This window comes from Hetaerina americana, unplaced genomic scaffold (genome assembly GCF_022747635.1).
Source record: "Hetaerina americana unplaced genomic scaffold, ioHetAmer1.1.p SCAF_6, whole genome shotgun sequence".
In the NCBI taxonomy this organism is placed as follows: domain Eukaryota; kingdom Metazoa; phylum Arthropoda; class Insecta; order Odonata; family Calopterygidae; genus Hetaerina; species Hetaerina americana.
This window is the reverse complement of record NW_027287205.1, coordinates 12,747,961-13,277,020: the sequence shown is the minus strand read 5'-3', so window position 1 is coordinate 13,277,020 and position 529,060 is coordinate 12,747,961. Positions and strand designations below refer to the sequence as shown.

The following is a 529,060-nucleotide window of genomic DNA, read 5'->3' as shown; positions in this document are numbered from 1 at the left end:
CTCCATACTCCTGACACCATACATCCCCAAAATGAAGAATAAAGCAAACTTTGTGTATTTTTTCGAAGGGTTCTAGTTGGTAATCCACCTAAAGATGGTTTGTCTAGTTTTTCTCATATCCACATTTGTCATTGTATACGTGGTAGGAATTTTCACATGCAAGAAAATGAATGAATGGGTAAACGAAGGAGTTAACACATCAGTGTCTGAGTGAAATGTGAGCTTGAAACTAAAGTTGCCAGGGACACATTTCATCCCTTTCTGTGCCCCGATGCTGTGAGGGCCAAAATCTCCCCTTCCCTAGATAATCAGCTGGGGCACTTGGACCCTCACACATTAGGAGTGCCTTCCTCAGAATGTATCCACTCAGCCATAATGCAGTAACCTTTCAAAAGAAATACATGTTGCATGATGCGAACTAATAAATGAATGCCGTATGTTTTACTCAAATTTTACTATTTTTAAACTGGCATCTAATCTTGATGAAGTTTTTGTGTCAAAAAATCTCACCATACCAATGACCTTTATATTGATTTTATTGTGAAGCTATGTATTATTATTATTAATAATATTTCAGAGAATGTTCAGTACTAGTTTTTGCTGTTTAATGTGACTAGCTAATTTTATCTTGTATTTCTCCGCAGTTGAATCCAGATGATGACTACTCAACAAAATCTGCAATGTCTGTCTAGAAGAGGTGGCACGCTTCAAGGGCAATGTTTTCAGTCAAAGGCAAAACCAAAGTATATGGCTGAAGATAAAGACTTTTCTTGTGAGTATTCATGAGCATTAAATGGTACTGTGAGTGGCTGTTCTTTTGGTTATAATAGGTCCGTATGAGGTGCATATTTTTTTCATTGAGTGAATTGTGAACTTGTTATTATTACAATGTGTACCTTGAGTTTCAACCTTGCTGCTTGTACAGTTCCACCCCATCCACTTTCCTGAAGTGATGCCCTCCTCCCCACCCATTTGCCATTCTGGCTTATTTTTTTGGCAACCAGGAAATTCTACCTTTCATCATTCCTACTCTTTGCGACCTTTAAATTATTCAAAAGCAGTGTAGGAAGCAGGAGTTAGCTATTGTTTGGTTGATTCCCTTTTGTTATATTTTGCTGCAGTCAATAGTATAATTAGCTACAATTCTTTTGGGGGGGACTGGGATGCAGAGTTTTGGTAGCTTAATGTTTTGTAGAGATGACAGAATCTATGGAATTCCCAAAATTGTGGGTTTAATTTTTTTCAAGAGATTGGATTGCCAGTGATGAAAGTTAGCCATATCAGAATGCATTCGGCTTCCTTAATTGGGGCCTGGAGTGCTTTGATGCAAACTATAACGGTGCGAGAGCGATTGAAACATTTCTGAGGCTATCCAAGAATATACTGGAAAGAATATCCATGAATACTGGAACTTCTAATTGGAAAGAACCATGATGTACATCTTAAAGTAATTTTGAATCTCATTGGTGGAGCCAATAAAGTTAATTTACGAGGGTAATTTGAAAAGTTTTCAGAATGGAATAGAAATAAACGACTTACCTCAGTGAAACTTTTTTATTTCTAATGTAAATTCCCTGTACACTAATGCACTTGGTCCAACAATTTTCCAATGTCTTAATTCCATCTCGAAAATTAGATTCCTTCAGCCCTAAAAAAACCCATCTATTTCAGCTGTTATTTGTTTGTCTAAAGAGAATCTCCATCCAGGGAGGAACATCTTGAGCTTGGGGAAGAGATGGAAATCTGATGGAGCCAAATCAGGTGAAAAAGGTGGGTATGGCAACAATTCATATCTTAGTTCACTTATTTTTGCCATGGCAATGACACTTGTGTGTGGGGGTATGCATTGTCTTAATGGAAGATGACTTTCTTTCTCGCCAAACCTGGCCTTTTTTTGTATATCTTTTTCTGTAGTTGGTCCAGGAGGTTGGCGTTGTGTTGTTCAGTAATTGTTTGACCAATGGGAAGATAATCTATCTGCAGAATCCCTTTAGCATCCCAGAACACTAAAGCCACCACCTCTCTGGCTGACCGTATTGCCTTTGCTTTCTTTGGTAGTGGTCAATCAACATGTTTCCACTGCTTTGACTGCCTTTTTGTCTCTAGGGTATGGTAGTCGGCCCAAGTTTCATCTGTGGTCACAAACCGTCACAGGAAATCTCGTGTGTTGCTCTTAAAATGGGTCTAACATTGTTCAGAAATTTACATTCTGATACGTTTGCGATCCTGCCTGGAGAGTCACAGCACCCATCTAGCAGATAATTTTCTCATATCCAATTCCTCTGTTAAAATTTGATTTGCCCATTCAAATGACATTCCTACAGCTTCAGGGATTTCTCTCACTTTCTGTCAGTGATCCTCCATGACCATTTTATGAACTTATGCTTTCATTTCTATGGTAGTGGCACATTTTGGTCAACCATTATGCAGAATATTGCATAACCTATCCTAACCAAACAGTTGAAAATGAAGGATCATAGTCCTCCCAGAGTGTTCTGAAAGTTTGTATGAATTTTCTTTGCTGTCATACCTTTGTTTACGAAATATTCAATGACTGCTCGAATCTCAATTTTTTATATCTTCAGAAACAGGAACACAGGAACAACAGTAGAGTGGCATCTACAATAGTTCTCTTCCCTGAGTACTGATCTGTTACGTGTTTACTCATAAAAGATTTCCTATTACTAAGCAGGGAATAACTCATTGAGCCAGTGCTGACATCTAATGGTGATTCCAAGAACCTCTCCCACTACCCTGGTATTTTCATGAAATGCAGTGTAGATATTCAATCGTCCTCGGCTGAACTTTGTGTGTTCATTTTTATTAACTGAAGAACACAAAGTATCTTTCCACTGTCCTTTATTTACGTACAACTCGTTTTGCTTGTTGTATGTGACGATTAAGCATTGAAACTTGTTTTACGTGAATAAAGGGCAGTGGAAAGATATATTGTGTTCTTCACTTCATAGTGCACTGTAGATATTTCATAAACACTGTAATCAACCCGAAGGTCGGTTCAGTAAGTGATGGTAGAGATCACCCAGTACTAAGCCCTATACGGCGTGTGAAAATTCACACATCAGGGTAGGGGGGCCAGTTCCTTTCCCTGTGCCGGTTATGGTTTCCCAGGAAGACCTGGTACCCGAAAAATCACTTCAGCTTGGGTGGAGCTGCAGGTGCCCAGAGTGCCTTGCCCGGGAATCGAACCCGGGACCCTCTGGTCAGCAGTCCAACGCTCTACCCACTGGACTACCACGACCCACCTCCATATTTCATATCATGGAGAAAATTAAAGGTTTATTTATATGTTATCACCACCAAGCTAAGGAATGAATATTAATCAGTTAGGATGTCATGAATTGTGCTCTCTTAAATTACACCACTCTCATAGCCATTGCAACTTGCTGTAGGCAGTCAACCCTAATGGTATAAATGTTGTCCTTTTACAGCTTGATGAGGAGGAAGAAGAAATGGAAGACACTGACTTCATGGACCAAGGAAAGGGTGTGGTAAGTGGGAATGACTAGCCTCTAGGGAATGAGTGGAGAATAGGTACAACACTAATGATTCACTGAGTGACCATCCTATATGAATAATATGAGAGCAATGAAATGAAGATGCAGGCGTTTGCATATTCCTTGCAGCTGTGTATGCCTCATTAAGTCCTCTCACTTGATTGCTCTTTTTACTATACTCATCATTTGCTGAGGCTCAGTTTCAAGAATAAAAGAGACTGGTAAAATTGGAATGGGCAGACATTATTGGTTAACATTGAAATTCATGACTTACAATTTGATAGAAAGCTAAATCCTCAATCACTGCAATAGTAGGCTGGATGGTTTCAATCATTATTTGAACCTTTGACATTTATGTGTTTGTTCATCAGCTGGGATCCAAATTTTATTGAAGTAAAATATATTTTCCAGAGAAGAATTCTTCTCTGAAGAGGCCTGCCTGGCAGGCGAAACACCTGGTGTCAGGTTTTCTCTAGGCACCTACCTATTCCCGATACCTACCTCCTTATTTTTTGTTTGTGTGATTGATGGTCCCTGGCATAGGACGAATCCTTGTAAACTCTGAAAGAGTGAGTGTGTACGATTCACAAAGGTCTGATACCCCCGAGTGATTGTGTATTTATGTATGTCCATTCTGTTTTGTTTGTTACTTCTGTATGATTGACGGGTCCCTGGCTTAGGACGAATCCTGGTCAACCCTGAACGAGTGAGTGCTTGTGAATCGCAATATGTCACTGTTTTTGAAAACACACCTGAGTGATTGAGTGAATGAGCAAAAGCGAACGTACATCTGTTTTATTATTTTGTATTCATCTGTGAGTCACTGACATAGGAGGGATCCTTGTAAACCCTTAGTATGTGTGTAAATGCGATTCACAAAGGTCCATCACCCTGGAGTGATAGCTTATTTACGCAAGTCCGTCCTGTTTCGTTACATCTGTATTGTTACTTGGCATTCATCCGTGTGATTTGCGGGTCACTGACATAGGAGGGATCCTTGTAAACCCTGAGTGTGTTTGTGAATGTGATTTACGGGAGTGCTGTTATTCCTTAACACATCCTAGTGATAGATTGGTTGTAAGTTTGTTTTAATTTTTATTATTTATTTTGACTTTTAGGTGTGTGATTCAGGTGTACGCGGGTCACTGTTTCTTAAAAACACCCAAGTGATCTAGTGTGTGTTCCCTATCTTTCCACTTACTTGAAACTTTATTTTATTCAGGACCCCCTTTGCAACCTTGTTTCAATCAAGTTTACGGTCTCGGGTATCCCTTTTCCATTGCTTCAAGACCATAGGTACTTTCATTTTATATTTACATATTTGATATTTTTTCACCTTTCTTTTTGACCATGCAAAAATAGATTGTTTTGGGTGCAGTGGTGATTTGGAAGTAGAGCGGGTAGAGCACTGTGCTACTGACCAGGGGTCTAGGTTTTCTCAGGAGCGCCTCTGGGCACCCTCACCTTCACCTAAGTTGTGTGATTTTTTTGGTATCAGTTAAAACTGAGATATCAAATAGCAGTGCAGGGAAAGGAATTTGCCTCCTACCCTGATGTGTAAGTTTAACCATCCGATCCATAACGAAACTTTCACCATTTGTGCTATAACTGGGTACCCAACTAAAACTTTTTCCAATAGAAGCACTTGTTCTCAGAGAAGATAGGATTTAGATGAAATATTCGAAGCAGATGGATGTGATGATGACAACATATCGGATAGTGATGACGATGAATATTTTACAGAGTGTGAGGTGGCAACTTTGGATTGTGATGATACTGGTAATTTATATTTTCCATTGTGTACGACATTAATTATGATATATTATGTATTACGTTTTATATATTCTGTATACTTTTAGGAGAAGTTGATCAGAATGCACTCGACGAAGATGATGAAGATGAAGAAAGTGAAATAGAACTGACAGTTAGTGGGTGAGGAATGATAGCAAAAGATGGTACTCAGTGGGCTGAGGCACCAACAAGTTAACATCAAGTTGCAAGGCACAGTGTTGTGCGACAGAGATGTGGACCTAATAGGAACACCAACATTCTGTCAATTCTTGACACATTCAAATTATTTTTCACTTCGGAAATGGCTGGTATCATTATTCGTACGTCATACAAATTAAAAAGCAAGCAATATATGCAGCATATAATGGAAAAAATCCAGGGAAAACAACACTCATGTGGAAAGATTTTGAGCTTCAGGAATTGTATGCATTCCTGGCTATTGTGATACCTCTGGCCCCAATAACTCAAATGCTGTAAATGCAAGGGAAATGTGGAGGTTGTACTAGTATCCATTGTATTGTGCAGCAGTGGGAATCAGTTGCTTCTGGAGCATCATTCACTTTATTTGATTTGTAATGCCAATACTCGTGCTCAGCGCATGGAGAGTGATAAGGCTGCTCCAATGTGAGACCTTTAGACAATACTCAATAGTAAATTGGCAAAACATTATAAGCCACAAAGCACCTGACAATCAAAGAGCAACTTTTAGCATACCGGGGTCAAGCTAAATTCACTCAATATATTCCATCAAAGCCAGCCAGGTATGGAATTAAAGTATGGTGGATGTGTGATGCTGGAAATTTGTATTCACTCACTGGAAAACTTTACACTGGAAAAACAAGTTCGAGCCACAGGGAAACCATTGGTGAGAGACTTGTCCAAGACTTGGGGGCACTGTACAAAGGACCCGGTAGAAATATTACAATGGTTAATTACTTCAGTACTCTGCCATTGGCAAAATGTTTATATCCTGGGATTTATCAGTGATTAGCACTTTGAAAAACAATAATCCGTACATTCCACCAGCAATGGTTGCATCAAAAGCAAGAGAAGAATTATCCATTGTGTTTGGCTTTCATGAAAAAGTAACCATTTGCCAAAAAAAAAACGAGACAGTGATTATAATATCATCAATGCATCAGAATGCATAGATTGGTGATGGTGCAAAGAAAAAACCCGACATTACTGAATTTTATAACTGGTCAAAAGCTGAAGTGGACACAATGGATATTATTTATTTATGGATAATTTAAAGAAAGAAGGATATCTTTATTTACTATCCATATTAAAACAACTTTGTACTTTGATGGCTTTGTACCTGATGAAGATGCCGCAAGTGATTGGAAGGCATTATACCTCATATTGGTAGTGGAAAAGTAGTCTTTTTAGTATGGATTTATTCTATAGTAGTATACTACTACTGCTAAACTATAAATATTCATCTTGACAAGGATCAAAGTCAAGGTAAATGATTTTTACCCTTTGAAATTGTTACAAGGTAATGTGCATAAGTGGATGACTCCGTTAAAAGCTACTGTTCTGACATCCCTGTAGTTTCTTAGAATATGTCAAACCAGGAGGTCATTGCCAGCACAAATGTCTAATTTGAGGACCTTCTGAAATCCTACTTTTTGGATGACTTAAAAAAGTTGAAGTACTGGGATAAATGTATTGAGCTAAAAGGAGATTGTTGAAAAATAAAAGATATCTACCCATAATAATTTGTTTTTCTATTTTTTCCTAAGCAATTTTTAAGTAACCCATGTATGATAAGTAGCTTCAAGTAAAAATAAAAATTCATTTATTTCCATTGAAATGTTACTACAGAAAAATGCAAAGAAATGCTCTAGGCCTGATAGTCAGTCGGTCAGAGACTGATGAATGCTGTTGACAACATTCATCTATAGAAGCTCCACAAAGGGGATGGAGATGATGTGGTGACTAATGTACTGGCTTCCCACCCAGAGGGCCTGGGTTTGAATCCTGGAGTTTAAAGATTTTTTTCTGTGGTATTCGGATCCCTACTTGAGGCGCTTTGTGGAGAGCACTTAAAGTGAATATGTAGTCCGTCAGATGGGACAGTAAACTGCAGACCCCTTGGTGCCTTTTGTTGAGAGTAGACTAATTCCAATGCTCGGTTTCTCTCTACCCTTCCTCCTTTCTCACCCATCCCTAATGGGGCAAATGACCTCTGCTGTCAGTAGCTTTCCCTAAAAATACTACTACCACCAGCTCCATGAAAATCAACTGGAATTCAAGTTCCATTTACCATATTTTTTGCAACATCACAGAACATTATTTATGATATTCTTAAATATTTTAGCCATAACAACCCATCATGTGAGTGGATACAAGTATACATTCTGATGGTAGGTAGTAAACTTTCTTTTTCAGAGAACAGTGGTGACCATTCTTCGCATTATTACAGCTGAAAATTACCAAGGAACTGTAGTGTTATTTTTTAGAAGTTAAGCTCTCCTTTAGTTGAATAAAAATTTGATCAATTGGTACTAGCACTCGTTACCATTCCTCAAAGATACTTGTAGATACTACCAACTGAATTTTGGGAGAAAATTGGTGATTTTTTTATTTTAATAAGTTTATTACTTATTTCAATGGTATGTTGTCATACTGTGGGACTCGGGGGAAAATGTTCTGTGGGTACAAAATACATGTACATCAAAAACCTTTAAAATACAGAGAATTCCTGGCCCTTTATAGTCAAGATATACTAGGGTGTTCTGTATGTGATAAGATTGAACTCTGAAAAATAGGTATTTGTATCCACAATCGCCTCCCCATGAGAATAAAACATCCTTCCTGCTAGCCATATCTTCTTATTGAAGAATAGGTAGAAGTCTGAGGTAGTGAAATCTGAAGAATAGGAGGGATGGGGAAAGAGTTGGAGTGGTAGCTCCTCAAGTTAGTGGCCATGACTGCAGAGGAGTGAGCAGTTGCATTTGAGATGATGAGAAAGGACTTTTTTTTGCACCTATCATGGGAATGTTTTGTTGCAGCTTAGTTTTAATATGATCTAAAACACTGCCTAGTATGCAACAGGAGTATTTTGACCCTTTCCAAATAGCTCTTATTCCTTGTTATTCCCAAAAAATAATCCCTCTAGCCTTTTCAAATGTAGGAGCGATTTTTGCCTTCTTCTTGGATACCCCTTGCTTACAACCTTTTGATAAGGCTATTATCCTTGGTTTAAGGCAAGTGGTGTTGTGTTTATACATTTTCTCTACTGTGACTTTTTGGGTTGACTGTGAGGAATTGTTGCATCCAGTTTTCAAGTAGCTTCTCATGTCCAAATGTTGATGCTTCCATACACCCAAGATACCTACAGCATCAGCAATCTCATGTTCCCTCACTCTGCCTGCAGTAATGACCTCAGCTATTCATCCAGAACATTCAGTTTTACCTTTGCTCAAATGTATGTCCCTGTAAAAAATTTTAAACCATTTATCACTCATCCTAATTGAAGGGGCAGCATCACCATAAGGTTTATCAAGTGTCTCTTTAGTCTCCTGAGTTGATATGCCTTTCATGAAAAAATGTTAAATCAACACATGAAATTATCTTTCATCCATTAGAGGATACAAGAAGCATCTTTGGGTAGGGGGAATATGCTTTAACATTTTCAGTGAATGCAGGGATGAGTTTATTTTTCTTCAGATAGCAATTGCTTGATCAGTCCAAGATAACGTTTCATTGATGTTATGCCTAAATTATTTAATCTCATTGGGTATGGTATGATAGATCCTTGCAATGTTAGTGGGGGGAGTCCTCAATACTTATTTTAGAATGTAGTTTATGGGATTCAAATTATAATGGACTGACTCTTGATGTGGTTTCTTTTCAGTGAATTTTTTAGACCCCAATAGCAACAAAGCAGCAAGATCTGAATTCACCTAGTTAATAATTCTAGTTAGTTTGTGAATGCGGGAATGGTGATATATTAGTAAATCATCAGCGGAGAGGTGATGAGTTCAATTAAAAATACCTTTACTAATATCATTTATATACCCAGAAAAAAGCTAGGGTCCAAGAATAGATCCTTGTGGAACACCCCTATGCATTTGAAGCCAGCTAGAGGATGAATCAGGTGTGATGACTCTTTAAATTGGTTCCTTAGTATGAGCAAATCTATTGTCAAGACAAGGAAGAAAAATTTATGATTTGAAGTTTTGTTGAGAGAATATCTTTGTCAATAGAATAAAGGCTTTTGTAAAGTCTTGGAGAGTCATTCTGGTCATCCTTAGGTGATCTGTGATGTTGCATCAATACTGAGGTGTTCGTGGGGTGTAAATTGATGGTGAAATAAGCAATTAGCATAATCAAAAATGGGCTGAAATTTAGCACAAGGGTCATATTTTTCATTTCCAGGTGAAAAAAATTTGCCATTATCTGCAAGATGGAAACATCTCGGAAGTAATTGAAAATGACCAATTGACATTTTTCTGAACAATTTGTATGGTGCGTGAATTTTTTGCCCAGTAAAAATATATGGTCTTTTTATTACATCCATGTCCAGCAAAATTGCAATGAATACATCATTTATTGTCACTCCTCGCCATTGCCTCCCTTGGTCCGAGCGATAATGTTCACTGGGCAGTTAGAGAATACCCAGTTTACCTGTTGGTTTCCTCTGTAAATAGATTCCATTGTACAGGGTGGAAAAAAATTGAAGTATGCTATGGGGTCAGCAGTCTGTGGTCGCACATGATTGGGACCCAGTATTTCTGGGTAACTGAAGGCGTTGGTACTCCAAGACACAACTTGCACTTTTTGTTCATGATTTTCTTATTTTGGGAAGGAGCAATGTTCCAGTGCAGTTTTTGTATATTTTAAGAAGCCTCGACAAATTACCTCATAGTATAAAACTTACAAAGCTAAAAGCGTACGGCATAAATTAAAACATCAGGGGGTGGTTTAAAGGCTTTTTGAATGGTCAGGTACAAAGAGTAGAGATTGATGGATATACTCTTAGCTCAAATGTAGAAGATGTTAGTTCGGGTGATCCCCAGGAAAGTGTTATTGGGGCTCTTAGCAGCAGTTACAAGTGATGACGTTAACCTCTCGACATTTCTCACCTTCTCTTCCTTCTTGGTTCCCCGGTAAACATACTTGAGCACCTGTCCCTTGGTGAAATGAGGAAAAGTGCATTGAATATTTTTTAAAAAATACCCCATGGGAACGAGTCTGGTCTCTCTTTGAAGGCTGAGAGCACAAGCTCGAAAGGCTATGAAGCAGGCCAAGAGTGCTTCCTGGATTGATTACGTCTCTTCCCATGCATTCTATGGTTGATCAACCATAGAACCTCATTCCCTCAGGTAAGGGACAAGGTTAAGAAAATCTCCAGGTCCAAGGACTCTTTTGTCTTCTCACCATTGCTCATAGCTGGCTGGGTGGTGACTACCCCCTGAAATAAGCAAGATATTCACGAAGCAGTTTGCTGTCATCATTGGTGACAAAGGTTATGATTCATATTTTGTTAACTAAGAGGTGATGAGAGAGGGTCCCTCTTACTCACTGTGAGGTTCAAATAACGGAGGAATACAATGAGCCCTTCTCACCCTGGGAACTGAAATCTGCCATCACAGACTGGCATAACATCTCACCTGGTATGGAGGGAATCCATATCACTTTCCTTTGACATATTCCGGAAGTAGCATTGGTGGAGGTCCTCAATATCCTAAACCAGTTGTGGATTGAGGATAGCCAGTTATGTAATAAACAGATTAACATTTAGCAGGAAGGGAACACTAATTTTGGAGGACTTGCAATAATAATGTGCCTTCTCATATGGCTGCCAATTCAGAAAAAAGTCAAATCCCTTGCAAGAGCTGCTAAAGATTTGCAAAGGAAGGGAAAGATGGTTTACTCCTGTTCTAAACTCGTCTTCCATTTCTTCCCTCCTTCTCTGGCCCATAATTTGTTTAGTGGCACTAAAATCTTTAAACTATACTGACATCTTTCTTAGGCTCTGGCTCTTAAATAAAGGAAAAAATTAAATCAGGTTTGTGGTAAGTGCTCTTTTAATTAATACTCTCACAAATTATAGATATTATAATGTCTCGTGAATTTACAATTAAAGCATGAAATTTATTTTCAATGATTTATGTTATGAAATGACTATGACTGCTGCAATCAAAATGGAATTAATTATTGGTCTTTATAGAGTGAATAGAGATGAGTAAAGCATTGAGACTGGATTGTTATCTCACTCTTACTGGATCCAATGTATAAAGAGAGGAAATAAATAGATGCACCCTAGCAGACATATATGGCATAAATATTGGGGGCCCGAGGATAAGTAGCATAAGATTCAGAGAAGACTTGGATTTCCTTGCCAATGATGTGTATTCCTTGCAAATAGCCAGATGATAATGATGAACTGCATCATGAAGAAATAGTCAATAATGCAAGTATTTTGTAAATTTGGTGCTGCCGGCAAAATTTTATGCAATTTACAGAATAATTGAAATAAAATATGCAACTTTGTAATTCCATACACTCTTTATTTAGACTACAACCTAGGTCTTGTTCTAAATAAAGAATGTATGGAATTACAACGTTACTTATTTCATTATTCATGTATCTTGGTAGTTTGTGAATATAAGGTTCTATTACCGCCAAAGAGGTTCTCAGTGAAAATGTTACACATTTTTAATGTGAAACAGAATTTCACAAGCGAGCATGTAAGGAAACATTTAGTAGTTTCAGTACACCTAATAAACCACAATTTTAGGAAAATAATCAAATGTAACATTATATATTGGCGAATATTAGTGATGATGTCTTCAAAATAAAGCAAGTTCTTTTAAATGTTTGGTAATATGTACAGCATCAAGTTTAGCAATTTTAATGAGACAGGCTTGTAGAATAACAATCCTCCCTGGAAAAGAAACATTACCTCACAATATACATATCAATTGGATGAAACAAGACCCTATTTCAAAGTAAATGCATACAGAAAATATGAAACTGTTACAGTTCAAGTGATTGCATGTGTATGTAATGTTATACCAGTCTTCATAAACAAAAAAAGCTACTTCAAACACAAAAGACTAAAAATAACCACATCAGGGCAAATAACTAAGAAAAACTCTAAAAAATAATAAAACCAAACATGAATGAACATCCTATGTAATAGAAGATAGACCATGTATAATTTTATAGATTAATTATTTCACTTAAAATATCTCCACACAAAACTTAAGGTTAAAGAGCACCTCATTGAGAATGGAAAGTAAGTATGTGGTATTGTTCCTTTATACGGTTGGTGACTTAACACACCCCGCCACATGCCCTTGTGGTGGCTTGCGGGGTATTATGTAGATGCATCCAATTGATGACAATGATAACTGAAAATTAGATGTTTTAAGCATAATTGGGGCTATTTAAGTGGAAAAAGTTTTCTTTTCCCCAGATGGAAATAATTCTCTTCTAGCTTAAATGACGGCTGGTCCAAAAGCAGAAAGAAGTTCTTCAGTAGGGCCGTCTGGGTATTACAGGTGATGATCTAAAATAAAATTTAAAAAGGCGTACAGTTATACGTAAGGGTCAGTAGCAAGGGTTCCTCTGTAATGAATGCAACGACTAACTCAAAGAAATCTCTCCACCTACATCCAGGAACCCTATTTTTTCTTAATTTCAATCTACTCATGTCTTTTGTCATCATTTGATTCTTCAGGTTTTGTTAGAATATCCAGTTCTCCTACGCCTGGTTAAAAATCAAATAATAGTGCAGTTTTTGAACTGTAAGGTAGGTAAGCCAGTTAACCACATATTCAGCAATGGTGACTGGATGACCCTTTCTTTCACAGAAACTCCTTTGACTGGGTTTTGGCAACAGCTGATTTCCATTAAACTACTCAAGGACCTCCATTTCTGACTGCCAAATTAAATTTTTTCTTATCTTGGCCCAATTGCCTCTTTGAAGCCAGCAAAAGCTCAACCTATGTCCAGTAAGAATTGTAGTGTGCCCAGCTAAGTCATGACCAGAAAACCTGCAATACCAAAATAAAGGCACATATGATGCCAAAAATATTCATATTTGAATTCATTTTACTAATGTATTCGCTCCCACAGCAACATAATTACTTAATACTCATGCTGCTACATTCACACATATTTCCTGGTATGGAGACAAGTCTCTGTGAGGATAAAGAGTCTTTATAAATGAATTCTCATGAAGGTAATAATTACACTAGACACCGAATACTTCAATAGGCGAGTGTACTCATCCAATACTAAGTCCAATGGGATGGAGAACTCATGCATAGGGCTTGGTTGTCTTTATATGGGGAATGGAGGAGGCTGTTAGTGTATCATTAAATGCAGTTGATTGGCTGGTACCAAATTTGAGGGAGGAGGTTGATGACCAGGGATAGGTAATGGTGTTTCAAGTACTGGAGGCCTAGGTGCATATGGAGCAACTGGGATAAGCTTATTGGGTAGGAAAGGAGTGGCACATAAGGCAGAATGGGTTAGGGAACCTGATGTTCAAAGGAAGGAATAGGCTTCAGATTCCTTCAAAATGTTTTGAAGGCATGTCCGCGAATTAACAGTACCGAAATTTTCCAATAGATTGTTAAAAATAGCAGCAATCCATGCAGATGCGAATCGTAAAAAGGGCAGTGATTGAAAGCTGACATGGGATGCAGTCATATTATTACTCTTGACGATTGGTTTCATTCCGGGAAAGAGTAATATTTTAGATTTCATTGCGCATATTCCTGGTGTCCATGGTATCGCATGAGTGATCTTCCGTGCACACAAAACTCATGCCACTAGTATCTTTTTAATTTTCCCTGCGGATGTTTAAAAAATACCCTTAAATTTATCAGGCGTTTTCAAAACGTTTCACAACAACCAGAGAATGAAGATTCGCGCCGCCAAGAGTGAGTTCCGAAATTCATATTATTATGTTTTTCACCAAGACGGATCATCTCAGTGAGCGTGTATGAACTCTGTAAAATGTTAAGTAACCGAGATATATTCTAGAGGAAAGAATAATGCCTCTTACCAGGAGAGGGGACAGTAAGAATTCTTGCCGGTAGAAGCGAAGGATGGACCAAGGGCCAAGATCCGATGCAATATTTTTCAGGTACGTGTCTGTACCATTGCGCGCTGTCGCCGTGTCGTAGTCTGCGTCCTGAGATTGCTTGCGCAAGCGCTTCCCCTGGCGCCATCTTGTTGTTAAATAAGATACTTATGGCGATTAGTTGAAATACGTAACAAAATAAATATTGAATTAAAATATATTCATTAATATAGAGAAAATTGTTTTAAATTACAATACCAAAATATTGATTATAATTATTTATGTATATTTAATTTACTTTTTATAATCTAACTTAACGGCAAAATTTGAAATTTAAAATATGACGTCACCCAACGGTTTTGGCCACCTTCGATTAACTAATCCGTTCAGATGGTCGTGGGTCGTCGTGTTGAATGGAGGTGAGTGCATACTTGTCTAATATTCGCAACTTTTATGATTAATGTTGGTTGCCTTATGTCCTAGGTTGCACTTGCGAAAGAGAGTAATTCTTTCAGATCGAGGAAATTATATAATTATTGCTTCGAAAGCAACGGATATCTGTTTATTCCTTCGTAATTATGGAACACTAGTGTTGACTAATTTTTCGTGCGATTTCTAGTAACTTACATGTTTGAAGTTTGCCAGATAAAAGTGAAATTACATCATACTTTACGAGTAATGAAACGAGAAATGCCCTTTCGATTGATTTCAAAATATAATTAATGCCGAGAAGTCGGAGAGATAGTGGTACGCGATGAACTGTCGTCGCAAAGTTTCCTCACTAAGATTGCTGATTTCCTCCTATAATGCCAGGGATTAATCTAAATGCATTTCGCTTCCATACTCACTGAAAGGGTCATCTAAAATACTCTTTAAACTTTAAATAACCGTAGTCTAACGCGTGTGAACGTTTGTCACAAGAAAGCGGTGGTGATTCAAATTGCTTGAGCGTACGCGGTGCAAGTGGTCAAGGTTACTGGGTGCTAAGAGTCTTCCTGCGCATTTCGCCCTATTTTACTGTGAGTCTCAGACTAGAATTGAAAATTTTTTTGGGGGAATTGCTCTATTAGTGACGACAAATTCCGTGTTTCGAACACTTGCAGCTTCACTTATTCCACTGCCGTTGGGTAAACGATACATTACGTATTTTTACCCTCCAATGCTCAATGACTTGCAAGTATTTTAATTGAAAAGTTAACTGAATGAAGTTTTATATTGCAAAAAACAAACGGGGTTCAACGTTCAATGCCGTAATTGTGAGGGGTTGGGCATACTTTTGAAAGCGAATTATATAATAAAAGTGAAAACCTTTTTACGCACATTCTGGAGTGTTTGGACTTTTATCTAACTTCTTTCTTGTTTTTGAATTTATTTCATCAATTCGATCGGTGTGTGTGTGCATAAGGATTTCTTGAAAAAGGAAGGTCACAGAGAAATGTCTAGAAGTGCGGGAATGAATTCGGATTCCATTGGAATGGAACTTCGGAGAATCCAGTGTATAGGAATAATTGTAAGTTGAGACAATTATATATTATCTCAAAATATTTTGGCCGTCGGATTGGTCTCTTCCTCGCCTCTTTTTTATTCTCCCCCTATTGCAAATTTCTCACAAAATGTATCTTCCCTATAAGGATTCTTTAAAAGATTGTCCTCCAATTTTTTTACGCGGGAGAATCATTGTTGCTGAAAATGTAAACAGTGTCGTAGTTACGTGCGACAACGTACGTCGAGGCAAGTGATGTTCTGCAAACGTGACCTTATTTGTCGAGCCGTTAAGATTACTTCAAATCAGTGCCTCTTTAGAAAAACCTTTGCGGGTATTAAAATTGCTATTCATCAGGATATACTTACTCGTTCAATTTGCAGTATAAGTTCTCGGTGGCGTCGAGTTTGAACTTATGCGTGTGCCTATTGAGCGATAAATCTTGAAGAGTATTAGGATGGGAGGTTTCGAAAATGTGCATATAGACGCCCGATTTTTTGAAACGACCGTTCTAATGTTCAGACAAGTGTTCGTTGAACATAGCATTGATATTGCGTGTTGTCTGCCCAATGAATGATTTGTGACATGTGCTGCACTTTACCTCCGAGAACCCGGATTCTTGTACCGAGGCCGTTTCGTTTTTGCGATTACCTGACAACTTTCGAATTTCGTTTAGGTTTCAGAACCTGATATTAGTCTACTTTTTAAAAAAATAGGTTTTTGAGTCCTTTTGTTAGTTCGGTTTAAAACGGATGGGAAATGAATTGTTTATTTGCTGTTTTGTTCAATTGTGTGTGTGTGTGGTGTATTTATTGAAATTTTTTCTAATGGGTGTAAACAGTTTTTCTAACATTTTAGGATCGTTTCCATTTATTACAACTGTGTGTTTTAATTCTTTGTCGTGTCGTGGTTTTGTTAGAGGGGCAGTTATCATGCGGTTCATCAAACAACTGATGGCTACCATGTTTTTTTGATAAAAGTGGACTGAGTCAGCCTGTGTGTGGTTGTTGGGGGTGGTTTTTTCCTGTAAATGTCGAATTCGACTTTCTCGTCATTTCTAATGAAAAGTATATGCGTAAATGGAAGTGTGTAATCGTGTTCAACTTCGTGGGTAAATTAAATTGCATTGCGTTTGTTAAGGACTTTCTCTCTAACTTTATGGATGTCACTTTTGCTTATGCCGTAAAGGCAATAATTTAAAACAGTTGCTACGCCCGTTTTTAAAATCCCGGAAGAAAATATTTTGGCGATATGAAGGCATTGCCCATCGCTATACTTTATGCCGATACTATTTGTTGACCTACCAGTATATATAGTCCATGCACATTTTTGTGAGGGTAACAACCGGAATTAGCTTGCTGCTTCTTATCCAGTCGGCTATGTAACCAAGAGCGATGGAAATAGGGACACTTTGGAATAATTTTTCTACTTCGAAAGGTACCATAATCTCAATTTGGAGGTGGTTTACGGGTTGAATGTTATCAAGGAGGATTTTTGATGTTAGATGTAGATCCAAATGGTTTGTACTATGCGTCGAGCCACTTAGCGAGAAATTGTGGGTGGCTGAGTTGAACACTGTGATAATAGATTTTATTTCCGAGTTCGTGTATCTTCGGTAATTCATACATTTGTGGAACGTTTGGGTTTGCGATTTTTTAATTAAAGCGTTTTTTAATGTCACAGATATGGTGCATCAGTTGAGGGTATTTTTGATGTATTTGATGATATTGTTTATGAGATTACTACGCATTTCGATATTGAGAGCCTCAATCAATGGTATGGCGATTTTTGTAATCTGATTTGCCCAGCATTTTTGAGTAAATATCTTTTTTGCTGCTAATGTGATTTATTCCCGTTCGGTGTTGATTTAAAGTTTGCAATTTTATTTTGTGCTATTATGTCCTTCGACAAATAAATTATTCAGTTAAATATTGAAATAGCATAGCACCACAATCAGTACGATCATCTACACTAATGCATACTTTGCAAACTCATTGCTGACGTAATGTTCCAACTGAGACATAATTTGTTATAGCTTGTTATTCAACCACCTCGTCATATTAGGGATAAGGGATTCTCCCTTGGTCAGCCGAGGAGAAAGGTCGTGTTCACCGCTCCTCCCGTAGTGAAAGTATCCGTACGTGGGACCCAGAGCGAGGTGCAATGGGTAAGGGAAGCGCTGTTGAAGTTAAATGCATAGTGTGCAGTAAAAAACTGAAAAATGGTGTCCAGTGCCAAGCATGCAGCTGCTGGTACCATTTTAAATGTACTAAATCCAAGCTGGAGGATTGTGTAAAAGAGGAATGGAAGTGCTGTGATTGCGACATTCAGAGGGGCCGGAGACTCTTGAAGGAGAGGGAAATCACCATTGCTGAGCTGCGGGCCGAGTTGGAGGAATCGAATAAGAGAATTAAATCTCTTACTGCCGAAAATGAGAGGTTGCGAGCCGCCGCGGCGGAGAGGAGATCGCCGCGTACGAAGAGTGGAAGCAAGCGAGAAAGGAGGGACGGCGGAGGGGCCAACGGCGGAGCGACGGAGGCGGCCAGCCCGGCGAATGGCGGACGTTCGGGAGCACCCCAGGCGATGATAATCGGGGATTCCCTCCTACGTTTTGCCGGAGACTATTGCAGAAGGAAGGGAGCCTCCGTTCAGTGTTTTCCGGGTATTGGAACGGATCAATTGGAGAGGCAAATCGATAACATGAGTGGTCATGGAGAAGAAAAAGTAGTGATTTTACATGTTGGATCCAAAGACATCAAAAGTGCCAAATCTGATGACCACGTAACCGGTTATATATGGGACCTGTGTACCGCTGCCAAATCAAAGTTTAGTAATTCAAAAATTGTAGTGACAGGTATTATTCAAAGAAGAGACGTGAACTACAAAAGAATCAGATACGTAAATGAAGGCATAGAATGGGTGTGTGACAAAATGGGGGTTACCTTCATTGATCCTAATTGTCGAATAAGTGACTATCACCTGGGACGGGATGGTATTCAGTTGAATAGAAAAGGATCATTTTTATTTGCGGAATTGTTAAACGAAGTTGTAGAGAAGATCACCAAACGGGGAAACTACTAAAGGAAACCAGAGATGTTCCCCGGACCTGCAAAGAGAGCGGAGTTGAGCCAAATGCCGATCCAGGAAGTGACATACCAGGCAGTAATGAGTTCATGCAAGGTAAGGGCTTAAAAGTTCTTCAGGTCAACTGTCGCAGCATAACCAATAAGCGGGATGATTTTCAGACCTTGGTTGAGGTCAGCGAGGCTGACATTGTAATAGGAACGGAATCTTGGTTGAGTAGTGACGTCTTCTCGAATGAAATCTTTCCGAAAGGCTTTACAATATACCGACGAGACCGAGATACGAGAGGAGGGGGTGTTTTTATCTGCGTTAAGGAAGGCCTTCGTAGTGTACTAGAATGGTCCGATAAGGACCATGAAATGATCTGCGTAAAATTAATAAGCGAGAATAACAAAAACTTCTTAAACATCATTGCCGTTTATAGAAAACCCACCGATGGCCTCCAGGTAATAGAGGCCCTTGCCGCCTCGTGCGCCGAAAACCCAGGTAGTCGAACCCTAATAGCGGGGGACCTCAACCTCCCCAACGTTCATTGGAGTGGCCCCACGGCAAGAGGTGGGAAAGCCCAAGAGCTCGCTAATCGTCTCATTCAAAGAGAGGGTTTTACCCAAGTTGTAAACAAGCCCACAAGGGAGGGGAACATCCTTGATGTGTTTCTAGCTAGACCATACAATATGTTCTCGGAAGGAGAGGTAATTCCTGGTATAAGCGACCACTCAGCGGTATGTATCAATATTCAATAGGAATTCCGGGTACCCGAGAATAGGGTAGTAAGAAATTCAGTGTGGAGATACAGCAAAGGAGATAGCAATGGGTTTCGTACCTTTTTGAAGGAACGTTTTCAGGACTGGGCTTGTACAGGGGGAAGTGTAAACGACATCTGGAACAGTTTCAAAGACATTGTCAACGAAGGGCTGGAAAAATTCGTTCCAAAAATGACTCTCAAAAGTAACACCGACCCCGAGTACTATAACTGCGCAATAAAAAAGCTAAAGAGAAAGGCTAGGAGGAGTCACTCTATGATCAAGTATGGGAACCCATATCTGTGCAAATATAAATCGATAGTAAAAGAACTAAATAAGGAAAAGAGGGTAGCAAAAGAAGAATACTTAGTGAACATTCTCAATAAATACGATACAAATAAATTTTACAAATACTTCAGAAGACGAAAAAACAGCCAGGTGAAGGTAGGCGTGATCCAAACCGAAAAGGGGGACACTATAAAAGACGATGAAGGAAAAGCAAATGAGCTCAACAAGTGGTATGGAAGTGTTTTTAGCAAGGATTTCAGTGGAAACCTTCCCCCACGTGTTTTTCATGTTTGTGAAGGGGAGAACGTATCATGTCCGGGTGAACTAGTTATCACACCTTCAAAGAGTAATATTGTTATTCCTAAGTATATGGAAATCTGTGACCGCGAAGTCATGGACAAAGTAAAAAAGCTTAAAGTCAATAAATCGATTGGCCCTGACAACATCTCTGGAGACGCCCTCAAATTAGGGTCAGAGGCAATGATACCGTATCTGCGCACCATTTTTAACATCACGTTAAATAATCATCAAATCCCCGATGATTGGAGGAAGGCTTATGTAATACCAATTTTTAAGGGTGGGACCAATAGCAGTGTAGAGACCTATCGCCCCATTAGCCTAACGTCTGTAACCTGTAAACTAATGGACAAGAGGGTCGCAAAATATCTACGTGACCACTGGGAGGATAAGGACTGGCTATTTAAATACCAACATGGCTTTCGCAAAGGGTACTCATGCGAAACCCAACTACTTGGACTCTGCCAGGAAATATGACTGCTTAGACAAAGGTAAAGAAATAGATGCAGTTATACTCGACTTCTCAAAAGCCCTCGACAGGGTTCCCCATGACAGATTGTTAGAAAAAATTGGAAAACTAAATATTGATAAGAGTACTACTATGGACGAAGGCCTTCCTACAAGATAGAACCCAGCAGGTTCGTGTTGGACACAAAATTTCAGAAGAAACCCGCGTCACATCCGGAGTACCTCAGGGTAGCGTGCTTGGTCCTCCTCTGTTTCTTTGTTACGTGAATGACCTTGCTGAATGTGTCAATTCCAAAATACGATTGTTCGCTGATGACTGTATACTCTATAGGGAAATCAGCAGCAGCAGTGATCGCGATGTTCTGCAGGGTGACATAGATAACGTGGCTAACTGGATCAAAATCAACAAAATGGAGATAAACATTGCAAAAACTATCCATATCTCATTCTCCAAAAGGAAGGCAGGTGAGGGAAGGGTATATAAAATAATGGGAGAAACGATTGTAACAAAAGATAATTGTAAATATCTAGGGGTACACCTAAGTAAAGACTTAGGGTGGGGACTTCACACAGATTATGTGGTAGGCAAGGCCTTTAAATCGCTTCACTGGGTCATGCGGAGCCTCAAAGGAAGCACTAAATCAACTAAAGAATTGGCCTACAAAACAATTGTAAGGCGAATGATTTTTACGCTCTGAAATTGTTGCATTGAAATGCACATTAGCGGATGACTCCGTTAAAAGTTACTGTTGCGGCATCTCCCGCAGTTTCTTTGAATTTGTCAAAGGGAAAACACCATAAGTGTTTAAAGTTGGCTTTAACCTCGTGGACAGTGGCGCCTCGCGCACGACTACGAATGCATGTGACATTGTATGTACGGTATTTCGTCATAACGTCTAGTTCCTTTAAGGATATTGAGGGATCTGGGTTCGAGTCCCAGTCAAGGCGAATGATTTTTATGCTCTGAAATTGTTGCATTGAAATGCACATAGCGGATGACTCCGTTAAAAGTTACTGTTGCGGCATCTCCCGCAGTTTCTTTGAAGATTTCTATTCATTATCTAAGATACAGGGTAATAGCTTAAGTGCCGCATCCATCATATGTCTAAGAGTATTATGTCACTTGCAATTATGATTTATGGAGAACGATGGGGAGACGTAACGCACTTGATCGTATCGCAATCTATTCGATCGCCAAAAAGTACTAAACTATTTTAGGTGACTTTTTAAAGTGCATTTTTTTGGTGAAACTTTAAAGAGCATCAGATCGTTTTTTCATGTAAAGCTCTTTTTAGCATTTGCAACTCTCGTGGGTGTGTTACATGAATACTACAGTTCTTTAAGATATTTGGTCACGAATCAACAACTGACGCAATAGGAATAATGCAGACAGTAAATTATAACAGTAGTCTTTCAAAGATAAATCACTCAGGATCAAGAAACATTGTGCAAACTGTTCATATTGTGTACGTAAATGCCACAAGCCTTGAGGAATGGGATAGTTAATGTGGTAGGTGAAACTATGACTGCATTTATATTTCCCTCCTGCTAAAAACTAGCGAAGCAGAGCGCTCCCGCATTTAATTCTCTTCAATACAATCCTCCTGGTTATCACCCAATTTCCATTAAACTGATGCTTGCTGATGCGGCGAGCATTGAATATGACATAGAAAATGATTTGATTTTAATTTTGCAATCTGTTAGCCATTTAAGTAATAGGTCCTTGTCCATCGCTATTAGCACACTGTTACTTAAAAACTGTGCTTTCATTACTTATTCAGAAGAGTATAATTCAATTGCATTTACATTCCTTTCAATTTCATACCATTCATGACTGTGGCAAAGTGAAAAAGAGAGCCATAATTTTTCATGTTTTATTTCTTCAGTCAGTAAAAATAATCATAACTTACCGCGATGAATATTTAATACCACCAAATACTCGTAAACATTTGTGAGTGTAATTTTGATGCAAATACAGTCTAAAATATATAAATTTATTCGAAACAGAGTAGTAATGTGGAATGAAAATAAAATTAAATATTGCCAAATTGAATAGGTTTTTATATTTGTTGAATCAATCACAATATAACTAAGATAAGTTTTTTCTAATTTGTTGCAGGAAGCATGGAAAATAATTCAAAAAACGAACAGCACCAGAAAAGATAATTGAGATGAAGAAACACATCTCAACACGTTGAATTCTTTGCAAGCTGCGGTAAAAAAACAGACTTGCCATTTCAGGAAATTGGTAAAAGAAGCAAAACCTTGCAATGCATTGTGTGAAAATGCTCAGTTCAAGAGCCACTACACACAAATATAGTATGTCAGGCTACAGGGTATAAGATGGTGAAATGTAAATAAAAACCAACCAGTACTGGTATACAAGCAAGGTGCTTTTATGATACAAATCCACGGATCCGTTGGATATAGGGACAAATTGGTATACCAAAAGGGGACCATAAAAATGCAACCGTTAACTAATACCATTTACTGCAGCAAGATGCCATACTGTAAAAAAACTGCGATCGATGAAAAATTACATAAAAATGATTGAGAGTCAAAAATGGTTCGGCAACTCGTTGTATATTACAACTTTTATGTATTTACGTACGCATCCGCTTTCTTACAGATAAAAAGACTAGTAAAGAAGAAAGAAGAAAACAACTGCGGAAGTAAAGGCGCGGCGGCGTTAAAATTAAATTTGGACCTTTAGGGCAAAAATATATATCGATTAGGGCTAGTCGTATTTCCGCAATTAATTTTAATTTTATGGTTTGCGTGGCTCAGAGTAATTGATTCTTCCTCCATTATGGCGTGGATTGGTGTTCGGCAATTTGTCGTTCTTCCAATTCTTTTATGTTCGAGGGAGTTTTGATCATTGGGAGCACTCAAACAAGTGTATTTTTGTGTGTCAACTAATCCGCTTTCTTTCAGATGAAAAGACATGGGCCAAGAGACACGTCGAAAGGAGAGAGAAGTGACGATAGAACTCACTGATATGGAGGATGGACACACTTTCATGGACAATGGACTTACGCCTAGGGGGGGGAGCGATAGGTGTAGATTTGGACTTTTAGGGTCAAATATATATCGATTACGGCTAGGCGTATTTCCGCGATTAATTTTAATTTTACGGTTTGTGTGGCTCTGAGTGATTGATTCTTTCTCCCCTATGGCGTGGATTGGTGTTCGGCAATTTGTCGTTCTTCCAAGTCGGTTATGGTCGATGGAGTTTTAATCTTTGGGACCACTCAACCCAAATGTATTTTTTGTTATATACTAATCGGCTCTCTTTCAGGCTGATTGACATGAACCAACGATCCCGTGGAATGAGGGGAGAAATGCCACGGGCCAGTTTTCGTTACGCCATGGTAAGTGGAGTATTCTGTTAGTGTTTTGATATTCCTTATTATATTTAGATGCGGATATCAGGGTGTTACATGTTCAAACGAAGCAATATAATGGCTTTCTAAACTTTATATTATATTTCACTTCATATACGCCTTGTTGTGGTAAATTGACAATCATAGAGTTTGTTGATGTTATTTAAGTTATTGATATAAATTGCATGGTAATTTCATAAAGGTTTTTAATTTTTTTCCTGCTAAAAGAGTTTTAATCGTTGGCATCCTTCTCATCCTGTGGGTTATTTGATTGTCCTTTGTAATCTCCCGAAGGACTAACCACGACTTTGTTTGATGATTGGAGAAAACATGGACACACTAATGAAGAATCGACCGCAGGAAAGTAACACTGTGGATGTGTTTATGTATTGTCGCTTGGGATGGAAGCCCGCCAGTCAGCAAAACTTCGACCACACGAGACGAGGAATGAAGTAGGGAGAAATTTGGAACTTCTTTCTCACACTGCTATCACCGTAAATCATGTGAGTATTTAATAATGTTTTGGTTTCTCTTACGAAATTCAGGTTCATGACAACTGGTTCAATATTACGAATATATTATTAAAGTATAATGTAATTACGAAGGTATACGCATTAACTTTCATACGCCTTGCTATATTTGATAAAATATGGTAGAGTATTTAATTTATTATGCAATTTTTAGAGACAGATCGCGTTTCGTTGAACATATTTCTGTTAAACCTAGTTCTGCATCTGAAAAATATGAACCATTCCTTGCACATAAAGTCTGTATTCCTTTTGATTCAAAATCACGTTCTTTCATCCGAAATCCGGCAATCAGGGTAAGAAACATGGCATGCACAACGGCTCTGAGCAGTGGCTATTTTTGTAGTTATTTTTGTTGTTAATTCTTTAGAATCTTTGGGAGAAAGGAAATAGCCCATTTCAGTTTCTTTTTGCCCTATCGTGAGGTACTTTCTAGAGATATATAAAAATTATGTCGGCAGAAACAAACGAATTCTTACTTTTAGGTTTTCTAAAATTAAGAGAAAACGCCTTGCCCTACAATATTCACAAATTAAGATCTGGGTATTATGTATGATTCTATTTTAATCAAAGAATTATTGGTCTTTTGTGTTATCTAGTTTCTTTTTGTTAAAGACTTTTGCATGAATCAATTTTTTTACCGTAGAATAATGTCCAATACACGACGTCATTATTTAAATTTTCAAATACATTCTTTTGGACTTTCTCCTGATTATTAGGATATATTTAAACCTATCCATTGCTTTTATTTTCCTCATATTTGAAAAATATATGATATTACAATAAAATCTTTTAAAGGTCAGTCGGTGAAACAATTTTTTCTTTATTTCATTGCCTGTGATTTAGAAACTTAAAAGTTTTAACTTTACTTGCCGTGATAAGAATTTATCACAGGATTTAATTTTTAGTGACAAAAATAATCATAACATTTGGCCATAATTAATTCGTTTAATTCTATGAAATGAAAAATGAGTTTGTGTAAAATATATAGCTTAGTTTATAGACTGTTATCATACCTGTTTTTTTTAATTTGTTATGTAATATGATATTATTTTCATAATAGAAAACATTAGGAGATATTAATAATGTCTAGTATATTTTGTCCAGTGAGGAAAACCTAACAAACAATGCATTCTAATAAATCAAAACATGGTCATTGAAAATATATTCTACGGTATTCCCACGAAAAAAAAGTATGTGGCAGTCCCTGTAGTAATTGTAGTTATGACGTCATTTTAGGCCGGGCGCACCGACGATATGCACAGAGGCCTCCATGGATGGTGAAGAAGAGCCTGAGAAGTTTTGTGCTTACTTTTGTACCTTGCTTGTGTAATGTTGTACCTGTTTTAAATGTAAAGGGTTCTATGTATTATGGATGTTAATTTGACGACTGTCACACTTCCAATCACTTAGAAACACATTTTAAAACACTCGTGGGATACACATTGTGTGCTTGGATGCGAGTATTTAGGAGTAAGTGTGAATGCATTGGTAACTAGCAAACGGATAGGTTAATGGGTTTGTGTAGACCTAACCAGTTACACTGGTATTTTAGCCTGTAATAGCTAACCTGTGTGAATGTGTGAGTGGTGCTTGGTTCGAATGATTCTATATTCATATATTCTCCTGCTTTCATCATCACGTTGCATATAGTAAACCTCTTTGGTCCAAGAAAAATGGTGGAAAAAAAGTCAGGTCAAGGTGTATTGACCGTGACCCCAGGAGGCTCTACGTGTGAACTTGATGACGCCATAATTTAAAACAAAAGAGCACCGAAAACCATTTAAATTAATTTGAAAGGAAGCCAACAAACGATGCTCGTCAGTGGTGGTCATTTTGTAGATAATAATCCTTATATTTGTCAAGGATCTCGCAATTTCACACATTGCATAAAGAACAGGCGTACGTGATGGTAAATTTTCAAGTCGTCATAATTTTATATCACTGGCAACGTGAGAATAATCAACTCTTAGGAAAGACAGAACCAACGATCATCTGCCAACGAAGATTACCGGGCGTCCAGCCAGAGAGGAATTATAAAGGTAATGTGATCTGAAGTAATTTTTATTATTGGTGTAAACAATTCAAGCGTGTTCTTGGGCGTTGCATTTTAATTGTGGATTATAGTGCACTTACCACGACGCAGTTTCAGTCTCTAGGTGCATTTGTGAGAAATCGAATCCATGTTGAGGAAGGCTGCAAGGAAGGTTACCTTATTGACGTATTCGTAACTTTTTGAGCCTATCTATAAATATTTTATTTCAAACAATTTCAAATATTCATTAACATGAATTCGTGAATGTAATTAATTATTGGCGGTTAAAATAGGAAACCTGTGGTTAAAAATATTTTACAAAGTGGGTCGGTGATGGTTTTTCTTGACAGTATCCCGTTTATTTTATACCACGTTTAAATTACTGGGGACGGAAGCTCACGATGATATGGCTGCGATTTTTAGTTATATCGCTATCGATTAGCTTATCATTTATGCTCATTCTATAAAAACTTATTGTTTCAAAAATGTATTTGCCATTCACTTTTCGATCTTAAAAATTAATCATTCAAAGTCGTTACACTCTGCTGGGGTTGATTCGATGAACATCGTTTCGGGTCTCTAGGGACAGGATAACAATTGCGCACGGTCACTGTCGAATTCTCTTCATGTTCAATTATAATTTCCCTTGTCAATACGTTGATACTTGCATTCTCTGAAACGATTCCGCAAAATTTTGCATTCTATCTTAAGGTGCATCAAATAAAGTGCATAATTTTACAGTTCTATTGGTGAAAGGGGAACCAACCCGGGCAAGGACATTATCGCGAATGGACTGCTACGATTAAAGACGTTTCTCGCTCAAACGAGGAAGTTATCGCCGAGATAGAGGCGTATTTTGGAGAGTTCGGCAAATCCTATTTTTTGGAGGGGTTAAAGAATGGCCGGAACGTTGGGAGAAGTGTATTTTTCTAAAAGGAGACTGTGTTGAAAAATCAAAAAAATGTTTTTTTGGAAAAAATGGTTTCCTCATTTCTTACACGGGTACTTATTAACCGCCCTCGTATAAGCAGAAGCGACGAACTTGGTAAAAATGGAGGATGTGGAGCTATTGGCTGTTAAAGAAATAATCTCAAGGAAAAAGATCCTAAGGCCAATAAAAATAATTACGAAGAACTCCTATACCGGTATTTCGGTCACCAGGTGACCATCAACGGGGAGAAAATCAAATAGGGCACTTGAACTTGGAGGAAGAATGTGCAACAGGCACTGTCCAAAGTTAAGTGGGTGTTCAGGTCGGGGGGTGAGGTATACCTGGAGGGGGGAGGGGTTAAGTGATGGTCGGTAGGTGGGGGGGAGTGGTGGCTATTAAGAGGGGGCTGCCTGTTTCTGAAATGACTAACGAAGTTAAAAAGTGAACTGTTGATGATGCCCGGTTGATGTTTTCCAACCCTTTGAAATAGCGTTGTTTGTTGAGTGGTGTCGTCAGTAGTCTGTGTATTAGAAAATTAAAAGCTGCCATTTTTCGTTGAAAGGGGTGGTGTGAATCTGCTTTGATGTAGTTGTCGGTGTGGGTCTGTTTTCTAAAAATGTCAAACTCTAAGCCCTCTTGGTTTCTACTTACTAGTATGTCCAAGAAAGGCAGTGAGTTATGTTGTTCGACTTCAAAGGTGATTTTTATGGAATCGTGTTTTTTCTTCAGCCGGTCCAAAAAGTCATTTATGTCACACTTGCTGGTGTCAAAAATGTCGTCTACGTATCTAGCCAAGTGTTGGGGTAATAGTCAAACGTGTGTCTACAGTCATTTTCAAAGTAATGTAGGAAGATGTTAGCGGCAAAGCAGGAAAGAGGATTTCCCATAGCTGTGCCTTGCGTTTGTTTGTAAAATTTTTGGTTGAATTGAAAGTATGTTAGGCCAAAAACAGACCCACACCGACAACTACATCAAAGCAGATTCACACCACCCCTTTCAACAAAAAATGGCAACTTTTAATTTTCTCATACACAGACTACTGACGACACCACTCAACAAACAACGCTATTTCAAAGAGTTGGAAAACATCAAACAAATAGCCATTAACAACGGATACACACCCCAAATTATAGACAAATTAGTTAGAAACAAAAAAAGAAAACTTGCCAATAAACATACTACACTCCTACCACAACGGGAAGACAAAAATGATAAATTTATCGCATTACCTTTCTACCCCACATTAACCCGAGGCCTTAATAAGGTCTTTAAACAAATTGGCACCAAGGTCACTTACTCGAACCGTAACACTCTTCTTACGTGTTTATGGAACCCTTAATAGCCTCTCTAATCTTAAACCTCTTAATAGCCACCACTCTTCCCCCATTCCTTCCCACGTGACATCAACAAACTCCCCCCCCCCACCTACCGACCATCACTTTACCCCTCCCCCCTTGCCCCTCCAGGTATATATACCTCACCCCCCGACCTGAACACCATCTTGACTTTGGACAGTGCCTGGTGCACATTCTTCCTCCAAGTTCAAGTGCCCTATTTGATTTTCTCCCCGTTGATGGTCACCTGGTGACCGAAATACCGGTATAGGAGTTCTTCGTAATTATTTTTATTGGCCTGACGAACTTGGTCATTGTTCAGATATACGTACATGCCACTGAGCAACCATAAAGAGGAAGAAGTCGATAGGATGTACGATCAGATAGAGGACATAATCACGTGCGTTCCTGCAGGGAAACCTTTGATAGTGATGGGGGAGTGGAATTCGACGGTAGGCGAAGGAAGACACGATGAAGGGAAGGGGGGACTACGGTGTAGGCACGAGGAATGACTGAGGGGAGAAATAAATTGAATTCTGGAGGAGACAGGGGTTAGTCATCTCCAACACTTGGTTTAGACACCAAAGGCGTAGGTATGCATGGAAAATTCCAGATGACTCAGAAAGGTATCAGTTAGATTATATTATAGTCAGGCATAGGTTTAGGAGCAGTGTGGTCAATTCGCACTGTTTCCTGGGAGCGGATGCGGACTCTGGTCACAATTTAGTTCTTATGAAGTGTAGAGCCCATTTCCAAAGGATAAGGCAGGGGCGACGGGTTAGAAAATGGAATAAAGAAGCATTAACTACGAGATTAAAAAGAAATGGGGATTAGAACGCTGTACAGAAAACTATGAATGAGGGAAAAGCGCTGATAACTATCGAAAAACATGAAAATATGTCAAAAAAGGGATATCAAAAGCCAAATAAGAAACAATGAGAACCGTTGATGGGAAAAGGACAAGGAAACCATAGATCAAAGATGAGATGATTAAAAATTTGGATTAGAGAAGGAATTGAAAGAATTGAAACACAAAGTTAGACAGAAGGGAGTACAAAGATTTAAATAATGAATAGAGACGGGCAATAAATAAAGCAAAGGAATCATGATGAAGGCACAGTGCGAGAATATGGAAAGTTTGCCGATGAAAGGTGTAATTGGGGCGCTATACAGCAGTGTTAAATCACTTTCGGGAAGTAAGAAGGGAATATCTGCGCTAACAGTTGTAGATAAGTTGGGTGAGATTATAGTTGAAACAAAAGATCTAAGAGAGATTGAAGGAATATATAGAAGAACAGTGTGGTAAAGAACTTATGCCAGCAAGGTTAGAAAGAAAGAGAAAATGATGTAGATGAAGATAGCTTAGGTCCAGGCGTACTCGACGATGAGATAGAAAGGGCATTAAGGTAGATTAAATCAAATAAGGCCGTGGGGGTTGGCAATATTCCTGCAAAACTTCAGATTGCTAAAAATTACATGTGTGCCTGTGATTAGATTAAGGTGATGATATTCAGTTACTATATTTTTTAAACTTAGGCGGGTAACTGTTAATGCAGATAACATCTATTCTTGATATCCCAGTTGCGTGAATTTTTAACGGTGAACTTTTTTTATTGAATTATCGAATCCCTTTGAAATCCTTTTAGTTTGCGTCTATGAAAACCCTATCTGAAACGGTAGAATGCTTATAATAATATTTGATTTATTGATTTGGATGATTTGCCTTTGCGCCACTGCTTTCATGGGCCCGATTCTCCAGCTCCAATACTCATGCAGCGATAGTGAAAATGTTATCTTTTGAGTGGAGGGCAATATTTTGTTTAAGTATGATAGAATGTAACCTAGAGGGGTAACTTAACTCCTAATGATAATAATTAAATATTACAAAAACTGCCGCTTAATTACCAGCATTTAGTTGCGTTATTTGTCCTTGGTTTTTAATTGCGTTATTTGTTCCGCTTCCTTCGTCGGGGTATGGTAATCTGTACCATATGGAAGAATGATACGAATGCTCATGAAGATAAGGCAAATGGCGTTGCGACTTTGTTGTGCCAACTTCCTCTCCAGGCAACCAGTTGTTTGCGAGCGGCCTCCAAATCAAGAAGCCTAGTGACCTTTAGCACATATACGCAATATGATTGGTACCTTAGAAATTGTTGCGATTTTCGTTACAGTTTTCTTGGCATCAGGGTCGTGTTCTTCGGAAGAAAAATTTTGGCCCTGTGGTCACCAAGTTAGCACCACTCATTCTTTAAATTTGACTGAGGTTAGAAAAAGTGTAAGCCAGTGCCATTGGGTTAACTACTTCTAGTGACAGAGAAATGTTTACAAGCCCTCCTTTGACGCCCGGTCGCAAGCTGATATTAATCAATTCGTCTTTTGAAGAGGATTTTTTGTATTTAAATTTGAACATATAAAGACTACATTTACATTCCCACGATTTGAATGCTCGATGATGTTTTGTAATGTATTGCCAGCCTAGTAATTTTTAATTGAGTTGGTCAAGGTTACTTCTATAGCCAGCAGTTATAACAAATGTCTTCAACTCGTTTTTTAAATTAACATTGAAAAAAGTATTGATTTTTTTTAGACATTTTACGTAAACGGTTAGCCGAGTTATATTAACTTTTATTAATTATTATTGCCCTTAAATTATTAATTAATATTTAATATAAGTTATATTCCAATTTGAACTTTAACAAAAATTAAGTCGTCAAATTAAAATAGCAACTTGAATGCAGGTTCTAGGTGAATGGTTGATCATCGCCACTATCGATGATTTAAGTCATAAAAATGAGCTGCTCAAATGCGACGACGTGACATTTTATGAAATAAATGGGACGCACTTGCTCATGTCGGGCAACAGCCAGTTTCAGCAAGAGAATGTGACTGTTGAAATCCGGAATACTTCTGATCCTTGGAAATGGGAGATACCAGGTATTCTGATTTTTATGAAAGCAATCCTGATTGTATCTTATATTGCCCGAATTAAGTGGCATATTTGTCCACTGCTGTTTTTTTACTTCTTAATTTTAAACAAATATATGCAAGAAGTTTAATCCCTAATTTAAACATCGCTCCTTTAGTGATTACCAGCCTAGATCCTTTAATATTTTCGACATGTTGCCAAGTTTATTATTCCTACGTTTTACAAATCTAGAATGGTGATATATTTTCTCCACTATGTTTCTTAGAAAAGATTATTATAACAATTAAATTGCACTCAAACCACCTTAACTTAAGTAGTAGCCATTTTATGCACATTGATTTTTGATTATACATTTTGATTTTATTACAAATCACGGATTATGGTTATAATGGCGTATAAAATCACGAGAGAAGCATTACTAAACATACGAAAAAGTAATTGTAACGTTTTATATAATCATCTAATTATTTTTAAGTAAATATTAATAATGTTTTATATTTTTCATTGTCCAACTGATTTGATTTGATTCATTTTAAAATGGATTATAAACTATCTTTAAAAGAAAGTTCTATGCTAAACCTTCTCACCCACTGTTGCAATTGCGACACCATGACCACAGATATTGCGTGCACTGGGCAACAAGAGGCAGCGATATTATTGGAACCCCGAAAGTGTGTGAAAGACTCTGTGTGTACCCTCGCGGTAAAAATGCAATGAAAGACGGCAGCGAAGTGCATGTGGCCAAGCTGAAAGTCAGCTTACAAGTCCTTATCATTTAAATTATCATCCATTAACAAATCCTCAAACCGTCAAACCAATACAATCCTCTCCCTAAATAAAACCGCCCAAAATTCCTTAACCTAATCACCACTTTCTTTCCCGGGCCTACAAAATTAAACATATTTTCCGTTAACTCTTCCCATTTATTCATAATAATCAGTCCACATCACTTATATTCCCGCATTGCCCCTCCGTCTCGTTTAAATGTCCGTCGAACTTGTGAGACATCTTCCAGTCCAAGAGACCACATGCGGGCCCCCGTATCTCTTCTCCAACCCTCTCCACACCATAAAACCGCCCACGCTGCAAATGCTCCCATCCTCTAAGAACAGCCAACTTTCCCTCCGCATGAATAATCATCGCTACTCCACTTGATTTCCCACCTTCTTTAATTATTCCATCCCTAATCACACTGCTTCCTACGACCAATCTTTTGATGACTGCTTCTCTGTTTCGGTGATTGAAACTTCCCAAATCCTGAGGTAGCATAGTGTTGAGAAACCGCGAGATGGCGCATATCTGTGTGTTCCATTCATTTAAACCTCCCGGGCTGAACTCAGCCCACTGAATCCATCCAATATCCGCCTATATATCCCCTCCCACCCCCTTCTCCGGTCACCCTTCGTCCCTATTTTTAAATTCTAATAGTCCATATTCATTTCCAGAAATCGATGGAGGCGCTGTCGTTGTTGACTTGGATCCTGAGAATTTCATGACAATGGCCGTGTGCTACCGCCCCCTTCGCTTCTGGTGGTTGGCCGTTTTGACCCGCAGACCAATTGCTGTCGGCAGGAATGATACGGTGGTCACCTCACCCCTGCAGGTCGAATCAAGCCCGCCCCGACCGGGAAACTCGAATCCTCGAGTGCTCGAGGATGTTCTCTTGAGAGCGGCCGAACGGCTTAAGAAGTTTGACGTTGATCTGGAGGAAGCTTCTGTGCTTGCCAGAGGTGACTGCTAAAATTTGTTTCGTTTCAGTTCTGTTATCGAATCACTCGCTAAGTTCCGCATAAAAATATCTCTCTGATCAGGAACTAGTTGTGACTGTAATTGCATCATGAATGAATTTCAAATTATAAAAAACCAGCAAAATGCTATATGAAGCGTGGTATTTCATTTCCTTTCCTCTAGCAGCCGATGATACCAATTGGGGACATAAATCACGGGTTTCGGGGTGTATTCGTGGGAGTCCGTTCTCGGTAGAGCAAAAACTAAACTTTTCCAAATTGGTAAAGAAATTTGCGCAACAGGTTTGAAACTCAATCAAGTACGATGAAAAAAAGCCTTTTAGTAGGCTTACAGTCGTGATAATGGAGAAAAGTAGTCCATGGGATAAAAATGATACCAATGTGGAAGGCAAGAGGAGGGAGGGAGGGGGAAGATTTGTGGCGGAGTAGAGGAAAACAATTGTAAGCCTTGTCGTTTGTGCGGTGACTAGGTTAGGTTGGGGTGGGATCGAGGGTAAGGGTATTACTGTGGTAAAGGTTATGCCGTGTGAACGAAGTGACCGGCAGAGGGGAATGATTAAGGAAATACATTTACATCTACATTATAACCCGCAAGAGCGTGTGGCGGGGGGTGTTAGGTCACCACCCCAGTATAGTAGGCGAGTTTATTTATTTATTTTATTTATCGACTTAATTGGGCGAGGTTGAGACTAATAGTCCCTTCTTCCACCTAACCCTACATTACAGACATTACATTGAAGACAATCACATACAACCAAGCCCTAGATGGAAGGAAATCCACCTAGGTGGGAATCGAACCCACGACCTAATAGGCGAGTAGGCGAGTTAATGCCGAAGAAGAGTGAATAAAAGGCTTGCGCAAGCAAAACGTCACCAAAAATTTTAACGAAACAATATTTGAAGAAGACGCAAATACGCTCAAAAATTGAAGAAAATACTAGGTGTTATCTCTAGGCAGATGAGTATTAATAGTTTCAGAGATAATTTAATGCTATTTGTGACTAGGAAGTCAGGAGCTGACATCATACCTTGTAATTCGCCAAGTAGGATACTTGACAGAGACCGTATGTCTCCATTCATAATAGTATTTGGTAAACATGGTAAGATGTGAATTTTGACGGCGCTAGATCGGGACTGCATGGCGGGTGATTGAAAATACCCTATTTAGCTCAAGGAGCCGTTGGGTTGAGCCAGCACTGTGAGAACGGGTGTTGTCATGGATCAGAGCAATTCCAGAAGTCAGAATACCTTCACTTTTGTTTTGAATGGCTCTCCACAAACGTAGTATGGTTTCACATCAAACAGCTGCATTAATCGTTGTCACCGGCTGATATACTAAACATTCAACACACTTTTATGATCGCAAAACACGGTAGCCAGAACACTTCGATTGTTGACGGTTTGTTTCATTTTATTTTTGATCGCGCAGCATGTCCAGTCTTCCCTAATGTCTCACCGAATGCCTTCGACAGCTTACCAAATTGGTCAAGCGATGCCCAAAATTGAATCGTCATATAATGGAATATAACGTTTGCTGAAAACTATTAAGCCTGATAAATCCTCCGAGCTCGATGACGGTGGCGAATACCCACTCGTATATTTAAGGATATAGCTTCGGAAATTGCGCCGCATCTAGAAATAATATTGAAGAGGTCGCTGGTAGATCACAATGTTCCCAGAAATTAGAAAACGGATAACGTAACACTAATATTTAAAGACGTAATCCCTATTTAATTAGCCGGCCACAAAGAGTAGTGATAGTTGGATATAGCTCAAATATAGTAGAAGTTACTTCGGATGTTCCCCAAGAAACTTTTATCGGAACTCTTTTATTCCTACTTTACGTTAACGACATGGACTTGTAGTCATTTGTAAGATACGTTTATTTGCTGGCGATGCAGTGGGTTACCATGATATTCGTGATCCTGAGGGCGGGGCAGCTTTTTCAGATGACCTTAACGTTATACAACGCTTGTGTGGCACTTGGCAATTAGAATTAAACTTAAAAAGTGAAAGTGCTAGGGACACCGAAATGGAATGTGTAGACTCAATTAAATACGTAGGCGTTACCCTAACTCACGATCTCTCCTGGGTGAAACATACGGGGAATGTTGGACAAGCTAACACAAAATTAGGATTTATTGGAAGTGTACTGGGTAAATGTGATGAAAAGTTCAAAGAGAAATGTTATCTGTCGTTGATTAGGCCTCATTTAGAATATGCTGCAAGTACATGGGATCCTCGCGAAGTTGAATTAATTGTCGAATCGGATTGCGTGCAGCGTAGATGAGCTAGATTTGTAAAATGTTGTCATGATAAACGTAGGAGCGTATCCAAAATATTAGAGCAGCTAGGTATCACTGGGTAGAGCTGGGTATCACTAAATAGAGCGAAGGTTAAATTACAGATTTGAAGCCCAGGCATAAGTTGGAAGGAGGCCTCTTTAGCAGTGAGGTTGAAAATGTGTTATTACCCCCATCGTGCTACGGTAGGAGAGATCATGCCAATAAAATTAGACAGATTTAAGATGTCATTTTTTCCACGAAAGATAGGGGATCATAATGACATTGATCGACCGCGGTAGGATCATGTTCGGGTGAAAATTATTCTGGTGTGTATCCACCCCGTGCCACATACCGCAGCGGTGGCTTGTAGGGTACGTAAATAAAAACAAATGCTAAATTCTCGCTACATACGGTCCGAAAAATAAAGCCTTAAAGAAAAATTGATTCGTTCAAAGAAGGTGACTACAATGGCCTAAAGTGCGTGCTACAGAATATTGGTGAGAAAAATATTGGTGGTTAACTGTTTTCCTATATCTGGAAAACTTGGGCTCTACCAGCGACTTATTATACATTATTTCTAGATACGGCGCAGTTCCGAAGCTAGTTCCTTAAATATACGAGCGGGTATTTCATCGGGTCCGGAGGAGTTATTAGGCTTACTATTTTTCAGCAAACGTTCTATTCCACTACATGAGATTTCAATTTTGGACATCGGTTGACCGGCACAATTTGGTAGTGTATCGGAAGTATTCGGTGAGATATAGTATAGGTGAAGACGCTTTGAATGTAGGAATTTAATAAGTTAGCCTTTTCCAAACTGCTGTTTACTCTTTCACCTTTATCACTTTTGAATGAATTAAGAGTTGGCTTATTTCACTGAACATCTCTGATGTATTACCAAAATGCTTTCGGATTCTCTTTCAAATTATCCGCTAAACTTTTCCTTTTAGATTCGCTTAAAACTTTCCGAAATTCATTCTTGGCATTCGTCTTAGATGTCTGTAATCATGAGTAATCTCATTCCTTGAGTCGCTAGAGATATCAACCCTGATATTTTACATATTTGCGTGACATAACCTTTGACGTCGTAATGCCTTTCTAACATCCTTGTTGTACCACCTAGGTTCCGTGTTATCTTTTATAAATTTACTGGGAATGAACTTGTTGAGCGCGTGATCTCTTTCAAATTGATTCTGTAGCACGCACTTAATTGTAATCCGCTTCGCTAAACGGGTAATTTTTCCTATTAGGCTTCTTATTTCGGACCCCATGTAGCAAAAACTTAGCATTTACCACCCTGTGTTTACTAATTCCTTTATTGTTTTATATTTAAGACTTTTTCGGACATGTGCTCCAGTCAATAAATGGGACATTGAAATCCCCACCGATTGTAACTTCCTGATCTTTGTGTTGGGATTAGAAACCTTTTATTTGCCGGTCTATTTCTAGTATTGAATTATCTCTGTCGATTGGTGGTCTGTAAAAAGCGCATACATACATTCTTTTGGATTGAGGACATTTAATTGAGCACCAAACGCTTTCCCAACCATTACCCGGAATTATCTCAGCCCTGCTGACGCAAGAACTTTTAATCGTAATAAAGACATCGCCCCCTATTCTATTTATTCTGTCATATCCGAAAATGGAAAAGGATTTTGGGAAAATTTCACATTCGGAAATATCAGTGGATAACCAGCTTTCTGTTCCAATAATTATATCTGCGCCTCTGCTTTGAATAAGGTGATGGTATTCTGCGACTTTGTTTTTTAAACTTCGCCAATTTACTACTAATACAGATAATGTTCCCTTTGGATTACGGTTTTTTTTATTTTTAACGAGGTTCGTCTTCTTATTAATATAGAATCCCTTACAAAATTTTCCATCTGATGCTATCTGATTCGTGTGAAATGAACTATTGCTAGCACTGAACCTCACTTCATGTTAAGCTACATAAATTGGCATAGAAGACTTTAGAGATCCATTTTTGATCTACACGCTGACCTACACTTTAATCTAATCTAAAAACCTTGCAGTATTCGAATGTCCTACCCGTGCGCACCTGACGGCTTCAGACGTGTAGTGAACCCCAGAACGGCTCTGAGATTTCCTACACGATGGGATCGCCGGCTGAAGGTCGACAAAGAAGTCCCCGATATCCCTGCAGACACCACTCAACCTCTGATTGATGCCTTCCACTCGGCTCCAAACCAGAGGTCCACGACCAATCCTCGGGACATGGTTGAAGATCGAGAGCGTCACATTTATCCCCTCGACACCACCCACCCGCTTCACTTCCGAGTTCAATTCCCTGAAGGAATTCAGAATCTCCTCAGATCCACGGTCGACGGCATCGTTGACGCCAACATGAGCCACGAGTCGCAGCCAGGGACACTTTGTGCCCGCAGCCACTGCTCCAACCGCCTTCGTCACCTGGAGAACGCCTCCACTAGGAATGCACCATGCCGTCAGGCGCTGGCTCACCCCTTAATGGTCTGCCCTCTCCCGCAATGGGACCATTACACGTCTGACGTTACTGCTGCCTGTCACAAGGATCCCCACCTTCCCACTCCGACGGTTCCGTCCGGGTGATGCTCTCACAGGGACGGAGGTAGTGGCTGCAGATACCGCTGGGCTATCCTCCGATAGCACCTGATACCTGTTGGTGACGGGGATGAGGTTTGCCTTAGCTTCTCCCATCCCTCGCCGCAGCGTTAAGTAGTCCCCGCTATTGCGCGAGACAACCTTCCAATTCTCCGGTTTCCGCAACGTCACCTCTCCCCCATCAAAGGATCGTACTCCGGCGGCCTCTCGTTCACTCCGCCTCATATTGCATTCGGACGAATCCGTGCGGCCCCATTGGCACCGCGAGTTTTCGCTACTCCACCCAGATTCAGGCTCCTCCGCTGAAGAGCAACCTTCCCGTAAACCTATGACTTAAGCTCATAAATTTAATTAACTTCCACTGTTAACATATAACTACTGAAATTCGTTTATAGTGACAATAAACTAATTATTGGAAGCCATCCTAAGGAACAAATCTCTAGCAGCGCTTACCGACAAAAAACAATTGGTGCACAGGTTGAAATTATGGAATTTTATTCGAAATATTATTGTTCAAAATTTTGATGTTCATATTAATTTTAAACTTATAATGTTAGCCCTTAACTTGACCTTTAATTTACCCCCAAACTTAATGTGATAAAAGTAGCATTCAAAGGTTTATGCAAAAATTAAAAGACACCTATTTAATTTTTATGAACTGTTGACCAGTAAGAATTTAAAGTTATTACTTTCTATTCCGATGGCAATTATTTGACAATGCCATCCAACAAAATTTGAATACTTGACTATTAAGAGATTTTGTATGCATACACTTTGCTTGATACAATCATTTCATGATGGTGGCCATTCTTCTTTTTAATTATGCTATATAGGAGCACTGAACCAATCATTCCAAGTTCTGTCAAAACTTGATGGATGAAATAATAACATCTGTAAAATACATTTTGGACTTTTATGCTTGAAAAATTTAATATTTTCAGTTTTCTACTATTTTTAACTACTACCTTGATCAAAAATTTCCCGGAATTTATTCAGAAAATTAAAAATACAAGTTTATTCATCTAAATCTATATTGTCCCCTTCAAAGTAATCCCCATCGACTGCAACACACTTATGCCAGCGCTTGATCCAATCCTCGAAACATTTTTTATATTCGGTTTTCGGTATGTCCATCAGTGCTTCCTGCGATTTTTCCATTACTTCCTCTCGGCTGCTAAAACGCGTTCCCCGTAATGGTTTTTTTAACTCGATTGAACAGAAAGAAGTCACAGGGAGCCAAATCAGGTGAATTCGGTGGCTGTTGGATGGTATTTGTTGCATTTTTCGTCAAAAAATTACGAATGATGATAGCACTGTGCGACGGTGCGTTATCATGGCGCAAAATCCACGAGTTTTCTGCCCACATTTCTGGTCTCTTTCGGCGAATTGCTTCACGCAAACGTCTCATAACGCCCAAATAATACTCTTTGTTTACTGTCTGGCCTTCTGGCAAAAATTCATGATGCACTACACCGTTGTAATCCATGAAAACCGTCAGCATTGCCTTCTTTTTTGACTGAAAACGACGTGGTTTTTTTGGTCTCGGCTCATTTGGTGAACGCCATTCACTTGCCTGATGTCTGGATTGCGTGTCGTACTCATAAACCCACGTCTCGTCTCCAGTAATGATCCTTTTGATGAATGTGGGATCGGATTCAGCCTCGCAAATCATGTCTTTTGCGACGTCAACACGGTCTCTTTTTTGCATGAAATTGAGGTATTTTGGCACCAACTTTGCTGCTACACGACGGAAACCCAAATCATTAACCACAATGTCTTGGGCGGATCCATAGGCAATGTTCAAGTCCTCCGCTATTTCTCTGATGGTTAATTTGCGGTTATTGACCAACATTTCTTTTACTTTATCAATTTTTTCACCGACTTTCGATGTCGATGGTCTGCCACTGCGTTCATCATCTTCGATTGACTCACGACCACTTCTGAACCGCTCGTGCCACTGGTAAACGACCGTTTTTTTTAGAGAATCGTTGCCGAAACACTTTTCCAACATTTCCAACGTCCGTGCGCCACTAAATCCGTTTTTTACGCAAAATTTAATACAAGTTCGTTGTTGCAAATTTAAATCCATTTCTGAAATTGTAAAAAATCGCCAACACACACAGAGATAGATGTACTCTTGGCTACGTAACTTTTGCAAATGTCAAGTTATGACACTAAGATTTAAAGGGAATATCAACAACAGATGTACCAATTTAACAAAAAAAACAGAACTCAAATCGGAACGATGGGAGCGCCACACGGTGGTTATTCCGGGAACTTTTTGATCAAGGGTATACCAAGAAAAACCATCACATGATCTCCACAACAACTGGGATACCAGATTCAACTCATTCAACAGGTTTTGATCTTCTGATTTTATATGTAATATCGATGAAATAACTCAAGCCCCGCACTACACACACATTTTGGACAATCTTGTCAAAATTGATTCCAAGAAACTGTGGGATATGCCACAACAGTAACTTTTTGATGGAGTCATCTACTAATATGCATTTCAATGCAACAATTTCAGAGTGAAAAAATCATTCAACTTGACTGGGTTTCGAACCCAGATCTGTGACAACCAAGTGCTTTAGCCAGTTAAGCTATCGAGGCGTCCTCTTGCACTCTGAATTTATGGCAGCTTTAGAGGAACATGATGTTGTGACAAAATACCATACATACAATGTCACAGGCATTCATATTCATGTGCAATGCACCACAGTCCATGAAGTTAAAGCCACCTTTTAAACACTTAGGGTGTTTTCACGCTGACAATGAGGCGACATCGCACAATAGTGTTTATAACTCCATGCTAGCATGAAAGATGAAACCCTTGTTTTGAGATTCCAGACATGCTGACAACAGAAAGGCAAACATTACATTCTTTCAATTGTTTTGGCCACTGTCCCTATTCTTGAATGGAAACATCAATTCATAAGTGAGCTCTGAGCAAGTTCTTTTGCTTGAGCATATTTATTCTGGACATAAGGACATCTACCTTCAGGGGTCAGACAGAGCTATTGGTATTGGTGCTTCTCCACAGAGAAAGGTTTGTAAATCCCTGAGCTGAGTCTGTCTGCTTATCATCCAGGATAAAAATGCTCCCGCACAGCAATTTTTAACAAGGTGCATCAAAGAGTTCCCCAAGTTGAATACTCAGTTGTGCAGGCAGGACCATTCTGTAATGAAAAAACTCCAAGTTCACCCGCCTCCTATGGCCTATATTTCACAGGATATACACATGGACTATGGATGAAGTTACTTGAAGACTCAAATGGATGGCTATAATTTCCCTAATCCTGCAGTCAAGGTTTTGTGACTCCTCAATGCTCCATTAATTCTTGCATAGCCTAGACATTATGGAATCTAGCAGAAGATTTCATACAAAATCTCCTGTTGACTTTCCTTATCCTCTTTCAGATTTAGGAACTCAATAACATAATGTAAAGATATTTTCCTTTGAGGATCTGGTACATTTCTGACAATCCATCACCAAAGACATATCTGAGAGCAGATATGCACTCAGTGGGAATCTTTCCTTATTTTCTCCAAATTTCTAAATTTGGTGTATTGATATGTTCAGCCAAGAGAGAAAGCTTAATCTTCATGAACTTACCTGTCTACTGTTGAACTTCAACTTGTGTTGTTGTGATGATTCACCTTCAGTATGCTGAAGAGGGCTACTTTGTAGCAAAAATACATGTACTCATATTCACCTTTCTTATCCTTTTACTTATTTACCCTATCCTTTGACTTGTGGCGTTAGCCAACTAATCTCATTTGTACTTTGATTTGAAAGGTAAATTGTTTACGGCTATTGGAGTTTTTCATTTATTCAATATTATTAGCCATAAGAGCTCAATTCTATTAATATTACCTGACTACCACTATCGAGTTATTTCATGTCATTCATTTTCATTTGGGTAGAAGGCAAACCATTTGTTAAAAAGCTTACTCTCAGGTAGTTCTTTTCATTCCCTTCTTTGTGATTTATTCTCACTCTATATGGCTTATCTCCTCTGAAGATGCTGTAATTATTTCCTTATGAGTTGAATCTCCAGGATGATTTACTCAAACACCCATCAACAAAATATTAAACTACCAACATACTATATGACAATTTTTTATAAATTGGATGGCATTTCTCTGAATTATGTGGTTTCTCTTCTGACCAATGGTGGCAGCTATTACAGCAGGTGTAATATGGTACCAAATGCTGTTTGGTACCATCTTTGATAATAAAATGACATTAATATGAACCCTGTGCCCAAATAATATTGAGTCCATCTTGGTGATTGATTAATGAGTGAGATTTTCCCATTATCACCATGTAAATATACCTGGTTGATCCTATTTATGACTGTCCTCTGCCAGTCCACGCATGCATCATAGAGTTTCCCATTGGTCTCAGCAGCAGGTGACACTATTACTCAAATGGCTGCTCTGCTGGGGTCAGATGCCTTTGCAGCCATCTCACTGAGAAACCGATACATTTGGTCTGGCTCCTCCCCTTGACCTATCTGGCCTAGATGATCCTATTAGGAGCAATGATCATTGCTCCTGCGAGCGCAGCTCTAGGGGCCGTAGAAATACGCATGCCTTTCCAACATGCCATTATTGCAGTCAGTTGGGAGTGAAAATTATGTATGGAGCTTTCTATGACCGTGAGACATGGGCGATATAAACAACTGAAAAGAGATTATTATAAGTAATGAAAAATGATTCTATGGAAAATAAAAAAAATAAAATGGGTAGAGAGATTAACAAAATGAGATGTAGGTACTTCAAGAAGTGTGGGAAGAAGCCTGCCGAAGACACTTTCATAATGGGGGAAACTATTTGAACACATCCTTATTAGTTTACCAAAAACCAAAATTTAAGGAGCCGTAGATGTGAGGAATTGCAGAGTGTGGCTAAGGAGGGATTACAAGGAGATGCAATCATGAGGACCTTTAAAGGAGTATAAATATAAGCATGAAACAGAATGATTTAGAGGGTAGCTATGGATGAATCTTTAAATTGATGGCCTATGATAATGACCCTGATGAAGTATTTTGAGCACTAAACTGAATGACATCGTAAAGTGATTGACCAACATTTTTAATAGGATTGAAATCCAAAAGTTATACTTTTTGCAGTATGGTGAGGCCATGCACCACACCCAAGTAGGTTTTGCATACATTTATTATGATTATACTAAATTCTTGAAGATTCTCCCATTCTTGTTTCGCAATTTTGAAGTTCTAAGAATTAAAATTTTCACATTATAATTGGAAACGATATAGTTCAAGGTGTGTATATTAAACACAGAATTGTTTCCACAGCTAAGAAATTCATTGAGTAGAGACTTCTCTGTATGAACAAGAAATAAACTGACATAACATCCTCTAGCCTTTTATGCATTGGTACTGAAGTAAGCAAAGCTTCTGTATACAGCTGCAAACTAACTAAACCAAGCAAACCCTATCATGGCAAACTACATTATTGTCAATATTTAATAACTGGCTTGAAATTCATTGATGGATGAGTCCTGATTGCTGTGAGTTCTAAATATCTGTATAATTTATTGAAATGTGACCTTAATCCCTCTTTGTTTCCATTATAACTTCCCAGTCAAACATATTAATTGGCATGGTTTACTTGCCTCCATGCTTCTCCACAGATGCATATCATACTTCTTTTGAGGCAATTGAAAATATCATTGAATAAGATCAAGGCCACCCAAAATGGTTAAAATTTCATCAAAATGCTCAATAATAGAAGATCTGGAAGAAATAAATAAACTAAATTTCTTTGGATAGATAATTTCTCTTTTCTTCTCCATAATGAACTATAAATCATAGAAATGTCTACCACAAAGGTGTCTGTCCTTTGCAGAGGTCCGACATTCTTGCACCCACCTAACTGAAGAACAAATGCTATGGAGGCTACCCTTTGTCTGGCTCCTACCCTTCAATATATTTGGTATTTTTGGTCCTACCAGGAGCATTTACCATTGCTCTCTCAAGCACAACCATTGAATGTCATCAGAGCACACAAACCCTTCCCCTACTAAACGTGACCAGTCATAGTCCATGGGGGTTTGATTTATCCATGAGCATCAGCAAAAAAATTAAATAATTGATAAAGGTTAGTGCTTTCTATGGCAATTTATTATATTTCCTGAGAAAAAATAAATTTATATGATCTTATTTGGTATCCTTGATGGCCTAGGGTTGAATGCATTTTGGCTACTGACTGGAGGCCCTGGGTTCATTTCCTGGCAACTTGGAACATGTTCAGCTTTGCTAAGACTGTGTGATATATTTTGGGTCCTGGGAAACCATAGAATTCGCTGTAGAAGGACCTATCCCTCCTCATAACTAACTTTTTCTGGGTATATTACATAAGGAAGGTTAGTGTGTGGATGAAGTGCCAACTTCTCTCACCTGTCAGACTACACCTTGGGGGTTGTCGCACTGAATACCTGGTCCACTAAGAGCCCTCTTTGAAAATACCAAAATGGATCTTTGGGCACAAATAACAGCCTCTGGTATGGAAAGAAATTAACACATTCAAGTATGGTGTCACTCCCTTCGACACCTCAAAACAAAAAAACCATTTCTTTGCCATGCATGGTAAGTAATTTTTGGCTAGAAATAAGTACTCCTCTCAAGCTAGTCCTATCAGCATGACTTTCTCCATAAGAAGTTTTCTCATTCAACGCTATGTAAGAGAGAAATAGGGTTTCCTTTGGGATTTTGCCATTCATATTAGGTACCTGAATTTGTACCTCTGAAAATATTTTGTCATGAAAACAGGCTGGGATAAGGCAGAAAAGTCTTAATTCTTTTCCTATTAACATCATCTCTCAAAATATTGACCCTTGGCCATCAGGTTAAAAAATTTGAGCCTCCTGAAGTTAAAGATGTTTCCAGTACTATCTTGAATCCTTATACATATAGATTTGGCCCTGAATATATGTTATTACCAAGTGAATTATAAATAGGTCTCCTAAGGCGAATGACTGGTTACAACGCCATCTACAAATCCTCCATAATCTTAGTTTTTCACATGAGTATGTTTATTTCTTGTGAATATAAATGATCCATCTTCTAATTAATATTCCGAATCTGATACTTAATCAGAAATATTTAATTTTGCAAATTTTCTGTCTTCATTATTTAGAAATGCTATGGACCTCCTGCAGGGACACTAGTCCTTCTTCTTGGTTTCCTCCTTGAAGGTACTATCAAGATTACTTTGCTCAGATATCAACGGCATCTGTTATGCTGAACATCTACTGGCATGAGACCTATTGGCTACTCATTGAATTTTGACTAATACAGATGGTTGAAAATTATTATGAGTCTATATGTCTCTTTCTGCCATAAATATCACAAAAAATCTGGAGAAGGTATCAAAATATGCCAAACAATTTATTTTGTGGTCATAGAAAGTTTAATTAGGTAGATTTATAATGGTGGGGTTAACTTCTGCAGCTCAATTGATGAATAATAGTCCACCTAATTTTATTTTTGATAGTTTGCATTGAACAAATTAGAAAAATATAAACTAAAAGCGAGCCAGTTTAAGTACATTTTCTTTCATGCACAATGTGATATAGTAATTGACTCCTAGGGATCTCCACTCTCAAGTAAACCCCTACAAATTCTTTTTCATAGCTTCCACCCCCAACCAATCACTAGATGGTGCCTAAAGCGCTTTGGTATACTTTGTCAGAGTTAGTAGTACTTAGTAGAGATGCTATAATTTTGTCTGTAAGAATGAAAATTCCATCTGACCCCATAAGTACTGTTTTGGAAATGTTGGTGCCTGATCAATAGTTTGGAGATATTGAGCAGGAATTGGTACAGTCTCCTTCAGCACTTTGGATTGCATCAATTGAGTGACTTGATTCAAGTATTTTTCAAATCGCTTCTTGCTGCAAACCATGGATCAAATTCTTCTCTCAAATTCAAAAATTCCACATTTATTTATTAAGTAACAAAAACATCAATTTGAGCTTCTTTAAAAACAACCTTAAAAATTCATATGATAATAATACACGACATCTTGTTAGTAACCAGTGGTGCATTCAGAAAAAAATTTCCAAGATAGATTTGAGCAAAATTTATCGTAGGTGATAAATGCACCAAAAGACCTCCTTATGGTAACACTTGATGATCAAACTCCATTCTTTGAGCCTTTGCAATCAAATCTGTAGTTTTACACTTAAATTTGAACATTTTTACACAGAATATGGTAACATTACTGCCTGGGAATTTTGAAATCAAGTGCCCACCCCTACATTCACCTACAAATATTGCAATGATTTCTTTCATACTGATTGCAACTATGATTGTACCACAAATTGAGTCCAAACTACAATCCATTCAAGTAAAATGAAAAAGGCATAATAATGCTTAAAGCATAAACATCTTAAGATTTGCAAAACCTTTTCAATCTGGATGAACATTTACTGGCATTCTTAACTTAATGGCCTCACAGGCAAAACTAATGTTTTCTTCTTCACAAAAGCCAGACTTAATTTTATCTGGTTTAATAACAGATACTTTTATGCATGAAAGAAAAGGATAAGTTTTAACATGGAAACATCACATCATACATTTATTCCAATTACTGTCATTGAAAAGTGCAACAAATTTAAGGCATAAGTTCAATAATTACTTTGGAACAAAATTTGTCGAATTTCATGACACATTCAAGCTAAGAAAATGTTAAATTCATTTTTGAATTTGAAGATTATTGAAAACCAATTAGCCTTTACACATTTGAACATTACTGCTTCCAAAAACAACTTTTGCTCTCGTATATACTACTCGTGTATACACATTGAACAAAAAAACATTGTAATTTTCTATTTTTAAATAATTAATTTCTTAATTTATCACCAAAGCATGGAGCCAAATGTGCCACATTATTCAAAAGATGGACAATTCTTTAGTAATCACTCTCGCAAAACTGATTGTCTCCCAAAAATGAATTGTCTTTGCTCACCAATCTTCTAGACTAAAATATTTTAAAACAGGAATTGGCATCAGATTTTTAACTCAATGAACCTCTGAGCAATAACAATGTTGAGTAGGTTGGGAAAATATGCCAATTGGATGGATGTCTCAGGTTTTTAAAGGAGAGGATTTAAACAGTTCCTAATGCAAGAACTTTTGAATTATAATACTTAAAATGAACATCAGTCCTGCAAAAACTCACCAATACAAAGACACTACTATGCACCCACTTAGAACTACTACGATTAGGATATCACTGAAGCATCCGCATCTTAGCAGCCCCAAAGTCATGTAAATGGTACAGTGTAGTTTCTTTGCTGGGAGATAATGCCAGCAGCAGATTTGGCTGGAGATAGCTAATAATGACTGATTAGTGTGAGAGGATAATGTTCAAGACCATTTTAAAATATGCAACTAATTTCATAGAACATTTCTTAAAATGAGGGTGTATAAGATAAATAATAATATATCACTGAAAGAGCTTTTCTGAAATTATTGAATAAGAGTGAAGGGAAAGAGCATCAACTTTCCTCAATGTTTTTCATTTTTCTTTCCCTAAAAATGTTATTTCCTTGAAATGGTTTGGATTGGCAAAAAGAAAATTTAATACATCTGATTAAAAAATAATCCAGGGTTTTTCCAAGATGTATGCAGAATATTTTTTTAATTAAGAGGAAATTTCAAAGATCTTTGCACATAAATGAATTATTATAATGTATGAATAGGGAATGACATATATTTTCAACTAACAGCCACTTCAACAATATCTGCTGCTGACCTGGAAATAATATGCACCCTTTTGTTCCTTGTAACACATGTTAAATTTGTTTTTAGATTCGTAAAAGATAGTAAATTGAAATAAAATCCATCTTAACCATATGAACAACATAGACATTTTAAGTTCCATTCAATTTCCAAATGATCAAGTATTCAAAGCAAAGTCCTTAGAAAAAGTTACATAAAGTGACATCAACAGACAATTTATGCACCTCAAAATACATCAAATTTAAGGAGAAAAACATCCCCAGTTGATATGTTGAAGAGAATTAGGTTTGCAATGGAACACAAAAAAAATGTTTAACAGTCACCTTCCTCTGCAGTAGCTTTCATACAAACCAGATTCTTACCTGAGGATGCAAATGTCTTTGGCCTTTTTTCCTCCTAGGACCTTTTTTTATCTAATCTAATGACCCATGCAAAATGTGAGGTTTCTCTTCACTTTCTCAATCCAACTTTCAATGTTTTCTGTGCTAATTGGGATGGAGTCTTCAACACAAATATTAAATTAAATCTTCAAATGCAATTTTCATGCAATGTTTGAGCTCCTTATATTGCTAATAAGTTTTTCACAAGAGGCAGTCTGGTTTGCCGTATTGAGCATTTTGTATGTATGATTCTGCATCAATCAGTTTTTCACCCACTTTTACGAATGTCAGAATACTTACTTTTATACAACTTGCATAATCTAAAGCAATGATTACTAGCTCCAAACATTCCAACCACACAAAAGGAAGGGGAATAATTATTTTTTTTAGACACACATACCGCTTTCATATCTTGTATTCACATTTAAAAACCATGCAACGTTTCGTCTCCTCTTTTGGAACGCTGCCCTCTAAATGCCTCCTACCACCCTGCACGCACCCAAGGAGTCATGCGCTGCGTGACACCCCTCCAGTTCCCCCACCTACACTCTTCACACACAGCATGGGGGTTGAAAGACCAAAGTTTTATGGAATGAAAACATAACACAACAAATCACAGATACTCAACTATGTCACACTTGATAGAGATGTTGGGACACGAAGCTATTGAGTACGAAGTCCCTCCACCAGAGCCTCCCCCCCGCCTGCTCTTGTGCCTCTCACTCAACAGCTTCTGGAATATGGGAAGTATCGCAAGGTCCAAGTCTGCATCACTTGAGCCATTGTTGTTCATGCCACGGTTGTTGTTGTGGTTCTGGTGGTGGTGGTGGCCGCTGGGTGCTATGCCTGCTGTGCCATGAGGGCAGCACTTGCCCTGGTGCCTATGGCAGAGGCGTGCCACGTCTGGCGTGCTCTGTACGTGGCCCAGTGGGATGGCACTGCCCTGACCCCGGAGGGAGCCCGCTGCCCTCTCCCGGCTACGCTCTGACACTGAGCGCTGGATCATCGTCACATCTTCTTCTGAAAGACAACACATCATTAAAAGGTTAAAGAGCATGCTCACATAACCATGTGGTACTTGAACATCAAGGGATGAACTTCTCAGAGACCAGTGGAAATTTCTATCCAAGCAGTGTGCCCCCTCTCCACCCCTGGGAATACTATAAAAAATCAGGGTGGGCATGGGATCATGGATGCAAAAAATTCTGATTTTGGTTGGTGCTTCAGGATTAAGAAACACTACATGAAGTTAATAGCCATGGAACGTTCATCAGCTTTGCAGTTGAAAAGAATATGACGCCAAATGTTCATATAAATAACGGCTTGTAATTAGCTAACAATATATCCATAGACAATAATCTATAATTTATTTTCAGGTAACAAATTTTTCAAAGTAATGCAGAATAAAGTGAATCTGTTGATTATAGAGCAATAAAAATAAGTATCACTGTGTTTAATTGTTTAAATAGTATTTTATTTTTGAAACAATAATCATGTGCATGCATTTGAGATAAAATGCTGCACTGAATCTTCGAATTACTAGGAAATGGAAGTTCCAAGATCATTTGAGGTGATTAATGCAATCATAGTTTTGTACTAATATCAAGAATTTTTAAAAGACTTAACTAAATAAAATTATTAATTTTTGTCCAAAATGGAGCATCTCTAATGCATCTCTGCCCCCTCACCCCTGCATGCACCCAAAGAGTCATGTGCAGCAGAATACCCCACTACCATCCGTTTGCTAAGTTCAACATGCTTATTAAACAAACTTGATTATCAAGACTTCACGCAAGCCTCACTCTGCGAGATATTTTACATTTCCTCGGTAGAATTTCAAAACAAATCTAAGGGAAATTGAGAAATAAGGTGGAAGTGTTAAGTTTAGGCAAAAGAAATGACTACTGAGGGAGTTTTTTAGGAAGAATGTTTTAATTAATGCTAGTACATTCTTTAAACACCAAAATATATCTGGTTTAATGATCACTGGTAGAAAACAATAGTTTTGCAAAATGCTTTATTATTACCAATACCAGTTTTAAGAGTCTGATTCATATTAAATATGTAAATCGCCAATGCCTGGTGTGAGTACTCCTTATCATTCATAGCCTAGCATGACTTCAATACATTTGATACAGTTGGCAAATGGAATATCCCACCACCCCTATGTATGGTCCTGAAATGGCACTAGGCCCCTAGGTGGTATTTCTGAAGAAATATCCCTGGTATCTGAGGCCTTTGGTGAATTCACATGCTACTCATGTGTGTGACCACATACCGCCTTCAAGAGACAAGCCCTTACTCTCTGCCATCTGCATTCACATGGCTTCAATGACTATTCAAAGCTGGACATCTTTACCACTGAACTTCAATATATGAGTCACACAGATTAGAAGTTAAGTAGAATTTCAAAATAGGATTTGCCTGTATTTTAATGTATTTATAACCCTTATTTTATTTTTGTACCATTTGCAAATGGTCAAAATTTCATATTGAAATGCATTGAGAAATTTCATAAAATTAACAAGAATTGAAAACCGTATGTTTTCACCAACCAACTTTGCCGAGAGAAAGAGAAGCCTTTCTGCACTCACTGGTCTGGGATCTGTAATAATCCCTCGGATGGGCAAGCAAATTGGGAAGTATGTCCTTAAGGGGTGAAGTACCCCCTTACACACTTACCCCCTTGGTGGAGGGCCCTGGAGACGTTAGGGGAGGATGCCCCGAGTTCCTTCCCACCGCCATAACCACCATCCAGCCCCTCTTCCGATGCATGCCCACTGTCTCTTCGACTGCCCGTACACACCCCTCCCTGCCTCCCACTTCCCCTCCGCCCCCCGCCCCCACTCACACCCATGTACATGTCCACATCCTTGATATAGGGGTCATCAAGGATTGAGGGATTTGAGAAGGAAGGAGGGGGTGGGGGGTGTGAAAACCCAGTATCGATCGGATACATCCTGTGCGACTCGATTGCTGGGAAGTGCTGGTGTCGGCATGCCTTCAACAGCTCCCCCTCTTCCAGCTCCTCATCCTCTGGTAAGACTGGGTTAGCAAACTCAGCCGGCACTGGAGGAGTGAAATCTGGTGGGATGGGGTCCATGATGTTCATCTGATCTGGCACAGGGGGTGGCATCTGGGTGGGGATGATAGTGAATGGCACACTAGTGCGCCGCTGATGCCTCGTCGTCGCCAAGGGCTTTGTTCGGCCCTGCTGCTGGTGGACATCGCCCATCAGCGCTGGGGCGGCACTGGATCGGCGCCCTGAAGAACTTGTGTGAAACCTGGATGGTTGTGAGACACGGATTGAGTTATGAGCTGCAATTCTATGGCACATGCTCCCATTGCAATCCAATGTACATGAAAATATTGCAAGCCATAGATATCAATAATATTAATATAATGGAAATCCTTGATGAAATACCAAAATATGTACATTAACACAAAAATAATTCAAATGGAATAAAAAATCTTCCTACTTTATGGCATTGCATTAGCTCCATGTGCATGATTTTTGCATTGAATGTATGCCTACCTACCCAAGATATATGTTTTTATTTTCTTTTGCCTTCAAATATTTTCTGTTTTTCATTGTATATACAGAAATCCCTGTAAAATATAAAGCAATATGTTTAATGGGTTCTGTAAAACTTATATCAAAATCTTATACTTATCTACAAAATGCTCTGGCCAAGGAAGAAATGTTCTTTGGAAATGATGTTTTCGGAAAATGAGTTTTTGTTGCACAATATATATTTATACATATTATTGCATGCAAAAACTTTTATTTGATTGATAGTATTGTCTGCATAAAACTGCTGAGTATCTAGACAAACGTTTAGACCCACTTCTGTCCTTCTCCAACTTGAGCAGCCCTCTAAAGTCTACCTACTCGTATATTTAACCTGATCTTCTGCTAACTTAAAATTTGTTGCTTGAAAACTTTGAATGGGTCAAGTGAAAGATTTTCCATTCGGCTGGCAAGGAGCCATCAATTAACTAGTTACAAAACTCTCTAAAATATCAGTCTCTGAGTTGATAACCACTAATTGCAGTCATTTTCTTATTGACAGGCATTGAATACAATTACTTATTAATAAAGTTAACTTTGTTAATAAAGTTAACTTTGTTAATAAAGTTAACTTAATCTTTGTCACCGATCTGATACCTACTGAAAATATTTTTTGAAAATTAACTTCTGATTCCAGTCATATCAATCATCAATTTGTGCAAGGCTTTATCACATATATTATAAGCTCTACTATTCTTATTTGGTTGTGATATATAGCAAGGCATTAAAGAACATGAAATGGACTCCAATATTTTGCCAATATATACACTGATGGTATTTCTCTTGCTTTTGTCGTCAAATTATTATCTCCCTGAAAAAATTTACTCGCAGATGAGTCTGCTGTCCTCACTGACCCAAATAATAGGTCAACAATTTGACTTAACTACCATTGATTTATCTTGCTACACCTTTTTCTTTTAAAGCATAAATAAATGAAAAGTGAGGAGGTGACACAAAATTTCCAGTTCTGAAGGGCAGCAGCCTAAAATTATAGCATTTCTAAAAAATCTTTTGTCGTGATTTTATTCAATAAATTCTAATCATGACTCAAAGTAGTTTATTAGTACATCATAAGTTGATATGCTGTATGAATTTGATACTATTCTTTCATTTGTTGAACATTTTGTTTTTTACAAGTTTGAATCTCCCATTTTGCACAATGCAGGAGTATTAACTGGCTATCAATGTTTATTTGCAAAATAAATTTCATGACAACAAACTACAATCTAATTATTGCATGTAAAGGCATTTAAATGCTGCATGTTTCAGAACTTCCATTTAAATAAGCATTTTATGCCTCAATACGAGTTGTATTTTAATTTCATAATGAATTGGAACACTAATGCTCTTGCTTCAGGATATTGAGCTAGCACAATATATAATGCTAAATGAATATAAGTGCCAAATTTGACACAATAGAGAAGTCTATATTACTGTAAGTAAGCTGGTCTGCTACACCAGCGGATAATAATTATAAACCCAACACTAAATGAGAATTCAACTACCTCAACTGAAGCTTAAAAGAAGATGGTACATACATACCAAAACTATGAAAGCCTAGTTTTCTGTTTCAATCCACAAAATTTATTTGCTAAGACTTAAAGCTTGAAAAAAAGTGAATTTTACTCTTAACAAAATTGGAAATATTTCAAAACTACATTATAGCATGATAAACTATTGCAATGGAAACACTAATGCCAATGCAGAAGCAAAATTTGATAATTACATTTTCAAAATCTTCCAGGATAATAATAAAAGTTACATAATGTGAAATCAATAAAGCTTATAGCTAAAGTTAAACAGTGCAAAGTAATTTAAAGGAACTTTTCTTAAGTGTTTCATCTTCAAATAGCATTTTTTAAAAGTTATTTTTAAAATGACTTCTGCTGACAAAATGACAAGTTTTCAATTAAAAATTAATTGCTAGTAAAAAACACTGAAACTAGACTAACTATCAATGCATATCTTTGAAGCTAGTTCATACTTACTACATTCATAAACATGCAAAAAAATAAAAATCAACAAAACAATATACAGAAACATTAATCTAATATAGAAATTCATTCTTTACCCATCATGATGATCCCAGTCCTAATCTGAAGATTTTGGGTCATGTCTACAATTTCAATTCACATAGTAATTATGGCTTTCTCTTTCTATGATACAAACATACCTAGTAAAATCAATGGATGGGAAGCTATGCCTTCATTTTTTTCTTTTTTTTCCACTGAGGCAGAAACCTCTCTCATTAACCCAATACCAAAGCCATTAAGGGAATCACTTCACTTACTTGTGGCTCTTACTGACAGTAGTACAGAAATTATATACAAATGAAAGTGAGGGAATTGGGAGTATGAAGAATTATTTAATCATTGTTATCTTTTGAATTCCAAAGGTTGACATGGCTATATTTAATAGCAAAACTTTTTCCCTTGCAAAACATCTACTTCCCATTTCAGTTTGAAATGTAAACATAATTATATTTTATTTGAGCACTGATAAGTAATGGAAAATATCTTTGACTCCTTTGAAAACCCAAACTCTTACTAACATTTCAAGTAGTACAAGGTTAATGGGTTGATAATTTATGAAAAAATTAATGCATGTAATGTGTCCACAATCAATATGGGTTAGTTGTGAACACATTTCATGAACAACAACTAGATATGGTTAATGATAAGTATGAGGTTTATGTAGATTGTTGATCTTCATAGCAAAATTTGTAACATATAGAGGGGAGTGCATATTGATTTTTTATGAGCCCAAAAGAAGATGCAAAATAAAATGCTGATTTGAAAATATCCTCAACAATACTTGATATAGTGCTCATTAAAACTCTCCATATCAACAATATAGATATAAAATGCGTGGAAAATGGATATAAACACACATAAAAGACAAACAAAAGGCTAGTCAGGGAGGTAGAAGGGCCCAAATACCAAGACAAAGAAGTTTCCTTGACTGGGACTTGAATCACAGGCCTTTGACTTGCATAATGATGCTCTACCAATTAAGATATCAAGAAAATGAAGGTACCACTGAAATTCATGGGGGTTTTAGGCAACCAAATGCGTTGATTCTTTAGCCAAGAGATGGTTCTTGGGAGCTGTTTCACGCATCAACAAAGAAATGGAAAAAAGCACAATGGGAAAAAATAGTCGCGAAAGCAATCATAAAATGTATCAAAGAGTAGGTTCAGTGCTTTTAGAGGCACACATAAGCAAAATAAGGATGTGAGTCACCTTGGCCTGTGATACACATTTACTTATGAAAACCCACTTAAAGGCAAAAAAATATCCATATGGATACAGGTATGTATTAAGAAAAAATATAACACAAGTTTGTGAGTGTGTCAAGGAAGACTACAATGTATCTTCAACCTTACGATTGTATACAGAATATACAGACTAGATGAAAAAAGTAGGAACCGGAAAAAGTCAAAAGTGTCTCCCCAACCCGCTAAGTCTATATGTCTTTGTCTCTCTGGTTTTAAACTCCTTTGACATCTCTCTCATCCATTCATCAACATCAAATGTCTGCCATAACCCCTCCTTTTCCTCTCACTGGGCATCTGATCCTATTCACATCTCCTCCCTGCATATTAAGTAACTTTGTACATCCTCCAAATTAATATCTTATAACTCTGTATGTTTATAAATGATTTTCTGTGATGCAAACAGACAGTTAAACTATCATATTGAATACACTCCAGTCCCTGCTGAGGGGTTGGTGGACAACTCATATTACTACATAACTAACAATATAGTATGAGGTAATTATATAATATCTAATTATATTACAATTAGAAAATATAATTACCTCATAATAGATAATATGTGCAGATAACATTGAAAGTTTAGAAATATTGAAATACAGCCTAATAAAATAATGGACTGGATAAATTATTTTTGTGTGCACAAACTCTTTATTCTGTAGCAATTTACAGGAATATAGGTGAGTGGATCTTATTCATGAAATATGAAAGAACTTTTATAACATAGAATTTTTTAGATTTTTACTGCTTGTTATTTGATTATTTCTCAGAATTATATCATTGCTATTTGTTATTGTAAAGTGTATGTGACATGAAAAGTTGTAGGAAAGAGTAACTCTGATATAGATATTTTACATGTCAGAGTTAGTCCATAGAATCCTACCATATAGCTGCAGAAGTTACAATGATGTTATGATGAAAGAATTTAATAATAGGAAATGTCTGGTCCTCAGTGAAGAACTTAATACTACCTCTAGATAGAGATGACAATATTAGAAATTCACTACTCCACTAAACCAAGGGTACAATGTTGAGAATAAGTCTGAGTGATGGAAACAGCCAGAAAACAGATATGAAGGAGATATTAAGCTATAACTTCAACACACTCCACCATGAGTGTTAATTTATGCCTGATTTTATTACTTAATCAGTCCCAATAAACTGGCTATTGGAATGGTGCTTTTAAATTACTGATGCATCCACCCCTAAAGCCTTGAAAAAATGAATACAAATTCGTAAAGATGCAATCAAAAAAATGTAACGAACAAACGTGTCAGTGGCATCTCTGGGAGATATTAATTCCCCCAAGATAACAGAATTTGTCTGCTACCAACCTCATAAACATAAAAAATAGCTTTCTCCAGCAATTTTACAACATGCATTGGATGCTTTTTAATATTCAATGACATGAAGAAAATTTATTTGGAACTGATACGCCAAACCAGCTGAATTTCTCTATAAAAGGATTAAAAGAATTGTAGAAATTTTATGACTTTGATTTTTCTCCATTTTACACAATTCAGTAATTATAGCAAATATTTTATTTGATCTTTTCATTGAGTTTATCCAATGATGGGTTGTAAAAACACTGTGTGTTGCAAATTCCTAGGGTCACCCGATTCAAAGCTAACTAACTAACACTGCTAAGTAAAGAGGTACCTACAACATAAAACGCCACATCTATCAAGTGATAGTACTAGTACAGTAATAACTTTCAGGGCTGATATCATCAAAAATAAACAAAACACGATGTTAAATTTGGTATATGCTTATCAAGGACATTTAAATGTGGGCATAGAGTTATTTATCTATCAAATTCGCCTTTAGATTACTCATTTACCTGTCAAAATTTTGGAGCTGATCTGGCATATAAATTCAAAAGTAATGAAATCACTCAATATTGAGATAACTGAACTATTGTTGATGATTTATGGAATGTACAGGAATTTTAAATGTGTTTTTTCTTCAAGTTCTACTGTATTATTTAATACACAGTCTAACTGTACATGCTTTAACTGTGTTAGGAATTAGCAAGGAAAAGTACTTACTCCATGGGAAATATGAAACTAGTGCTTAAATAAAGAATGTGTTATTTTTGGGCAATTATGGCACACATTAAAAAGACAGTAATTTACACAACAACATCACTAAGAATGAAATATGCCCTGTGAATATTAGGAGCAGGCTGGCAATATTAAATATGAGGATTTAAACAGATGAAAAAATCTAGAAAAAAGAGAAGCATTCATGTATAAATGCTACAAAAATCTGACACACAGAAAATGGTAGGGCACTTCTATTAGAAGAAAATCAAGGCATTCACTCCAACACTGACAGGTCAAATCAAATATCAAAACCAAAATTTGACAAAAAATGCCACTTCCACATAATTTCACAGTACTGAAAAATTCAATGACTTGAGCTCTACAATCATCACAGCCTCACCTAAAGTGGGGGAGAGAAGGCCCTGCCCTCTTCTGCCCTGAAAGTAATAATTTTTATCAAGAAAATGAGACAAAATCTTTTCTGAGTGAAAACAAAAAGTTTGGTGGCTCTCTTTTACTTTTTAAAAAGCTAGTAATATTAGTTTTTACATGTGAATTTGATTAAGCATTCCAGCAAAATGCAGTGAAATGTACCTTAAAAAAAACAAAAGCATCATTGAGATTGATAAAAATTTGTTTATATATCATGCTAGTATCCATGTCACCTATTTTAACTTCATTCACATGCTTATCAGATTAGCAAACATTTACTTCATATTTTGATGGTAAGGTATTTTCCAAAATCTCAAATTTATTTTGTTTTATTTCATGTAAGCTTTATACATGCATATGAAATTTACACTTAGGTCTATACATCAGGGGAAATTCAAATACCTACTAATAAAAATCAAAATTAATTTAAAATTTAAATCATGAATATGTTAAATATTTAACACATTCATTTATCACTGAATCTTTATTGCGAAATCAACTGAGCATGTCTCAAAAATGTGCTCTTTGCTTCATTATCAATGGTGGTAAACTCAAATGTCATATCACATAATTATACACAAGGTTAATGAATTCCTATGGTTGCTATTTGTCATATTGAAAACTTGTTACAAGAATGATGCTAATAGTATTCATAAGCATAGGAATTCATTAATTAATGGCAGGAAAATGTCAGCAATGTTTTAGATTAAGGATATGAAGCTTAAACGAGGATGCCTGATAAAATTGCTTAAGTTACAAAAGATAATAGCTCTTTTTGGGAGGTAAAATGTAGAAACTCAAGAGAGAGTATTCCTTCAATCTGCATGTTTTTTTTCCACTCATAGACTAGTGTCTTATAGATCAATAATTAAGTTACTATTATTTGGGAAAAATATTAATTCCTTGTGTGTTTCAAAACTTTCTTAATATTGGCTATATTGCTTTATATTAACTTTCTTTTAATAATGCTTCATTAAAAATATTACATGGCAAAACATATCCATTGAGAGGTAATGATTTGATATTAGAACTTACATAATTAGATGTTCAAATTCTACATTCTACCTGAAAATTTAATTATCCATGGAGCTGGATAAGTAGCAATATTTAATGATGATAAAAGTTGAATTCCCTCTAACCATATTCTGAAGCCACTTGAAATCTAGGTATTATCCTTATTTGGGTATTATATTATATTTGTCATGTATCTATATGTATATTGTGGTAACAAATATGAGGGCATAACAGTTTCAGGTTTAACTTGGTGGAATTCCTTCATTATGAGGGTAAAAAGAAACATAAAACTTCCGCAATAAAGATTTAATATTTCACGATCATGGTTTTGATGCTACGCATCATCATCAGGTACCATGCATCAACATTTTTTTGACTTATATAGTCTAGCTCCAAGAGGGGAGTAAGGGCGAGGGGAGGGGGGGGTAAGGTAGGGGGAGTAAGGGAGAGGGGTTAAGTTGAGTTAAGGTGCAGCAGCCTATTAGTGGTCTAGTGGATGGAGAGGGTATGTATTGGAAGGTTACTGGCTCAAATTTGTGAAAGTTTATATTAATTAAATGAAGAATACAATGCAACACTCCACCATTCTTAGAAATAACGATGGGAAAAAACAAACACATTGTGTTCTACATTTAATTAGGGGGGTTTTTTGTCAACAATGGTTTTACCGTTATTTAGGGATGGTCGATGATCTGGTTATTTGGCAAACCCTTCAGTCTGACAGGTTTGAGGTGGTCAATGAAACATTTTAGCCCTCCCATTCCTCCATCCTAAAATTCTTAAAAGACTCCAATATCTTTCCCCCCCCCAACCCTACCCCCATCAAGGCAGTGAAGATGTGATGTGTGAAAATGTCACAACGTTTCACAATAAAACCACTCCATTAATCGTTGTCCCTGGCTGCATGAAATCCACACCTTTTAGGTCCCAAAATGCAGTAGCCATAACCTCAATTGTTGAAGGTTTGCTTGATTTTTTTGGTTTAATTGGTGAGTTTGTGTGCATCCATTTACGTGATTTTTGCTTTGTTTCTGGTGTTTCACATTGAATACTCGTCTCATCTCCAGTCACATTTGATTTCAAAAAGTCTTCTCTTTCAACAGCATAACAGTCAAGGGACGTTAAAGCTGAAGCCATTTGGTGAGTTTTGTGGTTGTGTCAGCATTTTGGGACCCAGCTAGCCCAAAATATTTTGCCACCTAAATGTTCTGTAACAATAGAGTACAGAGAAGACCTTGAAACTTCTGAAAATTCCATAAACAAACCACCTTTGGTGAACCTACAGTTTTCTCTAACCACTATGTCAACTCGTTCAACAAAGAAATCTATAGTAACAGATTTGTGTCCTTGACCTCTTCATCATGCTCATCAATTTGACCATCCTTGAATTTTTGGCTGCATTCATGCAAAACACCATCACTCATAAAGTTTTCTTCATACACTTGGCTCATTCTTCAACGAATTTCTGCAGCACTATTCCCTTCTTCTTTGCCGGAAACAAATAACGCTTCCAAATTTGCACTTGGCAGGAGAATCAATTTAGGTGGCCATGTTTATGTGACTGCTACTCAGCACAGACTGACAAATTAAGCTCGGCGGTATCAGAGCATGTGGAGCCAGTGATGGTCTGTTGCCAGTTGCTGGGTCTGGTGTGTACGTATGCTGTGCCATCGGATGTTGAAAAAAACTGCCCTCGTATGCATGTATATACATATATGTACATATGCATGTATGTATATGTGTGTGTGTGTGTATATATATATATATATATATATATATATATATATATATATATATATATATATATATATATATGAAAATATCAATGATAATACATCCCTATGACATGGAAAAAAATTTATTTTAAAATGGTCAAAAGCAGGAGACTCCAATTAAAAAATGGTGTTTTCAAATTACCAAAAACAGTGGAACCTTGCTTAACAAGCACCTAATGTAACCAGTAATTTGCAGACTGGGCAAAACATTTTTTTTAATGAGTTGCTTAATGAGCAATGTTTCATATAATGAGAGATTAGTAGAGGAGAACTCCCAGAATGATTGCTGTTTCAGTTTGTTTCGCACTTGTTCCGCTAGCATTTCTAAAGTCACTACTGATCACGCATGTTTGCAAACTTGTATTTAGACATATTATTCACGATTTTTTTTACAATGTTCAAAAAAATTTTGTGCATTGTTTTCCAAATGTCGCTAAAGAAATAGTCACAAGAAGACAGCCATAAGAGAATAAAAATAACCATATAAATGAGAAGTAAAATAATTGAAAAGCAAGAATGGAGTGTGAACACGGCTGCACATATAATTGGTTGGCATGAGCAACTTTGCACTTTAATGAGAACTAAATTAAGATGACAGATGCTTCAAAGGGTGGGACAAGAATATCTATTCAATGGTTACATATTCTGAATGATATTATGATATTAAAAGCTTGCTTCTCATATGAATAAACAAAAAAGCAATTGAAAGGTGATACTATTAACGAGTACATCATTTGTGAGAAGGCAAAAGTGGTTTTTGCTGACTTTGTTAAGATGAAGATCATCAATTGCTGGAGTAGAAATATTTCAGAGGACCCTTGGGCTGTTCAAGAGGTTTAAGAGAAGAACAAGCATCCATAGAATTGAGAGGCATGGTGATGCAGTGAGCTCAGACTTAAAGGCAGGAGAGAACTTAATTACTTCAAAGAGATTGTAGATTCTGAAAGTTACCTGCAACAACAGGTTTTCAATGGTGACGACATGTGTTTCTCTGGAAAATAATGCCAAAGCAAACCCACATAACAGCAGAAGAGAATGCATTGCCCGGCTACAAGTCAATGAAAGACCATCTCACACTGCTATTTTGAGCCAATGCAAGTGGCTATTTTAAAACCTAAACCCCTGCTTATTTACCATTCTCAAACTCCATGAGCTTTCTAGAAGTTTAGCATCCAGAGAAGCAGATTAAATGTGATGTGGTGGTGATGGGAAACTTGCATCATGTATTGCACAGCATCTACCTAATAAGGTAGTGCCTATGGGTGCTGCAAATTTATTTAATGATAATACCATGCTACATTTTAACAAAACTTTGAAGCTTAAAAAAAAAACAAATATTTCTAGAGAGCTTTTTAGGAAAAAGAATTAGGAATGTATCATAGATATGAAACTAATTATTTCAATTCTTATTTTATTTCTACAAATTGATTTTGCATTCCACGTTGGTTCATTTTGTGATAGACAAAAAAATGATGATTCATGTTCCTAAACAATGTATTTATGTATGGTTTTCTTTGAATAAACCTTGTACATATTTTTTTTGGAATGGGTTATCATATTTTACAGTAATTTATATTGGGAAAAAACCCCTTAATGAGTAACATTCAGGAACAAATTATGCTTCTTAAAGCAAGGTTCCACTATACACACACTATTTAAATAGCAGCGTTTTGTGATCAGGATCATTGGATTCTATCATTGCCATGCCAGATCAGATTTTTATTTTACGTGCCTAGATCATGAACAATTACCTTTTTATTTATATTTTACAATACTACTTATTACAAAATTAAATATTTTCAAGTATATTCATTTTTACTTTTAGTATTGCTCATTTTGGTTATAGAAACTTTTTAATTCATATTTGTTACATTATTTTGTTGTGAATACTACTGATTTCTTCACATCAACTGTTGCATTCAATCGTTCAATTTACAAAAAGGCAGAATCATGGAAATGCTCTTCATATTAATGCATTCATAGATTCATCAGTGCTTGCAGCTTAGCTACCACCTATAAATACTACATACACTATTTTTAGCTTAACTGGGAATGAAAGGGCACATGCTTTAAGGCTTCATATTTTTACTTGTTTTATCATTCACAAAATTATTTGAGTAATTAAATGTGATGCTATTTAATATTCTACCAATACTTCAATTAAATACTTAAGTGCTGGTTACTGCCAAATTCTATTGTGGAATTAAAAATTCATAGTGTTTCCACTTATTCAGTTATATACACATACTATTGCAAGCAGTGCAGTTGCCCTCTACAATTATTGCTCATAAATACATGACTTATCCACCATGTTGAGGTTCCTGGATGATGGTACAAGTAGGTACTCTGGCCTGGTTCTGATTAAATGTTCTGCATGTTATAGTCACATTCAATATTGAGGCAAAAAGTAATTACAACTTTCAAGAAAATTCTTATTGATACACATATTTATTTACAAGGCAATAGAAACATCAGGGAGCACCCAGACATAATTGTTCTTTTTCATAAAAATACAAATCTGGTTTTGCATGCTTGAAATTTTCATCTAATTCTAAACTGCTATTAATATTAAGCTGAAAAAAGGTAGGGCTTCTACAAATATGTTTGATGTGTTTTGTTGCTGCAGCATTCTTTATTCTTTGTAAATTTTATATAGCAGTGAGCATCTTTAGGAGTGAAGTTGCTCCATGTACTACAAGGAAAACCCTGACCCACAAATTCCCCACCCAAAGGCAACCTGAGAAGCCTCCTTAATATCAGTAATTATGATGATGACATATGGCCACCATCATGATGAAATTGAAACGGAAATAGTCCCTTCTTTCATATAACCCCAGTATCAAATTTTTATTTAGAGTGTGGAGTGCTCCATTATAATTCATAATTAACAAATTAAATTAATCAGTCTAGGACTAGCTGCTTATAAAGTCCACAGGATGTCAATACTCGACTGACACAAAATTTCTATGCTTGCATACAAATTGTCTCAGTGTTTCATATGATTGCTTGTGCTCAATGTCCTTCTACTACATACTATATTTCCCAGTCCATAAGATGCACTTTTTTTGCTCTAAAATCAGCCTATGTCTAATGGTATTGGCGTAACTCCAAACTATACTACACAATCTTGACAACAAAAGCTGATTTGCTGGAAAAAAATACTTTCCAGTTATTATTTATTCCTGCACCAGCCTTTTCTACAAATTTTGATAAAATCACTGTATTAAGCCAGTGCAAGTTCATTGAAAAGCTTGGATACTATTAATTCTAAAATTTTCTTACATTTAAATATAAATACGTTTAAATCAAGAGATTATCATCAGGAGTTCAAATACTGATCAAATCGATTATTCAATCAAGAGAATCATTAATGCCAAAAGAGTTTTGATATTTCCCTGAAAGTACTTCCTAAACAAATCCCAAATAAATGAATCCCTGGGGATGTTGACGGCTGATACGAGAGTACTTTGAAAAGTTCTTGTAATGGAATAGAAATAAATGAGTTACCTGAGTGAAACTTATTTATTTTTCAATGTAATCTCCTTGTAAACTAACTCCCTGAGCACTTGGTTCAGTGACATTCCAATGCCTTAATCACATTTCAAAAATTACATTCTTCAGGCCTGCAAAATACTTGTCTGCTTCGGATGTAAGCCTTTTGTTTGAAGAAATTTCCATCCACTGAGGAACATTTTGAGCGTAGGAAAGATATAAAAACCTGATGGAGCCAAATCAGTTGAATATGGTTTGTGGTAACAATTATTGTCATAGCTCAGTATTTTTGACATGGCAACAATACTTTTGCATGGGCATGCATTGCTTTAATGAAAAATGACTTTCCTCCTTACCAAACCTGGCCTTTTTTGTATATCTTTTGCTGTATTTGGTCCAGGAGGTTGGCATGGTGTTGTTCAGTAATTGTTTGACCAATGGGAAGATAATCTATCTGCAGAATCCCTTTAGCATCCCAGATCACTGAAGCCACCACCTTTCTGGCTGACCGTATTACCTTTGCTTTCTTTGGTAGTGGTCAATCAACATGTTTCCACTGCTTAGACTGCTGTTTTGTCTCTGGGATATAGTAGTGGATCCATGTTTCATCTGTGGTCACAAACTGGCCCAGAAACTCTGGTGTGTTGCTCTTAAATGGGTCAAACATTGTTTGGTAATATTCATTCTGATGCCTTTTTGATCCCATGTCAGGAATCAAGACACCCATCTAGCACATAATTTCCTCATATCCAATTCCAATAAAATATGATATGTCCATTCAGATGACTTCCCTAAAGCTTCAGTGATTTCTCACACTTTCAGTCAGCGATCCTCCATGATCAATTATTGTCTTTTTGCAATACTTTGTGGAGTGGTGGCACATTTTAGCCGGCTACTACATGAATCATCATCTAAGCTGTTTTTGACCGAACTTAAACTCATTTGTCCTCTTGGTGACACTTGAATATGAAGCAGCAAAGCCACCCAAAGAACTCTGAATGCCTGCATGATTTTCCCTTGCTCTTGTACCTTTATTTATGAAGTATTTAAAGACTGCTAAATTCTCAATTTTTTGTATCTTCACAAATCACTGCATGGGAAAAACAACAGAGAGGCGTCCGCACCACAAATTTCTTCCCAGAGCACTGATATGTTACAAGTTCATTCATAAAGGATTACCCAATACTACATATGAAACTCGTTGCACTAGCGTTGAAATCTGGTGGTGATTCTGAGAACCTTTTCAACTACCCTCGTACATTTTACCTCTGCTGATAAACTCAGCATAAAAAAATTTCATTATCGTGTTCCAGTTTGTCCAAAAGCCTGAGAAAAATGTGAAGAACTGGATAATAAATCACAGGAAGAGTGGGATTTCTATTTCAACAAAAATGATTTTAATTAAAGCAAGAAAATAGGCATTTCTATTTATGATTTTTCTGGGACAGCGTCACAATATGATTGATTCATAAAAATATAAGGATTGTGCATATATTCTAGATATAAAATATCACAAAAACTGCAACTTGAATACAGAAGATAGGTTGCAAGGCACCAGCTCATGATGTCACGCTGGTAGAATGAAACAGCCTTCTATTTATAGTGTTTCAGATTAGTTGAAAACATCCTGGCAGAAAGTTAGAATTGAGACAATCATAATATCTTTTTAAAACTGTGAAATCAGCAGTTTGCTTGTTTGAAGTAAAGATGACATTGTGTCTGACAAAAGTTAAAATAATTGCAGAAGCCATTTAGCAGCAATAATGATAAATTCCTCGGATTCTCCAATTAATAAATGTTGACCTACGTATAGGCGCAATTTTTTTAATGTAAAACTTCCATTTTCTTCATATTATGGGTTAACATCAAAATACTATGACCCTTGTCTGTCTGTTGAAGTACTTTTCATAAATGCTTATTTGAAAAATCACAGTGTATCTTATGCACTAGTGCATCTTACGGGCCGGGAAATATGATATATATTTCATGCTGATCTTTAGTTGAGTCGGTGAATATGTTGCTCAATAAATTTTTGCTACACAATTCATGCTAATTAAAAACAATAGCTTTAAATAATTGCAATTAAAATAAAAAATTAACATAATTTTTTATTTACTCAGAACTCTAGGTAAAATTTAATGGTATGGCGTATCTTAAATGAAGATTAAATGAGACCCATTCATGCAGACTTGCATAGAATGCATCTAAGTCATCATTTCCATTTGAAATTACTCAAGGAGAGCTTTGAAGGTAACAAAAATATTTGAGATGCCTTGAGTTCCCTCATGATGGAGTTTCAACTTTAGTACCACATCCTGAAGAAAGCCCTGGAGTTAATGTTCAGACTCCCATTGTGCTGCAGACTACTTAGGTGGAAGCATGCTGAAGTGCGGTGACCTTGATTCCTTTGAGTCCCCTTTCCCTACAGGGAGGAACCTTTTCTCCCCTGAGTTACCGGGCACCCCCTGACCAGGGAGCAACTGAAGGGCCCAATATTGGCACTGCTTCGAGGGGATCATATGTCCTGGGAGGTGCACCCCAGATGCCTCCTTCCCCTCCATTGCCCCCTAGTGCACCTGACCCTTCCTTCTCCTCACCTGGTGGTGGCGGAAGCTGTCTGCGTGGCGTCACTGAAGGAGACCACCTTGGAGAGGGAAGCAGTGGGTGCTGGGTGTAGGGCACAAGGTGACAGGTGCTGTGAGGCATCGCTGTCTGGCTGGCAGTCGTCCCCATCCCGAACTCCACCACCCTTTCCCCCTTCCTCCTCCGTCTCCTCGGGTGTGGTATCCATCACGTGCCCAGAGTCCCCCTCGCCCATTTTCTGGTCCACGGACAGCACCACTGTCTCCTTGGATGCGGAGATGGTGGGTAGCTTGGCAAAGGTGGTCTTCTTCCTGCAATCGCAAGTGGAATGTTCACTACTTGATGCTCTCTCAGTAGTGAAAAGGACTGGGCAGGCACATGCTGCAAAAGCCTCCTTTCTATTCTCATCGTTTGCAACATATTCATGCACAGCACACTTTCTCCATTCCAGTGCCTTCACTTTTGATAAACAATTTGCATTCAGAAACATGCAATAATAATAAATACATGAAATGCCATGAACACTTATATTCACTTTGTCCCTTCCCTTCACCTCTCACTCCCATATACCACACACTTCCTTTGACCTAGGCTTCCTTCAAACACCCCCCCCTAAGGCTGGTAGGCATGACCTCTTCCAAAGCTCTGACTTAATTGATGGCATCTTCAGCCAATGAGCAGTCTCTTGAGGCATGCCACTTGGGGCATTTTTAGTTGAACAACAAGGGAAATTCATTGGTCATTAGATCAGTCATAATTGCCATGTAAATAGGACCATTAGGGCATTAACAAGAATACTTAGGCTTAAAGTGTGAATATTATTTTCTGCTCCATGTTCTTCCTTTGAATAAACTCAATCCAACCTGCAATAATGGTTAATTTGGGATATTCCAATAGATACAGGGTAACTTATGAATATTTTAAAGAAATCATACAGTTATGCTCTCACTTTATGCCATTTATTTTTATCTTTCTTATCACCGCAGTATAACCCCCATATATGAGGTCCTGGAGCATTCAATTTCAATTTTCTGCAGTTCAATAGGCTGGGAAATATTAAAATGCACATTTCTGAGATAAGCATTCCTTAAGTTTCAAATGTGCCCAGAGTGGTGAAATCTTAACCTCATTATTTCACTTTATCCTCAGTGACCGTCATAGATCACTAAATTTGCATCCAGGAGGCTTTAACATTCTTTCTGTCTGTATTTGTTGATGTTATTCAGTGCTGTTTTTAAATTACCTAATTTTTTCTCTATAAAGGCACAAAATGAAAAGAATTGATAATGGTTCTTCAGAGTATTTAATCTAGATGTGGGAGGCAAAGGTCCTCCCTCAATATCCCCAGATGCCTTCTATGGGATGGGAGGCATCTAGGGAGTTCTTTATTAGTTACCATATGTAGTTTAATATTACCAACAATAAAAAAACATGATCTTGAAGCACAAAAGAATCCTCTATTTGACAGAGGAAATAAAATTTTGCATACTGAAGTCACTGGTGAAATATATTTTAACTCCCGTTTGTGAGGTGATGAAGAACAAACAAAAATATCACCTAGTTTTTAGGCAGCACCTCATACTGTGAAAGTGATGTCTATAGTGAATGAAAAGATGTAGTTTAGCTTGAAAATACCATTAATTCGTGGTTTGAAGTTGACGTTTTGAACAGTTTTCTATGTTATGCCAAAAAACCTTAAAAAGGCTAAGAAATAGTCCACTGGAAAGAAGAAAACCAAAAATTATTCAAGAAAAGACAATTTTAAAAATATAAAATTATTGGAGATGCTGATGAAGAACCTGCTTTCAAAATCCCTCCAAACTCAAGGAGGACTCCACAATATTTCAGTTTACATTATGTACTTGTAAAATAAGGATATGATCGTGGATTGGAATTTTATTGTAGACGCAATTCAGTACATTCACACTAAAAACATCTAATTCAATGCTTTTGGTTGGTTTCTTCCAAAAAATCTCATTATTCTCACTTTCTTGTGAAATATCTTTATCCCATACTTTTACCACTACCCTTGTGAATCAGTCCAATATAATTTCTTGGGTGTCTGCTACTTATGAATTACCTCCTGAAAACCTAACAGACTAAAATAGCTCCTAGGTTTTAGCTTCAAATCACATGTTGTGACAAAATAATGAGGTTTTCTTGCACATAATTTACTTTTTGATTCTGAGAAAGAAGATACAATTGCTTTTGTTACAATATTAATTTAAAAATTTAAAATTACAGAGTGGATCAAGAATTTGAGGAACTTTTTGTGGATGACACTTACTCACTAAGCATTAGACAGAGGGAAGGGATGGGTACATGATAAAGATGATTTAGTTTGCAATTAGTGCCAAGTTGCATGAACGTTGTCTCCCTAAATATTAATGCATTTAATTTTCACCAAGGTATGATATGAATGCATACTTGAACCATTTATTAAATTTAAAAAATTAGATTGTTTCAAAGTAACAGTGGCATATATGGGCACAGCAATACAGTAAAATCAAGATTCTACTATGCAGTCAATTCACATGAAGAAAAACCACCAAGTGAGAAAAAACATTTTTTTGTGCAAAATAATACTAATTCTCACCGCTGATTTGGTGTGTCCACTGAGAGATTGACATATTCCCCATCCACTGATGAGTTTATTGAACACAAAGAACTTATATCCGTGGTCTCCGTTCCTGATGGTGCTGTTGAGAGAAATGAGATCAGAACCAATGAGATAATGAACATTTTATTTCTTAGCATATATGTAATTCTTCTGTGTAATATTTTTCTTAACACTAATACACACAGTATGTATTTATCATAGGTACCCATAGGTTCCAAACAAATAGGTATCATGTATTATATCACACATGGATTTTGTGTCTGCTGCTCAGGATGACTTTTTCCTTCTTCACTTCTTTATCCCTTCTATCAGACTTCATGTCACCCAAATCCCTTTTCTGTCCTTTCCTCATCTAGACATGCCTAATAGTCTCCTCTATTCTAGTCAAGGATGTTCCAACATCTCTCTATACCTCCTCCTTCACCTACATTTTTGCCTTCTTAGCCACTCACTCACCTAGCCACTCTCTCTTGTCCATACCATATGTAAGATTTCATTATCAGTCTTTCTCTACATCCTGCGTGCCTTCTCTGTAGACCTCAAAAACCTCAAATCTACTCTTAAGATTACTGCAGATAAGACCAGGTTTTGGAGCCATATAATACTATGCTCCTACTAATACTAATATTAGAAGAAGCAAAAATCAAAATGCAAAACAATTTCATTTGTGGCATGGCTTTGTGTTTTGTATTTAGGTGGTTGTAAATTGTGGATTTGGAAAATAAATGAATGAAATTTGCAATAGTTTGACGGTTATTTACTTAAAATATTACAATATATTTGATAAATTCATATCCTCTTAATGAGTCACTCATTCTTCCAAAACTGCAAAAGTTTATTTCTTTACAATTCAATATTTACTTACCTACTTCTGCAAAATCCTATAATTCTCACTTTCTAATGACAAATTTCTGTCCCATACTTTTAACATTACTCCTGTAATTCAGTCAAATATAATTACTTTCTTGGGTGCCTGCTGCTTCTGCATAATCACTTGCACACCTGATGGACTTATTTGGCTTCCAATTCAATTCAATTCTAATTGCAGCATCATCCATAGATCTCCTAGTAGTTCTGAGTCATGTACAGAAGTCCATAAAATAAGGATGCAGCTTTATAATTTCCATTTCACACAGATATTGAAAATTACTCATCACTTGCGATAATGAACAACTACCACTGGCATAATAAGTAGGTCTTGCCATCACCTAATTACTTTAAATGCAACCCATAGGGCAATCAATGCCTTAGACATAATTGATTATCCAAATTCTTCTTTAACTCCCACACAATATTGACGTATGCTACTTTTTATACCATACAGGTATATCCACCAAAGAAGGTACTTTGAAAGATATTTTCATACATTTCATTCATTAGTTTGGCTTTTAAGAGTTAATCCCCAACACTAAATGCCCGAGGGCTACTTATTCAATTGAACCTTAATCACCAGTATCATTTAGAATTAGTGTGAGGCTTAAATAGTCATAACTCATTTTCACTCTCTTGTAAAATATATCAATATTGCGGTCCTACTTAAGAAAAAACACATGAATTTTATTCAATGATTGTTTGAGTTAATGGGTAAGAATATACAGATTCAGGGGAAAAGGTGATCAGAAAATTATAAAGTGGAGAACAAGATGCAACATTTCACGCTCACAATTGCAGATAGAATTTCACAAGGATGATTTTTATCTTCTGGGCATGTGATTGGTACTTTTCAATAATGAAAGGTGCAGAGAAGACCAGGATGTTTGAACACAGAAATATACCTGTAACTAATAATTATATTAAGTAAAAATTACATCAACTGAGTAACCTACAAATGCTTATTTTGATCCTATATATATTAACAGAGAAAATTATATTCTTTTATCCTGTCTCTCCCTTGTCCGTATCCATATGTGCCATTAGATTAATGAGTGTAGGGAACACACTTACCTTCTCTTTTAAGGACAGAGTCATGTCTAGGAACAGCCAGCCTGTCCATGCCTCCGATGTCCGTCTCTATTATGTCCTTGGCTGCATCAGGCCCGCCCAATTTTGACACCAAGGACTGTAAAAAGAGTGTTAAGTGTTCCATATTTATTTTTTTCTTATCTTACTTGAAAGAAAAACAGCAAAATCAATTCAAAGTCATTCGAATTTTTGCATGCCGGTGGCTTGAGATATGTAATTATTTCTTTGCACAAAACACCCTTCATTAAATTTTTCTCACATTAAAAACTCTTATCATATATTTGGATGAAGAATTGTAAATAAGTCTGAGGAATCTTATTTATTGGCTCAAAAATGTTTTTGAAAGCATACACAGAATCTTGCTGAAACTAATTAGCAAGAAGTGTGAGCAAATGGCTTCAATTTTTCATTGTTTTTAAACTCTCTGTCTTCTTTGGTTAAATTCCAGTGTGTTGGCTTATTCGATTCATTGTCCTTGTCAACATGTACCATTGTTTTTTAATTTTATACAAGCCTGTCCAAATGCATATGCACAAAGGTGAATCACCATGGGAAAAAGCAAAAAAATACAGATTTTAGCTAACTTTCAATCAGTGGGCGTATGTAGCCCAATATTTGTCAAATACAGCAGAGCAAGTGTAACTGAGCAAGCAATATACTATCTCGAAAGGTAGACAAAATCATCATTTTATTTGGATCCACTAGCCACAGGATGGGTGGTTGACCCAAAATAAACCTTGTTAATGGCTTTTTAAGATTGAAAAATGCAATTTCCTACTTTTCTATACTTAACTATAAAGCAAAAAAATATATAGACGATTTTTTAGAATAATTTGAAAATTTATCTAAATCTAACTCATGCACTTTTACTTTCCTGAATGATGTCAATGGTTTTAAATACAAACCCCTTATAGCTTTAAAAATGTCTAACCTCTCCATTCCTTTTGCTGCCAACTTGTTTACCACCAACCTCACTCTATTTTACCTACTCTTCCCACCACTCTTGTGAAATAGCTCCCTTATCCCTTGGTATTTCTATTCCCTTCTTTCTTTCTAACTTTACCCTCATCTGCCATTTGTACCTCTCTTCCCTGTCCCCAAACAATCTATGTCCCCCTCTGCCTTGGTAACCTTAACTTGAGGCTGCTAAGTCTTATTATTCCAAATTGCCCTGAACATGACATGCATACATTGAATCCATTGCTGATGATTTATTAACATTTGGCGTCATATTATGAGGTGTCTTTTATTCATAACCCCGCCATAAGCCTCATTTTTTGCCTCCAAGGTCTGAAGAGGCTTAAACATGGGAAAGTAATCTTAAAATATGTACATCTTTATGAACCCATGAGAGAAAATTAAATAAACATGTTCCATGTGCTAATGTGATTAATAAAGACATAATAATAGCAGATCATTATCTGCCAAAAATTAATCCATAAAGTCACATATTTCACGAGTTTGACAGAGAAAGAATAAACATGATGAAAAGCGTTGGTTATGTCTTTGGTTGCTGTTGCCTCACCTGTATTTCCGCATCCCGCTCCCTAATGAGGCGCCTCCTGCGAGCATTCTCCTCCGACACCTCCCTCAGCCTCTCGCCCGCGTCCGATGGCTCATCTGAGTCTCTCCTCCGGCTGCCCTGCGCACCCCCTCCTCGCCCCCCGCCACCCCCTGTCCCACCCCCCATGCCCCCCGCCCCGCCTCCCCCAAACCCACCCCCACCGCTACTCTTCTTTGACATGGGGCGCAGCGTTGCCCTTATCCGCTTCTCCATGCTCCCCTGCGGGTTCCTCTTCAACTCAATCAACTGCTCGGAGCAGACAAACAAAACCATCACCAAATGAGGAGATCACACTCATGGGGCATTCAAATGCTCAAGAGATCCCCCCCCCCCCCTGCTGTGGAGACTTTGGTCAAGGTCATTTTCTGATAAAACCCAGAAATGGGCACACTTGCTTAACACACATGTTGCATGTACTTTGGGGCTGTCTTATACTATGCTCATTAAACACCACAAAAAAATCCAGGAACTCACTACCATTGCCTGGGAGCAAATGGAACATATATGTTTATTAGACATTTAAAATTATAAATATCTCTTTGGAACACAACATATTAAATTTCTCTAATTTGTATCTCAGTCATTTGATACCAGTTGTTAGACTGATGTATAAGAATATGCAAATATTATTTTATCATTCTTGTAAATATTGTGCCTGTAAACATATTGCAAACATTTATTTAAAAATATTAAATCCGATAGAGAAACCCAAAATTTATATTTTTGAGGTGACTAGCAAAAAGAACATAAAATCTGCAATTGGGGGAAAATATTTTATAAATAAATATACATTACTCGGTAGTGGATATTTGAAAACTAAATACTGTCAAGAATTATGCTAAAATAATAAACATAATCACCATTGCTATTTATTGCAGCTGTGTACACACAGGTGCTAAAGATGTTATTACATAAAGCTCTCATATTAAAATTTGAAGTACAACTTCTCCATCATATAAAAATATCTATATCAAAGATAATAGATCATCAAGCAATACTTCATTGAATGAGAGTTAAAGAAAACATTAATATGATGCGAAGCATCCATTGATAGTTTCCAAAGCATTGAGAGCTCAAAGGACAGAACAAAAATGCTTTATTCGTTCATGTCACCTTCACTTTGCATATCTATTAGGATTTACGTGATCACTAAGGTTATACATGTTGATCTATGGCTAATAATTACTTTCTAAGTCTGAGGATATTGCACTATGGTGTGAAATACTGTACTCATAGTTATCCCTTGGAGATTGTTATCAACCATTGCATGCAGGTTCAAAATGTCAAATTTTAACTTCCTACCAAGTTACTCTCATTTGTACCTATTTTTCACAGGATTCACAGCTTTTATTGGATCTCAATGTTATTATATAATTAAATGTTTTCAAGAATATATAAATTAATCCTTTATAATTTTAAATATTAATTGAATTAAGGAAAATAGTAGACTAATTCAGCACTCACCTTAGGCACAAACACGAGGCAAAGCGTACCGGTGGTGCAGAAGAGGATGAAAATTGAGACGATGAGGAAGGATGCATCCTGGTGGTCCGACAGGACAAAGGAGACAGCTGCACCCGCTATACAAAATATGACGCAGTTGTACACCGAGAGACCAACTAATCTGGAGTCGTTCAGGGCAGGGATACTCACATAACGTGTCTCCCAAGCAAGAAAAGCACCAAATATCTGCAATACAGGAATAATTCCGGTGTACTATGATTCAAAATAAAATGTATTCAAGATAATGCTGGCATATATTATTACTCTAAAAAATGATAAGGGGTGTATAATTAGGCCTTTTATTGACATGAATGATAGCACGAATACAATGCCTTCATTCTAAACAAGAGAGATAAAAATGAGATATTTTATATTATTATTGTTGGTATTCTAATGTTTAATATAGGATTTTGATGGACACAGACATCTAATGGTAGCACTAATAATTTACTTGCCACTCCCAATTCCACACAGCCTGCCATCCAACACCACAACATGCCTCTATTTATCTCTGTATACTTCCTTCCTCCCTTCATTCTGTCCAATATCCTTATCCCATTCCTGACCCTTCCTCGTTTTTCTGATGTTCTCCCCTCTATCACAAATCTTCAACATCAAATTAGCAGTCACAATTCTCTGCCACCACCTTTCCTTCCTCCTTTCCATTTCTCCCAAAAGTCCCCCTCTTTATCCCATCATGCCTTGCACTTCCTTGTTTGCTTACCTTTCTGCCCATTTCACCTTTTCCATCCTTCTCCAGACCCACATTTACTTGCTTGATTTACAACCTTGCTTCAACAACCATGTTATGCGCCATACAAAATCATGCCCCATTTCAAAGTTTTAAAGATTTTTTAAAACACTTTTGTCATCAATTCCCTTCTTTTTGTGAAAGTTCGTTTGCCTGATGCGATTCTTGTTCTTATGCTCATACCACATTCAGTTAACCATTTTGGTCCAAAACACATTCAAAAGAGGTAAACTGCCTCTCAAGAATAATTCCAGTGTACTATAATTCAGTAGAAATTTTAAAAAAGATAGTGCTGGCATATATTACTATACAAGTAATTAAGGATGTGTTAATAGGCCTTTAAGTGACTTGAATAATGACAAAAATGTGCTCCAGTTTATGAATCCCTATTTTAATATTTAATGTAGTTTTCTTATTTCTGAAAAAGTGCATAACCTTTGTTTAGTTTAAGTTTATTCTTGCCCCATACCTATTGCACTGACTTTCCAATGTGCTCAGCAATATTCACAAACCCTAGGCTGACTGGCAAACTAAAGCTTGATCATCAACAAACCTAACTGATTTTATGAATTGTCCTCCGACTTTCATTCATACTTCTTCCCATGCTTCTTTAATCATTTCCTCCACATAAACAACACAGGTGATAATGGACAACCCTGCTTTACTCCTCTTCCTAACACTGACCATCTGGACTCTTCATCCTCCACTTGCACCTGAGCAGTCTGAGACATGTACATTTAGCAGATTGCTCTCCCTTCCTTCCAATCTACTCCTATTTTCAGCAATACATTCATTTTATCTATCTAATTTACTCTATCAAATGCCTTTTCAAAACATAAAAACTTATAGATCCTGATTGTATTTATTGTTCCTCTCAATTAGTATTCTTATTACTGGCATGGAATTATTCATGTCCCTTCTCTTCCTACTTTTTCTACCTCTACAAACTTTTTTCACTAAGCTCGTTGTAACTGCCATTAACTATCATCCTACTTTTATGCTCTATTGCCTTCAAATAATATTCAAAGCAGCCATTGGGAGAGGTTGATAGAATTTGGGTTCAAATAACACCACAATGGCAAATCTGTTCATCATGGTGTAAAGGGCCTACAGTTCAATAGTTTACACAGAGCCAAAACACAACTAGTGCATAAATGAAAAACTCAAATAGCCGTAAACTGTTTATGGCTGTTGGAGTTTTTCATTTATTTAATACTACTAGCCATAAGAGCTGAATTCTATCAATATTGTTATGGCTTTCCAGTCAACTGAGCTAAATAAATTCCACCAACTTAAAACTAAGATCGCTAAGATTGGTGAGGACATCCGTTTTCTTAAAAATTGTAAACACAATAAAATTTTTCCTAACTTCATCACCTCACTCCCTCTTCAAAAAAAACTGTTCACAGCTTTTGGAGTTTTTCATTTATTCAATAATACTAGCTGTCAGAACTCAATTCTATCAATACAACCTCTTAACAATCAACTTCTTAACAAAGCAATAATAATTTGGCATGAAAGTCATGTAATTACAAAATTATAAATAAGAAAGTATATCCAGGGTGCGACAACATAACTTCTTTTTTTCAAACACAAAATGCTTTCAAAAAGGAAGCTATGTTGCCTTACTCTGAATTATGGAGAGTGATTGGATGTCCACAGGAGGGGAAAATAGTGAGCAGGGAGAAAGACATGGCAGAAGAGGGGAGAGGGTGTGGCAGGTGTGAATGACTGTACACAGGAAAGGGAAGAGATCAGGGAAATGTAAGAATGGACATGAAGATTTTTAAATCTTTAACACATTGGGTTGGGAAGAAAATTTCTGTGAACCTATCCCATTCCTATATTGTTTCTTCTATAGTCTTCACGCTGTGTGATAAATGGTGATTTCAATGAGGCATTTTAGACATCCTTGACCCTCTGACTATGCCAACATACACATGTGTACCTGAACTTCCACTGAAATAATTACTGGCTCTTAGGTCAACTCCTGAAGCTGGGGGCAATATCTTCAGAGAAAAAAAATTGCAGAGTGGAAAAGGGGAATTAAATACTGAACTTCTTCCCCCAACTGTGCAACAAATTAATAGCTTCAATGCCAATGCTAGTTAATGTGACAGGTGACCAACAATAAATAATGTTACTTACTTCACTTATAATTAAATGAAGGAAGTGGAACTTGAACTACAAACTTTCTGCATTTCCATTATGGAAAATTAAGTTCACTAAAACGCAGATGTAATATAGAAAAACAAAAATATAATTACCAATAGTAATCCTTTGTAAGCATAAATTGCTCCTACAAATACTGTCATGTTGCCGCTTTGACAGTACTCATTCTCTGGTATAATAACGATATCTTCGCTTGAAGGATGTGGCTGCAAAGGAAGCATAAAATGAGTTAATTTGATTGAAATATAATTGAATACTTACATTCAACTCCATAATATTTTTTTTCTTGTCATAGTCCAAATTAAAATAAGTTTGCACTTAAAAGTACTGATTTAACTTTTGTGAATGGATGCTCTACTGAAACAATGCATAATAATTTATGAAACATGAGCCAATATCAGGACTGAAGCCAAGAGGAAAAAGTCCAAAGGATTAAAAGAAAAAAGAATGAAAACCCTACCCACTGGCAGATTAAATGAACAAGTAAATAACATATTAATTATGATTATATGGGCTCATAAACACATGTGAAAATTTCAACTGAGGGTCTAAAATATTAATCACAGTCAAATGAAATGTGCCTAGATTATTGCATGAAAATGAAAGATTCAATGATTGGGTGAATCATTATAAATGAAATTAATTGCTCTACTTAAGTACTCACATAAGGTTCCATTTGCTTCGTTTCTCTATAAAATGGAGCTGTTATCTGCCATGTCGTCATTATTGCTAAGTCTATTACTAACAAAACTCCTACCACCATGAAGAGCTGGTAGTCTTTTATCACCTGTAAAAATCAGAGTCCATTGCATAACTGAAAGCTGAGGTTCTAAGTTGGCAAATCATTTTTTCCCATGAGCTTATACCAACAATTTTCCATATGCATTTACCATTTGGCATTAAAATTTTGACATCAACATTATTAAAATTTTCAAACAAATAAAAATGTAAACTTGCTACTTTTATCAATTCTAAGGGAATATGATATGATTCTAACAAGATAAAAATTTCTCCTTCCACTATTTTTAAACTAATAAGAATTTAAAAGACTCTTTAGGCAAATGGTATCTGCTAGTAATAAAGCAGTACATACCTTCTTGTTGAGCTTGACATCAGTGAAAATTGAGTGGACACGCCAAGTTTTTGAAAACATAGAGCCGAATGCAAGGGAGAAGCCAGCCATGAGGAGCCAGGCTCTTGAAGTGCAGATTATAGGGAAGGCTGACTCAGAGGTTAGGCGTGAGTCAAGGCCCAGGAATATTACAGATAAGTATGTAAGAATGCAGCCAATGATGATCAAATTGTTCAAATGGGGGCTGGACATTTTGATATACCTGGAGATAGAGAAAAAGATGAACAAAATAAATTATATTAAAAATATTTTTATTATTGAATAACGAAAAAGCTTTAATGCCAGAAAAATTACTAGCAAAAGTTAAAATAAACTGGAGTTGATATACAAGTTAAAGTGTAAATTAGGTAAAAATACTATATTTCAGTGGAAACCGCTAACCATGGTTAGATGAATTTAAATCGGTCATGCATGAAAACCCAACAATCGGCATAGGATAGCATAAACCAAACTTTAGATTTAATAATACACTGCTGATCTATAAAAAATACCAACTCTCTTTATTCAACCAAATTGTTTCTAGAATTCAAAATAATTTAATGCTTTTTAATGAAAATTCAAACTGACACTACTTAGGTTGCTTTTTAATTGCCATAAAAATACGATTGCTTCTGGTCTTTAATTAGAGTTGATTCAGATTGAGTAATTGCTATCACTACAGGTTGGTGTACAGCAGCGATGGGTTGGTTCGGATCTTTGGTTTCCAGGTCCACCGGTTTTTGGGATTAGAATCGAAACCCAAATCAAAACAAACAGTATGATTTCCGTAATCGATAGTTATACCAAAAGTCACCTGCACAAACTTAAACCTATTAATCGCCATGTCCACTGCAAAAAATCAATTTTCCAATGAAATGTATTTAGATCACAGTGCTGTCCTTAACATATATATTCATGATAAACTCTTGACTAACCATGAAGCAAGAAAGAACTGCCTTTTAAATTGTATATGGGAGAAGTGGCCGGCCCAGGAAATGATTCAATAAGTCCAATAGTATTCGTACCCTGTTTGATGTTTAACATTTTTTGTACTTCCCGCATGTATACATCATAGATTCATTCCACTTCAGTCATTTTCATAGGGGAAATACGCAAAGGTCAGTGTTTCATCTACTCTAAATCATGCTTCATCGATTTATTCATCACATGACATGTACATGTGCGGAGGAGGAAGGCACTATTGAAAATGTTGAAACTTTCATCGGGTGCCACCCACACGTTGGTGACGGAATAAAAGCCCATGAGACGTCTTAATGTGCGGTGGGTGCCGAAAAATCGCGATAATGAATGCGTTTTTCTATAGTCCAGACTCAGGTGGCTTCTTTCTGTTCTCTTGAGTGAAGGGACATCTACCTTGAAAGCCTTTTTCCTCATCAGAAACAAGCTTAGGCGAGCTGAACGCATTTAAAACTTCAACGGCTGCCGCTGACTAAATACCGGATTAAAATCAATAAAACTTGTACCACACAGCTAGACAACAATAAAGAAAAAAATGAAATGTTTGTACCATGGATAATGAGAATAAAAATATGTACTCACTCTTTCTTGATCAGTTCTTATTGAAAAATTAGCTTCCTGCGGTATAGGCAACCCGTATTTATGCAATTTGGTAAATCTTTACGTAACGTAGTTCGGCAAATTTTGTATCACCGACAGTTCGCCAGGGTGAATATTCATCGGCAGAGTAATACCTAAATATACCTCATGATGGCAAATTGTGCTTTGGCTTGAATCATTACGCACAAATCACATTCTACCAGGGAAGAAAAAAAAATCGCGGTAATGCTTACATTTTCAGTGGAGATGGGATTAACTTTTAAGCTATTAATTATCCAGAATAATTATTTTCCTTTCATCGCGGATGATCAAGGGCTATATGTACCTACTGAAATACAAATTTTAATCTGTTGCGCAGAATTTGTTACACATTTGTTCATAATCAGTCAGAACCAATGATTCCTTAAGATTAATTAAATATTTTTATAAAAACGTTAAATAACTGCACGGCCTCTTTATTTCGAAATAGAATTAGTGACACCTTGTAATGCGAAAAAATATCTCATAAAATTGTTAGGTTAATTCTAAGGGACTCGAAGTGTATAATGCCGCATTACTCCGTAACTTGTAAGTCACGATTCCATAGAACTGGTCCGGCAAAAAATCGAAAAAAGAAAACCCATCCATTACTAATAAATATAATAGGAATTTATTTAAACAAAAAAGGAGATGTGAACCATTTCTTTCTTTAACCTTATAGCAGTTTCAGTCACTAAACACAAGCTTTGAAGATTTCACCAGCACCATGCTATTGCAGAAAACTATTTCATGCATTTTACATGGAGCTGAAGGATCAAACATATTGACACATGACAATAAAGAGTTTTATTCTTGGGATTCTGCAATCATGACAATTCTCTCGGCATACCTTCTACCTTCTTCCGCTATTTAAACCACTGGAATACTCGTAATAAACTATTTTGTTACGATAAATAATGGATGATACCATAAACAGCAAACTCATTGCCATCATAACTAATCCATGGAAATATTTGTTACAGCTAAACAGCTTCAACTTAATAAAATTACTTATGAAACGAGGGTAAGTATTGAATCTTTTGTTATACACTGAAATTTCAAAACTTTACGTTCTGATCCTTTGTCGAAGCGTTTAATGGAACATAAAAAATGTTTATCAGCTACAAGGCCTTCAATTTTGGGCTTTACTGCTGTTGTCTATATGATTCTGTTTATTAGGTCTTGACTGCAAAAATATTTATGCCAAATGTGGTCTTCATGAAAGGCACAAGTATTTGTGATAATGCGCTTTCTTTAAGATGAATATCACAAAGTATAACACATCAATTAACACTCAGTGTTACGTCACAGCGAAAGGCTGGAGAGCCTGCCAGTCGTTGCCATAGCCAACATAATGAACACCAAATATCGAACCTTTCCGTAATTCTGAATGTATCGATGACCGCCTGAAATAGTACCTTCACCTTAAAGGTAAAATAAATTTTCAGGGTCTCATGCCTTGATTTGTTCGCCTCAAATTTTATTCATTTCAGCAGATCAAAATCAAATGTAAGTACAAACCATATACACCATTATTTGCAACAGGTTAAACTCACCGCTGATGCCTATATTTTATGTTGATGACCAGGAAGCAGACAGCCATCAGGATTCCCAGGGTGGACGCCGTCGCTAGGCAGGCGAAGATCGGCAGGTGCACCTTGCCTTGCTCCGTCAGGGTAAGGGTTCGGTCCTTGGGCGGGCCCCCGCTCTTCCAGCGCACCGAGTGCACCACGTCCACCCCCGGCCCCTCCACGATGCTCTCCCCCTCCAGGTCACGCTGCGGACCCAACTCCAGGCGCCCCGTCGCTCCATCGTACTCGCCGATCTTCACCTCGTGACCCCCTTCCAACAACAATGACACAATGTCTTGGTCAGTATGACGCTGAGGCATTGCCGGTTCCACCAGCCTTCCCTCCCCTGCTTATCTATCAGAGGGCATTTACCATAATCTATTTTCTCATTACGTCATGGGTGCCAACAGAGGGGGAAGAGTTCATGATGAAAGACTGCGCTATAATGATTCTCCGGAGGGAGGTCGAAGAAAAACAAGCCAATCCAAAGATTTACGTGTAAGTGCATAAAAATTGGGGCAAAAAAAAGGAACTGTTAGAATAGGTTAGCTGTCATGAACGTGTTTTGGACCAATGGGTCAAAAGAGAAGGGATATAAGAAGAAGAATTGCCTTAGGGAAAGAAACGTTAACAGAGAGGAGGAAATTTTTGACTCGGATGCTGAATAAGGATGTTATCAAAAGGCTTGTTAAAACTTTGATATGGAGTTAATTTTGAACTGCGCGGAAACTTGGACATTAAAAATAGATGATAGGTGCTGATGGGTTTTTGAGTTCTGATTGTGGAGAAGGATGGAAAAAGGTGAAATGGGTGGAAAAGAAAACAAACGAGGAAGTGAGGGATTTTACTATATATATATATATATATATATATATATATATATATATATATATATATACGGTTTGGCAGATGATGGTTGAGCTCACCCAGTACTAAGCCCGACGGTGTGTGAAATTCAGACACCAGGGTAGGGGGCCAGTTCCTTTCCCTGTGCCGGTTATTTAGTACTACTTTGTACTAGTAGTAGTACTATTTAGTACTACTTTAAAAAGTGGTACTAAATAGAACTAATTAGAAAACGAAAAAAATCGAAACTGTAAGGGTTGGAAAACAAACGATGAAGATCTTGACATGGTAGGAGTAGGAGATAGGAGAGAGTGTTTAGAAGAAATCCGACTGTGGTAGGGAGAATGATGAATGCAGAGCATTTGATGCTACGCTAAAGATGATGTTAGAAGGGAAGATATTATGCAATCCCAGGAAGATCTGGTACCCGAAAAATCACATAGCTTGGGTAGAACTGCAGGTGCCCAGAGAGGCTTGCCCGGGAATCGAACCCGGACCCTCCGGTCATTAGTCCGACGCTCAACCCCTGGAATACCGCGACCGCATATTAAAAGCATACCTATCCTTTACAGTAGACAACTAAATTGTAAAATTTTTTATAACATAAAAAATACTGTTTTTTGTAGAAGTGAAGTGGTCGAATGCTAGTATTTATCAGTTCAGAATAGTAATAACCTCTTTGCTATCATAGCTTCAAATATGGCAATACTGCTTACGAAATAATGATTAATAACTTTTGCCATTGTTTTGATACAGTTTATAATTCATTCAAAATGTAACATAATATGAAATAAATAGATTTGTAATGTGTAATGACAGTGAATCCTATGTTTTCGGGAATGTTTGGAGTGGGGTGGATTGGATTACTTTGAAAGGGAATCAAATCATAGAGCGTAGGGAGGTTGAGCGCCTTAGATGTTAGACCACCTAATTCTTAACTTTAGGTGATGCAATCAAGTAAGAGAGGAAATCAGAAAAAAAATCCAAAGGCTCATTCTGATGCAAAGAGAAAAAAAGGAATGGCCCACGTAGTCTTATGCAGTTCAATACTGCAAAAGAGCCTGCAGATTTCATAGGGAGTACGCACGAATGGATTGAAGGGCGTAGCAGATCTACATCTACATAATACCCCGCAAGCCGCCGCAAGGGCGTGTGGATTAGACAGCATCAGCTGTGGGCTACAATACGCCGCCAATCAAGAGTTCAAATACCCTCATTCCGAAGGGAAAGAGAACAAGGTTCCTTCTGAAGGCTCCCCGGTCCTTCCGGCATCATACAGGTAAATTCGTAGCCCCAAACTTTAAAAGGGCTTCAATTACCGCTAGTAAAGAGAGTGTGACCTTTTGCAACAAGAACTCTGAGTCAATAATGAATACAATAGCTATTTCTCCCATCAAAATAATGAAATCACCAAAGAAACAGCATGTGACGTGCAACTGTTTAAGGAAAGTTAAATAACCTGTTGAATAATGTGAGAAGAATAAGGTGGAATACCATACGACCACAAAATGTGAATGTCGTTATTGATTATTTCGGCAGTAGGCTTTCCATCGGGTATTTGTTGTCACATGAACTCTAATTTCAAATGTTTTCCCCTTCCATCAAAATGTGAACAAAATGGGCTACCTTGGATGAATATCCTGCTTTACTTTTTCTTAATGCTTTACTTAAGGAAGCCCTAGGGAGGGTGCTGAAGCATATGTACTAAACGAGAGAAATCATTTCCTTTCGGAGAGAATTCACAAAAAAAGTACTATGTAGCTATGTGAATAAGACAATGCAAATTGAAACCTTTGGAACTGACCTTGAAACTGCTTCAGGAGTATGCCAGCCTTCCGCTCGTTTTCGTAAAACCTTACTGGACCCTGCGGAGAGTGGGAAGAATGTTATTACCGATCTCTTATGAAAATAAAGGATAGTAGAAGGAGATCATAAAAGACAAGTGGACAGGAATAGCTATTGATTATGAGTACCAAACCAGTCTTGGTTGCCATTTATAAGACATTCCTCGACTGGTAGCCCTAGTCTAATTCATGAACGGAAAGGAGGGATCATTTAGGTTTAAATTAAATTTCGTTTGCTATGACCGAGAACAGTTAATTGATGACCACTTGTGCGCTATCTTTGGATAGGTCGTAAGCCATTGCTGAGACGGTGGGCCGGCTTAAAAACCAACTATGAGGCCAAGTACAATGATTAACTTGCCAATTAACTCCAGTCAGCGAACCACACTCATGTATAACTCCATCACATTTAGCAGTAAAGTAAATGTAAGCAGAAGGGATTTCAAATTTTCTGAAAATGTAATCCCTAAATGTGATAGCTGTCTTAGGTGTGTATTTAACCAAGCCTTTAAGGTGGGGCCCATACTTGGACGTTATGGTCAAGAAATCTTTCAAAATATTGCACTAGGTAATGGAAATCCTCAAAGAGAGCCATAGAGAAACTAAGGAGAAGGCGTATAAAACCGCTGTTAGGCCGATTTCAGATTACTAATCAAAAGTATGGGACCCACATGAAGAGGGTTTTCTTGCAAAACTAGAGAAGGTACAGAGAAAGGCTGCCAGGTATGCATTGAGGAAGCACGGAGAGTGTGACAGCATTATTCAATATACAGTGCTGGGAATCTTAAAAAAAATAAGGAAGAAAAGGAAGCACACGCTGTGGAATGTTTCAAACGATTAAGGGAGAAAAAGCTTGGACTGAATATGGGAAGGACGTCGGAAATTCTAATTTTATTCGGGAAAATGATCATAAATACAAGATGAAATGCTGGGCGCAAAGAACAAGTTTGAAAATTACATTTCTTAACAAAACGATCATTGACAGGAACAGTCTAGCTGCATAAACTATTCGGGCCCTTCCCAAGTAATGTAAATATATCTAAGAAAATATATGTAAAAAGTTTATATTATAATTAAGTTTAAGCATGTGAAATTTAATGCATCGATGTAATACATATAAAATATAAATGTAATGTGAAACTTTATGCATAAATTCAAACTGAATATATGTTACCACCCGAAAAACTGCCTACCTCTAAAACTTTTCTGAATTAATAAGGATAATTTCACTAGTTTGGGGGGGGGGGGTAGCTCCTGGAGCACGCCGAGGAGTCGCAGCGGCAGATGACATCGTCGAGGTGACGTCGTACGTCCAGTGAGCGGCATGAGGCCATTCCGGAGATGGTCCCGCACTCGACCAGGACCCTCACCTCTTCATGCGCTTACGCTAACAAGAGGGCTGGGCTGACCACACCGGCTCGCTGTGTCAAGTCGACTTTATTCTATAGTGGCGATTTTAAACCGCAATTCGAACTCACGGGGCATATGAATTGATTGGTGAAATTCTACAGCACACCAAACATATATGACTATGGAGGCTGGAAGGGCACTGACAACGTGACTATGTACACTACTATTTTCATATTAGACCCCTTTTCATCGCCCACTTAGCGATGAAAGGAAATCTTTGGTTCCGTCTTGAATTTTGCCCGAAAGTTGCCGTGCGAGATTTGGAACATTCGTGGCCCTCACCGTCACGCCTTCGAAGCTGGTGTTCTTGAGCGCCTCGAGGAACAGCTTCTCCCACGTCTCGTCCCGGTAGCGGAAGTCGGCGGCGACGCTGCGGAGCCTCCGGGGGGCCTGGCCGGGGCCTTTCACCTCAACGGGGTTGGTGCGGTGCAGAAGGCGGCGGGAGACGTGCTGGATGGCCAGGGCGATGGCCCACACGCCGTCGTACGTGTAGCCGTGGAAGCGGGAGTACTCGCCGCCGCGTCGAAGGTCGTACTCCTCCCGATATTCGCTCGCAGTCTGCCGAGGGGAAGAAGAAGAGAGGAGAAGTGAGAAGAGAGGAAAGAGTATCACACATTGGCGTTTCACAGAAAGAAACAGCGGAAATGATTCATACTGTCCCTTTTGAAATATAAAAAAAAAACTGAAACCACGGGACCCGGCCGGTTCCCATATCCTTTTCGGTCGGTTCACTCAGTACTAAGCGCGACGGAGTGTGAAATTCACACGTGAGCAGGGTAATAAGGGGGGCCAAATCCTTTCCCTATGCTGGCTATGGTTTTCCAGGAAGGTCTGGAACTCAAAAAATCACACAGATAAGGCTGAGTGTGCCCAGAGAGGCGGGAATCGAGCCCGGTCCCTCCGGTACTACCACGTACCCCTCTTGAAATGTTATTATTGTTAGTATTGTACTATTTCAGGTAGGATTTTAGTAGTTAAACCTTATAAAATGGTGCAACGACACAGTCTCGTATTATGACCATGGGAACAAGGTATGACCGCAGGAGGAAAACGATATGAGTTTCCCAGAAGATGGGTTTTAATTATAATATACATTGGATTTGAGAGCACCATATACTCTAGAGACTTAGACACAATCTCGGATTGGTGTAAGGAATGAGGATTACTCCTTAATATAGGAAAACTTTGCGCAAAAATGCGCAATTTTGAAATTTCGGAACAAAGGATGTGAAGAAAAGGAAATAAATTATGAAAAAGAGGGTTCAGTGCTAACTACGGCCGATCAAGGTAAATACGTGTATTTGGGGGTGGTTCTAACACCACGCCTTTCATGGGGAACACACATCAGGACAATGTGCGGATCTGCTTTATAAAAACTTGGCTTCATAAAACGGGTGGTGGGGAATTGTAATGAAAAAGCTTAAGAGAGTTGTTATTATTCTCTAGTTAGACCTCATTTGGAATATTCCGCAAGTATATGGGATCCTTGGGAGAAAATTTGACAAAAAGAATTAGATAAAGTCCAGAGAAAATCCGCTAGATTCATTAAAAATTGTTATGATAAGAACACAAGAGTGACAGATCTCTTAGGGGATTTAGGCTGGGAACCACTTGAAGTGCGGAGAGAACAAGCGAGGCTTAGACTTTTAGTAAGGTTCAGAACAAACGAGTTTAACTATGACACTGAAGGAATTCTAATGGCCCCACCCTATTTAGCTAGATCAGACCACAAAGATAAAATAAGGGAGATAGATTCCAATACAGATAAATTCAAATACTCATCCTATCCCTGAACAATCTGAAGTCATGATAGTAAGAAACCAAAGTTACCATAGAAATATTAAAGACATTATTTTACAAGTCAGCACAATACTATACGTTGTACAGGCATAAGGTGCATGTGACTGTTAGTTGATAGTATGAGTACCTGTGTGTGAGTGAGCATTAAAGGTTTTTGCATGAATGTATACGATTTTGTGGGTTTGGATTGGCTTGAATTTGTGTGTTATGCATGCGTTTTCATTCTAAATTACGGGTGGTGACCTAACACCCCTCGCCACACTCCTTTTCGGCGGCTTACTATGTAAATGTATCCGTAGTTACGGAAAATGCCCTATACTTTTTATCATAGTAAGGCACAGTTTAAGAATAGAGTAATTCATTCGCAATTTCCCGGAAGTTGATGAGGATTCCGATCATACTTTAATACTCATGAAGGTTAGCGAGAGGATAAAACCTAGGAGAAGGATGAAAAAACGGAGTACAGACGCATTGACAGGAATGAAAATTCTGTTCGGTTCTGGGTAGCTGTAGAAATAATTATTAATACAGGCAGAAAGACGGGTATCTAGAAAGATGGAAAAGAATAAAAAAAAAGATTTCGGAAGCCGCAAACGAAACAGTAGGAGCAGTAAATTGGAGAAGAACCATCGGTAACAGATGAGTCATTAAAAGCATAGATTGCAGAACTGCTTATGAAGTTATTTGGCGAGTGTGCGCATTTATTCTTAGTAAAAACATAACTGTCTGCATCTATGTAACTGGGTATACTAAGTCGTTTGCCAAACTTTATCAAAGGGAACCCCTATTTCACTACATTAAAATGCCTAACAGTAATAAAACAAACAGAAAGTAAAAAGTTCCGACTAAACTAATGTACGTTAAAAAGTTAATTGATACCAATATAAATTTAAAAAATGTGTAAGCTTTAGCTATAAAAGTACGCCTAAATGATGAATCGCACACGACAGAAAGCATATCTTACAGCAATCAATGTCAAAGATTAATGACGGAAAAACCACCGTGGAGAAAATATAATATAAAAAGATGAAAAGTCTAAAATTATTTATAAAACATACTACGTGTACTAATATATTAAATTTAAAAAAACGGATAACGTATAAAGAGTTAATATAGTTCGATAAATGGAAATAAATACGAAATCAGTCCTAAAAATCGCCTAAGTTATTAAATTAAAAGAAAGACATGGAACATTTTAAGAAAAAGCAACTGAATGAATTGTAAAGTAAACTAAAAATTTTGCGGAAACCATGGCGTGGAGCTTATGAAACTAAACAAAACTTTTGCACAAGCTATCTTAAATATCGAAATCATCTGTTAATTAGCTACACAGATGTCAGTACTTCTGCGTAAAGTGTCCAAACTCAAGCTGCCTTTTCATTAGGTTCCTGATATTTAGACACCTACAAGCACCCTCCCCATTCCCAAACGATTTCGGACGCAGATTAAGACGGGTAGCCTTCACCAACCGCGATTTTCAAACTGTTCGTGCAGGAAATGATAAAAGAAGCATTGGAAGAACTGGGAATAGGAATGGGAACCGATGGGAAATTTATAAATCATTAGGAATGGTGTGGGATGAAGATCGTAGCAAACCAAAGGTTAACAGGTTTTCGTGAAAGAGGATAACTAAGTTAAACGTTAAATTAGGACTTAAGAACTAGAGTAGGTGAAAAATTTTACCCATATTTGAAGTGCTTTGGATCAAAATGGTCAAAGTACGACGGCAATTCGACAAGATAAGAGAAAAAAGCTCTGAATTTATAACTATTTGAAGAATATTTACTGTTTTTCAGGGGTTCTAGTTGTCAACCTTTAAATGATCTCTGATTTGCTGTTCGATTATTTTAAGTCAAGATAACCTCAAAATCTTCATTTCGCCATCGCAAGTCCACTAGAAGATTGCACCGGGAGAGCTGTTGCTATGCCACTCCGCACTCTTTTCTTTTGGTCTCAGAACCGTGGTGATCGATCTAGACCTCGTTGCAAGTCACTATGCTTTCCAAAAAGGTGCCTTCTTCAATCAAATAAAGTTACTCCAAGTCTTGACCGTTAAATGTTCTCGTTTTAAAACTATTCATTAGAATTTTAAAACCATTCCAGTGAATAGTTTTAAAATGAGAGCTTTTATCTCTTTCCTTTTGAATGACCCTCGTAGTATGGTCATGAGGAGAAGAATTGAGTTAGGCAAAGAAGCTTTCACAAAGAGGAGGGAATTGATGACAGGTACGTTGATTATAGGTGTTGAGAAAAGACTCGTCAAAACTTTGAAACGGAGCGTGGCTTTGTACGGCGCGGGAACATGGTCATTGAAGGTATTGGGGTCCAAATGGGCGGCTCCTGGGGCAAGGGTGCCGGCGCCTAGGACTGTTTGCGACACGCCGACCCTCACCGCAAAGGACACCGACATTCACGAGGTCGCCGAGTCGGGGCAGGGGCAGCGGCGGTGGGAGGGGTAACGCCCTCTACCGTAACTTCCTACGAGGTGGGACCAGGGGTCTTGCGGCCCCTTTAATCCAGAATAAGTGAGCACCACCAGGCGTCGAATTTCGCCACTTTTCCACACTTGACACGATAATTAATTTGGGGCCAGCTGGCCAACTTAACATTGGGGTTGAGTGATGCCTTAAGTGCCCCGAGCCACCTGGCTCGTCCGTGCCATAGCATTAGGCACGCGCCTTGTATGGAAATATATGTAGTTCCTCACTCCGCACATACCCAGATTGGATTGGATTAACCCAGAATTACCCAACCCAATAACCCAAAAATTCAACCCTCTGTTGAAGTAAGATCTTGTGCTTTCTCGGCGTATTTGCTTCATGAAGTTTTCTTGTGTCTTCCACCAGGTCAGGGGTTCCACGTTGGTCGACGTTTCGATACCCGACTCGTGCATCATCCTCAGGGTAGGAGGACCCGAGAAAACTTCATTAACCCTCTGTTGTTGCTATGGGGTGTAAATAAAAAAATGAATAATGAGTCAAGGAAGAAAATATCACTATTCTCATCAAACGGTTCCAGATACCGATTTACTCAGATAAGATCGATATGGGGTCAACTTGTTTCCAGATAGGACTGGAAGCGAGCGAGTGATCCGGGTCTGGCCTTAATAAAACTTCGATTGGGGAGCAAATCTGAGATTTCGCGTCGAACTGAGCCAGATCAGACGAGTTATAAACGAAGCGATCCAATGAGCAGAGGATACCCACATTAATATCATTTCGCAAATCTGGTTGCAGATTTCGTTTCTTATTTTTCAGCAGACGAAAACCAAAATAATCAGCCAGCATACGACACGTGTGCGTAATGGCTTAGAAATCAGATGCTGTTGAAAAAAGTACTACATCAACAGTGATATAATTACTATCAGAAACTTATGCGAACTCAAACGGCTGAATTTTGATTTCGACGGGAAAGATAGGCATGCTAAAACACTGTTGACAATTTGTCGGCATGCTGGAATAGGGCTAATCAGATCGCCTGCTACTCCATACTCTGATCGGACCGTGTTCAGAACGATCTGAGGTCGCTTTTAAACGCGTGTATGAGTGCATAAAAGAGCAAGCCTCCCAAAGTTATTACATAGAGTAATTATTCCATGAATTCACTTCTTACTTATTTTAGATATGGATATTTTTAGTGCCCTGAAAACCACCGCTTAGGTGTGTGGCAGGGGGTGAATACACACCCCACTAATTTTGATCCCAATGTCTAATTTTTACCCCTACTTCGTTCAGACAATGAAATTATGATCCTTTATCGTTCGTGGAAAAAGAGATACCTTAAATCTATCTATTCTATACTTAATTTCTCTAATTTCATTGATATGATCACTCGTACCGTAGTACGATGGAGGTATTGGATGCATTGTCAACATCACTGCAAAAGAGGCGTCCTTCCAATTTATGCAAGTGATTAAATCTGTAATTTAACCTTCGCTCCGTGAGTGATGCCCAACCTAGTTCCTCTAATATGTTTGATATGATACTCAGTTTATCATGACAACGTTCTACAAATCTAGCTCCTCTACGCTACAAGCGATCTAATTCGGTAATTAGTTCAACTGCGTGAGGATCCCTTATACTTGCAGTATATTCTAAATGAGGCCTAACAAACGACAGATAATATTTCTCTTTGACCTTTTCATCACATTTACTAAGTACTCTTCTAATAAATCCTAATATTTTGTTAGCTTGTCCACACATTCCCCGTATGCGTTTCACCCAGGAGAGATCGTGAGTGAGGGAAACGCCTAGGTATTTAATTGAGTCTACACATTCTATTTAGGTGTTCCAAATGCAGTAGGCGTTCTGGAGGGAGTCGCCTTTTTTCCAAAAATTCATTACCACGCACTTTTTTAAGTTAGATTCTAATTGCTATGCATCGCACCATCATAGTATAGCAACAAGATCATCTGACAAAGCTGTTGTGTCCTCAGGATCACTGATATCACGGTAAAGCACTACATAGTCGGAAAATAAAGGTATCTTACTAGTGACTACGAAGTAAATTTCGTTAACTGTCGTTCCCTGGGGAAAACCTGAAACAAATTCTATTACATTTAAGCTAACTCCATCACTCTTTGTTCCTAAACTATTCAAAAAGTATTTGATCCAACTAAGGATATTTTAATCTATGTCATATGCTTTTAGCTACGTGAGTACTTTACTATGAGGTACTTTGTCGATGGCTCTCTTAAAATCTAGAAAAACCGCGTGCACTGGAACATTGCTCTTTCCCGAAATAAGAACTTCATGAACATAAAGTGAAGGTCATGTCTCGCAGGTTCTAGCCTTTCGGAAATTGTGGTTATTTTTCGTTAACAACTCCTGACTATAGAGGTGTCTCATGATCGAATTAGCAACTATATGTTCCATGACCTTGCATGCATTGACCCACATAGAGATCGATGCCCAACGGTTGCATTAACCGCCAACGTTGTACTCAGGTACTTCATTTCGTCAATCAAGGGTATTTTCAATCTTAAACTAGCTTAATATTATTACAATTTTCTTTTGAAGCCTTCAATGGGTGATCATGAACTCCACATTCTTTCAAATCCTTCCGTAACTTTAACCCTCGACAGATGCGCAGTAAATTTTCTTTGGCAGATTCATTTATATCTTAAATACTTGGAAGGGTGCAAACGAATGATTCCATTCATAAAGAATTTGGTTATTCTTATTATTAAACTTCAGTTACTGAAACCAGAAGTTCGCTTTGGGGCTCCACTTAACTCCTGATAATGCCTATTCTTCTCAATATATCCAAAAGGCTTATTTCTCTCCATTTTCCCCTTGTAATCATCGATTAAATTGTCCATTTGCTAAGACTACAGGTATGTTATCTTCATCATTTTTCTGTGATGACACATCTCCAGTGATTTCAATAATCATTTTAAGTACCTATGTTTCACTGTCTCATGAAATAACACGGGAGATTAGTCTACTTTAAAAGTTTTAGTGTTTTCAGGCTTGTTTTACCGTCTGTTAGGAGTCCATTTTGTTACTAGAATGAACTCCTTGCCCGATTTTTTTCAGTAAATAGTTCTTACTATTTCTATTACTGATAAGCATGCTTCTTTGATGCAAAAAGTTTTTTTTCTTTCCTCTCTCAATTATTTTTGCTCTAAACACATACAGAAACTATTAATGTTGCTGTGGTTATCAGAAAGTTGTAGTCTTCCAGTAACTTTTCCTGGGAGGTTGAGATCATCACATTCGAAATGTCTAAATCACCCGCGGGGATAGTCAAACATTTTCGGTGGTTCACGACTAAAGGATTCGTTATGTCCTTCCAGTCGCTCAAGAGTTTTCCCCGGGCAAAAGGAGGTTTGCATCCGAAGGTCTGTACGCACCGATTCGCGCAGGGGATTATGTCGCCGGAGCACTTTGGGCTGGCGTCAGTAGCGACGCAATGCGCTCGTTTTTGCCTCGGGACATGAAAGGGGGATGCGGGAAAAGGGATAAGGGAGACCCTTGGCGCGATTCCTAGGGGCGAGGGCTCCCCCTCTAAGGACCCCCGGCACATCACTCGGCGGGGGACACCCAGGGGGTGGTGGGGACGTCGCCGACGGGAGGAGGGGTGCCGCCAAAAAGGGTTCGGTAAAGGATAACAAAATGTCCACCGTATACAGTAAAACTCCAATTTTACGGTCCCTGGATTCGCTCTATTTTTATAATTCACGCACATGCAGTGCCCTCGGGTCGGGTCTGCTGGGACCTGACCACCACAGGAAGTCAACTAGGTTGGTCCAGACGCATACACGATACGGATGTAAATGACGGAATGATGTATAATTGGAGATCATGCTGAAGGATAATTCCTTATAATAACGACCATAAATGACATTATCGTCAAGAACATCCGAAGGGAAAGCGTTATAAATTCCAATAAATAATGTAATAATTTATTAGAAAACTGAATGGTGATGAAGTCATAGTGACTCCCACGTGAAGAATCATTTGGGTACTTACTTTGAATCTCATAAAAATGACATTAAGTTACTCAAAGAAAAAAATTATCCTCCAGGCTATGTGGAACTCCCATTTGATGGCTCCATACGGACAAGTTTTGATAGAGAAGAGGCATCCGAGGCTCAAGCATACCATTTTTTGCGGTCCTTAAGAGCTCCAAAAGGATACATTTATATACGAATCCAGATACACAATCAGAAACGACAAATGATCTTGACCTTTAGAAGTTTAGATGTTTAAATTTAAATCCTGTAAATCCAGCAATAAAAACAAATGGAAATTTGATTTTCGGAAAGTAGATATTCCAAACATGGAACATTGAATACAATCTCGAAGTATATATTTTGATATGAAAATGAAAGTGATAAAAAGTTTCACCTTTTTCTTTAAACTCAAATCTCAATACAACGATGAGCGATTCGCATTGTCAATTTTAGGCCTCATAATGGTAAAAGATTTGGGGAAATAATCTACCCGTAAACCTTCTTTCCTTTAGATTTATTATATTTTGCAGTTACTTAATAAAAATAATCGTTTAAGTAACCCTTTTCTTGTACCGGTAAAACTAAAATGAGAACTCTAAATGAAATGAACTTACACGCAATTGAAATATTGTCGGATTTACAGACAAAGGTGGGACTAATAAGTCGTTCACTTTTTATGTATCTACATCTACAATACCCTGAAAGCCGTCGCAAGGACGTGTGGCAGGGGGTGGTAGGTCAACAGCCATTCTACATTCACTCTCTCTATTTCCTCGTGCACCTGGCACCCCACGAACCACCAAAAAGCAAATGTATCGCGTCCTATTTCCCTTTAAACCGCATGCAGTACTTCCTTCATGAAACACGTGATTTGACGTTGTATATGTAATTAGAATTCATCTGAGCATGCCACACACGGTGAAGAGAAATTTTCCCCTGCGAAAAGAAGAAATGCAGCGGAGTGAAGGTTTTTCTAATGTCCTAATTCACTTCTAATTCAACGAAACTATCCCTAGGCCGTGCATCCTCTGACAATCGAAGACAGATATATCAAAATTATTCGAAGATACATCTTTGGATAAAGAAAGACAAAATCATTTAACACTTTTCATGGCTGGGAATACTAAATAGTTGAGTCGAATCGGGAAAAACGTGATAACAGGCACACAACAACGCTTCCTTACACATCAATCATCCGACACAAAACGCGCTCTTTCAAATCCAAAAAAGAAAACAAGCCAAAGCATTCAGGTGGGGCAATGCACAGATGGGAATACATACGATATAAGCACGCCTTTTCAGAAATCCCGAGCAAAGGAGAGAGAGAGGAAGAGCGAACGAAACGAGGAGCGAGGTTGACACGGGGAGCGTGTATGCACAGAGGGGGCGATGTGTTCGGCTAACTGTGATGAAGGGAGCGAGGAGTCGTGAGGAATTGGAGGTGAAAGGGGGGAGGGAGATCAAACAGTACGGCAGGAGACGCCGCCCGGAGGGGGGGTGGGGTGGGGCTGACTGATTTTTAGTGAAGTGAGGTGAGGTGGAAGGGGAGGAGTGCGGGGGTGGGGGCATGCTAATCCCAGAAATGCCCGTCCATCCCGAGACTCGGTGACCGCGTGAATACCGCTCCGCCCCATGAGGTATGGGAAAGAGCTGTATCGAAGGAATATAGAGCAAACAGGAGTCGAGAGGGAAAGAGGACAAACGGAGGGATCAAAAGGGGCGCGATAGAATCCAGGCAAGGGGATTGTTCGTGGCATGTGGAGTACCTGAATCTAAATAAATGTTTGTGTAAGGCAGCATAAATAAAGAAGTGCATACAAATGTCCTCCTCCCAAGTGCACTTGCGGAAACAAAGCGTAGGAGTGTCAAGATAAACTATACATACTATTCTGTACATGGCACCGATAGGGTGTGTGGCAGGGGGGTGAATACACACCACACTAATTTTGACCTCAATATTTTTACCTCTACTTAGGCCGGATAAGGTTATTCTGATCTCCTATCGTTCGTGGAAAAAAATGACATCTACTGTAGTACGATGGGCGTATCAATATATTTTCAACATCACTGCTTAAGAGACATCCTCTCAATTTATGCAAGTGATTTATTTATTTGTGATTGTGTCTCGTATTTGTAATTTAACCTTCGCTCAATGAGTGATTCACAAACTAATTCCTCTAATATGTTTGATATGATACTCAGTTTGTCATAGCAACGTTTTACAAATATAACTCCTCTATGCTGCACGCGATCTAATTCGGCAATCAATCCAACTTCATGAGAATCCCATACACTTTACCAAAATATAAATGTTGAATTAATATGGCAGTGAATTATTCGGTAATTAGGAATTATTTTTGGTAAATCTAGGAGAGAATGTTTGAGCAATAAGTGAGTCATGAAAAAGTGTGCACTAGATGCAGAAGTAATTGACCGGAGTATGATTGAATTATGCCGTCTTGTTCTGAATAGAATGAATGAGAGTCGAATCAGAAAATGAATATAAGAAAAAAAAAGAGAATGCTTTGAGAGGAATTAGTAAACTGAGAAAGCCACGGGTGAATCAGGCTGTCGGGATTTCCTTGACGACGGATACTATCAAGATGTTTTAGAATCAGAGAAGGTATGGAAAATCATGTAAACAAGTGTAACTGAGACGAAAGAATAGCCTTTATAAAGAATGAGCAGTGTGAAAGGGATTAAGGAAAAGGAATTTCCTGGAATGACACAAATTCAGGCTTCTTTTATCTAGTCTGAACCGAACCGTTGAGGGATATTTGACATGCTGCAAATGAATGGACAGTTCGATGATTGTAGCTCCGTTAACTTTTTAAAATTTTGTTTTAATAGCAGTAATATCCATAAATTAGAGGAAAATTATTTAGCGATTGTTGCCATGTGCTGTATGATTAGAAAAACGTTAGAGGAAATGAAGAGTCTTAAAAATGAAAGAATCCGAAAAATATTTATCGTTAAAAACCCTCGCCATGACAAACAGCCGTGAGAGGACGCATTTAAGTCCCCACACAATAGCAAAACGGTTAAAGTCAAATTCGATCTTTTCGAAATTTTAGAAGTGAGTTAGAAAGAAGAGGTCTGGCAATTAGGGAAAATAAAAGTTATCTGTTGATTCGACTGTCTATCAATAATTGAAAACCAAAGAGCACTTATCCCGCTTCACAAACAACAAATACACTACCCAATCGCAAACAATCTATTGACACGCAGCCATCAAAGTGAATTCCAAACATGATCCTACATAGGTAGGAGAAAGATCTGAGATTAGCATTGTGCCCCCTGCATTTGCTCACTCTGGTTAATGAGCCATTGAACCCTTCCCGCTCCCACGCTTCCATTACCACGCACCCACCCCATTAAACCGTGCAGTGTCCTCAACCCCCCCCCCCCAAAGTGGCGTCCGGTAAACGTTCTCCCCATTACTACCATAAAGCTATCGCGTCACTATCCTCCACCCCTCCCTCTCCTCCTGGATGCATATGGAGGTATAAATATTAATTGGAATTGCTGTTTCATTATCTCTGAACGATGGAAAACTTTCCCATTGTAATGACTAAAACAGTTTTATATGTTGGGGTGAATGTTGAAGCATGGACAACGGGGGTGTGATCCCCGGGGGATGAGGGGGACACCCGCAGAGTGGAGAGCCACTCCAGGCCCTTAAGTCTCTACCGAGAGATAAATCCCCGCTGGCCGCCACCGTCCCGTGCCTATTTATGCGGAGGGCCCCATTTTCTCCCGGGCTCCTCTTGGGCACCCCACAGGCGCTCTCCTGGAAGACCATTCGTTTCGTTGGTAGAGGCAACGGCCCCTTCCCCCGCCCTTCACCGGCCCGCGACTTGGACTGCTCTGATTGAAATGGTTCGGTGCATATTTGAGTGCCCGGAAGGGTTTTTCCTCTCTAATGACTCCGATGTTATCTCCATTGGGGCTTTGGCGAGTGGGGGATCAGGGTATTATCCGTGGGGGTGCCCGTGGATCCGGCGAGCTCTCTCTGATAGCGTCTCCTCGGATGGCGGAAGTTGATAGTGCGCGGATCCCGAGGCGATCGAGGATCCCTGGATCCCCAAGATGATCCGCCCCTTTGTCATTGGACGGAACTGATGCGCGATCGAGGTTACCCTGAATGTCAACAACCCGGGGAGGGGAACAGCACAGGGCAAGGAGGGATTTGATACGCCACAGGCCTTCGGGATATTTCGACGGCGAGCACTGAAAGAGCGAGATGTCCCGCATTGTTGACGCGGTCGCTAATCAGGCCTTCGGAATGTCGAGACGTCTGCCGGTGCCAGAACTGGCAACAATGGATGTCTTTTCACCCCGAAACAGGATTGTACGCAGACGGAAAGGCTTCGTTGCATGGCGCCTTCGCGGAGAGGGGAGGCAGGATGAATGGTATGGTGCAAGGAAGCGAATTGAGTAGGGTGCTAAATTTGGCGAACGTATTCGATTTGTCGAGGAGAGGAAGAAGTATTTGGGTTAGAGCGGGAGAAAAGGTTCACCTACATCTACATACTAACAAGCCGATAGAGGAACGATAAGGCAAGAGAAGTAGACATAGAAGGGATTTTGAGTGGCTGTGAGAAGTTGAAGAATGTGCTGGAGTGGGAATGTTGCATTAGTGAGGTAGAGGGAGGAAAAGAATGAGCATTTTGGTCGGAATGAAGAGACGAAGAAAATTAGTAGTCGAAGAGAACTTTGTTGCACCATAGGAGACTACTTTATTTATTGGTTTGTTAGGAAGGCTAGAAGTTCAGCAAAGCTGATAAATCTATCGCAAATCCACCACCGGCTATTACACCTACACAACACCCCAAAAGCCGCTGCAAGGGCTTGTGGCGGTGGGACTATTACGTCACAAATAACTAGGGTGAGTGTAAGAAATGTTTCACCACTGGTAGTCAAAGATAGTATAATATTTGATCATTCATTGAGCACAAGTAAAACATAATGTTTTAGCGTTTGCTTTTGACGAATTTTCGCCCTTGGAATGATACTTCTTTCACCGTGAAAAGATATCTCCTGCTGCGTTTTATTACCGGAAAACCCCTAAGAGGAGAAGAAATAACCTTATCGGGCACGTTTTATGACACAATGGCCTGATGAAATGACAAAAATAGAATGGGGTAAAGTGTTTCAGTCGTCAAATACTTGTAGTATGCAGACACGTTCAGAGGTTAGTGGATGGAAGAATTAAATAAAGACATAGAATCTAACTTTTTTAGGTGATGATAACGACACTTAACTTTTTTAACTAAGCGCGGGACGCAGCATCCCTTATTTCGACTTGGAGGACTGATTTGAATTTATATCAAATGCTCTGGCTCCTCTACCAGCGTAATACTTTTATGGGCTGGAATGAAGGGCTCAGTTCTTTTGTGTTTTAGCTTAGAGCACTAACGAATTTTAGGTACCTCGTACGCGTTCAAAAATATAAGTGAGGGATAATTCAATTCTATCGCATTGAGCGAATCCCTTAATGATCTCTTATAAAGGTGCAATGCTTTATTTTAGGTATAAGATATTGTAGTACCCTGCAAGCAAGGGTGTGTGGCAGGGGGTGAATACACACCAGACTAATTTTAACTCGAATATGACCCTACCGTGGTCGAACGGCGTTAATGTCAAAGTGTTGTGATTCAAGCCACGTCCAGCTAAAGATCCTTAATCTTAAATCGACGATTTTCACGATTTTTTTCGTGGATTTTCACCGTCAGTTCATCTGTCACCGGGCTAGGTCACCACTGCGGTCCTCGTCGTGACCATTGGTGCGGCCTATTTTAAACAGAATGCACCACTGCCTGACTCCGCCTTCACTCATTATTGCGTCTTCGTGCACTTCACAAGTTGCCTTTGAATTTTAAATGGCGTGTGGTTTTTTGTCAGTGAAAACCTAATCACGAATCTAGTGAGATATTCTATGGCAGCGCGCACATTTCTACAGTTCGCAGTGAGAAAAGTAGAAGAACCACAGTCCGCACAACACCACAGCCGGATGCGTACAACTGCTTTACTTTCGTTTGCAGTAGTAGTTGTAGTAGTTTTTAGGGGAGGCGACCGACAGCTAAGGTCATTTGCGCCATAGGGGATGGATAGGAAAGGATAAAGGGTGGAGAGAAACCCGGCGTCGGCATTAGCCTCCTCTTTACGAAAGGCGCCAAGGGGTTCGCAATTTAACGTCCCATCCGACGGACGGCGTACTCACTCAAAGTGCCCTCCACAAAGCACCTCAAGTAGGGATCGAGATACCTCTGAAAAATATTCAACACCGCCGGGATTTGAACCCGCGCCCTCAGGGTGGGAAGCCAGTACGTTAGCTCCCGCACCATCTCGATCCCCCTTTCGTTCGCCGCGATATTAAACGCATCGAGCGATTTTCTTTGCATTATATTTGATCGTGAACTAAGCCTGTTCTCTTTGTGTCACAAATGGAATAAGTTATAGGAAAAAAATTACAAAACGACTAGTTTTCTGCTGGGGCACTTATTTTCGCACTGATATTCTAAACATAATAAAACCTGCCATTGGCAGAATCCAGCGAAAACTGGAATTATCTGAAAGGTAATATTAGTAAAAACCACGAAACTTATTCTCATAAAAGCATCTTTTGAAGACGACGACCGTGTGATGCATAGTTATGGTAACAATTCTGCGCTGCACTGTATGACACAATTTTTATTTCAAACAACGAAATGTGGAATGAAAATTTAAGTCGAAAACATTTTAGGCTGTTCGTTTTGTGCTATTAGTTTTCGAACGCATCAATTGACGTTGAGAGCCGTTATTAAAAATTTATTCCGTAATATTGACTTTAATGTTTCGATTTTCCAACATATCCACTTTTCGATCAATAAAGGTGTCTCATCTATTTTAAAGTTGGATTTAGGACTATTTCTAACGACTATTTATTTCTAACTATCGAGGGACTTTTCCATTTCTTTTTTGGTTTCTTCGCAACTTCCGCCTAATTTCATGCTATCTAAAAATTCCACACCCTTCCTTCCACTACCCCACTTAGCTATCATTCTCCCTTCTATCACGGCATCCAACACAACATTGCCTTTTCATATTTAATCCATCCACTTACCCCGCATTTTTCGGATATCCCCAACAGTAACTTCATCTCCTCGCTCACCCTATTTAAACCTCAGCGTTTGCCTTCCTCTTTCTCCGACCCATTTTGCCACTCTCCGCCTCACATCTCGAAAGCGTCCAATCCTCCAGCATCCAAGCTCTCGCCTTAAAGACCCGAGTCTCACATGCATAAAACACTATGCTCCACATTAAATTTTTAAATAATCTTTTATTCACATCTTTACCCGTTATACCCGTCATCAATTTCCTTTTCTAGCAAATCCTTCTTTTTCTAACGCAATTATTCTCCTAATATCCTCATTACAAAGCCCCTTTTCCTCTCTAATACTGCCTGCCCACATTCATGAACTGCTCCAGGTATTCTAGTTAACAACCTCGTCCTTTTAATTTTAATTTAGTTATTCAACTTCTCGAGAATCTAATTAATTTTGTTATTAAATGGCTAGTCATCATTCCACCCCTCCTATTCCTCCTGTAGAGCAATGCAGTAATAACCGAAATCCATTGGCGTCTGACTCAGTGTTGCTGAATCAACTGCCAACCTGACTTAATCCGTCCGCTTTTATTCACAGCACCGGCCCTTTTCGTGCTGCCCATAAAATATCCTCCGCGTTTATTTTGCAAAGTACCGGGAATAACATGCAACTCTGACTCACTCCCCTGCCAATCACTTCCCATCCCGATTTTTCCCTCTTTCCTGTGAAGCCTGGTTCGTGTACAAGTCTCGAATTAAAGGCCATCGTGATGATAATCGATTTGTCTTTCTATTAAAGATCTCATCATTGCATTTCACGCCACGCGTTCACCTGCCCATCGCCACGGTAGTTTTTATTATTACATAATGCCCTGCAAACCACCGCTGGGTGTGTGGCAGGGGGTAATTACATACCAGACTACTTTCTACCAAAAATACTCCCTCTCCCCCCTATCGTGGTCGGACAACGTTGTTCTGATCCCTTGTTGTTTGTGGAAAAAAATGACAACTTAAATCAAGTATTTCATAATTAAACCTATCTGATTTTATTGACATGATCTCTTCTACCGTAGTACGATGGTGCTAAAAATGCATTTTCGAAATTGTAAACTTGAAATGAACGTACCTACGGTCGGGAAACGATTGAAAACGAAAAAGCTGATACTTGATTTGTAATTTTTAAATCGTAAAATTTACGGTCTCGACTTTCTCATTCTCCATTTTCCTTCAAGATTATTTAGTTTTAGGAAATGAACATATTTGTTTTGCAAAGAAGAATTTTTAGTACTAAAATTTAAGTAAATCATCCCCGTGCAACGAAAACTAGGCCGGATTCCAGGGAAACCTTGGGACTATACTCGCAATGGTCGGTGGCCGAACCGGCTATCGTTTATCAAATATATTCCGGAAAACCTTCTCAAAAATGCGTAGGAGTCGACAAAATAAACGGAGAAATAATCAAGGCACTCGAGGTCAAAGCGAAGGATGCTCTCTGTGGAATAATCAAAGATAGCTACGACGGCGGAAATATACCAGAACACATCGAGAAAAGTACAATAATTGCAATACCGGAGAAACGAAAACAGATAAATACGAAGAACGCAGAACGTTGATTCCGGTGACTCAAGCATCGAAAATCCTTACTCGGATAATTAGCCGAAGAAAAAAAAGATGGATAAACCTTTCAGCAAACCAATTTGGATTCAGGAAAGATCGAGGAGCTAGAGAGGTAATTCTCAGCTTGAGAATTATGGCCGAAAAACTTCTACACGTAAATGAGCCATTAACTGTGGCATTCATGAACTTGGAGAAGGCCTTCGACTACGTCGAATGGAACAAAATGTTCTAGATACTAGATGTGCTTGGACTGGGCTAAAATGACAGAAGAATTATCCATAACCGCTAGAAGAATCAGGTTACAACAATGCAAACGGAAAAAGGAAGAAAAATATAAGCTAAAATAAATAAAGGAGTAAGAGAAGGAAGCAAATTCTCGCCAGCAATATTCAACGTATACCTGGAAGAGGCAATAAAAGAAACACAATAATTTGGTGTCAAAAGAATCAAGGTAAATGGAGGATAAATCAACATGCTCTGGTTCGCAGAGGACATCGCAGTAGCGGCGGAAACGCGAGAGGACCTGCTTGCAACTCTATGGGTATACTCTGCTATGGACCGTGTGCTGGAGGAATGTAATATGAACTTCATCAAGAAAAAAATCAGAATCCTTGGGTGTGGAAGATAGAAGCTGAATTCAGATATCACAATTCGAGGGGTCATACTAGAGCAAGTGGAATCCTTCATCTACCTGGGCAGCAGCATAATATGGGATGGAAGAGGTTCGACCGACATCAAGTGAAGAATAGCCCAAGCTAAGAACGCATTTACGAAGAAGAGGAAATTACTATGTTTAGAGAATCTGAGGCTGGAAAGAAGGAAACAATTCGTCAAGACTTTCTTGTGGAGCTCTATGGTTTCGAGATTTGAAACATTGGAAAAGTGAACAAGCGAAGAATAAAAGCCTTAGAAGCATGGTGCTGGAGGAGAATGCTGTAGATGAAATGGACTGACAAAGTAAGAAACGAGGAAGTTTATAGAAGAGCAGAAGAGGATAGGACCATATGAAGAACTCTGCGGTAAAGAAGAAATAGATGGATTGGATACACATTGAGGTACAATGAATTGATTAGGGATATAATTGAAGAAATAATAGAAGGGAAGATTCCGCGAAGAAGACATTAAACAAATAAGATATCAAGGATTGAGGGAATTGTCATTAAATATAGGAGAGTTAAGGGCTGCAGTAAAAGAATCCTAGGATTGAAATACTGATGATGATTATCCCGATCCCTACATGAGGTACTTTGTGGAGGGCACTTTGAGTGAGTACGCTGACCATCGGATGGGACGTTAAGCTGCAGACCCCTTGGTGCCTTTCGTTAAGCTAAGTAGGCTAATATCAACGACGGGTGTCTCTCCACCCTTCATCCTTTCCTGTCCATACCTTATGGTGCAAATGACCTTAGCTCTCAGTCGCCTCCCTTAAAAACCACTAAGGAAGGATAGGAATGATATTGATGTGAGTCAGTTGGCGGCCAACTCCCCAAAAACTACTAATTACGCGTGTGGAAGTTGCAGATCAGCGCAGAGGGGCATTTCCTTTCCCTAGACTGCATGTTATTTTCCGGTAAGAGATGTGGTACCGAAAAAGAACATATAGTACATAAGGTGAAGCTGACGGTTCCCAAAGGAGTCCAAATCGTCAATTAACCCAAATTCGTGGATCCCATAAACCTGCAGCATATTCTAAATGAGGCCTAACCAGCGGAAGATAACATTTCTCTCAGACCTTTTCATCACATTTACCGAGTACTCTCCTAACAAATCCCAATATATTGTTAGCTTGCCCACATATTCCCGTATGTTTTTCACCCAGGAGAGATCGTGAGTGAGGGTAAAGCCTAGGTATTTAATTGAATCTACTCATTCCATTTCGGTGTTCGCAATGCATTAGGCGTTCAGGAAAGAATTGCTCTTTTTCCAAATATTTATTACTCCGGACTTTTTTTAAGTTTACTTCTTATTTCCAAGTGCCCCACCGCGGAAAAAATTGTTAACGATACTTTGTATACAAACCTTGTATGCATTCAATAGGATTGTTTCATTTTGATCTCACAGTGCATTGTTTTTTAAGCGAAATAAATTAACAGTCTTCGAGTAGTGCCTTATTTGGGCATACCTCAATGCGCATTCCACCTTCCCTCGCCACTTAAACACCCTCGCTCTCCCTTATCCTTCCCATTTGGTGCTCGCACCCCCAATACTTGGTTCAAGCACTCTTCGTTAACATCTGAAGATTGCTGAACCTTGTTTTTGTTGCGCTGTGAGAGAAGAGCGAATGAGTATTTAAGATTTGGATGCCCGAGTCTCCTCACCGCATCTTCATCTTCAAGCGGACGCCACTGGAGTCTTCCGTCTCGGAGTGGGGCCGCAGCCGTCGCCTCTCTGGCGCCAGGTGCGACCTCGAGCGCCCTCTCCCGTGACCACTTGTCTGGGCATCGCGTCTCTGCCCTCTCTCTCTTTGGCCAGTACTCATGATTCCTAGTTCCTCCATATTAGCCCCGTCACATTACTTTCATCCCTCGATAAATTTTCACAAATCCAGAGGGTCTTCTTTGTAATTTATTTTACTCCTTAATCACATTTTACGCAACTCTGGTCTGAGTATTCTTGTGTCGGGCGAGCTGAAAAAACACACTAGCCGAATTCATAATTCCAAGGAGTCGCGTTGTGGAGGAAAGTAGCACCTAAATAAATTACAATATTTTGATAAAATAAGTAAAAATACATTTTCCTATCCAAATGAAAATTTTTATGAAAATATTTTTAAGTATCACAGGGAGAAGATTACAGATTGAAGGAGTTTCCTGCTGTTTTCAAGATTCAATTAGATTTTTTGACTTTGATGAACTTCGACTAGTATAAATATTTAACGCCTCAAAGACACGGATGCTCTTATGTCTTATTCTCTAGGAGTTCGGAAATGTGAAATAATTACCCATAATAAAAGCCTTTCTATTTTACATCCCACATTAGGAAGAAGTTTTAATGAAAAATTTTACATTAATATCGTTAATTTATTTTTGTCTCATATTTTTTTATTTTATAAGGAATTTGACTTCGAATATATAGAATTAATTAATTTTTTTGGATGAAAACTACTAATATTTAAAATAAGCTTCGAGTTACTATTGTAAGCCACTTATAACTCATTTTGTTACAGCCGATCGTTTTGAAAACTACTTAATTTAATTATCCGTTAAACTGATGACTTCTTTTTGAACTGAAAGAAACGAAACTTTGGGTTAAGCTGAAATTATTGACGTGTGTATTACCGGACCTTATGACATGCTAAGTACGTGGTAATTAAATTTTGTGCACTTTATTGTACAAATATTTGAAATAAACCATTGCTAACAAGATTTAATCTTTCAAAGAGCAAAACAGAATATTGACATACATTCTCTTAATCGTGGTCCCAATTGCTGGCGTATCTGAAGTTTTTTATCATCCTATAAAATGTGAGAACTCTGCTTACGTCAGCTTTTTTTCAAGCAAGCCAAATTAAATTAGACGAGCTCCATGGATACAATGGCTAAAATACTATTTTTATGGCCTTAACGTTCATCAAAGGTTATTGTGACACCATTGAATTCGTGAAAATTTTGATATCACAAAGGAAATTTGTTTAAATTGAGTGAACACAAAAATTACGTTTGTAATTAACGCTGATTCCAAAGAAAGACTCTTGGATTTTAAATACGAATCTTAAATCAGTGAACATTTTATAATTGAATAATGAATTGAAGCATAAATATCGCCTGCATCACGATAATTGGCCATAAAAATACCCACAAAACATTATGGTTACATTTTAGGGTAATCTTGAGTGATCAAACATCCTGACTAATCATAATTTTAAATGTCTTTTATATAAGTATTTTTTCAAATAACAGCGAAATCGTTACTCAAAGTTATACCATTCACTTTGGGCTTTGTTGGTACCCTTTATTTTACCAAATACCTTGCACCACTTCCGACTTTTCGTAGTTCTTGTACAATTTAAACTTGAATGTGGATTTCCTGACTAAACCCAAATTTCAATGAGAAACGACCAATTGGGTGGCGAGATCAAGGCAGTCGTGTGAGCGTTTGACGCCACGGAAAGCGTACCTGAGCGAAAGTTTTGCGTCCATTCTTGGGTGAAACGGCTGCTCTGTGTACAGATTCCAATCTCTGAAGCATGGAAAGGTGAATGTACGATTTAACCATAAAAACACATAGCACTTCTCCAAATTTTTATCGTGAAATTCAGCTTTTCATGCCACTGATACCTCACGGATGGCCGTTAAATAGAAGGGCAAACAAATAAAAAAAACGCCCTTTGAACCTTGCGCTTGAGAGTATAACGCTGCGCCCTTGTTTTTCTCCTCCGATAAAAGATTATCGCCATTATCCTGAATTATTTCGGGTCTTCTCCGGGAGAAAGAGGTTTCCCCGGAGCAATTTATTACGTGTTAGCAACCGTCTTAGTCTCGAACCCCGGGCATTTCTTCCCCTGTCCCGCTTTCTCTCGCCCACTTTCAAGGACTCCCACATAAACCTTTCCTTTTTAAAGGTTCCAGGGCAGCAGGACTCCTTAGGGCGGCGGCGTGTGTAGGACAGAACCCCTGGTGCACATCGATCTCGGGCGATTTCGATCAGAGCCCGAGCGGCTTAAGCGGGGAAATATCGGGAGGAGGAATTCGCACGGAGGCATGCAGGCTGAATGCTAAATTGAGCGGATGGATGGGAAAACTGAGGAAGGAATCTCACCCTCCACCCCTGCTCCACCCCTCCAGTCCCTCGCCCCTCATAGTAACTGCCTCTTTTCGGGATGAGACGGTGTGACGTTCCAGTTTCAGATCAATCACTTCCTTGCCGACGCTTCAAAGATATTCAAGGATGCGCCTCGACGCCATATTTCCTCCTCCCTACTCCCCAGCCCCCTTCTATCTCGCCCTGCGACCCCGATATTTTTCCGCGGGGACATTAATTATGCCGAGCCACGTCAGGGGGAGACGCAGGCGCTCGTAAGCGGGAGACTAGGAGGTTGAAAATGGCCCCCCCTGTGTTTACTCATCTCTCTGTTGCCTTGGAAACCCAATTTGCTAGGATAGGGGCTCCATTCATCTCCCCATGTTTCCTTTCCCTCATTGGCGACTCTCAAACCTGGTGTCCATGCAACAACGACCGAGATGCGTGACCCAAGCCACATACCAAGGTTTACTAATTAAGAAAGCCGGCTAAAGTAAAATGCTCCTGGCCGTCTGAGAGAGAATTTTACTAAGACTGCCAAGAAGTAAATTTATTTCTACCGAGAGGGCTGAAATTTTAAGTCCAAATCACTGCAAACGTGGAAACCGGGGAGTATTGTATCTACTACACACGTTGAAATACTCATAAATTTGGGAAAACGAGGGAGGAAGAGTATTTCTTGGGGCTTTTTGTAATATTCTTGAGAGGGGAATTCGTTAAATAAATATTGATGCCATTCAAAAAAAGGAAAAAAACTGCAGTACGTGAGTGCTGAAGGACTACGATTTTGTTTTTGTATGGGCTAAATGCATATCTCGGGATCATCAGCAGATGGATGGATGAGAGAGCATTGAGCATCTAGGCAAAGATCAGTTTGGGTTTAGAAAGGGGATAGGCACGCGTATCGCCGTAGCTGCAACGAGGACACCATTAGAAAGTAGCATTAAATTACACCCAGGATACATCAGCATGCTCCATATATTTTTATGAGGCGTTCAAGAGAGTGAACCAAGCAAAACAGATGAATATATTGAAGAAGATAGAAGGATAGATAACTTATCAATACCCAGCACGAGTACATGCTCTGGATAAGACCTCTGCCTTCATCATCCGCACTTGTGTACTTCACAAGTGCGGATATTGAATGGTCAGTAGAAAGTTGGGTTGATCGTACAGCTTGAGACTACAGGAAACGGACTTCAAAACTGAGAAAGGGCATTTAATTTATTGAATATTCATATCAAGATTTTTCCAAAAGATTTCAGCTTTATCACCGATAACGTATTCTCTTCTATTCCATGTGGCTTAGTCGCCTATCTCTCCAATAAACTACTATATTCTCTAATGTCTCACAAAATACCCCCGATAGCTTACCAAATCGTGCCGGTCAACCGATTCCCAAAATTGAAATCTCATATAATGGAATAGATAGTTTGCTAAAAAATGTAGCAGTATTTAGGGGAGGTGACCGACTGCTGAGGTCATTTGCGCCATAGGGGATGGACAGGAAAGGATGAAGGGTGGAGAGAAACCCGGCGTCGGCAATTAGCCTACTCTTTATGAAAGGCGCCAAGGGGTCCACAGCTTAATGTCCCATCCGACGGACGGCGTACTTACTCGAAGTGCCCTCCACAAAGCACCTCATGAAGGGATCGAGATACCTCTGAAAAATATTCAACACCGCCGGGATGTGAACCCGAGCCCTCTGGGTGGGAAGCCAATACGTTAGCCACCGCATAATCTCGATCCCCTTACTGAAAAATATCAAGCCTAATAAATCCACCGGGCCCCATCAAATACCCTTTCGTATATTTAACGATATAGCTTCGGAAGTTGCGCCGTATCCAGAAATAATATTTAAGAAGTCGCTGCTAGATCACAAGGTTCCGAGAGATTGAAAAACGGCTAGCGTAACACCAATATTTAAAGATGGAGACAAAGAGAATCCGTATAATTACAGAACTACTTTCCTTATATCCATTTCGTGCAATGTTATGGAACATATAGTTGCTAGTTCGATCGTGAGACACCTCGTTAAGGGAAAGTTATTAATGAAAAATCAGTACGGTTTCCGAAAAGATAGATCCTACGAGACATAACTTGGGCTTTTTGTTCATGATATTCTTATTTCGGGAGAGAGCTATGTTCCACTGGATGCGATTTTGCTACATTATAAGTAAACCTTTGACAAAGCGCCTCATTGTAAACCTCTCGCAAAACTGGAAGCATGTGGCAAAAATGGAAATATGCGGGGTTGGATTACAAGAGAAGACATTTTGTCTCGTAAAGACATTTTGAATGGTCGGGTTCAAAGAGTAGTGATAGAGGGAGTTAGCTGAAATCCAGTCGAAGTTACTTCAAGTGTTCCCCAGGGAAGTGTTATCGGGCCTCGTTTATTCCTACTTGACATTAACGACATTGACTCCTTAGTCCCTAGTAAGATACGTTTATTTGCCGACGATGCAGTGGTTTACCGTGATATCCGTGATCTTGGGCACACAGCAGCTTTGTCAGATGACCTTAATGCTATGCAAAGCTGTTACGACAATTGACTATTAGAAGTAAACTTAAATAAGTGCGTAGTCATAAACTTTTGGAAAAAGAGCGATTCCCACCCGAACGCCTAATGCATCGGAAATACGGAAATGGAATGTGTAGGCTCAATTAAATACCTGGACATTACCCTCACTCACGATCTATCCTAGGTGAAACACATACGGGGAATATGTGGACAAGCTAACAAAATATTAGGATTTATCCGAAGAGTATTCGGTAAATATGATGAAAAGGTCAAAGAAAAATGTTATCTTCCGCTGGTTAGGCCTCATTTAGAACATGCTGCAAGTATTGTATATGGGATCCTGACGAAGTTAGATTAATTGCCGAATTGGATTGCGTGCAGCGTAGAAGAGCTATATTTGTAAAAAGCTGTTATGATAAACTTAGTGGCGTATCCAAAAATATTAGAGGAGCTTGGCTGGAAATCCCTCACGGAGCGAAGGTGAAATTACAGATTTAAGCTCTTGAATAAATTGGAAGGAGGTCTCTTTATCAGTGATGTTGAAAATATATTATTACCCCATTTTTCTACGGTACGGGAGATCACGCTAGTAAAATAAGAGAGATTAAGTGTCGAACAGATAGATTTAAGATGGTTTTTTTCACTCGAATGATAAGGAATCGGAATTACATTGCCCGACTGCGGTAGAAGTAAAAATAATCTTGTCAAAATTAGTCTGGTGTGTATCCACCCCCTGCCAGGATGGCTTGCAGGGTATATATAAATAAATATCCTACATTAATCCACTTACAATAAGTATTTCATATGATGAAAAAAACAGCAATTCAAAATTTGTATTTTTTATGCTGTAATATCCATTCATAGATACCAATTACTAAACGTCACCCACAAATTTAATTCAAAGAAAATATGCTCAATAAATGTTCCGCAAAACTTAGTATGAAAATAAGTTTCTTCGATTTTCCTTCCTCTAACTCCCACCGCGGAAATACTCTTAACTCTTTTATGAAACTCTTGCAATTCTCTTGCCTTTTCGTATCAGCATCTCTCCATTATTCAATGGATTCTTGATTTTTCTTCGAAGTGCGTATGATACCGGAGAAACCAATAAAATATTATTAGCAGGTCCATGGTTAGCTCGAGGAATTGGAAAATGTTTCAAGAAACACACACCTAACAATTAAGGGAGCTCCGACTTCCCATTAAATTGCCGTTACATCCGTAAGCATAAACGAACCTGCTTATGCGTGTTTAGGGGGATGTTACTTCCACATGCCACCAGGTATACTTCTGAAGCTCTTGTTGTTTGTGGTCTATAAGCATATGCGCATTAGTTTTCAGCCTACCCTCGTAAATGTGATCACGTCTTCTCTTTAGAGCACGGCACCGAGATTTTTAAAAATCACCCCGACCAAATTTAAGGGAATAATCTAAAGGGGTACGAACCATAATATCGACATTTGTGTGATACGACTTGATCGGTTAATCCTAATATACCTGAGAAGAGATTTTTAGGCTCCAGTTAATTACGTGTTTCATGGGGTTGCTTGGACTAGTAGTGCTTGAACATTTGAGCACATCATTTAAGTTGCACGACCCGCGGAGCCAAGCGCAGAGGTGGATTGCGTTGCCTCTTGCACTGTGCGGAGGCTGCTTTGCACGCTCTCGGATCGGCATACATATTTCAACCTGTCACGAGTTTGTCAAAAATGGGGTTAGACTTTTCATATTACACAGTTTTTATGGACTCATTGCGACAGAAATGCGGCGATTTGTTGAGCTGGGAACCGATGAATCAATAGGCAAGTGTTTTTTTACAATTCTACAAGTACAGGGAAATTTATGTCTCCTTCCCTATCTCCGCTCCCCTCTAGCCTCTCCTCTCCCTTTCCTATCCCCAACCATTCCTCTTACCCCTCCTCCGTCTCCCGTTCTCCCCTTCCCCCCTTCCCTTTCTCTCGCACCCCTCACCTCTCCTATTCCAGCAGTCATTACTTCTCTATCTTCCGATGAAGACGGAGTATAATTCCGTAGAAATTATCGAGAAATAACGTGCAAATGTTCCTTTTTTGTGTTTCTATGTTGTTTGTGACTGTGTAATGTACTACATATATATATATATATATATATATATATATATATATATATATATATATATATATATATATATATATTTTTTTTTTTTTTTAAGTAATCTACCGGTTAAGGTAGGTTTTTGGACGGACACAACTACCAAACAAATATTTTATTACTCTTAACAAAACACAAAATCAATCATCCTACTCTGTATCAAGTCCCTCTTCATCGCTGAGTACTTCCTTCCTCCCTTCATCCCGTCCAGCATCCCTATCCTGTTCCTTCCCTTTCCTCTTTTGCCCAACATTCTACCCTCTATCACAGTCTTCAACATCCCACTGCCGGTCAACACCCCCTTCATCCACTTTTCCTGCCTCCATAGGATTGCTCCCAACAAACCCCTCTCTTCGCCCACCATACCAAGTACTTCCTCATTTGTTTTCTTCTCTGTCCATTTCACCTTCTCCATTCTTCTCCACACCCACATTTCAAAAGCCTCCAACCTACGTCTATCCTCCTGCTTCAATGACCACGTTTCCGCTCCGTACATAGCTACGCTCCATATCAAAGTTTTTACGAGTCTTTTCTTAACATCCTTACTCAAAGTCCCTGTCATCAACTCCCTCCTCCTTGTGAAAGCCTCTTTGCCTAGCGCAATTCTTCTCCTTACGTCCCTACTACTTTGACCGTGTTGGTCCAAAACACTACCGAGATACGTAAACTGTTCTACCTGCTCTAGCTTTTGCCCTCCTATTTTAATGTTAAGCTTGGCCTTTTTCTTTCTAGAAAATCGCATAACCTTTGTTTTCTTAATATTGATTCTCATCCCATACCTGTCGCACTGAATTTCCAATTCACTAAGCAATGCTTGCAGCCCCTTGGCTGACTGACAAACTAAAGCTTGGTCATCAACAAACCTAACTGATTTTACGAATTCCCCGCCCACTTTCATTCCTACCTCGAGTTCTTCCCATGCCTCTTTGATCATTTCTTCTGCGTACAGGTTGAACAGCAACGGTGATAATGGGCAACCCTGCCTTACACCCCTTCCTAACACTGCCCATCCTGACTCCCCGTTTCCCACCCTCACCTGAGCAGTCTGAGACATGTACAGGTTGCGGATTAGCCTCCTTTCCCTCCAATCTATTCCTATTTTCTGCAATATACTCATTAGTTTTTCCCAATTTACTCTATCAAACGCTTTTTCGAAATCTACGAAACAGGCAAATACCTCCTGGTTGTGTTCTATATTCCTCTCGATTAATAATCTCATTACTGCAATGGCCTCACGCGTACCTCTCCCCTTCCTAAACCCAAACTGATCATCCCCTAAGTAATCATTTGCCCTACTCTCTATCCTTTTGTTTATGATCCTGAGAACAACCTTAGCTGCGTGGGATATCAAACTAATTGTCCTATAGTCCTCACATGACGTGGCCTTTACCTTTTTCGGAATAGGAACTAAAACTGATCTCACAAAGTCTTCCGGCCAGATTCCCTCCTCATAAATACTACGGATCAGCCCATATAGCCTCTTCCTCCCACATTTTCCCAAGCATTTCAAAAGTTCCACGGGAATGTTATCTACCCCCACGGCCTTATTTAGTTTCATCTCCCTTAATGCCCTTTCTATCTCATTGTCTAGTATGCCTGGACCTAAGCTATCTTCCTCTACGTCATGTTCCTTTTCAATGTCTAACTTTGTTGGTCTAAGCTCTTTACTATACAGTTCTTCTACATATTCCTTCCATCTCTCTTGGATCTTTCCTGCGTCAACTATTACCTTACCGGCCTTATCTCTAACTGCTATCGTTGATCTCTCTTTCTTACTTCCCGATAAAGATTTAACTATGCTGTAAAGCGCACCGATTTCCCCCTTCCTCTGCAGACTTTCCATATCCTCGCACTGCGTCTTCCACCATGCTTCCTTTGCTTTATTTGTTGCCCGCCTCAATTTATTGTTCAATTCTTTGTACTTCATTTTGCCTAATTCTGTATTTATATTCTTCCATTTTCGCCGCTCATCCATTTTTGTAATCATCTCATCCGTGATCCATGGTTTACGAGTCCTTTTAGCGTTAACTGTTCCAGTAGTGTCTTTTGCCGCTTTAGACAACCCTTTTTTGATACATTCCCATTTTTCTTCAATAGTACTTAGCTCTTTACCGTCCTCCATGATTTTCTCTACCGCCTGTTTGTATTCCTTTCTTTTCAACCCATTTAATGCTTCTACATTCCATTTTCTAATTCGCCGCCCCTGCCTTATCTTTTTAAAACGTACGCTACATTTCATAACAACTAAATTGTGGTCTGAGTCCGCATCCGCTCCCGGGAAGCTGTGGGAATTTATCACACTGTTCCTAAACCTGTGTCTAACCAGGATATAATCTAGCTGATATCTTCCCAAGTCACCTGGCATTTTCCATGTATACCTGCGTCTTTTGTGGTGTCTGAACCAAGTGTTGGTGATAACTAAGCCCTGTCTCCTGCAGAACTCAACTGCTTTCTCCCCGCGGTCATTCCTCGTGCCTAAACCGTAGTCCCCCACCTCATCACCATCTCTTCCTTCGCCTACTGTCGCATTCCAATCCCCCATCACTATCAAATGTTTCCCTGCAGGAACACATGCAATCATGTCCTCTAACTGATCGTATATCCTATCGACCTCTTCTTCCTTATGGTTGCTCGGTGGCATGTATACCTGGATAATAACTAAGTTCGTGGGTTCTGCTTTTATCTCCACTAGTAGTATTCTATCCGTTACCTGCTCTATGTTGACTACGCTTCTTCCTACCTCTTCATTTAATACTATGGCAACCCCTCGTTGGCTCTCGTCCCCACCGCTGTATATTATTCTATACTTTTCACTCCAGTAATCCCCGCTATCTTTCCATCTCACCTCGCATAGACCTAAAATATCTATATTTCCCCTTTCCATCTCTCGCTTAACATTCTCCAATTTCCCCGTCCTCATCATTGTCCTAACATTCCACGTTCCTATTCTAACTAATTTGGTCTTCTTCTCCTGCGTCTTCTGTCCTGCTGCTGCTGGTTTTCCCTTGCAAGGGTTTCGTGGGATGACGACCGCGGAAGCCTTGCCTCCCCCGCTGCCGGGCACGACACACGGCCGATTGGGCCGAGCCCCGTGGTTGCCAGGACTCAAAATATCTCTATTGTCCATCATATTTTTCTAGGGAATGATAATTGAGGTGGTTTCCCGTTGCCTTCCTCAATAGTGTTTTTAACGTGACACCATCACTTACTGGCCGCCCCACTGGGGTCAGACGCCATTGCAGCCGCCTCACTGAGGAACAGACGCTGCGTGGACTACCTTTCGTCTGGCTCCTAACCTTCGACCTATCTGGCATGGGTGACCCTACCAGGAGCAATTTTTATTACTCCCGCCAGTACAGCTCTAGGGGTCATCGGAACGCACAAGCCCTTCCACCACATATATATATATATATATATATATATATATATATATATATATATATATATATATATATATATACGAACCCTGTATCCTTACTCAACGTCCCTGCCATCAACTATATACATATATATATATATATATATATATATATATATATATATATATATATATATATATATATATATATATATGTATATAGTTGATGGCAGGGACGTTGAGTAAGGATACAGGGTTCGTCCGGAAAATAAGTTTACTGATTTTTTCCCGCCGCTCCAGGCGCGTCCAGCACCGCTCTGACGGGCTGCGATTAGAGGGGGGTATGTTGGCAAGCGACGCTGAAAAAGGCAGTCGGCTCTGAGCTGTGGTGTAGTGAGGAGCTCTGTTAACGCGAACCTCCACGCTCGACCCACGTCACGGAACGCGATGCCGAAGTTTTTGGAGCAGCGTTGTTCCATCAAATTTGCGGTAAAGCTTGGGAAATCGTCTACCGAAACTGTCGGTATGATTAATCAGGCTTACGGGGAGTCAGCCATGTCCAGAAACATGATCTTTCGGTGGCACAAGATGTTCGTGGAGGGCAGAGAAGAGGTCGACGACGAACCACGGCCTGGATGCCCATCAACGACACTCACCGACGAAAATGTGCGAAAAGCTCGCGATGTACTGAACTCTGATCGTCGTCTTAGTGTTCGGATGATAGCAGAGCAGTGTAATGTGCCAAAAACAATAGTGCACGAGATTATTAGGTACCAATTACAGATGCGAAAAGTTTGTGCAAAGTTGGTGCCGAAAGTGCTCAGTGATGATCAAAGACTCAATCGTTTGGAAATCGCGACACAACTTGTGGATCACTGCAAAAATGATCCACATTTTTTAGAGAACGTTGTCGAACTTCTTTCTGCTCCCGAAGATATGTTCCTGTATATATGTACCCAAGAACTGCTGCGATCAATAGCTTTTGGGAGGTTTGGGCAGCTGACGTCAACATGAAAAAATCTCAGGTCAACATGATTACTTCATTAAATATTCAAATATTGACCATTGTTTTGGGTACTTTGAAAATATTGGGAAATACTGGGACGGAAAACAAGGAATAAGGACGTTGTCTTCTAGTGTAGGAGAGCCTGTTTACGAGGGGAAGGGCGAGGAAAGGTGTCACCCCATGCACCAGAAAGGATGTACCAAAACATGACATGATTGAATAATCTTATTATTTTGTTAGAAAGCTTATTCGTTAAATAAATGAATCCATACAGTCGATACAACTGATACTCAAATGCTCATTGGTTTATTGGGATGGGAAGCCTGAAACCTCATCTCCTTCGGCACCAATTAATTCATGCCTTCGTATAGAAAGAAAGAAAACACAGCAATTCCACATTTACACTTTACACTTTATTGTGTAAAGTGTAAAGTAAAGTGTAAATGTGGAATTGCTGTGTTTTTTTTCTTTCTATACGATGGAAAAATTTCACAGAGTAACGGCTAAAACAGTCTCTTATAATTCATGCCTGTCTAGGTAGATCTCAAGTTGAAATACCTTGCTACATTTTAGACAAAAATAGAGAAAACAAAGATTCAAAGTTTGACTCGAATACAGAGATCTATTGCTCGATGGAGAAAACCTGATATTGACATGCCTTTACCCACGAGGTATCACTGAAAATTTTGAATTTATAGCAAAATTATCAGTCTCATGAATTTATTTGCGACATCGTGGGAATAATCAAAGCTTCAAAATATATTCGAAAGTCAGACCACAGCCGCAAAGTAAGGGGGATGGGCCGCCAGGAGAACAGATGCAAGAAATCATCCCTTCCCGCCCCATATTTCTCAGCCCAAGAAAGAGAAGAAGGAAATGCTAACGTATTGAAGCATGTTTCCCTTTTGCAGTTCAATTTATTTTGCCTTATTTTCATGACAGGTGACCCGTCATTCCAGACACGAAACCCCTGTGGCAGCCTGCGGATTCGTCGCTTGTGCAGTTCACACCCTTGTAGTCTGCGAGGGAAAAGGACGAGGCATCGAGGGAGGGGAGGGGGGCGAGAGGTTTGGAGGAGGGCGAGAATAAGGAGATGATTGGATTTGGGATGAATATTCGACGAGGAACGGGAACCCGATAATCTATTGGCTTTGGTTACCCATTCCCCCATTATGGCACTTGTGATCCCTTGGGAACATATTTGATCTGGCCAGTCTATTATTTTTGCCAGAATTGTCAATTATGTCGTCTTACACTGAAATATATTAAATTTTCCATAAAGAAAAGTTTAAATTCACGAATGCCTAGAGCATATCGATACTTTTAATTCGATATGTTTGATGCAATAATAAATATTAGAAGTTTATTTAACAACTACTATGTATCGCATATCATCTATATAACCATCCGAAATTATCGATAGTTTTGATTAATGTACGGCAAGTAAAGGAATTAACATATTCCGTCATCCAAAGAGCATACTACTTTTAAGGCGAATATTTCATCCGAAAACGTCCATATTATATCGGCAAGGACATCGATGTAGACGGAACTAAAAAAATATCGGCAGCATGCACCATATCGGACATCGCTGGTAAGGTGTGGGTCCGGGGTAAAAGGTTTCAATCACTCCCGAATGAAACTTCTCTGGCCAAATGGATACGACACGGAGAAGCGAAAACTGCTTAAGCTAACTTTGTTGGAAAATTGAGCATGCGTGGTCTGTCCAATAAATACGTGAACTGAGGCTATAAAAACTTTATTTTGCAAAATTTGGTCTACATCGGTTTTGTCCCCTTCTTCAAAGTACCCTCCATTCGTTGCTATGCACTTCTTATTCTTTTTCTATTCTTCATCTTCTTTTCCACTGCTTAAAGCACTTTTGGAAGTCCTCGGCAGTTAGGCTTTTTAGTTTTCTCGTTATTTCTGGCTTTATTGTGTCCTTATCTTCCCAGTGTTGTCCCTTCATCACATGTGTATGTATTGATTGCACCAGTTCGCGTATTTATCGTACATACTGCGTACAGAAGTTTAAAAAAAACAATACAATATTATTCTAGGAGATATGTGTCTTTTGAACTAATGGCCCATTAGTATAGCATTTATCTTGATATAGGTGATAGGATAGGTCAATGCTAAACGTGCTCATTCGCGGGAGATAAGAATCCCCGGAGGCATACGCATTTTGGTTCCTGAAAGGTTTTTACTCCGGATGGACGCCCTCTTTGGAGAGAGATGGAGGGGCAGGCGAGTGCTTTGGAGTGAAGTCGAAGGGAGAGAATATGTCCGGAGGGGTAGGAGGGGATTGGTGGGGGAGGGGTTTGGCGGTTAAGGTGAATCGGACCGTTCGATCTCTCCCTGATCACTGCAGCCAATTTTGGATTCGGATCGAAAACACTCGCAGAAGACGATCGGCTCGGCGAAAGATAAATTTTTATGTCCGCCCCGGATCGTCCTTCGCAAACAAAAACAACATCGTTCCAGGCACTTGGTTCCCCAGGGCGAGGGAGCTCTTAGGGGCGATTTCAGGATACTGAGGGATCGGGGACCGTATCCGGGATCGCAAGGGCTTTTTAGCGTAATTGAGAGAAAAATCAAATTTGAGAAAATCACTGAAAGCTTTCGAGGGACCACCTCCTTCGGGGTCATGCTTCTCAGAGCTCTAATTTAATTTACAAGTGCTCTAAAAGCACTCTTAACATAGATAATACAAAATATTCCAGGACAAATTATCATCACCATTTTCATAGGATTTCAATCTGAGGGACGGATTTAAATAGCCCTGACAAAATCCTTCCTTTATTTTGTGATGAAGTCGTTCACCCTTTTGATCTTCCTCTGAATTCCTATTTTCAGTCATCAGTATAGATTTTCATCGGAATAGACGTGTATATAGATTTCCTCTTTAATTTGGATGTTTCATAGGCTTCAAAGGTCAATAATAATTATAATGATAATTATTATTGGAAATCATCCCTAGGTAATGACAATCATCATTGGCTATTGAAATCCCTCTAAATACTAAATTCTTCGGGTTCACAACATTAATGTCACTTGGAAATAGGCACCACTTTCATCCGTGGTCTTCGTTTACTTACGGTCTTAATGAACCGTTCCTTATTCCCAGAATGGAGCTTAGCTTATTGACCTTAGTAATCGTCTCCTCTGCCTTCTTTCAATTTACAGGCTCCTCTAGTTTCTTACTTCACCGGGTGATATTTCCTCGAGAATGACCAAGTTCTCCCTCACATTCAGTGTCCATCCTACAATTGACGGACCAGTGTTGTCTTTCCTCCGGATAAAGTCCATTTATTTCGTTGAAAATGTCTAAATGTTAAGGTTGTTTTTTTCATATCATTAATTCAAGTTGGCTACTGTCTTTTTCGTGACCTATATCTATTCCATAATCACAGCTCCACGCAATGTAAACCGGAAAATAATTGTCGTTTATCAATGTATTCGTTCTCCACCTAGCTTCGTTTCTTCAGTTTCTTTTAATCCCTGGTCAATGCAAATTTAAATGTATGAACCACTAACACTGAGAAAATTATACGTGATTTTTGCTGAAACTAATTTTTTGTCATTAAAATCCACTATATGAGGGAGCATTGAGGACTTGTATGTTTTATGAAGGGTTACGAGATGAGAATAAAGCAAAAAAAGAACTTCGCTCAATGGGATTATACAACATGTTTAGTAAACAAAATGATAGCGATTGAATTATTTGAATAAACAGTGGATTTAGTGGAGATGGCAACTAGCGGGTGAAGGAATATAGTAAGTAGGAAATGAACGTAAGAGACGGCGGGAAAAAATTCTAATTTGGTGGTATGAGTTGATCGATAGGTTTAGAGCGATAGACCGTCGCAAAATATTTAAGAGATTACATGACATTGTGTGAGATGTTTACGGTATATATAAAAAATCTCGGGGCACTTCATTACTTCAATTACTGACTTTTGAAATAAACTAGGGAAGCAGAAACCGGGTAGATGATATAGCTAAAGGACCATAACTCAGATAAATTGAAAAATGAAGATTCGGATTTAATATACCAAATCGACGAAATCAAATAATAAGTAATAGAGTAAATTACTCTTGTCGAATTTGTCAAACATATGAACACTTGTAATTTTACTGAAATACTTCCTTCCTACTGTGGTATTATTATGAATTTATTTTTTCACGGGAAATCACAAAATGAAAGCTCTGCGTTGATTAGAAGAATGTGCTTCGGAAGATATCGAAGAGAAAATTTATTTTCACTTATTAATTTCGTAGTAATCGGAAAACTGTCAAGTTATTTAACGTATGCATAAGTAAAAGTTTTTTTTTCATCGGGTAATCTATAATAATAAAAAAATGTTAAAATAATGACAATCATAAAAATAAAAGCTTTTGGTGGTGGAAAACCAATCGGGAATCGAACCCGCAATCTCTGGGTTAGCAGCCAGAAGACATCCCACTGAGACCGTTATCACGTTATCACATTAAAACGTTGTTGAAGCAAAACTGACGATTAAAGCTCTTCCAAAGAATAATATTATCAATTAATTAACTTTCAAGTGTATTACGACTGTGGATTACGATGCACAATAGTAGTAGTGGTTTTAAGGGGAGGCGATTGACAACTGGGGTCATTTGCGCCAGTAGGTATGGATAAGAAAGGAGGAAGGGCGGAGAGAAATCCTTCGTCAGCATTAGCCTACTCTTAATGAAAGACGCCAAGGGGTCCGCATTTTAACGTCCTATCCGACGAATGGCGTACTCACTCAAAGTGCCCTCCACAAAGCACCTCAAGTAGGGATCGGGATGCCACTGAAAAATATCTGCCATCTCCAGGATTCGAACCCCGGTCCTCAGGGGTGGGAAGCAAATACGTTAGCCACCGCAACATCCCAATCCTCAGGACAAGCAATAAAAGATAAAGACAAATAATTATGCAAAGTGGAAAAATCTTGAGACATGAGGGCAGACAAAATAAAGATACTCCTATGTTCGTATCAGATCATTGCCGAACACACCTCTACCTCGGAATTCCAGCAGAGATGTCCTTCACTGGCATTCGACAGCCAACATAGGAACTTTCACTAAAAGAAACCTACTGTCAGAGAGAGTGTGAATAGGGATTATACGGATTGGAGTGATGCATTTCTCCGACAATAGGTATGGAAATGTGGTGTAGGCTTAATGGGAATGGAGAAGGGAGGGGGTGAAGATTTGGACAGCCCAAAAGGCATCCTTCGCCAAAGATTCACACCATCAGCCACACACACCCATGGTCCCTCTTCTCCGGTTACCTCCCCTCCCACACACGATTCCGTACTCCCTTCTCAACACGCTCATGATATACTGATCCCACGATATAATCCCATTACCCCCATCCCGCAACGCAACCTCCTGTGCATGGGGCGCCCGAAAGGCAACGCCCCGACCAATCCACATATCTCAACGAAGTGCGTCATCATCCCACGACCACTCCCTCAGCCGACGAGCACTGGCCGATGCTTCATCACATACATTTCACAATACCTAAGTACCTCCCACCAACTCCATCAGGGACGAACCTGTAGGGGTTTCGCTTCCATTTGGTTCGCAAGGGATTAAAATGGAAACCAATCTGATTGAACTTCAACCACCAGAGAAGATCCGACCATTAATATCTTTCACCTCAATAGTACACAAATCTCTCCCTCCCTCTTTCCCTCTTCTGCAGTTGCAGGGCGCATGCTTATAACTAGATTTACATGTATCTTTGTATGAATTTGAGTCTTTCACCTCAATTTAACCAACGATTTTCTCTAGATATCTCAGATTTCGCTCACCATACACCACAGTATCTAGTCATTTCTCTCTAAAGCAAAATGAACAGTTTTTGAGAAAAAATATGTTTGCTGAGTTGCGCGATTTTGTTAGTCCATTTTTATGGAAATTCGTGCGCCAATTCAGGTCTTTGCCTATTACGCGAGCACTGATTGAAACAGGGCCATTATCTATAGCCTAAGAAAAGTCTTCATATGATTAGGTAAAAACTTTGAAATAACTATAAAATTATTATATAATATTAGAGAAAAATAACATTTCTCAAGAAATCCACCTATGAATATACTAACACTATTAAGAACTTTTTATGTATGTGTGTGAAAATGTATAAAAAAAACCATGAACACAGTAATCAACGCTAACGTCGGTTTGGTAGGTGATGGTAGAGTTCACCCAGTACTAAGCTCGACGGCGTGTGAAATTCACACATCAGGGTAGGGGGTATACATGTGTGTGTGTATATATAAATATATATATATATATATATATATATATATATATATATATATATATATATATATATATATATATATATATAATATATATATGTGTGTGTGTGTGTGTGTGTGTGTGTGTGTGTGTGTGTGTATGCATAGGATATTAGAAATATTAAGCATGTTCCATTGTTACGGTTTGAACAGTCATTAAATGAGCATGTGCGGAGCAATTTGCAACCAATGCTTGCAAATTTGTCTTGAAATAAGAGAAGACGGCAGTTAATTCCTCGGCCTGGTTTGAGGTTAATCAGGAAAACGACATTTTTGCTACCTGAAGAGGGTTTGATTGGGAGGGAGGGGTTTGGTGGGCCCCTCTAGGTGTGCCGCGTGCGAGGGGTGGGCACCCCTCCGTGGGGCAATGGATGGAGGTGTTTGACGGGGTGGGGTAGGTGGAGAGATCGATGAATAAAGCCGTGGATTAAGTGAGGAGCGACTTCATTTTTTCCCACCCATCCTCCCGTCTCCCTCCTCTCCTCCCTGCTGCCTCTCTCTTCCGCCCTTCTTCTCATATTTAATGGGGAAAGAGGAAGGTGAGGTGTTCAAGGGGGGGGTTAAGGGGGGGAGGGTTTTCGCTCCTAGCAGCCAGCAGGAGGCGGAAGAGGTTGGTTGGTTGGAGTTGGAGGGAGGGGCCAGGACCTGAGCCGAAAATTAATGTCCCCGGAGAAGGGGTTGACGCTCGCGGAGAATGAGAGATTATTTGAGCGACACCCGGCCGGAAAATGAGCATTCAATTATTGGGCTCCCTTTCCGTGACGAAAAATACTTTTGGCGAATATTCATCCTAGGCATCAAATATATGGTTCACTCCTTTTTTAACTTTCATAATATACTAGTGAAAATATTTGCTGTAAACATGAATTTATAACCTAAAAGGTCTAATATAAATGTAATGCGCGTTCTCTGGGAAATGTATTGATCGTACTTGTACAAATGCTTAAAATTCTTCAACCCACACTCCCTCTGTATTACTTGTGGAGACATGTCTAACACACCTGGAGGGCACCCTGAAACTCCTCGACGGGAATGCCTTTCAGGAACTTTGTAACATGCTTTTGGATATTTTCCACGGTCTCCCAATGCTTTCCTTTCAGTTCTCTTTTCAGTCGGGGAAATATAAAAAAAGTCGCACGGAGCCAAGCCGGCACTGTAAGGAGGTTGAAGGACCACCAGAGTGGTGCTCGGGGCCAGGAAGTTGGTAACTATGAAGGACGTGTGGCTGGGGACATTTTCATGGTGGATCTTGGCTTCTATTATGTCAGCCCTCACGCGCGCGACCCGGCGTTTCAATCTCTTGAGCACCTCCAGGTAAAAGTCTGAGTTGACAGTTTCTCCCTGCGATACGAACCCAAAATGGACGATTCCTTGAGCGTCAAAGAAGGTGAGCATCGTTTTGATGCGAGACTTACTCATTCGCGCTTTTTTGGGGCGGGGGAATGATTTTGTGTGCCACTCGGTGCTTAGCCTTTTCAATTCTGGGTCGTATTCAAACATCCAGGATTCGTCTCTGATTACGACAGAGTTAGGAAAGTCCCACTCATTTAGAATCAAATCTAACAATACTTGACCGTGCGGAACTCAAAGTTCTTTCTGATCTTCTATCAAGACTTTCGGCACAAGCTTCGCGCAGACCTTGCGCATAGTCAGATTCTCGGTCACTATTCAATGTACCGCAAATGCAGACATGTGTAGGGTGTCAGAAATTTGCTGGATGATCAATCGACGGTCGGAACGCAAAACTTGGCGCACACGATTCACGTTTTCGTTGGTTCTGGCTGTTGTTGAGCGTCCAGACCAGGTTCGTCTGCGACATCCTCCCGACCCTCCTTGAACGCCTTGTGCCACCTCCTGGGGTGTGACCTTGAAATGCAGTCGTCCTTGAAGGACTTTTAAAGCATCTGGAACGTTTCGGTTGCATTCTTTCCAAGCTGCTCGCAAAACTTGATGGCTGTTGTACAAAACTTGTATCGCTGTTCAAAACTCACCATCGCGCCTTGTTACAAAGTCGAAAAACACCTTTCACGCGGAGGAATATCTTTCCGCTCAGACTGCTCAAAGCAGTCTAGCAACCGACTTCGGTAAAAAAGCGGACCCCCCACCACATATTCCGACCAGTTTTACCGCGCTGGCATGGATAGTCGCGTCACAATAAAATCATGCGCATTACTTAAATAATGGTCAATGTATGCATATAAAATTGTGTGTTATTGTCCACACATAAGCACTCATGAGGAAAACCTGCACTGTTACGACCAAAAGCACAAGGGATGGTGCCGATGGGAAAGAAAATATTGGTTAAAATATAAAAATTAGGGCCTACTACTTTCCGATTCGTGGCTCTTTCGTCATCGGAAGTGTGCCTTTACTGATTTTGTTAAATGCATTTGTTCCATCCAACTATTTTTCATTACTGACACTTAAACACCAAAGCCTACATCTAAGAATACTGAACTGGATGGGTGAAATGTGGTGCACAGCATAAATATATTCCTTACAGTGCATAATTAAGTTACGTAATAATCGTAGAAGAGAGATTTTTCAACACAAGTAATTGGAGTGTTATTTTCAAATGAATCTAAAAAGGCTATTTTATTCTCAAACCAATGACGCACAAGAGATCGAATTTTTCCACGGATTCCGCTAACAGATTTAAATTTATTTCTTTCATGAAATGGTTAGAGGATAATCTTCTGTAAATATAAATGACCACGGTGGTGGAGTTATATTTAAAAAGCTAATTGCTTTTCATGAATTTATCAGAATTCATCTTCAAGTTAAAATGAATCTTTTACCGATTTTACTGTACCACATGCATTTAAAATAGCTTTCACGTCCAAAGGTTAATTTCCGCTTTAAAAAATAGAATTCATAAATTGGTTATCTCTTCTTCATTCCCCCAAGGGAAGGCGTGCACATTCTTGGCAATCCAACGTTCAAAAAGTCAAAGCAGCCAGGGTAAGGCCCGAGGAGTAGGTAGGAATGCACTCGGTAGCTCGGCTTATTGCCAAGGGTCAGAGTTCTTTGGATTAAATCGTTCTTAATTTACGCAGCCATATGACCTGCTTTGATGCAAAATTAGACAAGCGATGGGAGATAGGGTTTCCTGATCTTAAATTTATTCGATACTCCCAGAAATGATCAACAGGAATGGCATGGGCTCACAGGCGGATGAAACTCTCGATCGGCGTGCATTACACACTTAATCTAATCAGGAGCGTAATTTATTTCACACAGAGGGAAGAAAAAGCGATTACAATTCACACTGAGAAAATAAATTTTCGCCGCATATTAGAAAACTACTGTCAATTCCTAATTTGCTAGTTTACCCCGGCATAAATATTAACCCAAAGTAATATTCTTCTGACTAACATTTACCCTTTTGCCCACCGGATTATCATGGAGTAGAAATGAGGCATCGAAAACAAGGCAGTAAGAGTAATTTTTCATTTCTACAAAGAAAAATGATTAAGTAAGATATGTGGTGAGTACTAGGGCGGGTCAGTTTTTTATGGGGGAGATGAATAAACGAGCGCCTAATGCTGAAATGGCTTTTTTTCTGAAAGGTCTCTTGGGGTATAACTATGGGTGCGAAGTTAAATATGTGTATACGGTCATTGGGAGCTGATTGTCTAGAGCAGCTCACGTCAGCTTGCTCACAAGAATGAGTCATCTCTTCTGAATTGTTCAAATGACCATTCACGGCATAATGACTCATTCAAAGGAGAAAATACTAAAACTAGCATATTGTATGGCTTTCTTATTGAATACTGCTCTTTATTGAGCGATCTTAAATATGACTATTAATGTATCTTTTTTCTACATAATTAATATTTTTTTGTGTTTCAGCATGAAAAATGTTCTTGATATTTCACAAACAATGTGCTGATCAATATAAATAGTTTAAAAGGTGCTCAATTTCCCCCATTTCCAAAGAGGATAGTCACCTCTTAAAAATTAGAAGAATATACTGCAACAATATTTCTGGGTGCTCATATGGATGAATGTTTGAAATTAGAATCACATACAGACCATTTATGTTCCAAGGCTGCCTGTGGCTGTTATCTTCTGAGAGTAGTTGTGACCATCACATTTTTATATCTTCTCCGGGATCAAACACAGCATTGCAGCCTGGGGTCGGTCGCTTCATAATTTCCATAATTCCCTCGCTTCTTAATTATAGTAAAATGGCAGGAGTGGGATATGAGAATTATTCCCGGTGCAAATAAATTAAGTAGCTATAAATCAATCCTTAAAAGATTTACATATTTATCACTAGCTCGTTTTTTATAAATTTTTCCTCTATTTAAATAGTAAAACAAAACAATATTTGGATCACTTTCAACATGGATGAAAATAGCTACGATACACGGGAAATACTATATAACAGGTCTTCATAACTTGAAAACGTTCTCCAATGTTATGCAGAATCTTAATTCCTTAACCACTTGCCCATGAAAATAAAAAAACGATTGTACAGTTTTTCGGATGGCAGTAATGGGAGTGATAGATTTATTTGGATGCGCCGGCTACTACGGTCGTCTAGCACCTCTCAAAATCCAACAATTTAAAAAAAAATTTATATGAAAAGGGAGGAAAATGATTGTAATATCATCATTAAATAATGATAAAGTCAAGAGATGATTTTTTCCCAATATCATTTGCATCTTACTAGAGTCGCAGGAGACCGTAAAGCTTTGTGATTTTTCGGGTACCAGATCTTCCTGGGAAACCATAACCTGGGCACAGGGAAAGGAACTGCCCCCTCACCCTGATGTGTGAATATTCACACGCCGTCGGGCTTAGCACTGGGTGCATTCTACCATCACCTACCAAACCGACCTTTGGGATGATTACTGTGTCCATGGTTTTTTTATACTGTATGTATAGTGAGTGAGGACTAAAAAACATCGTGTTCGCTCACGTTGTACGTAAACGCCAGAGATATACTCTCATACATCAGAAAGGACAGAGTAAATTGTGATTTTATTTTCTTTAAAGCTCTAAGTCGACACCTGGTGGGTGTTTTGGGAAAAATTACAAACGTTTTATTCATGGGCCACTGCCAAAACGTACTCTGCCGAACGGTTACAATGGAGAAGCTCACGGCTAGAGAGATTGTGCGTTTTTTTCGATTGAAGGTTTGCTTTGAATTAATTAAAAACACACTCATTCCTTCAATTGAATTAAAATGCTAAGATTGGCCCAAATTATGCCAGAATATGGTTAAAACTCAGGAAAAGCTTAAAAGTAGACATTCGGGATGATTAATTAATTAACGATTAATACGGATTTTCGAAATAATTTCCCTTGAAAAAAATTAGAGCATCTTGCGTTACGCATGTTAAAGTTTGATTTCGATTTTAAAGGCGAATCGTAATCTTTGGAGCGTGCTTTACCAGAGTTGACGGAAGCTGAAGCATAGCAACCTCCTTGATGACGTCATGAGCGCTACTACGTATATCTCCCAGGCCTCCCCGTTTCCCGTCGAATTTTCCCACCACTTCAAATTTTGTTTTCGATTCGAAAATAATACATTTTGGCTGTTCACCGGAAAGACTTCATATTGAGCTGCTAAATTTATTCCATTAAGGTAATAAACCTCTCTAGGTAACTCGCCTATTATGCATGAGACTTCTTAATGTACAAGTTGGGATCTGTCGAGTCAAGCTCCGAGAAATAGAATGATTGGAAGCGATATCACATTCATGGTAAAGGAAAGATATGGACATTTGATGGGTAGAGCGAATTTTTGACGAGAAATACCTTCAAGAGTAAAGGAGGAGGCACGCTTACGATAGAGGAGCCAAGAAGATATAGCCTTACTGGAATCATTCTAAGATACAAGGAGAAGACGAACGAAAAATCTGATAGAGGGAAAAATGAATGGTGACATCTACAGGGAAAGTACGAGAAAAAATACGGAAAAAGAACTGACATTTTAATCTATAAAGGAATTCGTAGAAATATGAATGCTTTGAAATAATAAAGATTCGTGAGGTTTTTAGATGAGCACTGAGGTGAGAACTACAGCAAACCTTTATATGGATGGAAAACTGTTGATATTGGCTCAATAACCTGACTGTAAAACCATTAAAATATGTTCAATTCTACAGAGATCCAAATACAATTAAAAGTATATTTTCTAACCGCATGCTTATTATTCCTTTAAGATGGAGGGTTAAAATTATAATATTATAACAATATGGTGAAGTCTTCTCGGATTTCCACTGGGTCAGGGTTTCCCTTGAAGATTTTACCGCATTCGTGACCCATTCCAATTATACCAAATTTAAATTCATCATCTTCAAGCTAGCTCATTAACACTAAGACATTTTAGTGATACATGACCTACTGGAAAACCATTGAGGAATGTTATGGTTTTCATTAAAACCTATGAATTTGAGTTAAAAATGCTATAATATTCTATGCCCTTATACCATTGACACAATTGTATAATTTCAAAAGTCTATAAGAGAGAATTTTTCGTGCGATATAAGCAACTTTATTTTAATTAATTAATTTTACATTTTTACTTCCGAAAACTAATTGATCAATGTTTCAAGAAATTAAAACCCATTTATTTCAATGCTATATAAATTAAAATTGAAACTCTGAATCTCTGGAAATACTCTGTCTTCATCTTATTCAATTCGTGCCCATTGTTGAAAAAATTATTCTACCATTTATCTACGCATAAGTTTGTACAAGTACTTGTTCATGCAGTAAAGCTACACAATTAATGTAAAATGGTATCAAACAATGTTACATCTATTGGGTTTTTGCTTACCTTAATTACGCGTGGTTTTATAAAGCCTCGTAAAACTAAATCGTTAGATTCTGTGAACGTTAACTAAACTAGGAGCTTACCGACCGATCCTATTTTATAAACAGATAAGAATACTCTTTAGCAAATGTGAACACTGTAAACGCAGTAACACCTTCTGTCAGTTATTAAACTGTTTATTGCCATTCATGAACTTCAATGTTGACCAGCAATCTGAGTTTTGACGTTATCCATAAAAAGTTAACATTCAGTTGAACGAAACATTATAATATCTGGCCTTACTCGACTAAATGGATTCGAAATATATGTTAACTACTCCTAGGAGTAATTTGTAATTTTCCTTCTGCTAAAAGAGTTTAAGAATTCATAATAACTTTTCACTCCTGCCCAGCTTGCTTACTTTTTTCGGTTTGCAAATTATTTTCTAGGTGTAATAAAGTGTAAATTTATTTGCACTCTAGTTAACAAAATGGTATAATTGCCATCAGCGTATGCGTGCGACTTAGAAGTAATTTTGTGAAATAGCAAAGAAAATAAAAAATAAATTTCGCATAAATATTACTAATATGAGCAAATATTAAAACATGTAAATTTCATTTTGCATAATTAAAATCGAAAAAGTTAAATTGTTTTCTTATTAGCCTTACAGGAAATTTGATGAACGTCATTATGTCAGATGATTTTAAAGAAGTATGTCGTTTTCACTTTGAAAGCAAAAACGAATGACCTCTGCTTCTCATCAACCTCGAGTAATTTCACTAATTTTCTTCTTCACTTGAACCAGAATTAACTGTCAGCACTAAATTTTATGAGGTAATGGCAAAGGGAAGGCAATAAATTTAACATGAAAGAAGGGATTATTGTTTCAAAATGACCTCTGTGCTCTTGGGCCCATCAATTCACTCGAGCGGAAATTTCACTGATGAGCTTTGAATGCTGGAAAACGAGATGTGAGCAGGAAACCAAATTTCGAAGGCAGCCTCCCAGAAGTGATGCATCGTCTCTGAAAAATTAAATACTGTCCCTAAATTGATGCCGTCATTCACTCCTATCAACGCGACATCGGACCAATGCCAGAAACTAATTTTCCCTTCCGCACACTCTCAACTCTAGTCTATTTAATATTCATACATTAACGGCAGAATATGTCGACTTGGAATCAGCGTAAAATTCCAATGCCGTGCCATTTTGTTACAACATAGAGTTAAAAACATTTATAAGGTTTTGAAGGACATTAGCTCATAACCTCATTGTTAGTACTGTAAACGGGCCATCAGAGGTTGCAGGGGTGGTCTTTTGTTCCGCGAATTGTTGTTATATTTGCTGTTATTAAAATAAACGTGGATCATTTCAAAAATATTTTATCTTAGCACTGAAGTGATCTAATGGAGATATTCCAATACTAATGCATCGTAGTCAAAGAAGGGGACCAGAGAAAAATAGAATTCTAGGTTAATCTCGTTGTAAAGTCTATTAATTTTAACGGTCTCTAAATATTAACAACATAATACAGTATGCAGTCAACAGCAATATATATATATATATATATACACGAGGGTCATCCGGAAAGTAGTACCCGTTCGTGAAATAAAGACACAAAAGTAAATATTAACAAACATAAAAAATTTTATTTGAAAGAGGATACTTTAAACTACTTCTCAACATAATCTCCAAGCAAATTAAGGCATTTGTCATAACGTGTGACAAGTTTCTGTATTCCTGCTGCATAGTCCTTCGCCGCCAGCTCATTGAGATACGCGAGGGACCCATCTTGCACAAATTTTTGCATAATGCAGATGGTGTTTAACAATTTCATGAACAATTGTTCGAGAAACATTGGGAAAATGCTCACAGATGTCATCAATTGTGACGCGCCGATCGTTCCTCACGAATTCGTCAACTGAGCTCACCAGTTGGTCTGTAATGACAGACGGTCTCTCCGAACGCTCATCGTCGTGTGTGTTCCCCCTCCCCATGTTGAAGTTGCGACACCACCGCCGAACAGACGACTCGTCCATTACATTGTCTCCATACACCTCCTTTAATTGGCGATGAATATCACATGGGCGAACGTTTCTTGCATTGAGGAATTTAATCACTGCCCTCACTTCACAACTGGCGGCGTTCTCAATTTTTTTAAACATTGTAAACAATCACAGAAACAACACAGGCAATGCTAGCGTCACGCAACTTGGCTCAGAGAAGGCAGACAAGCCACTGAAGCTATCTGACCTCGTCCAGCGGCTACTCGCGTCGTCAGCACTTCATGCGGCACGAACGGGTACTACTTTCCGGATGACCCTCATATATATATATATATATATATATATATATGCACACACACGCGTGTGTGTGCTCGATTCCGCCTTCCCCACCTCTCCTGCGTTTGTCATTCCTATTCCTTTTCCTTATATCTATTGCCATGCTGTTTTTAATTTGACTGAAGAAATGTTCATTAATACATTGAATTTGCCACCAGTTCATAGTTGCTTATCATGTTCCGTACTAAGCATTGCCTATAAGGTGGTATCTTAAAGCATAGGACTGATTGAGTTTTCCATTAAAGAGTTTTTTTTGATAATCCTAGATCTCGAGGCAGAAAAGTTCAATCAGGAAGCGACACACAAAAATGCGTACCTCAGGCGTCAAAAACAATTTGATATACTTTCACATAATCAAGAAGGTAAGCCCCCCCCCCCAAAAAAAGAAACGCAACCCTCCAGAAAGCGAGCAGGCAAAAGTGAAGGGGAAATTCACCTTTTAAATATTCACCGGACGTAGATTCATGAACGCTCCAAAATGGAATGGTAGAGCAGAGTCCAGGATATCAGAATAAAAAAAGTTCTGAATACAAAACCGTCATTTTCAAGCCATCACAGCAGAAATAATAAGGTTTGTTACTGTGTTAATGAATGCATACAGGTGTCATCGAATAACGGGGAAAGCTTTAATGTAATTTACAAAATGGAAAATGTTTCTTTTATCATACGTTTTTTTACTTCGATTTCAATTTCATATCCTACCTCGCTTTTATTATCTCCCTCAAGGATGCACTGATCATTAGTCAACACGTCACATTTGCCAGTACAATTTCAGTATCGCGGCCAATTTCTATGAGCTGCTCAATTCTTGCCCAAAGAGTCGGCAGTCAGCGGTTGATGCCGAACCGCTATCTTCTCCATCGCTGCCATTAGTGCCTTCGGGTGAAACAAGCGTCGCTCACCAGTGGTGCCGTATTTTGAAAGGATGTTGAAGAGTTCCGACGATAAAGGATGTTAAATGATATTAATAAGTCATTACAGTCATTTATGAACCAACTATTCATATTAAATTATCAATAAAACATAATAATGAATATATTTATTTCGCGATTTCCCCCGAATATAGCATTTAAAAACAGTAAAAATTATAGGGGATGACATCCCGAATAAAGATATGCATTGAAAACCATTCCGCGGAACCCCTCAAAACTTTTAATATTGATAATAATGTTATGAGGACTGTTTGCGTGGGATAATTAACCCGCACATTGATCGCTTTCCTAAGAGTAGAAGATAAATTTATTTTTAAATGTTCGTAAATTAAATTAAATCTACATTTTGAAGCGTCGCCAATCAACACTAAACGGTATTGTAAATACTTCGAATATTTGCAATGATTTATGACGAAGAGTAGAGTTTCGACGGCGGATTTTTGTGAATCATATACGTATACACTTGTTCATGGCTTATATATTTTTCGCACTTGACTGTACATATTCCGAAGCAAACTGATCGCTTAGGGTTATCACCCCGTCTTAGATTACTAATCACCCTCCCTGCTCTCTTCTGGCGATCGCCCTTAGCGACCGTTCCATACTTCTGCGTCCTTGTCATCTTTTATCTTTCCGCGATTCTGCCTCTTCTCTCGATGGCGTCCAGTGAGTAGCCTACGAGAAAAAAAGCGCTTCCACACGCCCATCTGATGATCCAATCTATTCACGAAAAAATTAACAACTCTCTGGGAATTCACATACAGCTACAGAACGTTTAATGGACATTTCGTGGATTTGGTGGACATTTGGAAATTTTTCTAAACGGAAGTTTCCATTGAAGTCGCCGAAACATTTTCCGCTCTGTCACACATTGGTTCAAGAGTTATTCGTTTGAAAAGGTAGTTTATCTCGCCCCGAGCAAATGTTTTTTTCCAAAGTTTTGATGCAATCAATTCACCTCTGCAGAGGGCAAAGCGTAAGAAACTTTGAACTTTAAATTTATCTATAGAAAGTCGAATCATCTCCGCTCGAGAACGGGGAGAGTTTTTTGAAATCTATACGAAGTGAACTAGGCGTGATTGGTGCGGTGGGGGAATCAGAGATTGGAATTGGTTGGGAAGGAGGGGGAGGGAGTGAGGGTATAGAGTGGGAGGCATCGGGGGTCACGGGAAAGGTCGTCTCAAAGGGAGGAGGCCGATGAGTCTCGTCGGGTCCTTTGCCGAATCCGACGACAACGATGTCAAGTGGACTCGTGAGCGACGGAGGGGGCTGCGGAAGGCGGGTGCGGAGAAAATAAAAGTGGAATATTGGTTAGCGGGGGAAAAAAATAATACTCTCCTCCAGGGACTCTTTTATTCCGGGGAGAATTGAATTCATAAAATTTCCATTCGCGAAACCTTTCAACAGATGGAGTTGGGAGATATATTTTCGGAGCCGCTCCCATAAGGGACCACTCAAAGAGCGCTGATGACGGACCACAAAAGGGAGAGAGAGAGAGAGGTTTTTTTAATTTTGTTTATTTATTTAAACTCAATTCGAATCGTCCCCTATCATTTTTTTTCGCTGATTTCCCTTTCGGTCATTTGCCTGCCTTCCACTCGCAAGGGAGAAAATTCCTCACCAACACCCAACTCCCTCAGTCCTCCTCCCCTTTCTCTTTTTTGATATAACGGACGGCAAAGGTCTTCATTCCGTCGGATCTCACCCGTCACTGAAAAATATCCGATGGTCCCTTTTTTCTCCAAAACCATTTACCGGTCCTCCTCGACGAAATAAGGGGGAGTGAAACAAGAGGGGAGGTTGGGAAGGGGAGGCGATCCTGTTTTCTAACGCAAAATTCCATTTCAAAGTTTGCCATAAATCCGCCCGATGCTCATCTTCCCGGTGGCGTCTCACGATATCGAACGGTCCTCCCACTCAATGAGGAGAACCCCCATTCCTTCTTGACGGAGGTCTCCTTTAGGGTGACGGAAGGGAAAGTTTGATCGCATTGGGAGGGATCTTCACGCTCCGTAAGAGAGAATTTCGCAAAAAACAGAACACCAAGTACTCTTCGTAACTCCGTGAAATTGCGTCGAACATGAGGTCAGGGAAAAACGCATAACTATCTCCGATGCTAAATCTGCCGTTCCGAAACAGCTGTTTTTATGGGCGTGGCTGTTGGTGCTGACCAAAGGGTATCGTGTTAGTCCTTGGAGAATTTAACACGAGTTAAGATACTGTCTCAGGCGTTCCTTCGTGTAAGTCTTTCACGCTAGCTGTGTTAACGAAGGAAGACTAACTTGGCAGGTTCCATCAGAATTTTTATTTTTCACGATCATGGCTCTGCCGCGAGGCAACATCATCAGGAGAAAGGAAAATATCTGGTGGAATCTGCCAAGTTAGTCTTCCTTCATTTACACCTAAAATGGGTTTGAACGGAACCTCTGGAATCCAGAGGAACACCAGATCCCAAGAGCAAAGGCCGAGGACGCAAAAAAATCGTTCTTATTTACTGTTACCAGCACGAAATTCACCAAAAGTAGGTGTGAATGCCACTGGAGTGGGCGGGGAATGGGAGGTTAGGGCAAAAAAAAACAAATAAATCCATGAATAAAATCTATATACCTGTATAATTCATCGCCAATTAAATATGTAACAAGGATGGGTGATTTTACTTGCACTATGATGAAGTAAATTTTGCTGGGAAGAGTAATTATAATTTTTACATATTGACGGTGGGGTCAGCAAAAATGAAAACGGCAGGTATTGACGAGCAAATTTGAGAAAATATCGAAACTGCTCAGCACTGAAATAAGGCCATGCTATTATCATTAGACCAGGTGAAATGTGCCAAATTATGGACGCGTAGTAAGATAATGTTTGAAGGAATTAAAGGATGTTGTTGTAACACTCATTTATTGAAATACGCTTTCTAAATTGCAATGAAGAAATTATGACATAAGAAAAATTAGACACTTATGTTTTTCTGCAGAAACATTCGGTAGCGAATATTTCCCGGAAGTTGATAATTCCTCATAATTGGAGACCTCTTATGTACGTAATTAACATTCTGATTAAGCTGAAGAGATATTATTACGACTTATCAAAACGCATAAATAAGGTTAAACTTAATAATATTGCATTAAAGCATATGCTTTCTATGTAATGTTGCACATACATTTCCGAAGTTTGGATGATATCATGAAGTTTAAGAATTTTGTTATATATGCTTCGGAATAAAAGGTTAACGGGATAATTTTTTACCATATATCGTGATTATATAATGCCGTTGAAAGTAATAGTGATTTTAATTTGTTTTAAGTCATCTTGACGACTAATTAGGCAATGTAAGGCTAATATAATGTAATTACAATTTCTTCCATATATTTTTTAAATTATCATTTATGTCGCTATTTCCTAATTAACTAGAAGAAGAAGAAAAGCCATTAAAACAATGCTGAAACTCAATAAAATCTCATGTATAATTAAGAAAAGATTGCTTTTGAACCTTAATAAGGGAAGTTGTTTTAGACCCTTAGGGGTTGAGCTTTGCTCAGAGTGATATTTAAATACTCTTGTTGTTGTAATTAATAAACAAGGCATTAACCTATCCTCTCTGGAGCTTCCGGTTTCATATACTGTTTACGGCTATTGGACTTTTTCATTTATTCAATGCATTTAAGTAATAATTGGTTATTATTTAAGAAGCGATGGAGACAAATTTGGATGAGTAGTTTTCACCGCAGGGATTTGCAAGCATCGTTAACCTCGAAGTTAAGTGATTCCGCAACAAACCTCGAGCTTCAAAGAGGAAAATATTCTGTACAACGAGACTGCTGAGGTCATATTCTCCACGGTCCAACTAACGTTAATAACAATGGAGTGATCAGAAAAACCTATGAATGTGGAAGAAGATAGTAAAAATATTAGCTTAGTTAAACCCACTAATTATTTTTTATCATCCAGGTTTTTTCGCATCGCAATGAAAACTGGGTCGTAAATCATTAGTGAATTGAGCAAAACTTCTACTTTCACTATCTCCGCGACGGGTAACTTCCACAAAATAAACCCAGAAACCGTTTACTTCGTTAAGATTCTAGATACAGCTCTTAACTATTTGTGCGAGCGCTCAAACCATCGAGTCCCATGGAGCCTTTTCTCGTATAGGGTGCGTTAACTTCTCTGTCGAGAGATCTCTGCCTCGCAGACGCGAAAGCCCACTCACCCGTTCCTTTGTTCCCTCCCTAGATGCGTCTCGCGAAAGAAGCAAGGAACTCCTTAAACAGCTTATACAATTAGTCAGGGTGGTTCATTCAACACCGACTTCTCCGGCTCGGTGCGAAAAGGACTATTTATCTTTTCATTGTGTTTCCTCTGGTTCATCTCAGCGCCTTTAAAGGGTAACTAACGCCTTGGTTCTACACTCTGCTTCGCTGGATAGAAGCTCAAGATTCAGGTCGCAAAGGAGACGATTTCAATTTTTTTATCAAAGATAAGATTAACCTCGGTCAAATTACTGAGCTTTATTGTTTCCAAGACGAAAGCATAAAATTAGCAAGAGGATATGACTCGTAATTTTTGAAATTACCTTTAACTCAGCGAAAGGAATTTTTTGAAATAAACTCTTACATGCCAGAAAATTCAAAAAACGCCGAATTTTAAGTTATTATGTTGTTTTAAATCTCTTTTACTTATTTTTCGTCCTGTATACATCTTACACGTCCACCAAAATCAACCATACCTCTCTTGCTCCTCCTGATTTTCCTCGTGTTGAGAGTCTATTGTCGAGTGAATTCAACCATGACTACACGTAACTTTTAAACTTTCTCTCGCACGAACCTGTTTGATGATCCATTCTTCAAAAATTATCTGTTTAAGATAAGCATGGTTCACTTCTTTCGTATTTGCACATAATTTTGTGAATTTCTATCACATCTTTAAAGCACTTCATATTAGTATTTACTATCTTATCTTCACATCTTAACTCAGTGTCGATTATCTTCATTATCAATTCTCTTCTTCTTGAATATTTTTCTTTCAATAACGCAATTATTTTCTCAATGTCGCCATTAAAATGCTCCATTTCTCCTTAAAAACTTCCCAAATACATGAACCATTTCAATTGCTCTAGTTTAATCCATCTTAATTAAGTATCAAACCTGGCCTTCAGAAATATTGATAATCTCATTACTTCTGCTTCTCTGACGTTTATTCCCATCTCATTACCCTCACACCAAAACTGTAAACCCTGAGATTCCTTGGGCACGTAAAGATTTAACGACGTATTATTGAGTGAACTGGGTTCCACTAAAATGACAAGTTTTAAGAAATAAGTACTGAGTCAGCGAAATACTACCATGCATCTCACTCCAATCGCCGATATTTTGTATATCACCTCACAGAGCGTGATGCGTGAGATATCGGTTAAACATATCATATCATAAATAAGAGTGTAGCGATAAATAAAAAATCTTCTATCATAATAAGACGTAGGCGATAATTGCCCGTCGTAAATTCATTTTCTCAAATGGATGGAAGTTTTTTTTCTTACATAAAGAATTTTAATGCGCGTTAAACAAAGCATAAAGAACTCCGGCAAGAAGAGTTGAAATATCAACAGAGACTATGAACAGCACTTTTACCGCAGGATTGTTTTACGAGACCCGGGCAAGAAGTCTCTGACATCTATTTTTGATATTTTCATTTCGTTCCACGGCACGATTGCCCCGAGCACAAGACGAGCTCGCGCGTGTGGGCGGGAGGGAGAGTCCGTCATCTGGGCGGGGCGGACTCAACGGGAGACCGGTTGGCGGTCACGCGAGAGGTACACCGCCCAAGATGACTGACTCCTTGAAAGGTATGGCCAGTCAAGGAACGAACCATTTCAACGGACACACACTCATTACTCTGTGATTGAAACAAACGATAACTTAGTTACGATAAAGTAAAATCTCAAACCCAAATTTAAGTCTCCAGCCAGTTAGTGTTGAAACTCTTTTATTCGCTATTTAGGTTTTGGTCCAAAATGAGACATTTTAAAAAAAATATTGCTTTTTAAATTTTTAATGGGAAAGCGATAAGTATTTCTTCAGAAGAGTTATAGTTTCGTGTATGATAGTAAAAGACACGCCAGAGAGAAATACCACCAAAAAATGAAAATAAATCAAATAAAAATATTTATGAAAATATTGTGAACCACGTTTTATATCTCATGGTACATTTGGTACGCCTGTGCTCTCCTGCCTGATACGTTGGTGTCCTACTATTCACATGGCAACTCGAAAAATGCCATGTCTATAAACATAAGATCGGGTTCCTTCCTCAATGCCCATTTTAGAATATATGCAATCCTGCATATTAAGATGGAGTATGTGTTGGCAGGGCGAATCCTTGTGTTATAGTGAGTGCTATAAGCACAAAAGAGAGCTGACGGGGTGAGCGGACAGAGGAATTCGGAGGATGTTCCCCCTTGCCAGCTGAGCAATGTAATCGCGTGGCGGCGAATTCATAACATAGTCGGACATTCTACCGACACATTTCCTTAAATCGTACGATATGTGTACATTATACCATGAAGCGGTTGGTCGATTGAATGAACATGAAAAAAGGAAAGGAATGTAAAGCCAAAAATTCAATTTTGGCAATCTTAAATTTGTTTTGATGTTTAAAAAAATATAACACACTACTTTGAAATTTTGTAAAAGATACTACGGTTTAGATGGAAGTCATATAACGAGAAATGGTGAAAGGCTATTTGAAAACTATTTTATTTCGGAGGTGATGCATTTACGAAAATTTCTTGAGGAGAAGCTTGTCTTCTCGGTATCTTCAATTTAAAAAGATGCCGACCGAAATAACATTTATGAGCCCGAAATGAAACACTCTACTTTCACAAACCAGAATTACGACTGAAATGATTCCTCATATATACATTATCCTCTAAATAGAGCATTAATATTTAAATCCCCCTTCTGAGTATGCAAAATGTTCCTTAAACATAAGTCTGGAAGAATCGCTACTTTTATCATCATTTTATTCCTCTTCGCTTCGCTGAAGAGCCAAGTGGTCCCGTGAGTTAGAGAATAAAAAGAATAAGCAGGAGAAAGAGAGAGAGAGAGGAACAACTGGTCCTTAAACGTAATATCAAACCGAGAGCAGTTAGTGCTTAGTGTGGAAGAAAAGGAGTATTTTAGCAGATAACTTTTGCTTTGAAAAGCAAGAAGGCGACATTTTTATCAATTATTATTACCTCCGTATATTTATTAATACTATGTCCCTGTTATACCAGACGCAATATCTTCTGAAACAGCGATAACAGTAATTTTATCCGCTCTATATGATATACTCGGGAAAAAACACGACAAAAATGAGATAGGTGTATAGAAAAGAGTTGCCTTCAAGTTGATTTAAAAAATATATACTACTACTACGTACACCTCTGCCACTTTCTTAAGCATTCGCGAGAACTTTAAGAATTTTAAATGATTCTAAACATCATATTAGTGAGATTAGGACGCAATTCAGAGACGATAACTTCAGGGCGGGTAGGTTTGTGTGAACATAATGTATTCATAGATATTTTATACTTATCTAATTCTATTACACGGTTTACAATCTTCAAAGGCGTTATTTGAATAATATAAGAGGGAGAAAATTACATTGGCATGAATCACAAATTCGAGCGGTTCACATGCATATTTTATACATTTATTAACTTTGCATACACTTAATCAAAAGTCTGTATTTTTCACAAAATTATTAAATGTTTTAATAATTTTATACAACACTAAAATCTAACTTTTGTACGAATCCTGCGGATCTCCATAAAGTAAGATGAATGCTGAGAAGGCAAAAGATAGTAATGGTCGAAAATTGGTGGTATACTTGCAGCTTTGCCGTTATCATAATCATTAAATTCAAAATGGCAGGGGGAAACAACTGGAACTAGCTATGTACAAGGTGTGATAAAAAAATCGGTCTGATTTTATACTGCACAAACCGTCCAACGGATCGAAACGAGACACAATGCGCCATCTAGCGACACATCTGATGACTAAAACGAGAGGTATTGCGTTTGTTTACGTTGTGTCGTCACGCAGCAGCGGGACGTGTCTTAACCTGTTCGTCGCCGCGTGGAACGGAAGCAATGTAGGAGCTAGAGGAACAGCGTGTGCGCGTGAAATTTTCTTTCAAACTTGGCAAAAGTGCTACAAAGACATTTAAAATGATTCAGCAAGCCTTTCTTAATAACGCTATGAGTCGAAGCCTGTGTTTTGAGTGGTACAGTCGTTTTAAATCGGGTAGAACCTAGACAGATTAAGATTTACGAACAGGGCGGCCTTCCACTTCAACAGACCCCAGCCATGTCAAATTGGTGAACGATTTGGTGCGAGAAAATCACCGTTTAACTGTTAGGGAGATAGCCAATGAAGTGAACATTAGTTTTTCATCCTGTCATAAAATTTTTGCAGACATTTTGGGCATGACACGCGTCGCATCAAAATTCGCCCCGCGGGTTTTGACTGATGAACAGAGACAAAAACGTGTGGCAATTTGTCAGGAACTCCTGGATCGAGCCAATGCCGAGCCAGAGCTGCTTATAAACATCATTAACGGTGACCAAACCTGGTTTTACAGTTATGATGTTGAGACAAAGGCCCAGTCTTCTCAGTGGAAAATTCCTCATTCTCCGCGACCGAAGAAAGCTCCCATGTTCCGGTCCAATTTGAAGGTCATGCTGGTGTGTTCTTCGATTTGCAATGGGTTTTTTGAATTGTCAATGGATTGAAAGTAACTCCTGCACGAATGAAAATTGCATAGCATAATTGAACGTCTTCTGAAACCGAGTAGCACAGAAATTGAGTAGCACAGGATGATTTTTTTATGTACTAACAGTGATGCTTTTTTCGATTGAAATGGCGGGTGTCAAATGTTCCGCCTTGCTATTGACAGGAAAACCATGAAGCCTGGAAGAAGAAGGCAAGATTTAAAGTGATTATTTTTGAGGAGGTCTTTAGTGGCCCTTTAGACAATAATGTGCTCTCATACCTCTTAGTTTTAAAGGCTTTTAGTTTTAGTGAACATTCAAAGTAAGGTGTAATCGTCTTGATTGACGAGAGTTTTTTCTTTACCAAATGATGATTATTTTTTCTTAATTTCTTCGTTGCTAACGTATGCAGACTCTGTTCATCCCAACAACACCTTTAATGTGTACATACAAATAAAATCTTTCTTGAAATTAATTTTGATCATAGGTTTGCTGAATTTTAATTACGGGGTAGATTTATGTAAAAGTTTATAGTTTAAGTATTTTAAAGTTAATTTGAAATATGTATCAGTGGATATGAAAAGACATTTAAAGTGCTACCTACGTGTGAGCCTATATTGTATAAATAGAAAATATTTCTTGGTGTACCATCTAATTAATCCTGTGGGGTAGTAGAAATCTAAAAAAAGGGGGATATTGGTGCTGCTCATGTAGACACAGTGGCTGCCTATTCTCGGGTGTGCAATGCATCTTTCTGCAGTGGACTCTTGCATAAATTTACCGGCGCAAACTATGAATAAGCATCCAGTGGGGCGGGCAGCGGATACTCCGCCCCATGTCTATAGTGGGTGGAGAATCTACAAGCCTCCCAATGAAGAGGGTTCACTGGGGATTGGGGGTCATGAGCAGCCGGGATCCTCCACCCTCACCCCAGGAGACTTCCCGCCGCACCCCTTCCCCCACAATCTACGTGACGTCATTCCACCCCCTACGCTCTCCTGAAAGAAAGGGGCTTTTTTCCGCAGGGTGAGGGGGTGAGGGGGGAAAAGGAAGGATGGTGGTTCAGACACCGAGGCGTTCTCGCGAGGAGTTTTTCTTTTTGCCGGGGAACAGCATTTCTTTCGGGCGAAAACACATCGCTTTTTCTTTGCTTAAAGCAAGAAAAAATACATATATACGTAGATAAAAGAAGGAGATGGATCAAGTAAAGAGAAAAGAGTAGGATAGGGAAGAAAAACAATTTGTGGAAGGTTTTTGAGAGAGAAGAGGATTTTTTCAAAGTTCCGCGATCAATTTTATGAGTTACGGAGATCTCTCGTCGTCTCCTCTTTCCACCCCATCTTCCATTTAGTGCCGGGGGAGGGCATCTGAGACCAGGGGGACGATGTGGTGACGCGGGGGCTCGCCCACCTGCGGGGGTGGATGGGTCGTTAAACTATGGCTCCGTGCTTTGTTGAGGCACTGGCATCGCTGGGTTCAGTATCTCCTGGTCCGTGGAACAGAAGCCAGAGGCACTACCACGAGTTATGGTCGATCCAGTCGACGACGACGGAGACCGAGGCTTTGTGGAATTCCACTTCAGAGAAAAAAAACAAGTTCTTACGCTTTCCACACAGGAATGAATGTCTTTATTATAACCCGCTTCCTCACGTCAGGGAATTTTTATGAATGTATACATGTGAAGTTGATAAGGCGTTGCGGCACAAGCCTTAAAATGGCTATTTATGCTTGTGAAAAAAAAAACAATTTCTTTTATCTCTGTTCCTAACGTAATCCGCCACCTCAGCTCACATGTATTACAATATTTTAAGCTAAGTTAGCAATGAGGTACATCTTGAGGAGTTTTATGTTTGGTAAACCCATATAATTCTGACTTGGTGAGAGTTCATAGAATTGTAGATTTCCCTTAATTAATATTTGTATAGCATAATATTAATAATGTAATGAATTATCTAATTTCTAAGTCAAATACACAATGTTTTCTCACAACTACTTTCGATTGTTCACGTTATTTTTATCACCCGAAAATGGTGCGATGTATCGAGGCTAGCTTTAGCCAACTACACAGTTCTGTGCAACTATTTCTCATTTAAATGGTAGTGGTTCATTTTTATTGGCTCCCATTTAATTTTCGAGAAAAATTCAGCTTCGTGTAAAATTAACGCTAGTTTAAAACTAAAATCTGAGCTAGGATTTTCACATGTTTGCTGGGTTTCCCCTCTGATAACAACCTTGCACGTGTTTTTCAGGGATTTTAAGTGGATGTTTTTACCCTCTTCAGTCTTCCCTTAAATACTCTCCCTCTCCCTTATCCCTTTCCACCCATTGATTGCATCCCTTGCCAGGCACCTTCTTTGTGAATCACGAGGGTTATTTTTCCAGTTGTGGTAGTGGGATAGAATTGAAATAAAAACAGTCTTATTTCATTTTGCCAAGGAAAAATTCCGACAACTCTCATTTGATACCATGACGTATGGATATCATTACGGGAATTGGCTCGACTCCGGTATTTTGCGCATTTTTCGTAATTCATCCAAAGAATTATTGAGTGGTGGTGTGACATTCAGTTTTTAAAATGCAAGACTGCAGCAATCCTGAGAAGTTACGAGTTAATTTCATGCTTGGTTGTGAATTATGATCGTTAACTGAATGCACGTTAACTGATCGTCAACTTATTGAAACCTCTACCTTCTCAAGGAAAAACTTTTGATAGAAGGTCAGATTACATTTAGACTAACACTTTGATCGGAAGTCCATAGTAAACCTTCTTTATCATCATCCTCCAAAGGCGAAGTCCTTTCGTTGCAGCCATTGGTCTCTCTTCATTGCCGCTCTATTCAGTTCATTGTATGTTGTAACTTTCATAGTATTTTTTATATCATCCAGAAGTTTCTCTCTTGGATTTTTTCTTCCTTTTTTCCATTCCATTATATTTTTCAGGAAGTACAAGTGGTAGGTATGCCTGTAGGTATGCCGATGAAAATGCCCACCAAATTTAATTTTCCTTTCCGCTTTAATTCCTTTCAATACTTCTATGTTGCTCTTCTTTTCTATCCCTCTAGTTATTCTAACCCTTCTCCAAATACAGGTTTTCATTGCTTCCAACCGTTCCCAGCTTTCCAAATATCCTAGTTTCACATCTGTATTACAAGGTATTTTTACAAAGGATGTTCTGATGTCCAATTTTATGTATTTTTTCCCAAAGGATGTTTTTTAATTTTCATATGCCTTCTTCGCCAAGGCTATCCTTCTTTTCACTGCAGAGGTGCATCTGCTGTCTCTTGTAATTACACTCCCAAGGTAGCCGAAATCTCCTACTTGGCTCATCCTTGATTCCCCTATCATTGAATTTACAATAGGCTCGGTCTTATTTCTAGAAATTATCATAACTAAGATTTCCTACACATTTATTTTCAGTTTCCATCTTTCCAAAGAAGTGGACAAGAATTTTAGGATTTTCTTTTTCATTTTTTCTTGCTCTTCCGGGATCACAATATCATTTGCATGCCTAATGCAGTGCATCTTTCTTCCACTTTTCTTCATAAAATTAGTCTTTTCCTTCATTTCTTCAATAGCTTCTTCAATTAATTAGATAAACATGCATGGTGAAAGTACAAATCCTTGTTCAGTAAACCCGAAGAACTGAAAATGTGTTAATCCGAAAAAATACTTCCTCTCTTTGACTTGGAAAATTTTAGCCAATCAGTTTCTGACGCTGCTCGAACTTCATCGGTTAAACTGTGGAATAATGCCGCCACGCCACGGGTATCGAAGAAAATCACTAAAATTGTACTAAATTGCACGAAAGAACTGAATTTAATTAAATCGATTCTCACAGATCCTTTTAATTGGATGGCGTAAAAATGCAATGAATGAGGAATCGAGAAGGTGCGAGATGCATTGGAATCGGTTGCAAGGCAACAATTCGTTTTGAAACTCAAGGTGATTCAGGGCCCTCCCCACTCGATCTCATTCCTTGGGTCAAAACTGTTTGGAAACGGTCACCGGTCGGAGGTAAAGTGAATTGATTATCACGCTGTTTGCGGTTCTCAATGAAACGATAAGGGAAGCACATGTCGCGAGGGCGAGAACATTGTGCGGCACAAAGTAGTCTTGTGACAAGTAGGATAGAAGCATCAACATCGGAGATAATCGACGCTAAGCAGTGGGCCCTCGACACGCCGTTGAGATGTTCAGCCGAGAAATTAGCCAAGAGATTTGCGGGATGGACATAAATGCGGGCCTACCAGAACGACGCGGGGAGTCATTACTCTGGTGCTCACAAAAGACAAAAGGAAGTCGGCGGGCCCTCAAAACGAAGGGGCGGAAACAATGCGGGGATAGTTGGGGTCACTTTTGGCACGGCGGCCGTGCGGATGGCCCACTGACGGCGGATGATATTAAAGATGTACGCGGGAAGGGAACCTTTGTCGTCCATGGAGTCAAGGCCAGAGGAGAGAACTTGGCGCAATTATTTAGCAGGGATTAATTCTCCAACAATTTCTATCGGTCGGAACAAAAAGGGATCCTCACCAGTTGAAGATGTTCAGATGAACAATTTCAAAATTGATAAAGTTCAAGGAAACGATTTTTAAAGGCGCATTCCCTTGTGGCAAAAACTTTCAAAGATATAATTCCAAGACGCAACGAAACACCTCCGAACGAGTGAACCTTATTATCCTACATTTACTGACCATGCGATCATGGATAAATCCTCAGCGAAACAAAAATATAGAAAAAACGAGTTTGGGGAATCAATTATTTTCATTTAAAAATCAATATCCCATGGACCAGAAATAATAAGTAGTTATTACTACATAAGTTGTTAAGGGTAAAAAGTGGTGATTAAATGATTAAAAATCATAAAACCAAAACCTCATTCTTGAAAATATTTTTTCACTGATGTATTTCGACCTAGCTGTATGTATGCTCTATAGTTTCGTAAAATAAATGCCAGGCAAGCTGACTTCCGTTGCTGCCTTAATGTTTTCAAAATTCAAATGGCTGTTATGCTCTGGAAAAAACCGTGGCCGTTGGCGGCTGCATTTCGATATTTCCAGCTTTATTCCGAGTAATCCATATTTTTGTTGAAAATTGTCTCTTTTGTGGGTTTGAAATATGAGACTGAAATTTCAAAAGGTAAAATGAGAGCTAACCATTTAGCTATTTATCGATCCCTTGATTCAAGAACAAAATTTCGTCTCATTCCTTGAATCCCTTCAGTTATCATTTGCGGAAATTTAGAAAGAGAATAATTGAATACTATAATGATGTTTACGTTTACTTAAGATTTCCTCTTTTTCGAAAATCTCATAACCTTAGTTTTGCTTACAATGATTATTATCCAAAATCAGGGTAAAAGGTACTTGATGAAAATTAATGTAATCAAAGCAAAGGTTTTTATATTTTATAGAAATAGTTTATATGTTATATGTAAATGCTAAGTAAAGTTAGCTACGTAAGTAAAAAGTTAGTAGGAGGGACAGTTTACCCACCTCGGAAGGGTTTTGAACCAAACCGGTCGCAGCAGTAGGATTATAAGAAGCAGAATGCATTACGCAAAGAGTCTTTCGTCAGAAAGAGGGTATTTGGGACGGGGATTTTGAGTAAAGGTATTAAGAACCGTATCGTGAAAAGTTTGAAATGGAGCGCGGTTTTGTACGACGCGAAAACATGGCTGTTGAAGCAAGATAATACGCGTAGATGTTAGGGTTCTAAGTAGATCTAGGGTATTCTAAGTGTGGATAAGGATGAAAAAAGTGACAGGGGACAGAAAGGAAAACCAAAAGAAAGTGCTAGGCATAGTGGAGTAGGAGAAAGGACTGTTGGGAGATATCCAAAGGGGGCAGGAAAAATGGATGCAGGGTATTTTGAACAGGGTTGGCACAATTGACGGTAGGGAGGCGATGTAGGGTGGGGGAGGATAGGCATTTTGGACTTATTAGAGGGAGGTTGCAAGAATGTGTAACGGTTTAACGTGATGTGTAATTACCGTGGTGTCTTTCAAGACAAAGCTAACAAAAGTGTTATTGTGTACGAGGAAATGGCTAGGTGTAGAGGGCTGCCCAGAAAGGAACCTCCGTTTTCGTGTAGCGTGAGAAGTGGTGGAGGGAGCCGAATGGTCGCTGTATTGACGCACACAGTTGGTCAATAAGCTTCGAGCTGCAGTAGCTCGATGGTCGTGCCACTTGTCGTTTACTGACAATAGTGAGTCAAAATAAACAATACAAGCAAAAATCCCGCGAAATTTGAAGGCTCTTCAGTGGTAAGGTTTTTGCGGATAAAAAAACTTCAAAGCTGCCTGCATTCATTGGGAAATTTGCGCTCTATTCGGACCACACTTGATGAGTGACAAGAGTCATGCCGCAGTATTGTCATTTGTTTGAGAGAGGACACAAAGAAATATGGTGATGACCGAAATCTTTGTTGAACAACCAACTGCAACTTAAAATTGATGTAAAAGTTCGTGAAAACCGGCATTATACGATATCTGAAATCTTTAGTAAGTTTTTCACAGATTTATACGACTCGGTTATATAGAAGCACGACTGTAAAGTTAGACAACAACATGTTTTGAGTTCGTCTCGACGAGGAATTACAAGATGCTGCCATTAGTTGGATGCGATCACAGGCGGCAGAACTTTATATTGAAGGAAATTGAAAACTAGTTCAGAGATATGACAAATGCTTAAATCCGTTTGGCAAATATGTATAAAAATAATGGAGATGAAAATATTAACTTTTTTGTACCTATCCCAGTGTAGATTAACGAAAGTTACTTTCTGGACATCCCTCTTGTGTGTGTACGTGTGTATCTATTTAATTAGTGCCATACATTCGGAGGAGTCAAGATTCGCTGCAAAAATTATCAACCTCAAGAAAAGGCTTTCGCTAGAATAATTTATTTAATAATAATCAGAATCAGAAACACGAAAAGCTAAATTTTTAAAACAATAAATCTGTGACGACAGCTATTCTCACAGGGCGGAGTAGCCTGACTTGCTAATTTTCGTAGAATTTGTCACTCAAATTAGCAAACTATGTTTCCATACCCTCTAAAAATAAAAGAAGAAAAAAATTTTCATAACGGCAACCTGCAGAAAATATGAAAATCTAAACATTGCTCTCAGTCCAATGACGAAAATACCTCTCATGCATCACGCTTATTTTTAGAGTTCTCCTGTCTGCTTGCACTTACCGATACACTACTCTATATTGTCCGATACCTCTCTCAGGGAATACAGAGTGTGGATTACTTCCGTCATTTTTAACGGGTATCAGATTAACGCTTAGTACAGCCTGAAGCATGCTTATCCTTCTTTCACCTCACCAGGCAACCCGTCTCCTGTTTTTAATAATTAATCATAACCATACTGTTATTTTATTCAAATAAAGAAATGATTCCCGTAGCTATGTTTGCCCCTGCATAGTTTTAGTGCAAGAAAATGGAAATTACAGCCGTAGATTTCATCAAAGCTACTCTATGCCTTTCAGTGGTGTCGAAAGCATTAGCGTTACGCTTGTTGAATTCTCGCGAACCAAGACCTTAAGGGTGTAAAAATGAAGTCGTCCGTAAGTTTATAAATCCACTATATTTAGTATTTATCCTACCAATATTATAAATGTAATTGGTACATTTTAATTAAAACAGATTTTAAAATTTTAAAAGCATTTCTCTTTCCTTAAAAATAAAGTTTTATATTTCAAATTTCTACTTTAAACATTAAGGTTTGAAATCCACATAGAATTAAGATAAACTACGACCCTTATCATATGAAATTACGTAAAAGGACGTAAAATGTAGGAAAAAATATTACAACCTTGAGAATAAATAATACATGAGCCATTTAGGCCAAATCGATAAAGTTATAAACACCTGTAATTACAATGACAAACATCACGTTATTACTCTGGACAATGGCCTTTAACTCTTCTCTCCAAGTTGAGAGCTTTAAGAAACATGTTCACCGGGAGATAATAGAATCAATGCGCAGTCAATTACCAGCCACTTTGAAAGGGGGGGGGACGATGAGGGCGGGGGATTTGGAAATAAGTGGGCCGGAGAGGGCAGTTCAGGAAGGCGAGGGTGGGAGTGTCCTTGGCGGGTTTCGACGTGAATGGAATCGGTGAAGCAATTCTACGCGGCTGATTTATTAATCGTTTTGAGGGACTAGAGATGAATAAACATTGCCGCGACAAGAACGTAATACGCCATATTAGATTACCATTTTCGAGCATATAGGTCAATATAGTTTACATACATGAAGTAAACACTATACACTCTACATGAAGTACCATTAATTACACCATCCCCGTTAACAATATCGATAACAAAAGAAAAATTCGCTCTACTTGCATGCCACAAATGTACTCCAATTTTAAGAAATGCAAAACGGTGAGCATCTCCTATCGAATATTTGGTAAATTACCGATCACTTTCATATTTATATAAACTAATATTTCGTGCCCACACCCTTCCTTCCACCACCCCACTTAGCTAACATTCTCCCTTCTATCACGGCATCCAACACAGCATTGCCTTTTCATATTTACTCCACCCACTTACCCCGCATTTTTTGGATTTCCCTAACTGTAACTTCACCTCCTCGCTCACCCTATTTAAACCTCAGCGTTTGCCTTCCTCTTTCTCCGACCTATTTTGCCACTCTCCGCCTCACATCTCGAAAGCGTCCAATCCTCCAGCATCCAAGCTCTCGCCTTAAAGACCCGAGTCTCACATGCATAAAACACTATGCTCCACATTAAATTTTTAACTAATCTTTTATTCACATCTTTACCCGTTATACCCGTCATCAATTTCCTTTTCTAGCAAATCCCTCTTTTTATAACGTAATTATTCTCCTAATGTCCTCATTACAAAGCCCCTTTTCCTCTCTAATACTGCCTGCCAACATTCAAGAACTGCTCCAGGTATTTTAGTTAACTACCTCGTCCTTTAATGTTTCATTTAGTTATCCTTCTTCTCGAAAATCTAATTACTTTTGTTTTTTTTCGTTAGTTATGATGAGGGAGGGAAGTATTGCACAACCCCTTGAATTGCTCCTGCAGATAATTCAGTAACTAATGCAGCCCATTAACTCTCTAAATGGCTGCAATCTATACTATACTCACGTGATTACCCGCGAACTTTACCCAATGACAGCTCCGTTTATTCCCACCTTAATTTCCAATTCCAACCACATAGCGTTTCGCAAACACTTATTAGTATCAATATCTGTACATCATTATTTCGTGAGATATAAAGTTGAGGTGGTTTCCCGTTGCATTCCACAGCAGTGTTTTTAACGTGACCCCATCACTGAAAAGGCCACCCCGCTGGGGTCAAATGTTTTTGGTGTCACATAGGGTGAGATTTCGGTAAAAATAAAATGGAGATGGGAAAGATCGATGCAAAATATTTTGATTGGAAATGAAATTGTTAGTGGGGGAGAACTTTAGGAACGTAAGGAAGGGTAAAAATGGGATAGCCAAGTTGTGCGGAATGAAGGGAGAAAGGATGTACGCTTACCGTAATGTCGGATATCAGGTTGTTTTTTCGGAGAGGCAAGATGTATAGTTTTACGGTTGGGTAGTTCGTTTAAAACATACCTTAAACAGTTGAATGCCATTAGTAATAATAATTAGTTTTAAGTTAATATGAAAGACAGACTTAATCATCAACTGTTGGAAAAAACGAAGATAGATTAAAAATAAATTTGTATCCATTTTCCCTGAAATTGCATTCAGAACCCGTTGTTTTCTTTAGGTAATTATGAAAATATTTCCTCAAAACTTGGCTGTGAAATACAAATATTGTAATGGCAATGGATACAAAGTTATTGCTGTTCATTTTAATTTTATGTTTACGCACCTGAGTCACGCACCGGCATTAAAAATAAATTGAGAAATTACGCATGATGGGAAATGAAAATGCGGACGTAGCAGCGGAAAAAGGGGCGTCGAGATCAAGATAGGGCAAAGAAAAGCGTGGATAAAAAATCCATCAAATGACTAAAGTATGTCTGACGGTGGATTCTTTTTTTCGTTTTCATAATACTTCAAAAAACATACCATACAGAATAAGCGATTAATAATATTATTTCTCAAAATTATCCACAAAATTAAAATAAAACCGATATTTTCGGAAATTGCAAACCCAATTAAACCGGTTTTTTGTCGCGATATTCATCAAACTCCTCGCTGATGCAGCTTTTGTCGAGCGAGAATAATTTTCCCTATTACCTGTTTGACCCGCGTTGCGGCCAGCTACGTCAGCATCGATAAATTTAGCTGCAATAGTGAAAAGACCTGTAAGATTTAATGCCCGATAACTCTCTGACTACAGGAATGATTTGCCCACTTTATTCCCACAGGCAATTAAAAATACCACGCTTCGTAATATATAGACATTTTTTAACAAAAAGGGCATTCTATATAAAAAGATTGAAAAAAACAATTCAAGAGTTATGTTTCTAAACGTATGTGAGACTTGGACGAAAAAAATTAAGAAAAAGTGGAAGTCTACTGTTTAGGATGAGTCATCTCCTTGCAAGATGGACTGATGATGGAAGAAGAAAAGGATGGGACATTACAAAAATAGGAATTATAGCAGGACAGCGGAACACAAGATAGCGGAAGAGAAGAGAAGACTATAGACGCTTGAAATGCTGAAGAATTATTATTATTAATATTCGACAATTTAAGGCAGGCTTTGGATGAACGAAGTTTGAAAAACGTAAATATATTCTCCACTCCTAGGAAAACAGAATCTTATGCCCGATATTGCAACAAACCCTTCTTCGATTCTGTATTCTTCCTTTCTCCAATTTCGTCCGATATATCTAACCTATTTCTACCATTCCTCGCTTTCAAATGTTCTCCCCTCCATCACAGACTTCAACATCCTATTACCAATCAGAATGTTTTACATCCATTTTTCCTGTCTCCTTTTGGACTTCTACCGACAGCTCTCTCTCTCCTCCAAAATCATGCATAGCTCCATCTCGTGCGTTTCCTTTCAGTAAAATTCACTTATCCATTCTTCTCCGCACTCACATTTAAAAAACCTCTTTAAATTTATCTTTACCAAATTGCTTCAACAACCATCATTCCATTCCGTACAAAACCACGCTCCTTATCATAATTTTCCAAGACCCTTATTAAAGAGTGTTTTAAAGCACCCTTTACTCAGCGTCCCTATCGTCACTTCCCTACTCCTCTTGAAAGCTTCTTTGCCTAACGCAATTCTACTTATGTCCATATTACTTTGACCATATTGGTCCAAATCACTTCCGAGATAGGCAACTTCCGCTAGATCTACGAGTTTATTTCGCAGTTTATGATCTCCAATTTTATTAAAAGGGGACGTTTCTGGCGTGATATGGTGGAATATCATAATCAATTAAAATTAAAAATTGGCAATTTTCCACAAATATATTATTTTGTGGAAAATTGCCAATTTTTAATTCTTAATCCAATTTTAATATTGAACTTTACCTACCACCTCTTTTTCTCGAAAAGCGCTTAACAATCGTGTTATTTACCCTAATTCTCATCTCATACCTATCTCAGTAATTTCTTATACGCTAAGCATTGCTGGTAACCCCTTGGATAACTGCCTAACAAACGCTTGATCATCTGTTAGTATAACATACTATAGATCTAAAGATTTCTCGCCGAATTTCATTCCTATCCCCAGTTCTTCCCGTGCCTCTCTAACCATTTCCTCCACATACACGTTGAGCAGCAAATGTGATAATGGGTGACCCGATCTTACTCCTCATCCTTACACTGCCCATCTGGACTCTATTTTCCTCACTCCCACTTGAGCAGTCTGAGATATGTACAGGTTGCGGATTAGTCTTCCATACCTCCAATATAGTCCTATTTTCTGTTATAAATTCATCAAATCTAACCAATTCAAGCGAATTTTCGGCATCGAAGAAACAGACATACAAGTACACGTAGTCATCGTATCCTGTGTCCCTCTATATCATTGACCTCATTATTGAAATGGTATCACGAGTGCCTCTTCCTTTCCTGAGCCCAAATGATCATCCCCTGAGTGATCACTTGTTTTCCTCTTCTACCACTTGTCGGTGATTTTGACTACTCTACCACTTAAGGGGTGTGCAAAATCAAACTTCTACTTCTGTAGTCCTCACAAATGGCTGCCTTTCTCTTTTTGTGATTTTATTGATCATATGAAATCTTCCAGTTATATTCATCTACCTTAAACACTACGAATTAGTCCATAAAAATCTCCCTTCGATGTTTTTCTAAACTCTTAGGTAGTTCCACTGGAATGTAGTTTACCCCCACACCCTTATTTGATTTCAATTCTCTTAACGCCCTTTCTATCACAATACAATATATTTGGGCCTAAGCTATCCTCTCGGCGTTACATTTATTTTCTATGTCTAAAATTGTTGGCCTGAACTATTTTCTTTACCATATAGATCATCTTAATACAAAACACCATCCTGTGCAGCTCACCAATTTCTCCCTTTCTTTGTAAGCTGTCCATATCCTTGCACTTCAGCTTCCATTGCCACTCTTTCCTATAATTATATTGCAACAGTAAGAGAAGCAAAGGACGAAGGCCACGGAAGATCAATAAGTAAGGGTGAGGATATGCAAAGATCGAGAGCTGGGCTACAACATAAATTAATTCAAGGATTACATACTCATAATGATGCAAAGGTATCACTGCCCTGTGACGGCGTTTATGGGACATCGCGGACGATATTCTCAATATGGCAAGCTTGCGTAGTGTATTAGTTCCAATTGGCGGGATATTTATTATTCAAACATTTTTCCCTGTGATGAGGATACGTACACAAATCTCAAGGTGCAATCCACTTTGTCTTGACCGTGGGGAAAAAAATCCGTGTTTAAAAGGCAATTGGATTATTTAAAATGATAAAAATAAAAGAAATGATCACTTAGGGTCCCTTAAAATATTGATGGCAATTTAATTTAGCTGATAGGTTTGCCCGGCATGCACTTAAAGAGGAGCAAACGAAGGCGCTGCATGACGGAAAAGAGCGCGGGATGATCCATCGATCATCGCCACATGAAGTGATGCAAAGAGTGACAGGAGGGAAAGCAGCCCTTTGGTTGTCGTTGCAATTAATTACAACACTCTATTTTATTTTACTGTAAAGTATATCGTAAAAAGCAAAGTCAAATTATTGCTGATTTAATCAAAGAAACTGTGGGATACACCGCAACAGTAACTTTTAACGGAGTCACGATAATGCGTATGCAACAATTTTATATTGTTATGTTCATTCATCTCGACCGTGATCCCGGTAAAGGCGGACGGTAATTACATTTTGAAATGCATAGTTACATTATATATTTCTGATCGTTATAAAATTTAATGTACTTATGTTTAATAAGCATTGGTTATAGCATAAGAGATAGCGGAGCAAAAGTGGAATTTAAAGTGGGTCATATAATACTTAATGTGAAAGGCAACGGGAATCCACCACATTTGTCTGCCTAGAAGATATAGCCTTGCATTTGAGTTATGACATAATGGCGCTCCTCCAGGTAAAATCTTTATGAGGTAAAATAGTACCCCAATCGGATCTCCAGGTTGGGACCACTGGGAGGGGAACATCAGTCGAAGTAGACGAATGCAGGATAGGGATATGGAATGTGAGATCATTGGGAGTATGCGCGAAGTTGGAAAATGCTAAGTTGGAGATGGACAGATTGGGAATCGACATCCTCTGAGTGAGCCAGATTTAGTGGGCGGGGGCCGACGACTTCTGGAGCAACTGATACAAGGTGACGAACAGAGAATTGCAGCAGTGGGCGTCATATTCAAGAATGAGTGGGAAAGAAGAGTCAAATTGTGCTAGTAATACAGTAAGAGGATTCTGGTGATAAGGTTAAACGGAGAGCCTACAGACAGAGTGATAGTGCTGGTGTATATGCCAATATCTAGCCATTCAGAAGAGGAAATAGGAGAAGTATATTAACAACTGGAAAAAGTCATAGGAGCAGCAAAAGGGAAGGACAACCTAATCGTGATGGGGGACTGGAACGCTGTGTTTGGAGAGGGCCGAGATGGAAGGAGCGTGGGAAGGTTCGGATTGGGAAAACGGAACCCAGCGGGAGAAAGACTGATAGAATTCTTCACCGAGAAGAACTTGGTTGTGGTAAACACCCTCTTCGAGCGACATCGGAGAAGAAAATACACCTGGAAGATGCCAGGGGACAGGGTAAGATACCAAATTGACTACATCTTCGTGATAACGAGATACAGAAACCAAGTTAAGCAGTGCAAGAGCTAACCCGGCGCAGATATAAAAACCGATAACAACCTGGCGGTCATGGACAGCCAGCTGATACAAGAAAATTAAGAAAGTGACACAGGAACCTAGATGGGAACTCAATAATGCTGGAGGAAAAGTAGGCAAGAGAAAGGTTGAACACGACCGTTTTACAGAAAAATAGAAGGAATGTAAGCGACTAGCATAAGTGCAAGAGGGCCAAGGAAGAGCGGATAAAAAGCTGCTGCGAGGAAATCAATCATAACATAAGGAAAGGAAACTGTTTAACTGCTTATAAGCTGGTGAAAACACAATTTGGAGTAAGAAAAATAAAATCACACAACGTCTGAGATACTTTTGGAAAGATACTGACAGAAGATTAAGACATTGGGAAGAGATAGAGGGAATACATTGAAGATCTCAATCAAGGGCCCAAACCATTTGAAGGTGACTTACTTAAAGAAGAAACCGTGATAGAAGAAGACGAACGGGGCCCGGAGATACTGAGAAGTGAATTCGATGGAGTCGTGAAAGACCTGAAGAACAACATGGCACCGGGAGTAGATAAAATAAACGGAGAAATTATTAAAGCACTCGAGGAAAAAGCAAAGGATCCTCTATTTGAAATAATGAAAGATATCTACGACAGTGGAAGATTACCGGAGGACTCCGAGAATAGTGTAATGATTGCAAAACCGAAGAAACCTAGAACGGATAAATGCGAAGAACACAGAACATTGAGCCTGACTTCTAACCCATCAAAAATACTTACTCGGATAATCAGTCGACGAATAGAAGGAAAGGTAGAAGAAAGCCTATCGGAAAACCAATTCGGATTCAGGAAAAACCGAGGAGCAAGAGAGGCAATACCCAGCTTGAGAGTTCTGGCCGAAAAATTGTCCATGTAAACAAGCCATTATATGTGGTATTCGTGGACTTGGAGAAGGCCATACAAAATGTCGAAAGGAACAAAATGTTGAAAATACTAGAAGCAGTTGGAATAGAATACACCAACAGAAGAATAATACATCACCACAAGAATCAGTTAACAACCACGCAAATGAAAAACGGAGGGAAAATAGAAGCCCAAATAAACAAAGGAGTTTGACAAGGATGCAACCTCTCGCCAGCACTATTCAACGTATATCTAGAAGAGTCAATAAAGGAAGCACAAGAATTGGGTATCAATGGAGTCAAGGTGAATGGCGAAGAAATCGGCATGCTGCGGTTCGCAGACGACTTCGCGGTAGTAGCAGAGACGCGAGAGGAACTGCAAGCAACTATAAGTGCTATGGATTAAGTACTGGGGGAGTAAACTATCGGCTAGTGTGTGGAAGAGAGATGCTGAATGCAGATGTCACAATTCGATGAGTGAAACTAGAGTAAGTGGAATCCTTCATCTACTTGGGCAACAGTATAACTTGGGATGGAATAAGATCCACCGACATCAAGCGAAGAATATCCCAAGCTAAGAACAAATTCATGAAGAAGAGGCAACTACTATATCCTAAGAACATAAGATTGCATACAAGGAAGCAACAAAACGTTCGTGTGGAACATGGCACTCTACGAATCGGAGACATACAGTATTGGAAAAGTGGACCTAACCAAGAATAGAAGCATTTGAAACATGGGGCTGAAGGAGAATGCTGAAGATTAAAGGGACAGACAAAGTGAGGAACGATGAAGTATATAGAAGAGCAGAAGAGGAAAGTACCATATGGAGAGCTCTACGGCAAAGCAGAACTAGATGGATTGTACATATCTTGAGGCACAATTGATTATTTAGGAACATAATAGAAGGGAAAATGAAGGAAAGCTCCCGTGAGGAAGGCCAAGAGACAAAATAGGACAAATTAAGAAGGACGTAAAACAGGGAATCTATTAAAGGGTGGGGAAATTAACATTAAATAGGGAGGAATGGAAGGCTGCAGTAAACCAATCTTAGGATTGACATACTGATGATGATACTACTTAATATTAGAAGATATTAAATGTAAATTAGGTTATTTAACTATCGTATCATCTGACTTTCTTCCCCCAGGCTTTTAATCTGTATTTACAAGAATTTGATCTATTTGAGAAAAAATCCCCTAAAACAATACTGGTGTACATCGGAGGGCAAACCTAGTAATGGGAATCCCTAAATTTTATTTCAGTTAACGCAATAGGATAGAAGTTTTGGTAGGGGGATGGAGATGGAAAATGGAGATAAATGAACTTTTTTTACTGCACTCCAGAAACCAGGGTCGGCAAAAAACGGATTAATGGGCGTAGGATATGACGAGGCGCATTTTACCAAGACGCAAAGCCGACATACATGAAAAAAACCAACTCTTCGGTGGAGGGGAGAGGAAAAAGGGGGGGGGTGAAGGGATGATGAGCTCGCGGGGGCTGCGCCGGGGCCGAAACTGATTAGCTCACTCGCCACTGTGAAAGTGCGGCGTTGGCGGTCCTCTTCCCCCGAAGGCACCCATCCCACGCTCTCGGGCGCCTACCCTTTTCCCCTGGAAAAGGTTGAACCGGGATGCAAGGGCACAGTACCCATACGCTCTCGGAAGACAAGCGCCACCTGCGCAATTGCACGAGTCGCGCTCCGAGTGCCGAAGTAGAAACTAAAAGACGCTCGAGTTTACGACACTGTACGTGTTTGATTGCATTAAATGAGTCAAAAGCGGCTACGGAAAAATAGCCACAGACAATGCGTGTTCAACTGCATCTCGGGACTGCAATGATGAATATGTTACTTTTGGCACAATAGCAAAATTATTAAGCGGCATTATTCCAAACCTAAACGGATTCTGCAGGTATGCATACCAACAGTTCCATCAGTGACCTTAAATTACCTCAGACGTTTCATCTTATTGACATAAAAAAGACCATAAACATAGTAATCAACCCGAAGGTCGGTTTGGTAGGTGATTGTAGGGTTTACCCGGTGCTAAGCCCCATACGACGTGTGAAATTCACACGTCACGGTATTGGGGCCAGTTTCTTTCCCTGTGCCGGTTATCATTTCCCAGGAAGATCTGGTACCCGAAAAATCATATATCTTGGGTGGAGCTGCAGCTGTCCAGAGAGCCTTCCCCGGGAATCAAACCCGGGCCCTCCGGTCAGTAGACCAACGATCTACCCCCTAGACTACCGCGACCCTCTTATCAACATTAAATTGAAAAGAAAATATATGAGGCAGCATGATTACTTAATTTTAGAATGTCTGAAATTGTATTTGGTAAAATATTTGAAACTCTAATTACGTCTGACAATCTGTGATGATATGTGTCGGGGTTGCGTGCTTGGAGGGGGTATACGATGCTTTACACTGAATGTCCTTGGGTTGTCCATCAGCGGTAGTCGTTGCCTAGCTATTGTATTGCTGGATTGGCCGAATAGGCAGGAGACTGGCTGGTGCTTGCGGGTCGAAAGAAGGCATTTATGGGAAGGAATTGGAAGCGATGGGCAGTGGCAGAGAAGCACTTGCTCATTAAAAAAGGTTCCGTTGTCAAATGTATGAGGCATTGTTTCGAGGGTCTGAGGGCATAAGTCACCACAAATCTGTATTTAAAGGAATGAAAAATAATTTCGCGAAGGTGGTCAAGAAAAACCGTAAAGTATGTTTGTTCGATTAGGGGAATTCAACGGGGTTCGGGAGAAATTAAACACGATCCGCAATCACTCATGTTGGAGACTTACAGTTCTCTAACAAAAAAATTGGCAAAGAGTTTTTAAATATTATACGTGTTGGGAAAAATAAGTATATTCCACACAAACCCAAAAGCATTAATAATATACCATAATAGTTGAACAGATAAGTCACAACGGCGTATAGGAGACATAAAAATTCACTCGGACAAAAAAATCGTTTAAAAAGTAAGATTGAAAATCTCATGCAGTCAGAAAAAGAATTATACAATATCAAAAGAAAAAAATAGGCAAAAAACCTTACTTAATTTAAAAACAAAATTTTATGCTTGTTCTCACAGAATAAACAAAAATGAATGTGATCTTCCGTCAAAAAATACGACGCGTCCTACAGTACATTTTTTAAAGTCAGCAAATAGCGAAATTATTATACAAGTAGGTAGCGTAAAAAAGTCAATTATCTTAATGTATTTGTTTTCAAACGTCTATAAGATGAAATTAGTGCACAAAACGTAATACCCTTCTCATCTGAAGAGCTTATGAGTGATATATTATTGTCTCAGAAAGGGAGAGAAAAGCAGCTTCGTCATACATAACCAAATTAAGCCCTGATTCGAAAAATCTTCCAACTAGAACACTGAAGGAACTTGCCGAAGGAAGCATCTCATCTTATTTATAAACGGTTTTTACGAGTGGATTGAAGAAAGTTCAATTCCTAAATACTGGAAGCTAGCTGTGAGAACCCCTCTACAAAAATGACGATAGGGAGGACCTCAGTAATTAGAAACTGATCGCTATTATATCATGCCAAATATTACAACCTATCATTGTTAAAAATAAAATGGCCTTTCAAAATGGAACTTTCTTCATCATAACCATCACGGGCTTAAAAAAAGGGGTGATTCAAAAACAACTTCTTATTTATGATGTCTTAAAATCGGGGAAAGGCAGTATCCAAGTCCATGATGTATTTTCAGATTTCAAGGAAGTCGGGAGCCTTCGACAGGTTCCTCGTGAGAAGTTTATAGATACACACCTCATGGTGTTAACGAGAAAGAACTAACATGATTATGGGTTTTTTATCGAACCGTAAAAAGTGGTTGTTGACTTTTTAATTTGATTAGATGCAGACGTAAATTCAGGAGTGCCTTAAGGGAAATGATGTAGGGCTCCTACTCTCCTTGCTTTACATTAACTACTTAAGCTCCCAGTTAACAGCAAACTTATTATTCGTAAACGACACCCTAATTTATACAGAAATAAGGGCAATGGCAGATTAAGGGCTACTCCCTATCAATTTAGATTAGATATCGGTGAGTTAGGAATAGGGGTTAGCATTAAAAACCATCAAATGCAGATTATTGAAGTGCTGAAAGAAAATAGAAGAGGAAAACAATGTAAATTACCAAATAGACGGGATCGAATGAAGCATCTCAGAACAGTTCTGGAGGTTTTGATGACAGATACAGTTTACATAACAATAGAAAACCCTTTTTCTGCCTTGAAAATTATTAAATTTTTCATTTTTTAAACATGAGATGTCCCTAAAGGTTGGACCAATTCATGTAGCTGACTTTAGCGGGTTTCAGCTAAAATATGCTTCTTTTATTTACTAGCTACTATTTGTTGATTATCATTGCTTTTTTTCACAAGGCTATATCATTTTCCACAGTGAACTTTGTATTGCTATTTATGGCGGTTTTTTTCAAAAATGTATTTTCTATTCATAATATCTTCGCAAATAAGAGCCTGCCTTATCTGAATAAACCCGGAGAGGATAAAAAATGGATTGATCGCATCTGTATAACAACCATGTTAAAAGAATGTTTTACAAATACTCATGTGTGGGACCCTATTTCCCCTTTTTCCATTTCATAGCTAATTGATTTTTAATATATCAGCTTTAATTTTACGAGACCCGACTGCTTCTCCCTGTGCTGAGGTCGCTGAGGCGTGGCGAGAGTTAGAGAGAGAGAGTGTGCGGGGTGGAAGTGCCGCGTTACCACATTGACTGCGATAAAGACAAGCACTAGCCGAGCCAAAGGTTCGAGCGTCCCCATAGCGGCAACCACGTGCCCTTTGTGCCTTTGGTTCCGATACGTTGCACAGTAGGCCCATTCAGCACTCAAAGCAATATTATATTCTCGTTATAAAACAAGTTTCCCTTGCTCATTTACGACTGAATAGACAAAAATGATTAATTATTATGTTTCCTCATATTTTCTCATTTTTAAATTGGGTCAATTAAAATGGAACTCGAGCCAATGAAATTAAAAATTAGACTTTACGAAAATTACCAAAGTTAGATCTTGACATTTGGGGATAATTTATATTATCAAAGACTGGAATCAATCGCCTTTTGCATGACCGATTAAACGTTGTCAAAAGGCTTTTTGGTGTTGGCTAACAGTCATTGGTCGACATAATTTTAACTGAGTCAGTGTTCGATGATTTCAGTTTGTGTCATTAGGGACAAAGTCTGAGAAAAACTCGGAATAGGCAAGCTTTTATTGTATTTAACTGTAAAGGGTAGATAAATTGAAGTTGAAATTTTAAATTACAATATTTTAAGTGTTAAATATGCACATCCCGGAATTACTTTTTCATAGTGAAACGTTTAGAGCATCTAAATGAAATGGTAACTAAATTTTAATCATACATATATGTATACTGCATAGAGCCTTTTCTCCGATGGAAAAGTAAACAGAAACCAAAATATTTGGGGATGAATAACGTTCGTGATATGTATTACGAGCAGTGCGTTATTAAAAGCGATTTAATATATCAATCGTTTTGGTAATCATTTAATATAAATGATAATAGCATCACTGCGGAATTAATTTTCACCGTCAAAGTAGTCCGAAATGATAATAACTAGCGTGGATAATTTTACGAATCAATGGAAAAGCATTTGAAATTGCTACAATTAAATTTGCATATAATATTCCAAGTTTACAATTTCGTGCATCAAAGATGACTGATAGCTCTTTTACAAGCAACTGAATTGAGTTCACCATTGCTACGTATTTATTTAATTTATGGAAAGGGAGGAAAATTGAATTAGATATATAGTAATAAGGCTGCGAAAAACCCCCTTGAAAGGATGAGGTTTGCTTAAAACTCTAATACTATATGCACACTTTGACATTAATATATTTTAATTGAAAGAGCATTATGCATTACTTAATAGTTATCTCTTTCTAAGAAAACTATTCGTTAATTATGTAAACTCTTACGAGGTATTTCCATCCTCTCGGCGTTAGAAAGTTGAATAGAAAATTCGAGTTTCCAAAGAAACTGCGGGAGATGCCGCAACAGTAACTTTTGATGGAGTCATCCGCTAATGTGCATTTCAATGCAATAATTTCAGAGAGTAAAAATCATTCACCTTGACTGGGATCCCAGTCAAGGCAAATGATTTTTACACTCTGAAATTGTTGCATAGAAATTTAGAGTATTGAATTTTACGCTTCAAATGATTGGTTCCTTCGTTTCATGCAAGTAAATTGCAAAATGGTTGCGCTATAAACCCATTTTAATATAGATGTATTCCGCCAATTATGCAATGATGTAAAAGAAGCTACTTAAAAAAATCTAAACTTGACGGTATTCTAATGGGCAGTAGAAAGAGATGCATTAGGAATCGTACATCTCCTTGAAACATGATGAGACAACCGATGAAACGAGAAGAGATGAGAAATTTATCGGAAGTGAGCGACTTGCGTTTTCAAGGCATATAAGATTTTTTGCTTTAAGTACGGTATCTATTCCATCATATATTAATGTGGTTTATAAATTGATGAAATTTGAGTGGCTACTCAAATTAGTGCATTAATTGATTTCATTTACTTCGGGTGAAAAGAAAAAGGCTCTGTTGTGGTACTAAAAAATCAATTTTCAGGCATCGAATTTTTTTCCAAAACAGTGTGAATGAATAATTTTAAAAGAACGACGACCGTTCAATGCCAATGGTTAATGCGAATGAACTCGTCAACATGATGACACGTGGGTCTTTCAGTAACTCATTAGAAAATATAAGAGATTACACTCGTATTATCCAAAAAAGTTGGATTTTAGCATCATCTCTCACTTGACTGCTATAAAAGTTTCATCCATATCCATCCATCTCGTGGTTTTATTTTAATAGTCGATTTAAGTAACAAAGTTTTGTTTATGTAGAAAAATAAACAAAATGAGTTTCGTGTTATTATGTTAATCTTCTATTAACAATGCTTAGTATCAAAAAGATCAAAATCGATTTTAATGAAGCTTAGGGAACATGTACTCCTGTATTTGTGACTGCTTACAATTGGGTAGGTGAGATTACACGTGGCCGCACTTCTACTAATGATGAACATCGTTCGGTGGGTCCAGTAGAAGGGTCTTCTCCTGAAATAATTGACATAATCGACGGAATAATTTTAAGTGATCGACGAGTAAAAATACGCATAAACAGTTGAAGCTACAGTCGCATCACAAAGCATATGATTTTCAATTGTTCACGAGATATTGGGTGTAAAAAAAAATATCGGCAAGATTAATGCTTCGTTTGCTCTCTGCGGAGAATAAACGCAATCTTGTGGTCGATTCGAGGGCTCGTTTGGTTTATTTTAGCCTCAATCCTTTCTGCATTTTAGCCGCAATTCTTTCTTTACTTTCTGCGTCGATATATAACTATGGACGAAATATGGAGGCATACACTACTTCAATCTTAAGACAAAGGGAACAGTTGAAACAGTACGTTTCTAAAGAAGATCAAACTCCGAAGAAGGCGAAGACGGTGAAATCGATGGACAGGGTGATGGCCACGTTTTTTGAGATGCACGCGGAGCCATCTTTATCAAATACTTGCAAAAAACAAATGGAAAGTATTATGCGTCGGTATTGCACCGGTTGAGCTAAGAAATCAAGAAAAAAAGTCCTAATTTAACAATGAAAAAAATTATCTTCAGTCAAGACAATGCTCGGGTGCGCACCTGCGCAGTTTCGATAGCGAAAATTACGGAATTAAAGTGCGCATTATTACAAAATCCACTATATTCACCAGATTTGGCCGCAGGGTATTTTTTTATTTACAAACTTGAAAAAAAGTAACTTGACGAAAAACGGTTCCCGTTGAAAGAGGAGGTCATCGTCGACACAGATTCCTATTTGAAGAAAATTTAAAATCCTAATTTCTGAACGGCTCAAAAAAAGGCTAGAGAAACCCTGGGAAGGGTGCATTGCTCTAAAGACTATTTTGAAAAATAAAAAAAACTGCCAAAATATTTCGAGTTTCTCTATTTTTTATAAGATCTTATTGAACGACCAATACATATTCGACAGTAAGATATGGGCGATATGCTCAAAAGACGACATGGGCAATTTTTAAAGTTCGGGTAAGAAGAAATGCTATCATAGTATCGTTCATAGTTACATTTTTGCAGTAAAATACACAATACGATTGGTATTGGCTACTATTCGACGAAGATCGGATCGTTTGAAGAAGTCGATGCACAGAGGTCTTAATTTGTCAATAAATCTTGTAGCATGGTTGTTATTACTCCACGTACTCCATGCCAGTTCAAAAAGACCGAATTAATTCCCCAGACGACCCTCCCTCCTTTGACACCACAGCGGAGTTTCCGATACACTTCCTCGCACTGCGCCGACAGCACACCACACGGGGCGGGGACGGGGAACGGGAATGCTTAAGGGGTGGGATTCGCGTGTCCCAGCCGCCCCAATCAGGTGTGGATCACACACACGCTCTCCCGTGCGGCCCCATCCATGATTCACGGCAAGGCGTTTACGACGAAGAAAGACTCCGGTGAGTCCCTCTCAAGGGTCCCAGTCTGACTGACCCTCGGTGAAAAATGCAAGGCGAATCTCTTTGAGTGTTTGTGTAGGCACGCTAAAGAGAGGGACTTTCCCCCTCACGCTCTTAAGGGAGCGAAGTGACTGCGTCAAATGCAGATGACTCCCGTCAATACGAAGCAAGACCTGCCGCAAGACGCAGGGCTACTTGAAGCCACAGAATCATAGAGCTAGATGGCACAGGCACCTGTCGAAGGTGGAACTTGACGGCATTGCCTACTATAAGGCTTTTATCTTGAAAAATAGGTTAACCGGTAAAATTTTTTAGCATGACCGAGGGTATAGGAACACATATCTCAAGAAAAGCTTTCCAAAGCGACAATATTAGAGCGAAACAATTGATGTCACAAACAAAACCAAGACACTGTAAAACTGACTATGACATCGAGCGCTAAGTCCGAACGTTTTTCTTTTATTTCCTTTTGACAGGATTTTCCCAAGGCTACAACTTCATTACAGTGTCTCCAAAGAGGTAATTCAGCCGAAGGATGCCCACCACGAGGAATACCGAAGGTAATACTAGTATATGGAAGATTTCTTTGGGCGTAAAGTTTTCAAATGTTTTTCTCAGAACAATCTAGACATCCAAATACCAAAGTTTATAACTCAAAGGTCGATTTGATGATTGAGGTTAGAGCTAAAATATTTTTCTAATATTAGTAATAAATACAGTTTGCCAATTGGTACATAATCCTAGCATCCCATAAATTGTTACCTAATTTTTTAGGGAATATTTTAAAGATTTGATTACTACCTATATTTACACATTTGCTTGCTCCGTAAGTTAACGCAAGGGCGTGTGGCGGGGATTGCTAGGTCAACAGCCAACATGCAGAAATATTAGTTCATGTTAGTGCCCTTATATATTAGCTCATTTAGTGCCCAATGCAGTAATTGATGCGCTTGACCAATTCATCAAATTCTATTATTCAAGTTTATGCAATATTTTCAGGGTCCTGCGTTCAGTTTCCTAATATTCGGGTATCATACGAGGGAAGAACGACACTAGAATCTGTCGATGACGGTGTCTCCTATATATTTCATTTAACCCCAGCGGTCGAATCTACCATCATACCATAATTTGGACCATAATAATTTCCCCTGTGCCGTAAGAACAATCAGGTATCCTGGGCCTTTCTTTATGTCCAATTCTCCTCTCTTTGTGAATCAGGGTGCTTCCTAACTAATTCCTCCAGCGTACCCGCAACGCCTACCCACTTCTCGTAACAATTATTAACAAATAGATTTTCTCTGAACCTTACCTAAATCTTTCATAAAAGGTTTTTCCTAATAATTTCAGATAATACAATCCGTCGAACCTAGTTTTTTTGAAGACTAACCCCCATATTTTTCCAGTATGTTGGGGCAGTTTTGACGTCAGTGTAACACCAAAGTATTTTACCTGTTTTGAAATATTTGATGTTTATCTGATATTTTATTCCGAAACCTTAGTCCTTTACATTTACTTGGTAATAGATTATAACCCCCATTATTTTCACCACTCTGGTATCTGGCCTAAATCGTTACAGAGTCGCAGGCTATCAGGAAATAATAAGATCGCTGCTGGCGAGATGGTTTTATCGATTAATGTATAACAGGAAGAGTAGGGGGTCCTATGTCATTTCCCTGGGGCGCTCATGAAGTTACATTTGCCTCCAATCAAATCAAACCATCAACGACAACTTTTGTTTTACGATTAGATAAGAAGTCAGTCCAGTTAGTTATTTTCTCGTTCCCACAATAATCTCTAAAATTGTGAATTAATTTTTTATAAGGGACCTTGCCGAAGGCTTTCTTTAAATATAAAAATACAGCATCAACTTGGGTATTCTTCCCTTCCCTTGATTACAGGAAATCCTAAACAAAAAGACTCAGTGTATATTTTAAATGATCCTTTTCCCAAAACCCGTCCTGGTTATGACAGGGTACGTATCTTCTGTCGAGATAAGTAATTATATTGCAAATGATTATCTGTTCTAAGAGTTTGCTGGGCATTAATTCAAAGCAATCGGTTTCTAATTAATGGGGTACTCCCTATGTAGTTGCCTCTGTAGGTGGCTTATGTAGGTTAGCTTGCAGGATCGAGGCATTGAACCTTTTTATATTGACTTGTAAAAACAGTCTTAAATTAAGATGCGATGTCCTCCGCGATTTCCGTCATCACTCTAGCGGGGATTTCTTTCGGAAGTTGCTTTGGTTTGTATTTATGAGCTGCTTTTCCATCCATTGATGGGAAAATAGCATATCGCTCATGATCTCTTCAGGTTTGTTGGAGTACTTTGTTTTGTGGAACAGTTTATTTGATGCAGACGCTCTAACAGAGTTTGTTTAATATATTCGCCTTTTTTACACTGCCTGTAAAACTTCGCATTTTGCCTTTAAAAAATATACTGTGTGAAGCTTCATTTGTACTTCTCTGACGTAATGGCAAATTGATTCAGGGTTGTCCTCTAAATATTCGCATGAAATTTCGCTTTCAAAGTTACGAAAGGCTTGGTTAAAATCTTTTTTGTTCTTAATTAACATGCTACTAGGTTTTCTTCTGAGATCTTCAATAGATTTTAGTAGTTACCTCTAAACATTTTAAAAATTTGAGCTTTAACATCTTAAAGCCAATTCAACCTCTCTGTTGCACTATCGCGGTCCTTATTTTTGCGTTGAAATTCGTGAGGAATAGACTGTTTCATCACGTTTCGCATAATATTACAAATAATTTTCACATGCACTTTGTATGAGAACTTTGAGCTTTCAATCTGAACGCTTGCAGTTCGAGTCTTCAACTCCCCCCGTAACCCATTTAAGTTCCCTTTATTGGATTATATACCTTACACTTTTCTCTATCATTTCCGTGAACATAGCTTTAATTTCTTCTAAAATAACTTTTGTGATTATTTATTACCTCAGCTATATCCACGTTTGTAATAACTTCTGTCGTCAATACGGATTAATGGGTAATATGCATCGGAAGATAATGATTCTCCGGTTGAAGAAATTTTTCTACACCATTATGATTTTATGACCACCTGCAATTTCCTCAAAATATTCATGCTAACGCGCATGATTAAAATAATAAGTGCAAAATTGAAAACTGAAAATACCCTCTGGCTCAGGACTCCATTGAGGCTTGCAGAGTCGACGTGTAAGCCTCCTGGAATTAATGGTCTAGTCATCATGGAGAACGAGGAGAGCGTTTAATTATTGGAGGCTGAGGAAATGGGAGCGCGGGGGATGAAGAAAGAAAATGCCTGCAATTGAAGCTAGCCAGAGGCGTTGGCCGGCAAGAGCTGCGAGATACGTACGCATTAATATGATACGTAGTACTACCTCCAAACTTTGTTGAGGCAGGTTTATCGCTGAAAGGGATAAAATTGGGGGAAATTTTGCAATAGAATTAAAGCTGTCAAAAGGTCAAATTCTTACATCTACAGACCAGGTGGTGCACTTGAAAGTGGCTAAAAATGAAACCGGAATATTAATATTCATCAATATTTTCTTCAACTTATTTGCAAAAGTTCATCAGAAATGAAAACCATTAGTATTTCCCATTAAGCCAGTATATTTTTAGAAGAAGGCTCCGACGAGAAGCGTCTCATGCGTCTGATCATGCTACTTTTTCTTTATTTGTTACCCGTCTCAATTTATTATTTAACTCTTTGTGCTTCCTTCTGCCTAACTCTGTGTTTAAATTCTTCCATTTCCTTCCCTCTTCCGTGAATCCTTTTTTCTTGTCCTTTTCCCATTTACGGTTCCTATAGTTTATTTTCGACTTTTGATATCCCTTTTTGATATATACAAACACACACACCCATATATGTGTTTATATATATAAGTGTATATATAAGTATGTATTATATATATATACGAGTATGTGTGTGTGTGTGTGTGTGTATGTCATAGTATATATACATATATAATATGTATACATATGTTAATAATTTTTATATATGTATAATAAATGCGGACTTTACACCTTTTCTATTGCTTTGAGTTTGAGTGGAGGGTCGGTGGGTGAGAGGGATGCGAAAATGGAAACACTGTAGCATTCGCCAACGGGAGTGTTTTGCTCGGAGACGGGCTATGGGATTTGGAGAATCCCAATCAGCGAAGAATGCTTGCATAAGGCAGAGTGGTTTTTCATCATAATGTTTTTGGGTTGTGGTTTACTGTCCAATATCGAAGGCAGGACATAGTTGGTACTTCTGAAGGTTAATTACATTGCTGGAGGAACACGAGGAGGAGGGAATGGGTGGGAGAGAGTTATGAAGCGGGTGGAAGAGAAATGGGGTTCGGGTTTTGAAAAAAGGACATGTTTTACGTCTTGGTTTATTGCAGGGCATGGGAGTGACTTTGAGAAGGACCGGCGATTTGACGAGTGGTTTAGTTGATTTGAGGAGATCTGATGAGTAAGCGGGGGGTTTGAAAGTAACGGAGGGACATTAGGGATAAATGTTGGTGGTTGAGTTGTAGTTCTTGAAGATAAGGTAGAGATTTTTAGAATGGATCTCAAAGAGTCTATGCCAGGGGCCTCCCCTTCCATCCAGTGTCCTCATCCTCTTCTTTTGAAACCTCCTCCTCAGTATCTTCTCTCTCTTGGAAGGAAGGTTGTTTTGCCACCGAAGATTCGGAATACGTGTGAGTTTGATTAGCATGTGTTTTTCTGTGTTTTTGTTCCCTAGTGCTATCTCGCTGCTCCATTTAAATTGTTAATCAAACCCGTGAGAATTTTCTTCAAGGTATACATATATACATATATATATATATATATATATATATATATATATATATATACATAAATATATAACCCCCTTGTATAATGCGTAAACAAGACGATGTATTTACTGTTTTCACCGCGATAGTTGGAGGAAGAATCTTTTGTTGGGGGAAAGCGGAACACCAATTATCTACATGAGAAAACGAAACATATAATGGCGTTATTGGCATTTATTTTACAGACGAATTGCAGAATTTATTTGCTATGAAAATCAAAAAGTAAGCTAAAATAAAATGCACTGTCTCATTCACCGCATTCTAAGAAAGTAAATGTAAACATTCGTCGTTTAAAATAAGTTAATTGAGTATATGAGGGCAATTCCAAAATTGAGGTCTCAATTTTTTAAGAAATATGAAAACGCTTATTTTCAGTTGATAAAACAGCGTTTCAAACCTTGAACACTTAAATTTTCTACATAATTTCTATTTCCGTTAATGTATTTTTTTAGGCACTTCGGAATTTTTGCATGGCCATGTGATATACTTTATTAAAATACACAGATTCAGAACTTGTTTATTTCAAGGTGCTTATTAGCAGTTAAAATTATCTCAAAACAAAATGATTTTATCAATATTGATGACAAATTGTTGCATTTTTTACGACAAAAAAGGAAACTTGGCATACATGGGAGTCGCAAGCAGAACAGGTTTCTTTACTTAATGAGGGCCACGTCTACTAAACACAGCTGTGATACGACGTTTTCAGGTTCCCAAGACTAAAATTAAAATCTGGTAACAAAGAATTCCAGGCACCCAGTTAACACAGATCCAACCCAGGCAAATGCCATTCCTTGTTGCTTAGCGGTGGCTCTGTCATGACGTCTCAATGAAGGATGTTTGTGCGGCGGGTGGCCGAGGCGTGCTGCCCCCTGCCGGGTCGGCGACGAACAACAACGGCGGCAGTAGGTGAGACCTCGCGATAACTCTTCCATCTTCTTCGGCCCTCCTCTTTTAATCCCCTCTCTCTCGACTCCCACCCCCACGGGGCATCCTGATAAGGGCGTCCTTTGGCATTCAAATCACGCACGCCTTCCCCTCAAAAGCCAGAAATGCCCCCCGGAAAACCACCACGGGTTTCATCCTCTATGAGTGATATTTTAGGGCCAGAAACATAAATTGAGCTTTGAACGCTTAGTATACACGCAAACATACAACATCACTCCACGCAGAGATATGCAAAAGCATCAGTGAACAGGAGAAGAAAATGAGGGAAAGGAATGAAGGCCCAGGGTAAGAAAAAAAAGAGTACGTGCGTCTCTCGAGCATTCTAGTATGAGTGCTAAGAACCTCATGTTCATTCGGCAAACTAGGGTCGACTACATAGGAAGAATTGCATTTGTGCGATTACAGAGAGCAGAAAGCCACGTTTGCAAAGGCAGACATAGTAGTTGGAACGAGAAGAGTTTGCTCACACAAGATAAAGCAAACAGCGAAAATTTTCCGAACAGTTCCACAACTTACAGAAGAAACAGGCATAATTGATTGGGTGGGGGAACATTCATTGCTCTAAATTCACATCTCAGTAGCCAACAACTTGAATGCGACGAAAATGACATAGAAGCTTTTGGTTCACCGTAAAGGACTACAACGACAGAAGCCTATTTGTGTGCTTATTTTACAGACCCCAAAATGGAATCTCCAATATAGATATTCTAAACAAGCTCGACGACCAAATATCGACTCTCGGGAACAAACAGCGACAGTATAATCATATTCGTGGGTGATAATAATCTACTGTCAATTCATTGGGACTCTTACTGAGATGGAAAATTTGCCAAAAACATGGATTCATGCCAAGAACTCATATATATTCGCAAAACACTCTTCACATTAAATTGTTAAATCAACTCCACGCGGATACAGCATACTTGATTTATTCGCAACTTCAGCGCCCGAAATCATTACAAACGATGAAATTATGTTTGGCATCAGTGACCACAAAACTATTGTTATAGAAATAAAAACTAAGTTCGCGAAAATAAAAAAGAAAAGCGTAAAAGTACTTATTCAACAAGGTAGATTTTAACGGGCCATGAGAAAATTTAAAAAAATAGATAGCACAATAAAAGATAACGCCGCGAAAATCAATACTGAGAACACTTGGAAATATTTCTTAAATATTATACGAGAAGGAATGAAGACGCATATTCCACTCAATCTTAAATGCGATAGTAAGGAAAATAGATGGCACAATGGAGAAGCCGGACCGGCATTAAGAAGGCAAAGAAGGCTGAAATCACATTTTAAAAAGAACTTGAAAAGTGAAGATGTAGTTTTTATGAAAGCGTCGAACCAGATGCTAAACAAATGTCGTAATAAACGACAGGTATCATGCGCAAAGCCCTACCATTCCTTCAAGTGTAAAATGCTATCCAAAAACATTATGGCCCTATGTTAGAGAAAAACAGGGTGAACGTTCAACTGCCTATTGTTTGAAGATGGAAAACGGCGAACTTATTACAGACAGCGTGAAAAAGGCAAATATTTCAAACAATTTCTTCCAGAGGATTTAGAATGAAGACACAAACGCACCAAAAGAGCTTCCTTACCCACCCGGGTAACACATGAGCGATATAACACTGACCAGGAAGGGAATAGAATATCTAATCCGTAATATCTAAGCCAAAAAAGCAGGAGATCCGGAAGAAATACTTGCTAGAATATTGATGGAATTAGCTGAAGACATTGCCCCGTTTTCAGAAATTATTTTTCTAAAATCGATAGAAGAAGATTAAATGCCTCGCGACTGGAAGCTAGCCCATATAGCTCCCATCTAAAAAAGCGGCGATAGGGAGAAACCAACCAATTACCGACCCATTTTCTTAATATCGATCTCTTGTAAAATATTAGAACGCAATTTTGTCAGTAACATTATGAGATTTCTGGGAAGTAGGAATATACTAAGCCAAAACTAGTACGGATTTAGGAAGAGCAGATCTTAAAAAAAAACGATCAGGTCATTTCATTCACGATATACTTAGATCGTGAGAAAACAACACACAATTTGATGCAGTATTTCTGGATTTAAGGAAAGCCTTCGATAAAGTCCCACTCAAACTTAAATGCTATGGCATCAATGAGAAAATAATAAACTGAATTGCAGACTTCTAGTAAAATCACAAAAAATAGTAGTCATCGATGGGTTGGGCTCAATGGATAATGTAACTTCGAGAATCCCGTAGGGAAGTGCAGTAGGGCCGCTCCTATTCTTAATATGCGTTAATGTCTTAAGCTCATACGCTAATAACAATCTCAGATTATTTGCTGACAAGACGGTGTTATGCAGAGAAATAAGAGGCTCATAAGATTGCGAGTTACTCCCTAGACTAAGACTCAATCCCGCATTGGTGCAAGGAATGGAGTTAAATGCTTAATATAGATAAATGCGCAGTTTTGAAATATTGGAGCAAGGAAGCGAGGAACAGGACATAAGCTATGAAGTAGAGGGTTCAGTGCTAACTACGGCCGATCATGTTAAAATGTTTAGGAGTAGTTCTGATACCACGCCTTTCATGGGGGGCACATATCAGGGGAACATGCGGATCTACCTTAAAGAAAATCGGTTTCTTCAAACGAGTGGTGGAGAAATGTAACGATAAAGTAAAATGAGGTAGTGTTTCACTATTGCTAGGCCTCATTTGGAATATGTCGCAAGTATTTGGGATTCTTGGGAGAAAATTTGACAAAAAGAATTACATTAAGTCCAAAGAAAATCCTCCAGAGCCGTGAAAAATTGTTGTAATAAGAAGACCAAAGTGACAGGCCTTATACGGGAATTAGGCAGGGAGCCACTCGAGATGCGAAGCCACTAGATGCGAAGAGAACAAGCGAGACTTAGACTTTTAGAAAGGTTCAGAACAAACGAGTTAAACAATGACACTGAAGGATAAGGGAGATAGATTCCAGATAGATAAGATAAGGGAGATAGATTCCAGTACTGATACAAGTAGACACAGATGAGACAGGACAAGATTAAACGTTACGGTATATTCGTGGGCATTGTATATTTATGTAAGTTGATAGGATATGTATTTGCATGCGTGTAAGTTATAAAAGTTTTTGCATGAATGTATATTATTTTGTGTGTGTGGATTGGCATGAATTTATGGGCTTTGCATGAGGTTTTATTCTCTTTTACGATTGGTGCCACCCTACGCCCCACGCCACACGCCTTCCGGGGTACTCTGTAGATGTAGCATAATGAAGTACTTGTATTTCCTGGTATGATACACAACCACATATCACAGCGTTTCTTCCACTTTTCTAAATAACCGGCAAACTGCTTTTTCGGAATGGTCATTAGCTGCCTCGTCGCATTCTCTTTTGTCTCGTCAACGTCAAGAATTTCCTGCTGCAGTTGCAGGGAACTTTCACCAAGCTGTAAATGATGGCGCAGGTTTTATAAATAAAAGTAACGCTGGAGGCGAGTCATGGGACAACGGATATGCCCTGAAAACAAAATCCAGTCTTCCCAACATTCGGTGAACGAGATAAAAGAGAACCGAGACATAGGGATAAAATTTATTCTGTACACTAAATATTCCTTATAGTGTTGTAAATTACAGCTATTAATATTGATATTTTTTGTTTTAGGACACCGTACATTGATGTACCTCACAGTATGGGGAATATGGAGGCTGGAAGTGTGATTTTATGAAGTGCGAATTTCATTCATTTGAAAGATTACAGTTCCCGGCAAAATCCACGACGAAATGATGGCTGTTTATGGAAAGGATATGGCATAGCTGGAATGTCGAAATGAATTTTCAAGCTGTCCACACGTCCGTCAGAGACGATCCAAGAAGAATCACTCACGGACGACGCTGCCACAGTGTAGGCAGTGGAATACTTTGTCCTTCTAGACCGAAAAGTAGCCATTCAAATGCTCACGAATAAAAGTGATCTTAGCTACGCAGTGTGTGAAAAATATTTCACGAAGAACATCACATGTCAAAGGTGTCAGCACATGCTGGTTTTAACAACAGCTAACTCATTTTCGGAAGAAAATCACGGTGCGACCGACAACCAAAGCGAAGCGGCTTTGAAATTTTACCACATCTGCCCTATTCTCCCAATCTCACCCAAAACGACTTATACATATTCTCAGAACTCAAGAAACTATTTCGGGGTTGGAAATTTGACATTACAAATGATGTCATTCAAGGGGTGGAACAGGGATATTCATAACAATCTGCTGGGTTCTATTATGACGGCCTTCCAAAGGTCAAGGAACGCTGGGAGAAATTTTTAACCCTAGGATGGTGATTTTGTAGAGAAACCTTAGGAATAAAAGAAAAGATTCCACTTCTAGAATATTTGATAGTAATTATTTATCGTATATACATTTATATACGTATATATTTATCAAATTTACCCTCTCGCATGCACTAAACATTTTTTATGTGTAAGTGAATAGATTTGCATAAATGGCTGGTGTCATAACACCCCCTGCCACACGCCGTAATGGCGGCTTTTCATTGTGTGTTTATAGATGACAAAGTTTTTGGATGTAATCTAGATAGTATTAACATATTCGCATTATGAAGTAGTGTAAAAGGAAGCATATGTCGTATTTAGAGATGAATTACATGTTTTGCGAGCGAGTCGATCCGCGCGCCAGCATGTTAGTGGTACGGGGATGGGGAGGGTGTGTGAGGGTGGCGGCGCGTACCTTTGATTAAGAACGCCTTGTGGGCAATGGGGGAAGTAGGGGTGTGTGCATCTTCCTTTCCATTTTGAGGAATAACAACGCCTCTATCCATTTGAAAGGTTTGTTTGAGCCCTTTCCATCTTATTTTAGGAGTTTAAAGAATAAGTGTAAAGCAGCCACTTGGTGATAAACTTCATTAGTCAGTGATTATTATACTATTGTACTTATATAATATTGTTTGTACGTGACGTTGACGGCGTGAAAATTTGTATTGCAAAAGTGAATGAGGTGTTAACGGTGCGTGATTTTGAACGGTATATGAAATTGAAGAGTGCGTGATTATGGACGGAGTGCGGCGATGAACGGAGCATTGTAGGTATGGTGTGAAGCTAGTCCATATGTGATGATAAAGGTGCGGTTAGTGATCTTTAAGTGTCATCGTATGTAAGAGCATTTTCTCTCATATCTGTTCTTCTTGTGCATGTATGCATGTGCATTGTAAGAGTGACCATTGACCAGACCTGACCGTTTCCACCAGGAAAATTGCCTAAATGCAACGAGGTTAATAGTAATAATAATAGTAATAATAATAATAATAATAATAATAATAATTATTATTATTATTATTATTTCACTCCTATCAACGCCCATTCTCACAAAAAACTAAAGTACATGCATGCTTAACCGTCTTCTTTGTTGTACAAGAACTTCCTCACTCCAACAATATCTACAGACATGCTCTCACTCTAGCTCGCTTACAATTTGATTTCAAATCCCGTCAAAAACCTAGATTAAACCTCAAGTCTCACTCATAATTGCGGACAGCAAACACAATTCCTCTCCCTCACCTGGCTTTACCCTTATCAGCGCGGGCGCATCATCCCCCGCGGCAGGTGGAGCGGAGCGGTCAGGGTCTCGCGCTATTCTTCTCTTCTCCCTTGTGTGCTGCCCATCGTTGCTCTGCGCTGCTCTCCTTGTTTCTTTGAAGATAAACAAAATGCCGTGTCCGTTTGCCGCTGCTACTTTCAACTTGTAAAACCTTACCTTGTTTGTTTTTCCTTCTCATTCGGGGCGCGAGTGTTAGCGCCTGTTGAAAAGCTCAGTTTCCGGCCGCTTCTCTTGACTTGTTAACTGGGGCCCTTCAAGGCATTTCACCCTGTCGCCTTCAGCTGATTTCATGCTACGGAAGCCATTATGCCTCTAGTAGTTAAGCCAAGGTCCTCGGAAAATAGGTGACCGTCGTTCTAGTTTTTGTAAACTAACGAATAGCACGAGCGGATTCGTAGAATGCTGATTATTCATTTTAAAGGTCAAAAGGAAGACTAAACAATCTCTACGGGTTTCAAGTGAGAAGTTTTTACAACATATTGCCGTAGCGAGGGCGTGCTAAGTTACATTTCCCATTGCCCTTCGAGATGTAGCAAAATAGGCCATTTAGTCGTTGTAATTCATTCACAATGTCCTCCACAGACTCATTGTATCGATGTAGTTTAGTTCTAAGATGTTGTACGTATTTATTTTATTACTATGAATGCATAATTTGTGAAATTTATCAGTAAGTTTAGCATTGTAAATGTGTGACGAGGGGTTAGGTGTTATAAGAGACTCCCATAGTAGTATCAACCTTCCCCAAAATAAAGACGACTAAATATATAAATGTATTTACTATTCTCTACCTCGTTGAAATGCTTCTTCATCAGCCACTCGCTCTGACCATTCTATTTTCATAATTTTTAATTAGGTCACATTTATATAGCTTATAACTCTTCATCCTCTCTACTATATATCATTCTCTTAAAGAATAATATCCTTATTTGTTCCTCGGGTGTCAGCAATGACTGTTAAGGATCTTATAAATACTATACTTTTAAAATACGTACACAAAATTGAAAAAAAACGAAGCTAAAAAGGGAAAACAAGCGTAAGCTCTACATCCAAATGGAGCAGGTATAATGGCAGGGCGCTACTTCGTGACGGCTTCAGGCGGAGAACTCTCATCGTCGGCTTAAGCGCATGAGAGTTGTGTTCCGAACCGCTGCCGGAATTGGGACTCCAGGGGGCGATAGCATTGCGCAATACAATCTTCGAAATAATCTCGCGAGTTTTTACGTCACCATTCCATAACCGCCGGTGGCGCAATAAAGAGTTGTAATCCATTAAGGAATGGAGGAATTTAATATTCTATTCACGGCACCTTGAGCGCCGGAAGCATTAACGTCGTGGCTGCGATTAAAAGTGAAGCAGAAGACACGACCAGCAGATATTCCCGAGCGCACATTCGTCTCGCAATTAAAAGAGGGGAACGAAATATTAGAGCCCGAAAAGGAATATTCATTAATTAAAGGAACAGTTTGATCTGTGCCATATTCAATATACGAGTGGATGAGGAAGCAAATCGTTGGTTTCTTGAGGCCAGAAAGAATGGGTTAATGGAGAGGACGATTGATGAATGAGAGGTTTAAGCCATTGGACAATTGGAGGAAAGAGTGTGCGTTTTTCTCCGGGGAAATTTCCTTGGGTGTTGAATGAGTAATTGAAGAAGAGATGAAGAAATAAGGGAGGAAACTGATGCCGTGAAAGTGAACTTATCCGAGTACAACACCCTTTGAAAAGCAAAAAAAGAGGGAGCCATGTTATTTAGAGCAACCATTAAACATATTAGACCCATTTAGATCGCCCATGAATTTATTAATATATATATGCATACATTTCTGATGAATAAAGGCAAAGACCTGGCACGCGACACGTGGAATTTAGGACACCCACCGCCAATGTATCTTCACGCCTATATTTAAAATAGTTTTTATTCCGATCTAAAACGTTAAATTGGTATATTAACAATTTTCAGCAAGAATTCTAACTCTCCTCAAGGGAGTTAGAACATCCTCTACTTAGGCGTCAAGTCCATTCTCGGTAGCACCTTTAAAATTGCTCTAAATATTTACTGTTTCCGAGAAACTGAGCTATAATTAATATTTTTGTAAACACCGGCGAGGGGGTGGTGCTTACCATTTGATGTTGGGAGTTTGGGATTGAAGCAGATATTACGAAAATGCCTCAGAGACAACCATCCAGCCAACAGGAAAATGAAAGATGAATATTTTTTTCATTTCATATTCATCTTTTCCTTAATTTACTATTCGGGGTAGAACTTAATACTTTTGTTTTTAATTTTCTTTGGGACTCAGAGGACCACCTGAAAGTAAATTTAATGAAATTATATCCTATATCAAATGAAAATGTAAATCAGACAAAGTTTTGGAGAGAATAAAAACGCTTTAAACGAGTAATCATGACAAGATCACTTAGAGAAAACTCGGGACGGAATACAACATGCGTCTATCATGAAGGAGAATGTTTCAATGTAGTAATTACGTTGAGAGTAAGCTAGAAAGAAAAGAATATTTGGAGAGGAAGTGAGAAAATAAAGGATTGATATTCACATGTAGGGCCACACAGAGTGTTGGGAATTGTTGCTGAAACCTCCAGAGGTAACCCTTTTGGGAAATGCTTTTCCCTTTCTCAAGTACAATATATTGAATGGGCAAACGAGCGAAACCCGTACTCTACGGAATAATTCCTCAAAACTTTCTCAACGGATACACTTCAGCGGCTGGGATCGGATTTAAGGGACCTGATATGGCGATTACCTCCTCATCAAAAGAGATTAGGGATTGGTTTTGCCATGGTCATATAAAGTAGTAGATATCGTCACATCGAAACCAAATAAAGGTAGCCAGGCTTTTTTAATTTTGTTAATAATGTAACTTTTAAACCAACTTTATCTACATTTCATTTGTGTGTATGTGACCTTCTGCACGTAGACTCCCACCCGCACCGATCCCACCGCACTTTCCCCGAGCGACTTCCACCGCACCGTCTATTTCTTGAAGTTAGTAGTTCAATCGTTGTACCCTCTCTTCTCTTCTGTGTTTTTATGTGTTTTAACGATTAAGAATCAAGCAAAATACATTCAATGCGTTTTTGGGACGGCTTGGAGAAAAAAGGATGAATTATAATAGGAAAAAAATATTTTCTCAGGTGTGGGGAAAACTTATCCGCTAAGTCCTGTTCTTCCCTCTTTTCTTTAAGATAAATGGATCTGGTTTTATTTTTTTGGGTCACGATCACTTGAATCCCAGAATATTGTTGACGACTGTACTATGTCCGCCTCTATCTTGTGCCCAGAAGCAAATAAGCTTCCCTCTGCCACTTACTACACTGTTGCACGCGGGATAGAAAATTAAATTGTGAAGACACAGAGGTCAAAGAAGCAGTTAAACCGGAGCATCATATTTTTTAGAAAGAAAATAATTTTTGCTAAGGGGTCTGAGATACACAGATGTGATAAAATGAAAATAAATTCTATGAAAATACTAAGGTAAAACCTTCAATTAAACATATTCCCTTCATGCAATAGGTTTCAAAGAGGAATGACCGTTAGCGACGAGAAAGTTTTTGAATTGAAAATGTTTTTAATGACTGTGGAAACAACCTGAAAGCTTCCTCGTGGTAATGCAATATTTTTGTTCCAGAGTGAGAGAGAATTAAAAGCATTTTTGAATCACAATGAGGACGTGGGAAGCGCTTCTCATATTCCCACGCACCCGGAGGGGGGAAGCCGATATTTACGTTGGACGCCCTGACCATTTCTTCCAACTACTCACTCTCCGGCAACCTGCTCCCCCTTTTAATCCCTTCCTTCCTCACCGGCCACAGACTGGATGCTAAATGAATGGGACCCTTGACGCTGCCCGGGAAATGTCTCGCGAGGCATGCCTCTTACTTCCATCTACCACTTGGCCCCCAGACCCCTATGGTGCATTTGAATGGGGGGAAAGTTTAAAACTTCTGAGCATGTATAAATTTTTAGAATTCGGCAAGCTCCTGGAGAGCGTGGGATTCCCAACTTACTCTCGTGCACCGTGAAAAACTATGTATTTGGCGTTCACTTTACCGCTCTATATGAGTGAAAAGGAACAAGGCATTCCCCAACAAGAGAATCGAAGCATTTACACGAACAGTGGTCGCCAATGTTACATACAGGACCGCGTGTTACTTGTTAAGAATTATCGCGAAAGTTTTCACGAACGATTAAATTATCATAACATTATTTAGGTGAATATTAATAATGAATGGGTTTTTCACGCTGGGAAGTGTTTGTGAATTGCCTTTTAGTTTGTAGAAAAGTCTAAATTTCGTAAAAAAACTTTTAGATTCCACTTGATTATAAAGTTTAGAATTAATCTATTCAATTATTTTTATTCACTTGAAAAAATGCTGTCTTAACGCAATTGCAAGTTTCAAAGGTTAGTCAGAAAAATTATACACCGTACGTTTGAAAGCTAATTCATATTCAGATATATAGAGAAAAAATCCTATAAAAGGTACATGTCAGTGGTGAAAGATTGTTATGTGAACCAAAATTGCAATAAATTAACGTTACTCAAAATACTGCTATTTTGATCGCAGAATTTTCAAGAGACTAGAACCATAGATCAGTCCAAACGATGTTTTTTTTAAAATAGTAAATTTACAAGAGAGTGTATCATTACAATATGCAATCAATTCACTTTTAAACAGAATAATTGGGATTTTAAAATTTCTGTTTTGTTTATTATGAAATTTCATACGACCCAGATCCGCGAATCACTTCTTAAAATGATCAGCAAATCATGTCGCTAATCTCTTCAATAAGATTTTACCTAGCAATATCTTATATTTCAGGCAACAATATTTCACGGGGAGGTACATTAACGGTAATGTAAACCTAAATCAAAGACCTCGTCCTTATGCTGGTTTACAAAGGCGGGTGGGTAAATCACTTGATAATTCGTCTGATATTTATTAATCAACTTAAGATTGGCGGTGGATTTTTTTCTCTGTATCAGCATGCGGTAACCCAGAAGGCTCTGGTAGACATTAGGAAAAACATTTGGCTTGGAATTTACGGCGGATATCCAGAGGTAACTACCGGATGACTCTCGGGGCAGTAGGCAAAATCTCTATCCATATAGGATTAAAATCGCTAGTAAATATACCTGATATTGCCCAATTTTTCTGCTGCAACGTTCAATCCAGGCATTGCAGTGTGAACTCACCCGAAATGGCGCCACGTAAGACGGATCACGAACAAGACAGCTGAGGGAAAAAAGGCGACTTTTTTTGAAAGAAATTAAACCGTCCTAATCATTAGAAGTTGGATTTAAATATAAAACTCTTTCGATTACTTTCACCATGTAAAAAGCATTCGCCTTGACCGGGATTCGAACCGGAATCCGAAATGTCGTTTACATAAAGTAGGAATGAAAGAGGTCCGACGACATTTCCCTGGGGAACACTGAAGTAATTTCTAATGCATTTAAGCTAACCGCCTGTGACCACTATTTGTACCCGACCATTCAAAAAGTCTGACCCAACCCCGGATATTTTTATCTATGCTTTTATTTATGCTTCTAGCTTTGCGAGTAGTTCACAATGAGGTTCTTTGTCCAAGACTTTCTAAAAATTTAGAAAATCTTGTCCACTCGAACATCGCTCTCTCCTGAAGTAAGAATATCATGAACGAAAAGAGCGAGTTATTTATATCAGTATCCATCCTTTCGGAAACCGTGCTGATTCTAAATTATTAACTCCTGATAATCGAGGTGTCTCACGATCGAAATGGCAACTATGTGTTCCGTAACTATTTAAAGCCTTGGCAAGCAACACGATTGTCTTATGCCTTTCGATTCTTCTTTCTGTCTTTTCCCAGAAATATCTGGCAACAAGATAGCCACTCGCACTTGGAAAGCTCACTGGCTATTCCTGGATTTGAATCCAGAATCCTCAATAATTCAACGGTTTGCCCACTACACTTCCACGCCGCTCGGCGTTCGCTGAAGAAATCAAAGATTTGAAATGAAAGGAAATGCTGGAAGGATGCACATCAATAGTTACGGTTTGCCTATGAAAGAGCCTTTGTCGCGAAAGCTCACAATTTTAGAAGGAGGACATTTAAAGGGCACGTTTATTAGCGTTGAGAAGTTGACGGTTAAGTGAAAACTTATCACAGCAAACAATCTTGTTAACAATGCAACAATTTCAGGGCGTAAAAATCATTCGCCTTGACTGGGACTCGAACCCAGATCCCTCAATATCCGGTCGAGTGCTTTAGCCACTTAAGCTACCGAGGCGTCCTCTTAAACTCTGAAATTTTGGGGCTTTTAAAGGAACTAGATGGTATGACGAAATACCGTACATACAATGTCACATGCATTCGTAGTCGTGCGCGAGGCGCCACTGTCCACGAGGTTAAAGCCAACTTTAAACACTTATGGTGTTTTCCCTTTGACAAATTCCAAAGAAACTGCGGGAGATGCCGCAACAGTAACATTCCGGCAGAAAGACATAAGGCGATGTGAGTGTAATCGGACAGCCAATGAGAAAAGGAAAATATTTTCTATTTATTAAGCATGATGATTGGCAATGGCAGATCCAAGGTAGCACCACGGAGAAGCGAAAGCCAAGAATGAACTATCCAGCGGAAAATTTCACTCGCCACCAAATATATAGTTCACATTTCGAAGACTCCTCCAAATATTAACATTTTCTGCTTTTTCAGGCATTGAGGGAGTAGTACTGCAAATATATATAAATAGAACTTGGAAAAGAATGGGAACGTCAGAGAATGACGAAGATCAAATGAAAATATGGGAAACTAATGATGAGACTTCACTGGGAGAGAAAGAAGAAAGAGGTACAGTGGAAGAAACGAATAACGAATGAGGATGAGTCATATCGGAAACATTCGGAAAGCCAAAGGAAAAGGCATCGCATGAAAAAAATAATGTAAGGTGTGAATGGTAAAGAATATGAAAGCTTGAAGGTGTTCAGCGATAGGAGAAACCATTGAATAGCTACATAAGCCTGGAGTTAATTAAGTATTAAAGGTTTACAGTCATGGAAATGAAAAAAGAGCTTTGAATAGTCGCGAGATTGGTTGATTTTTGCGTATATTGGATTTTAAAATTACACATTTATGCTGAAGTAGCATGATAGAATTGTCCCTAAAATTGAAATAATACTTTCACTGCGGAAAATGCAGCGCATGGAATGAGAAAGCAGAAAGGTTATTCATAGCAATACAAACGCGGGCACGGGACAACGACTTCGGGATCGCTTTTTATTTCGCGTTTTGTGGAAATGAGTCCCATCTGCGACCACTCCTGGCAATATAACCCTACAATTACGTACATACTCTAAAAAAAACATTCCCTTTCACTCCCTAGTCATCGTTCAAAGACTATCCAATCGTTTGTAATTGCATCTTTGCATTGGTGAAGAAAACCACTTTGTTTATTGTCTCAATTACTCGAGTTTTAATTAATTTTATTGGGGCCCTTTATTGAATTTCTCCCTCTACCACCATTCTCTTCGCCGTTTCCCGCTTCCTCGAGGGCGCCCTCCTCCTGAGTGAGTTTCGATCAAAGGAGGCAATTCCATCTCTCTTCTCGAAAAAATTAGCCGGAGATATTTTTTCACTAATCTTCCAATGTCCCAAAATGATGCTCACCGATTTTTAAATTTTTTGCCGTAATTACCTATAGCCCTATAGATCTGCTAACTCGACTAAAAACAGATATAGGCATAATTCAATTAACGTTGTTGACTTCTTTTATCGATTTGTTTAATTAATTAGTGCCAATGATAAAAATAGTTTTCTGATGTCTACATCCTTATTGGTTTCTTTTTTGAATAATATTGATGCTTTCAGCCTTAGGTAACGACTTAAATATTCTAAACCGGAATACACAACCACTCCTTACCCACAAATAAATTAATTCTACACCACGAAAGTATTAGGGCGAATCGAAAAGTAAGGTTCCCTATTTTTTTCATTAAAAATCATATTTATTCTCAACTTTGCATGCATCGTAGGAAAGGTTGAGGATTTAGCTATTTTTCTACATAGTGGCTTTGACGATCACTCACTTTTTGTATTCTTGAAAGCAGCTTTTTAATACCGGCGTCGTACCTTTCTCCCGCCACGTGGTGAAGCCAACTGACGACTGCTTCTCCGGTATAAATTAATCGCCATGTAGTGGAAGTGTATGGACATCAAAAACGAGCGGAAGTGTTGCAGGGAGTTTTTGATGGCCGGAAAAACGTCCACAATGAGCAGCGGTCGGGGCGGCCGAGTTTTCCGGAATCAACGGTGGCTCCAATTGATGAGATGGTGCGCAATAACCGGAGAATTACCCTTCATGAGATAAAGGAAGGCCTTAATGAAGAGACTAATTACTTCTCCGCGCAGAATATTGTTTCGGAGGTCCTCGGTTACAACAAGGTGTCTCACCAAAGGAGTGTGTTTGCATCATGACAGTGCACGTCCACATGTGTCACATCAAACGACCACCCTACTCCATGAATTCGGCTGGGATATCATCGACCACCCTCGTTACAGCCCGGACGTTGCCCCCAGCGACTACCACTTGTTTCCCGCTATCAAAAAACGCCTTGGATGACAGAAATTCAAGTCAGACGAGGAAGTGCAAGAAGTAGTCGTTAGTTAGCTTCAGGACGCGGCGGGAGAAATGTACGCTAAAATAGCTTAATGCTCAGCCTCTCCAACGAGATACACAAAATTGAGAATAAATTTGAGTTTTCATGAAAAAAATTAGGAGAACTTACTTTTCGAATCACCCTTATATATGGCGTAATATTAAAATTGGTAAAAACAACCGTGGTTGATATCCAACCTGAAGCAAAAGCTCTAACCAAGAAAATGCTTCCATCTTTGCAATTGAGTCAAGCAGACAGATACGAGGACTAAATTTGAGCGTTCGATCTGGCAACAATGGAGGTGTTGTGCTTTGGGGGTTCTGTACGGGTTTGAACTCGCTCGAGTCATTTGGTTGTCCCTAGGGATTTTTTTTGAAGCAGTTTTTTCTATTGTGTTCTAAAAATGAGTGACATCAATTTCAAGCGACGGTGTGGTATCAGGTTTTGCTTCAGACTTGGACACAGTGCAACGGAAACTCTTGCTAAACTTCAGCAGGTCTACGAAGATAGTGTTTTGTCAAGAGCCCAGGTTTTTCGGTGGCATTTAGCACTTAAGGCATTTTAAGAAGGAAGAGAGTCAATTGAAGATGATTAATTAAGCGGAAGACCTTCATCTTCAAGCACCGTTGAAAACGTTGACAGAAACCGGGATCTTGTGCGTTCAGATCGTCGGTTGACAGTCAGCATGATCGGATAAGAGTTGAATTTGACTCACATCACTGCTCATCAGATTTTGATCAGTTAATTGGGGATAAGAACGAGTCATTACTTGTGACGAGACTTGGGTATTTGAGTACGACCCAGAAACCTGGCGTCAGAGCATGGACTGGCACACTTAAACCTCCGCAAGGCCCAAAAAAGCAATAATGAGGAAGTCAAAGAGCAAACGCATACTGATTCGTTTTTCCGATGTACACGGAATCGTCCATAAAGAGTTTCCACCTCAAGGCCAAACGATCAATCAACACTTTTACCGGGTGGTTCTTGAAAAACTTCGAAAAATGGTGATTCGTGTGAGACCAAATATCAAGAACAACTGGATGTTACATCACGATAGTGCTCCATGTCACACAGAAAATTCAATAAACGAGGTTTTGGCCAGTAAAAACATTCTCACTCCCTCAGTCTCCTTATTCTCCTGACTTGAATCCTTGTGACTTTTTTCTCTTCCAGAAGTTGAAAAATCACCTCTTGGGAACTTACTTTGGGACAGTCGAAAGTAATCAAACGGCTGTAACCGACCAGATGAAGGCTATTCCGGAGTTCCAGCACTGCTATGAGGAGTGGAAGAACCGTCTCCAGCGCTGTGTGGCTTCAGAAGGAAGTTATAATGAGGTTGACCATATAAAATTGTAATTCTATTTGAATGGAAAAAATTAAAAAAAATCAATCCAGTTAATTATTTTACAGACGTATTTTTATGTGTATCAAATATATTTATGAATAAATTATTTAGACTTTATCTATCATTCTGGGGAGAATATCAAGAAATTGCACTAAATAACCTTTCGATCCAAAAGAGGAAAATATTTCTCCAATCTAAGTTAAAATTAAGACGACGCTGTATTAACAAGCCAAAAGAATTGACAAAAATTCAGGCATTCCATTGGGACTATTCGCAAGATAATATTGAATTCCCAAATAGTCTCATCTCATGGTGCCAGAGCAGTTCATCTAAAATATACATGAATATCTCGTAACGGAAAGAAAAACAATTGCGGTAAGATAATACGCTATAATAAACGTATGTGATGAATGTACCTTTTTCATTGAATCATTACGAATTGCGAAAGCCTAAGTCGACATTTTGACGGCAAACCTGGTATAACCAAGTGTAAAAAAAGGAGTCCGTGGTTTACATCCTTCTCAACCAATGCATGAAAGGCTGGAAGCTGTTAAGAGCAGCAGAATAGGGATTAAATAACCTCTAAGTATTATCCCCAATGAATCAAAATGTTCCAATTGAAAACAATCTTTGAATTGACTACTGTATCCGATTAAGTTTTACTTTTTGATAACCCTCACCCTAAATATTTCCAAATACCACCCAAGCCTGTTTGCGCAACCATTCCCTTCAGGATTCCTCTGAGGGCATAATCGTCAAGTAATCCCTTCTCTTATTCATACACACGCGGGATAAAATGTCGTTTGTGGTCGGAAGGAAGCCGATGGTTTAAGAGGTATCGCATTGGCCGGATGATTTTGTGTTTTGAGCGCTTGTGGTTTGGTTGCCGCAGAAGGGAAGGAAGCCCGAAAATCCCTATTCCGCTCTCTCTTTTTCATCCCAACGCTCTAATCCGAGGGTGACTGGGGGGGAGGGGGAGGGGGGAGGGAGGGAGGAGTGGAGGGGAAGTCGGAGTGGAGGAGGTGAGTGCGGGGGACTAAGACGAAAAATTTTCTCGGGAACGGGAGGCGGAAACACAGCACGGGCTCATTAAGCGGTTTCTTCCCAGTTAATATGAAAATGTTTTCTGACAAGATGCCAAGGGAACGGAGTTTTAAGGAGTCCTCAAAATGAAGCCAACTAACATGCTTTTTCTTAACAGGTGAAAATAATGTTTCCAAGATTTTACTCTGTGCTCATCAGTAAAACGTAAGCAATGGGCATCCCTTGAAATGTATCAGGTTCTAAAGTCATAACGAAGAATTTAAACACCATTTTGAAATACGCCAATTGCTCTTTCTTGCCATCATACTTTCTACTCATATACTTCGTACCATCTAAAATAACCGTTTGGCGTCGAGCCGTCTAATACCGATTAATCAACCATTCCCCCTTCAAATAAGATATTTCAACACCTCACTACATGTAACTACATCCATCTTTTCAGACTCTTCAAATTTTTCTGGACGAATGCTTTCTTCCTCAAAACTAAATGTTATGATTATTCATTGGAGTTCCCCGTGTTCATCTTTTTCAGTTTGCATTGTAAATTATCCAGGTTTTAAAAACTGACTTTTCTGTTTAATATAAAATGTACCGACTGTTGAAAGCAACTTAACTACAGTTATAACTTATAAAATTATTTCCATTATAAATATTCTTCACAATGGAACAATTTCAGAGTGTAAAAATCATTCGCCTTGACCGGGATGATTTTTATCATCCAAAATTGTTGCATTGCAATGCATATTAGCGGATGACTCCGTCTAAAAGATACTGTCACGGCATCCAGTAATTCGTGAATGTGAGCAAACACAGGCAGAACTTGCTGCAATGGATGAATATACGAGGGTCATCCGGAAAGTAGTACCCGTTCGTGAAATAAAGACACAAAAGTAAATATTAACAAACATAAAAAATTTCATTTGAAAGAGGATACTTTAAACTACTTCTCAACATAATCTCCAAGCAAATTAAGGCATTTGTCATAACGTGTGACAAGTTTCTGTATTCCTGCTGCATAGTCCTTCGCCGCCAGCTCATTGAGATACGCGAGGGACCCATCTTGCACAAATTTTTGCATAATGCAGATGGTGTTTAACAATTTCATGAACAATTGTTCGAGAAACATTGGGAAAATGCTCACAGATGTCATCAATTGTGATGCGCCGATCGTTCCTCACGAATTCGTCAACTGAGCTCACCAGTTGGTCTGTAATGACAGACGGTCTCTCCGAACGCTCATCGTCGTGTGTGTTCCCCCTCCCCATGTTGAAGTTGCGACACCACCGCCGAACAGACGACTCGTCCATTACATTGTCTCCATACACCTCCTTTAATTGGCGATGAATATCACATGGGCGAACGTTTCTTGCATTGAGGAATTTAATCACTGCCCTCACTTCACAACTGGCGGCGTTCTCAATTTTTTTAAACATTGTAAACAATCACAGAAACAACACAGGCAATGCTAGCGTCACGCAACTTGGCTCAGAGAAGGCAGACAAGCCACTGAAGCTATCTGACCTCGTCCAGCGGCTACTCGCGTCGTCAGCACTTCATGCGGCACGAACGGGTACTACTTTCCGGATGACCCTCGTACTATCGTATACTTCAAAATCATAGTATTTATTTATGTGCGTCACTTTTTTGGGGGTGATGCTTGGAATTTTCTCCCTTTGGTAATAAATTGCGAATTTTTCGCCAGAGGAGTAAAATTCCACGAATTATTAGTAATAAATGTAGTGAAAAGATATTCAAATGGTCTCTTATTCTCTCCAGTCATTCCGAATTTTCCGAAACGACCACTTCTTCCGACCGGATGGGGAACCTCCGGGCCCAGAGCGCGAGCCGCTTCCCTGAGTCTACCGTCCGGGGACCGGGGATTCAACGCCTGCGCCGCCGGGTAAGGAACTCGCACCAATAATGGCCACTGGTGTGATAGCAGCGCAGCTCTTTGAGACAGCATCTGAGTATCAATTGGTGTACAGTTTACCATTCCCACATTTAGCTAGAAATATTTTGAGCAATTCCGTTACTATTTCGAAATAGAGAGAAAAAAATCATTATTTATCTTGACGAGTAGGTGCATCAAAAGAACTATCTAATGGTTATATTTAATCATGCTTTCTAAAGTATCCGTTATGTTATATAGATATAATTTTATTAGGTTTTAGTCGCACTGCCTAAAGAATATATGAAATGTCCTCTTAAATCTATTGTAATCTACCCTGGTAGCTTAAGGGGTTGAAGGCATTGCTGTATAGGAAATGATATATTAGTGTTAAAGAATATATTGATTATGGTGTGACGATCATTTCAGGTCTACAAGGCACATTCAATTTCTAAAGGGTTATTTATTTTACAAACATCCTGAATTTATAATTCACAGATAGTCTGAAAATACTCCTGAAGTATTAAATTTCTCATACGTCCTCTTTAGACGTATACATTTTCCACAACGCCGACGCTTTGACTCTACTTCACCTGATGCAAGAGAGCCTGGTAAACGTGCCAACGCGGAGTGTGTTCCTCGTCGTTGAGGTGAAGCCAAAAATCTCCTAGAAGAGCGATCGGGACTTTGAGACACCACTTAAAAGTTGTGGTTACGAAGGAACTCCTGAGTTAAGGTCGATCGATGAGGAAGAGCACTGTCTTGTTGGAAAAGCACTCGAGCACTCTTTTTCGGTCGTTTTTCTTGCTAGAATGGAGGAAATTTAATTCTCAAAACATTTTCGTAGGATGCAGCTGTAAAACCTTGTGAAACACAAGGATTTACACCTTAAATGGCCAAAAATACAGCTACCATGCCTCAGCACTTACACTAGTTAGAAATTTCTTGGGAGACGGTTGTGGTCGGTGTTCGGGGATAGTTGGAGTGCTTCCGTTACGCAAACTACAATTTGGTATAAGGATTAAAAATTGCATTTTTACCCCAATCGATGAAAAGAAAGCACCAATGATAGCGTCATCACGGTTCAACATCGCTCGGGGACAGGCTACCCGCACAAATACGGGTTTGTTGGCCAGGACTCGGGGTTTCCACCGTAAAGAAACTCTCCGAAATTTCTCGTCTTCGTGAGGAATAGTCTGCGCAGATTCCACAGGAATGCCAACTTAATAAGCGATATAACTCAGGCCTAAAAATCTAACTAAGACTAAAACTAAGCGAAACCATGTCTTCGGCCCGATTGGTCCGTTGCCCCGAGCCTTTTTGGGGCCTTCGTCACGATACGACGCTCGGCTTCCTTTGAACTGTCGCGCCCACGGGCGCACTTTTGCACACATCCGTGACGCCATCACCGTGCAGGAGTAACGTATGTTTCTCTCGGTACTTTTTCATGGGTTTTAAACCACGCAAGAGGAGAAAACTAACGAATACATGATATTCTCGCAAATTAAACGAGTCCATTTTTAGCAATGAAAACACTTCTTGCTCTTCCAAAAGAGGTAAAAATAAAAACCAGCATTGTGGTAGGCGGCCATCTAGGTATTGAATTTACATTGTAAAGATAAGCAGCGTATTTTAAGCTATAACACATCATTCTATGTACTTACTCAGAATCTCCAGAAACGGAGTTGGAAAATAGTAGAGCTGCTTACCTTAGGAATTTTTATAAATATATAGTATGTGTATATTCCTCACCAGTATTGTTTTTGTCTTTTATGTTTTCCACCGTTTCCCCTAGACCTACGTGTATATCTGTAGGAGTGTGTGTGCGTGTATATATATATATATATATATATATATATATATATATATATATATATATATATATATATATATATATGTATATATATATATATATATACATTCAAACACGAAATCCTGCCAAACGGCGAATAAATACTCATATATACAGAAACATATATAAGGAAAAGGGATAGGAACACGTATAAAGGACGAACACAATAGAGGTGGGGAAGGCGGAATCGAACGGATCACAAGAGTAAAAATATCTCCTCAACCGGGACTCGAACACCGGATCTTTCCACTTGCCGGGCGGATGCTCTTAACCACTTGAGCTATCGAGGATATGTAATTTACCCTGAGATCCGTGGGTCTTATATGTCGCCAAGCGCCCCGATTCTTTAGCCAAGAGATGGCGTCAGGGGGCTGTTTCACCCACCAAAGGAGAAATAGACAATACACAAGAGGAAAGGCCAGTGGTTAGAATTCATACAACATCATACAGGAAAAGAACAGTGCGTTTCGTGGCACGCATAGCCAGAAGAAAGAGATGAGCCACATTGGCCAAATACACATTCAAACACGAAATCCCGCCAAACGGCGAATAAATACTCATATATACAGAAACATATATAAGGAAAAGGGATAGGAACACGTATAAAGGACGAACACAATAGAGGTGGGGAAGGCGGAATCGAAAGGGAAAGATCCGGTGTTCGAGTCCCGGTTGAGGAGATATTTTTACTCTTGTGATCCGTTCGATTCTGCCTTCCCCACCTCTATTGTGTTCGTCCTTTATACGTGTTCCTATCCCTTTTCCTTATATATGTTTCTGTATATATGAGTATTTATTCGCCGTTTGGCGGGATTTCGTGTTTGAATGTGTATTTGGCCAATGTGGCTCATCTCTTTCTTCTGGCTATGCGTGCCACGAAACGCACTGTTCTTTTCCTGTATGATGTTGTATGAATTCTAACCACTGTCCTTTCCTCCTGTGTATTGTCTATTTCTCCTTTGGTGGGTGAAACAGCCCCCTGACGCCATCTCTTGGCTAAAGAATCGGGGCGCTTGGCGACATATAAGACCCACGGATCTCAGGGTAAATTACATATCCTCGATAGCTCAAGTGGTTAAGAGCATCCGCCCGGCAAGTGGAAAGATCCGGTGTTCGAGTCCCGGTTGAGGAGATATTTTTACTCTTGTGATCCGTTCGATTCCGCCTTCCCCACCTCTATTGTGTTCGTCCTTTATACGTGTTCCTATCCCTTTTCCTTATATATGTTTCTGTATATATGAGTATATATATATATATACATATAAATATAAATATATATATATATATACATATAAGTATATATATATATATATATATATATACTATATATATATATCTATGTATATTGTTTCGTAGATGACGAAAAAGGCGTATGATAGAGTGAAGTGGGAAAAACTAATGAGTACATTGAAGAAAATAGTAAGAGATTGGATGGAAAGGAGGCTAATCCACAACCTGTACGTCTCAGACTTTTCAGGTGCGAGTGGGAAACGGGGAGTTCGGATGGTCAGTGTTAGGAAGAGGTGTAAGGCAGGGTTGTCCATAATCACCGCTGCTGTTCAACCTGTATGCAGAGGAAATGATCAAAGAGGCATGGGAAGAACTGGAGGTAGGAATGAAAGTGGGCGGGGAATTCGTAAAATCATTTAGGTTCGCTGATGACCAATATTTAGTTTGCCAGTCGGCCAAAAGGTTAGAAGCATTGCTGAGTGAATTGGAAAATCAGTGCGACAGGTATTGGATGAGAGTCAACATTAAAAAACAATGGTTATGCGATTTTCTAGAAAGAAAAAGGCCAAGCTTAACATTAAAATAGGAGGGTAAAAACAAGAGCAGATAGAACAGTTTACGTATCTCGGTAGTGTTTTGGACCAACACGGTCAAAGTAGCAGGGGCGCAAGGGGAAGAATTGCGCTGGGCAAAGAAGCTTTCACAAGGAGGGAGTGGATGACAGGGACGTTGAGCAAGGATATTAAGAAAAGACTCGTGAAAACATTGATATAGAGCGTAGGTAGGTACGGCGCGGAAATGTGGTCATTGAAGCAGGGAGATAGACGTAGACTGGAGGCTTTTGAAATGTGGGTGTGGAGAAGAATAGAGAAGGTGAAATGGACAGAGAAAAAACAAACGAGGAAGTACTTGGTATGGTGGGCGAAGAAAGGGGTTTGTTGGGAGAAATCCTACGGGGGCAGGTAAAGTGGCTGAAGGGGATATTGACCAGCAGTGGGATGTTGAAGACGTTGATAGAGGGGAGAATGTTGGACAAACGAGGAAAGGGAAGGAACAGGATAGGGATGTTGGACGGGATGAAGGGAGGAAGGAAGTACTCACAGATGAAGAGGGACCTGATATAGAGTAGGATGATGGATTTTGTGTTTTGTTAGGAGTCACAAAATATTTATTTGGTAGTTTTGTCCATCCAAAAACCTACCGCAAACGGCGAATTACCTAGATATATATATATATATATATATATATATATATATATATATATATATATATATATATATATATACACACACCCATACATATTGAAAATTATTTATTGATGAATAGGACGTGTTTCATAATGCGTTGTTCATTGATAATAATAATTAAACTTCCGCTTGTGTCATTTTTCTGTTAGCTCTCTTTTTTCTTATCAGTAAAATGAAATAAATTTATTAAAACTTAACAAGATTGGATAGTCCACCGTCAGGTGGGACTTTGATGTGTATCAGGAATTAGTCTTATGAGACGATGATGCTTTGTAGTTCATTTGTTGGGCTTATTTCATTTATTCACCGCCCATTTGTAAGTACGTGTTCTACTTCTAGTTAAAGGACCATTCTTAACCACATAAACAACCCCGTTACAAAAAAGCCTCTTTAATTGCAGTCTCAGTTCTAGTTTCTTGGTTTAATTAATTGTGATATTCCACCATATGACGCCTGAAGCTTCTCTTTTTCTTCGTTTAAATTGTAGGAAGTGAGAGGTCGACTGGTCTTGAGCATGAACGCGAGTAAACAACTGTTAATTGCAAGAAAATCTAAGCAATTAGTCCCCACCCGTTGTTTTATGACAAGAAAATAAAGTTCCTTTGCTTAAGAAATACAAATGTGAACGCCGTTCCGAAACTTACTTGATCCGAGCTCCAGCACGGTCCACTCTAGTTCCCGACGAAAGGTTTCATGCCTCGGCACGGATGAAAAACGTCCACTTTCTAGGTCACCCAAACGTTGAGAAATGGCGAATATGACCGCCGCATGCTGGCGACCTCTTGTTTACTATGTTCTTTCGCTGACATAACAGAGTATTATATGTGAAAAAAGATATCGGAAAAAAACTAAAAGCCATTTGAAAGACTTTTGAAAACCACTGTCCTGGCTGATTCGGAGATAATATCACAGGTACATATCCCGAGGGTTTTCTGAGCTAGAGCACGCTGCATTGATTCTAAATCGTAATTAGTATTTGGTACTGATGTGTATCATTTAGTGACTGAATTTAGTTTATGACATTCCAATAGGAAGAATAATCGAAAAATTATGTCTATAATAAATATTACATGCGAATAAAATACCTCATTTGGTGTATGTACCTCATTTGCCATTGGGTACAAATATGGGCCTATTTAGTTGTTGGTCATGCGTTTGTGTTATTCATCTTGAAATGTATCTATTAGAGTTTAGTTTTGAGTAGTAATTAGAACATTCTGCTCAGCTGTGATGCAGACTTTGGGCATTATATTTCTAAGTTATATAAAATAATCGATTTTATGCTCATCATTGTTTCTATGAAAATTATTCATTTCTATTATACACTATGTGGAACGAAAATTCTTTGCATACATTTAGAATCAGAAAATAATATCGGCTATCCGGGAAAAATCGAAGTTATTTATATCGATAATTGTCGATTGATCGCAGATTATTCCGATACATGTACCATCGGAGAATATTCGGGGTCGTTGGCTTATAAAATTTCACCCTTCTCTGCTAACTCGTTCTCATTTCCCTCACCAACATGGCTCACTCGTCGAGAAATGCAGTCTCGCCTCAAATGAATATTGCACCATCGTCTCTCCCCTCTGAATTTTCCCACACCCCTTAAATCCCTCAGGCTTCATCTCACAACCACGTGCCCTTCCCCCATCCCTGACTTCTCATTCTCCCTTCTCATCCACTGACATTATTTTCGGATAAAGGGTCCATGAATTAAGGAGAAATTTTCATCATCCTTCCTCTAGCGAAATTCTTCGGTTTCTTCTGTCGCACCCAACACCCACACTTGCGAATATCATTCTAGGGGGCATCTCATTTCTTGTTGGCAGCTCACTACAAATAAAGCAATATGCTTATCGTAAATCTAAGTCAATTAAAATACTACTGAGGTTAGTACTCATTCAAGTTATTTAGATACAGAGGAAACAATAAATTATTCCGGTTTGCTTGGAATGTAAAATATATATGGCTGGAGCCTACTCTGAAAGGTAGATAGTTAATGGAACCATGAGTATTTGGTGATAGGATTGAGAATGATAAAATATATTTTAGTGGCAGAAAATGTATATACTACCAATTGGCTCCGATTGCCAAAGTGTTGCCTTCAACATCCCAAGAGTTAAAAGAGCAATATTTTGTTTTCTTTGCACCAATCTCTTCCAGGGATGTTACAATTTGAAATTGTTTTATTGCAATGCCCATTACTGGATAACTCGGTTAAAAGTTATTTACACGACATCTCTCGCAGTTTCATTTAATTTTTCAGAAAAGGTAAACACCCTAGTGTTTGAAAGTTGGCTTTAACCTCGTCCCTTCACTTTACCTTCACATTTAAAAACGTCAACTTTTTAACCTTTAACCATAACATTTGGGCAAAACAGATGTGTACCAACGAATGAAAACAATATCGACGTGGGTGAATTATTTACCAAGGGACAAGGCGAATAAGTTTAGGATCAATTAAGACGTAGCTAAGTATTTGAATTAATGGTAATTATTGCATAGCTAATTTTGACCGCTGGGGCTGAAGAAATTGATTACACGAAAGATGAAAAAATGCAATGGATGAACAAGGGCAAATTTTAAAGACAGCTTTTGAAACGGGACATATTGGTTTCTGCTAGACCAACATATTTTGTAACTGAATTTGGTGGTTTGAGGCTCTACCTAGTGAAGATTCATGATCACTGAACAGGTGAACTTGGCATTATTTTCATACAAAAACTTTATTATAATGCTACCGGTTTCGACGCATTGGTGATATCATCAAGTACGATATGATATCAAGAAACCTGATGATGTCACCAATGCTTCGAAACCGATCGTAGTATAATGAGAAAGTTTTTGGGGTGAAAAAGAAGCTTATTTATTCAGTGATATTTTGTAAATATTTAATTTCCCTCGATAGAAATTTTTGTTTTAGACATTTACGAATGTGCTTCTAAAAATTATTTAGACCTCGCATTCTCAATTCCTCGTGAGTTTTCCCTTTGTTGAATTTTTTCCCCCAGTTTTCTCTTCGGTCAATATTTTCATATTTTCCTTAGAACAGCATTCCAGCTTAGAGACGGAGAAACGCGTTCCCTCCTCCTTTTGCCACCCAAACCCCTTCATTCTAATTTTGCCACCAACTCCATACACCGAGTTACCAGCACTTGCTCTCTAGTCCACCCCCCAGCACCCGAATATGAGCCCCTTTTTGGGCGGAAGGGTCTCTTTCACGAAATGGAATTAGCGCCGCTCCATTCCCCTTTGTCCAGACCGAAGGGGGAGGCAAACGCATTCCCGCCTCAACCTCAGGGTCGTCATCTCCCGGCTTGTGTTTCTCTCTGCGGTCCCGCAGCGCGTCTACGCTCAAGACGAAATCACGTGACTTTCCTCGATTCAGCCTCGGGTTTTGAAATTTTTTCTTCATTCAACAAAGCTTCTTTGTTTCACTTAATTTTTCAATGCATTCCTACGATTTACCCACCTGTACTGTCCCGGGAAGAAGACATAGACGGCGTGCGGTTCACGTTTTTGGGGATCGATTAACAGGCACGTTAAGACCATGTTTTCCACGCTTTGGTGCGTGTGATTCAAATATATTGATCATTATACTTCAAAATTTGCTTACAAAAATAACTTGGGATTGAATCTCAACCATTTACATTAGAAAAACGGAACTAATTATAATTACGACAAAGCCAGAGAATCTGTCGTACTGCTAAGGATACCATTACTGTTAAGTCGATTTTTCGAGTTTAAACTTAAAAATTGGTACTATCATAATTTGTATGAATAAAATTCTATAAAAAAATTTCAACTCCTGAAGTGCAGATGATATTTTTATTCACTATAAAATAGTTTCAAAAATGGATCAGTGAGGTGGAGTTTCAAGAACCTAAAATTAGGAAAATTTGCTTCACTTTTCTTAGTAATTCACGTATCAACCGGATGCTAACTTATTTACAAATTGATTGCTCCATATAAACTGCAGAGGATACTAAAATTAAGTCACTACTTTGGATGAAAGGAATCATATTCTACACCTAATTATACAAGTAATTGTAAGCACGGTTCTCCATTAATTTTCCAGATTTCATTATGAATAAGGAAACTGATGAGAAATTAAGAACGAAATTAACCAGCGAGAAGAGATGACACCATTCATTTCCTCGTCACATCAATACTATATGAACAGCACTTGGGAAACTGCGCAGTTTATTAATGCCGCTCCTTTTTATTAACTCTAATATTTAGTTGATACGTTCGTGTAACTTGGCCATCCATTATCATTGATAATAAAAGTTGTTTCTATCAGGGGTGCCTACCATCGATACACCACTTATCCATAAATATTTCATTGGATGTGTAAGATATTTTAACTGGTAAGTTTTTATGTTCATCAATAACGTAGGATTATTCCTTAGAAAAATTAATTTAATACTCAAAGTTTTCTTTTTCCAACGGAAAACGTGGTTTTTCGTGGTCCCAACGTTTCATTTTATTATATTAATGAATTTTTAATTTTTTTTATGTAAGTAGCCGAAATATAGCGGGATTAAATTTTACCGCCAATTTTTCGGTAGAAAACACCTCTAGCCGGATGGCCGAAGGGCAATATAGTGAAGTGTCATGTGAATTGTTTTGTCCTCTCGATTTCTTCGATGAAAGCGACAAATAGTTCGTTGAAAATTAGGAAAATTGGGGATGAGTTTTGGAGAGAAATCTCAGAACATGTAGGTTTTATTTTGCCTCATTTATCATTCAAAATTGGAATTGCCAATCAAGCAGAGAGAGAGAGGAGGGACATAAATAATAAGAAAAAATAATGAATGGCCGGTGCGAAGACCATTTTAGGAATTCATTTGTAAATACAAGTTCATTTGCTCAAGTTAAAAGATTTTTTAGGTAAGTCAACTTTATTTTTGCACGCAGTCTCCTGAAACATTATCATTCAACCATTCAAAATAATAAATGACTGAACGTGCTCTCATGACTCACGATAACTATTAAGAAAGAACATGTAATTGAAATATATCGTTTATCGGTACAAAGCCTAAAGCCATAAAAAAGTTTTGTTGATAAACTTCTTTAGGCCAGACGCGATTTTTCTTCGGTTAAGTCAAACGAAGATCATAAGTAAATGCAGGAGCTTTAAATAAAATTGGGTTAATAAGAGAAATACAGTAGGAATATAGAATGTAAGAGCCACTTTACTTCATTTCTATATTCCGTCAATCATTACACAAACTTATTTCATGAAAGGGAATCACACTCCAACCTGTTTTACAAAAACAGGTGTTGTATTCTAATATGAAACTATACTTTCATGCCCTTATTAAGGACAATACTTCATCACGTGTGCAGTTTCTAGTCTCCAAAACGATATCTCAAACATTCCGCACCCCTCTAGTCTTGGTGCGTCACGTTGCTTCTAACGGAGGCGGGTTCCTAGAAACCACGGCGGTCCCATGCATCCGCCCCCAACGACGCTGCTTCCGCTCCCTTCACATCCACACGCGTTCGCCCATCTCCGAGTCGACCCCTCCGACCCCCCTCCCCCTGCGCGGGCTGAGAGCCCCAGGGGCGGTGGAAGCTTTAAGCCGAGCTCTAGCATCCATGCCCCGGCCTACATCATCTCCCCACATACAGCCTCTCCTCCCCACGAAAAATGCCCGGGAGATGAGAAAAAGGGAAGTGAAGCAACAAACGAATTCACAGCCCTACTTTCTCTCTCCTTCACTCTGTTTTTAATAAAGGGATGCGTGAGGAAAAAAGCTGGAGGGAAAGCCCTGCCGCCTCCTCACATCCTCTGACGACGCTTATCCCACTTCGCCTCACAAAAATTACCCCTAGTGAAATCTTGTTCCAAGTCCTCAGGATGTTCGCTTTGTGACTATTTCATTTGAGAGATAATGTGAGTGAATAATATGGTGGGATGACATGAATAATATCTTACAGTTACAATCAGTTAGAAAGCAACGAGCTTCTTAGATATCACAATAATAAACTTTTGATTTAATGTTTCATCGCAGACAAGATTAGGGATACTAAATATGAATTACATTTTCAGTCGAAAATGCAAAGATACTTATGGTCATCCCATCCTAATTCTGATACTGTTTCTATACTTCCTAATATCTCCTCAATCCCTCCTCTTTCCCTTGCTTTTCGAAAATATCCACTCTTTTCCATTTCCGTAAAAACATTCCACTCTGGATCTCAAATCTGTTTTGCCTCATATTCTGCCAAATGTATCTGGTTTTTACCTTCCTTGCAGTGTTCTCTGTGGAACTTATCTTTTCATCTTTTTTCTGTCCACTTCCTCGTGCCGCACTAGATTCGTCCATTTATTCCTCAGAGTTCCCCTTCAGTACCACATCTCGAAGGATTCCAACCGGTCCTGCTCATCTTTTCCCAATTGATCATATGGTATATCCAGCTCCGAAGTATTTCTTACTTATCGTTTTGATTCAATGTGCATGTTTCTCCGTTGCATTAAGCCATTGTCCATATAAATTTTTCACGAGGCTTTTACTCAGCGCCCGGTCATTCATTTCCTCATTCTCGAGGATGCTGTTTTGATAAACGCAAATCTTTTCCAAAGGTCCCTGCTATTTTGACCATCTTATCATAGAAGTGGTCAATAGGTAACTATTATTCAACACTTCCTTGTTACGTCGACGGAAACATCTATATATATATATATATATATATATATATATATATATATATGTATACATAAATATATATAAATATATATATATATACCTGTATATATATATATATATATATATATATATATATACCTGTATATATATATATATATATATATATATATATATATATATATATATATAAAGAAACTAGAAGTTAAATCTTTAATGGCGAATTTTTTTGTTTCTAATTCTTAAGGAATTCAGGAAGAAGACGATATATTAACTATCAATTAGATAGGCTATTGAGATGAGGTCTTTTTTCCATTTTAATACAAAATTATTCCTTAGCACCAATTTTACTCATGATTTCGTTTTAACACTATCGTATGTTGAGGTTCTGAATTATTAAAAATAAATCATGAGGCTTAAAAAATGATTGTTTACCTGTAGAACTTGGAAATTATTTTAAATTTAATTAAAATTGTAAATAATATTACTCGCTTTTGAACGGTTAGGGTACATAACTATACTTCAATGAATCCTAAAAAAGGGTCGTTAAAAGCTTTGTTTTGATTTTCAGCTACGATTTGATACCGATTTATTTAAAAAATCTTTAGCAACCGGAAGTTTATTAACTATTTAGCCTTCAATTGCAATCCAAAAGCCGGCCGTGATGGAAACCGTGATCGAAACACTCCGACTGAAACCCATGGTGGCGCTTCAAGGCCTCTGGAAGTGCAGTCCCACTCCACTTATTCCTCGTTTGGGCCCTAAGGTCATGGTTCGGGCCAGCAAATCTTTCGATGGATGGATGCCGGGTGGCTGAATGTAAGTAAACGCGTGTCACTACTCACGATTCCGGAGACGGTGATCTCGCCGTTGGTGCTGAGTGGTAGAAGGTCCGTGAGAATGCAGCCCTCGAGGGCGTCGCTCAGTTCGTCCGGCGAGCAGTGAGAGAAGTCGTTCTCCTCCTCATCCTCAGGGTTGAGGTCCTCGTCCATCGGCCCCAGGATCTTTGGTGGCCTCTTCTCCATCACCTACACCAAGACAAACACGCGAGAGAGGAGAGAGACGGATTAAGACAATAGCAGTACAGAATGCCTTATAGTCTTCCTAATACTACTACGTATATCCCATCACCGTTATTTGAACTTAAAGAGATAAAACTCATCATTGAATAAGATATGGGACCTATTGAACCAGATATATTTTGGGATGCGCAAGGTATAATTAATCTATCAATAGTGACTTCCACATTGAGTTTTTGGTGCTTTTTTAGGACGAAATCGCAAAAAAACGATAGCACATGAAGAAGAAAAAAATAATTTTTCATTAATAAAATGCACTGTGTCCTAAGTCAATATTTATTCACCATATGGCGGGCTTTCGTATTTGAATGTATGTATGTATATATGTATATATATACATATATGTATAAACATATATATATATATATACTATATATATATATATATATATATATATATATATATATATATATATATATATAATAGGACGGCACAATAGAACACAAAGAAAATAGCAATAGTCTCACTTGAAGAAGTCCTCTGAGAGGGCCGAAAGCTCGAACAATTTACCGTGTGAGTGTCCTTTTAAATGTTGCTATTCTATTTGTGTTCTATTGTGCCGCCCCATTACTGTGCCACTCGTGTGAGTTTTTCCGTACAATCGGAAAATATTAATGTATATGTATATATATATATATATACATACATATATATATATACATATATATATATATATATATATATATATATATATATATATGTATATATATATATGTATATGTATATATATATATATATAAAATATCTTCGAAATGGAACGCTGAAGTTGGATTCAAGCACCCCCGTCTCTCCCCCGCCCCTATCCGCACCATGCAACCGCCCACGCTGCAAATGCTGTCATCTTTTAAGACCCTCCCCCTCACTCAGTACCAACTCCCAACCACTCGCCACCTGTACCTCAAAAAATATTATATATCGCCTCTCCTGTAACTTCTGCCCTGCCTTCTACGTGGGCGAATGCACGACCGCACTTTCCCTCCGCATGAATAACCACCGATATTCCACCAAATCTCCCACCTTTCTTAATTACCCCATCCCTACTCACACCGCTTCCCACAACCAATCTTTTGACGACTGCTTCTCTGTTTCGGTTATTGAAATCCTTCCCAAATCTGCGAGTATAATAGAAGTGAGAACCCGCGAGATGGCGCATATCTGGGTGGCCCAATCATTCAAACCGCCCGGGCTGAACCAAGCCCACTGAATGCATCAATTGGCTGCCTACATATCCCCCCCACCCCCTTGTTCATTTCCTATTGGTCCCTTTACCTCTCCTTCCCCCACCTCTCCCCCGCACATCCTCTCCGCTCTTCCCCGAGAACGCCATTCTGAAGACGACAGCCGTGCTGTCGAAACGTAAAATAACAAATTGTGAGTGTCCTTTCTTTGTGTCTCTATATACTAAAAATCTACATCTGTGTTTTATATATATATATATATATATATATATATATACATACATACACGCTTAATATATATGTTGTACAAATTTAAATGCTTTGACTTGAGTCAACGGCAGCCGTTGCAAGCTGAAAGTTCAGCTTGCCTCGTCTGCTTCTGATGAGAAATACGTTTTCCAATAATGTAATTATTCACATTGGGGAACAGGAAATAAATGGCATTGATTGCATTGGGCTCGACTGACAATGTGTTCACCGTAAGGAAAAATTTAAGGGCAGAATATTTCTGGAGGGATGTTTACACAAAATATACCATAGTACATGTTTTCACAATTAAATATCTTAACTAATAACTTACGGTTGCTTCTCATAGGCCAGAAATCGTATTTCATAGAGCTAAGTTTTTTTGTATACTGAAAAGGCTAATATACTATTTGCCATTCGAGTAATTGTACTAAAACTATGTCATATTGAATTTGGCAAAACCTTTATTTTATTATGTTATAAGAAATTGTTGGGCCAAGATAGGGGGATAGTTTTGTAAACCTTTTTAATAGCTTCTTCCGGAAATTGTTACACATTAACCTAGGTTATTGAATGTTACGAGGGCTCTCCAGAAAATAAGTCCAGACTGTTGACAGAAGGGAGAAGTGGTAGGGGGAGTGTAAAGGCATTTTGGACGTGATTGAGGGAGGCTGCAAGAATGTGTAACAATTTAACGTGATGTGTAACGACCGTGGTGCCTTTTAAGACTAAGCTAACAAAAGTGTCATTTTGCACCAGCAAATGGCTGGGTATTAGAGGGCTGTCCAGAAAGGGATCTCCGTTTTCGTGTAGCGTGAGAAGTGATGGAGGGAGACGAATGGCCGCTGTATTGACGCGCACAGTAGGTCAATAGGCCTAGAGCAGCAGTGGCTCGAAGGTCACCCCACATTACGTTTTCTATCAATAGTGAGTCAAAATAAACAATACAATTAAAAATCTGACGAAATGTTAAGTCCGTTCAGTAATAAGGGTTTTGCTGTTAAATGAACTTCAAAGCTGCTGACATTCATCGGGAAATCTTGTGCTCTGTACGGACCAAATGTGATGAGTGACAAGAGCAATGCCTTAGTGCTTTTGTTCGTTTGAGATAGGTCACGAATGTCCATGGTGCTGACAGAAATGGCCGCCCGTCTTTCGTGAACAATTAACAGCACCTTAAGATTGACGTCAAATGTCGTGAAAACCGGCGTTTTACATTTGAAATCTTGAGAAAGTTTTTCACTTATTTCTACGACTCGGTTACATTCAATTACAACTAAAAAGGTACGTTACAATAAGCTTCGTGCTCTTCCCGACGAAGAAATTCAATATACTGTCATTGGTTGGCTGCGATTACAGGCGACAGGCGGCGGAATTTATGCTGAAGGAATTTGAAAGCTAGTTTATAGATATGAAGAATTTTTAAATATGTTTGAAAAATTTAAATTAAAATAATGGAGGTATGTAGGTTTGAGATGAAAATAATATTTTTTTGGATCTATTCCAGTGTATTTTTAATAACATAACGGTAGTTACTTTCTGGACAGACCTATTTATTTCCCCCAGGATGGAAGAACGCAACATCGTCCACCCGCAATACGAGTGAGAATATGCGTGTTGCGTATCTTTCAGGATATATTTTGCCTTCCCATTCAGCGAAGTTCCCATAACAAAATCTTTCTAACAAGATCTGAAGTCGAAAGCAAATAATATCCCTGATAGCTAATTGGCGGAAATGTTTTCAACATTGTTTAATAATTGGACGAAGTTTCAATGTATTTATTTCGCAATAGTATCCGCTAACTTTATGTGCCTAGAAGACTGCACTAGGAAAGTTTTTACGTTCCGTGTAGCTTTAATGAATTTGAGGTTTTGGCTTCTTAGATTAATTGCACGCTTCCTTTTACGGTCTATGGTGTCAGTGGACAATGGGGCTACTGCTTTTGTGACGTAACAAAATCTCCGTCAGCCATAAATACACCGTTATAAATATATATGTCATATAATAAGCATGTATTTTGAATAGTTTAATAATTACAGCGTTACGACACAATTGGTGAATCTGTTAACGATAAAATGGATCCCTTGCCATTTAATAATTGCATTAATTATTTTAGAAAAGACGCAAGTCAATTTGCGGGCCTCGGTGTTGGTGGGGTAACGTCCTCGTCTGCCAATCCAAGGGTCGCGGGTTCGATTCCCACCTGGGTGGGTTTCCTCCACCTTGGGCTTGAGTGTTTGTAATCGTCTCCATTGTAATCACTGTTGATAGTCCGATGCAAAGGCCTACAACTGCCGATTTAGGGCTAAGAATAAATAAATTATATGATTAAGTATGGGTTTTATTATCCCATACCACATTATAAATCTCATTCAAATAGTTATCGTCCCAAATAACTAGGGTCAACGTAATATTGCACCATTGAAATGACTTAAAATTTACAATATCATTTTCATTGTTTTCTTTGTCTACAAATATAATTTGCAGTCAAATATTTCAACCTGCATATCATATGATGAATGAAGTGGGAAGGTTGGGCCATCCGATTGGAATCGAATTGGAAGGCCGGAGGAATTTTATTGGAATGTCGCTCTGGGATTCTCCAGAGGAGATCCGATAATTCGCGGTGGTCAGTCCAACAGGTGGCATTAGTCTCCACCTCTTCGGTTGCATCGCCTGCCCCAGCAGCAGTGCAAGCTGGGCGGGCTCGCGTCTCCTAGGGGAAACCATAGAGACGACCTTCCATCGAGGTGGGATTCATGTAATGGAAACTTTGTTCCTGACAATACTAACTCTGAAAAATAATTTTCAGGTAATCAAGTTAATAAAACATTTAGATTGCTTAATTTTGAGCCTCTTGAATCGCTAAGGAAAAAATTAAACTAACCAAATTTTCACATGAATGGTTGCATGCGAATTTTTGGAAGCCCTACAGCTACTGAATGATGATACTTCATTGCGATTTTAGGCAAAAACGAACTCGGACACGGTTTTGCCATACGTTTAATCAAAGAACGATATTTTACAATTTATATCATTCTTGGATTGAACATATGGCAGATCCGTGTGTAAGACCCATAAATGAAGAAATCACTCTTGAAAGATACGCGATAAGATACTCTCGTAAGTTAAGTCTTTTATATTTCCCAGAATTGGCGATTAGAAGGCCAGAAATGCACTAACCTAATTGCTGTCAAATCCTACTTTAGACCTAACTTAAGTTTTCGGCGCATCGCTGTGGGATATATGAGTCGGTAAAGATATTCGGCGTCCTATTGTCATTTAAATTTGGGTGGTTTGTCACAAAAAATATCTTAGCCACCTAAGTCGTTAAAATGCGCGTAAAATTCTGAGAAAAGAGTGACTTTCACCGAATGAAGGGACATTGACAGATTTAATTGTTTTTAAAGTCAACGAAATTCACGCGCAAATTCAATTGTTTAGTTGACATGCAACAATACTCCATCTTACTCATCATTACGACGGGTTTCACTATTTTCCTCACAGTCAGCCCAAAAAGAGTTTAAAAAATATGAATGCATCATGCTTTAAACTATAGCCAAAGGAAGAACCAATTTAATTACCGTTTTCACGGATTACGTTTTTACTGAGAGCTGGTTTCGCGTCTAGATGTTGCTACAGTGTAGCGTAACTAGTTAATAGTAAACATTCTAACCTGTGGAAACTAAGTTAAATGACGCTTACTTCTGTTTTACAGTGGGCTTCCACAAATTATCGATCTCAACTGATTTAAGTCATTGATAATAATGTTCGATTTTTTATATTACTAATAAATGTTCTCGGCACTCCCGAACTTAATGACTAAACGTTTCAAAGCTACATAATACCAACTTAATATTATTTAAAATTCTACAAATTAAGTTGATATCTAACGCCGATAGTGTAGCTAAAAGCAAATTTTGAGTCAGATGCTTATGCTTTACAGATGAGATCAATAATGCTGAAGTCTGTCAAAGTAATGTGTGGTCTATTTAGAGTTTATTTTGAATAAAATTGTCATGAAATTTTGGCCAGTATTGGTTTAGTAAATTATACTAGATGTAGAGTATTTATTTGTGTTATAAAATTTATTTGCCCTTTAAAAATTAATAGTTATGTACTTTTATTACGAGACTAATTAATATTTGCCATTTTCAAATTATATGATGTTTGTGCTTGAACCGACGTTGAATTGAAGACGTATATGACTCTGAGAGGCACATCATTTTACTCTTTGCATTATTTGCAGAATCAAAACACCATTTTTTGTTTGCGTAGACGCTGTCGCATTTTCTCTCAGACTGCTACTGAGTTGAGCACTAATTATATAGGAATGAAGATGATTGCAGAAGACCTTGTGAAGGTGTAATTAAGAAGTTTGTGAGACATTATTTAAATGGCACGCTTTATGAACTATTTGCATGATTAAGTCTGAAAAAAACGGTTTTGGAATGTTGGTGGGTAGCGATATGGAAAGGAATGGAAATGCCGATCCGAGTGGGGTTTAAGTTTGAGATTAGCGAGGGTGAGGGAACTGATTAAAACGGTGAGATTAGAGGATGATAAAGCCTTAGTTAGACAGCCAAGGAATTGGAGCAATTTATGAGAAAATTACAGGATAAGCGCTTGAAATATGGGATTGAGATAAATCATAAGAAAACGTAAATAAGGGAATCATTCAGAAATAGAGAGGTAAATGCGCAAATAAAGCGGAAAATAATGAATCTTGGAAAGTAAAATAGAGTTCGCATTATTTGGGTAGTATTTTTTTAAGTAGTAGGAATACGGAAATTAGACAATGAAATTCATCAGCGAAAGCGGAATTAGCAGTTAATAAATAAATGAAATGTAGCAATTTAAGACCTGGTCTAGGGAGAATAGAATCTTCGTTGAGAGGAATCTCGTGAGATATCTCGGTTAAGAGGAAAGAGAAAACCAATGATGAGTTTACAAATAAAATAGCGAGAGTTTTAAACATGGTGGGAATGACAAAATGTTTAATTCTAAATTCAAAGATGAGGTTCAAAAGTTCGTGGAGGAGATGCTGAGGGGCAGGTTAAGTTGCTCAAGAATGCACAGGATGAGAATCGGTTGGTGGTCGATCCCCGAACCGCTTGACGAATGCGAGTGTGTTACCGATTGCTTTCTCGCTCATCTATCATCACCTTGAATGGCTATATGGCATTTTAAATGTAAATAAAAATGAAGAGGGGACTTAACCAAGCCAATTAAGCAAGTAATACATACACTTAATATCTACACACTCGGGATCTCTGCCGGCAAGATCGTGGCTTCCAACATGTACAGGATCCAATAGGGGGATAATGATTCAGCATAGAACAAATCGGGACCGCATTTTGAACGCCTTGTGTCAATTGGAACGGCCAAGAAAAGTCTGTGCGCTTATGATAGATGTCAACGCTAGCTCCTAAAACGTAAAAGTGTATACTTCTGAGACCAAGCGGAGTGATGAAGGAAAGGTGAATATAAACATTATGCTCTAATATTCTCTCGTGTACTCATAGAAGCTGATTTAGATAGTAGATAAGGTCGATATAATAATACAATATTAGGCCGGAAGATCATGTGGGTAAGATGATAAAAAATAATACATTTCCGTAGTATTTGTAGAGCCTATGATATGCATTTACGAGTACATGTAAAAAATAATACACAAACACATGGCACTCAAATTCATGAAATTATGCTCAAATCATGGAAACTTTCGAGACGCTATCGAATAGAAATGCGGCACTTTTGCAAGCAAACACGTTAAGTATTCATTCGTTCATTTTATTATGATTAGCCATTGCTTCTTTGCAGCTAAAGCGATTGTTATTTTTGATTCTTCTCGGGACAAGTCAGCCAATATGTGTGTTACACGGTAGATTTTGATATGAAAGCACCTGTCAAAAGATGGGTTATACATTATTTGGGGAGGAGTGTGGGAGGGGTGGATGTAAAGGAGTGACTGTAAACTGAGGTGTTTTAAATGAGAAGCTACGGGAGTCACGAGTAAAAAAATAATTGGGTCAACACAAGGCTTAAGTATGAAAATTGAACGCCCTCTCAAATCTGAATTAGAATAGCATACTTGAGTTTTCTGCGTAGGAAACTTTAAAAATAGGGGTCGAATACGTAGTTCTCTTTTGCAATACACATTAAATTACTTATGGAACATTTGTGCATTGAATGTGCCACTAAATACTCACACTTCCCCCGGTTTGTTACGCCTTCACGACACTTACCTCCCACCAGCGGTGCGAGTAGGTGCCGACGAGCAGCCACTGGTAGCGGCGGCCCACGAGGCCCTTGGCCTTGGCGGCGCAGAACACCCGCCGCGCCCACGTCTCGTTGAAGTTACCCAGGATGACTCGGACGTCTCGCCGCCGCAGTCGTGACAGCGCCGTGTCCAGCTCGCGGGGCACGAAGCTCTGTGATTCCTCGATGGACACGCCGGCGTCCTCTAGGTCGGCCACGAGGCGGTTGTGTGCCTGAGGGGTGGAGAGGGAAACATGAGTGAGTCACGCGTCACGCAAAACGTATTTCATACTCCGTCTCTCGCCTGATCACTCAGGGAGGGAACCAAATTTCTGAGAAGGGTGCTGTCTGTTCCAAACCGCTTGGTTGAGAACAGACGTGGAATATTTCACCCAAAGTTTAATATTACACATATTATTCATCATCATCGCTGCAAAATGTTTCGCAGCAAAACGACATTTTGATGTATGGCAGAGAGTGACCATTGGTCATTAGAGTCATGGTTGATGGCGTTTAATACACGAGAAGTTCATTTGGTGGCTGAATTTCGAAGTGACGTACAGTAAATTTCTTGACCTGTGCCAGGGATATGTGATTCTTTATATCACTGAATTCGGCAGATAATTCCCGTAAATTCTCATTCTAGTTTTGCCTACCGATGCGAATTTGGCTCCAAGGTTTTTTCTTTTGTGGCATCTAGCCTGGCGTGTTATCTACTTTTCTAAAATTTTAAGTCTCGGTTTATACTCAAACTACTTGGTTTAACTAGTTTGCCTCATTATTGTGCATTTATTCCGAGAAAATATCAATTAAAATATACGCAAAATAAAAAAAAATTCCAATAGCTAAATATATTAATTTTAAAGAAATCTCCTGAGAGATCATATGTCACAATGTGGCTTCCCATGTCATGTAACGACCCCTTTAGGTTGTTTCTTTTAATTATCCAGAGGGTGAACTTTTTATCAGTTCTCCCGTTAAGGTAAATTTCAAATAAAAATATTATTTACAGAAAAAATCTAAAAAATATCAACTGCCGGGACAATATAGAAGGATAGTTTCTTTCCTAACAGATTAACTACTGTCCCTGCAAATATACAAATTGTGAGTGAGCGAAGAGCGAGCAATGAGAGTGGTTTCATTAGCGAGATTAAAACTCAACTTCGTATTGCGAGAGATCCATTCCTAAACAGGATTCAAGGAGACAGATATATAACGGCCCTACCATTGCCTTTCAATATTTCCTCAATATATTCTCACATCTTCGGCAACTTCTTCCTCTTTTCACCCAAAATATAGCCTCAGTGTTTGTTTTATCCTCTGATGGCCTTCTTTTTTCCATTATCAACCACTTTCACACCTAAAAAGCCTCCAATCTACGCTCATTCTCTTACCTAAAAGGCAAGAAAACGATATGCATTTTATCTATTAATATCTAAATATATTTTAATGTTCACTAGTCTTTTCTTGACATTTTTACTCGTAGTTTTGAAATTGTATTATTACCCCCATCGTCCTACGGTAGGAGAGATCATGCCAGTAAAATTAGAGAGATTAAGTGTGGAACATGCATGTAGATTTAAGATTTAATTTTTTCCACGTTGGATATGGGATTAGAATAAACTTGTGCGACCGCGGTAGGGTCATATTCGGGTAAACATTTGCCTGGTGTGTATTCACCCCCTGTGGCACGCACTAGCGGGGGCTTGCAGTGTACTAAAATTAAAAAAAATGACTTTTGCCGTAGAGCTAACCTTAAAAGATCCACCGGCGTGAAAGCGTGAAAGGTCAAAGAGCGGGAATAAAGAAAGAAACGAAAGCAGAAGAGGAGCGTGACTCATATCATCACCCGCGTTGACCTCGACCCATCCCTGTGTCCCTGTTTCCCATCCATTGTCTCTCTGAGGCCCCACGGCGGCCTTGGAAGCAAGAGCACCAGAGGTTCGTTCCGCTCCTTTCCCCCCGGCCTACAATGGCCCCTAGCATTGACACCAGGAGCCGGGCCCCAACCCAGGGCCGGGCACCTCGGCTGGAGCCACCTCGCCCACGCTGTTTGCTACTAGGAACTCAATTTCGGCTGAGCAAACATTACAAAAACAGCCGACGTGAGCCGCGGAGGGCGTCGCACCTTCACGGAGTCTGGATGCACGGCACACAGCACCAAAGTGGGTATCCAAATACTAATACCAACCCCCTCGTCCGTGCATTCGCTATTTGCTCATCAAATCAAGCGGGGGAGAGCGACCCCCCCTTCCCCACCTCCGTGCAGCAACCTCTCTTGGTGGAGACATAAACATTAATCAGAGTGGGGGGGATCCTAGGGCGCCCGTGTTCGCACCGTCTACACCGGCGGCGAGCTAATCAATTCCGCGATGGCACAAGTGGAGGGGGTCGCCCCCCCCCCATGGGGCTGGGCGGACAGGTACTGCTCCCCCATCCCGCGGTCATTTGTTATAATGTTTACTGCTAGCCACGTATAATGGCGCTGGCGTCAGCGGAACGTGGCTACACCTTGTTTGCGATGACAATGTAAAAATGCGGAGGTCGGTATGGAAGGGTGCGGGAAAAGGGTGGAGGATAAGGGGGTGGGCGGAGGGTTTGGAGTGTAGAAACTAGAGCAGGTGGAACAGTTTCCGTATCTCGAAAGTATGTTTTGGACCAACACGGTCAAAGTAGTAGGGATGTAAGGGGAAATATTGCACCAGGCAAAGAGGCTTTCACAAGGAGGAGGGAGTTGATGACAGGGGTGTTGATTGAGGATGTTAAAAAAAGACTCGTAAAAACTTTGACAGGGAGCTTAGTTATATACGACGCTGTAGTGTGGTCACAGAAGCAGGAAGATAGACGCAGATTGGAGGCTTTTAAAATGTGGGTGTGGAGAAGGATGGACAACGTGAAATGAAGCAAAAGGAAAACAAATGAGGAAGTACTTGGTATGGTGGGTGAGGAGAGGGGATTGTTGGGATAAATCCTATGGAGGAAAAATTGATGAAGGGCGTATTTATCGGCAGTGGGATGTTGAAGACTGTTATAGAGGGAAGAATGTTAGGTAAACGAGGAAAGGGCAGGAACAGGATAGGGATGTTGGACGGGATGAAGGGAGGAAGGAAGTACTCAGAGATAAAGAGGGAATTGATGTAGAGTAGGATGCTGTATTGTGTTTTGTTAGGAGATATTTATTTGGTAAATTTGTCTATCCAAATCCTACCTAAAACGGTAAATTACTTAATTACAAAAACAATTTGTCGTTAAGAATGAATATATATTAGCTTAGAATGACAAAATCGACTGTGCCACTATCGACAATCCCACGGCATAAACCATGAATGTGATGAGCTCATTTTTATTAAAGTTTTAATGAAGGAATTAATTAAAGCACAGCGAATATCCTTTTTAATTTTTGAAAATAACTTCCGTAAAGAGTTATAAGTGGCTCAGTTGCTAGACTAAAAAATTTAATGCGATCCACTCAGGAACTGGAGTGCGCGAAATAAATGAAATGAATTTGGAAAGGTTTGGGCCACTCTAAACTTCTGAAGCATAGCGCTTATATTAAAACCTCTTTCAACGATCAGTCAACTAGAAAAAAAGAGACAATAAAAAGAAATAAATCATCGTTTTCCATTAGCATCCATAGTGACCGGTTTATGGTGATACAAGTAATTAGGTATTAAATCACTGCGTAATATTAACGAGTGTTTATATAAAAATGTGAAAACAGCATTCCTGACGAGAGAGTAGGAAATGCTAATTCACACCTGCTAATGGAATCCACTGGACGATTACCAACCTATCAAATTCATATTTTTAAAATATCACTTACTCCAACAGATCTTGGGAACTATTATCTTGTGAAAGGAAATATGCATAAAATGACTTTTGAGCAAAAGAAGGCCTAGCTCCTTCAACTTGTTTTTAAAAATTAATTATAGTTATATTCCCATGAAATAATAGATAAGATATTTCAAATTGGATTTGCGCATGAATTAATATTTAAAAATCATGAAATGGTAATTTGACGACCTAGAAAAATGAGAAAATAATTGCAAAGGCACCAAATAGAAATATTAAAGTGTATAAAATGAGATACGGACTGATGCTATTTTCTTTCCGTTTAAAAATAGAATTATCAATCGTTCCGACAGATAACGAAACTACTGATTGGCAGATATTGTATTACTTAATTTTATTTTAATGAGTATTGATCATCTAATATTAGTAACAGTATTTCTAAGATGTATTCAAAAAGTTGTATTATTTACATTAAAGCAAAACACTTTCATCGCTCAAATCTTCGGGAATAGATTCTACTAGTCGGCATTACGAACGAGAGAGTGTCGGACTCAACGCACCTTACATTTCAAAATGGAGAGATATCTCTAACTCTATAGCCATTTCAAGTCATTAATGCATTGAAAATATATTTCCAGTTATTTTGTTCCAGGCAAGATAGAAATGATATCACTTTTCTCACTTATAAATTGGCGTTGCATTCACAAAATCGACCTTTGAGCCAATAATGAGCCCGTTCTCGCGGTGAAAACTGCAGGGCGTTTTCCCACTCGTACACAATCATGATCACTTTGAGCTAGATACCAATTAATGAAAGGGTCTGTACGACACTCGAATCACATTTCCATACATTTAAAAGTGGCTCCTCACGATATAAACATGTCCCGCCTAACACAACTACTTTATTCATCTCCTCGTAAATTATGCAAAACGCCTGTCATGCGTGTTTCATTTCTTCTTCTCGCAGGCACTCTTGCTTTCTATCAAGATGTATCAATAATTCCAATTTTATCTCCCAGTCTTATGCACCAAATATTCAATAGCATCCAATCGAAGGGATCATCACATTACGTTTTGGAACTGCACAGGGTCACGCCATAAATCCAATTTCATACCTTTTACTTCCTACATCATATATATAAATTATTTTTTTGCCCAAATCATAAATTCCCTCCACTCCTGCTGAAGCAAATCTTTATTGCTTTGCCCATTTTCTCTCAAAACAAAAAAATCTAGTAAACACGAATTATCAAATACTGACTTAAAAATTTAACATCTAACTTAAATTTCAGAATATCTTGAGATTCTTACCACATTCTTTTCCTGTGATATGCCTTCAGTCTTTGGCTCTCGCATTGATACGGCAATTCAACCAACGGTCATTGCATTTGCTTGGCTCTTCGAGGAATTTCAGTTTGGATCATATCTTCAAATAATCGTCAACTCATTTACTTACACTACTATCTGATTCTCTTATGATTATCTACATACTTTCCATCTGTCTTCATTTCTATGAATATGTTAAAACTACGTGCAGTTACACTCCTTCCTCTGTTGTGCATATCACAGCCTCCAAACCCCTATCCTAACTCGTCAAGTTATTCAAAATTAAGAATTTTGCAAGTTTGTTTTGCAGAAAATTTTAGCCATAACAGGGAAAATTATTGCTGCGTGAATTTCAAACAATATTTATTCTAATGAAACTAATTTTACTTCTTTAATCGAAATCGCCCTTTGAAGTTTTGACAAAAATACTTTGTGAGGCATTTCAATTAAAACGATCCTGTTTCACATAAATATCACATTGTATACCCTCCAGGTTGAAGTTTATCATTTGATTAAAAAACAAAATTCAATAGACCTCTATACGTTACTGAGTACTCAAAAAATAAACTTAACCATGGCTTTTAAGGCACGATAAATCAAAACAAAAATAAACGACAAAAATTGGTACCTCACGTAGAAATGCATGGTAATAGTTACATTATTTTACTGTACTTATATTAATATGGGAGATGATAAGATTATTTCAAAAAATGTCTCTATAAAGGATATTAAGTAAGTGGAAGTGCGGCTGAATTCACCAAACATTAGCATTTGCAGCAATTGATTTTCTTGCCAAGCACTAATCGATTTCAAAGACACAACAACCAATTTCAGTACTTGTATATTGAATATACGGGCTCATGAGCATATTATCTCGCGGCGCTCCATTATCAAAGACGGAGAAAACAACCCGTTTGCTGCCCTAGAGGCGCCTCTGCCACGCATTTGACGTTGACACTTCCTGCCTCTTTCTGCCCTGGAGTTCCTTTCCTCCCCTCTTCTCCTTAAACCTGTCCCATTCTCCCCTTTGGTCACTTCGAAACTTGTGTTTCCACTTTAGAACTTCCCGCAATAGATGAGCCCCAACAATTTACGACCCGGGATCCATCAAAGATCGCTCGCAACAACAGACAGACCATCGTCATCACCGGAATTCCTCCATCGCAACAAGAGAGCCACCATCAGCATAGGCAACAATAGACTGCTCGATAAGCGGATACGTTTAATGACCTTAGTCCGTGAAAGACCTCCACCATCACTCTTTAGTATACAATTTCTCTATGCGTTGAATTTTGCAATACATGTCATTAGCTAAAAAATAAATGTAAATAGGCGTTAATTGGTGGACTCTCCGCGTAGACGAAAAGAATTAGACTTTTTTAATTTCCACAGACGACGCATTTATTAATTACATAATTGTATTCTTTTAACAGTGTTTGCAAATTATTATGAGTAATTTTCCAGATGATACCCTAATTGGCTCAAACCGGAAAGGAAACATTAATTAGACGGTGAGTGTGAATGGAAAGTATTTAAATGTTTACACCGCCATTAGCTTCGGGAGATTGTGGGGTTTACTAAATGAGGTATCGATCTAATCGCACGGTACTATCTCTAGAACCGAATGGTAAGAGACAAAGTGGTATTGCGTCTTTGAAAGCCTCTTCCTGTACCTTACAGAAACCCCTTAATAACAGCGACCCCAGCCCTAGAATTTTGGTACTAAAATGCCCATATGTCTTTGAGTGAGACTTTAAATTAGCATTAGCGATGAGTAACAAATAAATTGGAGAAATACAGATCGGAAAAATCCTAAATTCTCCTAGATCCAGTGCCAGGATTGTACCCAAAGATGTTGACTCGTAGAAAATACCCAAAACATTACCATTTTTGCTCACGTACTAAGATTACAGGCCCTTTAGTGAAAGTATTTTCACTCGTTAAGGTCGAAAATAGACATTAAAAGACATAAAATTTCAATTGTTTTAAATCTAGAAGCCGAATTTTGATATAATTTCCAATGCTTAAAAACGTTAATTGCAGCCCTGCTGCCTTTAAAGCTGATAGCTTTCTCTATTTTTTGAAAATTCGTTAATTGTTGTCGGATGTTGAAATAACTTCAGCGTTTGGAATCTCTATCAATTCTGAGCGATTTAATGTTCTTATTTATAGTATGTATATAAAAGGAATGGATGAAACACCCATTAAAATAACATTTCAAAGTGCGGTCGTTACGGGACTAAGTTATATTGTGCAACAGATCTAATGGTTACAGATTGGTTTGTGAAGTCTCAATGAAAAAGTACACGTTTCGTAATCTATGATAAATCAAAACTACTATCCACTCTTATTTTTTTAAAAAATTCTACATGATCCACCTCATCTTTCACAATCTCTAACATATATTCCTCAGATTGTGAAACTTTCTATTTTTCTCAAGCCCTCAAAAGCACTCCTTTTCAGTTTTCTCTGCCCCAGTTACCCAATTGATTAACTGCACACAAGATAAAATCATAAAATAAAGACGCTATAAAAATTGTAGTTTTAACTTTCATATACATTTTTGTACGGCTCGGACACTTGGCCGATGAGACAGATACGTGAAGGTTTGAGACCTGGTAGACGTGGGGGCCAAAAAGAAAAATTACCTAAAAAGGAAAAATAACACAGGAGAGCTAGATGAGGGGGAAATAGGGAAGCTTATCGGAAGGAAGAAATTACACCCAGTGGACGGTATGAGAGATGTAGTAAATACGTGGATTTAAAAATGGTTTCCCTGTAATGATGTCTGATAATGTATTTCGTACAAAGTCAAGCAGTATTTAGAAGCCTATCAGGGCTTATTACCCATGAGGACATTGTGCCGCGTAATAGTTTTCCTGTAGTCAATGAAAACCTGCCTCGGATAGGGAGGCTTCATAACACAGTGGATAAACTCGAAGGTTATTTAAGTACATCCATGAGTCACGTGTATTAGTATTTTGTGCGCCCCATGGCTCTGGACGATCCTGCCTCCAAATATCGATAGCGGAGGATGAGGAGAAGGGCGCCTGAATACTCCGAAAACCCGTACCCGAGCCATGCAGTTTTGACGACGTTAATTATTAAATGTCTTTCGCACCTCTACTACTCCTATCCACTCGCTTCCCTTTCTTCGCCCACTCAATGGAAAATGGACGCCAGGGTGCCCTTTTCCCTTGACCCTTTTAAAAAGGTTCACGGAAATGGGCTGATCACTCGATAAATAGCTAAAAATCTTTACCCGAAAACCCGCGGGAGAAAAAAATTATTTGCTTTGAATATGTTTATTAATTATTTTAAACTCGCGGCCGTCACTATGAAACGGCAAATAAATATTTACGAAAGCGCTGAATACCCTTCATTTCCTTCATATGTAATTCACGCTTTGGGGCTTCCTTAACTCGCGAATTTTACAAGTGAGCGGATGGGAGTTGCTGCGGTCGTGGAGGAGAGGCTGAAATCGATACTACGGATCCCCTTGCGAGTTGGCGTAGGGCTCAAACGCGGAAATCTATCAGTAATAATGGCCTCCTTTCCTTTGAATTTTTAATTTATAGACATCCCGTGGAGTGCGGTCTCTCTTGGCATGCGCTGTAGGAGAAGAATGCAGGAAGGGCATAAAAAACCGATGATGAATGAGGGCCCTGAATCTCCACTCGCTCATGGTAGGGGGGGGATAGAGGTTTCGAAGGGCCGGTTACCTCTCGATCACGTCTCCCTAAAGCATCTCTAATTTATCGCGTCTCTAATGAATGGTGAGAATGAAATACTGTAACGCATCGATCAAAGAGCGCTCCTCTAACATGATTTCACACTGTTGGAGTTCCATTTTCAGGTCGATCTTTTAAAGTGAGAGGTCTTAAAAACGGGCAGACGCCTTTATACGGGACGCCCTGAAACAATTTTATATAAATGTATAAAATACGTTCAAACTGTTAAAATATCAAATGTAAAAAATCTATATTTTATTTGTGAAAAAATGGGGTTCTTTTTTCATTTCAAACCATATTATCTTCATAAATGTATAACTAATCTATGTTGTCCTTTTAACGCAATAAAGATTAGCAAAACGCCCTACATAAATACTTTACACAGGTTAATCGTGCTGTTTCGATAACGTGCTACTTCAATTTGGAGGAAATGATATTAATCCGCATTGTATATATGCATTGATTTCTCTGATAAATTTACGGCCGTATTTCATTGATATTTTCAGATCATAATTCAAGAAAATAACACGATTCCAGTTTCAAATTTTTTCTTTGGAATTTTGAAACCGATTTAATTCCTGCAATTCAGATATTTATAAGTTCTCCACAGTATCGAATCGGTGGAATACATAGAAAAATTTTTTCACGCACATTTAACTAGTGGTACTTTTACAATGCGTTACTCATTCAAATAGTCTGGTATTAGTAAATAATTTGGAAAAATATGGAAAAAACATTTATGGTCCTTCCTCGATGTGTAATCAGCAAATATTTTGTCAAAAGCAATCATTTTGTAATTTAACAATTTTTCATATCCCAGCTATAGAAGATATATTTTGAGTAAATATGAGTATTTACTTAAATGTTTTTAATTACGAGCAATAATCAGTACATAAATCACTATTTCCTCTGCTCAAATTAAAATACATCACTCCTCACATCCTTAAATAAATACTTAGTATCCACGCTAATCACACGGCTTTTCGACTACGCGGATGTAGTTTACTAAGATTTATCAGATGAATCATCGTTTGCTCAATTCATGCATGAGATTCATATTTAATCTACAGATATCTGATCACATCACGAACTAAATTAATGAAATTTCTGGGTCAAAGCTTAATGAAAGACGTCTACTTCATACACTCTCTCTACTTCATCAAATTATGAACAAAAATACTCATCACTTCTTGCTGGAATATCTCAAAACACAAGACCAGGTTCATGAAACAAATACATCGAGGAATTAAAACCTGGTTATACCGCAGCATCAAACGATCATCTATAATAAATACTTTAACGTCACATCTTGCCGCGAGTGGAAGAAACTCATCCAGCCTTTTGGGAAAGCTCTTTAATTTGCATCATTAAAATGAACATTATATAAGACACTCCTAAAATTACAGCAGAATTGCAAGTAAAACACTTCAGGAGCTAACGGTCATCTCGTATTCACTCAACTATTAATCAGAAATATTAACTCCACATATTAATCCTACCGTTAAAATTTCACTTGTGGTGATGGATTACCGTTAAAATATTTTTAAATTATCATTAAATCGTATTGTAGTTTAATGTTTTCTTTCATTTTTTAAATATTTGTTACTTCTGTATTAAAAATCAGTAATTTTAACTTAATTATTTTTTTCACATTTACATGAGTTTATCAGTACCCATTTTGTTTATTCTCTTATTTTTCACGCATGGCGTTATTTTATTTAATATTTTTATTTAGTAAATTATGACATTATAATTATCTATCCGTAGATTTTCGCAGATTTTTTCTAACTCCCCTTCATATGTGGGTGTTTTCCTGTAGTGAGTGTTTTCGTCAAGGATAAAAGCCTTATTCCTCACCTTATTCCCACATTTTTGCATATCTCTCTTAACTCTTTGTACTCATGCATATGCATTATTAATAGATTACCATTATCTAGTTCTTTTTTAAATCCTTTAGCACTTTAATTTAATTATATTTTGACTGAATGTACTTGACGATGGATTAGATGAAAGAAGGGACTACCACCATTTCAATTTCGCCCGAATTAAGATTAAGTGTTATTATTGATAGCATGTGTTCACCTGAAACCTGTTACGTTACAAATATTGATGCTTAACAATAGATAAACGGTATAAAAAAATCATTTTTCCAATGGTAAAAATGCTTGGAATGAGTAATTATATTTCAAATCAAATCATAGAAATATCTTCAATGGCCCTGAAACTCAAAGAATATATAATGCCCAAGAGGATTTTCAATGTGTTCAAGAATTCAATTGGAATTGCGCTATCTATTCGCTACAGCTTAAGCCCAAAGAGCAATTCTGTAGTGTGTATGGTACGAGCCAAAATTTGTGCCTGACAAAAGGCGTATTTTGTGCGTGGGAAAAACAAATCGTAGCCAAGAGGAAATAAATGGAGATTCGAACTATTAGGCGATTTATCAAAAGAGAGTACTTATCTATCTTAATTATTTTGATTATTCATTCTATTTGCACAATTATTTGATGTCATTTTAATCTGTTTTTAGCTTTGGTAGCGTTTCTAAAAGCATCACGTCAAAATAAGAATCATTCGGAAACAGCACCAGTTAAATATAGCGAAAATATTTAATAATAGCATGCCTCAAAAGTTAAAGACATATTAATTGTTGCTGGTTGCTCATAGTCACCATTGTTCATGATGAGCTACTTTGACTTGGAACTTCCAAGGCGCTGACTTTAAGCGTTCGAACATCCACCATCATGGGTTTTCCGTAGTTTTCCGAGAAATCGAAGGAGTACTAGGTCTAGTGCCAACTGCTAAACGGTAAAAAATCATGAAAAATGAAATGAAGGATGAACAAGAGAGTGAGAGAGAAAGGGAGGGATTAAGTTGCCCCATAAGGAGCATGTAGGGCGGAGGGCCCAGAATCTTTGATGTAGTCAGATAGGAGCAGACCCTCATTCCGTTCCTCCTCAGCCATTCTTCCGATGGACCATGAGGCGGTTTTTTTTATCATTTGCTCTTTTATCTATTCCATTTTTTATAGAACGATCACGTTTCATCCTCCTCTTTCTGTGAGAGTATTTTTTTTTTGCGAATCGGTCCCACCCTTATGCAAATCCTAGCCCCATAACCCAAAGCCCTACGGAGGGATGGTGGGAGGGAAAGGAAAATGGGAGGATTAAAATTCGAAGAGGAGAATGGAAGCGATCGCATTATTTTCCTTAAGACGGAAGGAAGTCGAGCAGGAATGAGGAAGCTGCATTGATAAGGCCACCCTGATTACGGGTGAAAAGGAGAGAACAAAACATCCCCTCTTTCTAATTTCCTCTCTTTGCTTTCCGTGGATAGAGGTGGAATCGCGTTGCTAATGATTATTCGTCAACAATTAAGAGGGTCTGGATATTACACAGAAATCAACCAGTTCCTTCCAACCCTCCAAATGCTGTATTAAGGCTTCCAAATAGTCCTGATGATGCTTGCGAGTTTCCCAGTCTCCTGAGTTATTTCCACGTTAAGCCCATTGAAAATAGTGAAGGTTGACCTTAAAACAAGCATGGATACTGATTAGGAGGAGAGCCATAGCGAGGGCATGAGGAAAAGAATTGCGTTTGCAAAGGAATGAGTGACGGAAATAAGAAAGTTAAAGACGGGAACTTTTTTTTCCCATGGAAATCGAGTGCTACCTCGAGTACTATCTTTTATTCTCTTTCAAGTACCTTGCAGGTGTCCCCAACATTAAAAATAATTTCGGCGAATTCAGCCCTTTAGTAACACATAAAATTATTTGAATATTCTCAATGTACGGTTTCTGAGAGACGGAGCAATATTAGTTCTTGTTTCTAGTTCAGAAATAAGAAGTTCTTGAGTTGACATAGTCAATCTTGGAGGCTTAATGTCATTTGGATGATTTTGAGTTTCAGAAATGGTTATGGCAAGAACAAGAATAATAGTCCGAGGGTGATTCAAAAGAAGGGGTGAAGAGTAGGCTCTCAGAGGGAGAGAGAGACCATTAAAAAGGTACAAAGAGTTAATAAAAATTACAGCAAGGGTAATACAGGGAAAGTAGATTACGTACCGATGGAAGTGAGTATTAGGGTATAGGAAGATTTTTGGTCTGTGAACTGCACGAAGTATAATGACCGATTTAAAACGTTATAAGAATAAAGCAACATCTTTGTTGCTGTGGTAAGTGCTTTCGATTCTCAAAATGCAAAACACACATTTTACCAGAGACTTGCTCAAACATGTCAAGATTCAGTATTCAAGAGACACTTTTAGGCTAATTTTTCCACCAAAACGTCCTTGCAATTTCATTAGGTTGTTTCCTGAAAGTTTTCTTGAAATTCTGCTGCGCCACAAGCAGCAATCGAGGAAATTACCCCTAAGCAAACACACGCATATTCATATGAATAGGGATATCATTACATATATAATCACACACGTAGAAAATACGTAAAAGGACACTCATATTTAAGAAAGTTTTAGTTTTCGATCTTCTCTTAGGCCTTATTCAGCTCAGATTCAGAGTCTCACCAGAAGAAGGCCTAAACTCAAACTTGGTTAAATGTGAGAATCCTTTCACATGTTTTCTATTTACAATTTTGTGTTCGGTTGTGCCATTCAAGTTGTTTATATATATATATATATATAATTATGTATTTATATATACATATATATATATATATATATATATATATATATATATATATATAATTATGTATATATATACATATATATATACATATATATATATATATATATATATATATATATATATACGTGCGTGTATGTAAATAATGCTTTGTATGAATGTGTTTGTGTATCCAACTATATTTCACCCTCAGAGGCTGTGAGGTGTTGTATCAACAGATAAAAATCATTTCCGTCGAGGGGTCACGGATGTTCAATGGGCGAGGATGGCGTGACGTGAAAAAGGGGAAGATAGCTTCTTCAGAGCGGCGCCTCAGATTGGAGCTGGCTGCAGTGCGGCAATCTTCCGCCAACTCTCGTGAAATACACTTTGAGGTGAAGTTCGCTCGCAGCTACGATAGTGTTCTTATCGGCTTCCGGATCACACACACACAGAGGGGTGAGAGAGCTCTCCCCGAGTGTCGGATTTTGCAAATGAATCATGGGCGTGAGGTGAGGAAGCATTATCGCCGCATTAATCAGATGTGACCTTCCCTGCCGCCTCCCCCACTTCCCCTACCTCTCCTCGGGGAAGGAGCCGCTCTTCTTGGGGAGGTCGGGGGACGAGTGAGGGGGGTGGTAGGCCAATGACGGAGGGGGGATGAGGGGGTGGGAATCGACTCGGTGGGGCGGATTTGCATCGAGCGCCACCCCTATGCCTCGCCAAGGCGACTGTCCCCCGAATCGGATAGGAACGCGCTCCGCTTATCCGGTCCCGTTTGCCGACCTTTCCCACAAATAAGGGATCCAAACCTTCAAAGGTGAGTTGATGATCTTAAATTTGAGAGGCTCATTATCCCCAATTATAGGATGACATTAGGTAAGGGGTTTTAAAAAATCCTCGTGGTTTACGCATCGCTATTTGGGAAGAACGCGAATGGAATCCCTCTGGAATGATCTGATTCAAAGTAAAACTTATTAAACCTTTAAAAGATATTGTCGGATTTTAAGTGGTGACAGCGAGGATCTAAGCTACCCTTCACAATATCTATATATACACAGATAAAGACTTTTATTTAAGAATTATTCGAAAGTCCAGTCAAAGAGGCTCGCAAAGATTTAATAATAATGTTCTCATCACTGAAGCACTATTTATGGGCATGAAAAAACGAGGGAAAACCTTAAATGCATCGAAATATTTTCTCTCTATTATCTCTCAATATTTTCTTTCTTTAATTACTCTTTGGATCATTGCAACTCGTCCCATGCACCTTTAAGCCGGAATTTAAGATATTTTATGGATATAAACAATCTGGTTGCTGTAAATAAAAATGTATCCTTTTCTATGGATTTTCCCATCATTAAAGTTCAGTGATTTATTCTCTGAAGTGGAAATAAAAAAATAATTAAATGAAAATGAATTTAATTGAAGTTAATTTTTGTCAATACCAATTACCAAATCTAAAAATGTCGGAAAACCTTAATACTGTTAGCGGATGTGAATCTCGCAGTTAAGAGTTTTGTTGGTAGGAAGTAAAAGTATTCTAAGTTCGGATCAATTCCTGCTGGGTAAGAGGTTGAATCGGATATTATTCCATGCGCAGGTCGGATGATCGGTAGTCTAAATTCCGTGTCTGCAGCCTGCAAAAAGTCGCTTGGTTTGGTTCAGTTCCCAAATCAGTACGCGTGAGATGAAGTTCGCGTCGCCTACGTCTGCAGTCATTACCTTCCGCGTCGTTCCTGTGCCACATAAATAATAAAGGGGAAGAGGCAGGGAGGCAAAAAAGTGCAAGAGGCAAGCGGTTGCGAAGACGCGGCGCGGAAATGATGAGAATTGATGACGCAAAACATAACGAAGGGGTCCGATGCGAGTGAACCTCATAATCCCGCGCCGCCTCAATCAAAAGCAAATTCCTTTTCATAATAGTCGGAGCGAAAACCACAGATTAATCTCATGTACGCTCAACGATCAGAAATCCTACAAAGCGTGGCCGGAATAAAAGTTATTTACTCATTTTTTCCCCATTACGTTCAAGGCATTAGAATGAATCACCCAGCCCCTTAGGAAAAAGCCTCAAAACTTTCTCATGCTTTGCACAATTCAATATAAAAGGATTAATCAACTACGGAAATGATGTATTCAAACTGCAGTGAGTTTTGCACGAGTGTTTCTTGTGCTCGTTTCTTAAGTGACTCGGCTTTACAGTCGAGGGCGCAAGAGAGTTAAATGGGAACTTTATAGAAACCCCAATTGTAAGCAAGATGAGAAAACTTAAGATCTGTTTCGCCAAGTTTAATGAGTTATTGTCTCGCTTCGAGCAGGATTCCTGCCACCACGAAATTGAAATACGGCCGCAATTGGTGGGGAATAAATGGAGCCATATTATACCATTTCTTTTCTCAGTGCCTCATCACTCGAAGCATACCTTCCTCCTGCGGTTACATATGTTATAATAACAGTACGCATAATTCTTAATCCAAATGATTCTAAAGGAAACAAAAGTGCTAAGATAAATCTCAATAAATAGACGAGGGCGTCCTCTGATGATATTACAAGAGATTTAAAAGGCAAAACTGTTAGCGTTCGCTGAATACTTGCAAGGAATGGAAAAAAAGTGAAAACAAGTTGGCGGTAGTTTGGAAGAATGAAAGAAAGGAGGTATTTTTCAGAGGGGACGAAATGAAAATACGGACTAGAGGGATAGGGTGGACGTAAAGGAAAAAAAGAACAGTCATGAGAGGAAATTAGCCAAAGACGATAAAAGTATTATCCAAAATGAAGAAACACCAAATGTCAGGAAAATATTACTTTTAATAGAAAACACTGCCAGTGATGTCGCGAATTCAAAACAGCAACATTTGTAGCAGATTATGATGTGAACGAGAAGAAAAAAATGACTAGTATAAGATAGAAAGTGGGAATATTTAATGTGCTATAAATTGAATAACATTGAGAATTGAACTCACCTAATAACGAGCCCAATGCTAAGTGGAATTTACACATCAGATCAAAGGCACCTCATAAAAAAAGCTTCAACTTCTTATTCCCTGTGTTGCTATGGTTCTCAAGGAAGATCAGATAACCGAAAAAGCACAAAGTTTGTGGGGAAGATGAGGATGCCCTGAGGCCTCAGCATAAATGAAACCCGGCACTCAAGTCATCAGCCAAGTGCTCTTCTCATTGGACTAGCACGCCCAGTGAGATAGGAAGAAAAATAATTTATTGCTGTAGGGAACACCTTATAATACAACGCATATAAACAATTTGGGGTTCTATATAAGAAATTTTATAAACCGTACGATGTAAAGGAGGCAAAAGATAACCAAGGCATGGTCTTAGTCAAGAAATGTATGAATACATTATTACGTAAGATATAAAAACCGTGGGGGGGATGGAATAGTGGAAAAATAGACAAATTAACTAGAAGTTATGTCTTGAAGGAATTTAAAAATATATCATATCATCACCATCAGTATTTCAATCCTAGGATTTTTTTACTGCAGTCCTCAATCATACTAACTTTAATGTCAATTCCCTCAATCCTTGATACCTTCTCTGTTTTACGTGCTTCTTAATTTGTCCTATGTACATATCTCTTGGTCTTGCTCGTGGAATCTTCCATCCTCTGTTTCCTTCTATTATATTCTTAATCAATCCATTGTGCCTCAATGTGTGTCCAATCCATCTATTTCTCCTTTGCCGCAGAGTTCTCCATATGGCTCTATCCTCTTTTGCTCTTCTATATACTTCCTCATTCCTTACTTTGCCAGTCCATTTCATCTTTAGCATTCTCCTCCAGCCCCATGTTTCAAAGGCTTCTATTCTTCGCTGGTCCACTTTTCCAATGTTCCAAGTCTCGGAATCATAGAGCGCCATGCTCCACACAAAAGTCTTGGCAAATTGCTTCCTTGTTTCCAGTTATAGCTTCTTTGAACATAGTAATTGCCTCTTCTTCATGAATGCGTTCTTAGCTTGGGCTATTCTTCGCTTGATGTCGGTCGAACTTCTTCCATCTCGTATTATGCTGCTGTCAAGTTAGATGAAGGATTCAACTTGCTCTAGTTTCACCCCTCGGATTGTTATATCCGAGTTCAGCTTCTATCTTCCACACACAAGGATTCTGGTTTTTTTCTTGCTGAAGTTCATATTATATTCCCCCAGTACTTGGTCCATAGTAGGGTATATCCACAGAGTTGCAAGCAGGTCCTCTTGCCTTTCCGCCGCTACTGCGATGTCCTCTGCAAACCAGAGCATGTTGATTTCTTCTCCATTTACCTTGATTCCTTTGACTCCCAATTCTTGTGTTTCTTTTATTGCCTCTTCCAAGGATACGTTGAATATTGCTGACGAGAAGTTGCTTCCTTCTCTTACTCCCTTGTTTATTTTGACTCCAATTTTTCATCCATATCTCGTTTATATTGTTTTAATCTGATTATTTATGGAGGTTATGGATAATTCTTCTGTCAATTCAGTTTAATCCAAGCCCTTCTAGCGTCTTGAACATTTCGTTCCATTTGACGTTGTGGAAGGCCTTCTCCAAGTCTACGAAAGCCACAGATAATGGCTTATTTACGTGTCTCATTTGTGCGGCCAGAACTTTTGAGCTGAGAATTTTACCTCTTGCTCCTCGGTTTTTCCTGAACCCGAATCGGTTTTCGGTGAGGTTTTCTTCTATCCTTCTTTCTATTTTGGCTAATTATCCGAGTAAGGATTTTCGATGATTGAGTCACTGGGCTCATTATTCTGTGTTCTTCGTATTTATCTGTTTCCGGTTTCTTCGGTACAGCAAACATTATAATATTCTGGTATCTTTCCGCTGCCGTAGCTATCTTTGATTATTACATAGAGAGCATCCTTCGCTTTGATCTCGAGTGTTTTGATTATTTTTCCCTTTATTTTGTCAACTCCAGGTGCCTTGTTGTTTCTCAGGTTTCTCTCGAATTCGCTTTTTAATATCTGCGGGCCCCGATCTTCTTAACCTATCATGCTTTCATCTTTAATTAAGCCATCATCTAGTTAGTAATCATATATTTATTATACATTGAATTAATTGCATTTAAATTTCCAGATGATTTCCACTTAGTTTCAACAATTGCATTTATTAGGTACTTTTCACAAAGTTATTTCGGGTTTACATTGATGACACATCTCAATTCAGCAAGATTTTTTCTGTGATGATATTTTCATATTTGTAATTACTATTTTAATTAATTAGTTACTGCCTATAACATTCACCTGCGTTTACACTGTGACACACGACAAAGGGTACAATGTGTTGTCAGAGCGATTGCTTGTTTTTATCGGGCATCAAACAAGCAAACACTTTGCATCGAGCTGCAATATGACAACATCATCGGTACACTTCCGCTCTTACGGTTCCGCTAGTCAAAACAATAAAGCTCTCGTCACGGCGAGGAAAGGACGCCAGTGGGTAAAGGCAGAGCGGTGAGGGGGAACGGGCGAAAGGATGACGTCACGGGAAGAGGGTGTCCGAGCCGATGATTGCCCCGGGAGATCAAAGGATTCCACCGAAATGAAAAAAAGCGATCGGCGTCAAAGACTTCCTCGAGAGGGGGGAGGGTGTGAATGGGGGAGGAAAGGCTCCTCTTTCATGCGATTCCCCAATTACCCAGCCTCTGGGGTTTGCCGCTCCCTTCAAGACACTTCGGCGGCTTCGAATCCAAGTTCGCGCCGCCACAAGAAAGTGGCCCCAGGTGGAGGGGAGCGTAAGGAGGAGAAAGGGAGACGGGCCCGCAAAGGGGAAAGGACAATCGAGATTCGAAATGTGAAGATCTTATTTCTTCCCGTCGGCTCACAAACAGAAGGTCGCTATCCCCATTCCCTGAGGAATTTGGATTGGGCACCATCACAATCCAACGATCCCCTGATTACGACGACGGTGACGAAGAGTCAAAGATTTTCACTTCAGCTCCCCCCCCCCTTCCCTCCTTTCCACACCCCTCGCACCCTTACCAGGAATACCTCATTAAAACGGGTTCGTTGTTTTGTCGCTTCAGTGCGTCTCTTCTCTCGCTTTGTCGTCCGCTGGCGGGAGAGTTTCCCACTCGCCCCCCCCTCTACCCCCCCCACCATTTATCCCCTCCCACTCCCCCTCCTGTCGAGGCGATTACGTTGAAGGCGCGCAATCCACTCCTTCCACTTTCATTAGGTCTGAATGTAACGTAATCATGCCAGAAATGATTAGCCAGGGGAGCGCAGCGCATTAATACGATCTCGCAGTCATCGCTTTGCCTTTCGAGGAAAATTGAGGGGCGGTTGGGGGATTGGGCAGAGGCCCAAAGCTAGGGGTCCATTCACTAATTCTTGCATGGCTTATTGTATACAAATTTAATTGAAAAATATATAGTTAACACTATGTGTGCATATCGCCATTTTTATTAAATTTAACTTAAATGGGAGAAATCAAGTTGGATAGAAAGGAAGAGAGATGAAGGAGTTTTTTAAAATATTGTGAACGATGGGAGGAAGTGGAGGGAGGGAGGAACACGAAAAAGGGAGAGAAAATAGGCGGAGGAAATGATGAAAGGCAATGGAATGTTGAATACACCACGATAGAAAGGAAAGTGTTTGATAAGCGGGGTAGAGGTAGTGCAGAGAAAAAGATTTTTAGAAGGCATAAAAGTTGGTAATAAGCGTAAATAAATTAAGGATACAGTAAATCAAATATTTGAGAACGCTCGTCAGGGAGCATCCAACACCTACTATAATAAGATATAAAACCAAATTCAAGTAGATAACTTTCAAAGATTGATTTACTATGATTTATGTTTACTTTGCCAAATATTGCACAGGGCTTGTAAACTAACATATAGGTTTAAAAAAGAGCCTTTTTAAAGAAACGTTGACGAACATTGAGAGGGAGTATTTTGTTTTTGATTTAAATTGTAAAATCTCGGTAAATGATCGAGAAAAATACAGAGGAGTGATTTTATATTCTCGCTCATAGCATTCATCTACTCTCTCACTCCGAATGTTGGTTGCCATCAGTCTTCCTCCTAACTGATCCTTCACAATTCCTCCTCCTTGTCTCACACCCTGACAGCTCCTTAGTCCGCCAAACCCTCTTTATGTCGTCCGTAAATTTGTCCCCTGACCCTTCTCAAGAGACCTTTCCACTACACCGTCAATTATACCCCTCACGTCACGCCCCCGTGTGGAAGGAATACGCCATCCAACCGATTCTCTTCTTTCATCGGGTGCATCCTCCGCATGGCAGAATTTTCGGTCTCTGTTCCAAAATTTTTCCATTCACTTTTCACATAAGCATTCATTCTTCCCTTTCGGAATCATTTGAAGTTTCTAACCTTCTCTCTTCAACTTAACCAATGCACTATAATGTGCCACACTAAACTCAACTGTTCACATCAACTACCACCTTGTTAATAATGATGAAATGACATAATTATGCAATAAATTAATAATGATATAATAACATATTAATTACTGTTATGTCAAAATAATGATGTAATAACATATTAATTACTTAATATATCACAATGTCATAATAATGACATAATAATACCATAATTACAATAACATAATAATGTGATAAGATAATAATATTTTAGCATAGAAAATAGCAGTAGACCTTAGATAATACGATGCGGAATGGTAACCCTATATTTTAGGCGATTGCAGTCGATACCAGATGTGGAAGTTATGAAGGAAATATACTAAAGAATTTGTTCATTTTCTTAATATTTCGATTGATAATCTGAGAAACTGGAAGAGATTGCAAAAGCACGCAACAAAATAAACGATTGCTAAACTTTCATTAAAGACACCCCGATAAAGGAAGTAGATTAAATGATGCATTAGTGATTTCCGCGTTCCAAAATGGAATTTAGAGGAATATGATTACCTGTAAATCGATTGTGATATCTGTTGAGGGTACTACAGTAATTTTCTTACTTTGGTGGTTGGCGAGTGGAGAGACGGAAGTAAGGTAGAAGAATTCAGGGAGAATAGTAGATACTTGAGAGAATAATGAACGTGAACGTGGTGAGAAAATTATAGGTTTTCGCATGGGAAATAGCTTAAATACTAGTATATCTAACACCCAGTACGTGTACCACAAAAAACCCAGGTGCACATAAAAATGCTAGAAAATACGGTGGATATCAGTTAGCTTATACACGTATAATGGCAAGGTACATTTTCAATATTGACCAACTCTCATAGTTTCTCGAGGGCAGATATGGATTCGTATTACTATTTGGCACTCATAAAGTCTAATGTTAAATTTGACTCATTGACAAAGGATAAGAAAATAGTATAAAAAATTGGAATGCATAGGACTTTAACTAGGACGAAAACGAAAGAGCACCAAGAAGTATGGATAAATAATGAACGAGGTTACGGAAAACGATACCATAAAAGATATATGGAAACACCACAATTAAGTGGTAAAGAAAGCTGGGATCGAAATAATAGCAAAAGAAATGATGAATAAGACCCAGGAAGCCATGATTACAGAGGAAGTGATCGGGAATATGAATGTCAGAAGGAAATGCGGATTGTGAACACAGAGTTTGAGGGAAAAAAGTACGTACAGCAAAACAATGAACTGAGGCGAAAAAGTAATGAAGCAATAAAGATAGTGGAAAGAAAAATGCAGTGGTTTGAAGAGTTCATATATTGGGTGATATGAGCGCGCTATAGAGAGAGGTGAAGGAAATGGCTGGATGTGAGAAAATAAAATCATGGCAGACTAATAGAGATGCATCGGGTAAATATTAGAATAAGAAGAGGCTCTGATGAGGTAGAAAGAATATATAAATGAAGTTATAGAAAAAATATATTTAAAAAAATATTAGTGTAGGGAGTTAAGATGCAGAAAAGGAATATGATACCGATAAGGATAGATTAGAACGAGAACTATTGACCTGAGAAATAATAAACATATTAAAAGAAATAAAATGGATGAAAAGTTAGCGTGAGAGTAGACAGCATCCGTTCATAACTACTCAAGAATTTAATAAAACGAGAAAGAGATGTGTTATTTGAATTTCATTCATGGCATTTATGAAAGAGGAATTTGGCCGAAAGAACTTTTTAGATCAATATTAGTAGCCTTTCGAAAAACGAAAAAACAACTGTATGTGAGGACAATGGAAATAAATGTTTAGTTTCGCATGAGGCTAAATTAGTACTTAAAATCATCAACATCATCGATAAAAGATCAAGGACGAATAAAATTGAGTACTTAGATGGAGATCAACTTGGATATAGAGATGAAGGGTGGGCTATGGCGTCATTGTTACTGGTGGAGAGGCAAATGGAACTCAAAAAAGTCTGTATTTGTTTGCTTCGTGGAATTGAAGAAGACGGATAACATGGTTAACTGGGTAAGGTTAATTAAATGCAGTTTGCAGAAGAGTGGGGTATACTGGAGAGATAAACGACTTATCCGAAACTTCTACATGCCTAAGACTGCACAGGTGTAAAGTAGTGAATGAGAAGTTGAAAATGCCAGAGCTTGACAGTAGAGTATGACGGCGATGTCCATTTATGCCTGTTCTTTTCAATACAAAAGTACATACACGTATAAAACTAGTACAGTACAAGTAGAATATACTTGTATATGGGAAAGAAACGGCGAGAGATATGGGGAGGGTTAGAGGCAGGAGTGAAATTAGGTGGGGAACTCTTCAAATCAGTTCTTATTGTGAATGATCAAGAGTTAGGAAGCCAGTCAGCCAAAGGGTTACAATCATCACTTCAAGAATTGTAGAATCTTTGAGATAGAATAGACGGGATACAATTAATAGCAATAAAACGAAGACAATGAGATTCTGAAGAACTTCAAAAGCTAAGATAATCACTACATTTTTTTAGCACAATGTAGAACCGCTAAGACTATTCACCTCCGAGGAAAATGGAGATCAGCATGGGTAGAGTAGTGGTAACACTCGTATTAGGAGAAGAATTGCGTAGGGCCAAAAAAAGACGAGAAAAACCTATAATAGGGAACTTAGTTTTTTTATTTCACGGAAACTTATGTTTTTGAGACATGAGGATAAACATAGATTTCAGGCCTTTGCGATGTGGAGGAGAATGGAGTAAATAAAATTGACAGAAAGGAAAACCAACGATGATGTTCTAGGCATGGGGGGGGGGCAGCTGCAGGGAGGATTTCGAAGAATGCAAGACAAGTGGAAGCAGCAGATTATAAGAGGACAGGAGATGCTGAAGACTGGCATGAGAAGGGAAAATGCTGAGAAATCTGGCTGAGGGAAGGAAAAAATAAGTATTTTTGGAAAGCATTAAGAGAGGTAGGTAGTACGCAAATTTAAAAAAAAATAAGTCCCTGGAATATATAGTATGTGGAACAGAGATATTTTTTGTAACACTAGTTACGACTTAGGGTTACGGTATCCTTCCAATCATATTAAAATCCGATTTAGTAACGTTCGTAAATTTGTTAGTCAATTTAGGATACGGTCTATGAATATCAGGTCATCATAGCCATTGCCACGATTAGAGAGCTTAAGGATAGAATATCGTAGGAAGGGTTTAGACGGCAAAAGTGTGCATAAAAGTAAAATCCAAATAAAGAAAACTTTAAAGAATCATCACTTGACGAATTGTAGGATCATTGAGAAAGGTACGGGATAAAAATCAATAACAATAAAACGAAGGCAATGAGATTCTGAAGAACTACAAAAGCTAAGATAATCACTAAACTTGTTGAACACAATGTAGAACCACTAAGACTATACACCTCTGAGAAAAATGGAGATGAGCATGGGTAGCGTGGTGGAAATACTCGTATTAGGAGAGGGATTGCGTTTGGTCAAAAAAGACGAGCAAATCCCATAGTAGGGAACTTAGTTTTTTATTTCACGGAAACTTATTCGCATGTTTTTGAAACATTAGAATAAACATAGATTGCGGGCTTTTGAGATGTGGACAAATAAAATAGACAAAGAGGAAAGCTAACAATGATGTTCTGGCATGGGGGGAAGGGGAGAGCTGTTGTGTGGACTTCGAAGAATGGAGGACAAGTGGAGGCAGGAGATTATAAGAGGTAATGGGATGCCTAAGACTGGTATGAGAAGGGAAAATGCTGAGTAATCTGGTAGAGGAAAGGAAAAAAAAATATTTTCGAGCAGCAATAAGAGAGGTAGATAGCTCGAAAATTTAAAAAGAAAGCAACTGGAATATACGAGCGTAGCATGTGGTATGTGGATCAGAGATATTTTTTGTAACGCTAGTTACAGCTTAGTGGCACGGTATCCTTCCAACCATATTACAATCCAGTGAATGATTTTTTACACTCTGAAATTGTTGCATACAATTTAGTAATGTTCGTAAAGTTTGTTAGTCAATTTAGGATAAGATCTATGAATATCAGGTCATCATAGCCATTGTCACGATTAGAGAGTTTAGGATGGAATATCGCAGGAAGGGTTTAGGCAGCAAAAGCGTGCATAAAAGTAAAATCCAAATAAAGAAAACTTTAACGAAAATCCTACAGAATAATTAACCATAAATGTATATGGTAGAAAACGTTAATAAATAGAATATGTTACTAATTTTATCACACGCTGTTCATAGCATGGCAATTAAAGATAGATTTTCTTTTTTCGAGAGAGGAACGTAGAAACATTCTTAAACTGAGGTAGATAAAGGATTGCATTGACAATAAGAAATAATACTGGCCAACAGGAAAGGTCAACAGAAGATCTAGGTAGATAAAATAAAAAATAAACTTCTACGAGAAACAGTTGAAGTATCTTGAGGAATTGAGAAGTGCCATTTTCATGGTCGCTTAGGCAAATATAAATACAATTCATTCAATATTGTACTATCGTCTTTCGTCATATTTGTATTGCACGCAAAGATATAGCAAAGAGATATACATAAAAGACAATAGTTGTGGAGGCAACATTTTAGCAGAATTCTTGAAGAAAACTATGCCGCTGACAATTTAATCTCAAGGAGTTCTGTACGCTAGCGTGAGTTGAACGCTGCCATTAAAAGACCAACGGGTAAAATGGGTATCGAGGATCAAACCGATATCTTAAGAAAAAAGTTTAGATTAGTCCTTTGAAAGGAACTACAAAATAACTCTCCATTTCAAAAATGATATCACAATCGTTATAAATTTAAAATATGTGTGTCCTTCTAAGGAAATCCGATAAATAAAATCCCCTCCAGGATATTGAAAAATTTAATTAACTTGATATGGTTATTTTAATATATTTAATAGATTAGAAGGTAGCTTCAAAATCAGCGGTTAAAGAAATATTGTATTAAATAAAAATTAGCAGTAGAAACGGAAAGCACGCTAACAGAGGTCAGTCAAATCAATGAATGGAGTGATACCCCTCACCAATACGCAAACAAAGGCTACGCTAATCTAATAAATTCTATTGATAAAATTCGGTGATCAAGAGACGCGGAACAAAAATGTCAAACCTTAAAGGAGTGATATAAACGTATTTGCAAGGACATAATTGAAACTAAGGAAGAAAACTAAGTGACTGAAATGAATATCGAATCATAAGAATGAAATAAATGCAATAGAAAATGTTTAAATTAGTGAATTAAAGTGCTTCGAATCGAAAGGCATTGAATTGAAATTGAAAACTAAAGCATTAATTTATATGCTGTATGCATTCATTAGAATAGTTTATTCAAGAGGAGATTTCGATAATTTTAAATGCTTACATTTAAATTTCAAATGGCAGTTCGTTTTGGGCTTATGTGATTTTCAAGGACATTATACCCCGGTGACGCCACGCAGTTTCGAGCTGCCACAGCACCGGGACCGTAGTAGGGACGTCCGGTTCCCCGTGTTGCTTTCCTTTAGCCTCTTTCCCGGCGCCACTTTCTTTTCAAACTCTTACTCACCACTTCAAAAACAGCGAAAGGCGCACCCAATGCCCGATTTTAATATCTGTTTATGGACTACGCTCCACAAGAAAAAATTGTGTTCGCAGTAATGAACGTTGAAAAGAACTCCACTTCTGCCCTAGAAATATCGTTTATTTTCGGTGACCGGAGGTAAAAATCTACAGATCATCACCCAAGGGGTAAGGTTACGAATGAATGGACCATTCCAAATATTCCTAGACATTTTTTTTAAATTTCAGGCTTTCGGTCAAAGCTCGCATTCATTATCTATTCAACTTTTTGAATTGACGCAATTCTGAATTTTCCCTTCTACTTCAACGTTGATGTTTCCTTTTCAGTGTATAAAGACCAGAATTCAAGACATGGCCACATCATAAATGCAAATGCTTTGTACCTTTCACATGAGTTAAGATTACCCATGCGAATTATTAACAATACGCGCAAATAAATTATCGACAAAATTTGTTTTGGGCAAAAATAAAATTTTTGAAAAATGTAATAAAGAAAATAATAATTTTTTGCATTCCAACAATAAACCTGTAATGCTATTCTTTTAACTACAGCAGAATTCATAAATTCAACAACATTATTGATTTTTGAATGTTTTCACAGAATCTTAGTACAATATTTAATTCATAGGTATAATTTTTACCTTCTAAATAAATGCGTAGAACTAAGTCATAAGGATAAGCTAAGAGTTACCTAATTTGTTTGGGATTATCATTAGTATTGATCAAAGGAACATAAAATACCAGTACGTTAAGTGTTTAAAACAAGAATACTGCAATAGTTAAGATAAATCTAATACATTCAAGAACAAATCTAGCACTAAAATGATTCATTTTTGGATTTAAGCAGTCCAAAAATTGGCAGTAAACACGCGATAATGACATGCACTAATTATCTAATTATGATTATATTTCTTATATTACAGAATAATATGCTTAAGTACATTATCTGGGTTAAACACCAGGGTAATTACTTCAGTTAAATTATTCATCCCAAAATATTATGTAGAATTGAATCCAGACTACAAATTCAGATTATAAGGATAACATTTGATAGGATAATTTGTCGACGTGACTATATTTGCAGCGAAGAAGTCAGGCAAGAACAGTGGATTGATATGTTACCACCCTGAATTTATAATGGTATAATGAAAGGAAACTGTAAAATCTCGTACAAAGATAAAGAACTATAAATGAAGAAAAGGAGAAATCCACAAGTTAGTTGAATATTTTCTAAGCGTGAAACTAAAGTCTTCAGCGATATAAAATACGAAGGAGAAACTAATAATTAGTAAAACAGAGAAAAAAGTAACAAAATTTACTGGTACTAATATTAGTAGTACTACTGGTACTAATTTACTGGTACTTATTACTAATTACATATTTGAAAGCATATATATATATATATATATATATATATATATATATATACACACACACACTCGTGTATATATATATATATATACATATACATATACATATACATATACAGGGTTCGTCCGGAAAATAAGTGTACTGATTTTTTCCCGCCGCTCCAGGCGCGCACAGCACCGCTCTGACGGGCTGCGATTGGAGGGGGGTATGTTGGCAAGCGACGCTGAAAAAGGCAGTCGGCTCTGAGCTGTGGTGTAGTGAGGAGCTCTGTTAACGCGAACCTCCACACTCGACCCAAGTCACGGAACGCGATGCCGAAGTTTTTGGAGCAGCGTTATTCCATCAAATTTGCGGTAAAGCTTGGGAAATCGTCTACCGAAACTGTCGGTATGATTAACCAGGCTTACGGGGAGTCAGCCATGTCCAGAAACATGATCTTTCGGTGGCACAAGATCTTCGTGGAGGGCAGAGAAGAGGTCGACGACGAACCACGGCCTGGACGCCCATCAACGACGCTCACCGACGAAAATGTGCGAAACGTTCGCGATGTAATGAACTCTGATCGTCGTCTTAGTGTTCGGATGATAGCAGAGCAGTGTAATCTTCGAAAACGAGTCGCCCGCGTCCGGCCAGCGATCAAAAACATCTGGCGGCTGCATCACGACAATGCGCCGTCTCACACCGCGCTTGTCGTGTCGGACTTCTTCGCCAAGCACGGCGTGGCAACGCTGCCGCACCCGCCCTACAGCCCGGACTTGGCACCACCGGACTTCTTTCTGTTCCCGAAGATAAAGAGGATTTTGAAAGGAACGCGATACGGGACTTTGGACGCCGTCAAAGAGGCCGTGACGACTTGTCTTCGAGAGGTTCCCGATGATGCCTTCGCGGGAGCGTTCCAGGAATGGGAACGCCGCTGGAACAAGTGTATCGACTCACAAGGGTCCTATTTTGAGGAATATTAGCTTAAGATATGTAAAAGTGTAATAAATATTTTTTCCTGAGCTCAGTACACTTATTTTCCGGACGAACCCTGTATATATATATATATATATATATATATATATATATATATATATATATATATATATATATATATATATTCAAACACGAAATCCCATCAAACGGCGAATAAATACTCATATATACAGAAACATATATAAGGAAAAGGGATAGGAACACGTATAAAAGACGAACACAATAGAGGTGGGGAAGGCGGAATCGAACGGATCACAAGAGTAAAAATATCTCCTCAACCGGGACTCGAACACCGGATCTTTCCACTTGCCGGGCGGATGCTCTTAACCACTTGAGCTATCGAGGATATGTAATTTACCCTGAGATCCGTGGGTCTTATATGTCGCCAAGCGCCCCGATTCTTTAGCCAAGAGATGGCGTCAGGGGGCTGTTTCACCCACCAAAGGAGAAATGGACAATACACAAGAGGAAAGGTAGGGGTTAGAATTCATACAACATCATACAGGAAAAGAACAGTGCGTTTCGTGGCACGCATAGCCAGAAGAAAGAGATGAGCCACATTGGCCAAATACACATTCAAACACGAAATCCCGCCAAACGGCGAATAAATACTCATATATACAGAAACATATATAAGGAAAAGGGATAGGAACACGTATAAAGGACGAACACAATAGAGGTGGGGAAGGCGGAATCGAACGGATCACAAGAGTAAAAATATCTCCTCAACCGGGACTCGAACACCGGATCTTTCCACTTGCCGGGCGGATGCTCTTAACCACTTGAGCTATCGAGGATATGTAATTTACCCTGAGATCCGTGGGTCTTATATGTCGCCAAGCGCCCCGATTGAGTATTTATTCGCCGTTTGGCGGGATTTCGTGTTTGAATGTGTATTTGGCCAATGTGGCTCAACTCTTTCTTCTGGCTATGCGTGCCACGAAACGCACTGTTCTTTTCCTGTATGATGTTGTATGAATTCTAACCCCTGCCTTTCCTCTTGTGTATTGTCTATTTCTCCTTTGGTGGGTGAAACAGCCCCCTGACGCCATCTCTTGGCTAAAGAATCGGGGCGCTTGGCGACATATAAGACCCACGGATCTCAGGGTAAATTACATATCCTCGATAGCTCAAGTGGTTAAGAGCATCCGCCCGGCAAGTGGAAAGATCCGGTGTTCGAGTCCCGGTTGAGGAGATATTTTTACTCTTGTGATCCGTTCGATTCCGCCTTCCCCACCTCTATTGTGTTCGTCCTTTATACGTGTTCCTATCCCTTTTCCTTATATATGTTTCTGTATATATGAGTATATATATATATATATATATATATATATATATATATATATATATATATATATATATATATGAGTCGTGGTAGTCCAGGGGGTAGAGCGTTGGACTGCCGACCGGAGGGGCCCACTTTCGATTCCCCGGCAAGGCACTCTGGACACCTGCAGCTATACCCAAGCTATGTAATTTTTCGGGTACCAGGTCTTCCTGGGAAACCATACCCGGCACAGGGAAAGAGAACTGGCCCCCCTACCCTGATGTGTGAATTTCACACGCCGTCGGGCTTAGTACTGGGCGAACTCTACCATCACCTGCCAAACCGACCTTCGGGTTGATTACTATGTTTATGGTTTATATATATATACATTTATCACTTAAATTTGTATACACTACATTTCGCTTCTTAACAAAAGGTTTATGTTATTTGTCAGGAGGTCTTACTTATAAGCATGTTTGGTGTTATAACCATAGAATCAGCTTCGTGAACACGTACCTAAATGTGGCCGGGGACATCCGATTGGTATTTCAGAAGGGAGACCTCAGTTCCGCCCCATCACATCTGAGGTTAGGCCTTATTCGATTCGAGACACAGCGGGGACCACTTCCTCGACTTTCCTCCGAGCCTCATCTTCCTTAATCTTTGCTTGCCAAACTAACACCTTCCTCTCCCCCTCTACAAACACACCTTCCCCTCGCCGCCCTCCCCCCTCCCGCAGGGGCCCTACTATCTGCTCTCCATTTGCAGAGGCCTTCATTATGCAAATGCTCGTTCGGGCGGCCTTTCGAGGGTGGCGAAGAGGGGGCGGGGCGGGTGAAGGGCGGGGGAACCCGGAGGATGTAATGGTGCGCGCCCCACAACGGTCTTTCGCATTGGGAGGGGAGTCAGGGGCGGGGGTGCATAACGAGGCCGGGGGATGTCGGAGGGGATACGCGCCCCTTCTCTCCCTCTCCCCCATCTCCACCCCCGAGCACCAAGCTCGCCTCTCCTTTCTCTGGATTCCAAAGACGTGCCCACTCACAAATAACGGCGGCTTTCCCTACTCCATCTCTCGCGCCCATTCTTTTTCATCCTCCCACGGAATGAAATACATTACGTGGGGGTAGCGAGGAGTGAGGAAAAAAATTGGGAAACAAAATGTTGGGATGGGGAGAGAGCATTAATGGAAGAAGGTAAAAAGAAAAGTGACGTCCGAGGAGTAGGAGAATGAGACGGCCTCGTTGGGGAGTTTGAGGGTTTTTTCTGTTTGGATGACTCGGGAAAGTTGGCTCAGCATTCCAAACTTATAACTTTTATTGACTCAAAAGATATCTCCCTTTCCGAAAGAACTTTCTTCTTAACGGTTTAAAGCATTATCCGAAGCGGTCCTCATTCTATATGGAGCTAAAATGATTGGATGAGAAAATGAAGATAAAAGGGAAAAATTTGGAACAATAAAAACTCCATTTTATAAAACTCAAGAGTGTGCGTGCAATTGTCGTGGTTTTATGTCACCTTTCGTTGTTGTGGTTCTCTAAAATTAATGTGCTGGACCCAGGCATACATATTTTAAACTGCAGTGGACACAATGAATTATTGGCATGCTCGTACAATCTATATTTCTAACTCGGTTGTATTTGAACTCTACAATGTTTTAGGAATGACCTTCAAAAACTTGGAATAATTAGCGATAAATTAATTTAAGACGAGCAGGTAAAATTTCATAATGGTCCACTTGCCTGTAAATCTGAAGTCAAATTGTTTGTTCCGGGAGAGTTTCATTTAGGGTTACGCATGTACAATCTTTGGTCATCTTTTTATTTTTTACATTCACAACACTCAAATATGAAATTGTTGATTACCTGAGCGTGTCAAAAGCAGGGGAGGAGTACTCATTAATAGTTATTAAATATTTATAGGTTTGCGGATATCCAAGCTTCAGTTGGCCATTCAGCCCAGAGCTTAGGAGCACTTCAGACCGCATTGAAATGTCATCACGATAGCTATGTTATTAGAATAAATGCAAAAAAAATCCATCGGTTTTGAGAAAGAGGAAATTTAATTTAAATATTAAAATAGGAGTTCATAAACTTGATGAGGTGGGACAGTTTACCAATCACGGAGGCTTTTTGTCCAAAATAATTTCAAAGAGAAGAATTGATTGGGGAGGGAATTCATGACAGAGTATTATATATCATATGCATGGCAAGGCTGAAAATATGTATTTGTTCTGCATACTTGGTATAAAACAGGATTTATATACACGTCACGTCACTTCGGGTAAACCGAAACTATTAATGAATTTTATTTATTTAATATAAATATTTACATTTCATGCACAAATGCTATACAATTATCACGCGAGCGCGAATTCTAAAATAGCGCGTAGGGAGTTTTTGTGCCGGAGGTCTGCGCATGCACCTTTCCCCTCTCTCATAGAGAAACCAAACACTCGGCTAATAAAATAAGCTCCTCTTGAATTCGATTTATAATACTGGTCTAGTCAGTTGGGGTTAAAAAATTATTTCTCTGGCTCCTACTCTGTCTTTATGAATACTCTTAGTCCATAAACTTCCCTAAATTGTATGCATAAGAAAGACAGTTTAAAGGACTATTGCTGTTAAGTTGGCTTTAGTCCAATTTTTGTATACTCGTGTGTGCGTTGGTTCAACTAAAGTTTATTCCATAGCCCGGCCACCTTTTCATTTTATGAAATATTATTGAGTCGAATTTGTTGAAAAAGTATGTTTACTACTCAATTTACTTGTGAAGGTGAGATATTTACACAGTTTTTTTTTATTAAAAGAATATTTGTGAATTTTACCCATTATTAGAAAAAAACCTATGATCCAAGAAAATGCTCAATGTAAAATGAAACCGTGACTTAGATCAGAGAACCTTGATTTTATTTAATTGATATCTAACCGGCAAAGGGGAAGTTCAGTCGTACTGTATATTCAAAGTATGAGAGAATATGTCCTCTTTTTGAAATGAATGTTGCCATTTCATGAAAACATAAACACTGGCTGGCATACTGGCTGTTTATTTTCATGACATACTTCGTCAACATAAAATAATGCAAAAATTATATAATTGTACAATGACAAGACAGATATCATGCCTTGAATGAAAAATAACATCCCAATACAGCCTTGATTATATTGTTGGAACAAATTTTTTGGAAAATCATTATCTAGGTAAATATTTAATGTAAAACCACCGAATCTAATTATCAGATGAGCTGATTCATCTTCAAATTTACACCCGTTTAATTCAAACGAAACCTTACTGCAGACGCACTCAGAGTCGTGAAGTTGTGATAGCGATAGACCAAATGAGATTAAACCCGTTCAAAAGTTTCCTTGTGCGAGAAAGGCTTTGAAATATTTTTTAACCTTTCCTACTTTAAAACGTTAGTAAACACATGGTTTTAATTACTTCCAGATGCGGGAAACAATGCAAACATTAAAAACGAATCTTTATTACGGAGGCAAAAGAAAGGTTACCGAGCCTTCACAAATGTCACATTGTCAGGACCCTCCGGCGCCCCCCTGCCGCCCCTTGCCTCTTTTCGCCCCCATAGACTAGAGCATCGCCCCGAAACCACTGGTCTAGCCTTTGGTATGCCCTGACCCGCATCCATAACATTGTGGAATCATATTTCGGGATTCAAGAGCGTGCGTGACCCGAATTTTGAATGTTCCGAAATCTGAAAAAGTCCAAAAGCATTAAATGTTATTTCAAATCGCACACTGCCTGATTGTCTGAATTTGGAGATTAATACTACTTGCTGAAATTTGTCAAATAAAAATGTAAAAGAACTGCACTGTGACTCAAAGAGACTAATTATGACATCATTAATCTCGCCTTTTAAACTGCTAGTGTTTTTTAGTTCAAACCACCAAGGCTTACACAGCAAGCGCAATTTCTACTGGGATAAACTTATCTTTTCGGAAAACAAATGCTTAATTATTCCAGATATACTTTATTAAACACGAGCTTGGTTTGGACTTACAAAGTCATCATCAGGTCCTGACCTGTTGATGACTTTGTAAGTCGAAACCTAGGTCGTGTTTAATAAAGTACCTGTGGAATAACTAAGTAATTCTTTTCTGAAATGAATCGCTTCCGCAAAGTGACGCCTCAAACAATTCTATTCAACTTATATTTTTATTTAAATTTACAATTTTTCATTCAAAATGAGACAAGATATTTCGTTTTATCAGGAAATTTTTTAAGGATTCGACTGCAATATATCATAGGAAGGTGTATTTTCATTTATTGTTCTATTTTCTGTATATCTGTGTGACGAAATTCTATGTCATATTCCTGACCGTCATCACACTTTAATGAATAAATAAAATAAAAACTATGGAGATGGCTAGGGAGCGAAAAGGAGGGGAATGAGAAGCAAGGCATTAGCAATCCGAGAGATCACTTCTTGCTGCGGCGATAGAATATCCAACCCGAGGGGGGTGACGAAGAACTACCGGGGGGAAGGCGTGGGTGGGGCCGAGCAGGGATGTGTCGAGTTGGGTGGGGGAGGAGGGTAATTTATCGCCGGCGGAGTCTCTCGGTATTCTATGACTATCCTATATAGGAATTTTGCGACGGGAAAAATTGGGGTAAGGATTCGCCCCTAGCTACGGGATCCAAGGGGGAATGAAGAGTGGGAGTGGAGATGGGGCGTGAGTTATGGAAAAGCCCGTGGCGAGGATAGGCAAGGCGCGGATGGGGGGAGGATCTTCTATGCGGAATGGGCGACGCGGGGAGTGGGGTATGTGGGGGGTGGGCGGAGGATGGATCGGGGTTGGTGAGGGGGATAGTGTCTAACAGGGGAGATTTTCCGCGGGTATGGCAATGATATAAGGCGGGGAAGGGGATTGCGAAGCATCAGAAGTGTGGTTTTTAGGCGAAAAAAATGGGCGTGGTGGGAGAGTCCTCTTACGGAGAGCTAAGGCGGTTGGAGTGGGGAAGGGGATGGTGTGGGGGCGAAGGGAGGAAGGGGAAGCGGCCAACGCAGTGCTATTAAAATCAGGTTACTTAATCTTTATCATTTTACTTCAAATATAATATTCATATATAAATAGTTCATTTTTGTGCCCTCATCAGTCAAAGGAGAGAAATGTTGGTCCAGGGGGTATGGCTTGTTCTAATTATGACAACTCGTTAGAGGGCCCGAGGGTAACTCCGGGTCCTCCGTTCACTCTCAGCTTCACCTGAGCTGTGTATTTTTACATGTACCAAATCTTCATGGAAAATCACAGGTTTTAGAAAATTATAACCCCCCCACCTTGATGTGAGCACTTATTCCACTGTTTACTTAATACCAGGTGATTACTGCGATAATCTGTGAAAAATACCCCTTAGTGTTGATAACTGCGCCTTTTGATCAGTTGATAGCCACAAAAAAAAATGTAATTGGCCGTAAAAACCAAAATCCCCACAAATCAAATCTGGGAAATGATGGGACTTTGTCCTCGTAAACGAAAAATGAACTTTTTCCAAGGACTGATAAAGGCTGAACGAAAACATTACGCGTAATATCCAAGAAGGGTTTTGAACACCTTCCCATAACATTTGTTTAAAGCCATTTTTGAAAATCCATGTTATATCAATGTAAGGTAACGAAGAGGGTGTCAGCTATTTGATGTGAATTTGTAATGTTTCAATCCTATAGCCAATATTGATTTTTTTATGAACTACACACTGATATTCGGTCAACTAGGTGGCCGTCAACTGGAGTGAGAATTGGGAATCGGGGAAGACAACAGTAGCGAATTGGTCAAGTACCCGTGACCCGCAATGTGAAATCATTCAGAGGTATAAAAATTGATATTGGTGTTTCTTAAAGAGCGATGTTTATACTCGCAAGCATTCTTAATTCAAGTGTGTATCGTTTGCAAGTAATTATTGCTAAGAAATGACCGAGACATCTGGATGAAATGTAGTCTGCATGGTAATTGATAATATTTGCATAATATTGTGAATTGAAGCTATTAATAATGATTTTCTTTGTTTCAGGAAGCCCTGGATGGACGTAACTCGATGCATGGAGAAGATAGAGGCTCGCAGTGCGATTACGTTCCTTCACTTCAAACGTTAACAACGCCCGGCAAATCAACGATGAAATAATGGCTGGTCATCGGAATAATAGCCCGTCATATGACATAGGTTTCAGGTAGAAAAGGAATTTTCAACTTGGTCACTTGTCCCTCACAGACCAAAAGAAAAAAGGTATGAAAGACCATAACTCACGGACGATACTGCCGCAGAGAAGAATGGGAAGGATTTTATCCTATTAGACTGAAGAACAACCGTCCATTTGATCATGATTAAGACACTCCATTCGTGGCAATGTGGAGAAAATTATTGACAAAAAACTGAACATGTCAGAGGTGTCAGCACGCTAGGTTCCACGACTAATGACTCTATTTCAAAAGCAAACACGGCACGACCCGCAATCGCGACCACGGTGCGACCGGAAATCAAAGCGATATACTACCTTGATCAAAAATTTCCCGGAATTTATTCAGAAAATTAAAAATACAAGTTTATTCATCTAAATCTATATTGTCCCCTTCAAAGTAATCCCCATCGACTGCAACACACTTATGCCAGCGCTTGATCCAATCCTCGAAACATTTTTTATATTCGGTTTTCGGTATGTCCATCAGTGCTTCCTGCGATTTTTCCATTACTTCCTCTCGGCTGCTAAAACGCGTTCCCCGTAATGGTTTTTTAACTCGATTGAACAGAAAGAAGTCACAGGGAGCCAAATCAGGTGAATTCGGTGGCTGTTGGATGGTATTTGTTGCATTTTTCGTCAAAAAATTACGAATAATGATAGCACTGTGCGACGGTGCGTTATCATGGTGCAAAATCCACGAGTTTTCTGCCCACATTTCTGGTCTCTTTCGGCGAATTGCTGCACGCAAACGTCTCATAACGCCCAAATAATACTCTTTGTTTACTGTCTGGCCTTCTGGCAAAAATTCATGATGCACTACACCGTTGTAATCCATGAAAACCGTCAGCATCGCCTTCTTTTTTGACTGAAAACGACGTGGTTTTTTTTGTCTCGGCTCATTTGGTGAACGCCATTCACTTGCCTGATGTCTGGATTGCGTGTCGTACTCATAAACCCACGTCTCGTCTCCAGTAATGATCCTTTTGATGAATGTGGGATCGGATTCAGCCTCGCAAATCATGTCTTTTGCGACGTCAACACGGTCTCTTTTTTGCATGAAATTGAGGTCTTTTGGCATGCTACACGACGGAAACCCAAATCATTAACCACAATGTCTTGGGCGGATCCATAGGCAATGTTCAAGTCCTCCGCTATTTCTCTGATGGTTAATTTGCGGTTATTGACCAACATTTCTTTTACTTTATCAATTTTTTCACCGACTTTCGATGTCGATGGTCTGCCACTGCGTTCATCATCTTCGATTGACTCACGACCACTTCTGAACCGCTCGTGCCACTGGTAAACGACCGTTTTTTTAGAGAATCGTTGCCGAAACACTTTTCCAACATTTCCAACGTCCGTGCGCCACTAAATCCGTTTTTTACGCAAAATTTAATACAAGTTCGTTGTTGCAAATTTAAATCCATTTCTGAAATTGTAAAAAATCGCCAACACACACAGAGATAGATGTACTCTTGGCTACGTAACTTTTGCAAATGTCAAGTTATGACACTAAGATTTAAAGGGAATATCAACAACAGATGTACCAATTTAACAAAAAAAACAGAACTCAAATCGGAACGATGGGAGCGCCACACGGTGGTTATTCCGGGAACTTTTTGATCAAGGTAGTATGGCTTTGGAATTTTATCACATTCGCCCTATTTTGCCGATTTCGTCCCAAGCGTCTTCATCTTATTCCTAGAACTCAAAAAACCACTGTGGGGTTGGAGATTCGATAACACAAATAACGTCAATCAACGCGTATTTACCTGGTCGAAGGAAGATCGTTAGGCTATGATCAAAGAAGGTAATGCATTAAATATTACTCTATCTAATAAAAAGAAATACTTTGGGGTCGCCAATAAACCAACGAGCGCCTAGGAGAAGCAACAATAAAGAAGTGGAACAATGGGAGCGCCCGGGTGTTCTGGACAAGCGGCGTCAGAGAAGAGCCTGGATGAATCCCCTGGAACCAAACCGTGGTCTCCTTGGGGGCGATAATTCTTTCACACTACGCCTCGGCGAGAAGGCCGCGGAGTCGTATTCCGCGAGGAGCGGTTGCTCCAGATGCTCCCGCCTGCGGAGCCTCTCACGATGCTTCAAGTGTGCTCGGTCCAATGGTGACGGGAACTGAGGTGGGCTTAAGTGGTACTTAATGCAGCCAATTGAGGACACATTCGCGAAACAAATCTCCCTGTTCGGCTGCCAAAATAAGCTAAAAATGTGATTGTTTTAGACATGACTATTTTAAAAACCAAGCAAGGAACTTAATACGAACTGCTTATTAGAAATAAACAGTAAAATGATAAAATTGAATTGGTGATTTCTCCCCGAACGCAAGCAATAATGATCTAACCTTTTTGTTTTCGTTTAATTAGCCTCCAGAGTTCCCAAAGGCAACTATACTTTTCAAATGTCAAGTTATGACTTTTGCAAATGTCATAACTTGACATTTGCAAAAGTTACGTAGCCAAGAGTACATCTATCTCTGTGTGTGTTGGCGATTTTTTACAATTTCAGAAATGGATTTAAATTTGCAACAACGAACTTGTATTAAATTTTGCGTAAAAAACGGATTTAGTGGCGCACGGACGTTGGAAATGTTGGAAAAGTGTTTCGGCAACGATTCTCTAAAAAACGGTCGTTTACCAGTGGCACGAGCGGTTCAGAAGTGGTCGTGAGTCAATCGAAGATGATGAACGCAGTGGCAGACCATCGACATCGAAAGTCGGTGAAAAAATTGATAAAGTAAAAGAAATGTTGGTCAATAACCGCAAATTAACCATCAGAGAAATAGCGGAGGACTTGAACATTGCCTATGGATCCGCCCAAGACATTGTGGTTAATGATTTGGGTTTCCGTCGTGTAGCATGCCAAAAGACCTCAATTTCATGCAAAAAAGAGACCGTGTTGACGTCGCAAAAGACATGATTTGCGAGGCTGAATCCGATCCCACATTCATCAAAAGGATCATTACTGGAGACGAGACGTGGGTTTATGAGTACGACACGCAATCCAGACATCAGGCAAGTGAATGGCGTTCACCAAATGAGCCGAGACCAAAAAAACCACGTCGTTTTCAGTCAAAAAAGAAGGCAATGCTGACGGTTTTCATGGATTACAACGGTGTAGTGCATCATGAATTTTTGCCAGAAGGCCAGACAGTAAACAAAGAGTATTATTTGGGCGTTATGAGACGTTTGCGTGAAGCAATTCGCCGAAAGAGACCAGAAATGTGGGCAGAAAACTCGTGGATTTTGCACCATGATAACGCACCGTCGCACAGTGCTATCATTATTCGTAATTTTTTGACGAAAAATGCAACAAATACCATCCAACAGCCACCGAATTCACCTGATTTGGCTCCCTGTGACTTCTTTCTGTTCAATCGAGTTAAAAAACCATTACGGGGAACGCGTTTTAGCAGCCGAGAGGAAGTAATGGAAAAATCGCAGGAAGCACTGATGGACATACCGAAAACCGACCGTAACTTTTGCAAATGTCAAGTTATGACACTAAGATTTAAAGGGAATATCAACAACAGATGTACCAATTTAACAAAAAAAAACAGAACTCAAATCGGAACGATGGGAGCGCCACACGGTGGTTATTCCGGGAACTTTTTGATCAAGGTAGTATACATGGCAATGTTATCTCTAGGTATATCTGCATGAACTCCATACTCTCTGGTTTTGCTGTTTGTTATTTTCAGCGCTTCTTTCAACTTATTCATGTTCCTTCCTAGATTTACAAAAAACTTTCATTTTACTGTGCAGGCTTCCTAGTAGGTAAGTAGAAGGGATTTACTTCTCAAGTGAAGACGTCCACTGCAAAGCCGGCGAAACTGTCGTCCTAGAAAATGGACCAACGCGGAAAAAATCTCAGAAGATTTAGGATGTTCAACATTTAATTTCAAAGATTTGTTGGCCAACTTTTTTCTGAATAAATCCTTAATGTTACTAATATATTAATGGCTTTATTGCTTTGAGGCTAATTACTTGTTTTTTTCAGCGAGCAACTCTTATATTTTCATAAAATATTTGTGACTGCTGTTCGTATTTCATTGTTGTTCAAAGTGAAATCTGAATAAATGTATTTTGAGCACTTTATTTTGTTACTGGATATTTCACCACTTTTCGGTCATAGGCTCTGCAGTTTAATTTTCTCACTCGGGCTATGAGTGAGTGAGGAAAAATTTAAGCTGACTGACAATGTTTCCACATTGTGCCCTGATACTTTTTGGTAATTTACGCTCCAAACACGGTCAACATGTACCCAAGAAGCAGCTTAGTTGAGTACAAATAATTGAACATGCATTGCATTGCAGTTTGAAGAAAAAATTGCTGAATTTGTAACTTATAATTATACATTTTCAAAGTAATACATCCTAAATGATGGGTTTCTCATATTTTATGCTCTCACTCTTGAAATTGCGACTTAGGAAAGTAGATATGTGGCGTTGTTCCCGTCAAATAAAGGAATGTTGTTATTTTTCTTCGCAAACACTTCTCAAACCTTAACTCTTTCATTACTGAAAGAGGTAACTTGATTGCTTTAACATATTAACTTCAATAAATGTCTTAATTATGTAACCTTATAGTACCTAGTATGGCATTAGAGGTAATCGGTTAGTTCCTTACCGTGCACATACATGCATACATCCCCTAATTTAAGTTAAAGGCACTTAAAAAACTAATTTTGAATATCTAGACATCGCATTATAAGAGATGTCACCATGCAATATTCAGTCTGGCTGGGCTGGTGAGGCATGTAACAATCAGAATGATTTTCCACTGTAAAAAAACACTATATAAATTGCTTCTTACTCCTATCGACATTAAACATGCTAAAAATATTAGTCGAAAATGCCGGAGTAGTGAAAATTACCTCGAGCTGTAAGGTTGCCACATGATTCATCATCATTTACTCATTCCTTGTTAAGTCTAACCATCAGGACATCATACATCTTCTCTACCTTCCTACGTGTTATGATTAAATGACCGACCCATTATGTACTTTAAGAAAGGATTGTTAGACTTCTGGTCGAGTTATATGGCGAATGATATAACGCTTCAATTTGAATTTATGTTCTAGGTGTTTGATGGCCAAATTTTTTTCGTCCCAGGCTCAAAATTATTACTACGATTCAATTAGTAACTTCGCATATCATCAATAATATCTGCTATAAATGTGCAATCATCCAATTGCAGTTGTAAAATAGTAAGTGTAGGAATAATAGTTATAGAGAAGAGTTGCACTAATAGTGTTCAGTAATTTGGTTTTAATCATCGGGAATATTTTAATAATAATGTGAAATATAGCTTATTACATACACACAAGCTGAATTTGTGTGATTTCCGTTTGAAATAATAGTTACACTTTTTTCATCTTTATTCTTAACTCTTACATTTAATTATTAATATATGATGGGGTGATCACCAGGATTCATCCTTTCTGGACTTGTCATTGCTAAGCTGCACTTATACACACTACACACGATCACGCTAGAGGCAAAAAACAGATGGGTTTTACGTGAAATGGGTGGCACATGGCCGGATATTCTTCGAACGGATGGTTTGCGACAACACTAGAGTCATCCGGCGAAAATCCGGAGCGCCAAGGAGATAGCTGCGGGCGGAGGCGTTTAATTCTCCGTATAGCACGGGAATGCACCCAAGGCAAGGCGTAGCAGAGAATTTGAATGTGAAAGTCATTCCCAGTGCCATTGCTCTCCGAAGCCCGATGCCCATGGAATTGCAGTTCACCGAGGCGAGATATTTCGCGGGAGAGGAAACATTTGGGGTTCTTGTTTTTGCCCTCAATGGGGTAAATGTATCAAATATATATTCTCGGCGTCGCGTTCTTACCTCTTCCCCAAACCCCCCTCCTCTTCCCGAGCCAGCCAACGGAAGGAGAAATAATGGAATGGCCTTAATGCTCTCCTAAGAATTTGGGGAGGCGTTCACTCGCTGACGAGAGAGGAGGGAGAGAGGGGGTGTACTGCTACAACAGCACAACAATAGGGAGACCTCAGGGAAAAGTCAGCACTTGGTACGTCCCTTTTGTTTACTTAACTTCTTTTTTTTTAAGTATCCCGTGCGCCAATCTTAAAATAAATATACGTGGGAAAACAACTGCCGACAAGCCTGCGCTGCGCACGGAGGGCCAACGCGGGGATCGAGGGCTGCGTTAAATATTCCACCATTGAGCGGGGGGTCATGGGGAGCGGGGGGGAGGAGTGGAGATGCCCGGATGACGATCCCGGGGAGGCGCCGCTGGTCGTTATGGCGACGCCGAATGGACGGAATGCAGACCTGAAAACCTCATCTCGCGTCACTCCGTCTCTCTCGCGAGCGCGCCTTTTCTCAAATGAACACGGAAATGAGAAGATTAATGGTGGGGGAAAATTATGAAGTAAATGCGAATTGAAGCGAGGAGAACGATACAAGTTTCCTATTGGGGCATCATTCCCGTTGTGGTTTCCTCTTGGGCGCTCCATTGGGCAACACGTCTGTCCAAGAGTCTCAAACCCAGGCGCCTGCTAAGAGAGTGGGGCTCACATGGCGCACGAACCTTTTTCCAAGGATTGCGTGCATTTAGGCTTGCAAGCTCAATTGACAGCGACGTGCAGAGAAAGTTGTGACGTGAGTCCACCGGAGGGAGCAGTAACCACGGTGAAAAACAATCTTTCACTATTTTAACGCTTGACTCATGTTTACAACTGACAGCGCAAATAAATATAATTACGAGTATGTCCATTTTTGAGTTTCTTCTAGGATCTGAAGTCACCTTCTTTAATACTCTTATGTTTAAAAGGGGTCACTATGTAACTTAAATAGATATTTTTCACTTTAAATCACGCTTTGTAAATACATTTCTATTGTACCGCTAGCGTCAGGTTACTAAACTACTAGGATTATACACTGAACCAATAAGATGTTTACAGATATTGGTAGTTGCCAGTGTACCATTTCTTGTTTGTGGATACAACTAACTGAATATGATTTCGATACGAACCACTACTGGCTTAACACGGACTTTCCAAACAACCCTCTTAATTCTTTAAGGATCCATCCTCACTTTTGGTTGGCATTGATTTCTCCAACAAAATTTTCATGAAATACTTACTTGTCCCAACTGAGCTCATATATTGTCCTGGTGTGACGCCAAGGTATATTTCCCGTAAAATGAGTTCACTCTCACTCGTTTAAAGGTTCAATCTCTTTCGGCTGTCGGAAAATCCATAATCACATACTTTAAACGTTATCATTAAACCCTGTCAAGTTTATTCATGTGCTCAGAGAACTAACTATGATCGCCACTTTATTTTACAGTCCCTTTAAGGAAATATCATGCCAAAATGTCGATTATAATTTTCATACAATATGAATTATCGAGATCGACTATTCGTAGAATTTCATCTTAGCTAAAAAAAAGCTCTGAATTAATTAGTCCTGAAAATGGATATCAAAGCTATTGACAAAAACTTCATTTAAAAAAAATCAAGTTCAACCCAGTGTCAGTTTAGACCTATAAAGAGACCTTTCAAAGAATTTCATCAGGAAGCCTGTTTTGAATGGTAGTGATGATCTTAAGATCACAGAAGAAAAACAGAGCGTAGAAGAAGTCTCACCCCTATGATCGTAGCTGAGCCTCCAAGTCAGGCGCACACACACGCCCCTGGCAGGAGGTCTAGGGGACGAGGCGGGGAGTAGGCTTGCGGAGACACCGCGGGGGCGAGTCGCCGGGCGTTCTGGGAAAGGGGGCGTTCATTCCGCACGAGAAGGCCGGAATGAATCCCTTGACGGGCAGAGCTCGGAGAGGCGTCGAAGGACTCCCCGAGGTGCCTCCCACGGTGATATGACTTTTGTCAAAGTTCCCTGGGCAAGTTTTGCGACAGTTAAACGAAAAAATGACCGCTCGCTCGAAGTGACTCCTGCCTCACAGTCATTATCCAAGAAATGATTTTTTGCGTGGGTATATTCATAAAATCCTTGAACACCAGAAGGGTTTCACAAAACTGACTTCTACGATGACGCGCGGGTAGAAAATACTCGGGTGTACGGCGTTGATGGACGGTCTGGAGGGAATACCAACTATTATAACATCCCAGACATTAACGAACGATGAGAATATATCTTCAAAAGAAATTACTGAAAGCATCAATTCCTGAACACCTAAGTTACTAAAGAAGGCTTGGTCAACTTTAATTCATGTCAAGAATATTACAGTTACATAAATACGGCACCCATTTCGTCTTACTCGAGGAGTAATCAGAATGGTAGACCACTAAGGCTTTTCGAATTTCCGAGAGAGGAAAACTATCCTCTCCAAATATATCCAACAGTGAAATAGTATTAACAGATGTTGATTAGCAAATGTAACGTCTATTCTTCATGATTCAATATTTTCGTCATGTTTAGGTTGCTGGTATATTAAACTCCGGGGTGCAGCGTGTTCTGACACCATACTCAGAGGCATTGGCGCCAATGATCTTTTCGTCATTAAAATTTAGAAATTGTTCCAATGTTGAAGATTTTTTAATGAGAGTAAAGCAAATGTCTCTACAGGGAGGGTTAAAAGAGGCAAGTATGAACGTCATCGTGGTGACTGACATAATAAAGGCGTACTGACGTGTATGCACCGATGCATAAATGTGAAGAAGGAGAAAGGAGTCTGCTAGGACAGAGTCGTATGAAATGGAGAAATCTATGGAAGATGGCATTGGCTGCTCGTGATCAGCAGTTAATCGTTTCTTTCACTGTTCCTGCTCCGAAATTGAGCTAAGAATCATATATTTATGAAATTACAAGAAAGACTCAGAATATAAGGGTTGAATCAATGACAAAACGGTTGGGATTTGTAGTGGTTAGCTTCCGTGACAGGTGCAGTGAAAACAAAAACAGGGCTTCTACCGAATTATTAATGCACCGAGGGAAATGGTGCCAAAAACATCGGATACATATTGCGGCAAGTACAAGGCCCAATTTGCTCATCCCCGTGCACCGCATCGCAAATTCGCATCAAAATCTACTGAGAGAAATGCGGAGTCTTCCCAGGTGAGTGGGGCAACTTCGCTCTCCACGAATGGTTGGCTACAGCCGAGAACTACGAGCGGTATGGAAAGGAGAGGGAGGGTATGGGGGTGAGACGTTTGGAACACTTCAAGGGTCGGAGTTCTTAAGGAGGAGCAGGAAGGAAATGGATGGGTCCCTTGGGATGAGGGGTGGAGAAGGGCGAGGCTGGAGGGGGACCTGGGAGGGGGAAAAGGGAGAGGGAAGGGGTGCATGGATTCCCGACTCAGAGCCCAGGCCAGGGGCGGAGGTTGCGGGGCATAACATATAATCGGAGGGAGGGCTGGTGAGGCCGGGTGGTTGGCGGGTTGGGAAATGAATTGGAGGGGGAAGTGAACGTATTCCAATGCATCATTAAGGGATTGGGAAGGTTTTTTCAATCGACGTGGCGCGGTCAAATATCTTCATGATACGAGCGACTTAATCTTCTCTCTCCGGATATTACAGCACTTTTTTCTTTCTTCTCGTAGGACGATTTTTCATATATATAAAAGATCAAACAAAACCTAACACGCTTCCTTCATTAAGACTTTCTCCAGTGCTTTACAAATATGAGACAAACACTACATACTGCTTAAGAAATACGAAATATATCCGCTCCTTTCCTTCTTTATCCGTTTATTGAAGTATATGGTGCGGTGCTTAGATCCGGACAAATTTCGAATTAATTTTCCCACCATATCGTACTTCCACAGGAGGTTGCGATTGGCATTCTTGAAAGCTATAAGCATCTAGTAAATAGTCATAACCAGAAAAATGTACAAATACGGAGCACAATCGAAGAGCCGCTCTTATCGACATTTTTCGTTCCGGGCGTTATACTTCGAAATAGTTCGATTCTTCTGGTACCCCAGATTAACTGTTTACGATACTGTGGCGAAGTAAAATTCTCCGGGGAAGTCTGGGGAAGGTTTCGCAAACCCGGCGAGGAAATCTCATTCGAGGAAACGCGTGCTTGTCCGGATTTAAGCAACGCACCCTGTATTTTCTTCATAGGGTTCCTCAAATGTTTGGTTTGATGAAATTTTAACTAAAGAGGGACCCTTTAGTTTTTCAGAATTATTGTATTCAATCTCGTCTGCTTATCACACGGTACCAGACCGGATCATACATACTCTTCTTCATATTAAAAATGTCTTCCCCGGCAGCCTGATTAATTCATTCAGTCTGTATCTGCATAGCATCAGCCAGCCACCAAAAGGAGGTAGAGATGTGAGGTTTTTAATGGCGTCGGCCCTTTTTGTGTTACCAGATGCTCATACTGTTAAAGCACGCTGTTTAAAATCACAGTTATTGACTCGGTAACATTATTATAAGTCACGAGCATGTAGCCCGACAGCAGATGTTCTAGTACGATATTTTTACTCAAATGCTCACTCTACTAGAACTTCATCTAGTAATAGTTCATTTCCGGGACGTCAAGGATCAAGTGGTCGCGGGGGTGGGAAATGGGACCAATATAGGGAAACGGACATGGGATTAACTGATATACGGACGGGAATATGAAAAAAGGAATACTTGATACGAGCTACGTAAGTGGGATTGGTCAGTGGGAGTGGTTCGGAAGATGAATACGAAGAATTGAGGTGAGCGTCATACAGATATTTTAAATAAATTTATAAATGTCAGATAACATAATTCATTCAAGCATTATATTATCCCACTGGTCAGGAAACTTAATTCAACAGAGCCAAGTGTCAAAATTGCACGATTGAAATTTATTTTCAAAGGGAAATGTTTTAAACTATAACTATAAAGGTAGGTACATTTTCATTAGCCTAATTAGGATACACCTTTGCTAAATCCGTCCTCAATCTGATTGAGGTGCATTGGCTGAGGTCGATTCCTTCCAATTCTCCCGTCCACGCACGTCTTGTATACTTGTTTCGTCTCTCTACTTTCCTCTCTAAATGCCCAAAACATCTCAAAATACCTTTCTCAACCTTCGACACTACATCTTGTTTCACCCCACAACGCGCTCTAAAATTAATTTTACATGGATTTCATTTAAAATTTTAAGTCTAAATCAAGCTATAGATAGGTTGAATAAAACTTTAATTCAGTCTTACAGGCCTTATAAGCATGTATTGACGATATAATTTATTGATAAAATTAATTTGTATAGCATCCGTAAAATTAAATCATGATAATGACTTACAAACACTATTGTGTACAATGGCCTTTGATAGTTTGCTCAAGGCAAACTTGCATGTTATTGTGTTAGATTTTAGGCACTAATGCAGGTTCTCATCAATAAGACGACTTTTAAATTTACCCTTACTAAGATTCATGCTAGAAAATGATTATTAGCATCAATATGTAAACCGCAAGGAAAAAACAGCAAATGCTAGTTTTTTTCAGCTGATTATATGAGCGAGTAATACTATTGCAGATGTTCAAAATCAACATTTATTTCTCCTCCAGGTCTTTCAAAGCAAATTACTCATCTTGTGAACAAAGTCACACTCAAGGGGCCAAAGAGCCACGTGCCATTCGCGAGCCGTGGTGTACGGACCAGTGTCCAACAAATCGCAGTAAAATATTTATTAGGCACGTATTCTTTGCTACTCGCTTACTTGCATTGTCTTTATTAACTTCAAACGGTTCGTGTTATTTGAGCACTATCAGGATTTAAATGCTCTACTCCTATTGGTAAAAACAAATATCTTAGTGACGTAATTAGACATTTTTGTTTGATTTGGAACAAACGCAGTCGCTATTTAATAAAAAAGTATTTAACTGCAGTTACTTTATATGCAGTGAATACCTAACATTTAGAATAAGCTTCTAATTCTTTTAAAATTAAACTACTTGAATGCGTATTGAATATTTAGAAGCCGTAATGAGAACAAAAACAAGGGAAAACTGCACCAAATACTTCTCTTTTCGTTTTAAAACAGATTAACCTTCACCAGAGATCAGTTACGGCAGATCGTATAACCGCCGGAATAATAAATTGGAATAATCCGGAAAGTATACCCCAATTTGGAACCGGAAGCGATTGGCGACCATGAAATCGCAAGCAATAACATATTCTAAGAATTGATTATAATTTACTCTTTTAAATTTATTTTAAATAAACAAAATTCATTCTATTTGAACGAATCATACAAACTTTGATTGAAGTGATGCTTCGACTATTCTATTCTGGCAAACGTTTTTCAATGATGCTCTAGAATTTGCAACGTGTTCTAACTCGTCTATTATATGCTTGCTCTTATTGACCACACCCTGAGGCACAATGGATTCGTGAAGAATATAATAGAAGGAAAAATAGAGGGGAAAGTCCCAAGAGAAAAGCTAAGGGTTAAATACATGGGACAAATTAAGAAGAAAGTACTTTGCAAAAACTACCAGGAAGTAAGCCAATTAGCCTCAGATTAGGGTAGGATGGAGGGCTGAAGTCAACCAATCTTTGGATTAAGGACCAATGATATTGATGATTATTTTTCATGATTCTATCAAAGTATCAGCATTAAGCCCACGAAACATCTAACTCCGTCTTGCTAAACACGCACATATGTTTATGATAACAAGATAAATAATCCAGAGGAAGGCCTACCAGCTTCGAGGATCACAATGCGCCCCTGCCGCCACACTGTCACCACTATCGACACCCTCCGCTGGATAGAAAAGACAAGAAGAAGGTGATAGGGGGGTCGTTCACCCACTCCGCCACGAAAGTTTATTGTTCTGGAATTATTTTGATTGCTCGCCAAACGCAAGAACATTTTACTCGCTCATTCGCGACTTGCCCACGGAATTCTAAATAGCAGTTTCGGACGAGCCTTAAATGCCAACATCCGAGGCTCCGGCATTCAACACGTACGGTTGCGACGATTTGGAAGGATTTAAGGGGGTATGGTGTATGGATTCAGGGTAGGCTAGGGGGGTTGGGTGGGGGTTGGCAACGGGTGCGTGCGGCGACTACAGGAGTGGAAAAATAGTGGGGGGGGAGTGAGGGGGCGCCGACCGCGAGGTTGAATTCCCTAAGAGAATTCGAGGGGAAATGGGATTGAGGAAGAGCGGGGAGCATTTTATTGAATAGTAAAATACAGTTATAAAACGTTTGGAGGCCAAATGAACTTATTACAAGCATTTTCAAACATATAAGGAAATCTCCCGGCGAGCCTTGACACATACCGACGGAATTGTGCGCAATCATTCCTTAAACGCATACCCATCAAGCACAATACTGTCTGAGACACGCACTACAACAAGCATTTCAAAATACAAATCGCTATTACGATAGCTTGTTTCTCTATTATAATGCAGATTAAAAACTATATATCCGTGTGAGTGTCCTTCTAAATGTTGCTATTCTATTTGTGCTATATTGTGTCAGCCCATTATATATATATATATAATATATATGATATATATATATATGATATATATATATATATATATATATATATATATATATATATATATATATAATATATATATATACATATATCATATAAATATATCATATATATATATATATATATATATATATATATATATATATATATATATATAAATTTACCCCGATCCGGAAACATCCGGATCGGGGTAAATGTACCCTAATTTGGGACCGGAAGCAATTAGCGACCATGAAATCGTAAACAATTTCATTAGCGGCCAATGCTAATGAAATTGTTTAGCAGGGGGGAGTGCTACTTCCCCCTGCTAAACGAGTTGGACGTTCTAACTTCCCCTCTATTGAGAACGTTATCGGCTGCATCCCAGTTATTATTTGTTGAGCTTCATTACAGACCATATTGTAGCTCCGGGATATTACAATTAGGCAAGATCTTTGGGCCTCCTCCAGTTTTCTCCGGATTCTGCTGTAATTTAACCTCTCTCACAACACCTCGCAGTCGTATGCCAATATTGGGATGGTGACTCCGTTGTATATAGTTCTTAAGCTATTTGTGGTGATGCCAAATATGTTTCTACACAGCCTTCTTAAGTAGTTAAATATGTTCTTGACCTTACCTGCCGCGTAATTTGCGTGTTCTTGGAATGTTAGTCTATCGTCGAATTCGATGCCCAGGTATCTGAATGTGGAGGATATTTTGATGTTTTGACCATAGATTTTTATAGTTGGGTTTCGTGACAATTTTTTCCCAAATACGACATAGTCTCATTAACAGAAATTTTTAATTTCACTTTCGCACTCCATGATCCACGATATGGCAACATTCCTTAGCGATGTTTTCTATTTCTCTCCTGGAATTTGCCAGCATTGTGATTACAACTTCATCAGCGTAGACTGTCCATCTGCAGTTTCCAGGAAGGGGCTGATTCAGCAAATCGTTCATGGAGATGTTCCAAAGAAAAGGACCGCGTATGGATCCCTGTGGTGCCCCTTTTGTAATGTTCTTTTCAACTTCCAGATTATTTACTTGTATTTTGGTTGTTCTATTCAAGAAGTAATTTTTAATAAGTTCTACTATTGGTCCCGGGATTTTATAACTTTTGAGCTGGTTTATGCAATGGGGCCACCATGAGTAATCGAATGCTGCTTAGTAATCTATGAATAAGGCCACCTTATACTTATACTTCGGATTTTTGATTTCTTTTAGCAGTTTCATTGCCACGGCTGCGGTGGATCCGCCTGTTCTAAATCCAAATTGGCTTTTGTGGAGTAGATCCTCCTCACCAACTGCTTCTTCAACTTTCATTTTGATGATTCTTTCGAACATTTTCCCCATTTCGGGTGGTAGTGCTATGGGTCTGTATGCCTTAGGATCAGAGGGGTCTTTTTCCTTAGATTTCAAGATGGTACATAGGACACCATTTTTCCATACCGCAGGGAAGTATTTGTTTCTGAAACAGTCCTGTAGCAATATAGTTAAATAGTTGAGGATAACTGGCTCGGCTGCTTCAATCAATTCAGCGTGTATACTATCAATGCCTGGGGCCTTTCTCATTTTCATCTCTTTAATCGTGGTTCTAACTTCCTTATCGGTGATGCCTATCTCCGTACTATGCATTTAAGAGCGGTTGGCTCCATTCATAATTAATTTTTTTTCTTCCTTTTCACTTTCTGCCGTGTCACCCGGTACTAGTGTATTGATGATGTTGGAAATGGTTTCGTCCAAGAATAGAAGCTCCCCTCTGACATTGGTCTTAGCAGAGTATGTTGGTAGGATTTTAAATTTTTCTCTGGCCATTTTATATGTTAACCGCCAAGGGTTTTCATCAATATTTGACCTCGAGAATGTCTCCCAGCTTTGTTCCTTGCTTTTTTGTACTTGTTGTTGATAGTTCTCCTTTGCCTCAAAGTATCTTCTTTTGTTGATGGTACGTTTTTCGTGGCAAATGCTTTTATGGTAAGTTCTCCGTAGGTTTCTACAATTTATTTTAAGCCTATGAAGTTTCTCATTCCACCATACTGTTTTGTTTCACCGTGTTCTGGTCAGAGGGATCAAGGCTAGAGCGGAACCTTGCTGCGTCTCCGTAAGTGATCTAACTGGAGCATCGGTGTTGTTATTGCTTGAATCCCATGGCAACAGTTCACATTTGCACCAGGTGTTCTTTGATAATGTCTCCATATATTTGCTTCAGTTTGCTGTACCGATATTAAATCTTCTTTGATGACAGCCTTCATTTTCTGTAGTCGTGCCAATCTGGTATGTGACTAATCTGTGATCGCTGATGGATAGTTCGGCATGAACCTCCCATCTGTAAACATCTCGTATTAATGCCGAGTTACTGACGGTTAGGTCTATTTTTGAGCAGCCCATTGTCGAACTAAACGTGTACGGTTGCCCCGGTTCGTTTAATATATACAGATCTCCGGATGCTATTAAGTCCTCCAATGCCCTGCCTCGGTCATTGGTTTCCTTGATAAACCATATTTCGTTCTTTGCATTAGAGTCTACTGCGACTAGAATCCTTTTATTTTTGAATTTCTGCATCAGGCTCTTTAATTATGTGATGTACTCTTGGATGTCCTCCTATGGTGGCATATATCCGGGAAGCGGTATCAGTCCGAATTTATGCGGCTGCGAAAGATAGAGATAAGTCGGGTAAGATAATAGTTGACACAGAAAAGATCCAAGAGGGATGGAAACAATATGTAGAAGAACTGTATGGAAGAGACCTTAGGCCAACAAGTTTTAGACATAGAAAGAGAACATGTCGTGGAGGAAGATAGCTCAGGGAAGTGTAATCGGGCCTTTGCTTTTTTTGATTCTTGTTGAGGAATTGAACCTCGAAGTGAAAAGTAAGATTAGGATGTTCGCCGATGATACGATGATTTATCGGGAGATAACTGGAAATGGGGATCGTTTAATTCAAGCCCAGGTAAAAACCCTTTCTTTCCGCATGACCGCATTAGATTGTCTATAAAAAATATACTGCTTTTTACAGTATTGCTTGCTCTGCCTTGTCTGTTTTTCAATTTCCGCTTCAATCTCTCGTCGCTCTCTTGACCCTCCCTCTACCTGCGGCGTTGGGTCACATTCCCTACTCGTGTCCTCGGGGAGAAGACCGTTGCATATTTCAAATCCTTGTGGCGGTGGAATTCCGCCTTCTTAATTATCAAATTCTACCTTGCTCGTAATTGGATAATTTTTTTACTGCATTCTATGGTGCAATTACTTGTCAGTTGTTAGTATAAGTATTCACATGCTTGTAACTTGAAAGGATTTTTGCATGAAATTATACGCCCCAGTGGGTGTAGGTGTGCATGGGTGTGTTTATTTTGCATGCGGTTTTGCTCCCTTTTACAGGACGGTGCCCTTTGATGTTGCCAGCGACTTGCGCGGTATTTGTAGATGTACGAGGTTTGTTCAAAAAGTATCGTGATTTTTAATTCCCGCAGGTTATGATATATTATGTTATGTTATATTTAATTTTCGATTTTTTTTCTGATGTAACGTTGGTACTTATGTTTCTCACCTATGCCGAAAATTTTGGCCATTTTGAATGTTCAGTAAATTGTTGACAGTTGTTTTGCTTGGACGTGTTTTGGCTTGTCTTCGATTTTTTCCTGTTCCAAAAAATGGATCAAAGGAACTGTATCAAATTTTACGTGAAAAACAAAATTAAGTGCGCGGGCCCATTCCGAATGTTGACTGTGGCATATGAAGAAGCTACCTTGGGCCGAAGCAAAGTTAATCGGTCGTACAAAATGTTCTCAGAGGGCCGAGAAGATGTGAACGACGAAGAGCGTGCCGGGCGCCCGAGCACGTCAACAAAAGACCTAAACGTTGATGAAGTGAAGAAAATACTATTGGCCAATCGTCGAATCACAGTCAGATAAGCTGCTGAGTACCTAAAAATATCCATTAGCTCGTACCTTTCGATTTTTACCAATGATTATGGCATGACACGAGTCGCCACGAAATTCGTACCAAAATTGCTCAGTTTCGACCAAAAGCAGCAACGCATTATTGCTAATGAGGTGTTGCGAGACGACTCAAATTTGCTCCAGATGGTCATAACCGTTGAAAAATCAGGGGTTTATGGTTATGACGTGGATACTAAAGCTCAATCATCCCAATGGAAGCTGTAGCACGAGCCAAGACCGAAAAAAACGCACCATGTTTGGTCGAATGTGAAAGTTTTGCTTACAGTTTTCCTCGATTTCTGGTGCCATGAGTTCTTGCCACAGGGTAGAACAGTAAATAAGAAATACTACCTGCAAGGTATGCGCGATCTGCGCGAAGCAATCCGCCACCAACGGCGGATTTGTGAAAGAACAAAAATTGGCTTTTGCACCATCACATCGCCCCTGCTCACACATCGTTGTGCGCGAGTTTTTGGCCAAAAACAACACACAAATGATGCCGCAGCCACCGTATTCCCCAGATCTGGCCCCTACTGACTTTTTCTTGTTCTTGAAACCGAAGAGGCCCATGAAAGGACAACGCTACGCTACGATTCACGAGATAAAAACTGCATCGAAGGAGGAGCTGAACAAGATCACAAAAAATGATTTTTTGAAGTGCTTCGAGGATTTGAAATAACATTGGCACAAGTGTGTAACATTTAATCGGGACGAAATAGATATTCATGAATAAATAAACAATTTTTGAAAAAACACAAAAGTCGTGACACCTTTTGAACAGACTTCGTATAAGGATCAAAAGAAGCCTACGAAACTAATTATCACAAATATAGCGTAAGAATACATGTTTTTTAGTTTAAAATTACATTAAAGAAACAAAATATGCATGCCCTTTCGTAGCAATATGAAAAAGATACCGCCGAGTGACACTAATCCGACGAGACAGCGTATCTATGATTTCGTGATTTTCAGCAATTTAAAGGGAAACGTTAATTGAAATTATTATCTTGTGGCTTACATTCATTCATACGTTTAGCTCATGTATGGGATATGACATGATTATTTTCAGTGAAGCTACTCACCCTAAAGGGACAAATTTTATGTATTTTCCCGAATGCGAGTGACATGTGCGGTGAGTGACAATGGATTGATTACCAAAACGCGCTGGCATATTCGGAATGATTAATTATATTTCCACCTCTCCAGAGTACATCTGCAACCATGCGTGCGTCCACAAATTTTCGCTTTTCCGCGGCTAACGATATGCGATTGATGTAGGGTCCTCGGTAGCGATTGGAAAAATGATTGCCCAGGCACAACAAACACTTTGGAGGAATAAGCGTATTTTTCAATCCTCTCTCGCCCTGGAATTGCTTTGAATTTACAAAGGTGAAATCTTCTTGTTGTGATCCAATTGGTTCCGACTGAATTTTTTTTGACTTATTGATGACATTACGAGATGGACACTGAGATGACCTTACAAAACAGCAAGCAAAGTGCAGCACCGATGAGCCGGAGGTAGAATTTTGTTTAGAATAGGAAAACGTATTTGGAACTAGTTTTTCGAATAATAAAACCATAATGTTAGTATACAAATTCACGGGAGACATTTAAAGTTTACCAATCAATCGGTTATGCACACCCCATGGTCGGGAACGTTAAAACTAATGCATACAAAAAGTAATTATTTACCCCAAACAATCAAACATGGCTTATTCGTTATTTTTGATGTCATTTGGTATATTGCATTGCTCTGGAGGCATGGTAAATAGGTGGTGTCTAATTCAATATAATCTAATGCACAGCAGTACAGCCAACATTTAACCAAGCATTGTTCAACTCACTAATTAATAACAATTTTCTGATAAAATATCCTATTGGCAGACACTCTTTGTGGACAAAATATAATTTTCCCTGGAATGTGGAATTCGATTAATATAGGCAAATTTGACAATTTTTTTAAATTTTCCCAGCGAATAGTGGAACCTTTGGAGACGAAAGGTAAATCTCAAAATTGGAATGCTTACCTCAAACGTTGATACTCACAAAAACAATTATGAAGAAAGAGAATCTGTCTCATAGTTTTGACTTTTTTTAACACTGAGAGAATAAAATTTTCAATGCCCAATAGTGAATGACATAAATACTAATCACATGCGATTAAGAATGGGGCCAGAAAATATTTCCTGAATTTGTATTTCACTGACTAAGGAGGTCAGTTGACTTAGTATATTGAATGCTATGGGGCACCTGAAAGACATCACCTACCCTTTTCCATTCGTCGTAGGCTAATTATCCAAAATCATGTAGGAATTCAAAGGTCGAACTATACTATAAATTAAGCTGCTACCCCTAATTATAATCTTAGTCCGACATTGAGGTCACAACCCTCCCTGTAAATTTCAAAGCTGAAGGAATAATGACTTGCATTGGTGATTTTTCTTTCCATCAGGGGATTAACAAGGGAAAATGGCCAGTGCGAACAGGGTTCAGTCAAACACAAAACCACCAAATACCTCGTACTAGATTTGTGCATAAAACTATGAAGAGATCGCAGGAGAGATTTTTAAGGGTGGAAGTCATGAGTTTCAGTGGATACACAATGGATATAGAATATATGAAGCCTTAAGGAGAGAGAGTCTCGCACGAATACCTAAATATTAATGTGACTGAGGAGACAATATCATGTCAGGCTATGCACAAGTGGGATGAGTAACTAAAGAAAGAGTTAATTTTCCCACCGTAATCTTATGAATCAGGTTTTATTTCGATTAAGTCTAACTTAAAATGGAACGTCTTGAAGGGTAGGCAAGTTTTTTTGAATGCTAAAACTAATTGGCCACGATTCAAGGAATTATTGATTTTTCATGAAGGATGCCCAGCAGCATATACACTCGCTCATCCACCGATCTTCCAACCCGCTAGGTTGCCTGGCACTGCCCAAACGTATATTCACATCAGTGAGTGAGTTCTGAGGCAGACTCGGCTTCATACGTGTGTATACATAGATTAAATAGAAGACCCAGAGGGCGAGAGACCAGCGAGAAGAAGTAAGCCGAGGCGTGGGTGGAATCAGCGGTGGTTTTGAGGCAAGGGGATAGTATGAGGAGCTTTGCATTGGAGTGGCCATCTCCGCTCTGCCCAATGGAGAGATATTGCGTGGTTAAGAGGGCAGGGGATGCAGGGGCGGGGATGAAAAATGGCGCGAAGGGGCGTGTGGGCGGGTGGATTCCTCCGAGGTGGGAGGGCTGGCACATCTGGGCTGGGACCGCTCTGTAGCGTGTGCGTCCGTGCCCCATCAGGCCGCAGCAATCGACCCGAGGGTGAGCACTGATGGAAGGGGAAGGTGGAGATGATATGCATGCATGCCCCTAACGACGCGCAAAATTCAAACACTCTTTTGGTATTAAAGGAAGATAATCGCTTCTCTCGCAATGCTTTGGGGACCGATAGCAGTAAAAAAGTATGTCCCTTCAAATCATATATAGTTTGTCACTCCACCCGTATCTCTACGTTTTCACTTCATCACCAGCATAGAAGGTTATTCTACGTTGTGATTTTTAAGAGATCTGTAGAAATGCAGCCGTGGGTCACACATAGGCACATGGAAAACTTACCCAAACCCGGTTGATTTATGCTAAACCCAGTTCTGCTTGAGCTGATCTATAACCTATTCGGGCAGTTGCTCGGCCTGGGTAATTAATGGTAACGTCCTTAGGAATTACTCAGGATTTGAACTCGGCACCTTGAGATCATAGACCGAAAACTATATGTATAAACAAGAAGAGTTCTTTGCCACTGGGACGCTACGCCACAATTCTGCATATCTAAGACGAATAGATTTTCGATGATAAGAGGGTCACCATTTTGAATGTAATCGTATTAAATTAATCGTATACGCTGTGAAGAAAACTTTTAAAATAATTGAACTATCCTTTAATGTTGCTGCACCAACATAGTTTTGATTTATGCCACGTTAAAAGCTTTGCCGCTTTCCTTCAATGCGTCGCCAACGAGTTATCACTGCGTTATGTAAAATTCTCAAAAGCGAGCAGCGTATCATGAAAGGTAAAAATTTTGCGAGGAACAACAGCATAAATTGGAGCGATGAATCTTGTACTGAATCAATTTCACCAATTTGCGTCGGAGTTATAGATTTACGAATGGGAAGCGTACCAAATTTTTTTCCGAAGTAGCGTTTCTAGGAATAAATGCTTATAATCGCGAAATTATGTGTGGGTGTGTGTGTGTGTGCGTGAGGCGTTGATTCATGCGATCGTGGCTTCCATTTGGGAGGTTTAAGGGGAAGGGGAAATGTAGAGCGAGAGACGAAGCGTTTTCCGGCGCTTTTCGGCGTCGCGATGCCGCGTATGAAGGTTATTTGCGAGGTCCTTTGACAAAAGGCGATGGGGCGCTTAGACACTCATCTTTACTCGGAGCGCGGAACACAAGCGGCGGAGAATGGGAGAGTACGCTAAAGGTAGATGACAGCAATCGAGCGTGAATAGAGCGGAAACGATATGAAATTTCCATATAAAAAAGTCAAAAGACAGGGAGACAAAATTCATTTTGTCTCACTCACGTATGCTCTCCGATATTCAATTTTGATTTACGCCTGATACCATCAAAATTTCATACTTGAAAAAGGAACAGAATACGAAAGTGAGTAGAACATATCTCATGTATTTTGTTAAAGAAGTAGCAGGAGGACCTTATTGACAAAAAGTAAAATGATTAATGTCCCGACTCTTCGAAAGCCATTATTTGTATTGGCACAATTTCAAGTAGAGAATTTAAAATCGTTTATATTTTGTCATAATTAATGTAAATTTCATTCTTCTTTTCCCATAAAATTAATTCACTTCTAACAACCTTACTTTTACAACCATATTTTACGCCCGGCATGAAATATGAGGGGCAGTCAAATGAAAACCTAACGGACGAACACACTAGACCCGACCCCGCACCAACAAGGATATGCGCCTGTGAGTTATCGATATACAGTTCTCGTACCACAGCGATATCAGTATCGATACGTAACAACAACATTGCCAATCTTCGCGCGGACTGTGTATAGTAGGTGTTACGTTTTCATTTGACTACCCCGGTAACAACTGTTAAATGTACAGGATGCGGCGCTTAAACCCGGACGAATTTCAATTTTCCACCATGTCGTAGTTCCTCTGGAGGTCGCGATTGGCGCTGCGTCCTTGAAAACTATAGGCAACTAATAAACAATCATAACCTCAAAATGGCCGAGATGTTACGTACAGGTGCGGAGTACGATCGAAGAGCCGCTATTGTCGAAAGTGTTCGCGCAGGGCGTTATATTTCAAAATAGTTCGATTCTTCCGGTGCCCCAGATCAACTCTTTATGACATTTTGGCAAAGTATAATGATTTGGAGAAGTCTGGGGAAGGCTTTGCCAGCCCAGCGAGGAAATCTCGTTCGAGAAAACACGTGCTTGTCCGGATTTAACCGCCGCACCCTATATATTCCCGTATTTTGCTTTGATTGAGCATATATTATTAGTACAATCAAAAAGACATAACTTTCATTAAGGTTTAAAAATTCAGAATTCTTAATCACCTACCGGCTAATCAAATGTTTGAAGCAGTCAGCATTCCAAGACCTGGAGAAAAATGAAGGGAATTAACGGACCCCGGACTCCAGTCTTTTAAATGAGGTCGATAAGCAGCCTAAATGCTGTACACATCCAGGAATATGCATGTAGAGTGAGCGAATCGCATGGATTTATTTCACTCGGATATGTTTCCCTAGAGACGGATCATGGAAAAAATCTGATCCCAGGAAAAAACGGTAACATCGTCAATAAATCAAAGCAGAGGAGAAAAATACTTAAGAAACGTTCATAAAATTTTTTTCCTTTTATTTGCATACTTCTATTTTGGCGAAAATATTTTGTTCATTTTTTATGCATACATTAATTTTTCCAAAGAAATCATCTGGAAAATTCAAATAAACAAACCGGTAACTGTAGATATCCGATTATAAGAAAATTTACACAAGAGAGAGAGTAAAAAAAGACGAGGAGATTACTTTATATTCAGGTTATCGATAGAAAATCGAAGGCAGGCTAAAAAAACAATTTTGGTGCAAAGCAACACCGTGGCGCAGAAGAAAAGGATGGCGTCTTGAGGGAGGCAGAGAAAAGGGCAGGGCCAGGGGAGGAATGAGCATTTTCTCCGGCGGGGTGGGTGAGGGGTGGCGAGGGAAGAGTTTGCTCGAGGATAGAAGGATTTGACGTCGGGGGTGAGCAAACGACAGAGGTAATATAGAGGCGGAGGGGTGGGTTTGGAAGGAAAAGGAGGGGAAGGGGGGTCGTGGAGACTATTGGCGTACCACTCTCGAGCAGTGCCCCCCCTCCAACCCCTCGGGTGGAGGAAGGTGCGCTCTTTGTGGCTGTGCGGAGTTTTCAAATTTGATTTGGAAATGGTGGTTGGGGGACGAGGGAAGGAGGGGGGGGAGGTAGTGTGGGGAGGAGACAGCAGTTGAGCTTGCGGCCCTTGCTCTCATCGTCCATTGGTGGGGTTCGACTGAATACTGGCTCCGTCTATTCCGCACTAGGGCGAAGGAGTGGATGGAAAGGTAGGCATAGACCTACACTCGACGGTGGATCGCGATGCCCTCCTCTCAAGAGTCTATATCAATTTTCAATATGCTGCAAAAATCTGTTTCGCCCGGAGACGGTAATGTATTTTTTTTGCTTCTGTCATTGTTTATTTGCGTTTGCCCCCCGATGTTTCCTCGATAAATTTCCACCGTCAAGAGTGCGAGTGAATTACGCTGCGCAAACATTTGTAAATCAATAAGACTAGGGAAGTAGAAAAGGTTTGGTGGGAAAAAGAGCTGAGAGGCGGATAAGATATGGGTATCAATAATTTTGTTGAATGAGAATAAGAACTGATCCAAGTCACTGACACTACTTAATGTTATTCGAGTTCACCATTCAAATTCACTCTAGGGTCTAGTCAATTCAGACGAAAATCACTTTGTGCACTTGGAACCCATTACAAGCGTGTTTTTTTACAGATTGCCCAAGAAAATCCGATAAGAGCGCAGACGAAGTATGAGTCGCGTTCTCGACTGTATAGTATTCATTAAAATGATTAACTCGCAGACTATTGCAGGGCTTTGAAAACAAAGGGATTCTTTATGCAAGCCGAAGAATAATTAACAGAGAAAAATTAAAACCAAATTTATTGTAAGAGGAAAACGATTTCTGGTACCCCTTGCAAATATTTGGTTAATAACTCATAAACACATCATCGATGTTATGTATCACAAGTAAATTTATTTTTCCCGCTGAAATATTCAGCATACCGACCAAATCCGTTGGCCTACAAGTCAGCGTAATAATTTTTCCATTTTTTCATGGAATTGCTAATGAAAAGTTTCTATAAGATTCAAGGATGCAACTGTCGCGAAATAACATGAATGAAAACCTAATAGGTAAAATAAACTGGTAATTTTTACAGTTATTTGGCTGTTGGAAAAGGAATACACTAAACATTTATAATTTATTCAAATAATTTATTAAAACGACTTGAATTTCGACACTTGAGTCATCTTTAGGTATCAAGTGTCATCTAGAAGTCGAAACATGGGTCGTCTTAATAAAAATAGTGAGAAAATTGCAATATTTTTGCCTATTTCTTTTTCATTAATGGAATATTTCCAAATATTGAAGCTTCCGACTGTACTGCTTGTTATCTGGTTGATTTTAATTATAGTGAATTTTCTTTAATTATTGGTTACGTTTAAGGTAGGTTATTGATGTAGACAGATTATACGGTGATTAAATGATCCATTTCGTCAAATCTCGGAACAAATCACGACCTAACTTTAGACACTTTAATAAAATCCTCTTCAGTACTCTTCCTTCCTCCCTTCATTTCTTCCAACATGCCCATCTTTTCCTAACTTTCCTCAAGCCTCTCTGCATCTATTTTTCATGCCTTCCTTGGATTTCTTCCAAAAATTATTCCTCTTCCTGTACCACGCGTAATATCTCTTCGTTTGTTTTCCTTTCCGTCCGTTTTATCTTTTCCATCCTACTCTTCACCCACATTTCAAAAGCCATAAATCTATGCTAATCGTTTTGTTTAAACGACCATGTTTCCGCGTCAGATGAAATCAGGCTCCATACCAAAGTTTTAACGAGCCTTTTTTTAACATCCTTTCTCAATGTCCCTTTTATAAATTCCCTCCTTCTCGTGAAAGATACTTCGCCTAACGTTATTGTTATCTTCTTGCTATATCCCTCCTACTTCGACCATTTCTGTCCAAAACTATTCTGAGGTTGTTAAATATTTCCAACTGCTGTTATTTATAAACTCCTATTTTAATAATGAACTTAGCATTTCAATTTTCCTAAAATCGCATAAATGTGTTTTCTTTATAATGATTACTATCCCATACCTATACCACTGACTTACCAATGCGCTCAACACTACTTTTAACTCCTTTACTAGCCGAAAAACTTAAGTTTGATAATCATGAGTGATTTTATGAATTCTCCACTGACTTTCATTCCTATCTTTAGTTCTTCTACCGAGCATGATGGATGGATTCTTTACTATGAAAATGTGCCTGCACATTTAGCATTGATTTTTCGCCAGTTTCAGGAAAAAATATTCAATCACCATCCTTGATCATCCTCCTTATTCGCCAGATCTCGCCCGCAGCGACTTTTTCCTATTCTCAAAATGCAAAAATGTGATGAGGGGATATCATTGGGAAGATGTGGACCCAATAAAGCAAGAAACAACGAGAAAACTAAAATGCCTAACTGCCAAGGACTTCCAAGGGTGCTTTAAACATTGGAAAAGAAGATGGAATAAGAAAGTATAGCAACGAATGGAGAGTACTTTGAAGGGGACAAAATCGATGAAGACTAAATTTTTCAAAATAAAGTTTTTATGGCCTCAGTTTGCGTATTCATTGGACAAACCTCATACACGTTGAACAGCTCGGATGCTACCCAATTCACTCAATCAAAAGTCTTCTTAAAATCTACGAAACAAACGTATACATCCTGATTATACTTTATGCTCCCAATTTTCTATACCGCATTGGAGCGTAGAGCCCTTCTTCACAAACCAAGTTATACTTTTTTGATCTTCGATATTGATAATATATATAACATACACTCATCCCCCTGAAAACATCCTCCTACTGTGGTCCAATAGTTTTTTGTATCTGTTTAAGTTCCGTTTTATTTGATGTTCAATATGTAAAAAGAAAGTTCTCAAAAGCATTAAAAAATTATTTCATAAATATTCATGTTTCAACCATGGAGAATACTTAGATAATAGCAACCAGTAGTAATAAAAAACACAATTCCAGCTGCATTACCCCATGGCATCGAAACTAGACGCACTGTTTTACCATACTCGGTATTCGTTTTGGCACGAAGAATAAACAAAAAACATACCTGCTGGTTGAATGATAGAAGGGCGTGTTCAAAATCGTAGCTAGAGAAATGAGGTAAAATAAAAAAGAATGTATTTAAAACCTTAAACTGAGCATTCTATAAATACATTTTTAGGGATCCTCCCCTAACATGTTGGGTAGGATCCCTAAAATTCTATCAACTATTTCGGAAACTCACTGCAAAACAGTTTTGAACTGTTACTCTGAAAATGCGATTTCATTTAAGAAATTTTATTTCAGCAATATTAATAAAAACATTTTGTTATCATCCAATTCATACCCTGCTCATCCCTATCCATCCCACCAATGCATTTTTCCGACCGAAAACTCGGAGGCAAAACGCATTGCAAATTGGCCTGCACGAAGCTGACTACAGGTACGTGTCAGACAGGAAATACTCGAGAAGAGATATATCTTCATATCGGTTCCTATATAAAATATGCTTCCTGAATTTTTGAGCCATAACATAGTGCACGTTATGAGTTAAACCATTTACAGTGGGCATTTACGTAAGTAATTCTATGACGTTGCGGGCGAGAAAAAGCTGCAGAATAACTGAAATGTTAGTCAAGGTTATATATGCAGTCTTGACTAAAGTACTTTAAAGAACTATGGGCCAGAAATAGTCTACAAGTCTTGTACAATGAATACAAACTAAGGAAAATCAATGTGTTGACTTAGGAAATTATTTAAAAGCCTGTAAAGTTTAATAATTCCGAAAATGATAATGCATTAACTGTTCGACCAATAGAAGTAATCTCTATTGTCAGTAAAGATGGTGAACTTCCTTTACCAATATCAGTCATTGGTAAAAAATAAACATATCACGAAAATCCACGTAGCAATAATGTTCGTGTATACCGATACTATTGGGTTAATCACTTTTACTCTCCATGTCACATGCTGGCTAAAAGTTTAAATGGAATATTTTCATATCGTCGACTGGCAACATTGCCATAATCTAAATTCAAAGTAAGTCTATATGAATCAGATGGAAGATTGCCGTATCGAGAACTTCCTCACAATTTCGGGGATAACACTTGCGTTGTCAACTTATCACGTATCACCAAAACCGCCATTGCCATTGGATTATATGTACGCCTTTACGCACATCATTTTTTACTGCAATATCTACACCCTGCTCCCCGATGTACTTATGTCACCGTGACTATTGATATCACCTAAACATCATTTTCCGAGGAATATTCATATGCACCCTGCCGATTTTGCAATAAACATGGATGCATAGAGTGCCAATATATTGCGATATCGTGCAGTCATTATCGCAGCGTTGGAAAACTACAAAAAACCATTTTAAACTTGTTGGCTCTAACATATTACTCCACTGTTATTTAGTACAACTTCGCGTCACCCCGCTTGGCAATACCTACGATGCTGCCTACTTAATGCGATGAGGATGTATCCTTCCGATAGAAAGGCAAATGAATCTCCACGGCGATCCGTGAACCAAGGGGGGATATAACAGAGAGCCGACTGGCTGCCCTCTAAATCACGCCATTACGAGGTTAGCCATCTGTAAAGAGTTTTTATAGCCAGTCGCATTAATAACGTCGCCGGTGGTAAAATAGTCTGGCATCCAACAGGAATTAGCGCTGAGTGGAAGACCTAATTCGAAGGACCTGAGGTCTACATATTTAATCAACTCAATGCTCAGGGTCCTGATTCGGCGGAAGGCGGAGAGACCCACTTCTCCCGAGGAGAGCGTCGCGACCGCCAGTCGCCGTCGCGGGAATCCCCCCCCCTCTCCTCTCAATTTACGTACAAACCTACTTCAGACTAACCACATTCCATTCATTTTAAGCACTCCGAGATTTAAGTCCTTCAAATAAATTGGTTTTTAGCAATTCGTTTGAAGTTCCAGGGCACGGCGGTCCACCTTGGATAATCAAAATTCTTGTTAAGAGGATTACGCCAAATGAGAAGTTATTGCTTAAAATTGGCGTGTACGCCTCAGACTCTGATATAGTGAAAATATTTTTATACTCTTTGAATATAAAACAATGAGGAAAAATTCATTTAGAGTCATTAAATATCGTATATTGGACTCGGTAAAAAAATAAAATCTCCCCCGCGCCAATTTTCACTATTTTAAAACTATTATTAACCCTGGGTTCAGTGATGCTTTATAATTTGAATAGCGTAGGTAAAAGAATGAACAACTTTTTTTTTAGTCCAAAAAATTCTAAAATGTTCACAGGAGTAGTCGTAGCTTTCAATGGTTAGTTTTAATACTAATGAACATGATCAGAAACTAAATCTATCGTGAATAACCTGCGAGAGAAATACTATTGAACACTCCATGAGTGTTACGAGCCGGTAAAATTTTCCAAAATTTTTCTGAACTAAATAAAAATTTTGATTTATTTCTACCTTTCTCATACAGCCTGTATTTATTCCACTGAAAAATGACAAATCTTGTTCATTACATCATGAAGTTAAAATTCATACCTGCCAATGGGCATAGTGAAATAATGATCGACATAAAATATTAATGTATTTTTTAGTTTTGAACCCAGTCTTGCCAGGTGAACTTTCCAGATAGCAAATGCAATCATGGTAAAAAAACTACAAAGCATTAGCAAATATAAACGTGCACCTGGTCATTAATGATGTTACTGCGCTAATTGATGTAACCAATGTTCAAGATTCGAATTCTCAGCGTGTTTCCGGCTTTCGAAGTTATCTGACCCCTCGCTCGTAGCCCTCGTACGTTTCATATGAAATAACTATTCTTAGTAACTAGTGTGCTCATATTGCCAAAACACGACAAGTAGAAGTTACTATCTGGGGTGTCAATCGATGACGGTTGGGTAAACACGAGCCCTGGAAGGTCTGCAAAAACTTTAGCTGTGTGAAATGTGCATCACCAGGACAGAAGAAGGCAAAACTAGATGAACTATTGTAAGAAAAAATTGTACTTTGCCTAAGTTTTGAAGATTCTCCGAGGAATGCAGTAAAATCCGACATTTCCACGTTATTTAGGGAGATTAATAATAAAAAAGAACATTTATTGAACAGAAGTATTGTGACAAATAACACCGCTGTGTTTATCGGTTTAATGTAAGAATATACTAAATGACTACTTTAAGAATTGCCAAATCTCATCTACTAATTCTGGCCAATGCAAACAAATTTCTAGTGTACTTTTGAGAGCTAAAAGTTGTGTATTTCCGAATTTAAGCAATTTCATTGATTAAAAATGAATAAGTCCCTGCATGATACAATATTAGGATGTATACATTTTCTTTCAACTGAATAAGTGATCACATATAGTATACATGTCGGCTTTGGGAAATCAGGCCGTGCTTGTTCTTAAAATACGGTACGCACGGTTTTAATTTCAAATATATGTGTACATAGGAATTATGGGTAGTAGAATGCTGGAAGGAGAAGAAATAAAATGATCACGCTTCCGCATATTTTTTCTTGCCGAGGAAAGGCACGTGAGCGAAGCATTAGCAGAGGGGTGGGGGTTTGAATGCAGAGGGAAGGTTTTTTTTAACGTCTTGGGTTTAGAGAGTATATAAAGGTGCGTCGATATTGTTGACGTGATGGGTTCAGAGTAGACTCCATGGATGGTGGTAGGGAAGTGGTTCGGCAAGAGGAAAAAAAAGAAATTATTCGCCGAGCGGGGTAGAAAGGGTGGCGGATGTGGATGGGAGGAAGGGCGGAGGGGGAGCGCTTGTGGGGGGGTTGGGGTGGTAGGAATGTGGGCGAGAGGAAGCGTGGAAGGCAATGGAAAAAATGGAAAGCTCCGACGAATAATGGTGAGTCGAAATGGAGAGGAATGCTCGCGTCGAGGAATTCGAGTGTCATTTGTGTCCACTGGAGTGGAGGGGACGGGAAGTGGCGTGGGAGGGTGAGAAAGGGGATCGGGTCCGGAAGGGTCCCGGAATGTACAAATACACACAAATAGAGATGCCGCCTTTATTTACGTCTACGTGTACATGTATGTAGGATTAATGCACATGCGAATTCGCGTGTACATTTATTTGACTAATATCTGATCAGATGGCTAATACTTTCAAATTAATTTTTCATACATTGCAATAGCTGGGGAAACTAAATTATCATTGGATGACAAGTTTGACTATTCCTTAAAGTTAATTGTACAGACTTCGTATAAATATTCCATTGAAAAACCAGATACATGCTAGGCACAAGTTGAAGCACTTGTATTTTCTACTAAAATTTAAAGAGCCAAATCCCGGGTCGCAAAAATAAAATTTTAGCTAAAATTTTATTTAGGAAACTTTTATAGGTCCTTGGAAACTTTCATTGGATAAATGCTGTAATGATTTTACATCATGTGACTAAATACCGTTGTACATGCAAGTATCGAATTTATTCGGTGTAAATGGAATATTTTCGCTAAACATGAATTTAATGTGCGCATTCAGTCCCATTCGGTTCCACTTCTGACAATGAATCCAATTCATCCTCTGAACAGCATACTTCACCAAGGACATACTCGGAACCTTCTCCTCCTCCCATTGCCTAGCAGGGAATCCCAAGGGATTACTGATAAGGATTGGCCTATGGCCAATATCCTGGATGTTGTCATAAAAAAATGATGAGTGACTGGTTTTGGACTATTTTGATGCGAATCCTGCTCTTGTGAGTTTTTTTGCGTCGCAAATGTTTGCAAACCGAATTCATAACGTCTGTTGCGACTTGGTACAAAACAAATGCCATTTATTTCAACTAAGTGTGTATTGAAGCCAGTTTGGAAGTATACCTCTGCAAAAAACCAAACGGATAACCGGAGTGCCTGAGGTAGCTTTTTCATTCCGTGTGACATTGGGAAAAATCAAAATTTTCGTCAACATCGGAACTTCTTGAATATTGTGAGAACCAGTGCGTGATAAATATGCAAAATATTTAAATCCTCCCTTTCATCAGCAGGTATGATTTGGGAATTCGAATGTTCTTCTCGTGAAATACCCGGAGTTTTCCGCTTACTCCAACTTGGACGCACTTCGCATTTCAGTGACGTGCAAAGTCGATGCTATGGAATTGTAAAAGATGAGTTGATCGTCAAAAGCTTGATCATAGTATATGAAACGGCCAACCGCTTATAGGGGTTGTAATTTTAAAACGAGATTAGGATTCATCACTTCGTTCTACTGTAAATTTCTAGCTACGTTGAGAGAAAACTTGTAGTAAGTATCAGTTGGGAATATGATTATCTTTGAATAATGAATGAATATTTCATTACAATTAATACATGAGGTAAAGCGTGATAAAAAAATTAACTGCAAATAATACTCAGCCCACAAATGCATTAATAATATGTTTTATCAGTGAATGCGGTAATTTTGCCACAATATCTTTTATTTTTAATTACTAGTGAAAATAATAAGTAAATTGAGTGAAAATACCGGTTGACATGGAAGCGTTATATGGCATTTAAGTGCGCGAATTACTCCAAAATGTCGATGGAGAATGCTGTAAAATGTAAAAATGAAGCAATACGAAAATTTATTTTCTTATTGGATCAAGGCTGTAAATTTTTCATAAATTCGCTTTTTAAAATTTGTGCGTTGCACTTATTATGATTTTATTCGGTCAATTCTAGCAAAATTCTCAATTTTTCAAATATTCATGACTATGCAATAAACACATACATAGATGAATAAAATTTATATTTGATTCAGAGTAAAATGCAAGATAATTTTTCTTCCCACCGAAAGGTTGCATTCCTAAGATGTGCGAAAAAAAATGGCGAGGCTAAAACTGTGATTGAAACCAACGTATTTAAAACTTTCGCCACTACAAAACACATCAAAGTCGTCTTTTATACAATATTTTCCTGAGAAGTGTTTATTCACCTGCACTTATTCGCACATAAGTGTACAATAATATTCCGGAAGGAATTCAGATTAAGCCTGTGTAATTGGTGTTTGCCTCCACCATTTTTAGCCCTAGTCGGAAGTGACCTCAGTAACCCTATTAGGTCTCAAACAGATTTATGTAGCTATATAATTAGCCAACATATGCGTGAGTGTGGGTGTGTGTAAATACACCTGTATGTACATACACACGCCCGTATATATATATATATATATATATATATATATATATATATATATATATACCTGCATATATATATATATAATTTATTTATTTTTTTTTTATTTATACATACAGGGTCCACTATAAAAGTAAAGCGCATTCTCTGGGAAAAATAGAGTTATTGATAGTACTGGTAAAAATACGTAAAATTCTTCAAAATATTCTCCAACTGCATCAATATACTTACGGAGACGTGTCTGCCATGCCTGGAACACACCCTGAAACATCTATGGCGATGTCTACCAGGAACGTTGTAGCATACTTTTGCATATTTTCCACGGTCCCCCAATGCTTTCCTATCAGCTCTCTCGTCACTCGAGGTCAACAAAAAAAGTCACACGGAGCCAAGTCGGGACTGTAATGGGGCTGTGAGACCACCAGGGTCTCCTCCCGGGCTTCCCACCCAGAGGGCCTGGGTTCAAATCCCGGCGGTGTTGAATATTTTTCAGTGGTATCTCGAGCCTTCCTTGAGGTGCTTTATAGAGGGCACTTTGAGTGAGTACGCCGTCCGTGGGATGAGACGTTAACCTGCGGACCCCTTGGCGCCTTTCGTTAAGAATAGGCTAATGCAGACGTCGGGTTTCTCTCCACCCTTCCTCCTTCCCTAATGACGTAAATGACCTCAGCTGTCGGTCGCCTCCTCTAAAATACTACTACTGCTACTACGATAGCGTATGCATTTGCATACGTGTAGAATTAAAGGATTTTGCATGAATGTATACGCCACTGTGGGTTTATGTAGTTTTGCATATATGTGCTGATTTTGCATGTGGTTTTGTTCTTTTTACAGGTGGTGACCTAATACCCCCCGCCACACGCTCTTGCAGCGGCTTGTGGCGCATTATGTAGATGTAGAATATTCATTAAGAGTGAAATTATATACTTGCGGATTATCATACACTATGAGTCAATTCAGCGAATGTTTCAGTTTCCTGTCTAAGAAATAGAAACAGAGCAAACGCACGCTTGCACTTTCATATTAAGTTAAGCACATAATATGAAATTGAAAGCGTACGTTTGTGCACGGCGCTTAAAGTGTTCTTCACGAATCTGTCGCTTTAGGGATTTGCTTTTAATTGCTGCTTCGGCAAAACTCATAGCAAAAGGAATCTAAAAAAAAGGTTAACCTGCACTTTAGCATAAAATTATAGGCTCATCATAGTGCCATGGAAAGAGGGATAAAAAGTAAACTGAGGCATGAAATAACGGAATTGTTGAAAATGGGAAGTGTGACAGGGAAGGGAAGGAATCGCGGAGGCGGGAAGAGGAAATGAATGGGAATATTAGAACTACATTTCGAAAATGCCTCCTCCGATTCTTCGAAAATCACATGTCGCATATTTCAACGTGGGGGGAGGGAGGGTGAAGAAATGGAGGAGGTTGATGGGTGTGTTTGTGTGCTAGGTGGGGAGTGCTGGATTTTCCAATCAAAAATCGCTTCGTGGTGAAGTGTGGAGACGGAATAACGTCGTTGGTTGGATCATCGCGATACTTGAATTTTGAATATCGACCCTCGTCGATATTCAAAATTCAAGTATCGCGTTGAAAAAATATTCAAGGGGCAATGAATAGCGAAAATTATCGGAAATATTCACAATAATCGAGCAATATCGATGTGATCCGGCACACAACAACATTTTAAAAGTATTTGCTATATTGCGTCATCTTCAACTGGCTTTATCAATTATAAATCCACGAAATATTCATTCATTAGGAAAATCATTTAATTTTTCATGGATTTATAATTTATTCCATTGAAATACTGCTCTCACCAGCGTCGATAGGCTCCTGTGTCATATGTCATAAGTCTCATAATATACCTGCAAGGCATATAATACAGCCCTTGTTGAGTGAAGATCAAAGATCTTGTTATTTCAAGTAAAAACGGGCAAGTTCACGAGATGTTCACGCATCGGATGTTAAATACGCCACTCAAATAACATGCATTCACGTAAACACGTAAAACTATCGTACGTGTACTCGTTAAGTTAAGCATATTTTCACACAAATTACCCGCATATGCGAACGGCCCGCCCCATGTTTCTTTAAAACACCATGCATAGTTTTTCTTTGGGATGCAATATGTTGACAATGTTTTTTCATGTCCATCGAACGGAATAATTTTGTTTAGCAACGTACTTCATTGTTCATATACACATAGGTGAACCTTCATCACTCGCGTGCATGAGTCGACACACTTGCGGGTAAACATTAGCACAAGTGCACTGTACTTCACCCTTGTTACGTGCATAGCTCAATATACCTCCGCTCTGCGTGTTAAAAGGAGATTATTCAAATGCTTTTTTTAGCGAAATCGTCACTGGAAATATATACATGCATATATAATATTAAAAAAAGACGCAGCAATAAACCCGAAGGTCGGTTTGGTAGGTAATAGTAGAGTTCACCCAGTGCTAAGCCCGACGGCGTGTGAAATTCACAAATCAGGGTAGGGGGGGCAGTTCCTTTCCCTGTGCCGGTTATAATGGATCTGGTACCCGAAAAATCACATAGTTTGAGTGGAGCTGCAGGTGCCCAGAGCGCCTTGCCCGGGAATCGAACCTGTGCCCCTCCGGTCAGCAGTCCAACGCTCTACCCCCTAGACTATCACTACCCCTTAGGCTATCACCACCCAAATATACATATATATACATATATATACATATATATACATATATATATATATATATATATATATATATATATATATATATATATATATATATATATATATATGTGTATGTATATATATATGCATACACACATTCAATCACGAAATCCCGCCAAACGATGAACAAATACTCATTTATATAGAAACAGATATAAGGAAAAGGGATAGGAACACACACAAGGACGAACACAGGAGAGGTGAGGAAGGCGGAATCCAGCAGATCACGAATGTAAAAATATTTCCTAGACCGGGATTTGCACTCCGGATCTTTACACTTGCCGGGTGGAGGCTCTTAACCACTTGAGCTATCCAGCAAACATAATTTATATTGAGATCTGCGATGCTTTATGGAACCAAGTGCCCCGATTCTTTGGCCAAGAGATGGCGTTCGTCCTTGTGTGTGTTCCTATCCCTTTTCCTTATTTCTGATTACGCCGTTACATATAATATACAAAATATATGTAGTCTTGCATGTACCATATACACATACTTTTTTCCCACCGTCCAAATCAGTACCTACGCTACCAATTCTTACCCAGGACTCGATTGATTTCCTTAAATTGCTTCCACGGTCGAATGGAGTGTTGAGGTGGGAGGGTCGGGGGTGAAGGCTGCTGTTCCTGGAAAATTCGATCCCAATCGTTTCAGTTCATATCCCATATTCCTGCCACCCCATTCCATCGAGTCCGCTCGACGATCTTTTCCAGGACAGCCTCGATAGCGTTATTTCTCGCCATCGGCAGTCGTGGAATGCATCGCTGCGAAATCATTTGATGCGAATACATTCCGCATCCGTAAAATAGAGAGCGGTGTAAAGCGAAACGGATAAAATCTAAACCATTTGCTCCAATGCGAAATCTTTCATCATCGAATTTCGGTTGAATTGGCTAGATAGGACTTAACATACATCGCGATTGTCCCCACGCGTGGCCTAAGAACATATTCCCATCCACACGGACATTCTTCGCATTTTCTGCATCAGGACTACTTAGCTAGAATAGAAATTGCAACCCCACTTAGACTCCATATATCGCTCCTCCATATGCAGCCATTGAGAAATGCGTTTCCCTCAGAATGGTGTGAAACATTTCTTGGAAGCAAAACTAGTTCAAATTAAATTAAAAATATTATAGCAATACAGAACGTGAACAAACAAATGATTGATCGTGCGATGAACCGAGAAATCAATTTGCATAGTCAATAAAGCCTCTATTTGAAAAGAGCTGCAATGATGTTAAAGCATGATATTGCGTCATTGCACTCGAGTAAGTCGGAGACATTAGAAATGTTACACTTATAATTATCTCACTAGGAATCCAGCGGATCAGGAAGATGCGATCAAGGCTTAACTGGGTTGAGTGTTTGAAAATGCGATTCGGAATTCCAATAGAATTACCATGACCAATTCCCTCTTTAGGGGAGAAAGAAAATATGACGGAGGATGTGGCTTTTTCTGGATCGGCCCGGATGATTGAGATTCAGGGGAAAGAGATGAGATGTCCGTAGGATGGTTAGTGAGCGTGGAGAGGCCGAGGAGGAAGGGGCGAACCGAGTGGGGATGGTTGCAGGATCGGCCGGGAGAAAGGCGGTGGATCAAAGGTTGAAATCGTTTTCAGTTTGTATGAACACATCGTAACGAAGACTACCGGAACGTGACCTCATGCATACCAGGGCCTGACAAATTTCAAATACTTCTATAAATAAGGTAAAATCATAAAAATATATAGCTACATATAAAATTTTATGACGTTTAAATGAACGAATGGACCGTAAAAATGGGGTCAGAAATTCATGACACCATAATACGGTATTTTATACCCTCGCCCCCATGTAACTATTGATATTGAATTGGAATTTTAATGAAATAGCTTAAGGTTTATTAAAAGCCTGAATTTTCTATCTGTCAAATGGAGACTGTGCCAGAAAATTAATTATTAAATGTTAGCATAGAATTTAGTGAATGAAACATAAATAACTGTAACCCACATTAATGAAACTGCATTGAGCAATTTCATTTTCAAATAAAATAAACGAAGGTATTTGAAGTTTAATAAAATATGGCTGTGAATTATATATTGAAAAGATTCAATTTGTTTTTTGATTAGTATCAAGATAACTATTTATATTTCATAAAAAATTTCTCAGTAGATACATTTTAATCACCTTACTTTTTTTGAGATGCAAACAATATTTTCGATGAACTCGATTATCTCTTACTTATTAGTAATAATTCATAATTATCTAATTGCATTGATTTGTCAATTCTACATCCTTCGATAAGATTTTCTGTCTTAGAGCATTGGCATCGTCTTTTCCTTTTATCAGCCTTACTAGCAACAGCACGCGTGTGTCCCAAGGACGTCCAAAATGAATAAAAGCTTGTTTCTTCCCCGATATGTTTTTCTTATTTTATCTGTGAAGTCATGTGGTCGTTTTTTATTTTAAAAATTTCTATGGAGAAATGTTGTTCATCTGGTGCCAAATTATTTGCTCACGGCGTTCACCACTCACTTTTTTATTTTTTAAGTGTTCCCGATTCCTCAAGTGCATTTTGATCGTCGCTGGCTGTATCGCCGCCCGCACCAACTGGCTTGGAATCGAATCCCTCAAAGAGCTTTCCACTGCTCCTCACCCTGAGCTTGGCGGGAGTAACTTCCCGTTGGATCCAGGGCGCTCCCACGCACTCTCCTTCGAACCAACATTTTCTTGTGCGGAAGATGCACGTTATTTCACCACCTTCCAGGATTAAGGAATGCGCGGTCACGTTCGCGTGGGAAGAGTAAAGAATGTGGAATTTTACTACTTTATAGTTAGTGCAGCCATCCGAAGGATGGTGCAAGTTGTAAGACCACCAGGAATTCCCTAAGGATTAATATATGGATATTATGTTTTACATTCAGTGGGAATTTTCTCTAAGTTTTTTGTTTTAAAAATTAAGTCAGAAGATATTTTATGCATATTTTTCAAACTAATGCAAAAGAATATAGTGGCGATGTAAATTTACTCAGGGTGGCATTCATTTCCTATAAATTAATAGCTAATTATCTTTGTACAAAACATCTTTCTTTGCACAGAGCATACTCATCCTTCAACCAAATCTTCTGTAATCTTCTTTGGTAGAAAAAGTAAAATATTCTTCTGATATTAAGCTATTGATCTATATATTCAGAATATTTTCTGATGCAATGCATTTATTTGTCTTCTATGAAATGACATCACTTTGTATTTTCGTTCATTAAACTGCCAAAACTAAAACTGGAAGCGTTTACAACCATTGAACAGCGGATTAAAATTAACGAATACCAAAGGATGTTTTTCACTACTATAACATACCCTGGAAAATATAAGCAAAACGCAATACAAAATATTATTTTATTAATCAAATAATTATTCCACCTTAACTAGTAGTTTTAAAGTATTAAGTATTAGCCCTTGAGTTTTAGATGATTGTTCATCTAATACTACTATTCCTTCCTTCATATTCAAAATAAAATTCGAACTCATACGTTATATCACAGCGACACGACGCGTTACTCTGCAATGAAGCACTTTTGCGAATATTCACTGTGTAAAGCGATTGAGACCGTGTTCATAAACACATCCACGCTTGGCAGAGCTAATTTGTTTTACTACACGGAAATCATAACAAAAAATCTAAGTAAATCTATTGTTAATGATACAGTAATCATTATTACATCTTTGATAATCGAGGAACTCGTTCCAATGCTTAGAAACTGTCACCGAATGTTGGATTGTTCATTTATCAAAACGAAATAAAATGACAAAAAACGCAAGAACAAAAAGGACGAATACTCATCTTTAAAAGCCAAATCTTATGTTTTCAAGTGCGTCGTTTAAGAACTTTCACCCGGGAATCAATTGAGATCATTATATCGGATAAGAAATGACGAGTACGATCGCGAATACCTAAGCTGGAGAGTAGCCGTCTGAGGGACAGAAACTCTTGAATCAGCAGTGTTGAGTCAGCAGCCAGAGAAACATGGGAGATTTGTAGGGCTACGGGGAAAAAAGGCACCATCAAGGGCTGAAGCTAGTTCAAGAATGAATTAATAGATGAGATGAAGAAATCTCCCGAATATCATTCACGGTGTATCACTCCGATTCCGCCGGCGTCGCTGGAATAGGCGATGGATTTTGTGGTTGGGACCTCCGCCTCCTCTGTGGGTCGCCGTGTGCGAAATCCCTTGAGGACCCCCGGCCACCGCAGTAATTAGGGATCGGAAACCTGAAACCTTGCGCCTGATAGTCGTCCCAAGCAGAGACGAGATAGCGTGCGCCATTCAACTTGACGGAAGGGAAAATGGACGGCGCCGCGCAGTAGTCCAGCCCGAATTCCCGGAGGTCTTAAATTCCACATCAGGGCACAGACCTCCTGCACGGATGAGAGCAACTGGTTTACCGTAAGTTGAAATACAGGTTCAATTTACCGCGTAAAGTTTAGTAGGTCAGCTATCGGAGGATATCAGAGACATACATATAAGTAAGTACCTTGTTTCGTGTAATTAACTTTGTTTTAGTGCATGATCAAACTTGTATTTATGTAGCGGTGTCATTATTGATAACAATATTGGTTACCTAACATACCCCGCGACACGCCCTTGCGGTGATTCGCGGAGTATTATGTAGTTATATGGAGATGAGTGGATGTGACACACATCCGTGCATTGAAGAATAGGCGGTACGTGAACGGAATGACACAAGGAGGAACGGAAAACCTATAGAAGAAGCCCGTATCAATGGAATTTTTAAAATAATTTTTTTCGAAAAACTTAAAATAAAGATGCTATTTTTCACTCTAGACTATATTTCCCTATTATTACAAGTATTTATAAATTCACGCTAATATTCATGCTAAAACACATCGAGAATTTCGGTTAAATTACCAATCACTATGGGTGATTCAAGTATAAGAGGCATAGAAATGTTTATACATACATGTAGAGTAATGTTCCAGCAGAGAGAGACTCTGCAGTCCAATTTTAGACTGGTCATTAATTTTTATATGTTATATCTCTTTTTTATATACATTTAAATTAAAATAATTAGAATCGACTAAGTAAAATTTAATAAAGGGTATTAAGATACAATAAGGAAATACTACGAGTTTTACCCAAAACTGGACACAGGGAGAAGGAGAAGGTCGTCAGTAAGATGGGAGCGAGGGGGAATCGAGGGGACGAGAAGCGATGACTCGGTCAAGGGGAAGAAACAATATTTGGCGCATAGCTATCTTAAGATGGTTACCCACCTAATCGAATACCTCCAATCAACAACGGTGGTACAAAACAAATTGGGCGAACATACGAGGGTCATCCGGAAAGTAGTACCCGTTCGTGAAATAAAGACACAAAAGTAAATATTAACAAACATAAAAAATTTTATTTGAAAGAGGATACTTTAAACTACTTCTCAACATAATCTCCAAGCAAATTAAGGCATTTGTCATAACGTGTGACAAGTTTCTGTATTCCTGCTGCATAGTCCTTCGCCGCCAGCTCATTGAGATACGCGAGGGACCCATCTTGCACAAATTTTTGCATAATGCAGATGGTGTTTAACAATTTCATGAACAATTGTTCGAGAAACATTGGGAAAATGCTCACAGATGTCATCAATTGTGACGCGCCGATCGTTCCTCACGAATTCGTCAACTGAGCTCACCAGTTGGTCTGTAATGACAGACGGTCTCTCCGAACGCTCATCGTCGTGTGTGTTCCCCCTCCCCATGTTGAAGTTGCGACACCACCGCCGAACAGACGACTCGTCCATTACATTGTCTCCATACACCTCCTTTAATTGGCGATGAATATCACATGGGCGAACGTTTCTTGCATTGAGGAATTTAATCACTGCCCTCACTTCACAACTGGCGGCGTTCTCAATTTTTTTAAACATTGTAAACAATCACAGAAACAACACAGGCAATGCTAGCGTCACGCAACTTGGCTCAGAGAAGGCAGACAAGCCACTGAAGCTATCTGACCTCGTCCAGCGGCTACTCGCGTCGTCAGCACTTCATGCGGCACGAACGGGTACTACTTTCCGGATGACCCTCGTATTACTCGCAGCGATGAATTTGATAATATTTTTGCGTACACTGCTGGCGCAATAATTTATAAATTAGATCAAGAAGTCAATTCATTAGACTAAAAGTGCGTTTAAAAAAATTACTTCAAACCAAGAGAAAAAAATATTTCTTATTTATAGAGTTAGTATAATCAACCCAGTTTTCATTTTTTTGAGTTGAAATATGTTTCAGCTGATATGAGGAAAACACTAAACGAATTTTAGAATGAAATGATCAAGCAGCATTTACTTAAAAAATGACAAAAGCTATTATGAGAAATAAGGTTTCTTTGAGGTTTTTCCGTTAAAATCTTTGGCAGTTCGAACGGATATCTCGTTGAAAAGTGATGACAGGCACAGACGCAATAATAAATTAAGAATTCATGGGGGCAAGGTTCGGTTTTGGAATTAGGGGTGAAACAAAGGAACAGACATAACAGGAGAAGAAATACTGCCGACCGGGTTTGCATCGGACCTCTCTTCATCCCTTACGGGGTCGCCAGAACCGTACGACAGGGAGGGCCGCCCTCCAGGACTGGCCAACATCATGGCGGGAACGTAGACCGACTCAGAGATGTTGGCGAAAGATGCCACGCTGGGAGATTTCCTCAACGGCGGAGCAGTCTCGTCCAAACCACAGCGGTTGGTAAAAAAACAAGTTGGATACAACTGTTGGGAACTGATGATACTAGAAAAGATTTATATTTATTCCTTTACGACGAATTCCCATAGTAAGGTAACTCATTTGTTTTTGCAAAAAATACTATATAGGTGTTCAGAAAATTCTCTTACGCCCGGGCAGTTTTGCTTCCCATGACTTAGTTTGAAAGCATGTCTGTCCGGTTATGGATGCAGGGTGTACCCATAGAATTACAGAGACTCCCTGTGAAGCGAATTTGGACATTAGCAATTGTGGAAAGTGTTTAGTGGCACTCACAGTAGCTGCTGGAGTCATCTTCACTCTTTCCACTGCAGCCACGTTATAAATTGCGGAAACTTAATCAACTCGTCAATGTGGAAAACTAGGTGAGGGTAGGAAATAATTATAAAAGGGTATCTTCTTCACTTAAACTATCGGGACTTTGGTGTAATGTACAGTAAAATGTTTCGGAGTTCAGTCCTTCTTCCAGATCTCTGGGCGATAATCTCTCTGAGAGAGCATATAATGTGAAATTCGTCAAATAATCACCCATTTTAGGATGGGGGGCCAGAGCACTGCGAACATTTAGAAAAGTAAATAACCTTGAAAAAGGCTTAAAAATTTAAAAACTAATGAAAAGATATGTCACAAAGGATGGAGTGGGAGAAACATCATAGCTCATATAAGAATGGCAAACGAAAAGCGAAATTATAAAAAAATACTTATTAATGATAGCGAGGAAATTTCCCCGCAGACACCATGGTGACAGTGACAACATTAGACACTATGGTGATATTAACAACAAAATCACAACTGCAGTACTGACAAGAGTTCATATTTAAGGAAAATGTTAAGGTGATGAGGTTGAATAAATAAATGTGCAATATTGTTGCCAGAGTAAGAAAAAAGAATTCAAAGGAGAAAATGTTATAGCATTGAGATGCGTAGTCTAATTAAATCTTCAAAGAAGTGAAATAATAGAGGCAGAAGGAAGAAATGTAACGAAGAAGAAGAAATTTTCACCAGAAATGGAAGTCCTGGTGTGAGTAATACGAATTGGTTTCGGTAAACACGATTTGTGTCGGGGGATATAGACGCTTGTGGAAGATAACGTGCCTGGGAAAATGTAAGTACCTAATTAACTTTGTTCTGTTAAGTCAGAGATAAAGAATTGAAAAGGGAAATGATAAAATTGAGCAGTGGCGAAAGGAAAGAAGGTGATTTTCAAATAGAACAGTGGAAAGGCAGCAGCACTCTTGATGCAAACGAGTGGAATGATGCGAAATGGCCTTTGAGGTCACTACTTAAAGAGTAGCGTCGTAGTCAACGGTCATGAGGAACGGCTCCCACTCGTCATGTTCACTCAAAAGGAGCGCGCATGCGCGATCAGCACTCGAGCAATGGACGGTGCATCATCGCGGTTTTCAGCTTTCGGGATTTTCGGTTCATGTCTACCGTGACGCAGAGGGGTGAGGGGAGAGAGAAAGGAGGGAGGGTGGGCGGGGTTTGATTTGTAGCGACGCATCACAGAGCGCACCGTCGCTGGTGCTGCGAGTCATTCGGACGTGCGGGACTGATTTACATCACCGCTCGCAGGGTTTGGAATCAAATCCTCGCGAAAGACGGAGAAGGCGGAGAGAGAGGGAAAGGGGCGGGGGGGTTGCGGCCGAGAGGGCTTTTGAAGAGCGAGGGGACGTGCGAGGGTTTCCAACTCCTAAGTCAGTTCAAAAGGGTTTCCCGGGGTTGAACATGCCCCGAGTATGATATTTTGGGATATTCTCGGTGGTAACCCTGAAATGAAAACTGCCACATAAGGGAACGCCGAGTCACGGACACATATTCCTTTCTAAAAGTATAGAAAACTTCATAAGTTTCACATGTATTGCCATAAGAGGCACGTTAAAATTGACAAGACATTAAAAATTTCATTTTTATGACGATCTGGTGCAAAAAATCATTAAATAATGGTGCCTGAAGTTAACGTCTGATATCATACCCTGGAAAATAATTTAAAAGGAGTTCTCATTCCTAAGTTCACTCAACTGTGAACACTTGGCGAGTCAGTTACTTTGCATGATATCCAGAATGGTAATTATGGCGAAGAAATGCTCATTAGTCAGGCGAGTTCTATGAAGCTCCTTCTTAAATATGCCTTAGTGACGTGACTATTTAATATTTAACTAGCTCCTTTTTCAATAAAGAAAGTATTTGTTACCATAACCTTGATGAATACAATTAAAGAAACAGGTACTCAAAGAAAAAGAGGATTCAGGAGGACTTACCTGTAGATGCCGCGGCTACATTTCGAGTATTTTCCGATATTTTAGAAGAGCCTGCGATGATAACTGTAGTGAGCTTGAGCGTTTTCATGTGCAAAAGTTGCTATATATCGCTTTCGCTGGCTAACACGAAAATCGGCTTACATTAGGATTGAAGTAATAAATTTCTGATGATGACATCCAACGTCGAAAGCTTGGTCATATTTCAATAAAGTTCATGGGGAATTACCAAGTCACTTCTTTTATGTAAATAAAGAATTCTCGTGAGGTGCACACCCTGTTGTGTAAAGCTTGAGGAATTAGCATTAAAACTCCAGTAAATTTCGAAATATTACTTATGTTTAGAATTCTGGAGGGCAAGATTAGTTGGCAGGACTAGTGTAGTCCCTAGAACATACAGTCCCTGTATGTTCGCATTTCTGTTGTCACTTTTCCTTTTCCCCATTCAACCTCTCCTGATTTTCTCGATTCTTCATCGGAACATGCTACGCCAATATATCCATGGAACGGAAGAGGCGGGAGACCTTATAACATTATGTGATCAAGAAAATAACTCGAAAAAAGAGCGCGGCTTAGCACAAAAGGGGAAAACTCTGAATAAAAGTAACATAATTGATGTCCGCGTTTACGCAATAAATTAAAAGACTTACACAATTATACTCTATTATTTTTTTAACGGATACATAGTTCTTGTTCAATTTGAATATTATAAAACGCACAAAGTTTAAGGATTCAAAATCAGTCGCATTTTTTCTTCGATGTGATGCATTTGTTTCAACTATCTCCAACTCTCTGAAATTGGTTCAATCTTAAACAATGCCACTCCAATGAAAGCATGCTGAAGTAAATGGCTTTTCTAATAAAATTAATCCAAGGAAACGAGCAATCCTCCCCGTGCGTAATTGTTCCAACGTAATGCTTTTAGATAGAGGTTTTGGAATTAATCTCCGATTCAAAAGTTTTCCTCGCATGGAGTTCATTATTCATAGAGGCACCCTTGAGATTCTCCGTAAGTACTTTCGCAGTTGATAGGAAGGATTCATCCTTAAACGATCTCATTATTACGCGCTGCAAGACCGGCACAAAAGGAGTCTCTGAACTGAATAAGAGAAGTTTCCACCCAGGGAAATGAAAACAGTAACTCGCAGCGCGAACTCAATAGGTCGACCATCAACGAATAATTACCTCAATCAATCACTTCATATTTCCGCCGATACCTCAGTTTTTCAACTTTTAGATCACTTTGGGAATAGGGCTCAAAAGTTTTCAAGAAGTTTGGAGCTCTTTTGTCAATCAGTCGTAATGAGATCTGCCTGTGAGTTTGGACTTTTAAGGACAGCTATGGTGGTCCCTGGATCATTATCATTTTAGGCATTTTTTATTTGAAAAGACTGCGTAATTTGAGGTTTTGCTTTTATGATTTCCTTTCATTTTATAATGAATTCGTGCAAAAACTCTTGAAAGAGGCAGAAACCTGCCTTTTTCTATCGGCAGTCATTTGACAGCCATGGTTCAAGAAAGGGAATATACATGGCTCGTTTTATGTGTTCCGACACTGGAGCCTCCGTCTGAAACATGAGTCAAGGAATTGAACGAAGGAAATCGTTAATGAAAAGAGGAAAATGATATAATATAAAAGAAAAAAACATTACATTACAAAAAAAGGATATAAAAACGGTCCCAGATCGCATGACGGAATATTGAAAGATTTTTGTTTGGCATGTTGCTGAGGTATCCGATGGTCTATAACAAAAAATAATTCTTCCACGCAGTACAATTTTAAAGTTCTTAAGGAATTCGTCCGCAAGAGTACGCAAGAGGAACTTAATACAGTTATCCTTTCAAAGAAAGACGTTTTGAGATTAGATATCAAAGGATACAGGAGGAGTAATTCTTTTTGACATCCAAAACTGTTAGTATTTTATTTGCATCAGGGTTTATAGAGGGCAATATAGATTGGAAATTGAAAGAGTTACGCGATAAGAATCTTGCAAAACCCTCAGGTAAACTCTTTGACGATTTATAATTCACCTACAAATACCCAACGCGGTAACTTGACGGAGGAAAGGTGAAGACGGAGCGGAAGTAAAGTGCCAAGGAGCTGCCAAAGCTCATTAAATGAGGCGAGTTTAAGTATTAAATATAACATAACTAATTAAATGAAGTTTAAACTTACAGCGATTTCCGACTGCATTGAATCGGGGAAATTACGCATCATCGTGTAAAGGGTGAAATAAGTGAGGGCTTGCAGGGAGCGATAATCGCTGTGCTTGCTGAGAGGAAAGAAGACGTTAGAAAGTACATCAGCAACTACGAAGATTGGGATGAGTATTAGAGTCTCGTGATAATCAAGGTTAACATTAAAGTTGCGATTTGCAGGAATAAGTAGGGAGGAGCCTCCACTACTAAGATAAGGGTAGAGCAAGTAGGGGCAATTGAAAAAGTTTTACCATTTATGGCACAAAATGACAAGCGATCGAAAAAGCAAGAGGGATATTATGAGTAGAATGGGAATGCTGAAGAATAATTTTTGCATGCAATGTTTGCAAATAGTAATTGAATAGAAATAAAGAGGTGCTTTGTTACAAAATGAATATGGGGTACACATTTTTAAGGATGTGACACCTAAACGATAGGAGCAGCAGAGAACAGAAGAGGTGATTGAAAAAGTTACGCTTCAGAAAAATGGTGTCATTAAAACGTATAGAAAAACAGAATATGGAGAAGCTTCGAACGAGAAAAGAAGTATATGTGTCTGGAGGTCACCCAGAGGAAGAAGGAAACTGAATGGACACACAATAGCACATGATTGCTTTATAAAGACAAAAAAATAAAGAAACACAGAGAAGACGGACAAATGCGATGAACTAAGAAAAACAATTAATAGAAAATGTCGGTGCAGAGAGATCTAGGGAATAAAGATATTGACTTAGAGAATGATAAGGCTTAGAGAGCTGTTACAAACCGATCCTCGGATTGATAACTCGCAGTAATGAGCCAAGAGGTCTTGCAGAATCCCCCATCTCGTAATCCGTATCGAAATAATTTTACAGATGCGCGGGCTGCGCTATATATATATATATATATATATATATATATATATATGTATATATATATATATATATGTGTATATATATATGTGTATATATATATATATATATATATATATATATATATATATATATATATATATATATATATATATATATATATATATATATATATATATATGGCACGATTCGAAAGGTTTCGTGCTAAACCCGCTATATGGCGAACAAATATTCATTCACATGGATATAGATATGAGTAAATGGGATAGGAACACACATAAAAGACAAACATAAGAGAGGTTGGGAAGGCGGAATCGAGAAGATAAAATTAGCGAAAATGAAATTAGCCTTGGCTGGGACTTGTACCACGGATCTTTTCACCTGCCGAGCCGATGCTCGAACCAGCTCACCTTCCGAGGAAACGTAATTTACACTGAAATCAGCAGACGGTTAATGAAACTAAGTGCCCCAATTCCCGGTCAGGGATTCCTGGTCATCTATGCAAATAAATATTTGTTCGCCATTTGGCGGGTTTTTCGTGCTTGAATGAGTATTTGGTCAATGTGGCTCGTCTTCTTCTTCTGGCTATGCGTGCCACGAAACGCACTATTGATATCCTTTATTACGTGTGTATTCTTGTGTCGTTGTGCATTTTTCCTCTGGTGGATGAGACAGCTCCTTAACCTCTTGGCCAAAGAATCGGTGTTGCTCTTATGTATAAACCCCCGCAGAAAGGTCAAAGCAACTGACAACTGGCTTTAATTTCTTCTCTCCTCTGAGATAGGTTGCAGCGCCACCGAAAATTCGGCATACGTGTAAGTTTTCTCTTTTGGGTGTTTATGTACAGGGTAGGGTGGAATGGATTCCCTGATTTGACGGGTGAATTGTAAAAAAACAGGCCGAAATTATTTTTAAAAGTTTTTGTTCTGAAAACTACTACATTTAATGCCATTTTATTTTCATTAGGTTATAAAAATTATTTCATCTAGATGACGACCTTGGTAAGCGATGCACATGCTGAGTCGTTCAAAAAGGTATTCTGAAACTCATCCCAGCTTATCTTGTGTTATTCCAGCGATGACATCTGTAATTGCCTACACAAGAGCTTCCAATGCCCTTGGTCGAACTTTGGAAACCTCAGCTTTGAGATATTCCCAAAGAAAAAAACACATGGGCTCAAATCCGGGGTGAGAGGGGGCCTCGGACAATCCCCTCGTAAGGAGATCAGGCGGCCGGGAAATTGTTCTTTTAGGATTTGGCGTGAACGACGGACAGTATGAACCGTGGCACCATCCTGTTGAAACCAAAAGGCTTTTGTGTCATATTCCTCACCATGCTCTACCATTTTGGGGAGTAAAAAGCTCTCCATCATCTTATAATACTGCACAGAGTTCGCATCAACAGTTTAATTTCGAGATCCAAAAAAATAAGGCCTATGGAGCCTTATTAACGGCTTCGTGGGATTCCAACAATCTGGGCTGGAATTGCCCAATCGCTATGGGGCAGCCCCGTATGGAGAAATCGTAATATTTGAATTGGCCAGGGTCAAGGAGGGAAGGGAACCAGGAGAAGGGAAAGGGAAACAGGGTGAGTTAAATCCTCAAGTGTTACGTGGGCGAACGCGATAGTCCAAAGCACGAAACCTTTCCAATGGCAGCCGTTGAAAAAAATTGCGAGGCGTGAAATGAGGGCTTCTCTCCACACGCCCTCGCACCGATTCAATTCAATCCACGAGCCATTTGTTTCCCTGGCTCAGGGCCCCACCCGGTCCCTCGCCTCTGCCTCATTCGCATTTCACGTCCAGTGCCTGAAACACATCTCCTCTCCTCCTCCAACAAGACCCGAACAAACCACATCCCTTCGCCTCCGGCATTCCACTCAATGGCGAGCAATGTGACGACAATGCCAATAATAACGTATTGTTCCTGCTGTAATATCAGCTTAGTATAAAATCCCAGTTGCGTGTCTAATAAAATGGCTGAGCTCAAGAACTGGAAGGCGAGGAGAGAAATGAAAACAGTGGTAGTTCTCATTCACGACACATACTACCTTGATCAAAAAGTTCCCGGAATTTATTCAGAAAATTAAAAATACAAGTTTATTCATCTAAATCTATATTGTCCCCTTCAAACTAATCTCCATCGACTGCAACACACTTATGCCAGCGCTTGATCCAATCCTCGAAACATTTTTTATATTCGGTTTTCGGTATGTCCATCAGTGCTTCCTGCGATTTTTCCATTACTTCCTCTCGGCTGCTAAAACGCGTTCCCCGTAATGGTTTTTTAACTCGATTGAACAGAAAGAAGTCACAGGGAGCCAAATCAGGTGAATTCGGTGGCTGTTGGATGGTATTTGTTGCATTTTTCGTCAAAAAATTACGAATAATGATAGCAGTGTGCGACGGTGCGTTATCATGGTGCAAAATCCACGAGTTTTCTGCCCACATTTCTGGTCTCTTTCGGCGAATTGCTTCACGCAAACGTCTCATAACGCCCAAATAATACTCTTTGTTTACTGTCTGGCCTTCTGGCAAAAATTCATGATGCACTACACCGTTGTAATCCATGAAAACCGTCAGCATTGCCTTCTTTTTTGACTGAAAACGACGTGGTTTTTTTGGTCTCGGCTCATTTGGTGAACGCCATTCACTTGCCTGATGTCTGGATTGCGTGTCGTACTCATAAACCCACGTCTCGTCTCCAGTAATGATCCTTTTGATGAATGTGGGATCGGATTCAGCCTCGCAAATCATGTCTTTTGCGACGTCAACACGGTCTCTTTTTTGCATGAAATTGAGATCTTTTGCTGCTACACGACGGAAACCCAAATCATTAACCACAATGTCTTGGGCGGATCCATAGGCAATGTTCAAGTCCTCCGCTATTTCTCTGATGGTTAATTTGCGGTTATTGACCAACATTTCTTTTACTTTATCAATTTTTTCACCGACTTTCGATGTCGATGGTCTGCCACTGCGTTCATCATCTTCGATTGGCTCACGACCACTTCTGAACCGCTCGTGCCACTGGTAAACGACCGTTTTTTTTAGAGAATCGTTGCCGAAACACTTTTCCAACATTTCCAACGTCCGTGCGCCACTAAATCCGTTTTTTACGCAAAATTTAATACAAGTTCGTTGTTGCAAATTTAAATCCATTTCTGCAATTGTAAAAAATCGCCAACACACACAGAGATAGATGTACTCTTGGCTACGTAACTTTTGCAAATGTCAAGTTATGACACTAAGATTTAAAGGGAATATCAACAACAGATGTACCAATTTAACAAAAAAAACAGAACTCAAATCGGAACGATGGGAGCGCCACACGGTGGTTATTCCGGGAACTTTTTGATCAAGGTAGTATAAGAGCATAAGTTGGAAACGACGTGGACTTTCGATGGGAACCGGATTGAATTTTTAGGTGAATCTAAGAAGCTAATAAGGGGAGCCGTAGGTAGATTTTTAAGATAGTAGACCAACGTAGTTTAGTCATATTCAAAGGGGTTGTCGGAAATATACGTACTAGTAATACATCTACATCTATATCTACATAATACCCCGCAAGCCGCCGCAAGGGCGTGTGGCGGGGGGTGTTAGGTCACCAACCGTAAAAAGGAAGAAAAGGTTCTTTTCTGTGAGAAGCAAGCGACTCCGTCTAGTCATTGCATGCGATCGTATGGTGCGGACATTCTGTCTTCTACAATAGAACGTATGTTTAAGGATGGGCTCTCAATGACTAATAAAGGGCTCAACCATTCACCGTATAAGGATCGCCAGAAGAAAGGGTTTTAACTAAAAGGGATGAAGTGGATGTAATATTTGAAGGACAAACTAATGAAACCGGGTATATGATAAAAATATTGAGGTTTATCTTCTGTAGTTCTTGCAAGAGTACTTCAAAGAACCCTCTGACTAACACAAAGAAAGAATTATAGTTTCAGAAAATATTTGTAACCTCCCTTATTCGCTGCGTTGCTTTCAGGTAGTTTCATTTAAAAGGCTCAAATATGCACTCAAATGTTTTCGAGAAACCTATGCTAAATTTGGGAGTGTATAAATAAATTCAAATTGATATTAGCCCAAATGGTGAAATAAGAGTATTGCAACCATGTGTAAATCTGATGTACAGAACATTCTTTATATACAGGTACTCAAAATATCCGTAAAAAGGAAAACTATGTGAGAAGTATTGGAACATTCCAAGTAAACTTTATAATACTGTCTGATAAATATTCTTCTAACGGAGAAGCACATTTCTTAGTGGAGGGAAAAGCCAATTACTGATTAGCCTCATCAAATGCATAGCAGTTTTCAAGTTTATTGACGATCTAGAAACGTCAGTAAAGTGCAAATGTGTCTAACAGAAGTAAAAAGTGCAAATCAATCTAACAGCAAATAGGCTACATTCTTTAAGAGAAGGATAAAAAGACTTTATTAATCCCACTGCTGGAAATAGTTCTACAGGATTCAAAAGGAAATCTGTTGAATTAATTGTATATTTAAAGTGCTTCTACTGATAATTATGGCAGTAATTTGTGAAAGCATTATTTTTGGTACTATCAGAGTGACTTTATTTTCAATGATTCCGCTTCACCAATCATTAAGTACTCGGAGAAAGAATATAGGGACTATCAGGTTCAATGAGCAATACGGGGAGAGATTAGGTACATATGCCTTTCAGAGTTTAATTAAGAGTTTCCGATGATAAGATATAATAACGGAAAAAATATTTTGCTACCAATTGAATTATTACTTAAAAGTTCTAACGCAGCTAGATATTCTTGATTAGAAATCATACCACTGAAAACAGTTTAAAACAAACTTTCCCCTTCATCACGGTGAAAGCATTTTAGGAGTCTCTGGAACGTTCCCAAATCGATTATATTCCATCAGCCTTCGTTGCTTTCAATCCACTACAATTCAAACTTCCACTGAATTCAAATTCTGAAGAATCAGTGAAAACTGAATTTTCATTTGATTTCGAGTCGATACGTTTTTTTTACAAACGATGCCAAGATATGACTGAAGGTATAAATGATTTTAAGAATTCATCTCGATTTGCAAGACTCTAAATGACAAGTTTCGTGAACAGAATTCTAAGTGCGTAATATGCATACCTAATTATCTCGGCTGTAAAGCATATCCTTAAAACCATTGGCGTTCTCACGCATTTCTGATTAACGGGACTCCTAATCTTCAGTAGTTACTAAATAATATTTTTTTCTGATTCAGCCATGGTATTTATTCTCCATTAATGGTTTTGCAAGGCAACATTGAAGATTAACACATGCTAAAGCTCGGGAATGGACACAAAAAAGGCTGATTGATGCAGAGTTCGCTACAACTTTAAAAGGTAGGAATTTATTTTATTCGTCATTTAGTTTTAACTTTAATGTGTACTCATAACTAGTTTTTCACATTTACTGAGAATATGATAACATAATGAACGTTAAATACTCCTACTTCTACCTAAAAATAAACAGTTAATAATATTGGAGAAGTTTTACACGTCCTTATCATATAAAAGTAGTGGAAAAATTCTAGACAAGAGAACTCCTTGAATGAAATCCTCTCTGTTTTTCTACCGTATTAGTGCCTCTATTGCTGCCGAAGCTTCGATAACCGACTCAGTCATTACCCTCGGGCCTTGTAAATACAGAAGCCATGAGGATGATGACCTAGTCGGTTATCGAAACGTCGGTAGCAATGGAAAAACTAAACGAGAGGAACACCCGAGAGGATTTAACTCAACAGTTAGGCCGGGGAAGCACAAGATCTTTCAGAACTCCTGAGAAGTCAAGAAATTTTGAAGCTGGTATTTACTACATTGGTAGCATCTTTGTCAGATTACCTGCGGACTCGATAAATAAGCTCGCTACGCTATTCAGGATTTCTTATGGATATCAAAGTGATTAAAATCGCAAATTATTGCACAAAAAACACACTGATACGATATTCAAATTTTTATTTTAATATTCCTTAGAAGTGTTCACATCGCTGCTAAAAATATTTTCACAAAGTCATTAAATTATGTAAACACGGCGATTCACCTCCATTTCCCGCCATTCGATGAAAATGTGTATTTTAAAATTTCGTAAAAAAATCGCAGTTTACCCATTTGGATTGTGACCTCTCTCACCTCACAAACTTCTTATTTTCATCTTGTTTCAGTAATTTTTTTCACGCTGTAAACTCACTCATATTTCAAACATGTTCGTATGCCAGTCCTTTGACCTAGTTTGAAGAGCTACGGAAACCATATCCATTAAAGCGGAAGCTCTGAAAAATGAAATACGACTCAAAGTTTCTAACCTGCTCCGATTTTTAGAATACTATTTTATTCTCCTTGCTTGATTTTCAACAATTTTTTGGTTTCATGACAGTACACAAATGCTCGTAAAAGATCTGGTCTTTGAACTTTGCCATTTTGAAAATAGAAATAAATGACCTGGGTTGGATAGATAATTTAGTTGAATGATGAAAAAGCATTATGAATCTCCAGATAAACTGCAGAATTTGCAACATTTTCAGCAGAGAATGACAAAATATTCGAGGGTGACTATGACCGAAAAACCGAAGGGATGTCATGAGATGTGACAAAACTTAAAGAAACCTAATAAAATGTGAATCTTATCAATCTGAAATTGGCTAAAATCATGAGTTATTAAGTTAAGTGTATTCAGTCGTAAAAAATTACTTTCTTTGAAAGGATAAAAAGTGCGGAAAGAAAAAAATAAGTTCCTCTTTCACCTATATCGATTTACATGAACCAATAATCTTAAAAGTTATCATTCATTAGGATTCAGGTAATGAGTGGAATACTGTGTCATTCTCAAATATTATGAAACGCAAGGCAATATTTGAGAATAAAGTTTTTTTTTAAGTTTGAATTACATGGACTCTATTATTCAGTGATACATGTTAGGACACAAGCACTTGTCTTAGGTTATATTTGAAGAATATTGAGAAGAGTGCCTCTGCATGGAGATTGAAAGTTATATTACTTTATGCATGCAAGAAAACGCAGGTGTTGCCATTCCAATAGTCTTACTTAGTCACAGATTTTCTGAAAGTTGGTCTAAAAACTCTGAAATGACTGCCATGTGTCCCTTCTTAAAAACACAGTGCCACGTTGGCCGTACATTTGAGTGTCTCTACTTATTTTCTTAAATAATGACGAATTGACATAACAAAAGCAATGGTTTCAATTTTCCATCTGCGAACTCATTAAATAATCAAAAATGGAAAGTGAATCCTCGAATAAGTTTGTCCATATATTTTATGATATGGAAAATGGTCGAGAAAAGAGAAATTGAAGGCAGAAATTTTAAATCAACCTTGAAAATTGTGTGCATTAGAGACTTCAATCGGAGTTGCCATTTCGTCTTCTCTTGGAGCTTCCTTTCGAGTCCCTTCCTCTCCTTCTCACCCACCTTCTCTCCTTCCCCCTTGCCCCTTTCAACCACCGCCTGTCGACATCCCAAATCGTCTGACTCAATCAACGCGGACAGGGAATGGGCCATCCGAGGCACGTCATCAAATCCAGCGGCCCATTGAAGGAGCCTCAAAAAGAGAGCGAAGGGACTCCTTGCTTCCTTTCCCGACCAATCAGAGCCCACCCCCGCGACACAATTTCCCGTCCAATCAGCGTGGGCGGTGCGCTTCCTCCGCAACCGTCTTCCCCCGTCCTTCCGCCCGCCCCACCTTCTCGCCTCCCCCCCCCCACTCCTCCCGGTCCGTCGGCCGCGGGCCGTCGCTTCCTCGCGAAATATCTCTCGGCGGATCCGCACGCCAGGGGTGCGCTTGTGGTGGAAAACTCATACCAATTGGCACAAGGTAGTTTACAATATTTTATTCCAATCTTCTCTAGGAGGCGAGAGAAGTTTTGGAGGATGATTCCAATCCTGAGAATGACTCGGAAATGGCTTTCTGACATGGAGGGAATCAAACAAATTCAGTGCTCGCAAGTCTACGTGGGCTAAGGCTTAAATAAAAGGACCATTAAAGGACTGCGGGAACATATTGTGCGGAAAATTTGAGGAATTGGTAGTAGCAGAGAATAAAATTGTAGAGAAGTACGAAATCATTGCAGCGGAGACATTTTACAGTAAGATGTGACCAACCTTTTGCGTTTTACACGCTGGAAAATATGTCGTGGAAGCCTCAAAATATTTGCAGAAAAGACGCTAGTGGACTCGGCGCCACATTAAAGAGACAAACCCGTCCCAAGGGAAAATTCCCGAATCTGTAAAAATACCCATGCCTTAGGAAATCATTCCGCCAAAGTCCGAGGAAATTTAATGATCGACCAATGTCATGGGGTGAGGTGGATTTTGCCATCAGAAACATACACAAAGGTACTCCCGGAACGCACTCTTACAAGTAGGTGGTTGAAGAAATTTCGGATAAAGAAGACCATGACCGAGAAAACGGAGACTTTATTTTTTACATTGTGCACGAGTATAAATTACTAATTTTTCTGTGAAGTAAAACCGGTAACAGTTGTGAAAGCTCAACTGATGAAAACTCGGAATGCATGGCAGTTACCAAAAGCCTAACAACTCAATAATAATTTGATATGTATCCCTAGAGGTAAGTGTTAACTAGGATAGAATAAACTATCTCTAAAATGCTCCATTAGCGGTAAATATATTTTATTTCCGATAGTAACCAAAGGCCGACAGGTTTCCGGGATATACGCGGTGTGTCCTATGTGTAAATACGAGTACATCTACAGAATGGAATTTTCACAGTCATGAAAATGGATAAAGATATTTACAGGTGTCGTCGAGGGTTTTTGCTAATACGACTTCATGTTTAGGCAATTACCTTGAATTTTACGGTTTTTTGTCTTATGAACTTGATCATTTGGTGAGATGACCAAACCGCCAAGGTTAAAACCATTTCAATAGTTGTATGCACAAGTGTTTTTTTAACATTGAGGGAAGTATGAGGTACAACAAAAGTCATTACAAGTATTAAACTTCCAAGTTCCAAATCGAAACAGACGCTTGGTTAAGATAGCCCCCCCACTGAAGGAAGGAGGAGGATCGTAATGGAGTCGTGGAGTCCATTTCTCTTATTTCATTCCAGTGGATCAGATTTGAATATGCAGCTAGCCGGTTCTCTCGGCTGGCAGCCCGCAGACGGACATGACAGGGGAAACGTTAAAGACTTAAATACGATTAGATTGGAATCAGAGATAAAATTGGCGTAATTGATTCCAGATTTCAGTGATTTCATTTCATTGGGCGGCTCTGCGGGATTTTCAAGCGACGAGAAACACGGAATGGAGCCGTTTCTCCCTTGGAGCAGGGATTCCGAGCGGGAGAGATTCCAGGGGAATCCTGAAATGAGGAGTGAAATAACTGGGAATTTAATTGGGGTGGAGGGAAGATGCGAGGAGGTGACGGGGGGAAAAAGGCCGAAATGTCAAAATACGGAATTAAAATAATTGCGAAGGAAAGAGAGGAGGGAGGGGAGATGAGGAGGACGGTTTGAGGAACAGGAGGGTGGATATCGAGGCGGGCTAACGCCAAACGTCCTTAGACAAGGTTATTAGTTTAGTCTAAAGACTAAGCGAGTACATTTGACAGAAAGCTCTATAATGAACTTTCAGGTGGCAGATTATTCATATCTAACCAGTAAAATAAAGGTTAATTGTATTCAAGGCGTTAAAGAAAACTACGCATAGAAAGCGTCTTTCGTTCCATTGGATTGGACGTAGCTCTAATGATGAATTTCCCGATTAATAATGACTCCCAAGCTACCGTGGAAAAAAAATTTCTAGAATTTTGCATCCTAGCAATCATTCGCCTAAACCAGGATTCGTTATCCCACTCTCGCATGGACGTTGCACTTCAACAGGTGACTCCCGTCAAGTTACAGTTGAAATTCCTATGAATTTGCCAAGAGCTGGGAAGGGAAAGCAGTAGTTCACAATGCCTGCATTTAGAGACGACCTTCACATACATTGCTCGACGCAGTTCAGGGTCCGCTCTCTTTATTTATGCTTCGCGTCCGCTTTTTCATTTCGGGACTCCCTCCAGACTCTTTCGTATTCATATCTTCGTGCCTGATTTCTTGTAAAACTGAGTTTTTTGGCTCCTATTATTTACACTGTCCAGTGGCATCAATTACACTTTATCATAGGCATATTGTTTTACGTGCGCCCTGCTGTTTTAAGTAATTAATGAGATGTGGTTGCTGAAGTAGACGGTTATGGGCGAACGAGGCACGCAAACATCCTAGCCTCAAAAAATAATGAAATTCGTGCATGGGAACAGATCCAAGGAATATAACTCACCGGTTCGTTGGGAAGCGATCAATTACCCGAGCGAAACAAAGGAAAGAGTGCTGGCGGAGGGAGAGAGAGATGAGGAGAGAGTGGAGGAGGAGGCAAAGAGAGAGGGAAGACGGTGGAGTGAAACACATCGGCGGGGTGGAAGGGGGCGTGGTTGCCAGGGGGGATTAGGGGGTGCGTGCAAAGGGGGTGGTCCACGGTGTGGGAAAGGGGGATGAGGAAAGGGTATAAGGGGTTGAAGGAGGATATTAGAGGGGGTCGGTGGGGAGTATCGGTCGCCAGAGAGAAAGGGTTCCCACCCGAAACAATGGTGACGCCACATCGGCGCCCAGCCTCCGTCTCAGGGGGCACGATGGGGGGCAGGGAGAAGATGACGGAAGGGAATGCAGGGGGGAGGAGGGGAAAGGGACGACCTCAGTGCTGATATGGCACGAGGGGGGGGTATCGAGAGCAGTATTTACAAAAGTACCCGGAATATCGATATACACCACATGGGCCAGTGAACGACAAATATCGAATGAATCGGTCGCACCCATCGAAAATGGTATGTACCAATAAATAATTAGTAAAGCATTTACAAATAACAGAAAAGGATAAAAAAATATGTTATATTCCAATAAAGAAATATTTTTTGCGTTTCTTATCTCAAACTTACATATACATAACGATATAAATGAATTAAGTTACAAAACTGAAAACATACTAATCCCTTATAGAGCTTGTACTTATCCATAAAACTGAAATATAGAAGAATTCTACATCTTATTAATGAACTACATGATATAAACTTATATATATATATATATATATATATATATATATATATATATATATATATATATGTATGTATATACATATATATAGACAATTTCGTCGAAGTTACACGGAAGTGTTGAAAAAAAAACTTGGAGAGCCACAAACAATATAAGAATATATATATATATATATATATATATATATATATATATATATATATATATATATATATATATATATATATATACAGGGTTCGTCCGGAAAATAAGTGTACTGATTTTTTCCCGCCGCTCCAGGCGCGCCCAGCACCGCTCTGACGGGCTGCGATTGGAGGGGGGTATGTTGGCAAGCGACGCTGAAAAAGGCAGTCGGCTCTGAGCTGTGGTGTAGTGAGGAGCTCTGTTAACGCGAACCTCCACGCTCGACCCACGTCACGGAACGCGATGCCGAAGTTTTTGGAGCAGCGTTATTCTATCAAATTTGCGGTAAAGCTTGGGAAATTGTCTACCGAAACTGTCGGTATGATTAACCAGGCTTACGGGGAGTCAGCCATGTCCAGAAACATGATCTTTCGGTGGCACAAGATGTTCGTGGAGGGCAGAGAAGAGGTCGATGACGAGTCTTCGAGAGGTTCCCGATGATGCCTTCGTGGGAGCGTTCCAGGAATGGGAACGCCGCTGGAACAAGTGTATCGACTCACAAGGGTCCTATTTTGAGGAATATTAGCTTAAGATATGTAAAAGTGTAATAAATTTTTTTCCTGAGCTCAATACACTTATTTTCCGGACGAACCCTGTATATATATATATATATATATATATATATATATATATATATATATATATATATATATATATATAAAAGTATAAATGTATATAAATAAATAATTAAATAAATATATAAATATATATATATATATATATATATATATATATATTTTTATTTAATTATTTTTTATATACATATATACTTACACACACAACATTCTCTTTTATCATTTGCAATTATAGGATTTTCAGTATACCAACTGACCCTTTTCCTGCACTGGATGGGCAGAATGGGTAGGGTAATGGGGACTTTTTGGGTCGGAGGGAAACTTCAGTTCTCCCTGGGGTTGTAAGGGCTGGGGGGATAGAAGGTAAAACAAAAGGAGGTGGGCATTTGTCTCTCGAACACGAAGAGATCCAGGGGCGGGAATTTAAATCTCGGAGCAAGGAAAGGAATTGAATTACCGAGGGCCGCGGGGTAGGGTAGTCTCTCTCTCACTCCACCCTCAACCTCCTCAGCATACCTCCCCTAACCCATCAAAATTCCATCCCGCACCGTGATTGGTCCAAATGAAAAGTTTTTCCTGGGCGTTAGCCTGTGGGGACGGTGAGGGGGGGGGGTCTCCGTTTTCCTCAACCCGCTGCCGACTGGGCGTCTCCCAGGCTCCGCCGGCTTTCCCCTTCCGTGCCGACCGCAATTGTCGATTACGAGCGGTCAGTCGATTAATTAGCAGAGTTTCGTGAGGGTAAGTGAAATCCAAAAGCTGTGAGTGCTGGGGTTTATGGAAGCAGCGACCCCAAATCAAAGGACCGCGGAGAAAGCTCCGTGGACAACAGTGGAGCTAGGGTTATATACCCTGGAAGGTGAGTCAAAGGAGCTCAGGCTTAATACGCTTTTCGATCATCATTTTCAGATACTTGCTTGCAGTTGTCTCATTCCGCGACGGCAATACGCGTTTATTTTTTTCAGAGAATGTGAGAATTTGGGTACTTAGTGGATTTATAAAACATTTGGAACATTACCTAGAAGGTGAAATATTTCATTGGGAATTGACTTAGAAAGAGTAGAGCAGTCGAAAATCAAACTCTGTTTATATAAATAAGTAAATACACACACACATATATATATATATATATATATATATATATATATATATATATATATACATATACATATATATATATGTATATATATGCACCCAAGCTATGTAATTTTTCGGGTACCAGATCTTCCTGAGAAAGCATAACCGGCACAAAGAAAGAAACTGGCCCCCCGACCCAAAAGTGTGAATTTCACACGCCGTCGGGCTTAGTACTGTGTGAGCTATACCATCACCTACCAAACCAACCTTTGGGTTAATCACTGGGTTTATTGTGTTTTATATATACGTATATCTCTAAATTACAAAGATATTACAATTAAATTTATAGGTAAGAATTATTGTTCGGCTATTCACAGCGTGGTAGCATACTTCTGTGAATATCATTTTAATATTTTTCGATATTTTTATTCGAACAGTTTAACTCAAGGTCAAACACCGATAGTAAAATTCATCAAATTAAATTGTAAAGTTTTTCTCCATCCAGTACATTTAGTGGAGGCATAAGAGGCACTGTGCATTCAAGTGAATAATGAGGACCGTTAGAAATATTTCAGTTTCATTTAAATGTAATATGATCCCCGTTTATTTGTATCAAATGTCGATGAAATATTTTCGAAAAATTTCAGTTAAAAAAGCCGGGCTCAAGGGTGGACATTTACGAAGCCGACAACTCTTTTCGCCCCTTGTAACATTAATTAATTGATTACCCTACCCAAATAACACACGAACACTTGAATGCTTAAATAATGGCCAAGTATTTTATTTCTATTTTTTAAATTCAATTAATAATCACGTCCATTATTCCGCAGCGCTGATTTAAGTTTTATAAGCCACGTGGTGGTTTGTAGCAGACATTTATTAATGAGCAGGCTTTCATTCAACAATCAAAACTAGAATATCAATATTTAATGAAAAATTGACTCCTCAATATCCGCTCTCCTTCCGATATATAAATTTGCAAAATATTCTTAAAATATTTGAGAAGTATATTAAGATGTTTTATTTTTTTGATGGCATCCAAAAATTCTTCCTAAAATGATTAAATTAATTATTTTTCAATCAAATTCAGCATACATGAAATTAAAAAATTAAAGTCGATACCAATTCAGAAGTAATTAGAAAATCATTATATTCATATGCTGGATTTCTCCCAAATTCATTTGAAACTATGATTAATTGTTTCGGATGTAGTTAAACAATAATAGAAATAAACGTCTTTAAAGAGGAAACTGAAAATAAGTTAGAAATAACTGAGGAGCCCTCTCTCTAAAGAAGGATTTGCAATCTCCTCTCAACTCAAATGGTTGGAGAACACCATTTGTGACGACTCAATCAGAGTCCACCGAAGAGGAAGAAGCTGCGAAAATGTTTTCAACGAAACTCAATTCTGAGTGCGCAAAAATCGTTTCGGCTTAGACTCGTATTTGGCACTCACATTTAAGAGAACATTTTAAGGAATTAAAGAGGACCAGAGTCCTCGCTAAAAATGCGTTATTTTTCACTAATATAAAACAATGTGGCGTGATAGGAATAATCGCAGACCGCAAGAAGTGGAATCGTGTAAAGCCTATCCATAACTTATTCGAGTATGATCAGAGAGGGAACTGTTTGATCGCTGCATTGAGCGAAAGAAATATCAATTACTGATATCTTCAAAAAATTGCAGTGTTCTAAGCGCTCTATAAATGGAGAAGGGCTCGAAAGTGGATTTATAAAATGAACGAAACTGGCGAAGTAACCGTCTATCAAATAATAGCATTGACGCTCTAACCCTAGGGTAGACGGGGAGATAGGAAATCAGATCCGTTCTACTGGTGAGTGCTTAAAGTTCCATTTTCTCTGCCCGATAACTTAAAGTTGACCTTTTCCAGAGCAAGAGCGAAAGCATGAGGAAACTATGGAAGGTGTTCTTCTAGAGATACGATACAGGCAATTATTGCTACTGAATGACGAAAAGTTGATTTGTAAATCAAATGAAATTTACAAAAATGGAAAAACAACGTTCATAACTTAATACGTGTTAAATGAAATATTTTCTGGCACTGTGGGCGAATACTTAACCAGAAAACGAGCTATCCCGAGAGTTTCATGTTAAAGAGTTTCCATAGGCATTTGATTGTAAGGGTTCACTGGTAACGATTAGAATATTCTCTTCAAATATTTACAAAACTATACTTGTTACAAATTAAAAAAGAGAAGAAAAGGGAAGAAATAAGAATTAGGCCTGCTAATGGGTAAGAATATTACCTTTTAAATTTATTCTAATCAAATTTTCTCCTAAGAAATTATGTAATGCAATCCAACAATAACCTTCAATCAACATCAAATTATTGGTTTTACGTATGAGTGTGGAACGCAAAAGTCGTACCAAAAAGCAATCAACGATCTGCCCGGATTCAATTTGATTAATCTCAGGCGGGTATTAAAAGTTCACCAGTCGTAACTGCCGGCATATTACAGGACTTCATTGTGCACGTCTTACCTTCAATGCTCGCATAAGGGGTGAGCAATGCTATCATAGCCAAAGTAGACGTACCTGTAAAAAATTAAGGAAAGTTCAGAAAAGTACATGATATAATATCTGTTCACGCCTAAAAGTAATGCACAAAATACCCAAACGATGTTCACAACTAATATCATTACATTCATCATGCCTTAAAATAGGACAGTATGTGGTCTTAAGCAGGGAAACTACGCATTTAAAGTGAAAAAACAAGTTCTTTACTTAAAAAAAGTTAATTTAAACTTAGATATCCTCATTTGTATTCCTTGAAATAGAAATATTGAAGGTCTGTGCTGAAAAACAACTTTGTTTCCATGAATATCACTGTTACCAAAGTAAGTATGAATGGGTCGGCGCCCAGGGACGTCTTTTACCTCACCAACTAAACAAATTCAGCCACGACATGACAGTTATGGCAAACATAAAATACCGCAATTTTGGAAATGTCCCTGCTGTCACCGTTCTATGATAGATGATCAATTATCTCAGTGCGTGAATTCAGTGCTTGTCTGACTCACAAGTAATTTAAGTATTGCTACATGAAATGTACGTGACAATACAACGAGATAACTACAGGCGCATTACTATTTCACACCATTGGCGAACAATCTACTCCGTCTTTACTTTATACTCCATAATTATGTGTTTTTATTTGTCCATTTCCTTCTCTCGTCTATTTTATTCATATCAGTTACAATCCATGGCCTCCTTGTTATTTTCCTATTTATTGTGACTATAATTTGGTGTGCGACTTTTGCTATCCATTTTATAAGATTCTCTTATCTTTCTTCTATTTTACACATCTCTATCACCTAACTAATAATGTTGCCACTGTCTCCTGGCACTCATTTCTTGTTTCTCAGTTAATTTTCTACATTTCCATTTCCTCCACCGCCTTTCCTGTTTTATCCATCTGAATCTGACGTTACATTTCATTGGCATCAAATTATCTGTATTCTGAATCCGCATTCGCTTCCAGGGAAACTTTGCAAATTAATCACGCTGCTCCTCACTTCGTGCCTAGCGATATTGTGCGAATGTTATTGATAACTACCTGATGCCTCGTACTCAAACTGATATCTCGCTGATTTCTCAGGCATTTTCCTCGTAAATCTACGCCTTACTTGGTGCTTGGTTCAATTTTTCGTCATAATTAAATGTCTCCTGCAGAGCTCTAATTTTTTCCCTCTGGATTTGATTCTAAACCGCAGCACCCGACCTCAATATCTCCCCTATCCCATCTCTCCTTTTCCCCGCCATCGCATTCCAAACCCATATACTCTCAAATGTTTCCTTCCATGGGCACCCGAAATGAATTCCATCAATTGATCAAATACCGTTTCTATTTATTCTTCCCTACGATTACTTAGAGGCATTTAGCCCAATATAATGAAACATTTTATTGGCCCAACGTTTACTTCTACTAATATTGTTCCTTCACTCGCTTGACATATGCTTAAGACGCTTTTTCATAAATTTTCAATGCTAATAACCACCCCTCTCCTGCTCTCCTCCCCATTTACTGTAGACTACGTTTAACTATCGCTTTCTTAATGGAAGATACACTCTAATATCACATCATACAGTTTTAAAATATCTATATTTCCTCTCTCTATCTCCCGGTTTATTTTTTATAAATTTCCAAGTCCTCAAAATCGTGTTCATATGTCCTTGTTCTAACTGGCTCACTCTTCTTCTATGTCTTCTTCAATGCTGGTACTGTTACTTCTGTGTTCTATGAATTTCTTGTACGACGGAAGCCAACTTGCCTACTCTTCTAAAGTGGGAACGACTCGTGACCAAGCTGGGTTGATGCACTGAATGGTTGAGGCCTTAACTTTGTAGAATTCCATTATTAACTTAGGAGAAAAAACACAATTTTATCTTTGCTTTTCTACAGAATAGACTTTACTCGTCGACTAGTTTCAGTTTACACAATAAACATCATCAGGACTAGTGTCACACTAGCCACACTAGCAGGACTAGCATCACTAGTCCTGATGATGTTTATTGTGTAAACGAAACTAGTCGACGAGTAAAGTCTATTCTGTAGAAAAGCAAAGATAAAATTGTGTTTTTTCTCCTAAGTTAAGCTGGGTTGATTCTCGTATTTCCCAGAGCTTATTTATATTCATTATTGCGCCCATTAAGGTCCGCTGGATAGACATTTGAAGTGGCTTCCCGTTGCCTTTCTCAACAATGATTTTAACGTTACAAATCACTCAAATGGCCACTCTACTGTTTTCAGACTTTTGCAGTCGCCTACTTAAGAACAGAATACCTTTCATCTGGCTCCCACCCTTCGACATATGTCACCCAACCCTGAAATATATCATTACTCCTGCCAGCACAGCTCTTTGGGTTGTCAGAGAGCACAAGCCCTTCCAACACGTCAAGGTTGTAGCACATAGGCAGCAAAGGTAGATGTGTAAAACTTTATTTTATGAGTGCTTAAATTAGTATGAGCTTCGAAGGTGGTGGCCAATGCATCCAAAAAATATTTATCGAAACTCCTCTTTCCTTGTTTCGATTACATAGTTTAGATATTTTAGTACCCCGCAAGCCACCGCTAGGGTATGTGGTAGCGGGTGAATACACACCAGACTAATTTTGACCCAAATATGACCCTTACCTGATCTGCCAACGTTATTCTGATCCCTGTCTGATTGTTTGTGGAAAAAAGGCACCCTAAATCTCTCTTTTTTGCAATTGATATCCCTAATTTTACAGACACGATCTCTACTACCGTCTAATGATAGGGCTAATAACGCTTCTTCAACATCTTTTCTGAAGAGACATCTTTCCAATTAATACAATAAATTTAATCTTTGCTCTGTGAGTGATTCCCAGCCTAGCTCCTCTAATAATTTGGATAAGCTGCTTAGTTTATCATAATGGCATTTTACAAATTTAGCTCCTCTACAATACACGCGATCCAATGCAGCAATCACTTCAACTTCATGAGGACCCCATTTGCTTGCAGTATATTCTAAATGAGGCCTAACCAGCAAAAGATAACATTTTTTCTTGACTTTTCATCACATTTACCCAGTACTCTTCTAATAAATCCTAACTTTTTGTTAGCTTGTTCCTTGTATGTATTTCACCCAGGTAACGATTGTGAGTGAGGGTAACGCCTAGGTATTTAATTGAGTCTACACATTCCATTTCGGTGTTCCCTATGCAGTAGGCGTTCGGAAGGGAATTGCTCTTTTTCAAAGAATTTATCACTACGCACTTTTTAAGTTCAATTCTAATTGCCCAGTGTTGCACCAGCGTTGCATAGCATGAGTGTCACCTGATATAGTCGGTTTGTCCTCAGGATTACATATATCGCAATAAACAAATGTATCGTCCACGAATAAACGTATCTTACTAGCGAAAGTGGAGTAAATGTTATTAACGTAAAGTAGAAACAAAAGAGGCCCGATAATACTTCCCTGGGGTACACCTGAAGTAACTTCTACTGGATTATAGCTAACTTCATATATGACTACTCTTTGTACCCGACTATTCATAAAGTATCTAATCCAACCCATGATATTTTCATCTAAACCATATGCTTCTAGTTTTGTGAGTAGTTTACCATTAGGTATATTATTGAAGGGTTTTGAAAAATCTAGAAAACCGCATGCATTCACTGGAGCATTGCTTCCTCCTAAAATAAAAATATCACGAACAAAAAGCGTACATTCTCAGATTATAACATCTCTATATTTTACCACTATCTTTTCCTTGGTCTGCTTACAACTCTTTCATCTTGAAGTTGATTTCAGGCAACCGGAACTATTCTTCTATCTTTCATTCAATCTATGTGACCATTGTATTCCTGCCAAACCATTTATGGCTATTCTCTTCGAGCAGTATTTTCTGATGTTTTCAATTCTCATCCTGTCCAATTATATTTTCCCTGGTAATTTTCACTGGGTTTTTACATTTACGATTTCTGAGCCTTTTAGTTTTATTTATCTCGGGTTCTGCCTCTGACATAGAGGACATTATTAATCCGACTGTTGTGTTTCATATTATTGCCATAGTCTGCTTTCTTATATGTGGACTTCTTTTTCCAGGTGGTACGTGTATCATTAAGAAATCTTTGTAATTAGTTCCAAATCATTGCTTGTAACTATTACAAAATACATGCAGCACATTTCCTGTCGGATGAATATATAATCAAATGCTAATATGCATCTAAATTATTATGTTTAATTTTTCATACTTCATGCTTTTTCGTGTAAATAAATTCATGTCCATCAATGACCTGATACATTGAATATAAGCTACAACATTTGTAAATCATTTTTGGCCAAAAGAAGACCATCGTTAGGGATGGGTTAGAAACTGATACTATATATCCCGAACGAGTCATCTGTCGGTTGAAAAGGGCTCGGTAAAGAGGAGGAAGCGTGGGGACCAATGAAAGAGAGATAATAAAATGATTGTTTCAGATGGTATAATAATAATAATAATAAGGAAAGGTGGTGAAGGAGTTTCCTCAATCACAACTTTCCTTTTTTTTATTGCGGAAGGAAATACAAAAAAATAGCATACAGAAAAATAGCATGCTATGTTGAGGGGGTTCCTGCTCTCGCTTAATCCCCCTTTTGTGTTCTGATATAATTAACATCAATTACACAATATGAGAAAAAGAAATATCAAACAAGATGACACAGTACCATTAAATTACAGAAGTAATGTACAACCCAAATTTAGTACAATTAGAGATAATAATTATTATAAGAAATAAATATATTATTCTATGATAACACTTCAGTTTACAGAGTCATACAAGATTTTTTTTCCTTTGATCGTACACGAGGCAAAATAGTACACGTTAACTTAAAATAGCAATTACATGCAATTTTATTTATACAATAAACGAGCAATACAATTACTAGTTTTATCAAGCATTTAATTTACCAACTTCAAATGTCACTACAATTATCAAATTTCATTATAAGAAGGGGAGGAAAATATCTTGAAATAAATGATTAGGCAAGGAGGAAATAATTTCACGACGCAGCAAAAATATTTATATGGGCGGCCGAAAATCTGTCTCTCAACTGCAGAAAGAATATTTCACTAGTTTTATGATGCCGTAAATTCGTGCGAGGGTGCTAAAAAATATTTTTTGTTTAGATTCGAAAAAATGTATATACTTCCAATTGGAAGCTGAAAGATAGGCCAATCCTGAACCTTCAACGAGGGGAATACCGATATATATCCTGTTTGATTCCCGTCAAGATGGATATTCCTCTACCGAGACCCCGAGATTGGGTGTATGTAATTATTTTCAATGCAATGTCTAAGGGTTAGGTGGAATACGGAGGGCTATAAGTCTCAATATCTGCCAACTATATACATACAAAATAAAACAAATAAAAACCCCTATAAGGGGTTCTCCTTCGATCGACACGTATTTTGTCGCCGGCACCAGTGGCCGTGTAAATTCAGAAATTTGGTCCACACCGATCAAGCCTTTTAACCCCCATTTAGAGGGAATGCCCTTCCAACAGCTCTTCCAAGAGCGCAACTGAGTTTCAGATTCGAGAAGATATCTTTCCCAATTTTTTTTCAATCAACCATCGACGTACATCCGACTTTTGCCCTTTGAACATCTGGGGGGAAATTCAGCTCAACACGATTAGAATACAGTAAGGTTATTTCCACCAATTAAAACTGTGGGATTGGAGGGCTTTAGAATGAAAGGGTTACGAGATTGGCTCATCAGTTGAATATTCCTCAAGTCTCCCGGGCCAAATTCATAAAGCCCACCCATTAGCTCAGCCTATTAAGTCTCATTTCCATAAAATAACACGAAATAAAATAACATAAATAAAATGTGACGAATAGAAGGAATATGTGTTTACCCGTACATATATTTTGTGGCTTAAAAAATTACTATTTATAAATTACCAAAGTGTAGAGAGCTCTTTGGTACTTCCAACAACCTCACCGTTATCAAAAGAAAGAGCGAAAATACCTTTCCCCAGAATTAAAAGGAAACGAAATTCTGGTGAAAATACACTCTTTCTTTCATTTAATGGATGACAAAACTTCCACGAGTGATTCCTGACTCTATAGTAAGGTTTAACACCCTACCACCAGTATTTTCTTTAAAAGAATTATCCCTCTATTCACAAACATTAGGCCAAGTCATACAAAATTATCTCCTTTTCTATATATTCTAGTTATATTTTCGTCATGAATACATTATTTCCATTCCTATTATCATATATAACCATATTTTTCCTGGACGAATTTGTAACAGTTCCAATTTTATTCTTACTCTCAATAGCTAAAGAGTAGCTCGCTGTCCTAGCTTTGATTTCTCAGCCAACAATGCAACAGACATGTTATTATAATGCAACCATGACACGCTACATTTCCAAGCAATCACAGAAAGACCCACTCTATTTTACTCTTACATTAATATTTCATAGCATAGATATTTTTTGCGGTATATGCTCATTTAATCCATATTTCTCAAAATCTTCCATAAAAATCCTCAGCTAACCCTGTCGTAAGCAATCTCCAATTCCACGAAAACACGACGCAAGTGCTTTTGCCCTACTTGTTATTTCATCAAGTACTTACTAAAGTGCAAACAGTTCATCTGTATATTCGCTACTCGCAAACTACAATGCCCAGATTTAGTCCAACGTTACTATGCATCCATTACTGCAATCATAAGTTGACCAAACACGTATGCTCTTCGTGCTTTAACGATTTGTTTCCATGTAAGACTTAAGTTAATCAATAGCACTGAAATTATCAATGATAAAATACGTTAGGATATTAAAAGTTTCCTTTGATGTTACAACAAAAGATTTTTATCTGATTTAAGCGTTCACAAAATTAATTAAGGATCCGTTGAACTATAGGAATGTGCCGCAGCTACTGGACAAATGCCTACGGGTGGTATTTTCCGTTGGCCATTCCCATCGATTGATGTGAGAATACTTTTACACAGGAAAAAAAAAGACATCAAGGACATTCTGAATTATAATCATGCCGTTTTTTAAGCCTTGAATTCCCTCCAAAACTTGCACATTTTGCTAATTGGATAATAATTTGGAAATACATGAAAATAAACTACTAGGCAACGACTAATGCAAGCAGTCCGATAGTCCACGTTGAGCATGAACTCTAATACCTGCACAGACATTTCCACTTGGGTGCAGTGCAATGAGAATTTATGACATTGCATTCTTTGAATTCGCAGCTTTGAGATAAAGCTTAATGATTGATTGTGTAGACCTAAAACGCCTCTCAAAGAAAGTGAATAAAATGAACGTGGAGCATGGAACGCCACGGGAGAGTACTACCGTTCCAATGAAAATTCATTGGTATTTTCGAATGTCGGATTGCTGGGAGAAACCCTATTTTCCTCCTCCTATTTTATGGTGGTAGAACTGATTGATGTGCCGCTTGGACTGAAGCTAAAATTGCCGAATGAAAACTCATGTTTTTGCCCACTCATTCGCGGGCAGTGGAGAGATGAACTTTTGCTATCAATCTGTCGGGCGTTTTTCCCCTCGCTGAATCCTCACCGCAGGGTCCCCAACCTATGTGAATGAAATGGCGACGGCGTCGCGGCCGAGTGAAAGAGAATCCACTCTCCTGGGCTCCTTCGCTTGGATCCGAGCGTCTGGCTACTAATTGCGGGGATGTTTTTAAGGAGAAGGGTTCCAGTAGGCTAGAACGCCTGCGTTTTTTTCCAACAGCATTAAAAAGGGGATCCCGTTCATTATTTCGATCTCGAGTTTTTCAACTCCGACTTTTCAGTGTTGCTCTATCCTCGTTAGCTCGGCAGGATGAGAGAGGGGTTTACGTTGTCTCTGGGTTTACGTCCGTTAACGAGCGCCGCTCCCGTGTAATTATGGGTAAACTACAAATTAGACGGAGGCTCGGGATGGACCCAAAAACTATTACTCAACGCCTACAATTGCGGAGGACATGCGCTGAACATAAACGCATGTTACCCTACATTGGAAACCTTTCCTTACCTATCTCATACGTCCACGGATTTTTATTCCTTTCTACCCCTTTCCTCGTGCACACCCAACGTTCCCTCCCACCACCTTCAATGCCCAAATCCATCAATCGATATCTCCTTCACGGACAGTGTCCGCTTTTCTTTAATTAGCTCCAACCACTGCTTCCTTGCCACGGCCATAAATAAAAACCTTTCTTTGGCGGATCCCCTTGTTGAGCGTGTTTTCACCATGCTATCTCCATATTAATACCTCCAAAGCTTACGATAAATGCGTTCATACGGAATATACAAAAGTAAGAATAGTCAACAACATTTTTGCTGGTTGATACATTTCAATCAACGGTATGTGGCTTATATAATTTATTTATTGAAATTTAATACCCTTTTCCAATGGTAGGGCATACTATGGGGCATACATTGGCACCCGCATAGACAAAAATATCAAATTTTTATCAATGAATTTAATATACGCAGATGCGAGCGTTCCGTGTTTCGCGTTCTTTAAAGCCTAAAACCCTAGAGCATAAAATAATTATATCTTGGCTGTCAATTATACATATATATCCGGACGAACCCTGTATGTATATACAGGGTTCGTCCGGAAAATAAGTGTACTGAGCTCAGGAAAAAAAATTTATTACACTTCAACATATCTTAAGCTAATATTCCTCAAAATAGGACCCTTGTGAGTCGATACACTTGTTCCAGCGGCGTTCCCATTCCTGGAACGCTCCCGCGAAGGCATCATCGGGAACCTCTCGAAGACTCGTCGTCGACCTCTTCTCTGCCCTCCACAAACATCTTGTGCCACTGAAAGATCATGTTTCTGGACATGGCTGACTCCCCGTAAGCCTGGTTAATCATACCGACAGTTTCGGTAGACGATTTCCCAAGCTTTACCGCAAATTTGATGGAATAACGCTGCTCCAAAAACTTCGGCATCGCATTCCGTGACGTGGGTCGAGCGTGGAGGTTCGCGTTAACAGAGCTCCTCACTACACCACAGCTCAGAGCCGACTACCTTTTTCAGCGTCGCTTGCCAACATACCCCCCTCCAATCGCAGCCCGTCAGAGCGGTGCTGGGCGCGCCTGGAGCGGCGCGCCCAGCCCAGGAGTCAGTACACTTATTTTCCGGACGAACCCTGTATATATATATATATATATATATATATATATACTACCTTGATCAAAAATTTCCCGGAATTTATTCAGAAAATTAAAAATACAAGTTTATTCATCTAAATCTATATTGTCCCCTTCAAAGTAATCCCCATCGACTGTAACACACTTATGCCAGCGCTTGATCCAATCCTCGAAACATTTTTTATATTCGGTTTTCGGTATGTCCATCAGTGCTTCCTGCGATTTTTCCATTACTTCCTCTCGGCTGCTAAAACGCGTTCCCCGTAATGGTTTTTTAACTCGATTGAACAGAAAGAAGTCACAGGGAGCCAAATCAGGTGAATTCGGTGGCTGTTGGATGGTATTTGTTGCATTTTTCGTCAAAAAATTACGAATAATGATAGCACTGTGCGACGGTGCGTTATCATGGTGCAAAATCCACGAGTTTTCTGCCCACATTTCTGGTCTCTTTCGGCGAATTGCTTCACGCAAACGTCTCATAACGCCCAAATAATACTCTTTGTTTACTGTCTGGCCTTCTGGCAAAAATTCATGATGCACTACACCGTTATAATCCATGAAAACCGTCAGCATTGCCTTCTTTTTTGACTGAAAACGACGTGGTTTTTTTGGTCTCGGCTCATTTGGTGAACGCCATTCACTTGCCTGATGTCTGGATTGCGTGTCGTACTCATAAACCCACGTCTCGTCTCCAGTAATGATCCTTTTGATGAATGTGGGATCGGATTCGGCCTCGCAAATCATGTCTTTTGCGACGTCAACACGGTCTCTTTTTTGCATGAAATTGAGGTCTTTTGGCACCAACTTTGCTGCTACACGACGGAAACCCAAATCATTAACCACAATGTCTTGGGCGGATCCATAGGCAATGTTCAAGTCCTCCGCTATTTCTCTGATGGTTAATTTGCGATTATTGACTAACATTTCTTTTACTTTATCAATTTTTTCACCGACTTTCGATGTCGATGGTCTGCCACTGCGTTCATCATCTTCGATTGACTCACGACCACTTCTGAACCGCTCGTGCCACTGGTAAACGACCGTTTTTTTAGAGAATCGTTGCCGAAACACTTTTCCAACATTTCCAACGTCCGTGCCAATTCAATTCTCGTGGACGGACCCCCGTTACTCCGGTCGGGGCTCCACTGTGTTGCCTTTCCAGCCGCCTAGGCTTCTAAGGCAGGGCGTCGTCTTCTGCGTTGTCACGGCGTTCTGGCGATCCCTGCTACTGAAGCCTGGGCCTCTTCTTCGCTGGGAGGGCATCTTGGCGATCCATGCTCGCAATGGGGCGCTTATAGCGGTCCCACGTTGAAACCTGGATCTCTCCGAGGCGTCGGATGGTGGCGACGTCTGAATCCGCAGCCCTCTCGAAGAATCTTCGAGACAGCTCCGGAAGAAGGACGTTCAGAGGTTCCATGTTCCCGTCCTGGTGCATCTCTTCCACGCGGGCGTAGCGCCCGCATCCCAAGATGCACCATAGCGCAGAGTTCTGCACCACTTGGATGAGAGCGAGGGTAGACTTCGGCACTCCTGACCATACCGGCGCTGCGTACGTGATGACAGGCAACACGCACGCTCGGTACAGTCGACGCTTCGTTTCCGAGCTCAGGACCCTCGGACGAATAATCGGCCGAAGCCGGTTAAGCGCCGCGAAGGCCTTCCCTCGGACACGTCGCGCTTGGGCGTTCCAAAGGAGTTTCCGGTCCATCAGCACTCCGAGGTAGAGAACCTCAGATTCCCACGGAAGGGTGACTCCATTCACCGACAGCTCCTCTTCTGTCGGCGCTCCTCTGCCGGTATGGAAGACGATTGCCTTCGTGCGCCACTAAATCCGTTTTTTACGCAAAATTTAATACAAGTTCGTTGTTGCAAATTTAAATCCATTTCTGAAATTGTAAAAAATCGCCAACACACACAGAGATAGATGTACTCTTGGCTACGTAACTTTTGCAAATGTCAAGTTATGACACTAAGATTTAAAGGGAATATCAACAACAGATGTACCAATTTAACAAAAAAAAACAGAACTCAAATCGGAACGATGGGAGCGCCACACGGTGGTTATTCCGGGAACGTTTTGATCAAGTTAGTATATATATATATATATATATATATATATATATATATATATATATATATATATATATATATATATATTGGACAGCAACAAACAATATAGACACACATAAAAAGATCACTCACACGTTATTTCTTGATCATTTCGACGGAATTTGCTCCGTCGTCATCGGAAGATATAACTTCTTCATCTTTCGACGGTGCAGAATTCCGTCGAAATGATCAAGAAATTATGTGTGAGTGATCTTTTTATGTGTCTATATTGTTTGTTGCTGTCCTATACATATATATATATATGTATACATATATATATATATATATATATATATATATATACAAAAATTAATAAAGGATACGTTTATATGTATTTAAAAATATTCTTAATTTTTTATTTTATTTTAGAATTACGTTGCAATAGGGCGATTTTCCTGGTGGCAACGGTCTAGTTTGGCCAAAGATAACTCTTACAGCGAAAATTATAAAAATACATATACATACATAAACATAAACAGATAAGAGACAAAATATTCTTACATACAGTGACACACAAACCACCTCTTACACAAACAAACTTTCAAATTTTCAATTCAAAATCCAAATTTAATGGCGTTATATATTCTAATGGTTATGTTGCTGAAAGGAGAACTACTTCCTATTCTTTAAAAAATGGTTGCTCAATTTTTGCCTTTTCATCGATCAACTTGAAAACCATTGTGGCCTAATAAAGTAATATATTCTAAACACTTTATTATTAGCCTAATGAAACGTTCATTTTTGATACCCTTATCTATTTTACACAGGCATTGGTCCATGTGTCATGCCTTGTAGCATTCCTTTCTATTATTATGTCCATTACACCGATCACTGGTCCACAGTCTATAACCGAAACCTGTCGTTCCATAAACTGCAGTTTCTAATCCGTCTCCCGTCCTACATTCTCTTCTTCGACTGGTCGAAGAAATTACATTTCTCAATTTGAGCGTCCATTTCTTATACTGAGCGGTCGGCAGTACGTTTACTACGTCATACTTTCGATCAGAAGACCTTTTGTTTTTTAATTTCGAAAATAATCTTTTTTAATTCGATTTGCCCATTTTTGTCTCCATTGGGATTTAAACGTGAACTGATTTTCCCTCACTCTTCCCCAAGGTCGCTTTTTAATTGATATAAATAAATACCGATTCATAACAAAAGTCACCTGACAAACCCGGGGGTTGGATCTAGTCATTCCAATAAGAACGCCCTTATGTTTTCAATGGTGTTCTTGGGGATATATATCCATTGAAGGATCGATTTCACTGTCCCAGTGAGTGGGGGACGAGAAATAGGGACATGAAAATATTGGCGACCCCTCTCGCCTTTTAATTTTTGGAAACTGATGGAATCGAGAAGTGGGCGTCAGGCAGGGTGGGTAGTGGTCGCCCACCTTCCCTCTGGTCCTCGCCCGCGACGGGAAGGGATGCCCCCGAAACATAAGGGCGGGGGAAAGATATATCGTTGCACGTCCTCTCCCACGTGACGAATCATTCCATTCCCATATTTTGCGTCAATTTTCTGCGCGATTTACAGCCATCAAGATATGCTCGCCGGGGAGAATAACAAACAAAAGCCTTCTGAATTCCGTCCGGGGGTCCCAGCTGCTGCGAGGGTCCACCCGCATTAGCCAAATGAGAACGGGAGGCTGTGGGCGCTGCCACCCTCTCCACCCCGATCCCCAGCCCGCCAGGGTACACCGGCCCCCCCGTCTACCCTTGTGCCTTACTAATCGATGCGCCCGAGGTAACGTTCGAAAAGATCCTTAAGACTTTGCACTCATTCTTTCCTTTCACGAGTGTTCCACTTTTTTTTTGTGACCGTAGAAAGGAAAGAACACTTTTGAAATCTTAATCCGAAGATTGTTGGAATGCAAATCTTTTCAAATCAAAGCTAATTATCCTGTCTTTCTCTCTCTCTGGACTGCGTTTCATTCTTTTAATATTCTTCGGAGACATATCAATCTTGAATGAAGTCCCCTTTTTAAAGAATAACGTCCTCCAGATCCAGTTTTACTATCCTTAGATCGTTTCATACTGTTGACGTATTATGCATAGAGGCTAACCGTTTTGCTTTTCCCCCCTTCCCTTTCATCTTTTTTCTTCTTTCGTCTTAATACCTAACCATTTGTACCACGTACGCCATTAGCAATAGATTTCAGTGAACTTGACCAAATCATAGCAAAGCTACCGCTAGAACCAAATTGACACACTACATTGCATTATATAATTCTTCAATGACGAATATTTTCTATCTCCTTTCATTCCGTCCGAGATCCTCACTATTTCCCTCTCTCACTTGTCTAACCATCTCCCCTCTATAACAATCTTCAGCATTTGATCACCAATCAAAGCACTGTGCATCCACTTTTTCTACCTCCTTTGGATTTCTTCTAACGGTCCTCTCCTGACTATGACATATTCTGAATATGGACATCTTAGACAAGGAGATCTTACTGCAGCAGCCCTCAGTGACCTTGCAGATATATACGGACGCGATCCCGCTGCAAGGAGGAGTAGCCATACCAACGTGGGATCTCACCAGGTCCTTCAGGGTGCCGGAAAATTGGTATATTAACGCCACAGAAATGCAGCTTTATACGGGCTGCAAGAGACCATTTGAAACGACCTGAGCCTTACCAACTTATCAGTAATGTTAACTTGGATAATACTGTGGCCTTGTACACCCTTAAAAGGGTAATGGCACTATGTTCCGCACTTACCCGATGTTATTTAACTTGTATTTTGAGATAATAAAAGAAATTCAGTCACAATTGATGACCTTCTCATGGGTTACAATGACTGACAATCCGGTTGACGAGCCCTCTCGGGCCGTACCGTCCTAATAATGTGCGCGCTGGCCACATTGGTTGTGCGGGCATATTAGCGGGACGATGCGGCTTGAAGGCAGTCGAAAATAGCCGTCAGTCGGGGGAACTCGGGGCCAGCAGCAGAGGAGCTCCTTTGCCCTAGCCCTTCTTACTTCGCTATTTATTCTTCATCGAAGAAAATTATGATGAGTTAAGAGAAAAATGGTGATTAGATAACCTACAAATAATTTACTTCGCAGAAAATAGGTAAACCGTATTAATATGATCAGTATGTCTGAGCAATATTGCCAAATTACTACACCATCAATATATGCCGACCGGAAAGAGCGACCATTTAAAATTTAGTTTAAAACAATATTATGGTGAAAGATACAAGTGGGCACCGGACTGAGAACTTCCCGGTGACGACTCCGAGGATAGAAGCAGTAGTACGATTGTTTGAGAACGAAATCTTCCAAGTAAAACACTGGGGTAGTCAAGAAAAAAACTTGCCTAAATTATCAATGCCCACAAACAATATGCAAACTTAACGCACTGTACTCAGTGTAATTAAAGCTCTGCTTCTTTTATTAAACAAGCTTCAAGGTGAATACCTTGGAAGCACAAGAATTATTAACAAGGTAGCCTCTTCCTACTCCCTCTGCTATGAGCGTGCCAACTGAAGAAACATTTGCTAAAAATTAATAAAATTATGTCAAACAAATATTCAGAAAGGAAATCATTAATACAACTTCTTATGCACGGGGATAATTATTTTAAAAAAACAATACAGAGAAGAAAGACGGCAGAATAATTTTATCGGCATCTTTGAAGAATTCCTTAAATATATATTATTTAGCGTTTGGGTAGTAACTATTTTTGCCTACAAAATGCTTTATTTTGTGATTTAAGTCAAACCTTTATAGTTACTCATATTAATGCTTTAAGAAGGCAATATTTTAAACAAATATATATTTTTTGAGTGAGGAGAGGAAACTTGGAATTCATTTGCACAACTATAGAAAACTTTCGGGTCTTCATTAATTGCAACTTAAAGAGCTGAAGCTTGGATGCTGACACAAAGAGTATAAGTTTGAAATTTTCAAATTCTTAGCAGATCTAATGTAAATTTTTATGAGATATCATATGAGTGGAGAAATCAATGTCCTGTATAAAAAAAATCTTTCCGTGAAATATGATCAACCTACTCTTTTATATCAAAATAATAATACCCCGTTTTCTTTACCTTTATTCCCTTCTTTTTTTACTTTCCCTTCGCTTCCATGTTCCCAGTCCTTCACAAATCAACAAGTGGCGCCATTTCCGTCACTAAGATACGATAAACGTACCCGAGTGGATGACGTGACAGTTAAAATGGATTTAATTGGGAAAACACGCCCCAATTTTCAAAGTCCTCCAAATGAATAGCGATCGAGATTTCGCAGAAATAATCTTAGGGGACTTGCATTTCACGTTTGCTCAGCCATTGAAGCAGAGAGTTATCTAAACTGCTACTGCCTGCTACCATTCATAATTGGGTCAAGGGTGTTGGTGGAAGCAGAGAAATTCACATGTGAGCTTCACGAGGGAAAATATAAAAAAAGCCTCATTTTCAAATAAAGTAAAGCAACACATAATTTACAAATTCATTGGACTTCCACGTGGAGCGTATTGCAAAAGTTGAAATTAAATCGCGTAGTGAAGCTTCCTCTATTAATAGCAGTTCAAGGTGTATTTAATATATCTATTTAAGCTAATGTAAACAGTTTCTAAATTAATTCTTCGGTGTTAAATATAAATAATTTGGATAATATCAATTAATCTGAGCTATAAATTGTTGAAAGAATATTTAATAAAATAACGGGCGTTATAAGCAAATAACTCCAGTTAGTCTCACTACAATTAGACCTCGTCACACATACTAGAGTTAATCACACTTAACGTTGGCATCTTGACAATTTTTTTGCCTTTCATTATATTATCAATATACGGGCAGCTACCGAGAAATGGCTCCCCTCGGGCATTGATTAGCCGATGCAATGAATGCAGAACACAATATTTAAACCTCAGATGGAAAAATAAAAAATGGCCAATCCAAACACCCTTTTTATAGTCATGAAAATTCCAATAGCAAAATTAAGCATCTTACTGAAAACACTTGTACCTCTGAACTTGATGCTGGTCATGAAATGCGCACAACTTTGAATAACATGTGTGTTATAAATCATTTTCGCCCTCACTGTCAGTACAATTTCTCGCGGTACTTATGCGTAATTCTATTTAATATTTTTGACTTAAATAACGTTATCTAATAGTATTTCAAAAAAATTGATGGCCATAAATTCTGCCAAGTTACATCTTGCTCCTTTGATCATTTTCCGAATTTTTAAATATGTATTTCTTTGAATGGTCCATCAATATTGAACTCCACAGATTTCGTAATCTCCTTCTCCAAGCGGAAGCCGGATTACTACTGTGCCCTTTCCCCGTCAAATTTTTTTCCTACCTTTTTACAAAATATACAAATCGGTCCGCTCGAGCGCCCAACCCCGGACTGCCGCTTTTATCGGCGCCGCTAATGCCCTAGCCCACTCGGAAGAACCGGCCCAAAAGGAAAGCCCCACTTTCAAGTCCACCCACCGCCTCCCCTTCAACCCTCCAACGATTCCACCCCCCAACCCCCACCCGCTCCTACACCCTCTTCTCCTTCTCCGACTCCCCAATCCCCCCGCAACTATTAGTAAGCCGATGAAGGAAAAATTCCCCGAACGGAGGATTTCTTCCCGAGAGTAAGTTAGAAAAAGGGGGAGGGAGAATGGCGGAGGGAGATTCGGTGAATTAAAAAAAAAACTGGAAGAGATTAAGGAGACCCAAGTTGGTCGGATGGTCGTTTAATTCGGGAGCCAGTTGATCGCCTTAACTGCGCCAACACGACGAACTCCGCTCCAACGCTGGAATCGCATTCAGGAGCGCATTTATCTCTTTTTCTCTCCCCACATCGGCTGGGTATCGCCCGGAATCAATGCTGAGCGGGACAAATATATTTTCCACCGCCGACTGTAGAGGGGTGTGTGATGGACTGAAAAGGCCCCGAATGAATAAATAAATAGGCGTTTCGTTTCACGCCAACCCCATGAATATTTCGCCATCGTGCGACCCTCAGGAAAGGCCCACACTGATTGCATAACGATTATTAACTTCATAACGCATTAACGTTCATCCACTTCTGTCAGCGGATATACCGTAAGAATTATCATAGGAAATAATGAGCTAAGCTTAATTTTAATTATTTCTAGAGAACCTATTTGAATGCTGAAGCACTAAGCCTGTCAGCAGCTAGAACCATTAGAACATGCTCTCGGTTGTCGAACGCTCTATCCACGAGACTAGAGAAACCAATTTCTGACTTTTTTAAAGTATTGATTTATTAATCGAATAGATTCATTAAACCAACTTTAGAGATCAACGTAACTTGCTTGCGTCCATGAAATGAAGAGCGTCTTAACTTCTGTCCATATTCAGAGCGATGTCCGAATATATTTTGATCTTAAACTAACCACGCACTTCGGCTTCGTAAGCACTTTCGATAGGAACGCGTAAATCTAGATAAAATAAAGTAAAATTAGGTTTATGGAAAAGTAAAATTCATTAGAAAGAGTGAATTAATAACTATTGAATTCGTTGGAAGAGATACCCAAGCAGAGGGACGACTTTCATTAAGTAACCACGACGTAGCTACTTGGGTGTTGGACACTTTTCTATACTGATAAAACTATCAATTTTGACGTTTTGGACCGTCTCGTTTTGTGATGGTAGTACGTGTCAATTTCATGCTTGATTAGATGAATACTTTCTTACTTAAATGTCAAAATGTTGATTCATTTGCGGGTGTTGTATTTTTTCTTCGCTTCCTATTTTCAGCTCGCTGTCCACGTCCACATCTATGGGCCACGTGTCACATCACTATATGCGGCTTCCTCAGACGCTTTCCACATTCATATCCACATTTGCCCGCTTATTTTGTTCCCTAAGGATTCATATTTTGTTCCCTCTCCACTCATCCATTCTTTCTCCCATTGTGTTGGTTATTTGTCAACCTTTCGTATTATGTCCGTCCTTATCAACTAATATACCAACTCAACTCTCCGCAATCTTCTGTAGCAATAATTCAAAGGCTTTCAGTCTGCTTCACTAACATTCCAAGTTCGGGAACCAATTGGTCCAGGCAAACATCTTTACAAGATTTTTGCTTAGGTTACACTGCATTTATCACAAAATAATTGAATAGTGCCTTTTTGTAAATAAATTAAACCCGTTCTTTCTTTCCTGTGTTTTTTTAAGCTTTAAGAGAGGGGAGAAATTATTAGCCAATGGAGAGGGTCTTTGGTGGGATGGGCTGTTCCCCTGCACCATCGTTCACGTAAATGAAGGGCCCCGATTCGTTTGCGGAAGTGTCAGGAACCGAGGAGAAAAAACACGCAAGCTGCTCTTTCCATATTTGTATTTCAGGATTATTATTATTTTTGACTCTCTGCACCTCAGCCGGGAAACTTCAGATTGTTTGTTAGGATTGGTACGTTAACACTATTCAAGTGTTAACACTATTCGGTGAATAAGGCCTTCAAACTTCCCTTGGAAAAGTCTTACGTTCAATAATAGTTTCTATATATATTGACAAAAAGTATTAAATGAAGCTAAAAATGTGTTGGATTGCATCTAAGTTATTTCATAATTAGAATTAGACTTTGAATGTTTCATAAATACATTATTAAGATTCGATGGACTTCCGCAGTATTAACGACATATTCAGCTTTTGCCCCACAGAATTCCCTTAATCATCATGGAGATGTTTTGCTCCAAATGCTTGTTTTATATGCGTATTTTTTATGCGCCTTGATTATCCAAAAATTTTTAAAATGTATTAAAGACATCAGCATCCCAACACCTCATTGCCTCAATCGCTTCATTTGAAACATTGAACAGGTGTATTCATTTGTCTCCCTTCCTCTGCAGTTCATTATCACCAATCTCTTAACACTCTTTATCTGTGCACGTCCTCCTATGCCAAATAAAAGATTTTCCTTAAATTTAAATTCTTCCTTATCTTACTGACTTCCTCTTATCACATGCACTCTTTAGCAGGCTTTTAAAGTTTCAGCAAAAATTCTCTCCAAGTGCGTTTTGACAGCGCAACGCTTCCCCTAATACCCTTCATTAAATTGACATCCAACCACGACCACCACCACACTAAATACTGCGAAGAGACGTGAACTGAACCACCATCTCTTATACATGCCCTCCTTCTTCAACGCTAATTAAGCATTACTGGACGAAAATAAGAATCTCAATACTATCATACTATCTCTTCCCATCCCACACGTATTCTACAAATTGCGAAAAAATAAATTGCAATTCCACGCCATTTTGTCCCAATAATGTTTCTGGAAATCAGACTACGCCAGATTCCTGAATACTATGCCCTCCAAACTCTTATCACGTGTTTTTTTACGACACTAAAGCTTGCAAAAATATTGAAGTATAAATTACCTCGCTTATAAAAATACACGCGAATGTTAAAAATATCCAAGTACCTTTACGTCGCATCGCAGGGCATTTTACGGGGACACTGTTCGGTTAGCCAGTCGACAAATTCGAGGCAACTTGCTTTGATAAAGGATATCGTACCAGATATGTACTCCTGTCAGCCATAGGGCTATATTTGTGCGGATAAATAAGAAGGCCACGACGACTCGAGAACTCTGCAATAGAGTGCGACTCTCTCCTTGTCCCCCACCCACTCTCTCGCGTCGCGAAATAGATGGCGAGGAAACTCACGGAATGCGCTGCTCATCTTTTTTCGTCGAAATGGAGCCGAGAGACGCTATTTGCAGGGAATCTTTTGGCAATAGACCTTCCGAATCGAACATAAATTGCGCAAATGGATGCGACTAATGGAGCTGGGATCCATATGGATGGGAAGGAGGCTGGCAACGAGATATATTGGTCGAGTTTCCTCGGTCTGCAGGAGGTTGGCGCTCGCTTGGAGGCGAGCGAAAAGTAATGGCGGAGAGAAGGGATTGAAGGGGGAGGGGGCGATAAAACAATGCTCCCTGATGAAGGTGAGGAAATCGGAACAGAGATATTTGTAAAAGATGCTCCCCGGAACCGGTTCCATAAATCAGAGCTACACTTCCAAATAATGAACAAGCTCAAAGCTTCGCCACAACTGCTCTCCTCTGTTCATTGTCCTTCAAATAAATTTCGATAACAGCATGAAAAAGCTTACAACCCCACGAATAAATATAACAGCCAGAAATATGAAGCAGTGATAAACTACATTCTAGCCAGTGACCCCAATTTATTGGGTTTTATCGTTGTATAACCAAATTGGTATCAGTAAGTATTATTGGAGTGATCTCTATTTCAGTCGGTCTATACGGTTTAATTTTTGATACCCCTGTACTTAACGTTAGTCAAAACTAACATTTGAAATTAACAAAGGCTATGTAGTATATAATCAGCAGTTTAGTAGTTTAGAAAAGTATCATGCAAAGATACCGCGATTGTTAAGATGCTAGAGCAATTGATGCAAGATGCAAGAGTAGTTCTTATTTGATTGAAAAACGTAAAATCGCTACCAGAAACTTTAAGTCAAAGCATTTGAACATTTCAAATTACTAATATTTGATGCCGTTGCAATGTAGATGTCTCCAAGTCCACAGTAAATCATTCTTGATGCAGGCTCACGTTTCACTAATGTTTTGTTAACGCTTAGCACAACTTCTATACATACCGGTCTCGGTTTACCTGGAGGTATGTACACTAAAATGATATTTACTTGTCTCCCGGTGACGATAACCCTTGGGGCAAAAACCAAGCGAGAGGCATTGCACGCTTAACGATCACAATGTTAAGGGGAGACCACGTACAAGCGTTTCATTAATTAATGCGATAGTCTACACCAGCTGATCGCCCGGGTTGGCACTTGAAGCTCATACTGGCTGCCTTTGTCTCTCAGTGGTGATTTTGAGTATACGTATTTTAGTCACGCTTCGCAACAGTCTCGGGAAAGTACCTTTGCTCAAAGTCCAGGATGCTTTTGCAAAGTGAATATTGTACTATCATACTCCTACCATACTCCTCATTGTCTTTGAACTGCTATGTCTATACTTAAATGCGATCGAAATATGAAGAAGATTATTTGCCACGCTCCCAGGCCTCCTTAACCAGAGGCACTTTCTATAAAATAATGCAAAGTTTATTTGAAAATTATTCCAGTTACCAGACAGAGTTCATAATTTGAGCTTTCAGTCCCCAGCAGTACCAGATTCGAGCTATCTTTGTCACGCCTATTGAGTGCAGCGCAGAATTTAATTCTATAGCTGTTGATAGGTGGATAGTTGTTGAACAGGATACAGAAAATGACTGTTTGTTCCAGGGGCACATGAGTTAAGTAGATTGCGAGTAAGATTCAAACATTTAGAGAATTTGCAAATGCACCAGTTTGACGCTGGCGAAGAGGTAATAGTTTTATGGTCTCATTGTAATTATACAGAAGAGACTCCGGTGAGAAGTTAAGAGAAGTTGACAGACCAACAAACTGATACCATTGACGTTAGATTATCTTTCTTACAAGAGATTTGAGGACAACGCGGAAGAAAACAAAAATTACGTCAACTTTAAATTTATGGTTGCCAATTATTACCATCGCCTCAAAATGACTCTAATGGATGATGACCTAACACCCCCTGCCGAAGGCCATCGTGAGGTCCCTGCGCTTTGGGTTGGCCGACTCTTGGTTTCAAGATCTAATTCACTCAAGGAAATAACCATATCTTCACTTAAATTAAGCCTTCTCCATTTATTTTGTTTACAAACACTTTAACCATTACAGGTATATTGCTGAAGTACGACGAGAATTAGTGCGTGGCTGTAAAGGAATTTCTGGGGCGTTATCCTCCGTTGAGCATGGAATCAACCCCAAAAAAAGCAGTCTATAAACTAGAGCACATCTCTAATTGATTGAAAATAAACGTCAACACCTTTCAAACTTTCATTACATACATTTTTCTGAGATAACACAGCGCCCTTTCCAAGTTCCATATAGTTTCAAATGCCTTCATGTTCCATTAAATATCTTTATTTTCCTCTTTCCTCGCTTTCCAATCATTCATTCCCTCTTCTTCCAAAGCCTTATTTAAGTCCCCACTACACCTCTTTTCATTTCTTCCAGGCAATTAACCTGCTGCATTTAAATTAGTCCAACAAATGTCCTCTTTCTTTGTCATTTTAAACCCTTCCTTTTTTCTTATCGATCCTACAATAAACCTCATCTGGAAAGCCCTCAATTCTCGCTCAACCTACTATCTATGAAAAACCAAATTTCTCGAAACCACAATGATAGGCTCCATATCAAAGTCTACATTATTTTTATTCAAGTTTTTATTCCAGCCTTGTAATCAATTCCTTTTTAACTCCTGATGCTCTCGCTTTGTGCTATTCAAAAACCCCATTTTTGTCCTTGCTAGTATTTTTGTTTCACGTTGTTGGGAAATAAAAGTTTCTTTCTTATTCATGAAAGTTTTTGACTTTGCCAGTCTTTCACATAACACTAAAATGTTGGAAATTGTATCTATTTCAGTAATTAAAATTGTTCATGCTAGCAATCATTAAATTTCACAAATGGACAATGATATACTTTTAAAAACTAAACAATCATAAATATTTGGGTCATCTCTAAGGCTGTTCAAATTGAATGATCAATTTAAATGTCAGTTGCTATGTGTAACAAGTAGTGCACATTTTTGATATGCATCGAAACAATATTAATCAATGCTGTCCGCTAGCTAAACGTAGTTTTATTTTATGCACATTTTATTTTCAGACTATACCAACATAAATTCCTCCATTTTGTCCAATATGGCTACTTAATATCGTGTAACATCTTAACTTGATTAAATTAAAATACTAACCTTTGAATTTGAACATGAAGTAAACATTGAAGATAGATGCCAGTATTACCGAGGAAATGACTAGTTATCATTAGAATTAATGGTCGGAGTCGGAACTTAATAGAATTGTTGTTTCAATGCAAGAATCTGTGGAAAGAAACCATACATTCAAGACATTATGTTTTATGTAACCTGTTTAACATTGGTTTAGGCAGCACAAACCAGTTTATTGAGGGGGCCAGACCAATTTCGAAAAGGAAAAAGTTATGCTCCCGGATTTCTCTCTCCCTTTCCTACCTTTTATAACTGGCGGTACGTACGACTGATACACATTTTTGAATCGACCTTAAAGAAACTTGGTTTCATTTAACGGCTAGAGGGAAAATGTAATGAGAATGTCAATCAAAGGTAACACAATTTAATGGAAATTCCACCCTCAGAATATTAGACAAGTATTTTGAGACCCTATTAGAAATTATAAGTATCCGAATTAGCATCTTTAAATCCAAAGAAATTAACCTATATTTGTCAAAAATTGTTACCTTAAAGAAGTAAATACTTAAATATGTTTCCTGCTATGCGAGGAGGGGTAATAATTTTTGATTCACATAATTTTAAGTACAATATTTAGCTTTATTTTACACGCAAGTTGTTAGGTTAATTTGTAATTCATACGCGGTACTAGTTTAATGGTTTTCATTTGGGTGTTGCATCAGAAGCCGCCATTGCAATTTGAAACATGTTCATTTGACCTTCGCAAAGGATGGAATCAATACTCGACGAGCAATAGGCTGCACTGAAACATTGCATTCATCTGAAGAATTTGCCATTCAAACCCAAAGCAAAGTAAAGACACCGTTCGTTCTTCCCTATAACGGTGCAATAAGATGGCGTAAAATGTTCAAGGATGGGAGGGGAAATCAATTCCAAAGGACGGTGTACCCGAACCTCCAGTCACTGCTCTTACGGAAATAAACAATAACACAGCTGCTACCGACTGCTACGCAGCATTATAAGAGAGGATAATCGAAAAACGTTCAGATCTCTCATAAATATTGGAAATTTCATAGAGCGACACCCACACGCTGGTAACCGAAAATTTGCACGTGAGACGTTTTGTGCGCGGTGGGTTCCGAGATTGCGCCTACCCAAACAACAGGACGTTCGATTGCTGGTATGTTCATAGTTTAAGTTGATGTCATAGAAAAATGAGGAGTTTTCCTCCAAGGTTATTACTGTGGGTGAAAGTTGGCTACATAATTTTGTTACTGGGAGCAAACAAGAAATCTATATTTGTCAATTTCTGGTGGCGCCAGGGTAAAAAAAAACAAATATCTTCTGAAAAAGTGATCATGGTCTCATCATTATTCGATATTCACGGAGTGATGCATCGCTATATCGAATCGGAACGTAAAACTGTTAATAAACATATTACAGTGGTTTGCGAGGAAATCTCCAAAGCCATTCCTATCTCAAAAGACCAAATTTCAAAGCAACACCACCACGCTTATACACGGCTACACATTGCGAATGCCGATGTTACTGAAAAACCAATATGGAGAGTTTTTCCTACAGTTCAGACACCCATGAGATTTTCCTGCTCGCTACAATGAATAAACCCTTAGAGGAAAGCGATTTCCAGCATCAGAAGCAAGTGTTGGTAGACTTAACATGTTTAAACTTGTAACGGCTGTCGCATACTTGGGTCAAAGAAATAAAATTTGTACCACGTACACATTGAGTTAATAATTTAATATCTAAAAAAATGGAATATTTACTACATAAATAATTCTAACAAAAAAAATATGACCACTAGAAGGATGGGAGTGACTCCAAAACGAGAAAGGAGCAAATGAAACTAAGAGTTGAAGAAAGGAATAGGAAACTTAAGTTAATTTTTTCCCAAAAGAGGAAATCACAAAGGCTTCACATCATAATTCCGGAAGATCTGATGACCATGATGATAGAACAAAAAATGGTACTCTTAGGTACTAATAAATGAGTACTCTTTCTTCTCCATAGATTAGTTTGTGCTGGCAATAGAAACAACGTTATGGACCCACCAACAATCCTCAAAAACCTAAGTGTAAGCTGAAAGCCTTATTGTGGAAGTCATACTCACCAGAATACACATTTGAAGGTAGTGCCCTAACATTACCAGCAACACCCCCAACATGGCGGCTCCAAGGGTATGGCGTAGATTAAGAAATAGGATAACTTCGAGTAAGTTGAAATAGATATTTGCCTTCCGTGATAACCGTATTGTCAGCTTGTAACATAGACTTCAAATACGAAGAATGGATATATTTATGAGTTTTGTACAAACTGTTTTTTTGTTATTTTCCTTCGTGCAAAACTGCTTCAAACCAGCGAAATTTTAGCATGTAAAATACATAAATTCACCACTGCTTAAGCAAAAATGTTACACGCAGCATGGTGCAATAAATACTGAAATACAGGAGTACATACGTGCAAGTAGAGATTTTACGTAGTTTAACTTCATCCGAATATATTTTGACGTGCATTATTAAGACTTCAGAATACGAATTGAAGAAAACTTCGTTGTTTACGTTATGATTTTCAAAGCCAACTTATCGAGTATTAGACTGCTTTTTGGTCCCTGCGCGGCACCCACAAGGCAGGAGTCGGTTTCTTAGCCTTATATGGGTCGAATTCCCGTCATGAATCGCAGCCACATGTATGAGGCAACGTAAAAGCAAAAAAAATACATTTTCCCGTGCCGCGCCTCGCTATATTCGAGACCCGTGGCTGCCCCCATCATGGCACGCAACAGCGATTGTGCACCAGGCATTGTCGGTGCGCCATAAAGTGTCAAAGTGGGGCTTTCTCCGTGAAAGAAGTGGCGCGTGGCCCGGGGCTGCCCGCGTCGCCAGCGCGCATCAAACCATCGCCCGTGAGCGCCGCTGGAATGAGGAAGGCACATCCTCTTCCCTCCCTAATCATATATTCGCGGGGCGCACTCTAAAGTCGAGCGGCCCGTGCACCGAGGAAGGAGGAAACACGAAAGCCTTTTGTGTGTCTATCACGGTGTGGCGGCTGCCATAAATAACAACGGAGACTCCCTCTCTCCCATTTCCGAGAGCGAAGCGTGTCTTCCCGGCGAAGAAAGGCGACACGGGGGTGAAGGATGGCGACGGATGCTTGGATAGGGGGAGGGCGGGGAGGGAGGTGGGCGCCGGAGAAGCGAGAGGGATGGCTGGGACGGAACCTGGAAGGATCCCGATGCTCGCATGGAATTCTGGTATTTCACTTGGATATTAAAAATACCATTTGGCTCCGGATATGTCTCTACCTACGAGCAAACATACCCAAGACGTTTTCAATAGATGTAAGTTGGTACAGAGCACGTGTTTTTATATAATTTCAGACCACTGTATCGCGAATTTAATCTGGGGCCGTAAAGGATTTTTTAGAGGGTCATTATTTGAAACAGAAAATCAAAAACATGGACTTAAAACTAATATTCAATTTTTTAGTCTTTAAAATTGAATATCTTGATTTTTAAGCATTGAAATTGAATAATAAAAAAATAATAGTTTTATTTGTTTTAACTTGTCTCATTCAAAAGGTTTTCCTAAATATGAATATGATTAAATGTAAATGATAATTAGACGACCGTGGGCAAATTACCTGTTACGTATCTTTCATATAATTGGGTCGTGACTCAAAGAAAATTTGGCACTTGTAATTTAAATACTATAGCTTTATACAAATGAGTTAAATTCATCGTGCCATCATTTTGGTATTGACTCGAGTAGTTTACTAATTATAAAAATGCCCATTTCATCCTGTTGTCTCTATAGAACGTCCTCCACACTTGTACTTTAATTCGTCCTATACTTATTCACACTTCCTACCGCGCTCTCATGCTATTGAAATCGTCTATTCTCACACTCCCTCTTTCTAGCTAAACCAAACATTCACCCCTTCATCGCAGTATTTTTTCATATTCCATTGCCTCTCAACATCCTCGTATCAAATATTTTCACATTCTTCGAATGCTATCCAGGGACTTCCCCACCAATGCCACTTGGTGCGGAATATTTGTCGGTCAATGCGGTCATTTTAGACGGGGGTATTTGAAATAAATACGAGACACATTCAAAAAGTAAGGACCGTTTTTGTAAACCTAAATAATATTTGTGGACCAGGTCAAATTTGTACGCACGCAGCATCATCTATCGATTATTTTTAAATCTACTGAAAATATTTTTTTGATTCAGTAGTCATTTGCGTGTCGGTGAAATCAGATAGCAATGTCTGCAAAATGGTTGCTTCCGCCAGTTCAAAAATGGTCGCACAAATGTGCAGGAGAGGTGTGGCAGCCTCAGTATCAAGACCGATGAAGTCATTCAACAAGAACTGCATTCTGATCAACGACATGACTATTGGTGCCTTGACTAATATATTTCATTTTGTTGGACGACATGCGATTGCTACGGGTAAGATCGGATATCGCATTATTGCACGGTGGTTATCGAAAATGCTTACCGACCAGCAAAAAGAGCAGAGAATGTTGAGTTGACGAGCGTTTTTGTAACTCTATCGACATAACAGAAATTGATTGCAACTTGAAACTATTTCCTCGTCTTAAACTTGAGAAAATGAGTTGGTTGGAAGACGACGAGGAACTCAAAAAGCTTTTCTTAACTGGTTCAATTCCCAGGTGAAGACCGTCTATGCTGAGGGATTAAAGGAGCTGATGAGGTGATATAAATAGTACTGAGAGGTTGACGGAAATTATAAGTATTTCGAATATATAAGGAAAAGTTTATTTAGAAGGGAGTAGGAAACTAAAACTTTAAATTAAACTTTTTATCAGAATATTTTTATTTTGACCATACAGTTCTTAATTTTCAAATATGCGTTGCATAACGTACTCGATTAGGGGAATAAAACAAACTAAATTCGTAAGAATATTTATTATCACATTTAAATCGTGATTCATGGTTGAAAAGCGAAAGAAATGATAATGTATTCGACGCATAAGCCCACAAATTCTCGAAATCATGTGAAAAACATGAGATAACGAGGTGCATTAAACTTTGAGTGGACCGCCCTCCCCCCCCCCCCTACACTTCCTCAACAGGTGTGGGTGTGAGGTACGTGAAATGCGAGGGCATTCACGGACGTGGAGGCGCCCTTTCCGCGCGTACTTTTGGCCACATCCGGAGTTATCCTCGATGAAGAAGAACTAATCCAACTATTCTTTCTTTATAAGCTTTCATAAATGCTTGTATATTCTGAAAAATATTTTATGGCCTATAGCAGTTTGCGTTAGGTCACCATTCATTGTAAATATAAGCAGTTTATTAGGAATTATTTTATTTCTCGGGTAATTTCATTTACCGATCTTGATGTTTCCCGCCATTGTTGTCACGAATTGTTCGGAAATAGTGGTCCGAGTATCGCTCCGATCGATATTCAATTTCCCAATTAGTGATGTAGTCTCTCATGTCATTGTAATGTGGGAATCAAATTATCCCCTCTATGTCCGCATTCAATTATTGGATTTCTTGTATTTAATAATTTAAGTCGTGAATGCAATCTTCGTTCTAATAATTTCTCCCATAATCCTTGTCATATATTTGTTCTTAATTGTATATAAAATTATGGGGGAATTATTAAAGCGTATTTGCGAGAAATGGATTTCAAAGGTACGTTTCATTCACAATTTGATCAATTGTGATCGGAAATATTCAGAACTCAAGCAGCCACAAGAGAGTCATTTAAGGTTTCTCTGCTTAAAATTCTAAAATATTCATCCCATTTCTAATCTTTCTTTCATAAAGCCCGTCGAAGTCCCATACAGTCAGATAGTTTAAGAACGGTTTACAAGAGTCGGTAATGATTGAAGCGTTTAAAGCGTTAACTCTCCTCCAACCTTCTAAAATTTTAATCGTGATAGCTTTTCAGATTTATGTGTAATTTTAATCAAAGGAATCTCCGTTGACGAAGTAAAATATATTTTAAAGCAATGAAAATTAATTACACCAATATATTTAGAGTATATCCTAAAAAAATATATGTTCAAATGTGAAAAAGGTGTTACTTTTCAAGACCCCTTGACCTCCACCGAAGGTGGATATTGGTATATATAAAGTAGGTAAATATCATAAATTTTTAAAACAATGAAAACCTTTTCACCTATTGTGTAAACATGAATCGAAAACTGTCCTAACAGAAAGCCCTCTGCTACACTCCCACGTGACTTATGCAATGAGTAAAAGTATACTAATAAAATTATGCAGTGCATAAATAAACCAAACCAAGGGGCTGCAAAAAATTATCCAACCAAAAGTCTCTCAAGCAAAATTGAACTTTACCTTCAACATTCTAGCCAGAATACGCGAAAGAAATTCATTGGAAGAAGAATGCAGGCTGATGTAGGAAAACAAGTTTAATGCGCTAAAATTAATTAAATTTTTAAAATTGCTTACATAAACGTCATAAGACTGTAGAGATAACTTCCCATAAAAGTGAGAGGTATGAGGAGGCTGTGGCGCTTGCGCACATGAGCGAGGGGAGGAGAGTACCTTGGAGGTAGGGAGCAATTCGGTAGGGCCTCTCCCCGTTTCTCTCTGAGGAATTCTAGGGAAGGGAGGGATGTAGCGGAGAGGTTGGGGGTTGGATGGGGTGGTTTACTGCAGAGGAGGGGACACGGGGTGGAACAGCTTCATACGAACATAAGAATATCGGCTTGAAGAGAGATGGATAAGAGCGCGAGGAGGGAATCTCCTTCCTGGAGGATTACGGAAAGGAGAATCGATTTTCACGAGAGCGATGGATTGGTTGGCGACGTTTAAAACTAAGTGGCGCAAGTAAGACTGGGGATGAGTGGTGGCATTGCAATCCCAAGCGGAGGCAGGAATTTTGCCGAGATGGAAATGATTGTTTCCCCTCCCCACCACCCTCCACTTCCCCCCAAATCGGAAATTCTTCTACATTTTATGGCTAAAATGGAAACGACTTTTTTAGCTCTCCATTTTCTGAATAGTGAGTATTTTAGTGAAGTGTAAATACGAGATGTGGCTGCATCATTCCATCCATTTGATATTCCATCATTGATAAAGATTGGAATTAGGTTTTGACAGACTTTGAATTCCCTTAAACGTAGTGCCGGAATTCAGAAGCAATTCCTTATAACCTAATCTTCTTTTGACGTTCATTTCTTTCTTTAGTATTTCATTCAGTCACCCTCTCCCTTCCCGCCGTGTACTTGGCTATTTTTCACGCCCACAGATCCATCTCCTTCACATCAGGCCTCTGAAATGTCATTGGCGCTCCGCATATCCTACATCCCGTTTTTCGGTCTCTTCGAATATCCCTAACAATTTCTTCACTTCACTTAACAAACTTGGAGAACTTCCTCCGTTGTCTTCCTTTTCTTCCAATTAATTAGCTCATTAATGCGCAAAATCGACACCCAAGAAGATGCCAATCTTCACCACACCACTTTCCTCAGAAACAATTGTTGGTGTCAACCTTTGTAATCAATGCTTGCATTACAATTAGTAATTATAATTAATAATAATTAATCAATTTGGCCCGTTCAATTATAATCGGGCAATTTATTGTTTCAATTTCAGTTTTTTGGGGTGTTATTTTTAAACCCCCAATGCAATTTCGTTAATTATTACAAAATACAAAATATGAGTTACATGAAATTCCTTTTTGTCGCTCTCCCCGTCCATACTCTATCTTTAATTGATAAATCTTACCAATATTTTCCCAATCGGTTCCTCGTTTAGATATTTCCCAATTTGTTGGACGTTATGCAATTATCCAAGGATAACTGTCAGTTCACGTCTTTCCTTGGCATAAATTGGGCATTAAAACTTTAGTGATTTATCGGTACGTCATGAATATTATTAACGATTCTTTCGAGAACATAATTCTGCTCTTTAATGTACAAATTCACGCTCGCCGCTACATAAACTTTTAAACGAAAAGAAGCATTTTTACACCATTGATTTTTTAAGTTAGCGTATTTTATAAAAAGAAACATTGCCCAAGTTTGCAATTTAAAATTTATAAACAGTGATCAACATTGCATTTTAAAATAATGTAAAACCAAAGTATATTAAAATTTATCGGAAGAATATATTAATTGTGAGCAGAAGAAATGAAAATCTCTAATCGGTCGACAATTTCATTTTTTTAATAGATTTAATAACGAACATAGCTCTACAATGTTAAGTATTCCGGTCATTTTGCCAACACTAATCCCAAAGAAGATAAAACTTAAATAAAGGAAACTAGATGTGAAAACGCTCATGTGGAATGTAGTCCTTTATCGATCAGAAACTTTTATAATTGAAAAACAGATGAGGGAATTAAAGCCGACTTCGAAAGCTGATGCTGGAATCGAATGATTAAATCTCTGTGTATGAAACGGAATTCATTGGAAAAATCAAATCGAAAGATAGGAGGCAGTAAACAAAAATGTCATAAAAGAAGAAAAACAATGCGGAACATGGTGTGTAAAAGAGGACCATATGTATTGATTGGGTACAGCGAGTGAAAAAAAATGTTAGCATCAAAATAGCAACGCCAAGAGAGAACAATCGAAAAATGCGTGAGCGAATTCAAGAGGAATGCTTGCTACATACATGAGGTAATAGTTGTCGGCCAATGGGTGGACAACCACTGAAGGGCAAAGAAAACTTAGCTTCGGGTTTTAACATCGATATTGGAGCTTAAAACAGCATTATATTGAATTAAATTGTTATGGGATGTTCTCCTAACGATGCCTGGCTTAAATCAGAATGGTGGCTCAAAAAATAGGGAATTCCAAGGGTTAAATAATGTTTCTTATATATATATATATATATATATATATATATATATATATATATATATATATATTTATATATAGTACAATACACAGTAACACACAATATAGAAACACAAAAAAAAGAACACTCACACGTATTTTCTTGATATTTCGACGGAAACAATCCGTCTTCCTCTGAAGATATAGAAGTAATCCATTAATCCGTCATTACTTCTATATCTTCAGAGGAAGACGGATTGTTTCCGTCGAAATATCAAGAAAATACGTGTGAGTGTTCTTTTTTTTGTGTTTCTATATTGTGTGTTACTGTGTATTGTACTATTCGGCACTTCCGTGTTACGTCTACGAAAGCATATATATATATATATATATATATATATATATATATATATATATATATATATATATATATATATATGTGTGTATATATATATATATATATATATATATATATATATATATATATATATATATATAAGAACACAGAACACACAAAACAATTAAAGAAACTCCCACATTTTCGAATTCAAGCCATCTTTAGAAAGGTGGCTTGACCACCGAAAGTTCAAAATGTGTGAGTCTCTTTTCTTTTTTGTGTATTTCTGTGTTTTTCCCGGAAGTGCTGGCACCATATATATAAATAAATAATTATATATGTGCATACATATGTGTTTAAGTACACACACATATATATATATATATATATATATATATATATATATATATATATATATATATATATAGAGAGTACGTATAAGTACTATTAGTAAAAGCAAAGTCCACTAACTTGGACTAAGGACAAGTATTGTACAATAAACGTTCACCACACAGGATCCCCCAGGACAAAGCATTGAATCAATTCAAGAACCCCGTTTTGATTCTCTCTTAGTTCCGGAAATTAAGCGTAGCCTCAGGCAGAAAAGACTAGCATCGAAGCTCTTATTTGACCAACCTCAAAGAAGCACTTTACACTGACATTGAATGGCGACAAGATGCCTGTAATTATTTCTTATTTTTACTCCTGTAATAAATGGTCTTTCTGACATTCTTTCACAGTGAACACATTTCTACTTATGAATTGGTGCTGGTGTTTGTCATCCAACAAAAAAAACGGTGCACACAAATCCACCAGGGATACTGTTTACGTGGCTCGCTGCCGTGATCTTTGGCTTTATCCAGGAGCGTAACTTACCAGTGAAAACCGCGGTTCGTTCTGGTACAGCGTGCCCACTCTGGTCCAGTTGAAGGCTCTCAGGAGCGCCAGCCGGGGGGCGTTGAAAGCGGTCTCCGACGGCACCACTCGGAAAAAATTCGGGTAGGACTTGTTGGTGAACATGGGGTGCGTATCCGCGTACGACAGCTGCGACGTGATTGGATGGAAGAGAAAGGAGAAATAATGCGTTAGATGAGTGTCGACATCGATTGCTGGGACCATGATTAATGACCCATTAAATCATATTACGAAAAGATGTACAATTTAAATGATGGAAGCAGTGAAAACTATTTTAACCTTGATGCTATTTTCCCATTATCACTTGTTGATAAGTTAGCATGTTACTCATCTTCGCGAAGAAGTACTATTAATTAGTTTAAAATTACGAAGTATAATATCTTTTCAAAATCAATATAGGAAAGTGCGTGAATGATTCATGGATGGATAAAACAGCATAAATGTTAAATTTACAGTATAAGATTATTATTTCATCACGGCAAATAATCAGGAAAACTAATCGGTAGATAGCAGGGTAAAATAACGGCAAATCATATTTTAACGGTTAGATAAGTGATACAAAGTTGCGTAGAGAAACTGTGGATGAGAAAATTCCTGAACATGAATTTTATCAAGTATTTTTTTTAAAAAGATGCCTTTCTTGGAAAAAAAATTTATATCCAAAACTACCTGACTAGGATTAACAGTCATTCTGGTTTTAAACATATATTTAATATTATTTGTTAAGTTATAGTAGCTAGAATATAGTTTTGACAATGGATCGCGATAAACATTTATCATAATTCGGTTTACGATGTAGTTCGAACTGATAAATAGCAGCATCTTAATATATGACCTCCTATGATAATCGAGAAAAACAGTTGATCTAAATCTTATTTTACCGAAGCAAAATTGCAAAAACGAATTTTACCAATTCATTTAAAATATTAACCAATATTTTAGGAAGTAATCAGCCAAATATTCAGTCTCTACTCTATGTAAATTTGTAATAAATTTACAAAGGTGTCTGTTGCAGTGCTGATAAATTACAACTGAGCATAGATATTGCCATAATCTAATGTAAAACTAAATGGGTAGGTTATAATCAATTTGCGATCATCAGGTAAGAGTTAAGTTTTCATAAATGTGAACAAACGTGAAGTGACTCCGCCAAGGAGTACGATTCAAATGCTACAGGTGGATTTGGTCTTTTCGTCTAGAAGGAATACTAACATTAACTTTTAAGAATTTTTAAATTAATCTCACTTTACGGATAACGCAGTAATATTAATAAATTAATTGATATTATTATTCTCCTTGGACTTCTTACTAAGTATTTTCATTTCCTTAGCGTTAAATTACTTCATTCATACTGTGTGTAAACATTTATATTTTTATACACCACAGTCATTAAATTACATTAGCACTGACACTATGACTCTGAAAACAAGACAATGACATTTCTGTAACACCTACTTTAACCTTTTAATCAAATAAATCATGTGTGCATTAATGTTTCTTTAAATAGCAAATAATTGTAAATTATTCATTTGCATCTATTTGTACCCAAGTAGTTTTGGAAAATCAATACACAATTATTATGAACAATACACTAAAAAATACGTTACATGATAAAGATAAGAGTTATACAAGCAACAGCATATGATACTACTATATTACAGAGCAGAGCACAAATCAAAGTAGGCACAAATCACAGAACGATAGCAATGTAATTTTAACGAATGATTTCGGGGTGTAAGGCGGACGTATATCTCCTGTTATGAGCGTCGTATAATTTTATATTGAAACAATCGCTTTGTATTTCTTGCGCACAATAAGGTTGCGATGAACTTATTCATCCGATGGTTAGATATCCTCTGCAAAAAGACACCGATTTTGCTAAGTTTCACTATGAGGTACACTTGGTCGCCTCGCTCAGCTCCGCTTCAATGAGGGTAAAAAAATACACGCATGATCAAAATTAAACGCTTGGACTAACGAAGTAAAGCGGAAAGAGAACTGCGCTAAACAGCTAAACCTTTATAACGCTTATTCAAAGAGTCAGTAACTCTGCTAAACTGTTGCGAATGACAAGGAAGGTGTGATTCCTCCACGCTGGAGGCAGCAAAGGAACATTAACCGCGAATGGTTCGTTTTTCCGGTTGGCTAACCAGTTGAGTTCCCGTGCTCGTAATTGGCCGGCACTTAACGACTTAAATTGAGCGAGACCAAATCATTGATGATCGCTCGAGTTTTTGTGTGCGTCCTGATTGGCCAATAAACCCCCTTAGGACCCCCCCCACTCCCCCCCCCTTCCTTCTCCCGCGGACTCAACGGTCTGTGGACGAGGATCGCTGAGGTTCTTCTTCCCACCGCTACCCTAACAACGGCGCTCCTGAACGATGCCGTCGGCAAATGCGAGAGAACTCCACAAGGGGCTCATTGTATTCTTCGCATGCAGACTCAGACGGTGAGCACCGAGACGCCCAACCGCTCCTGCTCTGGTGAATGCGGGCTGAGTCACGGGGAGGGAGGGACGGGCAAAGTTCGCACAAGAGAAAGGGGGGAGGAAGAAGCCCGCTAAACAAACATAAAGCCTGGGGAACAGTTTCCACGCAAACAACAATTAGCACCGCTTGATCGCTCATATTTTCCTCGATTGGCATTGTACCCGCCAGAATATTCACCAATAAACTAAGATAAACATCAATCAGTGATGAGATTACGAGTTAATAACCTTTACAGTATCCAACAAGCTCAAAATGAATCAATAAAACTCGGTTTAAAAACCAATTGCTCATAATACTGAACTAAAAATTGGCTATCACTTATTGTCTATTTTTTGAAGAACAAAGAAAGCTAGGTGGATTCGGGACCAAATCTCTGGCGCAAATTTTGGGCAGAATTATATCTGAAAATTTTAAAATCACATTTTAGGGTTTATATAAAAAGTATCAAACAATTTTTTCCTGACGTGACTGTGCGTCGCAGCGTGCTGGCAAAGCGCAGGCTGGATGGTGGAGGGTTTGACTTTCAAAACGCGCCAAGCGATAATCACCCGCGAGCGTTCGTTCAGGATATATCGTATTTCCAGTGGACCTCTGTCGAGTGACCAATAGGTAATTAACCAAATATTGAACAATTATCCTATTGTAAACTACTTATCACAATTAATCAGGATATTTTAATAAATATTTTAAAATGTGTTCTGCTAGCATGATGTTCAGTAAGTTCTAGTTTAAGGCTTAACTTTGTGGAGCTTATTCTCTACGGAGAGAAAAATAACTATTTTAAAATCTCTATGATGATGATACTGTGGTTGAAACCCGTGTCATAAAATTATTTAAAAAAATAAGTGGAATTAAGTCTTTTACATTCTATTTTCTTACACTCCTGTCCCAATCTATTTCTTTTAAATTTACCATCATACTTCCTAAGGCCTGAATTGCAATCCAATTACTCATCTGCTCCTAGGGCACTCAGTGAGCTCAACACGTAATTACACATTATATATCTAACCATAATATAATCAAATTGATATCTCCCAATATCGCTCGGTACTTTCAATATTTAAGTTTGACTAATGTGGCGTTTTAAACATGCATTAGTTATAAATAAGCCATTTCTCCTGCAAAACTCAATCATTTTCTGCCCGCGGTCATTACATTGCACACTATTCCATTACCTACCCCTTCCCCACCATCGTATCCTAACTTCTCATCAATATTATGTGTATTCCTCCAGGAAAATTTGAATTCATTTCTTCTGACTAATCTTCTCCTTCCTCATTATTGTCGCAGGGCAAACCTCAGTATATTTACCAAGTCTATTCTTGCTTCTGGTAGTAATATGTCTGTATTCATCCATCTTCGTTAACTTTTCCACGAGTTTCCTCCTTATCACTTTCCTTGGGAAACTAATTAGAAAAGTAACCAGTTCTTTATAAAGAACCCTTAGATGTATTACAGAGGTTTTAGGAAATTCTCATGACATAGTAAAATGAAGATCGGTTATTTTAGTCAGGTTAAGCCAGATGTGGGAATCACGGGAAGTATAATAAACCGAGGAAATATTGGAGAAGTGGCCAAAATGTTGAAGTTGAAGAAGAAGAAAGTATTTGGGACTGATTGAAGGAAAAGTAATTTCATAAATGGGATAAGTTTAGAGAAAATGAACAATATTTGCGAAAAGTTTCTTGGAGAAAAAAATAAAGGTGGGGGGTCGCTAGAGAGAATAGGCTGAGAACCCCTCAGTCACCAACGAAATGTCGAACACTTCGGGGCACGAGGTTAGTCCTGAAACTAAAAAGGATGTAATTTGCCACCCCCAACACTATTCCGAAATACTGAGACACCACAGTAATCGAATGCATGAGACGAACCCATGACCTCTTGCGAACTTGAACGGGAGGAGGAGCATTGAATTTCTCCATCCCTGAGTCAGAGTGTGAAGAATTCACTGGCGATGAGTACGGGAGGAGGGTGGGGCGGGGGGGGGGAAGGGGAGCGGCGAGTCTTAGGGACAGCAGCGCCGAGGGGAGAGGAGAGGGCCATCAGAGAGTAGAGGGCAAAGAGCGGTGGCAATTCCCAGGGTAATGGACGAGCTGCAATCCGCCGTCCTCAACGTCGCTTCCTCCTCTGAACTCCTGCGCAAGTTCCTTCAATTTTCTCTCTCTCTCTCTCGAGATAAATGTGTTGGGCACAACTTGGTTCGTGCCTCTCCTCATCCGCTGCGATGCGGCAGATTAGCACCACTGCCACTGAACGCAAGTACTAGAAGCATTGCCATTTAAATACACAAGAGGAGAAAAACCGGTGACAGGCACGCCAATTAACGGCAGGTGAAAGTAACTAACGATTTTAACATGAGCCCGAGCTAAGTATGGTTAAAATAACATGTATTTAAAGAAAAAGGGTGAACACAGAAAGTTTAGGTAGACTAATGAGATGTGAGAAAGGAAGGGAACATACAGAATAAGATTATGTATGAGAGAAAAAGTGACAAAATGATGGTGTTAGAGAAATCGAGAGAGAGAGAAACTATGTTAGCTTCTTGTAAAACGCATCCATGGCAAAAGTATTGGTAAGAATATAAGATCTTAAGTGATAGCCGTATGTGGTAGTCGGGGAAAGAGACGACTAAGTCTTTTGAACGGTATGGTGACGGATAAAATGCATAAAATCCTGGAAGGAAATGATATCTGACAAAAAAGGGCTAAGGCTGGGGAAGTACATACACGCTGTAACGTATAGATGCTGGAAACCATTTAAATTGCACACTGCACTTGACAGTTAAGACTACCGATCATGATTGCAGCTAGCCTAAAACACGTTTTGGTAGTTGAAATACGTAAAATTTTTAAAAAGTTCTGAATTTAATTACTGGTGCTCGAGAGATAATAAGAATTAAAAAACTCCTAAATCTCTCATGTAAAGTCGAGTAGGACGATTCATTATGGCCTATTTAAGTGTTAGCGGCATAACACTTGAGCGAGATGGGCGTCAGAATATTGAAAGAAGGGCAGTGCGTGGAAAATACCAAAAAAAAGTCAGTTTGTCGAAAGCAATGAAAACAGTAGAATACACAATGTCACCCAGAGGTATTAATGATTGAAAATCTTGAGAATAAAAATTGAGTAGGCCAGGATAAGTATTTAGTGTCGAATCAATGGGGTATGCTCCTAAGAGTTGATTCTTAAGGGTTGGGCTTAATCCCAATAGAGAAATACACGAAAGAGGAGCAAATTGAGCGAGGTAAAGGTGTAGGTCAAAAAGGCCAAAGGTAAAAAAAGGGTAACTGTGGTCAAAGAAACTATAGAGATGCGGAATTATAGAGGTCATATTGGACGATGTTTCGGTCTATTAGGATTAAAAATAGGTCCTTTGAAGGAATAAACAGGTTAAATGAAATAAATACAAATAACAGATAAATGTCTTTACTTTTAGGGGAAAATTGAGAGTTTCAAACGCCACAAAGAATGCTGTTACATTCACAACTGAGAAGAATGACGCGTTTTTACGAATAAATAACTGTTAATAAATATGAAAAATATAATAACAGAGAATCTACGGTTACGATATTGCTAATAAAAAAGTATAAATATTAATTATAGGTGTAAAATCTATATTTATACACGCTTGATTTCTTGAATTTTTTTACAGTAAACAAAAGTCATTCTTCCTGAAATTATTGTTATAACTGACCCTATTTGATCTAGTGGAATCTATCAGTTAAACAATCGAAATTATGTCAGATCTACAATTTTCATCAAGTTGATGCATTACCTTTTAAATATGATTTATTTTATAGAATCCATTTCTCTATTATTGACAATGCATCGAGAAATGAAGATTTTCCCATCGAATAATGGCGATTGCTTTCCATTATTTTATCTTATTATTTGCCGAGTGATTAGATATACTATATACGTAACACGTGGTAAAGTGAAGATAGAGAAAGACCATTATGATTTGAGGGTTAGTTGACTCTGTTGGCAAAATGCTCAGACCGAAAATGACCTGTTGCATGTGGCCTTCCTGTGATGAGGGATAACGGGTTTAGCCTCTTAAATTATTGACCATGGCCATCGCGGATTGGTAATACCTCTGGAATTATTGACATTATGCATTGCGAATCAAGGTCATTGAGGTATGTTATTGGCGAAAACTCTTGATCAATCTATGCGAGAGGGAGGTGAATCGATTAAGCGTCCGACTAAAAAAAGTGTCCTCGCGAAACGACTGACGAGAGGAGTGTACATTTAATATGGCACTTTATTTATTTTCGTAATTCTCGTGTTAATTTATGTACAATCGTAATTCTGATGAATTTAAACGCAGTCATTTAATCCAATTCTTTTCGCATCGTTTACCTCATGAACTCTTCAAAGGGCAATTCTTAACATATACATGATGATTCTGTCCTTCCTCTTTTATATGAATTAGATAGATTAGCTTCACATTCTCGGGGATATTCCTTGATTACATAAGCGTTTAGTAAATGACAATTTTAGTTGAATTGATCATCGTATCTTCTGTCTTAAGGCCATGCCAAATGCATGCTATTGAATTCATAATTAAAATAATGCCATAGCGTTAACTTGGATATTTCTCATTCGAAATAAAAAAAAATTGTAATGGCTCGTAGAGTGATATATAAAATATTTTTGTGCATTCATATGAATCTTTATTGTTTTTTAAAGAAGGACAAAATATAATTGATTGAAAAATCACAATCTTAAAAATGGCAATTTTTGATGGTTTTCGGCGTAACTTAATGGAATCGATTCGTTGTGGAAATGAAAAAATAGTGACTTTCTGATTCCACAGAAAATGGATTACGATGCGACACGGAGTTCGACGTTCAACGTCATCTTCTGGTCCCTGAAGGGCGTAAAGATGACGTTGAACGTCGAAACCCCCGGGTAAGATCGTAATCAATTTTCTGTGAAATCAGAAAGCCACTATTTTGCCATTTCTATTGGCAATATTTGATTTGGCTAAACAACATATTTTCAATGCTTATAACCTAATAACGAACAAAGTATAACTGATTTAAAAATCATAATCTTTAAAATGACAAAAATTGATTTGGCTATACAAAATAATATTTTCAATGCCTACAGGGTCGGACCCAAAAGTGGTAGGACTGATTTTCTCTGGCGCGAACGGAGCGGTGGAGGGGGGTCTGCCTGGCAGGGTAAGGTGGAGGGGGCTCTTAGCAACAGACCGACACCAACCTCAGTCGCCTGCGGGCTGTCGTTGAGTGAGGACACCGTTTTTAGTGAAGCAAGTTTTTTGTCCGCGTCGAAAAACAAAATGAATCTGAAGTTAGAGCAACGTTATTCCGTGAAGTTTTGTGCGAAACTCGGGAAGACGGCAACTGAGACCCTCGATATGATCAAGCAGGCTTATGGGGACACTGCCTTAAGCCGTTCCACAGTATTTGAGTGGCACAAGTTGTTTAAAGAGGGTAGGGAGCTCATTGAAGACGACCATCGCTCCGGACGGCCGTCGACGACAAGAACCGATACGAATGTGGACAGAGTGAGGACACTGCTGAACACAGACAGACGCTTAACCATTGAAGAAATTGCAGACCAGTTGGGTCTGTCTGCATCCAACGTCCAACGCATTATTTCACAGGATTTGGCCATGCGCAAGGTGTGCGCCAAGATGGTGCCGAAAATTCTGCCATGGCGCGCTCGTCGTCAGACAGCTCCTGGCCAAATACGGCGTTGCCACGTTGCCGCACCCGCCCTATTCTCCCGATCTGGCACCACCGGACTTTTTCTTCTTCCCCCTGATGAAAAGACAGCTCAAGGGACGACGTTTTGAGTCGATAAAGGCCGTTCAAGAGGCTTCGACGAGGGTCATCAACGGCATCCCCAAAGAAAATTTCCTGGGGGTGTACGGGGAATGGGAGCAACGCTATAATAAGTGTGTAGCAGCTCAAGGAGCATACTTTGAAGATAATTAAGTCGATGTAAGCATATCGTCAATAAAATTCTTGTAAAAAAATCAGTCCTACCACTTTTGGGTGTGACCCTGTATTAAATTATTTCCACCTAACTTAGACTAACATCCAAGTTCAGTAATTTGTAGTCTGATATTTATGTCTAAAAAATAGATTTAATAAATTTAAACTATGTCAAAAGGCATGATTATGTAGTATTTTATTATATCCAGAGATATTCACAGAAAATAAGTGAGCTATTAAATACAAATCTCTAAGTTCTAAATTCCCTCCACGTTACCCAATCGCAAAGAAGAAAAAGGGCATCGATGTGTAAGGGCAAATCTCAAGAACCTTTCAAAGATGGGTTACATCTAGGGATGCAAGGGTACTTGGAAAATATTAAAAAACTTTCCAGTAGAGCATAGTAATTTTAAAAATTCACACTAGCTAGTGCTACCAGATTCCTATACACGTTTACGGCTAAAATAGACTATGTTTTTATCCCTTGCATAACTGAACAAACTTCAACACCACCCCCGGTCTATTAATAGTTTACCTTTTATATTCTGTGTCCCGACACTTAAAAAATCGGACGGACCCTAAAAGCATTTTACTCAAATATTAAAAAATAAAAAATTTACATTCGACCACCATGCAGAACGACTCTCCATTCCTTTCAATGCTTCCCGAAAATTGGCGCGTAATTTTTAATTAACTAAAATCCTATTTCAGCCTGCGGCCTCATTCTTCCGCTTCGCTCACCCTGCATCCGGATAATGTGTAAGTAAATGATAAAACCTCTGCGCAAATTCTTTTTCCGTACAAATTTCATAGGTCACTTGCGCCTAGAAAAGTGTAATATACCGCCTCTCTTGTAATTGCTACCCCTGTTTATATCTATGAATTTTCCACCACACTTTCGATCCGCAATAGGCATAACTCCTCGAAATCTCCTAATTTCCTCCAGCATTTCCTCCTTCCTATAGATATTGACAGCTTCCTAAACTTAATCCTTCGATAAATTCACTTTAATACTAAAAAAGTTCTCCCTTTCAGGCATCATTTACATATAACTTGAGAAGGTTCAAAAATAAAATCATTCGTCATTTTTTTATCGTGTCATTTTTCTTGATTCGACGAAGGAGGCATGCGGACGCCGAGGCATAACAGATTTCCAAGTTACTTTTTTAATTTATGTATCTGCTTTAAGAGTGTTAATATACGCATATTTCCTCCATCACTTCATTCCGTACAAGTGCTTATCATCCTCCAACCCCTTCCTCGTCCAACGAACGGTCTCCTATCCATCGCAGTCTCACTATATTCAACATTCCATAGCCAATCGAAATTCTCTCTATCCGCCTTTCCTGTCTCGGTTCCATTTCTGAGAGTAATAGCCTCTCCTCTCTCAACATGCCATTTCTCATGTTTTCTTTTCTGTGATTTTCATTTTCCGTCCTTTCCAACTCCCACAATACAAAATACTCCAATCTACGCATATTATCATGCTTCAACGACAATTTTTCCACAGCCTACAGAATCATAGAGCCTACACTTCATATCCATAGGTTTTAATAAGTACTTCCCGAACATCCTTACCCAATGTCCTTCTCATTTATTCTTTCCTCCTAGAGAAATTTCTTTTGCCCAATGCAATTCTTCTTCTTATATTCGTACTACTTCGACCTTCTTGGTGCGAAGCACTTTCGCAATAGGTAATCTGCTCCATCTACTCTAGATTTTGGCCTGTTGCATACATTTTAAAGATCACCTTAGCTTTCCTCTTCCAAGAAAACCTCGGAACATTTTTTTAGTTAACATTGAGTCTCATTCCATGCCTATTGCACTGACTTTGTAATTCGTTCAGTAGTGTATGAAACCCTTTGACTGCCTGTCTAAGTAGAAGCAAGATCAAAATTGCATATACACGTCAGCACCGTATATATCCAACAAACATAGTTTGTATAGCACCAGTGAATGCTCATGTGCAGGCAGATTCGCATTCTCTGGCGTATGTGGAAGAGGCAAACTTATTCCCCACTCACGTCTAAGCATCTGCGTCGAAGTGGTTCACTGGAGGAGGAATGCGAGAATGAGACATGGCGAACGACACGGCCGGGTAGGTGGCCGCGCTAAGAGGCGGAAAGTGTTTAACTGGGAATGAGAGGCAGGGTATTAAGGGGAAAAGGGTTTGGGGGGCGGCAAGAAGGGAGCGGGGGTTGGATCCCTGGCCATATTTTTGCCCCTCGAAACGGCCTCGCCCTACCCTCTTAGCGAGAGGGCTTCGACCGCGGAGAATGGGCGAGATGGGGGGGATATGGAAGGGGAGGGGGTAAGATGTGGAAGACGGCGCTGTAGATGGGGTGTTGAGCCGACAGGGGTCGCTGTTAATTGGAAACCATGGTCCGCCCATGGACCTAAGGGAAGCACACAGACACGCCCTCATACTAACGGCCGAACTTTCTACAAGAAGGTCGGAATGCATTTTAGGAACCCTTATACGCCTTTCGAATTCGGAATTCCTCCATTATACTCAATGCAAGACTAAGCGGACGGAGTGGTTTAAAATTTATTAGAAAGAAAACACAAAAATGCTGAGCCCTTTTTCCACTGAATTGCATTACAGGGAAAAATTCAGGGGTTATGCAGGAAATCGTTAAGGACTGGAAGACATAAGCGAGCACCTATGTATTAGATTACATAATTATATATTTTTGGATTTATTTATTAATGAATTCATAACATGACTCAGTAATATAAAACTATGGTATTCTAACTATTCAAATAATAAAAAAAACTATTCGACAGATACTAAAAAGCTGCTCTAATTATTTAAGATACTACTTTCTGCATCTCCAAAAATCCAGCTCATGCGTTACGTTTTAATTGGTTTTATAATACCACTATTTTTTTAAATTCCTTCTCCGATTATGTAATTCGTTAGATCTTACTGTCTGACTGCTTTATTGCATATTTAAAACTCATAAGAAGTGGCTCCGATTCATGGGGATTCTTATATATCGTCAAACGTATTTCAGAATATTTGGCTTCGTGTTTAATTATTCATATATTCTGCGTTGGCTATGAAATAATAATATCCTTGCAGTATATGAATCAAATTGCTAGGGTGATAGTAATAAGGATTACTCACAAGAAAAGTACGGGAAATTAGGAAAAATTGTGTGACTGAGAAAAGTAAAGGAATGAATTTCAAATATTTCTTCGGATGATAACATTAATAAATATATACAGCACGTTAGAGTAACATATAATAACAGCGATAAGGTAGAAAACGTGGTCACATACGATATTGTTAACTCCTCAGGTGATAATGATGTACATGCAGTCCAAGTCAAGTAAAATACACACAGTTTTACTTTTTTCAAATGCGTACTTTTTATTTTTGTCCTTTTAGGAGGGCTATGTCGTAATATTTTGCAGTCATCGCTGGGTTTCAAAGTTCAAATGTCGCCATATGGATTGTGGCCATCCAATGTTTGTTGCAATGGGAAGGTGAAGTTAATGGAAGTGAGTTTTCGGAGGGATGAAAGGAGGAGATTTCGGAGCGCGGGGGCCATCATGAGGCTTAAAGTTTGATGTAACGGCGGCGATGAAAGCTCCTCGAATGGCATTGGACATTTGGGATCATGTGGGATCAACGGCTGCGGCAGAACATTTGAATATTTATCGAAGAAACTCGTGGTGATGACAATACTCCTGCCTCAGTAACCGGCTACCAGAGACCAGTAAATGCGTGAAATGATATTTTCAACAATGATTATTGTTAGTCGACCGTTTGGCAGGACCTTGTAATTGGAACCGTCCTGGAGCCGTTGAACACATCCGCACTCCACAAAGCATATCTTGCCAAAAGCACTCCCAATCCTCCTCAGATCTACAAAACTTTCCATCTCCTTTTCAGAAAATAAAAGAAAAAGCCCGCCCACATTTGCCCCATGTCCGCCTTCCTCTGCGCGTGTCATGACCAAATATGACCTAGTCCAAGAGAGGTCGTGAGTGATGGTCACGTGTAAGTATTTAATCGAACCTAAACATTCCATTTCGGTGTTCCCAATGCATTGGGCGTTTGGGAGGGAACTGCTCTTTTTCCAAAAATTGAGTTGAGGGAAACAAGGTTTCAAGGGCATTATTCGCCCTAGTGAGTTTATGTTTTAGTCAGGAAACTTTGCATGGGAGACAAACTATTCATATGAATCCCTCAAAGGACTAGACCCAAAATGGGTAAACTCAACGAGATCGTCCTGCTGATATTTCACTTGACAATTTCGGTTAAAGTATTTCAGGAGAAACATTCATTATGAGTTTGATATTGCCTAGACCTCGCCAATATAAAATTTGTGCCTTCAGGCACCCTCGCTTTTGAAACACCACGATGTGTTTCCGAGGAAATGACACAAAAACTCCTGTTTTGCTGTGAAGCCGATCACTTCATGTCTCCCGGAGGTTATTCTACGGTCTCCTCCGTGGATAGAGTGCGGCGTAGTCCTCTCATCAAATGACACTACACTACATTTTATTTATATTTTAATTTTTAGTACCTTTCAATTCACCAATAGGTGTGTAGCATGGGGTGAATACATCTACATCTACACAATACGCCGCAAGCCGTCGTAAGAACAAGGGTTGGTAGGTCGCCAGGCTTTCTACATGTATTTCCTTTATTTCCTCACGCACATGGCACCCCGTAGACACCCCGAAAACAAACGTGAATTAATTTTGAAATGATTATTTACCTCGGTCTAACAATGTTATTATGATCCCCTATCGCTTGTAGAAAAAATAACCTCTCAAATCTAAAAAATTAATTTATCTTTTACTTAAGTGCATTGGATAACTTACTCAAACTTGCTTTGCAAGGCGATGTTTTTTTCTGTTCTATTTAATTTCTTACTACCACAATGATACTAACCAGAAAGGTACATTTCGTTCCCACAAAGTGCTATATAACCTGCGGGCTCCTAAGTATACAGATATACCCTTCAATTTGATTGTACGCATTTTAGTGGCAAGCTTCCTATCGATTACGACTATTTTGATAAAATTATTATATTTAAAAAATTAACACGAGGGAGATCGTAATGATTTGTAAACAAAGACACTAAAATCCACAGTGAAATACCAAGCAAACAATAAAGACAATCTTTCTATGGGAAATAATTTCAATCGCGTGAATCCTTGCAAATATTTGTTTTGAATTGGAATGCCTATTATATTTTACGGATTGCTACATATTAGGAATATAGAATTGAGTGACTACATTATTTGAAAATATCCCAATTTAATCAATTAAATTTTCATACCATGCTACTGGAATTAAATGGAAAAAATTTCTCACATATTGGAGTGATTTTTGCTCTTATTAACGCAGGGTCCTAAAAAACGCTTATTTGGAATGAAATGAAATGGATTTTTTATTAAAAGGATTTTTATGTTTAACAGCGATGCGAAAACCGCAACATGATTTTCCATTAACCCGAAAATAATGTGCTCCAGTTTATTCACCATCGAAATTCAACCTTATAATTAAATAACAGGATAACATATATGCATTACAAGTATGCTTTGCTGATATTTCCTTTGCCACGATCTAGAGGACGAGTAAAACTAGGGTTTATTCAACTATTGCTAATTAATTGTCGCTTACTTCAGCGTTAATAATTTTCCTTATGGTCTTGGACAGAAATCTTGCTAAAAGTCTTCCTTAAATCATCCGAAAAAATCTCCTTTTATTCATTTTCATTACATTCATATTAACTTCAGTCATTTTCATTTCATGCCTCAGATTTGATGAGAAGGTGAATGGAATATTTATTTGCGGACGAGTGAAATGAAGTCTTATAATGGCTCACCGGGATGATGAAGTTGATTTTATGCCTCATAAAATGCTGGCGGTAGATTCTAAACAGGTGATGACGTGATTTCGCTGTGATGAGAAAAAGAAATTCCATAGTGATGATTTTCGAGAGCAAGGATGACGCAGAAACCATTAATGGACCGCAGATTCCGCCAAAACTGCCGGTAAGTTGAGAGTTTCACCCATAAAATATCCTATTTCTTGTTACCATAGAAACTCGGATATGAACATAAAACTCTGTCAGGGATTGAGAAAAGATAAGTAATTTTCCGATTCAATTTTTCTCTCTATCATGGAATAAATCGTATAAATTTTGACCTATGAAAAATAATTGACAACCCAAAGGATGTTTAATATATTGTGGTTAGTGATGATATCTGTGATACATTAATGGATAAAATAGTCTGGCGGCCTTATACATGCGGGAATGGTTTCGCAAGTAGTCTATCCACAGTGAATAAAGGTCAGAAAAATTTCGTTTCACTAGTTTTTCTGCTGAATTATAATTGTGAAGGAATAACCATAGGAATGCTTGGTTTTGAATATGAATCTTTAAATAAAACTAAACGATTAATGATACACAACCATTTTCCCGCAGGCTAGAATATTTTTTACGGGATTAATATCCCTAGTGCGTGGTAGTCGCGTAAGTCGTGAGTAGTGTTTACTTCTACGGATGAATGGTCTCAGCATTATGATGCAAGTGATACTACTGAACGCAGGCGCCTGCGTGAATTCATATGCGCCGCCAACTCAGAGGCCACATAAAGCTGAGAAAAGGGAACTGCTGATGCGCGGTTCATACTGTAATGGGGTTTTTAAGAAGGCGCTCAAATATTTATCATAAATTATAGTTCATTTTTATTTCACGTAAATAATATTATATCCATCGAAGTTTTAATATGACTAGCAAATAAGAAAACTAAACACTACAATAATAAACAACGACTATGCTATAAAACGCTGGTGCGACTCTTGGTAATTAGAATTTAACTTAAAAAAGTGCATAGTCATAAATTTTTGTAAGAAGAAAACAATTCCCTTCCGAACATCTACTGCATTGGGAACACCAAAACGGAATGTGTTGACTATTAAATACCTAGGTATTAGATGTTGTGACGAAATACCGTACATACAATGTCACAGGCATTCGTAGTCGTGCGCGACGCGCCACAGTCCACGAGGTTAAAGCCAACTTTAAACACTTACGGTGTTTATACTTTGACAAATTCCAAAGAAACTGCGGGAGATGCCGCTACAGTAACTTTTAACGGAGTCATCCGCTAATGTGCATTTCAATGCAACAATTTCAGAGTTTAAAAATCATTCGCCTTGACTGGGAATCGAACCCAGATCCCTCAATATCCGGTCGAGTGCTTTAGCCACTTAAGCTACCGAGGCGTCCTCTTAAACTCTGAAATTTTGGGGCTTTTAAAGGAACAAGATGTTGTGACGAAATACCGTACATACAATGTCACAGGCATTCGTAGTCGTGCGCGACGCGCCACAGTCCACGAGGTTAAATACCTAGGTATTACCCTCACTCACGATCTCTTCTGGGTAAAATACATGCAAGGAATATGTGGACAAGCTAACAAAAAGTTAGGATATATTAGAAGAATACTGAGTAGATGTGATGCAGAGGTGAACGAGAAATGGTTTCTTTTTCTAGTTAGGCCTCATTTAGAATATGCTGCCTGAAATTGGATTAATTACCGAATTGGATCGCGTGCAGCGTCGAAGACCTACATTTATAAAACTTTGTTATCAACGCAACAATATCAGAGTGTAAAAATCATTCACCTAGACCGGGATCCGGGTTCGAATCCCGGTCAAGGTGAATGATTTTTACACTCCGATATTGTTGCATCGAAATCCACATTAGCGGATGACTCCGCTAAAAGTTACGGCATCTCCCGCAGTTTCTTTGGACTTTGTTATGATAAACTTAGTAGCGTATTCAAAATATTAGAGTAGCTGAGCCCAGAATCTCTCAAGGAGTGAAGGTTAAATTACATATTGAAGTTATTGCGTCAGTTGGGAGGATATCTCTTTAGCAGTGATGTTGAAAATGTATCATTACCCCATGGTAACAAGATAGGAAAATCATGTCAGTAAAATTAGAGAGATTAAGTGTAGAACATATATATATATATATATATATATATATATATATATATATATTTATTTATTTATTTATTTATAGTTTCATATTCATTCAAGTGTAGAACAGATAGATTAAATATGCCATTTTTCCACGATGGGTAAGGGTTCAGAAGAACTTCGTTCGACCTCGGTAAGGATAAAAATATTCAGGTCAAAAGTAGTCTGGTGTATATTCAACCCCTACCACGCACCCTAGTGTTGGCCTGCGGGGAGCTAAATTATGTAAACACCAATGTTTGTTTGATAGATGATGGAGGGGTTCACTTCGTTCTTTAGCTATATATACAGACACGGAGTAAAAGGTACCCCCGGAGTAAAGGTTTTCTTTCACTTTGTCTGCCACGTTTGCGGTTTCCTGGAAAGACACGTTGCCCAAAAATTCGCAAAGACTGGTTAAAATAATGAATGTGTCCGAGAGCATCCCCCGTCACAGTTCTCCAGACAGCAGCTCAGCACTCTGCCTCCAAGCCACCGATGGCCACCACAATGGTCGATGCATACAATAGGGGTGGAGCAATATGACGGCGGGTGCAGCATCCCGCCAATGTCCGGAGGACCTGAGCACAAATCTTGGGTGACACCACAGGACAACCACAGCTAAAATTGCAAAAGATTCTAATTTCTATTCACCAGGAATCCGTGGGAAATAAACTGGTATGGCAAGTTAGGAAAATCCCTCACCCCCATTTTCTCCATTTTATAATGTATGGATGTTAAAGGTATGAATGCCTACTTCACGTCAGTTACCATTCAGTCGCGCATATAGAACACATTGCAGAAAAATGTCATTTTGGACTAAAATAGAGCAGAGAGAAAATAGTTTTGTTTCGTTCAGAATTACGGTAATCGTATAGAAAATGTTACAATATCCTGGATTGAAGGACGTTGGGAGAACGAAGATCATATGCACAATTTAAAATTTTAGCAAAGTTCAAATTATTTGACTTTAACGCTGACACGTGAAATTATCCTAGCATCGCATTTAATTAGTAGAAGGGACAATAATGTGGAGTTCAGGCCGATTCCATGTGTTCAATAAGCTGCGGAATCATTATTCTCTGGCAAAAATGGTGGCAACAAAGGTAAAGAAATTAACTTGCGAACAATTGAAATTCCCGATTTCGACTATCGCTAATCAGCAATTATTCTATAACCTAACATCCTCTGTCAAATATCCTCGCAGTAGGTTGCAGCGTGTGATGTAACTATAGATACATGAAATCCGAAGTGAGTTCTACCATCCTCCACGAACACCGAGTTTATTACTGTGACATTTATACAAAAAAATAGTATCTAACTCTTATTTGACCGGAGAGACATTATTAGCATAAAATCCGATGCGTTGCGAGCGTACTGGCACGCTGAAAGGAGAAAAGTCTTCCCCTGGAGTCACGTAGCTTCGATCACTTTGAAGGTCCACATTCCCGAACCTTTTCCGACCCAGATTCCTATACGGACTCTAATCCAAGCAGGGTATCGTGCTCTTTGAAGGAGTGGATTGTGCATCGCGATAATGCCAAGGCTTCAGAAGCAAGGGCTCGGTTGTGCAAAACGTATACCTCCAGGATGTTATCTGATCTACTTCAACGTTCCACCTTTAACCATTCAGGCCCTAGGCCTCCTCAAATCCGATGAGGGACTTAGGAAATCCAAAATTATTCCAATATCCGGAAACTTTGGCAATAAGACGCAGCGGTCCTCAGTTTTCCTTCCATCATTGGACCATTTTTCGAAAGGAATGTACGATACATATCCCCCAAGGGAAATATGGACGCTTTTATCAAACATGAGGCGTATTTCGCAGTGATTGCGAAATTCCTAGTATTGAAAGGTGAGCCAAATATAGTCTCAATTCTCTATTATTCTAGGTACGGGGGTGACTAGCTTCAGGATTGCCGTTTTAAATTATGTTAAATAACTTATTAGTATTTTAAGATTTCAAGGGACAACTATTATTTCATTTCGTTATATGACGTTTCAACAATTTGCACATTTATTCTTTTAGGAAAAATACATTTATAAGAAAGAATATTGTAAAATTTGTTAATTTCACGAGTGAGAACGACTATGTTTTAAACCAGAATGATGTATGTCTAATAGGTATGGCCGTTGATGAATCTGGTCTTTGAGTTGAGAGAATGAAGGAGCACTGGTGGCCTGTGACATGTGGGTGCGGCGAGGAATAAAAAATATAAGCGTCGCGCAATATTTAAAATGGTTGCAAAGACAGGAATTTTCTGAGGGTGAAAATTGGTTGGAGATTGAAAGACATTGATGTGTTGAAGACCGAGATATAAGAGAGAAGGCTAGGTAAGCGGGTAAGAGGAAAGAAGAGAATAGACAATTAGACATAAAAGTAGGAAAGTTAGAAAATACGAATGCCCTTTGAAGGAAAACATATTGCGGAAAATACGTAGAAGTAGTAGCCGCGACTCAAGGAAGATAGTAATAAATGTGAAATGCCTCCGTGAGGAATTATGGTCATCCTTATATGAAGCAACCAATTATTAATTCGTCTATGAGTAAAAATTAAATTTTGAAATTGAGCACGCGCGGTCATTTGTATTAATATATATCAGGATGAATAATTATAGCTGCTTTTAGTAAGCGAACAAAGGGGTTAAATTATCAAGGTGAGATACAACATGTTCCAAACACATAACAAATAACGCACTCGCAGATAATATTCTTTTCCCTGAACTATTTATACAAAGGTTTTAACGAAAAATTATTAATGCATTTATTATTATGCATGATAATAAGGTACTTTGCAATGGTCATTCAAAATGATATTTTTATAATTATAATAATCTTATATTCAAAGATGGGAAAATGTATGTTGGAAGCAAGCTTTCAATGAATGTGAAATGGGAGCTCTTTCGAAGGAGAATGTGAAATATCGTGACTGTATATCCCACGGAGAGTAGGAAAAGAAAAGTGAGCCGAGAAAACGAAAAAAAGTAGAATAAGTCATTCGAAGTACTGTGTGGCAAAGAGCCAAATCGATGAGCACAGAATATAGAAAGACCTGTGGAAATGCCAATAGAGAAAGAAACACCGTTAACGGCATACAAAAGAGAAGAGAAAAATGAGCGCCGTGAGGGTTGAAACATGAGTGAGGAAGCGGAAAGTAGCTGAAAGAAGATCGGAGAGGTAAGTTGGAGGAAATAGTAAGCTCGAATGAAGGTTGCTCCTACGTGCAAACTGTCGAATTAAGGAAATGCGATTTGAAAGTTATTAACAAAATGTCGCGTCATGAGATGAAGGGGAGCGAATGAGAATATAGTATTAAAAGGAATATGGTGAGCTCACGCGGAAATGCTCACCGTTGAGAAGATACGGCCGTTATCGCCGTTGTGAGAACAATAGTGTTTAACATTCTCTGAACTACACGAGGAAGCAATCGACGACCTCTTTACGCTTTACAACTCGCGAGCTATGTAGAGTGAAAAACAGACTACACTCACGAGATGCATGAATACATATCTTCACGGATGACTTCCGTCAGAAGAGAAAGGCAAAGACAGAATAAGAATATACGGAAAAATATGTATATAAAATAACAGACTGATTCTTTGATAAAAAAGGCTTTTACGCATTTTCTGTTGAGCTTTCAGATTATATAAATGCCAACGGCAAATGAAAGCAATGAGATTTTTTCACCGGGAGTGAATTGTTCCAAAATGCATTTGCCTCAAGCGAGCTTCAAATTTTAGAACAAGGAATAAAAGGTAAACTACTAAAACCAGCATGAAATACCTCAAGCTACATGCGGCATACCATAAGAAAAATATATCAGACTTTATTTCTTACTAAAAGCAGTTAATTTTATTTTTTCAATCGCATTCATCTTAGCAAATTTATAATTTTATTGGTAATAAGGTAGAATATAAAGGAAAAATATAGTGGAGAGGCTGAACGGAAGAACCGATTTCAGATAGCTACCAAACTAACCGGGAGCATTGTATTCAAGGAAGCTAGATTTTTAGATCCTTATTTTTTTAATGTTTGCCCTGATTCCTTCAATAGGTTTTGAAGTGGCTCATATTAATATATTAAGAGGAGATTGGAATGTCACATTTTGTTATATTATGAACGGCGGAAAATGAAATGAGCACTAAAATAAAAAAATAGCTTGGAATAACTAATTACCCTTGCTATTAATAATTTTAGGGACTAGTTTATTCACACTAATAGTAGCAATATGGCCGCTAGCAAGTGAAAATGCACTGATTTCCTTCATCAGCAGTTAACCTTATAATGAGGTCATAAACGTGTAATAATGGAACTACGTAATAGTTAGTCATTGTTTGAACTATGAATTGCATGCCTTAACTCCAGTATTGACTACATAAATTTTTGGGATGAAATCAGTTATCCGTGATGATAGGCTAGGAAGTGCATTATTTGAAGCTAGAAATGAGGTAATTACCCGTATGAATATTATTAGACGTTTATCTAGCGTGTTAAAATGCTATATCAGAGTAAATTAGCATTTAAAGCTAACACCAAAATAGAATTTATTTAGGGCAACAAGATCTTGATGGAGGAACTAATACGGAAGACATAATAATATGATGAGGAAAATACTCAGAAATTCCTTTTTTTCTTGTATGGAGAAACTTAGAAATGTTTTTTAATATAGAACGGCATTGAAATTATTCACAGTGAAAAACAATACTGCCATCTTTGACAAAACACTGGGGAAACGGTTTAACAAAAATTCAATTTTCAAAAATAGAAAGACAGACCCATCCCTCACAAAACATAACTAGCTGAGCTTTTTTCGTGAAATTTCATGTTCTAGCTGTTTGTGCCACTCTTTAGCATTATTCATCTTAATTAAAACCCTTAAAGTGTCTTTACTTAGTGTTTCTCCGTTTATGCATAATACGTACAGCATGCACCTATCCAAACAATAGGGTATAACATTGGTTGGCTTCGAAAAAAACTGCGGCTGCCTTCAGCACCACAGAGGCCAAGAGTCAACCTGCAGTGGCTCAATGCATCGGTTTTCTCTGATGCTACCACAGGGAACGACGATATCCCCTGCGTGGTCTTTAGGACGACCAACGCTTCAGAAGGGCAAGGATTAAACCACGGGCGTCTGCAATGGAGTGCGGGCGAGAAAGGTGGTATTTGGGGGATGGAGGGGGGCGACCCTTTGGCCCGATATCGGCAGTGCAGTTGCACCCTCCCGGGAGACGCACGTCGTCGTAAGGGTGAGTGGTTTGCTTGGTTTGAGGTCGCGATATCCCTGGGCTTCCCCGCCCACACGAGACGCCACGGGGTGGTTACCACACAGCAGAGGTCCTAGCTGTGCTTGCTGCTCGAGGGAATCGGAGCCCTGGAAACGGAGCAAACACCGAGGCCGAGATGTGATTGGGTGAGTTGGAATTCGACGGAGGGAAGAGAATGGGGGGAAGGGAGTTCTACCTCCCACTCCACTCTGGTGACCTCGCTCGGGAAGGTCAGTCATAACAAACGGCGGTAGGAGGTGACCACAAAAAAAAGGAAATCCATTCAACATTCTGTGTTTTGGATAATTTTATTGTTTATAAGCGTGTATGTGCATTTGAATATACACGCACGCATGCGCGAGCGCGACCATTTACTCGTTTATTTTCCTTTCTACCATTTAACCTTTTCAGTCCCTCCCATTTTACCTTTCCCATCCTTCTTCACACTCACATTTAAACAGCCTTCATTTACATCCATCATCTTTCTTAAAATTCCATATTTCCGCGCCCAACAAAACATATAAATGTCTTGACGGAACTTTTGTTAACATACTTACTCATCGCGTCCCTATCATCAATATCCTCTTCCTTGTTAAAGCTCTAACTTAATATTTCGTCATATATCCTCTTTGAACAATTCGGTCAAGAAACTTCGGAGATGGACAACCTGTTTCATCTTATCTAGATGCTGAACTTCAATTTTAACATTGAAATAAAATTAAATTAATGACTTGGTAATTCCACGACGTTGAACGTCATCGCCAGGTGATCTTGACTGATCGTCATTACCATCGGATGATGACATTCAGTCAATTCAATAATTTCAAGCCAATATGTTATGTAAATTCTATAAAGTTACGCCGGAGACAACAAACTTATGTTAATATTCAGTTTATCCATTCTCTTTCTGAAAAAAATGTATAGCCTTCGTTTAATTTAAAATAATTCTCATCTCGATCTTATCGCACTGACTCTTCAATACGTTCAGCAATGCTTGCAACCATTTGGCTGATTGACAAACTGAAGATTGATCATCCACAAACCTAAGAGATTTTCTAAATTTCCCACCGATTTGCGTTTCTATGTCCAGTTCTTCCATTGTCTTTTCAACTATTTCCTCATTTTATTCGTTGAGCAGTACATGTGATAATGGACACCCCTGTTAAACTCCCCTTCCTAACTTTGCCTATCAAGACTTTCCCAATTCGCACCAACGCAGTCTTGGACATGTACAGGTTGCGGATAAATTTCCGAATCCCCCAATCTACTCCTATTATCTGCAAAAGATTAATTAAATCCACTCAATTTACTCTATTGAAAGACTTATGGACTCAAAGAAAGAAACAATTAAAACCTGATTTTATTCCCTGTTCCTCTCTATGAGGGACCATACTGCTATGGCATCGCTGGTACCTCCCCTTTCTCTGAACCCAAACTGATCATATCCCAAGTAGCTGTTTGCCTTCCCCTTGCAATCCTCATTGATGGCCCCGAGAACCACCAGAGCTGCTTGCAACTTCAAACTTGATTTATAACCTTCATATGGCTGCATTCCGTATTTTTGGAAGGGAACTCATCTGACGAAAGCTTTCGCATAAACTCCCCCATGAATGCTATGAAGGAGCCAATAAAAACTCTTACTTCCAGGTTATGCTCAAACCTTAATTACGTTGGCAAAAAATTATCTACAGTCACGGCCTTATTTTTTTAATTCCCTTAATACCCTTTCAATGCCGCCATCAACGATGGATTACCCTATTCTCATCTACATCATACAATCTTTCTATACTAAATTTGTAGGTCTAATATTAATACCGTTGAAATGATCTAAACATGTTTCAATCCCTGTTGAATGTTTCTTGGTTTCATTAATAATTTTTGTGACTTATCTTTGTTGCTTTTTACGAATTCTCTCTTTTTACTTCCTGAGAGAGCTTTCACTTTCCTGTAGAGTGAACCCATTTTAATTTTCCTTTGTTAAGTTTCCATTTTCTCGGACAGCGTCTCCCTCCACGCTTCTTTTGATAAACTAGTTAACCGCCTCAGTTTAATATTCAAATCTTGGTACTTTCTTCTACCCACTCCTACTTTTACATTCTTCGTTTCCTTTTATCCCCTATTTTTCGAACCATCAGGTCTTTAATCCATGGGTATCTTGGCATTTCCCTATAGTTGCATCTACGGCTATCGCTATCCCTTTTTTATATGCTCCATTACCCAGTTCCGTATCTTTACTGATGTTTTCTTAAACCGGCAGATACTCCTTCCTTCTCGTTCTGGTTAATTTTTCAAATTAAATTTCTTTAAACATCTTCCCTGTTTGATTTTTTTAAATTGGACGTTGTACGCCATCAGTACTAAATTGTATTCCAATTGTTTCAACGTGTGGTTTATATGTGAATTCTAGACCATAGTACAGTCTAACTGATATTTTCTAAACTCTTTGGTTGTTACCATGAACCTGTAATTTCTACACTTGATGAGGTTTTTAAATCAAACTTTCGTGAAATGGGAGAGTTTCAACTGTATTATTCTCTTCGTTTACAACGCTAGGTCACTCTTGGCGGTGGGGTCTCAAACACGAGTAGCGCTGTCTATTGGACGAAACGCAACCCTCGCTTTACTCTCAAATGCATATATTTGCTCACTATCCCGTGATAACTGATCAAATTTAAAATAGAATTTAATCAAGCCATGCCGAGGCCATTCTGGCGGTCACCAATCGCCCCACGCGCCGAGCCTGTCAATGCCATCGCCCTGGCAACCACGAGTCACCCTAGCCTGACGCTGTCGCGGGCACGTATCCTTCCCCACGCCCCGGGGCGCAGTTGCCAGGGGTCCCACAAATAGCCACCCCATCCGCGCTGCCCACTGACGGGACCCAGCGCTTTAGATCCCTGCTCCCTCTCCCTTCCAGCCCTTTCGCGTGACTTGATCTTGGAGGCTTCCTCCGGAATCAGGCTGGAGGTTTGATGTCGGATTAGGAGGTTGGATAACTTGCGTTTGACAGCGGTGACCACGCAACGTGTTGTATACGGTAACCTTCAATATATATTTATATTATACTCAGCAACCACTGGGGTGCGAGTAAGGGGGTGATTCCACGCCAAGCTTGCAACATCTACGTGAAGTGTTACTTTAATGTTAGTTATCTATAGTTATGTAAAATGAAAATAATGTTATCAATTAGCTACATGGAAAACGATTTCTTGTTGTAAAATGCTCCTCCCACCATCGAGGCACCTTCCAATTAAAGGAATAACTATGAAACAGGGTTGGATGACACTGATGAAAGCGCGATGGACTACTTAGTATTCACACTTTTTCATCCGGTGCAGACATTTGCAGATTTTGATGGTCCCTTATTATTTGCGGGAAAATAATATTCTGAATCATACTAAATAATGATTCAGAGGGAAGCGAGAACTAAATGTGTTTAGCGTATCTCATTAGTATACGCCTTTAATTTCCTAAGTATTACTAACATTAGATTAGGGAGATCAACTGATGAATCAAAAGGTTTTTACTGTCCATTTACCTACAGAATATTTTTATTAGTACAACGGCCTGCGACGGCATTATCATTTCACCTAACTTTCAAATTATTATTTTACTCACTACTATCTCGTCTAGTATTCGAAAATATATCTTAATCAAATTCCACAAGTATTTTAAAATATTATTTCCGTTATTTAAATCAGTTAACTTTGTTATTGATAGCTTAAAATTGAAAAACTTCAAATTCTAATAAGCAAGCCTAGGTATGAAGTTAGCCACTGCAACAGACCGTGGCAAAGGCTTGCAGGGTTTCATGCAGATTCAGATTTGCGTTTCTCCTTTCTTCTTGTTACGTAAGCTTTGGATCTCCTGTCAGCTATCGAGCGGAAAATAGCCAAGATATTCTTAATGATACGAATGCTGTTGCTACAATATAAGTAATCTACTAAATAAGGGGAGTTTGCGAATGTTCCCGAAACAGGATTACCCAATGAGGAAAGGGATATAGCATATACTAAGAAATGTCAAATGTGCCATTCATAAAATGAGAATGGAGAATTTCTCGGTAAAGGTGTAGTCGTTTATGGAGGGTAAATGTGGAATTGTAATGCTGGTTTCCTCCCATTCCTCACGATGGTATTTTTTAACCAGGTGAAGCCAGGAACATCACCCCTTATCCAGTACTGCACAAGGTCGTGGTCATCTGAAAAACCACATCACCGCAAAACCCAGTGCTTTTCGTCCTGCCTTCAAGAGCCTTTACTTTAAAGGGACCGCGCAGGAAAGAACGAACTCATAAATCACCTTACTCTCGTCGACATGCACGCTGTGTGGAACGGGGGCCACGAAACGGAGTGTTCGACTGGAGGAAAAAGTAATGCAGTCTTCGCGGAGTGTGGTCTCACCACGGGGGTGGGGGATCATCCGCCACCTTGAAGGACCCGCTTGGTCCCGCGGGGGGGGGGGGGGTGGAATGGGGAAAAGGAAGCGTGGAAGGGGGGGGGGCGGCAGCGGCGAGGGACTGGAGGTGACAAAGTCACCATAATACATTCGGCGATGGATTAAGATGGATCGGTCATTTGGAGGCACGAAATTGGCGCACTGATGAATACGATTCATCACCTGATGTTCGGTTTGCAAATTTGGGCGGACATATAATGTGGAACGAGGGTGATTGCGATACAGAAATGAAATTGGTCATTGAAAGTTACCCCGGCAACGCTGACGATGATAACAACGGAGAGACGTTCGTTTGCAACGAAGTGATCACTGTAATTTGTATGCACGTTAAGATATTTTTAACGCAACCAATTTAAATTTGATGAAATAATGAACTTCATTACTTTAAAATAATGAGTCAATCCATGAAAAAACCATTAGAGAAGAAAATCAGAGATATAAAATCCCTTCGAAAAATGGTTTTGAATGTGTTGTATTTTGAAGACGAGATGGGCAAGCGCAATGGCTAAGAAGATTTGTACGATAACAGTCAATAGTATCAAAATATTACCTTTCAGATTGCACCAATCTTCTTTCAGATCTATATACAATGCTATTCATCCCTAAAGCGCTCTGTTCAGTGATACTCTGTAAAACTATTTGATTCCCCATGCGAAGAAAGTAGTTTTTTTATACTACGTCCAATGCTCTGGCTTATATACAGGCACAAGGGAATGAAAAATTACGTCGTCAGTAATTTCCGCGAGAAAAAGCACGAATTTGTGTAACCTTTGGACAATGTGATTGATTTTGACTCGAAGAGGGTTGAAAATGTTATCATAGAAACGCGGCGAGGAAAATGTATCAACAATTGGAGGAAGATTATTGTAATATGATTTTCTATTCTGTGTAACTTTAATAACAAAATGACTACTCCGAATTTAAAGCATAGTTCTTCGTTAAAGCCCTTACAGTTTTTTTTGTTTCTTTATAATGTTGTCGCCCAACATAAATATATCACTGCTCTTTCAACGGTTGATTAGGCGTTATTCCTGTGCTCATATAATTATTGCTTCGCATCCATTTAAAACTTCGCATTTTCATCCCCCACTGTAGCTTCCCATTTTCAATAGGAGGAAGGGTATTTGCACTTCCAAGCACTAAAACCCTCTGATGTACTATAGTTTATGAAATTTTGAAACAAAGTTAATTATGCGGGTTATAGTTTTATATCTTTATTTTTAGGAGGCTCCGAAGGGTGAGTACGTAACTCAATTTCAATTCGTCACATAGATGGTTAAGATAAAGCATATGGGGTATTATTTGAAGGTCGAAAGGCAAAATAAACATTGTATGCCGTAAGCAATATTACATCTACAAGCAATATGCCATAAGCAGAGGCAAGGGCGTTTGGTGGGGGGTATTAGTACACCATCCCTAAAATAGAATAAAACCGCGTACAAAAAAAACAAATACATGACAATTCACACCCACATAGACGTATGTATTCATGCCAAACCCATTTTAACTTCCACATGGATATAAATATACTTGTCACAAACATATACAAGCACATACACCTAGAAAATACCCCAGATGTCTACGAAACCTTTAATATTGTCCTTTCTCGTTATTATGGTGTATTTACTATTTCTTTTACGACTTTGATTGCTCACAATCGTGATAATTGATTGTCCACAATAAGTACGTACAGTATATTCGTATCTATCTGTGTTGAAATCTCCCATATCTTATTTTTGCGGCCTAACCTAACAATACAGTGTGATGTCATTATGATTCCCTTTGAGTAATAGTTAAATTCGTTTGTTATTCACTTGCTAAAAGTCTCGCTTCTTCTCTTCGCATCTCAAGCAGCTCCCAACCTCATTCCTCTTCTAGACTTGTAAGTATTGTTATCATGACAATTTTTGACGAATCTGGCGGATTTTCTCTGAACTCTATCCAATAACTTATTGACTCTTTCTCCCAAGGATCCCAAATACTTGCGGCATATTCCAAATGAGGTGTAGTAGATAGAGCAAAATAACACTCTTTTTAACTTTCTCAATACATTGCCCCACCACCCGTTTCATGAAACTGGGTTAAATTAAGGTGATCCACATATTCTCCTGATATTTGCTCCTCATGAAAGGCGTGGCGTTAGGACCACCCCTAAATATTTAACTTGATCTGCCGTAGTAAGCACAAAACTCTCTATATCATATGATATGCTTTGCTCATCACTTATTTTGCTCCAAAATTTCAAAACTGCGATTCCGCTTATGCTGAGTACATAAACTCGTTGCACCGAACTGATAAGAAGTCTAAATCTCTAGAGATTAGGCTGCAATCTTCTGGGGTCCTTATCTCCCTCGATAACACCGTGCCGTCAGCAAATAATCTAAGGTTTCTACTGGTGTATGACCTTGAGCCATTAATGCATAATAAGGTTCGTAGCGTCCCTATTACAATTCTCTTGGTACCCCGCAGATTACATCTAACTCCGATGGGCACAACCCATCGATGACTACTTATTGATTGCAATCTGACAAGAAGTCTTCCATCAAATTTATTAATTTCTCATTGATACCACATGAATTAATTTTGTGCAAGTTAAATGTGCGGAGGTTTATCAAAGGTTTGCCTAAAATCCAAAAATACCAAATGGACTTGTGTGTTATTTTCTTTCAATCTAAGGATATAGTGAATAAAAGGGCCCCAAGACCTCTGGTTTCGCAATAAATGCTCTCCCTAAATCCGTGCTGGTTGTGACTAGTGTCTTCCTACTATAGAGAAATATCATAACTTTACTAAAAATAATTGTTTTAATAGTTTTAATGAAACCAATGTTAAATATATGTGCCCGTAATTGATGAGTTTATCTCTATCAAAGTAAGCTAGCCAGGGTAAACGCCACTGGGTACAGGCTTATAGGAGTCACACGTTACGATGGTTATTTGACAAGTTCAGTCGGTGGCTTTTGAGAAAAAAGGCCAAAAACACTGATTTAGATGGCTCTAAACTATGGGAAGATTTTGACGAGCGCAGGAAGAGCATTCGACGCCACGTCCGCCGCGGTCACTTTACTTGGCTGTCAGTCACCCCTTGCAGAGCTTGCATGCCGCACGGGAGGGCGGTTAATGAAGAAAACTGGCTGCATGCTTACATCTTGGATTAATAGATACACGCATCAAGAGATCCTCCTAATCACCCTTTCGTGAAGGACAGCAGTAAAAACTGTATTATCCAACACACATTTGATTAATAATTTATTTTTGAATTATTTATTTTGCATTTGTCCGAAAACAGCACTTCAGCCTTTACATCGGACATTAAACAAAAAATACCAATATAACTATTAGATACGCCCAAGCCCTAGGTGGAGGAAGAACCACCAAGGCGGTAATCGAATCCGCGACCTCTGGATTGGCAGGCGAGGAAGTTACCCCGCCACCACCGGGGTTTTGTGCTAGAATAGCATTCTGAACTTTTTTAAAGATAAGTATTTCGTCTCATCATTTGGGGTAGATGTTGAGGATTTGAAAAATCAAATTCAGGAAAAATTCGTGAAATGCGTGGAAAAATCTTAGCACATAAACGTGGCGGGCCATTGGAGTGACTGTGGTATAATCCCCGATGACGCGAAGGGAGGACGGGAGATGCTTTATAAAAGTCACAGATCACACAACAACTTTACATCTAAAACCTTAACCTATCGCCCAAAAAATACTTCACTTGCGATATTATCTAGTTCAACCAAGCTTTAAAAAGTGCGCCATGATGAATTTTTGTAAAAAGAATCATTCCCTCCTGAACGCAAAAGTAACACCGAAATAGAAAGTGTAGACTCGATGAAATACTTATACGTTGCCCTCACTCACGACCTCTCCTTGGTGATTGATATACATACTTGGAATATTTGGACAGCGTAGGAAGGTATTAGGATTTATTGGAAGAATATTGGGGAAATGTGGTGAAAATTTGAAAGAGTAATGTTGTATTTTGCTTGCTAGGCCTCATTTAGAGTATGCTTCTAGTATATGGGATCCTCATGAAGTTGGATTTATAACCGAATTAGATCGCGGGCAGCGCAGAGGAGTTCTATTAGTAAAACGTTGTTATGCGCTAGATTTATAAAAATTTGCTATGATAAACTTAGTAGTGTATCCAAAATATTAAAGCAGCTAGGCTGGGAATCACTCATGGAGCGAACGTTAAATTACATATTATATCTCTTGAATAAATTGAAAGGATGTGTCTTTAGCGACGGTGCTGACAATAGAGCAAAGGTAAAATTACAGATTTAAACCTTTAACATTAATTGCAAGGAACGATAATGCTAATAATCTATTATTACCTCAAATCACTGCGGTATGAGAGATCATATAATTAAAATTAGAGAGAGTAGGTGTAGAACAGATAGACTTACATGCCATTTTTTCTACGAAAGATAAGAGATCAGAATGACGTTGTCCTACCACGCCAGGGTGGGAAAACATTTCGCGTGAAAAGTATGGTGTGTAATCATACCCTGGCGGGGGTTTGTAGGGTACTATTTTATAATAAAATATTGAAAAATAATAAACGATGTGTACTTGGGTTTTAGGACCACATCGATCGAATTGAAAGAAGTCGTCCTTTTGCAAGTGCTTCATGCTTGCCCACGCGGTGCAAACATCACTCTCTCCCGCTTTTCGCACCATGTAGGGGCGGGGGAAGGGGGTCGCGGGGAGCCACGACGACAGCGGCTGGGGCAGTGGGACCCCTTCGCGACAAAGCCGGGCCCGCCGTGGGGCCACACCCTCGCCCTGCGGCTCTTCTCCGTCATCTCAGGGGCGATCGACCGCACTAAAGGCATTGATGGGCCATCACACGAGATACCCCCCCTCTCGTCCTTTCAGTCCCTCCCCTATCGCCGAATCCGCCCGGGGAATGAAGTCCGCACCTTATCCCCTCTTTATTGCCTCTCCTTCCCCATTTTATGCCTCCACTTCCTCACGTAGCCCCAGGGAGGGAAAAGGGCCTCCTCCTCCCCCACGCCGTTTTAATGAAGCCGGCTTCCACGGCGGCTCTGGCCCCACGCCCCTTTCATCTCCCCTCCTCTAACTGCCCGCTCCCTCGCATCCCTTTCTTCATCTGTCATCTCCTCTCGCCGTTCGGGCCTCCTCCTCCCAATAAGACGGTACTGCCATCCCTCGGCCACACCCGATCAACGCCTCGCACGTCGAGGCGGTTTAACGGGCCCCCGTCCCATTTTCCTCCTTTTATCGTCCCCTCCCCCTTCCCTTCACCCCCACCGATACCGTCCGCCGTCCGCCCGCCCGATGACTGTGGCATCGGATCAAGGTGACAAGCCGCCGAGAAATTTCATCGCGTTGTACTAAACATGACTCCAATAATTTAGGTTTTCAATGCAATTTATACCAATTACATATTCAGTGACTCATTTTTTAAAATATTCATTATTGCGTAGCATTGCGATGCTGACAAAGGTGTGCCTTGCCATAAAAATAGTAATATTTTATTTCAATAATGTTCGATAATAAGTTTCCATATTATGGAAAATTATTGAAATAAAATATTACTATTTTTATGGCAAGGCACACCTTTGTCGGCATCGCAATGCTACGCAATAAATATATATTATTGAAAAAGTGAGGCCCTGAATATGTACCTAGTATAAAGGGGTTGTAAATTTTTATGTTATTATAACGTTTTAAATGGAGATATACTGAACGGCGGTTCATTTATTTAACAAAGTAAAATCTATCAAGCGACACAATAATAAAACACTCTTATGTTTCGCATACTTACTTCTTGCCTCCCTCCCCCCCAACACGCCAATCCCATTCCGACCCCTTCATCACCTGACTGACCTTCACTCCATTATCAAAATCATCACAATTGCATTGCTAATCCAATTAATCCTCATCCATATTCACTGTCCCCTTATTTAGGAGTGGTAAGGAAAGATATCGTTGTACCGTTGTATAGTCTCTGCCCATTCAATATAAACCTTAACCTGTAGAATATTGATAATAATAATTTCGTAATTTCTTAGCTGACTGGCAAACTGAAGCCTTATTATCCTCAAAACAAGCATTTTTTATAAATTCCTCATCGAGTTTCATTCTTACCTCCAGTTCTTCTCTTGCTTTTTTTTGCCATCTTCTACACATCTATATCTACTTAGTACCCCGCAAGCCGCCGCAAGGGCGTGTGGCGGGAGGTGTTAGGACACCACCCGTTATTAAGAAAAAAACTGAATGCAAAAGCCACAAATTTATCCAGTTAACAAACAAAATATGGTATACATTCATGCAAAAACCCTAATAACCCACACACATGAAAACACACAAACTACCAACTAACATACACATGCACCTACAAATATACCTGATGTGTTTGCAATGTTTAACTTTGTTCCGATATGTACATTAAATGTTTTTAATGCACAGGGATGGAGATTGCCTTGGCCAAACAAACCTAGGCAGACATGCAATAAGGGAAACAAGTGTTCCGAAATTTTTGAGGGCCCAGGAGACCTGCGGAAAGTAAGAACATTTTCCGCAGGAGAAGGTAATTGTGCTTTTATTTCCATATCCAGTTCTTCCCATGCATTTTAAATGATTTCCTCCACATATTCATTGTACAACACTGTTGATAATGGAAAACCCTGCCTTACACTTCTTCATAATACTGCCCATCCGGACTCTCCGCCCTCCATTTGCACCAAAGCAGTCTGAGACATATGCAGGTTACGCCTAAGTCTCCTATGCCTCCGATCAACTAATATTTTCTGCAATTCTTTTACTTATTCTACCCAACTTAGCCCGAACGATCGTCAAACATAAACATACATCCTGATTGTGCGTGTTCTATGATCCTCGCCTTTCATGACTTTATAGCTGCTTTGGTATCGCTCGTGCCTCTGTGATTCCTGAACACAATTGGACTGACCATCCCATAAGTAATGATTACTTCCCCTTTCCATTCTTTTATTAATCCTAAGAACTACTTTAGTTACGCGCGAAAGCATACTACCTAGCATAGGTTATCTAGTCCTCATTGATAACTGACTTTCCATTTTTGGAATAGGAACTAACATTGACTTGACGAAATCTTCCGGTCAAATTACTCCCTATTAATTGCAACGAATTAGTCCATAAAAACTCTTTCTTCTATGCTTTCATAGGCCCTTAATTAGTCCCACAAATTTTACCATCAATGACCTCTGCTCAGGTCTTTACCTCAAAATAAAAAGAGACGTTTCAGGCGTGATATGGTGGAATATCATGATTAATTAAAAATATCAATTTTCCACAAAAATAAAATTTAATGCGACCGGTTTCAATGTTACTACACCTCACCTGATGATCATGTAGTAACATTGAAACCGGTCGTATTAAATTTTATTTTTGTGGAAAATTGCTATTTTTAATTAATTTACCTCAAAAGTTTAACTGTGCTTAATCTTAAGAGGTCTGTTGAACAAGTATCGCGACTTTTGTGTTTTTTCAAAAATTATTTATTTATTCAAAAATATCTATTTTATCCCATCCAAAGTAATCCCCGTTAGATATTATACACATGTGACAACGTTTTTTTCCAATCTTCGAAGCACTTAAAAAAATCATTTTTTGTGATCTTGTTCAGATCCTGCATCGGTGCAGTCTTATCTCGTCAATCGTAGCGTAGCGTGGTCCTTTTATGGGCCTCTTCAGTTTCGGGAACAGGAAAAGTCACTGGGGACCAGATCTGGGGAATACGGTGGCTATGGCATCATTAGTGTGTTTTTTTGGTCAAAAATTCTATGTAATTCAAGTAACGATGTGTGAGTAATTTTAATGAGGGGCGTTGTAATGGTGCAAAAGCCGATTTTTGTTCTTCCACAAATCCGGCCGTTTGTGGCGGATTGCTTTGCGCAAATTGCACATAACTGGCAGTTAATATTTCTTATTTACCGTTCTACCTTGTGGCAAGGACTCATCGATCACCACGCCCCTGCAATCGATGAAAATTGTAAGCAAAACTTTCACATTCGACCGAACTTGTCGCACTTTCTTCGGTCTTGGCTCGTTTCTGCAGCTTCCATTGGGATGATTCAGCTCTAGTTTCCACGTCATAACCATAAATCCATGATAAATCACCAGTTATCTACCTCTGGAGCAAATTTGAGTCGTCGCGGACCTCATTAGCAATATTAATGTGTTGCTGTTTTTGGAATTATTTTTTAAATTGAGCAATTTTGGTACGAATTTCGCAGCGACCCGTGTCATGCCCGAATCATTGGCAAAAATCGAAAGGTATGAGCCAATGGATATGTTTAGGGACTTAGCAGCTTATCTGACGGTGATTCGACGATTGGCCAATACTATTTTCTTCACTTCATCAACGTTTACGTCTTTTGTTGAGGTGCTCGGGCGTCCGACACGTTCTTCGTCGTTCACATCTTCTCAGCCCTCTGAGAACATTAAGTACCACCAATAAAAGTTACTTCGTTCCAAGATATCTTCTTCATATGCCATAGTCAACATTCGGAATGTGTCTCCGCACTACATTTCGTTTTTCACACATAATTTGATACAGATTCTTTGATCCATTTTTTGGAACAGGCAAAATTCGAAGACAAGCCAACACACGTCCAAGCAACAAGGTTAATTATTTACAGCATAGCTGTAAATAATTAACCTAACATTCAAAATGGCCGAACTTTTCAGTATAAGTGAGAGGCAATACGCCACAAAAAAATCGAAAATCAAATACACGTAACCCGCGAAAGTTCAAAATTAACAATACTTTTTAAACAGACCTCGTAGTTACATGATTAGCTGTTTGTAGAACTAGAACTCCATCTTTTAATTTGTATCAACATTTCCATTATTTCTTAATATACAGACTAGCGCAAAATTTCAATGATTCGAGTATAGCGTGGAATCAAAAAACGCTATCATTACTTTGTTGGTGGATTTAATGCCAAGTACATGTATCATTTAGGGTGCCTGGAGGAGGGTGGCGACCTCTGCTGCGTAGAAAACACATTCATCGGAACGCACCGTCAATAATTAGAATTTGAACTACGAATCAACGTCGCCCATTTGAAAACTAGATCCCTGGGAGCTCTCAGCCCTTCAGATATTGGTCGTGACACGGGACATAAAGATAGCGGACTGGAGAGAAATAAGAGCCATGGACTCAATGGTATGTTGAGAGCAGGTGCAGAGAATTTGCAGGGCAGATGAGGGTGGGGGGCAAGGAAGTAGTAAGTAGAGAACGTGGACGTTTAGAAAAGGGGAGACAGTCGGGATGGACGTGCACAACAGGGGTTTGTTTCCGGAATTGAAATAAAAATCGTGGGGAATAACTGAAAAGAAATCAACAAAAGGCTAAATAGATAGAGAGTAATACGATACGGAATAACTCTCAAAGAGGGTATTAACAAAGAAGGCCCTCAACTGAAAATATAAAATGGCAAACCTTATACACTGCTGGCCGCGACGCATGGCTTTGCCCACATTTAAAGCTTCCTTTTTAGAAAAATATTACAAATACCCAGTTGATAGAAAAAGCCGTTCCTGAAGCACGCCATTTTTTATTTTCTAGAGGCCGTTTATGACGGAGGATAGGTAGGTACTCCTAAGTTTCGCCGGTTATTGTTAAAGTTAGTAGATTAGGAGAACTTTAGTAGTGGTTAAAGCCATGTGTCACGGCCAGCAGTTTTTCAGACTCTCCATCTTGGATTTTCAATTGTTGGCCTTCTTTGTTTTATATTTTGTCTTAAATGAGTTGGTTTGCGTTGGCCTGACACATGTCATTCCTGGTCTCCGTTCACGTGAGATTATAAATAAGTAAACAGGATGTTTTTCGTGTTAACATTCATTTATACATATCATGAAATACATTATCCACGGATAGCCAAAGGTTGCCTAAGCCATTCAGACATCAATGAACTTTTTTCTAGGAAACAGTTATAGAGGAATGCATCCATAACGAAAATTATATATTCGACGTTACTTTTCATGATACAATTTTTTATGCCAACGTTTCCTTTAATTTTGGTGATGCACGGAGAAGTTAGCCATACTCGTTTTGCGGAGGGTTTCGAAATAATGAATCAAAGATCCCAGATGTCTGGGGTTCCGGACGCAGCCGTCTCACTTTCTCTCCCCTCTCCTCCTCCGCTCCAATACTCCACTCCGGAGACGTGTCGACGCGGAGAAGAATATCATCCCTTGATCACCGCTCATCCGAGGAGCCCGTCAACATTGCGAGCATTCGCACTATTCCCTCAGTGACCGAAATGTAAAAAAAATCGCCATGGCATATCCTAGGAGAAAAAAGTAAGCAATCCATTTACGGTCACGGCTAAAGATCGATTCCCATCAACAGTGACGTAGTTCCGGAAAGGTGAGACAAAGAGTAATGGGATCTCTTCGATGACTTACGACGAAGAAACATTTTTTCCGAAAAAAAGGAATGCGTAAGGCACACCTTCCTATCCGATATTTTCCCTCAATTATTCCTAAAATTCTCCTTCTCGAGCAATATTCTTTGGGCCTGAGGTAGAGACTTCCTATTTTCTTACTTTTTATAATATAGGTATAATTTTACGGGTTCTGTGAGTGGTTGACACCCAAAATTCGTAAGTCAGACTCTGTAAATATATAAATATAAATTTGAGTTTTACAACCCAGAGGAAGAGAAAATCCATTGCAGTGGGTTAAACAATTTGCTTCATAACTTATTCCATAGGTAATGTTTGCTAAATAAACCTTCACAATTAATTGTACTAGTAAAATTAATGAGATGAAATCATTGGTTTTAATAAAATTTTTGTTTTGAAAATCTACTGTTTTGATGGCATGGTTTAATGATTTAATAAACATGATTGATTGTTGATGATAATATTAACATTTTATTTATCTTTCTTGACCAAAAAAGACTTCCTAGCTACTTACAAATGACAACATGACATTAATGTCGACATATTCATAATTAAAAGCTGCATTTAATCTCAATCAGAGGATAATATCATGCAATGTAAATAAAATTGAGATTATCGCTGATTTTGTTGAGATTTTTAATCAAAGAAATTTCAACCAAATCGGAGTTATACAGAATATCTGTCCGGTAAAACATTTTTAGCTGAATTATTCCCCTTTCTGAACATAGAGAACAGCTTTGTATTTATTTAATAGCCGATCCAGTTTGCTTTATAGGTTATTTTTCGACTAACCCAGGTAAATTGACATTAAACTATATATTAAGAAGAGTTTCTCAAAGTATTTTTGTATTTATTTATCTTTGTATTTATTTAATAGCCGATCCAGTTTGCTTTATAGGTTACTTTTCGACTAACCCAGGTAAATTGACATTAAACTATATATTAAGAAGAGTTTCTCAAAGTATTTTGGAAATTATGAACATATTTTCCATAGTTGAGATTTTTGTTGACAAATAATTATTTTATTTGCTTTACTTATTTTTTATAAAATAATTTTCAAAAATATTCTTCCTATTTTCTTTTATGTGTGACAATGCGTTTTTTCTTGGCAATATAGATTTACCCCATTGAAATCAATTAAACACGTGGATTTTTATTTAAAGTATGTTTGGACATTTAAACCAGGGTACTTAGGCGCTGGAAACTCAAGTATTTAAAAAAATGCTAAGAGAGCTTGTCGGAAACTTATAATTTTCAGTATGTGGTGATAAAAGTAGCAGAAAACCATTTATGCATATCACTGAGCCCAATCAAGCACCTTCCCCACAGGAAAAAATAACGATAATTACGCAGTTTACACTTATATATATATATATATACTACCTTGATCAAAAAGTTCCCGGAATAACCACCGTGTGGCGCTCCCATCGTTCCGATTTGAGTTCTGTTTTTTTTGTTAAATTGGTACATCTGTTGTTGATATTCCCTTTAAATCTTAGTGTCATAACTTGACATTTGCAAAAGTTACGTAGCCAAGAGTACATCTATCTGTGTGTGTGTTGGCGATTTTTTACAATTGCAGAAATGGATTTAAATTTGCAACAACGAACTTGTATTAAATTTTGCGTAAAAAACGGACTTAGTGGCGCACGGACGTTGGAAATGTTGGAAAAGTGTTTCGGCAACGATTCTCTAAAAAAAACGGTCGTTTACCAGTGGCACGAGCGGTTCAGAAGTGGTCGTGAGTCAATCGAAGATGATGAACGCAGTGGCAGACCATCGACATCGAAAGTCGGTGAAAAAATTGATAAAGTAAAAGAAATGTTGGTCAATAACCGCAAATTAACCATCAGAGAAAAAGCGGAGGACTTGAACATTGCCTATGGATCCGCCCAAGACATTGTGGTTAATGATTTGGGTTTCCGTCGTGTAGCAGCAAAGTTGGTGCCAAAAGACCTCAATTTCATGCAAAAAAGAGACCGTGTTGACGTCGCAAAAGACATGATTTGCGAGGCTGAATCCGATCCCACATTCATCAAAAGGATCATTACTGGAGACGAGACGTGGGTTTATGAGTACGACACGCAATCCAGACATCAGGCAAGTGAATGGCGTTCACCAAATGAGCCGAGACCAAAAAAACCACGTCGTTTTCAGTCAAAAAAGAAGGCAATGCTGACGGTTTTCATGGATTACAACGGTGTAGTGCATCATGAATTTTTGCCAGAAGGCCATACAGTAAACAAAGAGTATTATTTGGGCGTTATGAGACGTTTGCGTGAAGCAATTCGCCGAAAGAGACCAGAAATGTGGGCAGAAAACTCGTGGATTTTGCACCATGATAACGCACCGTCGCACAGTGCTATCATTATTCGTAATTTTTTGACGAAAAATGCAACAAATACCATCCAACAGGCACCGAATTCACCTGATTTGGCTCCCTGTGACTTCTTTCTGTTCAATCGAGTTAAAAAACCATTACGGGGAACGCGTTTTAGCAGCCGAGAGGAAGTAATGGAAAAACGCAGGAAGCACTGATGGACATACCGAAAACCGAATATAAAAAATGTTTCGAGGATTGGATCAAGCGCTGGCATAAGTGTGTTGCAGTCGATGGGGATTACTTTGAAGGGGACAATATAGATTTAGATGAATAAACTTGTATTTTTAATTTTCTGAATAAATTCCGGGAAATTTTTGATCAAGGTAGTATATATATATATATATATATATATATATATATATATATATATATATATATATATATATATATATATATATATATATATATATGTGGCGTTTAAAAGAAATGAAGTATGACAATTTTTTTATAACTGAAAGGAAACGGAGAGAGCCCACCGGCTAAGAACATATATAACTTAATTCAATTACATACCATTTCCCTTAAAAAGTAATATTCACCTTAATTATTAGGAAGTTTGATTTCCACTATCCCAGCGACACTAAGTCACCATACATTTATGGAGAAGAGGCTTTTTAATAAAGGATTACCATTTATTGTTTGTAAAATGTGTCATGCAAAAATGAGGCTGCCGCGATATTTCGTTGAAAAATAAATTTCTAAATTATGAATAGAAAGGAATTCGTGAAAGAATATTTACAATAACTTTAGAATTCTTACATGAGATAAAAAGCATTACATACTGGACTGGAAGGCTCACGTAAGTGATCGCATATAAAGTAATCTTTTCTATGTTTAACTTACAATCATATGAGGATATTTCTAAAGACGTTTTACTCTCCCCACTAATATACATACATGATTTTATAGAAAGTATGAAAACAATCTTCTCCTGGCGTGCCTGGTCGCAGCGCGCCCACACCACGGAGACTCGGTGGGGGATATCTGGCCGCGCCAATCGTCTGCGAGCGTTTATTCAGATTAGATCTGGTTTCTTGTGGACCCCTGTCGAGCGACTCGGTACAAGCGCAAAATGCAATGAACGATTGAATAGCGGTATACTATCAATTTTGGTGTTGAAATTAGGAAATCGGGTACCGAGTCGTTACCATAATTTGTCAAGTAATCAAGGATGAAAGCATGTCACTAACTGCGGCTTTTAAGTGAAACAAGCTCTTCAAATATGGCCGAGAGAGCGTAGAGGACGAGAACCGCATTGGAAAGCCGTCGATTTCATGAACCGACGACAATGTGCAGTGTGTGTGTGCGTGAAGAGCTGAATTCAGACTTTCGGTTAAGTGTACGCATGATCGCAGATTCTAGTGGCATTGAAAAGATGACAGTGCACCCCATTATTGCAGAATATATGGCGATGCGAAAGATCCGCGCTAAACGCTATCCGTACTCGTCCGAAGGTCTTGACAGACGACGAAGAGCAGAGTCCAGTATCTGCTTGCAAAGATCTCCACCATCCCGTGATCCTCCCGATCAACGGCATCGCAACGATTCCCCAACCCCATTTAAGTCCCCACTTGACCCCAGCAGACTATTTCCTACTCCCAAAAGTGAAATCCTTCCTCAAAGGGCACCACCATGGGACCCTAAGTACCATCAAAGAAGCTTAAACGCGTTTCCTTAGGAACCTTTTAGAATCCGCCTTCCAGGGAACCTTCGAATCGTGGAAAAGCCGCTGGAAAAAGTGTGTCGACGTTCAAGGGATGCACTGGAAAGGATTTGTGGAGGAGAATTTTTCCTGATACTCTTAAAACAAACCTTATAGTTTAAGGATAATACTTAGGCAATACGATTACCATGAAATACTTTGCCTCCCGTCTCTCGATGCGTGGTAATAGACAATATTGACCAAAACGAAACGAAAAGCCGGATTTTAATTAAATGCTATATTTAATTTTTTGTCAAGATCTCTAGCCCAGAAAACACGGTCTATATAAATGGAATTATTAAAACAGTAGCAGTTTAATAAGAAACTACAATGTTTTAATGAAAAAAATATAAATAATATTAGTATATACTTTTTAAGAAATGTAAAAATTAGCGCTGAAAAGTAAATGGACTCCTTACGAGGTGTATTTTATATATGAATTAAACTGAGGGCGAATAAGAGTAAGCCATGTAAGAAAAATAACTTTGATGCTATAAATGCCATAATAAAGACTTATTTAAGAGTCTCTCACAAAAAGTTTAAATATATTTCATATGCCCAACAAAAATTTATTAAAACATTGTCTGATGATTAAAAAAATGTAAATTTGAACCTTATCTTAATACCAATGAAAGTTTTAAAATTAAAATCTGAGAAATGCACGTGGTAGACTGGGAATTTTTTTCGACATAATTTAAAGTGATGAAATAATGAAAGAATTCTGTTCCAATTAGAAATGATAGGGGACCTGAGCAATTGCATTTAAGTTAAACCATGTAGACCAGTTGTCAGCCTCAGATGATTTATATTTTATCCTTATGCGTAGGACATCGATAAAAATTATTCTTTATTTCAAAAAGATGTTTGCCTGCACACTGTTACGGCTGGGATTAAATAGCTTTTGTGTCAGTTCCAAGGATTTTCGTTGCACATAATGTGGGTAGTTCATGCCTGGTTTTGAATGAATTCCTAGCCCAAAACCATAGATCTGGATGGAAAGATATCATGTGGATGTAAATTTTATAATGGACGAGACAAATGGCATATTTAGCGGCTCGATATAACGTAGGACAACGTAACCTAGATGATAACAAGTGGGATTTAGGGTGATATTAATCATATTATCTCAATTTTGTCCCAACGAAAGTATAAGCCAATGAGGAACGGGAATCTTTACGTAATTAATGCATTTGTATAGGCCTAGATTCCTTGAGTTAACCCGGAAAAAAGTTTGGTGAGATTTCTAGAATCCTCCACTAGATCGTCATACATGGCCAAATGGATGATAAAAAATGAATTATAGCCTAGCACCTGCAGAAGCTATCTTAATGATCCATTATTCCCAGGTAAACACTATGTTTTTCCTGCGGAACAAAGTATGGCCATACACCCAATCATTATAAATCTTAAAATACTTAAAAGTCATCTGCCGATCCATTTTCGATTTCATCACGAAAGTCCAAAATTGAACTGTTTTTTCTCTCTTCTTCCTCTGTTTACACTTATGGCAACTCGCAAAAAAAAACGATTTCGTTTAAAAAAATATATATATAATTTGATAGTAAGACTGAGCAACGTACGTCTTGGCCATTGAATTACACTCGGGTATTTTCTCTCGCGCCTCCGCCCCGACCCTGGAATAAACGCAACGTCACTCACTAGAGCCCCGCATTAAATATAGCTGCAATAATCCATATCGACTACAGCGAGCAGATGGATCGTCTCTATGCAGTCATAACAATTTTGAGCGTATATCTGGGATTATTTTCCAAAGGAACTGGCAGGTGATAATTATTCAAAATCAATGAATTAGTTAGCCGTAGGGTGAAGGGATAATGTAGCATGCGTACATCGAAACCTGGTCGATGATAAATTTTCATCTCTTGGAAAACTGCTATTATTTGGTCATAACCGTAGGGAATATCTGTTGGATTCAAGAGAGAAGAAACAGAAGGCTTAGCATTGAAACTCGAGCTGCACGTATGATATAGATACGGGTGCAGGGGGAGTGGAAGGGGAGGCGAAATACCAGATCCGCAGTAGCACACAGTGGTAGCAGCTCTTGCTGGAGATGACCCCGAGGCACAGGGCATGAGTAATTGGGAGTAGAAATGAATCGAAACTCCAGCAAGGGTGCCTTGTACAACAATAGTAAGCACCCGCCCCCACTCCCGCTGGAGCAAGAGAGTCACTCGCAATGCTTGCCCTGAGATTTCCCGCGCAAGAATGGCAGCTGAAGGAGAGAGAAGGAAGGGGGATGAGGGAAGGAGGAAGAGGGGGAAACCAAAGCGCCCGGAGGTGATCCAGGGACGGATGTCCGGAGGACGCCTGCGGTCCCATCGTGGAGACGCGCGGTCAAATCGGGTAAAAAAGGAGGCCCATGGGCTTTGCTTTCGCTCCGGGTGGGGGGTAATGGGGACCCCTCATTAGCAGGAGACATTCTCGACATCTGGATCATTCGGGGGAGGAAAACAGTAACGGCAGGCCATCGGTAACTGGGGAGCGAAGCTGGCTGGCAGGGGATTAGCGCGCGTGACTTCGGATATTGGATATTTCCTCGTTCCCGGAGAGTGTCCACGGCTAGGCCGGAGTTCCGTATCTCGCATTGCACTCATTATTCGTGTATGAGGGATGCGATTCACGGATATTGAAGGTCTATTTTTAAAACGAAGGGGGGAAGAGGTAAAAGCGTCGTAATCCCACTCAGCGCAAAACTCATCCGGACGCGTAACCAGGGGCTAGTGGATGTACGAATGTGCAAGACAGCTTCAGATTACGCGTCAGCACGAGAGGGAATAATGCCTAGGTCGGGTATTTTTAAATTGTTGAGGGTAAAGCTGGTTTCATACGAGGCTCCACACCTTGCGTGTTGCGTCGCTCGACCAATGGCAGGCGAGGAATTAACTTTTGATCCCTATTTCCCCTGGTCTACAAGTAGTTGATGTGATCAGAAAATATAGCCGCCTGCATTTATTTGGCTGGCCATGTCCAGGGATTATGATCCCAATTTAAATTCGGAAGCCCTAATGTTTAGGAATTCGGAAGCCCTTTTGCCTCTACTGTGATCGTCCATTATATGTGTTCCTATCCCTTTTCCTTGTATCTATTTCTTTGTGAATGAGAATAAATAAATAAATAAATAAATAAATAAATAAATAAATAAATAAATATATATATATATATATATATATATATATATATATATATATATATATACCTGCATATAAACAATAAATTGAGGCGGGTAACAAATATAGCAAAAGAAGCATGGTGGAAGACGCAGTGCGAGGATATGGAAAGTTTGCAGAGGAAGGGTGAAATTGGTGCGCTGTACAGCAAAGTTAAATCTTTATCGGGAAGTAAGAAAGGGAGATCTATGCTAACAATTAGAGATAAGGCGGGTATGATAATAGTTGACGAAGGAAAGATCCAAGAGAGATGGAAGGAGTATATAGAAGATCTGTAAAGTAAAGAACTTCGACCAACAAAGTTAGACATTGAAAAAGAATATGACGTAGAGAAGACAGCTTATGTCCAGGCATACTATACAAGACGAAGAGATAGAAAGGGCATTAAGGGAGATGAAACTAAATAAGGCCGTGGGGGTGGATAACATTCCCAGGGAACTATTGAAATGTTTAGGAAAACGTGGGAGAAAGAGGCTATATGGGCTGATTCGTAGTATATACGAGGAAGGAATCTGGCCGGAAGACTTTGTAAGATCAGTTTTAGTTCCTATTCCGAAAAAGGTAAAGGCCACGTCATGTGAGGACTATAGGACAATTAGTTTGATATCCCACGAAGCTAAAGTTGTTCTCAGGATCATAAACAAAAGGATAGAGATTAGGGCAAATGATTACTTAGGGTATGACCAGTATGGGTTTAGGAAGGGGAGAGGTACGCGTGATGCCATTGCAGTAATGAGATAATTAATCGAGTGGAATATAGAATACAACCAGCAGGAATTTGCCTTTTTCGTAGATTTCGAAAAAGCGTTTGATAGAGTGAATTGGGAAAAACTAATGAGTATTCTGCAGAAAAAAGGAATAGATTGGAGGGAAAGGAGGCTAATCCGCAACCTGTACATGTCTCAGACTGTTCAGGTGCGGGTGGGGGACGGTGAGTCCGGTTGGGCAGTGTTAGTAAGAAATGTAAGGCAGGGTTTCCCATTATCACCGTTGCTGTTCAACCTGTATGCAGAGGAAATGATTAAAGAGGCGTGGGAGGAACTGGAGGTAGGAATGAAAGTGGGCGGGGAATTGGTATACACACACACACACACCAGAGCTGTCTGGATTTTAACCTCCGTTTTCGTGTAGCGTATAAGTATGTTAGCGGACGGAGCCGAATGGTCGCTGTACTGACGCACACAATACATGTCAGCGCGCTTTGAGCTATTGTGGCTGGAAGATCGCACCGTTGTTGCTGTTTATTTACAATTGCGGGTCAAAGTGAACAATGGAATCGTAATGCCCCCCGTTATGTGAAGTTTCGTTCTATATAAGATATTTACTGTTAAATAACTTCAAAGCTACTGACATTCATCGGGAAATTGGTGCTCTGTACAGACCAAATATGATGAGTGGCAAGAGTTGTGCCTCACTATTATCGTTTGTTAACGAGTGAACGTTAATGTCCTTGATGAAGACAGTAGGGGCCGCTGTCCTGTGGTGAATATTGATATGTACCTGAAAATAGACGAAACGTTCGTGCAAACTCGCGTTTTACGATATCTGTAGTGTAAAGAGAGTTTTACACGAATTTCTACGACTTTGTTGCATGGAAACACGACTGAAAAATTAGGCTACTACATGCTTTGTGCTCGTCTCAACGATGAACTTCAAAGTTGCCGTCATCGGTTGGCTGCGATCTCTAGCGGCAGTAATTTATGCTGCAGTAATTTGAAAACTAATTCAGAGATACGGCGGGTGCTTAATTATTTTTGGTGAATATGTATAAAAATAGTAGGGATGTGTAGGTAAAAGATATAATACATTTTATATATCTATTCACATAACGGAGATAACTTTCGGGACAATCGTCGTAGATTATGTCATGCATAACGTCACACTGACCATATTATCTACATTGTTACTCTGCCACCAAAGATTCCCTTAATATTGCGTTTCTTTTGAATAAATAATTACACTATTCTGGTTTTGTAAATAATAACGAACTGTTCACTGAAAAAAAACTAACGGACACGATACAATTCCATAGCATAACTTTCCTCGTTTGGGTTTTCTGACGTAATTAGAAAATACTTCGGCGCCCTGGGTGATAATTAATGCATTGCATGTTTAACGGAAGCGAATTCCGAACCCTGCAAGTTTTTCACCCCTGTATTATGGGCCCGCGATCCATGGGAAAAGCACGGTGCCTCTTGAGGAAACGAGCAAAACACCGCGCATAAATAACAGAGGCCGCGCACTGAAGGAGGAAAAACGTGCCGCAACGGAATAGCATACTACGATTGGATATCATATGAGAATTCCACTCTCTTGTGGAGCGAATGGAATAGGAGTTACTATAGCAGATTCGAGATACCTCAAAACCCATCAGAAAATGAATGGCGCTCTTCACGCACGTCGAGTAGCTGAATTAATCTAAAAGGTCGATACATTAATATTCGGAGCGTGAATTACAAACTGAATCGAACTGATAAAACCGTTGCTCTCTCTCATTCTATCGAAATGCTCTTTCGCCTATTTTTAAGAGAGTGGAACTTTAGAATGCTTCGGTCGGTTTTACCTACCGCACGACTTTTCCCTCGAAATGGATCCTAGGGTGATTCATCGTCGAGAGGGACTTATTTCCAGCAGGAAATGAGATTTGGGCGGCCCTGGCGCCATCAACCCTGGCCCACTGCAATCGCAAGGGGCATGCGAGTAATATTTCGGAGCCTTAAAGGGATTGGCGGGAGGGGCGAGATGTGGAGCCAAGGCTCGAATCGCAGAATCCGTCCGCCATGAGAAGGGGGGGGGGAAGGGGGGCGTAGACGCGCGCGCTCCCTTTGTTGAAGAATTTCGAAAGTCGATATTCAGAAGCAATTCACCTGCTCTCCTCATGAGGGCAAAAGGCCATTAATCAAAATGCAGGCTGCTCCGCCGTTCCTTTAATCTCAAAGCCCATCCGCTGGGAACCACTCCCGCTAAACCTTTTCTCTCTCTCTCTCTCTCTGGCTGTCTGCCGCCGTCTGTGCTCGACTTTTCTGCCCGAATCGGGTCCACTTCGTGCACGTGCTGAAATAGCGTCTGCCACGGGTGTTATCCCGCATTTCATTACCAAATGCTCTCTTTCCCGTGCTGAAATCCGATGGCAAAGTATCGCTGTATCGAGAACTAGCAGTGTGCAGCAAAGTACCTGTATGGTACTATTGGTAAGTATTTTTCAAAAGGATGAGATGAAAATGAATTAGGTTGCTTGGGCAAGTGAACGACAATTCCTGAAGATGGAGCCTATTGGGTCACGATAATAGTAAAAATGTTTGATATTGCTCATATGTCGTGCAATACGTGAATTTATTTTGCTGTTTTACTGGCGTCGTAGTTGATTAATTATAAACGGTCGATTCAAGTTCTACTCTTCAATAAGATTAAGCGTCTCTTATCAAACGCTTATATATTTAGCAAATATAAGCGATTTAATAATTTATACTCTAGAAAAATTTTACAACCAATAAAGCATAAAATGATATGTAATAATAGGAAGGTTATTGGATAGAAGAGAAATGATAAATTCTTAAAAATACTTCAATGAAAGGTAGATTTTTCATTTTTCATCTCATTCTACATAACGCTTATTATTTCCTCCATTTTACCGTTTCTAAAAATTGTTGAGATATTTTAATATTCTGACGCAAAACTATCATAATAGTTGCAACACATATTGCATCTAATATATTGCCTAATTAACATTCTTAGTTCTTCATTTGAATCCAAATTGTGAGAGGAACTTTTCCCACTCCCCTGATTTCCTGTACTCTTATTATATCGTACCTCAGACCATGTCCAATGTTAATTCACATTTTTGCCTTGTTTAGCGTTTTAATTAAGTTATTTCTTGTCTCACGCATGCGTTTATAAAATTATTAAAGAAATAAAAGAAGGATTAATCCTAAAAAAAGGCTAAAAAAAGAGGCTTAAATTTAAATACATTGTATATCCATTCTTGCTGCCAAATTACATAAAAACAACGATACTTTCTTAGACAAAAAACTTTTAGGCACTTAAAATAAATTTAAAAAAGGCAAATAATAAAGGAAGTTAAATTAAATAATTTAGTGCATTTTAGCTTAATACAAATTTTCCATGACAACTTAAAATTTACGATCAGCAGTCTTGTCGCAGTCATCTCTAGGTGTCAGCCTCGCCGATTGACCAAGAAGTCGTAAAGGTTTGAGTGCAGATTTTGTCTCACAAAGGTTTGAAGGTATTTTAATTTGCATCCATCTAATTTTGCATGAAATGTTGATATACAATTTGCGCTAAGACTGTGATTCCATATCATGAATATAGTTTCTCAAATTAATTATTACGAAATGTTTAAAAACAATGGGGAAAGTACGTAACCAATAAGGTAAGATATGGTTACAAACGACACCACGCAACCCTATTTAACTTTTATTTGGAACTCCTACTTATCCGAGAGGAGCTTATGGTAGTTTATATAAAATAGTAGATCAAATTGGATTATTTGAGAAATGGACGAAAAAATGTGATCGGTTGTAGCGGATTATCTCTGAGCGCTTTGGATGACCGACCCACGTGCGGGAAAAGTCACCCCCACCCTCTGCGGCGAAGAGGGGAGATGGGACGTGGCCACTGGCTTCAAGGGTGGGGGGGGGGAAACTCCACCGAGGCATCGATATACACACCGACGGCGCATCGAATCAACACACCGCGCTCCCTTCCCCATGCCAATTACGCTCGAATTCAATTAGTGAAAGATTGAGAGAATAGTTCGAAAAAGATACTAATGAACAAGCCAGTACTATTTATAAAATAATGGAAAATATAAATATTGCAAGACGATTGCTAACGATCATGATATTTTACGCGATGGTATAACATGCCTGACGGAACTAATAGCTAAAGTAGACGGAACCCCTTTCAGCCGACTCACCCGCGATTATCATAGAAAGAATTAAGATAGAAAATAAAAACGAAATTGATGATCACATGAAAAAATAGTGATTGTGCTTGTTTATGATGCCAGTTTTTATCCGAAGTCCTGATGAGATGAGAAACAATTATCCTCGAAAGGGAGTATAGGATAAAATTTGACCCCAGTAAGTCCAGTTTCAACCATTATACTTTCTAAAATTACATATTACTAGAGTGGAAAAACTCAGCACTACACAGACTAATTTTGGCATTCAGTTAAGCACGTGGTTTTACACGGATACATCTTAAAATTTTAAGAAAATAATCGGCGGAATATCCATGTATGTGCATACACATACAAATTTATAAGGGAAAAATTATTTGCAAAATTGCATATAATTTTCCATTGCCAAACAGACAGGAAGTAATGAAATTCGTTGAAAAAAGAATTAATACTACCAAAGTCAGCAGAATTAAAATGTATATAATGAATAATTTCTCTTTGGAGAAATCGGATGCCCATAGGCAGCCTTTTCTGTACTTTTCTTAATCTTTGAAAAGAAAATCTGTTTGAATTGACTGGGAAAGCCGTGTAAAAGATAATAATGCCTAAAATGAGCTATAATTCATTTATTATCATTGAGTACATTAAAGATATTGCACAAGTAGCGTGAATTAGAGTTAGTTTTTGATTGTGAGGCTGTCACTACTCTATGCAGAAAGTCGACACAGGAACAATCCTATTGGAGCTAAGCCCACATTTATTCCTAAATTTCCGGCGGCAACTTCGGTACCAATTACAGTGTGATGTAAAAGAGCCCTCAACCTTGCCATCTGCTGGGCAATCGACCACGGATAAAAAATGCAATTCCCTCACCTGGATCACTTGAAGCGCTCGTTCCCGTCAATGCGACAGTCGCTAGATGGACACGGGTATAACCCTGCCGTAATGGCTGAGGGGAGTGGCGTGGCTTGCACTCGGGGGAGGCGTTCGCTCGTGAAGGGAATGGATATTGCGAAGATCGACGTACTGCCGCACTGGCCTTCCAAATCCTTCCCGAGTGCTCGTTCATTTAATCTCCTTCCCTTGGTCCCAACTCTCGCACGGGACATGGGTCCCTGTCCAGCCACCCTGCTGCCTCCAACGGCCCTCCGGTGACGCGAGAGACATCGCCGTGTAATTCCGGTAAGCGACGCCAGTGAGCCCATGACGAGCGGAAGAGCAGGGGTTTGAATGCCGACGAAAACGCTGCCTAGCTTTAAGTCACGCAAGAGAAATTCGTACGTTTCGGGGTCATCGGGGAGAACGCCGAGTAATCTACAAATCATCGGATGAATGCAAATACAGCAGGAGGAAATACGGGAAAGGAAGCTTTTGGTGGCTTTTTAAATGAAATCGCGTGGAAATCCGTTCTCATTTAGCTGAATTTAGTAAATTATACGAGGGTTATTTGAAATGTTCTCGGAGTCACCACCAGATGTCAGCGCTCATGCAATTGGTTACCCGTGTAGTGATAGGTAATCTTTAATGATTAGGCACGGACAAAATCTGCCACTACCCCAGAAGTTATGGCAAAAGTGCATTTAATGGCCATGGAGAATCGCCGGCGGAAAGTGCAAGAAATGGCTGAAGCTGTTGAAATGTCATTTAAAAGGGCATGTGGCAGCTCAACAGTAGAAAGGGGTATGAAAAAATTACCTGCGAAATGGGTTCCGCGACTCTTGAAGCAGGATCACAAACGGATCAGAATGGAAATTTCCGAACAATGATCGACCCGTTTTCAGAGCAGCTAAGATTTTCTGATTCAGTTTTTCGCAACAGATGAAACTTCCACTACTATACAACAGAGACAAAACAGCAGTCAAGGCAGTTGAAACATATTGATTCACCGGCATTAAAGAAAGCAGAGGCAATACTGTCGGCCGGACAGGTGGTGGCAACAATTTTCTGGGGTACGAAAGAGATTCTGCTGATAGATTATCTTCATACTGATCATAAAATTACTGGAAAATACCACGTTGACCTTCTTGACCAACCACAGCAAAAGATACACGTAAAAAGGCCACATTTTGCATAGAAGAATGTCATCTTCCACCAAGAAAGTGCACGCCCAACCACAAGTGTCGTCGCCAAGGCAAAAAAAAATGAACTCAATAATGACTTGTTGCCACACCCATCATATTCGCCTAATTTGGCTTTAACAGAGTTCCTATTTCTTCCCTATGCTCAAAAGTTTCCTCCGTGGAAGGCAATTCAAATGGTTTGAGGCGTCACTTTATGGAAGCGATTGATATCGGAAAAGAAAAAACTTTGTTCTTCCACATCTCGTATACTCGTAATTGTGGAAGAACGAAGTATTTTATTTTCCAACGGAGATTATTTTCAATCAAGGTAATCAAGGTATTGACAGCCAAAGTAGAAGAGTATTTTGCAAGCCTGAAGGAATATAATTTCCGAGATGGGATATTGGAATATCGCTGGACCAAGTGCATTGATGTTCAGAGAGACTATATTGAAAAATAAAAAAAATATATTTCACTGAAGTTAGTCGTTTATATTCATTCCAATATCAAGAACTGTTCAAATTACCCTCGTATAATCCTATATCTATTGGTAGTCCATTTCCCTGCGTACTGCTGTAATAAAAGAACACAAAAGAATGAGGGGCAAAGGTGTATGGGAACGGCAGGCGACAAACACCTTAGCGCTTCATTATTTATGAAAATTTAGTATGTCGTTCAACGAATAAACGGTCTCTCCTGATGTCAAACGAGTGTCATGCCTCTGGTTAGGCCACCGCTAAATTTGAAGCTGTTTGGCTTTCTGCCGTCCAAATTTTAACTGAGGAAGCTTCTCATGGCGTACAGAAAGAAACTGGTCTCCTTTATTACCATTCAAAGTGTGAACCCTATACGACAGAGGAGAGTTAGAAGCACGTGAGCGCCGACTCATCACATCATTCGAGTTAATATTACACCGTTGGTGCTGTTATAAATCCATCCAAATGTATTTCGTCTGAATTCTGCATAGGATATAAGCCGTGCACGTTTTTAACTCCACTTCAACCGTTCACTCGAATACAGGCATTGAGAAGGAAATGGGCACTGTAGATAGCTTAGATGTGACGAATGGACTACTTCCTCTTACGCATTGGCAAATGAAGCGAAATGATCTGAGGACTGGAGAGCTTATCGGGAATGGGAACAAGACGATTCATGAGTTCGTACTGAGATAATCCCTTGATAGTCGAATGTTTATTTTTATGGAACGGTTATTTATGGCAGACCTTAATCCTTATGACGCAGACTGCCAAGGGGTTATCGCATCGCTCGCAACTCTTACTCTGAAGCCAGGAAGTGGCATTAAGGGCGTCGAGGGAGTTAGAGGGGGAGAATTGGAGGGCGATTCACTCCGAGCGATTGAATACGTGAGAGGAATGCATGGCGCGCAGCGGATCGAGCCCGGCACGCTCATCACTCGAATCTCACCCAATAACGGGGACAGAATATGCAGGGGCGTATGCAGGCGGGACTGGATTCGGAAGAGAAATACACGAATTAACAGACACTGCTATTTGAATTTTTTGATTTTCCGAGGCAATGGAAAATGAATATTAACACAGCGATGCTCAAACTCACGGGTGGGCGCAGTAATATTTCTCAAATGGCATATACCAAATTGAAGTCAAAGCACGAATATTTCAAATCGGAGTGATTTCTGAATTCAACTTCATCCATTGGAAATTTAAAAAAATGCTGTTTCTACTCAATTTATCCCAGAGCTCTCCATTAAAGAGAGTGCTAATGATGGGATGTGTATATATATATATATATATATATATATATATATATATATATATATATATATCGTATATATGATCGTATTTTATAGGCTGCCTTTAAATAATGCAATCACACAAAAAAACTTACAAATCCACTACTAGAAACCTTTCGATATATGCTATAAATCATTTTTGACTTGATTTACATGGAGCCAATGAAAATATTATTTATATTCCTGGAGCCTCCCGCAGTCAAATCCACATAACAAAAAAATAAATCCAATTTTTTTTTGTATGAATGCGTTTGAGTTTCCTGTTAAACTCAGCGTGGTTTGCACGTGTTTGCAATTGGAAAAACAATGATGCGAAAAAATACAAAAATTAACAGGACAGTTTAAAAAAAGTACCCTGTTCTTCAAATATTTGTCGATTGATATTTCTCGAATTCTTATTCAAATAAAAGTGCTTGAATTGCAGTGGGATTGACAAGTGAATGCATATTACATGAAATTTTCCAGAAATTTTCATTCGAAATTTCCTATTGGTTCGCCCAAAGTAGACTATTTATGAAATATCAATACAATGGCATTAAATGCTCTTTACTTTGTTTGATAGGTGGACATAGAGTGAGTTTTTTCCTGGCATCTTTAAGTCTGGCACCGATGAAATCTCAACACTTGCGTTTTAAACTGGCGTAGAAGAAATAAATCGTCCAGATTTGAACTTGGCATGGGCGGATAGTAAATATATCCAAATATATGCTTTATGTTCGATATATCCTAATCAACATTTTGTATTTAAATATCATTAGATATTTGCGATAACCTAGTCTACTGGATCAACGAAAAGATAGATATAGTATTTCGATGTTCGAATTGATGAGAAAGTCTTTTAAATTTTTAAAATATAAATGAAAACGCTGGAAAAGAGGAAAATGAATTGCTGAGAATTAAGCTTTACCAGTTACCATTAATTGGCGTGGATGGACCTCGTTCGAATCCTGGAGACGGCAGATCCTTCTCAGTATGCCGTCTGTCGGTTGACTAAGCTGCGGACGTTGGTGACTTTCGATTTGGGTAGGCTAATACCGACGCCAGGTTTCTCTCCACCCTTCCTCCTTTCCTCTCCATTCCTAATGGCGCAAATAACTTAAGCCATTGGTAGCCTCTCCTAAAAACTGCAACAACCCTCTGCAAGCAGGACATGTTTCAACGCAATTTGACATTAGCACGTAAATCGAATAAGGGATTTTGGGATCGTAATATTCTATAGTCAACGGTCATCAGCGGGGGAAAAATCATTGTATCGCACGCCCATTGGAAACTGTTTTAGTACAATATTGTTTCAATAATTTTGAATTTGATAACGTTATCAGTTTATCTGATTTATTGATACAAATGCGGTGATAATTTTGATTCGGTTGTTCGCCTGTGGGCAAGCAAAGTGGCCGTTGATAGTCACTGGGTCGTCTGTCGTTCTGTTAATCGATGGAAAGAACGAAAAATGCTGAAAAGTGTCTTGTGGAAACTTCCTTATCCACAAGCCGGAGTTCATATGTTGGAAGATAGAGGAAAATGCAGAGTCAGTTGGAGTAAAATCCGAAATGTCTACGCATAGAGTGAAGGAGACAGTCATGGGAAGGAGGCAAGTGCCGTGAAAGGAAGTAGGCACTGGATCAAATTCATATTCCCGGTGGTTCCGCACTTTCAGGAGGGGGTGCGAGGGAGCGAGGGCAGGGGAGTGAGAGGGGAGCGAAGCCTGTGAGGGGGGACGTGACGTTTGGGGAGGGGGACTCGCGTAATCTGATCTCCGAATACGTTATCTTTGGAGAGAAATGCCTGCGAGTTGGCGTCGTAACCTTGATATGGTATTTCTGGAAGTTTAAAGCTATGAAAATATGTTATAAAACGCTATCAGTATCAAGAGAAAAACTATTTTTCGTAACCAATATTACCAAATTTAGAAAGAATATAACGAAATCCATAATACTAGCATTTAAGTAAGAGACAGAACAGTTTAGGTCAAATTTGAGAAAGATGGTTGTAAATAACCTAATTGGGGTATAAATGATGATGGAAAATATGAGTTTTATAAATACTCTATGGCATTGGCAGGTTACTCCTAGTGATGCAGCGTATAAAAAGTGACATAAAAAACTTTTGAAATTCTGAATAGTAGTTTTTATTTAGATCGTTTGTAATATCAAGTAGTCGTTCACAAATTAAATTCTTAACGGTGTCGTTTTAAAGTAATTATCGATAAGAAATAAACAAGATATCTGGATAAAATATATTCTACAAATTAATTGATCCTTAGGTTCATAATTTTGTAAATTACAGCGAATAATGTTGGTTTGTTTTGATTCAGAAAGCCATGGATTGAATTAACTCACAAGTCGGCAGTTTAATACCTTCAGTTGAAAGGCTACGAATCCATGAAGAAATGATGGCCGCTTATGGAAATAATATCCCGTCATATGTCAGAATAAATGACACGAAAGTTGGAAAATAATTTTGAAACTAGCCACATCTCTCTCACAGACGATCCAAGAATTAGAAGACCATCACTCACGGACAATGCAGCCGCAGCGCAGAAGGTGGAGAACTTTATCCTATTAAACTGAAGAGCAACCACCCAAATGATCATGAATGGAACTGATCTTAGCCTCGGCAGTGTGCGGAAAATTATCCATGACGAACTGAACATGTCAAAGGTGTCAGCACCCTGGGTTCCATGACTACCGACTCCGTTTCAGAAGCACACACGGCGCGACCTGCCATGGGAGGTGATGAATCTCTTAAAGCAAGACGAAGATTTTTTAATTGTCTAGTAACAATGAATGAATCGTGGGTCCTTCAATATGATCCAGAGACTAAAAATAAGAGCAAAGAGTAAAAGTACAGCAACTCATCTCCATCTTCCCCAAGAAGGCTAAGGGGCAGAAGTCTTCAGAGTAGGTTATGCTGTCTGATTTATGGGACTGTGGTGTCATCTTAATAGACTACCTGTAGAAGGGACATACTATCACTGATATCTATTACTGCACACTACTAACCTAATTACATTATGATCGGAAAAGTAAAAAGCATTGTATGATCGCCAAATGCATCCATCTTCTTGCCGAAAAGAAACCTGCTCACTTATGTCGAGGTGCGGTTGAGGAATCGAAATAATGTGGCTTTCAAAATTTCCCACATTCGCCCTGTTCTCCTCATCTTGCCCAGGGGTCTGCGGGGTCGGAGATTTGACATTAAAAAATGACGTCATTCAAGAAATGGAACAAAGACGTTGACTGAATCTGCTGATTCCTATAAAAACAGCCTTCGAAATGTCAAGAAACAACCGGGGAAATGTATAGCACTGGATGATAACTACCTGGAGATATTAATAATATAACAAGAATAATTCATTAAAACTTTTTCCATCCCCATTATTTATGTTAATAATTAAATATTCGCGATGCTCTCTTGCATAGCCATCACAGAAAATTACCAACATTTCACCATTGAACACGTTCGCCTTTGAAAAAAACGTTTTATTGCGAAATGTATTATTTCAATTCTACTTGCTTATTTTTTAGCGAGCATAGGAAATACATAAATCTAATAAAATGTCCTCTTTTACCTATTTTTTTTATTTTTCAGTGAAAAAATGGCATTGTGGTATAGTCAAACCTTCGATGAAGGACGCTTTCAAGAAACAGGTCAGTATTACGTAGGAGGGTTTGGGGGAGATGGCGCAGAATGGCTAAGAAAGCGGACGATATATCTGTACATATGCATCCAACATACAAGGATATGGAATCTATTAATGACAACTTTTAGTGCTACGATGCACCAGAGAAGTACTCATCTGCCATCATCTTTACAAATATACTATAAAGGTAAAAGTTTGAGAATACGAATGCATTTATTTGAACAGAAATCCATGTCCGTTAATTTGTGTACGGTCCTTAGTTTGTAATGATTGGTCCATAGGATAGGGGGAAATTAATTCAAGTGGAGTAAACAGTAGAAAATGTCAATGTTTAAGATATGATTTTTATGCCTACCTAGTTGCTAAGGTGTAAAATTATTAATAAAATAATTTTATCTCGATAAAATCTTTTCTATTCGACCACTAATTTTTACCCAAATATACTACTAAGTCATTAGCAGCATAAGAATATGAGAATAATTGAATTTAAAAACAGTTTTCCAATGGCTTTTGAGTAAGAGACTTTCAATAGCAAGAAGTGTCAACTTGAGTAAAAACGAAAAAATTTTTAAACCTTTGAACCTTTTATTCAACTTAAGGTAAAAATTAAAGACTAGTGCTTATTTTCTTCCACGTACCCCAACAAAAATAATTCTATGGAAAAACTGTCGCCGTTGAATTTCCCCCAAACAGGATATTCTGAGGTGGGAATTATTTTCCCTCGGGGAAGATATACAGCAGCGCTTTAGCGATTCAGCAAAGGGAACGGAGGAAACCAAGAACGCTGCGTTGTGACCCGGAACGATTTACCCGCTGCCTATTTGGGCGCCAACCATTAAGCGGAGATCAAAGAGTCGCCTCGGATTCTCAAACACTTTGAACAATGACTCTGTCTCCGACTTAGCTTGAGTAAATTCGAGGTTAATTGACTTTCATCTTCCTCGCGTTCCACTCCCGAGAGATACGTGCTACGCTCCCGAGCGTGAGCGAGAGCAGTCAAAGGGCGCCATCGGCTCGCTCACCCGGAATATCCGAACGGGTCTGGGGACAGGTGGGGGGGCAAGTGGGACGGGGGGGGGGGGCGCAGCGCGGGGTTTGCCGAAGGAGTTGGAGGTGGCCCTGAGGGAAGATGGCTTTGGAGAACAAGTCCAAGCAATGATTACACTCAACGATGCCTTCCGATGCAACGGGATGAGGAAGAAGGCATTCGGGAAAATATTAAATGACAGATAAGGCTCGAAATTTCACCTCCGAATTTCACGATTGTGAAAATGACATTATTTCTGTAATGGCCTGCGGGTCGATACCTCGGGTAAAATGTTACTGAACAGGGCTGTAACGCAAATTTATCTTCTCCGATCACAGAATTGATAACGGTGGAGTGGTTAGCAAAATTATTCCTTCGATTCAGCGACGAATTGTTCTTTCAACGGCGTAGAAACCTCTCGTTTTCTCCGTTCCCTAGTAATCATATCCATGTTGATGACAAAATTAACCTAAGTTATGGTCGCAAAATTGATATCAACTATATATTTACGATTATTTTTTTGAATTCTAAAATAAAAACTATTATAATCAGAAATTTTACTTTCACACCAGTTCTCAATGCATTTGTGAAAATGGCCTCCGCTAACGATAAACTGATAGAAATACATATATTTAAAGAAAGCGACCCGGATCGATCTAACCAACGATGTGAATAAAACATTCCAGAAATGAACCGAATGGTTTTGACAGACAAGGGCAGTCCACACATCGATCTAACGACAAAATAATTCACAGATATCATTACCTTGGGCCACCTGATCCGATGGATGCCGAAAATGATCAACGCTATGATTTCTGATTCGAACATGGGCAGTCTTATGTCAGCAGGCCAACAGTTCGACTCCGAAAATACTGCAATCAAGGAAACGACAAACCACACTACGCACTTGCACTAAAGTCTACGCTAAGATTTGTTTTCTCGTGGCATGGCGTATCTTTATGGAATTTAGATAGCATATTGAAATGACATGAAATTATTGACTTTGTGATTCTACGCACTTCGCTGTGTGGAATTACAGTCATTAATTTCATCTAATTTCAACTCTTCTTAAATATTTGATACAATGCAGTGTCTACCATATTAATTCAGTTTGAAACCGAGAGAAGATGAAAGAGATATAATTTATTCTCCAGAACTCAGTTAATGTTTTATCGGACCCCATGGGCCGACTGGCCTCCGATACTGACTACTATTACCGGGGTATAGCCAAACCTAATCACGCCCCGGGAAGAGAAAATACACCGCACAATTATCCCAATGAGAATGAAAGAACTCCTAACTACATGGGCAATTAATAAGTAGTATTAAGTTGAATATAATGAAACTAAAAGAGTATTTCCAGGATGAAGTCATGAAAAAAATATTTTTAACATTTATATTTACTAGGAAAATGCAGGATGCGTAGGAAAAATTACATTATGAGAGTGAAATAAAAGTAAGACAGGAGAAAAACGGGATATGATAAAATCGTTTGTAAATCATGGCGTAGTCCCATGGACCTTCGGCTCATTTAAAATGCAAATGACACATTTTTACCCCTGATGTGACATGCTACTGCGCGCACGAGAAAATTTGTGTGCATCAATTAGAAATATATCATAACAGAAACTGTCAGGTAGTTAATAGCTAAAATTATGCAGGAATTAAACTTTTGAATAGGAATCGAAAGTAACTACAATTAATTTATTAAAATATATCAGTTGAAAAGTGGCAAAGCCAGTGATGCCTTGGATTTTATGTAAGATATTCAAAAGAATTTTTAATCTAGAATGTATATTTCCATTAATGCGTCGTGAGATATGTCGAACGACGACAGTTGGCCAAGCAGCTTGACGCTATGACGCTTGAGCATTCATAACAGTTTCACAAGGTGTTTCCGTTTCGCAATCCATCAAAATGAGGTATGAGGAACGCAGCGCAAATGAGATGGAATTCCTGTCGTTATTTACTATGCGGGGCGGCGAGAGCGGGAGGCCGTACGAAGGGGGGGGGGGGTTTAGAGAGAGAGAGAAGAAGGCGGGAAGGAGAGGCGAAGAGTAATCGCGCTTCTGCATCCGCGAGAGAATCTTTTTAAACAGATGAAAGAAAATTCCTCACGTCGATTCAAATGGATGTGTGGATAATTACTTTCCATGATAAATCCCTAATCCAGTCAATGGGAACAGATTTCAGGTACTCAATTTTAATTTATTATTTACTGATTTTCTTCTGTACCCCATGTTTACCACGGGTAGTTTTTTTGCGTCTTGTTGAATGAATCCACATGAGTTAATATTTGATTTAAACTGGTGCCTAATCCTCTATTATATGCACTGCCGCTATGCTTTTGTTTTATAATTTCGATACCTGCACTGGCAAAACAAGTAAGAAAAATCGAATAATAATAATGTATATATTTAGAATATATATCTAATATAGCGATATGTTGTTTCCATGGACTTAGAACTGGAACCGAGTGCTAGCAGAAAGAGAGACGGAAAAACCTTGCTATCCGAGTGTGCAAGAAGAGAGACCACATACCCTCCCCCTTGGTTGGGCGAGCACCATTTGTCAACGTACCCATGATTATGCTGACACAAAGGAGGCGCACTTCAAAGAGCTTAGAATGAAATATCTAGTCGATTATGCGGGTGGTTATTAACGACGGGACCTTGAGAGGGGGAGATGAGGGACAATAGGGAGCGGGTACAGGCAAGGGAGTTGGGGTTGCGGATGCTTCGAACTCCTATATTATACCGTATGTATTTATTTATATGGACACATATGTAAAGAAAAAGGGGCAGGAACACATATAAAAGACAAACACAGGAATGGTGGGGAAGGTGGAACAGAGCAGATCACACGCGTAAAAACGTTTCCCTGCCGGGCTCAAACTACGGATCTTGCTGGGCCTTACAATCTACTTAATGCGCCGCAAGCCGCCGCAAGGGCGGGCAGTCGTTTTAGGGCACGACCCGTAATAAGAAAAAAATCGCATGCAAAAGCAACAAATGTATACAATCCACAAACAAAATATGGTAGGCATTCATACAAAAACCCTGAAAACCCACACACACATGCAAACCCTGAAATTAACAACTAACATACACATGCACCTACAAATAAACCTAATTTCTTTGCAATTTTTATTTTTGTTCCGACTTGTAAATTCAATGTTTTTAATATTTCTAGAATGACTTTGGTTTCTTACTATTATGATTTCTGATTTTTCGGGGAAAAAATGAGTATTTGCTTAAATCTAAACACAGTAATCAACCCGAAGGTCGGTTCAGTAAGTGATGGTAGAGATCACCCAGTACTAAGCCCTATACGGCGTGTGAAAATTCACACATCAGGGTAGGGAGGCCAGTTCCTTTCCCTGTGCCGGTTATGGTTTCCCAGGAAGACCTGGTACCCGAAATATCACATAGCTTGGGTGGAGCTGCAGGTGCCCTGAGTGCCTTGCCCGGGAATCGAACCCGGGACCCTCTCGTCAGCAGTCCAACGCTCTACCCACTGGACTACCACGACCCACTTAAATCTATCTCCCTTATTTGGGAGATAGATTTAAGATAAGGGAGATAGATCTCCCTTATCTCCAATATTTGTGGTCTGATCTACCAAATTAGTGTGGGGCCATTATAATTCCTTTACTGTCATCGTTAAACTCGTTTGTTCTGATATTTTCTACTAGTCTAAGTCTCGCTAGTTCTCTTCGTATCTCAAATGGCTCCCAGCCTAAATCCTCTAGGAGACCTGTCATTGTCATTGTCTTATTCTAACAATTTTTATCGAATCGGGCGGATTTTCTCTGGACTTAATCTTATTCTTTTTGCCAAATTTTCTCCCAAGGATCCTAAATACTTGCAGCATATTCCAAATGAGGTCTAAATAGAGTAAAATAACACCTCTCTTTAACCTTTTCATTACATTTCCCCCCCGAACCGGTTAATAAAGACGAGTTTCTTTAAACCATTGAGTTACCGAAGAAATGCAAATTACACTGAAATCCGCGGTGATTTATGCAACCACTTGCCCCGATTCTTTGGCAAGAAGGTGACGTTGGGGAACTATTTCAGCCATCAAGAGATGAAATTGCCGAGGACATTAGAGGAAAGGATAATAGGGAAAGTGTGAGGCGTGAGTGTGAATCGGAAAGTGGGAAAATAGTGGAAATGGCGAGAAATAATTAGCAAAGACTCACGTGTGGCTCTCTTTGAAGCTGTATTCTAGTGCCACTCTTTAATCGAGATGGTCCATTTTGAAACGGTCCACGCCCGTGACTCGATGGCGGAGGGGGAGGGGGGGGTTTGGGGGAATTGAGGGGCGGGGGAGTGAATGGGGGCCTCCACTGACGGCGAATATCCTGGATTCAATTAGCTGCGTCATGATGGGGTAGGTGTGTGGAGGTGCAAAAAGTAAATTAATTGGCCATCATTCTTCATTCAGGGCGTCGATTCCACCATTCCGATCCTCTCATCGGCAATATATGACGTGTGAAATTCGTTGGAGTAAATACGATACCCTTCCCAACCAGTTAAATTCAATACCGATCCTTCGTGGGAGTGCAAACGGGGGTGTTCAACTATTCACAAGAGGAATTGAGGTGTGTTTCTGGAAAAATGACCACCAATGACGCGTTTTGAAAAATCAATCATGGTTTTTCATGAGGCATTTCTATCTATCACTTTTTATGTGACATTTCCAATAAACTTAATTTTTTAAGAATAATCTTCACTTATTGTATTTACTTAGTTAAAACATTCGATTTTGCGGAAAATGAAGATATTATATTTCGAACAAAATAAGAAATTCATCGGAACAGATTCTCTTAAATAAAAAGTTATCTTAATTCAATTTACAAAATATAAAAAGAGATTTTTAAATTGTTGTTCAAATTTACCTGTTTAAAATGAGCAAAAGCTTTTTGACCAGTTTGATCTCCTGTCCAGATGGCATGGTGTGCTTTTGTACTTCTTCACACACAGAGCGTAATTTTTATTTTATCCAATCACGCTTGGTTTCATGTTTGATGATTAATGTCTTCGTTGTACATTACGGTTGACAACGTGGCGGGAATATAGATAAAAAGGTTACATTCGGGAAACAGTCCAGCAAAATTTAATGGACAATAAAATAAGAAAAAATCTTAAGATGAGGGAATTGAAAGCCATTATACAAATATTCGCAACCATTAAATATTTCTCTTTCAAAAAATTGTTCTTACAACTTCGGAAAAGTCACAACAACTTGTTTGACTATATCTTTAATAGCATTTCTGGATTCGTTAGCGTTATTTATTTTTAAAGTTAAACTCAGCTCTACCTGAAGACATTGATAGTCATTTCCTTAGTTTCGGATCAAGTTTTCCAGCTCTTTATTTCCTAATTAACATTTTTACGGTTCTGTTAGGCACGAGTATAACTCACACCATCCAGCTGTTCTAGTCCAAATCCTGGTCACATGTGATTGCCCTCAAAGTTAATATTTAATATTTTAGAATAAACACCAGACCAATTTTGAATCGAATATGACCCTTAAGAGGTTGGAAAATGTTATTCTGACCTCTTATCGTTCGTGAAAAAATGACATCTCAAATCTGTTCTACACTTATTTTCTCTAATTTTATTGACCCGATTAACATTTATTTCATAGAATAACATGGGCCGTACTGTCTCTGAGAGGGCATAGGTACACAAGAAAAGTTCCATAAGTAGTAGGGCTTAGTCGATTAAAAAATGTATTGTCACTTTTTATACGTTCACTCAAAATGCTTCGTAGCACCATAGTATGTCCACACACCGCTACCAGCGGATTTTCCACGCCTAGTACGCCTTCTGGAAGGCGGCGCCCAGAATACTGCTAAGCTCTCTCGTCACGGCCTGTTGTAACGCTTCCATCGAGCTGTAGTGACGTCCTATCAGAACGGATTTGAGGCAGAGGAAGAGAAAGAAGTCTGGTGGGGCAACTTCAGGACTGTAGGGTGACTGACACGTAGTCAAGAAGCTCTTGGCAGATCAGCGATCGAGTTTCCTTTTGGTCTTCCAGGAGCACTCGCGGCACCAACTTGGCTCTGATCTCGCATACACTTTTTCATGTCCATCTTTTCGTTCAAAAGTCAATGTACATCACTTTTAGGGATGTCAAGTTCATTATAAACCATGTGAACGCTAAATCTGCGATTATTTCCCTGCCCAACAAAATCTCTACTCTTGCGAGATGTTCGTTACTTTTCGAGGTCGAAGGACTTCCTGAACGATCGGCGTCTTCAATATATTCTGTACCCGATTTAAAAAACATGTGGCACTCGAAAACACCCAATCTACCCATGGCGATATTATCATAAGCTGCCTTCAATCAATAAAATGAAAATCATTTTATGAGTTTCATTTCATTTCATGTCTCTTTCCCGGTTTCGCCCAGTGTAACGAATAAGTTGATAGCGTAGCGCTGTTCTAATAACTGGTTCATGACGGAGCGTAACGAGGTCACGTTATAGAGGTTTCGCCAACATACGATGCCCACTCCTCAAAGGCTAGGAGCCAATTGCCACCGGCTTCCACACTTTTCTGAGACTCCCCTCTGTCAAATGTAGCCAGAGAAACCGCCGCCCGTCCGTATTTCTATCCGGAAAACAAAGTCATACTACTTTTGGGACATACCTTGTATAAAATATTCTCGTAACAGACGCTACTAAGTTGCTTAATAACTTAGTTTGCTAACTTCTGCAGCTCCCGCATACGTAAATTATAAGTAATAATAAATACTCTTTGAGAATTTGAGCGTGAAATATTCTAGAGGGGCATCGGGTTGGTGCGGTGGGTATCGAACTGGCTTCCCACCCTGAGGGTCCGGGTTCAAATCCCGGCAGTGTTTAATATTTTTCAGTGGTATCTCGATCCTTACTTGAGGCGATTTGTGGAGGGCACTTTGAGTGAGTACGCCGTCCGTCGGATAGGACGTTAAGCTGCGGAACCCTTGGCACCTTTTGTAAAGAGTAGGCTAATACCGACGCCGGGTTTCTCTCCACCCTTCCTCCTTCCCTGATGGCGCAAATGACCTCAGCTGTCGGTCGCCTCCCCTAAATACTACTGCTAGATATTCAAGCGGGAGGATTTCTTACTGCACAGAAGGGAGTTGAACACCGACTTCGAGAAATCGGCCTGATGATTCCTGGGTCTAAATATTTCCTCGACAGCGATGAAGACGGGAGGTCATCGCATTGAGGGAATGGGAGTAGGCGAGCGAGAGCAAGGGATGATGAGAGGGGGAGAGTTCATTTTCACGGGCTGCGGCAGTGAGTGAGTGCGAACGAGTCAACGTGGGAACAGCCATCGTAATTGACGGGTCGCTCAGAGCGCGGGGTGGGGGGGGGGGAGGAGTGAAGGAAGTGCGACGGGTGAGGGCAAAAGCGAGACATCGGATAGGGTGAATAATGGGGCGGGAGGGTTCCGCCCACTCCACCCCCTGTTTATCTCCTTTTAATGGAAAACAAACAATGGTGAAGTGAAGAATAGGAAAGTTGAAGATGGGGGGAGGTCTCGGGGAGTATAGAGGGTGGTGCGGGGTGCGATGCGGGTGAGGAGGCGTTAAAAAGGGTCCGACTGGGGGTGGGAATATTATCGGACAAAATGGCGTCCGGGGGAGCACGAAGCAAGGGAGTGGGGTCATAAAATACGTCTTGGAGAAGAGAGACGCAGAAATCGAATGCATCCATCAAGGCCAATAGTTTGCTCTTTCTTATATTACGGAATAGCCCCGATTCTTTTTAGGGAGTTAGGTCGTAAATTTCAAGCAGTGACCGACCGTCGACGTTGATCCATTAGGTATTTAAGGCACGGTAGTACAAGGTGCAGAGCTCAAAACTAACATCAGCATTGAAATTAGCGCTCAAGTGTTCGGAACGAAATTTGTACAGGAGTATATAGGGTACGAGTGCCCTTAATTTGTGTATAAATACGTTAGCATATATAAACAGATTTTGCGGTAAAGCTGCTCGGACGAGTGCTATACTAATGCAGGGATAGCCTCGGCCAAATTTATTTCCTATGTGAACAATTAAAAGTTGTTTTTAGGAATAAAGTCCAATGGCGCTGTTGTACTGAAGCCGTTTGCATGGGTCGTTTCCGCAGCTTTTGAGCAGAGGAAAACCGGGTGATAAAGGTATCACAAAATATATTTTACCCAAAAACCGATTAATATTTTGCAAAAAATCCGATAGCCTAATTACACGTCCTCTATTTTCATCCAAGCGAAATCAAATCTATAATTGAACTTAAAATTGTATCTTCAAATTTGCACATGGTTAGCGCGATTTTTGTTCCTATTTCCTATGCCCAAAATCTGCTATTGTAAGCCGCGCTTGAATGGTACTTGAATGTCATCCACTAAAATGTAATTGAATCCAATTAATATCTTATAGCGTAGAAAATAGATTCCATCAGTATATATTTATCCATTTCTATTCACATTTGAGGTATACGATCGCTAGAGTTGAATTGCTTGTTATTTAAAGTCATATTCAATCACAGCTTAAAAAAGTGATCACCTTCAGATACTTTATTTCAAAGAAAGAAAATAACTGAATTAAGTCCTCAGCTAAAATTCTTACATTTGTCCTGAAATTATGCAAAAATAGACATTTTAATTTTTTCAAATCAGTAAGAATGTAACCTTGGAGAAGGGAAATGAGAATTTCAAGGCACCGGTCAGCATCGTGCAGTATCTCTTTTTAATTTCTCGTTTTTTTGCAATACATTAGAATTTTTTAAGCACATATTTTTATGAGCATATTTTTTCGATGTTCAACTATGAATTGCCACAATTTTCTCTGAAACATGAAAATTTGAGTTGTTATCTGAATTCCTGAATTAAAAAGTCATTTTGTAAAACATATTCCCACCGATTTGATGATCCGAAGTCAAAAAATTATCTACTATGAATTAATTACAAAAAATCTTTGAAGAGAGCGATAACTCGGCATCTGCATGGTGTTTATAATAGCATGTAGGCGATAAATGAACGCGGAAGATTAAATGTAAATAAAACACCCATCAAGTATCTTTTAATGAGCATATTTTGGCTAGTTCGGACATTCGAACGTAGTTTGAAAGCAATATATATGAAGAAAAGAATGACATTAGCACTAGATCATAGGAATAACTCCATCACCATCGTAACTCACGGTGCAAAGTGCCCAAATGGATGAAAAAACAACCACATTTTTCACCCCGAAAATCTCGGTTTTATAGGCGAGGGCCATAGAATAAATCAACACTAAGCCTAACGGCGTGTGAAATTTGCACATCAGGGATGGGGAGCCAGTTTATTTCCCTGAACCGCCTGTGGTTTCCCAGTATGGCCTGGTACCCAAAAAAATCATACGATTCGTGTGAAACTGTGGGTGCCCGACAGGCGTGCCCGAGAATCGAACCCGGGTCTTCCAGCTGGTACTCCAGTTCTCCACCCCTGCATTACCATATACTTCTGACACAATAAATAAATAGCATTTACAAGCCATGAGACTTTGGAGTACCACGTCACCTCCTAATGCTCGTATAAAAGCCGAAAATTCGGCCGGGGTCGATTCATAGTCTAAAAAAAAACACCTTCTAGTGCGCAAATGTAAATGACGAGTGACTTTGAATTCAGAGAGTAGACAAGGGAGTAAGCGGGTTGGGAGGGGCGGAGATGAGGAAGATGGTTTTGTGTATTCGTTGTGAGAAAGCCCGGAATGCAGTGAGAGAGGATTGCCTCCGCTACCATCGCTCAAGATCCGACTCAACCCCGCACCTCCCGGCGGGATTATGCGTTGACGGGCGCGAAATATAGCAGCCCTCGTAAATTGCTGAGGCGGTGCGGGAGCGGGTCCAGCCGAGAGTGGGCAAGAGTGGAAAGGCCACTGCCTTCGGGAGCTGGGAATGTTTGCCATAAAAACGAAGAGCGGTGATTTCGCCTAAGCATGAGTCCGACGTCGGGAGGAAGATTGGGAGACTTTGGAGGAGAGGGCCTACTTATGGGATATCTGCATTTACATAATATCCTACAAACCATCACCGAAGTGAGAGGTAGAGGGTGGAACTGCATGGTACAGTACACATATACTTGCACTGAAGTATCGTACATGAAAGAACAGTAGCCACAAAAACCTCTGAAGTATGTTGTAATAAAAATACTACTGTTAAAGTTGTGCACAAGGGACCATCTCCATTAGTATCGAGCTCATGAAACCCAGAAAACTAGTTATTTATTCCTATAATATTCATAGCATTCATCGCAATTATAAAACGAGAGCTAACTTTATCAGAAAAAGGTAGAAAAAAATAGCTACACGATCTGAAGACATGCAGTAGCTGTTAGGATAGGTTACCCGTTACTACAAAAAGAAAAAAATGAAAGAAAAGGACGAAGGAAATATAGAAAGCCTACTACTTAAGGCTTCTATTTGTTTGGTAGTTGTTGTGGATCAGAGTTATTATTCTAGGAAGTTAGATCTATAGGAGCTGTTATCTACAAACGAGCATCCCTCCGATCATGATTCATGGTCTTGTATTTCTTACTAAAATGGAGTTTTTTATGTGTACTAAATATATTCAGAAAACTGATACGCCTAAAGGAGTTCACCCGTCAGTACATAAGTTATAAAAATACAATCATATTAGATTACTAAGAATGAGGTTGAGTGATGTCTAAGTGAGTTTAATTAAATCAGAAGTTAGAACAAAATTTAAAAAAATTGAACGTAAAGATTAGAATCGCTATCGGAGGAATACACTAAATGCGATGTACGACACTCTTCGTGAGACGACTATAAGAAGAACATGGAAAATGTCTTCAATGGCCACCAATTCATGGAAAAATGGTCGAAAATTTCAAATTTTGGAGCATAAGACTTTGAATATTAGGTGCTCGAGAGAATGAAGATTGGAGGGTGTAAGTAGACCGTTCCTCAAGAGTTGAATCAGCAAAAGACTGGGGCAGAATATATAACGGAAAATATAACGTAATAAGTGCTTACATTTGCCCGATAAATCCGAAGATTTTCTATTTCTGACAATATTTACGTTGTACTTCATAAATTTCAACGATGAGCTATATTTAGTTTTATAAATTTTCATTCAAAATTCATGTCACAATGTTTTCCTTAGGTATGAAAAGTATCAAATTTTTAACGTTAGCTAATTATCTAGCAACAGAATCTTTCATGTCAGCCCAAACAAAATGGGTTTTTTTCACTTGCAAATATTTAAAAAAATGACAATTTAAAACGTGTTTTTCAAAATTCCAAACAATAGTTTCCACTACTTATGCACTATGTTTGATGAATTTGATATTTACTTGTAACAACGGATGAACGTTCTTAAATAAAAAATATTAAGCCTTTAAACTGCTATCATTTTAGCTTTTTGTGTGGTTTGTACTCTAATTCCTTCATAGTTTAGTCACTTTTGCTATTCATCGAAATTTAGTTCTTTAAATAACTCTTCTTCCGGTATATTCATTTTGTCTCAACCTGTGAATTAGAAAGACTAGCCGGATATTCCAAGCCGGACCGAGCGAACGAGATTTTGGGGCAAGCGAAAAAATAGGGTTATTGCAATGCCGTCAGTCGATCAATTAGACCCCCCATACAGGGAGGAAATAGTCCAAGATACGATGTGAAGGGGTTGGACAATTAGTATAGTCAAAATTAGAGTGATGGACTCAGAGATGAATCAAGGTGGTAATTTTCTAATCCTCAGTAGTAATATGAATCATTAGAGGAAAAAATAAGAGGAAATTCCAACATATTACAATACTCAAATGAACATAGCCCTTCTCTCCTAGCTTCTCTAGCCACCTGTCAGAGGCCTTTGGGTGGCTTTATGTGATTAAAAAGCATCAATGCTTTTTTTGACATGAGAAATGTGAAAAGAGTGAAACAAATTTAAAAATTAAGCCTCTATAATTCCGCCAAAATCAGGTTGTGTAGGACGTTTTGACTGCTCTCCACGTAAACGTTTCACCGTATCAGTAGCTAGTAATTAGGTCTTCGAATTACGACGTGATTTGTGGCTTTACCCCGTGGCAGTGATTTAATGCAATCAACTCCACATTAATCGGCCAAATTCTATTACCATGAAAAGTAGCCCTGAAGACGATGGATGGCTTGATCATCGAAGCAGAAACGGAATACAGGACCCGGCCGAGAACACGGGTTTAACACACCGACAGTTCATTATTTAACCTTGCTTCTTTCCAACTTAAACCTTGACGAGCAAATAGATAAATTTAACACTTTGATATACGTAATTGAAGACTTAAGGTGGCAGAATAACTTATAATATATACGCAAAAATCCACCCAAAAAATGGCTTTTGCATATAATCCGATTTCATGTTTCATCAAATTTAATGTGACAACACATTTGTGATTGTATTTGGTGTGAAAGTTATTGAGCCAGTTATTTTACATTTAATAAATTTGGCCCTTTTCGTAAAAAAATCCCTAATATATTTATTAGTCTGCCGATATCTGCCATATTCTCAAATTGAGTAATTGATATCACTCATGAATTAAACATATTTATCCCTCACTATTCCAGAAAAAAATCCGTCCATATTGTGCTTCTGTTGGTAAAAGTTGGTAAACAAGACATTTTCATGAAATTTCATCATGGATTGGTCATTCATAAATCAGCAACCGATGAAAATTGGTCATGTTGCCCTCAAAAAACATTTGCTTGGTGAGAGAATGATGTAATGTTTGCTAATGGAACAACTTTCATAATTCTCCGCACATATAGTGAGCTAAATACATGCTGTGATTAGAGCAATTATAGCATGAATAAGTCAGGATTAGTCCGTATAAAACAGATATTATACATAAACCAAGTCTTAATTCGCAAGAAGGGAATGCGAAACAAATATCTCTCCCTTGATTGTGATCACTAAAGAATTTGAATTTTTTCTAGGGAGTATCCAATACAAGAGCAGCCAACTTGGAGAATGGATGAATTTTATATTCTTGAGATTATGTGACTTAAGTAGTACAAGTGAAAAAAGTAACTAATCCTAAATGCTTAACTTTTTAAACAACAGTGCAACTCATTCCAGAGACACGATAGTTTATTATTTTGCTAATACCACGCAGGTATACATAAATGAATGAAAACTGCTGCGGTAGAGTTTTATTGCCTTTATAAACATTCATATCGCAAACAGATTATTTACGGAAAATTTGACATTCGTTAAACATTAATTTCGGACAGCTAAATGTGGAGTTATTTCGAAATGAATATTCAACGAAGAGAAATGAAAGCATCTGGAACATTGAATAAAGATTGGCGTGCTTAATTCCAGCATACCACAAATTTAATTTTAATTAATGCAAAAAAGGAATTAACAAGGTGTGAAAACCCCCATATCCGGAGTTTGGTGTTCAAATAACACCGGCGACGCGAGAGGTCGAATTCCTCGATCCCCGCGTAGCTTTGGCTTCCTTAAGTCCTTTTCAGTGAAGAAATTACTATGGCTGTCCCATTTTTCATGGGTGGAGATTTAACGGTACATAAGCAAGTTATTACATAAATACAGATTATTACGTCAAAAAATACATTCCAGAAAGTTAAACTAATGCCTAATAAAACGAATCATTGAAAATTTTATTAACATCATTTAAATAATCTACCTTATATTGAGCGTGATAGAACAGGTATTAAATATATAGTTACTACGGATACTTTAATGATTCTTCAAAATAAGTTAACATATTTCAATCGTTTTACTTCCGCACACAAAATGAAACATGGTGAAGGGTATTTAATACGAAGCTTACTGACGCTCACAATTCAATGTTGAACACAAAAATTGAAAGAAAACTAATGAATCCCACGATCTGAATTTATAAAGCAATCCGCACGTTAGAGCACCTTATGCGCGGAGTTTTCTCGTTATTTTTATAAATGTACCTGTATAATGGTTATTTAGTATGATCTAGAGGGAATACATTAGTTCGACATTATCAGTGACTCGTTATCGAGAAAACCTTTCTATTATTGCATATAGTTAAATCAGAGTCTAGTGAGATTTTTTCCTTCAAGACATTAATTTATACACTTTTTAAAAACTAATCGAATGGGATATTAAATCGAGCACAACATGTATTCGTAAACCTTTCCCAACGGCAATTTTTTTCAGTCTGAATGAGCAGGAAGAGCTATTGGAATCAGATTAACGACCTGAGTAGATCTCTACTTTCAGAGAGCAGCATTAAACCCCTAGAGCTATTGCGACCCATTCCAGAGAACACGAAGTCGAAAAAAATACCTACGATAACAGAAGCAAACTAGGTTGGACAAAATCTTCAAAAAACCCCTTACGATTCATACATTACCTGTAGTTAGAGCCGTGGAGACCCCCATGCTCTATGTTGCATTACATCAACTACAGGGATTTAGTCCTTACTTTTAACCACCACACAAACCTTTGAAATATTCCATATTACTACACTAAACCAGGGGGTAAATTATGAAGACAAAGTTAGAGAGGGAAACTGTCTACTTGAAAGAATTTAATTGTCGTTGAAATAATTTACTATTGAAAAAAAGCGTAGAAAATTATGATATTACTATGCACCTTCACCTTTCAAATTTCTCGATAAGTATTTTTATGGTTGATACTCTAACGTCGGCTGTCACCATTCCGACTGGTGGTTCGAAGGATATTATGGATGTACAGGTAAATAGATTGGTTATGAACAGAATAAAAAACTGTTACCCAAAATGCAGTTCTCGGAATGCAGGACAACCATTCAGTCGAGATGCAGTCCGATCTCGCTTGAGATCACCCCCGCCTGGGGATACCTAACTAGTGAGCCATCGAATGGGATATCTCCAATGATAGGAGCGTCATTTTTTTCAACATTCGACGCAAATTTCGCTCCTGGAACATGACATGGAACAAGAGAAATCTTGTCCCACCGTAAGACTGAACAAACCCTGGTTTCGTCGAGGTCCCTTTCGGTTAAACGGAGAAAGAGAAGCTTTCTTCATATTTTTCTCCGAACGTGAACAAAAAAAAAGAAAGATCATGAGGCGTAGCTGAGCGTCGCCGTCCCGACCACCCATCGGTCTCCAACGAAAATCGCGGCCGGAGTAAATTAATCAGTCTCGTGTAACGAACCTTCAATCACTCTCTAAAACATTTTCCGTGGACGCCATTTTACATTTTCAACGTCGACTGTCAGGTGAAAACTCACGGTGCACGGAGCACATTCCGCTTTTTTTTCTTTTTTATACCTCATCGTGAGTTGGAAAGAGACGGATCAGCCGTCGTCACACCGAGGCTGACGTGGGAGGGACGGGGAGTGAGGCAAGGGGAGGAGGCGGTGTGCAGGTCGGAGGACGTGGATTGGATTTGCTGTCTCGGGCGGAGAGAGAGAAAGAGAGAGAGAGATGATATGGAACGGCGGAAAGGGAGGCTATGATGGGAAATATAGGGTGGAATGAACGGACGACAAAAGGGTGGTGTACATAGGACGCCACTGTAAGAATGGAATCGATGACGACAGGTGCACTAAATTAAGGCGTAAATAATAACTTAGCGAAGACCATAATAGAAGTAGGGATTTCCGAATCAGAGATATGACCTTTAAGGGAATAGGATGAGCTTAGATTGAAGGTTTTTGAGACAAGGTATGGAGGAGAAATTTACTAGGATAGATAGGAAGACTATGTTTCTAATATGCTGGGGCAAGTGGAAAAGATTTTGTGGGTGAAATCCGAAAAAGAGGGAGATGGGTATATGGGGACGATGCAAAAGTTCGCGCTGGAAGGGAACAGGCTATGCAAGAGGAGAAGTGGAAGGAAAGCAGCAATCGTTCTGGATGATAAGAAGGTATCTAGCTAAGAAGCATGTAGAAATAGAGACTGGACATTTGGACAAGTGTTACATAGATACAGTTTCTACGCAATTGGTAGAAAATAATATTAGTACATAGCTAAATACTTTCCAAGGACAGATTCCTTATAAATCGACAGACTGCTTGGTTGCGTTTCTTAGAGAGCCTCTACACCGAACCATGCCGTGAGCGAGATCTACATCTACATTGCACCCTGCAGGCCGCCGCAAGGGCGTTTGGCGGGGGTGTTTGCTCACCAACCGTAAAAGAGAATAAAACCTCATGCAGTACCCACAAATTCATGTCTATCTACACTCACAGTCTTAGATATTTATGCATAAACATTTACAACTTACACGCGTGTAAATCCATATAGATATATTATCAAATAACCATCACATGCACCCACAAATATACCTTATGTCTACGCAACATTTAATCTTGTCCTGACTTTTAAATTAAATATCCGTAATATTTCTATAGTGAGTTTGGTTTCTTACTATTATGATTCCTAATTGTCCGAGGAAAGAACGAGTAGTTGTATCCTTCCGTACTGGAGTCTATCTCCCTTACCTAATCTTTACTGTCTGGACCTATTCTTTATGGTCTCCCTTACCTAATCTTTATAGATCCACCTGAATAGTGTGGGGCCACACCATTTAGGTGGATCTAGCAACACACATCCCCTATTACTGCTTCGTCGGAATTTGGTTTCACTCAATTTTCTTTCGAACGAGAAAGAGGCAAACAAAAGTTTATGCCTGGAGCACTGCGTTTCAGGGGATTGAGAGTTGGACAAATACGAATGAAGAGAAAAAAAGATCTCCAGCTTTGGACACTTAACATCACCGACGGTTTGTGAGTATAGGCAGGGAAGAAAAGCGGCGGGAAGATCTACTGAAACCTACATTGAAGCATTTCGTTGACGTCAAGAAAAGAAACAAAAGACAATACTTGCTGTTAAAGGGCGTCTCTTTAGCAGTGATGTTGAAAATGCATTATTACCCCCATCTCACTACGTTGGGACAGATAATGTCAATAAAAGTAGAGAGATTAAGTGTAGAACAGATTTAAGATGTCATTAAGTGTGTGTGGCAGGGGGTGAATATACACCAGACTAATTTAGACCCGAATATGACCCAACGCAGTCGGGAAATGTTATTCTTATGCCTTAACGTTCGTGGAACAAATTACATCTTAAACCTTTCTGTTCTACACCTGATCTCTCTAATTTTATTAGCATTATGTCTCCTACCGTGGGGGCAAATGAGGCCTATTCGGTGAAATAGAACATTTTTTACTCTTCATCACATTTACCGACCAATCTTTCAAAATAAATCCGAATTTTTTGCTAGCTTGTCCACATATTCGCCGTATGTGTTTTACCCAGGAAAGATTGTGAGTGAGGGTAACGCCTGGGTACTTAACTGAGTCCACTAATTCCATTTCGTTGTTCCCGATGCAGCAGGCTATGATGACGAAGCTTAGCATCATTCCGGACGCCGCCTTCCAGAATGCGTAAGAGGTTTTTGAGGCGAATCTCGAGCAAATCGAGATTCGAAAGCACTTGGCAAACCCCAAAACAATACTTTGTAACTTATAATTATACTCTCATCCATCCATAACGTAATTATACTCTCATCCATCCTCTCTCCATTCCGAGAAACTTCCCCTTAGGGAAAATAAATCAACCGTTCAACGTACCCCTGCCCTTGTCCCCAAGCAATGCCACGTTTTAACCAAGGCAACACCGCCTTTCCCTTCTCTTACCCCAAAAACTGGGACCCCACCTTTAACTTTCCACCCTCCCTTTCTCTCCTACATAGCCGCCTCCCCTTGCCGTCCTAAGAGTATATATATATATATATATATATATATATATATATATATATATATATATATATATATATATATATATATATATATATATATAGGCGTCCTGAAAATAAAATCTGTGGAAAATTACAAACTCAGTTTTTCCTTTTAGTTTTTATTGTAGTTTCTTCAGCAGCCTTCATGCTGTTCAAAAATGGGCATTAAAATCCTTTATTTTTTCTGCTGCCTTAAAAGTCTCCCTGTCTCCCTCCTAAGTCCTTCAGCATCCCGTTCAACCACCTTATAGTTCCTCCACCAATGTGTTTGCCTTCACATAGCGGCTTCATCTCTTCTGACACCTAATTTAACTCTTCCTCTCAGTCAATCCTTCTATGTTGTCAAAATATTTTCAATACCAATTGCCTTGCCCACATTTTAAAACCCACTTAACTATGCTCACCCATCGCGTTTCCTATCCATTGTTCACTAATTACTAATAAATATGAAAATTTTATCTTTTAGTCCTTACTTATTTTACCTTTTATGAGGTAAATCTCTTATGAAAACGTAGCTTCTACCAATTTAGGCATCCAAATATACACAATCCACCCTGTATACCCATTCGGCAGTAATTAAGTCTATAGTAAAAATGTGTGGTCCATGGTTACTGGAAATTCATTGATGGAAAGGGGAGGGTTATGAGGGAACTAAGCATGACAAATGGACCAAATCTTTTGTTAAAATCTACGTTAAATTCGGAGCAATGCGATCCGATTAACAAACAATCCTGTTCGTAAATACTTTGATACCATTTGACTAATGCAGAAGTTAAAGCATTATGAACAAAAATTTTAAATTACTCAGATGAAAGGTAGACATCCAGTACAAAAATCAACATCCTACCAGTTGTTTTTTTAACAAATGAATAAAATTTGCAAGAATATTTTTCACACAACATCAACTACTTTGTTCAATATTAATATCATCTGATGATGTTAAAGAAAGTCTTTCATGCACCACTCATGAAAAATACGTTTTGATTATTGCAAGAGAGACCAGAATATTTCTACAAGGGTATTTTCATAATCTAAGGGATCCTTAGAAAAATTCAGTCGAAAAAGGCTCCATAAGTGACATAATGCCGAATTCCACGTTCCAATCAAAAAGTTCCATTAACGAACGACTGGTGATCTAACACTCCCTGTCATGCGCTCTCCGTGCCAGATCGACCGGCGATATGCAGATGTGGTAGTCAAGGGCGAGGGAAGTTGGTCCGGGGTTGGAAAGAGGGTTTAAGGGGGTGAGGGGGGTTGGGAAGTGTTCGGGTGTGCGCCAAGGAGAAATTTAATCCCTTTTAATCTCCTCGAAATGAAAGGAGGCACTAGATAGGGTTGAGTGGTTGCGAAAGTGAGGGTGGGTGGCGGATGGGGGAGGGGGTGGAGTCTTATCCCTGCTGCTGCTGCAACGGGTGGGGGGGTGGTAGAAGTTTGGCGCGAGAGGGGCGGGCACCCTAGGCGGAATCGGGAGCCGTAGGAGGGGCGATGGGGGGGCGGAGGAACCGCACCCGCGCTCCTATTTTCCCAATCCTATATACGCACATGTATATACCAACAAATACAGACGCTTACATAGCGGGAATGTGCAGCACGTCATTAAATACGCACTCACACAAATATCAATTAAAATTGAATTTGCATTTACAAACTGAAAAAGTGATTTTGTTAACCAATACTTTTGATAACCGTGGTTTTTTTTATATATTTATTAAAAGGATACCACGTTCGATGATTACTTAAATAATATGAACCTAGGGATCTGTTAGCAACATTTCACTAAAAAATGAAGATGCCTGTCTAAACCTGTGAATTTATCGTAGGAATAAAATCCATAAATTTCCGATCTACAACCGATATCTTACAACCACATATTCTACGGCCGGAATGAAAAATAATAATAATTACGAAGCAAATTTAATAAAAAACAAAATAACAATGTTCTTGGGCTATCACTATAGGATAAATAAGTGCAATGAAAATTGGTCACCAAGTCTAACCAACAATATCATATGGAGCGAACTGAACACAATGGACAATTCGGACTTCACTACGTTGGTTTCAAATTGAAAATCATTATGAGACGAAATCTTTGGATTCGTCTATGATGATTTAGGCGCATTAATGCTTGACAATGATAAAAAATAACGTAAGAACTCACAGAAAACAAGCATTCCTTAAATTGGAAGCCTAAATCAATTAATAAATTTGGAAGGTCTAAGCTTAGTCAAGTAGAATAGTTCAATCATTCAGCAATCATTTAAGAACATGGTTATATGGGCATTAAAAGAATTTTCGGTAAACAACCTTTTGCAAAGAGGAGGTGGTTGAAGATAAGAGTCTTATGTAAAGTTTTAATGACTAATTGCTGGATAGACTAGTGAAACCGATGGCATAAAGAGTAGTATTATGCGGATCGGAAACTTGGCCGTTAAGACAATAAAATAAATATAAATTGGAGGCTTTTGATTTGCAGGTGAAAACAGGTATGGATGACGCGAATCAGGTGGAAGGGATTACAAACGAAGAAATGTTATAAATATGAAGAAAGGGAACGAAAGTGTTTTTCGGGAGAAATTTGAAGGATAAAAAATTAATTCGGATGAAATTGGATGACAATGAAATGTTTTTGAAATGGAATTTTGCAAATTTTAATAAATATAATAATCACCTAAATACTGGGGAAACGTAGAATAACTTCATTGAGATCATGTGCTAAACAGTCAACAAGGTCCTTCCCAGTAAAAGCTAAAAACCTGTATTCAAGGTAGAGGTTAAGATAACCAAGGAAGATGGAGGGAAAGGTAATCGGCAGTTTTTTTAATTAAAAAAATATTACATCGGGAAATACTAATAAGAGTTTTGATTAGAAAAACTTCAGTGCCTAGCAAAATGTAAATGAGATTCAGGTGATAATAAAGGAAGTTTCCGGCAACACCTCGGCCGAAAGTGAGAAATAAGAACAAATTTTAAGTCAGGAAACAGTTTAAAGAGAGAGCAGCGGAGTTTGTTTCGTGTAATATTTCAAAGAAGACATTAAGGGTACAATTATGCAATGATACATGCTCATGTGCACTGACGATCGCGTGCTGCCCACCACTCACCGCCTCTTCCGTGAGGCGCCAATTACTGCGACCCTGACACCCCCGCTTGCATATTCATGCCCTCCCACTTCCACCCCAACCACCCCAACCCATCCGCCGTGCCCGCCTCCCACCTCCCACCCAAAGTCCCCTCCACTCCCAAGATCCACTTTAAACCCATAAACATATGTCCAACGATGCATTACCAAACCAGCATTTAACAACATTTTAAACTTTCATAGAAAAGTCTTTAAGAGTTCTTCAACTTCCTTTCGGCATGTCTACTCAACATCTAAGAACAATCGTCCGGATTTCACTTATATTTTCCCATGCAAAGTCTTCCCTCATCTGAAGTAACAATAATAATCAGAAAAGCCTAATTGTAAATTTGAGGTTCTCAGTCTCTGCGACACTTTTCCATAGTTAGGAAAATAGTCAAATAATTCAAATTCATTGCTACCAGAAATGTGAGTTTAAAGCATTATAGTGTTTAATACCAAGGTCATAAATTACTCACATAACTCTTTAAAGATGGCATCGCAGACACCTATTAAAAACTATATAACACTATAAGTGCTCCAGTCAATAGATGGGACATTGAAATCTCCACCGATTATAACGTCGCGGTCATTGTGTTTGGGTAAGAAACCTTGGATTTGCTGATCTAATTCTATTACTGAATTGTCCCTGCTGACTGGCGGTCTGTAAAATGCGCATACAAGGTGCCATCAAAAAGAGACCGGACTGATTTTATTCTGCGCTAACCGTTAAACAAATCAAAAGGAGACACAGTGCGCCACATCTAACGACACGCCTGACGACTAACACGAGAGGTGTTGCGTTTGTTTACGTCGAGTCGTAAACGCTGCAGCAGCGATACGTGTCTTAACCTGTTCGTCGTCGCGTGCAACGGCAGCAATGAAGGCCCTTGAGGAACAACATGTTTGCGTGAAATTTTGTTTTAAACTTGAAAAAAGTGCTACAAAGGCATTTGGAATGATTCAGCAAACCTTTTTCAATGAAGCTATCAGTTGAAGTCAGTGTTTTGAGTGGTATAGTTATTTTAAATCGGACAGATGAAGATTCGCGAACGGGGCGGCCTTCCACTTCGACAGACGCCAACATGTCACATCGGTGAACGATTTGGTGCGGGAAAATCACCGTTTAACTGATAGGGAGATAGCCGAGGGAGTAAATACTAGTTTTGGATCCTGTTAGGCAATATTGACTGACATTTTGGGCATGATGCGCGTCGAATCAAAATTCGTCCAGCGGGTATTGAGTGATGAACAGAGACAAAAACGTGTGGGCATTTGCAAGGAAGTCCTGGATGGAGCCAATGCCGACCCAGAGTTTCTTAAAACCATCTTCAATAAAATCAAACTTGATAGGGCGCCGATTCGACTCTGTTGTGGACATTGTAGCAAATTGTACGGCGGACCTGAAGAGGATCTCTTAGGCGGATTACCAGGCAGGGTTCGAGAGCTGGAAGAAACGTTGGCAAAGGTGTGTCGTCAGCCAAGGCATGCACTTTGAGGGCGACAAGCTCCATTAAGCTGTATCCGTCGAAGTAAACAAGTTATAAAGTCAGTCCTGTCTTTTTTTGATCACATATTGTACATAAATTCTTTTGGAAGGAGGACTTTAAATTACGTACCAAACGCTTTCCAAGCCATCAACTGTAATTACCCCAGCCCTCCTGACGGAAGAACTTTTAACTGCAATAAAGACACCGCCGCCAATTCTATTTGTTCTGTCATTTCCGAAAATGGAAAAGGATTTTAGGAACATTTCTCCTCCGGCAATATCAGTGGACAACTAGATTTCTGTCCCAATAGTTATATCTGCGCCTGTGCTTTGAATAAGGTGATGATATTCTGCGAATTTGTTTTTTAAACTTTGGCAACCAACAACCAATACATGTAATATTTCCTTGACATTATGTTTTTTTTGAATTTTTAACGAGGATTGCTTCTCATTAATATTGAATCCCTGGTAAAATTTTCCGTCCGATGCTTTCTGATTCGTTTTAAATGAACTATTACTGGATCTGAAACTCACGGCTTTTTAAACTACATCATTTAGCAAAGAAGACTTTGGAGAACCACTATTTGACTTACACGCTGATCTACGTTTTAAACTAAAAAAGCTCCGCTGAGCTCAAAAATCCTACTTGCTAGACATCCAGCGACCTCAGACGTGTAGTGAATACCAGAACGGTTCAGGGGGTTCCTACACGGTTGAATCGCCGGCTGAAGGTCGGTGAAGGACATCCCGATATCCCTGCAGAAAGTACGCAACCTCTGATTGATGACTTCCACTCGGCTCCAAACCAGATGTCTACGATCAAACCTCGGGACATGGCTGAAGATCGAGAGCGTCAAATCAATCCCCTCGACGCCATCCACCCGCTTCACTTCCGAGTTCAATTCCCTGAAGGAATTCAGGATCTCTTCAGATCCAATGCAACTTCCCCTCATCCCGTACCTCATTTAAAACTACGTTTTTTCTCCCCTGTGTAGAAAAATTTCTACCACTTAATTTTTAATATAATGTAATCTAATCAAATAGGATACGGTTAAGTCAATAGAAGAGATCATGCAAAAAAAAGGAGAGAGATAAAGTATAGAGAGGTGGATAAAGGATATCATTTTTCCACGAATGATAAGGGATTGGAATAACATTTTCTAATCGCAGTAGGGCCATATTCGGGTCAAAATTGAGCTTTTGTGTGTTCACCCCCTGCCACATACCCCAGCGGTGGCTTGCAGGGTACCCAAATATCTATATTTGTCATATCTAAAAAATCACTTTCAATGGTTTGATTAAACTTTCTTATAACCCGATATACAACTCAAGGAAAAAACTAAAATTCCAAAGATATATGTATTGTTTTGTGCAGTCAAAAACTTAATTGGGAAATTTTGCGTATGCCTGAATTCGAGTGCATTAAATGAGATAATTGACTCTTTAGACTGCGCTTACCAATTCCTATGAATTAAAATCCCTCCGCACTGGAATAAAATTAAAATGAATATTTTGAAGAGAACAAAGATATGAAATAAGCAAGTTTTACGTAATTGTTGCATTCCGTTCCGAAACGACAGAGATGTAATGAAAATCACACCCAGATTTCCCTGGGAAAAGTAAATGAAGGAATGCGTGTTCACGGACGAAAGAGTTAATAATACGAGGCCTAACTGTACTTTCTCTGAGAATATTAGGGATCATTATGATGAATTGGAAAACTTAGTACGTAAAGATAGTGCATAAAGCAACGCTGCATATGGATACCTTGCTAGAGAGACGGGCTCTTATGCGCTCGTACAAAAATTACTACCTTGTAGGCGACTGGGAAAACATAAAAGACCCTTTTACTTGGTCTACAGAAACTCATAAAAAAGTTGCGTTTGGAGAAGAAAATCCAGCTGGTCTAATTAAGGTCGAAATTACCGACGGACTTTCTTCATCACCATTACTTCCTTATAAAGTAACGGCGAACTTTCAAACAGAAGATTTGATTTACTGAGTCATGGAGAATTTCAAGTGGGTTTAGCGCAAAATAAAAGTTTAGCAAAGCTTTGGATGATACCTCTACAAATGGAATTGAGTAACGAGTTAGATTTGGCTTAGATGAAATAGGAAAATTGATAGCTCTACAATAAAATGCAGTTTTAACTTTTATTGACACAATATTCCGGTAATCGAGTTGATTGTCGCAAGCCAACGTTAAGTAAGTTTTGCAATAAAGAATTTAAGCGACTCCTGGAGTCTGAAGACTGAAAAAGGAGAATTCATGGCGAACACTTTATGTGAGTTCATAACTTTAGGGTCGTTTCTCGAATGAATGCACTCAACGTGCGATTCAGTGCGGTTTATCTAACAAAGCGTAGTTCCGATATGAACCCATCGTGATCAGTTAGTCCTTTTTGACTTGAAAATTGAATCCTTCTCAATTATTAAGAATTATTTCCCATGAATCATAATGTCAATGAATACAGAGGGTCGAAGGGTGCGAAAATACGATTATATATTAAGAATAGTTTAAAAAATAATATGGGTGAGGCATTTTACTTTTATCAAAAGGCTTTTTAATTATTTCCGCAAATAATTCCTGTAACTATTCAAATAATGTGCTATAAACAAGTGCATAATTTAACTCTCGCAAAAACATATAAAATATAGAATAATTCCCGAAAAACGTTTTCCATCACCACATCGTATGTTGTAGAAGAGTAACTTAGTAGTATTGAAGATATTAATACCATTATGAATAAAGAATTCTGAAATTATTTTCATACAGTAAATATGGCATTAATATCATTGCGTGCAATATAATATAAGCAATAAAAAAGGGAAATTAAGATATGAAAAGTGTAAATTCATAATAGCAGGTAAAACTTGATATCAAAAAATAAACTTTTATACTTTATAGAAACCTATACAACATTCGGAGCATTAACTTTCCTGAATAATTTCAATTATCAGATCTTACAGTTTAAATCTTTTGCATAAATTGGGAGGATGTTTTTTAGTAATGATCTTGAAAATGTTTTGCGGAATTGAAGACTAAAACTTCAGTTTTACAAGACAGAACAAACAATCGAAAAGATTTTTGAGAAACACCTGTTTAAAATTCTCAAATACACGGCATAGACATCTAAATCTACAATCTACAAGCCGCCTACATGACTTGTGGGAGGAATAGTTAAGTCATCAGCTATTTAAATAATATGTATATATATATATATATATATATATATATATATATATATATATATATATATATATATATATATATATATATATATGTGTGTGTGTGTGTGTGTGTGTGCGTTAATTAGTTTTCATTGGTGATTCAAAAAATATTTAACTCAGGTAACTGAAATTATCGAGCGTGATTAACTATTGGTGTAAACTTAAAATGTGAGAGTGGAAAACGACTTACCATTACAGAATTTTTGGGAAAAAAAAATTCCTATTGCTACCGTTGTCGTGTTGTGTACAGACCGGGATAACAAATAACAACATTCCCAAATTATTTCCGTTTTCCTGAAAAGCTAAACAAATTATCAATCGGATGATTTAAAATGAAAACTTAGAGCGAACGCCTTTCCGAGCAAACTGGTTAGAAACGTCTTAAACCCTGGGACACCAGAATTTCCTGTATGAATACCAAATTGCGGGAGTACCTTGCGAGGTCGTGAGAGTTGGCAGCCGCATTGGCGGATGGCCGGGTGGGGGAATGGGGGGGGGAGTCGGGGTTTAAGAGGGCGAGGAGGAGATATGGCGGCCGGGCTGGTGGAAATTCGGGAGGTCGAAGCAAGAGGAGGGAGGGGCGAGGGGGTCGGGGAGGAGGGAGGCGGGGCTGTCGCACGGGGATGAGGAGACATGCAGCAGGAAGTTGAGAGCCGTAAAATAGGGGTGAGATGACGACGGGGAGGGGTGCGAAAACGAGCCCCTCGGGTGCGAAATGTGAGCGAGGGCTGCAGGGAGCGAAGGGGCAGGGCGGCGCCTGGTTGGTCGGGGGGCAATCATTTTGGCGGAGCGAGGGGCCAAGGTGGCGGCCGGGGAGGAGGATGAGTGCGGCGGTGGGTCCGGACTCGGATAAGGCCAAATTGCTAAATTACATCGATATTCCCTAACTGTCGCCCATACATGATGCTTTACAAAGTAAATATGTGCATATAGTAAGTTTGTATATGGAATAAAAATGGCTTCCACTCTTATGATAGTAGGGTTTAGCTAATTTTTGAGCACTTCAGGGGGGCCTGGAAGTTTTAGGCAGCATGTGCGTGTACTTGTAGGACCACATGAAATGTTTAATTTGATAAAAGTGGTTCGAGAAGGAACTCTAAAAATACTTTCTCTTCTAATTAGAAAAGCTTGGAAAACTATCCGAATTTGAAACAGATTTTTTTCCCACAATTTTAATGTGGTAAAATTGGAATTTTTCTATACGCGCAGCAAGCAGGAAAAAAAGAATTTGCATATTCTTGTCTTTGATCATAAAATCTCGTTGACAAATAGATTGAATGCGCTTTCAGAAGAAAATTTACTCGTTATAGTCTAAAGCTCGACAGTCATTGCACTGTATTCATACTGCAATTGTTTCTCCTCCCACTACCTTAAATTAAGATGTTTGATACTGTCTATGAATGGCAAGGTTTTAATGGGTATTTGAGCGGTTTGTAAGATCTAATAGAAAATTACCAAGTGAGAGGCATGAGTTTCACACCTGGCTACGGCACTCAGCAGATAGTGTTCAATGAAATCGAACATACCTTATGAATGATTGCATCAATCCCTGTTACGCTTACAATTCCTTGGGAAATTCTAGATATTTCAAATATTTTTAGATATTTTAGTACCCTGCAAGGTACTTCTACGGTGTGTGGCAGGAGGTGAATAAACTTAAAACTAATATTGACCCGAATATGACCCTACCGCGGTCGAATAATGTTATCCTAATCCTTTTTGTTCATGGAACAAATGATACCTCAAGTCTCTCTGTTTTACACTTAACATATCTAATTTTATTGACATCATCTCTCCTACCGTAGTACGATGGGGATATTAATACAATTTCAGCATCATTGCTAAAGAGACCTTCCAATTAATGCAAGATATTTAATCTTTAGTTTTACCTTCGCTCCGTTAGTGATTCCCAGCCTAGCTCCTCAAATATTTTGGATACGCTAATTAGTTTATCATTACGATGTTTTACAAATCTAGCTCCTCCACGCTTCATTCGATCCAATGCGGCAATCAATCCAACTTCGTAAGGATTTCATATACTTGCAGCATATTCTAAATGAGACCTAACCAGTGACGGATAACATTTCTCTGTGCCCTTTTCATCACATCTACCTAGTGCTCTTCTAATAAATCCTAATTTTATGTTAGCTGGTCCACATATCCCCGTATATGTTTCACCCAGGAAAGATCGTGAGTGAGGGTACCGCATAGATATTTAATGAAGTTTACACATTTCGGTGTTCCCAATGCAGTAGGCTTTAGGGGAGGAATTACCCTTTTTAAAATATTAATTACTACGCACTTATTTAAGTTTAATTCTAATTGCCAGATGTCGCACCAGTATATGAAGTCCATTACATATCAATATGACATAAACTTTAAATATATTCACGACACCATTTCTAGCAATTAAATACAGTTTTCACTTTCATACGGAGTTAATTAATAAAAGAAGGAATTTATATGAATAAGGCTTGTTTCCTAACCGCCGCTCTCGATATGTTGGGTGGCAAAGAATTAAATGAACGTAGAAAGCATCTCTTACCCCACACTTCTCCCTTTTTTCAATTCCAGAGAGCAGACGAGCGATATGCGCTCAAAACCCATTCTCCCCCCCGGAGGTTGGGGGTGTGAAAGGGGAAATGAGTGGGTGCGAGGCCGGAGGGAAGGGGGGAGGGAGGAACGAATGGGGCCAGGAATACCTGAGCCAGCCCTGCGAGCAAGATTAAGGACCAAAACCCTTCCCTCGCCTTTCATTCCCCATTCGCTCATTCTCTCACCCTCATTCATCCGTCTCTCCGGCCGGCAATTACTTCGCCCCCGACCCCATCCTAGCTCATTTCTTCCCCCCCCCCAACCACACCCCCTCGCTCACCTATCCCGAGGGTGACCCGACCAAATGGCTAAGTTAGAATCGTGGTCTCAAATCAAATGAAAGAGTAAAGTCTCCAGCCTGAACCCTTCTTTGATAGGTGCGGATAAAAAGGCCTATCTTACAGTACGCCTTAGAGGCATTAAACCACGCCAGTGGGACATTGAAGATAGTGAGGGATCATTTCCCTGGGCCACCACTTGAGAATTTCCAAGCATTATCTATACCCGGGAAGTCAGAAATCTTTTGTTAAGCCGTGGGCGTTTAGAGGTAGGCATAATTGGATCTGAACCGAAGTCCCTCCGGTTAAGAGCCGAGTCGTCAGACCAACTGTGCTGGCGGGATGCCTTGACTATCAGCGGATAAGCACGTGAACTCCGGGATAAATAATACTTTGGTAATATTATTTTACAGTACGTGGACATAATCTCGAATACACCTAGTGCATATGAATTTTTCGCTTGGACACTCAGGAACTATATTAAAACAACGAAATTGTCGTCAAGACAATTCGTTCGTTAAGAGTCCACCATAATTAACGAAAGTACGTTTTAAAATTATCAAAAATGTCGTGATGAGAATTGATGGATGCAAAAAGATTTTAGGTCTTTCCACAAAAGCTACAATTCAAGGCAAACGGCTGAATGACGTACTCGATAATACATGGCCACACACCGAAGAGGTTTTAGCTGAATATGTCGCAAAACGAATGTGATAAGTTCTCCCCATCCACTCCATAGTCCAAACTTAGACCCATTCCCCTCATGAGAAGAATCACCTTCGTGGAAAACATTTTTCATTATAGGGCTGCTCAGGCAATTTTTATGTAGTTTTGTGACGCGGTATTTAATTCATAGATAAATTTTCCCCGATACCGCGAGACAAGGGAGGCCGCGACTCTACTTGTTTTGAGGGCGCCAGGCTAGCCGCATGGCTAGCCGCAGAGTCACGCCGCTGGCTGTCACCTGGCCCATCACACTCCTCGTCCCAGGGGAGGGCTCGCTCACCTTTTATGTGCCCCGGGGTGGGCAGCGGCTCTTCAGCTGAAATCACGAGGGACGCTAGGAGGCGCATAAAAATGGACTACGACGAGTAAACTTCACAAGAACTATTTATTATCACAAGAAAATGTGTGGGCGCTCCCAAGCAAACATGACGCGCGGTGCCGACGCCTGCTGGGCCACGATGTTGGGTGGCCGCTCGGCTGCAGCCGAAGATGGCCGCCTCGCTGTCGACTGCTGGCTCCCGATGTTCCGGTCGGGGCCTGCGGGGGGCCCACACGGCGAGGTCGGTTGCTGGCACGCGCACCCCCGGTGTTCGCAGGCTGTCGGTGACTCGACGATGATAGCACACGACCTTCTCTCTCGGACATCTCACAACGAACTCTGCTTCCCACGTGTTGGCCGGCACTCTCCGCGCGCGGCGCGCTCCGCTCTTCTTTTTTTCTTACATACATTGTCGGCGCCCACAGATAGCGCCCCGCCGTTCTACGGCTCGCGAGAGGGGCGCGCGTATTCGAACTGGGCAAGTGACGCTGCGCCAAGCACAACGTCACATACCCCCTCCCTAAGCCGGACACTCGTCCGAGTGGACCGCTTACAAACGAGCCTGCAACTGAAACCTATGAACACAATATAATAACAACAATTTCACAGATTTCTACCAGTAGTTCACTCAGTTTTGAGATTCTGTCTTCAGCTATTGGATAGAAAATGGATAGCACAACTTTTTCTAATTTTAACCACATTCTCTATGAACATCAAGTAATACATTTGGTATGAACAAACTTTTGGCATGAATCTTTCATACATTCCAAGGGAATTTCTCACAAAATTTCAACAAAAGCATCACTCGCTCAGATAATTCACTCTATAAAAGGCAGTACGTCCTCAGCTCAAACACATCACACCTCGTTTGCAAACTTTCATTCACCACAATTCAAGGGCTATGTGCCATAACAACAATAATGTCCGACAGAGATTTTCACATCATTGAAAAATAAATCGCTCACTTTGACACACAGACAAGATAACATGAGGCAAACACACAATGCTGACCTATTACATAATACCAAAATTCATAAGGAATTTTTTTGAGAGTGTGCTCCGTGGGCTTGGGGCTCGGAGAACTCACCACTTTTACGAGTGGATCTTGGTGCTATATATCGTTTCAAGTCACCAATATCTACTTTCGCGTTTTGCTTATTGGAACGCGTTTCTACGATATAAACTGTTGGAGACAGTTTTTTTAGTATCGCGATTGGTCCTTCAAATTTAGGGGCTAGCTTGGCTGAAAACCTATCAATCCCACTGGACAGATGGTGGGTCCTACGCATTACTAGGTCTCCTACATTAAATTCGATGTTTCTTCTACCCTTATTATACGCTCGCGCCTGTTTTTCCTGAGCTTTCTCTATGTTCTCGGTTACTAGATCTCGTAATAAGCCTAACCTATCGGCCCTCTTTTTCCACGCTTGTGAATCCAATCTGCTCTCTATGCCTTCCCCCTTCTCAAGCTCGCGCCGCAAACTCTTCACTGGCAGTGGATGCCTTCCGAAGTTCAAATAGGCTGGCGAGATCTTAGTCGAGGCCTGCTTTGCGGTGTTGACTGCATGCCTTAGTTCGTGTAAATGCCGATCCCAGTGCACATAGAGCTGTAGGCAGTGAAATCATTCTTTTATCATTGATATTTTGTCGAGGTTAACCTTTTTGCGCCTCGTGGAATTTCTTCCGACACATGGTTGAAGCGGAGACCCCCGATTTTTAATGGAACTTGTCAATAAAAGTACGCCGATTTCAAATAACTTTCCAGGCTTTTCTCAAATACCTTCAATAAACAAAAGACGCGGGTTTACTTGCCGCATACATAGCTACATTCAATAATGCTTAATTCCAATATTTTGTAATTTCACTTTAATATTTCTCAAGCCTGTCCTTCCCGATTGTCTGATGTTTAGCACATGCGGTGCAGAACTTGCACGCATTCCCAATTTATAAACACACAAGGCTACATTTTGAAAACAAAGAAAAATGATATGGAAAAAAAATCTTGTCCACCTTTCGCACAATAGGTAATATGCGTTCTAACATTTATTGAGTGGATACCCGAACTATATATAGAGACGAAAAGAAATGAAAAAATTAAATGGTCATTGGGAGTGATTTCACTGTCAATAATTCTTCTACCATCTTTTTTTAATGCGTAATATACATGTGTTCGCAAATTTTTAACATGCATTCTAGATACTAGAAATATTCAAGTGGCTGGGTTTTTTTTCTTTGTTTTCGCGTAAAAATTAGGAACATTTTACCACCCGTCTCCGATGATTGATTTTAATGGAAAATAGTAAACTATTCCCACCATTTCCTTCTGGAAGTTGAATAGATGCATCACATCCCTTTAACAGTAGCTTTAGTGGCCATTCTTTCCCGATGAACTCGCTCTTTGGTCAAATTTTCAGTTTTGAGGATTTATTAACTCAATCCTTTCCTTTTCCTACTTCGCGAACTTTTTCATGCAAATGGTACCCACATTAAGTGTCGTCAAGGGGGAGGAGTTTCCAAGCCGAGGGCATTGTTCGGAGGGGAGGGGAGGCTTTCTCTCGGGGGCCACTCTTCGGGGGCCACTCGGAGGAATGGTCCGATGGAATCCGCCGCCTCGATAAAGGGGGCGTCGGTGTGGGACGGGGCGACGAAGGGAGGAAGGGAGGGGGAAGCGCTCATTGTACTCAATCAACGAAGAATTGACCACCAATCAATCAGTACGACACTGTTTACGGGACGCACTTCGGCCACGGCATCATTGACCTGCGGATCAATGCCAATAATATGATCGTCGGTGGGGCCAGTTAGGTTTTCTCAAAGTTCAGTAGGTACTATTAGCTCGCTCCACGAATTATTACTTACGAATCCTTTCCGGGTGGTTTTTCTTTGGAAAGCTCCGTTCCTGAAACGGGAGCGAGCATTTTTTCACCTCCGGATCACCGCGTCATTCGAAAAGACTTGACGGGGAACTTTGATTGAGCAAACTTGGCGGAAACTTGAAAGGAGCTCAAAATTTCCTTTCATACATAGCCAACTCTTTCTGCAGATTGAATGATTTCTACTTAAATTAACCTAGAGAAATATCGGAAAAGTTAAGGGTATCGAGTTGACTCACTACTGCAAAGAATCTCCATGCCTAAAAATATAACGTTGAACGGGTTTATCTAGCAACTCCCCTTGCTAGCTTTGAACACCATAAATAAATGAACAGAAAACACATTACTGTCGACGATTTTTGCTGAGGATATACCAGCATTCTCATACATCGTAGGTCAAGCAACTCCTCAGAAAATTCAATATTTACCGAAGGAAAAGTTAAAATAAATAAACTGTAGTACCGTACGAGGGTTTTTAATAGCTTTGACTTCAGAACTAGGCTAGCAATTTTATTCAATTCTATTATTTGCTTGGCAGAGATACGTAGTAGAGTAGCTAAAAAAATAATTTCCCATCATTGATTACTATTTTTACCTTCCGCGGTCATGAGCATGAGTATAGTGAGTGGAGATGAGTAAGGCTTGGCAGGAATGAGATTGGTAGGAATATGATAAAGTCAGTAAGATTTAAGGATATTGAAGCTTTGAAGTCTGTTAGCAGGTAGAGTTAGCAATGAAAGAAGTATAAAACCGCAGCAATAGAGGCGAGACACGAAGAAAAAAATAATGCAAGTAAAAAGTCGTGACACTGAATAATAAAAAAGGCATAGCCGACTATAAGTGTACAAAGGCATGTTGTGAATCAGGTGGAGAAAATACTCCAGCGTTTTTTGGATTTAAATTCAAAGTTACTGTTATCGCCATATTATTATTATAGTATACCGTTGTAGGGAGATTTTGAATGAACACAGACACAAATCCGATACATTTTTTTTCCTCTTCTAACAGAACAAAACCTGATACCCCGCACTGAATATTATATGGAGTTTGGAGGGGGAAGACCAATTGAAGTTGAATTTTGAAACTAATTCGCTTTTACTGCTTCGATTAGTAAATTACCATCTTGATTACAGTAACATTGAGATTTGGAATTTAATCGATAGGGATGGAGGGTCATATCAAATCCCTTTCAGATTTATAATCTCAACAGTGAAACATCACGCCGGCATGAAATCACTTTTCGACTATTTCGGTGCTATCACCATAATTCCATTTTCGTTCAAAAGTAGATGAATGCAGAATTTTTCAGACTGACAGTCAATCCTATCATGATATCAACCAATAATGTTTAAGAGGCCTGTAAAATTCTCATGGTGTTTCCTATGTAGCTAGATTTAGGTAGATGGCCTTATGATTAATCTCGCTGTTTATGGAGACCTAATATCTCTGGCATCAATAAGGATGATATGCAAATAATCAAGAGACCTTGAAAGACTCAATACTTACATAGACTCATTAACTCGCCTACATATTATTCAGATTTATTTTAATGCAGAATTTCAGAATCAAACCCAACTCAGTAGCATCTCAGTAGGGGGAGAAATAAATTAAACAAGCTAACACTTTAATAAACGAGACGAGGTTTGATATTCCATTAGGAAAACTTTTTTCAATTTAGCCATTTATAGAGAATAATGAATACAACTCATTGCGCCTCTCATAGTCGACTTTCTAATTTGCCTGATAATAGAGAATTCACTCACTTGGTGTCAAATGCCCACTTGAAAACTATCTTTACGGTTTTTCATGTTACAGGGTCTAAAGCTAAGCGTGAAAGTATATTCAACCTCAAGATATTAGTACCGCCCAAGTGCGTTCAGGAACAGAAAACATACCTTTATATACCCTTAGAACTGGCCTTTTGTAAATGAAATCTGAGTCCTGCGAGCTCTCCCCCGAGAAGGCCTCGCTACATTCCAAGGCACATGACGGCTTATCTCGAACCAAGCAAGGCAGCGGCAGCGGGCGGAGATTTCATTCGCTTTCATCCTCAAGTTCGCAGAGAAGGGGGAAGGGGAGGGGGTATGCGTGTGTACCGAACATTTGACGCGCGGAAAGTTGCGACGGAGTTCACAGAATTCGCTGCTTATCAAAGTCGCCGTCATCCAATCAGATTAGACCTCAGTAATGGCGAAATAAAAGAACAATTCTCCAACGGAACAATGGGTACCCCTGAGGTTTGCTCAGGGGTTTAATTCATTTTCCTCCATTTCTCCTCACACTATGAGGAGTAGTAACCCCTCGCGGAGAGGAAGATGGGACGGAGCCGAAAAAGTTGATTCGCTGGAGAGAGCAAACGTTAGGAGGGATTTTGTTCCTTTTTCTCCGGATCTTTCAAGAGGACGAAATCAGAGGATCTTCCCTCTTAACGAGTGTGCGGTTGTTTGCAGACGGATGAGAGCGTGCCGGGGAAGGGGAGCCGGTGCCGGGTGGAGGAGGAAGTTTGAGGAAGAGCGAAGAAGAGGATGAGTGAGGGAGAAGCGGGTGGTGCGTCGTGGGGGCAGGGGGAGACCGCGGTGTGGTGTCGCGGGGGATTGAGCTGGGGGTTGCGGGGTGGGGAATGGGGGCTCCGCGCATACGCTGATTAGATCATGCCCACGGCCTTGGAAGGTTACACACAATGAAGCGAAGGAGAGATCCGAAAGCAATTTCCCTCCAAGGGGAACGTCGCCCGAGGAATCATCCAGCATCCTTTGTTTCCCATGGCGGGGCTGGACCAATCCGCTTGCGTTAAGAGGAATGCGCTTAAATCTGGGAGAAGAACAATGGATAAAATATATTCATGTATAATGTATGGCGGCTTTATCGGATAATAACATGAATATTGAAAATAACGAAACATAAATCGTGGCTTAGTTTTTGGGATGTACCCAGGACAAAAATAGAAGCAGAAATAATGATATTTATGAGAAGAGTTGCGGTACAGGATAAAGCACTAGGGAAGAAATTTTAATGGCACGGCTTAGTTCCAAGATGTAAAGGAAAGATTAATGAAGGATTTGCTTGCGTTAAGTACTGTTGTGTGGTCCAGAGAATTGGTCTTATTAGCAGGGATTAGAGTGGGTGTGGAGGGGAGTGGGGAAAGTAGGCAAAGCGGAGCGGAAGAGGAACGAAAAAACGCGACGAGCAGTGAAGGGGAGAGTGAGGGCGAGACTGGCGGAAATTCAACGAAAGAAGGAAAGGTGGGTGGAGGAGAAAAGGAAAGAGGGGTAAGGAAGGCCATTTAGGCGGAAGGGAGAGCATCGTACAAGAGCAAATCAATGGGTGCACAGGTACACAAAAACTAGAGCACTAATTAAATCGGTGGAGAAGTATCTATAGTTTTCACGTTTGGATATTGACTAACGGGTTCCACGTAAACTCGAGAAAAATATGTATCAAACTTACTTTGATTTGAATGTTGAGCAATTCGCATATTGATTCTGTTTTAATGATAAAATTTATTTGACTCTACGAACCTCGACCGACCTATTCGTACAATAATATTTAAAGAGGTACCTATACAGTTAAATACATTTAATTCAAAAATTTCAACGCATTAAGCAACTTAAACCAGAATATTCATAATAAAACCGTTAAAGCAGAACCTATTTGCAGCAGTACCTCTACTGGTACAACCTGTTTCTAGCTACTTTACAGCCGTGCCACGCCGCCATCAAATGTAAAACCTAAACGTGAATTACAATGCAACAATTTGCATTCACATGCATCCAAAAAATCATTTGCCTTAATCATGATGAAATCCTGGATGCCTTGATGCTCGGCCGAGTGCTTTAGCCAGTTAAGCTATCGAGGCATCCTATTATTCTCCGAGATTGTGGGAGCTTTAAATGAATAAGATTTGCCGTCTAAACGTGGAATTTGGATGTTAGTGGGAGTATTTATGTGCACACAAACACACCTATACTTAATAAGATCTCAGCTTCCCGTCGGGTTACGTTGATGACGGCCGTGCCGTTGAAATGCCAACCAAACATGCGAGAGTCCTCGCATACCTTGTCGAGTCCTTCTCACATACATCTCTTCTTTCTCTGTGTTTTGTGCACGCGTATGTTTTTATCAAAGTTTTTATATATTTGCGTCGTCTATGAAGAGCGTTTCTTTCTGTATATATATATATAATATATATAAAAAACCATAAAAACAGTAACCCGAAGGTCGGTTTGGTAGGTGATGGTAAAGTTCACCCAGTACTAAGCCCTATACAGCGTGTGAAATTCACACATCAGGGTAGGGGGGGCAGTTCCTTTCCCTGTGCCGGTTATGGTTTCCCAGGAAGATCTGAAACCAGAAAAATCACAAAGCTTGGGTGGAGCTGCAGGTGCCTCGCCTGGTACTCGGACCCGGGACCCTCCGGTCAGTAGTCCAACGCTCTACCCCCTGGACTACCGCGACCCACTATGTATATATAAATATATATACATAATATATATGCATATAATATATATGTGTGTGTGCGTATATATAAACACATTTATATATTTTTTTCGAAATAGAACGCTCTTCGGTGACGCACAAATATATAATAGCACTGATATAGATTTTAAAAACATAGAAACACAAAGAAAGGACACTCATATTTGTACTTTTGACGTTTCGACGGCACGGTCGACATCATCCAGCCAGGGGGCAGGGGTTTTTCGAAAAACACTTAGACGCAAATTGTGGATAGATAGGCAACCGTTGAGAGGGCCAGTGAGGATGGGAGAGCGAACGTGGAGGTGAGTGGAATGGTATAGGTTAGACAATTTGGCACTGGAAGTGGTAGTGAGTAGAGTGTTGGGTAAATGCTGGCGTCTCTCAAGGGCTCAAGTTGGAGGGCAATGAGAGAGAGGTGAAGAGGGGTTGATGTTTGCCCAAAAATATTTCTGTTGAAAGTAGTTGGGAGGGTTGAGGATATGTTTGTTCAACTAATTTGGTACCCTGTACGCCGAGTGATAGAAAGTGACTCCAAGGAAGCAATATTAGAATTAATGTTTGCTTAAAAATTAGTTACAAACGTAAGAAAAATATTTAATATATTAAAAAAATGTTAACTGCGTCTGTTACGATTATTGTTCGCTACATTGTGTGCTCTTATTCTTTAATTTCTTTAATGTACACGTTCGTAATCACAGACTCAAATGCTATATTTGCACCTTATGATACCCTTATACGGTGAAACACGTCGTCCGAAAAAATACATGAGGAAATTTATTCTTGGATATTTGATTCAATGGTAACATTAAAAATATTTCGAAAAGAAGCCAAAGGAAGCTTAATAAGTATTAGTTAAACAAAGAAAACATTTGCTAAAAATAATTAAAATATTTAGTCGGAATTATAGGGTATAACGTAGTTATAAAAGCGGTGAATTAACGAGACGGAGTGTTTGAGAGAAAGAAAGGACTTCACAGGAATCCTGAAAAGGAATTTTAAGCCTTTAAACCTATTGAAATATTTCGCATTCATTAATCAAAGTACAATTATGAGACATCTTACTAGAAACCTTTTGGTTCTGTGAAGTCTTTTTTTTATTTGGCTTGTGCATGTGAAAAATGTGCCTGGCGGTTGTTCACGAAATAATCCCCTCCTAAGATATCGAATGTAAGGCCTCCGTTCTTGCAGAATTCTCCGTTACCACTAAAATTTTTATCAGGCTAAAGGGGCTGAGGTGAGATAAATATACAATTATTAATGGTACTTTAGTGCTAATGGTAGGTATCGGATACATAAATACAATTTAATGATACAGCGATACATTTTTTTTCTTCTGCTAACAAAACACAATACAGCATCCTACTCTACGACAAGTCCCTCTTCATCTCTGCGTACTTCCTTCCTCCCTTCATCCAGTTCAATATCCCTATCTTATTCCTACCATAGTCTAATTCGCCTAAGATTCTCCCCCACCCATAACACAGCCATCCCACTGTCAATCAATACGCCCTTCGTCCATTTTTCCCATCTCCGTATGATTTCTTCCCACAATCATCTCTCCTCACCCACCATAACAAACACTTCCTCAATTGTTTTCCTTTCGGTCCATTTAACCTTCTCCACGCCCACATTTAAAAATCATCAAAAATACTTATGAGATGAATGATCTGTGTTTTGGATCTTTCCGTCCTTCGACCATTTTCTTCCTTCTCCAGTTTGGCGGGTGCAAAGGCGCCTGTTTCAAATAGTACGGGCAGTTGAGAGCGATAGTGTAGCGTTCAAAACACTATTTATAAATGTAATGGAAATCCACTTCAATTAATTATCCCGCGAAACAATGATTGATAACAATTTGAGTACGAGTCCTGAAAATCACGGCAATCGGCTCGTTGGGAATTGCGTCATTTCAGCCAGCGACAGAGGCAATGAGGCTATTGTAGTCGACATCTAACGAACTCCTTGCTGAGCGAAATCAACATCAGAAACACAATAGGCAAAGAAGAGGATCTCGCTAGTAACCACGGGAACTTATGATGCTACGATGACGCTGAGGACAGCGAAATTAGGAAAAAGTAAGCGAGGCATGGCGAGATGAAACATATTGGATATTTTAGCGCTATGTGAGGTCGGATGGAAATATCTATACATTACCAAGGGAACCATAACAGTAGTGGGTGGCGGGGGCTCCTAGGTCTTCACCCGTAAGAAAGAATAAGACCAAATGCAAAACCAGCATTATGGATAAGTATCTGTTCCTCCTGCATTACAATAGAAGTGTTACGGATTATTTTTCAAATAATCAATGGAAATATAGCATTAATTTCATGGATACTCTTGACAAGAAGTTGCAATTATTTAGCAGCTTTCAGGTGTAAGACTTGATTGGGTGGCTATACCCAAATCTGGAGAGGACCAACACATAACTCTCCATTAACGGATGAATGTCCACTTCAAGATAAAATGAAAATGATCATATCATCCTGGTAATACTTTCATTTCTAGAAATATTCCCAAGATATTTTGAAGGCAATCAGAGGAAAGAAGACATACCACAGGTCACTAATCACGGCAGTGTTTTGGACCAAAAAAGGCCCATAAGAGGAACCATTGAGTCCACAAGAAGTTCGCGAGGAAGGAATTGATGTTAGATAGATATGATGGAATAGATGCAATGGGCATAGCTATGCAGGACATAGATTTGATGGGCGTTTAAAAAGAATGGCGTGAAAATATTGTTGAACACTTTTATATGGAGCGTAGTTTTACACGGCGCGGAAATATGAACAAAACGACAGGCGCATATTGGAAGTTTCTAAAACTCGGGCGTGGAAAAAGGTGAAATGAACAGAATGAAAAACAAACAAGGAAGTACTAGGTGTGTGTGGAGAGAGTATGGATGGGAGGGAATCCAAAGGAACTGGGATCTGTGGATGCAGTGAAGTTTGACGAACCATAAAATGTTGAAGACTGTGATAGAAGGGAGACTATTAGGCAAGCGAGGAAGGAGGGAAATTGGGAAGGTATTTTGGATGGAATGAAGGAATGAAGAGGTACTTATTAGAGGTACTTATTATGGAGTTGAATGCCAGTTTGTGTTTCTTATGAGAGGCAAGTAAATGTACGGTTGTTCCGTTGCATAGCTCGTGTCAATTTGAAACCTTATTTAAAGAGTAGAATATCAATTATAATAACATGCATGCACAAAGTAGTAATTTTTGACACAAGGCTGGTGTTCTAGATCCCACACCACAGCGCTAGAGTCTTACGGGGTATTGTATCTATGGAGGTGTAGATGAATTCATTTTACTTGGTAACCTTAGTTAATTCCGAGTTTTAAAACTCATTGATGACTCTACACATGGAATACAACCGTATCAAGTTGACAGGCTTCTAGGTGCCCCAATGGTCTTTGATGATATGCTAGGAATAGAAATATCTGTTGATGCTGTGGTATGGTATTTGGTAGATAGGTCAAAGAGATGGAAATAGATACAACGAAGTTTACGCGTCTGTTATCTAATGAGGTACCTTCAAGGGTGTATAAAATTGTTTGAAGTAGTCATTTATAGTAATGGTGTCACGTGATTGAGGAAGATACCTCAAGGCTCTTGAGGAAGCAATCTCAACTATTCCTCCCATTAAATTAATGTGGACGGTTAGAACCGGATAATGAGTCCTGTCAAGTATGAATCTAAGCCCGTAGTGGATAGTTTCGTCGCTGGGACTGGGGGAGGTAAGGCTCCCTCTCATCACGCGAAACCTTGTAACTCTATAGAGAGTAGATGTCTCTTTAGAAAAGAGTATGGGCTTAGATTGGAGACATAGAGACATGGACGTGGAGAAGAATGAGGAAAATAAAACGGATTGAAAGAGTTCACGGGATAGTTCAGGTAATAAAAGAGATAGCACTGGCGAGAGAATGTGGAAGAGATGTAAAGTGCATGCCCAATATTTTTCGACATATAGTGGAAAGCGAGTTTAAGGAAGAACTATTATTTCCAGATGGAATGAAGGGTAATTAGAGAAGCGAAAGAAGCCTAAAAACTGTCCATTTTACATAGAATTCCAGCGTGGCGGGTATACTTGTATTGGATTAAAGCCGTATTATTAAAAATAGTAGTTACATGGTTCGTCCGGAAATAAGTGTACTGATTTTTTCCCGCCGCTCCAGGACGCCGTCAAAGAGGCCGTGACGACGTGTCTTCGAGAGGTTCCCGATGATGCCTTCGCGGGAGCGTTCCAGGAATGGGAACGCCGCTGGAACAAGTGTATCGACTCACAAGGGTCCTATTTTGAGGAATATTAGCTTAAGATATGTAAAAGTGTAATAAATTTTTTTTCCTGAGCTCAGTACACTTATTTTCCGGACGAACCCTGTATTAGGGGCTAATGTCATGGCGTCATTAGGGATATAGCAATAATTTGATAGAAATAGGGTATAATTGATGGTTTCCAGCGTAAATTAATGGAATCAATTCATATTGGAAATGAAAAATAGTAACTTTGTGATTCCACTGAAAATTAAATACGAGAAGACCCGGGTTTAGACGTTCAACGTCATCTTCAGGTGACAAATCTGACGGACATCCATCTATATATATTACACTCCGGTGGGGGCGGAAAGGCGAGAGGGTCGGAGGGTGGGTGGGGGAGGGAATTGAGCAATGATAGATGAAGGGATGGGTAGAAAACATGAGGCACCCTATGAGGGGCGTTACTCTTATTTGCGGAGGAACTTGGGTGGGTTTTAACGGTTCTTAGACATAAATTCAAAAATCTTATACACATCTCTGAGGTCAAGGGAGGATGTAGGGAAGTAGAGGGGTTCTTACCCACATAAGCGCAGGTATCGAGGAGTGGTAAGTTTCGGAGGCATTAAGGTGAATGACTTTGAGTACTCTTGAGTGTGATTTATTGATAATACTTTGATTTTGTTTCATTTGTTCATTTATCTAATTCAAGAGACTCCTTAGAATTGTACTTTCCTTAGACTTACTATGCCTTGCAACGTTAGGCAAATAAAGGAGAAGAGAGGACCTTGAGTGGTACTGAACATCTGGACCATATGGCACAACTAAGAAACGAGACGGCGTTTCTTTCATCCGGCGTTTCTTTCATCCATTCATTGTTTCTCGTCCGAGGCGTGGTCACTTCTCCAATTGAACGAATTGACATTCACTATCGCGATTCTTTGATCCTATTGCATTTGTGAGAAATGAAATCTACATTTGTACCACCTCATTTCACTCCTTAAATATTTTACACGTCAATCATTAAACGATGCCCATTGGTTCGCATTTAAAGGTCTTTCGACAATATCGCTCTTCTGCATTCTGTTCGCATTTCTGTATCATACCCGAAGGAGCTAGCATATACTTCGGCCGAAATGACCCCTGTGTAAATTGCAAATGTAATTTTATCGATGAGTTGTAGGGCACAAAATTAAATATGAAAAGATAATTATTATTACAAGAGTGAAAAAGTTAAACGTAAATGTGGACATAATAATGGTATACGGAATGGGCTAATGCAAAAGTGCATTTTCTATTGTATTATTATATGATCTTCGGAGAATGATGCTCTTAATGATGATTATGATCTTGAATGATATTTCTCTCTCTCGTAAAACAAATTGTGCTTACTCCTTTAAAACAGGGTATACTATATGAGGACATTTAATTAGTCAAATTGAAATGGTGCATCCTTCTCTTTGGGATCAGATCGTTCAGAAGTAAATGCGTAGTGGTAAATTATAATTAATAAACAGGTTTCAAGTCAACCTTCTCTACAAATGAAATTCCACAAATTAGACGCTTGCCTTGCATTTAGTTTCCTTATTGATCTGGGAGAAGGAATAAAGTAGTCTCAATCTCAACCCAATAAAGCCGTTTTATCTCTCCGTCTCCGTATCTAGCCGTATTAATATCTCTCATTTACCTAAGTAACATTCCATGATGGATTAATTAATTCCTTCATTCGTGAAAAGACCATTCCGTTGCCCATTAGCTATCTCATGATCATTAGGGAATTAGGCTTTAAGGAAAAGAAAATTAGGCTGTGATGATGGAATATAGTACGAATCGCATTGCTTATTAATAATTTAAAAATAAATTCGCAATAATACTCAATTTTTTAATAGATTATAAAAAAAGGAGTACATTGGAGAAAGAATATTTCCGCAGTTATTGATACTGTGATGATGCGTGTGTGAATGACGTTCAAACGCTCTAGAACCTAGCACGATCCAATCTCTACCTTCACCTTTGAAACTAATAAAAAGTGAAGTCTGGTTTAAAATAACGAAGTGATTCCCAGATAATGTGTACTCTTCTGTAATTATGAATTTGTGTTTATGAAGGAAGAAATAAAAAAAAACATTGCATATGGCATCAGAAATAATTAGCCTCTTTCCATTCAGGATGGCATAAATTGGAGATTAAGGGGAATTCGTATATTTGAGTAATGTTTGGGAGAAAATTGAACATGGTAATTGGTCATGAGGGGAGAAATTGCACAAGATATATAAAGTATTTGTAAATATGAGTAAACTGATGAGATATAGGCAAGCGAAAACATGAAAAAATAACAAATTGAGTAGCTTCCGGCGTGATGTGGTGGAAGTCGAACATAATGAATAACTGATGGAAACACTTTTCCACTCGATAACATTTTTTTTTATTTTACGACCGGGTTTCGATGTACTACATAATCATCCGGTTACAAAATAGTTTGTTACCTGATGATGATGCAATGCATCGAAATCCGGTCGCAAAATAAAAACAAAATTTATCAAGTGGAAAAGTGCTTCGATCAATTTTTCATTATAAAAATATAAGTAAAAATTGCTGCAGTGTTTGCAGCAAGATGCGAATGGTAATTACGAGATTGTTACTATCATATTTGGAGAAGCGGGCGTAAAGTAGACTGAGGAAATTAAATAGCAAGAAAAAGAAAGTAATTTCCACATAATGGAGAACAAAGGATGCATCTGGATGGTTAATGAGCCAAAATTGCAAAATATTAAAACTATTACTAAGAAGTGGCGGGGTGCTGTCGAAAAGCGTTATAGGTTGAGTGATAGGGAGGAAGGCAATTAGAAGGAGGATAATATGGTTATTCGTATGTCATGAAGGCATAAAAAATAAGAGAGTGATGGAAAAGGAAATGATTTGAGTCAATGGGAGCAGGCTTGCACGGTCCAGGACCGCGTTACCGGAGGCTGGAGCTTCGACCATTAGTACGCCTCGTATTCGTGGGTGAAGCTCGTCCTATCAGCGATGAACACCAGGAGGGAGAGAGAATGGGGAAAGGATGACAGTCAATGGGGGTTGGCGGTGGTTGAATGAGTGGGAGGTAAAGGCTTTACATCAGATCGAGCAATTAGTGAGCTTGACACTTGTAAAGCGATCCAAGTATTTTAAAAATTTGCAAAGCAATTCATCGTACTATTTTAGATTACATTACTAACTCAATGAATCAAAGAATAATGAGGTAGAACATTTTTTCTGGTCATTCCCTTTAGGGATTAAGTTTTGAAAATAGCGTCATTTAGCACAAAATTTCCTTTGATTGTCCAATGTGCAAGAGATGAACACATATATGTATATTATATACTATATTCTAAAGCTTAACTAATTGAGTGCGATAAAAATCCATTGAGTCGCCTCAACACTTCCTTAATTATTGACAACATTGATGATTGATGATAGGGTGACGATGCTTAAAACATATTAAATACTCAAGATTGTAAAGACTTGCTAAGGCCAAGTCTGAAAAATGATATTAAGAGTCAAAAGGCGCCAATAAGACGTTCCCGTCGCACTCGTTCATATCACTTGATGAACCTTCAAAAAATGCTCCACTCGCAAGAAAACTCGAAAAACAAATCAGCAGGGAAAGAATTTTACCCCTCATTGTCCAGCATATTGATTATTATAAAACAATTTATTTGGATTTAATATAGTCAAAATTCCAGGTTTAGGTATATGATGGTCGAAATATTTATTTTTCGGTAAATGAAGCCAAATTACATTTAAGGGATAGGTAAGTTACTTTTTAATAGCATTTAAAATACGGTTGATAAGTTGATCTATTTAACATTGCCAAGAAAGTTATATTACTATTAAAAACAATATTTCTGAGTGCCAATTGTGGAAAATAAAAATACTGGTGTCAAATCATCAGTATAGTTTACTAACACATTCTTGTACTTAGCCGTTCACTATTTTCATATTGTTTAAGACATAAAGACAGCTGAAATCTATTCTTACCTTGTTTTTGCCAACAGCATCACCCAGGAAAGACAAATTTCCGGTATCACAGAGGAAGTCAGACATAAGACCATTTTAAAGTGAGATTAATGCGTGACATACCTGGAAAGAAAAGGAAAGGGAAATTACTCGTTAGAACGAATACATGCATCTATTATATTATTCATTCACTTTGGGGAAATCCGGAACCCAACGTCAAACTATTTTCCATGTTTTAGCATGAAAAATATCTCATACTTTTTAATGAAAAATATCGTAGGAGGTACTAACTAAGCATAAACATTTACAGACATATAAAACAGAGCATAAACAACAAGTGGATGACCACAAATAAATATTTTATTTAATTTTCCTCTCCTCGCCTTTAAAATATAAGGAAAACACTCAAATTGAAGTCCGCTTTCAGTTAACGAATATTCATTGGAAAAATGAAGGAATAATCATTCGAAAAGAGGAAAAAAGAGTGATTTTAAGTATTAATATTACCTTTGGTGTAAATTAATTTCCCCGTATCTACTCTTGCCCTTCAGCCCTCAGATGAAAAACATTGGTTCAATTATTAAATTATTTTTAAGAAAGGTTTTGGTAGTGCTCATATGATGCTGATTATGTAAGCTAGTTTATTACGGTAAACTTCATGCAGGATTGTGTATTTGATTTCCTATTCGACTTTTATTTCGGTGATATTTGGTGGCATATTTTAATTAATATCACCAAGACACTTTTCTTGGCCTAATTCTTGAATTTGTTTTTCAGAAAGAGAAGTAATAGAGATCACCCACCATCCCAAAATTTGACCAGGTTTGTGTGCTTTTTGGGTAGGGCACTCGAATTCCGACATATGCTCTTTTCTCTCACCTATTTAGCTTCCAAATTTATACGCTATTCTTAACAAATTTTGCTTATTAATGCGTTGCTTCTACTAAAAACGGTTACTAACTAAAAATCGTGCTTCTGGAAATGTTAACGGTCATGTGTGCACATTTACTATATGTGTGTGCATAAATAAATAAATAAATAAATATATACATATGGTCGTATGGGTGTGTATGTATGTTTGTGTACATATATATATATATATATATATATATATATATATATATATATATATATATATATATATATATATATATGTACACAAACACATGTACATATGTATATAATATATATAATTAATTATATATATATATATATATATATATATATATATATATATATATATATATATATATATATATATATATATATATATATATATATATATATACACACACACACACACAACCATAATATTTGGATGGCCAAAGATATGCATACATTACACACACGCATGTATCAAGTACTAGCACAAATTTAGCCTCGGTAATAAGATGTAACAATCGTTTGATACGATATTAAAATGACTAAGGTTCCACAGCATCCGTTGTTTCTTCATTTACGCGTCAACGTTTTACAGAAATATATGCACAACACACTCACGACCCGCAAAATCGTTACAACTTACCAAGTTAACAGTACTAGCATCAAAGCCTGGAATTACTATTGTCAACCGATCACGTGATATTTCCCATAATTCTAAAGGATTTTATAAAAAGTGTATATTATCAATTAATATGTAGGCTTCTTGCTTATAATATAACAGTATTCATTTTACTTTTCCAACTCATTTTCGACGATCGACCGACACTTTTTTTGTGAATATAAGTTCTAAATGAATAGCTACGAAAAAATATTGCAAACCTTTTACTCCCATAGGGTGCTAGTGCACTAATAAGCACCAGATCAAAATTAAAGGAAGCAATTTAGTTAAAACAGAAATTAAACATGCATTAGAAACGCTGACTTACCGTTCATTTATTCCAACAAATGGAAATATATTTTCTCATTGCCCCTAATTGGTAGTTCTTCAATTTTTAAAGTCAAATTTACAAAAATTCTCGACGTGCCTTGCATAATTAAAGGTGCAAATTATTTTATGCGCAGAATCTGATGATAATGAGAAATGTTGATCCACATTGTGGAAATGAATACGCTCCGGGGAAAATTACGCAGTCAATTTCATTACAGGGACTCGGGCGATAAAAGTTTACGGAGGGTAGTATTTCAAATGAATCCTCCTCGACCATCCGTGTTTCCACGGATGGTTAAAATGAAAGCCTATTAAGGAACTTGCGAGGCCATAACCTTTTTGCTAAACGAGAAAAAATGGCAGGGCTAAGACGCTCCGGGAGCAATAACTTTGGCAACTAGGCGCCAACTTCTCGTGGAGCCATGCCGCCAAGGGATCCCAGGTCGGCGAGCGCGGCGGATGAAGAGAGCGCAGAAGGGCCGGATGTGGGGATCCGGGTGCGTGGGGACGGGTGCAGGGCGAAGAGGAGGGGGTGGAATTTCAATCACCGGAGAGCTACCGAATATCCCTCCCAGCAGCGAAGAGGGGAGCGCCACGGGCGGGAAGTTTTCTCTCCAACTCGCGGCGGTTACGACCGACTTATGATTCGCAGTGGCAGAATATGAGGGAATACCGTAAAGAAACTTCACTTCATTGCATCGGTTGCAGGCCACTGTAATTAAACAGTAAAATAAGATGCATACATACGTAAATACATATATGTCTATCCATCTATAATTATACATATATATCTATATATAATTATATATTTATATATATCTATATATATATATAACGTATAAATGTGTGTATGAATATATATGTGCATACATAAATTCACATGGAAATAGATATAAGGAAAAGGGATAGGGATACGCATAAGGACAAACACAGGAGAATTGGGGAAGGTGGAATCGAGCAGATCACACGCGCAAAAATATTTCCCTGAACGGGACTTGAACCACGGACCTTTTGGATTGCCCCACCGATGCTCTAACCACTTTAACTATCGAGGACACGTACTTTACACTGAAATCTGCGGGGTTTTAATGCAACTAAGCAACCCGATTATTTGGGCAATAGATGGCTTTAGGGAGCTGTTTCACCCACCAAATGAGGGAATGATGGGAATTTCAATAATTAGCAACGGTGAACATCATATTACGAGCATTGAATTTGTTATATTTTGTACATATTTTACAGATAAATGTTTTTGCAGGAACACCAAGAGCGATCATTTTGAATAATCGTGCAATTTCTGGCGAATTGATGACTTCACGTCATCCGAATTAACACGAAAGACTCTTAAGACATCTCCCAAAAATTCTAAATGGGGTGGTTCTTGTGGTATCTTCTGAAAAGAATCAATAGCTTGAAAGTTTCGCGTTGGACCGTAAGAACTTGAATCCACCATGTATAAACAATTGTCCATTATATGTTGGCTCAAGCGCCAATATATTTATTGGTCATTGAAAGGAGTTTGGTATATCCCCAGCATTGGTTACATTTGATAAAGTTTACAAGTAACGCTATAGATCCGAAAATTTCGTGACAGGATCTGTGCCCTCCTTTTGATGCATAAATTGAACTATCTCTTGTGAAACTTCCGCAGATAAGGGCAGTCCAATCCGCGATCACTAGGGGACGCACAAGGCCCATAATCGAGGGATAGCGCCTTCAAGAGGCCCACACGTAACTCTCCAGGTCGCGTGTTTCTCAATGATTCCCCCATCACATTTATATTCGAGCACTATTGAGATTCAAGAGTTTTTGGATATAAGAGTGGCATCTTAGATGAGCCGCGTGAGAATCCGCCCGTCGGCGCCGATGGAGGGCGATTAGAAGCGGTCGACCGCTCAACACGCTTCACTGGCGCCTCTCTCTCTCAAGTGTAATACCCAGGAGGGGAGAACTAAAAGCGAAGCCGCATCGGAAGCAATCCGGGGAATGGAAACATTCTGGTGGAGGGATAGGTGCCTACTCAGCGTGACGAATATCCAAGGCCCAAAAATTTTTACGATGGGCCATTAGAGAGTGGATCTACAAGCGGAAAACTTAGAAACTGGGAATTGAGGAAATGGGAATTCGAGGAGGAATATGATAAGACTCAATATCCCAGCTAGATTCGATGAGCTTAAAACGTGACGAGGAGGAAATTGTCATATCAATCAGGGGAAGGGAGCGAGGAATCCGCGGTTGCATGTTTCAAACCCACCTTGCCCAATCGACTAAGAAATTAAGCTTAGTGTCGAGGAGAATGTCGCTAGGAAATATGTGTCCCGTGTGAATGGACGACGGTAGGAAATCATTAAAATTTAGAATTGTGCCGCCGGATGATTATTGAATCCCTCCCGGGAGGAACTGCCTCTTTGAAGGCGTCCTAAGTGCCGGGCGGGGAAGGTTGGGAATGTAAATGGTACCAAGGCTACTGTCGGCGGTGCCTTAACTCATACTGGCCGGGTTTCCCTTATGGAACAGATTTAGGCTGAACTGCCCGACGAAGTGTTGCCTCCTCACAACAGTATGGTTAAGGGGGCTCTTATGCTGCGTACGGAATGAAACCTCACAGGGGGAGTGAATCGTTAGTACAAATCCTGTTCCTCAAGATTGGGAATATGTCTTGGGGCTAGAGTAAGTTTAGCCTTTAAGATGACATCCAGATTGAGACAAGGGGGTGTGCTCTTTACTATATCATTCAACTCGTTTCACGAAGCGTAATAAAAGAGGAGAAACTGGGGAGAAATAGTAGAGCTCTATAAAATTTGGTTAAACTGATTTTTAACTCAATGGATTCTAGTGATAACTTGGATAACAATACTGTTCTATCAATTTGCAATGATATCGAGAAATAACACTCGTGCGTGCACATCCAGGGAAATAATCGGATTGAATACCTCAAGTAAGAAATCGAATCCGACACTGGTCAATTGACTTCGTTTTACTCTTCGATCGTGTGACAACATCAAAAGTTTTCTCGCAATCACCAATTAATATCAAGGCATAAAAAAAAACAATTTAAACGAAAAAGAAAACTTACCCGACCATAAATCCTGCAGTATGTAGCTTTCACTATGTATATTTTTAAGTTTTTATTAGAACGCTTTGTATATGAACAACGCAAGGGAATGTCCATTAACTCGTAGCTTTGGAATATGTGCTCCATTTGGGCAAGTGTGCAAATGCACAGGGGCTTCATCGGATCAGCAGCGGTCAGAGAACGCGGATTGGACGTCGGCAAACCCCGTAATGCATGTCGGCCGAGATCCAGAGAAAGGGGTGACGGTGAGAAGTTTTTGTGTAGAAGTTAGAAAAAGATGAAGAAACTTTTGAGGTAAGTGTGAGATGATGTGGGCTCCTGTGAAAGATAGGAATAGAGGGAAAACTTTAGAAATAGTTGCCATGCACATAAGTCCCAACGAAGAAATGCATATAGTCGAGGTGTTAGCAGACATGCTGTATGCCCGGCTATTCCCGAGGATTATACTCTTATTGCGGGGGACTTGAAACCTCCAGGTTGACTGGAACCATCCAATGGTCGGCAGACGCAGTCATGGTAGGGGGTGGGAGGGCCCCAGAAAATCGCTTGTGGTCTCATAAATGAGGAGGGTTTATATGTGCAGGTGGTGGTAACACCCACACGAGGGGGATACATCCTAGACGTCATGCTTCTGAAGTCGAAAAAGTGGGATGGGGAAGTCGAGGTCCTTCCGGGAATAAGTGACCATTCAGCTGTGCGTCTATATCTAAACTGGGAGAGGGCTCAGTATAAGGGGCTAGAAATCAAAAAGACAGTATGGAAATATAAACGCGGTAATGAGAAAGGGCTCCGGACCTTTTTAAGGGGAAGTATTCGGAATGGGTAGGCGATAGGTAGACGTAGGCATTTCATCTGGAAGACATTTAAGGAGCTCATGGAGGAGGGATTATATAATTTTGTCCCGAAAATTAATTTTTAAAGAAAATACTAACCAAGAGTTCTACCACCGCAAAATCAGATCCTTGAGGAAAAACTAAGGGTTATTCATAAAAAACGGAATGAGAGCTCAGAATGGCTCTTAAATTACAAAACATAAGTTCGTGAATTAAATAGATAAAAGAAAAAGGCCTAAGGAACTTTCCTGCAGAAGGTTAACTCGAAAGCTAATAGAAATAAATTTTATAAGCACCTGCGTTGGAGGAAGAAGATAGGGGAAACTCAACAGCTTTAAAAAAAGAGGATGGAATACTAATCGTAAACGATGAAGAAAAGGCTAGTGAATTTAAAAATAGGTGTGCAAATGTATTTAAGGGGATGGCAAACAAAATGAATTCTGTAGATACATCTCTGAGTCGTCAAGGAGGATAAAAAAATATTAAATACAAAAAGTATTAAAACGAGGAACACAGAAACTTAAAAAAAATTTGAAAAATGAGGGCGAATAAATCAAAATGGCCAGATGATACACCAAGATCTACATTATACCTCGAAAGGCGCCACAAGGGTAGGTAGCAGGGAGTGTTAGGTTGGGTACCTGTATACGGGAACAAAACCACATGCAAGATCAACACATCCGGGCAAACCCATACCCACAGTGGCATAAACATTCATTCAAAAATTCTTTCAACTTCCACGCATGCAAATACATATGCTATCGACTACCAAACAATTTTACCTTAGGATGCAATCAAAAATTTATTTAATAACGTGCAAACCAGAATTTGACAAGTAAGAAGTGAAATTTCCCTACCACACTTTTTTTAGGATAGAGAGCAGGTCATTTAGTAGGTCGGTAATATCTGGGGCTAACGCGGATAATATCAGTAATAAACATGTAAAAGTAATGGACAACACTGGAACTGATGTAGATAGACATTGAAAACGCATTTCTCCGCAAACGTGTCCTAAATTACAGTCAGACAAATACGGGCGTCATTCAAAATGAAAATAATCTATCTATCCTTGTACTAAATTGCAGGAGCCTCAAAAGAAATACAGGATCTTGATTACAATCCAATTTTATTCCGCTGATATAGTTTTAGGCACAGAAATTTGGCTGTGTAGTGATAGAAAGGACCAGAAAATGTTCCCTAGAGATCTAACAGTTTACCGACACGATAGAGGTACAAGACCCGGAGGAGGAGTTTTCGTGGCAATGAAAAGTAATTTTTAAAGTAGGAAATTATTATTTGGAAAGAATAACATAAAAAAACCTTTGATGCAACTTACTGCGATCTAATCAATCCAACATTAACTTATGCTCTTCAAACAGACCTCCAGGTTCAGATTTTTAAAAAAAGTCATAACCTTAATGAACAAATATACAAATTTACACGCAAAGATAGTAGCAGGATTAACATGATTGGTGGTGACTTTAGCCTCCATGTTGTACAGCAATACCGTTAAATCTAGGACCCTCGATCGCGAATCTTGTAATACTTTATTAAAATTGGTTCAGAGAAACTCCCTCTATCAAGCAGTACGCAAGCCCACTCGTGGTAAAAGGGACGTATTGGACCTATTTCTTACGAACACACCGGAACTTATTATGAGTGTTTCAACTGACGAGGGCTTGAGAGACCATACAGGTGAATACCTGTAAAACCCTTGATGCAATTTTGACGTAGAAAAAAAAGATTGTTAAGCCGAAACGAAAAATTTATTATTACCATAAAGCAGACTTTGAAACTTTTGCCAGTCAATTAAACTCTTCGCTGCCCGAGATCAAAGCGCGGTTAAGCAATGCCAACGTGGAAGATACTTGGACACAATTTGTCAATATTATGCAAAAAAGGGCATCCCAGATTTCATCCCTATACAGTACGTTAAAGCAAATCGCGACCCCAGGTGGTACAATAAATGTACTGATTGGAGCTGTTTTCCTGCAAAACTATGCGAGCTATTTCCTAACAGAGTATACACTTTTAAGAAAACATGTAAACAATTTATACAATAATTTGATTGGTGTGTTGCGTAAAGTCGTATATACAAGCTTAGTGTCGATTTTTTTCCTGTTGATTGGGAAACTGATACGGGTACATGAGACGGAGATTTTTTTTTGTTAGACATTGGTGTTTGGATGTTTCCTCAAGTGTATGGTTTTATATCTGACAGATCTTAGTCATGCACATGTGCGTTTAATTAATAATAACGGTAGCAATGGCGCCAGGGTGATCACCGTTTCTTCCCCTGGCCAGAAGGCCAGCATAAAAAGTTAAAAGCAGACTGGTCTTTCTCACAATAAAAACGGGGCATTGCTCAATCTCATTCTTCCCCCGACGCGTCTCCCACTCATGATCTAGCACCGTCGGTACGTTCCAAATGGAACCATTTAAAAGTTTCATATCCATCTCCAAACTCTCTCCCTCTCCTTCCATATCCACCTCCTCCCAGAGACAGAATCTCTGCGGAGAATATCGAATGAGGATTTCAGTGAGGTGCGGCAAAGGTGGCGGAGTGGATTCTGGAAGAGGCTAACGTAGGCGGAAGCGGGGGATTAGAGGGCGGGGGGAGGAGGGGAGGGGAGGGAGTAAAGACTAATGGCGAGCACTCGGGGTCGAGCATGGAAATGAACCGCCGGGAAATCGCGGTGGAATCCCCGCCCTGGTCCACACGTCCCTGCGGCGAACATTCTTTTCCCGGAAATCCCACATAGAGCGGGTTTGCATTCAAGAGAGCGTATTACTAAGGGATATTGAGATACTTTCACGCAGTCTCTGAATGCGTAATGGTACCTCAAAGTGAGGTATTTTCATGATACTAAAAGTAAAGGCAAAGGACAAGCCCTTGGTCAAAATTCGGCTTTTTTGGGTTGTGTGTTAAATTTACGGCAAAATATATCATTAAAATCTATTGGGACGAGAGTGAATATCACATGTTATCACCTGAACTAACCATAAATACAAATGATGAGGGGAGGAAATAAAATGAATAAAAATAAAGGAAGAGAGTACAAAAAGAGAAGTGTGTTAGGAAAAGTTCTTAAGAGTATTAAAAAAGGGTGCGGGATTTAATATTAGACTACGGGGCTCTAGGATTGGGATGCATCCGAAAATGCTGGGCGAGGGAGTCTACCAGAATAGACATTCACAAATTACTTATTTATACTTTCTCTGCCAAAATGACGTCTCCTTAAAAGTGCTGTGTCCTCGATAAAAAAACATTTAATGCAGCAATTTAGAGGACTCATCTTACAGCTCCCTTAACTAGTAAGTGCCGTAGCGTAGTGTGTGGTTCTAACACTACCCTTATTATCGTCTGGAATAATCTCGAGAGCACTGTATCCTCCCAGAGAATAATCTGTATCTTCCTCCATTTTGGAAATCTTCCCCATTAAAGAGACCATCAGTACAAGAATTTATAGCACTCACTTTAAGAATATAATAGAGTTCATTTAGAATAAAATTGAACATGGTTTGGAAATTGACGGAATGGCTGAATGGCAATATTGATCAATTTTATTGTATTCTTGAATACATCATAGGATTAATGACAAAATATGCTCCTTAATTCAAGAGTTAGAAAAACTCATGGAGTGACAATGAATGTACTGAAATAATTTATTATCAGAATGAACACATTTTGGAATGGAACAAATCTAAGAAAAAGTATCCAAATCCCAAATTATTCTTACTCAAACTGCTTTCATTCATAACCAACCCCTATTTCCATCCCTGGCAACTTAATATTTTAGCACCAGACAGCCATCGGTGAAAACCATCGTACTTGCTTTTCCTAATTAATGACACAATATAAAGGTGAATTAGTCGCAACCGTTCTTTCCCCTCATCAAAATGTGAATACATTGTGAAGAAAAATAAAAATAAATACAGCCTTATTTCTACGTAGGCCGAAAGGTATAAAAATATTCAACAGTTTAGTTGAATTAAAAACTAAAGAGTGTCAGGAATGGTTAAACAGAAAGACCTACAAATATAAATTGTTTAAATAATTAACTACCAATCCAAATAGCCTATTTACATCAAGATATTCGGAATGAAAATAAACTTGGTTTCTCAAGTAGATATTCGAGCATTTAGCAATAAATTGAAGGGACTTTATATTGAACATACTCGTAAAGTTATGAGAGGGAAACTGTGGGTAAAAAAATATATGGGCCTGTTTGGTAGCTAATTACTTGGGATAAAAAAATCCTATGACCAAACCAAAACCCTATGGTATTCTTTTTATTTAATCCCTTTTTCAAGTCTAGTATATATCCTCATGTAAATCGAAATTTTAGCTGATCTACTAGTTTTCAAAGTGGCAATTAACTCGTCGGTAAAGAGCAACTCAATGTGTTCTGAGTGAGATCCTTCAAAGAACGGGACAGAGCTTAGTAATAAATATTTCACATTCTTTCGTAAGAAAAGCTACAGATGTCACTGATCAAACGTTTTTTGTACTAATGGCCTCATATATATCCGATACATACTACTTCGACGCTATTTTTAAGAATACTGTCGAAGATCTTTCTTAAGATCTCAAAGCTTCTTTTAATTCCTGTAATGAGGCAACGAGAAAAATATCGACTGCCCGATTAATGCATTACCAGCCATTAAAAACCCTCCATAATTTATTGTAAAAGGTCCCCCTCTCCAAATGCTTAGTTGAAAACGTAAAATTAGAAAAATGTAGGGCATGACAAGATATTCAGGGACCAGGTTTGATTTGAGGATATTTGTAAAAACAAAATGAAAAAATTAAATGTATATATATATATATATATATATTTATATATGTGTGTATATATGTATGTGTATCAGCTATGGATCGCGGTAGTCCAGGGGATAGAGCGTTGGACTGCTGACCCTGGAGGGTCCTGGGTTCAATTCCCGGGCGAAGCACTCTGGGCACCTGCAGCTCCACCCAAGCTATGTGATTGTTCGGGTACCAGGTCTTCCTGGGAAACCATAATCGGCACAGGAAAAGGAACTGGCGCCCCCACTCTGATGTGTGAATTTCACACGCTGTATAGGGCTTAGTACTGGGTGAACTCTACCATCACCTACCAAACCGACCTTCGGGTCACTGTGTTTATATATATATATATATATATATATATATATATATATATATATATACTCATATATACAGAAACAGATATAAGGAAAAGGGATAGGAACACACATAAAGGACGAACACAATAGAGGTGGGGAAGGCGGAATCGAACGGATCACAAGAGTAAAAATATTTCCTTGACCGGGACTCGGACCTCGGATCTTTCCACTTGTCGGGCGGATGCTCTTAACCACTTGAGCTATCGAGGAAACGTAATTTACCCTGAGATCCGTGGGTCTAATATGTCGCCAAGCGCCCCGATTCTTTAGCCAAGAGATGGCGTCAGGGGGCTGTTTCACCCACCAAAGGAGAAATAGACAATACACAAGAGGAAAAGGATTCCACCTTCCCCACCTCTATTGTGTTCGTCCTTTATGTGTGTTCCTATCCCTTTCCCTTATATCTGTTTCTGTATATATGAGTATTTATTCGCCGGTTTGCGGGATTTCGTGTTTGAATGTATATATATATATATATATATATATATATATATATATATATATATTACAATTTTTGTATATGGTGCTGAAAATTTACCGAGAGAAAGATGTCTAAATTTATTGCATTTAATTTTAATCCATTTTTATATAAATATGAATTAGCGATATTTCGGCGGGTTTCCGTCCTCACGAGTTGAGATTTTATTTCGACTATAACCTACCTATTTTATCTTTCCATTTCCCGCTTTATAGCTGCTAATTTTCCTGTTTTCAAAATGGTCCTACCATTTCAAGTCTCTATTCTTCCCGGTTGGGCCCTCTTATCCTCTTTTCTACTGCTGATGTCTTTTCGCTTTGCACGGATTTCGTGATTTGGCGACCGCGGAAACCTTACCTATCTCGCTGTCAGGCTCAACGCGCAGTCCAGTGAGTCAGTATCCATAGTAGTTGAGATAATTTGTAACCATAGTGCGGGATGAATTATAGAGGAGGTTTCACGCTGCTTACCTTTCTAGGGTTTTTTAACTTGGCAGCGTCACTAGCTCAATGCATATGTAACCACAGCAATCATCTCTAAGGTCTGTTTCATAAATTACGATAGAGATGTCCTAGTACTCAGCCAAATAGGATTTGAAATTGACAAATCAGGGAACGGGGGCCAGTCCCTTTCCCTGTTACACATGCGTTTTCTCAATAACTCACGAAAAATTACACAGCTTGAGTGAAGCTGATCGTTCTCAAAGGCCTTTCGGAGAATCGAACGCTGGCCCTCTGGCAGCTAGCTTAGCGCTCTAACACTGAACTACCACGTCCATCATATATATATATATATATATATATATATATATATAATAATTTACCATTAAATAGTTATTTTACGTAGAGTATCTTGTACTTAAACTTAACTAGTCCATTGAAAAAATTTGTGGTAGAGTACCTACAGCGTACCTGGGGCGAACAAGGCGCGTTAAGAAATAGAAACATTATTTTAAAAAAAAGTCACCTCGCATCCCTGGATCTTTCTGAGGGGACCCCTTTTTTACGGCGACCAAGTTCGGTTATGTTCTCTGACCCGGAACCATGTTGTCTCGTGAAATAACCGCGGAATGTGGTCCACTGGATTTGGTGTGGGAGTGGCGAGGGGTTAAAGTGAGGGGAGTTGAGGGCTGGCGGGAGGTCGCTGTTATTACTCGGACAAATGCGATTGCGGGCACTGGGGGAATGGAGTTCAGGGCTTTATTCGGAGTTGCGCGCAGGGGTGGGGGTTGGCTGCAGCGGAGGGAGGAGAGACAGCGGGGGAGGATGTGCGGGGAAACACATCCACCCGCCCCTCCCCTCCCTTCACTGCCCCGCTTGAGTTCAACGATCTAGGCCACTCAACTCCGCAGGCCGCCGCCATCTCCAGCCTCCCCAATCCCTCCCCTCCTCCCCCAACCCCCTCCGTGCCTCCCTCGTCACTCGCTAGACTACGCCGCCCGCTGAATCCCAATTCCGATGGCCCAAAACAGTGCAGGCATTCCGTACGGCCCAGTCGGAAGTGGCGACGGTATTTACACCGAGACGAATAATTATGAGAACACTAAAGCTCAAACGGTTAGCCATAAAACGCAGTTGATATAATCATGATACGTGACTTAAGTAGGCACTGAAATGATCTCTGAACATTTTTCAGTAATTTTTATAAAATACTATTAACTCCTAACATGAAATAATTTCCACTAAATAAGTGCAGATAAGATCAATTCCATTTGTATCAAATATGTGAGAATAGTCGTTGCTGTCAAGATGATCTAAAACATCTCATACCTTAGTGGTGAATACGAACGTGAGTTTGAGCGTTTTGTTACAGGTGGTAAAGCGCAAGTAGTTTTAAACGTACTTGGGTGTAGGATGAATACATTTACTGTTAATGACATAATTATTTTTAGTTTGATACTTTTGTTACTATTATTAGTTTTATATGGAAATGAAGAAATTTTAGGCGTGTTTGATGTGAAAACTTCAAGTTAAAATTCCATTAATTAAATTGACACCAGTATTTGTCAGACAATGGCAACACGCTACATTTCCGAAATCGGACAATGAATTTGGACACAACACTTGTTCCAATGATCTTTGCTTACTTTGTACTAAGTGATCAATTCGCTTTCTAATGAAATTCTTACAACTGACTATTATAAACCTTAACAAATAAAAATTGTGAAATATGAAAGATGATGTAAAGGATGAATAATCTATGAATAAAAGAAGAAAGATTTACCATATGAAATATTTGTCCCCTTAGGGCCAAACGTTCGTCGGTAGGTTAATTCTAAATCATAAAGAGAAACTGAATATTGAAATTAAATGAACTTTAAGTTCTCACAGACGCGGCACATTTTTAAGAGTATAAATGATGTATACGCAATAAATGAGAAATATTAAAGGGTGATATGAATAATTATCAGAATATAATCAATGATATCGCACAGAAACTTCCCGGAGAGAATCTAGCAGTAATGAGCGACACATACATTGAAATGCTCACTTTAGCATGCATCATGGGAGAATAAATATGCAGTTAAAAACAAATTTAGTGACAAAAATTAAAAAAATTAACTTTTTCCGTTAACCAATATGTAAAATGTGTACATCAAGGAAAAATAAATAATTGAATGTACAGTTAACTACATTTATTTAACGTTGAAAGCAAAAGAGACACGCCTGACTCATGCACCAAAATACGCTAAGAGAATTGCCAATAAGTGAAGCACAACTCCTCCCAGGCAAAATATGAAAACAGAAGTGATAATTCTCTATCTAATTGAAAAAAACAAGTCTCTTAACAGTTCCTCTTTTCCACCACGTTACGATATTCACCAATCATTATATCCTATCCAAAAATTATTTAGATTTCCCCGTAGGATCGTAACTCTCTCTATTTCACCGCAATCATTCTCCTTTATATACTCGTTTCCACTGCTCGCACTATTCTCCATTATTCTACTGAAATACAACTCATTACTGAGATATTTCCTCACTTCCAGGCGGGTGAATCTAGTTGTTTGATGCGACGCCTTCTTTGCCTCCGGGCTCATTTCCTCGTCCCCTTCATCGCTGCAGGATTACGCTGCTTCATGCACGTAACGTACGTTCTTCGCCTGGACCAAAACATATTTTCAATGCATGTTAGAAGCAGATGCGAAGTAGTAAGGATGGTACTGGAGTGACTCTTAGGGCCCAAGTAGAGGCCCGTGCGGACAAGATGAAGGGCCCCTTCGGCCCTTTTCCCAATTCCGACAATGGGCGCCTTTGCCTCCATCTCCCTCCCTCGGGGCCACCGTAACTCCCATTCTCTTTTTTACGGTTCCAAGAAGAACGTAATCCCTCGGAAACCTCACCGCGTTGCAATCGATGCCCACAAAAAACTCTACCCCCCCCCCCGCACGGCCCCCCTCTTTCGCTCCGCCCCCCACCACCCTCCCTCGCAGGCCGAGGGACCTCGGGCAGAACTCGGACGGGAAAGTAGGTGCGGAGAGGGTTTTGCGAGGGGGCAGGGAGGAGGTAAGCGGCGGCAGGGGCGAGGGTTTTCGGGGCTGCGGAGGAATGGCTAAGAGACCCTCAATACTTCCTTAATATCAAACCGACCCACTGACGAGATTATCCCGCCCTTAATCTCATCTGTAGTTTTGAGGTTCCCCTACCATCCAACCGTCCTACCCCTTCCGCGGGGTGACTATCTTAAAACCACCTACCCAACATTTTCCTTGTCTCACCCTTTTATGCCCACCCCAAGGCTCCACGCTACCTAGGAATGGCCGCCGGATATCGATGTTTACGATTAGCTTGGTAATAATTCAAACGAAACGCATGATACATATTTATAACTTGTTCTTAATGTTTAAGAAGATTAATGTATAATTCGATTCATTGCACTGCGATTGTAAAAAAAAACAATTTTTTTGCAATTATAAAACGGGAAATGAGATGATAACTTAGACGAAACACATAAAAACAACATGTTTTTAATTTTTTTCTAAAGATTAGATAGCAATTATACCCACCAAATTAGTCAGGCATTGATTTCCACATTTTTCGGGCTGCGTCCGCGTATGTCGTTTAAATGTACAACAGTTTCACGACCGAAGGCTTACGTCACCATCCCCTTCATCGCAGGGACTTCGGAAAGAATCGCGAGGACTTTAAGGAAGCATTATGTGGTGACCAGATTCAACTGCGTCACCAAGATAGCTGACACCCTACCCGGACCCAAGGATGGAATTTCACCGTTAATATCAGAAGGCGTGTACCAAGTGCCATGCTCCTGTGGCAAATGGTACATCGGTGAAACATGCAGAGCGCTGAAAACACGCATGAGTGAACACCAGAGGGCAACCAAGGCCAAACAGTTTAGAGCATCGGCCATCGCTGAGCACGCCTGGAGTGAACCTGGACACTCTATTCTGTTCGACGACGCTAAAATAATAGCGAAAGAAGGAAAATACTTCCAGAGAATAATCAGAGAGGCCATTGAAATCGTTAAAAGGCCAGAAAATTTTAACAGAGAGGATGGATATCCACTCCACAGTGCGTGGAAAAGAATTATTCCGCGCAAATATGAGGACGTTCCCTGATTGGCCAAGAAATTCCCCGGTATTGGCGCCGGAGTTTCCCTATATAAGACGGGACAACAAGCTTCTTTTCATCCTTGACCTGAGGACGCCAGCAGGATAGCTGGCGAAACTGTTGTACATTTAAACGACATACGCGGACGCAGCCCGAAAAATGTGGAAATCACCTACTCATCGCCGCGGAAACCTGCGAACGAACATTAGTCAGGCATTGTTGAAAAAAAGAAATAGGACTTCGCCTAATTTTAATTATTTTTTTATTGAATATTTTTGTGGCGATAAGCAAAGATAAAGTACCAAATAATTCATGTCCATACACCATATTTTATTAAATGAATTGATGGAATCAAATCGCTGTGATACTTCAAACATTTGATTCAATCGACACTTCATTTCATTTTCTTTGACAAAAGAATTTGGGTGCTTTATATTCCAAGCATATCTTTTCAGAGAATTTTTGCGGCCATTGCTTGCGACCTATGGGATATTAGAGCCAGAAATCATTATTCTCTAGAAAATATATGTAATTTAAACCTAAAATATTGTATTAATAAAGTATTATCCATTCAGACATTTGCAAGATGTATTTAATATACAGGTAAAATATATACAATCAATTCAACTAATTAGGTGTACATCCATAGGCATTTAAATATTTCCTTGGTTGAACGCGGTGAGACTTCTCGGTTTTCCAGACGGTTTGCTTTGAATATATTTAGGAAACAAAACATCAATTTTGTACGAGTAATTCATCTTTGCGAACATGAATATCATACTGAAATATATCAAATTTAATTTGAATTATGGTTTAAAAAATTTGTTGCTCCGAGATTAATTTAAGAACTCTTCCAAAATGTACGTTAAATATATGCTCAGTTAAATTTATTGTAATAATTCCACTATGGCATGCATGGACTTCATCTATAAAGCGGTGGAAGAACTATGCGTTCCGATGATTTCTGGAGCTATGCTGGCAGAATCAATGATGACTGTACCTGATAGGGTCACCCATTCCAAAGGGATCGAAGGGTAGCAACTAGACTAAAGGTTGTCCGCGTAGTGTCTGTTCCTCAAAGAGGCGCCTCAAAAAGCGTGTGACCTCAGTAGGGTGGCAATTTTGGTGATAGGGTCACAATAAATTCACAATTGAGGAAGTCAGCGAAAACCACCTTAAAATTTTCTCAATGCCGTTAAGATAGACATTATAATAACAATGAGTCTTGGTAACTACGAGAATCTCTCTATTAAGCTGTGAAGTGTAAGAAATGAAGATATTTAAAAGATATGCAAGGTGAGATGGAAAAATAGCAGGGATTGATAGAGAGATAGGCATAATAGAGTAGTATACCACAGAGGGAAATATAACCAAGAAGGGGTGTCGGAAATATTGAATAGCAAGACATACAGAGTAAACATATAGGAGGCGAATCAGGGAATAGTATTGGTAGAAGCAAAAGCTTGACCAACGAACTTGGTCATTGTTTAGGTCTACATGCTACCAAAAAATCTTAGGAAGGATGATGTGGGCGATCAGTTAGAGGAATTAATTGCGAGTGTTCGAGATAGGAAACATTTGACAGTGATTGGAGATTGGGACGTGACGGGATTTGAAGGAAAAGATAAATTATGAAGTTGGAGGGGGAATATAATTTAGAAAGAAGGAATGACTGCTGCTAGAAAGAAGCATAACTCGGCTGGAATTCAAAATGGATTTAGAAACGTTAAATGAGACGATAAGACAGGATATGATTAGGTTATGGAGAAAAACATAGCCACGGAAAGGAACGTGGGTACTTTAGAAGAAAAATGGGAACATATAAATACAGGATAACAAAAGCAGCGAACGAAGCTATAGGAAAAGTAAATAGAATAATGATAAGGACACTATGGATTGCGGAGGAAATGATCAAGGAAGGCTGATGAGAGAAAGAAATGTAAGAATGTAAACACAAGAGTAAGGGCAAGTAAGGCAAAATGGAAATATGAATGAAAGTCAAGAAGACAGTTAATAAAATAAGTTACGTTTTCGGATGCTCAAGTTTTACCTAATTTACCAGTCAGTCAAGAAGTTACAAGGGGTGCTGAGAGAATTGGAGAGTCAATGCGATATGTATGGGATGAGATTATATGTAAACAAAAAATTAATGTGATTTCAAAAAAGAGAAAGTCGGAATCTAATATATAAATATGAGCTCATAAGCTGGAGCTGAGTTGAATTGCCTCGGACGTGTTCGGAACGAAATCTGTCAAAGTGGTAGGGACATGAGAAGAATGAGGAGAAGAATTGCGTTGGACAAAGCAGCTTTTACATGGAGGGAATCGATGACAGGGGAATTAAATTAAGAGGTTAAGTAACGTCTCATCTAAGTAGCAGAGACAAAGACGACTATTATAATTTTCCTCATAATAAAGGTTTATTTCCGACTAGCTGCCGATGTCCTACTTGTAAACTACATTTACTACATCATCATTAAGTGCATGTGTTTTAAATTGAAACTAGTCGGAAATAATCTTAATTAAACGGAAAATTGTAATTGTCTTCGCGTCTGTTATTATGGAACACTCACACCACATCACGCCTGAATCTTTAATTTATATTAGTCTCATCAAAACTTTTAAATTGAAAGTGGCTTTATAACAGGCAAAAAATTGTCATTAAAGCAAGATTAAAGGCAAATACTGGAGGGTTTTTAAATAAATGATAGAGCTTTTGAAGGTTTTTGAGAAGTGAGATGAGAAGAGTTGAAAAGATTAAAATGGATAGAAAGGAAAATAAAAGATAAAGCGCTAGGTATGGATGGGAAAAGAGGAGACTGTTATCTTCAAAAGAGGCAGGAAAGATGCATTTAGAGTGTCCTGATTGGCAAAAGTATTTTGAAATTTGTAATTGAAGAGCGAACATTAGTCAAGCGATGTAAAAAATAGGATAGTTGTTTTGGCAGGAATGAAGGGAGAAAGTATGCGGAATTGAAGAGGCATCTACTAAAGTGTCGGATGTCTGGTAGTGTTTAGTTTAGTTCAGGTATTGTTGCCCAATTGCCGTCGGTATCATTAATTATAAACTTGAATACGGTGAGCAAACCCATACTCTACCTTAACCGATGGAATTCTAATTATATTACATTTTGAACTAGAATGTTTTCACGTTTTTACATTATTATGTATCCTCCGTCAGGTGTTCATTCATCAAGCACTTCATTGCGCTAAAAAACATTGGTGTAACACTTGTGATGACTTAAACTAAAATATCACCCAATAATCACGATAGCCTCGCCTTTCATTTTGCTTCATTAATCAACTTATAAATCTGTTCACAACATTAACCCTGAAATGTAACATCAGCAGCAAGTCACCTCACCAAGATTTTAGAAAAACGACTCAATTCCCTGGCTTGTCTAGGGAATAAATTTTAGTTCCTCCATATTTTATCGAATCAATATCTAGTTTTTGTTCCAGTGTTAAAAGAAATTTTTCAACTCACAGATAGCCCTATTTGTATGGGTGTGCGAGGAAACAAATAAAATGATAAATATTGAGAGTTGTAAAGATTTTTTCTTTAGAATCAACTAATTATTTCACTTCTTGTTTCTACTAAAATTAATTAAGCTGGCATTTCTCATCATATGTGCTTTGAAATAGTTAAAGTATAGCATTTTCATAGCTGTACTGTAGCTTAGAAATAAATATTTTGTTCACTTTTTAAAAATACTATACAATGAGTTACTTCCACAAAGTGACGTATTTCTGAATTATGATATACAAGTACTAAATTGTGATACACATTTATTTATGTAGATAATATTAATGCCAAAAAATAGTATTTAAAGCAATCATAAAAAATGTACATCCTGAAAAAGAAATTAATTTATTTTTATTTGAAATTATTTGGGAGTATAAGCGAAAAAATCAATTAAAATAAAATTTAGCTTGAACTGATAAATTAATTTAACTTAAATTTATAGATGGAAATGCTAACCCTGACTGTCTCTGCCCGTAAGTTTGAATGTATCTGAAGCAATACTCATAATTACTCATCAACGACTGTTCTTATCCCTTAACTTTATACTTATTCCTTAAAGTTTAATTTGTTCGGGAAAATCAAATCATTCCACCCTAGGAGGGAAGTGGAAATTCCACGGGAGAAAATCACATAAGGGTTTGAAGAAAAATATTTTTTAGGTCTTTCGAGGAGAAATGAAATGTGAACATTCAATGGGTGGCAGAAAACAAAGCTTATTCCCCAGCAGGGTCCCAGTGACTAAGGTTTGGGCAAACATGTGCTGATCTGGATTTGATAATAGCATGGTTTCTAACAAATAATATCCCCACATTTTCATGCGCCACAAATATCCTCTTGGGTAGAAAAGAAAAGAACAATATTAGTTTTTTCACTATTTTAATAACTTCCTCAAAAATGCGTGTTTTTCATTAGCTGACGTCAAAGTATTTTAATCATTTGTTTTATGGAATTTTTTTGCGGGATGACAACCACTTAATTCAAAATGCTCCACCGAACGAGGTGATGAGGTAGCTCAATTCGGCTGCGTCGAAGATACCATTTTGCCCTCATAATCGCCTCGGAAATTTTTAATGCCGAGGTTAGCTAACTCATCTGCCCGAGGAACCAAAATTGCCTGCTATGCTTGGGCATTGATTTCCACTAGTCGGCTTTTATCGGTCGGGGTCCCTCTCACAGCGGCGTTTCGTCGGGTGACGTCGAGAGCGCGGGCGTTCATTTCTCCACGCATGAATCGCTGTCTTCCATTATTTCACTCATTTCCCTGCATTTAGCCCTCATTACTCCCGTGAGTATATCGAGCCAAGCCAGGGAACGAGAAGAAAGTTGACTGTGGGGGTCTGTGATCCTCGAAAGCTCAGTTGGCTTTTGCAATGGGATGAGAGATAATCGGGAATAAGGAGGATTACTTCAATAGATTACTTCAATAGATGTCTTATCACCAAATTACATTAGGATTCTCGCCCGTTTCAAACTTGCATGACTCTTGGGTTTTCGTTTTTAAAACCTCTTGATACAATCTTTCGCCCATATTCAATCATATTTTTGCCAGAAAAAAATCACTTCATTTTACATTTATTAAGGGTAATCGTCGATATATATACGTACATGCATACATATACATGCATGTAAATTTAAAATTTGAGAATTATTAAAAAGTATCTGTAGTTAACTAATGCCATATTTACAAATTAATTTAAACCATCGTGGGGAAATCTGTTTTAAAAATTATTAAATATAAATAATGGAGTATTTACGCTATCACATACGCTAGGACTAAAGATTTTTTATGTAGCCGGCTATATTAATTTACCTGGCTGTATAATTTTACTTGTGTACATTTAATTCTTTCACGGAAAGGTTGGTTTAAGCACTTACACCCCACGGAAATCATTTCCTTGCCATTCGAAGTTACGATACTCCGTACGACACGTCCAAGATGCCTATTCGACATGCCTCTATTTCCCTCATTTGGATGCCATTCTCACATCCATCACGCGGCCTTATCAACATCACATTACCTTTGAAGATTTCCTCTCCATATAAATGCACAACATACTCCCAATGGATCTCCCTTGAACAACTTTCCCCTGCCACATATAATACTACTCGAATTAAATTCCTGTCTGCACATCTCATTTTCCCCATCCTCCCCCAAAATACCTCTCAAAAGCTTCTGATTTATATTCATACCTCCACTAAATTTAATAATATCACCATCAAAAGACAAATTCTACATAAAAATCTTCAATAATTCTTCATTCACGTATTTGATAAGGACTCGTGTTTGTTACTTGCCGCAAAGGAAATTCAAGCAATTGTCGACTTTATGAAATATAGTTTCGCAATTATTTACGTGCATTTCATTATATATATGTATATATATATATATATATATATATATATATATATATATATATATATATATATATATACATACAAGAATCAACCTGGAGATATTTTTGGTAGGTGATGGTAGAGTTCACCCAGTACTAAGTCCGACGGTGTGTAAAATTCACACATCAGGGTAGAGGGGGCAGTTCCTATTCCTGTGCCGGTTATGGCTTCCTAGGAAGACCTGCTACCCGAAAAATCACATAGCTTGGGTGGAGCTGCAGGTGATCAGAGAGATGCCACACGAATCGAACACAGGCCCTTCGGTCAGTAGTTAAACGCTCTACCCCTGGACTACAGCGACCCCATCTTTAATTAATGACTTGCAATCATTTGCCTTGTTGACCATTGTTACAGAGATAGAAAACCTCTCCAAATAATATCTATAATATAATGTGCCAGTTGACAGCCAATTTCGTTTGAATTTTATTGTTCCCTACCAAAGGATTTCAATTCAATGCCCAGGAACAAACATATCATGTCATAACTTATTAACCAATGTCACTGACAGTAAAACATCTATCCTTCATCATAAAAAATTAAATCAATGATCAGGATGCTTTGATACGCGTAATTGAACAGGCGCAATAAAGGTAATAGGCTTATTCTGATTAACATCCTTTCTTGTTTTTGTGCAGTTCATGCGTAATTTGTTTCCCCGATCTGCATATTTCTGATCCGACACAAATCACAGTCGTGTAGGTCTGTCAGTCCCTCCGCGTTTTTAATTTGCTATTTCCGAAAAGAGAGCTTAGTTCCCTTCTCCTTATGCAATCTTATTGTGCTGCAGAGTGAATGGCACCAGGAGCCCCCAGCATCAGCAACGCTCTATTATCTTATTTTGAAACTTAAAGCGGATTACCTAGCGCCATCTGCCACTAGTCTCCCAGGCGGCTAATAGAGTATGCTGTATATGTACCACATGTGTATTCCATACGCAATCGCGGAAACCGATTTTAAGAATGCACAAAATACATAAGCAGGCTGTAAATTAAATGGTGGCATTACTTTTGGAGAAGAGTAAAGTAAAGTAATTTGGAAAAAAATACCATGTGGTTTATACTTATGTCCACGGCCAAAAGAATACCTGAGTGGCAATACCCTTCCTGATTCACTATCAAAGCTCCAAGCTGCTGGGCACGCTATTCCTATGGTTAACAGATTGGCTACATACAAAGGCTCCCACAAATGCATGAATACTTTTCCAGAGATGAATTTGAAGGGGCGGAATGGAATGTAATAAGTTACTGAGTAAGTAAACTTCGTATTTTTTCACACAGAACTTAATTACCCTACTACTGATTCCGACGCATAAACGCATCATCAGCTATATGATATACCTGATATAAAACCATAAACACAGTAATCAACCCGAAGGTTGGTTTGGTAGGTGATGGTAGAGTTCACCCAGCACGAAGTCCGACGGTGTGTGAAATTCACACATTAGGGTAGAGGGGGCAGTGCTTATTCCTGTGCCGGTTATGGTTTCCTTAGAAGATCTGCTACCCGAAAAATCACTTAGCTTGGGTGGAGCTGCAAGTGCCCAGAGTGCCTTGCCCGGAAATCGAACACGGGCCCCTCCGGTCAGCAGTCCAACGGACTACCGCGACCCATATTTGATACACATACCCGATAATGTCGCTAATGTATGGAAGCCGGTAGTAGTGTAAAAAAAGTTTAATGTGAAAGAATACGAAGTTAACATAATCAGTAATCATGAAAATTTACAAGTTAGAGCCTGAAATCATTGAATTCAGCTTTATACGTTAGTTAGTTAAATAATACGACTAAACTGCTCTCGTATAGACATTGATTTGGCTCTGATTCGATTATTAGTGATTGAACGTTTCTCACGACCGGGGGGGCACTGCTGGTATTGTTATCACAACGTATTCTTTCGGAGCCGCGAGGAAACCGATATTGGAGCGACTTTCGCGGGGCTCCTTTAATGAAATGAATTCGGAGAGAAAGAGGGTGGGCTGTTTCTTATATTGAATGCGAACTCTGTTAAAACAACCGCGCTCGAGAAACGGAGAAGCTAATCGGCTAATAAAAACATAAAAAAGACCTAATTCGGGCAGAATTGAGCTCATGAATTTCTGACATCAAAACCTTCTCTTTGTAAAATATGAAACGGCTCCCTCCCTATATGCCCCATTAATGATATTACCCAAGTTCCGAATTCTTCCCAAGTTAGCTTTTCAAACTTCTCGAATACACCTTTTTATAGAAAATGATATTATTACTGGCATTATTTATTTGAAATGAATGTCAAAACGTAATTGAGTGTTTTTTTCTGCTAAAAATTTTGGTATTTTCTCCTCAGAAAGGGAATAGTGAATGTATTTAAGTAAATAGGAATGTAGATAAACTGGGAAGAAACAGCTGTCAAAAATAATACTTCAGTACAATACTATATATTTTTTACTTTTTAATTTTTGAGCATATTGACTTGTAAATGAGATGGGATATTAAATAAGATAGAGAACTGCAAATTTTACTTTCCCTCTTTAGTAAAAAAGCCGACAAAATCCTTAAAATGTCAACTCAAATTAAAATGCATGTATTTTCCCAAATATATTGCCTTTCACTTCAAGGATTTTAATTAAATATAAGCTATTTACCATTTAAAGTCCAAATCAATGATATATGATAGAGAATCTTTTGAGAATTTTCAAGAAAAATAGATATTTTAGGATTTGGCAGTAACGTCATTGTCCTTTGCGCCTGTACAGTTTTGCTTAAATAAAAATTAAGACAAATTCCAAAGAAGAGAAATTCAGAATTAAGAAATTCCAAATTCCAAATCCCAGTCAAGATGAATGATTTTTACACTCTAAAATTGTTGCATTAAAAATTAAGACGAAATTGAAGAAAAAATATGGTATTCATTTTAATTTCGTCATGCAACAGTTTGTTTGTAATACGCAGAGAAAAGTTAGAAATTACTTTTACTGAATGTAGCCAGAACGCAATAAAAACTCCTAATTGCATATGATAGAACAATGATGCACATATTTACTACCTGAAGTTTATTACGATCAACATAGAATGTTCATTAATATAATACTACCTTTGTTTATATAATGGCTAAGTACCAAAAAAATATGCGTAGACAACGGGGGATTGAAAATCATTCCCTTTTGGTTACTCCCTAGAGAGTTAGTAGCTCCTCAATTTTTATAAAGTGATAATAATCCATGGGACGCTTACAGCCATCCTCCTCACCTCCCCTGCTCTCGCTCGTTTCAGAGGCCTTAAAATACTTTACGATCACTCTGGCATTCTTCCTTAGAGCCCGACAGGAAATGAAAGTTACATTGAGCGGCGAAGGCATTGCCGTCGCGAGAGCGTTGATGATCTTATTTGATTGCCACACCACAAAAAGAGTTATCGCCTCTCCGGCGCGGACCCTTACCAAAGCCGCCCTAAGCGTCGTCGTCGTAATAAAGTTCTCTACTCCGATCGTTATCTCCCGCGGATGTCCGCTTGAAATAATGAAAGCATCGCACGAGGATTACCGAAATATTCCCTAGCACGACGGGATATAAATCAAGATAGCAATAGTACTTAAAGACGAATGCTGTCACGGCGGTGATTCGTGGAGTGCTATTTCGATCGGTTGAATAGAAAGCCTTAATCTCAATTCTATTCGAATGCAAACGATTTTTTTAGTCAAGGAGATTAAAACATACCACCGAGCTTCATATGATTAGGTAAATTTCATGAGTTTAAAAAAACCGTCTATTTAAGATCACGTTTGAAGTTTACTAAAATAGATGCCATCAATAGCAAAGGTTTCGGTGTTATCGGAGTTAAGACTTCTATTACTAAGTATTGAAATGGATGATTCAAGAAGATATTGGCGGTTCATTTTACGAGGGTCATCCGGAAAGTAGTACCCGTTCGTGCCGCATGAAGTGCTGACGACGCGAGTAGCCGCTGGACGAGGTCAGATAGCTTCAGTGGCTTGTCTGCCTTCTCTGAGCCAAGTTGCGTGACGCTAGCATTGCCTGTGTTGTTTCTGTGATTGTTTACAATGTTTAAAAAAATTGAGAACGCCGCCAGTTGTGAAGTGAGGGCAGTGATTAAATTCCTCAATGCAAGAAACGTTCGCCCATGTGATATTCATCGCCAATTAAAGGAGGTGTATGGAGACAATGTAATGGACGAGTCGTCTGTTCGGCGGTGGTGTCGCAACTTCAACATGGGGAGGGGGAACACACACGACGATGAGCGTTCGGAGAGACCGTCTGTCATTACAGACCAACTGGTGAGCTCAGTTGACGAATTCGTGAGGAACGATCGGCGCGTCACAATTGATGACATCTGTGAGCATTTTCCCAATGTTTCTCGAACAATTGTTCATGAAATTGTTAAACACCATCTGCATTATGCAAAAATTTGTGCAAGATGGGTCCCTCGCGTATCTCAATGAGCTGGCGGCGAAGGACTATGCAGCAGGAATACAGAAACTTGTCACACGTTATGACAAATGCCTTAATTTGCTTGGAGATTATGTTGAGAAGTAGTTTAAAGTATCCTCTTTCAAATAAAATTTTTTATGTTTGTTAATATTTACTTTTGTGTCTTTATTTCACGAACGGGTACTACTTTCCGGATGACCCTCGTAGTTCAAAGATACATACTCAACAGAATTGCTTGAAAATGACCGAAGTAAATTAAAAACAATGAACATTTGCACTTTTCCACTGATTTATTTGCAACATACAACGCGTTTCAGTTCATCGAACCATCTTCAGGTACAAGACAAAATTCAGCTTGTGATATATTATTTTTATACATCTTTGAGGAAGGGGGGGGGGGAAATTAGTGAGGTAGGCGGGGACAAAGAGGGGAAATATGGAAAACCCTAAGAAACAGGGAAAGTGAAGTAATGAAGAGGTAAAAGAGGGAGGGGGAAGTATGCACTTGTGCTCATTATTTGAGAGGACGGTGGAAGGTAGCTGGTGTCCTGACGCTAGGAAGGAGGGAAGAATAAACAAGGGTTAAGTGGGAAGGGGACATCGAAGGGATAGAGGCAGGTTGAGGGATGAGGTAACTGAAATCTTGTACCTTAATATGGTCCAATGCACTGAAACGCGTTGTACGTTACGAATAAATCTGTGGAAAAGTGAACATTTTGTTTTTCTCATAATGATGAACTTCCGCTACATCTTGCCTGAATATGTTGAATAAATGAAAATCTCTTTGAAAAACCGCTTTCTATGAAATTAAACATTTATATTTCAAAACTTTAGCCGGTGACAATGACATGGCTCTAGAAATACAAGGGAGACAATTCTTTCAATTAACGTCAGATGCACTTATAACATGGCATATGCCAATTATCCCACTTTTATGATCCTCCTTCCATATCAATTTAAAATTTGTTTTTTGAACCATATTTTACGGGCATCTTCAGCACCAGCAGGAGTTATTACACTTTTTCATCATAAACTTTTTGGCCTCAATCTATGTGCAGAGAGTCCCTTCCACGGTAGAAGTTAAGCTATTAGTGCATGTATCGCAGTCATTTAAGGTTCCGAGGGCACCTATGGTACTTCATGACGCAACCTATCCAACCGCCTTCTCGAGGGCTCGTCGATCAGGCACATCACGCTGGATCATTACTTCCCGCATTAATATGCAGCCATAAAAGGATAAATGTGCAGAGGGAAGTAAATACCGATTGCTAACATTGCTCTAAACTTTTCAGTAGTTCACATATGACAGTAAATCATTTTCCATATTCCGATCTCTCCATATCTCGATCTGACGCTCTTCGAAGTCTTTTCTACTTGATGCTATCGATATTTACAATTAGATTTCCACAATTGCCCTACATTCTCCCATTCATCAACACCCGACTAAATATCATCACTGTTTCCCTTTCGTGTCATACTTAACAAAAACATATGTTTTCCTTCTCCCTCTACACCTGATTTCCGCCCACGCTCTCCAAAAACGTATCTCTCAAAGGCCATCAATCAACTCTCACCCTCATCCCTCAAACACCTTGATAGTATTTTGTAAATGAAATCACATTCGTAAAAGAGTGACATTATCTACCCACCAGATGATCTGCATTTTAACATTCACTCCGACGGTGAACGCCTGGAGTGGCAAGCGGCGAGCGAAAAGGGCTTCTGGGGATTAGATACGAAACGGGATACTTGACGTTGTGCGTCTGATCAAGTATCGGCCACGTGTAGATAAATCCATTGGTTTTTGCTCTCATTTCTCTGAGTGTGAAATCGTGTTCGGAAGCCTCTCTCCTTAACTTCTCTTCTCCGCATATGTCGTGGTTAACACCTGAAAAAACTTTGCTCCCAAATGGGATCACTAAAATAGAGCGAGAGGAATTTAAAAGAGAAGACGGCGAGGGAAAATTTTCTGCAGAGAAAGGTACTGAGGAGGTAGTTTCGTAAAAGAGGGCCGTACGAAGGAAGAAATTTTTTAGTACAGACCTATTAATACGGAGGAGAATAATGTTCGTTTGGTGAGAAGAAGAATGCGGCAGGGCAAGGGGTTGAAGTTTTCGGCCCGTGAATTGCTCAAGTAATAAAAGCGGGTAGTTGTTTCGAGAGGCCATCAAGGGCCTAGCTTAACTTGGTGGAGTACCTAAGAGTTAATAAATTACCCCCTGAATGAAATTAATTAGGGAAAACCATTCCTGATGCAGCCCCTCCTTTCTTTCTTTCACAAGCATTTCCCCGAACAATTATGAACTCCTGCGACCAAAACTCAAATAGTTTACGACTTTTGCTTTAGAAAATGAAAGTGGAAAAAAATAAGATCAAGAAAACGAGCCATTAAAAGCGGAACCAGGGGTACTTAAGGCAAATTGAATTGCAAGCCGGAATGCATCGGAAAAATACATGATAAATGAAACAAAAAATTAGCAGCCGCAATAAAAAGATGAGAATGTTTGGCTGAACCAAAGGCGGCTGTTTGTCAAGCTAGTCATTTCACTTGTCAAGTTAGTCAAGCAATACGCGATCTCCATCGAGTTAGTTCATTTTGATGTGAAGATATGAGGATCATCAAAGATAAAGAAGCAGGTATGGCAAGCTGAATAGAACCAGAGAAAAATATTTTTAACAGATGTATCGCAGCCAAATAGCAGCAACCAAAGAACGGACCCTTTAAAATCTTTATAATTTTATTTATTGTCATAACTCTGAAAATAGGTAAGAGACGAGTATATTTTAGTTAAGAGTCAATTAAATGTCCTTATTTTCATGTCAATGCTGACTCACGATTAAAATATCTGACAATTAACTGCAATAAAAATTCAATTTGCTATGACCGTGGATAATAACGGTACAATATGCTCACAAACAACAAATAGTTGAATAATCAGAATGGAGAAAAAAATGACTAACATCTCGGTCAGACTGCTATAACATTTTCAATCAATAGAAAGGTTTATTTCCCTAAACGGTGGAGCACTTGGACGGCCCCGGGTTCCAAATGCAGGTTATGTTCTAGGGTATCTCTTGGCAGAGATTTTATATGTGTGATTCCCTGGGTAAAGGGTATTATGAAATAACATTATGAAAAATTCTGAGACCAAAATATCGTTGCTCATCAGTACTTTGATTCAGTATGAAGTTCAAACGCTCCGAAAGGATTAATTATTTCCATTCGATCTCCATACCGGCAACAACTCAATATGCAAACCAAGTAATGGAGTTTTGAATTCAATATTTTGAAAAATGAGGAAATTTCAACGACTAAGTGCAATGGAAATCACAAAATAGACTAAAATAGTTTACTAGAAACAATGCTAAAAAAGTAAAGTCTAAGTTTAAGGGAATATGACGCGAAAGCTTAAAGGTTTGGAGGGAAGACGGTGAGCATATTTGGACGATTTGCGCCCCAAGAGAGAAGGGTGCATCGCCTATCGTGATGAGGGCTACGACCCCGCGACAAATGGGTCTGTGTTGGTGTGGGGAATGGGGTTAAGGACGAGTAGGGGAGCACTCAGTCAGGGGCGGTAGGGCCCACTGATTGGTTTCCGAAACGACATCCAAATCCCGCGATAATCGTGGCACGGGCGACAGTTCGGTCCGGTTCGCAAACCGGGCGCACTGCATGGACCGCCACTTAATGAATCACTCCAAGTTCACTTCGAGCCCACTCCGGGAGGAAAGGGATAGTGGGCGCCGGCCGGGAGGAGGGGCCACCTGATTCGGCCGGATTAAAGCGCTTGTGATTGGTCAACCACCTTTCCTTCCCCAACACACTTGGAAATCCGCCACCCTGTCAGCGGGGCCTAGGGAGTGACGATTTTCTCATCGGGGAGAGATCAGGGGAGGAGCGCCGGGGGGAGGTGATAGGAAATTGCGAGGATCTGGGGTGCTGTTGGAACACGTCGGTCCGTGTTGATATTTCAATCCAAGCTGATATTTTATTTCTGCCCTTTGCGTCAATAGGGATAATTTCAAGGACCCGATATAGCAATTGTGGATAATTTTTCGTCGATATTACGATGTGATGACAAGGAAGTAAAATAAAATAAACTTAGAATTCTCACCAGAGGTATAAATCCTGTGTGTGGTGAACCATTTGTATTTAATTAAAAATGTAAAGTTTTCCGATCAGGAGAATTAAAAAGAAGGCGAGAGAAAAGATGAAGTGGGCTGACAGGAGTTCGATCCCCGCAGATACCGAACGATGTGAATTAGATTGGTCGACGAAAAATCTTTTGGCTTAGTTATGTAATGCCTTCGTTTATCGTGAGTCCATTGATGGAAACCAATACTAACATAATTTTGTTCCTTGTGAAATCATGTGCCTAAGACCTTGTATAATTCAGTAAAACTTAAAATCACTAATTTCTGCTATTTCTGAGATAACATTTTTAATATGAAATCAATATTTGAAAGAACCAATAAGCGTCAAATATTAACAGTTTCATAGAATCTTTAATCGACAGAAGCCATTTATTTCCTAAGATCATAGAGTGCCACCGGAATAAAATTCTTGTCACGTTAATAGACGATTCATTCGTGCATGACTATTTTTGGAGTTTTATGTCAATTTTCTTTGGAAAACAGCCATACTTTGAAGGGAAAATTAAATATAACAGCCACATTTTCTATGGAAGGGAGAGTTAGAACTTGTCACAAAAAAAGAGGCAAGGACAGAAGATTTTAACACAATATTTCTAGATTTATACTGATTGTATTTTTGAAACAGTTTTATTGCATAAAATTTAGAATTATTGTATAGAGCATCGGCCCGGAAAGTCGAAAGATCCCATGTTCAAGTCCCGGAAAAGGAAATATTTTTGCGCTGTGATCTGCTCGATTCCACCTTCCCCATCTCTCCTGTGCTCGTCTTTTATGTATGTTCCCATCCCTTTTCCTAATATCTATTTCCATGTGAATGAATATTTTTTCGCCGTACTGCGAGATTTCGTGTTTGAATGCGTGTGTATGTATGTATATATATATATATATATATATATATATATATATATATATATATATATATATATATATAAAATATCTTCGAAATGGAACGCTCATCGGCGACACACAAATATATAAAAACACAGATGTAGATTTTTAGAATATAGAGACACAAAGAAAGGACACTCACAATTTGTTATTTTACGTTTCGACAGCACGGCTGTCGTCTTCAGAATGGCGTTCTCGGGGAAGAGCGGAGAGGATGTGCGGGGGAGAGGTGGGGGAAGGAGAGGTAAAGGGACCAATAGGAAATGAACAAGGGGGTGGGGGGGATATTTAGGCAGCCAATTGATGCATTCAGTGGGCTTGGTTCAGCCCGGGCGGTTTGAATGATTGGGCCACCCAGATATGCGCCATCTCGCGGGTTCTCACCTCTATTATACTCGCAGATTTGGGAAGGATTTCAATCACCGAAACAGAGAAGCAGTCGTCAAAAGATTGGTTGTGGGAAGCGGTGTGAGTAGGGATGGGATAATTAAGAAAGGTGGGGGATTTGGTGGAATAACGGTGGTTATTCATGCGGAGGGAAAGTGCGGTCGTGCATTCGCCCACGTAGAAGGCAGGGCAGAAGTTACAGGAGAGGCGATATATAATATTTTTTGAGGTACAGGTGGCGAGTGGTTGGGAGTTGGTACTGAGTGAGGGGGAGGGTCTTAAAAGATGACAGCATTTGCAGCGTGGGCGGTTGCATGGTGCGGATAGGGGCGGGGGAGAGACGGGAGTGCTTGAAGTTGGATTTGTGGACTTAAAGATGTCTCGCAGGTTCGACGGGCGTTTAAATGAAACAGAGGGACAGTGTGGGAATAAAAGTGATGTGGACTGAGTGTTATTGATAATTGGGAAGAGGTCACGGATTAGATGTTTAATTTTGTGGGTACCGGGGAAGAAAGTGGTGATAAGATTAGGGCATTTTGGGCGGTTTGGTTTGGGGAGGGGAGTGTATTGTGTTGACGGTTTGAGGATTTTACTGTTTAGCAGTTTTTCCGGGTACCCACATTTTCTGAGGGATTCATGCAGCTGGTCCAAGTATTTCTGTTGGGAGGGGGTGTTGTTGCAGAGACGGAAGCCACGGATAGAGAGTGAGAATGGGATGGAGCGCTTTGTGTGAGGAGGATGGCAGCTGTCGAAATGAAGATATTGTTGCTTATTGGTTGATTTAATGTGGACTGAAGTGTGAAACGTATTGTTTTGGAGGTGAATATCGATATCTAGGAAGGTAATATTCGAGTCGGATATAGAAGAAGTGAATGAAACTGAGGAGGAGGAGTTGAGAGAGGAAATGAAAGAGGATAAAGTTTCGCGTCCGTGGGACCAAAGGAGGAAAATATCATCAATATAGCGGGCCCAGAAAAGTGGTTTTAGGGTTTGTTGTTGCAGAAAGTCGTGTTCTAGTTTACCCATAAAAAGATTGGCGTATGCAGGAGCCATACGCGTGCCCATTGCAGTGCCTTTTATTTGTAAATATATTTTGTCATTGAATTGAAAAGCATTTTTGGTAAGAACGATTTGGCTTAATTCGAGGAGGAAATCTGTGGATGGGGTGTGTGGTGTGGATCGTAGGGAGAGGTAATGTTTCAGGGCTTCTAAGCCTTCTTTGTGGGGAATGGAGGTGTACAGAGATGTGACGTCTATCGTGGCCATGAGAATGGTTGTGTTGCCTTCTACGTGGGCGAATGCACGACCGCACTTTCCCTCCGCATGAATAACCACCGTTATTCCACCAAATCCCCCACCTTTCTTAATTATCCCATCCCTACTCACACCGCTTCCCACAACCAATCTTTTGACGACTGCTTCTCTGTTTCGGTGATTGAAATCCTTCCCAAATCTGCGAGTATAATAGAGGTGAGAACCCGCGAGATGGCGCATATCTGGGTGGCCCAATCATTCAAACCGCCCGGGCTGAACCAAGCCCACTGAATGCATCAATTGGCTGCCTAAATATCCCCCCCACCCCCTTGTTCATTTCCTATTGGTCCCTTTACCTCTCCTTCCCCCTCCTCTCCCCCGCACATCCTCTCCGCTCTTCCCCGAGAACGCCATTCTGAAGACGACAGCCGTGCTGTCGAAACGTAAAATAACAAATTGTGAGTGTCCTTTCTTTGTGTCTCTATATTCTAAAAATCTACATCTGTGTTTTTATATATTTGTATATATATATATATATATATATTTATTTATTTATATATATATTTATATATATATTTATATATATATATATATATAAAACATACATATATTATTATTATTAGGTAATCTACCGGTTAAGGTAGGATTTTGGATGGACATAATTACTAATTAAATAATTTGTGACCCCTAGCAAAACACAACATCCTACTCTACATCAGGCGCCACGCATGGTAGCCTTTACCTTTTTCGGAATAGGAGCTAAAACTGATCTCACAAATAAATAAATATATATATATATATATATATATATATATATATATATATATATATATATATATATATATATATATATATATATATATATATATACATACATTCAAACACGAAATCCCGCCAAACGGCGAATAAATACTCATATATACAGAAACAGATATAAGGAAAAGGGATGGGAACACATATAAAGGACGAACACAATAAAGGTGGGGAAGGCGGAATCGAACGGATCACAAGAGTAAAAATATTTCCTTGACCGGGACTCGAACCTCGGATCTTTCCACTTGCCGGGCGGATGCTCTTAACCACTTGAGCTATGATATAAATTATTTTATTCGGTTCAGAATATTACAGAGTTTGTTAGCATTATGCATAATATCAGGTCTCCATGTAGGCTTCCGCGGAGATTATTGATGTAGGAAGTGGTTCTTTCGGGTTTTCTTCCGCGTGTATCCATTTTTCGGACGATATTTCGCCAACGTTCCAGTTGGCTTCCTCAGGTCCACTGAAGTGCCGATGCAGGTTTTGGTCCAATATATATACCCTCCGTTTGGCGCCTATTTTTAGGAGGTGTGCTCTGATTCGTTGAAATCCTTGAGGACACGTTTCCACGCGCTGGCGAGGGGGTAGCCGTCCTCGCGGTTGAAATTTCTGGGCGTTTTTGCAATTTCAATTGCCTCTCTGATGATCCTTGGGTAGTAGCGGCCTTCTTTATTCAATAAAGTGGCGTTGTCAAACTCAATATTATGTGTCGGTCCACTCCAATGATGTTCAGCCACCGCTGACTGCTGGAACTGTCTATTTTTTACAGCCCTTCTGTGTTCTGGGACTCGGCATTTCAGCGCTCTTGATGTTTGGCCGATGTAGGAGTTGCCGCAGCTGCATTTGATTTGGTAGATTCCTCCAGAGATGTCTTTTGGGAGGCGGTCTTTCGCGTTGACGAGGATATTGGCCACTTTGGTTACGCATTTGAACCTGGCTGAGACGTTGTGTTTCCGGAGGGCCCTCGCAATTTTTTCCGTTGTTCCGGCGACGTACGGCAGGATAGCGTGTGCCGTCGCCTTTTCCTTAGGGCTAGTCTCGTCGGTCCTCTCCAGGGCCATCCGCTTCTTTCCTTCCACCCTGTGCATTATCTTCAGAATGTTGTCACGCCGGAAGCCATTCATCTGGAACGTTTTCAGCAGATGTTGTTTTTCTTTTCCAATGGAGGCAGCGTCAGAGAGGGAGCATGCTCGGTGGAGTAAGGTTTTAATTACTCCGGCTTTTTGTTGAGGGTGGTGATGGGAGTCTGCATGGAGATATTGGTCCGTATGGGTCTTTTTCCGAAAAACGGAGTGTCCCAAAGACCCATTTTCTTTTTTCTCGACCAGGACATCCAGAAAGGGCAGCCGGTTGTCCGTTTCCATCTCCATGGTGAATTTAATAGCACCATTTTGTGCGTTGAGGTGTTGCAGGAACTTCTGGAGTTCTTCTTTTCCGTGGGGCCATATTACAAATGTGTCGTCCACATATCTCACAAAGAGTTTGGGTTTTTTGTGGAAGGATTGCAAGGCTTTTCGTTCAAAAGCTTCCATGAAAAGATTGGCGATCACCGGTGAGAGTGGGGACCCCATTGCAGCGCCATTTGTTTGCCTGTAGAATTTTCCGTTCCACGTGAAGTAAGCGTTTCTCAGGCAAAACTCCACCTTCTTTGGGATGTCTTTCGGGAGGCCGTCACTCGTGAGTGATTTGATAATCTCTACTGCTTCACCGATCGGGATGCTTGTGAAGAGAGAAACTACGTCAAAACTCACTAAAATATCCTCCTTGCTTATTTTGGTCTCTTTTATAATCTCAATGAAGTGAGCGGAGTTCTTCACGTGCGTTGACGACTTACCAGAGAACGGTAAGAGTTGCTGGGCAAATATTTGGCGAGTTTGTGGCATGGAGAGTCTATGGCACTCACGATGGGTCGTAGAGGGACACCTGGCTTATGGATCTTAGGTAGGCCATATAATCTAGGTGGTTTGGGAGCCGATTCGACGATCCACCGTCTCTCTTCTGGAGGGATCGAAGACTGTGTAATTATTTGCTTAATCTCTTTTTGGATCCTGGAGGTGGGATCCCGTTTTTCTTCCGAGTAAGTCTCATCGTTCAGGAGACTGTTGATTTTTCTATTGTAGTCATCCTTCTTCATCAACACCGTTGCGTTCCCTTTATCCGCTGGAGTGATTATAATGTCATCGTTCGTCCGGAGATCTCTCAAGGCTTTCCTCTCCTCTCGGGTGACGTTGGGTTTAGGAGTTTTAGCATTGAGCAGTATACGGCTTACTTCTCCTCGAAGTTCCTCGGCCTCTTCCTTAGGTAGCTTCCGGACGGCGTATTCGACTTCAGTCACTAGTTCTTCTTTTGGTAGGCGGGCGGGAGCAACGGCGAAGTTCAGTCCCTTGGAAAGTACGCTGATGGCGGCGTCACTCAGATGAATGTCAGTTAGGTTCACGACTGTACGGTCCTTTTCAGGGCCATGAGACTCCAGTCCAGGGTGTTGAAGGCCATGGAGGCGTTCGTACTTTTTCACTTGTTTATCTCTAGTTGAGACGAAGGCTGTTGTAGCGGAATTCCACGTAATTCTATCCAATGTGTCCCAATCCGTTATGTTCAAGACTGCACTAAGTCTTAAGTGCAACTCGTACAGCTCTTCCGTGCGTGTTTGGATGGTCCATCTCGTGTGCTGCACCCTTTCCCTTAGGAGGGCTGTGCTGGCTCTCCGGAGAATCCTTAGGGCTTTCTTCGACTGGATATGGTGTTTCACCTCGACAAAAGACGGGATGGTATCGGAGTCTCTGCAACGCTCAAGAAAGGTTGAGGGTCTTTGGGACACTCCGTTTTTCGGAAAAAGACCCATACGGACCAATATCTCCATGCAGACTCCCATCACCACCCTCAACAAAAAGCCGGAGTAATTAAAACCTTACTCCACCGAGCATGCTCCCTCTCTGACGCTGCCTCCATTGGAAAAGAAAAACAACAGTTGCTGAAAACGTTCCAGATGAATGGCTTCCGGCGTGACAACATTCTGAAGATAATGCACAGGGTGGAAGGAAAGAAGCGGATGGCCCTGGAGAGGACCGACGAGACTAGCCCTAAGGAAAAGGCGACGGCACACGCTATCCTGCCGTACGTCGCCGGAACAACGGAAAAAATTGCGAGGGCCCTCCGGAAACACAACGTCTCAGCCAGGTTCAAATGCGTAACCAAAGTGGCCAATATCCTCGTCAACGCGAAAGACCGCCTCCCAAAAGACATCTCTGGAGGAATCTACCAAATCAAATGCAGCTGCGGCAACTCCTACATCGGCCAAACATCAAGAGCGCTGAAATGCCGAGTCCAAGAACACAGAAGGGCTGTAAAAAATAGACAGTTCCAGCAGTCAGCGGTGGCTGAACATCATTGGAGTAGACCGACACATAATATTGAGTTTGACAACGCCACTTTATTGAATAAAGAAGGCCGCTACTACCCAAGGATCATCAGAGAGGCAATTGAAATTGCAAAAACGCCCAGAAATTTCAACCGCGAGGACGGCTACCCCCTCGCCAGCGCGTGGAAACGTGTCCTCAAGGATTTCAACGAATCAGAGCACACCTCCTAAAAATAGGCGCCAAACGGAGGGTATATATATTGGACCAAAACCTGCATCGGCACTTCAGTGGACCTGAGGAAGCCAACTGGAACGTTGGCGAAATATCGTCCGAAAAATGGATACACGCGGAAGAAAACCCGAAAGAACCACTTCCTACATCAATAATCTCCGCGGAAGCCTACATGGAAACTTTAAACATTTCTACGGGGAAGAAATTGCCAGGCAGAGCAGAAGGTTCGAGAAACTTCGTAAGAGGAAGGACAAGCTGCTTTCTTCTCTGGCCTTTCTTGAGCGTTGCAGAGACTCCGATACCATCCCGTCTTTTGTCGAGGTGAAACACCATATCCAGTCGAAGAAAGCCCTAAGGATTCTCCGGAGAGCCAGCACAGCCCTCCTAAGGGAAAGGGTGCAGCACACGAGATGGACCATCCAAACACGCACGGAAGAGCTGTACGAGTTGCACTTAAGACTTAGTGCAGTCTTGAACATAACGGATTGGGACACATTGGATAGAATTACGTGGAATTCCGCTACAACAGCCTTCGTCTCAACTAGAGATAAACAAGTGAAAAAGTACGAACGCCTCCATGGCCTTCAACACCCTGGACTGGAGTCTCATGGCCCTGAAAAGGACCGTACAGTCGTGAACCTAACTGACATTCATCTGAGTGACGCCGCCATCAGCGTACTTTCCAAGGGACTGAACTTCGCCGTTGCTCCCGCCCGCCTACCAAAAGAAGAACTAGTGACTGAAGTCGAATACGCCGTCCGGAAGCTACCTAAGGAAGAGGCCGAGGAACTTCGAGGAGAAGTAAGCCGTATACTGCTCAATGCTAAAACTCCTAAACCCAACGTCACCCGAGAGGAGAGGAAAGCCTTGAGAGATCTCCGGACGAACGATGACATTATAATCACTCCAGCGGATAAAGGGAACGCAACGGTGTTGATGAAGAAGGATGACTACAATAGAAAAATCAACAGTCTCCTGAACGATGAGACTTACTCGGAAGAAAAACGGGATCCCACCTCCAGGATCCAAAAAGAGATTAAGCAAATAATTACACAGTCTTCGATCCCTCCAGAAGAGAGACGGTGGATCGTCGAATCGGCTCCCAAACCACCTAGATTATATGGCCTACCTAAGATCCATAAGCCAGGTGTCCCTCTACGACCCATCGTGAGTGCCATAGACTCTCCATGCCACAAACTCGCCAAATATTTGCCCAGCAACTCTTACCGTTCTCTGGTAAGTCGTCAACGCACGTGAAGAACTCCGCTCACTTCATTGAGATTATAAAAGAGACCAAAATAAGCAAGGAGGATATTTTAGTGAGTTTTGACGTAGTTTCTCTCTTCACAAGCATCCCGATCGGTGAAGCAGTAGAGATTATCAAATCACTCACGAGTGACGGCCTCCCGAAAGACATCCCAAAGAAGGTGGAGTTTTGCCTGAGAAACGCTTACTTCACGTGGAACGGAAAATTCTACAGGCAAACAAATGGCGCTGCAATGGGGTCCCCACTCTCACCGGTGATCGCCAATCTTTTCATGGAAGCTTTTGAACGAAAAGCCTTGCAATCCTTCCACAAAAAACCCAAACTCTTTGTGAGATATGTGGACGACACATTTGTAATATGGCCCCACGGAAAAGAAGAACTCCAGAAGTTCCTGCAACACCTCAACGCACAAAATGGTGCTATTAAATTCACCATGGAGATGGAAACGGACAACCGGCTGCCCTTTCTGGATGTCCTGGTCGAGAAAAAAGAAAATGGGTCTTTGGGACACTCCGTTTTTCGGAAAAAGACCCATACGGACCAATATCTCCATGCAGACTCCCATCACCACCCTCAACAAAAAGCCGGAGTAATTAAAACCTTACTCCACCGAGCATGCTCCCTCTCTGACGCTGCCTCCATTGGAAAAGAAAAACAACAGTTGCTGAAAACGTTCCAGATGAATGGCTTCCGGCGTGACAACATTCTGAAGATAATGCACAGGGTGGAAGGAAAGAAGCGGATGGCCCTGGAGAGGACCGACGAGACTAGCCCTAAGGAAAAGGCGACGGCACACGCTATCCTGCCGTACGTCGCCGGAACAACGGAAAAAATTGCGAGGGCCCTCCGGAAACACAACGTCTCAGCCAGGTTCAAATGCGTAACCAAAGTGGCCAATATCCTCGTCAACGCGAAAGACCGCCTCCCAAAAGACATCTCTGGAGGAATCTACCAAATCAAATGCAGCTGCGGCAACTCCTACATCGGCCAAACATCAAGAGCGCTGAAATGCCGAGTCCAAGAACACAGAAGGGCTGTAAAAAATAGACAGTTCCAGCAGTCAGCGGTGGCTGAACATCATTGGAGTGGACCGACACATAATATTGAGTTTGACAACGCCACTTTATTGAATAAAGAAGGCCGCTACTACCCAAGGATCATCAGAGAGGCAATTGAAATTGCAAAAACGCCCAGAAATTTCAACCGCGAGGACGGCTACCCCCTCGCCAGCGCGTGGAAACGTGTCCTCAAGGATTTCAACGAATCAGAGCACACCTCCTAAAAATAGGCGCCAAACGGAGGGTATATATATTGGACCAAAACCTGCATCGGCACTTCAGTGGACCTGAGGAAGCCAACTGGAACGTTGGCGAAATATCGTCCGAAAAATGGATACACGCGGAAGAAAACCCGAAAGAACCACTTCCTACATAATATCAGGTCACAGATTATGGGTACATCATGTTTTTCTTTAGTATAAGTGTATACATGGATACATACATGATACATATACCACATACATATCTACTTGTACATACATACGCACACATGCACATCCACACCCACATACATAAGCATATGCATACAGACGCATACTCGTGAATTTGAAACATTTAGAAAGAAAAAAAGAAAGGAAGACAAGGTCCACAGATATTAGGAGGGAGATTTTAGCTAGTAATGGAAAATTATGTATTGTAAGAAATTATCAATGGCAGGGTTGAAATTATCGATTCAATCAGTCATTCAGCAAAAAAAAAACTCTTCAACGATGGACGAAGTGTGTCCGGCACCGGGTGGCTACCGGACATCACTTCCCAGAGTTCTGATCGTGGCTAGCGTCGCTCCGGTCGCGACTCGACCCCGGGCGACGAGTGCTTCGCCGTTTCCCGGGACGCCTCGTCCAACGGGTCGACGAGCGAGGACGCGGCATTTCGCCACATCCCTCCCCCCCGGCCTCGTCCGAAGAGGAAGAGCCAGCCGTGGTCTCCACGAAGACCGGGTAACTCGGCAGCGTTCCACAGGGGGCCTTCTTCGAAGGAGCACCGCTGGGGGCCGCCAAGGGGCAGGACGCACCCTCGGGGAGGGTCGGAGTGGCGGACTGGGGCTCATCTGCGGAAGGGTTGTGGTCGGGAAAAATCAGGGGAGATAGTTGCTTGTGGTCCGTATCTTGAGAAGCGCTGGGAAGATCGTCGACACCTTGGCTGTCCTTAATGGGGAAAGAAGATGGGGTATGTGGGATTTTTGACTTTGGGAAACTTGTATGCGGGTCGACTTCCGGGATCGGTGACGCTTCCTTTATAGTCAATGATAAAGGGGTCGAGGGATGAGCTGATGGGGACGGGAAAACATCGCAATCAGATGCATCCTCCTCACCTGTCACCAGAGGTTCTCGGGGTGTTTGAAACCCGTGATGCAAGGATTGCGTAGCGAGGGCGTCGATGGCGTGAGCGGGGGGAGGGGGGCGAAAGACCATCCCTCCTCATTTGACGAGCTCACGGAGACGGGGGCTGGAGGTCGTGTGATATTAGGCGAGGTGGTAGGTACGTGAGCCATTTGTAGAACGGTATTTGAGACCAGGAGCTTGGGTTTGTCTGTCCTCTTCTTTTTCGGTTTCCTTTCCTCCGTTGACGATTTTCGCTCCCGCTGACATTTCCCTCCAATTGAAGGGAGATGCGGGGGACCGACGGGAGCAGCCGGGACCGCACCCTCGATGAGTAGAAGCGACCGCGCTCTCTCCTCCACAGCCACTTCGGGCTCGTCCATCTCCACGGCAGCGTTAGGGTTGGAGGGCATCGTCATTGCCTCCACATAGCTCTTACCTCCCTGGTTCCGAGGGCAAGTCTTGCGCTCGTGGCCTTCTTGGTTACAGCGGGCGCAAGTGCGGCGCTGACCCTCATAGATGATGATGGCCCGGTTGCCGCCAATGTGGAGGTACGAGGGGATATTTCTCTCGACCGTCATCCGCACAACCCTGGTGCCAGTAAGCACCCGCGCCATCTTGTCTCCCTCCCACCTGTTCTCCCACGAGCGATGTATTTTACCAAAGCTTTGGAGCTCGCCTGTTATGTCTTCCAATGGGGTCTCCACGGGGAGACAAAGAACCCTGACATTACACGGGCTGCCGGAAGTCTCGTCAATTGTTATTGTCGTCCTCTGGTCACTTAAAGACGGAAACGGTAGTTTCCGCGGGGTATTGTCTAAAAGCCTAGTCATTGTAGCTTCGGTTGCCAACTTCAGGAATACCAAATGGCGATTGTATCCAAATTGGATCGCCACTATCTCTTCGGGTGTGAGGCCCAGCGACTCTAACGTGAAGAGGTGGACCTCCAACGGGGTAGGGGGCTTCGCCTTCTCGTCAACTTGCAAGGCGAGCGTGTTTAAGCGGCGCACAGCCATTTGAAGAAATCAAATTCAGCACACTAACATGAAGAAGGAAAGCGCAACAAAAAAACGAGCACTTTAAAGGGAAATAAAACACTCACGAACGCTCCCTCCCCGCCACACGCACCCGGCGGTAGCAAACAAAAGGAGCCTAAGCTCTACACCAGGAGTCAAGGTCAGTCTTGATCCACTAAACAAAACAAAAGTACGGCCTTCCCGGCGGAAGAAGTCGAGAGTCAAACTGCACGCTTCTTGATGAACTAGGCGGTCAACCGCCGCTCGAAACAAAACACGATCGGAACCTCGATTTCCGAGAGAGTCCGGCAGTGCCGCTCTCCAAACCCCGGCGGCCGAAGCCTCGGACGCCGGCGATTTTAGAACTTCGGTGAACACAGGCACGTCCTGCTATCAAGGCAGCTATCGAGGAAACGTAATTTACCCTGAGATCCGTGGGTCTAATATGTCGCCAAGCGCCCCGATTCTTTAGCCAAGAGATGGCGTCAGGGGACTGTTTCACCCACCAAAGGAGAAAGAGACAATACACAAGAGGAAAGAACAGTGGTTTAGAATTCATACAACATCATACAGGAAAGGAACAGTGCGTTTCGTGGCACGCATAGCCAGAAGAAAGAGATGAGCCACATTGGCCAAATACACATTCAAACACGAAATCTATTTCGTGTTTGATTTCGTGTTTCGATTAAGTTGGATTGTTAACAACAAATTTTGAATCCACTCCATGTTGTCTTAGCAAGACAACACTCGAAGGAGGTTGCTATTTTCGTATGGGAAGGAACCCGAAAAAACGTGGTCAGATCCGTTAACTGCTCTCTCGACTCCCGAAGCTGCCCAATTCGCCACCTTGAGGGTGTCATCACGTCGTAGTCACTTCACCCAACCCATCCGGGCAAAAAGCAATGGGAATCACCTATCCCCCATTGTCCACATACTTACTGATCACCAAATCGGGAGCTGCGAAATCGACAACCCATCCGCATGCCACTCCCGAAGAAAAGGGAAATCTCCTCGATCTTTTATGTCTCTCTTTCCTATCACATAATAGCCGCTTCCCCTTTTCTGGTCGGTCATAGCGAATCAACAAAATAGGCTTCTAAATAAACTCAAGATTCACAATTAACAGCTTCTAAGGATCGTTAAACGCATTTCCCAGTTCTTTCCGATTGCGGAAATCACGTGTCTACATCAATGTGGAAACGATTTAGAGCGCGTAGTCATAGCAAAGTCTTGCGCACCCTCCTTACCTTCGATCGCGCAAGTTCCACTCAAATACTTCGCTAGCTTGTCAATAAACGCCTCATTTGTTTTGCTGGGAACCCAAACCACCTGAACTCCGTCCCTCCCACGAAGCTGTGGAGGAATCTCTAGCCCTGGTATCTCAGGCTTCAGCGTAGTAGCCAATGAAGAGCCTCTTCAAGGGAAATCGGCATCCATCTTCCCATAAGTTACAAGCATCAATCCGGGCACACATAACTCTACACCACTATGTGACCATTTTAAAATGGGAGTGTTTCGAATTGTTTTTGAGTAGGCAAAGAATTTTAGAAGACAATTTATTTTAGGCTAATTTAATATAACCTAAGATTTTAGACCAGAGAAATTCCACCCAAAATAACAAAGTCTTTCAAATCTTTTCAATTCTCCTAGCCAATTCACTTCTAATATTGGGTATATAAATATTTCATTCCTTCAAGTGCCTATCCCTTTGAAACTTAACACTTTTGGACACAATGTCTCACACCATTTTCACTCCAACAAAATGTGCTTATTCAAATTTTTGGCCAACTTCAACACAGCAGTGAATGAGTTTGCCAGATTTAATTCCAGGAATTGTTTCCTGAAATTAAGTTGAGAGAAATTCAGGCTTAGCATACTAAATTTTGTTTATTGGACTCGGGAAAAATTCATAAAAATTTCTTTGGTCTGGAAAGTAAAAACAGAGTTTATTTTTTTTAATGATGCATGAAAGGTCGACCCATTTTAATTAAGGAATTCCAGGAATTCCTCTTGCTTCAAAGAAACCATTTCCTTTGGTGCATTTGAAAAATTTACTTGAGCCAAGAAGATGAAGAAAATGTAATGAATATCAAAATACACTCAAATATAGAGTTCCTTGATATATGATTAAAGAACTGGAAAATCGATGCTCCATTTACTCTTGGAAAACACTTTCTGGAGTTTATAACCTTAAAACAAATCAAGAGAAAAAACTTCTAAAACGGAGTTATTGTTTGAAAATTAATTTCAGACGAAAAAACCTTCTTAATTATTATTTTCTTCAGGTAAAACGAAGTCAAGGCTTCCCACATTTGATGAACTGTGTGATTATAAAAACGCCAACATGCTACATTATTTTATTATTACATGCTACAAAAATGCTAACATTATTATTGGCGTATTTCAAGATCTCACGTAATATTTTCTGTTTTATGGAGATATAAGTATTAAATTTAAATGAAGTTATTGACTTTGCAATTCCACAAACTTTATTTAAAAGCAAGACCAAGGTTTTGACGTATTGACGTCATCATCAGGTAGTCAGAGGGTGAAACATCAAGTTAGCTTCTACCTGGTGATGACGTTCAACGTCGAATCCAGGGTCGTGTTTTTTAATAAAGTTTCAGGAATTACAAATTCAATAATTTCATTTTATTACTATTTGTTATGCAAATACCATGAAGTTACGCCTAAGGCAACAAATTTTATGAGATATAAGTAATATAAAAAATAAAGCTGCATTTAAAAAAATGAAAGTGAAACAGTTGTAGGTCAAATAGAGGAGGTCATGAGAGTGTAGGGTTATATCAAGAAGATGAATGTTTTCCCAACGCGAATGCAGTGCTGCAGTGGAATGAGGAGGTTCAAAGCACTTCCAAATGAAGCCATTAGAGCACTCATGAAGGTAATAAACTGATTGGACTCAAAGAAGGCAGCGAATAAGATTACAGCACAACAAACCACCCCCGCGTAGTCGCTCTATCACGCTCGGATCGGATATGTCAACCACTGGGAAATTGTAAGATAGAGAGGGAGAGATACCCAACACTTTGATTGCGTTGAGTTATGAAGTTCAAATGAAAATGCAAATGAGAATAGGCAAAGCATACAAGAGAATAGAAGAACAAACCGCTATCTGGAGCAGAAGTATTAGCCGCTTCCCAAGACAGAAGAGTACTTAAGCACAATACAAAAAATATATTTTCCGGCCCCGGTGGCGGCGGGGTGACGTCCTCGTCTCACGTAATCCAAGGGTCGCGGGTTTTGATTCCCGCCGAGGTGAGTTTTCCTTCACCTATGGCTGTTTAGGGGTGTTTGTGATCGTGTGTATTGTTATCACTGTCAATTCCGTGGTAAAAGCCAAAAAGTGCTGTATTCGGATTGAAGCTAAATAAATATATAGAGTAGCCATTCTCACGAATTAACCCCCATGAAGAGTCCGTAGAGATGTAAAATACTGCATAAAAAAGCTAACAGAAATACGTGTGCCAGCATTAGGCATATAAGAATTGTAAAGGCTGAAATAGAACGTTCTCTACATAAACATATTCTCCAGTTTTTTTTTAAATATTGGAAATAAGAAGGAAATTAATTTTCACCAAAATCTCTGCTTGATGACTTCGATGTGGAAAAAACTATTTTCCCCGTGCGTCGTTATCAATGAATCACTAACTACAGAGTTACGAAGCCCTTCTTAGAGCAAACGAATTACATTCCCTCCAGGCTATTTTGAAGGAAATGGGGCACTTAAAAATCTGCAGGATGGGGAATTTTATTTTAATAAGAGTGGAAATAACATTGATTAAAACGGCAACAATAACGGCGGAGGTAATAATGCACCCCCGGAGGGTTTCGACAATTTTATCGGCGACGGAGGGCGAAAAAGCAATTTAATTGCGTTATCGCGGTCGGGTGGCGTATCTGGGTGGGCTGGGGCGAGGGGGATCGGGGAGAGGGGGATGGTGTAGGCGAGCGGGAATACGCGACGTGAATGAGCCCACGGCTCTATCTCCTTGGCTTGTTTAATCATAATGGAACGGGGTGAGTGGATGGGGGGGGATGGTGCGAGGGGATTGGAAGGGGATTAAGCGGGGTGCGCGGGGGATTCGTTCCCCCCGCCTGAAAGGGGCGGAGGAGTGCGAGATGAGGAGAACGGGGGAAGGAAGGGCAGAGAGGGAAGCCCCAGAGAATCGTTACAGGTTTGAGAGAGCCCCAGGTGCTTATTCTCCTTTGCTCCTTCATAAAGGGATCAACGCTGTCTTCAAAGTGCCTCCCGAAGTTTGGAGCCCGTTTGTAAAACTATTGCGGAATTCAGGACTCTATGGAAAGAAATTAGCTGAGTGGCTCGAGGAATCGAAAACTGATATCCATTAGATACATAGTTGCAAATAAAATTGAAGTGAAATTAGCAAACTATGTGTAGATTTTGTAGAACTGAACTATGATAAAATGAATTAGACTCTTTCTTACTTCACAATGAGTGATCTATGATGTTGCTGGCAAAATATAATGAATTTTATCACTTTACTCTCTTCTTCTTGGGAACGCTTTTTATTCTTTTGTGTTTAGCCAGGGTTTTAAAAAACGTTAGGTCTTAAAAAAACTTAATTTGAATCCGATTACAGGGTGGAGAATTTTTAACGTTAATTTAGAATTTAATAATAGCACTTAGTATTGAATGTGTTGAACATTACGTTACATAATCAGAAGCAAATTGTTTTAATTAATTGGAATGTTATATTTCTGCATTGATAACGGATCGTAACCATTTTCTAATACCTGAATGAGATCTCTGATGTTCTAGGAGTGCAAATAAAGTCAATTCAATATTTTGATGTAATATTTTAAGTAAATAACCCATCGGACCGTCAATAATAATGCACAATGTGTTTGAAAGCTATTACGATTTTCATTCATTTATTTTCCAATCCACAAGTTAATTGACTACGGAAATGCAAAACACAAAGCCGTGACATAAGTGAAATTGTTTTGCGTTGTTATTTTTTCTCCTAATATTATCAAATCTGAACAAATTTAATCAATATTGTTTTATCCGTGAAAGTTATTCAATAAATTAAAAGGGAACAGCTATTGCGGAATGTAAAAATAATAAAAGAAAGAAAAATGAATACTCGATCAGTGTGCAAGTTAAATCAAACCTCAGAAGACCCTTCATTTGCTCTCTTCGCCATTAACCAGCATCCTCCCTGTCTCTCCTGGAATGAAGCTTCTAGAAGATCTGCTCTAAATCAATAGATTTGAAGGGTTTGAACTATGACTTTTGCCTCTGTGTTTAAGAAATCACTTCTCAAGTTCAATGCTAAATATTTGGCCAACTATTCCGGACTTTTTAACTTTTGCTCACCAAATAATTGAGCCATCGTATACGAGATAACAAGATCTTGTGCTTTTTTCACTGCATGACAAAAATTAAGAGCAGGACACAAAATGGAAATATTTAATTCTGCCAAATATTTCACCACTATCTCAATTAATAAAGCGTCAAAATATGGTGAAATAATTTTTTAAGGTGAATTACGAAAATTTTGGAATATTTCTAAAATGGTATATTAATAGGTTTCTTGCATTAAATATTGAAAATATACAGTTTTTCAGTGTTGAAAAAGTAGGCTTCTTATTAGAAGGAAAGATGACTATTCTTACACCACACAAACCTACACTTTAAGGTATTCAAACCAGCGTGATTGCAACGTAACATTATTTGGTATATTACCAGGATATTTTTGGCTTATTATTAGAAGAATGGTTTGCATTGTAGTAGTAGTAGTTTTGAGGGGAGGCGACCGACAGCTGAGGTCATTTGCGCCATAGGGGAAGGACAGGAAAGAATGAAGGGTGGAGAGAAACCCGGCGTCGGCATTAGCCTGCTCTTTACGAAAGGCGCCAATGGGTCCGCGGCTTAACGTCCCATCCGACGGACGGCGTACTCACTCAAAGTGCCCTCCACAAAGCACCTCAAGTAGGGATCGAGATACCTCTGAAAAATATTCAACAGCGCCGGGATTTGAACCCGCGCCCTCAGGGTGGGAAGCCAGTACGTTAGCCCCCGCACCATCTCGATCCCCGGTATGCATTGTGCCGCGTAAGTGGTTCTAACCAGAAGTAGGTGGATTTTTTTAAAGATATGTTTTTATAATAGGGCTTTCAAAAAATGAAGGAAAAGTGCAACTTTTTGTTGCTCCATGATTAAACGTACGGAGAAAAAAAAGTTTGGAATAACCTGAGGAAACAGACTCTAAAGGAGAGCTAAAGAAAGAATAAGAGCCAGTTTCGTGATTGTAGCCGCAATATCGAGGCCCTAAATATCTTATGTATAAAGAAGCGCAGTACTAGTTGGAAATAGACCTGAATATTTAATTATATATTGAATTTATTATTTAAAAGCTAAACATCTTTCGCATTTTCCAGGGAAGTTGATACACAAAGTCCTACAACTAACCATAAAGAGGGAAGACATGACTAAATAACGGAGACTCAAGTATGCTGTCGTACAGGTGATCTCAGGGATTCGTTTATCAAAATTCATGACCATTAAATCAAGGGCGCGGGATATCAGGTTATTAATGAATATATCTCCATTTCAGAAGTCTACCCTCTACAACGACATCTTAAAAGACCCAAAATAGCTCCTAATCCACTTTCCCAAAAGATGAAATCAAATAACGCCACCCTTCATAACTAGATTCTCACTGATCGACAATTTCGTAACTTTACCCTTAGTCCTCTGCCATCAAATCTCTTCTTCGTTTTAAATGCCCATTTTATTGATAATATGCTCTCAAAGAGTAATACGTAATGTGCTATTTTACTTTTACCTGCTATAATTTCTGGTAAATTGATTTAATGCTTAAATTTAGCTTTTTATTAACCAGAAGCAACCTCTTATTCTTCTATTGTTAATACTAATTTCATTTCCCTCTGTCTCTTTCACGAATACATAAAATAAAGCAAGAGCAAATTTTGAGCAAAATTATGACTGAAAAAATCGCCATTCGCTAATATTAGCAAAGAAGAAATTAATAGAGGAAATTTTGACGAAAAGTTCCTTTACGATCATTAACCACTGACTCTCTGGCTTCTATCTTTAATAGACATGACTTAAAGATGTTGGCTGACTATCACCACACTGCTCAAATATCGACACGCATATCTTACGAGGAATATTTAGTCGTGGTTCACAAAAAGGAGCGATTTACGAAGTTATTCAATCATGAAATTTGTCCACGACACTTGTCAAGGAGCGAATTAAGTTTACTCTTTGGAGGGGTGACAAAGTTTCGCCTCTGGCCCAGCACACGCGCGTCGTTGGCCAACACACACCCTTCAAATGTTGGAACAGAGTCGCGGAGATTTTAACCCCTCCCTCCCACCCCCTTCTCCGATCCCCTTTCCGTCTCCATGGTGCGACACTCCACCCCCTCACCCAATTCTCGCGACAATGCTCTCCTCAATATCCTTCCGGCGTGATCCCCTCCTCCTTCCCAAAAACCCCCATCGCTTCGTGGTTTGATGAAAATTACGAGCTGAACGCGGGCGAGGAGCCGGAGAGTTTCTGGGGTTCCAAAGGCTTCCTGCAGTCTAAATATTTGGGAGAGGCGGGTGGGAATCCATGGAAGGGCAAAAGGGTTTCATATGCGGGGGCGGATTTGCGTGGGGTGGTGGTATGAGGCAGGGTCGAGTCACTCTGCCTGGCGTGGGCGTCTGGGGCACCGGGGTCGGAGGCGGGGCGGGAGATAAGAGCTGGGAAGAGTCGGGGAGGAGGAAGGTGGGATTAACGGGGGGGTGGGCGGGGTAAATCGAAGTGGGATTAGAAGCGGTGGCGAAGGGGGAAGACTGGTTGAGTCGGAAGACGAGGGATAAAATGGCTGCTTGCTAGGTTCGTGGTTTGGCGGAGATAGGCAGCGAGGAGAGGAGAGCTCCCGGGGGCGGGTGAGCCCTCGCTTTCACACCGCCTTCGTCCACGTGGCAGCCGGCGTCATCGATGCGAACGAATGAATCCAAGGCGAAAGGGAAACACGTACTCCCCTCATATGATTAAAACCCCAACAGGAGACTCCACCAGATATGGTAGAGTTTATTGGAATGGCGTTAACCCTACCGGCCGTAGAAAAAAATTTGCGATTCGAACATTAATTCCATTTACAATTAATCAACATTATAATTTTCAATTAATTAAAATGCAGTATTTATACTTTTATTTAAACTCAATTGATGATGGTCATCGGTTGATCAGAATACAGGCACTAGAGTCAGTAACTATTACTAAACCTGCTCTTATTGGCTTTGTATCTTCATCTATTTTGACGAACAACCGATAAGAGCTCACTCACATTGACCATGGGTCCATCGCTCGACACTCCTTATGATTACAGATTGTTAAAAGGAAAAATCGGTCTCTATACGAGATCTCGTGTCTTGTCGTTCAAAAACGTATTAAAGTTTGCCCGCCAATGGAACATTTCACCCTTGGAGTTATTAGATTAGCGCAAAAACTGCTTGATACGCATTTTTCCTACATTTTTATCAGGTTATGATATACATATTATATTCATCTATCTGGAAGCTACTTTTTCGGGGAGATTTAATAAAATTGTGAAGAACTCAGTCCGCCAAAGAAAAATATTGGCGAATCGGGAAGATAGCCTATATTTCGTTTGACGGTGACTGTGAATATTTGTGTACTTATCCCCAAATACTTCATCATTTATTTAAAAAAATTATTGGGGCCAGATTGAGACTTCAAAGTCCCTTCCTCCACCTTAGCCCTGTACATTATATTGAAGATAACCACAAACACCCAAGCTCTAGGTGCAGGATATCCTTATTAAGTGGGATTCGAGCTTGCGACCTCTGGGTTGGCAGGCAAGGACGTTACCCCGCTGTTATTGGGACGGAAAATATTGTAGGCGGGATCAAATCCACCAATCCTGGGATATTTCCAGACCGTTCGTTAATTGATGGTTTTTCCATGAAGAACCTCCTCGGGTCAAACATCTCGAAATTCCCCCGAAAGTTGCACGAAATTTCATAGAGGATATTTTAACTTACAAAAATTAAATGACATGAAATCTGATGACCACGTGGACATTTAAAAAAGAATTCAACGTTGTTCTCGATTTTTCATAGGAAAGGATCTTGTCTAAACAAAAATAATGGAAGTGCTACCTGTGTAAAATCGTTGTTTTTTCCCAAGCCTTTATGCCCAGTTACTCTGAGAATTAAGTCGCCATGATTGCTCGCCAGAGTCGTTCAATTTAATTGTTATTACGGGTTTACTTAAATACTTCTATAACAGTGAATAAGAGACACATTTTCTTACTTTTGGGGCAATTTTCATCTTTTTGAAAACACATTTCATGAATTTTTGACTTCTTATTCATCGCACACAATCTTACCCGAGCATTATTCCCGCATAAACGCCTCCCAAATAATTACTAGCGTTGCATAACCCTGCTTGGGGTTCCATTGGACATTTTTCTGGATCGATGAAAACGGTTACCCCGCTTCCAAGCGAAAATACACTCTTGGAGATGAAGACGGAAATCTTGAAAAGAAATACCATGCCCACTGGAGATAGAGGCATCGCGGTGGGAGAAATGCGTGGATGAGGGGACAAGGGTGGAATGGCACCGAAGGGTGGGCAAGATGGGTACCTCCGGAGGTCGCAGGGACAGCCGCAGCCACTTCGGAAAGGTAAATCCAAGAGAGGCCGGAATAGGTGACGTGACGATGTGTGTGATGTACCAGGCATGGGGTTCCCCACTTTTAGGGGCGGAGGAGGTCCAAGGTCTGAGTGGTAAATATCTGGCGTGTTTGTAAAAAGGCCACTTGAGGGGCAAAACTTCCTTAAACTCTAATTCGTGACCCGGCTAGCACGTCTAAAAATCTTTGTGAAGTAAACTTTGAGATTGCATTTGAACATGCAAGTTGAAAAAATGTATGAACGCCAGGAAAAACTTGGCATGTATTACAACGGCGGAAGATAAATGTACTAACTGTACAAGACATAAGGAACCATATTAAGAACGAAAAGTGGAAGAAAATATTAGTAAAATTTAAAAAAGAATTAAGACACGTACGCCATCTCTCCAAGACACTACCCCACTTACTCTTGCAGGATAGATAGATAGATAGAGGTCTTTCTTTGGGCGAAATTGAGACCAAATGGTCCCTTCTGTCATTTAGCCCTGGGCAGAAACACAGGAAGTTGCAGGAAGCAGGACTAGAAATAAACAAGGGCGAAAGGAAAGAAGCTAACATTGTTATTTTTTAATGATATCAAAGAAAAAGGAGCGTTACTAAAAAACCTTCAGGCATCACAAACACAATGGATCAGTTACCTCAGTGAAATTAAATTTACAAGAAAGTAAAAATAATACTAAAATCGCCGTAAGCGTGAAACAGAAAATATGCAAAGAGTGGCTTCAAGGGGTTAAAATACGCAAGTATAGGAGACAAGCATAGTCCTTGAATGCATTGGTTCCTTAAAATTAATCACATTAGCACAGTGGATATGATAAGTATCGACAAGGTTCCGACAAGGTTCGCCATATTGCCCTACCCTTGGGAGCACGTCTGACGGGAGGATTAATTGTGGCGGCAGTTGGGCGGACGGAGAAGGTGGGGTGGGGCAGTTGGCGTGGGCAGAGAGCACGCCCCCGTGATCTGACTGGATTGTGAAAGATATGCCGCCGTTGCCACGAGGGCCGCTCGTGAGGGAGAATCACGGGAATTGGGATTCGTGCGATGTGTATATGGACTGCGACATCGGAGAGCGGGGCGGAAGGTAATTGTTTATGCCGTGACGAGGGCAGGGTTTGAGGGTATGGGGGGCTATCTTCCATCGGCGAAGGAGGAGAAAGGGTTAAGCGATGATTTATGAAGGGGCACACCATGATGGAATGATCGATCGGGGTCGATTCAACTAATGAAATCTCTAACCCAAACCGTATATGTGGATCCCACGATCAAATAAATGGAGAATCAAATTGCACTGCAATTAAAACTCTCCATAAACCAGGATTACTGGAAAAAATGAATTTAAAATAAGTTGAATTGCAGATTTTTTTATATTTTTGTTATACTTTCCAATATAAATCAATAATCCACTGTGAAAGAAAATTTTCGATTAACTCCAACATTGTCAAACTCGCAATAAATTGTTCTAAATAAAAAACAAGATTTGAAGTTGTATGTGTTTTCAAAACCTTTTCTAAGAATGATACTTGCATTATTAATGCGTTGGGGAGTTTCTTTTTGGTCTCTAATATCAGAAAACCTTATATACTACCTTGATCAAAAATTTCCCGGAATTTATTCAGAAAATTAAAATTACAAGTTTATTCATCTAAATCTATATTGTCCCCTTCAAAGTAATCCCCATCGACTGCAACACACTTATGCCAGCGCTTGATCCAATCCTCGAAACATTTTTTATATTCGGTTTTCGGTATGTCCATCAGTGCTTCCTGCGATTTTTCCATTACTTCCTCTCGGCTGCTAAAACGCGTTCCCCGTAATGGTTTTTTAACTCGATTGAACAGAAAGAAGTCACAGGGAGCCAAATCAGGTGAATTCGGTGGCTGTTGGATGGTATTTGTTGCATTTTTCGTCAAAAAATTACGAATAATGATAGCACTGTGCGACGGTGCGTTATCATGGTGCAAAATCCACGAGTTTTCTGCCCACATTTCTGGTCTCTTTCGGCGAATTGCTTCACGCAAACGTCTCATAACGCCCAAATAATACTCTTTGTTTACTGTCTGGCCTTCTGGCAAAAATTCACGATGCACTACACCGTTGTAATCCATGAAAACCGTCAGCATTGCCTTCTTTTTTGACTGAAAACGACGTGGTTTTTTTGGTCTCGGCTCATTTGGTGAACGCCATTCACTTGCCTGATGTCTGGATTGCGTGTCGTACTCATAAACCCACGTCTCGTCTCCAGTAATGATCCTTTTGATGAATGTGGGATCGGATTCAGCCTCGCAAATCATGTCTTTTGCGACGTCAACACGGTCTCTTTTTTGCATGAAATTGAGGTATTTTGGCACCAACTTTGCTGCTACACGACGGAAACCCAAATCATTAACCACAATGTCTTGGGCGGATCCATAGGCAATGTTCAAGTCCTCCGCTATTTCTCTGATGGTTAATTTGCGGTTATTGACCAACATTTCTTTTACTTTATCAATTTTTTCACCGACTTTCGATGTCGATGGTCTGCCACTGCGTTCATCATCTTCGATTGACTCACGACCACTTCTGAACCGCTCGTGCCACTGGTAAACGACCGTTTTTTTTAGAGAATCGTTGCCGAAACACTTTTCCAACATTTCCAACGTCCGTGCGCCACTAAATCCGTTTTTTACGCAAAATTTAATACAAGTTCGTTGTTGCAAATTTAAATCCATTTCTGAAATTGTAAAAAATCGCCAACACACACAGAGATAGATGTACTCTTGGCTACGTAACTTTTGCAAATGTCAAGTTATGACACTAAGATTTAAAGGGAATATCAACAACAGATGTACCAATTTAACAAAAAAAACAGAACTCAAATCGGAACGATGGGAGCGCCACACGGTGGTTATTCCGGGAACTTTTTGATCGAGGTAGGTACTTTCATAAACCATAACAAGTGCTGCCGATATCCGGGCCCAGTTATTCTTAGTTACTACCAAATTTATACGTATTTATAAATTGAATAGAGGCAGATCATTTGGTGAACAAATAATTTGTGGAAAACATCCACATATTTTTATTGGACTGTTCGTGGTTTATGAATGTTTTCAAAGTGAGGAATATATTTAGCGGAGTTAAACTTTTATTTTATCTTCAAAACTGGGCAAAGGTGGCTCTTGGTATTCCTCATACTTCCAACGGAACGGGAAGTAGGCAGGGGTTGGTATTTTTCTTCCGTGAGGAAGAATAACAAGTGAATGGAGTCAAATAAGTTAATAGCGAGTGATCGCATGATGAACACTGTGAAGAAAGCTTCTTCTTTCAGGAATTGCATATCATTAAAATGGTTTGAATACAGGTTTCTGTCCGTGTCTTTCATGAGCCTTCCTTTTCATTTCTTCGTAAAATTTTGTTGTTTCATCATTCTTCATCATCTTGCATCAGATTTTATAGCTTTCATTTCAATAAATCTCACCGTATCATCCATTCTCAAGCACGTAAAAATTCAGGAACCGGCACAACAAGCAAGAGGAATTGAAAAGATATAGCGGAAAAGTAAATAATGAATTTTCATGGATGGTTATGAATCGAGAGACATTAAAATACGATGAAATAACATAAACAATATATGTACTCTTAATAAATATACAATGTGGTTTGGATTGGGCCTTTATATTACGAATATATTTTGATGCCTGGCCAGAATAATTTATATTTGGCTGTGCTGCTGCTAAAATTTTCAGCAGCTAGAGTTTGGGATATTAGCCAGCTGTGAACTCAAATATTCTCTTCATTACTTCTTAAATCAAAGTTTCCTTGTCTTTCTGCGTTGAATCTTGATGCTGATATTAAAACCATTCCACTTTTTCAGAAAATTTTAAAACCAAACGGTTTCATCCTGAAATTTCATTCTCAAAGACATTGTGACTGGCCTAATTGTGCTCAATAACTAATGCACTTTACTTTAAAGTATAAAATATATTTTATTGATAACTTAGTTGGTAACATTTGGCGAATGAAAAGCCCAGGGACCAATCAATTTTGCCTTTCTACGCCTAATATAACCCGACGCTTAGTGAAAACAGGTTCTTAACTACAATAAACCATTCTTTAACTTCATCAAACCTCATTCATTCTGTTGAACAAACCTCCAAGAACATCACTGAATAAAAAAACTTTTATTATTCATATAAATATTAATATTGTATTCAAACATTTTATAGTATTTTTTCAAACAAAATTCAGGAACTAACTCAATTTGTGTGAAAATATTCCTAGTTTATTTATTCAGTGATGATGAATTTTCACAAAGTAGAGTCTCAAACCATCAAAATCCCCAAAAAGATCCTCCTCTTACCTCGTATGCCTAGCATTTCCCCTCTCTATACGAGTATAACCATATTCACCATTCCATTACTCACTGAATATTCACCATATCCATCACATCTCCTCTCTTCTTCGTACTTCCCCTGAAATCTTTCTCTCTCCCTCTATGTTTCCCAACATTTCGTGTTTTACCATCTGTAAATTTTATTTCCCTCCACCTCGATGCCCACATCTCAGACGCCTTTTATCAACGCTTACTCGCTTGCCACGACGCCTAAGTTTCCCTGTTACACCAATCCGCGCTATGCATGAACGCTTTCATTAATATTTTCTTCTCATCTTTTCTTTCGTCCAATGCGCCAAAAAAAGTAACAACATTTAAAGCACTTATTGAATCTTGAGTTTTGACATAATAAACTAGTTTGTCCTTAGTTATCAACTAAAAAGGTGGTTTGATTTATACAGTTAGACACCACATTGCACTAAGCCCAACGGCGTGTTAAATTTGTGCAAGCATCAGCGTAGGGGGGTTAGATCCTTTCCCAGTGTTGGTATGGTTTCCCAGGAAGCTCTGGGACCCGAAAAGACGAGTGAAGCTGAAGGTACCCGGAGAGCCTTGCCCGGGAATGGATCCGAGGCCCTTGGGTCAGTAGCCCAGCGCTTTTCCCACTGGACTACCATTTAAATCTGGCGTAATAAATACACATTGTCTTTTTCTAATCACTGACTTATCTTTTTAGCATCAGAAAAATTTAGGAGCAGGAAAAATGGCGATATTGGGGATATCAAAATATCGCTGAAGATACGATTTATAGACGAAAGTTCAGTTACACATAAATACTGGCCCAATGACATCAGAATACGTTTAATTAATATCAAACACTGCATGCGGAATCTCATCCAAATAGTTCTATTTTTAATGAAAAATTAAAATGCAAATATACTTGTTTTTTGGTGCTAGTCATAAAAAATAAGCACAGTATTCAACCACGATGTTGATTTTACAGCTAGAGGCAGAATTTATGCACGGGAAGGAGGAGTATGTGGCGTTTGAAATTCACGTATCCGGGTTAATACTCGTATCCACGGTGTTACATGCGGTTACCAGATGTAAGTGCAACTTACCCGCAGAAATTACGTAGACTGGGAGAAGTTGTGGGCATCCAGAGGAACCATTAAGATTTCAACACCGGCTCTGCAACTACCGCCGAATGATCTATTTCGTCATCACGCGGCTCAGGCAATATATAAACCCGCTTATATGGGTAGATGTAGCCATGGTTTATTTCAAGCCGATGCATTCAAGTTGTTTTGATTGTCATAACTTTTAGTCCAGCAACCCCAAGGTTTCCGCAACACGGCGTGCTTCGACGGCCCCTTATCGCACTAGTGGCGGGCAATAAGTTCGAGGGACTTAGGAAAAATAAGGGAAGAAAAACTTTTGCTCCATAAAGTAAACTCAAGAACTTCTCATTTCCCGCTTAAACTTGGAAAACATGTTAAATGATGCGGAGAGTGAAAAATTTAAAAAGTTACCGGAATAATTCAGCGTTCCATAGTATCATTTGAATACAAGGGGAACAATGAAAGAACTTTTGGAGTGGGGCGAGGCCATTACTTCCCCATCGCTCGGTGAAAGTAACATATTAATCAGCCAAGCAGTGGCTCACAATCGGTTAAAAACAAACAAGGAAATTTACTATGGGATCGTATCATTTCACTCCATTAAGCTTCGGATTTGGTGGGAGTGAGACCATTGTTCAGGTGCTACTACGAAATGAGTGCAGATTATTCTCTTTACGTATACATTTTTTTTTGGCTCGCCTTCACTAACAAATCGTCAAAGACTACATCTCTGAATATTCTTCTTCACCGTTAGCTACATTTTGAATGAAACTCTGAGGTAATTGGGCTTCCGTTCGAAGATAAATGAAAAATTATATTATTTAAAATTATTACAGTTATCTTAATGACCCCTGACACAGCCCATATTAAATTAAATTTATCTCCCATAGTGTCCTATAAACATTTACCGAACGCATTGATAGTTTGTAAACTACGGTCGAATAACTCATAGCCGGGAATTGTATCACTTGAAATTGTTAAAAAAAAATCAAATCGATTAACCGGTTACAATTATGGTTGTATTTACTACTCCAGAAAGGACAATATTTATTAAAATGCGAGAAGACAAGGTGGCCGCCAAGAAAGGCCACGTCTAATGGAAAGTTCTTAAAAGCATGGCTGGGTGACTGGAGAAATAAAGTTTGAAAACCTAAAAATGAAACAGTTGTCACGAGAGAGCTCAGGGGAGCTGTAAATCTAGAAATTCATAAAATGAGATGATAGATCTCCGTCGTCATAGTTGTGGGTAAGGCGCCAAAATCGGGGATCGGTTGTCGTATTACAGAAATCAGTTAGTATTTAGGGTTGAATGTCTTATTAAACCCGCTATCTCTTAGGATGGGAATTACTGGATAATTATTACTATCAAGAGAATGTGAACAAGTAATTATAGAAGAAAACATTGGTTGGTGTTGATTGGTACTGGTGATAATTACCAGGTGCATTGAAAAATACAGCATACATTTTTTTTAAATGAGCGTTAACGATCAAATCAAATAATAGCAGATGTATCAATATTAAAAATAAAGATCAAACTAAATAATGTTTAATCATAGGCTGTAATGTCTTATGGTCCAAAAGGTAATAATGCCCTTAATGATTGCATACTCAAATCGTAGTTTTGACGATAATTATGCACCCTCGCCATCACAGTTCCTTAAAATTATCCATAATCCATACAAAATATGACATTAACATGGCGTCAAATTATTGGTCATATCACAATTTAAACCATTGTGTGTAGTTGGCACTTAACAGGTAGACCCTTTTATTAAAGCAGCAGTTTATACCTTGAAATTATTATATTAAAAATTGAAACATACTGAAAATATTTGTGCTAAATTGGCATTAATTAATTCCAGGTTAATTATGAAGCCTTAATGCTAATTTGTTATGGAAAGCTATTGAACCAACAAATTTTGACGCAAAAATATATTATATCCACCATTGAGATTTTGAGGCTATCTACAATCCTCCTCTTGGAAAAACCCAAATAAACATTTTGGCATAAAACTCATCACATGTTGAACATTATTTAATTGCAATAGTTAAATTAAATGGTTTAAATTCATAAACTTCCTCGGGTGAACGAAGCAAGACTAGGAAAAGTCTTTCCATAATATGCCCATTAAAATACAGGCTATCGAAAAAAATGTGGCGTCGTACGATACTCCAGGGGATTGACTTTCGACTTCATGACGGGTGACCCTTGGTTCACATCCTTTCGATGTCTCTGACACATAAAGGTAATCCCGAGCTGCGTGATTTACCGAAACCTGGTCTTTGCGGGAAGACGATTAAAAAATATTGTAGGGATTCGATATGAGGGTGCACAGAAGAATAGAGAAAGGAAATGAGACAGAAGGAAACACTAGGAAAAAGGTTTTAGGTGAATGCATGGGCATGAGGAAGGAAGTTGTCGCGTGAAATCCGAAAAAGCCCAAAAAAGCAAAAGGAGAAGATTCTGAGAGGCAAAGGTTTTGGAGGCTCTGCTATAAGAAGGGAAAATTTTGGGTAAGCGGAGGATAAGACGAAGGAGAAAACGGACTATATGAAGATTGGATACTGAAGTAATATAACATTTTGTTATGAATTGAAATTCTGGCAATAATGATGCAATGTAGGATCAATGAAACTTTTCGGCATAAACATATATATATATATATATATATATATATATATATATATATATATATATATATATATATATATATACATATACATATATATATGATTAAAATATTTCTTCTGCTCATCGCCACAAAAACCCATTCGTTGTCAATCTAATTTGCTGCGTGAAAAGAAGTCAGTTTTGACAAATTTTGCCGGAAAAAAAAATCAAATTCAAATGAAATTTCTATCTTTTTTTAATGGATGCCATGGTTTTCCTTCGCACGTTTCAGGATACGTCACTTAGCAAAAGCAGCAGAAATATTTGTTTATATCCGCATTCGGGAACCACGTCCAGCACAAAAGTACGAAAATAAGTGTAGCGTAAAAAATTAACCTTTTTGCATCATTTTGACGACAATTCGAAGAAAATAAACACCAGAGTGTACTGGCTGCCGAGGCACGGAAGGGGATTTGGGAGGAGGAGGAAGAGGGTAGGAAGAGAAGGGCATGACTCCTTCTGGGGGGCGGTCGGAGGGGGTTGACGTTTACGACGGGAGGGCGTAAATTTATTATTCCAGCTCAGGCAACGCAAGGAGCATCGCATGCCGAGAGCGAAAAGATAGCAAGATAGCGATTTTTACAGTGTGAAAGATAAAAAGAGCAAGCTCCTGGATTATTGTCTGCATTGGCCTGAAAATTTGCCGGGTTGTCAGCAAACAAAAGGAAACCGTGCCCAAAAAGGGTAAAACTGGCAGAAAAAACACGCAAACTGAGATAAAAGAAGAAACAGTTAATTAGCATTGGTGATGTCATCGAGTGCCGATCAGTATTCTGGCGATAAGAGTTGAGTTTTTGACGTCACTCAATGGCTTTAAACAGGTACTCGTGGGCTGGCGAAACGTTTCCCTCCCCCAGCTTACGTTACGTTATTTTTTATGCGTACGATCGGCTAGCCTTCGTTGCATCCTGGATTTCTGTTCCTTTCTATTACCCACTTACCCTGCATTCTCTGGTAAGTGAGGGACTCTTTACCACTGAGGGTGGAAAAAAAAATCTGAGGTCATACACTCAGAAATTCCTCATACTTCCTACGGAACAGGAAGTAGGCAGGGGTTGGTATTTTTCATCCGCATCGTGAGGAAGAAAAACAAGTGTGATTTAACAAGTACTCGCACTTCAATTTGTCTGTTCCACATACCGTGACCCACCTGCCCAAAAACCTTTGACTACTCCGGGGCCTTGACAGACAACGCTTATCCGAATTATGTCTCACGTGGAAAAAAATAGCTCACGTGGATGAGCCGAAGAGTATTTTGAAAACAGTTTTGCCAAATTCATACAACAATACGAAGAATTTCACCATACATTCGATTTTTCCCTTGAAATTTGTAATTTTATTTTTTCAGATGTTCTTAGCAAAAGTGTTTAAAAACTAAAGCCGAAATGATTTTAAAAAAGACAACGGTTTTAAGCCGGAAAAACTCAATACCTCTCCTCCATTTTTGAAAATTTTTTCGAACTCCTACACCAACTCCACAACTTTTTTTGAATATTTTCCAAAATTTTTGAATAAATCTGCAATTGCCTATTTTTTCCATGGAAACTGGGCCAGCAATATTTAACAACCCGCATGGTAAACGATCATACGTGACATTAAAGCTGAAGGTGACGACCCTGTACTCATATGACCATTATAATTAAATTACTCCATCCTTTATGACGACTTCAATACTGGCAATTAGCGACTCCCGCCGAGGTGTCCGGCGAGTTAAGGCGGCTGGTTTGACAACCTCGAATGCGACTGATGAACCGGGATACGAGGGAGAGGTTCGGGCGGTTGGTTTGTTGGAGAACGGGAATGAGAAGGGGTTAAATGGGAGCTGTGAAGGGTGGAAGGGGCAGGAGGAGGGGAGCGGACGGCTGAGGCAGGGGGAGGGAGGGCTAGAGCGGTGGTTGTAAATGGACATTCGGTCTGCTATGAAACAAACCGCATCTGGGGGCATGTACCTGCCAATAAACATCCCCGCCATGATTTGACAGGGCTGGTCCAATTCAATTTACACGATGGTTTATCACGTGTTCGTATGCGCTCCGAGGCCATATCGCGTTCGCCGCGAGGAAGATTTCCGTCAGCGGCAGCAGCAGAGTGGAAATCTCCATTTGCAGTCATTAACCCACCACAATGAGTCACGCACAAGTCTCGCGTCTAGGCCGTGACTGCCTCGACTCCAGAGTGACGCTGGACAAGGAGAAAAGGTCGAAATAAAACACACTTTGTATCTATTACCTAACTCTTTACCCTTCCGACCGCTTTCGAGAGCAATTTCATAGTTTCCAAACCATAAAACCAATGTATCAGGCTCTAATAATCCATTATTTGTTTCACGGCTTAATTATGTGCTAAGAATATCTGGAAAGAGTGTACGTCGTTATGTAATGCCAGCTCATTGTGTATTCATGGAGATAACTTGATGCTTAGATTAGAATATTTTAATTGAATATGATGTCGACAAGCCACTCGCCATACACGATTAAAATTACACCCTTCCATAAAGACTAGAGAGATCATACCTTCGGAGTACCATTTATATTTACAAATAGACAACTGGGGCTAACAAAAGTGTACAGAAGCAAAAAATGGAACATTCTCTGATAGCTTTTCTTTTTAACGGATGTAATTCTTGAAAATTAACGATAAGTTATCTTTCATTTTTGATTGTATCACTTAAACTTCATTGTTTACTTGTGAACTTCGTAATGACTCATTGCATCCGTTGAAACTCATATCATATTCCTATTAAACTAGCCAATTTATCTTCAACGGATGCAAATTTCTCAGGCGGAGTGAACAGCATATAAAACTTACAGATTCCCTTAACAGATCAAAAAAATATTTTGACTCTATCAAATCAGCACAGATTCAAAAAATGAAGAAGCATTACATTACATATCAGCAGTTTTTCCTAAAATTTATTTCCATTCAAATACAAGATTCAGATTCAGATTCAAATGCAAGATGCACTTAGCAAGTTGTTTACAAATTCTGATTATGTATTCCCTTAAGTCTCCAGGCAAAGAGAATTACATGGAAGCTAAACTCATGGCAGGGAGATGGAACTTGGCAAACCTGCTATAGCGTGAGAATTGTAGCCCACATTACTGATTGACCACATATCGAAACTTCCACTCTCATTCTATACTAATTGGTACGGATACAGAATGTGAAAACCAAGTACATTCAGTGAAGAGCGAATCATATAATCTTCATTATAACTCTCATTGTCTAGAGCTTCTATTGGACAACGGCATGTAATCAAAATAATAACACGCAAGTAAGAGGAACATATACACCATCGTCAAATTTATCAACCCTTCCTAGCGTAACCAAGAGGAAAGACATTTCAAGTGCAGACTCCCCACCACTTGTTTATATGTGTTATCGATATAGTGCACGCAAAATATACATAGAACCACGGCCTATATTTCCTGATTTGAAAATCGATGGGAAAGACGAGAAATAGCTTAATCACATTTAGCATAGAACTCACATAGAATCACATACAACACATTTAGCTTAGTTGTAGGAAACTGAATATTAAATTAAAACAAGATTATGATGGGTACAAAAGTGACACATGAAGTTTTGAAGATAAAACAGGAATAAAAGTGAAGACGCAAGAAGGGAAAATTTAATAAATTTAGAAGCATAGTAGAACAAAAACGTTGAAAGTTTCAGAAAGGGTGGGCGGAACTTTTGGATGAGATTGAAAGAGCAGGAAAAAATATTAGAAATGGTAAAAACAAAGACAATTAAGAAACAATGGATTTCGGAGGAGATGATTATGAGGACGTATAAAACAATAAAAGGAAGAATTTAAACAAGGGAAAAGAGAAAAGACTGTACAGAGGCGTAAATAAAATAAAGAGAAGGAGCTATAAAATAAAGGAAATACGATTTTCAGAGATCGAAAAGTAGGAGCGCTTCATAAGAAGGTAAGTGAAATGTCAGGGTATTTCAAGGGAAAAACTAAAATGCCCACCAAAAGAAAGATTCCATGGACGGTTCAAAGTATACATAGAAGAGCTTTGTGGTAAGGATACTAAGCCAGCCAGTTTATAAATAGAAAGGAAATACGAAGTAGACAAGTATTTTGTATTATTTATTTAATAGTACCGCAAAAGCCACCGCTCGGGTGTGTGGCAGGAGGTGAGAACACATCAGACTAATTTTGACCAGAATATTTCTACCTGTACCGAGGTTGGACACCGTAATTCTGGTCCCTTAGCAATAATGGAAATAATGAAATCTGCTCTACACTTAATCTCTCTAAATTTATTGACAAGATCTGCTGTGCCGTAAAACGACGGCGGAATTATACATTTTCAATTAAACTTCTGACGAGAAATCCTTCAAATATATGCAAGAAATTTAGTGTGTAATTTAACCTATGCTCCATGAGTGATTCCGAGCTTAGCTCTCCTAATTTTGGATGCGTTTCTCAGTTCATATGTATTTGGTAGAGTCTAAGGGGGATTGTAATAAATAATAAACTTTTTCAGGATAAAATCAGGATAATATTAACTAATAATACATTATCAGTATCTATAATTATAATAAACTAATTGAAATATGATTATTAAATATTTTTCCCTCTCGATTTTCCCGCGAAGTGTATTCCCTCGCTAAAATCCCACCCCTCTTACGTCATTCTTCTTTCCTATCTCCCTCTCGCCTTCTGTTTCCCATCGCTGTGGTTAATATTTGAGATCATTACGCCGTGCGCTCGTCAGAAAGACGAGGATAAACTTACTGGCATGATTATTGCACAAACCAGGGTAATATCCATCACTTAGTCAAAATTTAACTCTCTGATAACAAGTTTGTCCTCTTATAACAAGATTTCCTACTTTGTCAATTCTCTGGAAAGGAATATTTTCAATTGAAATAACCCCTAATGTAGCCCTACTCTAGCAGAAGGCCACATTTCAATAATGTCAAGGGTTCTCACTTGCGAACTACAATTCACGCAGGGCATTGTTTTAGCTTCTTCAGGCATGACATTTCAGCCAACCATTATGTCCTCCTTCCCTTATAGATTTCAGGGGATTTTACACAAATGCAGTTCCTTCCTCTTTTCCTTCTTCCGTAGTGGAAGGAATCGGGTTTCACACTATGTTGCATGTTTGGGACATCCGCATAGTGTTACCATAGATGTAGTTTCGCTATAGGAAAATAGTAAGGCTATTCACAAAACGATTCCGTGGCGCCTCAATAACCATCAAATTCCACTTTCCTCTTCAACCCGATTCGGGTCACTTATGGATAACCCATTTATTTCTTCACCACCGTAGTTAGGGGTTACCCTTTGGACATCCGCGGTCTAGCACCGGGACCATTCATCAGCCAGCAGGCGGGCGCCGGGTTCGCATTTCACAATTACATTGGCACGCGGGAAATAATGACGCCTTTGGTCGCGTTGCGTTCTCGTGCTTTTGGTCCATTCTTCTCTTCTCTCTAATTAATGCCCAACTCTCCACTCCCCTCACTTACCCTCTAAAAGACTAACAACGAAGGCATTTCAAAATACCCGAACATTTTGAATTCTATTCCACGAATTCGGGCTAAGAGATGCATTTACTCAAACTGCATACCCGCTGTCGTTTATTTACGGGGATTTGTTCTCACCCGACGCCTAGTTTATAAGCATCTCTACCATATCGCCCTTACGCATGGCTTCACTCATGAGCAGTTGAATTCCAGCCTAAAATATAACGTGTTAAATTATTATACATGTATGTATATAGTATATATATATATATATAATATATATAAATATATATATATATAATATAAATAAATAAATAAATAAATAAATAAATAAATAAATAAATAAATAAATAAATATATATATATATATATATATATATATATATATATATATATATATATATAATGTTTTTCCGACTTGCCGGGCCGATGGTCTAGAGTATCGGCCCGGTAAGTGGAAAGATCCGTGGTTAAAGCCCCAGTCAATGAGGTATTATTTTTCCCTGTTCCTTATAACTATTTCCATGTGAATGACTTTCTATATAATTATTTATTTATTTACATGGATATAGATACAAGGAAAAGGGGTAGGAACTCACATAAATGACAAAAAAAGGAGAGGTGGGGCAGGAGGAAACCAGCTGATGTAAAATCAAAAATATTTCTTTGACCGGAACTAGAACCACGGATATTTCGATTCGCCGGGCCAATTTATTATGCACATAATATATATCCCGGGCCGGGGTTATTTGACACTTGTGATATGCTCGATTCCGCCTTCCCCACCTCACCTGTGTTTGTCTTCTGTACATGCATGAGCTCTTATCCCTTTTTCTTATATCTATATCCATGTGAATGAAGAATTGTTCACAACATGGCGGGTTTTTAGGTTTTGAAAGTATATATATATATATATATATATATATATATATATATATATATATATATATATATATATATATATATATATAATGGTATTCTATCGTTTAATGTAGGTTTTGAAAGAACATATCCTTTAAAACTGTATAACATTCCATTTACTTGCCTCCGCTAGCAGAGGCACACCGTGACGTCTGACAGTGCAGTAAGCCACTCCCCAATTCTTCATACATACTTCTTTCTTCCCTTCATTCCACTCAATACGCTCATTCTATTCTTTTCCCTTTCTCGCTTGTCTGACTTCCTCCCTTCTATCACAGTTTTGATACCCCATCGCCATTCAAAGTGCTCTACATTGTACATCCACGATGCCCCAAATTTCCACAGATGAAGAGCGTTCTATCCTTTTCCATCGTCTTCCAGATCAGCATTTCAAAATCCTTGATTTACCCAAATCATGTAGCTTCAGCGACCATGTTTCCTCGCTATATAAAATCACCCTTGTAATCAATGTTTGGATAAGTATTTTCTTAATATCCTAACACGACGATATAAATTACAGATTCGGCTTTGATGAGATGGAACTGTACCATAATAACAGAGAAGAAGACTATTACAATTTTCCAATTAATGAGTGGAAAATTGTAATGGTACTCGCATCTGTTATTACTATCTCAACTACCTTGCCATCGGCTACTTGCTCCTGGTTAAAGCTTATTTTTGCAACCCAATTATGCTTCTTAAATCGCATTACTTTGAAAACCTTGCCCTAAAACACTTCCAATATTGGTAAATTGTTCAATCCACACTTTTATTTACTTTTTTATATGTTTATCTTAGTCTTCCTGTTTCTGGACAACTTCGCAACCTTTACTTGCTCACATAAATTTTCATTTCATAACTACATGTATGGCGTTGACTTCAATGTGCACAGTAATGCTCTTAATCGCTTGGCCAACTGGAAAAGTAAATGTTAATCAACCGCAACCGTAACTAATTTTATGAATTCATCAGCGATCTCTCTCCTATCTATCTATCAATCTCCAATCTCTCTTTTACAATTTCCTCCATACATACGCTTAATAGGAGTAGACCAGAGTTGGCGTGTCTGTCTGAGGAGCCGCAGGTCGCTTGTTCGATTCCTGTGACCGGCGAAAACTTTTCAGCATAGAAAATATTTTTTAATGGTTTTTCGGAACGAGACAACCACACATTAACAGTAAAAACACAATGATGATATCCGAACGAAGTAATGAGAAAAAGAGATCCCTCAACCCATGGTAAAAGGCAGCAGTTTCCCCATCAGGCACTGGTGGCGCAAACCGAGTGGGTCGGCCCGGCAACAGCTGCGGGCGCGAGTGAAGTGCACGGAGTGGCCGCATTACTGCGATGTGGTAGGAAACAGGAATTATTGTAATAACAAGACATTATTCACCTTAATATATTTAGCCTTACACTCTACATGTCGGGGATCGAGATGGTGCGGGGGCTAACGTATTGGTTTCTCACCCAGAGGGCTCGGGTTCATATCCCAGCGGTGTTGGATATTTTTCAGAGGTATCTCGATCCCTACTTGAGGTGCTTTGTGGAGGGCACTTTGAGTGAGTATGCCCTCCGTCGGATGGGACGTTAAGCTGCGGAACCCTTAGCGCCTTTCGTAAAGAGTAGGCTAATGCCGACGCCGGGCTTCTCTCAATCCTTCATCCTTTCCTGTCCATCCCCTATGGCGCAAATGACCTCAGCTGTCGGTCGCCTCCCCTAATACTACTACTACTACCTCAACATGTCATGCCATATGCATCTACACAACATTAGAATTTATTATGCATAGTCATGCCATATGCATCTACATATGGTATGACTACTATTATTATTAGGCTATCTACCGGTTATGGTAGGTTTTTGTATACATCATGAATTCATTTCTAAAATGTTGTGGAATGGAAAAATATGGTATGCAAGAAACCAATCCTAGGATTGAAATGCTTAAAAAAATATATGTACATAGAAAAGGCACTTAAAAGAAAGCATGATAATGGATCCCCTTACTTATGCATCTTTGTAACCCTGTCCATCCCCACTCTCCATCTTGAACTCGATTACGAGCAAGCTGCGCAACAATTTATTATTTCTTCAAGCTATTGATTTTTTCTGCAATGCATGCAAACATTCTGGCCAATTTACTCCGTTAATCACCTTCTAAATATTTTAGTACAATAAACAAACGAACACATCATCATTGTATTCTATATTCATCCCTTTTTGAGTCCTCAATACTACTTTGGCATTAGGTGTGCCTTTCCCCTTCTGGAAACTTAACTGATCATTTCATAAGTCGTCATTTCCCCTCCGTTCTCTAAGCAATTGTCTGATTCGGCTGGGTGTAAACTTAAACTTATTGCTCTACAAGTCATGTGACTAATTTACTTTTTTTAAATAGGAGGAAACACTCACCTGACGAAATCTTCCGGTCGAATTCCTCACTCATAAATGCTTTCAATTAGTCCATAATAACTTTTCCTCTCGTGTTTTCCTGAACCCTTAAGTAGTTCTGCTCAAATGTCATCTACCTCCAGGGCCTTGTTTGATTAATCTATATCTATCTATCTGTCTACCTCTATCTCGCCATTGAATACAAGTGGACCTAAACCATCAACGTCATATTTCCTTTCTATTCCTAACCTGGCTTGCTTAATGTCCTTATAATAGAGTTTCTCTCTTTATTCATAATGTCTCTCTCAAATAGCCCATTGGTCAGTAGATGAACTTTTTGACTCATCTGACTGAATTTTTTAAAAGGTTTTTTCTCCTTATTTCCTAACAATGCTTTGACCCTCCTGTAAAGCGAGCGAATTCCATCCTTCCTCTGTAGATTTTTCATATCCTCGCAATGCATTTGTCACCACGCCTCTTTCACTCTGTATGTTTCACGCCACGATTGATAATGTTTTATACTTTATTCTACTTCACTCTGTGCTTACATTCTGCAATCTCCTTCTCTTTCCTATCTTTCTAATCATCTCGTCCGAAATTCATAGTTTCCTTGTCCTTTTTCTACAACTTTCCCACAGTTAGTTTTTCGAGTTTCAATTTCCTTTTTTGTATGTTCTCATCGTTTTTTTCTGCTGCACCCGTCTCACTACCCGCGCTCATAATTTTCTCTACATCCTGCTAACATTCCTTTCCCTTTGCCTCCGTTAATGCTAGTACATTATATTTCTTAAACCTAGTGCCTAAAGCCTTGTACTATCTTATTGAACAGGATGCTACAGATGTTTACCCCGCAACTTCCATTTTTTCATTTAATATTAATGCCACCACTCCCTGCCTCTCTCCCCCTACCCCCTATATTTGATATCAAAGGCTATGTCATGCAAAGATGAAAAATATTAGGTATGGTACCACTTGCGGCAAAAGAAAAGAGATCACTTATGATTACAACATTTATTAGGTGAATGCAAAGAAGGAATTTCGTTTAAGGGTTAAGCGAAATCGGAAGGAAAAGATTATCCAAAAATTTGAAAAAATCTTTATTTGTGAAACACTGAGAACTGTACGGCGATAATTACGACATTTGCATAAACCTGTGCCTAAATAGCCACGAGAGAAGTTCTGGGTGGGAAACCAAAAAATCACAAGAATGACTAAATTATATTTAAAAAAATCATAAAAGTATCACCAAACCATAGTTTAAAAACCACCTAATTGACATTTTTATAATTAAATAATATATCTTTGTAAAATTAATCAGTTAGGTAAACAACTTTTTCAAGTAATGTTAAGTTCAAAAATTGACGTCACGCAGGTAAACGATATATTTTTGGATTCCGGAAGATAACTTCAGAGCAAAACTAAACGGTAGTAGATCCGTGAAAAGAATGTTCTTTGACAAACAAGAAAGTGATAAAAGAATATGAAATTTAAGTTAATGCTGGACTATAACTCCAGTGAGTATGCACATGTCTCAGAAGTCGCTCTTTCTCCAGGACAATCGGGTTGAGCAAACTCCTGATTAAAAAACATTGGTATGATTGTGGCAAAATAATATGATAAAATCGCATTATTAATAAACATAATTCTTTTTATGACAAATCTAGAAATTTAACTTGTAGTGAAACTCTTTTGAATAAATTCACTAAATTAAATAGTAATAGGTATTTTGAATGTAAATAGGTAGTATTTATTTTAAAAGAATAACGGCTGGCAGAAATGCTACTTTATATTTGTGGGTTTTGAAAAACTATGAAAATATTCCTAAAGTTAAATAGAATTTTAAACGATAAAGTTTAGCTTCTTTTAGCTTAGCCGGAATGGAATAGCTGCACTAGAAAATTGAATTTGAATGGGAGAAGTTTTGGAAAATAAATTTATTCATAAGTGCAATGCATCTCAAATATCTGCCATGAAGACGATAGACACAATTTAAAATAAAAAATATTTGTTTTAATACCCATTTCATTGCATTTGGTATAAGGAAGACGAGAAGTAAACGGATAAGGATTATAATTAAAGTTGCTAATTGAAAAAAAGATTTATTTTTTAGAAGTTTGTAAGGTAAATTAAAAAAAATAAAGATCCCAGAATAGCAAATTGAGTAGCTTCAGGCGTGATGTGGTGGGAGTCGAACATAATGAATAACTGATCGAAGCACTTTTCCACTTGATAACATTTTTTTTCTATTTTACGACCGGGTTTCGATGTATTACATATGTATTACATCGAAACCCGGTCGTAAAATAGAAAAAAAATGTTTTCAAGTGGAAAAGTGCTTCGATCAGTTATTCATCATCCCAGGATAGGGATGGTGATATCTGAACGACTGATGAATAGGGAAGGGGGTTGAAGATTTTGTATAAGGTATGTAAAATAAACGATTTGTTACGATAGCAAATGATAAAAGTCCACTTATTAACTCCCACTACAGTAAGATAATAATGCTTTGCTAGGATTAGCAGAAAAAAACAGATGTGTACTCTATGTAAAGAGAATTCTTCGGAGTGGGTATAGGAGTGTTCACGTTTAAAGACATAGGAAAATACTAAATGGGTCACCAAAGAACTTATATTTTTGAATTTTATAATATAATGGTACCATTTCGGTTTTTTATTATTTAATATTTTTTAGCAAAGTGGAGGTCACCACTAGGATGAGTGGCATGGGGGTGTTTACACACCAGACTAATTTTGACCGGTATATTTTTACCCCATACCGCGGTCGGACACCACCATTCTGATCCTATAACTTTTGTGGAAAAATACCATATTATATCTATCTGTCTACACTTATTTTCTCTAAACGTTTTGACATGAGCTCGCGTACCCTAGTAGGATGGGGCTAATCACGCATTTTCAACATCATTGCTAAAGAGACATCCTTCCAGATTACGAAAGAGATTTAATCTGTTACTTAACCTTCGCTCCGTGATTGATTCCAAGCCTAATTTTTTGCTGCATTTATCATTTTATCAAAGCAGCTTTTCACAAATCTAGTTCCTTTACGTTGCAGGTGGTCTAATTCGGCAATCAATCCAAATTCGTGAGGACCCCATGTACTTGCAGTATATTCTATAATTGAGGCCTTACCAGCAAAAGATAACATTTCTCTTTGACATTTTTATCACAATCACCCATTGTTCTTCTAACAAATCCTATTTTTTCCTTAGCTTGTTCACATATTCCCCGTATGTGTTTCACCTATGAGAGGTCGTGGATGAGGGTAACGCCCTAGTATTTAATCGGGCCTAAACATTCCATTTCGGTGTTTCCGATGGAGTAGGCATTGGGAAGGGAATTGCTCTTTTCCCAAAAATCAGCGTTTCATGGCGTTTAGATCATCTGCCAAAGCAGTGTTTTAAACATGTCAGCAAATAATGTATTGTAAATCTCTTTACTAGATGGTGTAAAACATTATTGCTCTTTTGAAAGATCCAAAACCACAAAACAATCAAAGCTCATGAAGGGTGGGAGTGGAGAATACTTTAGATGGAGAAGTATGTTCAAGGTTAACACCTCCTAATGAAGGCGAAACATTTTCAACAACATTTACATGGGAGGAGATGACCCGAATATATATTTATTGTAGGACAAAAATGTAGATACATCAGTAGGAAGCGGAAAAATTTCAATTTTTTTCAATTTGTCTCGAGTTTTCTCAAAGAAATGACCCAACTGTCGGCGGGGTAACGACCTCGTCTGCCAACTCAGAGGTCACGTGTTTGATTCCCGCTGAAGTGGGCTTTCTTCCATCCATGGCTTGGGTGTTTGCAATTGTCTTTACTGTATGTATGTAGAGGGTTTATATGGAAAATTAAGTCTCAATCTCTCCCCAATAAAAAGTCGTTAAAAATATATATAAAAAAGAACACTTGATTGTGATGAGCAAATTCTTCTTTTCTATTTAAACTCATGATTGACGGATAGGTAAACAATATGGCTTGCATAGGTAGGATGTTAATACAAACGACCTACTTCTATATATTATGAATTATGCATTTATATGATATGGAGGATATGAAGGATATTATATTCAAAATTATTAATATCCATGCAATATAAATGGATTGGTGTGCCAGAGAGTAACCATAGACATTTGGAAAGATTAATTATTTTATTTTTCAACATAAAAGCACAATAAACAACGCCAAGGTCGGTTTGGTAGATGTCGACAGAGATTACCAAATGCAAAGCACAAAGGCGTTTGAAACTCAAATTTCAGGGAAACGGGATCCAGTTCTTTTACATGTGGCGGTTAAGGTTTCCCAGTAAGATCTGATTACAGAAAAATGACACAGAGGCTCCGGTCCTTAGAACGACATTCCCGGGAAATTGACCCGGGCCCCCCACACAGTAATCCAACCCCCTAACCCTGGAATACCGCGCCCCTAAGTCTATTTTTATTAATAATTATTTTTAAATAATACATTATATGTCTAAAAAGAAAGAGGTGAATGGCGAAATTCAACACGGAGGAGATATTCAAATAATTAAAAATATTCATGATAAACGGCCTTTTTTATTATATTTTATGGGGAAAGAGAGAGAGTGCCCGAAAATATTCGATCAGACATTAAAGACGATGGTAGAGCTGTAATTTGGGCATTGGAAATAAATATTTGAGTACTTTTTCCTAGTTCACTCAAATCGGAAATAACTACAAACAAAATCAAAAACCCCATCCTGAGACCTACGCAATCATCAACACGTCCAGCCAGAATGGCGAGTCACACCTGTACGTCACACAATTTAATCCTAACTGCAGTAAGCAGTACCAATAAACCAACGCTTTAGACTCTCATATTAATGCTTGGAAACAATATTGAGAGTCAGGCCTTGTTTATTATGTCTCTACCAAAACTTGTCCATTACCTTCTCCTCAAGAATGAGCATATTGATTATCCTAATTTACGTAAAAGTTCTACCGAATAATTTACATTCCCAACTAAGTCTCTTTGCTGAAGATTGCATTATATACAGACGAGTAGAGAATGTTAATGGCATCGCAACACTTCAAAATGACATCGATCGCCCTGGTGACTGGGGTACAAATAATAATATGGGAATTAATGTAAGCAAGATTAAGTACATTACTTTTTCAAATAAAAAGACTGAACAAAAGGATATTTACACCCTCTTTGGAGGAAGATGTATATCTATACAGCAGTAATTGCAAATACATAGGCGTTTACTTAACTAGGGATCTAGGGTGGAGAGTCCAAGTAGATGATGTGACACGGAAGGCATTTAAAGTATTGCATTGAGTAATGAGAAATTTAAAAGGATGTAGCGTAGCCACAAAAGAAAAAGCATATAAAGCTCTGGATATCCCTATCCTTGAATACTCGCCCATAGTATGGGATCCATATTAGGCGGGACATATTAAAAAGATCAAAGAAAAAGTTCAAAGAAAGACAGCAAGATATGTACTCGGAGGGTACATAAGATCAGATAGGATATGTAGAATATAAGGATGTCGGCTATATTGAAATGGGAGAGTTTGAAAAATAGAAGAAAAAATAGTAGGTTAGGCGCGATGTATAGAATTGTTAAAAAGGATGAAGCGTGGGAAGATTTATGGCAAGGGATAGAAAAGCCTAACTTTAAGGGAAAAAACGACCATAGTTACGAAATAAAAATAAAGACGCAAAAAACAAATAAGAAAAAATACTCTTTTTTAAATAGTACTATTGCTAAATGGAACCAGCTGCTTGGAGGTTTGTTTGGGCCATTTCCATCCAATTTCCGGAGTTTTAAGAATAAGTGTAAAGCAGCCATTAGGGTGATAAACTTCATTAATCAGTGATTATGATATTGTTATACTTATTAGAGTTTAAGAGGACGCCTCGGTAGCTTAAGTGGCTAAAGCACTCGACCGGATATTGAGGGATTTGGGTTCGAGTCCCAGTCAAGGCGAATGATTTTTATGCTCTGAAATTGTTGCATTGAAATGCACATTAGCGGATGACTCCGTTAAAAGTTACTGTTGCGGCATCTCCCGCAGTTTCTTTGGAATTTATTAAAATATTGTTTGTATGTGATGTGTGTGGCGTGAGAATTTGTATTGCAAAAGTGAATGATGTGTTAACAATGCGTGATTTTGAACGGCATATGAAATTGAAGAGTACGTGATTATGGACGGTGCGTTGTGGGTGTGGTGTGAACCTAGCCCACGTGTGATGGTAAAGGTACGATTGGTAATCTTTAAATGTCGTTGTATATAAGTGTGTTTTGTCTCATATTTATTATTGTAGATGTATGTGCAATGAAGGAGTGACGGCTGGCCAGACTTCACCGTTACCACCAGGATTGTTGCCTATTTGCAACGAGATTTGTATAATTTTAATAGCAATATTTCATTCCTCCATTTTTGGATTTGCGTAGACAGGAGATAAGAATTATTCACTAATCACATCCAAAGACTTTTAAAGAAAACGGTGAAGACGAATTTAAAAAATATAAAGTATTTTATTCCCCACTCCGCCATAAGTATGGTTAAGTTAAAAGATCGACAAAGGACTCTCGGATGTTTCGAGGGCCGAAAGGTTTCAATTTTTCTTGATTTTATTTGTATTTGACTTATGATCATGTAGAAACTTCGATAACGGTTGAACAAATACCTTGTAAATTGAAGGTTACAATTATATCTCCTATCGTACTCTTCTCAGGGAAACTTAAAATTTTCTAAGACAATTATCAAGATAAGAAGTCGGTTCTGATATGTTTTAAGTGCAAAATATACTGTATAAGAGCAGAGCATTCGTGCCGCTACATGTGTGCACTTCTCACGTACTTAGCTATTGTAATAATCCTTCATCTGGAGGAGATTTGTGCAGTGTTCGAGGGGGAGCACGTGGGGGAGGGAGGTGTAGTTTGGTCGGAGGAGAAAGGAGAATGTTGGAAGTGGAAAAGGTGGATGGCAAGAATGAGGAGAGAAGGAGCGTGACTTGTCGGGGAGGGGTATGGAAGGGGACGATTGCACCAATAATACCTCCAGGAATACCTAGGGAAGCGAGGAGACGACAAAACAGGAGGCAATGACCAATGTTGACGAATGTCAGCAGTTTCGTCCACTTGAAGGCTGCGTGCCCTCTTCCTTGAGGCGGGGAGAGGGGCGTCGGGGCATGGGGAGGATCACTCACCTGGGTGAGACGCCAGTGCTTGGATGCCTTGGCGATGGGATCCGTGACGTGGGTGCAGGCGGCTCCGAACAGCATCACTTTCCGCGGGCCCTCGTGCATCATGTCGAAGAAGGCCTTGACGCCCACGGCCGCGTTGCACTGTGAAAGAGAGAGCGAGGGTGGTCAGGTAAGTGGTCATTCCATCCCAGCGACCGTTATCCCACACTGAGCAGAGTCATTCAATCCGTGAATGTGTTTCCATCGGTGAGAAATAAAATAGCCAAACACCCATTTTCGAAATCACTGTGACAAAAAATTTTCTACCTTTAAAATTTTGACCCTCTTAATTAGTTTTCTTTCGGCCAACATCTCTGGCAACAACAAAATTCCTACGCACTATCCAATCCGCGAATTAACTTTCAAATTTCAGTATTCAAATGGTGAATGACCATTATTGTTGAAAAAATCACAGGAAGACAGACTTTACACTCTCGCCCATAGAAGATCACTAAATATTGCACACAAATCTTCTGCAACACCAATTACATACTTGTCAATACACTTATCGTATTAATATAAGGTACCATCGTTTGGGAGCTCACCCATAAAAGGAATACTGAAGAGGGTAATCAAAGACAAAGTGAAGGGCAGCCTCCAAAAATGAAGAGTGAAGATTGTGGTTATGCCGTATCTATTGATGGGGAAAGAATGAATAAAAATACATGCGAAATGTGGTTATTCCGCACGTATTTTATTCCATTTATAATACCTATACTGTAGCTACAAAATGCATGTCATTTTATTCATGCATATATGATTCGATCATAAAATATTTGACTTTAGTCTCAGTTTCTAATAATCAATCATTAAAAATTGTATGCGTTGTTTAGCTTTATCCATAAATGCGTACTAATAATTGTACTGTATTTTTTATATGCGTAAAAGTCTACTATTAAATTTTTCCATGATGATCCACTTGGGGTATTACCTATTGTGTCTGTTTTATTTTTATAGTAATCTACCACTTTAGGTTGGATGAACGTAGAATTTGGATGACTACAGTAGTTTCGCTACATTTCTTAGGTCCTTCTGAGATGGCGCAACCTGACCCTCCACACTACACTTAACTGTTCTTCAAATCCGAATTTCATCTAAATTACATCACTCTGTCCAGTATGCCTATACTTTTCCTACCCCTTCCTCGTATGCTTAACGTTATCCCCTCAATCGCAGTCTTCAACATTACACCACCCTTCAAAATGGCTTTCATCCATCTTTCACCCCACCTTTGGATATCTACAACCATTGCCCTCTCCTCCTCAAACAGGTCCAAAACTCTTCCTTGCCAAGATAAGGAAAATCTTTTACCTGCTCTAGTTTTTGCGTCTGATGTTATCCTTTAGCATACAATTTCTCTTTCGTACCTAATACCCTCTGTTTATTTTATATCAACTATCTTCCCATTTCTATAACAATTACTTTAAAACTTTTCTTTTTCCATATTCATAATTTTTCTCTGGAATATTGGCCGACGATAAATAATTGCATTTCGTTGAGTAATCGATCCCTACCGCTGTCATTAAATATTATCCCATATTTTTTAACTTCTAAAAAGAAGATTCTTGCTATCTAACGCTATGGCGTCCAATCAAATTAATTATACAAGCTCTATTTCCTTTTACACGGGCAGAAATTCTCTGATGGGGAATGTCATTATTCCGCTGACCACTGACAATGATTACTGGGCATGCACCAAACTCGATAAATACAGGACACATTTCCCTGACCGACTGTTCCCAGAGCCGCTTAGCTAAGGTAGTTGTCAGACGCTGCACGCTTGGTGTCGCGGCGGGGGAAATGGAAATGCAGCCGTCACGTCGCGACGTCCCAACTCCCTGGCTCTAATTAAATGGCGGAAATTGAGTTATGAGTCAGGTTCAAATAAATCACGTTTTACAGAATAGAAGGGACACCTTGAAACTCCGGCGTGGGCAGAGAATGGGGAATTCGATTGTAAGTGGGGGTTTGCTCGCTATGACTGAGCCCAATGTTCTTTTTTTTCAGGGCTGGCCGCGTGAAAACGAACAGAGATGTAGTCGTCCGATTCGAGGCGATTATCCACTTCTCGCACTCACGCGATCAAAAAAGTAGCGCTCGCATCAAAGCGCCGAAGAATTGGATGACTGCTCGACGGTAAGCTCCGATCGCCACCTCCAGCGTCTCCACCTCGACCCCACGCGTTCCCTCACGCAACCCCTAACAACGCCACGATGACAAAAAAACGTTGCCGCGATTTACGTCTGCCGAATCGATACACGGGACTGCCACGATGATTTCAACGGAGGGGGTCAATCATTCCCTTAACGTATAATTTTCATTCAAGCGGAAAAAGAGAAATAGTTGGGGATGGGTTGAGAAGAAATATACCGCGCCCGTGCAGTTTAAGTGAAATTTATGAAAATAATTACTCTCACCAATGAAGTCCGTAGTATTTCGGAACAGTTGTGAGGGCATTTTCGTTTGGCATGGGCATTTGGACGTAGCTTCTATAATATCCTTCGACACATGAGCGAATGGAAGCTAAAAATAAATGTTGAAAATAAGTGCCAATGAAAGGGAAAAGGAAAATTCAACGCTAAGCTTAACATTAACCATGATTTTTATTCCATGATTGATTAACTATGAATCATACAGAATTGTTAGGAATGAAAAATTTTTAAGTCCCACTGAATTTATATAGAGCGACCAAATATATGGAATGGTTGGTGTCATCAGGTTCTGCACCCGATGATATTTATTTGAGCCGATTTCCATAGAACTCACTGTGGATCATATTTTATGTATTATTTAACTGAGTAATCTTACCAGTTGTCACATGTATGTATATAATTACTCCGCCTTAGTCAAATGGAAGGTGGCATATCCTCACAAGTTTGCCTCTAAACTGTGATGGGGCCGTGTGCCCATCACCATTGCTATGGAGAGGTGCGTTCAACTTATAAGATCTCGTTTTCTGACGAAAGAAACCTGAAGTTGAAAACTCTGTTACTTCTTAAAATAATCTAACAAGGATAATTTAGTGCGATAGATATGGGATGAGAATACATTTAAATTAAACAAATGTCATGAGGTTTCAAGGAAGAAAAATACTAAGTCAAACATTAAAAATTATAGCTTTGCGAGTAGTTTAGTTCACTATGAGTTACTTGGTTGGAAGGTTTTTTTTATCTCGAAAAATCGGGTCAACTGAAAAATTGTCCGAACCAAACGAAGAAATAAATACAAACTCTGAATTATTCTACATTTATTTCTATTTTCCTAAGAGCAATTTCAACGTCTTTGAGTGATTCTATCATGTGCCAAAACGCAAGGACGTAGGGATCACATTTGTGCCAAACAAATCCGAAGCAGAGTATTTCCAACCATATGCGGTTTTACTTATCAAAGAAGTGCAAACGAAAATTAAAACGATAAGAAAAGGAAACAAAGAATAAAACTCTTACCTATTATAACGTGTTTGATAGTTTTGGAATTATTAATATTGCAATCTACAAATTAGGAGCCTAACGCATGAAAAAAATAAAACGGTGAAAACAATCACCAGCACATTTGATAGAAAAAAAGTTCTTACTGCAAAACGGTTAATTGAAAAATATGAAAATAAGGATATCTTTTCCTCTATTTCTAAGGGAGAATGCAAAGCCATGTCACACGGTATGACTCCAAGTCAATCCTGTCCGTTCCAAATAGGATATCCATCGCGGGTACATCGATCAAGTGACGTTTTGTGCCTCCTACCTCCAGACGCTGTCGCTAATATTAGACGACCGGGCGACGGGACAGGTGCAGCTGAGAGCTAATTACTCCCTCGACCGCAATCACCAATCGCGAGATCAGAATTTTCCACGCAATTGGGTGTACCGCAAAATGTACACATATCAACAATTGTGACCGACATTTCCATTCGATAAAGCGATCTCAGGATTCAGCAGTGGAATGAATTGTGTTTTTCATATGTAATTCAATATATAATAATGAAATATTTAGTAATAAAAACGTGCTGGGCAGAAATTCCTTTAAAGTTACCGTAGGAATAAAAAGTAATTACCATTTATGGTAATGTTGCGTGAGACAGCTACTCATTCACAGTTTTTTTTATTTGCCATTATCTTTATTTCCAGAAAATTACAGTCCATGGAATTAAACGGGGCGAAAGGGTGCATTTTACCCAACTTCGTCGATCTAATGAAATCCCTCGGAGGGAGAAAACTCGATGGTGATAAAAAGAAAGATTTGGTGCATGCGTTCGCGCAAATATCTTGCTGCGTTAATCACGAAATGGGAAGCATGATTTTCGAATGGAGTCGACAGAGCGGTGGGGTTCCCACGTCCTTCCAGGAAGCCCCGTGGCCTGTTCCCGCGGGAGGAAATGCGGTTCGGCGAAGAGCAAATATTACTCGAGCAAACCCTCCAAGGATTTTCCTCGAGCCCGAGAGCGGGGAAGGGGAAAATAGGAGGGATGCTATGGAGTGGGGATGGGGTAGGGAGTGGAGTGAGAGAGGGATGAGGGTGGAAAAGAGGCCGGGACCTTGGAGAGAAGAATAACGTGGTTCACTGGAGTAATAACAAATTTATACATTTTTGGCGATCATGTTTGCTTCACTAACAATAATCGACTTCGCGAAACTCCGTCTACATGATTTGCGAAAAGAAATCACTTTGAAGCCACCGATCGCAACACCATTGGAAGCTGAAGTTGCTCTGGAAAAATCTCACTTGGGATTGGCCAAAGAAATACTTTTACATTTATTCAAATAAAGAAAAAAGCAAAAGATAAAATTGGAAATATGAAAAATAAATTGCATGACTGTAGGGTGGACTTGAGATATTTGAGTTAACATTACTTAAATAATATTTGTGAATTGGGTCCCTTCCATTTAACTCGGATGTAGATGTATTGCCGATCATATACAGTTTTGATGAGAAATCCATGCGATATTAAAAACATGATTTTTTTAAACAAATCAATATACTTTTTAGCATAATCCTCTTGAAGATGACATTAAACTTCGAAACCCGGGTCGTCTCGTGATAAATTTTTAGTGTAATCACAAAGTTACTATTTATTAGTTTCCTCTTGAAGTTGAAAAATATTTCTTCAAATTTTGTGACATCCTATCAGAAGTGAGTTTCATTGCGGTTAACTAGTGAACTTTTATATTTCTATCGGCCAAAATAATATCATCCTCTCTATACACGATTTCAGGAGTGGCAGTTGTTTCTTGGTACGTATTAATGATTGTCCCGACATGTTTGAATTCATTGACCCAAAGTCGAGCAGCTTTTTACAAAGGAAATTAGTCACCCAACGTAGCGCAAATACTTTTGTGGTTTCTTTTTCCGCGTTTCCTTATAAAGATAAGAAGTAAATAACCACAATTTTGATTATTGTTGACAAAATATAAACCCACTACTGTCGGACTAATATACAACACTCCAGTATTCCACTATGGGGAAAAATCTTATGATCATACTATATTGCCAGATAATGCGAATGGAATCCATGAGTGTGCAAATGAAGTTACTCGACGAACCAATCTATAACTGTTCTCTTCCCTAATGTAGGCAAAGAAAACCGATAATTTGAATTTGTAAGTCAGTTTCTTAATATGTTATCAATAAAATTATTGTAATTATCATTTTCATTTGCTTGGAATAAGAATTTATGCTTTGGTTTAGAGCAATGGTTTCCCCTGATATTATTTTGATTTGTCATCGTTATACCTTCGATGAATTGCAATACGAAACTTTTATCAATGTCTTAATCTCTTACCTGATTAGAAATATCAACCCTCGTGATTTCTACAGCTATCAAGGTATGAGTAATAATCTCTATTATTTTTGAATTTCAAATTTTTTATATCCATTTTTATCCGTTACTAATATGCCCCGAAGGCCTTCGCAAGTATCTGCGGCTTAAATAGAAACTTTTATGACAGAAATCAGAATTGTGTAAAACAAAATCAAAATGGTTATTCTAGATTAGTGCTTCAGTTTATGGTCTCAACCACAAGAGAGAAACTGACAAGCGGGTACTTAAAAGAATAAAAGGAGGAAGTGTCTGCTTGGATTTTGGAGGGTAGATGAAAGTTTGATGGAAAATGTTGTGCGTGGGTGTTGTAAATGGAGTTAGGTAAGGGCGCGTGTTCAGGATGAGGAGGCATCAAATATCAAACGCTGCGTTCGCTCTTCCCGGCCTGAGTGCGTAGGCATCCTTGTGTTCGATATAGCTTCGCTGTCGGCGAATGAGTAACGAGGAAGGCGCATACTGGGTGACTCTCGAGAGAGACTAGGAAATGCGATAGTTCTGTCTTTGACCCGGAATCGGAACACCCTGAGTGACACCGAACACTTTATCATGGAGCGGAAGGAGTTTCAACCATTAGAATACAAGTCACTGTTTCTTTATAAGATTTACATATTTTAGTACCCTGCAAGCCACCGCTAGGGTGTGTGGCATGGGGTGAAAACTCACCAGATTCATTTTGGCCTGAATATTTTTACTCCATCCGCGGTCGGACGGCGTTATTCTGATCCCTTATCGCTCATGGTTAGAAGGACAACCTAAATCTATCTGTTCTACACTTAATCCTTTGAATTTTATTGATACATTTCCTACCGTGATACGATTTGGTTAATTATACATTTGAAACACCTTTGCGAAAGGGACACCCTTTCAATTTATGCAAGGGATTTAATCTTTAATTTAATCTTCGCTTCGTTAGTCATTCTTAGCCTATTTCCTCTAATAATTTTGATACGCTATTCACTGTATCATGACAGCGTTTTAGAACTCTATGTGATCTAATTCGACAATCAATCAAACTTCTAGAGGATCCTACATGCTAGAAGCATATTCTAAATGAAGCCTAACCGGCAAAATATAACAGTTTTCTTCGACCTTGTCATTCCATGTACGATATGAGGATCCCATTTACTAGCAAGGTATTCGATTGCTCCATGAGAAATTACCGAAGTATATGTAGTGTGGAATTAAATTAAATTACACGCAATTGCAATGTTTTAAATCAGAATAATATCTCATGTTTCCTGGTAACGAAATTGAAAAGACCTTTTTTTAAAATTTCGTGAAACCTAGTGCCGGTTTTATTAAAGATAAATTAATCGTCATTATTCAGCAAAACGTTATCCGGAATTACGATATAGCAGCGCAAGCCGAAATTTTCTATCTTTATCATTGTCCTACCATTTGAAATTACCTAGAGGATGCCAAACTATGACCTTTGAAGTCATGCCTGAAGAAAAACCCTGGAGTCCTCTCGACGCTACGCATTTTTAATTCGTTCATATCTAAACACCACTGAATAATGCCAAGCCGTGGAAAATTGGGCTCACAACTTCAAGCTAAAATGTATTTGAATTAATCATTAATTTATCCATTTCTAATGTCTGTTTTATCTCTTGATTTAAAATTTGTCTGCGAAAGGGAAGCTCTTGCATGAATTGGGAGGACGTCTCTTTAGCAGTGACGTTAAAAATGCATTATTGCCTTCATCGTACTACGGAAGGAGAGATCATGTCAATAAAGTTTGATATTTTAAATATAGAAAATATAGATTTAAGATGTTATTTTTTCCTCAAACAATAAGGGATCCGAATAATATTCTCCGACCACATACCATAGCGGTGGATTGCAGGGGATGAAAATAAAAAAATAAAAAATAAAAAGATGTTAATTTTACTCCACGAATAGTCAGCATGGGATAAAAGTGGGGAAAATTGCATAAAAATTGCGCCGATCCTTGGATATTGTGCCAAAAAAAATTATAATTGATAACTTAGATGGTAAAAGTACTAAGACACTCTATTAAATTGACATTCTTGGAATTTGAAATTTTTCCACCACAGCTGAGCCCGATGGACTTCTAGTTGCTTTTCGTGGACAATATCCAATATTGGGCAAATGTTTACCCAGGCACAGTTTTCTTGAGGTTTGGACGACCCCCGAGTCTCCGGCTGCCCTATAGCCTCCCCGCCGAGTAACTGAAAGGGGAATCAGATGTTCGATTTTATCCGGCGTGGGCCGTCGTTTTGACGGCACTCCCGACGGCGATGGAAATAAAAATAGGCGCCCGAGCGTGAAAATGGCGTGCACCTTGCTGATTGAGGGGGTGGGTTGGGGCGAGGAGCAAACGTCCTGCTTCTTTCGGCTTCGATTTTGCGGTCAAAAAGAATCTGAAAGGCTCCGACGTGCCGGATGGAGGGCGAGAGGAGCTCAAGACCCTCCCACCCGGGACTTCGGGAGTCGAAACAAGAGAGACTCGATATTGCGAGAACGGAATCGGGTTGCACGTCCGCTGGAGGAGGGGATGGGGGAGGGGCGGGGGAAGAGTTGGCCACACCGAGAGGGATTTTTATTTTGACACCGAAAATTTTATTTTAATTTTTTTTACCCGTCGGGATATTGACTGACCTTCGAGGAATAGGCATACGCTCTGGGAAATCATGTATTTTTTCCACTTGTCGATTCACTCACTCAGTCTCCCCTCTGTTTCTGACAACGCCAGTGGGGCAGATGACGGGGGGGGGGGTGGCTTGCGTAGGGGAGAGCGGCGGCGGGGGGCGGGGGGAAAGAGAGTTTGCACATGAGGTGACAGTGGGGGGAGGGGGGAGGATGAGCCAGGACGCCGAAAAGGTCGAGGGGGAGGGTTTTGGCACAATGGTGTCAAGTGGAGCTGCTTGGACTGAGAGGTGGGAGGTGGAAACTACGAAGGGGGTCGGAGTGGGGGGGCAGTCGCGTCGGGGCGAGACATCCTCGCGCTCTCCACCATATGGAAGAGTCAGGCCGCATGTTAATTAGTTGCACCGGAGTCTCTACCTCTTCCTCTTCTTCTGAATCCACCCCAAGTAACCACCACGCACGACTGATAAGAAAATTGATGTCGAACACACACACACACATTTCCGAATCCATCCAGTTAATCGGCGAAGGAATGCGAGCTAATGTTAAATAAAGTCGCGCTATCGAAGTCTCAGTAGTACTGCTGGAGAGTGAAAATG

The 529,060-nt window shown here is 39.1% G+C and overlaps 2 protein-coding genes and 1 long non-coding RNA gene across 4 annotated transcripts; 2 read left to right on the top strand and 1 right to left on the bottom strand.

Moving 5' to 3' along the window:
* Positions 1-14,752: 14,752 nt before the first annotated feature.
* Positions 14,753-24,566, top strand: LOC139695523 (uncharacterized). Its single transcript, XR_011702323.1, has 3 exons — positions 14,753-14,774; positions 24,017-24,089; positions 24,396-24,566. It is a non-coding gene; the product is annotated as an uncharacterized lncRNA (long non-coding RNA).
* Positions 24,567-31,024: 6,458 nt separating this feature from the next.
* On the top strand, positions 31,025-33,718 carry LOC139695327 (uncharacterized). Of its 2 annotated transcripts, none has more exons than XM_071594035.1 (3): positions 31,025-31,194; positions 31,670-31,865; positions 33,303-33,718. In XM_071594035.1, the coding sequence occupies exons 1-3, from the start codon at positions 31,063-31,065 to the stop codon at positions 33,596-33,598; spliced, it is 624 nt and encodes a 207-aa protein (XP_071450136.1). In that variant the 5' UTR covers positions 31,025-31,062; the 3' UTR covers positions 33,599-33,718. The 2 variants fall into 2 exon arrangements, with proteins under 2 accessions (XP_071450136.1, XP_071450135.1); XM_071594034.1 differs by having other exon boundaries at positions 31,025-31,206.
* A 12,281-nt stretch (positions 33,719-45,999) lies between these two features.
* On the bottom strand, positions 46,000-526,523 carry GABA-B-R2 (gamma-aminobutyric acid type B receptor subunit 2). The gene is made up of 18 exons (XM_071593934.1): positions 526,515-526,523; positions 520,001-520,138; positions 341,645-341,812; positions 209,369-209,614; positions 201,462-201,644; positions 86,069-86,344; positions 84,337-84,397; positions 81,672-81,957; positions 78,502-78,742; positions 78,073-78,195; positions 77,504-77,614; positions 74,447-74,671; positions 72,944-73,228; positions 71,401-71,515; positions 69,433-69,535; positions 66,851-67,147; positions 51,333-51,934; positions 46,000-49,670 (listed from the first exon to the last, which is right to left on the bottom strand). Exons 1-18 carry the CDS (start codon positions 526,521-526,523, stop codon positions 49,264-49,266), a joined length of 3,876 nt encoding a protein of 1,291 aa, XP_071450035.1. The 3' UTR covers positions 46,000-49,263.
* Positions 526,524-529,060: the final 2,537 nt, after the last annotated feature.

What these genes read in the sequence shown, in the direction of transcription:
- GABA-B-R2 (XM_071593934.1), bottom strand. An exon ending in AGCACTGGCGTCTCACCCAG is followed by an intron (nt 341,813 to 520,000) that starts GTGAGTGATCCT and finishes ATCACGTCGCAG; the next exon opens with CTGTCGTACGCGGATACGCA. An exon ending in CTCTGTCCTTAAAAGAGAAG is followed by an intron (nt 69,536 to 71,400) that starts GTAAGTGTGTTC and finishes TTCTCTCAACAG; the next exon opens with CACCATCAGGAACGGAGACC.
- LOC139695327 (XM_071594034.1), top strand. Translation starts at nt 31,063, where the DNA reads ATGATTGGTACCTTAGAAATTGTTGCGATTTTCGTTACAGTTTTCTTG. An exon ending in TGACTGAGGTTAGAAAAAGT is followed by an intron (nt 31,207 to 31,669) that starts GTAAGCCAGTGC and finishes ACTTGAATGCAG; the next exon opens with GTTCTAGGTGAATGGTTGAT. An exon ending in TTGGAAATGGGAGATACCAG is followed by an intron (nt 31,866 to 33,302) that starts GTATTCTGATTT and finishes ATTCATTTCCAG; the next exon opens with AAATCGATGGAGGCGCTGTC.